General features: G+C 39.7%; 1 protein-coding gene, 3 long non-coding RNA genes and 2 pseudogenes across 8 annotated transcripts; 2 read left to right on the forward strand and 4 right to left on the reverse strand.

The window, feature by feature from the left end:
* Nucleotides 1-91,252: 91,252 nt before the first annotated feature.
* Nucleotides 91,253-302,431, reverse strand: FUT8 (fucosyltransferase 8). 4 transcript variants are annotated; one of them, XM_074327353.1, is made up of 13 exons: nucleotides 301,157-301,293; nucleotides 267,154-267,248; nucleotides 254,446-254,530; nucleotides 244,795-244,888; nucleotides 209,179-209,610; nucleotides 169,182-169,297; nucleotides 168,903-169,065; nucleotides 159,415-159,529; nucleotides 133,632-133,869; nucleotides 106,658-106,904; nucleotides 102,803-102,979; nucleotides 97,851-98,001; nucleotides 91,253-92,236 (listed from the first exon to the last, which is right to left on the reverse strand). In XM_074327353.1, exons 5-13 carry the CDS (start codon nucleotides 209,379-209,381, stop codon nucleotides 91,919-91,921), a joined length of 1,728 nt encoding a protein of 575 aa, XP_074183454.1. In that variant the 5' UTR covers nucleotides 209,382-209,610; nucleotides 244,795-244,888; nucleotides 254,446-254,530; nucleotides 267,154-267,248; nucleotides 301,157-301,293; the 3' UTR covers nucleotides 91,253-91,918. The 4 variants fall into 4 exon arrangements, with proteins under 4 accessions (XP_074183454.1, XP_019589112.1, XP_019589111.1 ...); XM_019733553.2 differs by lacking the exons at nucleotides 254,446-254,530; nucleotides 301,157-301,293 and adding an exon at nucleotides 302,387-302,431; XM_019733552.2 differs by lacking the exon at nucleotides 254,446-254,530.
* LOC141570825 (eukaryotic translation initiation factor 1A, X-chromosomal-like) lies at nucleotides 234,345-234,777 on the forward strand (annotated as a pseudogene).
* Nucleotides 255,146-256,381, reverse strand: LOC109448342 (oligosaccharyltransferase complex subunit OSTC; annotated as a pseudogene).
* A 2,932-nt stretch (nucleotides 302,432-305,363) lies between the features above and the next one.
* Nucleotides 305,364-400,820, reverse strand: LOC109448343 (uncharacterized). 2 transcript variants are annotated; one of them, XR_012494634.1, is made up of 9 exons: nucleotides 400,706-400,820; nucleotides 381,805-381,884; nucleotides 326,523-326,643; nucleotides 324,869-325,003; nucleotides 323,936-324,015; nucleotides 310,756-315,666; nucleotides 309,252-309,412; nucleotides 307,084-307,196; nucleotides 305,364-305,945 (listed from the first exon to the last, which is right to left on the reverse strand). It is a non-coding gene; the product is annotated as an uncharacterized LOC109448343 (long non-coding RNA). The 2 variants fall into 2 exon arrangements; XR_002137501.2 differs by lacking the exon at nucleotides 307,084-307,196.
* On the forward strand, nucleotides 374,784-383,986 carry LOC141570543 (uncharacterized). Its single transcript, XR_012494635.1, has 2 exons — nucleotides 374,784-375,383; nucleotides 380,433-383,986. It is a non-coding gene; the product is annotated as an uncharacterized LOC141570543 (long non-coding RNA).
* A 12,969-nt stretch (nucleotides 400,821-413,789) lies between the features above and the next one.
* Nucleotides 413,790-434,741, reverse strand: LOC109448232 (uncharacterized). Its single transcript, XR_002137482.2, has 4 exons — nucleotides 434,104-434,741; nucleotides 433,910-434,006; nucleotides 431,939-432,150; nucleotides 413,790-414,259 (listed from the first exon to the last, which is right to left on the reverse strand). It is a non-coding gene; the product is annotated as an uncharacterized LOC109448232 (long non-coding RNA).
* Nucleotides 434,742-488,181: the final 53,440 nt, after the last annotated feature.

Here is a 488,181-nt window from a genome sequence, read left to right on the forward strand (position 1 = left end):
TCTACCTTTGAGATGAGAAATAAAAAACCACAAAGAGCCCTCCAACCCTTCATTCCCGCATACTTCTTTCATTAGGTTTTATCTACAAAGGCCCAAGGTTGTCAAACATGTTCTATAATTTAAAAAAAAAAAAAGTCAAGCAGAAATTCAGGCACCTCCAATCTGCTGTGTAATGAGACAGGTGTAAATGACAAGTGCATGTGATTATCTTTTCCCTACTTAGTATTTATTCAAAATATAGATGGCTGCCAGCCAGCTTTTCAGATTAGCATTAGATAACCAGTGTTATCACGCCGAGCTAATAATATAATTCAAGCCAAGGGCAAAGAAACTTGACATTTTTGTTAGCACATACATTATTGTCTGTGTAAATGTACAATTTCCAAGAGACTTTCTTAAATATTGAAAATAGTTCAAATATCTCTGATGATTTCTAGGTCAGCAATCACTTTTCTAAAAGGTAATCCCCTGACACCCTCCTTCCTCCAATACTTGGCAGCCAGGGGTGCTTATTTTCTCCCCATCCCAGCCCCAGGCAGGAGTGTATCCTGAAAGTCTTCCAGGCCAAGAAGTAAAATGGATGGATTGGACCATTTCTAGTTTACCTACTCCTTGGACTGACTTGTTCAAGACCACATGGCTCACCTGGATGGAGCTGAGCCTGGCATCCACATTTCCCGCAGCCTAATCTACTTCTCTCTCTGTTTCTGCTTTGGAAGGCAGAGGTTTTCCTGTCTTGGTGTAAAATAAAATTAACCTCAGAAATTCTACCATGTTTTTCTTCAAGCAGCATTGTAATGACAGAAGATTTTGGGGGCCTAAGGAAGAATATTACACAATAAAAGTTGGAGAATAAGAATGTATTGGAACATCGCTAGTAAAGATCAAGAAAGAAGGTTCTTTGAATTCCAAAGACCAGTACCAAAAAGCCGAGAGAAGAGTTATGCCCTGGTGGGAACAGCCGTTGGGCAACATTCATGTCTGCCGGGTGGTCAGTCTCCTGAGCAGACCGTGGGCCAGGAGGACCTCACATACATATGGCTGGTATGAGTCCCTTGTATGCTAACGTTTGCATGCCAGTGTCCTGAATCCTCTTTGGAATCAGTAGGAATTCTTTCCCCCAGACCCAATCCGCCTGGATAACTGATAACAGAACTTCTCAGTCGGCAGTACCACGACCCAGATGTGGGACTACAAGGTCCCCTGAGGTACAAACCCAGCCCAAAGATGAAACCAAAGCTGATTCTCCACTGTGGTTTTTGGGTCCCCTTAGCTAATTGGGGGCTCCTCAGCACCAAGAACTCAGGAGGAAGGCAGTGGAGTGGAGTGGGTAAGCCCACGGACTTTGGTGTCAGAGCCGTGTGACTGCTGACACTGCTGTGTGACTGGGGCAAGTATTTCAGCCTCCCTTAGCCTGTGTTCTCTTCTACAAAGTGTTGGTGGTGATAATAATAATAAGACCTACTTCAGAGGGTCATTGTGAGGATTAAATGGTGCTTAGCACAGCAGCTGGCACATTGTAAGCACTCCATAAATGTTAGCTGTTGCTATTAATACCCAGCAGGCTTCCACCGTGTTGCTTGGCAAGGACACGGGCCTGTGCTTTGCAGGATTCAGATAGTTTTCCTTCTTAACATTCTGTACTTCAGCACCCTGGCCAGAGACTCCAGCATCCCCATGATGTCATTTTACTGGGCTTTATAGGACAGGATCAGAGGACACCCTGCCTGCGTCATGGTCTTATGCCCACACCACCTGCCGGTGGGCTTGCCTGTCTCTCTGGGGCACTGGGAGCTCAGAACTTCAATCACCTGTAAATAGCACCGGATCAGGAAGCAAAACAAATGCACCCTCTGTGACTGTGGTTCTTCCGAGAGGAGAAAACCCTTTGATGGCAAAGGGGGTGCCCTTGATTCTAACCTTTGTTCTGGTGAATCCCAGGTGGTAGAGCCTCGTCTGCTAATGCAGAGGAGACACAAGATCAAAGCAGAGAAGTGTGGTTGAGAACTGCCCTGGCCTCCCATGTCTCTTCCCTCACCTCTCCCAGAGGGAATTCAGGTTGAAAAACATTGATTTAGTATCACACCCTGGTTTAATGAAGGCTCTTGAAGACCACTGCGATAGCTGCGACTCCACAGCCCTCTCATAGAAAGGGGAGCCAACAAAATGACCCCTGGGCATTATTTCAAGTTGTTTTCTTGAAGCTTCCACAGCAGTCAAGCAATTATTTCTTTACAAAATTCAGGAAAAGCTGGAGAGATAGATTCCCTGGGAAAACAGGACTCATTCTGCAGAAAAGCAGGAATGAGATGAGCAAAGAGCATGAAGATGACAACTGGAAGGGAGCTATAGATGATTAGCATTTTACAAATGAGGAAACAGACTTAGAGAGATGGTGCGTTTCAACAGATCACCATGAGTCTGAGGCAGACATGAACCAATAATAGAAGTAATATGGCAGCTAGTGTTTATCTAGAGCTTATCATGTTTCAGGCATGGAATCCAGGGCTTTACGTGGACCTTGCACACGTTATTTAACATCTATGCCTCAGTTTCCACATCTGTGAGATGAGGATAATAATAATAGTGCCTTCTTCAACCTTATAGGGCTATTGTAAGGAATAAATGAGTTTTCCTTGCAAGGATCTTAGAACAATGCCTGGCACACAGTAACTGCTGTCTGTGTTAGTTCTTACTGCTACTATTATTATGAAAATGATTATCATTATTACCTTTTTAGGTTGATACCAGTGAGGAGCGAAAAAAGATGTCCCTCAGAAGGGCAAAGCCTGTGGCTAATTCAAAGACAAAAACAATGCCTTCACCATCCAAAATAAGTGTGGTTATCATCTCTGGCAAGGAAGTCACCGTGACCCTCCACAGGAGGGCAAGAATGTCACCTGCCAAGAAACAGGAGACTCCAGCCGAGCAGTGGCCACCCACAGCCACTCCAGGAAGAGCAGAAGACCTACCTGGCCAAAAGGGAGATGGCAGCCAAGGAGATAAGTGTAAGGAAGGCCAAGGCGGACCCTGTGAAGAGGACAGCGAGGAGGAGGAGGGAGGAGGATTGCAACTCAGAGGAGGGCAGGCAGGGAGGCGGGAGCTGCAGGTGTGGGGGGCCAGAGGGAAGAGATTTCCTGCTGGGAAAGCTTACTGCAGGATGGAGGACAGGAGTCTCCCTCAGCATCTGCTCTGGAAGCCCTTAGGTTTCGGGTTGGGGCCTGGTGGGTTTGCCCCCATTTCAGTCTTCAAGCCAGAGAGGATGCTGCAGGAAGGCATCAACAAGCCCCTGAGCCTAGACACTCTCTTTCAATTCCACAAAGCCACCTGGTCATAGGGCAGGGACTGGACGTCAGTCTCTTTCCTAGCTGGAATCAGAGGCTGTGGTCTTGAAGCCCAGCTGGGCTGACCCTGGGAGACCCTCCTGCCCTGCATCCAGACCACAGGGCTGACTACAGGGCATCTTAAGGCAAAAAGCACAAGGCTCCTGAATCCAAGAGGGGTTTCCTTAGCATCTCTTCACATATGTTTATGCGCCTACGCGTCTGCATAGCAACAAAAATTCAAGAGTCGGCAAGGGCCAGCCACTGATGTCTATCAAATTGTGTGTGAGCTTTAGGTCATTTCTAGAACCTGCCTGATTAGGATGGTGTGGGTAGGCTATATTTATCAAAGGCTTTTTAGTAGTATGTGAAAGTCGATATTTTCAAATAAGCTGGAAACAATTCGACTTAGGAGGTGAAAAGCAAGCACAATTTTTTCTACAATAACTTCACCACACAAGTTGCTATTGTCTTCTACTTTCTCCCTTTCCTTCCTCTCTCCCTGTGTTTCCTCTACATTATTTTCCTTCATGATCTCATCTACTCCTTTAACTTCAACCATCATCTGTACACACATGATTCCCACACGCCCATTTCTAGATCCTCTCTTTCCCTGACCTTGGTTCCATCCTTCCTAACTTCTCCTGAACATCTCCCCATGAAAGTGGTGCCAGTTTCTCCAGAACTAAATTCGCCATCCAGTCCACTGACTGCCTCTCCAGCTGAGCTCCCTTCCTCTACTGGAGCCATCATACTCTCAGCTATGAAACTGGAGTCTTCTGACTTCTCCCCCTCCTAGCCCCCAATATTCAGTGAGCCTCCAAGTTCTGCCAACTTTACCCTTAAAACGTCTCTTGCTTCTCTCTTCTCCTTTTTGTTCCCGTCATCATTTCCCTAAGTACATCTATTGTAACTTCTTACTGAACTGTGACAATAGCCTCCTAACTGGTCTCCCAACCTCAACTACTCCTTACCCTCATCCCAGTCCTTTCCAGGCTCTGTTGTCAGAGTATTCATCCAAAAGATCATGCTTGATTATAACACCTTTTTGGAGGGTGGGGTGGTGGGGGGTGAACTATTTCCTTCAGTCATTGTTTCCAGAAAAAAAATGCTAATGTCTTCAAAAGGGCAAAGAGAGGTATGGAATGAGTTTTTCCTATGAGCCAACTTTAATTGATTGGTGGTAACTGTGTGGAATGCACTGTGGAAAAGGACTCAAAGGCTGTATCCAGAGTTAATGGAAAAAGTTCCCAGGATCAGTTGGTCATGTCTTCCAGGAGCATTACTGGTAGAAAAGAGCAATGGGACACCATTGCCTTCTATGAGCTGCCCCACTTCTAGGCCTGCCATCATTTGACCAACCATCATCATCTTTTTAACATTAAAGCTCTCCAATCTCTAGCTTAAAAAAACAAAACACTACACTGTTCCCCAAACCTGTTGTATACCCACCTACTTCTGTGGTTTATTCATGCTGTCATTCCTCCTCCCCAACACCATTAAGCTACACATCTGTAAATCCAACCTATTTCCCAAGGCTGTACTCAAATTCCATCTCCTCCTTAAAAGGTCTTTATTTTCCCCTGAGCTGAACAATAGCTTTCCTAAACTTCTTAATTTATAGTTCCTCTCTGATACACACCTTCTTTTCCATAAGCAACTGGACAACGGAAGCCATATGGCTTGTCCACGATTTCGTATAGCGGAGAAATATCTGTCGAATGAATGAATGGACATCCAAATGTGATATGTATCCCCAATAACGAAGCCATCCATCACTTATTTTTCAATTAGGTTAGTAATGCAAGTATCACAACTGAATTATTGGCTAATTATTAGCAATCAAAGCTATGAAAGAAATGCAAGCTGAGTTCTGACTTAACCTGTCCTTCTCATTATTCTAAAACCCTGGGACCTTTATTGCTGCACACTCTATCCCTTCTCTTGCCGGGCTCCCTAAGAGCACATCTGTGGAGGATAATTGAACCTCTCCAGGGCCCGTGCTCTACTGAGGCAGACAGTGAAACTTTGGGGAGTTGTCTTGGCAGCATGATGCCATTTGGGGAATTTATTCTGATTTTGTTGCAGATGGCGTGTTTCAGTTTGTCTCCTACGAGTTCACATTCATTGTTCTCCCTCTGGTTTTCAAAGACTCAAAAGTTAGTTGATTCAGAGCGCCCCCAAATTAAACAGAAAAAAGTACATACCCTGAGTAAATACTGAAAGGACGTGTGTGCATTTTGATCTTTGAGCACCGACTTAAGAACGGGCCACCTGTTTGTGATGCAGAGGAGATAGAGCCCAGTAGTTGCCTAACTGATCGAGCATCAAAGTCCACTGCAGAGATTTTTTTTTTTTCCCTAAAACTACGTGGAGATTCCTGGGCCCCATCCTATGAGATCCTATTTTAGTTGGTCTATGATGGTGACTTGAGATAAATATTTTAGAAAAATCTTCCTAGGTAATTCTGGTGTGCAGCTATATTTGGAAGCCAATGGTATAGCAGAAGGAACGTGTGGAGAAGAGGGTCATTGTAAAGACAGAGAGTTCTGCACTTGCCCTCCTGGCCTCGGAGCCTGTCGATGAGGCTGCCTGCTGGTCCGGCAGGGCCTGGGCAGCTCTCTTCCGGGCAGTGGTTCTCCAATTTCACATGCCGGAAGCATCTCCAGGAAACACTGCTACTCAAGTAGATTCCTAAGCCTAGCCCCCCTCATTCTGAGGTAGTAGATCTTATGGACTCAAGGAATTGCATGTCTAACAAGCCCTGCATGGGAGCCTGAAGTAGGTGGCTGAGAACTGCATGGAGGGATCCCTGCTATATATTGGGGTCAAGACCAGCTCCTAGCTGGTCTTGTGAGAGTTCAGGGATGGCCCCAAGCACCCCCTCCCACTGTTTCAGTGCACAGAGGAACCTTCCTAACTAACCCACCATGATCAGCAAAAATAGCTACAAGTCTTGGTTTCTTGGCACTCACACTGACATGCGCGTCCTCTGTTCTGAAATGTATAAGAATTTCTTTCTCTAAAGAGAGAGGACTTGGACCAGTAGCAAGCCTCTCTCACACTCTCATCAACAACTACCTGAAGGTGGTGATAGGTTACAAGCGATGAATAATGGCTTTCCCCCCTCTCAACGCCCAGACCGGCGCACCACCTCTATGTGGCCTCCTCTCTGTACTGCCACAAAAAGTGGTTTCCCCTTATTCTCAACTACTTAAGAATGACCTGTCCTCTCCTTAGAGACTTTGCATTACCCTTAGTAAGGTGTGTATTCAGCCAGCCAGCCAGTCTGCGGCGCCACTTTAGGCAAAAGCAGACCTCTCTTGCCTGATATGCCAGCCCCTCTGCCAGGCCTCGCCCCGGCCCAGGCCTACTGTGGACTCACAGTCATTGCGTCCCCCCACCATGGGCAATAAATATTCCATTAAGACCTCATCTCAAGAGGCTCACAGGGGTCTCACGGGAGGCAAGAAAGTCACCAATGGGGTTGCAGCAGGACCCCTGTTAGAATGAGGTATGCATGGCGTGGGAGCAGAGGGAATACACGTGACTGGTGTCAGAACCACTCGGTGCTCCCCCGACATCCTAAACAATGGAGGGTTTCCTGGTCCTATCTCCTTTCACTACAAAGTGACACTGATAAACCACTTGATACAACTCTGAGCTCCCACTCCCTGTTTGGTGACGGCTCACAGTTTTACAGTGGCCCTTTGACAGCACCCCTGCCCCTTTATTATGTGAGGTGGTGTGGCACAGTGGGCGACATGGTCATGGCACTTTCCTGTGCCCCTTCACCAATCCTGAGCTGCAATAAGCTCCTGTGCAAAGGTTTGAACCAGACCACCTGTCCTTTTGGCAGGCCTCAGTGGTCCTGAGGTACTGGAGACCCAGATCCTCTCCACCAGGATGCGAGAACCGTTCCTCATAGGTGGCTACCAGGCCCCCTGTGCTGCATGGACAGATCTGCAGACCATAGAAGTGGGCAGTAGGGTCAGGGGAGAGGCTACCAATAGGACTAAAGGTATGTTGATGGATGCCTGGCCAGAAGACAGCATAAAAAGAGTGGGTTTCGTTGTCATAGCAACTCCCCACCCTTTCTGAAAGTCTGGCCACTATTGGAACTGGCCCTGATTTGGCTATCCAAAGTGGGTTGGTTTCTTAGGAATCATGGCACAACTTTCTTTACCTCTCATGGCCCCAGCTAGGAATCTTTGAAATTCCTAGTAACAACCAATTCTTCCAGACGTGTTGGACAGATTTTGCCTTGTCTACTCACTACTATGAATGCATTTGGCATGCTTACTGGGGAATTTGGGACTTGATTCTACTTGCCACCTACTTGAAGTGTTGATGCATATATAAACTATTCCCGGTGTGTGTGTGTGTGTGTGTGTGTGTGTGTGTGTGTGTGTGTTAGCTATTGCTCTGTAAACAAGCCATCTCAAAACCTAGTGGCTTAAAACAGTAAGCATTGATTATTGGTTACAAGCCTACCGGTCGGCTGGGAACTCTTGCCTTAGCTGGGCTCGCTCATGCGCTGGCGTCAGCTATAGGTGGAGTAGGCAGCTCTGGTCTTGGCTGGGCTCTCATATGCACCTGGAGGTCAGCAGGTTGTGAGATGACCTAGGATGTCCTCAAGCTGGGACAACTGGGCACTCTCCCACGGGACGTCAATACCCTCCTGGGCTTCTTCTCAAGGTGGCAGCGTTCCAAAAGAGAGAGTAGAAGTGTTTGAGGCTTCTTGAGGCCCATGCTCCAAGCTGCCACACCATCATTTCTGCCACATTCTGTAAGTCAAAGGAAGTCACAGGACCAGCCTGGATTTCCCTTCAAGGAGAAAGTTGCAAAGCCACATTAAAAGTTATGGATGGATATGGGGGTGTGGGGAGAATTGGAGTCAATTTTGCCAACAATTTATTCCAATGTGGAAAGACTCGGTACTGTGAAATACTTTTCATTAAAAGCTACATGAACTCACTTTGCAGTAAATTTCCATTATTAGCGCTAATTTCTAATTTTGTTAGTGCCTGATGAGTGAATAAAGGAGAAAATAAATTTGAGAGACTGTAATTCAGCACCATTCTGTCCCCAGGCTTGCATAGTTCAGGATTCTAGTCCCGAGGCCCAAGCTGCTCCATTTCTCCGTCACAGAATTCCATCACAATGAAGATCCTGTGAATCAGGGCTTTCCCAAGGCCAGCAGGGTGAAGTCAGGTCAGCAGGAACAGGCCCAGGCGTTGTAACCCAACACAGGAGAGATGCTGTAAACTGCCCAGAGCCGACAGCGTTAGGTCTCCTCCCTGGGGCCCCGTAGCCCCAGAAGTTGCTAAGCCTGGAGAATAAGTACACAGCAATGTCCTTCATAAAAACAAGTGACACAAATGAGGCCAACAAGAGAATGTAGGACATTAATATGAATTGTACCTGGGAATATGATCCTAAGCTGTCTGAGTTGTCAAGACAATGGCAGTAGCTCAGAGAATGGGAAGGCCTGTGTGGGGACTCTGGAGGCTTCCACACTCTCTGTCCCACCCCCTCAGCCGCAGAACCAGAGACCTTGCAGCTGTATGTTCTAATTCACACCCTTCCATGTCTTACTGTTGAACGGTTGCCTCCACATTACAGTTCAGCCCTTGATGTGCCACATTCCTGCTGTGGATGTAGGTTTTTAATCCTGGGGCCACAGGATGGCTCCATCTAAAAGGTATGACTCCTCAGGGCACTAAATGGCAGGCCTCAAGGAACCTGCAGCCGCCAAACCCTCCCATACTCCTGAAAACCCCCTCGTCTCCTCACCCGCAGGGCCTGGCATCTAAGGGGATTTGACAATGGTCCTAGCTCTCTCGGTGTGTGTTTTCTTGGTGCCCTAAGAGCATCCTTAGGATCTGTGCTGCTCGGAGCCCAGGCAGCTTCCCTTTATTCTTCCTACAAAGCCAGCAGGGGGAGCAGCAAAGCCCCCAGAGCCTCGTTCTTATTTTTAACATCTGTCTCCCGCATACATTATACATAAGCCCCTCATCCCCCACAGTACTGTGATCAAGTTGTTCTTTTTGGAAACAAGACTGTGGCTGAAAGAAAAAGAAAAAAATCCCAAATACTAAATAATTAACTCAAGGACATCTTCCAAGAAAAATACAAGAATTCAAAAGAGTAATCTTCCACTCGAATGATTTGGGCCTCTATTAATTATAACTTCCTATTCATTGTGATTAATGATTGCCAGGATGACATTTAGAACAGAAAGTTGGGAAAGAATAACAAGGAAAACATGTCTTTGTGATAAAATCTAACCACGGAATAGTCTTTCCCAGGGGAAGTGGCAGGACTTCATTTCGGGATCCTTTTAACACTCGTCCTAGCAAAGCCTGGGAGAAAACTCTAGAAGGAGCAATTGTCCTCCATGGAGTAATCAGAAAGACCCTAACCAGTTACTTACATCTTGGTTTTATGAAGTGATTGACAGCTGTGAATGATGGTGACAGCAGCAATAGCAAATACAGACATTACAAATTAGAAGAAAATTTTATTTTATTTTTTTAAATGAATTATTGCCACCAGCTTCACAATTTGTTAGAAGGGAGCCACCAGTGAGCCGTTAATACTCAGCAGTTTCATGGTGGGAAGTCTTTCCTTCATGTTTGTTATTTAGATCTATTTTCTTTTTCTCCATGGGCTCAATTAACACATAATTTGGATCACCTGCTAAACCCACTACCAAACGTACCACATACTTCAGATGACAGCCTATAATTTAGAAGGAAATCCTCTGGAGATGTAATCATCACGATCTGTTAGAACATGCTACAGTTCTTATTCCTGGTGCCTTATCCAGGGTGGTAAGGAAGTGTTGATAACTCAGTGCCACTGAGAATGTCATGTACCAGATCTATTTGGTATTTAGTGGCAACAATTGGAAATAAGAAATAGAATGAGCCTCCCATGACTGGCAGCTCTATCCTCTACCCAATTTCCTGGCAGGGTCCCCAGTCTTTTCTTGGTTTCTGGGGGTTCTCCTAGCCTGCTAGAGAGCCAAGTCCCCAGAGGGGTCCTGAGGCTGACACCTCAGCACTGCCTCCATCAGCCCATCCTGAGAGATTCAGTTACTCAGGCACTACCTCTGCCCAGCAAGAAACGGAGGGGTCTGTGGAGAGCAGAGCAGTGTTCAGAGCGCCTGCTCACTCAGACATGGCTCACCCTGCAGCCTAGCCCGTCCTCTCGATTTAGACTGTCATTGCATTCAGGCTACATGAGATACTACTTAAGGCTCAGGGCACAGCTCTTTCCACTCACGCACTTGTGGTCATTTTACCTCTAACACATTCTAGTCACTGAACAGGGCCATTCCAACCCATCAGATGTGGAGGGGGGTTTCCTTCACTAAATGCTAAGTAACACATATTTTGGACTATCTGCTAAACCTACCATATAGCCTGGCATCAATCCCAAGGCCCAGCCAGTAGAGCCTCTCCCCTTCCCTGGATGGATTTCCTCTCAGAGGCCCTGGTGGATTTCCTGGTTGAAGTCAGCCCAGACTGTCAGATCTGGCCTATTTTTGAGAGAGAGAGACAGAAAGAGAGAGAGAGAGAGATAGTGGTGACGATGATGATGATAAGGGGGTCAGGGCAACAAGGCCACTCTGAGGACCCTGATCTCTTCTCTCCCAAATGTCTCTGCCCTTATACAACTAGGTAGATGCAGATACATAGAGGCAATTCCAGCAAGACCCCCATGCAAACAGGTATATGCAGATTGAGACATTAATTTGCCCGGGTTTTGCTTCAGTGGGAGTCAAAGAAGGTGGGTATTTGTTCCTCTCCCGTCCCATGAAGCCTTTGTGTGGAACAGCTGGGCTGCCTAGTCTCCAGGGAGTTTTCCTGGCATTTGTAGCTCATGTCTATCTATAGCCAAAAGTTGCAAATGCCCAGGAGATAGCCATGTACATGCCTGCATGACACATTTTCTCCCCTCTCCCACCTAGGAAACAACCAACCCCTCCCCCATATATAGAAGCACTTGGTTTCAAAGACTAGGCCAATTAAGGAAGGCTGGTTCAGGGGCAAAATGGGGAATAGCCTGTTTCAGGAAGAGAAATGGGTGATTTCTTCAAGGTCAAAGGGTAGGAAAAAATGATAGTATCCACAAGTGGCATGGACGTGTGCCCCCCCCCCCACTCCCACACAACACCCAGAGTTGGCTGGGCCTGTCTGTAAAGAAGTGCCATTGTGTGAATGCCCAGGAGATGGACATTAGCTTCATAACGTGGAAGCTGCAGCCAAGATCCTACTTGGCCCAGAAAGAGTGGGCCACCCCATTCCTCTAGCCCTTTCCTCAGCAGTGACCCTAACAGTGGGTGACAAGAGGCCCTGCCCAAGAAGATCATGCTCTGCCCGGATCCTCTGGGATTTCCACAGGCTCCCAGGGAGCGGTGGGGCTAACCCATACACAGTCTTGATTTCTTACTGCTTGTTAAGCGAGGGCTCGGTAGCTCATTCAATATTCTTCAGAACAAATAAAGTAGTGTGACAGTCATTATCCTGGAAAGTGTGGAGAAATTAGGGAAGACATGATATTTAACTTCTCCCACCCATGGAGTCTGAATCCCAGATCAGAGAACAGCCAACATGTGCTATCACACAGTGACACAGGACCAGCTACTAGGTTCTTTTACAACCCCGTCCTACGCAACAAGTGAAAATCAGACTCTACCTTCTTGAACTCTGCTGCCTTCCTTCCTTTCTCCCTCCTTCTTGCCCAGTTAGAGGGGCTTCAGCTGGGCCTAGGGGAGGGTAGCTGTAGAGGCACTGGAATTAAAGAGGGAGGGGAAACATTCCGGCTTTAACTTCTTCCTCTGACCCTTCTGCCGAGTCCTGCTCAGAGTGGGTTCTCAGAGGGTCTTATGAGTGACGAAATAGCCAATTTTTCTCTTTCCATCTTTAAAACCTAAGTCGAGCTCCATGCTCCAGAGGCCAGCCTAGGTGAGACCCATTTTCTTCCTCACTTCTCCTCTCCCCACCCCCAGTCCTTTGATGGACTGTCCAGTCTGCATTAATTTATCGTTTCTCCTATGCCAATTAGTAGGAACACCTCTAGATATTCTTGATGTGGTTTGTTGTTGATTTGTTAGTTGACTATATGTTCCATAGGGTCAAGGACCACGCCTTCTACTTCCCAACACCCCCAGCTGATGCCAGTTTAAATGCAGGTCTCTACCTTTAAAGCCCTAACCCCCACCCCAAGAGGACAGTATCTGGAACCTGGAACTCAGCCCTCACTGCCCGCCCCCTCATTCTCTTTGCCTTTACTGCTTAAAGCCAAGGTTATACCACCTCCTCATGCAGGTCTGAGAGGAGTTTGGGAAATCAAAACTGCCTTAAATCAGTATTTTGCGGAAAGAACCAAATTCAAGAATGGAAGCAGCGAACCAGCATCAGTCTATTAAGGCCCGACTTGCTTGGTTTGGTGCTATAAGTAAACAGTTTTCTCAGCTAGATAGATTTATTGCCCTGCCAAAGACCTGTGAACTCCATGAAACTCACAATCCTTTTCTGCTTTGGGGGTCGCCCTAGGGGCCAAGCCCTTCATGAGAAAGAGATGAGATTATCTACTTTGCCCCCAAATCACAGTTCTAGGTTCTCTTGCCTAGTATCTTTGTTGTAGATATAATACCTTTGCTGCAAGCATTTCTCCACATTAACTAATTGACCATAAGGCAATTTTGCTGTAAAAAAACAAACAAACAAAAAACCCCATAAAATAACTGGTTGGCAATTTGGGTTTTTTTGTTGGTTGGTTTGGTTTCATTTCTCCATTGATGAATCAACTGCCATAAAAAAACATAAGATAACTGGTTGACAATTTGGTTTCAACTGGTTGACAATTTGGTTTCAACTGGTTGACAGTTTGGTTTCATTTCTCTGTTGATGAAGTACTCGCATTTTTGTATTATATAAATCTTAGCTCCACATTTCCCATAGAACTTTGGAACATTTGTCAATGGACGTGTGACAATATGCCAAGGACAGTGTAGAAGGCTTTCACAATGCAATACAAAGCTCAGTTACAACTCTGTATCCTACCATTGGGAAACTGATACCTCTCGTAATGAAGAAATTTTAGCAAAAAAAAAAAAAAAAAAAAAAAATTGCTGAATGAGGAAATTAATCAACAAGCAAAAATCAAGAAAACATAATACTGTGACCGAGAGACTTTGAAGACAAGTGCTTAGGTAGATCCCACAAAATAAAATCAGTTATTTGTGCAGTATTGGTATGAATCAGCACACATTTTAAATGTTTTCAAATATTTTGTATTTTGCAATAAAGTCATTATTTTCTCTTTTTCAGGCAAAATTGCCTATGGCCAATTAGTTGTGCAGCAAAAATGTTTGAGGCAAAAATACTTGCAGCCAAGATGTCTGTAGTGAAGATGCTTATGGCTAAAACACCGGACAGAATCATAGCACTCTTCTGAAGCCAGGCATCTCCTTTCTTACTGCTGCAATTCTCAGCCTGAACTTTCTTGCCAACCCATTGTTCAAAACACCATGTGCTGAGGGGAGCAGTGGGTGAGTCTAAAACCATCCCCAGGCTCCCCAAAGACTTTTTCAGGGCACACCCGCTGCATCCCAGGGAAGACACTGGCTGACCCGTGATTTCAGCGATTTGATATCCTACAATTGATAGTACATCCCATGCTGAGCAGCTCAGGACTTACCCACTGTATTCTCAGCTCATCAGCATTCATTAGCGGCCTTTTTCTGCACCTGACCCATTCACGCAGTAAATCCCATGTGACACTCTGTAGTCACCACACACCTGTGTCTTTTTCAAAGTTTCCCAGGCTCCCAGAAAAGGTGTCTGCTTTCTAAAACAAATTCAGCCCTCCCTCCCTTCTTATGCTGGTCAAGCCAAAGGGAGGGAGAAACTGTCAAACAAAGAAAAGAAAATGGCAAGAGAGAAAATTCCCCACAAGTGGAATTCTTGTCCATGGTGCCCAAACGGACGCCCAGCTGAGTCTAGTGTGTGTAGGATTGGCTGGTGCTGCCTCACCCTCCTCCTTGCCATTCCCACCCAACAGCCCCACTCTACCGGGTACCACTTTGCCAGGCTGCCGGCACTGATTCCCTCTCAGGAGACTGTGCCTCACCTGAAACATGCACTGTTTGGGCATCTTCGTGAGAGTAGTCGGGGTCCAGCCTTCCCAGGTGGAGCCACAGGACTCCTCCACTGCCAGGTTGGGTGCCTGGAATGTCATCTCCCTGCCACAACTGTTGCCACTTGGTAGTTTCTAATCTGCATTTTCTGTTCCTTGTATTCTGTGCTCAATCCATTATAGCCATATTCCCTCCACCTTCTGTAGTCAGAGCTTTTGGTCTACCAAAGCTTCACCTGTTCTATGGTAAGACTCCTGCATGTGCAGTTAGCAAGGGCTCAGCTCCCCTGCCCCTGGGCCTCCAGGTCAGACACAGGTCAATTCTGACCTGTTACAGTGCCCATTCTAATGGACACAATGATCGATTCCTGTTGGCTGTAATCTGGGCATTCAGAGATGGAGGGCTATTTTCCTCCTGCATTGTGAGAACAAAAGACCTTGCAAGCCTAGCGCTCCGAAGGTGGGGTGGGGTTGAGGTGGAGAATATTTACCACCATGCAGAGAGAGCCACACTGAAAATAAAACCAAGGCTGAGCAAGGTGGAGCAGAGGGCCGGAGGAAAAGTGGGGTCCTGCAGATGCCACCTGAGTGTCTAAAAGGAGTCTCTCCTGGATGTTCTGGTGCCATGAGCCAATGCATTTCTTCTATACTTAAGCTAACTAAAGATGGAATCTCATCACTTGCAATGACTCCCTCACTAATACATCTTCAGACCCAAACCCTGGAGTCATTTCCGTATTATTCCAGGGTCTTTCAGTTGCAAGTAGCAGAAACTCAATTCAAGTTAACTTATACCAAAAAGGGAAGAAATACTAAATTGCAAGAAAGGATATGGCTACAACCGGCCTTAGGGACAAGAGACTTGGGGAATCCTGGATGGCCACGTCTGCTTCTGTCTGCGTAGCCCCACAAGGCTGGTTCCGTAGCTGCCAGGCTCTGGACTTGGGCCCTTACAGCCTCATGAAGACATGATCCGCTCGGGGAAGGCCTCTGATTGTTCTGCCTCTGTCTATCCTTGGACCCATCTGTGTATCTGTGATTTGTCTCTACTGGGTCACACGCCCACCCCTACAGTCAAGGAGAGTCTGTCACAAGAAGGAGGTGGCAGGGGGGTACAAGTATTGAAACAACAGCCACCTAGACGCCCCCCCTCAGGAGTATGGAAACCCTCCCTAGAGCATCCCTGATGAAGCCCATTCAGACAGCACTCCACGGGGCTCTGGGCTGCTGGCTCACCCTGGCCATCTCACTAACCTGATAAAGCACCCCTGCAATTTATGTGATTGAATTTTTGGACCACACTTAGAGTGTTAAAGTCAAGTTACTTCATATTTTAAAGTTACTTTATATTTTAAAACCATAAAAACATGTCTTTGCCGCTTAATTTTCATCTTTCTGTTATTTGACAGTTTCGCTTCAAGAGAGGACAAGGCGCGCAGTGTGTCCTCAGGCCCCATCTGTGGCTGAGCGGCACCGTGAACCAGCCAGCTGGCGCTGCCAGCCTGTGCCCACCTTCTGCTCTAAGACCCGGCTCCATTGTCCACCTTGACAATGCCTCGCCTTCCTGCCTTCAGAATGCATGTGTGCACGTGTGTGCACAGGGATGCATGGTATGTGTGCGTGTTCTCGATGAGGAAGGGCGTGGAAGTAGAGTGAAGAGCGGGCAGATCAAGGCAGGTGACAGGAGAAAGGTGTACAGCCCCACTTCTGCTCACTTATGCCTATTGACCAATTTGTCACAGACCGAGAAGAGCTGGGAACATGGTGGCAGATTCTCATTTGTAAATGCCACGCAGACATTTGCGTGGATTTTTAAAAGTCAGGAAATAGGGTCCAGAGTTTACAGACCTTGTTAGCAACCGATTGGTCTTCCTCAGTGTAGAGCCTTTAGGCAAGACTACCAAGGACTCTCCTTCCATGAGCTGATCATTCTCGCGAATAGTTCCCACACTAACATAGGGCCTGGCTAGAATACTGAAATGTTGGACAAGCTTCCTTCAAGGGAAGAAATTATAATGGATGAGGGCTGAAATGTATGTGTGTGTGTCAGAGGGCAATACAAAACTAATGAAAAATTATTTACAAATACTGTATGATTTAGTGACTTAATCTATTAATAGTACCAAAATAAATAATCCCTCAAGTCATTTGCAATTATATTTACTAGGTGTCACTATTCCAAGTAAAGTAGTAATTATTTCTTTTAATGAATCATGTGTTGGTTAGTTTAATTGGCCTTCTACCTTGAAAATTTTATATCTCCTCATAATTAAAACACTTCAATTAGTTATAAGGACTTTTTATGTGATTCAAGTCTATTAATAACAATTTAATAGCCAAACTTTAAATATGTTCTCATTCTAATTACAAAACTATTTTCAAGACTTTCCTTAATAATATACAAGTCTTTATATTAGCCAGTTATTCCTGTTGATATGAAAACATTTTAATTTTCTCTTGATAACAGCTGCTGACATAAAAAAAATGGGCCAGATAATTTTACTAAATCATAAATATTTTGCCGCCTGTTGGCATGCATGCAATAACTAAGGGTGGACACTAGAGGGAGGTAGACAGAGAGGGTGAGAAGGAAGGAAAAGTGGGATACAATATAGATATTGTACTGGAATGAAAAATACATTGGTTTGACCCCTTTGATGCTCATTTACTGGAGACCATACTCAGGAATCTAATTAGAAATGTGATGTGTGATTCATGTTACATGAATTTACTTCATTTGGAAAGAGACCTGAACTCATCAGGCTTGTCTCTGAAGAAAGCTTATTATCAGGTTCCCTCTCCCACCCAGTATTGTATAATGGATTCCAATTTTCAAAATGATTTCATAGACATTATGTTATTTTGGAGGCAATTTGGTGTGGCAGAAAAAAACAAAATTAGACTTGAGTCAGGAAACCTGAATTGTAGTCTAGTCTCTTCCACTAGATGCCGATGACCTTGAATGAGGCACTTAACCTGTCTGGGTAGAAGCTTCCTCATATGTAACATGCAACTGTTAGAATAGATGATCTCTAAGGTCCTTTCAATTCCAAAACTCTATAATTTTATGATGTAGCCTGTGAGAGAGAACCTGTAGTGTGTGTGCGTGCCTGTGTGTGTGTGTGTATGTGCGTGCGTGTGTCCTACCTTAAACAGAATTCTTTCAAATAAAAACACTATTCTGCCTTCACTGAAAGCATTTTCTCCTTCTGCCTTGGAGAAATAATGCAAAAACCAGGGAACTTTCAAGTAGGGAAACAGCCCCTCCGGGACTCAGCAAGTACCAAGATTGGGTTACAAAACCTGATGTGTATATGAAATGTTTCCATCAACTTATAAAATAAAAGTCCAATAAAAGCAGTAGCTTTTTATTATTATTTAGATTTAGATCATCCCCTGCAGTGTTGAAAACCCAAAGGCAACCTCTTGAGTTTAGTAGGATCTCAGAATGAAATGAAAACTGAACATAGCAAGAAAAATAGATGCATTAGACCTCCTCATCCTACCAAAAGGCAATTCTTGTTCTTTGTTTTGGGGGTTTCCTTAAGCCCAGCAAACAACACAAATGCTGAAAGCTCATTAGAATATTAAAGAATTCTTAACCTGTTGATTCATTGTAACTTTTAGAATTTCTGAATTATGTTCTGTCTAAACTCTGGCCCCTCTGTGTCATTTTCATTAAATGGACACAAAGCAATTCTCAGCCCCCGACTGGAAGAAATCGTTTAACTCTCTTGTCTGGGAGAGTGTGGATGCACACCCTGCTTCTCATCCATGTCTCTGCCTCATAGTTCCCAAAATTCTGTCTCAAGGGAAAAACATGCAAAAAACAGGGACTCTGGAGAGCTAGGAATGTGCATGAAGGAAGCCTACCCAAGGAGAGGGGTTTCTGTTTCATGGATTCTCAGGCCAAGGCTTGGGCAGGAGACCAGGGAGCCCAGAGAACCCAGGGTGGGAGAGACCATTGCAGGGTTCCCCAAAGCAGCGATGTAACCTGGTTAGGGTGAGCTCCAAAGGGCAGTTCAGTGGGTCAGTGTGACCCAATCCGGAAAGCAGAGGAAGCAGGCAAGGTTGTGCAGAGGGCATTCAGATTCCCGGTGCTGTGGCTGTGTGAGGATTGTACTGAAAGAAGGACTAGCAAGTATGCATGTGAGAAGCATCAGAAAGCGTTTCAATCAGATCCCCAGAACCCCTTTCTCCAGAGGTATTCCAACTTAAGAGAAACATTTCATTCAACAGTATTGGTGAAGTTCCTACTGGCCCTGTTCTAGACAATAGGGATTCATCAGTGAACAAGCCAGACAAAATCTCTGCTTTTGTGGCTGTGAGGGGAAAGATACTAATATATGAAATAAGCATAATCTAATATGTCAGATTCTGGAGGCAGCTGCTTTGGAAAAAAAAAAGTAATATAAGGGGGATAACAATGATTGGGGATCATGGAAGTACAATTTGAAAGAGTGGTCATGGTGGGCCTCACTGAAAAGGTGACATTTCAACAGTTTTAAAAAGATGAGGGACAGAGCCATGCCAGTCTGTAAGGAAGAGCATTCTAGGTAGAGGAGCAGTCAGTGCAAAGGCCCTGAGGCAGCAACAGTATGTTTGAGGGGTGGAATGTGGCTGGAGCAGAGTGAATGAAGGAGATAGTATAAGAAAGTAAGATCAAAATGAGTAGAGAATTTGATGCCATTTGTGAGAATGTTGGTTTTTACTGTGAGTGAAATGGGAAGCCACTGGAGGGTTTTGAGCAGAAGAGTGGTGTGACCTGATTTATCTTTTAATAGGATCACGCTGGCAACTGTGTTGAGATTAGCCTGAAAGAAGCATGTAAGTCAATGTTAAATGGGACTTTCCATCTGAAATGCCCTCCAAACTGGGGCAAACTCCTAAAATCCCTTTGCCATATCTACAATGTCCCTATCTCTTAGAGGGGTCCTCTGTGCCACAGCAGGCCATAGATCTCTTAAGACGTGATCCTGCCGTAAGGTGAAGGAGCTCAGTTCCTTCTTGACTGCAAATGGTGTGGAAACACCTGTGGTCCCTTCCCAAAATACTTTCCACACACTCAGCCTTCTCCAGGTCAAGCCCTGAAGCGTCTAAGTCTCAGATAGCAGCAAGCCGAGGGAAGCAGAGGTTACTTCAACTTACAAAGGACAGCCTTCCCAAACTTAATGTGTTATGAAGGTCCCTTTCCCCAGACCTGTCTCTCTTCCCTTCTCCATCCCCCACTCCCTCCATGCAGCCCTCTTCGTCAGAGCCCCAGTCTAGCCTTCTCTTCCTCCTCTTTCCAGTGGAAACTCCAGCCATCCCCACAGGAGGAGCTGCTCTCCCCTCAGACCCTAGCACCTCAGCCTTCAGCAAGATCCCCTCACTCACTTGTTCTTAAGCAGGGTGGGAGGATTGCGGAATGGGAAGGGGGCGCTTGGCTCAGTCACCGGGCACGCTGTTGGCATCGAGTGCCTCAGGGCCAGGAATGCTAAATAGCCAGCAATAGTCAGGACAGTCTTATTCCATCCCAAAGACCAACAATCCCAATAAGGGTCACTCGAGTGTTTAAAAGTGAGAACAGAGATGAGAACCAGACCCCAGGTTATTCCCACCAGTAAGAGTCAGAGCTGATTTTCTCACTGGTTTGCCTAAGAAGCAATCGTGTTTCTCCCACAGGAACTTTAATGGAATATGAATTGTCCTTTTCAAAAACATAGACTACTCTCATATGAGGAAGGATTGTTCTTCCTGATAGCATGCCTTTGACCTCGACCTTGCCTTGATATCAGTAAATCCCAGCCTTTCTGCACTGGGCGACATTCTGTATAGCCCAGGACGGGCAGCACAGGTCCCAATGTTGAGCTGCCTGGTCTGAATCCTGACTCTACCCCTGATTAATAGTGTTGCCCCGAGCAGGTTACCTAACTCAGTTATGTTATCTGTGAAATGGGGAGAATACCAGTCCCTGTGGATGCTGTAAGAGAACACATGTCAGGACAGAGTCACATAGTGCTCAGGAAATTGGATTCCTTCTTTGGAAAGAGGGGTGCCTCTGTTCATCCTGCCCTCCAAAATCATAATATGTAACACAAAATACGCCAATGAATTGAGTATGTGTTATTTTTCACATTGCCTAGTTAGTGACTGGGACCCCAAACCGTAATTTAATGTGAACCTAAACAAGTTGCTATTTTGCCAAAACTCATGGGGCTTGACAAGAGCAGATGGCTGTCAGCTGTGACACATCCCAAGAGTTACTCCATAATCACATAGCACCATTCAAGGCATTTGCGAGAATATAACACTCAGTGCAATTTTAAGGTGATGTTGCTGTTATTGTTCTTATCTCTTCCAGCGAGTCCACCAGAGTAAAACAAGGAGCCAACTTAACTTACCTGTGAAAAGAGCAGACAAATCATCACCCCAAACCCTTGCTTTTTTCAGGCAATAGTTTTGACCTGCTGTTCCCCAAGACCTTCTGGCCAGAACTACAACCAAATAGCAAAGTTGACGGGGTTTTTTATTACTTTTTTTGAAAGTCTTCTTTGAATTACTTTGTTTTTCTTTCCATTTACTTCCTTGAACCTCTCAGGTAGAGTGGTAAAATTGCATACTTTTTTTTTCCCCAGTGAAATCAAAATAGCTTTTAAGATGTTCAAATTACAGCAGCTCTTCTCCTTTTTCACCAAGTCAGATGAGTAGATGGGAAACTGGCCTAGACATGTGTATGTGGTGTATGAATGGAGGGGAGGGGTACATGTGGGGGGGTATGTGGGGGGAGTGCCTGTGTGTGGTATGTATATGTATTGTGTTGTATGTATGTGTATGCTGTGTATATATATGTGTGGCATGTATGTGGAGGGTGTGTGTATGTGGGGAGAAGGGTATATGTCTGTGTATGTGTGTGGGATGTATAGGTATGTGAGTGTGGTATGTGTATGGTGTGTGTATGTATGTGTGGTGTATGTATATTTGGGTTGTGTGTGTGTAACTGAGTGTCTGAGTGTGTGTCTCTGTGTCTGTGTGTGTTAGGCAAGGCAGTGAGCCAGAAATGGAGAATGCAAGTCCAGCTCTGACCTGGCTTTGGTAAGAGCAGTGCCTGACCTGTCAGTGATTTACATACATTATCCCTAAACTGCACAACAACTCCACGAGAGTTGCTTACAGATGAGGAAACTGAGTCTCAAAGAGGTTAAGGGTAGGTAACATGCCCAAGGTCACACAGCCAGTAAGCAGAATGACTGGGATTCCGATCGGCCTGGATAACTCCTAAAGCAAACGCTCTTTTCATGATCTCATGTGGCTCACGACATAACAGTCTCGGTGATTTAGTCAGTATTTCTTTGCCTTTCAGGGTTTCTTTTCTTTAAATTTCTTTCTACCCATTAAATGTTCCAGTATCAACATTTAACTGTGTGAGTGGATTTAAAAGGAGGGAACCAGAGCTGGGTCTTACAATCCTGGCTATTCTGAGAACCAGTCAACAATCTTAATTCTCTACTCTGAACCTTAAGAGTGACCGAAAGATGATATAAGGGAAAGAGAGACAGGACAACTCATAGAACAAATTCAAGGAATTCTTGGAGGAAGAATTGGGCACAAAGCAATTATATTTGGTCATATTTATTTGCAAACCAGTAGCCATGAAATATGTGCCCCAAAGAGCATGGAATAGAGAACATGTGGGAAAGGATAATGAGGGAAAGAAGTCTGAGCTGAAATGAATGGGATTAGAAACAGAATGGCTGTCAACTACCACATGCTTGACAGACTCACAGAGGCCATTTGACCTCAAGTCTCTCTCAGGTGAAAAGCTGAGGCTATCCTGGCTCCATTAATTCATTCAAACACCAGATCTGAGGTTTGGTTCCTAGTGGATCTTTGGAAGAAATACAATCAGTAAAGGAAAGAGCATCAACTGCTGCAACTGTCCAGCTTTGCCACACAGGTGGTCCCTTGGTTTGAGAGACCCTGGAACCATCCTGACTGAGGGGACACAGGCCCAGAGCACAGGCATTGCAGCATATGTGAATAGACATTGAAAGGACTTAAAACATCCGTGAAGAAAGAAAAAGGAGGCAGTAGATACAGCTTCAAGTTCTAAGAGGCAGGAAGCATTATAATCTGTTACTATTGAGTGAAAAGAACACATGCAAGAGAGTATTGAAAAGTATTGTGAGCTTGGTAGAAATGCAAGGTAGGATTCTTTTCCCCAAAGAAATCCATGGTTTGGTTCAGTTCATTTATTCATTCAACAAATATTTATGACTGCCTACTCTGCTAAGTGTGATTTCAAGGCTGGACATACAATGGTGAATAAGGACTGGTCCCTGCTCTTTATGGAATTGATATGTCAGCTGGAAGAGAGAGAATATAAGTAAACATATAAATAAGATAATTCCAGCTTGTATAAGTGCTATAAAGGAAAAAGAAAGCAGGGTGACGTGCAGGAGAGCAAACAGAGGAGGGAGAAGACAAGCTCCTTCCGATGGGCTCTGCAGACAGTCAGTGGGTTTGAACCCCAGCTCCTCCACTTGCCTTTGATAAGTTACTCTTCCATGCCTTGGTTTCCTCATCTCTAAAACAAGCTACTGTGTTTCCCCGAAAATAAGACCTACCCAGAAAATAAGCCCCAGTTAAGATCATCAGCCAGCCGGACTCATTTAGTACGTTATGATAATGTTCCAGAAGAAGATGACATGACTGTATTTGAATAAATGTAGATTGTTGTACATGAAAAAATAAGACATCCCCTGAAAACACACCCTAAAGAGTCTTTTGGAGCAAAAATTAATATGAGACCCGGTCTTATTTTCGGAGAAACACGGTAATAATGCTTGCTTTGCAGATCGCTTGAGAGATGGAAAGAGATAAGTAGGGGAAACAACGGGCAAATACTAAGGTCTCAAAAAGGAGTGATGATGGGATTCTTAGTCTCAAACAGAATTCACTCCCACAGTGTAAGCAGCAAAGGAATTTCATAAAGGAGAGCTCAGGGAATATGTAGGAGGGCCAGATAATTAAGTTTGCATTCTGGAATAGTGCGCAGTTGCACCTCGAGACTGCTCCAGCAGAAATCCTCTCTTGGCAGCCATCTTGGCTGAGCTTGGCTGCAGTCTGCCACCCTTGGGAGCTCCATCACTGTGACTTCTGAAAGCAGGGTGTCTCTCTACCCATTTGCCAGACTACAGTCCTCATAGCACCTCCTTCCTCACATTCCAAATGTGTCTCATATGGGTATGTCTGATTGACAGATGGTAAGTCTTGTCTAAAAATCTGGTTCCTGGGAGGCTAATGAAGTGGGTTTATAGAGTCAACCTAAGGAGGCATAATATAGGAAATTCTTCAAGCATAGGAAGGGTGATCAGCAGTGCTGGGTGCTATGTACCTCAAGTGTCCATGGTATAGAGCAAAAAACCACGACTGGTTCAACATAACCCATGCCCAAAACTGCTCCTTCTCGCTCCCAAGAAAACAAATCAGCACACAGAGAGATCATCTCTTCTTCAGAAGTTATTAAGGAAAGGTGGAATGGGAAGGGGAAAACAACAATGAGATATCATTTTGCACCATCATATCAGCAAGACATAAAAGTCTAACAATAGCATGCATCGATGAGCATGTGGAGAAAAGAAAATTGTCATATGATACTAATAGGAGTGTGGATTGATGCAGCCATTTGGGCATGCAATTCAGAAATAACCAAGGAAATTAAAGATGTTCATGCCCTCTGACCCAGAAATCCACTCCTAGAGAAATTCTCAAATGTATACACGTAAAGAGGCACATACGCGGCTGCTCACTGCAGCACTGTTGATAATACTAAAAAATTGGAAATAACCAGGATGTACATCAACCAGAAAATGGATAAATAAACTGTGGTTTATCAAATAATGGAATACTATGCAGCAGTTATAATAAGTGAACTATAACTACTTACAGCAACATGGACAGGTGTTGCTGTCCATACCTCACACATGAAAAACTGAGTAAAATACAAGACACAGAAGGAAAAAAGAAAAGCCAGGTCTGACATCAATTAAATAAAACTTTAAAATGGAAACCACTGCAATCACACGTTGGTGCATACATTTACATGGAGTGAAAGTGTAAGTCACACATGGGGGAGACGTATACCACAGTCAGATGGTATGTCTCTCTGGGGAGAGAGGGAAGAAAATTGAAGGAGAGCATCAATTACGTATGAAATATGAGGTCTACGTAAACATGCTCCTGTGTGTGATTAAAATGTTTCACAACTTTTAAAAAACTGAAAAACAGGAGGATTTGAAATTGCTCAAGTTTGCGTAGAAGCTCTGACTCTTCTGCTTATTTGAAAAAAACTGTAAACCAATCTGAGCCTCATCTTCTTCATCTGGAAATCGGGGCTAATAATACCTATTAGGCTGAACCTTGTGCAATTGTCTCTTTTCCAGAACAAAGGCAGTAGCACATCAGGAGTTTCATAAGTTCCCTCTCATTTTACCCAGGAGAGCTGTGGTAAAGGAAAGGACATGGGTAAAGGGCCACTCCTTTGGCACTCAGTACACCATCATCCTTATGAAAAGCTGAGATGTGTTACTGGAAGGTTTGGGTAAAGGAGCAAAGGAGGACCTAGATGACCTCTTAAGATCTACTCATGTCAGGTAGCCAGGATCCTATGAGGTGGACCCAGAGTTACCCAAATCATTGTAATATGGGCTCTGAGCTGAGGGAAAGATACTTGCTGGTATCAATTCTTTCAGCACAGCATTTCCAGCATCATTTCAAAAAAGAGTGTGGGTCAAGGGAGGCCTTTTAAAGACAAATGAGGCTTTCTCTGGCTGGTGCCAGATGGAGAGGCCGGCAGAGACACATCTGTTTGGCTCAAGTGCAGGGCAGCAGCAGCCAGGGACCAGAGTGTGATTTCAAAGCCAATCAACTTGGCCAACCTGCAAAAAGTGCTCTGATAAGCCCTCCACCAACCTTAAGGAGAATAGACTGGCAACTTCTCCATAGAATCAGCCTTCAAAACATTGAATGTACATCTTCATTATACTCAAGACTGAGCAAATTGCCTAGTAAATGTTTGTAGTTGGTGCCAGAAATGGCAATGTGTGGGTTTTTTGTTTTTGAGGGTTTTGTTTTTTGTTTTTCGTTGTTTTTTTTTTTAGGTGGGGATGGCAGGAAAAAGCTGAAAACGATTAATGATCAAAGCCTAGAAAAACACAGTCCAGACAATTTGTGCTGATTTTCTTCTGCCTGAAAATGAGGAAAACCCATGGATTATTCAAACTAAATTGATGTTTTTGCAGCAAAGGAAATGAAAGGTGCTTAATTCTTATATACACTCTCAGAGGTCCATTACCAAGCTGTCACCCCCATCAGCCAAGCCAGTTGGTTTTCCTTGGGCTCTGCTGTCTATGCTCACACAAATATGCTCCCAGCCATATGTCAGACCCTGGGCAACTGGCTGGTCGGGTTGTTTAAGGGGAGCAAATAGAGTTGTGAAAGAGCTGAAAAAAATAATCTGGACAGAAAAATCAACACCTGTGTTCTTTGCAATTTAACAATTAAACAATTTAAGTTGTTCTCCTCAAGTTGCAATTTTTCTGGCCTAGCCTTGAAATAGTATTTAAGGGCTTATCCAGAGTCACAACAACTCTGGTGACAGAACTCAAAATTCTGGGGCAGGTACTTAACTCCCTGAGTCCCAGTTTCTTCATCCATCTACCAGGGAAACCTGTAAAACAGGGACAATACTTTACTCAGAGAGTCGTAATGAGGATTCTGAGTCACAGAAGATATGTGAGTGACACAGATTGGATGTTCCATAAATATTATTCTTTTCTTCCTGGCATTTATGCGAACAGGTAATCTTCATGTATATGACCCACAGTACATAATGAATTCAGGAAATGGATAAAGATACAAGAAAATGTATAGCATGCAGTAGCAACTGGGCTTTGTTAACTACTTAATTCTTTCTACTTTCACCAAACGACTGTAAGTATAATATCCTTTCATACTCAGAAACCAAAGACTGTACCCAATAAAATCAGTGCACAAATGAAATACAAATTTTACACAAATGAGGTAGCTCTTCAAATCACATGTGAACTGTCCAAGTGAAGAGCATGAACAAGTAAGCAGCAAAGCCCCCACAAGACCCTATTTTCTGGCAAGTCAATGCCTTTTAATTCCAGCTGTTGTTGCTGAAAGCTTGTTTGAAAGGGAAGGACAAAAAACAACTACAGGGGAAGGATGTTTGCACAATGAGAAAGGTTGTCCAGGCAGCACTCAGCTGTGAATACTTGTTTCCCCAGAAGCCCTTTCACCAGCCAAGGCTGCACAGGATGCATTTGCATTCAAGGAGAGCTGCCCCTCCAGCATCTCCCAAATTGCCCAGATGGGCACTCATAGGGAATGCAAACTTAAAATAAGAGCTCTAGAAAATCAATTGCATTCTACAATGGGCATGTATTTCTTTTGTAATCAGAAGACAATAGATCTCACAAAAAAGAAATAAAGAAAGCCAAATTGATTAAGGCTATACCACTGAGGCAGAAGTCTGTGTATATTGAAGCCTCATCTTTACAAACAGTTGTGGACAGAGAGGCTGAGAATACACAACAATCCTTCTACAAAGTTTAATGTAGGGGAGCAACCAATATAGTGCTGAAGAGCAGAGGCTGGCAAGGGACATGGGTCAGCATAGAACATCAACAAAAAACAGGACTAAAAAGAAGACAAATGGAGAAGAGATTTGGAACCAGAAGGATACCGCTTAGCACTACTACACCTCTAGAGAACAGAGGAAATTGGTGGTCATCAACAGAACTGCCCTATACAGACAACACTTATAAACCAAAATATCCCTAGGTCCTGTCCTAGGCAAGATCACTGCAATAGCTTGAAATATGCCCTCCAGATCAATTTCCACCAGCTACCCAGTTGCATGATCTTAGCCCTTTGCCTTCTTGCAGCTCCTTAAGATTATCTCCAAAGGGATGGAGGACCTATGGATTACATAGCATTTCCATTTATAATCAGTCTCTTCCCTGCTCCAGGCTCTGTCCACTCTCCTCCACTGTCTGCTGTCATTCTGCTGGCCCTAGTTAGTGACACATGCCTAGCGCACCTCATGCTACCAAGTTGCCAATCTGGATATTCTTCATGGCCATTGCCAATGCCAGTTGCCTCCAGAAGGCTACTCTGCTCTGCTCTGTGCTATTGAAGATCACCTGCCTTAGTTCTAGACCACTGATGTTCCTCACACTAGGCCCAGCCCACCCATCCCAGAGCCCTAGCCCTTGACTTCCAAACCCCCTCAGAGTCTGCTCCACCCGACACTGGTCCTGACCTTGACCTCCAAAAGCCCACTGCTTGCCTGGGTTGCCAGCAGTAAGGAATCACGGCCCCCTTTCCCTGCTCAGCACTTTCTGTGGGGTTCCCAAAGGAGATTTGCTCAGACTTCCAGTCATAGGGTTCTTTCCATGTCATCATACAATCTTCCTCCTGCAGGAATGTCTCCTACACAGATTGGGGTAAACAAAGATGAAAAAAATAAAAGCACCCCACCCTAAAGAGGTGTACAGTGTAGTGGAAGAAACAGATACTCAAGTAACCGAGTATGCTACCAAGTAAGTGTCCATTGCAGCATAAACAAAGTTGACATATCAGTACTTAGGCTAAATACATACATAGGAAGTATGACAATTAACTTCACAAACTTGTTGCAACAATGTTGTTACCCTTTTTTGATATCAGAGGGATTATTCATTATGAATTTGTACCAACTGGACAAACAGTTAACCAAGTTCACTATTTGGAAGTGCTGAAAAGGCTGCGTGAAAATGTTAGATGACCTGAACTTTTCGCCAACAATTCATGGCTCTTGCATCATGACAATGCACCAGCTCACACGTAACTGTCTGTGAGGGAGTTTTTAGCCAGTAAACAAATAACTGTATTGGAACACCCTCCCTACTCACTTGATCTGGCCCCCACGGACTTCTTTCTTTACCTAAAGATAAAGGAAATATTGAAAGGAAGACATTAGGATGACATTTGGGACAGCAAGTGTAATACGATGACAGCTCTGATAGCCATTCCAGAAAAAGTTTCAAAATTGCTGTGAAAGGTGGACTAGGTGCTGGCGTCAGTGCATAGCTTCCCAAGGAGAGTACTTCAAAGGTGACCATAGTGATGTTCAGCAACAAGGTATGGAGCACTTTTTCTAGGATGAGTTTGCGAACTGAACTGTCAGACCTTTTACATGTACACATACATGCATACATAAACTAAAGCAAACCTCAGTGCCGTCCTTCACTCTTTGCTTTGGATCCCATCTGTCAGCAAATCCTGTCTTGTCAGCCTCCATTCTTGTCCAGGCCGCCATCACCTCCTGCTTCTGCCCATGGCCCCGCTAATCCATCTGCAACCAGCACCCAGAGGGATCCTGTCTAGTTGAGTTGGATCATGTCACTGCTGTGCTCAGAGCCCTTGGATGCTCCCACCTCACACCCCCTCACTCTGACACCCCATGTGCCCTGGGTCTTTTTTCTTTAACTTTATCTTCTGTTGCTCAGCCCTCAGCTCCCGTCCCAGAGCCTCGGCACTGGCTGCTCCCTCTACTGGGCGCTCTGACCAGATGACTTCCCTCATTCTCCTTAGGTATCTGGTCAAGAATTGCCTCTATGATCATCTTGTCTAAAACCTCTCAGTCCCCCCCCCCCCCAAACATTTATTACTGTCTACATTACATATTTATCTTGTTTGTTGTCTGCCGCCCCTCACTAGAATGTAAGCCCTATAAGAGCAGGGGCTTTTGTCAGTTTTATTCACTACGTGTACCCAGTACTTGGTACATAATCATTGAATGAATGGGAAAAGAGGAGGGGTAGACATTTCAGTTGGTTCTTGAAGGACGTGGAGATAAAAGTGTCTGATACTCACACAGCTGCACACCATTATCTGTTTTTTCTTCAGGAGAAAGGGCCCAGAGGCTGCATTTGGTACTCTGGTCAGCTTTCCACAGTCCAGAATCTGACCCTCAATCTTGTAAACCAGAAACACAATTTGCACCTTCTCTAAGGAATCAGTCTCACAATGACCAAATTATGAAATCAGAAAAACCATTTACTTCCTTACAATGGAAAAAAACAACAACATCTGATTTAGATGGAAAAAGTCTATGAACGTGATCTGTACATTCACTTCCCCTGGGAAGACCCACTTGGAAATCAACAATAATCAGAAGGCAGCTAATGAAATGAAATTAAAGACCGTGAGCAGAAACAAATGTGTAGTTGTCATCAGGTTTAGATAGCCTGACATATAAGTGCCATTAGACTTCTTATGGTTGCATGTGACAGAAAACCCAACCCCACCGGCTTAAGCAAAAAGGGGATGTGCTGATTCATACCACTGAGAAGCCAGAAGTAGCTGACGTCAGACGTGGCTTAATGCAAGAGTTTAAAGGGATTCGGTTTCTTTCTTTACAGCTGTTGTCCCTGCTCCCTCATGGTTGACTCCATTCTCAGACAAATTCTCTCCACCTGATGGCAAGCTGGCTGCAGCAGCTCCAGTCTGACACTTACAACCCCCAAACTAGGTAAGGACGCAGCCTCTTCTCTAGTAGATCTGCAAAAGTCCTAAGAGTCACACACTGTCATCAGGGGAATGACGCATGCTGATTAGCTTAGGCTTCTCCCGTGTTCTGGCTCCTGAATTGGGAGTCAGACGACACCTAAAATGCGTGGCCTTAAATTGAAGGAGGGTGAATCTCAATCATTAATGAGGGCTATTAATGAAAATGGGATGAGCAGATACAAGGAAAAATTAAAAATTTCCCCTGCAGCCTACAGCTTGCTATGATACGTTCTTGTCAGTGATGTGGGACAGTCACAGTTGGGTGGTGTGCCTCCGGCATGCCCAGTCTCCACACTATGCCTTCCTGGGTGTCTACTGGCCAAAACTCCCTCTTCCCTCATCAGTGCATGGAAGTACCCTCGTTTTCCTGGGGCTCCACTGCTGACTAACCCCAGCTAACACATTCAGTCAATTACAACCAAGGCCTGCTGGTTGGGAATTCTTTATTCTCTCTCCTATAGATGACTTCACATGCTCTAATTCAAGGTCACTCAAGTACTTTATGGGAAGAATAAATCTGTCCCCTATTGAGAACTGGAGGTATAGTCTGAGGCAAACCCTGCAGACACATTTTCTTTAAAGTCTTACATTCCACCTTAATTTTTAATATAGATTTTGCATTCTATTCTGTAGTATTTTACTTACCTTCCAGTAAAAATGGAATCTCCAGGAATATATGCCACGTCCACATACTGCTCATCTGAGTCATCGTATAGACTTGGATGACATGCCATCCGTGAAACACTTAATCTGTCTCCTAAATGTAGACCAACATGTAGGAGAAGCAACGAGTTTGGTCTGGGATGCTCGGGATACGAGGTTTATATGGGACGTGCAAGTGAACCTGTCTAGTAGACAACTGGAGACATGGGCATGTAGCTCGGGAAGGAGGTGGGAATTGGAGACAGAAGTTCAGGCAACATCAGCATGATGTGATGGCACAAGCCAAGGCGGTTGGTGGGATTGCCCGGGGACCATGAGGAGAGAAGAGACAGGTCTGAGGGTGGAGCTCTGAGTGCAGACCACGCCGCATCTCAAAATCTGCCAAGTCCCAGGGTGAAGTATGTGAAGTCGGAGTTAGAAGAGGGCATTGATATGGGGGAGATGACTTCTCTGGGTTTAATGAAGTCCATGCCACCTCCTTTCCTCATCAGCCAGCGTGGACCTCTGCTTCTGAGAGACCCGACAAGGCTGCCATCGTGGCTGCTCCCTTTGTGTCCTTAAACCTCAAGCTTCATGAACTTGGCTCCTAACAACACCTCTTTTCCTACCCTCACAAACCATTCTGTCATTCATTCAACAATTAGCCATGGAACACTCTCTGGATCCTGTGTGATTTGCATTAGATTCTCATCTAACTTACCTTTATTGCTTGTATTACCTGCTTCATGCTCAGATGTCCTTCCCCAGCATGAGAACAAGGGGTTTTATCTTGCTTCTCTCTGTAACCCTGCGTGGGTCCACATTTAAAGGATTTTTAAAATCGATATAGCCAAAAGTCAGATTGATTTTTTTTACTATAATGCCCATTCCTTACCAAAAATATCTTTTTTGGTGTTAAATGAGTTTCAATAACTTGTGAGGGGGAGATGCTGGCAATTTCCCTTATGACTCTCCTTCCCACTGAAGTCTCCTCTGCAAGCAGGCTGTCATAATATTGTCCCACAGAGAAGCATCTGGTCCGCCATAAGTTCTGAGCTGCCTTGCTCCCTTTTGTTAAGCACTGCCCAGTAGAGAATAGCAGGTTGTTTAGTACATTAGTGAGATCTTTAGTTTACTACTTAGAATAATAACTATAATAATAATGTCAAGTATTTATAACTCTTCATTTTTCAAAGTAGCGATTGGATTTTAGAGCTGGAAAGGGCCTAGAGATTGAGCCAAATTCTTTCATTTACAGATGAAGAAACAGCTAAAGCTCCGAGCACCTGATCTCCTAGGTGACCCTCACAATACTCCTTGTGTGTGGGCCACTTCCCACTTCACAGATAAAGGAACAGATACAGAAAGCGACTTGTCTCAGGCGACTCAACCAATTCAGTGCAGTGCTGGGCTCAGATTTCCAGTTTCCCGATCCCACTAGACTGGTACTCTTTTTCCTCAGCTAGGTTTTCTTCCTTGCCAATGAACCATTGAAAGAGGTACTTAAGAAACTGAGTCATCTGTGACAGTGGATCTTGACTCTTGACCTGTCCCAGTATGAGCCCTGCTCCAGGGGTTGCGTTGCCTCTGCTCTCAATCACAGCTTCCTTTTCTTCACAGTCTGCCTTGAGTCCTGAAGTGTGAAAACCCTAATACCTTAATCATCCGGTAGAGAAAATTTTGAGCTGAGAACTGAGTAGTTTTCTATCACCTTAATGACAAGTACACATCTGAAGCTCCCTATGGCAGCAATTCCCATAAATTGGAAGATGTTTTAGCTCTAAGTGAGGGGAATCATTATGCAGCCCTGTATGGCCCTGTTTGACTGGAGCAGCTAATGAGGATCAGGGACTAATCAGGAAGTGCACCCAGCTAGGCCCCCAGGGACAGCCACCAAATCAGCAAGGTCGTGAGGGCACCCCCTGGTGGAAAAGTACAAGGGACTTGCTTTCTGTCATGGAAAGACTCTGGTCCCACTCCCCGCACCAGAACGCAGGATATGGTGATGCCAAAAAAGGACACCAACGGAGCCATAGATAGGGGAGTCATACCACTATACTCTCGCTGGCAGCTGGGTTGGAAACACAGGAAGCAGGAGCCACACGATGCACAATCTGCCGTCTGTTTCTCTGCCAACAAACCAACCAACCAACAAACCAACCAACCAACCAACCAACCAACCAACCAACCAACCAACCAACCAACCAACGTAGCCATGGCAGTTATATCAGTGGCTAATGGCTAACCGGTCACAGCTGATGGCCATCTACTACCCAAGCCAGCACCTTTCCACATGAGGCTGAGAGCCTGGAAACTGCTCTCTGGGACTCTGTCCCCCCACTTTCCTTGAGTACAAAGGGAAAGCCCATGAGGACAAAGGATGTTAGACTTCTAGAACAACTCGCCAGCCTCTTCTCAGGCAAGTCTGTGTTGACAGCTGCTTCCCAAGGGCCACAACTACAGTGGAAGAGCCAGGCTGCTTCCACAGCAAGTGTTTATTGTGGGCTCTCACTTTCCATAGATGAGTCAAGACAAATCTATGATCCAGGTTTCAGCTCAAGGAACTTACATCTTGTTGGAAATTCAAGAGGTAGAACTCTGCTATCATTTTGTCTTTCTGGCATCCAGTTCCCTTTCTTTTAGTAACGACACCTTGATTTTCCTCAAAGGTCCTCCACACTTCATTCAGTCCAGGTGATTCAGCTCCCACCCCTTAGGCTTTCCAACCTAGACACCTGAGAAGCATTCAATGAGTCTTTTAAGACCCAGATAAACTATCTTCTTCCTCTTCTAGAAAGCCTTTCTTGACTCTGAAAAGCAGTTTTCCACTTTCTCCTGTGATATCCCTCACCTCTATCTCTGCATTCATCACACTGTACCACAACTCTGTGTATATGTGTCAGTCTTCCTTTCCACACTCTGGTCTTTTAAGAGCTAGGAGTGTCTTTTAATTATTTTTATATCAGCAGCTTCTAGCACAGTACCTGACACATGGTAGGTGCTCAGTAAATGTTGGATGGAGTAATGAATGACAAGACTAACTCAAAAACTATAAATATTCATGTAAGTGCCATATGGGAAGATCAGATCCTCCAGGCTTGTGGACACTTTATCAGCCTTGAGTGCCACAGACTATGACCTGCTGAGGCTTTATTGCATTTATTTGTGAGGCAAGATAAACCCTATCTGACAGATCCTTCTCTCATATATCAGGCAGACCGTGCAAGATTAAACAATCAACCCTGGCATGCACCTGCAGTGACCCTGAGGCCTGGCTACATCTAGCACTAAGGGGCTGAGTGAGAGAGCTGCAGCCCTAAAATGGAATGATCCTCAAGGTCTCATCCTGGGTCCTGTCTGGGCTGCAAAAAGGAACATGAAGAGGAAGAGGGTTACACATCTGCCCTAAATTTTTTTGGTATCTGGTTTATAAAAATAAAATATTTGCCTGAGGCAACAGAGGACCACCACGCTATGTGAAGCTGCTGCTGAAAAACAAAATACTTTGCTATAAGAAACAGTTATACCATTAAAAAGATTCTGAACAATACAGGGCATTTCTCCCCTTGTAAAATGCATGAACTCAATCAATAAAAATTCTTCCTCCACATCTTAGCAGCCCCAGTATAACCTTGCTGCAATGGAAAAATTTCACCTTTGGTAGGAAGGAGGTGAACTCAGTCATGTTCTCAAGATATGCAAATTCCAACTGAGGTGTAGTGTTTCTACCGCTTTCCCACTCCCCTCCCCCAATTTAGAAGAACTAAAACAGGCCTTCACACTTACTCACCTCTCATGCAGACTCACCCAGAGCAACTACCAGTCCAGCAAACTCCTCTCATGACTCTTTGTTCAACCTTGCCTCAATATCCTCATCTATAAAACAAGCCTAATAGACTGGAGGGCTTCTAGTCAAGATGGAGGAGCAAGTAAACACTCTGCTTGCCTTCTTCCACGAACACATCAAAATTACAACTAAACTACAGAAAACTATCAACAAGAATTGCCTGAAGTCTAGCTGAACAGAAGTCCTATAACTAAGGATGTACAGAAGAAGTCACATCAAGCCTGGTAGAAGGGTTAGAGATAAGGAACAGGCTGGTCCCACACCCAAGTGTGACAGTTAAAATTTGGGAGGGATACCTCAGCTATTTGGGAGGGATAACTTTGTTCCCTCTGAGGAGCAAAGGATCCCAGCACCACACCAGACTCTCCAGCGCAGGGTTCCAATGCCAGAAAGATAATTTCTGTCAATGAAGACCAGTGGAGATTATGGCTAAGTGAGACAGAAGACAGCTAGAATTTCAGGTGTTTCTTTTAAAGGGCCCACACATGGACTTACTCACTAATGGACTCACTCACTCTGAGCTCCAGTGCTGGGGCAACATCAGGGAAAAGCATCCCTTGAAAAGCATCAGGGAAATACGGGGAAGAACTGAATTGTACTGGAGGAGTAGCTTTCTCCCAGATATAAGTGCTGGCAGAAGCCATTGTTCCTTTGTTGAGTCTTCTCCCAAACCAGCCTGTATGGGCAAGCTGGTGCCATGTCTGAGTCTCCATCAACCTGGCTAACATTGTTTGCTCCACCCTGGTGATTCCCTGAGACCCTGCCTCACCCAATTTTCAGACCCAGCCAAGCCACTTCCAGTGCCTTTTCCATACAAACAGCCGGTCTTAGCTCATGCTGCAGACTTTCCTAAAATCTCAAAGGTTCACAAACCCCAAACAAGCAGCATCTGGCTTCATTGTGCCACGTACCTCTTACTAAGCAGCCCCAAGCCTGGCTCTAGTGGCAGCCAACGTCAGTTTGCAGCTTAGCCTTTTCCAAGCACCTCCTAGCCCAGCACAAGGGACAAGCATCTGAAGATCACTTTGTAGCTCACACCAAATGGCCCTGCAAAGGGTACAGGCAGCAGCTGATCTTGGCCTCCACCAGAACTGCTCACAAGAGGCCCCAGAACCAACACACCCAGTGGCCAGCTTCAGATCACACCGGAGCACCACTCAACCACCTCCACAAATAACACACCCAAAAAGGCAGCCTGGGAAGGCACCAGGGCCCCACTAAAGTAAATCCTGCTCCATAGGGTCAGTCCCTGAGCAACAGCTCCTCCACTGTAGTCACAGCCAGTTCTCACAACCAATCAGCCTGAGGGTCAGTCTCTCCCACTGATATGCAAACAACAATCAAAGCTCAACTACAACAGGAGGGCACATACAACACATACAAAGTACACACCTGGAGCACCTAGCTCAGGTGACCAGGGAGACTGTACCACTGGGACCCACAGGACACCTACTACATAAGGCCACTCTACCAAGATTGGGAAACATCTCTGCCTAATACATAGGAACAAACACAGGGAGGCAGCCAAAATGAGGAGACAAAGAAACATGTCCCAAATGAAAGAATAGACCAAAGATCCAGAAAAAGAAGTAATAAAATGGAGATGAGCAATTTACCAGATGCAGAGTTCAAAACACTGGTTATAAGGATGCTCAATGATCTCAGTGAGAATTTCAACAAAGAGATAGGAAACATAAAAGTGGAAATTAAAAACATAAAAAACATCCAGTCAGAAATGAAGAATACATTAAGTGGGAATCAACAGTAGACTAGATGAAGCAGAGGATCGAATAGAGATTTGGAAGATAAGGTAGCAGAAAACACCCAATCAGAACAGCAAAAAGAAAAAATAATCCAAAAAATGAGGCTAGATTAAGGGGCCTTTGGGACAACATCAAGCATACCAACATTCACATCGTAGGAGTACCAGAAGTAGAAGAGAGAGAGAGCAAATAATTGAAAATCTATTTGAAGAAATAATGACAGAAAACTTTCCTAATCTGGCTAAGGAAATAAACATACAAATTCAGGAAGTGCAGAGTCCTAAACCAGATGAACCCAAAGAGACCCACACTAAGACATATCATAATTAAAATGCCAGATTAAAGACAAAGAGAGAATCTCAAAAGCAGCAAGAGTTACCTAAGCAGTTACTGTGTTTCCCCAAAAGTAAGACCTAGCCAGGCAATCAGCTCTAAAGCATCTTTTGGAGCAAAAATTAATACAAGATCTGGTATTATATTATATTATATTATATTATATTATATTATATTATATTATATTATATTATAGAAACCGGGTCTTATTTTACTATAAGATCCGGTCTTATATTAATTTTTGTTCCAAAAGACGCATTAGAGCTGATTGTCCAGTTAGGTCTTATTTTCGGGGAAACACCATAGTTACCTACAAGGGAGCTCCCATAAGACTGTCAGCTGATTTCTCAACAGAAACTTTCCAGGCCAGAAGGGATTGGCAAAAAACATTCAAAGTAATGAAAAGCAAGGACCTACAACCAAGATTACGCTACCAAACAAGGCTATTATTTAGAATTGAAAGTGAGGTAAAAATCTTCCCAGATAAGAAAAAGCTAACAGAGTTCATTACCACCAAACCAGTATTAAAAGAATGTTAAAGGGACTTAATTAAGAAGAAGAAAAAAAGATTAAAAATATGAATAATAAAATGACAGTAACTACATAACTATCAACAATTACTGTAAATGTAAATGGATAAAATGTTTCAATCAAAAGACATAGGGTGCCTGAATGGATAAGAAAATAAGATCTTACATATGCTGCCTACAAGAGACTCACTTCAGATCAAAAGACACACACAGACTGAAAGTAAAGAGATGGAAAAAGTTACTTCATGAAAATGGAAATTAAAAAAAAAAAAAAGCTGGGGTAGCAATAATTATACCAGACAAAATAGGCTTTAAAACAAAGTCTATAATAAGAGACAAAAAAGGACCCAGTAATTCTATTTCTGGGTATTTATCCAAAGAAAATCAAAACACTAATTCAAAAAGATACATGCATCCATATGTTCATTGCAGCATTATTTACAATAGCCAAGATATGGAAGCAACCTAAGTATCCATCGTAGATGAATGGATAAAGAAGAAGGGATATAATGGAATATTACTCAGCCATAAAAAAGAATGAAATCTTTTTATTTGCAACAATATAAATGGACCTAGAAAGTATTATGCTAAGTGAAATAAGTCAGAAAGAGTAAGACAAATACCATATGATCTCATTTATATGTGGAATCTAAAAAATAAAATAAACAAACAAACAAAACAGAAACAACCTCATAGATACAGAGAACATTTTGACAGTTGCCAGATGGGAGGGGTTTTGGGGGAGTAGGTGAAAAAAGCAAATAGATTAAGAAGTACAGATTGCTAGTTACAAAATAGTCATGGGCATGTAAAGTACAGCATAAGAAATATAGTCAATAATATTATAACTAGGGCCGGCCCTGTGGCTCAGGCAGTTGGAGCTCCATGCTCATAACTCGGAAGGCTGCCGGTTTGATTCCCACATGGGCCAGTGGGCTCTCAACCACAAGGTTGCCGGTTTGCTCCAGTTTGACTCCTCGAATCCCGCAAGGGATGGTGGGCTCTGCTCCCTGCACCTAAGATTGAACACAACACCTTAAGCTGAGCTGCAGCTGAGCTCCCAGATGACTCAGTTGGTTGGAGCACGGGCTCTCAACCACAAGGTTGCCAGTTTGATTCCTCGACTCCCACAAGGGATGGTGGGCTGCGCTCCCTGCAACTAGCAATGGCAACTGGACCTGGAGCTGAGCTGCACCCTCCACAACTAAGACTGAAAGGACAACAACTTGACTTGGAAAAAAGCCTTGGAAGTACACACTGTTCCCCAATAAAGTCCTGTTCCCATTCCCCAATAAAATCTTAAAATAATAATAATAATAATAATAATAATATAACTATGTATGGTGCCAGATGGGTACTAGATTTATCAGGGTGATCAATCCACAAGTTATGTAAATATCTAATCACTATATTGGACACCTGAAACTAATATAATATTGTCTGTCAATTGTAATTGAAAGATTAAAAATTATTTGTAAAAAAACTAGTGCTTTTGGTGCTTCCCCAAATTAGAATTCAGAGAAAGCTGAAGTAAGAGTTATTTCTTCATTGAGCTTCAATATTCCTCTAAATCTACTTTTTGTTGCCCCAAGCCAAAGCCAGTTATCTTTTGATGGAAAGAAATTGTTTCAGTGTTATATGATTTGTATCTGGTAAATCCATACACCCCGCTGATTATCATCATATTCCTGTCCTTTAGCTGTTTTCAAAATGACAGTCTATTGATCCAGCCATCTCCTAGGTTTTGAAGTTCATGGAAAAGGACATCTCCATTGTATTGTTCTTTCCTGCTGTTCCTTGCCCTGCAGGGTAGAAGTGTTGTCTCTCATATTTTATGTACTTCCCCTGCCCCTTCAAATGCGGATGAATCACCATGAATCTTCTGATGCCTACCAGGCAAAATTCCAGGCAGAGTTGGCCCTCGGGCTTTGCTGAGCTGAGTGGAACTGAGGGTAACTCTCTCTTCCAACCTCCACTGGGACTCTGCCCTTTAAATGAAGAAGTGACGGCATTGCCAAGTCCACTCTGCATAGACAGCAGGTGTAGCAGGACATCCTGCATTAACAAACCCTTCTTTGTTTTGTTTGAGCCTTATGACCACCCAGTGAGGCTGGGAGAGAGAGTGGCTACTGCGACAGTTTACAAGGGTGAGAACTGGATTGTTTTAAGGGACTCTCGGAGTGACAGACCTGGGATTGGCCCTGGGTGCGCTGGCTCCAGGCCCAGGGCTCTTTCCTCTCTACTTTATTCTGGGGTGCCCCTCAGGCACCATTCCACTGCAGTCAGTGCAGCCCCACCATTTCTTAAACAGCGCCTTGTCTCTGCCAGTCAGGAGCTTGAGCAAGTTTTATCTGTCTAAGCCTCAGTTTTTTCCTGTGATAACTGGAGGAATGCCCCAGTTAGCATTCCTCGGGGCTATTATATGGGTTAAATAAGATAATGCAGATGAAACTTCTAACACAGTGGTGATCCCAAAATTGGTGTCCAATAGCTGTTATTGCTATGATTACTGTTATTATTGTTATTTGGCTGAAACTGTTCTGTTTCTGCGCCAAGACAACTCACTCAACCAGTAGGTCTTTTCTCAGTCTTGGTCTTGACATAATTGTTCCTGCATCCACCTTCCTTTTTTATTCTATTAAGTAAAGAACCCAGTCCTTTCAGCCAGAAGGATTTGTGAAATGTAGCTTGAGCTTCTGAGATACTTGGAAAGCTTCCTCCAGGGAAAATCCTTAGAGAAAGAGAGGAGAGAAAGGCCATGAGGAGGTCAGGCCTCTGGCCAGCGGCGTTCCCTCATCTTCTCCTGTGGGGCAGACACTTCACTAGAGACCAATGGGCAATGCTCCATCCGCTCCCCACCCATTTGGGGATAATAACAGTCCTTACCTGATAGGGTTGTTTTAAAGATTCATGAGTTGTCCATGTAGAGTATTTCAAATTGTGCCAAGAAATGTTAGCTATCATAATCATCACTGCCATCATGTCATCTTAATTTATGTTTTTCTTGCACATGATTAGGGTTATTTGTGTGTGTGCATTTTCTCCCTGGAGTTCCTATTGAGAACAAGGACTACATTTTGTTTATCTCCATCCCCTCCGCGGCAATTGGCACAATATCGCATGCCTACAGGACACAACACATGTTGGATGGATGGATGGCAGACTCTGGCAATGTCTGCTTCCCCTTCAACCTCTGTTCCCTCTGCCTGTCATTACTACACTAATTCGCCCTCAAAGAACTTATCACTCTGAGAATGTGTGATTATATGTTTATTTTTTGCAATTATTTATCATCTGACATCTCTACCAGGCTCTAAGTTCCTTGAAGGCAGGATTTTTATTTTCTTAGCTCACTATTGTGCCCACAGGGCTTAGGACATAGTAAATAGCCCCCAAATATTTTAAATTAATTTATTAGCAAACCCTAATTAATCCAAAATTGGTTCATTGACCTACCAAAGGACACTTCTTTTAGTTCTCTTAATTATGCTAATATAATTGTTTTCTGAATGTTAGAGCAGTTGTGGTAAATGAGTCCTACTAGTCGCTAGAACTATTCGGTGATCAAGCTATTCAGACGGGTGAGTTTGGGACAGTCTCTTATTACTTGTGTGACTATCAACAAGTGACTGACTTAATTCTTCTCATCTCTAAAATGGAGATAAGAGTAGATTTACCCCATAGCACTAGGATGTATGTGAAATGTTTACTCAGGAAGTTAGTTATCATGACAATAATAATGTTGACTTCCCAATGACATTGCAGACTAGCCTAATTAAACTTCTATGGGTTAGATTCCGGACTTCAATTTTCTTATCTATAAACTGGTGCACTTTGAGTTCTTAGTTACAATAGAAATGATGAGCTGTTCATAGGGAACAATAATAATGGAAACGTAGGGCCCATCTAAGTACATCCTAACCCCCTGTTAGAAATACACCCACTTTCTAGAAAATAAAGCCATCACAGGTTTTACTTACTTAAGAAAAGTTCAAGCAGATTTGAAATTTCCCTCATGAAAAATCTAAAATAAGTAATTCCAGACACAAGACGAAAAATAAAGAGAAAGAAAGAAGAGGAGGAAGAGGAGGAGGAGGAGGAGGAGGAGGAGAGGAAGAAGAAGAAGAAAATGAATCAATTCAACCACGTTCATCTGCCTGCCCCTCTAGCTGTAGGCTGCTCACTTTCCAAGAATTTGGATGACAGACACTAAACATTATCATGACCTTAACAAAATCCAGGGCCCTACATGATCAGTCTTTGCACAGTCATATTCAAAATCACACAATCCATTATTAAAAGGGAATAGCCTGTCTTCACTTAAAGCTCACAAAGTACATTAAAGGTGATTCAATTCATAATTCACCATAACGTGTCTCAGAAGTCCCTCCTTTCTGCCCTAAGTGACGCTATTTGGGAGATACTCCAAACCCCAAATTCTTTCTCAAACTCCAGCACCTTGCAAGGCATGCAGACCTTTCTCTCTTCTCCCCACTCACTCACTCTATCACCACAGCCCCGCGTGCCCCCCCCCCCCCCCCCAACAACAACAGCCCTTTTCACTTATCCCATTCTTTCTACATCACAAAAGATGCTGGACTGGGACTGGCAGGAACTCTCCTTTACTAGAGGATTGCGTGGGGTTGGGGTAGGCCAGGTAGGGGATGGGCATTGTCTTCCCAACATCCAGCTCCCCCTCTTTTAGTAACTGCAAATTCTGTTCTCCTTTTCTGACTGCAGGTCACTTTAGCAGGACTGTCTTTCTACATCACAAAAGATAAAGCACACTCCCAATAGCTATATTAAGTGTCAATACTGTCATTCTTTTAAAATGTGAATTCCTAGTTAGGCTGTGTCTATCCCCATTCTTCTTTATGAATGTGTAGACAGCATCTAGCCCAGACCACAGCATGTGGGCACCAATGCAGCAGGAAGGATGATGAGGGGCCCACTCAGAGTGGGGTCCCCTGGGTTTATGAGAACTGAAATTGCCTCCGCTGTTTGCTTTTTGCCTAGTGTAGAGATCAAGCTGGAGGCAAAATTTTCCTCACTCTGCTCTCTTGAAAGTAAGGAATCATTGAACATGCACCTTGGCTAGCTAGAGATCTTGACCACAATCTGTAACTACAAATGATTCCTACTTAAATTTCTGTGTGTGTGTGTGTGTGTGTGTGTGTGTGTGTGTGTGTATGTGTGTGTGTGTGTGAAGGAGAAGAGCAGAGGAGGAGGAGAAAGGAGCTGGAGGAGAAAGGAGCTGACGTGGAAACCTGAAAGACATGAACAGCAAAGGAAGAGAGAAGACCTGAGTCAGGAAGCCGGCTACGGCTACGGAGATGTGGGGAATGGAGACAGAATTTCGACTGCTCTTTCTCCTTCCCAGGGACAAACTATTCAATGTGCCTACGCAGCACTAAGTGCTTTCTAAAGCCCTGGAGGTAAGTAGCTGGGGTAGATCCTATTGTTCAAATAATTATTGCCCTTTCTTGGCAGGAGGATTATACTCTCCACTCCCATTCAGTTGGACAGTGACCAGTGATTCTCTCTTTCTCTTTCTCTCTCTCTCCCTCCCTCTCTTTCTCTTTCTCTCTCTTTCTCCTTCTCTCTCTCTCCCTCTCTCTCTCTCCCCCCCCCTCTCCCTCACTTTGTCTCTTTCTATCTCTCTCTCCCCTCCCTCCACCCCCACCACTCCATCTTCTGCCACTGAAGTGGCCAGGCCCTAGACAGGGCCTTGTCTGTCAGCCTGAGCCAGAGTGAACATGACATGGACCAGCAGAACTGAAACCAATGCATAGTAAACATGGAACATGAAAAAGAAAGAAACGTTTGTGGTGGTGGTTTAACACAGCATAACTTAGTTTAAGCTGATGTTTAGTTTAAGACGGGAAATGGAGGGTCCAAGGAGGTAATTGCCCAAGATGACCCCACCAGCAGGTGGTGGCGGCCTTCTAACTGCAGAGCCCAGCGCACTTCATTCCTACATCCTCCCTTCAGTCTCTTGCCATCATGTTCATCTTACCTGGCTCTCTGCTGCAGCCACGAGGCCCTCTGGCCAAGGACAAAGTCAGCCTCTCTCTTCCCCCCAGCTGGCTTCTCTACACTGTGGGTACTGTGAGCCACTTTCTCATCCCTCAGGCGCTCCTCGGGGGACCTCCGTGACCTGCACCCCTGCCTGTCTCCTCCTGCAGCATCTCTCTGCAGCATTATCTCCCTGAGGCAGCCTGACTAGGTAGTTATAGCATAGGCTTTAGAATCCCACAGAATCCAAAAGGTCAAGTCCAGGCTCTTCCTTTTACCAGCTATGTGGCCGTCGGCAAGTTACTCATCCTGTGTGAGCCCCAGTTTCTTCAGTAGAAGACTGGAATAAAATCTCCTCCCTCACAGGCTGCTGTGAGCAGCATTAAATGAGCTGGCATGAGTGAAGGAAACATGCCAACCAGGAGACCACGTATACCTTTGTTTGAGAATTTTTCCTTACTCACTTGCCTGAAGGGTACTTTGTACCACTTGACCCTCCCCTTCTCCCTCTACGGCTAATTCATCCATATGCTGCTCTGGACCCATAAGGTTCACTCTCTCAACAAATTGAACTAAAAGATCCAGAAACAAATCAGTTCGATCTGTTGGCAATTACTCAACCTTCAGACCTATGCAAAGTCTGATCTCTCCTCGTCACCTCCTCAGCTCCCACCCTAGTTCAGATGACCATCATCTCTAACTGGAATACTGCAACAGCCTCCTAACTGCTCTCCTTGGTCCCACCCTCACTCCAACGCATATACGCATGCGCACACACACACATGCACACACACTCACACACATGCACACGCGTGCGTACACACACGCACACACACGCACACACACCACATACACACACACACTTCACCGAAATGACCTTGAGTGCGTTCCTGAGTCTTGCTGCTTACGGATGCCCCACAGTGGGATCATTCATCATATGAACACCCACCACAGAAGCAGGCAGCAGCATGCGTTCATTAGTGTGAGTTCCCATTCTCCCGTCTAAATTCCTAGCTATGAGCAGTTCCCAAGGTTCAGAGCTTGCCCCAGTGTTCACTTCCCTGGAGTTATTTCTCCTGTAGTCAGCCCCTCTCACAGCCCCCCACACCCCCACTAGGCCCCACCCGCCTGCTTCCCCTTTGCACAGCATTTCCAATCCCTCCATCTATCCTCTGAACTTACCTTGTTCTCTGCAGCTTCCCCTCCCAACTGGCCTGTCTGAGAAGAGAGCCTCTGACTTCCAGTTGTTCTGGTCAGAAACTTAGAAGTTATATGGAATATCTATTTCCTTCAACCCTATGTCTGTCCACACAGCTTGTTAATTCTTTGCAAACATTTCCTAGCGTAACTTTTCTTTTCCATTTCCACAGCTGGATCTTAGAGCACTTCATTCAGGAATCCTTCTCTAAGCCCAGAACAAATCAGGCCCCCATTTATGCTCTAATAGCCCCTGTACTTTTCTTTCATAGCATTGGCCATGGTTTGTAACTGCATATTTGTGATAGTATTACATTACTGTCTCTCTCCCCCACTAGACTATAAACTCCAGAAGGACAGCTCTCAATAAATGCTGTTGGATGGACAAATTGAGCTATTTTTTTCTTTGTTTCTCTGTCCTTGTCCCCAGCTATCGTGTAAGTTCCCCAAAGGCTGGAGCTGTGTTTATGACTGCTTGTCTCTCCCCCAGCCCCAGCGCTTAGCACAGAACCAAGAGCACACTGCGTGCTCCATAAATAAGGGCATCCTGATTGCTGTGTCCCTGTCACTTATTCAGATGTTGAGTTCCTTTGCGGAAAGGCCAGATCTCACTCCCAAGTGACCAGTCTGGTAACCAGATCCTGCTGGCCCCAGACCTGATAACCAGGGATGTCAGTGCTTCCACCGACGCCTACCAGGCGGGCAGGGTTTCTTTCCTTTGCCTCCTGATACGGCAGTGGTTAGAAACAGAAGTCATCCCCACATTGCGTTCCCCGGAGCATCCTGCTGGATGCGAGGAACGCATGTGGCTGCAAGACCACTTGCTGGGAAGAGAATAGAAGAATCATTTGCTGAACATGGCAGGGGTGATGGCTGAGGGGATGAGCCACTGTATAGCAAAGAGCCGCCCCATCTTTCCCAAAGCCCTAAATAATTTTTGCACTTTAAAAAAAAGGAGAAAAAAATGTACAATTAATTTTTCATGTAGCTCATCCCACTTAGTTGAGGGAAGGGCTGCGCATACTAAGAGCCAGGCCATGAGCTGGCTCAGACAAAACCATGGAGAGGGGAGAGAGGAAGCGCTGTGGCTTTACTTATGGCACCTCGTGGATGTGGAGTCACAGATCGGAGGGTGCCTGCTTGTTCTCGCTTATCTCTAACGTTCTGCTTTGGGCCCTGACGTGGTCACTTTTACTGCCACGTTTGCCACAATAACAGTGGGGGGCGGGCTTGTTCTCCTTTTCTACATGGGGAAACTGAGGCGTGGGGGAAGTCAGGCACTTAGGCCAAGGACAGTCAGCCAGTGGGAGGCCGAGCAGGATTCCAAGTCCAGCGGGAGTCCCCTCCAACACGCCCGCCCAAGGCACTGATTCCCTGCAGGTATTTAGGGAGATGCTGGGTGACCATCTGTCAAGATAGTGTGGCAGGCTGTCCTTGACTCCAGCCGACTTGCCCAATCCAGATTTTCCTGCACGTGTTAACTGTTTACACTCTCTGCCTTTGTCCCAGAGTGAGGAAGAGCGGACAGAAGCAGAGAAAGTAGCTCTGACTCTCCCTCTGCTCATGGCTGGTCATCTGATTGGGGGCCCCTTCCAGCTCGCCACCCCACATGCCATCCAACACTGCTATGGAGTGTGCGACTGCAGAGAAGAAGGTGAAAACATCAGCTCGGGGCACATGCCCCTGCCTTATGTTCCCTGTACCACCTCACTAGCTGTGTGATGGTGGGCAAATGGCTTAACCTCTCTGTATTCATTCCCAAGCGCTGCTGGAACAAAAGTACTGCAAACTGGGTGCCTTAAAACAACACCATTGCATCGTCTCCTGGTTCTGGAGGCTTGAATTCCAAAATCAAGGGGCCAGCAGGGCTGTGCTCCCTCTGAGGGATCTTAAGAACATGGCACACGCCTCTCTCCAAACTCCTGGTGGTCACCTGATGTCCTTGTTCCCTGACTTGTGGATGTATCACTCCGATCTCTGCCTCCATCTTCATGTGGCATTCTCCCTGTGTGTCCCTCTCTTTTTCTTGTAAGGACAGCAGCCATATTGGATTAAGGGGCACCCCTACTTTGGTATGACTTAATAATCTTAACTAACCATATCTACAACTACCCCTTTCCAAATAAGGTCATTCTGAGGTACGAGGACTTCAACATATCTTTTGCAGGGACACACTTCAACCCTCTGTGCCTGTTTCCCCTAAAAGGAAGAACGTAACAGGGTGCTTGTGGGGATTGGCTAAGTAAGTTAGTACTTGGAAAGAAATCAGAGGAGTGCCTGGTACATTGTAAGTGTGGCACAAATGGTATTTGTGATTCATGATGTTGTTATTACAATTGTCTGTGGAGGGGATAAAAGTGTCCCTTTTTGCTCAGAGCCGTGAGCAGAACAGACTGTATTTTCATATAGAAACTAGCTCTTTCACCACAACTAGAAGTTTAAATATTCCGCAGCTAGAACTCTTGGTTGCATATAAAGGAAACCTACTCAGGCCGTAAAAGGGAGGACCGGCATTTCCTGGGACAAAAGCAAGAATTCCACGAAGGCTGGAAAACCAAGGTCTAGATGGCTGTAAGGAATTCTAGCTTTTCTCTCTGCATACCTTCTTCATTCCTTCACCTATCAGATCCTTATTACCTGCATGGCTTAGGGCAACTTACTTCTCTGTGCTTCAGTGTCCTCATCTGAAGCAGGGATAAGAATAAGGTTGTTGTGAGGGTAAAGAGAGTTAACACATGTAAAGCGCCCAGCGTGGCACAGAGGAACGTGTGTTAGCTGTTCTTTTCTCTGCTTGGCTGTTCTTGCTATTCTGTCTACAAGGCGGAAAACACAGCTGCTGACCACTCCAGAGGTTTTCCCAATCCTCCCTTCAAGAGAACAACCCAGGCTGTGACTGAATCTTCGCTTGGCAACCCCTAGTTGCTAAAGAAGTGCCTCTGGCCAGCCTGGATAGGGAGCCTGCCCTCGTGGCCACGTGGCAGCCTCATCCAGGTCCAAGACCATCTCTTCCCTTTTCCAAACTCCTGCTGCTGCTGCAGAGACCCTCACAAGTACCAACTGGACATCTGCTGCCTAGACTTCCGTGGTAAGCCAGACCACATCCCGCTCCACCTTCACTGGTTTCTCACAACACCTAGAGTAGGGCGCATATTTGTTACCCTGGTTCATAAGGCCCTCCTAGATCTAGCCCCTTCCTGCCCTCAGACGTTTCCCAGGCTCCCTTGGCCTCGCCTCCGTTCTGTTTCTTAAGCACAGCAAGCTTGTGGCCTCAGCAGGACCTTCGCCTGTGCCATTCCTGCTGCCTAGAATATTTTTCCCGATTTCCACATGACCATCTCTTTCTCACTACTCAGATATCTGCTCAAATGCCACTCGACTCCCCAGAGACCTGCCCTGACCTCTCCATCTAACGCTGCCTCTACCATCACCCAGACACACTCTATCCCATCACTTGGTTGTCATTTCTTCATAGCAATTATCACTATCCGATTTTATCTTGTCTGTTCATAGGCTACTTGCTTATTTTCAATCTATTCCCCATAGAACATAAGCTTCATGAGAGTAAAGGCCTGGTTTGTCTTACCTTGAGCAAAGACATGCCCAGAGCAAAGCCTGATATATCCTACATACTAACAAATATTGGGGGAATGAAGAAATCTATGAACAAATGAATTCTGAACTTAATACCATGTGAGTGGTAGAATCAGGCATTTCTCTTCACTTTGCATAGTGCCATTAGCGATCCTTTCTAATCTTGCGCCACCCACCCCAGCGTGCCAAGAAGACATTGCCATGCTCTTCTGCACCGTTAGCTTCTCAGACCCCCATACTATTCAAGGCTTCTATTTTTGGGGAATTTTGTACCAGGTGTTTTTTTCCCTATTGCCCTCGTTTAACCTGTTTTACTCAATTGCTGGTAGTATAGTTCTTCATTTACACTTTTAAACATCACTAATAACATTTGTGAACATCAAAACCAAGCTAGGCTTTTCCCTCTTTAGTCCTGTGCAGTCATAGAAATTCTCCAAGTCTACAGTTTATTACGTAATTTTATCCTCACCCAACGATGCGAGATGATTTATTTGTTTACATAGGTTCAGATTATTCAAATATTCCTTTATCTGCTCTGTGATAGCCATTCTTTTTCTAGTGCCTTAATTGTATCTTATTAGATATCTTGGTTTTGTTTTATGCTATGTGGCCTTAGGATATACTGATGTGTTTAAACATCCTCTCACACACTTGAATATATTCCAAGTCATTGAAACTCATTGTAACTTGTCTATTACTCTCTTGGGAAGTAATGCTACACCAAGTGCATCTTCCTACATCCTAAAATGTATATATCCAGGCTTTGGAAGGCCCTCTTCCTGCTTATCTCCCCCTGCTAGGCCTAACCTAACACCCTCCAATAGGAAGTAGAAATCTCCTCAACTACTAAAGATTAGGGGCTGAGCAGCACAGTGACCGTAAGAGTCCAGGCACCCTCAGAAAGGGTTTTACAAAGTCTTCTACTTACAAATGTTGGTTGGTCTCTTGTCCTCACAGCACGCAGAAAAGAAAAGCAGTGTAAGGAGTTACATGGCCCCAGTCTCACTCTAGCTTGCTTTCCTTAGCTACTTTGTGGAGCTGGGTTTCTGTGTGTTTGATTGTTGAATGTTTCCTCTCTGTGACCCACAAGATGCTGAGTAATCCACCTGCAAAATTAGAGAATTGAGCTCAGGTTGGATTACTAGAGTCGCAGAGGTCTGGGTACCCTCTGTCAGGAGAAGCTGTTCTGTCCCCATTAATTCCTTTTCGGCCCTGCAGCTCTCTGTAGCTGAAGGCTATGGCTATGGCGGTCTTAGTCCAGAGAGCCCAGAGTGGCTGAGACCTCATCAGGATGGAGTCACTTCCCTGAAGCATATGCAGAAATGGGTGGGTGCCCCATTTCAGTAGAGAAGACCTGAGGCAGCTTAGTCTGACCTGAAATTAAGTCCCCTCTTTAATGAATTGCCCGGGGAACTTTTCTTTTCCAATTTTCCTTCTGGTTTTACGGTTTTCTTTAGATTCCTTTCCCTTCATTGTTCTCTCCATCCCCCCTGGGTCTGGAGCTGGAGAAATTGTTTCTTCTCCTGCTGAACCCTCCCTGTTTATGGTCACTGGTACTAAAGCTTCCTGTGGTTCCTGAGTTCCCCCAATCATCCCCTTCCTAATAGGAAGCAGCAGGCTTAGAGTCTTCTTTCCGAGTCATAAAATTTTCTTCCTTTCTTTAGGATGCTGACGGGTCTCCCAGTAGATAACTAGTTAAACCCCTGCACATGGCCTGCTATTAGATTCCGTGTTTATGGTGACCTGTGACCTAGCAGCCAAGCCATTTACCAGCTGGCTTGGAGAAATAGTCAGAACACTTAAGATATCCGGCTGTCACTACACATCAATAAGGTGGTGATTAATACGACTACCTTTAATGCAGTTGATAAAAGCCATCAGAGCTACGTAGATCTGTGTGGCTGGCCCAGGCCCCTCTGTGTAGCCCAAAGACAGTCACACCATTTTGCAGTACTATAAGCACTATGAGAGGAAACAGGTCGTTTTATCCTCTTTGTTCTTGAGCCATTTGGAGTTTGTCTCTCTGTCTTTGTCCTTTTGTGCTACTTCCTCCCACCCCCCCACCTCACATACCCCCTAGAATTCAGAGAATGGGAAGCATAACTTTTGGTTGTATCTAACAGTAAAGAAAAATATATAGATATGGATGCAGTGTTATTTGAAGAGTGCCTTTCCTCCATGAATGCAAAGCCTTTTACAAAACTGCCATTTCCTCACATAAAAGGGGAGAATGGTTTTTAAAAAATGGAAAAAAAGAAAACGTAGGCACAGATAGAAGATAAGATAGCCCAAGGTCATATTTGGGAGTCAGGGATAGAATAAGAAATGGTCACTGGACTTCCCAGAACGTGCTGTGAGTGGCGCTCGTTCTGGCGCTGGCGCTCTGAGCACAGCCAGCAGGACAGGAGGTGGTTGGGGGAGCAAAGAGAGCTGGCCTGGGACCCTTCTTTGCTTTGCATTTTCTCAGGGCGTTTAGGGCTGACAGGACCTTTGCTCAGTCCCGGTCTACACTGTCAATTTCCAAGAATCAGTCAGAAACTCCTGGGTGTCGAATGAACTGCCAAGTCACCACCCAACCTTGGCTTACAATGTTGAAATCATAATTACACCAACACAGGTTACCATAGGGAACCCAAACTAGGACGCTTGACATTTACAGATAGGAATAGCATGACTGCTTATGTAAATTATATCATAAAATGCAAAGGAATTTAATTATTTTCTGTTGCTTTGGCAGCAACACAAAATGATTTTGAACAAAATATTTAACAAGGGCTGTTTTGGGTTTTTTTTTCATGTTCAATCCTAACAGATTTATTTTCTGGAGTAGCTATCCATCCACAAACAGTTAAAAGACAATTTATAGAAATATGACCTAATATTCATAATTAAAGCCGAGTAAAATGCTGATTTTAAAAACTGCCTTTTTGGTGTGTGAGAGCAACGTATAGTGGTATATACAAAATAGAGGCTGTGCCCCAGCTTGTTGAAATTTGTCATCCCAGTAGTGTAATGAATGGTGCAGGCAGGCAGTGTGGGGGTGCGAAGCCAGGCTTTGGAGTCAGTCTCCCAGGATTATATCCCAATTCTGTCCCTTATTAGTAATGGGGCCCTGGGTAGTAAGTGTCAGCTTTGGCCCCGGAACCTCAGCTTTGTCTTATGTAAAGTGACAATAAGCAACCTCTACCCTACAGCACGGAGGCTTAAATGAGTTAATTTATGTGAATCTCTTAGTTCCACGCCTGCCACATAAGCACTGGAGAAACAGTAATGATTATTATGAAGAGGAATGCGATGAATTTCAAATATGCCCATGCAAATCCTGACAGGGGTGCAGGGCAGGGAAGGAGAATCTGTGGGCAGAGTGAAGAATCACTAGCAGGGCGAAGGCAGCTGGAGGAGGGGACACGTTATCTACGAATTGTGGACTGTGCAAAAGAAAGATTGCTATTGGCTTAGAAGAAAGAACATTCAGGAGAGTGAGAGAGACAGGCTGCCGAATTCTTCGAAGGCCACAACCATAAGACCCATGGAGAAGCCTCTAATTGTGTAAAAGTGAGAGAGAGAAAGAAAGTGTGAATAGTTGCACGGACCACTCCAGGGCTTCACTCGTGTCACACACAGTATTTGTGTAACATCTTAGCTAAAGCAGAAATATTTGGGGGCAGACTTCCCCACTTAGGGCTAGAGGCCCATCTGCCCTCTGGAGCGCCTCTTGGCAGCCTGCTGCCTACACCAGGTCACCCTACTTGTATGGCTGGAGCTGGATGCCTGCGAGTCGTCATGTTAGAGGATTTTCTGGGTGTGGAGGTGGGGACAGCATCTATTACCTCCTGGTCTGTACGTGAGGCAGGGTGATGCGCTTTGGAAAACTGAGGTGCTTGAACAAGGTTTAGGGCTCACTGGTTTGAGCAAGTCATGTCAAAATTGTTTTCTTCAAGAGAAACTGATAAGAATATTAATTTTTTTTTTGTCCTTGTGTTTAGGATTCTCAAAGTTAAATTTTAATCCTCTGTTACCACTATGTTAACCCTTGTAGTTAGAATATTTGCTTTTTTCTTTCTTTGGTCCTGATTTTCTATTTTATTAGTCCTGTCTTTTATGTCCTCGATTGTAAGCTGCCCGGAATTCCTGTTGGAAGAGGTGAGATATAAACCATCAAATAAAAATAAATAGAAGACACTCCATAAAAGTTTGCTGAATTTATTGACTTGTCGACTGTTTCCACATAAACTAGACTGCTTCTGAAAAAATAGTAAGCACAAGAGAGAGCAATAACTGAAAAAGGTTCTTATTTTCTTGTTTATGTATCAAAATTCCACCTAGGAAAGCAATCCCATTTCTCCTATTTCCTGAAGCCATAATGCAAATCCCCTTTTTCTTATGAGAGGATCTGAGAATCTGTGTGAGGGCAGATGCTTCAAGAGGCTGATAGTACAAGTTATACACCATCTGTTCATCCTCTGCCTTGAGGCATGTGCCATCTCTTATTGGAGTGAGCAACTTCAGCAGCTAATTTCAGCCCTATCTTTTATCATCCGTCCACCACTGCCCTGCCCTGTCTCATGGAGGGGGGGGGGAAAGAGAAAAAACAGAAAACAAAGAAAAGCACACCTGCATCCTCAAGGATCAAAGAGATCTCATTTGAAGCCATTCTTGAGGTTGCTATGGTGATGGACAATTCTGATCATCGGGGAGCAGGAGTTGCTGGTGCTGAGGAAAGCACTGAGTTGCAGAGTTATGGCCAGATGGGTGTAGAGAGAGCGCCAGAGTGGCTCCCCATTTGAGAAAATGACTGGCTTGTTCAGCCCACTCTCCACACTCCTGCAAAGCCTTTCTGATGGAAAGCCAGTCTCTCCACATTCAGATTAAACATTACCTGGCCCTTCTCAGCATGCTCTGGTACTCTGGTAGAGTCCTTCTTCCATTATGCTCTAATGGGCCCTACAATGACGTACTGAAGAAGTGAACTATTTGTCTTTGAGGGTTTTGAATTCAGTTGATTTGAAGAGGAGCCCAATTTCTCCTCTGATAGACTCTCAGGGACTGTCTTTCCTACTGTACCCACAGAGCTATAAGCTTCTGAGTCTGGTTCACACCAGGACTGTCTTTCACCTGTTTGGGGAAGTGACAACAGATATTTTAGGCTGAGGTGGTTCAATGTCTAACCGTACTCTGAGGTCATCTCCCGCCAAAGATTTTCTCCATGTGCTTGCCCAACCTTCTTTGCAGACCTCTGTTCCCTATACAACTGTATGCTTTTCTCATTTTGAAAAACATTTGTTAAATCCATTGGACAAAATTCTCAGGGACTAAACACTGAGCTGACTTGTGTTTGCTGACTAAAGCGAACTAGCGAGAACAATAAACCATAAACAGAGGGTAGACAGAGAACGTCTCAAACCCAAGACTGTGGGCCCCCATGGAAAACCGAAGGTTGGTGGAACCAACACACATTCCTGGCCCACTGTCTTGACTGGCTCTCCTACAAAGTTGGGAAGGGAAATGTCTCTTTTTCCTAGCCTCCCTTGAATGTAGGAATGGCCCATTCTGTCCAACAGGGTTTGGTAGGGCCTCCTGGAAAAATATTGTTTTTCCCAATAAAAAAGTACCACCATTTTGTTCCTTTTGCATCCTTCCTTTATTGAATGAAGAAATGATAACTTGAGCAGCCATGTGACAACCATGAAAGAAGTACCAAGCAATCTCTGGGTCCTTAGCTCCAGACGCATCATCAAACCTCTGAACTAACATCAGCCGCAGCTTATCTCCAGACTTCTTGTTTGAGAGAAACATGGTCCCTATTTACTTAAACCATTGTGGACAGATTTTTCTTTTACTGCTAGCTGGATGCTTTCCTCATTGGTATAGACTCTCATTTTCGTATTTTGACTCTTTCTTAAAGTGCAAATGTATAGGGAGAAACAGGCACCAAAGTCAATGAAGAGCCATTTCTTAGAAATTTTAAATTCAAAGTTATCTAATTTAGGTCATTTGGCAGTGCCCATTGGCATTCCATCCATCATTCCTACTGTTTCAAAAAGTTGGCTAGGTTAGGGTTTTCTTAGAGCCTCAAAAATTCTGCTGTATGCTATGACAAATGGAGCAGTATGCCAATTTCTTGTGAACAACCCATTTTGGAAGGGAGGAGGGGAAGAGAGATGGAAAAATAGCACAGTAGAATGACAAAGTAACTCAGCCCTATAATTTTCTGCAGGCATAAATGAAAGGCCTCTTCAATAAGCAAAATTCCTAAATGGTCCAATAACGAAGAAAGAAACGGGACCTTAATTTCCTTTTGCCTCTTTATATGACAAGCCTCAATCCCAACAATTCAATCTGCCGTCCCTTTGAGAAATTTTTCACAAAGAAGGAAATTAAAAGGAAACAAGTGTAAGCACAACCCCCAACCCTGATAATGGAATACTTACAAGCCTTATTTTTCCAAACCCCTTTTATTGCATTGTATTCACTCCCCAGTGATGTTAGCAAATGTTCTGATTTCTCCAGTCCACCTCCTGGACCCTAGACCCATAGTTCATTTAAAGTAGGGGTCATTTCCTCCAAAGTGGCAAAGGAAAGAGGGGATCCCAACACCTACTTCCCCCCAACTCCATCCCTCTAGCACATCCCTAAACCATAGTTGGAAAAGCGTGAATCAACCCCCTTCCCCAGGTTTCTTATCAGTTTTCTGTTTCTCCAAAGTGCTTCTTCATTTTTATTTAAGAACTTTTCTCTCTCTCTAGTTGAGTAGGTTCCTCAAGAAACTTTTTTTTTTTTCCTGATTTGTTGCCTCATATTTGATCCAAGGTTCTGAGAGAAATCAGGGAAGATACAAAGCACCTGTGCAAATCTTTTTCTTTGTCCCAATCTCAGACCTAGAGGAAAATATTTTCATACATCATATCAGACACCATCCCTGTGCTTTAGACAAAGAAGACTTGCTACCTTGGGACCTAAGAGCTGGGCAATTTGGATAATTTTTTCATAGGGGATCCGCTGGGAACTACTATCCGAAGGACTTCCCTTTTTGTATAGCGTCTATATAAAGGAAACATCTGACACAAAATACACTTGAGAAATAGTCCTATGACTTGTTCATAAAAAGATAACTCTACAAATGATTTAATGAGAGATGTTAATCTATTCCCTTATTTAACAAAATATATTGAATAACTACTATGTGCCAGGTACTAGGAATAATGAACAAGGCATGGACCCTGTTCTCACGTAGCTCACAGTATGATGGGAGATGGAGAAATAGAGACATAATAATACAGTATGATAAGTACTACAATAGAGATAAACGTGTAGGAAGAGCATGGAAGCTTTAAGGATGTTGAAGAGAAGTTTACAAACCAAAAGAGGAAATCCAGAGGAGAGGGGAGAGAGGGACAGAGTCCTGACGCCAGGGGCACTGAGCTAGACAGTGGTCCTGGAGTGGGAAAGGCTGCTCAGGGCATGCTGGGTGAGGGGCTGGGAGTCCTCTTTCACTGTCCAGGAGTTGCCTGGGGTCAGAGTCCACATCTGCCAACACATAGGGCTTTATATCACCTGTATCCCAGAAAATTTCTATTCATTTAGACCAAGCTGCCTAGCGTCGGAGCAATCCCCATCCATACCAGGTCCATGTGTCTTCATTCTGCCACTTTCTAGCTACCCTGGAGAGTGCCTCCCTGCTGTGCCAACCTAGGCGACCATAAGTTAAAAAAACAGGCATCTCAGCGTGGTGAATCATACTACTAGAGTCAGATTTCTATACAAACGTTTCTTTAATGGCTGAATGGCCAAACACCACCATATTGATGTGCCGTGCATTATTGGACCAGCAACCCTACTGTTGGACATTTGGGGTGTTTATTATTAATGATGCTGTGATGAACATCCACTAATGAGGTTTTAAACAGTAGTTTATGTGATGTATTCAAATTAACTGGCTGAAGGATCTTTATTTTTCATTAACCTTTAAAAATCTACTTTAACTTCATTATAACTTATACCAAACCGCACAGCAACACCCATCTCTTCCCTGTTGATCAGAAGTCTGATTTTTGTCTCAGTGTTCTACAGAAGCAAACAGTCTGAGTGTTCGTTACAAGAACTTCTCAAAAACCCATCAGCTGGTCAATGAAAACATCCATAGAGTATACCCTAAGTTTCTTTGAATGCTTCCCCTCAAAACCATCACCTTGCTGTTTCCAACAATGCTGGATTATTGTAGAGTGGTTCCCACCCAATCCAGGCAAGTGTCATCCCCCTGCTCACCTCCACTGAAAGACCTGTGTTAAACCAAACTTCCATCCTTAGTCAGTTCTGACTTCACCTTCCCCTGAGACATTGTTAAAGATTTTTGAAGCAGTGGTCTCCTTCATGATGGCAAGCAATAAACCCAGCTTTCTCTTAGCAACAGGTTGTATCAGCAATACCTGGGGAGCCAGCTTTTGATAGAGTCTACACACTTTGCATTGTGATAAACTCAATCTACCTTTTGGAAAGTTTGTACTAGTTGGTATTCCCACCAACACTGCACTCACTAATGAAGGTTGTTTTTCATATTTGTTAATTTGTTAATTTGAAAGGCAAAAAACAAAACAAAACAAATCCTCACTGTTATTTGCATTTCACTACTATTTGGTGAGCTGGCACATACATTGTTAACTCTGAAATCAGATGGTTTGGGCCTCTTACCACAGCCATGTGAATCTTGGCTTTGTGCCGTAGATTCCACTTCTGTGAAATGGGATGTGTTAGTCTGAGTTCTTCAGAGAAATACAACCAATAAGACATACATTTTATTTTTTCAGAGAAAGATGTATTTTCCAAAGAGAGATACTAATTGATTGATTGGTTGGTTGATTTACTATAAAGAATTTGGCTCACGTGATTATGGAGGCCGAGAAGTCCCAAGATCCACAGTCCTCAGACTGGAGACTCAGGAGAGCCTGTGGTGTAAGTTTCAGTCTGAGATCAAGTCCAAAAGCAAGAGAAGAATGAAAGAATGGTGTCCCAGCTCAAAGACCGTCAGGCAGAGAGAACTGTTTCTTACTCAGCCTTCATTCTGTGTAGACCATCAATAGATTGGCTGAGGCTCACACATTGGCAGGGCAATCTGCTCTACCGGGTCTACCAATTCAAATGTTAATTTCATCCAGAAACACCCTCGCAGACAAACCAGAAATAATGTGTAACCAATAATCTGGTCACCTCACGGCCCAGCCTGACACATAAAATTAACCATCACGTGGGAGTAATAACTGGTCCTACAAAAGAAAGGGTTGTTGTGAGAAATAACACAGGCAAAGTGCTTAGAATGGGGCCTGGCACATAGTAGGCACACAATAAAATATTTAAGAAATGAAACTCATCTGGAAAAAGTCATTTTGTATCGGAAGAGGAAGATTCTATTACAAATGTTGAGTTTAGCTTTAACCTCTTGAAAGATTTTTATTTCACCATTTTCAAATTGCTTTAATGGCATTACTCTTTCACGATGGCACGATTAATCAACCGATGCTAGACCTGTGCTCAGAGGGCAAATGTGCCTGAATCACAGAAAGGCAGTGTCTGAGCCAGAACATGCTGACGTCAGTGGGGAGCCCCCACTGGGAAGTGGGGAACGGGTAAAATGAGTTTCTGTTGATTGACCACCCAACTATGCTAGTTAAAAACCCAAATGAGGATTTTCTTCTAAATGCAAATCATAGGCCCATTCACTAAATGAATTCATTTGAATGACAATGCTGTGGAGAAGAAAATGAGGACTCTGGTATTTCTTCACAGATTATGCCTCTATTACTTACAGAAAAACCAAGGATGAAGGGGAGGAGAGTGTCAAGCCAGGCAGGATCCCTGATGATGATTCAACAGCTCTCAGCTCCCAGAAATTACAATAAAAGGACATAAAATTACAGCACCGATTTCTCAAAATGGCCCCATACCTCTTCAGGAATGGTCTGAGATATGCGGGTACTCATATATATGTATATAGTCCTTGAACTAGAAAAGATATTGGCGATCTCAGTCCTCTGTTAAAACCTGGCCAGTGACTGCCAGTCCCTCTGCACCTGAACTGAAATTCAAAGTTGTGAAAAAGGCTTCCACCACCCACCAGATCTAGCCCTGTTCCTATCTTTTCTGCTTCTAGATTGTGGGAAGAAACCTCCTATCTGTCACATCGCAATGCTAACTCTTTCTGTGTACCTTTCTGGGTCTACTCAGTGTCCCCTGAAGCCACAGCCCCAACCAAGAGTCTAACTCAGGAGGCTGAGGCCACTGCGGGATTCCTCAGAAAAGGGCCAAGAAGTCTGTTTAGCAAGAGCGATCTGTCTGGGGGACACCGATGAGAGTTGTGGGATGTGAAGTCCAAGGCCTGGGGACATTAGACTGGCCCCATCAGTGGTCCTGACTTCTGTGTCTATGCCAAGAGATACTGTTTCTGCTCTGGGACACCCTTCAGGGGATACCCATCTACATTTTCAGAGAAGGACACCATTTCAGATATTTTAAAGAAGAAGAGAATTCTAAATGGGCTGCCTACAGGTATTTTATTATCATTTTACTTATTAATGAATGGAGCCAAGGTTCTTTCCTATTACTAAGCTCTGGTCTCATTCTCCTGGTATAAGAGCTCAGGCTAGGCGGAATCAGAGGCGGACACCCTCAAGCATTTATTTTGAATAATGAGACCATTCAAAGGGAAAGGAGAAAATTAGAGACCATGAGAGGGAAAGGGGAAGTGCAGGATGGAGAAGTTTGGGCAGTTGTGAAGTTAAGAGGATTTATTTGCAGGTATCTGGGCACGGAAAGCTCTTACCGCACTCCTATCCTGCACTGCTCCTTCCCCACTGGGTCAGGGATCTCCAAGACAACCCCAGGTTCAATGTTTTGCCAGGAGGACTCACATGGTTCAGCATTTAGTCATACTCATGGCTAAGATTTATTACCACAAAAGAATACAAAGCAAAATCAGCAAAGGGAAACCAGGCACAGGCTTTCAAGAGCCCTACCTCAGTAGAGTCAAACAGGACACACTTAACTACCCCAGCCACAAATCGTGATGACATGTATGATGCAATGCTACCAGCGAGGCTTGATAGAAACTCAGTGACCAGGGTTTTTATTGGGGGCATGTCAGCACCCTCTGCCTAACGGTTCCCCAAATGCCAGACTTCTGAGAGGAAAGCAATTGTTGAGCATAAACCACACTGTTTGCACACACAGTTTAGGCACAGTGAGGCACTCTGATCAGTTAAGGTGGTGGGAACCCTCCTGAAAACCATGTTCCCAGAGGCCAACCTTGTCGCAGGGCTTTCAAAAGCCTGCTATGTTAACTCTGCATACCTTTGTGGGTCTGCTCAGCGTCCCCTGAAACAACCTCAACCAAGAGTCCTACTCAGGAGGCTGAGGCCACAGCTGGACCCCTCAAAAAAGGGCAAGCAAAACTGTTTAGTAAAGTCGTACAGTTACATACACATTCATTTCAAGCAACCTTCTCTACCTGGGATGTCAGAGCGTCTGATGAGATTTCTTTGCCTTGTTTCACCCAACCCAGATTCTCCCTATCTCACTCAACTTCTCCATTCTGGGGTTCAGGTGCTCTGGCTGGGTGGGTTTAATGTTCTGCCTGGCCTTGTGGAGTGAGTGTGGAAGACCCCCGCCCTTCCCACTCCAGAGGAGAAGGCATTCACTCATCAGGTATTCACTGGGCATCTCAGGACACATCAATGGGACACAGAAGTTACTGTGAGTGGGGTTGGACACTGCAAATAGTCCCAGCAGGAGGGACCCTGATTTGAGGGTATATTATTCTGGAAATCACACCAAAGAGCACAAGGCAGGAGTGAGGGAGCGGCTCTGGAGTCTGGGTTCAGGTACTGGGCTCTCTCTGCTCCTTGCTATAGTGGGGCTCCAAACTCTATATTTGAAAAATGGGGGTGATAAACTCTACCTCATGTTTGTTGTGAGGATTAAATGAGATATTTAACATAAAGTGCTAGTTCTCTTGCCTTTCATCTTTTTTCTCTCCTAAAGGGCTCCAAATCATTGCTGCTTCTCTCAATAGCTAAATTCCAGCGTTAAAGGAATTAGAAGTCAGCTCTAGAGTGTAAACAATAACCCTGCCTCACCCTCCCAGCAAGGATTATCGACCCAGACATGGTCTGTTTGCTCAGCAGGAAAAAGCTCTGAATATAAAAGCTCCCACAGAAATCCCAGAGCCCCAGAAAGCTAGACTAAAAGAGAAAAGTTTAAATAAGTTGAAGTTGAGAGTTGATCATAATCAACAAATATTTATCATAGTTCTAGTCCTGGGATGGGTACAGTGGGGACTATGACAAGTGAGGGACAAGACCTAGTGGTCTTGGCTCCTAAGGAGTGGGATTTCCATTACGAAGAGAAGCCTCAGACACTTAGGGTATTAAGACAACTGTACAGAATAGAACAAAATGAAAAGCTTGCTTATAGGAAAAACAGACTCTATAGTATGCTAAGGCAATAGCTAAGTAAGGGGCAAAATGTTGGCTGGGCCTTCGTGGGATGCAGCCTCTGTGATGGTCCCCAACATCCCCACCTCCGGGTACTCAAACTTGAATAATCCTGGTAATCCCCACGCATGTGGGCTGGACTTAACGACTTGGTTCTAACAAACAGAATACAGCAGAGATCATGGGATGTCACTTCTGACATTAGGTTATAAAAGTGCTGTACCTTCCACCTTAGGTAGTATTCACCCTCGCTTGCTCTCTCACTTGCCCACTTGCTCTGAGAAAAGCCAGTTGCTGTAACGTAAGATGCCCTATGGAGAGGCTCACATGGCAAGGAACTGAGGTAGGACTCGTGCCAACAGCCAGAAAGGAAATGAACACTGCCAGTGACCATGTGAGTGAGCCAGGAAGTGGTTCCTCCCTTAGCTCAGATGACACTGCAGCCCTGGTGACAGTTTTCAATTTTATGAGAGACCTCGAACCAGAGGCACCTACCGTGTTTCCCTGAAAATAAGACCTAGCTGGACCATCAGCTCTAATGCATCTTTTGGAGCAAAAATTAATATAAGACCCGGTCTTATATAATTACTGGGTATTATATTATATATTATATTAAAGACCCGTCTTATATTATATTAAAATAAGACTGGGTCTTATATTAATTTTTGCTCCAAAAGACGCATTAGAGCTGATGGTCTGGCTAGGTCTTATTTTCAGGGAAACACCGTACGCACCTTGATTTCTGACTCTTAGAAGCTGTGGGATAATAAATGTTTCTTGTTTTAAGCCACTAAGTTTTGGGGTGATTTGTTGTGCAACAATAAGTAAGTAATTCAGCTGAGAAGGATGAGTAGGATTGCAGGGGGTAGAGGTGTGGGAGGGAAGGAGGTAAAGGGGAAGAAGGAGGGAGAGAGAGAATGAACATGAATGAATTTAAAGTGAATACTTCGGTGAGAAAACGTATTGAAGTCCAGCTCCTGGTTAAAAATCGATGTGTGATCGTGTGCCTTTGCCTGGCAGGCCTGGGGGAAGCCACCCTCCCCACAGCAGCCTGGTGCACAGCCCAAGCAGTTTCCGAAGGGCGGTGCAGTGAAGCACTCAGGCCCCAGGGCTGATCGTGCTTTTCACATATTTACATTCCTAGCTCAGAGGCCCCTTCATTCCTAGATCTAGCCAAGGACTTGGGCACGTTTTCAGGTGCCCATCTCTGCTGAGGCCTCCTTATGGGCGGTGGGAAGAGGGTGTGGAAAGGGAAACTATGAAGACATTTTTCCCATCTGACTCAGTACCCAGTTCTTTTCTTCTCCTAGCCCTTCCCCCTCACCCTCCCTACAACCTCAGGGTCCATAAAACTGAAGTCTTTCATTCTTGAGCTCCCTCAATAGCTAGACAACAGCCCCCAAACACACTGCCCATCTAACCCTGGACTGGTGTGCATTGCTGTGGGGGGAAATGAAACAGGGGGAGTCAGCATCTTTTCGAGTTTTAGAGTCTTGCTTATACCAATCATAGTAGGTGATTAATTAATGGCTTAACGCTTTCATTTGTGGCCCCTTGGCTTTAATCAACTACTCTAACACTTCAGTGCTGTCTCTCTCAGCTCAGCTGAGCTCCTGACAAGTATCACAAAGATACGGAAGGAGAAAGGTTTGTGGCCTAGGCTGGACTCCAGCTGGAGAAAATGAGAACTACGAGCTCCAGAAAGCTCGGCCCATCACTGAAGGAGATGAATTCCAGAGGACACCAAAGCTGCCGGATGGGAATGATGGATACAAAGAATGTCCTTTGTCATCTAATTGTCATCTTTAATAAGTCTCCACTTGTGTTTTAGGGCTTCACCCACTTGTGGACAGGTGCGTCCTCTGCCCTCTAGGACCCTGCCATCTTGATGACATTGCTATGCAAAATATGCTCCTGGACCACAGCATCAGCATCAGCAGGAGCTTGTTAGAAATGCAGACTCTCAGGCTCCACTCAGACCTACTGCAAAATCAGCGCGTTAACAAGATTCCCGGGTGATTTGTATGCACACTGAAGTTTGAACAGCACTGGTCTAAAAGGGGCTGACATACTCCCTTAAAAACAAACAAAAACAAAAGCTAAAATGATTCTGTTACTAAGGGGTCATGCAGGGTGTCATGCGGGGTCTCTGGTCCCGCTCCCCACATAAGAACGCAGCACATGGTGAGGCCAAACAGGAACACCCACGGAGCCATAGATAGGGGAGTCATACCACTATAGTCTCGCTGGCCACGGGGTTGGAGACACAGGAAACAGGAGCCACATGATCCACAACCTGCTGTCCGCTTCTCTGCCAACCAACCTCACTTGCTAACTGCAATCCCCCCGTGCTAACTGCAATCCGTGTCCCTCTGCAATCTGCAGTCCACACTCCTCGCTTGCTAGCTTAGCCACGGCAGTTATATTAGTGGCTAATGGCTAACCGGTAATAGCTGATGGCCAGCTAGTCACAGCTGATGACCATCTGCTACCTGAGCCAGCACCTTTATGCGAGAGGCCGAGAGCCTGGAAACTGCTCTCTGGGACTCTGTCCCCACATAAGGAAAGTTGAGGAGTGGGATCAACTAATTAATTGAATCACTCATTCAATTATTTATTGATTAAAAACACACTTATTGAGCATCTGCACTTGATATACCAAGCTGAAAAAACACATGGCCTTGCCCCAAAAGAACTTAGAACTAGAAGGAGTGTCAGACAGGTAAACAAAGGAAAACAAAGGAAATAGGTACTATTATGGAGGTATTTACAGGTACAGTGGGGCACAAGGAAGGGGACATTCCACTCGACAAAAGGTGTGAGGGGTCAAGAAAAGCTTGAGTTGGATCTTATTATATGAGTAAATGTTAATAAAAGCAGGGAAGGACATTCCAGGGAAGGACACTCAGCTTGGCCCATTTGGCAAATAGTTTGGTGTTGCTGGGGAATGGGAATGCAAAGTAGGGTTGACAAAAATGATGCTGAAGCAAGATACAGGGCAAACTTGTGAAGGCCTAGGTACCCTTGCTAAGGAAGTTGAATTTTATCCTATAGGGCTCTGCAGACAAAGTCTTAGGTTGCTTTTGCCTGTAAGTGAAAAAAAAGAGGGCCCATCTAAAAGTGGTTTAAATTATAAGGACACTTAATTTTCTTATATAATAAAAAGTCCACCAGTAGAAAGCTCCAGGAACTCATCAGTGTAGCATTTGGGTCAGCTTCCCCCAACGATCACAAAACGGGAGTCGAGGTCCAAGCACCATGGCTTCAACAGACAAAATCCCAAAGCAAGAAAAAGGGAATTTTTCTCACCTGCATCTTTTCTATTTAGGAGGAATTATTTCCCAGAAACCTTCAGAAGTCTTCCCCTCAAGTCTGGTTGGTCAGAATTGGGTCACACCCTCATGCCCTAGCTGCAAGGGAATCTGGGACGAGGAACATTTAGCACTCTTGGCATCTTTCACAGGCAGCCAGCTCTGCCAGCAAGGAAGAACAGTGCGAGGAATGGCTTAGGAACATCAACTAACAGCATATGCCACAGGTGGGTGTCAGGCAGGAGAATCACCTGATAAGATTTACACTTGGAAGACAGCTTTGGTGGCAGCATGGATGAGGAGGTAAGAAGGTAACAGAAGGATAGCTGGAAGGTATGTCAGTGGGAGATGGTGAATCATTAGTGGCCCCCGGAGAAACAAACTTTTCCATGCACCCAAGTGAGACATCCCCTAGAAACCACAAAAACAGTAGAGGGGCATTTGCAGGGCCTGAGGGTCTAAATGAGCCAGTGAAGTCTGTGTTATTACACTCCCTGTAATCCTATCTCAAGCCGTCAGCAAAAGAGGCCTGGGGAAATTAGGACTACGTAAGACACATTGGAATTCATTTCCCTTAAAATTATAATTACAGTTAATATTGTATAGCTTTATATTGGAAAGCTCAAAAAGGCTTCCTTAGGGCCAATTGACATAAATGTTTAAAAGGGTTCACAGAACTGAATTTCCAGACAGACTTTTAACCCAACTTTTCAACAGCTGTCATATGCACAAAGTACCTGGGAAGATTTTTCAAAAGACTGAGACATAAACCTCTGGCCTATGAAAGCTTGTTCCTAGTTTGAGGAACAAGACTTATACTGTGGATGATACAAGATAATGTTCTGATTAGAGATCTTATGGCTGTAAGGAACAAAAGCCAATACAAATAAAAGACAAGGGATAGAAGACTGTGAAAATTCATGCCAGCCAAGGGTTGAAAATGAAGTAACATAGAGCCTCGTGACAGCGGAAATCACCAAGAGCGGAGGCCTTTCCAGTTCTCTGGGGAACATGGCAGCTTATGCCCATGTGTTCTGTATTGATTCCATCCTCTTCCTTCTTTTTAGAAACTAGCATTTTCTGCTTATTATTTCTGCACAAGGCCCAACACGGCACCGCTAGTACTCAGATCTGTGCTGCCTCCCAAGTCCAGCATCTACTGCCAACTAACCACAACTTCAACATTTGGAAGCAGGCGCTGGCAGATGACCAGCCTATGAATGGGGCTCCCTAGGTCACGTGTCCCCTTTGCTCCAATCAGCTGCATTTGGGGTCTGAATCAGGGTGGGGACAGAAGCAATACCAGACACGCCGCATATAGCCAGCCAGGATCCAGTACATGTTGAAACGGATACCCAGAAAGCCTAAGGAACTAGGGGTGGAGAATTTGAGGAGCTGGCTGGGGAATTGAGGAAGTTTCTTATCATAAAACTGTGATTTGGAAATATTCCTCTTTTTTTTTAATCATCTCTGTTTTATGTATGTTTTTCCAAGATGACAGAACCAGACCCCAAAAGTAGGAACATGAAGAGCATCTAACGCCTCCCACGCCACAGAGGAGGAAGAGCAGCGTCACTGGGAATCACACTTCTAAGGCCATGTTTCCTGAGTTTCCATATCTCTTCATCCCTCTGAACCTCATTTGCTCACTTAGAAAATGAGAGGCTACACTGAATGCCTTCTAAGGGTCCTTCCAGCTGGGTCATTCTGTGCCTACGAGTTTTTGTTTTTTTTTCCTTAAAGAAAGGTGTTAGGAAAATAAAGACGTGAGGAGCAAGTCTGCTCATCATAGGAAGAAGATATCATTTGCTATGGTACAACGTTTTGTCAGCATTAATGACCTTTCATTTTTAGAAAATAATGTGACATGGGAGGAACTAAGATCTTAACTCTGAAGTATAATTAAAAAAAATAAATGACCCAGAAGGAGACCTCTGTTCCCTACTGTAGCCTACTGGTGGCAAAGGAAGAAAAGATGCTGAAAAATTCCTTTGTATGTGACATCTGAAGTGATAACCCTTTACGTCGCTAGCCAATAAAAGCTGAGGGCAGATTCAAGATCTGGAGCCTGAGAGAACTGCAGTTAATGAGGCTGGGTGGCTCCCATGTGACTCGGGAGGTCAATGAAAGAACTGAGGACTGATCATGAGGAGGGTGTATGGAGGGGCAGTTATCACCATGGGCCTCTGAACTTTCACTTGGACCCAATCTGTCAGCCTGAAGCAGCCAAGCCCCCTGGCTGCTTACCTAGAAGAGGCAAGTTCCTACGTTGGAGCCATTGTAACCACTTGACATCCATTGGGCCCCCGCTGTCATTCGTGACAAGAACACTGGACTCTGTCACGTGAGAGTAAATTAGCTTGACCTTTAGAAGAAAAGAGAAATATGTCACTTTCCTAACACAGACAATAGGCAGATGGTCCCTGTTACGAAGAATAACCTCACTGGACAGCTTTCAAGAGGTTAGAGAGGGTCCCTAAAAAAGAGTGAGGAATAAAAAAAATTGAGGTCAGAGCAAAGGCACACAATGCAAAGTTTAATTCCCATCAGTTTTCCATGATGCTCTCACAGTACCATTTTCTTAGGGTCTGATTTGTCTCCCCTCCGCCCACCCTTTCTTGGACATCTAATTAGCTTAGAAAGAGAGCCAGGATCTTTTGTGTTATTATATTGGAGTTGGCAGGGAGGCCAGCAGTGTTTGAGCCATTTTAGGGGGTGGGATGTAAGTGTCCAGGACAGCTTCCTTGGTGATAAGAAGGGGGGATGTCAAGTCCAGTGAATGCATTCTACCCACAATCCTGCTCACGAATGAGCACATCATTCAGGGAGAACAGTAGGAGCCAACCCTGGCCAGGAGCCTCAGTCTTACTTCAAGACAGTCTCTGTAGTCCAGGGGACATTTGTTGCCATTGACCTGGGAAGTGATGAGGGATAAATAGAAAGCAATCCCTCTTACTAGAAAGGAGACTGTCCCAGGTGGCCTCAAGGTAGGTGACATTTTGGTCAGCTTATACCTCAGCTAGAGGCTTTGCTGGTTCCTTTGTTGTACCTGTACGAAGTCTTGGAATGAGAAGGGGCCGAGACTCCCTGGAGAGAAATTCTTCCGGCCTGATAAATGGGCCCAGCAAAGTTACCAGTTTTTTTCAGGATGGGGTTTAAAGTCCATGGGAACAAGAGAATTTCCTCCCTTCTGCCTACACAAACCCTCCCAGGTTCACTTCATCCATTAAACCTCTGCCCACGTCAACCCCCACTGATCTGCCCCTCCTTGGAACTCCTAATGCAATTATGGTCCAAACCATCATGGGATCTGAGCTGGGAGGCGGTTACTTAGGGATCATTCAGTGCATTCAGGATTGGGATGAGAGCATTTTACAGATGAGGGAATTGATGCTTAGCAATGTGTAGCGACTTGTCTAGCTAGTCTGCGGCAGAGGTGGAACTAGAACCCAGGTTTCCTGATTCTGTAGTCCCTCTATGTCATTAGCATATAGTGCCATGGATTTTTATGTGTGCCTCATCTCCTGCTCTATGTCTTATGTGAAGGCCTTTGAGGGGCCAAAGGAAGCCCCTACAGGCCTGAGGTGAGAGGCTTATGTAGTGAACGCTCCATTCTCAGTGTGAAGGTGAAGGGAATGCCGGAAGCTCCAAGCCTTTCTGTTGTCTCCAAGGAAGACCAAGGAGTGGCAACCTGACTCACTGATACCCTGAGAAGCCTCGGATAAAAAGCGCACTTTTCTCCTTACCCTGGCCCTCTATGGGGCCCTGTCTCCATGTGGCTGCGTGGGGTCAATCCTGGCTTTGTGCCTGGCTTATGTTTGGATCCATAGTCTTGGAAGGCATGGGTTTCTCCCCCATCTCCCAGTTGTGGGTGGGGAAACTCCCACCCTCAATGTCTGGGTTATGTTCTTTCCCAGATTTTAAGGGTAAGCTCTCCTCACTAAAGAAGAAAAATCTGCCCCAGAGTTCTTTTGTAGAAGAAAAAAGATTTACTAGTTTAATCCAAATGAATGCCATTATAATACCTAGTACTTATTGAGTCATACAATGTGCCAAATACTGTTATAAAGACTTTACATATATTAACTGACTTTATCCTCCAGCAACCCTACGAGGAGGATGTCATCATCTTATTTTACAGACAATGAAACTGAGGCTCAAGGATATGAACTCGCCCAAGGTCACACAGCTGGTAAGCGGCAGAGCTGAGATTTAAATCCAGGCTGTCTGCTTCCAGAGTCTAGTGGTTTCACCACGAATTGATACGGCCTTGCAATGCAATGCACAGTGCAATGAAAGAATAATAACAACAACAATACACCTTTGTATGGCAGGGCTCACAGCTACCGGTTTCTCCACTCCAAAAGGTTATTGGGATATTTCAGTTCTTTTCATGAATAAGGGTCCATAGAGCCAGCTGGGGCTCCTGAGTACTTTTGCATCTGGCATCATGGATCAGGTGAAAAGTCTGTTCTGAATTGGGTGAGATGACAACCACTGACATCTTCTGAGCACTTGCTGTATGTCAGGCACTATGCTTAGGACGTTACAGAAATTGTTTCATTTACTCCTTACCACAGTTTTGTGAGGGAAATCCTATGTAAGTACCCCCATGTTATGGATGGGGAAACTGATGCTTAGAGAGGTTAAATAACTTGCCCAAGCAGCCACGGGCAGTAAATGTCGGAGTCCACACTGTAAGGACTGCCATAACACCACTTCTTCCAGAGTAGCATGCCTGCGGAGCGGCAGCATTAGCTTGGTGGCTCTGAAGAGAATGTGCAACATCCCAGAGGTTCAGGACCACCTTTCATAAGAGCACTCTCTGTCACCAGTTCACCGATTTGCCCCACCCCTTTTCTTGGCTGGTTACCCAGCAGGAAGGAGCAAGGAGGTTCATCAGCAGAGCCCAGTCGGCTGATTCTAGCTATGGCTGTGACCTCGGACAACAGCACAAGCCAACAAGAGAGAAGTGATTCAGTGGAGATGGGTAAGGTCCATGAGTAATTCTCTTTCGTCTGTGATTCACTGCAGGTGGGCAGAGGGACAGCAGTGATGCAGGCAGGGAGTATAATATAATGGTGAAGGGTAAGGATTCGCGAGCCGGACTCCTTGGGTTGTAAATCCTAGATCTGCTACTTACTAGTTGTCTGTCTTTAGGAAAATTATTTAATCTCCTTGTGTCTCAGTATCCTCATTTGTAAAATGGGAATTATAATGGTATCTACTTAATAGGATTGTGATGATAATAAAATGATGTATAAAGGTCTTAAGATATTATATGGCAGATAGTAAGTGCTATAGAATGTTTGTTAAATAAGGGTAGACAGCAGGCCACATCTTAGCTTAGAACTTTATACCCTATCTTATCTTTGGTGTTGTTGGGGTGGAGGTGGGATGTTATTGACAGGGTACAGGGAGGGGCTGGGGAGGAGTAAACTAGCTCATGCTTATGCTGTGTGGCCACAAGGGGAAGATTTTAGAAAGGACAAGTTTTCCTTGACTGATTCATCCCCCAAGTCATAGTCCATGTACCTGAGACAAGAATTATGTTTCTTATGAGTTTCATCCCCCACACTGACTGACAGATGGAGAATAGATACATAATACCGTGACCTAGCTGGTATATATTACATTGTATTACATTACATTATATTATATTGGACCGGGTCTTATAGTAAAATAAGACTGGCTCTTACATTAAGTTTTGCTCCAAAAGACGCATTAGAGCTGATTGTCTGGGGCTAAGTCTTACTTTCGGGGAAACATGGTAATTACATGTTGAATGACTCTCGCCAACATTCTTTACACTCATAGCTTCTATCCTAGTTTAGTCCCACATTAAGGTTTACCTGGATGGCTGAGGGTCTTCTAATTGGCCTCCTTATCTCCTTTTCCTGCTGCTTCTGACAGGTGCTGAACACAGCTTCCCAGCTAACCTTCCAGGAATGCTTAGAAATCTTTGATGACCTGTCTTTGCCCTCATAAGCATCTTGACCTAGAATCCAGGCTCTGCACAATCTGCTCTCAGCTGACATTTCTAAAACTGTTTCTCTCCACATCCCTTTTGGTAGCTGTGCTCTAGTCGGACTACTGGCTACCATTTCCCCATGGGTCTTTCCCACATTCCCATGTTTGACACTTCCTTCATCTTCATATGTTCAAATCCTGCCTTACCTTCCAGATTTACTCAAATCCTCCCTGATCCCTCCAGCCAGACTACCTGGTTTCCCTTCTTCTGAATTCCATAGCATTTTGTATCTCACCTTCCATGCTTATTGCATCCTGGTCTTATTTATGGAGATAAATTCTCTTCTCTTCTGCAAGAATGTAAGCTCTTCAGGGCAGGATGCGTCTAATCCATCTTTGTATCTACTACAGGGACTAGAAGTGTTCCCCACATATGCTAGGCACTAAACAATTATTTTCTGGATGGATGGATGGATGGACGGATGGACAGATAAGCCCTCTTGATCCTGAAAAGTTTCCATGGGGAGTCCTTTCTCTTTACTTTTTCAGAGGACCCTTTAGCTACAGGGTCCACACTCAGTGATGAAGTAAGGATGGCACTGGGGCTCTAAAGTCTCAGTTTTGTTTGACTTGATACACATATTAGGTGGCTTGCAAATTTCAATATGGAGCATGGAGGGCAGAGAAGTGAAAGAGTTAATGCCCAAGCCTAAGACCTAAAGGAAACCCCTCTTTCCTGGTCGATATTAAAACCATTTACCATGATGCTCAGGATAATGTGAATTGTCCTCTGCCATTAGAGATTAGGAAATAGGTGCACCAAAAATTGAAATTATTTACCAGTTGCTGGAGGCACTGGGTTTAGAATTCACAGCTGGGAGAGGAAAAAGAAGGAACTTTTATTAAGTACCAACTGTCTTATAAAAATAAGTCACCTATCCACAGAAGAACCTTGTGACTAGAAAGCAATCCCTCTGACTAGAAAGGAGACTGTCCCAGGTGGCCTCAAGGTAGGTGACATTTCAGTCAGCATTACTTTTCCCTATTTTACAGATAAGAAAACTTAAAGTGGTGAAGTAACTTGCTCAAGATCACATAGCTAGAAGTGGTGAAGCCTGGATTTAAACTCAACTCTGACATCCCAATGCTGGTTCTTTTCACAGAGCAATAATGTTACACTCTGTTAACCCTTATCACAGCCTCACCCAAGTTGGAAGATTATATGCTTCCTTGTATTTAGGCCTTGGATACTCCATTGCTCTTGGTGACCTCTTCATTCAATACCTCCACTGAATTAGTTAAGGTAATTACCTTAATTATGGTAACAAACCATTCTCAAAATCTCAGTGCATAATACAATAAAGGCTTATTTCTCACTCATGTTATAGTTGAATAGAGTTGGGCAATACTCATTCAAGCAGTAACTCAGGGATCGAAACTGCTTCCAGCTTGAGATACTGTAACCTTGAATGTATAGCTTTCAACGTAACCTCAGAAGAGGAAAAGGGTGCAGACAATTGCACAGAACCCAGTCACATAGCCTCAACGTAAGTGCAAGGGAGAATGGAAAATATAGTCTTCCTGTGTGTCCAGGAAAAGGAAATAGGATTGGTAAACATTAGTCAGTCTCTGACATAACCCGTATCAGTTAGAATTCTCTCAGGAAACAGATGGCACATCTAGCTAGGATTTTGAATTTAATGAAGCTACTGTTTACAGCAGTGTGAATGGGGTTAAGGGAATCTACGAGGGACTGTGAGTCTTCCAGGGACTACCAAAAGCAGGAATCTTATACCACCCCTAGTCTAAGAGCAAGGAGAGGAAAACATGTTATTAGAGTCCAGTAAGAGATGGAACCATGGAAGAAGGGCTTCCTGACAGAAGCCACAGTTGTAGAGGAGGCAACCACTGTCAGAACTGGGATACCTAAGCAAGAAGGGAATGGAGAAAGAAACACCCTGACCCCTCTCTCCTTCTACCCTCAGACCCCCTACCAAGGCCTCCCTATGGCCAAAGCCAACTGGAAACCATAGGGCAAGAGAGCCTGGGTGATGCAGTGCACAGTGGTCAGCTCCCCAGGGCACAGAGAAGGGCTGACAGTGGATCCTGGGGGTTAGGGATTCAAAAGAACAGACAGCACACCAACCGTTCCATCTGAACATCTCCCTTTTCTAGGAAGTATCACTCTCTCTTAGATCCTCCCCTGTGTGCTCCTTCCCCCCAATTCTGCCTATCCAGATACATGTACCCCAGCTGGGCACCCTGTATCACATGCCCCACACCCGCCCCTGTCCCTGCCAAACCTTTACAACTGGGATGGGGGAGAATGCAGACTTACCAAGAATCCTTAGTTTTTCCCATATAACTTACAGAACCCAACACAGAGTTTTATAGCAACTCATGTTTCACTCTGTCAGTCTGGAAATCTCTGTGAAGAGAGAGGAGAGGACCAGGGCTGAGAGAACCTGTTCACAGAGATCCTGACACCCCAGGCCTGGAATGCCTTAGCCCTTCCCTCCTTCCCTCCTCACTCCCTCCCCTCCCTCGCCCGGTCCTTCTCCACCTTCAGTAAGGCCCCCACCCCCGGAACCTGCATGGGACCTAGGCCTGTGTTGATTGTGATTAGCTGTGCAGCTACCTTCACAGGAACTCAGTGCTCTGGCAGGGCTTGGAGAAGCGGCTATGGTAATTAGAGTGGATTTCTGGAATGGAAACTAATGGTGCAGGTTCAGATCTAAAACGCTTTTGATCCTCTTCATCATTAAAAGGCCATTAGAGGTACAGCACATATATTACTGGACATCAAGTCTACATTGACATAAAAAGAAATTAGGCTGATAATTGTACCCAAGGCCATTATTGCCCGTGAGTGGGGGCCCGTCTCACAGTTGAGACAACATTGATTAAGCTCGTTCTATGTTCCATCCTAATCAGATGTCTACTTCTGTGACTGCCCTGCTTTAAACTGTGACTTTCAAGGACTTGCACTCTGGTTGACAGGCTGAGCCCTGGGAGAAAAAGACTTGAAAGACCACAAAAGTTTGCAGCGACTGCAATGAAAGGCACTGCATCCTTAGTGACTGACCCCAGGAAGAGAGGCAAAACCATAATGTGTAAAACAATAAAACAGACTACAGAGCCATTTAATAGGGTACTTTGCATGTAACAGGTAGTCAATCAACATCAGTTTAATCATGAAATTAAACAACGACCCAAAGGATTCTGTCTTTACAGTCTTCATGTAAGGATAGGCATTAGGCTATTTGTATTGGCTGAGATCCTAGCTACCTCTCCCAAACTACCACCAAAAAGAGTCTCATGAAGACGTACGCTAGGCTCAGCCCTCCTCACTCAACCCTTGATAAAAGTGAACTGACGTCTTAAGATGATTAACCATAGAGCTGGGAGGACTATGGGTGGAGCTGGGCCCTCTTGTTAACTCTCTAGTCCTGACTTCCTGTTAAACTTTGTGGTAATTTCCGGCGGGGAGTGCGGGGAGGGATGCTAATAACTAGAGAAGCCATTTTGGAATAGGGGTTTTTTTTAGGTGGTCGGTTGTTGGAATACAAGGGGCAAGTGTGCATTCACACACTCCTTGGTGGCTGTGTTTCTTCTTCTTTTCCCAAATAAACCATTCTTTTGGTGGACTACCTGGAGAATTATTTGGCCAGTCGACACCCTGTGCATTCACATTCCTAATCATTTGGCAGGACCCAGCAGATCCAACTACCACCCCCTCCTGTCATGGTTGCGCCTCCTGGCCTGGCTCCTCATTGTCTGTCACTACACTCCGTTTGTCACCAAGGGTATGAGTTTAGGTGACGACACCAGAGTCTTATTTCCAGATACTTGAAGATGGTAAAGAGGATGAGGGAACTACTGAGGTGGGAGAAAAGCTCTGGGATTCATAGGCCTGTAACTTCTCCAGAGAAAAGACAGGGTGGGAGACAGCATAGAAGTAAACAGTGGTATAGAAAGAGAGCTTCACACAGGGAACAGATTATTAAATACATGACACATGGCTATTAGCTCTTAGATCCTAGATAAAAATATCTTCAGAACCATGCCAGACCCAGTCACTGAAAAAAAGGGGAAAAAGGAAAAGAAAAAAGTAAGTAAAGAGACTGTAACCAGGAGGACAAGTTTGAGCTGTAACCAGTACAGGGTCTCTTGGAGACCCTCAGCCTCAGAAGCTAAGGTCTGGATATGACTGGATTTTATGGAGAGGGTGATGATTGCAAGCCCAGAAAAGACCAGAGGCAGGGAGGTTACTCCTAAAGTGCAGGCCATCCTTGTATCTAGGGCCACCTCCAGAAGATACCACGCGTGTCCACCCATAGGGACTAGTTAAATATGTGATGGTGCAGCTACAAACTACTGTAATATCTATATATACTGATATGGAAAGATCACCAATAAAAAGAGTATAAAAGAAAAATGCAAAGAGGCATAAACATAGTATACTAAAATTTGTGCAGAAAATGAGTGAAAAAAATGCATAACCATTTGTTTACAAATGCATACATTTTTTATAAAGGATATGTAAGGAACCAATCACACTGGTTGCTTGTTAAGAAAAGGGAGTGGCTGGAGGTCTGAGGTAGAAGGGAGAATTTCCACTTTCATATTTTTAAAAGTTTGAATGTGACTATTATTTATTCAAAATATAAATAGTCTAAAGTTATTTTTAAGTAAATGGAGAAGGGAACTATCATTTATTGAAAGTGTATCACAGTGTCTAATTTACTTCTCTCAATCCTAATGAATCCTACTTTTTATTTTTATATAATTCTTTTTAAGTTACAAATATAATACCTACCAATGCAGAACATCTGAGAAACTCACATATAATATGACAACAAACAAGAAATCAAATGCAACTATAATCCCAACTACCCTCAGAGGTAACTACTATTAAAGTTTTGATATAAAACCTTTCAGTTATATAGTTGTCTTCATAAAAATGCTACCACAGTGTCCATACTGTTTTGTAACTTGTTCTTCTCACTTCCCACCATATCATGAAAATTTTCCCATGTCAACACTCGTTCTTCTACAAGATAATTTCAAGTGTATTGTTTAATGATATTTAATATTCAATATGGAGATATCATAATTTATTTAATGAATACTGCTATTTTGTATTTAAAAATACTGTTATGAGCATTCTTTTATGAGGGTTGTGGATTAGACATCTTTTTGTCTTTTTGACATCTAATCTGCCAGCAAATCCTGTTGGCTCTATCTTCACAACATTCCCCAAATATAACCATTTTTCCTCCACTGACTACTCTGACCTGACCCACCGCATCTCTCCCTCAGAAGGTAATGCTAATGCTGACAATAAGATCAAGTACAAAGTGGTATTTGCTGTTACAAGTATTTTAATTCATTTAGTCCTGAAATCAACTCTATGGTCTAAGTATCTCACATTTATTAGTTCATTTAATCTTCATCAATACCCTATGAGGTAGGGACAATTATTATCCCCATTCTACAGGTGAGGAAACGGAGACAAAGAAAGAAAATGTAGTTTGCCCACAGTCATGCAGCTGGTAGGTGGCATAGCTGGGATTTGAACCCAGGCAGTCTGGGTCCAGAGACTGCTCTGGACCTGAGCTCTAGTGCCCTCCCTATATGACTGTAGTATCTCCTAACTGGTCTCCTTGCTTCTACCTCTATCTCCCCAAGCTATTCTCAAGGCAGCCGCCAGAGTAATCACTTCTATTACATAAGTTACATGATATCATCCCACTGCTGAAAACTCCACAGTATCTTTCCATTTCATTTAGGCTAAGTCCTTATGCTGATCTGCAAGGTCCTACACCGTACAGTGGTCCATGACCTGTTTTACCTCTGCTCCTGCCACTGTCCTTTCCAGTCACACTAGCCTCTCTGCTATTCCTTGAGTAGGCCAGGCATGCTCCTGCCTCAGAAGCTTGCATTTGCTGTTCCCTCTGTATGGAATGCTTTTCCCTCCATTGGCCACATTCCTCACTCCCTATCTCCTTCAGCTCTTTGCTCAAATGTCACTTTCTAAGTGAGGACTTCTCTCGCCCCCCTATTTAAAATATTAATCCTCCACCTCCACCGGAGAACTCTTCATCCCCTCTCTGCTTCTCTGCTTTGTTTCTTTCATAATTCTTATCATTTGACATAAGTTTCATATTTATTTATTGTCTATCTCCCTCCTTGATTATAAGCTCCATGGTGGTAGGAATCTTCTTCTGTCTTCTGCTCTATCTCTAAGGCTTAGAACAGTTTCATTCAGCTGTTCCTATACTCTGCCAGCTCACCTGGGCAGATGCCCACACAGAGGCAGATTTGAGGGTCCTACTGTGGTGGATAATTGCCCCTCACCCCACTGTCTCTTTATGTCCTTTTCAGGGTCTTTATGTCTTTCAGGTCTTTATGTCCTTTTTATTTCTGCCACTTGCTAGCTGTGTGAATTTGAACAAGTCACTTACATTCTCTGAGCTACAGCTGCCTCATAGATATAATGGAGTATATTAATACTTAGCTCACGGGATTGTTGTGCAGATCAAATGAGAAGTGTGTAAAGCACACAGTAGGTACTCAAGTGGTGGCTGCTGCTGCTGCTGATGATGATAATGATACTAGGCATGGGAATAAGAAAGAAGGGGCTGTGTGGCAGAAATGACCTTAGAGGGTCTTCTGGAGACTCATAGCCCCAGGCCACAAGTAGGTCACTTTGAGTAAGTCTGAGTACACAAAGGGAGAAATGCCCAGTGGTGTCGTCAGCCTGGTTCCCTGCCTTGGTCCCTCCACTACCACATACATACTGTGCACTGCCCTGCACTGGCCCACCTCACATCCTTTCCTCTCCGCTCCAGCTCCCCGGGAAAGCAGCTGAAGGTGCAGATGTTATGGCCCCTTTGAGCTCAGTTTAATTGCCAAGCTTGTAAATGCTCAGCACCGTGCTGGCAAATGAGGCAGTGGGGATGCATAATGTTTAAGCTCTGGTTATATTAATAAGGATACATGGCCAGGTGATAAATAATCCAACTCAAGATGAAAAATAGTATTAGGGAGGATAATATGGTAGAATGAAGGAAAGACTGAGGCAGAGAGGAGGGGAGAGGAACAGCGCTGTGGGGTGGGGTACAGAGCTCAGTTTGCTTCAGTGGGAGCAAGGACAGTGGAAAGAACACAGGCTTAGGAGTCACCGGGCTTAAACTCGGCCTCATGCATCAGCTCTGAGTCCTTGGAAGAGTTGACTAAACTTAGTTTTCTTATGTAGAAAAATGAGACTAACACAAGAACATGCCTCCACTGAACTGCTGTGAGAATTAGAGCCCAGCACAGTTCCAGGAACATAGTAGGTGCTCAGCAAATGTTCTTTTCTTCTGCATGCTCTGATTTCCTTGGCCTCAGAGCCCAGCCCCTGCACCTAGCCCAGACTCTTCATCCTCACCTTGGGGCAAGGAAAGGAACTAAGTCTCTGAGAAGCGAGGCCGACAGGAAGGCCAGTGGCAGTGGTCAGTGTCCCTGCCTACTCCAGACATAGCCCATACTGCTCACCCATTCAACCAAACTGCAGTGAGCACTTACAGTACACCAGGCCCTTGGGATACAAAGGTGAATAAAATGTGGAGTCTGCCTTAAAGGAGCGAGAGGCTGAGAGGGAGAGACAGACACATAACCATAATCGCTATGGAAGGAGTAAGGGCTTCACTTATGATATCTATGAATCCTAATTTCAAAGGATCTGCTTTATTGTCCCCACCATCTAATGTGATTTGGAGTTTGAAAAAAAAAGGCCTCACAGTTTCATCAGAGGTCCAAGCGAAGTGCTACAGAAGTACAGAGATGAATAATAAATTCTGCTTAGGAGAGTCAGGAGGCAGCATCTGAACAGGGGAACAACATGAAAGCTAATGTTTACTAATGCTTACTGAGCACTCACATGTCAGACCCCAAGTGGTTTACACATATTAGCTCATTCAATCCTCCCAACAGCCTTATGAGGGAAATACTGTTCATATTTTACAAGGATCAGGTCACATAGTTTGAAAGTAGCAGAACCAGGATTTGGAGCCCGAGAATCATATTCCAGGTCCCACATTCTTTTTTTTTTTTTAAACAGGACTTTTATTGGGGAACAGTGTGTACTTCTAGGCCTTTTTTTCCAAGTCAAGTTGTTGTCCTTTCAATCTTAGTTGTGGAGGGTGCAGCTCAGCTCCAGGTCCAGTTGCCATTTTCTAGTTGCAGGGGGCACAGCCCACCATCCCTTGCAGGAGTTGAACCGGCAACCTTGTGGTTGAGAGGACGCATTCCAACCAACTGAGCCGTCCTGGAGCTCAGTGGCAGCTCAGCTCAAAGTGCTGTGTTCAATCTTAGTTGCAGGGGGTGCTGCCCACCATCCCTTGTGGGACTCGAGGAATTGAACTGGCAACCCTGTGGTTGAGAGCCCACTGGCCCATGTGGGAATCGAACTGGCAGCCTTCAGAGTTAGGAGCGTGGAGCTCTAACCGCCTGAGCCACCGGGCCGGCCCTAGGTCCCACATTCTTAATGTTTATGCATTGCCTCTCTGAATCTTGAAGAATAAATATTGTAGCCATTCTGAGAGCCAAGGCCAGTTTTCCCCCGACTGAAACTACGCTCAGACCAATAAGTCTGGCTCATCTGTCTATCTGTGCCGTGTTCATTAGCACCTACTCCATGGAAGGCTCAGTACTGTGGGACTCGTGGAGGGAGCAGCAACCCACAGTTCACGTCCCGACCCCTGAGCTCTCTTCTGCTGTCATTTCCCTTGGCTCCAGAGCCTAGAGAGTGGGATATTTGGAGTTGGAACAGTCAGTTGGCCTTCTTTTCCACCTCTGATCCTGGGAGGCAGGGATGGTAAGACCTGAGAGGTTTAAGAGATAAAGAAAGGCTCAAAGGTTTGGAGACTCAAGGGATCTTCCAAAGCAAGGGTTTTCTTCTCTACTTCAAAAGTAGAACAATTTTCTAAATGCAATCTTAAATGGATAAAGCAGAACTGCTCTAAGTTGGGTTGGGGGTTTTAGAGTCCCTCTCATTCAACATTCTCTGTACCCTTTCCCATCTTCTCAGGTGGCCTGAAACCTCTCTGGCCTGGAATGCAGTTTGCAAACTCTGTCCTAGGTAGAGCGAGCACTGGCAAAGAGCTTGATGCTGCCCCATCCTCAGCGCTGCTGGCTGTTGAGTAGAACAATTTTGCCAGGTAATGAGGTCAGGAAGGGAGTTATTCATTACTGCTGTCAGTTGGACTTTGAATGCACATTTACATGACTCTGCCCTAATATGTGCTCTGAGTTGCCTGGAAGAGAGGAGAGACATAGGTTCTGGGGAGGAGTCAAGGAGAGGGGAGCCGCAAAGAGTGGGCCAGGTTGGGGGTGTGGGGGAGTGGGAGATGTGAGTGGCAGATGACAGGTAATTTCTCCTTGTGTCAAATATAGGAGAGGCCACTGTTGAGTAGAGATGGAAGAGAATTAAATCAGAGAATCAGAGAACCACTCAGAGTGGAGGAAGTCCTCTCACTTGTTTTTACCCTGGTTGATCAAGGACACCATCATTAAATTCTACTCACTAGGACCCTTTACAAGGGCAGGGGAAGAGCTAACTTTGGTCTGTACTCCTCCCCAGAGTGGGGTTCCAGCTCTGCTTCTATAGGCTGCCCAGATACTACTTCATGTTTCTATTCATGCCCCATGGCCAAGTCCATAATACTGAGGCAGTGTTGCAGGCTGGTGAAGGGACAGAGCTTGGGAGTCAGACCTGATTTGAATTTTGGCTGTGCCACTAATGATCTGTTTGACTTAGGCAAATTACTTATCTTTTCAGTTTCCTCCTCTACAAAATGGGAACAATACCAGTTTCTCCCTCATAGGGGTATTGTGAGGAATAAATGGGTTAACACATATAAAGCACTTAAAATAGTACATAGCATATAGGTTATTCAATAAATGTTAGTTTTATTCTCACCAACATTATTATCTTCAGAGGTACTTAATTATAGCTCTGGATACACTAAAAGGTCAAATAACTACTAAGAGCCTCTTCCCACGTTAGGCTCAAACCTCGTTTGCCAGATTATGGGCAATTCAATAATGTACTTAACAAACAAACAAACAAACAAACAACACACACTGAAGGCTTATCTCTCAGCCACATCGGTCTATTTCCGCTGAGTACAGGAGGTGGTTCTGCTCCATGAAGTCACTCAGAGGCCCAGGCTCTTTCACCTACGCTCCTCCATGGCCTAGGGGTTTGGAGTCCTCACTAATTTTTTACATCCAGCCTAGAGGCAAGGGATGCGAGAGATCTTAGAGGATCATGCAGAATGAGGGTCTTACATCACTCCTGTCCACACTCTGTTGGTCAGAACTTAAGTTACCTGGCCCAACTATGAAGTGCAATCTAGCTATGTGCCTCGGGGAAAGATGAGACTGAGAGCAGCGGGCCAGTCTGCCACATCTTTCAACATTTTTAATATTTAATTCAGATATTAATTAACCACTTTTCATTTTGGAAAATATTGAACAAGACTGGAAAGAATAGTGTAACAACCCCCAGGACATGTCACTCAGTTGAAACCGTTTTCATCTCATGATCGATCTTGTTTCATCTATACTTCCACCCAATCCTCCCTCCCTCCCATACTACTTTAGAGCAAATCCAAGGGGTTGCATCATTAAGTCTCTAATTATTCCAGCACAGTACATTTTCAGACACTCGCTGTGTCAGTCACTGTGCCTACACGAGGAATACAATGATGAATGGGATGTAATTTTTGTCTTTAAGGAGCTACAGCTGAGTGAGGACATTATAGATTAAAACTTATTGAAATAAGCTAGACTGAATCACAATATAAATAGAAAACAGAACTCCCTTATTTGGGAGGATGTATCCTCCAGCATGGCCCTAAATAAATAAATAAATACATAAATAAATGTCACCCTTGAAACAGCCACAGTGACCCTACCGCATCAGTGGGTTTCCGTAAGCATCTTCACTCTTCCTTGAGAAGCTGCTCCTCTGAGAGCCATTTTAGCTTAGGAGCTCCGTGAATCACAGGGCATGAGCTCACCTGTCACTAGAGTCTGATAATGGAATGACTGCTGACAGAGGCCCTTTCTGGCCCAATCAGCTCCCGAGGCTTTCACGGAGCAATGACCTCAGGCTTTAACTCTGTCTTTTCTTAGGGGTGGGAAGGATAAGTGGCCTCCAGGGGTTAAGAGGAAGAAGGTTAATCAAAAAGAAACTGAGAGTTGACAGCTTTGTTTGCTCCAAGCTCTCTCTAATCAGAGTTCAGGACACCTTAATGGGTCACTAACCTTGCCCCAGACGTCCTGCCACATATCACCACCTGCAGACCAGTCACTCAGCATGCCAGACAAAGACAGAAATAAAATACCATCTGTGTCTTCTACCTCCTTCAGCTTTCCCTACCCTGCAGAAGCTGGGAGTATGAAGTTCAAATGCAAGTGGGCTCGGAAATTAGACAAACCATCATTAGGTAAAACACACGTGAAATATCAAGTGTCAGATGAAAACTATATATATATGTATATATATAACTGCAGTCACAGAATATTTACCTGCACGGGGATGGTGGGTGATCTTATGCACACCGGGGAAATTGTTGCTGCTCAGAGGTGTATCTTTTGAAGCACAGAAGGCAAATAGAATCACATCTAGAGTTCCTCCTGCATTTAGGGGTTAGGTGATAGTCATTTATTATAATCTAGCATCTCTATGTAAGCACAGCAGGCTGAGCTGGGAATGGACACTCTGCTAGGACTCAACTTCCAGCGGACGCAGGCAAGCACAGGTTCAGACAATGAGCCCAAGCAGGGGTCTCCAGAGCACAGGGGCAGTCTGCTGCCCATCAACTCCCAGAATCTTCACTTGTCTTGCCTGTCCATCTATTTCCTGTTGTGAATATGGGCAGAGAGTGAATAGCAAAAGGTATGGAATGCTAGTTCTAAAACTGTACAGGAATGGGACAGGGGAACAAGGTTAATTGAAGACCATGGTTAGTAACTTCATCCTTAGAGTGATCAAACTTCAAATAGTAAAACACTCTTAAGGAGAAATGAAGTATGAGTCACACAGTTTGGTTTTTCACTGCTGGAGGGCAAGACTGTACAGAGGCTAGAAGAACAGACTTAAGAGTCAGGCAGTTTCATGTGACTGGATTCAAGTCAACCACCTATTAGCCATTTGTCTTGCAAGTAATTTAACAGAGCTACCAAGCACGTATAGGTTGTAGGTACACCACAAAACACTACTGGTTGTACATTCTTTTGATAAAATATTTAAAGCAATTTTTGTAAGTATTCATTTTATAACAGTTGAAGTTAACATTTGAACACTATTTGTATGGCTTCCTGTGAGATTTCTTGAACAGTCTTTGTTATTTTGCTGCATACTTGACACTTAGTACCCACGGCCAGAGCGGTGTGAGTGACTACCTCATGTATACCTCGCCTAATCCTCCACTGAAACATCTCAGTGACTCAAATTATTAATACAGTAGTGAATTTTTCACCAAGCCCTATACAGGTGCCCAAATCCCCTCAAATTTATCCCAGGATGTCAAACAAATATTAGAATTTTCTATGTGTGCCATCATGCGAAAAAGATTGGAAAGCACTAATTTAATCTCTGAATAAATTTCCTCAGATGAAAATGGGAGTAATGGTACCTATCTCATAGGGTATTGTGAGGATGAAAATGAGTTAAAATAAAATGAGTTAAAATATATAAAGCACTTAGAATAGTATTTAGAACATAGTAAATGAGTAACAAATGACAATTATTTTTCCTTATTTGTAAAATGGAGCTAATAATACCTACCTTATACGGCTAATATAAAGGTCACACATGTGAGATAAAGCATGTTAGGAGCTTAGCACAACATCTGGCATATAGTAGGAGGTCAGTAATCGCAAATCAGTCTGACCACTGCTCTAATTAGTTCAAACATACACAATTTTTTTATGCTAGATTGTAACTTTTCAGTGTGGTTCATGTGCACAACTTTCCAGTTAGATTATAAGCTCTTTAAACAAATTTCATTCTCTTCAGGACCTATTACAGTTCTAGAACTATATAAGCTGTCCAAAACATACTTGCGGTTTGATTTCGCAGAGTTGTAAGCTTTTACAAAGCAATATTATGTCTACTAACTTATTTAATTTCTCACAACAACTTTAAGCTATTTACACTTTAAAGGTAAGAAAACAGAGGCCTAGTCAGATTATGTGGTTTGCCCAAGATATCAGCAGGTTAGTTTCAGGGCTGGAAGTAGAACCCAGGTCTGTGACTCCAAGTAGTATACTTTTTACCAGACCACATTACTATATGGGGCTGCTGCATACAGTTGTACAGGGGAGTGCAAATCATACTGCAAACATTATGAAGTACTTTTATGGCAGCTGGCAGTAAGAGTCTTGTTATAAAAATAAGTACTATATTACAGTAAATGTCTAAAGGAGCACCTTTACCCAATCTGCACAAAGGCACCATGTAGATTAGTGGAGACCCTAATGTACTACTATCCCAACCACAATTTTCTCTGATGATTCAAACAGTATTTTTGGATGTTGAGCCCCTTTGGATTATCAATTTGAACCTAAAAGATAGGACTACTTACAGTACGGGTTAACAAAGTTTTCCTGTAAAAGGCCAGACAGTAAATATTTTAGGCCTCGTGGGTCATACAGTCTTTGCCAGAACTACTCAAATTTGCTGTTGCAGCCTGAAAGCAGCCATAGACAATACGTAAATGAGTGGGCGTGGCTGTGTTTCAATAAAACTCTACTTAGAAAAAAAGGCCATGGATCATAGAATTACAGTAATTTGAACTATCAATAAAATTTCTTGAAAGAGCATTATCTCATTTAGATGGAACCTGTTGATACTGAATAGGTGAAAAGTCTTGAAAACTTGAAAATAGAACTGATTTCAAACCCCTTGTTCTTTAATCTTAACACACATCAGATGTTCTCATTCGTGGTTTGGCGACTCACCAGTATGCAGTGATCAATTGTGAGGTATGTTTACAAACAATCTCTAATGTTTGTGGATATTACTTAAAATTTAAAAAAAGACATAGATCAGAAGGGACTCACACTTGTTTTGATTTCTTGAATGGGAAGGAAAAGTCAGATCTAGTCCAGAGAGTGCTATCACCTCCTCTCTTGCCTCCAAGGAAACTGACTCCTCAGTTCTCTTGGCCTTTGTTTCTACAAACTTCTCTTCCCTTAGTTTAGATGAAAATAGAGCTCCAATTCTATGAACGAGGCTTTACCAGGAAACAAAGGTGGGAAAAAAACAAATGAAAGAGGAGTTTCCAGATTTAAACAGGGAGGCTAACAAAGCCTGTGTTACATTAGGTAAGATTAAGTTACTTGATTGAAATGGACATCTACAAAAAGACCTAGTCGCCTGGTCTAGCAAATATTTGGTTGGTGCAAATTGCAGTTTTTGCAATTATTTTTAACCTTTTAAACCGCAACTACTGTTGTACCAACCTAATAGATAGGCCCTTGTTTCTCTTGCTACCAGATCAAGCTGTCCAGGCTTCTAAGCCTGGCAGCTTCAGGTTGGCACCACTCATGAGACCATTGGAATTTCAGTCTCTGCAACATCACCATGAATCCATGACCTTTTTAGAAACTGAGGACTGGAAGGGAACTTGGCGGTTATCTAACCTGTTACATGCTTAAGGTTCCCTTTGGCATCCAATTTTGCTTGGACATCCCTGTAAAGACAGGAAGTTGTCACCTATATTAGCTTGTGTCATTATCCACAACACAATTTACTAGGAAGTTTTTTTGTATGTTGAGTGAAACTCACTCTCTTGTTGCTGCTTCTGCACACTGCAGTCACATGAAACAACCCTGCATGCTTTTTCACGTACCATGTTTCCCCGAAAATGAGACCTAGCCAGACAATCAGCTCTCATGCGTCATTTGGAGCAAAACTTAATATAAGACCCGGTCTTATTTTACTCCAAAAGACGCATGAGAGCTGATTGTCGGCTAGGTCTTGTTTTCGGGGAAACAGGGTAGCAGCCTCACCAATATGTGAAGATGTATGCTATTATGGAGTAGCAAGCATAGGACTCAAGGTGAGATATAACAGTCCAATACCTTCCCTGTCTGGACACTTCTGTTTTTGATGGATAAGGTAGAGTGGGAGGGGTAGTCATAGCTCACTACTGGCAATACTAAATTCATGGATACCTAAATTCTCTGTTTTCAGTTCCATCTCCCACAGGCTCAACTGAGGCACACCTGACCTTCTGGGTCTAAGAATAAAACACATTTTTAAGCTGTACGGTATGTTAAGTGCTCTAGTATTCATTATCTAATGCAGTGATTCTCAACCCTGAGTATATGTTAGATTTACACTTTTATTTCAATTTTTAAGCTATTTTAGGGATTCTGATGATCTCAAACAATATAATTTACTATTATTTCAGCTTTCAGTTACTAAAAAAATTCAACAGCAATGTAATAAGAATAGTGACAAGGGCTCACATTAGTTGAGCTTTGTGCCAGGCACTGGCCTAAGAGATTTTCATATAGTAACTAAGTTAACCCTCACAAAAACCTTACAAAGTAGTTACTATTATTATTTTCATTTAATTGATGGGTAAACAAAGGTACAGAAAGGTTGTTACTTGCTCAAGGTCACAGTGTCAACAGGCGGAGGACCCAGGATTTGAACCCACGCAGATCTGACTTGAGAACTCATACTTTCAACTACATCGTATTGTTCCCATCAATGTCCCTTTTCAAAGCATTAATAAACTATGCGAACAAGTCAGGATAGAGTTCTATGGCAAACCAGCAGAGACTTGAGTTAATCAAACTTTTTGAATAAATACAGCTCATTCTTAATACTATGCTCGTGCAGCTTCAGTTATTCTGTCTTGTCCACAATAACATAGTTAATACCATGCTGAAATCCTAGATGCAGAATGCAGACACAGTATTCCTTGAAGTGGTTAAAAGCAAGGCAATCTGCGCCCTGGCTCTATCATTCTCTAACTTTATCACCATGGACAAATAATATAAGACTTCTGGGCTTTAGTTTTCTAGTGACTAAAATGAAGGTAATGATAGTACCTACCTTATGATTATGGTGGTTATAAAGTAACGCAGGTAAAGTGCTTAGAAAAACCCCGGGTACATAGAAAGTGCTCAGTAAATGTTAGCTATTATTGTAATTCTCATATGAAAACAAGAAATAATCTGGTATGTCTGGTTCTTGCATAGTTATCACTGTTAATTTTTTTTAAAGAATGCAGTCTAAAACCTTCCTCATGATGTGTCAAATTTATCAATCTATATGCTATTAATCTATAATCTATCTTCTCATTTTTAAAAAGGTATCTGTTCATCTTCGATCATTCAGCACCTCCTAGCTCACCATGTTTCCTTAAAGACCAAGAGTCCTGATACAGTTCTCCACACTGAGAACCAGAGATGTGATGCATTCTTATCTTTGTATTTGGATGTAATGGTGAAAAACAGCAGCAACTCCCTAAGGGGGGGCACCTCAATTTGCGGCCTGTTGAGTAGTGACCAGTCTATGAGCCTGAGTGTAGGAAATCAAAATTGGTGGTCACGGCAGTTGAAACAGGGCTGCTCTGGATCCTCAAGGCCAAGTCTGAGCAGAGCCACGGCTATGAACTATCACAGCACAGCTGTCCTTTAGCATACTAAGTTACTTCTGAGTCCAGGATGAGAGCCAGCCAAGCAGACATTTCCAAAGAATCGGGACATGTGCAGCAAATGAACCTGAAAGCATTGTATAGCTATTACTCATCTTACCAATCCTTTCCGGAGACAGAATCTTGAAGTTAGAACTTTCTAGATCTAGTCCAGAGGTTGTAAACTAATGGGCCATGAACCAAAAGTAGCCACAAATGTCTTATTTACCCCCATTAGTGTTTTATGTATTTTTTTAACTAGCTAACATTTTGAAATCTGAAGATTTGGGCATAAAAAATACATTGCTCATCTTGAAAAACAAAGATTTGGCCACATTATGTGTGTCCTTAGGACAATGATCAGCTGAGTAGTAACCAGCCTCTTCAGACATCTGGAACCCAACGAGACAATAACGCTTGTAAACCCTCATTAGAGCCAACCAAATCATTCCACAGATGAAGAAAACAGAGCTCTGAAAAACAGTTTGACCTGTCTACATTTAATGGCAGAGTCAAAATTAGACGGCCAGGTGTTCGGTGATCTTCAGTTAGTACCACTGCTCTTTCCCCTAAAGAATCTGAGATACAGAGACATTACCCGTTTGTAGGCACTATCTCAAGGAGAAACAAAACTGAGAACTAGGCCTCCTGCTTTTGTACTCACCACCCTCCATTCCCTTTGCTGGGCCAGAAATTCTCAGGGAACACAATCTACTAGGGAAGTTAAAACTAGCCAGAAACTCGAAGTCCCAGCATTCCTCCAGCTGCTAAACACACCCACAGTCTAAACTATCTGCACATTCCCAGCCTCCACAGATGTTCTCATGCCCAGCTGGGTTATGAACAAACATGCTTTTTCCTTTGTCAATGGCCTTTTCTCTACCCACACAGGCAGTTAGGGAACAATAGCCTCCATGGGACATTGACTCAGGAGGAGAGGTTAGAAAGAACAGTTACAGATGACAGGAGGTCAGCAGGAGCTCTGAACTCTCTTCCTGGCTTTCTTCCCAAAACATCAAATGGCTGTGGCCATGGCCTTCAATACACTGCTTTAAAAGAAGTGAAGACTCTGTCTAGATTGACATCGTTTTACACAAAGGATGCTCTAGCTATACTCCCCTTGAGTGTAGTGATATTGATTTGTGAAAATCTTTGAAATCTTTAGCTTAAATGGCCATGAGTACATAGTATTATAGCTTTACTATACCTCGGGTCCAGGAACATCCTATCTAAAACTGTCCAAAGGGATATTTGGTTCCCTTTATACCTTGGAGATGCTAATGACAAAATGATAATCTGTGCAAGCAATCAGGATAGGAACTGCATGAGGAATGGAATAGTAACAGGGAATCATTCACATGAGATGTATTCTCTGTAAAGGTAGTAGGAATACAAAATCAAGATCGTCTTATTTAAGGATAAAGAGAGCTGAAAACAGGTGGCAACTGAACTGGACTGAAGATGGTAAAGCTGAATAGCTGAGCAGGTACTGAGTCAGAGATTCTGACTTGTACAAAGAACCAAAAATGAATAAATACACTGTCACAGGGCAAGTGCTCAAACATGCATAATGTCAATGACAGCTGAAGCCAAAGAACCTGCCAAGGTCTGCCTGCCCTGCCAAGGATCCTGGAACTCCTCCATGTTTCCATGAGACAGACTGCTGCCAGGAACCCGTAAGCATAGAGGCACACTCTCATTTGTGCTTCCCTCTGGGCGATGCATTTTAAAAATTCCCTAGAGCCTGCATCTGGCATCAATTAGGATATTATAGCCAAGTTCCGAAATTCATCAAGCCCCAAGCCGCACATCTATTCTGCACAGGTCTATCGATCCTGGCTGTTGCATGGGCCTCCCGGGAGCACAAATGAAATATCAAGCAGTTGGCTATGGTCATAGAGGACTTGTCTGTTATCCCCCCACCTAAGGAGAGTTATTCTCATTGAGGCAGAGGAGATTCTTCTAGATGCATTATTTAGACTCCAATAATGTTCCTGCTTACTGAATACACAGTGATTGTATTCTCTCAGAACTAAACGATGATGATGATAATCATTTTATGAGAGAGATTTTTAAATGTTTTTTTCTCTTTTAACCCTCAACTCCCTTAAAAGCTGAGTCTGCTCATGTTCTCAACTTTCTTAAGACGGAACCCAGAAAACAGCCTAGGCTCTACATAATAGAAAAAGACACTAAAGCTCAGAGAGGAAAGCAACTAGTCTCTCATTCATTTGGGACACAAAGAAACCCGGGATTAGGGCTAAGAGCCCTTCACAACAGGCATGAACTCTTTAAGTGCCAGCTCAGCACTACTTCAGATTTGAGTGGTAGGACCAGGAAAACCTTGGTAAGACTTTTTGTAACTGCTTCGTTACTAATACGTAAGATTGGTACCCACATTCAATGAATCTAGGCTAAAAATTTGGTTCTATGTAAGATGCTTCAGAAATGGGTCTTATAACAAGGAAAAGCCTCCAGTCTTCCTAATCTAGCCCTGGTCATTCAATTCAAAACTCTGCAGAATTCTTTTAAGTACCAGGTCCTCACAAGGGAAGTACAACAGTGGTGAGGAAACATCAGCACTCCCAACATGGCAGCATGTACAGGAGGAATCGCCATTATGTACACGATGATTTGCAAAAAAGGAGGCTCAGAAAAACTTTTCAGTAAGATGTGGTCAGTAGTATTCATTAGCCCTTCACACCTGCAGGTTTAACAATTTGGTTAGTTTTTTATCTTCCTTCCTGCTTGAAGCTACTAGCTCTTTAGCTATTAAAGCCACAGTCTAAACAGAGGCTATCATAGGACTAAGCGCCTCCTTCCCCCACTACGCTTTGTCCTTTTAAGTCTCTGCCTCCGAGTTTCACTTCCTGTATGGCGGAGTTTAAGTGCCTACTGAATGGATCTCCCAATGGATAACAAATACACATTTTTGACAAAATACAAAAACTACCTCAAGTCACTGGAGACTAAACAAAAAAGCAGGCAAATTCTGGAGAGACATTAAAACTTGGAAGAAGGGAATGGATGGCACAAGGTCAGTTTCCCATTTTTATGGCTTTTAGGCTCATAGAAAACTGCAGTCCTTCTGGTTGAAGAATCAGAGCAACCACAGCTGCTGGAAAGCAAGGGGAGAAATCTCAGAAGAAAGAGAGACAATAAAAGACAGTCCCAAATTCTGTGCAAAAACTCTACACACATCTCTGGCTGATCCCTGAATCATATATGTGTAGGACAGACTCCAGCTAAAGATAAAAGAACTGAATTGAGATTTGAACTGCTGCCTAAGACAGTTTACAGTTTAAATGCAATGAAATTAAATGCCTGCTAACAAACAAACAAACAAACAAACAAACAAACAAATCAGCACTCTTCAGAGAAATATATCAGAATATACAACATAATAAACATTTACGACATTTAGGATACAATCTAAACTTACTCAACTTTGAAGAACCAGAAAAAATATGACTTTCTCTAGAGAAAAAACAATGGAGCCCAACTCTGAGATGATTCAGATTTAGCAGAAAAGAATTTTTTTAAACAGTTATAACTATGTTATAAAAGTTATTATAACTATGTTCAATGAGGTAAAAAAACAAGCTTGTAATGAACAAAAACAAGAACTCTACAGAGAAATACAAAGCAGTTATTATCAGTAACCCATACTAACTGATGTCGTGACAAGTGAGATGCAAATTAGAAAATAACATTAAGTAATCAAAATAACATATTCAAAAGTACCTCTGCTCAGTTGGAGATTTTTGTTTCAAATTACTTATTTGTATCAAAACTAAATTGAAACTTGCTTACTGACACTACAGGCAGTTTTTGCTCTTTGGGAGACTTCACTAGAGAGGGAGAAAAAATTTAGGGAAGTTTGGTGGGGAGATTTTGTGTACAGGTATTTTCATTTAGTGAGGCTATAACGAACGAACAGAGCTTTTCTGCTTGGGATTCCTAATATTCAACACCAGGCCTGCTACTGGTTCCTACACGGATCAATTGTAGAACACATGCTGTGAAATACTCCTGCCAGGAATCTAAAGGAGGCAGGCTACAGAAAATAGAAAGTGTTTTTATATGGAGAAAAGTCATGTTCAGAGAGAAAGCATAGAGCATCGAAGTCTTGTCTTCTGAAGTGATTCTAACAGGGAATTACTTAAAGGAAGTATCCGGAAGAGATAATCCCAAATCCACCTTGGGTCTTGCAGTGGTGGTTCCTCTCTCCTTTGTTCACTGAATTTTACATATTGTGAGACACATATTTCAGAAACAGCTAGCCTTTCCAACCCCAAAGACTCCTGGTACTCTCAAAAGCAGGACATAATAGGAAAGGGCACAAATTGGTTCCTGGATAAAACAAGAGGACCCAACTCACAAAAAGTGATAATAGGCACAATAAGCAGGATTACCAACAAGCCTGAAATTGTTAGTTTTGGAAATGGAGGTGACTGTTCCTCTGAGGGCAAGGAGTATGACTATTTAATTCAATTAAAAGAAATAAACAATGTCCAAAATACAACAATAAAAGCTCCCAAAGAGTGCTCTTAGCAACTCTGTAATGTGCACCAACTAAATTCAGTTTTCAGTCTTAAAATGAAGCAATGACTCTTTGAGCTAAGACTTGGTCAGTTGATCAGAAACAGAAAAAAATAAAGTAAAGCAGAAAAACTATAAAACTCCTCTTTTTATCATAGTTTTGCCACTATAAAGCTGACCACCAAATCATTCAATATGTAAAATTCTAGAAACTTTACAAAATTCCTTGTTTTAAAATTTATTTTTTGTTATCAAAGAGAATGTCCAGGAACATTGAGTACTAAAGAATCTGTTCATGGCATTGTTTTACAAAAGTTCCTAACGGATACGTCATTTTGATGTATCCTTCACTTATTAATGATGAAGTGAATGAACTGATGCAATTACTTAAAAAAAAAATTCCAGACAAAAACATCCAGTCTTAATTCTGAATCTGCTGATTGGAGTGAATTCAGTGGTTACAATACCACCACTGGCTAAGAATCAACCTCCCCACAGTAGGGAGCTTTTCAGATCTCACTGAGTCACACAGGTCTCTCAGATATAGGCACCATGTTTGAAGTCTCACACAAAATGTCTGTGTCACTTAAATTACACAATGTGGCAGTGTTTGTTTCATGGGGACATAATCTTGAAAGAAGAGGCGAAGTAGAAAACAACCTGTTTGCATGTTATATGTGAGCACATCACTGAACTGTGCATGGGTTTGGGGGCATTGTAGCCCTTGTTCAAGAGGAATCCCACCAATGAAGCATCTGTCAGTCCTCAGTTGCTCTGCAGGCATCTACTCATGTAACCATGTGTTGTCAGGTCAGGGCCCTCTTCATCTACTGCTTGGCTCAAATGATTTCAACTGAGTTTGGTTGTCTTTCTCTTCCATCTTAAGCTTTATTTCTCGGCTTCAGGATATGTGGGATACTTGACTGTTTCTATCTTCTCTCGGACTTTGTAGGAGGGATACAGGCCCGTCCTTCCCAGTTTTCTGTTGACACCTTTAGAATAGCCATCCCAATGATTTCCAGCCACACCAATTATATCTCCAGGTTCCATGGGGATTTCATCTGCAGTTCGAGGTTGGTGAGGATAAATGGCAATCTGGTTGTGGGCATTTTGGCCCCCAAAATAGTAGATGTCATCCAAAGAATGGAAGTTTGCAGAGGCATCAGGATGCAGTGTTTGCATGATTTCATAAGCAACTCGACAGACCTTGGGAAAGATTGAAAAAAATGTGTTAGTCTAAGTAAGATCTCCTTCATAGCAATCTGAAAGACCTTGGCCAAAGAGAATAGAACCAGAGTAGGACTAGGACTGAGAGAATGAAAAGTAGTGGGTTCTAATCCTAAATTTTCAGTCCATTTGTTCTCAGATGTCAGTAAAAATCATTCTTCACCTCTGTGCTTGTTATCTTTTTTTTTTTTTTTAGCATAAAAGATTATTACAATTAAGGTCTCTGAGAGAAAAAAATGTATCCAGTGCAAAGTTCTTTAAGGATATGACTCAGTTAATTTTAATAACCATTTATTAAGAGCCACATAGTGCTCCATGTTTGGCACTGGCGGTACAAAAAAGAGTAAGACCTGGTTTGGGCGCTTGAAGAATTTAAGGTTTAGGATTATAAATACGTTATAAAAATGCTGCTGCTCCCTTTTCTTCATTCAGTGTTAATCAATCACATACTCTTTTCTGCTAAATTGGACTTGGGCTCAAAACTCTTCTCAACAGAAATCCATGTAATTACTCACCATTAATTAGACTGGCAATTGAGCCAAAACATATTGCCATTTCTAGCTACAGAATTTTAAGTGTGCTGTGTAGATCGTAGCATTCTAGGACTGAAATAAGAGGGACTAACCTTTGGGGAAGATGCATCTACCTGATGCATTGAAGGCTACTTAAAAGATTCCTCTGTTCAAACAATACCTACCATGCCCCTGGATGGCAGGTGAAATTCCACAATCTGAGCTTCATTCCTTGAGCTCAGTGCTTGGTGATAAAGTTAGTCTATACTATCTTCATGGAGTTATAACATTTTAAGCAATTAATAAATACATTCATTATAGCATAAATGGGTTTCAGAAACTTTTCTAATAGGTGAAGAAAGAAGAGAGAATGCTATAATTTTGCTTAGAAAATTCTTCCATTATACATTGTGAACAGAGAACTCAACTCAGGTCAAATTTTCCTAAATTTCCAGTTGTGGTTATTTCAGTTAACGAAGCTTTATTGCCCCTATAACAATAGGTTTGCATTTACATAAAATGACACTACTAATAGTAATTGTTAATCTGATCATTAGAACAATTTAGGATTACCCAGCAGTCCTTTAAAACTGACATTCATGAAATAAAAACTGAATGGAGATGCTCATTTTTCACTGTTATGAGCAAATGGAATCTGATTAATCATCACTTTAATGTCTTAAAGAATCTTAACCTCAGGAACTTGAGGGGTGCTTTCTAAATGCTATATGTAATTTGTAAAAGAAACAAAGTTTAGACAGAATTTTACATTTTGCAAATAGGGACTAAAATACAAAGAGATTAAATCATCTGTCCAAATTCTAATGCTAGAATTTCAACTAGACATAGAACTAAGATCTCTAGTCATTACCTTGGTTCTATGTCTAGTTGAAATTCAAGTTTGCTACTTTATCAACAAACTAATTTGATATTGGGAATGTCATGGTACAATTGAGATCACTGGTAGAACACTGAGACTATAACAAAATGAGGTTCAAAAAGATGTGGAACTTGAACTTTAAGTTCAGCCAAAGGCCCACACAGGGCAAGGAAAATCAAGTGGAGACTCTGGAAAAGAAGAAACTAATTAAAACAAAGCAGCTCCAATAATAGTGAAGTATAATAAAAATGATAAAGGCTAATATTTACTGAGTTTTTGCTGTCAGACATTGTTTTTAGGTATTATCTAATCTAATCCTCTCAGGAGCCCAATGAAATTCTATCATGCTCATTTTGCAGATGTCAAAGGTCAGTTAAAGAATTTGCCCAAGGTTCAGGTTTTGAACCCAGGCAATCTGTGTGAGCTAGTTAACTGCTACACATATTTTCTCTTGTAGAGCCTGTTCTCCATGTTCGAATTATAACACCAGAGAGATAAAACATAAGGCCAAGGCCAGCCTTGGGTAAACCTGAGTCTTCTTTTCAGAGCCCCTCCACCCACTCTTCAATTATCCCTAGCCAGAAATGCATGATCCTGTATTGCCCTTGGGATGACCACAATGCCCACTGTGGCAAAGAACCCTAATGTGTTTCTTTCTTTCCACTATTAAATATCTCACTCTCATAAAACCATCATTACCCTCAGTACTATACCTCTAGGGACTTTCTATTGGGAGGAATAATCCTAATTATCAGTTTACGCCTTGGTATCAATAGTTATTGATGTGTTAGCTTGCTGGATAATACATATATTTTCTTAAACCAAAGAAATAACGAATGGGAAAAATTTCAGACACTGAGGTGAACCCTTTATCCTTCTCACAATGGTGATAATGATAGCAGTTGAGCTTAGTGAGCCCTGATTATGGTCCAGGCACTGTTTTTTTTTTTTTTTTTTTTTTTTTTTTTTAACTTTTATATATTTTGAGTGTGTTTTTCCAGGAGCCATCAGCTTCAAGTCAAGCAGCTGTTTCAATCTAGTTGAGGAGGGCGCAGCTCACAGTGGCCCACGCGGGGATCGAACCATCAACCTTGTTGTTAAGATTAACAGCGCTCTAACCAACTGAGCTAACTGGCCGCCACCCAGGCACTATTCTAACAGTGCACTTGCATGTGCTCTCTCTTCCAACTCAAAAAACTCTCAAGAACCCTATGAGGTGGTTATTATTATTATTATTATTATTCACATTTTACAGTTGAAGAAACTAAGCCACAGAGAAAGTAAGCAAATTTCCAAAAATTAAAATAAAATGAAAAAGGAGCTAGTAAACGGCAGAACTACAGTTAATACTCTTTCTGGCTCTCAACCATACTCTAAACTGCCTTAGGATAATTACCTAGAACACTGCCTGCCACATAGTGGGCAGTATGTGTTGAATGAATACCACTCTAGGTGAATACCAGCCCAGCAGTGGAGATTCAAGTCCATAGGGAATGTTTAATCCTTAAGATCCATCTTTAACATTCTGAGTAATTAACATATTTTCTCTATATTAACCATGGGACAATATACTGCAAAAAGCTAGAAAGATTACTATAATGTTGATGTTTGCATTTAATCACCCTAGGTTTCCGCTCAGGGCTTTACAAATCTAAATTATGTGTCAGGTAAATGAAGGCTTTCAGCTGATATCAATACCTGTCAGTTTGATACCTGACAGGTAGCATGACTGAGAGGGGCAAATCCTTTGGTTTGAAAAGCAGTAGCTGGCCACACGTTATATGTTCTATTTCATTCTGTGTTGGCATGCACTATATCATTTTTAGAATACCACTAAGCACACAGTAACATTTAAGAACAAAAATCCTGACAAAGGATAAAACATAGATATTTGAAAAAAACAAAACAATTAAAAAGGGAGGAAGGTCCATTAGTCTGAATTTTATCCCTGAGGAGCAACCAGATGCGTTTGCATAAGCCTCCAAAGCTTTCTCAGAGCAGATGGGATTTTATAATTTTTTTGTCAAAATAGACAGGGACCGGAGGACCTCCTAGTATGCAAAGTTGGAAGCAGGTTCTTGTCTCATTGGGTGATGCTGGGATATCTGTGCATTTTTCCTGTAAACTACTTTGTTTTGCTATTCAATGAAAAAACAGTATCCACTGTTGTTTCATGAGCTATCATACCTCAATGGAAATTCCTGTCCAGAACTATCTGTCTGGAATAAAATGAATGTAATTGTCTGGTTTTTCCTTCTGCACTTTCCAAAATTGATTCAAAGAGTAGTGAGGCCAATTGTGTTGTGTGTGGATTTCAAGTTAAAACATTAGAGAGTGTCACATGGGGAAGAAAAAGTAATTTTGTCTTACGGTGATTTTAAAGTTAGAAGAAGGAAAGCAAAGCATAGATGCCACGTTCCTGTATGTCTCAGCACCTCCCGACATGTAAGGTTCATTAACTATTCAGACATGTAGTATATATTTATTTATATTTTAGACCTTTATGACTAGAGGACTGGTTCTTAACAAGGGCACTCTTGCCCCGCCCCCACCCCGGACACTTGGTATTGTCTGGAGACATTTTTGGTTGTTACAACTTGAGGTGTGGGTGCTACTGGCTAGGGATGCTGCTAAATATCCTACAATGCACAAGACAGTGCCTCACAACAATTCATCTGGCCCAAAATGCCAATAGTGCCTAGGCTGAAAAATCGCGACTAGAGTAATAGACTTTACGCAGGCCTAAAATCTAGGCCTGTAGAGGAGGTGTTACATCTGGGAACATGACTCTTGATTCATTCATTCTAACAATAAGCATTCAAAAATGTGTGGAGGTTGTTACCAGTTATATGCATCTGTTGATCAGATAGGCACATAGCCAGACTGTCAAAACAGTTGAGATAGAACAAGTAGTTATTACCCTCCCCTGCTGCCCCGCCTTGAGACTGGTAAAAGGAGCTTCTCAAAAATAGGATCATCGCCCTAATTAGGGAGAAACATCAGCAGTGGATGCCTTCACGGGAACTTGAAGGCCAAGAGAGTTTTTCCCTTCTGACTAGGATTGCTGCCTATGTGATTCCTGTTCTGTGTAGCTGTCTTTGTGGGTAGTGAGTTGTATTCTTATTCCATATCAAAGAAACTCATACAGGCTTTGCTGGGGTAGGTATCTTTCCAACAATCATATCACCATCCCATTGTGACAATGTGCATTGTCACATAGTGGGAAACTGCCCATTTCTTTGTACTCTCTGAAGTATACTCCCATGAAAACGATGTGGCTTTTCTTTCACATTTTCTCTTCTCAATTTAGTCTAAGCTTTTAGGCATATATTATTCTTACATGATTTATATTTTTTGGAAATTATTCTCTAGTTATATGTGAGTATTTTGCTTACTAGATTCTGGACTAGGGTAAGATCTGTATTTTTATCTCCTTTGAAATTCCCTCTGCACCTAGTATAATTCTGAGCAAATAGTTGTTTAACAGATTGTTGAATGAACTATCTAATAATATGCACATAAATGAAAGCGCAGAATAAAATCCACAACAGATATTGCTCTGCTGATATTTCATTGGGAATATAAGGCTGACTGCACCACTCATAAAAACACATCTACCAAACCCATAACATATAATTATCTGCAACAATTAAACTCAAAGAATCATTTTAATACGGTAGTGCTTAAATTTAATATACAGTTTCTTGCTTGGTAGAAATGTAATAGGACTTGAAGAGGAATTACGTTTACTCTTTCGCATTTTTTATAAAGCAATCAAGTAAGGCAAAATACTGGGCATTTAAGCCTCTCAGTATCAGTGTATCGATGTGTAGAAATAGATGGATCCTGGTAACATATTGGTTGTATGTAAAAATCAGAAAGCATTAAGTAAGCTTAATTACTTGCTGTTTGTTTCTGTTAAATGCTGTGAATAAGCCAAGTATTTCAAACAACTCCAGGAACTGGCTTCAGTGGAGATGTATTCAACCATCACTTGCAAACAACTAAATATTCAGTGCTCTTAAATAGCTATTTTGGGGGGAATCTTCTCATACTTTTACTAAAGGGATTATTCCCAAATATTAGGAAGATTGTACCTGAGTCACAACATTAAAAAACAAAAACAAAAAAAACAAGACCTTCCAGACCCCAATATAACCAAAAAGTATTGGCCACTTGAAAATACCCCGCTGTCACTTACCTGGGATGAAAAAGTACACACTAAGAAGTCTGCCTGGGACAGAAAGTGTATATCCAGAATCACACCCCGAAGTGAATTTTCTGTGTATCGATTGTGTAATCCAGCTGACCAAGAGATAGAATTATCACTAATAAATTCATAACTGGGGTACCTGAAAAAAGAAATAAATTTACACATAGTCACTGAAATCACAGTACTCTATTAGTACTCTATCTTATGAGTAGGAGGCAGACCTGCTCCTGTCACTAAGAGTCCCTCTCTTCTAACAGTAAAGAGAGCTTTAAAATTATGGCATTCAACAGAACAGTCAACGAAGCATCTTTGAATCCATCCGTGGGGCATAAACCATTCTGGAGTACCTTGTATGTTATGTAATTGGCATGCCATGTAAAATACACAGATGTATCAAAATGTCCCTTCTCAATTCATGAGAGAGTTGAAAACAGAAGTCTCCCTATTTTCTTTGTAATGAATAACATTTTTTTTATTAGTTTCAAGTGTACAAAGCAATGTAATGAGTAACTTCTAAGACGTCAACCTGTTTTCATTTGGTCACTGAGCTTTTCCTTTGGAACATAAATATCACATTAAATGTCATTTAAATAATTAATGCAGAATTTGCAATAATTCAGACTTGTCTTCCCTAACCACCATCCTTGAAGCACCGTCTTAACCAGTAATGGTAATGGAAAACCATTCTAATACTTTTCTGAGAGCAAATTCCTTTAAGATGTCCACCAAGTAACTTTTTGGTAGTCTCAAGATATGATGTTTAAAAATATTAAATCAGGATGTCTTTAAAAAGTCCACCCTACATTCAAATGACCGTATGAAATAGAGGTTTAATTATACTCTAGTATAGAGTGAATAAAGTTTTTCAGTGCATGAGGTAGATCTTCAGAGTTAAGTTAAAAACTTTGGAAAGTTACATGAAAATGGGATAATTGTACTTACTTTATATAATTTTGTAAGAATTAAATACATTAAGCAATGTAAAGTGCTCAGAAGACTATTACTTACATGTAGTAAATGCTCAATAAATATTGGTTGTTATTTTTAAACATTTTTTCCCCCAGACATCCATCTGGTTTTATTCCTTACTTCCTTTAGAACTTGGCTCAAATATAGCCTTATTAATGAGACCTTTGGCAATTCCTATCCCTTTTACCGCTTAATTTTTCTGCATGGCTCTTAGTATCTATCATTTGACATAATCTGTATTTACTGCTTATTTACTGCATGCATTCTCCACCTCCACCATCCCTAACTAAAGAGAGGCACTTCATATGCTTTGTTCACTCTGTTATTCTCAGCACCTTGAAGAGAATCTGGGATATAACAGAGGATCAATAAATATTTGTTGAAAGAATAGTAGTTCCTATTTATAAACCAGAAACATTAGGAGTCAGGTTATATGTCTGTCTCCTACACAGCATACCCCCCAAATTGGGGCTATACCTTATTTTCCTTTGCATCACAGCATCTAGCATTCCGCACACTGCTATGTGAATAAATACATGAACAAGTGAGTGGTACCTATGTCTGGGGCTTTTTCCTAATCCCCTAACAGCTGCTTCAGATTTCTCTTCATTTCACAGTCACCACGGAGCTTTCTCTCATTGCCTCTAATAATGACTGTGAAGGCAAAGTCTCTGAGCACTGTTTCAGACTGGTATTCAGTGTTCAGATCTATTTGGCCTCATTATTTTTGACATTTTGCCCTCCTCAGCTCTGAATGAGGGAGATGAAGGAAATATCACATTTGTTCTAAAAAGAAAGCAACCAGAAAGACTTTTAATGTGATTCCTGCAAAGCTGCATACACAGGCATGGGGTAGAGACAGCAATAAATAAATACGAAAAGACTTGAGGGTGAAGGAGAGGGGGAATTGCTAAAACATACCAGTACAGGTTTTATCCTTGAGTAAAGACTGATTTTGTCAGCATGGCTTGGGTGCTTCAGTGAAACAAAGAAAAGAGTGATCCTTCTACTGAGAAGTGACACTTAACGTCAATACCTTTCTGAACTTAAACTTCTGAACTTGACTTCCTGGAACCACACCAAAAGTGTTCCCTCCCAGGGAACCATACCTAAGTTCCTCAGGCCTTCTCTCTATAAGCAAAAAAACCACTTGATGAAGGATGCTAAGTGGGAAAAACAAGCAGAAACAAAGTGAATAAGGGGAGAGGGAGATTTTGCACCTCCAGTAATGAGCATGGAATTTTCTGTACAAACGTGCTTCTTTGTCTTTTGCCCACAAGTATGTCAGCAGAGGAATTCTTCCACTGTGAAGTTGCAGAGATTGGTAATGATAAAAAATATTTTTTTCTTCTTCCACCTTATAAAAACTTATTTTTTATATCACCCACAAAGGACTAACTTGAAGTTATAAACTAACATCAAAAAATTTTTTTCTGAAGTCCTTCTTCCGACTGAGGGAGTATCTCCTTTTCATGACTCAGAAAATTAAAATTAAAGGATTTTCAAAGAGGAAAAATACGCATAAAATGCTATACATTTATTATCGAATATGGGGGAAACTGCTGCCTGGACTACCATGGGGAGAGGAATTACTAACTGCTGACCACAAAAAGGAAATTCAAGTTTTAGTATTCCTATAATCCAAGTACTGCCAACTGTACTACGAGGGTTGCTTGGTGTAAAATTTTATTAATAATGCTGTGTTATGGATCAAAGCTGTTTGATCCATAACAGTATTATAATTTTACACCAAGCAACGCTTGTAGTACAGTGAACCTTATATACCTTTATCTAAATACTTCCAAGTTGAGAAATCTAGCTTAAGAAAATAATGTTGATAATTTTAGGCACACATCACTGCATTTTTTATAAGAGTAGAAATAACCTAACTATCCAATATTAAAAGAATGATCAAATAAGCAATGGCATATCCATATAGTGGATATGTAGTCATTAAAAAAGATGTTTAAAATGATTTTTTTAGTGACTTGGGAAAACAGATCTATTGCTCTATTAAGCAAAAAAGAGTTCAAATTATACAGAATATGATCAACTACTAAAATGTGTAACTATATAAACGACTGAAGGTAATGTGTCAAAATTTAAACAGGTGTTGCCACTGAGTAATGGGATTTGGGGTAATATTGTTTTCCTTGCTTTATACTTACCAACTTCCATATTTTCTAATGAGCATGAATTATTTTGCTAATCAAGAAAAAAGAAAAAAAGGAAAAAAGCTTGTAATGCATTCAAGAACAAATAAGAGTAGATAAAATTAATATTTTAATATTTTTTTTGACCAAGCTACAAATTCAGTTTGGTATTTTAAAATGAAGAAGCATGGTGAACAATTTTCACTTTGTTCCTCTCTAATAAGTGTGGATATTAAACTGGAAAAATACTTGTGAAAATTTTATATTGTGTTTTATGCCCAAATGTTCATTTAATCCCTAACTTTTATATAAGAATTATAATTACATAACTTGGCTTGTACTTTGCTGATGAATTTCTCAGTCCTTTGTTTATAAGTGTGTGTGTGTGTGTGTGTGTGTGTGTGTGTGTGTATGCACTCCATAGAAAGAGTTAAGAAAAAAAGCAATTTATATCAGGTTAATGTCAATTCTTAGGAGGTAGAAATACAATTTAAATTATTATCCAATGAGTTGGATAAATACCTGCATTATAGTTCTCATTCTACATTTGATTTTCTTCCCAACCCCTATTTGTGACATAAAAAAGGGACCAAGAAATAAATTAATTAAGTAGTCAAATAGCTTAAATGATTAACTGCTAATAAAATACTTTCATAAACTGATGGGATTTAAATAATTCAGTATTTACTAGCACTAGTTACTAGTGCTAGGTACTCTGTCTGACGTGTTTATAAACTAGCGAGGGAGACAAAAGTAAGCAAGTGCTAAACACTAATAGGGATGTACAGAGGAGGGACACAGTCAAGCATTCAGGGATGATTTCTGGAATAGATAACATCTGAGCAGAGCTAAGACTACAGTATTCTTCTACTTTCACATATATTTAACACATCCTTTATTTATTGACAGTAAATAAAGGCCAAATCTAGGTTCATGCAGATCCTATGAAAAATTCCCAATCGTTACGTGTTTTCCTAACACCCAATGTTAACTCTATAGTAGCACTACTCACACTACAAAATTACTGTCTGTTTCCCCAATAGATTGGAAATTCCTTGAGAGCAGAGTGTCTTGCTTATCATGGAATTCCCAGCACCTAGTACAGTGCTAGAAATATAGGAAGGCTCAATAAATGAGGGTTACTGTTCAACACATACTAGTAGTCCTATTCCTTCACTTACAGAACTCATTTTTGATTCTTTACTTTTCTTTAACATACCTCCAAATTCCAGACATTTTTATAAGATGAAAACTCGTACCTTCCATATGTTTTCAGTTGCCCATAACTGTTAGTGAAGTTAGTGAGAACAAAAGGACAAGCACCCGGTGAGTTTCATCGCTAACAGTCCTGTATAGCTGGTTAGTGTTATGGACTGAATGTTTGTGTCCCCCCAGAATTCATGTTTAAGCCCTAACCCCCAATGTGATGATATTTGGAGATGGCGCCTTTGGGAGGAAACTGGGGTTAAATAAAGGCATGAGAGTGGGGCCCTCATAATGGAATCAGTGCCTTTTACAAGAAGAGACACCAGAAAGCTTGCTCTGTTTTCTAAGCATACAAAGAGGTTATGTGAGTACATAGTGAGATGGCAGCTGCCTACAAACCAAGAGGCTCCAGAATGAAATTTACTTCTTGCGGGCACCTCACATATGCTTTGATCATATTAACAAGTTATACAAATAAACAGTTGTTTGAATGAAAAAAAAACCCAATAGTCAGTAATAATATTATAAAAAGAATCATAAGTACACATGGGAATTAAGAATTCCTTTCAACTGAAGAGTCCCACTCTAAAATTACTAGCTCATCTAACTTACTTTGTTTTTGCCTCCTTTAATAAAGAAGGGTCATCTGTGGCCAAATACACTCTCTTTTTATCCACTTGCATCCTGCGAGCGAGAAGCTGAAAATGTTCTTCAACATGTACCATGTACTCCTCGATGGGATGGAAGGCTGCTTCTGTCCCCACTTTGTCTGTACGTCTGACGTGGACTCTGGGTAGTGGTGAGGGAGCAAAGAGAAAGTCAGATTCTGCTGATAATGTTCCCATCTACTGCATGCTCTATTCATAGAAGTCTTATGGACATTTAAAAGCAATTTTTCTTTCATTTTCACCATTTAAAAAATGAAACAAATATATATATTTTTTAGAATTCAAACACATATATTCTAAATATATTTGCATATTAATACAATACAAGGGGGAATTAAAAAATAAGTAAAGCCTTGAAGAATGCTTTCTCATAAAATAATTGGCATATCAGGAATAAGTGGCAGATTTCAGTTAGGCTCCATACTGGGCAGCAAAATACTAACCAGCGTTCCAGAAAAAACGGTATATTTTTGACAACAAATGATACCAAGATTCACAGTTGTCATTATAGAACATTAAGCACATTGTAATGTTTTGATGCCAAGTTTTCTGTTTCTTCATTTTACCCTGTATAGCAACTGTAACTGCCAACTTGAGGAATTAAAAGTTGCCCCAGGAAAACACAGACCGACATGGATTCTTCAATCAAAGCAGGATTCAATCAAAACAGGCAAAGCTTTTAAGGGTTTTTACTATTTATAAGTTCATGGAGCCATTCCAGCCCTTTTGTATGCATAATGAATTTCATCTCTCTCGTTTTCACTCTATCAAACACAGGCAGATGCTGATCTCATCTGTCCTATTTAAGAAAAGCTCCAAAATTGTAAAACTGGGGACAGACGTTTACATTGTCCTGCACTGAATAAGACACTGACTTCCACAATATTCTCTTCCCATCTTAGTGCTTTCAAAGTAATTTTAACAAAAATAAGAATAATAGTAATCATAGTTTGTTTTCATACATTAAAACTCTACTTAAATTTGCCCTTTCTATATTCCCCCATCTCCCCAAATTACTAAACCACTATTCATATGTCAGAAAAGGAAAAAGGTAGATTTGTTTCCCTGTAGGTCAAAAAAAGGTCAGCTTTTTATTATGAATCTGGAGTGAGGGTTTGATTTCACTGGAGTTTCTCAGATATCTTCATGGCTAGTCTTTTCTTTGCATGCCAGACGATAGCCAAGATGTGAGTATTATCATGTGAACACTTCTATCATCTTTTCCTTCTCAGATCCTTTTTAATCACTGCTTCTCTTAGGAAGTTGGAATCGTTCACTGTGCTTCACAGAGATGAGGAAGGACAAAAATACAATTCTACTGAATTTCAATGAAAATTTTCATGAGAAGAAATACTATTTGATACTCTGATTTCACCATGGACTTTCTTTAGCCCTAACATTTGGAACTGGGGTCAATAACTTCTATACATATGAGGACTGAGACACAAGGGAAGAAGTGGGGTGGCAGCTATGAAAACAAAAATGAAAACAAAGGAGAGCTGTAATAATAGAACAATAAAAGGAAGAAGAGCATTTGAGACAGTGGTAAAGTACTGCTAAGCAATTTTCTCAATTCTACAAGTACTCCTGAAATTAGGCTTGGATCAATAATTTGACAGAGGGACCTTAATGAAATCTCTGTGGAAGAATCAGAATGTTAGACCTGTGAAGGATATTAGAAGTCATTTCATTTAATGTAACTCTTTCATCTGACACTTAAAGAAGCTGATGCTTCCGAAGACATGTCAGTGAACAAAAAGACAACATAAGACAAAGGGAGACTGGTTTCTCTTATACACGTTTCAACCCAGTCTTCACAAAAGTAAAAGTTATTTGTGTACCCCACTGATTTTCACTATTAGATATCGAGGTCTTTTGGGGCAGGGAATCTGATTTTATTTATCCCCCATTGTACCAAACACAATGAATGAATGAATGAATGAATGAATGAACGAATGAATGAATGATGGGTGGACACAAAAGTCTAATTGTTTAGCATTATGTTAGTAAACCTTAAATAGCATCTAATCTAGGTTTTTTATTTGTTTTTTTTTTGTTTGTTTTTTTAATTTTAGACAAATGAGGAAAGGGTGATGATTAATGAAGTCCCAGAATTATAAAATCACATAACTTGTTAGTGGTGAAAGCTAGATGGGACACTCAGATTCTTGAATCCCAGTGTACCCCTCTTTCATTATAGCACACTGCCTAATGTGCAAATAACTTAGTTGTCTGTGGTACTTCATTCTTCTATATTTAGTCAATTTTCAATATGGTGGATGGTTTATGGAAAATTAATAAGGCTTGCTTTCTAGTATGTAGAACTACAGGAAATCCAAACAAAATTAAGAAGGTTCTGGAACTTTGGGCAGAGATATTTTCCCTTTAACTTCCTCACCTGTAAAATAATTATCTCTGTCTATTTCACAGGACTGTGTTACAAGATTGATGAGATAATGTAGTTAAAGGTATTTTGGTAACTTAACTACTATACTGCTATCTTTCTCCATCTTTCAAGATCCTGTTCAAACACTGCAGCTATGAAGTCTTTTCTAATCCAGATGGAAATATATTTCCCCTTCCTTGACCTTTCATAGTACTTTTTATACTTCTCTGAGTATTTATCACATTCTACCCACACAATGTTAGTTGTGTAAGTCTCTTAACCCATACACCATAATAAGCCACAAGGAGACATTGAAAAAAATTAATCTCTGTCCCCTACACTAGCAGGTATTCAATAAATGTCCTGCAAATAAGTGAATGAATCAACCCACGTATCGATATTAATCAATAGCTGACTTTATCACAAACAACATGAGCTACAGAATGCCACAGTCTAGCTTACAAATCTATTTTCAGGAATTATTTAAGCATCAATCTCTCTGAAAGGTGATAATATTTTACAGTACATTTTTCCCACAGAACTGAAATCCTTTTTAAATCCTTATATTATCATATCATCACTTTTAGGGCACATATTACTTACCCTATTTTATAGATGGAAAAATCAAAGCCCAAAACTACTATAAAGTAAGCTGGCTCAGCATTAGGGAAAAGCCAGGAATATTACCCAGTCTCTTAAACTCTCAGTGCAATATTCTTTCCATTAGGCAAAGAACATTTCCCATGGTGTGAAATCTAGCATCAGGACCCAGGAAAACTCCTCCTCCACAGCCTTTTACATATGCGTACAGGCGCACATGCTTGTGAACAAATATACTCTTTTGGGTTTTTCTTGCTCCCAGGATTTCCTGATATATCTCCCTTAACATAAACACGAGACTGAATACATAAGTACACTGTAACTCCCAAGTGGGCCAAGAGATCTTTTTAAATAATAATTTTAACATTATCTTATAGTACAAATGATATCCTTATGCTCAAAATAACTTCCAGGACAGAAAAAAAATAGAACATCGAAAAGCAAAATCATGACCAGTGGCAATTAATGAAGCCTAAGAATAAAGTGCAATCGAAAAGCTATAAATGTGATAGCTTCATCTCACGGCCCTGTTAGGGTAAGACAGGAGTCACGTACAATATCCAGAATACTCCTTCCTCATTTCCTCGTTTCCCCAGGAAGATAGCTAATTTCAGAAATATGGGCTTAATATATTTGTTGAATGTATAAATAAGTGAAAAAAGGAAGAAAGGTCTCCCTGTGGCCTAAAGTGAACTCTGGAACCTGTTTTTGGGTGAAGCTATGAACATTAAACGGTAAAGTTCACAGTACTTTGTAAAGGCACATATCCCTGCTACTACATAGCATTTTATGAGGAACAAATCAGATTCTTACCCAATAACTGGATGTTTGAAGCCAAGCTTCTTGGTGGCCTCTTCTATCTCCTTTTCCAGCCAGGGTTGTGGGCGGATCAAGTATTTGACGAACTGAGACACCCACCACACTGCAGGATCACCATGCACTCGAACAAGACGGTCTGCAAGGTCTTCCGGTACAGCCAGCGGTAAATAAGGAGGACGAGGATGAAGGCTGTCTACTATGGGGAGCTCGACCACCTGAACATTTTTGTCTTTTATTTCACCTGAGAGAATATCCAAATATCATCATCACCACACTGTATTCCTCATACAACCACCATTTAACAAGAACTCACTCTGGGTGTATCACCTTCATAGAAACTTCTAATGAAGTATTATAATTTTCACTTTACACAGGCAGTTAAGTAACTTGCCCAAGGTGTTAGTGCAAAAGTGACAGAGCTGAATTTCACGTTCAGGTTGGTGTGCCTCTCAAGTCCATAGTCTTCTTTCCGTACCCCAGATAAAGATGGTATCCAGCACTCAAAGTATCTAATCAGAAAATAACCATGTTGCCAGTGGACAAAGCCAGCTAGGCAAAGTGCTGGTTTTTGTAATTGTTTTGTTAATTAGACAATAGAGTGTTCTCTAAACTTCCAGCTTGTCATTACAGCAAATGGTCCTTGCATTAGTTTCATGACAGAGCAAATGACTCTAGAGATATCTAAAGATTACAATTGTAAGAGAAGACTCTATATCTTTTGAAGAAAAAAAAAATTAGGTAATTCTAAAGTCTTTTTTTTCTTGGCCAAAGTAGACCTATTATGTTCTCAATTATGATAATAGAATCTGTGTTTACCTAGATAATACTTTAAAGTTAGAACAGAGATTAGATGCTAATTTTTGTAGATGATGATTAGTTTCAGAATCCAGTTACTATATATCATTAGAGTTAAGAATATATCATTAATGTTTGTGTTTTCCCGAAAATAAGACCCAGCCGGACCATCATCTTTAATGTGTCTTTTGGAGCAAAAATTAATATAAGACCCAGTATTATATTATATTATATAAGACTCGGTATATTATATTACATTATATTATATTTATTATACATATTATATTACATTATATTATGTTATACCCAGTATATTATATTATATTATATTATATTATATTATATTATATTATTATATTACATTATACATTATAGATATAATGTATAGTACATTATACATTATACATATAATGTATATTACATTATACATATAATATATATTACATTATACATATAATATGATACGTTATTATATATTATATTACATTACATTATATTTATTATATTATAGACCGGGTCTTATATTATCGTAAAATAAGACTGGTTCTTATATTAATTTTTGCTCCAAAAGATGTATTAGAGCTGCTGGTCTGGCTAGGTCTTATTTCCAGGGAAACACAGTATTAATTCTATAATGCAATAAGAACAAACCAAAATGTGATAGCCAACATCCCTAAAGTTTACTTTCCGTATTAAAGACCACGTAGCAATAACTAGAAGACACAAAGATACCCGGCAGAGATTTCACAAATATAAAATGTGCAGAATAAAACTTTCAATAACAGAAAATATTAACCTGAACATAAAAAATAACTCCAGTAAAGGTGTTGTCATTGTGCATAATAAATTAGAATCACAGTTAGTCAATGGACCATTAAAGAACGTACTTGTAGAGAATAAACCTACAATACATTTAAAATGTATTCACCAGAATGAAACACAATCTTCAAATTGTGTTTTTCTGCATATATGCAAAATGTTTTAAAATAAATTACATGATCTGGGAATATAATCACTCAAACCAAATGCATAGTGATTAGAAAGTCAGTTGGTATAACTAAGAATTAAAAACGTCTGGTTAATATTCTTTTTCTCTGATATGTAAAACTCATTTCAGGATTCTTAGAACAAAGCCCTTGAAACATGACATTTGCTGCATGAATAAATAGGAATTAAAAAACTTACCACCAGTACTGCAGTTCATCTAGGGTGCCAGTTAAGAAAGAGTTGGGCAACTTTATCAGATGAGAAACTGTAATTAAGAGTGTTTGGGAAAAAGGGAGCTGCATTTTAAATTAAACTCTAATAGTCTCCCTAAGGCCAGGAAAATTGGGTGCTTTCCCTGACGTGGATGATAAGAGCAGTAGTACATGAATTAGAGAGAAAACAAGGAAGGGAGAAAGGCAGTTCTTTTTTATAAAAAACAAAGAGAGAAATAAAGGAAGACCCTACCCTCTCATATATGACCATAAACAAAAGCAAAATTAGTAGGGCTACCTTCCTTTTGTGATTCCTTCCTAACAAGGTTATTCTAAATGTTCCATGTAACTAGCTCCAAACTGTACTTACATGAAAGTATTACCCTCTGATTGGCCCCAGGCATCTTCTTTAAAGCCAGCCCTATTGACAGCTTTCAGAAACAAAACTATGCCTATACCTTCAAGACAGAGAACTCAATTTATTTTTGTTGATTCTTTGTGATTTATTCACTTGTTCTGATATTAATTGAATACTACTATGTGCCAAATACTGTTATTAGGCACAGTATATAGTGATGACATGATTCTTGTCCTCCAAAATTTCCAGCTCAAAAACCTCACCCAGAACTAGACTGTTTCCAGTGAAAGAAAAATATCATCACCAACAAATATGCTACCAAAAAAAATCAATATTACAGTGCCCAGTAAAATATGAAGAAAAGAGTATCTATATTTGTAAATGGGAAAAAACTGGCATAGAATAAAAGGTTAACTTCCTTAATAATGACATATTTAAAAATGAAAGAAAATAACATAGTACATGCTATGTAAGGTCCCTTCTTTTACTTTGCCACGTAACATCTTTTATTCTATTGGAATACACATTCAAAACAATTTAAATCTGGAATAGATCCTAGAGATAATCTTATGCAGTGTTTCTAAAACTTTAGTCATTTACATACCACCTTTATAACTTTTACCACATCTATCTGCACTATTTAATGTTTTAAAATTTCACTTTTCAAAACTTAAATGAATTTATTTTTATAGATGGTAGCTATAAATATAATTTCACTGAAAACAAAACCATGTTATTAAATTCTAGTATATAGATACTGTTGCTTATTAAAGGGCTCTGAGCTCAAGCCAGCTTGCTATTAAAAAGGAGATTATTAGTGAGGTTTTAATGGCTGATAATTGCTTTTCCCCTTACATCTCCTATGAGTTTGAAACGAAATGAGAAACAGAAAGAGGAATAAAATGACAACCTAAATATCAGCTCGATTACCAATAAGGATGAATTGGAGAATAGGGATTTTTTGGGGCGTTTTTGCCTCATGGGTTTCCGAATAGTTCCCACCCAGTCCTAAGTGGAGTCTGTCAGCCAAGGCCTACTGCAAGGTGGAGGAGGACACACATGTACTCTGAGACTGGGCCACACCATGGAGAAGCCAGAAAGACCTGTGCCTCCCGTGATTGGTTCCTCCTCCCAGACTCACCAGTTGTAAAACACACTCCTTTCCTTGCAAGTGGAAGGGAAATGAGGTAGACAGAAAGAGCAAAAAACCACTTCTGTACTTTCCCTTTCTAAGGAATTTATTTCCTTTGTATGGAAACTCTTGAGGAAAGAAGGAGTCACAGTACCCACCCCTGCCCACCTCCACCCTCACCCCCAAACAATTACCCCATATTAAAGAACTATTCAAGATATCTTGATATCAAATAGAGACTTTATCTTTGGCATAATCAGAAAGACTGAAAAAGAAATAACTTTCTCAACTATGTGTGATTCAATGTTTGTTTTAATATTTTATCAGGAAACTGCCTGAAATTATCTCACATGTCAGCTAGAATCATCTCTAGTAATCTGTTGTAAGTTTCAGTTTGGGAAACACAGATTTAAACTCCCTCATTTTACAGAGGAAACAAACTAAGAGAGGTTAAGTGAACTTCTTAAAGATAATACAGCTAATAAAATGGCTAGGATCAGACTCTAGTGTTTACTCCATGACTTATATGACATTCTGCTTTCTGGAACATATATATATATATATAATATATATATATAATATTTAAATCATTTAAGTATGGCCCTTTTGATCCGTCAGAGTGTCCTGCCATTCTACTAAGATTTTAGTGTTGGGAGGCAAAAAAAAAAAAAAAAGCACTGCATCAACCTTCCATCAAGAGAATAAGTCATACATAAGTCAAAACTAGCCATTTGAAAAGAAAGTAGCCTGGGCATTACATAATTGACTGCCCAGTTCAACTGGAATTGATATGATCATTACTGATTATTTCAGGGACTCATTTTCAAGACTACCTCCTCTTGTTGATCATTCTGTTTTATAAGGTCATTCTCTTTGCTAAGGGTAGATAAGACTCAAAAGGCTTGTTAGTGCTCTCTTCCAGGAGCATACATAGCTCTTTGAAAGGGAGGATCTCCATAGTTGCATGCGAGCACCTCCAGAGAAGCCCTCCTCCTTACTAGTCAATTCATTACAGCCACATTTAAAAGCATTACTCTGTCATCATTCCCTGTGAGTAAGACAGAGAAGAGACACTAGCCCTGGAGCTAGTCAATTAGTTATTAGTCTTCAGTAGACTCAAGAGAAAGGACTTGGAAAGCTTAAGATCCGCCATGAATGAATAGGTTCTGCTATAATGAAAAATGTCTCAAGGGTGGAAAAGATTGTGGGTCGCAGTCCACAGATTTCTTCTGCATTTACTGTCTTGTTTCTTCGGTTGCTACTAAGCACTTTAGTTGCTATCACTCTGATTTGTGAAAGAAACAAAAACTCAAGAGGGGGAACTCCCCTGAAGACAGAACCCAGAGCTCAGAATGGTCAAGGGAAAGAGATATGGAATAGGATTGCCAGTTGAGAAAAATCTCCAGAAGGACATAATTACCTGGAACTTAAATTTCCCTTGGGGGATGAGGGGATTATGAGTAACTTTTTGGCACTGCCAAATCAGAAAAGCTGTCTGCTTTCTGAACTCAAGCCTCTTACAGAGGTTTCCCTCAATCCCCCCCATAGGTCCAGACATCCCCCAAACAGGTACAGAGGGATAGAATGAGGTTTTCAATTCCCTTCCTAAGAGTTGCCTTGAATGGTTGTGGTGCTAGGTGCCATCACTCCCAACAGCCATTCCAAGGACTGTGCCAACTGCTGAGACTCATAGCCCTATTTGAGGCTAGAGCAGGGAGAGACATAAACAAAATATATCAAGACAAATGCCTATGACTGTACTGCATAGTGATTATGAGTATGGGGTTTGGAATCACAAAAACGGGTGTTCAAATCCTCTCTCTATCACTATCAGTTGTGTTACCCTGGATAAGTTATATTTAACTTCACCCCAGTTTCTTCTGAAAAATGGCATCGATAATAGCACCGTACTCATCTGTAAAATGGGATTAATAATAGTATCTTGCTCAATGAGTTATTCTAAGGTCAAAATACTGCACAGAGAAAGGTCAGCACGATGTCTGATGCACAATAATTCTAAAAAAAATGTTAGTTCTTTATCCTGGGATCAGTTCTGCTGAACAGTTCTTAAGAAGCTGGCTCTAGTTTGGTCCAGGAAGAGATTATTTGCCAAAATATCGCCTTCTCTGAAAAATGTACCATTTCAGTGAGACAAAGATATGTTCCCAAATATTTTAGATATAAGGAGATATAAGATATACACCCAAAGTAAATCTTATTCATACTGTTCACCATAGGCAATAGAATAATGACCAGTTTTTATTTTTTTTTTTCAAAATATTCAACAAATGTCCAAACTGAAGAGCTGCAACTCCAAGCTATCTGAAAGTTCTCACAGAATTCTCACTAACATGATGAAAACCCTATTCTAACTGGAAGTACAGAACAGCAGTAAGGGGTCTAAACTAGTACGACTTCCTACTCCTATTGCAGCAAACAATTTTTATCCTTAAGTGATATCCCCAAAATCTCTCTGAACTTCTGGGATTTACATTTTCTTTAACTCTGTGTGGTCAAATATGATGCTGACTAAATTCTCACTAAACTCTCTGAGACTTGTTAGAGGAGACAAGAATAAAAACATACCAAGATCAAAAGTTAACTATTAATAGCTGTGAAACCTCTAGAGGCATGGGGGAGTTTTCTTGATTTTACAGCCATTAAAAAAAAAATCACGGGGGGTGGGGGGTGGGGGGTGGGAGATGAGGGTAAGGGGGATCGAATATATGGTGATGGAAGGAGAACTGACTCTGGGTGATGAACACACAACGGGATTTATAGATGATGTAATACAGAATTGTACACCTGAAATCTATGTAATTTTACTAACAATTGTCACCTCAATAAATTTAATAAAAAATAAAAAATAAAAAAAATCACATAAATGTGTGAGGTCTGTTCTTTGGAATTTTAAAAATGATGACATTGATATTATATCCTCATTTAATGAGGGAACTCTGTCTACATTTAAAATATGGAGGGAAGATACACTATTAAAAAGTGAACATCTGGAAGACTTTCCTTTTGTTTTTCAACTACTGCGGCTGATTGAGATATTTTTTTGAACTTGAATGAGCAACTGTCGCCTGCCATATGAATTCCATCACTGCTCTACTTAAGCAACAACTCAAAAGACTGTTATTACTGCCAGTTTGAAGCCTTCAACCAATTGAGTGAAAAGTTCTAAATTCAATCATACGAAACAGTGCAGTGTTAGCAACATTCTTAAGAATTAGCATATCACACTACGGGAATGATTGTGTGGCATTCTTATGAGAAGCTTGCTGCTTTTACTAGAAAGAGAAATGCCTTGCAAAAGCAACTAGACTCATGGTTCACTGACCTCAATGATATTCTGACAGACTTAACACTAGAAAGGGACTAAAAGAACGACAAATGGAAAATATGTAGTATCTTAGTGAGTTACACAGACCAGGGTAAGGCAGGCAGGACCGTGTCAAAAGAAAAAGACAGAAAAGATTTGCTGTACGACACAGAAGGCTCCCTGAAGTCATTCTTCATGTTTCTGAAATAAATTTAGTCATTTAACTTTTATATACATATATATGTTACTTTGCCAAAAAGTTCCATACGGTCCTCTGACAGCTTGCTCTTAAAGGGGATACTGCCAACAGTTTCTTTGATGATTCAGATTGCATAGGCCCTAGAACTCCATGGCTGGAGGTTTGAAGGAGTTTGTTGTTGTTCAATAATTTAGTGCTTTCTCTTAACTTCGAACTTCCTTCCAACCCAAAGGATCCCAAAGAATCCTAGAATAGCTTATCTTATTAGCAAGAAACAAGAGAATAGAGAAATGGAAATCAGTGGAAAGTCAAGACTTAATTTCATCAAATTTACTAAAGAGCCAACCCCCAACCTCTCTTCTCCCATTCTCATGAACAATTACAATCCCACTGTCACATTCCTCTTATTCCTTTCACATGTAGCGTCTCCTTGAAATAAACAGCCAGGAGGAAAGACCTCAAGGTAATAAATGGCCTTTTATTCCTTGAGAATCCCTGAAAGTGGTGACTGATGTGCAAGTGCCCTCAGGATCTCACAGGATGGAGCTGCCCGTTGGCATATGCTGAATTCCCTTCTGTTTTGGGGGAATTTTATAGCTGACTCTGTGATTAACACGTAGAGTCAGGAGTGCAAGGTTTCATGTTGGATTTACAGCTACTTGTAATTTCTCTAGTAAGTTATCCAATTATATTAAATCGGGAAGGCCTAATTTGGGTTTTCTGATGATAGGGTAATGGTCAATCCTAAAACACTAAGATACAAGAATTATAACAAGAAATTCTAGCTATGCTATGAGAGGAAAAAAAGAGCGTCATGTTGAAAGAAGGAAATAATAACAAAACAGTTAAGACTTTTGTGGGATGTGAGGAAAGAAGACAACTTAATCAAGTGTAGCACCTTTCTAAAGAAAGCACTATACAACATGCTGATAAAATAGACAAACAAGGGCTGGCACAGCAAATCTCCCTTGTACTGTATGCTGAATCCATCCATAAAGTACTAGCAGCTCCAAGAGTCATCCTCCATCATTCCCATCTTTAACTCTTGCTGCCATCTCTGACTGCAGAATATGTCTTCTTCACCAGCTTCCTCCTTTTCCACCTTGGAGTATGGCTTTATGTGCCAACCACAGCTCCCAATGTCACTGCTGCTGCCAATCTGGTACAAGTCACCTGACTCCCTCTTTCTCCTTTTCTGGCTTTTGTTACATCTCTAGAAAGAGAGCTAATACTTTACAATCTATAGCCTCAGGTGGCATAGCTAAAATACTGTAAAGACATTACTCAAAAAAATGGCTACATTTTACCCTTCTTGGTCTAATTGGGGAAAGGGTAGGGGATATCCATAAATGAAGAAAAAGAAATTTGAGGCAAAAGGCACAAAACCTTAACTAATAGAGCATGAAAAAGCAAGGAGCGGGAGGACACATGTAGCAAACAGAGCAAGGAGGAGATGTCTGAGATGGTGAGAAGCCGTCTTTTGCTTGTTAATGCTTTAAAAAGATAATACATTGTACAGAGTTGATGCTTAAAACAGGGACAGCACCACCCCACCCTTTTAGGACCTGGACTAAAATTTGCAAAGAAATACTTCTGTTACTCCCTTGCGAAGAAGTTTATCTACTGTTTCTCAACATATGCACCATGTTTTTTTAACCTGTAGTCAGGGATCTACCAGCAGGCCACAAAGTCTGACTCTGGGAGATCTCCAAATCAGAGGCCATCATTTTACCACAATCCAAATCATAAAGATTCTGGCAGGGATGAGAACCCAGAGTCTGTTCTTTCCATATGCTTTACTCCTTCTCAATGAGCCATGTTATAAGCCACTTTTAAAATCGTTTCTGCACCCACCCCCTCCTGTCCCAACTCCCTATCAGCAACGCTAAGTAAGAGCTAACATTTATTGAGCACCAACTATATGCCAAGTACTACATTAAATGTTTTCCATACATTATCCCAATTAATCCACAAAGTCTTTACGAGGCGAGTATTCTCTTATTTCCATTTTACAGATGAAGTTAGTAACTTGTTCAAGGTCATGCAGCTAGCGGTCAGAAACAGGAGTTGAACCCAGACATTCTGATTCCAGAGTCTGAAGTATGTACCTCCATCCCTGCTCTATTAACTTAAAGTTTCAGAAGAAGCCAAAGTCCAGATCTCTCTCTACAGTGCACATTAAATGGTTAAGAATTAATAATACCTTCACAATTTGATTGTAAAGACAATGTGAATTAGCCAACCTATGACAGTATTATTTCCTAATAGTTATATAATAAGCTTTCCATGAAGGAGAAATAGCCCACTTCAGGACAAAGAAAAAATCCGGAAGCAAATTATCATAGAGATTTATTTAAGTTGTAAATCACGCTCCCTATTATCTATTTATATACTTATTTTCAACTATCAAACATTAAAGCAAAAATACTTTGCAATCTGAAATACTTCTCTCCTTAAAAAATATTTCCTCCTTTAATTTCTTTAGTGGCATAGTTAGGAATAAATAAAAATAAATTCCAATTTATTCATGAAGACCATATAAATTAAAATATCTACTCCTGATTATATAATCCAAAATTCAGGATATAATAATTGATGGTATCCAAAATGAATCACACAATAATCGCAAGTATTTTGTATTTTAAGAAACAAATTTCAACCTTGATTATTACAATAATTAACTTTATTAGTGTTAGTGGAATTTCTAAAAGATTTTTAAAAATCACAGAAAGGACTTTTAGAGGTGATACAAAGTAATGTTTAAGTTAATTCAATAGATTACTAGACTGAATATACATGAATGGGGATGATCACAATTTTGCTTATATATGCATAATTTATTCATAAATTGTGCAATTTAACTACTATATCTCAAAAATAAAGAGAAATATTATTACTTAAGAGGATGGAGATCTTCCAAATGATAGGCTGATGTTCTTCTACCTAAAAAGATGAGAGCCGAGAGGAGATATGTTCGAAGCCTATAAAATCAAGAAAGATTTAGACAAGGTGTCCAAGAATGTGTTCACCAAATCTGAGAATTTAGGGACCTTTCATTGCTGCTTGAAAGAAGTACTTTAAGAATAAATAAAATAAAGCCTAATTTTACACAATAGGTAGAATTCTTATAGAACTCATTGCCCCCAAAGAAGGTAAAAGATAGAAATTATATGTTTGGGGAAAAATATGCATGTTTAGACCTTGACATCATGTATGGTAACTATTAAGTCCCACAAAATGTCACTGAGAACTACTGTTAAATCAGAGTACTGAACTGAATGAATCAGTGATATGACCCAAAATGCCCTTCTTAGGCTTCAATGCACAAGCAACATATACGACGAGATAATAAGACTGTATTATAGTATATTTTGGCTCTAAAGGATGCTTTTTCTTTGTGTACCAACAAACTATTATTCCTTTTCCTTGCAGTATGAAGATAAGAAGTAGATACAACATATAAACAAGAAAAGAATAAGAGGAGGAAAAACAGAATATTACTTATGCCTGCTGATATTGCTTGCTTGGTTAGAGTAGAATATAAAACTCATAAAATAAAGGATATTGGAGTTCTGAAGCTAGTGCTACATAGTTAACTAGTACTACATAGTTATGTTTTTTTGTTAGAATAAAACTTGTACATGACTATTACCTTTCAACAATATTAAACACCAAAAAATATTTATTGAGAACTGTTTTAGTCAAGGATCACTGGTTGCAAGAAATAGAAAACTAGTCAAATTAGTTCAAGTGAAAAATTACTGAAAGAATACAGGGAATTGCCAAGAAACGAAGAGCAGGAAGTACAACTGTATCTTATAGGACATGGGAAACCTTCAATGCTTACCGTCGTCTCTCTGGGGCCACATGGTCTGTGCAGGTCAGCTATACTCTCCTTTCTGCAAACTGACTTCTCTATGGGCTCAGGGCCCATCTTGGAAACAGCTTCAGTCTAGAGGATTTTACAACTCAGTCTCACCCTCATGAAAGCTAGAGTCTCTGTCTTATAATAATACTAACATTTACTGAGACCATTGGCTAAGTACTGCACTAAACGCTTATAAATATTATTTCTTTTAGTTACCAAAATGACTCTATAGGGCAAGTACTCTTATAGATGATCAGTGAAGGAATTAGAATCCAAATCCATCACTCCAGTTGGATTAGATTACCTCTCAACAGGGAATCTTATTGACACAGCTCAGCCTAAAGGATTAGTTTCCCAGGGTCAGGTAATCAATCACTTTGCCTATACAGCTGTGAATAAGCGCGCGTGCGTTTGTATGTGTCTTTGCAGGAGGGAAGGAGTGGTGACATGACATATACAAGACAGCAAGGGCTGTATTCCCCAAATAGATGCTTTTAGATGTTGTGGGGAGTTGATAACTGGTGTATAGAAACACTTTGGCTTTCAGAAATTTGAAATTTTAGAATTTTAACTCTCAGAACATAAGGCAATTTTAAGAACCATCCATGTATGTATCTCTGTCACTGTATTTACCAAGTTGTATTATAATTATGTTTTTGTGTATATTTGTTTTCCCCACAAGTCTGGAATGAGGATATAAACCTGAACCTAGTCATCCTGTTGCCTCAGCAACTACAACTATCCCAGCCACACAGAAATCACAAAATAAGTGTTTAATTGAATGAATGAATTTAATATATAAAATACTGTAATTAACATGGATGCCAGTCTTCTGCAGGAAACAATCACTTAGTAGGTGAGCCCACCTACTCATTCAGCATCACAATCACAATATTATGGGTAAATTTTGAGAATATCACCAGTTTTACTGCTTTAAAATGCAAAACAGCCAATACTACTTAGGTATCACCTTTATTTAAGAACTTCTTCCAGTCTCATAGATAACAAATACCTGGAAGATGGTATATAATTACTTGCTAAGCTACGTCTGTATAACACCTCGATTCTTCCTGTTGCTTCAAAAAGTACTTCGGAAATATAGTCATTCCACCTTGGATCCACCAACCAGTTTTCAACTCTATACTACCTCAAGAGGATATGACAGGAAAGAAGATAATATTCATGCTTTTATTACTTTGTTATGATTTCACTGTACACTTTTCCAGGGACCTGAATCTATTTTCCTGGGCTTAAAGAATTATCTTTGAGAGTGACAAACACTATAGAAGCTATTTTTGTTATTTCTAGTTAATTTTTACATGATGTACAGAGGCTGATGAAATTGAAAATCAATGCTAGGCACGGACGGTTTAGGCATGTTTGTTTTAGTGATAGAACAAAGTCTGTCCCTTCATTCAGAATTTTATAGGTTTCACACTGTATATTAATTTGAAGTAGATAATGAAATTAATTTTTAACAACCTCACTTAGACTATTTCTATATATAACATACACTATAAAATAAACATTATTTAAAACTAACATTTTCTTATCTTACTGCTTTTTATGATCATTGCCATTATTATAATAAAACATATACTGTTTTCATTTTCAGAGAATTTTCACGTATTAGTTCAGTGTATTTGCAACATAGCTCTCTATTCTTCTTCAGGCCTTCCTTCAAGGGAAACTATTTTACCAGAGCCTACAGTACTGAGGTTTTACCAATGCCTAACCAACCTGAGGGAGAGATATACCCATCTCAGATTCACTAAAAGACAGACCTAATTACAGCACAATAGAGTACTTCCCTTTCCCCATCCATACCACCATATGAATAAGGCTACTGAGTAATAGCAAAGGATTACAGCTAAAAGAACTGCCTATTTGGGGCAGCCGGATGGCTCGGTTGGAGTGCACGCTCTCAACCACAGGGTTTCCAGTTCGATTCCCACATGGGCCAGTGAGCTGCACCCTCCACAACTAGACTGAAGACAATGAGCTGCCGCTGGGCTTCCGGAGTGGGGGCCAGATGGCTCAGTTGGTTGGAATGTGGGCTCTCAAACAAGGTTGCCGGTTCAATTCCCAACCATGGGATGGTGAGCTGTGCCCCCTGCAACTAAAGATTGTAAACAGCGATTGGATTTGGAGCTGAGCTGCGCCCTCCATAGTTGGATTGAGGGACGACTTGGAGCTGGTGGGCCCTGGAGAAACACACTGTTCCCCAATATTCCCCAATTAAAAAAAAAAAAAAAAAAGAACTGCCTATTTAAAGAGTCTTCAAGAAAACCTGAAAACAAGGGAGACAAAAACAAAGATACTAGAGGTAAATTTAATATCTGATACCATGGCTACAGCTAACAGTTAACACAGCCTAACTCCTAGTCAGATAAACATAAAACCTGACACTAAAAGTCCACCTACTTCACTTTTGTTTTTGTTTTTTTTACCCAATATAGCAAATCCAGCTTTCAACAAAAAATTACAAGATATGCCAAAAGATGAAAAATACAGATTGTAAGCATACAGCAACCATAAGATCCAGACTCATCTATAGCAGAGATTTTGGAATTATCAGACTGGGAATTTAAAGTAACTATGATTAATATGTTAAGGACACTAATGAAAAAAGTGGACAACATGCAAGAAGAGATGAGTAATGTGTGCAAAGAGATGAAAACTCTAAGAAAGAATCAAAAGGAAATGCCAGAAATGAAAAACGCTATGCTAGAAATGAAAAATTCCTTTGACGGGCTCATCAATAGACTGAATATGACCAAGGAAAGAATTAGTATCAAAATCTGATAAAGGATTTATATCCAAAATATAAAAAGAGTTCTTAAAACTCAACAATAAGAAAATAACCCTATTATAACATGGGAAAAAGATATGGACACCTCACCAAAAAAGATATACAGATGGCAAATAAGCATACGATGATCAACACTATAGATCATCAGTGGGTTGCAAATGAAAACAAGATATCACTACATGCCTATTAGAATGGCTAAAATCTAAAATAGTGACACCACCAAATGCTGAAAGGATGTGGAGCAACAGGAACTCTCATTCATTGCTGATGAGAATGCAAAATGATACAGCTATTCTTATGGACTGAATGTTTGTGTCCTCCCAAAATTTATATGTTGGAGCCCTACCCATGTGATGATATTGAGAGGTGGGGCCTTTGGGAGATAATTAGGTTTAGGTGAGGAAATGAGGGCAGGGCCCCCATGATGGGAATAGAGGAAGAGACACCAGAGCTTCCTCATTCTATACAGCAAGAAGGTGGCTGTATGGAAGCCAGGGGAAGGTCCTCACCAAGAACCGAATTTGCTGACACTCTGATTTTGGACTTCTCAGACTCCAGAGCTGTGAAAAATAATGTCTGTTGTTTAACCCACCCAGTCTATGGTATTTTGTTACGCAGGCCAAGCAGACTACGACAGCCACTTTAGAAGGCAGTTTGGCAGTTTCTTACAAAGTTAAACATAGTCTTATCATATAACCCAGCAATCCCTCTCGTGGGTAATTACCCAAATGAATTGAAAACTTATACCTATGCAAAACCTGCACATAAATGTTTATACTAGCTTTATTCATAATTGCTAAAAACTGAAAGCAACCAAGATGTCACACAACAGGCGAATAGATAAACAAACTGTGGTCCATCCACACAACATTATTCAGCAATAAAAAGAAATGAGTTGTCAAGCCACAAAAAGACATGGAGAAACTATTTTTTAAACAGCAGTCAGTCAGAAAAGACTCCGTAATGTGATTCAAATTATATGACATTCTGGAAAATGCAAAATTATGAAGACAGATTAAGATTCGTGATTGCCAGAGGTTGGGGGTTAGGGTAAGGGTGAACAGGGGTGAACATTGGATTTTTCAGTGTGGTGAAACTACTCTGTATGATTATATAATGGTAGATACAAGACATTATGCATTTGGCAAAACCCATAGAATTATATAACACAAAGACTGAACCCTAATGTAAACTACCGGTATGAACTTCAGTTAATAATAATGTACCAATATCAGTTCCTTGATTGTAACAAATGTACCACACCAATGCAGGTGCTATAATTGGGGGGAAGAGGAAAGGAGGAGGGAGAAGAGATGGAGGGAGTACATGGGAACTCTGCTTTCTAACACATTTTCCTAAACCTAAAACTGCTCTAAGAAATAAAGTCTATTAATTAAAAAAGACTTAAAGAATACACATACACACGTATACTTTTAAGTAGTGTTTTTATTTTGTTATATTTTCTACACTTTCTGGTTTTTTAGCAATAGGTGTCCGTTGCTTTATATTTAAAAAATTATTTAAAAAAACTATGACAAATATAATGAATAAATTTGGCATTAACATAATATGATCCAGATGAAATTAAATCCAGAAAACTGTGATCTCTGAAAATGTTGTGCAGTTAATATTATCTCTAATCCTTCCTTGTCTAGTCATATATTAATTAAAAGTCATGCTACCCCTCCCCCAGTTGTTTTCTAGAGAGAATAAATCAGGGATGCTCTTTAAAAATTAAAAAAAAGCTACCTTAGAAACTGCTAAAAATTATTAATATGGCAAAAGATAAGGTGTTTTCTTTGACTGAAGAGGGAGGTAGGCCTGGAAAGGGTTTCAATGAAACCTCTAACCAACCAACAAAGGCTGAACTTATCACAAATTAGAAACACAGAGTTTTCTATTAAATCAAAGGCTTTTTCAGTCCAAGTGTAAGGCTATATGGAGAAACAGTTTAAATTCAATAAAATATGAGTCACCAGTTACCTGATACCTCTCTCCTGGGAAGAAACTTGTTCTATCTGAATGTATTTAATTTCTACTTCAGCGTAGATATTTTCAAGTTTACAACGGTAAGAATTTTCTGGTCAATATTGATATAAAGATTATAATTTGATATAAGTGGAAATGTAGCTTTTTCACAGTCCTCTTTCTTTTATGCCAAACATACGTAACATTTGCCCTCTTAAATGTTTCTTCCTCTTTGCTAATTGGTGAGATTTTAAGGCTTAAAAGAAATCAAAATGATATATAATCAAGCCCCTTTCCCTATTTATTGTCTCCAGACTGCTGTTAGCAAAACAAAAACAACTCTTAAAATTAACAACATCACTACAATATTGATTGAAATGGCGTTGGTGTAATAATATCTCACATCCATTAATAGGCCTCAACTTTTCACTTAAGCTCATCTAAGTAGCTTGATCAGGTTCCATTATAATAATGTGTGCTTTCTTTCATTCCAGTATGACACAGCACAGAGATTTATTTCATATTGAACTTTAAAAAAAAAAAAATGGATTCAAGAACAGGTGTCTCAGGCTAGATTTGGAACTGCGTAAGTGAGCTTTGTGTTAGGGGATGATAAGAAAACATTTAAAATTTTAATTGAAGAATGCCAGGCACCAGAGGAAATAGCATGCAATTTTTAAAAATGCTAAATAAAGCCAACTGTCAAAAAGGGCAAGCTTGTTGGTGGTTTGGTGGTTACAGCTGTTCACCATCATGCAACAAAACACAATAGCTCTCTATTGAGGTGTGTCTCATCCATACGGTGGATTGCAGCCTCCTCACATCATTTCCATATCCTGGGGTTCAGTTACCATAGCATGGGCATAAAACTATTCAAAGTGAAAGAAAAGTGTTTTTTTTTGGCTATCTGTTGTTTTAAATTATCTACAATTATATCTTTTAGTTAATTTAGGAGAGAGTTAACTGCATCATTCTTACTGTTCTATGCAATGGCTACTGAGAAAAAGTGAATTCATCTTATTAGTACTGTTACAGAAAAATGTGTCCAAATCTCTTTTTTGAATTGGGATGTTGAGCGGCAGGCTGCAAAAAGGTGTTGTCTCACATTCCAATGACAAAAGAGATTGTAAAATGATGACTAAAGAAATACAAAAAACAGTTGGAGCTTTTACTTTCTCCTTATTTCCGGTAGTCACTAACCTAACCATAGAGAGCAGGAAGAACAGGAGAAAGAGCAATGGCCTTAAAAATCCACAAACTAAACCGTCTTTTTCTGCAAGAATCTCTTACCTGTCATCCCTGATACAAAATAATATTTGATGAATCTAAACTAAACTAATTAAACATAAAACTGGATAACATTTTATGTTCTACTAAAAAGCAATAGCTTTAAAATGCTAGTTTGCCCTCGACAGTAAATAATTCCGTCAATCACTGTGGAACAATTTCTTTCCCAGTGATTTTTAAAGAATGACATGGCTAGATAGAGGGTTCAGGCTATTTTTTTATGCACAGTGCAAAGACTGCATTCCAATCTCCTCCAAATGATTCTTTTCCCTCTTTTCCCTTTAATCTGCTCAGCATATTCTAAAAACCTAGGCAATTCATTTCAATGAGACAGAACACCTAGATGGTCTCTAAAAAAAAGGTATGGCAAATGCATTAACTTACAGAAGTGTTTCCTTATGCATTTGTGGCCACTTAGTTTTTACTCAATTACATAGATAATTCCACTACTAAAATAGAGAGGAATATGTATAAATAAATAGTTAAGGGCATATTACAGTTTCTATAGTAAAACACATACGACTATTAGTCTTTGTCTTCAAGAAGTGAAAATGACATTAAATACACGTTTTTATATAAAAATCAATGCCAAACAATATATCTGCACTAACACAGAACACAGAAACTAAAACTACTATTCATCAGTAATGCATACTTCTTTTCAGGCTAAGAAAAATGTTCAAAAAAAGAGATTTCATTTAATCAAATGAGAAATATTTAATTTAAATTATATATCCACAGCAGACCGAGGAACAGTGATTTGTCCATATATACATTAATTAGTTCAATAATCACATAGTAATTAATGATATTCAGAAAAAGATATAGCTAAAAACTATAACCAGATTTTTTAAAATGTCATGAATATAGACACAACGTTTATTACTCATACAATGGATGCTGGTCTGCACAAACTACAAAATTAGGGAATCTTTATGCCTCCCCTGCCTTTATTTTTGGTGTTTGGAATATTGTTCAATTGACATGGAATAATTTATCCTTTTCTTTTTTTGAGAAAAATTCCTTCATATTCAACCATTTCATTATTTAACTGTCATATTCTAAATTATCTTAGTAGAAAATGCATCTCCCAATGTAGTTTAATACTTTCTTGTGTACTTAATTTAGAAAGTACAAATCTTTCAGGATGACAGTCATTGTTTATATTCTTGCCACTGTTTACAATGAAGGGTTGAGTAATAATAACAATGTTAATCCTATGTCATTTCCTCAATTCAATTAAAATTTCCTAACAAACAATTCTATATTAACTTGACTATCATTTGCTGATATACTTCAAAAGCATGGTTGCATTTATTTACCGTTTTCCCCCCACATCATTGTTAATGTACTATAAAATTAGATGTTGGATGTCTATGAATAAGAAACCTATCATAAAAATTGCAATTACTCTGAATGTAAACATTAGTTTACAGTTTCGCCTATTCAATGACAGTTAAGAATGAATATAAAATGCAAGGTTTATTTAACTAAAGCACTATCATTTCCATACTTTTACAGCTAAAAATATACTCGTACCTCAGCACCTTCTATCCAATTTGTTTTGGAGGCCCTTGAATAATATAGAATAATTAGATATCAGACCAGTTTTTTAGTCACATTTTACCAAAGGATAGCTGAGAAGCAGATAGTTTAATGCTGTCTTCCACATAATTCAGCAATTCAGAGGCAGAAGAAAAAATAATGCCCAGGAGTTCTGATACTTTGGCATTACTCTACCTAAGCTATGACAGGCACATTTTTATCATCCTCTGTCATGTACACCTAGTGTGCAGAATTCTACATCTAAGATTTCTGGTCATTTTACAGCTTTTTCAAGACCAGTTCAAATGCCGTTTCTTCTCATTTTTCTGGCGGGAATCCCAATCCCTTGGGGTTCTTGCTTAAATTTTTATAAACAGCACTAACAGCATTTTGCTTCATGGGATAGAAATTTTAAATGTTTGTGTTTATTTCCTATTTAGATTGGGAGCTTCTTGAGAACAGGGACTCTGTCTTAATCATCTATACTGAGATTGGCAAACTTTTTCTGTAAAGGATCAGATAGTAAATATTTTATGCTTTACAGGCAGGCCACATATATCTCTGTCACATATTCTTTTTTTAAACAACCCTTTAAAAATGTAGCAGGCATTACAAAATCAGGCTTTGGGGGTTAATGTTTGCTTTGATCCTTGAGCATAATGTTTAAATATCAGTTCTGAAGTCAGACTAGGGGTTTCTTATTACCTCTGGCAAGTTATTTACCTATATAAAATATGGATAATGATAGCACCTACCACATAGGTTTACTGTGAATATTAAATGAGATAATATATGCAAAGTTCTTAGTCACTGTTATATAGTAAGGTTCACAAAGACTTACATAGGTGTGTCTCACGAAAACAGAAAAGTCCAAACATTTAAAAAAGGGAAGGAGGGAGAAAGAGAGGGAAAGAGAGAGAGAAGGAAGGAAGGGAGGGAACTACTAGCTCATGTTAGAAAAAAGATTCTTTATGAAAGGATTTCCTTTGGGAATTCTTTACATAGCTCCACTAGGATGTTTAAAACATGACTTGATATATAATTCAATTTATAGCAAATCTTTGAGAAACACACTTGTAACATAAAAGGTACATCAGTATTTATAAAAACACTGATAATTTTGAGACAGGTAGCAAGGCCCAGACATCCCACAGGCTATAAGAGCACCTGGATTCTATTCCTAGCTCTAGCAACCTGGATAGGTTCTAACTAGACTTAAGAGCATTTTTCAAAAACTTTTCAAATTCAATTGTTTCTACTCCATGATGACTTTGATGCTAATTATGTACTCCTACTTCCTAAATCATACCTCTTTTTATCTCTAAACTCTTTCTGCCAGAACCTTGTCTAAAAAGGGCAGAATATGTTGCTAAAAAGATTCACTCTTAGCAAGAGATTTTTTTTTTTTTAATCTACAATTTAGTGAAAGTGTCTCACACAGTTTGCAGGGCATCGTTTGAGATTTGGACTGGAATACAGGAGAGGTGGATTTTATGTGCTTCTTCTATTGCATTTATTGGTCAAGTGTTTGGCACTATGTAAATAACCCAGAATATCTAGGCCCTGTTGCCATCTGGAAGCTCCCTCAAGGTAAAATAAACAGCTAAATTTAAATATAGAATGGTGCTTCTTCAAGTTTTCCACCAAAATGTTTCCAATAGCAGAAAAGGGTAAGGTAAACTCTATACTACTCAGGGTATGAAGGCTGGCCAAAACCAATGGGCTGAAGTTTGATGTTTCATCAAAATTTTTATTTTATACCATATATGTCCTGTTTGTTTTATTATTTGCAAATAATTTACACAGCCAGTTGTAAAATCACTAATTGCAGAGAGCTACTGTTATAGGTGGGAGTATACCTTCTATCTCTGGTGTCTTCATATAGAAAAAATATTGAAAACTGATGGAGGCTCGAGGCAGCTGCAGGGAGACTCTTTAGTCCAGAATTTTATTATGATTAAATGGTGGGTTTATTAAGCACAGAGATATTCTAGTGTCTAGAAGTTATTTCTCTTCTCTGGATCTTTTTAAATTGTTCCATTTAACTTTATAACTTTAAAAGGGAAAAACTATATATGAAGCTCTTATAAAGGTCTAATTTTTATCTTAGAGTAAAAGGATAATTTTCCTGTTGTTGCAGGTTATAAGCTAATAATATATTCCATTATCATGTTTGTGTTTTAAAATTTGGAACCAAACACAGAGACAATGAAAATAAACTGTACGCAAAATCATCTTAATACCTTTTATAGTTGTTAATCATTTCCCCCTGTTATTTTAGCTCTATAAAAGTGGGTAGGGAGGCAGTTACTGTGTATCATGAGCTCTTTCAGAGCTATACAGAGGTTTAGAAGCTATAATTGCTGAAGTTCAGGAAGCTACACACAAAAGAACTGAGATCACATATGGTAAAATTCAGTCCAGTATCCTTTCCTCTTCCATCACATTATCCAAACAGAGAAATAAAGATGCTTTTTTCCAGCATAATAGATCTAAAATATTTCATGCACTTATTTCAAGTTTCTATTAATTAATCACCAAAGGTTGAAAATATCACTGTAAAAATATGACACAGAAGCATATACATAGCCTATCTTACCATGTTTCCCCGAAAATAAGACCTAATCGGAAAATAAGCCCTAGCATGATTTTTCAGGATGACATCCCCTGAACATAAGCCCCAATGCATCTTTTGGAGCAAAAATTAATATAAGACCCAGTCTTATTTTCGGGGAAACACAGTAATAGGTATATTATGCCTATAGATTCTTAACCACATTGTTAGTTTATCAATCAGTACACCTGTGATCAGCCATTATTAAGGATATAAGCTGGTTAGAATATTTAGATTTCAATAAGACATCTTAGTACTTTTGTAAATGTTAAAAATATTAGTTTCACTGGAAAAATTTAAAGTCATAATTTAATCTGTGCTCTGATTGCTAAAGATTTTTCTTTTGACATAGGGAGATATTTGATTAAAGATATTAATGGTTAGAACTACCATATGATCCAGCAATTGTACCTCTGGGCATATATCCAAAGGAAACGAAATCACTATCTCGAAGAAATATCTGCATCCCCATGTTCATTGCAGTGTTATTTACAATAGCCAACACAGGGAAACAACCTAAGTGTCCATCAATGGAATGATGGTTAAAGAAAATATGATATATATGCATGTATACATGTAGGTACGTATATATATGCATGTATGTATGTATATATGTAGGTATGTATATACATATGCATGTATGTATGTAGGTATGTACCTATCTATCTACACACAATGCAATATTATTTAGCCATAAGAAAGGAAATCCTGCCATTTGTGAAAACATAGACTTTGAGGGCATTATACTAAGCGAAATAAGTCGGACAGAGAAAGACAAATACTGTACGATTTCACTTATATGTGGAATCTTAAAAAAAAAAAAGATCATAGAAACGGAACAGTTTGGTGGTTGCCAGAGGCATGGAGGGTTTGGGGGTAGGGTAAAGGGTAAAGGTGGTCTAACGGCATAAACTTCCAGTTAAAAGATAACTAAGTTCTGGGGATGCAATGTACAGCATGGTGACTATAACTAACAATACTGTAGTGTATATGTGAAAGTTGCTAAGAGCAAATCTTAAAAAATTCTTATCACAAGAAAAATATTTGTAAGTATGTGAAGCAATGGATTGAATTAAACTTATTGTAGTAATCTTTTCACAATATATACATACTCATATATCAAAATCATTAGGTTTTACATCTTAAATTACTATAATGTTATACGTTAATTATATCTCAATAATACTGGGAAAAATTTGATCAACCATGTTAGAACACTGCATTACCTTCCTATTCTCTCTACATGAAATGATAATGCAAAATTGTTGCGATATAGAGATTATCCAAATTTTAAAATGCAGGAAAAACAGCCTTATAGAAGTGTTTTAGGCAATTAATTAATAAAAATATCATGTTGCTTTTTTCTGGATTTTATGAATTTGCAGTATTTGTGAGCTTTCAAAAATGTACCAAGAGTGAACTCTAAAAAATATTAAAAATGAAACAAATTTTCATAATTAAAAAAGAGTTTAATGGTTCCTAGATAACATCAAGAGCCAACTGAAAACAATTTGATTTCTAACTTGACTCTCTAAAGCGAAAACAAAACAAAGAGCTTTGACTCTTGAATTAAAACCTGTTGGTTTTAGAGAGGAACAAAATCACACCGCCATGTAAACGCAAATCCTGTAAGTGATACGTGTCTTCAAAACAAAATATTAGTTAGTCTCTCAATCTTCAAACTTTATTATGAACTACTTCTAGTTTCCCCGCTGACTCCATGCTTTCTTGCCTCTCTTTTCACACGTGCCCACTGACAGAAAATTCTTGTACCACATCTACCTGGCTGACTCCTACTCATACTTTGGGTCTTAGCTTAAAACTCACTTCCTCCAGAAGAATCCCTGATATGTGTTAGATATGTGCTTCAGAGTACCATCCACTTACCCATAACAAAATATATTTTAATCCTTCATTCAGTTGTTTGCCTTTCCCCCTGGCCTGCTCCTTACACAGCAGGGACTGTGCCCATTTTCTTCATGTAGTGTGGCATGGATCCCGGCACGGGTCCCGGCACGTAGGAAGTGCTTTTATTAAGTTTTTATTTTAATGCTGCCTCCATGTATGGATGCCAAATAAAACTCTTTGACCAAAAGCTTTCTGAAATGGGGTATGGATAGAAGGTAACCATCCAGTTCCGATAACTAAATACAGCAAATGGCAATCTACCTAAACATGTACTTAAATCAGGCACCTCTAGGGCATTAAATTTTATCACATTTATAAAACTGTTTCTTACTAGTCATTATTTTCATTAAAAACAAAGTTTTCCAATTATATTTATTAAATTAAGTAATTCAGTTCAAAATATTACATATTTATTAAGACTGGTAAAAAGACAAGAAGGAAAACAGCTAAAGTGGTTCAACTGCGAATATAAATAAATGTTCAATGTTTAGAATGAAAAAAAAAAGGTGGAGAATTGAGTTTAAATGGTTGAGGTTCTCTATTGCTAAATCATCTATTCAAGAGCAGTGTTTATATCAACTACAAAAGCATTTTGGACGCTGGTCATCATACTTGTACACAACTACAACAGTAAATATTTTTGAAAAAACAAATCAATAATTGTTGAAGAATACTGCAAACTATTAAATACCAAGATTCCCATTCTGAATTATCATAAAGGATCTTTTCAGAAGAATCAGGCCTATTCTATGTATTATTTTAGGTTTAGGAAAACATCTTGTGATATAGAAAAATAAATTGACCATTTTATCAACAGCTTTACAACAGACATCAACTGATGATGGGAAAGATTATTATTATTTTCAACTGAAAGCTAATTTTTAATATTTTGCTTCACTTAACTAAATTACTTATTACAAAGGATATGGTTTCATATACAATATAAAATAATGAAGAACAACAATAGAAATCAACCTACAATAAGGTATGATTTAGCTACTGAAATGATCAGATGTGCATACTAACTCCTGTTCAAATGTGACAGATTTGAACAGGAATCACTAAATTCCACCTGCAGGCACATCATGTCAAGTGTGTATGAACAGCAATTTCATGACAGTGGCGCCAAGGGAAATATCCCAAGATTCTTTGTACAAGTCAGAACAATAACAGATGTAGTTGATTTATGGCTAATTGAAGGATTAATGTCAAAGAGCCTATTAAAATTCATTCTGCTTCTTCTAATCCTAGAAATAGGTTAATTTCTCCAAAAGGTACATACATAGATAATGTATATAAACAGAAACAGAAGTGGTTGGCAACCATACTTTTCCAAGCTTAAACATAAATCTCTTCCTTCTTTTGGCTACAAGATTAGCATCTAAATTATTTTAATTATGATGACTTCTGCACGCATATTGAAAATAATCACTAGTTTAATTAATTAAAGATGTCCAAAGGGTGCACACAGTTTAATTCATTAGCATGAAGAAAAATACGTGATTTTATACAATACCTGTAGTGATAAAGGAAAGATCTATTTAATTGAAGTCATACTTCTGTGCTACCATGACAAAATGACTTCTTTAATCAGGGACTACAAATGACTAAGAAGAAAATACCATTGATAACTTTTCAGTACTTTAAATTATATGGAAAGTTTGGAAAAAGTCACAGGATGGGGGAGGAAAGAGGGTGGAGATATTAAAATTAGTCGTTTTATTTAGTTTCTAGACTTTTAGGAGTTTCTCTGCCTCTAATCATTATTCTGCTAGGTAAGGTGTTTGGCATGTGTCTACTGGGAAGGACTTAGACTGGAGGTAGGTAGAAGTGAATGTACTAACCAGAGTTCTGTTATTTATAAGCTGTATGATTCTGGATAAATCACTTTGTATCCATTATGCCTTGGATTCCACATAAATAAAGGAAGGATGATTATGATTTCTCCAACCTGTTTAATTGTAACATTAAGAAATTCTGGGGGCTGGCCCGGTGGCCCGGTGGCCCAGGTGGTTGGAGCTCCGTGCTCCTAACTCTGAAGGCTGCCGGTTGGATTCCCACATGGGCCAGTGGGCTCTCAACCACAAGGATGCCGGTTCGACTCCCACAAGGGATGGTGGGCTGTGCCCCCTGCAACTACGATTGAAAGGACAACTTGACTTGGGAAAAACCATGGAAGTATACACTGTTCCCCAATAAAGTCCTGTTCCCCGTCCCCAATAAAATCTTAAAAAAAAAAAAAATTCTGAAAGTTTCAAATTCAAGCAACTTTTAATCTTCATAGCCTGTCCATACAAAATGCATCTATTCTCATAGATACAAAGTATACAAGAAGGATTAAAAATTAAACAAACCAAATAACTAGTTATAGCACATAGCACATAGATAGACAGGGCCAAACTGTATATACTAAATTTGATAAGTCCATTGAGGCCAACTTTTCACTTTTCTGTTAACTGACTACCACCCAAAAAGTTGCCTCTCTCTAGAAACAGTGAAATGTAAGAACCTTGCCCTGCTGTGGCTATACACTTCTACAATCAAAGCAGCTTGGAACTGAACTAAGTCCACAAATGAAAAAGCCGCAGTGAGCCTGACAGAGTTGCTTTGCCTGTATTTTCCTAATTTTAATACCTAATCTATTTGCACCACCTGTAAACTACAGAGCAGATCAATGGAAAATGCAACCTCAAAACTAAAGCTCTGTTAGGTTCTAGATTAAAAAGTTCACTTTAAAATTTGCAGTGAGTTACAAAGAAAAAATATGTTGATATATAGAGTAAGGCTCCTAAATCATCCTAAGGAGGACAAAATATTATCGTAAGATAATAGTTTAAAATCTCTATATAGGACCTTTTATACAGCAACTGAAAGCATTTTATAGAAATTACCCAATTAACTTTCCTGACACTTCTGTGAGGTGTCAGATATTATCTGATATTTTCCAAAGGCAACAAAAAGAAACAAAGGAACTAAAGTTACTTTGCTAATGACATAGCTCCCTAGTCTACATTTAGTGTTTTAACTTGTGAAAAATGGTACTTACCTCCATGAGAAATTGTATTAACTGAAATTCCTCAGCCTTTTTAAAAATGTTTGACTTCTCACTGGATGTGAGTGCAGAGACAGTGTATTATTTTGCTTAGCAGTTCACCTAATAACTTAGTTCAGTATCTTCCGCACTGTAGGCACTCAGTGTGTATTTGCTCAAAAGGCCATACATGACAGTGAGAAATTACTAGAGCTATGTAATTGTCAGGAACTATGCTAAGTGCATTACACATATTATTTCATTTAATCCTACCAACAACAACTCAAAGAGGTAAGTAAATTATTACTTCTCATTTTACTGATGAGAAAACTAAGGCTTAGGTTAATTAACTTGCCCAAGACTACCAAATGATAAAGTCGGCATTTTAACAAAGGAAGCCCAGCTTCAGACCTTGGTTAAAGATCATCGCTGTAGAAAGAACAGACTGGCAGTAAGAAACTCTGTCTATTGCTTCTACCACCAAATCCTAGGAGAGGAGGGAAATTTCTTGCTGTTCTTTATAGAATATCTTTTACAATGCCTAATGTGGTATCTGAGTCACATTACTCATCATCAAATGTCTCCTGAATAAAATTTAAAATTGTAGAACCAAATTAGGCTTCATTGTCCTTAACTGGAGATAAAGGTACTTGCATAGTCTGCCTCTGGTTCTCAAAGTGTAGGCCCTGGACCTGGAAACACTGTCAGAAATGCAAATTCTCAGACCTACTGAATCAGAAACTAATGTTTTAACAAGCCTTCCAGGTGATTCTCATGCATGCTGAAGTTTGAGAACGCCAGGTCTACCTTACTTACAGGATAATTGTAAGAATCAAATGAGTTCAATAATGTGGAAGGAACCTAAAAATAATTTGGTTAATATGGCAGTTCAACCCAGAGATCTGTCATGCGGCACAGGCTTCTTACCTGACCAGTGTCCAGTGGAGATGCCAGATCTGTCTGTGCAGGTCTCACTTACAGGTCTAAAGACAGTTTCCCATCCACCAGTAGCATAGCGCCAATTCTGAGATTCCAAGATAAGTGTTCGCTGGGTGCCATATGCGATCATGAAGCAGTACACCACATGATGGAGTTGACAGCCATAGCCACAGCCTTTGTTGATATTACACACTAGCTTCTTGGCTTTGCTGCAGTCCTTGGGATTCTGTCAGGGAGGAAGAGAAACAAAGGTGAAGATAAGCTGTACAGAAAGGCCAACTTCTCTTTATAGGTGACAAGTGCAAAAATCATATAAGCCAGGACTGATCCAGTATATTTTATAAAGCAAAGAATCTAGCTTTAAAGATTGAACGTCAAAGACTTCATTACAAATTTTATGTGCATACTTAGGGAGATGTCAGTTGGAAACATCACTAAACAAATGTGAAATTACACAGTTACGTTTAAAAGAATACTCTTTTCCCTATCAGAACATGCAAGTGTGAACTCAACGGTGCTTACATTGAGGTGTTCATGAAGGAAGAAAAATAGTTCATTTATTCCAGCTGCACTTCAGCATTCTGAGCTGACCGTCCCTGATGAAACTCCAATCATTTGAAAGGAAAAATTAGAATTGACCTATTAATTCCATCTACCTCCAGAGTTTTAGACATTCCCAACAAAGTCATTATGGAAATAAAGCCACTGGGTGAAAGGATATCTGAGTTTGAGAATAACAAAATATCAGTCATGTGACTTTTTAAAACAACCAATCTTGATGACAGCTACTAGTAGTAACTTTCACAATAAAATATAGAACATGTTCTCTATTAGCTGTCTTGAGAATCAGTTTTTAATCAGGAGATTCATTTTCCTATTTGTATACTTTGCTGTAAGATGACTAGAAAATGGTTAAAACACGTTACATTATCTAACAGTGGGTGCAATGGGGTTAGCTACTGTGAGAATTTCTTTTTTTCCATTCTAAAGTTTCAATACAGCTCGTATGCGCTGTTGCTAAATATCCCTAGGCATCTTAGGTCTTCAAATAAAAATTTGTTTTGACAAGGCCTCCTTAGGCTGAGAAGTTTTTCAAGCTGTCTGTCTTCAAGGGAAGACAAAGAATGGGCGCTGTCAGGAACAGAATCTTGTGTCCCATACAAATAAGCAAGGTAACCAGTTTTCAATTTACATGAGCCTTGAATAAAGCAGTTGCCAAGCAGACATTTTCTAGGGATATTATCTGTTCTGTCAAGTAGAGCCCTAGAAATAAAAGCTAGGACAGTGAGCCTATAAAGTGATTCTGAAGGAAAAGCTGAGAGGGAGAAACGCAGCACAGTTACGTTCAGAAGAGGCTATCCTTCATATTCAAATATGCCAGTGCAGGCTGGCTTTTTAGATCAAAGCAGAACCTATACCATCAACAGCCTTCTGAAGAGTTAGACCCCTAGGAATCCAAGACAGCCCAGATAAAATCCAGCAAGATCCGGTCAATACTGCTTCTCCAGTCAAGTACTAGCGGTGCTGATTCTTTTCACTTGAGACTGAACTCATGGCAGACTCCTATGGCAATAACCATTCCCATTCCAGCTGTTACAGCCACAGAAGATTTGAAGGGACAGAGGGGTGTGATGTTATGTGGTATGGGAGACCAACATCATTTGCTTTCTGTACAATATAATTCAAAGATCCTAGGAATAAATAACATTCTCAGACTGATCCAAAGCTTTATTATTAACTCAATAGTTTATCAAGAAAGCAAATAAAGAACATTGACATTTGCCAGATTTTTCATGCTTTGTAAGAAATATATAGCACTTTAATATTTCTAAAATTCATATAAGTGAAAAAGAAAATGTCCTTCATATATTTTTCAATAAACTTTTTCTTTTAGAACAGTTTTTAGATGTACAGAATTACTGCAAAGATAGCACAGCAATCCAAATACCTCACACCCAGTTTCCCCTATTATTATATCTTACATTAGTCTTCATATTTTTAAGGGAAATAAAAGGGGGAAACATAATAATGAAAGCATCTGACCTTTAGTTTTGAAACTATAGATTTTTTTATTTAAAAGAAGACTAACTTCTGCATTTAAGAAAACATATCTACTGTGTTTCTTAAGAGTTTAATTAGAACTTAATGCTCCAAGCACAAGAACTGAGTCATAAGAGAAAGAAGAGGGCAGTTTATGAAATGAAGCTTAATTCATGAGTCTTAATGGGCCTCAAATCAAGCTGAAGAAAGAATCTCAAATCTTTTTGTTATGTCATAGGTAACACTGAGAAATGGGGGAAAAAGTCCATTATGTTTTGTTCTCGAATGAGAAAGGTCTACATACACAAGGTAACCAATGGAAGACTCCAAGGAAGAGAGTGGTAAGAGAAAACGAATGACTGGAATGATAACAATAAATAAAACACTGACAAAGCTCAGAGTCACAGCCCTTTTTTTTCTTCACTAAAATAATTTTAAACGTACGGAAAATTCAAAGATCTTTTGAATAAAAGATTCAGAAAAAGGCAGGAAGACTGTGAGAAATACAAAAAGTATGTGTGTTCCTAACACAAAATTAGGGTCACCAGACTCGATATCTAGAAAAAATAAGCAGGTGTTTATAAAGTTAACAAAGCAACAATGCTTGAGATATTAGGCAGGGCCTAGTATAGGAAGGACCCTTATAGGAAACACCTTGTCAGAGCTAAGTCAAACATACCTCATTTATCCTCATAATCTCAAGAGACATTATTTCACGCTGGATAAGTGCAATACCTTTTGTATTTAGTGCTATACGGTGCCCCAATCTTGAGCCCTTATAAACTAAGTGCTATGTAAGTAACATTTTTAGTTATAATTCTGCAGCAAAGCTATCACCATAGTACATATAAATCAAGAAATGAAGATTTAAGATAAAATTGGGTTCTTCTGTATTCCGTTTCCTTTTCAGTTTTTTTTTTTAATACTATCTGAGGCATTTCTTCTGATACTGTTAGTTTCCAAGAATGACCCATCTCAATAGAACTAAAAGCTGTATTTGTTCTCACTGTCCTATAAATCAACATTAGGAAGCATATTTAAAAGTATGCCTCTAACTAAAATGGCATATTAAAGGAAGCAGTATCTCTTAAACCTAAGTGATTATTAATTCACTAAACGCTATCATAATGCTGAAATATTTTAGTCTTTTACTTTGGTTAAAATATGAAAAGTGGGGGGCGGGGTGTAAAAAAATATGAAAAGTTACCATTGGACATATTTCAAATTAAGAAGTCAGCTTAATTTCTTATTCTTTTCTATAATAGCAAAGTGGAAACTTTGCTAAAAAAGTGAACTGACTAGTAAACCACAGCCATTATTATATTACCTAGCCACTGACTGCTAGGATTTAGCGGTTTCCACTGCCTTCACTTAGTAAATTAGTAGTTAATTGTGACTTAATGATGTAATATTACAAAATAGTACTGATTCCATGGCTTTTAAATTAAATCTCATATAAAGCATTCTGCCATGACTATTTAGATTTTCCATATACACAAAGACTCTTCAGAGAAAAATCTTCTAGCCACGATGTAATTTCTCTCATTTCTCTGCCCAGAGTTACTTACAGACCGAAACATTGCAGGAAAAGACTAAACTAACAATAGCAACAAAACATTTAGTCAATATAAACTCTTGCAAAAAGGAAACGCTTACTAAACTATTAGTTCAACTGAATTGCATGTATGGAACAAATGTGATGTCAAGTCCATAGTCACAAAAATAAACTGCAAGCCAGAATTTAGAATTCAGGTCTGTCTCAATTCATTACCTGGCTCTCATCCATCCCCATGATGTCTTCAATACAAGATGCACAAGAAGTGCAGGCTCAGAGCACGTACCTGGTCATTTCCCCCCAGCTTTATGGATGTATCCCTGACGAATAAAAATTGTATATATCTTGTGTATGTTGTGCGCAACATGATGTTATATGTACATAATGAAATGATTACCGCAATCAAGCTAATTAACATATCTGTCATCTCACATAGTTATGATTTATTTTTTGATAAGAACACTTAAGATCAACTCTTAGCAAATTTCAACTATACAATACAGTATTATTAACTATAGTCACCAAGCTGTACATTACATCTCTAGAACTTATTCGTCCTACATAAGTAACCTTTGTACCCTTTGATCAACATCTCTCCAATTTCCCCCACCTCCCTGTCCCTAGTAAATACTGTTCTACTATCTGCTTTTATGCATTTGACTTTTTTAGATTGCACATATAAGGGAGAAAATGCAGTATTTGTCTATGTCTTATTTCACTTACTATAATGTCCTCCAGATTCATCCATGTTGCAAATAGAAAGATTTTCTTCTATTTTATGGCTGATTAACATTCCATTGTGTGTGTGAGTGTGTGTGTGTGTGTAATCTCATTTTCTTTATTCATTCAGTCATCCATCAATTGACAGACACCTAGGTTGTATCCATATCTTGGCTATTATGAATATTGCTGCAATGAATATGTGGGTGCAACAAAATAGTGATTTCTATCTCTTCAAGATAGTGATTTCATTTCCTTTAGATATATACCCAGAAATGGTAATTCTTTTTTTTAAGTTTTTGAGAACTCTCTATACTGTTTTCCATGACTATACCAACTTACATTCCCACCAACAGTGAACAAGGGTGCCCTGTTCTTCACATCCTCAATACTTACCTTTCGCCTTTTTGATAACAGCCATTCTAACAGATATAAGGTGATATCTCATTGTGGTTTTGATTTGCATTTCCCTGATGAGTAATGATCTGTTGACCATTTGCATGCCTTCTTTTGAAAAATGTCAAGTCAGGCCTTTAGCCCATGTTTTAATAAGGTTATTATTGTTTTTTGCTACCATGTTTTCCCAAAAATAAGACCTAGCCGGATCATCAGCTCTAATGCATCTTTTGGAGCAAAAATTAATATAAAATCTGGTCTTATTTTACTACAATATAAGACCCATTAATTGTTGCTCCAAAAGTCGCATTAGAGCTGATTATCGGGCTAAGGCTTACTTTCGGGGAAACACAGCATTTACTTGAGTTCCTTATATATTTGGGTACTAACCCCTAATCAAATACATGGTTTACAAATACTTTGTCCCATTCCATAGATTGTCTTTTCATTTTGTTCATTGTTTTGTTTGCTGTGCAGAAGCTTTTTAGTTTGATGTATTCCCACTTGTTGACTTTTGCTTTTGTTGCTTGTGCTTTTGATGTCATATCCAAAAACTCCTTGCCAAAACCAATGTCAAGGAGCCTTTTCCCTATGTGTACTTCTATTTGTTTTATGGTTTCACGTCTTACATTTAAGGATTAAAAAATCCAGATCCTGGGGCTCCTTCCAGCGCCTAATAACATTCCTTCCATAGGGGAAAGTTAATATATATAGCTCCTATTTCCAATACAGAGAGGTCAGTAAAAGCAAAGGAATAAGCCAGGCAAGTTAAATTTTACTGTGCTCTTTGTCTGCTCTAATCACAAGACTGAACAGTTTTTGTTTGTTTTAAAAGATTTACAACATCTATCTTTGTGTTGGTAATGAAGAAAATATTCATTAACAGTATGGTGAAAGCATTTCATTGTATCATAAATAATCTGATTTTATTTTTCTAAAATTATTTTCAAAACCAAAGCAGAAAAGGTAATGAAGCAAATAAAGTACTGCATAGTGGTAATTAAAATGAAGACTGGGCATAGTTAAATAACTTTGAAAGACAAAGTTAAAAAGCATTCTCATTTTTAAAAGCCAAGACCGGAAATTATTGTTTCTTACCATATTAAACAAGAATATTTTTATATCAAAGTTGAGATAGTATTGTGGTGTCCTTTCTACTCCTCTGGCAAAGAATAATCGGTTGCAGTAGTAAGGACAACACAACGGCTGAGGAACAAGTAGGCCACTAAGTGGTTCAGGAAATCAATTTCCCTGTGCGTGTTTTATAAAGTTTTAACTGTAAAAGTTTAATGGAGAAAAGATAGCAAAATACATAGTTTACAGACTGTTCTCCTGACAGACTGAAGCAAAGGCAGATAGTTATCCTACAGTTACAGAAGAGGAAAGCTAATCTTGGGAAGTAAAGCAATACCTGGCTTACTTCAAATGCATTTTTAAAACTTCTGCTCTTTGCCTAGAAGTCTCTATCGAATATTTTAAAGCCATTAATTTAAAAAAAAGGATGGAAATTCTATAAATTCAGTAGACTGTAACAAATAAATATGGTACATTTCTTCCAGTAAGGGTCTCTGCTATAGCATTCTGTCATCTCTGGGTATTCCAAGTGGTCTTTAAAAAACTTCTGCCTCCAGTTCAAGAGATGTGTACACCAGGTCAACCTTGGTAATATTTTCTGCTACTATAAGGGGCACAAAGGACAGGCAGATAAAGCATGAGATGCATCCAAATAAAATTCTCATTCAAGAATCTAAGGTAAACAAAACTCCAAGGCTACAAAAGAAAAGCTACCTGAGGAGCCGGATTCTGCCAATCCTACATAAACGTACACACCTCTTTGAGCATCTTTAATTTTTCTCTGTAAGTTTACAGCCTGATACCTAAGTTTCAGAACCAGCTTAAATGGTGGGGTTAGAAACAGCATGCTTACAAAATTAAGGTTGAATTTCAGAAAAGTCCTCCATTCTTATTTTATAATACTTAACAGGACCCCCCACTAGGCTCTGTTTCCTCAAAACCAAAATACAGGTCCTGTTAAAAATAAAAAGGAGGGAGAAGTGGAAAAGGGGTTAGGAGGAAGTAGTATGGAGAAAGGGGGAAGAGAGAAGGAGAAGAAGGGAAGAAAGGGAAAGAGGAAGAGGGGAAAGGGGAGAAAGAAGGAGAAGAGTAAAAGCAAGCTCTGGAATGGCTGCCAGCCCTGACTTACACAGGATCAAAAGATGAAGCAGGTAAGACACAAAAGAGAAACATTGGATGAAACTTTTTGTTCTTGTGCAAAGGCTGAGCAGGTATTTGTTTCAAATAAAAGTCAGAGTCATTTATACTGTTTTGCCAGCTCTTCCACTCAGCAAAGTGCCATTCTTTGGAGTAGTAATAGTACTTATAGCACTTGCCTACTCACTGGCTTTTAAATCAAACCATCAACAAAAATTAAACCAGAAGTCAATTCTTGCTTCCTCTTCTCCTCAACAGAGGCTTTGCTCCATGCAGCTAGCTAGCCATGCACTGAGAATCCACTGTTAGCTGAGCATAAATTTCTTTGGAGTCCCCTGATCTTTTATTACATTATTTTAAAAAACAAAACAAAACAAACAAACAAAAAAACCACTTTTAAACCACTCTTAAAACCACTTTTCTCACTGCCTCGATTTAACAGTGCTCTAACCAATTCACGTTATTTTCTTTACCTTTCAAAATCTTTAACACTGTTTTTACTATTTATTTGTAACTAATTTAAGACCCACAATAAACTGCATAAAACAGTACAAAGCTTTCCTTAAGGAGAACATCTTACTTAACCATAAAGTGTTATCCAACATTAGGAAATTAATATTACACAATATTACTAACTAAAATATAGACATTATTTGCATTTAGCCAGTTTTTACATGTACTGTTTTATAGTATAGTATGATCAAATTTTATAACATGCACAGACTCATGTAACCACTACCACAATCAGGATACAAACTGTTGCATCAAAACAAAGAAATCCTTTTCCACTACCCCCCCTCTTTAGAGTCACACCCTTCCTCAAACCTAATGCCTGCCAACCAAGGATCTGTTGTTCTCCATGACAATAATTTAGTCATTTTGAGAATGTTATAAATGGAATCAGACAGTATTTAGCCTTTTGAAATTGGCTTTTTTAGCACTTAGCATAATGCTCTTGAGATCCACCCAAGTTATTGTGTGTTTCAATAGTTCATTACTTTTTATTGCTGAGTAGTATTCTGTTCATGGATTGTACCAGAGTTTATTCACCCATTGAAGGACATTTGGAGTGTTTTCAGGTTTTGGTTATTACAAATTAAGTTGCTATGCATGTGAGTTTACAGATTTTTATGTGGACATGAGTTCATTTTTCTTGGATAAATATACAGAATAATTGCTGAATCATATGGTAAGGGTATGTTTAACTTTACAGCAAACTGCCAAACTGTTTCCCAGAATGGCTGTACCATTTTATACGAGTATGAGAGCTGGTTGCTCCACGTTCTTGGTATTTTTCATTTTAGCCATATATCCTCTTTGGTTAAATTGTCTTCAAAATTTTTGCCCATTTTCTAAATTGAATGCTTCTTACTGTTGAGATTGGAGACTTCTTAATACATTCTGGATATAAGACCTTTGTTGGATATGTGATTTGCAAAGATTTGTCTCTCCCAGTCTATGGCTTGTCTTTTCTCTCTTTAACATGGTCAGTCACAGATCAAAAGTTTTTAATTTTGATAAAACTCAATTTACTGATTTTATTCTTTTATGAACCATTCTTTTGGTGTCATATTTAACAACTTTTAGCCAAAGTCACAAAGATTTATTACAATTTTTTCCTCTAAAAGTTTTATACTTTTACATGTCACATTTATTTTATCTGTCAGATTTACTGTCCATTTTGAGTTAATTTTACATTAAGTGTGAGGTTTAGGTGAAGGTTCATTTCTTTTTTTTTTTTTTTTGGTCTATGAGATGTCGAATTATTTCAATACTATTTATTGAAAAAAACTATGCTTCCTCCATTGAATTGCTTTTGCACCTTTCTCAATTGCCCACTCATTGGTAATATACTCAAAAGAGCTGAAAACAGATACTCAGATACATGCAGAAGATTATGTCCATATAGCAGTGCTATTCTCAAATAGCAAAAGGTAGAAGAGCCCAAATGTCCATTAACGAATGGATGCAAAAGTTTTGGTATACACATACAATGAAATATTATTCAGCCATAAAAAGGAATGAAGTACTAATAGATGATACAACATGAATGAAACTCGAAAACATTACACTAAGTGAAAGAAGCCAGACAGAAAAGGTCACATATTGTATGATTCTGTTTATGTGAAATATTTAGAATAGGTAAATCCATAGAGAATGCAGATTGGTGGTTTCCAGGAACTGAGAGAAGGTAGAATTGTGGAATGGAGAATAATTGCTTAAGGGGTATGAGATTTTACTTTTGAGTTAATGAAATGTTTTGGAAGTAGATAGAAGTGGTGATTGCAGTCTCATGAATGCGCTAATACCACTGAACTGTTCACTTTTAGATGGTTAGTTTTATGTTATGTAAAATTTCATCTCAATGGGGAAAAAAACAAGTTAGCATATCTGTATGGGTCTATTTTGGACTCTATTCTCTTCCATTGATATATATGTCTACCCCTCCTCCAATACCGTACACTATCTTAATTACTATAGCTGTAATTGCAAGTCTTAAAATTAGAAAGCGTGATTCTTCCAACTTTATTCTTTTCAAAATTGCTTTAGCTATTTTAGTTCCTTTGCCTTTCTATATAAATTTTTTTGGGGGAAACTGTATCTATACACACACACACACACAGAGGAAGGACTTGCTGGGATTTTGATAGGAATTGTGTTAAGCCTATGAATCAATTTGGGAAGAACTGACATCTTTTCTATGTTGTCTTCCACCCCATGAACACAATATACCCATTCATTCATTTAGGTCTTCTTTGATTTACTTCATCAGCATTTTATTAATATAAGTACATTTGCCTAGGTATTGCATTTTCATTTTTTGGAGCGACTGTAAACAGCAGTGTGTCTTACAATTTGGGTTTCCGATTGTTTTTTGCTAGGATGTAGAGATATGATTAATTTTTGTGTGCTGATCATATATCCTACAAATTTGCTAAATTCACTTATTTGTGCTAGGAGTTTTATTGTCATGTGGTTGTTGTGGTTTGGTAGGTTACTTGGGATTTTCTTTATAGACAATCACGTCACCTGCAAATAGGGACAGTTTTCTTTCTTTCTAGTATGTATGCCATTTATTTATTTGTCTTGCCTTATTGCACTGCATAGAACTTCCACTACGATTATGCTGAATAGGAATGGTGAGTATACATCCTTGCCTCATTCCTAATTTTAGGAGAAAATCATTTAGTCTTTCACCACTAAGTCCAACGTTACCTGTAGGTTGTTTATAAAACCTGCAGGCTGTGAAGCCAAGTGCTCCTGGACTTTTTGTTTGTTGGGAGTTCTTTGATTACTACTTCAATTCCCTTAGTAGTAACAGGTCTGTTTAGATTTTCAAATTCTTCCTGGTTCAGTCTTGAAAGGTTATATACTTCCAGAAATTTATCCATTTCTTCTAGATTGTTGAATTTGCTGGTATATAACTGTTCGTAATATTCTTTAATGATTCTTTGCATTTCTGTGCTGTTGGTTGTAATCTCTCATTTATAATTTTATTTATTTGGGCTCTCTCTTTTTTCCTTAATGAGTTTGGCTAAAGGTTTGTCAATTCTGTTGTTCTTCTCAAAGAACCAGCTCTTAGTTGCACTGATCTTTTCTATTGTTTTTTAAATTTCTGTTTCATTTATTTCCTCTCTGATCTTTAATTATGTCCTTCCTTCTGTTTACTTTGAGTTTTGTTTGTTTTCCTAGTTCCTTTAGATGTAAAGTTAGGTTGTTTATCTGCGATTTTTCTTGTTTCTTAAGGTAGGCCTGTATAACTATGAACTTCCCTCTTTTCATTGTTTTGTGCTACACCCCACACATTTTGAAAAGTTGTGTTTCATTTTCATTTGTCTCAAGGTAATGTTTGATTTCCTTTTTTTTTTCTTTCTTTCTTTTTTTTAAAGGAGGGCACAGCTCACAGTGGCCCATGTGGGGATCGAATCGACAACCTTGGTGTTATTAGCACCACGCACTAACCAACTGAGCTAACTGGCCACCCCTTGATTTCCTTTTTGATCCAGTGGTTGTTTAGTAGCATGATATCTAGTCTCCATGTTTGTGTTTTTTCCAGTTTTCTTCCTGTAGTTGATTTCCAGTCATGCCATTGTGGTCAGAAAATATGCTTGATATGATTTCAATCTTCTTGAATTTATGGAGAATGTTCGAATGTCCATGTACACTTGAAATTACCTGTATTTTGCAGTTCTTGGATGAAATGTTCTATAAATGTCTATTAAATCAATGTGACATTTAAGGCCATTACTTCCTTATTTATTTTCCGTCTGAATGATCTATTAAATTAGGAAGTTTTCAGTTTTTTCTTCAAACCTTCACTCTTATTTCTTTCTCCTTTTGGGACTCCCAAGATACAAACACAAAAAAATTTTTGTTACTGCCACAAAGGTCCCTGAGGCTCTGTTTAGTTTTTTTATTCAATATTTATTCTCTGTGTTGTCAAATTAGACAATATCTATTGAACTAATTTCAAGGGCACTGATTCTTACCTCTTTCAAAGCTATTCTACTATAAGTCAAATTTTTTATTAGATCGTTGTATTATTCAGTTCTAAAATTTCCTTTTGGTTTTTCCTTACAACATCTATTTCTTTGCTGAGACTTTCTAATTTTTTTAATCGTTTCAAGTCTGTAATTGCTTATTGGAGCATTTTTATTATTATAGCTTCTTTAAAATCCTTGTCAGGTAATTCCAACATCTGTGTCATCTCAATGTGATATCTACTGATTATCTTTTGTCATTTGAATTAAGATTTTCCTGGTATGATAATGAGTATTATGTTATGAGACTGTACTTTCTATTTTAGTAGGCAATCAAACTGTTTAGATTCCTAGTTCACTTTTATGGGCTGTGGCTCAAACATCAATTTAATTGTTAAAGCCTTTTCAGTGTTATTTTGTTCTGTCCCACTTGTGGGTTATCCAGAGGCCAGTTGAAGCCTGGGTGGTATATTATACCACAGTTCAGTTCTCAAGCCTTTTTCGGTATTGATTCTGATCAGTTCATGCATGTGTGTTCAGAGGACTGCCTGGGATTTCAAACAGATTTTTAAAATCCCCTTCTCTAACTTCCTCCTCTTCCTAACCCTACTTCTAGTCTACCTGGGACAGGGATGGGAACTGCCTCATTATTGCAGTGAGGCAATGGACAGGGCCTTGTCCAAAGTCTCTGAAGTGCTAACACCACTTGGGAGAGGTAGGGGTGCACTCATTGTGGGGCAGGGGAGCAACTTTTTCCTCGATGTTCGCCTAGAATAGGGTAAATAAAAAAATTTTTTTTTTTTCTGGCTCCATTCACTGGTATTTCTAGGTTGGAGGAGTCTTCAATAACCCCAACTGGGATACATAGGAGGCAAAACAAACAAGCAAACAAACACAGGAAATTCACTTTGTACAGGACTTCTTTTTGTTGGAATTAGCAGGAAGAATAGCTATAATGTATTTACTACATCTTATCCAGAAACAGAAACCCATATTTTAAGCCCAACATATTTTCAAATATTTAACGCACATTTAACTCACATCTATAATGGTATTTACTTATTGGCAAACTAATGATTTTGGATTTCCAGTGGCATTTACTCATGTAAGTTCCTTTTCAAAATGATAAAACAATTTTTATTCAACAATTTGAATCTTGAGAACAATATGGTACTGTATCTTCTTATGTAAAAGGAACAGATAAGATTTGTTTGAAGAAAAGAATTCAGGTAATGAACACTTAAAGAGATTATTTAATGCCTCTATGCGATATAGGCTTTGAACAAAGGAAAGACTCCTTATAGTCAAAAGCTTTCTCTTGGGGATCAGCTTTATTTCCTTTTTCATCCATTATGTAAGTACGAGGGACAGAGCCCTGGGTCCTTTGTTGCAAAGCTAAATATAGTCATCTATTCTATCCCTAACCCTTTAAACAATCAACTTTCTCACAGGGCATACTATAACAACCCCTTTCTTTATTTCTGATGAAACTTGCAGCTTCAAGATATGGTCCCCTTTACTAGCTCTAACACTTCCAAACCCAGCAAGTCCAGCTACTCCAGGGAAGAGAATTCAGACCAAAACTCAAAATAAAACAAACCAAAAAATCCCTCCAAATAAGCAACCCCCCCCCACCAAAAACAAACAAACAAACAAAAAAACCCCACAAAATACCACCAGCCTCAGGTAGATCTGAGCAAGAGGAATATCCAAAGTCCCTGGGTTATGCCATTGACAGAACATTAACTAGAATTCCTCCAACAGTCTAATATGCTTTAACTTGATAAAAGAAATGATGGCATGTGTGCATATAAAATTCATAGGATTTTCATAGGTGATATAGCTTTTTAACAATGAACAATGGTTATGCCAATAAAAAGATAGAAGGGAGACTGCCAGATGGCTCAGTTCATTAGAGCATGAGCTCTGAACAACAGGGTTGCCAGTTCAATTCCCACATGGGATGGTGGGCTGTGCCCCCTGCAACTGAAGACTGAAAATGGCAATTGGACTTGGAGCTGAGCTGCACCCTCCACAACTAGATTGAAGGGCAACAACTTGGAGCTGATGGGCCCTGGAAAAACACACTGTTCTCCAATATTCCCCAATTAAAAAAAATACTTAAAAATAGATAAACAAATAAAAAGAATAAAAGATACAGTAATTATGGCAAAATAGCAAATAGTTGAGAGAAGACAGTAACAAGCAATGATAAAAATAATGACCTGTCTCTACCCATTCAAATGCAGTCAGTGACCTCTTACTTCTCTATACGGAAATCTTTATGTGCTTCTTTTTTCTATCTGCATCTTAACCTTCCTGGCTATTAGAGCCTCTTGACATGACAACAATAACCCAAATATACCAGTAGAATTTTTCTGTAGAGTAAAACAGAAGAAAATTATGAACTAAAAGAAAATTTTATTAACCCTTATATTCTCCCTACCTGCAAGAAATCAAAGATGAGGTAAAATGAAAAGTGCATATATTAGCACAGATGCTTCAAATCCCCTCTTGTAGGACTTAAAGTCGCAAATCAGACTTTGACAAGGATTTTAAAAAGAACTAACTAAATTTTTGGTTTACTGTACATATGCTAATAGTAAATTATACTATTTAATTAAGGTGAATAGCTATTAAAAGACTACTGCAAAATGGCATCCAGATTGAAAATGAAGAAATGTTTATTTGCATATAACATGATAATCTATATAGAAAATCTGATGACGTCTACAAAAAAGCTATTAGAACTAATATGTGAGTTTAGCAAAGTTGTCAGATACAAAATCAATATACAAAAAAAAAAAAAAACCCACACTTTTCTCATGTTGAGGTAGTTTCCTTGTAGTCCTACTTTGTTGAGTGTTTTTACCATGAAAAGGAGTTGAATTTTGTCAAATCCCTTTTCTGCATCAACTGAGGTGATCATGTGGTGTTTTCCTGTGTTTTGTTGATGTGGCATATCCCATTGATCAATTTTTGTATGTTGAACCATCCTTGCATTTCAGGAATATATACACAGATGGCTGTTACTGTGCGAAGAGTGGAAATTGACCAAAATTAACTGCAATCACCATACAAGCTTTCCCCTGGATATTGCAAGCCTTCAACAGACTCCAGTTCCAAAAGAGTTATATCAGTTTCTACCAGCGTATTGGTGTCGAGGTGGGAAGAGACAGTTCTGGTTCTTCCTATTCTGCCATCTTGTCAGAATCCCTCTACAGATAATGTTTTTAAAAGCACATTAAAATTTTTTTGACAATTACAGAATTTGATCAATGACTGGTTATTTAATGATATGAAAGAACTATTTATAGTATGCTTAGGTGTGATAATATTAAGTGGTTATGTTTTGGAAAAGTATCTTTATCTTTTAGAAATTCATTCTGAAATATTTACAAATGAAACAATAAAATATCTGAAATTTGCTTCAAAATGATCCTGGAGACAGTAAGGAGTGGTAGCAGTATAGAGGAAACAAAATTGACCATCAATTGATCATTGTTAAAGCTGGGTAGTGGGTACACAGGGGTTCACTAATGTCTCACTTTTATATATGTTGAAAGTTTTCATAATAAAAGCTTTTTAAAAAGGAGCGGTAAAGTAGCCTATAGGAAAAATTAGTGTACTAGAGATAGGGGAAGTAGTAAAAAGATCCAAATAATGAATCAGAAATACAAATATCAAAACAAAGAGCTGTAGGAATTAAACCAAACTGAGTGTGTGTGTGTGTGTGTGTGTGTGTGTGTGTGTGTGTAATTAATTCAGGGATACTCAGAATGTTACTAGACTTTAAGCTTCCTGAGGGCAGACAGCATCCTGTGTCTGTTTGGTTTACGACGATACCCCTAGCAATGTACACAATGCCCAGTACATCCAAATACTTGTTGAATAAATGAACGAATAAACAATTCAATCAGACCTATGCTCCTATATGCAAGGGTTCTATAAAACCTATAAGAATTCAAGATAATGCAGTTTTTATAATGCTTAGAAAACTACTTTTAATAAATTTTCTTTTTTTACTTCCTATGGCCACCTTCATCTTTCATCAACTTCTAGTGGAGCAATCTCCTCTTTCATTTCATGAAAGCTACCCTTGCCACCAAATGGCCAATATAGAAATAGACTAGGTAATTGGAAGCAGGAGGTGGAGAGCAGTATTCTCTCTGCCGAAACAAGACCAGGAGCAGGTTGTCATCATGACCGTAATCTGTTTCTATCAAACATTAGAGAAAAGCTGAAGAAGAGTGCTGAAAGAATAGTAGTGCCAAAATATAATGTAAGTAACATTCCTGACGGACTTAAAGTCCACATAAAAAGCAGATTTACACTGTTAAACGTAATTGATAAGAACCAGAAGAACTATGGACTAAAAGGAGAATATCATTAGGGAAGAAGGTGAAAAGACAACGCCAGATATAAAAAGGAAAGAAAAATTGAGATGAATGGCAGAAGAAACATTAAAATTTGTTAAAGACAGGCGAGAGACAAAGGTAAAAGAGGAGAAGAGCAGGGTTAGAATCTTGAATGCAGTTTTCAACCATTATCGCATAGGACAAAGAGAACTTAAAAGAGAACAACAAAAAAGGAGAAACAAGAGATCTCTACCAAAAGATTTTAAAAATGTAAGGGACATTCAAACCTAGATTAGGAATGCTGAAAGACCACCAAGGAAGCACATTATCTGATCAGAAGTAAAGAAAGACAAGGCAGAAACAGTATACCAAAAACCTATACAGAAAAGACAAAAGTATGACAGCTACCTTTGCAGAAGATCCCTATGAGGAAGAACCTGTAACTGTAGAGAGCAAAATGGAAGCTGCCCTGCGAGGATTGGAAAGAAACAAATCACCAAGGGTAGATGGGATACTGACAGAATTATTTCAAGTCAGAGAGGCTGAATCTGTCAAAATCATCACAAGAATATGTCAAAAAAATATGAAAAACAAAACAATGTCCTACAGATTGGAAACGTTCAAATATACATCCCAATCTTCGAGAAAGGAGATGCCAAGGAGTATAGCAACTATAGGACCACTGCTCTCATTTCCCACACAAGTAAATAGATGTTCAAGGCAATACAACAAAGACTTCTGTCATATATTGAGCAAGAAATGCCAGATATTCAAGCTGGGGTCAGAAAAGGAAGAGGCACTCGAGATCTAACTTGAGCATTTGTTGGTTACTGAAGTGCTCCAAAGAATTCCAGAATGAGTCTGTGTTTCACAGACTCCAGTAAAGCCTTTGACTGTGTCCATCATGAAAACCTATAGGTTGCTCTGAAAGAAACGGGTGCGGCTCAGCACTTGATAGTCCTGATGTGTCACCTGTATTGTGAACAGGAAGCCGCTGTCAGGACACAATATGAGGGCAAAGGTGGCAGACAAGGGTACATTTTATTTCCCCCATTTGTTTAATCTGTACACAGAACACATCAGATGAAAACCAGGGCTGGACTCAAAGGAGGAGTGAAAATTGGTGGACAAAATAGCAATAATTTAAGATATGCAGATGACAACATCTTACTGGCAAAAAGTAGCCATGATTTGACACAACTTCTGATTAAAGTGAAAGGAGAAAGTGTCAAGCAGAACTGCATTTGAATATCAAGACAAAAATCATGAGTACAAAAGAAATACACAACTCTAACAGAGACAATGAAGACACTGAAATGGTTAAAGATTTTGTTTACCTTGGTTCAGTCATCCATTCAAATGGAGACTGCAGCCAGGAAATCAAGAGAAGGCTGAGACTTGGAAGGGCAGCAATGGAAGAATTGGGAAAGACCACCAAGAGCAAAGATGTGTCAATAGAGACCAAGGCTAAGATCATCCACACACTCACATTCCCAATTACAATGCACAGACGTGAGAATTGGACAGTTAAGAAGCCTGATAGGAAAAAATTTGAGTCATCTGAGATAAGGTGCTGGAGGAGAGCTCTATGGATACCCTGGACCAACAGAGAGATGAACAAACGGGTCCTAAAGCAAATTAAGCCTGAAACCTTGCTGGAGGCCAAAACAACAAAACTGAAGCTGCCCTACTTCAGGCACATCATGGGAAGGCAGGGTTCTTTGGAAAGGATAGTAATGCTGGGAAAAGTAGAAGGCAGCAGGTAAAGAGGAAGACCAAATATGAGATGGACTGACTCCATCAAAGCAGCACAGGAATAAGTCTATAGGAGCTGAGCAGGGCTGTTGAGGACAAGACATTGTGGACATCCCCTACTCAGGGAGTCGCCAGAAGTCAGAGCCAACTGAAGGCACGTAACACACACACATCGTCGCCACCATATCCACTTACCACTTCGTGTTCTTTCCTCATTGAACTTGTTTATATTTTTGATCTTGGGAAAGATATTCTCTTTCTTAGTATACACTTTGGTCTTAGTTCTCAGAAACTTCGCTTTTCTGTGTTTGATCTTATCCCAAGCTAAATATTTCTTTCAAATAGAGAAAGGTCCTGAAAGATTCTCCCTATTCCAGCTATTTTTAACCATTTAATAAATATCGTAATACAGCTAAGCTAATGACTATTCCTAATGAGTTAGTTATTATCACCTCTGGTGTTATTTTGGTTCTCATCCCTGTTGGGCAAAAATAGAATAGCTATCTGAATCACTAGGTAGGTAGAACACACTTCACAACGTTGAGAACACTTGATGCTTGGTTTGATTTCATGGTCAGTGCACTAACAGACAAATGACGTTTCCAGTTATACAAGGCCTGACAATTAAGTTTGTGAACTTGTCACCGTGCACTTACATTGGCAGCACTGTACAAACAGCTCGGTAAGGTTTCATCATCTTGGTATATCAGTGTCTCACAGCTGTGTTCGTATCGGACATGTGGCAGCATCTTGCTGAGTGGCATTCATTATTGTTGCGTGTTTTTGTGTGCCATTGCGAGAATGTCTTAACTTGAATTAGAGCAATGAACAAACATTAAATTTCTTGTTAAACTTGGCAAGAGTGTAAGTGAAATCAGGGACATGTTAGTCCAAGTTTATGTGGATAATGCCATGAAGAAAACGGCAGTGTACACATGGGTTAAGTGTTTTTCTGAGGGGACAGAATGCCTCATTGATGAAGAGAGGTCAGGGTGGCCAGTAATGAGCAGAATTGACGAAAACATTCAAAAATTCGTTGAATTGTGCATCAAAGTCATTGGCTGACTGTGAGAAGCATAGCAGACCAAGTAAACATCAATAGAGAAATAGTTAGGAAAATCTTGGCATGAGAAAGGTGTGTGCAAAAATGGTCCCGAAGAAACTCACTGATGAACAAAAAAGCAAAGGAGAGTCGAAGTTTGCCAAGACCTTTTGGAGAGGCAAAATGATGTTTTGGGCCATGTTATCACTGGTGATGAAATATGGGTGTACCAATACGACCCTAAAACAAAGCGTCAAAGTGCACAATGGAAGTCAGCCAATTCTCCATAACCAAAAACGTTCTGTCAGTCCAAGTCAAGAGTCAAAATGATGTTGCTAACCTTTTTTGATATCAGAGGGATAATTCATTATGAATTTGTACCAACTGGACGAACAATTAACCAAGTTTACTATTTGAAAGTGCTGAAAAGGCTGCGTGAAAAAGTTAGACGACCTGAACTTTTCGCCAAAATTCATGGCTCTTGCATCACGACAGTGCACCAGGTCACATGACACTGTCTGTGAGGGAGTTTTTAGCCAGTAAACAAATAACTGTATTGGAACACCCTCCCTACTCACCTGATCTGGTCCCCAATGATTTCTTTCTTTACCTGAAGATAAAGGAAATACTGAAAGGAAGATATTTTGATGACATTCAGGACATCAAGGATAATATGATGACAGCTATGAGGCCATTCCAGAAACAGAGTTCCAAAATTGCTTTGAAGGGTGGACTAGGTGCTGGCATTGGTGCATAGCTTCCCAAGGGGAGTACTTCGTAGTGATATTCAGCAATGAGATACATAGCACTTTTTCTAGGATGAGTTCTCGATCTTAATTGTCAGACTTCATATTTGGGCCTTAAATTTATTTTAAAGAATTTTTCCTGTCCAAGAATAATGAGGTCAGACACATCTTGTATGGGGTAGAGGACTTCTCTCCACAATCTGAAATACATGTTTAATAGCTTCAACAAAGCATCCCTCGTATGACCTGGCCACTTTCCATTCCAAAGACCATCCACAGTCACTGAAATCCATATAGGAAAAGAGATATTTGCTATTTCTCCAATTAGTCTATTAATTGTAAGTGGAAAAAAAAATCATATAAAAAATAAAATAGTTGTTCTCCATTTTCACATCTTTTACTTTTTCTCTCTCTCAAAAAAAGGAAAACTATTAACCTACCAATTTCCAATAAAAGTCCTATTTAAAGCATAAATAAATAAAACAAAGCACCCAAAACAAACAACAATCTTTTACTATTGCTACTTTTTATATACTTTATTTAGACTCCACCTGAAATGGTCTAAATTTCGCTTAAAATGTCAACTTTGAGGCTAGGCAGGAAAAACATCATCCTGTATCAGAAGACCAATAATTTCAAGTTAAACTGGGAATAATCTATATGCCCTAACTAGGAGCTCTCTATCATAGTTGCCAATTTCTAACTTTACCAAACAAGAAACTAAAGTACTGTAATGTCTTTCATTGTAAACTTAATATGAGCTGATTAGAATTTAATTTGAGCTAATTAGAAACTACAAAGTAAATTCTAATAACCATAATGAAAAAAGAGTTTCTTCCATGTCATTCAAAAGTCTACAAAAATGACTTACATTATGCTAAAATGTGGACTCACAACAAATATACCATCGATGTGCAGTTTTTAAAATGAGCCTGAACTCAGTATCAGAAACTACAGAAATATAAATAATAGCACTTTCTCAATTTGTTAGATTTATAAAGCACAAAAATAAACATCAGCACAAAACGGAATTTAAAACAACCCAACGTTACATGTTCACTTTATGGATGAAGAACTTTTTAGATAGGGGACCGGCCCGGTGGCTCAGGCGGTTAGAGCTCCATGTTCCTAACTCCGAAGGCTGCTGGTTCGATTCCCACATGGGCCAGTGGGCTCTCAACCACAAGGTTGCCAGTTCAATTCCTCAAGTGCCGCAAGGGATAGTGGGCAGCGCCCCCTGCAACTAAGATTGAATACGGCACCTTGAGCTGAGCTGCCGCTGAGCTCCCGAGTTGGTTGGAGAACGTCCTCTCAACCACAAGGTTGCCAGTTCGATTCCTTGACTCCCGCAAGGGATGGTGGGCAGCGCCCCTGCAACTAAGATTGAACACGGCACCTTGAGCTGAGCTGCCGCTGAGCTCCCGGATGACTCAGTTGGTTGGAGTGCGTCCTCTCAACCACAAGGTTGTCGGTTCGACCCCAGTAAAGGATGGTGGGCTGTGCCCCCTGCAACTAGTAACGGCAACTGGCCTGGAGCTGACCTGCGTCCTCCACAACTAAGACTGAAAGGACAACAACTTGACTTGGAAAAAAAAGTCCTGGAAGTACACACTGTTCCCCAATAAAGTCCTGTTCCCCTTCCCCTATAAAAATCTCAAAAAAAAAAAAAAAAAAAAGAACTTTTTAGATAAATATATAAAAGACTGTAAGACCTTAAGAGAATTACTTGGTCTATTCTACTTGAGCCTAATAGCATAGCAGGGATTGTCCTCAATCAGACTATTATAATCTTTTAGTCAGTTTAGGCTTTTTATACTATGCCATAGGGCCTTCAACTCTAAAGAGAAAATAATTTTAATTAAGAGAACTATGGAACTTTGTCCCACTGAAGTCCAGTTGCCTGCCCTAAGTACCTTTTTATTTTCAGTTATGTTTTGTGAAATTGCTTCTCCCAAGTAATACTAAGGTATAGATAAATGAATAGAAATCTAAAGTTGGAACCAAACTTAACTAAACTATATGACTGTGAGTCAAGCAGGATTTTCATGAGACATAATGATATTTGCTCAATTCAAAAGACTGCAGAAAGAAAGGCTTAGATTTAAAGTGAAACCTATTGTTGATTACGACAGGGGCTTATTCTAGGTTGTTTTCTTTGTACTAGGCTTTGCATTACATTTTAAACAAATCAGAATTTTTAAAAATGCTTGTTGGTTATTATGAGAACTTATAAATTTCAGTATGAGTAAAAATCTAGTAAAACTGAAAATGTTTCAACTACCCAATCCAATCACTGAAAGTAAATTATAAAGTCTGAATTATTTGTCAGGAATACAATAAGGTATTTAAATGACTAAAGTCTCCCAAACAGATTTAAAATATTTAAAACATTTGCTTTCATTATATCTTTCCCTATTATTCCCTACTCAGATACAAATTATTATCCTCTTTTATATAAGTGATGCTGATGGGCTAAACAAGGACAGCATTCTAAAATCTCACTAATAAGTTACATGAAATGTTTATTTTTATTTTGAATACAAGTATCAAAGGTCAATGATTTCTTTTCTTTATCTCAGTTTTTAGCTTTATTCCTACTATACTAATTTTCTAAGCCCCTGGAAGTTTTTCAGAATTTAAGTTGCTTAAATAGCCTTTTTACAGTAATATTTCACTTAAAGTAACAGTATGGGAACACCAATAGTTATGAATACCAAGAAAAGTTGTAATGGAAAAACAATGTAATAATCACTTTTAAAAATCTGTACAAATAGCTCAACTCTTTTGATTCAATTCTCTACTCCATTTTGTTAAACCAGTGACAAATCATTCTTTTTAAAGTAGCTGTTGTGCTTAAAAATATACTGGGACTAAATATTCCAGTTAGAGAAAGCATTCCTTACAAACACATATGTTTAATTTTGTTGGGATGGGAGAAAGGACTCTTATTCACCTCTATCCAGAGAAAATGAAGAGTGAGAGTGTGTGGGGACAGAGTCCCAGAGAGCAGTTTCCAGGTTCTCGGCCTCGCGTGGAAAGGTGCTGGCTCGGGTAGTAGATGGCCATCAGCTGTTACTGGTTAGCCATTAGCCACTGATATAACTGCTGTGGCTGCGCTGGTTGGTTGGTCGGTTGGTTGGCAGAGAAGCGGCCAGCCGATTGAGGATCGTGTGGCTCCTGCTTCCTGTGTCTCCAACCCAGCAGCCAGCGAGAAATAGTGGTAAGAACTCCCTGGCTCCGTTGGTGTGTCTTTTTGGCATTCTTGTGCGGGGAATGGGACCAGAGACCCCGCATGACAGAGTGAGTGGCATCTTTAACCTCTAACAAATAAAATGTTAAAAATATAGTTCTTGACTTCAAAGAACTTTTAGACTAGATAGAAAAAATGATCATGAATACATTAAATAATTAAATAAAAATAGTTTTCTAAAATATGTTTTTTTGATGAGACTTTCCCCATCTTCTTGAATATTAAAAATCACTTTTTCTTTTTCAATGGAAAAGAAAAGAAAAGCATAGAAGTAATAATTTATTAAATAGTAATATTTGAAACTGAACTTAAGGTCCAAGTGAAATGCTGTTTTGCTATAGCCTAAAAGATTAAAAAGCCAATTAGTTTTAAATCATTCGCATGACTTTCAAGTGAAACCTCTTATACAGAACAAAAGAAATCAGCATATAGAGGATCAAATTTGCACTACAGGTGAAAGCACTTGGCCAGTTAAAAACCAAGAGGAAAATAAATACTGAAGCAAGTGGCAGATAGTTGTTATACTGTGGAGAGCTGAACTATGACTAAATCACAATTTAAATATAATTTTTGTTGGGTGAAAATTTAATGAATATGTAGAAATGGAAGGAACTCAGAAACCATACTTATTTCCATTTTAAATGAAGATGATAGTTCTGCACCACCAGCTGTTTATAGTTCATTGAATGAGGTTCTAGTTGATAGGAGATAATTACCTCTTCCCTACAGGAGGCAAGTGTTTCTCATTCTGCAGACACCTCTGATGAATGGCCACGGGAGTATGAGACCAAGACAGCATGCCAAGATCAGTTTGGTTTTTAATGATCTCTTTAAACACTTGATTTTCTATTTTTTTCTATTTAAGTATAAGAAAATATGTACCTTAAAATATACAGAACCAAGGCACTGGCTATTATTTTGCTTTTATAAGACACTTGAACCTTGAAAGAAGAGTGACTGTACACAGAAAGTATACCATCAACAGTATTAGAAAGAATAGGCATGGTCATTTCAACTTTTTGTGTGTTGAAGACTTCTACTTACTAATTCATTGTTTTTTCTCTGAAGACTATTCTAAGTTCCTTGTCAGTTAATGATGCCTCCGTTATCTCAGTCATTTCAGCTTTCACCTACTTGGAAAGGCCTAACAATTCTATCTTCTCTTCTTTCAAATGTGCCTCTTCATTTCCAATGCAAACTGCCACCTACCTCACTATTTCTCACCTGCTTTATGGTCCTCATATCCTAAATGGTCTCCTTGTTTCTAGTCTCTTCCAATACTAACATAGTTCAACCAAAACACTATTTTCAGATTAATATCACTAACACACCACTCTCATCATGCCACTCCTATGTGTAAAAACATTTCAAAAGTAGGTTGTGACTCCAAAATAGAAAAAAAGCTTATAGCAGACGAAGCAAAATACACACACACACACACACACACACACAACAAAATCAAAAGTAAATCAATTCTATCCATACAAACAGTTAAGACTGGGTACGTATATTAATAACTAGAAGAGAACACCAAAAAATGAAAAGAATAAATTTAAAAGGAACTTGGAGTTTACCCTTAATTTCTATTTCATATTTGTTTTTATAATGATTTTTATGCAATAAATATTTCAGTACCACTTACTGTTTATGCACCATAAAGCTTAACATGTACCCAAGGACCTCCGCAATCTGGTTCCCAAAACTACCTTTTTTCAGCTTATGTCCCATCCCTCCTTTTCACATAGCCCAAAACTCCAGACAAACTGAAACATCCCATCTCTCACTGGGTTCCTGTATTGCTCCTTCCCAGCTACAGACCATTACTTATGTCATGCGGGAGACCCTGCTCGCAGGCCTGCGGGGTCTCTGGTCCCGCTCCCCATACAAGAACGCAGCATATGGTGAGGCCAAAAAGGAACACCCACGGAGCCATAGGTAGGGGAGTCATACCACTATATTCTCTCTGGCGGCACTATACTCTCACTGGAGGCTGGATCCATACTGTCTGCAAACCGCCATCCACACTTGCCAGCCCAGCCGCCATCTTCTTGCTAGCCCCCATTCTTCTTCTCTCTTCTTCTGCTAGCGTAGCCACAGCAGTTATATTAGCGGCTAATTGGCTAACTGGCTACAGCTGACGGCCAATCAGCCACAGCTGACGGCCATCCACCACCCGAGCCAGCACTCCTCCACGTGAGGCCGAGAGCCTGTAAACTCCTTTCTGGGGCTCTGTCCCCACAACTTACATCATACATATGCTTCAGCCGGTGTGTTCTTCATGTTTGTGCATCTAAATCCTGTCTGATTATTATTTAATTAATTAATTTATTTATTTATAATTGCCTGTCAGAGGCTTTTTTTTTTTTTTTTTTTTTTAAAGGAGGGCACAGCTCACAGTGGCCCATGTGGGGATCAAACCAGCAACCTTGGTGTTATCAGCACCATGCTCTAGCAACTGAGCTAACTGGCCACCCCCGGTTATCCTTTATAGCTTAGTTCAAATAATACCCTTTCTACAAAGCTATCCCTGACATCTTCCTCCAATGAGCATTTCATCTATATCTCTTGTCTAAAACATAGCACATTCTATTTTGCATTGTAGGGGTGTGTGTGTGTGTGTATCAGAAGTAGCCCTCTTTAGGGCAGGGGACTTTTTTAGCCGTCTTTGTATTATACTCAAAGCACAACAGAGTCTTTCTGAATAAATATGTAAAATGAGTGAGTAAATACTCTCAAAAAGCAAGGGCTTAGCATTATAATCTCAAGATTCATCCATGTTAAGAGAAATAAGTCAGACAGAAAAAGTCTAGAAGCATATGATTTCACCAATATGTGGCATATAAAACTGAAAACAATAAAAGAACAAGACAAAGAAATGAAGAAACAAAAACTCATAGACACAGACAATAGTTCAGTGGTTACCAGAGGGTAAGTGGGGAGCGGGGTGGTAGATAAGGGTAAAGGGGATCAACTATAGGGTGATGGAAAGAGAACTGACTCTGGGTGGTGAACACACAATGTGATATATAGATTACAGAATTGTACACCTGAAATCTATGTAACTTTACTAAGAAATGTCACCCCAATACACTTTAATTAAAAAATAAAAAAGCAAGGGCTAAGAAGACTAAAAACCAACAGCAACTCTTACTTTTAGTTTTATTATGATTTTCCTTCTTTTTTCACTCAAGTTTATCTCTTAACCTAACCTTCTTACCTGAAGATACGTTATTCTTCGCTGGACCAGGTCTGTCAGATCTTTGGCCTCTTTTTCCCGCCAATCACCTGCTCCATCTGTTTGTTTGAGGTAGTGTAGATCTGTCATTATAGACCTACAAAAGCAAACAACATTGGAGGTCTTACTTATTTGTACTTCCTCAAAGGATTACACAATCATGAGAAAAGAATAAAATTCTTTACAAAGATTGATGCTCACACTGATGCTGATACTTTTATTTTCTACCAAGGCCATGAAATTCAACAATTAGTCTCTCTAACACCCAAGATTCAGTCCTATAGTAAACTTTTACTGTTGAGAAAAACCTACCTGTTTACCCCCCAGACCAGTCAGCTACACTTATTCCCAAACATAGAGTACTACAAAGACCAGAGAAGAGTGGATACCCATGGCAAAAAAATAGGTGGACTAAATTAACATAAGGGAGAGAAATAAGTTGATTCCAATGTTTGAATACTACATTTTTTTTTGTTCTCTACTGTCTACTGTCATTTCATGTCCCCTCTTAAATTTTCTCTTTATACTTTAACACTTTGAGTGGTTAGAAAAAGATGAGAGAAAAATTTTGACACAACTCTTATTAAACAATGGTCTAAACCAAGAGTCAGCAAACTTTTTTCTGTGAAGGGCAAGATAGTAAATAGTTTGGGTTTTGTGGGCCTCTGTTGCTTCTATAGCAGGAAAGCTGCCATAAACAATATGTAAATGAATGGGTGTGCCTGTGCTCAAATAAAATTTTATTCAGGAAATAAGTTATGAGCCAGATTTGGCCCTTGGGCCATAATTTGACAACGCTTGGTCCAAACTAATTAAAATGTATGTTAAGATACTTTCCTTTCCCTCTTTTGTGTAGCATCAGTACTTTCAATTATATCATGGTTGGTTTCCTGCAAAGTAAACTAAAATACCCAATAATCTAGGAAGAGGAACTTTAGGGCTGGTACAGATGGTTTTATTTACATTGTATTAAATAAAAGCCATGACTTGCATTTACCAATTTTTTTTAAAAAAAAGTAAAAAGCAAGACTCTGTCTCTAACACGCTCCACCAATCTGTCAGCAAACATTTTGCCAATTTCTGACCACACATCACCACTGGCACTGCTTGCTACCAGTGAGCATTGAGCCACCAACTGAGCCACGATCTTTTCTCACCTTAATTTTATTACAGTCACCTCTGAACAGGTCTACACCCTGCTTCCACCCTTGCCTACCTCTACAGCCCATTCTCAGTACAGTAGCCATATCCTGTTAAAAATTCAGTCATATGTTACTCCTTTGCTTGTAACGTTGAATGGGCTGTTCACCTCACTCAGTCAAACCCAGAGTTATTACTTTGACCTACAAGGACCCAGACAATATGGCCCTCCCTTACCTCTTTGATTTCATCTCCTACTACTGTCTTCCCTGCTTACTCTACTTCAGCCACAGTCTGTCACTAACCCCTGAACATGCCAGGCATGTTGCTACTATAGGGCCTTTGCATTTGCTCTTCCCTCCCCTCGAATGCTCATTTCCCAAATACCCATCCGTATGGCTCACCCAAATGTCCTTCAAATCTTTGCTTATATGTCAACTTCCCCATAAGACTTTCCCAGGCTATCTCACTTGAAAATTCAACAATCACCATCACCATTCATTCCTTGGTGTTCCCTCTCCTCCTTCTCTGCTTTATTTTTCTCTAAGTAATTATCATCTTCTAATATACATCATTACTTCCTTACTTTATTATCTTTATCCTCCTACTAGAATTCAAACTCCATGAGAACAGGGTTTTTATTTTTATTCTTTTAAATCATCATTTGGAATAGTGCTGGTCACACAGAAAATGTTTATAAAGTATCTTTGAATAGGTATGTAAAAGAAAAATAGCCAAAAAAAATTTCAAAAATTTTAGATGAGATAATGTTGATAATTTTTACCTTTCACAAATCCAATTTTGTGATAGAAAGGTTTGGGGAATAAGCTTTAACTAGTTACGACGCTAGCTTCATCCTTCTCTACACTTGTCTCTACAGTTTGTGTTAACTCTTCAGTTCAAGAGATGTTTATTAAATATGTGTTATTTGCTTGTGAAAATTAGAGTTAGAAATGTATTTCTATTTGTCAGAAAAGTATATATATAAATAAAATACATCATACATACACTTCCAGAAATCACCTACAATAATGGTATTAACTAAAAACATAAAGCATTAGAGGGAGGTTCAAAAAGTACTTAGAGAACACTAGCCTGTAATGTTAAATAATAAGAACAACAATTAATAGGTATTAAGGTCTTACAATGGGCCAGACACCTATCCTAGATGCTTTTCATTATTTCATTTAATCCTCATAACTACCATATAAATCAGATAAGGAATGTGAGGCAGTGAGAGATTTAAATAATTTGGTCAAAGTCACAAAGTTCAGAAATGCAGAGTAGGAGATCAAACCCAAGTACTGTGATTCTAAAGCTTGGGCTTTTAACTATTACACCAAAAAATGTCAAAGTAAGGGGCCTGGAGTACAAAAATGTTGACTCTGTTCAATGTAAATATGCAAAATCAGAAAGTCTGAATAAGAGGAGAAAAGAGCTTTTAGAGCCAGACAGACCTATTTCCCAGTTTTAGCTCTACCTCTTACTAGCTTTTGTCCTAGGAAAGTTATTTTGACATCTCTGAGACTAAATTATTTCATTTAGAAGTATTATAATACCTTCCATCTAGTTTTTTAAAAAATGATTAGTGATAATATATACAAAGTCGTAATATATGCGGTGGCTGCTTGCTGTAGACTGAATGAATATCTGTGTCTCCCCCCAAAATTCACATATTGAAACCTAATGCCCAATGTGATTGTATTAAAAGGTGAGGCCCGTAGGAGGGCCCACTGAAACCCCACTGAACTCCGCAACCCCTTCCACCATATGAGGACACGGTAAGAAGTTGCTGTCTATGAACTAGAAAGAGGACCCTCACCAGACACCAAAATCTGTTGGCGCCTTGATCTTGGACTTCCCAGTCTCCAGCACTGTGAGAAATAAATTTCTGTTGTTTAATAAGCTACCCAGTCTTTGCTACTTTTGTTGTAACAGCCTGAACAGACTAAGACACTGCTATTTATACTAGCATGCCTCAGAGAGTTGTTTCAGAGCTTTTCCTTTGTGTTTTACTTTGTGAAGAGTACCTACTAATAATCCTACATTTCAGAGGAAGGACCCATGGGGTGTAGATGACAGTAATATGTGGTACTGAAGTTCAGTCAGAAAAATGATCCAATACCCGGTGCCTTATAACACCCTGAAGAAGAGGACTGATCAGTGAGAACTCGTGAAGCAGATGATAAAACCAGCCCTCAAAAACTGCGACTTATGCAGGAGTATATGACATAGCCTCAGTTCGCTTTTATTTCTGGTTCTTAACTAGATATTAAACAATTTAGTAACAAAGCAATGGCTGCTCACAGGAAAAACTAAAATCTTATTTACCCTCATAGAAAACTGTTAGAACTATACACAATTAACAGAGAATACCTGATAATAGTCCCTTTGAATGAAGCAAAACTATTAATAATACACAAATAAAATTAAAATCATAGCCACAGTTTAGAATGTCCACCCAACTAATAGAGGAACAGCTTTACACAATGCTTTGGAACAACAGGACATCTGTGAAGTATTTTAGGCACTTGTTTAACTTGTCAGCATTATCCACACACAAGAGACGCTGCAGTTTGCCCAGTTCCATGTGTAGCCTTTATAAACAGGGCAAGGGCCTAATATGTGATGCTTTATCTTTTTTATATTTATTATCTTACCTAAGATCCAAAACATTTTCTTTTTATGAAAAAAGAGTAATTTTAGATGGAAAAATCAAACCTACAACTTACTGCCTCCTTAAGAAATTAACTTGCAATCTTACCCCCTGAACAGATGTTTAACTTTTAAGTTTTTCCAAAATTAGAAAACTGAGGCCCCTATGGACTATTACGTAGCCTACAGTATTCTATAGTTACTGGGGGGAAAGGCATCATGCATAGGAAATTATGTGAGCTGGTCATGGGAACACACAAGAAGGCTTTAACTATAATTGAGTTATAGGGCCAAGATGGAAGTTTATTTCAATTATTTGCCCAGTTTTATAAGACTCTTTCCCATCACTCTCATCATACTCATTATTTTTTATATGTCATAGGTTTCATCATATCCAAATGTGGTCTTTTGCTTTTTCCTACCCATCAAATGGGAGTGATCACAAAATCTGTTGCAAGCCTCAACTTTAAGTAGCAGTATTGTTTCTGGAGATATAGTACAGTGTTAATAACCAACTATTAGCAAATGCCTATTGAAGGAAAAAGGGAAATTCAACATGTTCTGTATGGCTTTATATTAAATCAAACATACACATACACAGAGACAAACAGCATTACATTTCACTGACAATAATTACATAGCATGAAGCAGGTAAAAACTAGATTAGGTCTAATTTAAAGAGGAAAATTCTTTGAAATATAAAAATTGGCATGGTTCATGCTTTCATGTCATAATAATCCATTCCTTTATCATTGGGAATGAAAGCTGATCTCTGTATTTTTAAATAAATTTAAAAGAGTAAAAACATAAAAGTGAATGTTTTTACCAAGGTACAGTAGTACTAAGTTTTGGCAATTAATTATTCACATTCATCGCAATCTCTCTCAAGAAAGTAGAATAACCAAGCTTACAACTAGAAAGTCAAACTCCAAAAAAAGAGGTACATGCTAATTTTTACAATAATACAGTCAAAGTCTCAATATAAGTCACTCTATTCCAATAGTCAACTAAAATTAAGCTTGCTTTTTAAACATTTTTTTCTTGGCCTCCACACTGGAGACCATGATATGACACAGTCTCAGTTCTCAGTAAGGAAATCTCCATAAGGAAGACAAGCACAGGAAAGACCTTAAATCCAACCTAGTTCTTTGATGATTCAATAATGTTTAGAAGTTATCATCCTACAAAATTTATCATCTTTTGACCAAAGACATGAAAATAACCAAAGTTTCTATTGCAGCCTATTATTGAGCAACATTGTAACTGAAAACTATTCTACAGAAATGCTTGGGTTTTTAGTGACTCCACTCTGAAGTCAAACCTAGAAATGTCCCCAAAGCTGGAGATCTGACTGCGTTGGTTTTGACTATGAGTGTATCAAAAACCATAAGTGGTGGGTGGTAAATCTAAAGGCCTGGTATGAGACCAGGTCAACACCTGAGAAACACAAACCTGGGCAAAATACCAGCAGAAGAGAGCTAGTCATTTCAGAGCAGGAGACAGATGCCTGAAGACTATTGGTAGAACAGAACAGAATCTCTGACTCTGACAGCAAGCCAGCTATGACAGACAACAAATCCTCTATTTCAAAAGCTGGGCTACGTTTTTGTCCTTTGTATTTTCTGTTAATTTTCCTATTTTTATATTTTAATATACCCAAAAGTTTTAAAATGTCCTAGCCTGCCTCAATTATGCCACTAAAGAACCTCAAGGAGAGCATTTTATTTATATTTGATTCAAAATTTTAAAGAGAAATTCCCCGAGGGCCTGCACAAAGCAGATGTAATTCAAGCAAGAAAATCCCAAGGTGAAGGAAGTAACATTTATTAAAGTCAACGTGATATGAAATGTAGACAAATGATTAGATATATTTAGTAAGCAAGAATATTTTTAACCATGCACATTCAATTAAAAGAAAGTCATTCTCCAGCTTAGTATCAGAATTACACTCCAAATCAGAAACACTGATATTTTCAGGGATTCATGTATAACTGTGTGTTAAGACTGTTTTTAAATATAGGGTCACTTAAATCCTCCAAAGTGAATCAAACATGAAGTCAAGGGTATTGAGTATAAAAATCCTTCAATGTCAGGTTTTCTTCTAATCCCATGCTTCCTATGAGCATGACCCTGATAACAACTTAGATCCCTGCTCCATTTCCTCTGCTATATACTCCTTGACTTCTAACAAATACTCTCACTTTTGCAGAACCCACCGTTAAAATTGACTGGAGCTTCCACCCAGTTTTACTTAGGGGTAAATGACTTTTCTCCTGTAACTTGCCTTTCACAACTTTGGGGATTCTCAATTGCAGGAGAATATTTTGACCACAATTACATAATTTTCTTTAGTTGCATAATTTTCAAAAATCCTTCAATGGAACAAGACTTTGTTCTTACAAAAAGGCACAAAGTAGAGTGTGAAATAATCAAAAAGTGCAGATAGTTGGCCCCTCCCTTCCCAATAAAAAAGACATTAACTTACTGAAGGCTGACTAAGCAGTGAATGCTTAGCAATATAGGGTAGAGACGTTTAAGTTACAGTTCCAGTCCTCAGGAGATTACAATTTGTCAGGGAGAAAAGCCAAATGAGTATATAAGAAACAATAATCTCCATTTATAAAAGCTATTGTCCTAGTAAAATACAAGTACTCCATTACTTTGACTCATCTATTCCCCTACATCAGATCTGTCAACACAAGTCTGCAGTTTCTATTTTTCACATTTTAATCCTTTCTCTCTATCCCTACTGCAGCTACCCAGATCCAGAAGCTTATTATCATTTATTTAAACTTTTGAAAAATACTTCTAATGCCCTGGCACCAGGTTTTCCTTCTCATGGCTCTCAAAACGATCTTCCTAAATTCACTAATAAGGAAATGCAAATGAAAACCACAATGACATACCACTAAATTCCTATTAGAATGCTATGTAGGGGGGGAATGTAAAAACCGACAATACCAAGTGTAGACAAGGATAAAGCGACTGGGACTCTTACACATCGCTGGTGAGAATGCAAAAACAGTGCCATCACTTTGGAAAAAAGTTGAGCAGTATCTTATAAAGTGAAACATACACTCTGCTGACGACCAATCAACCCCACTCCTACATATTAATCCAAAAGAAATGAAAACATGTTTCCACAACAATGTGTGTGCTAATGTTTTCAGTGGCTTTACTCATAATCACCAAAAAATGGAAAACAACCCAAACATTCTTCAACTGTTGAATGGCTAAACTGTGATACATCCATACAATTGAATAACACCTAGAAATAAAAAGCAATGCACTACTAATACACAAAACAACAGAGGTGAATCTCAAATGCATTATGTCAAGTGAAAGAAACCACACTCAAAAAACTACATAGTGTATAACTGCATTTACATACAATTCTGGAAAAAGCAAAATTATAGGGATAGGAAACAGATCTGGTGACTGCCAGGGGCTGGTGTGGGGAGGGGGAGGTGCTGATTACAAAGGGGCATGAGGAAATTTCTTGGGGTAGAAGCAACGTTCTGTATCTTGATGGTGATGGTGGTTATACAACTGTGAGCATTTGCCCAAACTCATAGAACTATAGACTAAAATATGTACGTTTCATCATATATAAATTATGCCATAATAAAGTTGACTTAGAAAGAAAAAAAAAGAAAATCAGTGTTTCTATCAGACAAGTTCTAAGAAAGAAAGAAACCCTTTCAGAAGAAACAAAAGCCCATAAGTTTTTCCCCTATAATTGATGTCTTTCTGAACCAAACAATGGGAAAAGTGATTCATAGGAAAATCTGAACAAGAAAACTGATAGACTCAACCTCTGATTTCTCAGAGAACACAGGCTTTCGGTCCAGAGACAACCCAACCCAGACACTCTGATTTGGACAGTGTAAAAATGAAACAAAGATTTTTGTGTAAACAGGCAAATATAAACATTTTAACTCTTACACTTAAGGATCTTGAAAATTACCAGTGAGACAGCATATTTCATATGAATCATATGAAATCATCTCTATTTGTATATTCATTAAAGGTTATTTCTCTAAAGTTTGATTGTGCTTTACAGATTAGAATGTACCACTACATTATAATATGGCTGCCTAGAGTTAAAATTACTACCCTGTGAAGTTGAATTCCAAGTTCATTATAATTTCTGCAGAAGACAAAAGAAATTAACTTATGCACTTTGTGTACTTTCCATTTTTATTTTCTGTGAAATATTATTATTTAACATATCCTAAGAGGTAGTATCAGGAATCATATTTAAAATAGAATTCAACTTACAGAAAATTTAACATTCATTTACATCAACTTTCCAGGGACTTTTTTCATGTGTATATTTGTACATCGTTTCTACATATAGTAACAAAATATATGCAGAAAATAATTCTTTAAATAATTAAATTTAGAAAAGACCTGAAAATTAAATTCTCAAGTAATTAAATCATTCAAACTTTAAAATTAAACATTCCATCAGAAATCAACATTCAAAATTCTACTTTAAGTACCACATAGTCTATACTCGGCTCAAATCCTCTTCAGAGTTGCATTTTCCTATAAAACTGCAACAAGCAAACCACACAAGCACACAGCTCCAATGAACAGAATCTCAGTACCTAGAATCAGCTTTAAGGTAAAGAAGCATTAAGGACAGAATTAGTCGGCATTTGCTCTAATGATCTAACTATGGCTTGATTGCAAACTAGGCTAAAAATTTCAAAGGGACTGCCAAATATGTGGCCTAATAATTCAATGCCTGTTGAAATTTATACTATCTTATTTCTGTAGATTCATTAATACTAAAATGATTCCAATAAACTGATAGATTTTATATGTAATTTCACTTAAAACAGCAGAGCAGTATCTCAAAATCTCTTGGTTGTGGTGTGATTCTTTTCTTCTATATAGTGGTAGGTTGTGTTAATACAACAATTTTTCTTTTATTGTTCACTAATGAGACAGTAATAGCCATTACAATCCTACTGGAAATATAGACGTATAAATATAATAGGCCTAAGGACAGGTTTCACTGTATGACTCTCAGATACATTTTGTTCTGCATGAACACATCAACAATAAAATATTTTCTTTTCTATGGAATATAAAATAAACTGCATATTTTCAGAAACATGCAAACAGAAGAAACAAATTGAACTAGGTAGATTTCAGGTTCTTTTTTCTAGTAACTAAATTGAAGATCAATGAATAGAATATTACTTTTTATCAAAAACCTGTTAAACTTTAATTAAAAACCCTAAAAAGAGGCTATTTTAACGTTTTTAATATTTGAAATAGAAACATAACTGTCAGCCTCAGTATGAGTTCTAATGTACTATAATATAAAACTACACACTCCACTTCAAATATTGATTGTATATGAAGAAAATGTACAGGAAGATATATCAATGTAATGTTGGCTGACACCACTACCTTCAAAGTTTACTTAGGGTATAAAGGTTTCTAGGAATATATTTTAAATAATATTTTCCAGTGACATATTTCAGTTGATGAACTACATTTGACAATTATTGTCCTTTGAGACCTCAGGTATTTTCCTGTTCCTAAACATGGTAGGTATCATTTATTATTCAGCAGGGAATTTACCAAAGTTTCAGTTTCCCATTCTTAGATTGTAATCGTTACTAAAGCCCAAATGAAGTGTAAAGTAAAAATACTACCTTTCATGATGTCCCAAATCTGACAGAAATTCATCTACATGTCTTTGGAGTTCATTTCCTTCTAAATTCTTTAATTTCTTCAATTCACTTTGTAGAAAAAACCAGAGCTCTTTAGCTCCATTTTCAATCCTCCTTCTTAGGATTTCATGATCCTTCCCCAGACCTGCAGTCAAAGAATAGAGAGTACCAGCATTTCCAACATTTTGGTGAAAGGAAATTTTTAATTATTTGTGCTAATATCAATATATTGAAGAGGAAAAACACTGCATAATCACCTACCATTTCTAGTTTGTTTCTTATAATTTTCAATCTGTTCTTTGGCCTTCAAAAGCTGCTCTTCTAAAGCACGAACCCTTCCAGAAGCTGGCCCCTGATCAATGGGGCCTTCTGGTATCCTGCAGTTCAGGGTAGAAAATGTAAATGTTTAGCTTATAAATTATGCAACAAAATATATGCTTACTAAAGTTACATGCTAAAAGATATTTATTGGTAACTCTAGAAGTCACTGAACCATAAATATATTAGAAGACCAAATAAAATTTTCCTTCCAAAGCTATAGGATAAAGCATAAACACTGTAAAGATACTGAACAAAAACAGAAAAAAAAATAATCTAGCTGAGAGATCTATGATCTTCCAGGAATTAAAGAACCTTTAGAACTGTCTCCTAAAAACTCTCATCATATGAGTATTACTTAGAAAAACAACTGTCAGTGGCAAAGTGGTCAATTCTTCATTAATGCTGAGAATAACAAAGGTGAAGAGGAAGGTGATGAAAGGGCTTAAAGGGAATAAGAAAGCACGTATCTCAACATGTGTCTATGTTAAAATATCAAATACAAATTATTTCTAAATTAATCATAATATTAGGCTATGTAAACCTGTGTTCCAATTCATGAACTCACGGTCTTAGATTACTAAGCTTTGGTTTTACAGAGAAGGGAAAGAGGAAGAGTAGAAGATGAAGTATATTAGGGAAAAAACCCTGAATATTAATGATGTTTGTTTCTATCAGAAACAAAAAGTATCAATCAACAGCACAAAATATTGGAACATAGCAGAGGAACTCCAGGATCTCTTGTTTATATTGTACTGGTTTCTAACACGTTTTGTTTTGATGTGACTTTTGGCAGTATTCTGTACTCAATTTTAGCCATAAAAGATAACTACATCCTAATCCTGTAAATGCTTCCTTATATGACAAAAGAAACTTTAAATGTGTGATTAAGTTAAGGATCTTGAGGTGAGGAGACAGTCTTGCATATCCAGGTCAGACAAAATTGTAATCATAGGTGTTCTTATAAAAGGGAGGCAGAGGGAGATTTTACTACAAAAGAGGAAGTGATGTGGCTATTAGCTTTGAAGATAGTGAAATGGGGTCATTAGTAACAAATACAAGGAATATGTCATTAGAAGCTGGAAAGGCAATGACACAGATTATCCCCCCAAGTTTCCCTAGGTAATATGGCCCTGCCAACACGTTGGTTTCGGCCCAGTGAAACTCATTTCAGACTTCTGCCATTTCCAAATGTAAGAGGATAAATTTCCACTGTTTTAAGCCACAAAGTTGGTTGTATCTATTACAGCAGCAATAGGAAACTAATAATACATACATATATAAAGATTAAATAATGGCTAATTTTTCTTCCAAAATTTATTTAAATGAGAAAGTATATAATAGTATGTAGCACAGTGTCTGTCAATAAACTTTATCAAGACTTCTGTATTTGGGCTCAGTCATTTTAGAGATGAGCTGTAATCTCAAATGTCTGGAATGTCTATTTTAACCATCACAATCATTTTAAGAGAACTTAATTTTGAAATTATACTTGGCAGAACTTCAATTCAGACGTCAATGTAGTCCTTTGATGCAGATTCTAATATAGATTTTTAAAATACTTTTTCTAACTTTTTACAACAGATAAAGCCAAACTATGAATTACCTATTACACTTCAGAATACATGTTTAGTAAGACCTTGTTATAGCTATACAAGAGTAAATAAGGTATTGTGATTTTGTATGAAATTGTATGCACTAACATTGAACAGAAGCATGAAAAATCACCATGCTCCAATCATAAGTGTCCCAGTCTACAGAATTTGAATTAAAAAGCCTTCATTTTTACACACACAAAGTGAATAATGATAAAATGAATAGAGTTGGTAGGTATACAATTACCCAATTTATGAACACAAATCTGTATACATTCATAAATGAGACATTTCCTGGTTATAGTTTTTAAAACTTGGCTCTTAATCTCTTTCTGAATTAGATGGCTGGTTTCTAAGAAATAATTTGAAAACAGAATAAAACTATCACCTCTTGGAACTTATTTTGGCAGCAATATGCCACAGGACAAGGATGTCCTTTTCCAGAACACACTTTAGTGACACAAAATTTCAGACAATAGGAAGAAGATATGTCTAAGTTCTCCTTTACCTCATTTCTTCATACATTGATGGAATAACATTAGGGGAAAACAGGCGTGAAAAAATATCATAAGATCTTTTCAGCAGATTTCCGTTAAGTACTCTTAGGTTGGTGCAAAAGTAATTGCAGCAATTATTTTTAACCTGTTAAACCGCAATTACTTTTGCACCAACCTAATAAATATAATCTAATTCTAATAAAACACAAATTATTAGTGATTTATATTACATTATTATATACAATAATCTAATTCAACTGTGGGTAAACTGTAGGTAAAGGAAAGTAATGGAGAAGCCAATGTAAGAAAAGCACACTCTAAGGACTATTCTTTCCAAACCCCATCCAGAAGAGCTAATTTATAAGAACAGCCTTTTCATCTGAATATTTGGGGAATTTGATATTTTTTAAGAATCATACTCACTATATAAAAGATACATAGGACATCTCTGGCTAAGATGCAATAACAGAAATCAGATTTACCATTATGCCTGAAACAACTGAAAATCTACACAAAATGCATGAAACCATGGTTTAATAAAACTGCAATCAGGAGACTTACATCAGAAAGATGGCAAAGTTCCCAAACTTTGGTCCCCTCGGGGAATGGGCAACTAGCAACTCTCTATAGACAAGATACCTTTATAAAGCTCCCAGGACACAAGGTAAGACTTAAGCTTGCCCTTGACCACAAAACCCCAGAAAAACCACATTAGAAGGGTAAGAAGAGCAGTTTCACTTTACCCACATTGTTCCTCCCCCAGGTCAGCACAGTGCTGCATGGAGGGGGTGTCCCAGGGCCTACAGTTTCTCCAGTGGGAAAAAGAGAGGGCAAGGTGGATATCAAGCTTCCCCAGCATTCTGGATGCTTCCTGGGAGGTCCACTTAAGTACTGCCTCATGGGGATTACTGGGAAAGTCAGCTAGAGATAGAGGAGGGGCGAGGGGCTCAGAGCAACAAGTGCACAGATCTTGGATGACTGTGTTCCTGCTAGTGGTGGGGCCTGAGCGGAGATCCGAAATGAGCGGCTCTGATCGTTTGCAGAGCTGAGCCAGTGGCCCCAACTGGCCAGGGAATTTGATTGGCAGTTCTGCCTGGTTTGGGTACCCAGCCAGAGGGCAGTCTTGGCAGAGGAGCTACTTCTAGAGCGCCTCCTAGACAGAGAAGCAAGGCAGCAGGGCTCAACTCAATTGCTGAGGATAGCCTCCAGTCCCACCAGAGGAGGACGCCTGGCCAAAGATGCCAGGCAGCCGCACAGCACATCCTACAGCCTGCCTGAGCAGGAAAGCAAGGCAATGGCCCTACCCAACTGCTAAGCATAGCCTCCAGCTCCACCTGGCAAGGAAGTGTAGCCAAGGACTCAAGGTAGCCACAGAGCCCATCTACCGCCCCTTTCAGGTAGAAAGCCAAGCTAGCAATACCACCCATCTACTGAGCATAACCTCTAGCCCCACCTCACCAGGTTGCACAACCAGAGACCACGGACAGCTCTAGAGCCCATCCTATAGCCCCACTCAGGCAGAGAGCAAGCCAGCAGCCTTGTCCAACTGTGAAACATGACCACTGGCTCTGCCTGGCCAGGGAGCCCAAACAGTGACCCTGGGCAGCCTCAAAGCCCAGCCTACAGCCCTGTCCAGCAGCACAGCATAGCTTACAGCCTCATCCAATTGCTGAGCATAATCCGTAGACTCACCCAGGCAGAACATCCAGCCAGCCACCCCACCTAATCTTAATGCATAGCCTGTGGTTCCACCTGACCAGTGAGCCCAGAAAGCAACCCAGCCCAACTGTGGAGCAGAACCTCCAGGCCCACCCAACTATGGGGTACAGCTGGCAACCATGTCTGACCAGAAAGTCCAGTAAGAGACACTGTCAAACAGCAGAGCATAGCCAGTAGCCTGCTCCATTGCACAGCATAGCCTGCAGCCCTACCCAAATTTGAGGCACCACCTGCAGTCCCATGTGATCAAAGGGCACAGCATGAGGCCCGATCTGATCATAGCATAACTTTGACTGGATGTAGAATCCAGCCAACGGCCCCATCAAGCCAGGAGACATAGCTTGGGGCTCCACCTGACCATAGGCAATTGCAGAGCCCAGCATATGGCCCTGCTCAATTGCAGAGTGTAACCAGCAGCGCTGCCCTGCCTTGCCAGGGAACACAGCTATAACCTGCACAACCAGAGGTGACTGCAGAGCCCAGCAAATAACCATGCCTGAATGCATATCCTAGCCAGTGTTTCCACTTGAATGTAGAGCCCAGCCACCAGGCCCACCAGACTGCAGAACAGTGATACCCTCCCCACCGCCTCAGAGCACAAGCAGTGGCCCCATCCAATTAGAGACCCTGAGAGCAAGCATGGTTGCCCAAGGCTGCTACCACCTGCCCATCTAGAATCCCAAGCTGAGCTGACTGGTGAAGGTCTTTTCCCACCAAAGCAAACCTGTAAAGGCTGGAAAAGAGACTGCTTCCTCAAATGAGCAGATACCAACACAAGGAAACAGAATCACAAAAAATTAGGTAAACATGACACTACCAAAGGAGACTAATAAAGCTCCAATAACTAACCCTAAAGAAATGGAGATCTATTAACTGTCTAACAAAGAATTCAGAATAATCCTCTTTAAAAATTCAGTGAACTTCAAGAAAACACAAATAGACAACTAGGTGAAATTAGAAAAACAATGCACGAACAAAATGAGAAGCTCAACAAAGAAATAGAAACCATTGGGGGAGGGGGCGGGGACCCAGGAATCCAAGAGCTAAAAAATACGATGAAGAATTTAACAAAGAGCCTCAACATCAGACTTGACCAAGCAGCAGAAAGAACTAACAAATTCAAAGACAGGTCATTTTAAATTATCCAGTCAGAGGAGCAAAAAGAAAAAAGGAGTTAAAAACAGAAGAAAGCCTATGTGAGTCATGGGATCCTAAAAGAGAAACAAATCAATCTATGATTATTGGAGTCCCAAAAGGAAAAGAGAAGGAGTACGGGAAAGAAAGCTTTTTTAAAGAAATAGCTTCCAAAATCTGGGGGAAAAGATCTTCTATTCCAAGACAGATTACAATACATCTCTCTAAATTCAGAGACAAAGAGAGAATTTTAAAAGTAACAAGAGAAAAAAATTCTTCACATACAAGGGAATCCCCAGTAAGGCTATCAGTGGCTTTCTCAGCAGAAACATTGCAGGTCAGAAGGGAAGGGGATAATATAGTCAAAGTGCTGAAAAGAAATATACTAACAACCAAGAATACTTTATCTTGTAAAGCTGTTCTTCAAAAATGAAGGAGAGATAAAGACTTTCTCAGAGAAACAAAAGCTGAGGGAATTCATCACCACTAGATCAACCTTATAAGAAATGCTGAAGGGGGTTCTTGAAGCTGAAATGAAAGACTAATTAGTAACATGAAAACAAGAAAATATAAAAACACAGTGGTAAAGGAAAGTATGTAGTCAAATTCAGAATACTCCAATACTGTAATATGGTGGTGTTTCAATCATTTCATTCTGGTATAAAGGTTAAAAGACAGAAATATTAAAAATAACTACAATTATTTGTTAATACCTACACAATATAAAAAAATGTAAACTGTGACATCAAGAACATAAAATGGGGGTAGGGGAGAAAAAGGATAAAGATTTTTTTAATATGATCAAAGTTAAGTTATGATCAGCTTAAAGTAGACTATTATATCTATAAGATGATTAATGTAACCTTCATGGTAACCACAAAACAAAAACCAACTGCAGATGCACAAAAGATAAAGAGAAGAGAATCAAAGAATACCAACAAGGAAAATCACGAATCACGAAGGAAGACAGCAAGAGAGGAAGAAAGAAAAAAAGAAAGTACAAAATAGTCAGAAAACAAGTAATACGAAGGCATTGGTAAGTTCTTACTTATGAATAATTACTTTAAATGTAAATGAATTAAATTTTCTAATTAAAAGATAGAGTGGCTGAATGGATAAAAACACAAGATCCTGTTTACAACAAGAAATTACTTCGGCTTTAAGGACATATATAGGCTCACAAAGAAGGGAGGGAAAAAATCATCCATGAAAATGGTAACCAAAACAGCAGAGGTAGCTATCCTTATATCAGACAAAATAGACTTTATGTAAAAAATTGTAACAAAAGACAAAGAAATTCATTACAGAATTATAAAAGGGTCAATCCTTCAAGAACATATAACAATTGTAAATAGCAGGGGTGCCAAAAAAATGTATACAAGTAGACACTTTGGCCAACGTTGCTCAAGCAGTAGTTCGCCATAATCAGAAGTGTCTGGACGCTGATGGTAACCACTTTGAGCACCTCTTGTAATTGCAGAAGTCAAACGTGACTTGTATTCATCTTTTGTTATTGGTATATATTGAGTATTACAATTTTAATACAGTTTTTTTCCTTTCTTAAAATGTGTATGCATTTTTTGGCACTCTCTGTTAAGCAAATACTTCCAGATCTGAAAGGAGAAATAGATACAATAATAGTAATGGACTTAACTACTACTGTGGGATCCCACTTTCAACAATGGATTGATCATCCAAACAGAAAATCACTAAAGAAACGTTGGACTTGAACTATACTTTAGGACTAAATGGATCTCATAGACATATACAGTCATGTACTACTTAACGAAGAGGACATGTTCTGAGAAATGTGTCGTATGGAGATTTCATCATCGTGGGAACATCATAGAAGTATACCTACACAAACCTGGATAGCATAGCCTACTACACACCTGGGCTATATGGTATAGCTTATTGCTTCTATCCTACAAACCTGTACGTCACGTTACTGTACAAAAATAACATGAGATTAAATCAAGCACAAGGGAAGATAATGCAATCAAGAGATATAGTAATAGGAAATGCATGAGACTACTGCTAGCATAACACGGCATTCTGTTTCACAGAAAATATTTTTTTTAGTAAGTGGAAAGATTACATGCTAAAATCACAATATAGTCTAGTAAATACATAAACCAGTAACAGTCATTATCATTATTAACAATTATATACTGTAGATAATTGCATATGCTATACTTTTATATGCCTGGCAGCCCCGTAAGTTTGTCTATATTAGCATCACCATAAACATGTGAGTAACGTGTTGTGCTATGATGTCAGGATGGCTATGACATCACTAGGTAATAGGAATTTTTCAGTTCTATTATAATTCTATGGGACCACCACCATATATGAGGTCTGTTGTTGACCAAAATATTGTTATGCAGTGCAGAACATTCCATCCAACAGCTTCAGAATACACATTCTTCTCAAGGACATATGAAACCTTCTCCAGAACAGATCATATGTTAGGTCACAAAAATGTCTAAACAAATTTAGAATACTGAAATTATACCAAGTATGTTTTCTGACAAAATGGTATGAAACTAGGAATCAGTAACAAGAGAAAAACTGGAAAATTCACAAATAAGTGAAAATTAAACAACATGCTCCAAAGGAAAATTGGATCAAAGAAAAAAATCAAAAGGGAAATAAAAAAATATGCATCTTGAAACAAACTGCTCCCCCCCTCCCCCCCCTCCGCCTAACAAAAAAGGAAAAAGAACACAACAAAACATACAGGATGCAGAAAAGCAGATCTAGGAGGGAAGCTGATAGTGATAAATAAGAAAAGAGAGATCTCAAATAAACAACCTAAATTTACACCTTAAGGAAACAGAAAAAGAATAAACTAACCCCAACTTAGCAGAAGAAAGGAAATAAAAAAGATAAGCGCAGAAATAATGAAGAGGAAAACAACAGAAAAGCTCAATGAAACTAAGAGCTGATATTTTGAAAAGATAAATACTAACAAATCTCCAGCTACTTACCAAGGAAACAAGAGGACTCAAAAAAAATAAACACTATAGATGAAAGGGACGATATTACAACTGATACCACAGAAATTAAAATGATCATAAGAGACTACTATTAGCAATTACATGCCAACAAATTGGACCACCTAGGAGAAATTGATAAATTCCTAGAAACATATAAGACTGAATCATGAATATGTAGACAATTTGAATAGACTAATAATGAGTAAGAGATTGAGCCAGTAATCAAAAACCTCCCAAAAAAGAAAAGTCCAGGATCGGATGGCTTCATAGGTGAATTCTATAAAACATTTAAAGAAATATTAATGCCATTCTTTCTCAAATTCTTCCAAAAAATAAAAAGGAGGGGAAACTCTCAAACTGATTTTAGGGGGACATTTTTTAAAAAAGAAAATTATGAGCCACTATCCCTGATAAATACTGATAAAAAAGAACTTCTCAATAAAATAATAGCAAACCAAATTAAACAGCTCATTAAAAGGATCATACACCGTGATCAAGTGTGATTTATCGCTGGGATGCAAGAATGGTTCAACCTACAAAAAACAGCTGCATTTCTAAACACTAACAATGAACTATCAGAAAGAGAAATTAATAAATTAAGAAAACAATGCCATTTCCAATTGCATCAAAAAAATAAAATAAAATACCTAGGAATAAATTTAACCAAGGAGGTGAAATATCTGTACACTGAAAATGGTAAGATTCTGATAAGAGAAACTGAAGAAGACACAAAGAAATGGAAAGATATCCGACATTCCACTTTCTTAGATCAGGATGATTAACTTTGTAAAATGTCCACACTAACCAAGCCATTTATTGACTCTATCATTTATTGACCATTTATTGGCCATTCATTGGCCATTTATTGACCCTATCAAAATTCCAACGGCATTTTTCACAAAAATAGAAAAAACAATCCTAAAATTTGTATGGAATAGACAAAACAATATTGAGAAAGCACAACTTTGGAGGCATCAAACTTCCTAATTTCTAGCTACATTACAAAGCTATAGTAACCAAAACCATATAGCATGAGCATAAAAACAGACATTAACTAACAGAACAGAATCAAGGGCCCAGATATAAACCCTCACAAATATGGTCAACTAATATTTCACAAGGGAGCCAAGAATACTCAATGGGGAAAGAATAGTCTCTTCAATAATGATGCTGGGAAAACTGGATAACCATGTGCAGAAGAATGAAATTTGATCCCAATCTTACATCACCCACAAAAATTAACTCAAAAATGGATTAAAACCTTACATGAAACATCTGAAACCATAAAAATACTGGAAGAAAGAAAAATAGGGAAAAAGTTCCTTGACATTGGCCTTGGCAATTGTTTTGTTTTGTTTTTGTATAGGACACCAAAAGCACAAGCAACAAAAGCAAAATTCAACAAGTGGAACTACATCAAACTGAAAAGTTTCTGCACAGCTAACAAAACAACCAATGGAATGAAAAGGCAATCTATAATATGGGAAAAACATTTCCAAATCATGTATCTGATAAAGAGCTAATGTGGAAAAATTATATATATAAAGAATTCGTGCAACCCAATAGCAAAAAAAAAAAGTCTGATTTAAAAATTAGCAACAGATCTGGATAGACACTTCCCCTCAAAATACATACAAATGGCCAAGAGGTGTATGCAAAGATGATCAATATCACTGCTGTTCAGGGAATTACAAATCAAAACCACAATGAGATAACACCTCAAACCTATTAGAATGGTTATCATCAAACAGACAAGAGATAATAAGTGCTGGTGAGGAAGAAAGGGAGGACCTTTGTGCACTGTGGGTGGGAATGTAAATTGATACAGCCACTATGAAAAAACAGTATGGAGATTTCTCAAAAAATTAAAAATAGAACTACCATCTGATCCAGCAATCCCACTTCTGTGCATATATCCAAAGGAAATGAAATCAGTCTCTTGAAGAGATATCTGCACCCCCATGTTCTCTGCAGTACCCAAGACATGGAAACAACCTAAGTGTCTGTCGATAAATGCATGATAAAGAACACACACACACACACACACACAATGAATTATTATTCAGCCATGAGAAAGATGGAAATCTTGACATTTGTGACAATACAGATAAACCCTGAGGGCACGAAGCTAAGTAAGTAAAATAAGACAGAGAAAGACAAATACTATATAATCTCACTTACATGTGAGATCTGCAAAAGCCAAACTCATAGAAACAGAGTAAACTGGTAGTTTCCAGGAGCTGAGGGGTGGGGGAAATGGGGAGATGTTGGTACAAACTTCCAGTTATAAGATGAATATGCTCTGGGGAATGTAATGTACAGCATATTGATTATAGTTAATAATACTGTATTGTATACAGTAACTCCTCACTTCATATTGTCAATAGGTTCTGCAACGTTAAGTGAAACAATGTATAATAAAACCAATTTTACCACAGGTTAATTGATGTAAATAAACAAGAGTTAAATTCCTATGGCATCTCATCAATATTCTAACAAAACGAGGTTGTTTGAATGAGCCCTACTTCTGCGTCAGTTTACTGCCTGGAGAGTTTCCAGAATACAAAGAAGGAGTATTCAGGTAGAGCCCAGTAAATTTCCTGAGTTGAAGAGATAGAGCTAAAAAGACCAAGACAGCTAGAGTTTGGATGATAAAGTACCATAGAAGAGAGCTGAACAGAGAGAACTCCAGAGAAATGCAGACGTTCCACTTTAGAATCAGCACATGTATGTAAGGAACTACTCAAAGCGGGGAAAATAACTCTAAAAGGATCAGTGGGAGCAGTGCCTGACAGGCATACAGGGTTGGGAACAGTTTCTGATCCTACCAGCTACACAGGAAAACCTCATCATTTATGGGCATTGAATACAATGCACAGAGGATTTGGCCTCAGTAGTTGGGAAATGAGCCGTAGACTAAATATTACTTGTGTCCTGCCTAACAATTTTTAAAAGAAAGACCTAAAACGATCAAACTACTATCAAGTAACTTAACTACATTGCAGAACAAAGCTTAAGAATATTTGCAAGAATACAAGTGTAACCATAACCAACAAGGTAAAGGTCATGATGTCTACACTCCAATAAAAAATTACCAGGCATGCAAAGAAACAGGAAAATATAATTCATAATAAAGGAAAAAGCCAGTCAGTCAAAACAAACTCAGAAAGACAGAGATGTTAGAATTAGCAGATAAGGAGCAGTTATTACGACTGTATTTCATATGTTCAAAGTTAAATAGAGACAAGGAAGATATAAAAAAGATATTAAAGGTATAATAAAGACCCAAGCTGAACTTTTGGAGGTGAAAACTGCAATATACAATAATCAATGGGATTTATTGCAGATTGTATATTGTAGCTTCTACCTTAAGAAACTAGGTAAAAAGAGAAAATGAAACCCAAATTAGGTAGAAGGGAAAAATTTAAGATCAGAGAGAAAATCAGTGAAATGGAAATAAGAAAAACAATACAGAAAATCAATGAAACCAGAAACTGGTTCTTTAGAAAAAATAAAATTGATAAATCTTTAGCGCGGTAGTTGAGAAACCTTCCCTCAAAGACCAAATAGTAAATGTTTTAGGTTTGTAGGCAAACAGGTAAAATCAAGACCATTATGTAGGCACATACATAATGTAACCAATTTAAAATGTAACCATTTAAAAACGTAAAATCATTCTTGGCTTGTGGGCCAGAAGAAAAAAGAAGGTGGCAGGTAAAATGTGACCCACAGGCCACAGTTTGCCAACCCCTACTCTAGTCAGACTGATCGGGAAACAGAGAGAAGATACAAATTATCAATATCAGGAAAGAGATGATGGCACTACACATTCTATAGATACTACGAGATAAAAAGTATGAAGAACTTTATGGCAATAAATTTGACATCTCAGAAAAAAATGGGCAAATAGCTTGAAAGACACAACCAACCAATGCTCACTCTAGAAGAAATAACTATATTGCTTTATAGCTATTGAAGAAATTAAATTTAATCTCTGATATAAAAACACTCTAGTCCCAGATGGTTTTACTTGTGAATTCTACCAAATATTTAAGACAGAAATAATACTAAATTTCACAAACTGTTCTAGAACACAGAAGAGAAGGTAATACTTCCCAATTCATTCTATGAAGCCAGTATTATCCTGATAGCAAAACCAGAGAAAGACATTATAAGAAAATTACAGACTAATATCCCCAATGAGTACACATATAAAAATTCTAAAACAAATTTTTTAGCAAATTAAACTCAACCATGTGTAAAAAGGATAATGAATCATAACCATATGGGGTTTATCCTAGAAATGCAAGCTTGGCTTAACATTCAAAAATAAATCAGTGTAATTTACTCTATTAACAAAACTTTACAAAATACATAGGATCATCTCAACAGACTGAGAATAAGGACATGGCAAAATCCTTTCCTGCAGGTGCTCCTCATTCTGTATTGAAAAAGCCTTTAAAAAATGCCTACATGTTAACGTTTTTCTAAGATTTGATGTGCATGTTAAAAATATAAAACTCCCCTGAATAAAAGATTTGATGAAAATCTTTATTCAAACAGGAAGTTGTCCTTCTAATGCCAAAACATAAACACCAGTCTTCAGGGAATTCAGTGGGTCTGTCCAAACAGGTGAAAACAAATAAATTCCTGCTTTGCAGTCAGAATATGAAAAAACAGTGAATTTATAGCATAAGTAGAATGATTATACAACTCTCTCAGAGAAATTAAACTTTTCTCATCAGGAATATATTTAATTATTCATTTAAACAGTTTGGCTTTCTTAAAAATTTTCAACAATTATGGCATAAATGTTGGAACAATAAAGATCTTCATTAAGAAAAAGAACCGAGGCACAAATAAACAATATGAAGAATGAAAAGGGAATCATAAACAGTTAAAAAACTTTAAAACATCACAAAATATTATAAACATTTTCAGGCATTTAACTTAAAAACATGAAAAAAATTCTAGAAGAAATTAAATTAACAAGATAGATTCAAGAAGAATCAGAAATTGAATCAGTAGTCAAAAATCTACTGAATTAAAAAAAACTCTAGATCCAGGTATTTTTATAGTCAGAGTAACAGCAGGGATACCTTCGGAGAAATGCATTGTTAGATGATTTTGTCAGGCAAACATCATCGAGTTCACTTATACAAACCTAGATGGTCTAACCTACCATTAGGTTGGTGCAAAAGTAATTGGGTTTTTGCAATTATTTTTAAGCTTTTAAACCGCAATTACTTTTGCACTAACCTAATACAAATCTAGGCTATACGATATACCACTGTCATATATGTGGTATGTCAGTTGACTGAAACATCATTAGGTGGCACATAACTGTATTTGAGTTTTACAAATCTTCATAAAACAATTACTGAATCAAAGCTTTCTAGGGAATAGAAAAAAGAGAGGAAGTTCTAAAACTCCATCCTGAGATTGGTATAAAACTGACATAAAAGTAGCTCAAAGATCAAGGAAAGGAAAATTAAAGGCCAATTCAATTAAAAACATATATTCAAAATCCTAAATGATAGATTAATAAATACAGCAATGTTTTTAAAAAATACATCATGACTACGGTATGTAGACTTCATCCCAAGAATACCAGGTTGGCTTATGATTACAAAAGCTATTAATGTAAATTGACTGCATTAAAAACAAAGGAAATAAAATTATAATCTCCATAGAAACAGGAAAAAAAAAACCTTTGACAAAATTTAATTTATTCATTATAAAATTCTTAACAAGGAATGGAATAATTGCCTTAACTTCATAAGGAGTATCTATCAAAAATTCATAGTAAATATCACATCCCATGGATCAAATAATCAGAAGTATTCCTTTTAAAGTTAAGGACATTGGAAGGAATGTCTGCCATCGCTGCTTCTGTTCACCCCTGTACTGTAAATAGTAGCCAATGTAGTAAGAAAGAAATAAGTCTTACAAATACAGGAAATGAAGAAACAATTGTTATTTGCAGATGAGATGATCTTTAATTTTGAAAATCCAAAATAATCTACAAACTAATTGCACTAAGAGTTCAGGAAAATTACTAGATTCAATATTAAGGTATAAAAATTAGTTTAATGTTCCTAAACAACAATAACGACAAATTACAGAATGTTTCCTTTAAAAATATCACATTTAAAATAGTAACAACAAAATGATAAAGTACTAAGGAATAAATCTAGCAAAAAAGCAAAACAATTCGCATAGGGAAAAACATGTTTTCTGAAGAAGTAATAATTCCCCTAATTGATGTATAAGTTAGATGTAATTCTAATAAAAATTACAAAAGGATTTTTTTAATTGAAATTGACAAGGTGATCCTAAAATTCATATGAAAGACCAAAATCTTCAAATAGACTAGATAATTTTGCAAAATAATAAACAGGAAGGAGGATTTGCCCTCTCAAATAACAAAACATAAATTTATAGTAATGGAAACCATGTGGTACCAGCGTAAGGTCAGATAAATAGATTAATGGAACAGAATAAAGCACCTAGAAACAGATCCCAGCATATATATAACAGAAGTATCATTCCAAATTACTAGATAAAGGATAAATGATTCAATAAATGTTTGCTGAGACAGCTGGCTTCCTACTTGGAAAATGTGAAAATTAAATAATCTGACAATCAAAACTTAAAAATTTTAGAAGAAATTTTGTAGTCTTCATGACCTTGAGAATAAAAATTTCTTAAATAAGATTTTAAAAGCCCAAACTATTAAAAGAAGGATTGATAAATCTGACTGACTCAAATAGGAAAATGAATTTCTACGCAATAAAGTTTATAGGCAAGTCACAGATGCAGACAAGATAATGGAAAATATCTAGATCATTATCTAGATTATACAAAGAACTGCTTCAAATCTATCAGAAAAAGATAATCTACTGAAAAAAATACAAAGTGTAGGAACTAGCAACTCATAGGTAAGGACTTGATTAATAATCCTGAGAAGTGGTCAACTTTAAAACTTTAGTAACTAGACTATTCAAATTAAAAGAGATACCATTTCTCACCTGTAGACTGACAATAAATGAAAAGTGTGATATCAAGTGTTGGTGAGGATATAGAGAAACTAGAACTCTCAAATACTGTATTATGTATTAGTTTGCTAGGCTACCGTAACAAAATATCATCAAGTGTATGACTTAAACAACAGAAATTTATTTTCCCACAGTTCTAAAGGCTAAAAGTCCAAAATCATTGGATTTCTTCTCAAGCCTCTCTTTTTGGCTAGCAGGTGGCCACCATCTCCTGAGTGCTCACATGGTCTTTCCTCTATGTGAATGACCTCCTGATGCTTCTTTTGTGTGTCCAAATTTCCTCTTACTCTAAGGACACCAGTCAGACTGGATTAGGGCCTGTCCTAAATGGCCTCATTTTAATTTAATCACCTCTTTAAAAGCCCTACACTTCAAGTACAATCACATATTGAGTAACTGGGGGAAATTGGGGAGAGGGAGCACACAATTCAGCCCATAATGTACACCAAAAGTAGGGATATAAAATTAGAACAACCCACTTACAAAATACTGTAAAATGCTTCAAAGAGGCACATATACTCTAGAGAAATTTTGGCACATGCACACAAGGACGTACTAGACATTCATCAACAGAGGAATGGATATATAATAATAACTACAGGTTATCACTCACACATAATCTTGCATGAGTATCACAATGTTGAGTGTAATACATTCCAATACATTTTTAAAAGCACATAAAACAATATACTTTCATGCATACATCCTTATATAATAAAGATTCAAAGATTCAAAGAAAGTATTATATAACACTCAGAATAGTGATTACCTTGAGGAAGGGAGGAAGGAAAATGAGATTGAGGAAGGGACTAATATCTGTCTTTTTTCCCAGCAATCTGAATCAAATATAGCAAAATGTCAACATTCTTTCAATAAGTGATGTCCTTTCAATAAGGACATGGGATTATATTATTTTGAGCTTCATATATGTATTAGAAAGGCTCTTTAATTGCAGAGACATCCCTTAATAAAACTAGAAGAAAATCAGGTAGAACTCATGATGAATGCTATTTAACTGCCAACTTCCGGCATCATATAATACTACGTATTAGAAAATTGCTACAAAAATGTCAAGTGGAATGTCTTTTTAATTAAAAGAGATGAACCAACATAGTTGTTCATCACTTACCTAACCTTTTAGTCATTGCTATATAGCACTAGTGATGCTATGACAAAGTCATTTAACCCATCCTGGCATCCTGTCAATAAACTACTGAGACTAACACAAATTTGGACCATTTATAAATATGAACTAAACTGGATAAAAATTGGGATTCTACTCGATTATTCACAGATGCTATTTTATTTCTTTTTTTTTTTCAGTTGGAATTTTAAGTTGCCACTCATGGGACTAAAATATTCCCAGCAAAAGCACAAAATATAATTACATTTATTTGGATGTCAAACTTTGCCAAGAGTCTGTCAATTAGATAGATGGAAGAGCCACGCTTCTATCTACTGAGAGAAAATATAATTTTATTCAAATGAACTGCTTCTTGTGGCTGTACTTATTCTTTTTTACTAAATGTGCAAAAATTCAAAATGGAACCCAAAAAGAGTTGAAGGGTCAGGCAACAATGTCGGTTTTAACAGAATAATCACATGGAGTAATCCATATCCAAATTCAGCTCTAAGATACTGTGATATCAACGTTAAATAGGTTTCAGGCTCAATTCTCCAAGGAAATCTGTGACCACGTTTATTTTGACAAGTGTAAACTAGACCATTCTTTCATCATTCAGCAGCCAAAAACAGAACAATCTAGACTGAGAGTTGTCCCTGCTCACTTCAAATATGACAACAGCACCCGTGTTAAAAGAAGGCATTTTAGACAAAACTTAACACCACACCAGGGTAACGAGTGATTGTTTTAATAATTCAAGATTTTTACCTCCAGATTTTTTTTTACTAAAGTGTAATTGTTTATTTATTTGCTTGTTCAGTGTACTGCTAGTTTCTTTAAGTCTTATTTACTCAGAGTTACAGTGAAGATATAATACATGAATAGAGGTTTTTTTCTTTCTGTTGACGGTGTCATGCATTTTTTCCGGAAATGTTTTACATATAGTTTTGTGTATGTATAGCTTATATTTTATATATGGCTAAGTTTTATATATATACATATACATATTTGCATATAAATGTATATATGTCTGTACATGTGTGTATATATACACAATGAATATACACAAAATATTCATTCCATGGAGACATTATAACCAATTTAACCTATCCTCTACTGATGGTGATTTAGTTTGGTTTACAACCACTTATTTAATATAAGTGCTTATTTGTTTCTTCTCTCTACTACTTCAAATCTGTCCGGGTAGTATTCTTTATCTAGCACCTGACACGTTCTCTGATATATATAGTATTTGTTTCATACTATTTTTTGAATAAATGAACAAACAAACAAATCACTGATTACAAGTATTTATTAGAGCCAAGGGGGAAAAGAAGAATGAGGTGGTAAAGGCAGGGGAAAATAACAAAGCTCTGTTATGTAGCCAGCTAAACATCAGTGAGAAGTGAAAATAAAGCATCTGTAAAACTGAAATATAAGTAAATGGAAAATTCAATTACTTATTCAAAAATCCAATTGACACACTTTTTACAAACTCATGCTCTGCATGAAGAAATGAATAGCTTTAAAGGAAGAAAATGCCTAAGATACAAGTTGTTGTGGGAAATTTAGACACATTACTCTCGGTTTTTTTTTTGGTTAAAGTAAGTATCCAAGAGTGGCCTGGATATCAAGTTATTCTACTTTCAACATCTATGGGTCTGTGGAGAAATTTCTACACTCCCAACAACATTTTTCAATAACAACAGCTAATTTTCTTCAGGTACCCACAAGGGCAAGAATCTTAGGTAAGAATATCTTCTAGGCACTGGTTTTAAAGCAGATTACTGATTTTTTTTTTTTTTTTATCAGAGCTTATGTAACAAGTACACCTGATAAAATAAACTATTGTTGGAAATCTCTTCTTACATTAAGAAAGCAGTGAATGGCTTTATTAAGAAATGGAAAAGACCTTGGTTGTCTGCCAGTTCACAATGCAAATCTTTTAGATGCAAGGATCGGAGGTAGAATAAAATATAACACTTTAATTACTATTTTACTAAGTGAAACAGACCCCTTAGGACAAAATGTTGAAAAGAGACATGGAAACATTGCAAACCAGAGCATCTCTGGATGTCTGGGCCAGAAACACATCCTTGAATTCTTCTAAGCATAGGCTTCCCACAACATGGTGGTAAGGCTGTTTATATGACATAGGCCCAAACTTGAGTCGCTTGTTTACAACCCTGTCCCAATCATGCCCTAGCATGAATAAGAATGTAGAGCATTTCAGAAACTACTCATAGCAAACTAAGACTATATTCAAATAAATAAAACAACTTTTTGGAAAATAAATTTCCTACCTTCGATTTTTAAGAAATGCTTTAAGATAAAGCAGAGTTGAAGCACTGTTGAAAGTGTGCAGGAAAGGAGGAGGAAAACAAAAGTAATTCTCAATGAGTTTAGGTTTTCTTTTTTCCTCTCCTCCTCTAATTTCTTTTCAGAAAAATGATTCTTATTTATATGCCTGATACTAGAGTGGACAAAATAATCTGAAAACATGTCTTTTTTTCTGTTTTAGTAGTGCTGATGACTGACTCTGTTTGTGCTTTTTTCTCATTTATAAGGTGCGAAACTGGGCTCGGGCAAAAATTAAGTTTTATCTTCAGAGGCTTATAAAAATTATTTTTAAAACCATTAAATATTTGTAAATTTTATATTAACTTGTGAATAAAATATATCTTCAAACAATATTTCAGTCTTTGGAATAAATAAGTGTATTTTTATGAAAACATAACATTATTTTCCTCAATAATTCTATGATGAAAATAAACTAAGTTTAATTAGAGAAATGAGGATGAGACCTCTACCAAACAAAAACATTCAAAATTACATTTTGAAGTCTGGATTTAAGTAGATGTAGACATATACTCTTTTCTCCAAAAAACCTAATATACAGAAACACACACACACACACACCACACACATACACATATCTAAAAGTAAAACACATACACTTACATTCATAATAGAATTCTCTTAAACAAACTGACAGATGGCTATTGATTATAATATTTTTAATGTAAGGGTAGGGCTCATTAATCCATCTGAATGCTTATCACCAAACTGCTGGTTTCCAAAGGGCTCAAATTTGTAAAGCAAGTTTGTTTGTTTTTCAATTTAGTCCCTACTCTTGTTTGTTCCATCATCAATAATGGAAATAATAATACAGTAATAACAGCTATTATCATATGTGGTACTCACATTAACTTCAAAGTACTATGTCTAGTATTTAAGATAATTATTTCATTTACAGCAACTTAAAATAATGATGAAAAAAAGGTATCTGTACAGATAAGGAAATGAAAGTTCATAGAAGTCAAGCAACTTTGTTCAAGATTCCAAAGCTAATAAGTGGTGTAGCCACAATTAGGATCCAGGCTTTTACTATTCCTCCTTTCTGTTAGTTTTAACAGAATAAATTAAAACACATAAGAACAAATTCACTGAGATGGCATGAGTTGTAAATATATGGACTCAGTGTTACCCTGATTTGGTTGTCCATAGTGATCTTTGGGGCCAATTATCCTTCCCTATTTTAAGACAAGTGTAAGGAGTTTCTAGGCGTCCAAAGAAAACTGTTGTTATACTATCTATCATGCCTTTTATCCCAAGTTAAGCAACTCTGGGATATACATATACATATACAGATACAGATACAGATACAGATACATATACACATTCTAATAAGTGTGAATAAATCAGATGAATTCATCACTGTCACTAAAGATCATTCAAATTGCTGCCTTTTTATCTGCTTGTTAGCTGTGTTATCTAGAACAGCAGTACAGAGGTGAAAACCACAGGTTTTTGAGGAAGGCAGACTTTGCTCAGGGTCCTACTAAATAAGTAATTTAACCTTTCTAAGCAAGGTTCCTTATCTGTACTATGAAAATAACAATAGTTATTTTCCACAAAGACTCATATTGAGAACTAGCTGCTCTAAAATTGTAGGGGATCACTTAACATTTCTATTGTGTTCTATTGTGGAACAGCATAGAATACTGTAATATCTTCATGGTAGATCCCTAAAATTTTATAAAGATTACAAAGAATATGATGACAGTTTCTTGTTATGAATTAAACTGCTGAGCTATATAGGATGTCTGGTCTAGAAAAAATTTAGTAAAATTCTACATATAAAAGTACATAGTAAATGCTTACACAGGACCAAGCTTAGAAAACTCAGTAATATACTAAATATATACTAAAATATACTAAATATACAGTTAAGTCCTAAAATAAAATTAGGTCCTATAAAATATACTAAATATACTAAAATATAGTTAGATCCTGTAAAAGAAAATAATCACAAATTTGAATCTATGATTTTTTTTTTTTTTAAATCTCTTAGGGTCATCAAAGAATTGTGTATTTTCTTATCTGGTTTCTTATTATGTTATCTTGGAGATGTTAGTTAAAAATTATCAAAAGAATAAGATTTAGTAACTTCCCTAACTACTCTGCACACCCACATCCATCATAGTCTCCTAGGAAAATCTGAAGGAGAATAAAAAGATGGCTTTTAAAAATTTCAGTAATATTAAAATAACTTATCATATAAGAAAGGAAGACAAGCTTTCTCCAGAAATATAGTCTTGATAACTGCTGTAAACAAATTAACAGCTTTGGAAAGAATATTATATAAATTATATAACAATACCAAGAATTCTAATTAAACATTGCTGCTGTCAAAACAATGATTAATAATCTTCAAACTATACATACTCACATCCAAGTAAAAAAAAATGCGGTTTTATTATAGGAGATCTATAGTTAAAGTAATAACACATTAAAATTATAACTTTCCATTTTGCATATGTATATACATGTGATCATCTCTGTGTACATTTATTTAACTCAGTTAAAGAAATAATCATTTCAAAGGGCAAAAAAAAAAAAAAAAAAAAAAATCAACAGAACCTAAAGGGGACAAAAATTAAGTTCAATCTTACTGACAAAGGCTTTAGATTCCAGATCACCAGTTTGTCAGGGCACTATACAAACTGCATTTCCACTGTTATTGGATGAGTTTAAATTTTCTAGCCTAGATGAGATTATTTATGCTGACAATTGTAGAATAACAATCAGAGTAATTATCAGCCACAGCAGTAATGTTTCAGACTTGAATTGACAGAAGAAAATGCTGCTGAAAATAAGTTATTCTTACCAAGTTCTGTGATAGAGTATGTATGTCAATTCTACTTAATTCAAAGGGGACTTTCTTCTCAAAATCAGCTAATTAGTTTTAAACTGGAAGTTTCAAACTAGACTGAGGTACATATATCAAGGAAATGAGGAAACCTGATACTTTCCTTTTAAGGAAGATGAAGTGAATCCTGGAGACAAACAAATTTTCTTTATCATTTCACCTCAAAGAAGAAATTGTGATATTTAGTTCATATTAAAATAGACACAACAGGGTTCAAGAAAAGCCACTGTCTAAATACTTTTGAAATCTGGTTAATGAATTCTAGTTATTAAATCTACTCAAGTTAACGATACTCAAGACTCTTATGGGAGATATAAAGGTTATTAATTAATAAAATACAGTGACTATAACATGCCAGATAAATGCCATTAGCAAAAATAAGTATTCTAATCTATATTTAAAAATTCACATTTGCAAGCAGTTTTTCACTTTTTCTAATTACTTTTAATAGAGATTTCTTAAAAGTCAAACTAGCACTGTGAAATTCATTAGAAAAGCACATCATCTCACAACTATTTCATGTCTGTATTAATATAATATTTTCTTACATGGTTATTAGGCAGACAAGTTTAGTCTATATCCTTACTCTGTGAAATATAGACTCTATATAAACTCAGAACATTTCAAGAACAAAAGACAATCTGGTCTGTTTGCTACAGGAACAATTTCAAAATAAATGTAGTAGACTCCCCAATTAACTTCAAGATTCATTTTGGTTAAGTTGGATTATTCTTTATTAAAAACAGTGGATATTTTACTTATTCTACCTTTCACTTAAAGAAAGTCATAAAAGTTATACAGCACTGACATAAAGATTCACAAAAGGAGTGGCATGTAAGTGACTGTGTTTTACAGTGATTCAAGTAAATGATTCAAGAAAAATATATGGTAAAGATCAACAGGCAATATAGGATTAGATTTGAAATCCTATGGAGTTATCTTTGAGATTATAAACATTATTGAAGGCTAGAAGGACTGACCAATTGCCTAAAGACTAGTTGAAAGACACAAAGCTATATCCATGACTTGTGAAGAAAATGGAAAAGAAAACTGCCAAAATACCATGCACAGAGCTTGCTCTTTAGAGCCTATGCGCTTACAACCCTGTGCAGTACTGTTTAATCAATGCTACCATTTATAAGAATGTATGTATGTTTCCCTAAAAGGGGTCGTTTATAACACATTTCTCAATGTCAGGATTCTGGTATCTCATATCAAACACCCCACTCATTTAAGCCAACCACTCTGTTTTGTTTTCAGATATAATCTATAGGGAATCTCCCCTGACTATTGCCTCAATATGGCCTCAGAATGGCTTCAGAGTAGTTTAATCTCTTTCTGTGTTTGGTTTTCAGTCCAATTCAAGTTTATAGCAATTCAATTTTTTTCAATAAATATTTGCTATGGGCTTTAACTGTACCTGACACAATTACAGGTGGATACCAAGTAGGTAAGAGATAGATTCTACCTTTACCCTACCCTTAAGGCGCTCACAATCTAGTAGGGAAGGGCAGGCAAGTACACAATTACAATCTAGTGTGAAAAGTGCAATAGTAAACTGAGGTCTAGGTAGCAGAGAGGCGAGAGCGATTAACACTGTGGAGAGATTGAGGAGAGGGACAGGTGGCTTTACAAGAACAATGCATGAGCTGTATGTTAAAGGATAAAATGAGTGGCAAGCATTCTAGGCAGAAAGAACAGCAGGTACAAAGGATTGGTGGTGTGAAATGGAACGGCAGAGTAGTTCAGTACTACTGATTTTAGACAGGAAGTGGTGGAAAAATGAGAGCAGAGAGATAGGTAAGAGCTAGATCATAAAGACCTCTCATGCCATATAAAGGTTAGGTGTTTCTTACTGGATGCAATGAGGAGCCATTGAATGTTTTTAAACAAGTTGTGACAATATAATATTGTCAAGAGTATTCACTTTAGCTATAGTATAGAGAATGGAAGACAGGAAGGGTAGATCACTTACTATGGCAATGAGAGAACAATGGGAGCAATAATTATGGCTAGAGAAGTTGAGGAGTTTGATGGTGTACTAAATAGGAAGAATCAGGAGAAAGAGTCTCTTTCTGCTCACCTATTTTCATAACAAGTCCAGAGTAAAATTATCAAAAATAATAAGAGTGGACAGAAATAATGTTTAAGAAATAAAAGAGCTGGGACTTCAGGAGCCTCTCCTCTCTCATCAATTTAGAGAATCAGATTCCTAAGTCAATCCAGGATAACACTTTTAAATAACAGTTGACAGAATCTTATAGAAAAACAATGAAAGAGGAGGACCATCATATTTTTTCCCTCACAAACAATATTAATCCTTTAAAATGGTCCAGAAATCTAATTTAAAAAAAAAACTCAGATAGTTCTTATAATCAGGCAGATTTTAAATGACAGATTCTGAATCTAACATGAAAGAATGCTAAGTAAAATAGGGACAGATTAATATGATACTTCTAAATTAATTATACCATGTACCAGGGGTTCATAACGGCTGACCTATTTGGAACTCAGCCGAGAGCCACAAAGTGAGCCAAACAATCTTCTGAGTAGTAGGGTAGAAGTCAAGTCTCAGCACTGGAACATATTCGGTTGGTAACTGCCAGCAAGACATGTAAAACTGGCAAAAGGGCAACCCTCCCACTAGGAGAGAGGAAAAAGTGCTCGTGGATTGGATTCAGCCAATAGTAGTGATAATGAATATTTACTCTTAACAGCAAAAAAGGTATCCTAAAACTACTCAAAGGAAATTTTATATGTTTTTTGAATTCTGATTATTCCTATCCAGTTAAATAAAAATATAATTTGTGGAACATGATAGACTTTCATTTGAAAGACAAAAACAGTATTTATGTTTATAAACAATAACCATGTTATCATTGCTAAGGAATTTCTGGAAGACCCAGTGAAGATATGCAGCAACAGCATGTGAAAGGCAATATAATTGCAAATTCTATCTGTTGCTTGGAAAAAAAAAAAAAAAGGAGGAGGATGGGGAGGGACAAGGCAGGGAGGGAGGGCAAAACACCCAACATATATCCACAAATAATAATTCTCCACTTGGAGAGCAGCTATCATGTTTTATTCAATTCCATGAACAAGATATGTCCAGCCCAGGTGCTGGCATCTAGTAAGTGCTCAAGAAATGCCTATTGAATGAATGATGCATTAAAGAATGACTAAAGATAGTTTCCCAACAAGTAAAAGAGAGGAGTATTTTCCATAAAAGACAGAAATATATGAAATTCATTGTTGACAATCCACTCTGGTTCAAACAAAGTTGCAACAAATCAACAGGATAGCAGATTCATACGGATTATTCTCGGGGAAAAGGTGATTGAGTATTCCCGAAAACTTCTGAAGTTGCATGCTGGAGAATAAACTGTCCTACAACAAACTGAAATGTTAGTATCATTATTATATAGAACTAAGCCTCTGCATGAAAGAATGGAATTCCTTAAATGCAAGCCCATTCTCTGACAAAGTATTCGTATGCTTTCCACCAAAGGTTGAAGTTCGAACAACCTTTATATCTTTGATAATTAAGGAGGACCTCACCAACTGAGTATTCATTCTCTAAGAGAACACAATTATGTCCCCTATAAGAAGCCACTGCTTGAAGGAAAAAATCGGTCATAGGTTGCTCCCCCTTCCCCACCAAACTTAGTCATTCTTTTAGCCATAAATCACAAATGTATACTTTATTTCAAATCACATGTAATCATTTTTTTGTGAACTACTTTCCAGCAGAGAAATAATTATGACACAAAACCAAAGCGAAATATCCTCATATATATCCAAAGGCAATTCAGTACCTGTTTCAAAAATGGAGCTGGCAAAAAAACAATTAATTACACATATAGCTGCAAATGCACAAAACTGCAGAAAAGTCTTCATAATTAATACCTCAGTAAATAAGCAACTGGAAACTTCCTGAAGAACTAGGAGGTGAGATCTAGAAGCAATGACCTTTTGCTTATTCTGTTAAAAAATATTTTTATTATCTTGCAATAGATTTTACACCTTTTCAGTTACAACCAAGTCATGCAAAGACTTGTTATAATCAATCTGTGACATGCCTGCACTGTTAACCATATCAGTAAAGACACTGCTACTAGATTCTCTCTCCTCTCTCCCTCTCTCCCACCCTCCCTCCTTCCTTCCCTCCCTTCCTCCCTCCCTCCCTCCCTCTCTCTCTCCCTCCACAAAAGCTTGCTTCAGAGAATGGGATCTACTTCATAAAGAATTCTACCTTCCAGCTACACTATCTGAGAGATTAAGACCAAGATAAAAGATTCTCCAGCATTCCCTTCCCCTAAGGTTACCAATGAAAAAAGGATCATTGGTTTGTAAAATCACAATCACAATAGCACCAACCTTTAATAACTTCACTGCCTTTCATCCAATGGTATCAGCTGCTTTGCTAATGCTAATTAAGTTATACAAAACCCTAGTAAGATAAGCATTATCAGCAACTACAGGGTTAATCCTTTCAAAGAAAGACTGGATATTTTGTATATCATCTTGCTGCCTTGCTGAGGTGTAACACCATTGTCAGAACAAGGAAGTTGAAGTTTGAAGATAAAATGTATTGTAAGCTTCAGAAGTAGAATCATATTATGCCCCTTTCATGTTCTTAAATATTTCAATCTAAACCTGAATTTTTTTTGTCTTTCACTGAAAACAATGACAAGTGATAGGCCAAGAGAAAGCCACAAAGACTATTAATAGCAAGTTCAAAAGTAAATCTGAGTTTCTTCATATTGAAATGGGAAAATTTTAAAGCTGATATTCATTTAAGTAACAAATGTATTCGACACAACTATTCTTATAAAGGACCAATTCATCATTTGCCCAAAGACTAGGCTTTGTTTCCAAAGTGTCAACAAAATATTTTCTTCCATTATTATATAACATTACATGTTATACGAGGTGTGATCAAAAACTATGGTGAATGTTTAAATTTAAAAAATTTTATTACAGTAAAAGATACATTGCATTAGTTCCTCATAAAATACTCCCCCTCGCTTCAAACACACTTATCCCATAGTTCTTGCCACTTTCTGAAGCAGTTCTGGAAGTTCTCTTTTGTGAGTATCTTTAGTTGCGCTGTCGTGGCTGCCTCGACGTCCTGAATTGATTCAAAACATTTACCTTTCATGGTCATTTTGCCTTTGGGGAAGAGCCAAAAGTTGCAGAGTGCTAGATCCAGTGAATAAGGTGGATGAGGACAAACCATCATGTTTTTATTTGACAGAAATTGCCATACCAAAAGCGATGTGTGACACAGAGACTTTCCGTTGTGATCACAAAATACTGTCAATGCTGCTGCCCAGTGCCATCCCTGCCAACGAAAAGGCAGGAATCTTCAATATGGGAAGCAGCACATTGAACCTTAGTAACAGTATGTGCCAAGTTTCGACTTGTTCAGTGCAGTCAGTCAGGTGTGAGCTACTATTGAGAGAAGGTGTGTTTTAAAATATGCCATAAATCATCCTCCATCATGACAATGCTCCGTATCACACATCACTTCTGGTGTATGATAATTTCTGTCAAATAAAAACATTATGGTATGTCCTCATCCACCTTATTCACCAGATCTGTCACTGTGCAACTTCTGGCTCTTCCCCAAAGTCAAAATGACCACAAAAGGTAAACGTTTTGAATTGATTCAGGACATCGAGGCAGCCACGATAGCGCAACTAAACATACTCACAAAAGAGGACTTCCAGAACTTCTTCAGAAAGTGGCAAGAACAATGGGATAAGTACGTTTGAAGTGGGTGCGGGGGGTATTTTGCGGGGAATTAATGGCAATATGTCTTTTACTGTAATAATTTTTTTTTAATTTAAACATTCACCGAATTGTTTGAGCACACCTCGTATATGTGTGTGTGTTTTAACAAAATATAGATAAAATGACCCAAATTATAGGATATAACAGTTTTCCAAGTCAATACAAAAATGCTTTTGATTTTCCCCTCCAATGAAATAACAAATATGTAAAATTCCCCAAATATAGCACTAATGCCACCCCTTCTCCCCATGAAAATTTTTATCAAAGCAAATGGAATGGTAGAAGGAAGTGAGAGAACATTACTATCCTTTGCCCTCAGGAATATAATTCCAGCCTGAAGTATAAAACTTATTTCCAACAAATAGCAGGGAACTAGGAAAACAATGTTTTAACTAAGACTTCCCTGAGATACCGATTCTTAAAGTAACATGGTAGTATCTTGAAATCTTCTGTCCAGAGGTAAGAATCATAGGTTTACACTGTGTTCCCTTCACAAAAGGACTGTAGTTCTCCCATATACCTGATGTATTCCAGACACTAACCCTCGTTTAGGAAAGGATAAATGACACATTGGGTTCTATCTCATGCTGTTGTCATCTAGGCAATGAAACCTTTTCCATTAGTATTCCCCCATTGTTTGCTAAAAAGGAGATAGAGCGCATCTCAAGGGATGTTCCCAATGGTCTCTGTTTTTTGGCCTAATGATGTAAAGATATAACAATTTTGCAAGTTAAGTCAAGATGTTCAGATTTCGGGAAAAGCATAAATAAACTTTACCCCTTTTCTGTCTTTTTTAAATCCCATGTAACAAATGAATTGGCTTTGTTGGAAATGACATTGCAAAGTCATTTCCAATTCCAAAGTCTTGGAATTAATGTTTTTCATGTTTTAAGTGGCTATTAAAATATTAATTTCTGCCCATGGTCAATAAGTGATTCTTATTTTTGTGCAGTTATAAAGAAAAAACTGTGAACTTAAAAGGACAAAATCAAGTAAGCAGAGCTCTCAAGCTCTCCTAGGAGCTACTAATTCTAACAGGTGAGGTTATTCATATGTCATATATTTGATTCTTTCTGCACAGATAGGGAGATTATCTCTGAAAGGAGGTATAAGAAAGTGACAGAAGTAACTGACTATGGGGAGGGGTTGAGGGTAGGTTAGTGGGGGAAATCACTTGCCACTGTAGGACCTTTTGTACTATTTGAATGTTTTACCATGTCTATGAATCACCTCTTAAAAATTGGAATCTCTTGTGTCAAAAATTGTTACAGTTTAGGTTACATATACCTTTATCACTGTGAGAGGACGGGAAAGAAATGAGAAAAGAGGTCTTCATACTGAATGAGTGAAAGTGAACAACTTTGAGTCAACACACTTACGGCAAGACCCTTGACAAGCAAAGAGAGAATATCAAAGCAAAGATCTGAGAGGCGCCATGGTGCAGAATCATTAAGTCTGTGACAAATTCTTATTTTCAAATTTGCATAGACCCATTATTCCTTATTTCTTTTACGTGCATACAGTTTAAAATGCCATTAGTAGACTTTGCTATTTAAGGAAGAAGTTTCTAGTGAAATCAGGATTCTTTTTTAAATGATATTTCAGCATAAATAAATCATCCAGATTATCTGTAAGAACAAAGAAGTAGTATCCATTGGTAGACCGTTTTCCTGGCAAACACTTACTACTGAACTTGCCTGTTTTCTATATATTACTGAAGAAAAGAACAAAACTGAGAAGGAGGAAGGGAAGAGGGGGGAGGTGAAAGAAGGTTGGAGGGAGACAAGAAGAAGGACGGAAAGAAAAGAGAGGAGAAAGAAAAAAGAAAATCTGATAACATGATCTCTGCAAGATTAAGAATCACAATTCACTCAAAAAAAAATTTGCCAAGTGCTTGTTACATGCTAGGTACTTAATGACACAAACACAAATCAGCAACAGCTACTATCCTCCAGGAGTTCATAACCTGGGAAAAACAGTCAGACACAAATCATGAAATATGAATTACACTACATGTAATAACAGTTATGGTTCGGTATGAGGGTTTGGACTAGAACAAGAGACATGTGATGTAGCTAAGGAGCTTAAGAAGGGCAGCCACATCTGAGCCATCCTAAAAATGTAACCGTTTGTAGTGAGATGAAGGAAGGGAAAGACATTTCAAACAAAGGAACAGCAGTATTAAAGAGCACACTGTATCCAGGAAATATGAATATAATTTTATATGTCTGGAGCATATGGTACACAGAAGAATAGAAAATAAAAATGAAAAGGGAAGTTAAGGTGGAAAGAGTAATGGGAAATTAAGCTAAAAGAGTGAATAGGGTCAGTTTTCTTAAACTGTAGAAGAATGTTTATTTTAAAAGTAAATTATATATTGATACATAATTATATAATATGTAAGTATATATTAAATATTTATCATATGTGAATAGTATATCACTAACTGTATAAATATTCACTAGGGTGACGGTGGTAGTATTTTAACATACAAAAACAAATTTATTCAGAACACAACTACACTAATTATTGGTGTATAAATTGATTGTTCTATTTACCAATTACCCTTATCTATTAATTATATCTGGTCCAGTGAGCTCTCTGCTTGGAAATAGTTTGTTATACTTACTAATATTTTGGTTTACATGAACTCAAAAGCAATACAGCTGTATTTATCATCAAATAATACCTATAATTCACAGTTGTCATTAATTCAGATTGATGACCTACCCCCCCCCAGACAAACAAATTAGGAATGTTTAATCACACAACTAATACATGGGCACATTTACTTTATAAATCAGACATGCATGCACAGGCAGTTTCTGACTCCATTAGGGGATCCAAAGGGCCAAGCAAAGCTACATTTAGATAAATTACATCGATTCCTACTCTATGTGGCCACACCACATCCAATAAGCTGATGTATGACTGAGAAAATAAATTGAGAACTTAATCTAAACTTATAGTATGTGGTTTCTTCCCACAGATCCATGACCTGCATGAAACACTGCAAGTATTGATCACAGCAAATTTCTGTGTCAAATGTGCCATCTGTAATTATTCATACAGATTATAAGGGATTACTGTAGTTAAATATTAAAAATAGTCCCTACATGCTTATACAGGTGTATCTATAAAACTTAGAGATGTAATGATTCAAGTCATTTCTATTAATAATATTGGTATATGGAAACCTCGGATCACACTTAACAATTAACAAATGTAATTGTAGTACGAAACAGGATGTTTTGTCGTTATCTATAGGTTAATAAAACATAGTCCTGAGTTAATACTTAAAGTAAGAGAAGCTTGAGAGGTATAAAAAAAAGAGAATTTTGGCAGTGTACTGAAAATTAGATACAACTTCATAATTCCTTGGAAGATTCTATTTCTCCTTCTGCCACTGACTTTCAGAAAAATGACTAAGTCACTTAGCTCCTATATGTATCTGGTGGTAAAAAAAGGTAATATTTTTGAAGTGCTATTGAATATAAATGAGAATTAACACTAAACTATACTTTTGAATGTCTGTCTTTATTTATTTGCACAAATAGCATTCTATATTTATTAAGTACACCTTTCTCTTCAAACCTTATTAGAATCTCTTTCGCATTTCTGATGTGAAACATCTTGCCAAACACTGGCTTTTGCATACATTTTAAAAGAACAAAAGGACTGGATTAAAATCAAACTTATTTTATTTGAACAAGCAATAACAATAACAAGAAAAGTATAGTGTGCTATTTTATACTATACTTCCTTCTAGCCATTGTAATTCACAGGCTAACTCTAATATGTTGAAATCTTTTTATATTTATTCTCCTTCAGATAGCTTTGTCGAGAATATTGATCTATCAAACTAGACAACCACTTTGTTTCATGATTTTACCTCAAGGAATTATAAATGTCAATGACAATTCAAAAACGCCCCCACCAAAAAACCCCACAACTTCATAGTGAAATAAAAGTATGCCTAAAGGAAATGTAATAGTCCAGAAAAGCTTTTTTCCTAAACAGTTACTACCAGATTATGTATCACCTATAAATCAAGTGACACTGAAATTGCTGAATCATTATGGTCATATTTCTTACAATTACAGTTGTCCCCCCTTATCCATGGGGGATACATTCCAAGATCTCCAGTGTACGCCTGAAACCACAAATAGTACCAAACTCTATATACACTATGTTTTTCCTAAAGATACATACCCATGATAAAGTTTAATTTATAAAGTAAGCACAGTAAGAGATTAACAAAAATAACTAATAAAATAGAAAATTATAACAATATACTGTAATAAAGTTATGTGAATGTGTTCTCTCTCTAACCAATCTGGTAACTGAAAGAGCTAATGGGCAGGTAGTATATACAGCATGCACACATGAGACAAAATTCACATCCCAGGCCAGACAGAGCAGGACAGACAACAAGAGGTCTCATCACACTACTCAGAACCATGCACAATTTAAAACTTATGAAACATTATTTCTGGAATTTTCCATTTAATATTTTCTGACCCCGATTGACTGACAGTAGTCAACCATGAAAAGCAAAACCACAGATAAGGGGGAACTACTATATTTATCTTCAATTATCATGAAGTGCTTGGAGCCATTATCAACTCAATATTAGGATAAAAGAATAAAGGATAAAATGTAAAGAATGTTTAATCAAGACCCTAAACTCAAATATTCACATATGATAAAATATTTAATGTAAATTCACTTTGCCTATATGGCATTTATATATGGAAGAAAAACAAAGTTCTTCCACACATAAACATTTAAATTTTTTCAACTTAGTTATTTAAGATTTTAATATTTTTACTCATGTGGCATTTTTCTCAAAGAATGGTGCATTCTTCCTTAGAGGCCCATCTAGGTATTGATAATGAATAATTAAAATTCCTATAGTTTAAATAAAGCTGAGGATGGGCAATTATAATACCAATACCTAAAAGCATCAATCAGCTAAATAAAAAAAAAAAATCACAAAATTCAGTCATGAGAGCCAAATTATAAGAAATAAAGCCTATTCTATGCTCCTAATTAACCTACTATATTATTTAACTATTTTGTCTCTGTAAAGACATACAAATTCATCAAATGTGAGCATCTCTCTACAGTTTTATATTCTACTCCCAAAGAGGTTGTGATTTTTCTCAGGGTAAAGTCACCAAAGAATCTGCAGGCTTTCTGAAATCTAATCCACTGCACTAAATATTTGACATAAGATAATTTTTTCTATTAGAAAAAACGAAAACAAGTATTCTGAGTTCTGTGAAAGTGTGTAATGTCATGTGCTTTTATATTATCAACTACCATTAGCTAAAAATCTATGTATTGACGAACCACTAACACAAAGGAGTTCTTCTAAATACGTTTTTAAATATCATTTACAACTTAACATTGCAAAATGGAGGTTATTATTGCCATTTTACAAGTAAAAAAAAAAAAAAACACTGAGGGTCAGAATGATTAAGTGACTTCTTAAAAATCATTAAGTTAGTAAGTGGTAGAATAGGAATCCAAACCCAAATCTGAAAACCCTGCTCATTTCATTTCATCAGACTGTTTCTTTTCTAAACATACCTGATCTCTTCCCCCTAAATCCTACTTTAGCCCTAAATACAAGCTGCCTTAAGGAGGCAGACATAAGAAACATGGACTAGTTCAGCACACAATAAAAGCATAAAAGAAGAAGAAATCAGAGATACAAAATAAGTGTCTAAGACTTATAGTAAAGTCAGCAAGAACTTAAGATAAATATCAATAATTGGACTTGAACTTCCTTTCAGAGCAATCCATACTTACATGCAATATGGGTAACAATTCAGAGATTACGAGAGATAAGGACTAAATATCCTGGTTCACACAAACTTGGTCACCAAACTTGGTATAAAGGACCAGTCAGTAAATAGTTTAGATTTTTATGGCTATATATGGCTTCTGCTGCATATTCCCCTTCAATTTGTTTTTTCTTCAGCCATTTAAAAATGTAAAAACACTCCCAGTTTGGAGGCCATTAAAAACAACAACAGGGCTGGCCCGGTGGCTCAGGCAGTTAGAGCTCCTAACTCCGAAAGCTGCCGGTTCAATTCCCACATGGGCCAGTAGGCTCTCAACCACAAGGTTGCCAGTTCAATTCCTCGAGTCCCGCAACAGATGGTGGGCAGCGCCCCCTGCAACTAAGATTGAACACGGCACCTTGAGCTGAGCTGCCGCTGAGCTCCCAGATGGCTCAGTTGGTTGGAATGTGTCCTCTCAACCACAAGGTTGCCAGTTCGACTCCCGCAAGGGATGGTGGGCTGTGCCCCCTGCAACTAGTAAAGGCAACTGGACCTGGAGCTGAGCTGCGCCCTCCACAACTAAGACTGAAAGGACAACAACTTGACTTGGAAAAAAAGGCCTGGAAGTACACACTGTTCCCCAATAAAGTCCTGTTCCCCTTTCCCAATAAAATCTTTAAAAAACATAAAAAACAAGGGAGGGATGGATTTGCCCTACAGGCCATAGTTTGCCAACCACTGCTAAAGCCAAGCAAGTAAAAAAAACAGGGATCCAACCCTCTTTAGCAAGTGAGTTATTGTAAGGATCCCTGGTAAAAGGGTAACCAAAGTGAATTCATATTTTCTAATTCATATGAAAGTGATCCTTACTTGTATCCAACTATTGACTAATTCTGGTTGTATTTTTATCTATACTTTGAAAACTGAATTGAAAAGTACTCATCAGAAATACCTGCTTCCAAGAGAACAGTGATCATCAACTTGTCATTACATGAACAAAAGGACAGACCACCTACAACTGGGACTTTTTGCACTCATAGCTATGAAATGTAATGCCCATGTATGAAAGATTACATATGTATACATATAATTACAGGAAAAATCCAACACTACAAAAATAAATGACATTACAGACAAGTTCAAAATAATCTCCCAGTACAGTAATTTAAAGTAATGTAAGTCTCATCACCTTATTCTTGCCATATTCGATCATTCCCAAGTTAGGTAAAAGGACGGGAGGGAGGAAATCTGACAGTACAACCAAAGTAAATGATTTTTAAATAATGGTCAAATATTTTTCTACCTAAAAATTTTCAGCCTTGAACATAGCAATACAGAGGTACTCCTGAGACATTAGAAACAGAAATGATTGAATGAATGAATGAATAAGGAATGGAGAGGAAAAAGAATTAGTTTTATATGAATTAGGAAACACTTCATATAGCTGCCTTCGGAATCCAGCAACCAAAGGCATCATCCATACAAAAGAGTATAAAATATTAATCTTACAATATTTATTAAATAAATAAGGAAGTTATCTATTCAGCAACTCTTCCCTCAAGCCATGTTTATTATGCCTTGTAAACGGGTAATAGATTTCAGAGTATCTAGTCATTCTCTGCCCCTCAATCTTTGTACAGGCAACCAAGAAAATGAAGAGATTGAGCCACAATAAATGAGGTTCACTGAGATTAGAATGTTTAGTTTGAAATAGTGGTAACAATCAGTAACCAGGTTAACATTCTTATTGATGTAAAAATGCCACCAACCTCAACTTGGGAACATTTAAAAACATTTAACAAGCACTATTTAAAGCTTTTGATTCTTAATTTAAAAAAAAATTACCGTATTACTCTCCACTTCCTAGAATCAGACTCTCTGGGTTCTTAAACTGGTTTTAGCATCTACCAACCATGTATGTGGTCTAGGGCAAATCACTTAACTTTTTAAGTAAAAGAATATATGTAAAGTATTCATACACAATGAGAACTTAAATGTTATTATTATTGAGCACAATAAAGCAGGCACAGAGACGTGATGCCTGGTGTGGCCCCTACTGATCTCTGTCTCCAGGTAGTCAAGGTCTTGAGAAATCTCCTCCCTGAGTGTGGGTGGGACCTGTGATTTGCTCTAACAGAACACAGGAAAGATGATGGGATATAACTTCTGTAATTCTGTTACAAAAAACTGCAACTTCATCTTGATAGCAGATTCTCTCTCTTGTTGCCTCTGATGAGGTAAATTACTATGTTGTGATTTGCCCTATGGAGAGATCCACTTGGAAAGGAACTAAGGGCAGCCTCCAACAGACTGAGCAAGAAACTGAGGCTCTCAGTCCAACAACCTGTAAGGAAGTGAATTCTGTCAACAACCATATGATCTTAGAACTGTATCTTTCCCCAGCTAAGCCTTGAGATGAAGCCCCAGACAGCCAACACCTTCTAGACATGTAAGAGCCCCCAAAACAGAGGTACCAGTTAAGCTGTGCGTGGACTCCTGATCCACAGAAACTGTGAGAAAATAAATGTGTGTTATTTTGTACCACTAAGTTGTGGTAATTTGTTGCACAGCAATAGATAACTAATACACCTGTTTAACAGGTTACATATATAGATAATTGGATGCATTTTGTTTTTTAATTAGTTCTAAGAAAACTAAAATAAATAATTAAACGAACGAATCACCAAACTTGCCTCCTTCTTAACACCACAATTTATCTAGTGCCTTTCATTATGCTTTGCAATTTTCTATCAATGGTCTATAATATTAACACTTGTAATATTAATGGTCTACATTTTTTTATTTAGGAACTATAAAAATTCTACTTGACTCTATTTGATCTTCAAAATCCTATAACTAGCTCCACAAATTTTATACATGTACTATTTTCCAAATACGGGAAGTTAATTTACTTTATCTGCTTGGTGGTGATTCTGACATTATATATGCATATATTAATGTGAATGAAGAAAGTGATTATGACTCCTAATAAGAAAGCATAATCTTACCCTATATTCCACATAGCTGACTTTTATTGAACCATTCTTTGTTGGAAGTAGGGAGTGGGCAAAGCTTGGACTGAAGAAAAAAAGGAATTTTTCTCTACAGGTTGGACCTCCAGCTGACCCTATAAATAAGAAATTTCTACAATCCAATCCTTCCCTTTTACCCCAAGTCTAAATACACAGATTTCTCTGTTTGTTATGGCAAGATAACTTAGAGGAACTTTTAAAGGAAACACCCCCCATCCAAATTACAGAGAGTACATCAGAATAGGAGGGATGGCAAATGTGTATTCTGCTGTTGTTGGATACAGTATTCTATAAATGTCAATTAGGTCAAGTTGATTGATAAAATGCTGTCCAGGTCAACAATATCCTTACTGGTGTTCTGCCTGCTTGATCTATTACTGAAAGAGGGGTGTTGAAGTCTCTAGCTAAAATAGTTGATTTATGTATTTCTCCTTGCCTTGCATATTTTGCCTTATGTATTTGATGCTCTGTTGGTAGGCACATACATGTTAAGAACTGATATGTCTTCTTGGAGAACTTACTCTTTATCAGTATGCAATGTGTTTTCTTTATCTTTGATAATTGTCTTTATTCTGAAGTCTGTTCAATGGCAAATGGGGAGAAAAGGAATCTGACAGAAAGAAGGTGTCCATTATGGGCCATGGCATAGTCTTCTGGACCCACACATACAATAAGCAAAGGGTGTTAGGAAAACAAGGATTGTTGCACTTTTTTGTGTGACATAGCAGTTACTTTTTTACAGGCACCATAGCAACATGATTTAAGAGTTTGGATTATGGAGCAAGAGTGTCTGGGTTTGAATTCCAGATCTACTATTTATAGTTATATAAATTTCAGCAAACTATTTAACTATGCTTCATTGTCTACATCTATAAAATGGGGATAATATGGGTACTTACATCATAGGCCTGTTGTAGAGGCTGAGTTAATAATATATAAAGTGCTTAGAACATGGCTCAATACATAGTAATACATATTTACAGCTACAATTGTTTTGTTTTCTTGCTACTCCGGGTGATGATGTTGTTGTTGTCAGAATCATCAAGATGCCAGGTGTAAAAGCAGAAGCTAATATCTTGGCTTAAATAATTTCCCACTGCAATTCAATACCCAGTCAATGAACTATCACATAAAACATTAAGAAACCAAAAAATTATGACTTGTAGCTCTCTAGTGAATAGTAGTATAGGCCATTCATTGTGTCTGTACACTGGTGGACCTGGCTTTACAAAATATTCGCAAGACTGTATATGAGTAATGGCAAAGTAGATTGTCATATTTTAAGTTCACATTCATTAAGTTTGTTATTTTAAAAAAACGATTAGATTTTTATATATTGAGTGTTTAAGTGGCGTTACACTTTTTAGTGCACATGAAAAGGGAGGTTACAACATTATATCCGTGAGTGTGTGTGTGTGTGTGTGTGTGTGTGTGTGTGTGTGTGTCTATCTCTGGGAATGCATAGAAAAATTAAGATAACAATAAATGATAATGAAAACAGAGATATATTCTCAATATGCTGTTTTCCTACTAATGTGTCGCCCCCATAAAAGCTACTAATGACAATAATATGGGAAAATATGTGTGATCCTATGCTTCTGTACCGCATAACCAATTGCTACAGCCATAAAAGAAGTGCAGTTTATTTTATCAGGTGCAAATTCATCGAAAACGTGAATTTTCTTTCCATGTGAGAATGTTGCTGGCCCTGCAAGTAAGAGTGTGTAAATGCTATTCCCACACTTCTTCTCCATGACAACTGTGGGTCATCTAAAATGAGAGGAGGAATTTTTACTTTGTGCAGCACATTTTCTGGCAATCATGTCTAGGTGGATGATTCCCAAAGGTATCTTTCTCATCCTGGCTTTTTCCCTGAGCGCTAGACTCACTTTCCAATTTTCTACCAGATGGGTTCAGCTAGCACATCAATCTCAATATATCTAAGTATTATCCTGATCTCTTTTTCCTAATAGATTTACTGTATCAGTTAATGAAGCACAGATTATGTGATAGTTAAAAACTTCCAATTCTGCCTTCTTAGACTAAACAAAAAACAAAACAAACCATATTAAAGGCAAGCTTTCCTTCGTGCAATAAAAACAAGTTACTTGGCAGTCAGATATAAGCCAAGTATCAGTACTGACATTGGAATTAGGAGAAAAGTGAGCAATTACTATGAGCCTAAATTGTTAAGAGGCAAAATCTTTTTCGAGGAGCAACATTCCTATGATGTAGAACAAGATTTTACTGTAATCAAAGCATACTCCAAAGTCACCAAGAGTAGCAGCTACTCTTGGTGATCTTGTACATGAAACTTTCAATTGAGATTTTTGAATTACTGACTTCTCTCTAGATTCTACTCAGAGAGGCAATACAGTTCATCAGAGCTCAGGCTTTCGAGTCACACTGCCAGGATTCAAAGTAGGTGCCAACACTCATGAAAGGTGTGACCTTGTGAAAAATTAAAAATTAAATTACTTAATAACCCTTTCGTTCCTCATCTGTAACATGGTTATAAAAACAGTACCAGCATCTCATAAGGAAGTTGTGAAGTCAATGAGATAATCTATGCCAAGTCCTTGGCACAGTACCTGGCATATGATAAACTCTCAATAAATGATAGCTATTATTACTAACTTATAAACTGTCAATCTTTGGTTCCCATACAAATAATTGAGTAAGACTCTGCTGAAAGACTGCCTTATCCATGATCTTCCTTGACTCCCCAATAAGGAAATAAAATGATTTACAAATTCATTTTCTGTCAACTTTCTAATCCCTGACTACTTTGTGTCTTGCTGAATGGTACTACTATTACAAATGGGAGAGATGAAATTTCATTGATTGTTGTGAAACTGTTAACAGCTAGCACTGTCTTCTATAGAACATAAAAAGACCAAAAACAATATTATAGTGAAGGAAAAAGTTATGGAACTAAATAAAAGGAAAAAAACCTGAGTTCCAAAGAAAGAGTGAAGGGCAGTGGGGACAGGGGAGTGGGAGTACCATAGATGTCCTCCCTAAGGCCTTAAGGGTATGTAATAGTGCCAACTACATTCTTCCTTCACAGAATGTTCCTCAGCTTCCACAACACAGCTCTCTCCCTTTCTCCTCCCCGCCTACTCTGAAGGTTCTATGTACAACAATACACCTCCACTTTCCACGTCTTAAATTTGCTTCTCAAAAAGAAATTAACTTTGTGCTCTTTTTTCTCTACGTTTCTTCCCTTAAGGTCAATTACCACTTCTAGAATAATAACTCAACTCTTCATCTTCTCAGATCTTCAACCTCTATCTTGAGATACAGCAAGCACTAAATACATGATTACCTTCACATGTATTGGAGGAAGTAGAAGACACAAGATAACTTTTAAACTAAAAAACTTCGAACACAAATAAAGAGATTATCTGTAACACTATGTTCACTTGCTCCCTAAAAACACAAGACTTTGTTTTTCCAAACACTTGATGCCTTCTGACACATACCAATCACATTTTTTAATAAACTAGAAGTAGTAATGATAATAATTCTCTGGATTCCAGATCCAGTTATCTTACTTAAGGATGAATTTTTGTTCCTTCATTTTAATGTTACAGTTTAGACTAACACAGTCTCTCAATTATTATAATGCTTTTGTTATAGTCCATATGATAAAAAAATTTAATATATACTAATTTAAATCACATAGTTTGTATTTAATGAATCAAGATTATCAAAACACTGCAGATAATTATAAATGAAATATAAGTACATAAATGTCATAGTTTTTATTAAAATTCATATGCAAAATAAGATTTCCCACTATGGAGAAATTCTCTATGTTAAATATGGAGATATCATTGGTATAAAAAGTATCTTACTAAGATATTTAAATTTTTGCAAAAAAAAAATCATTAAGTGTTTTTTAAAAGCTGGACAAAACTCTGCAACTAAAAACAAAGTACAATATTTCATCACTCTTCCTTCAGCTTTTTAGAACCTACCGGAGAGATTCAGCCATTCGCCTCAAGTCTTCATTTTGCTGTTTTAAGCGTTCAAGCTTTGCCAGGATCTTGGACAGTTCTCGGCTAGAGTGATCAGGGTGATCATTATCTCGTACCAAATGACCACCTATATAAAACAGCAAGGTTCCCCAGGCAAAAAGAATGAGCATAATCCAACGCCAGGAACCAGTCCATGGCCGCATTTTCAGATTTTCAACTCACTCCCCTGGCGTCCCGGAGCTCAAAGAATTGAAAACATCTTAACTCTATTTCCTGTTAGTGCAAAGGTAGTAGTAGCCTTCTGTTGTTTCAACGCATGATGCTTCGGACAGATTACTGTCTCTGGTAGTCCTGTAGTGAATCTTTCAAAGAGATCCTCCTGGTGGTATAAGTAGGAAGCTCTATTGTCCTGTGCTTCATGGACTCTACATGCTGTGGAAAGAGTAAGAAATGTATTTAAATTATGTAGGATATGTAAAATAGCACGTGCTCAGATTCTCGGAGTTAAAGGAACACATTGGTGTTGACTGACCAACAGGCTGGCAAATGACCTAACTGCCTAATAACAAGTCAAATCTAAAAGCTTCAAGTCCGCATATTAAATTAACCATGTATACCAGGGCCCTACCTGATAAATGAATTAGCTCTAAGCCTGAAAGAAGCACCATCATCACCTTTCTTTCTTACTTACATCATTGTGTGTGTAACAGCTCATATATGGAGATTAAAAGATTGTATCTTTGAATAATCAATCAAAACCAAACAAAATATATTCAGCTACATATTTTGACCTAATGTTTCCATCATCTCAAACAGAAACGTTTTTATAAGTGAATTCATTCCTACAAGATCTCAATTCCTTTCCCCTCCATTTCACTGCTTGGCTGCCATTATGCCACTTAACTTTTCAGGTGATAGGCAAATTAGCACTTTGGGATAAATTCTAAAAATGACATGCCTATAGCCAAGCAAAGGTTATCACAGCCATTAAGCAGTTGATAAGCACTCCAAACTTCAAACAAGCAAAGGTTCATATGGATTAGGATTATTCCTTCCTCATACTTATTAAAAAAATACCAACAATTGCAACAGAAGTCTAATACCAGTTAAATCTTAGTTACTGTGCGTCTTAAACTACAAATCTACATGCTTTCTCAGGCTTGGTTATGAGTTTCATTTGTCACTTCTCTATCATTAGGCTTAGAATTCCCTTTAAAAACATAACAATTTTCTCCCCAAAGAGAAAATTCACAAGAAAAGATACACTATTAATACCATTTAACAATTCCAGGGCTATATAAGAAAAGTCTTATCTCCAAGCACAGAGTTCATTGTAAAAGAGAAGAGAGAAAAGAAATAGTTTCTATAGACAAGACTGAATGTGATGGGGACTTGACCACTAATCAGTCATTAAAGACCAGGTAGAAAAGTTGGAAAAGAGGCTTGAAATACTAGCCTCGTTTTCTACTTTTGAACCTCAAATCTCAATTGTTTATAAAAGACTAAGTATTAAAAGAGAAGGATATCTCTTCAAATAAAGTCCTAGAAACACTCTATTTCCTTCCCATTTATTCCTACAATATTTTCCTCACTGTTACTGACTCACACTAGCTAAAACACAGAATGAAAAAAATTGTACTCACTGAGAATTGTTTGAAAACTAAGTAAAAAAGCAATAATCTAAATTAAAACTTGGTGTTTTGTGTGTTGTTTCAATAACTATTCTTCTGTCTATCGAGAACACTCTTTTTATTGACCACTGTTCATTCTGTCTCTCAAAATCCTTTCTAAAACCTTGCTCCTCTAATCTCAGGTACCCCCATTTATTCACTAAAATATAAGAACAATTAGTCTATTCAATGTCTCAGGTAAAAGATCCAGTTAATGTGAGGTCTACTTTTCATGTTATAGGAAAAATGCAGACACTCAGGGCTTCATGGTTAAAACAAATTTAAGAAATGAATCCACTCTAATGGTCTAAAGAATGGATTTAATTAAATAAGTCAACGAAAGAAGTATTAACATTGGAATTAATAATACTGTTTGTGATAACATATCCAACACTGTAAAGTGATATCATACCATATGCTGAAAATATACCCTAGTTAATTCCAAGCTATATCAATAAGATAGTTAAAAAAATTTTCTGTTCCTTCGTAGCAAAATAACTTAGAAAGACAACTGTGACGAAAGAAAGGTAAAGAGTTTTCTAAACAAGAAGAATTTAAATAATAATAGAAAGATGTGCTGTAACATTTTACTTAGAACTACAACAAAAATTATAAATATTCAAAGCCAGAAAAAGTACAATATAAATTGAATAGAAATATAAATTCTGCTATACAAAGTACTTTTAGGTTTTTATAAATCACCATCAAAATCACCAAGATATTAAGTTACTACATTACAGCACTACTGATAGTACATGATTCATAAAAAAGCAAGAAGTTATTGTAGGAGCAACATGGTCATGTTTTTAATTAATAGTATCATTTTAACTCTGTTTTTGGAGAATATTTCCCCCAAATTTTATTGTTCTAAGTAGTATTTAAAAATGGGATTGGCAAAAAACAAGCCAAGCTAAAAACCAAGGAGTTTTCTATATAATTTTCCTTTACATGATTTAAAAGAGCAGTTATATTTTTTCCCTATCCATAATAAATGCCTATTTACTTACATATTTATTGTTTGAACTATGCCTATAAAAATTTAAATTCCATGATTTTTGTCCATTTAGTTTATAGATGTATCCCAAGTATTTAGAGCAGTGCTTAGCACTTGGCACTAATAAATATTTTTAAGTAAATGAAGAGGTGCATTAGTAAGTAAAGGATATCATACATGATATATGCTAGTATGACATCTAACACAGAATCTGAGCACACCAGCTTCAACTGCATTTTATGCCCCACTTAAGAAAGCAAATCTGAATGTAGAAAGTGACACAGTGCTATTTTATAGGGAAAACAGTTCAAAAATAAAATCATTCATAAGCTTTGGGATTTATTATTGTCAATATATATCTTTCAAGACACCCCTTAAAAGATGAAAATAAACTGGCCTAAAAGGCCACGAAATTAGCAGTCTTATGGTCACCTTTTAACCATGAGAAAATACTTTCTCTTTACTTTGTCTTTTTTTCCTCATCTAGAAGATTGACTTTGCAAAGACAATGGGAAAACTGAAGAAAGTGTGCATAAAGTCTTTGATATGAAAGCCACTCAATTTGTTTGTGAAAGAATTTATTAGTGAAAATATTTCAACATTTAATGTAGTTAATTAACCACATGAGCTTAATTTCTGACTACAATTTAAATAGCAATGTTTGTTGAGATTTCCTCTCAGAGTGGGTTGTTTTCAAGTATTTATGAATTCATTCCTGTTTAAGATTCAGATACTATCCTTTATCTACAGAATATGAAATGGATTGAAATGTGCCAGGCATCCTTTTACAAACTTATTTAATTGGTGATACCACTTTTTTTTAAGGTAGTACATACTTAAATTATTCATTTCTTTTGGTATTTACAAAGACACTCTTAATGTCTCTATTTCTGCTTAATGTCTCTATAAAAAAATATGTAATTTTTCAAAGTAATTCCTTAAATCTGGAAGCTAGAGTACATCATCACTAAGATCAGGAACTTTAATGAAGTTACTGTGAGGCTTAAATGAGGTTAATATATACAAAGCATTTACTATAATATTTTACATATAACAGGTTCTCAATAAAAGTAATTCTATCTTAATGCTGACAAGATATAGATTTAAAAACATAGGTGCTAGAATCGGCAAAATCTACACCAGAGTCTTGGTTCTGCTATATAATAGCTCGATAACCTCACTGAACTTCAGTTTCTTTATCTGTAAAATGGATATAGTACACACTACCTCTCTCCCACAGAATATTAGGAGAGGCTTTCCAAAGAAAGCCAAGGAAAGCACTTTGCACACAAACAGCAAATTGTTATTATGCCATATATGTTAACACTGTTACATTATTTTATAGACCCAATTATAACATATATAATTTATATAACATGTAGTGTTGTAGGAAGTTTCCAAAATGACTGCCAATGATCCCTGTGTCCTCCATTATTCATGCCCTTATGTAATCTCTTCCTCCTGAGTGTGGGCTGGATCTAGTTACCTGCTTCTTAAGGAATACAGTGATAGGATTTCACTTCTGAGATAAGGTTACAAAATAATTAGACTGAAACTTCAGTTTTGCTCACATTCTCTCAACTTATTCACTCTGACAATATAAGCTACCATACTGAGAATTCTAAACCCAGTGAAAAATCTTTCAAAAATAGACCTTTCCAGGAAAAAAAAAGCTGAAAAATACTGTGCCAGCATTTAAAAAAAATGTACAGCATGGTTTTTACCAACATTTATAATGCAAAGCATCTAGAACAAATCGACCATGTATTTTACCTAATTCTACACAATACCATGCTTCATTCACTCATTCATTCAGAAATAGTTCTAAATCCTTATTTCATAAATGACACTGTCGTAGACACTGGGAGTTATAGCAGTGAACAAGATAGACAAAAATTTCTGCCCTCAAGGGGTAGTATTCTAGTGGATTGCAAAGAGAAGTAATGCCACCAAAAAAACCCCTAAAAAGCCTCTTCTTGCAGCATCTAACATACTGAGTAATACAGTAGAAATTAAATTAAAGATAGGAATAGTTTAATCATCCCATTAGAAACAATAAAAAAATGCAGTACCATTTATAACACTATTAAATTGATTGTTCTTATATTTAACAAATAACAAAATGACTAATAGCTACTTCCTTTAGCATCTGTCTATATGAAAATGATATTTTCAAGAGTCACATTCAAGTAGCTTCACTTTAATGCTAAGCTCAAAAGATCAGTATGTGACAAGGTGCTGTAAGACAAGATTACTAAGAGTCTAGTCTGTTCTGCTAGTATGAATCACGTTCTAAGAGGGTGTTGTATTCTAAACTCAAAAATAATTCAGCAGTAATATAACTAATATAGATAAGTATTCCCTATGTAAAGGAATATGGCATTATATATCAAATATTTATTATATATAAACACGCCCTTTGATGAGAAACTCCACTAGCAGGAATTTATACTAAGATACATTTTAACACATGAACAAAATGAATTTACATAACAACACTGTTTGCAATAGCTCCAAATGGAAAAAGCATAATTTCCATCAATAGAAATATGGTAGAATAAGTTATAAATTACTTTTCAAAACAAATTATTTTTTTTACTCTGACGCCAAAGGGGAGGAAAATGTGACCCATAACCAAGAAGAAAATCATTCGATTTAAAACAGACCCAGACGACAAAGATGATGATGATGATAGCAGCCAAGGACACTAAAACAACTACTAAAAATACATGCAAAGATTTAAATTTAAAAATATGTTGAAAAAATAAATAAAACCTGTAACAAAATATGCAACTGCTATAACAAAAATAATCTGAAAAATGTTTCAGTTCTCTGGAAAGGACTAAGGGCAGATACTGCAGAGGAAAACTTAGGTGAACTTGAAGACAGAGGGATAGAAAATATCCTCATCACAAGAAAACAAATTTGTAACTATGTATAGTGAAAGATGTTAAGTAGACTTATTGTGGTGGTTATTTCACACTATATACACATATCAAGTCATGTGCACCTGAAACTAATATAATGTAATACTCTCATATCCATACCGAGACTTGTACAAAAATGTTCACAGCCATTTTGTTTATAAGAGTCAAAAATGTGAAAAAATCCAAGTATCTACCAACAGGTGATTCGATAAACAAACTGTGACTCATTCATAGAATGGAATATTATTTAGCAGTATAAAGGAAGAAACTACTGATATACACAACAACATGCATGAATCTTAAAAATGTGCCTGGCAAAACATGCCAAGAAAAATACAACAACATGTATATGAAGTTCTAGAACATAGAAACTAATATATAGTGATTAAAATCAGACCAGTGCTTGCTAGGGAGCAAGCAGATGACTAATTAAAAAGAGGAATGACGGTTACATGAAGATATAGATTTGAGAAAAATCATCTAACTGTACACTTAATATGGGTACATTTCATTGGTATAAATTATACTTCAATAAAGTTGAAAAATTTTTAAGAAAAAATGTAAACTATCTCCGTTGTGTGAATGCAACTGGAAAGGTCAACAATTGAAGGCTGCTAATTCATTCAATGGTTAAATTATGTGCCTACATTTTGAGTTTCAATGAGATAGACTTTTTTTCAACAAAATCATTATTGTACATTCTTACTTTTAATGAAAATGAATTTCAAAATTATTCTATAAATATAATCAACTTCAATCCAAATGTTAATGTGAAAGTTACATTTTCCACACATTTCACAGAAGAATCAACTCAAATAACTAGTAAAATAGTTAACAAACCACAGAGAAACCTGCTTAATTCTCTTAGCAGCCTAACCTTTTCTCAGAGCAAAAGAAATGATCATAATATTCAATGATTCCCTGATTTATAATATATAGTATAGTTTAGAGAGTTATTTTTAGAAGAACTTATTTTCTTAACTACTGCAAAGAGTAAAAAGGAAATTATTATTACAGTGTGCTTCTTGTAATCACTGCAATGCAATGGAATGAACTGAAAAATTCAACAGAAAAATAAAATCATTTATTCAACAAATTTAATAAATGACTACTATAATACAGCAGAGGTTAAGCAGACTGTTATATTCCAAAGCCATCAGCTTGATAAATGGAAATATAATATAACTTTTAGAGAAAAGCTACATATCAATTATATAAACTACAAATAAACATCCCTGTATACATATATAATTCAGTTCAATTCTAGAGTAATATACATCTAAGACTATATCTTTAAATAGCTTCTCATATGAAATCATTCATTTTCAAATTAAGTATCATTACAGAATTTATTTAAAATCTTTCTTACTGTCCAGCCTCCATATATGAGAAAATGGTAGTTTAAAACCTGTATGTTTATTAATTTAAGAAAGTAGGAAAAAGCAAGTAAAAATAGTATCACAAATTAAACTGGCCTTTTGATGCTAGATGAAATCAACTTTTACTTATTTATGTAAAAGCCCTTGATGAAACCATCTAAACTAAAATGTAGAATGAAGAAAGGGAAGAAGGGAAAGTGGGAAGGAGAGAGGGAGGGAGGGAGAAAGAAAGGAGAGAGGGGAGGAGAGAAGGGCATGGAAGGGGAAAGGAAGGAAGGGCAGAAGAAGAAAGAAAAAATTTTTCATATAGCCCCTACCAAGATTATAAAATTCAATTTCCATTCATTACTTATAGAGCCATCTATCATACTTTCACATTGCTTATCAGAAAGGTCACAGTATATACACATATGAATTTAAAATGCCAGGCATCCTGAATACATGAGCACAAAACACACTTTTTTCATTGAAACCAGCCATATCTTAGAAATTGATTTCCCTAGTTATAAAGTGCAAACATACAGTCACGTTTATGAGGTTTCTATCAGGAGTATTTCATTCACATTAACTCAAGATAACACATCAGGTTGTGTTTACTGATGTAATTAATACATACTATTCAAGTGGATCCAGAAATCTGGCTTTGGCATCTTTACGTTCAGCCATGAATAAATTAATGGTAATATTAATAAGTTCAAATAGTAATGCTCATACTAATGGCAATATTAATAAATTCAAATGACATGCATACCTTACCATTTTACCTGCTTATATATACTTGATTGGCAGCATAATATAGTAGAAAGAGCAACCATTTCAAATCAATCACTACCTATAACACATGGGCAGTTTACCCAACTATAAAATGGGAATAACAGTATATCCTCACATAACGTGAAGATCACACGAAATAATAAATGTAAAAGTGATTTGCAAATTGTACCACAATTTTATGTTAGTTACTATTATCTTTCCCTCGTTCATTAGAAAACAAGTATACCAGCCTTCTGCCAGTTTCTAGAATATGGGAAGTACTTACCTATAATGAGGCCTTCATTCTTGCTCTTTCTTCTACCTGAACTGCAATTTCTTTGGCTTGTTCGTATAATTTAGATCACTACTTAAATATCATCTCTTTTAAGAGACAGTTCCTGATAACTTATATCCATTACGACATTAGGGTAGAAGAGAAAAAGACTAACTTGACATGTCTTTAAAAATAAGAAAAATTTAACTTCTCAATTGATAAAAATATAGTTAATTCAATTGCTCCATGAAACAGTTAAAAACCGCTTTTCATTTTCTATTCTACCCCCTTGGCAGGTCAGCTTTTGTCCTCAGGCTATCCCTTTACAGTAGCAAGTTGGCTGACTCAATTCCAGCCACATGTAATTATGTGTAAAAAAACAATTGGTAATCTCTTCTGGTCTGACTCATTTTAAGGAGAGGAGACTACTAACAGAAGTCTTCCCCAGAAGATTCTGCACATCTTATAAGCCACGATTGAGTCACCTGTCCCTTGAAAAATCAATCATTGACAAGTCAATCATTGCCATATGGCTTAGACCAGGGGTGTCCACAAACTGCGGCCCACGGGCCAACTGCACCCACAATCCATTGTTAATTGGCCTGCAACAAATTCCAAAAATATATTTAGTTTACTTAAATAAACCAGGTGAGGCAATACGTACTTCACCTCGAGTGAGTGGCCCGGCTGTTTGTGTATTTTACCGCATATGGCCCTTGGTAAAAAACGTTGAAAAAAGTTTGGACACCCCTGGTTTAGACTAACCAGGATTTATCCCTAAGGGTAGGTTCCAGAACAAAACCGAGACCCTGAAAGCAAGAAAAAATGAAAGAATGACTACAAGACTCTACAAGAATGCTATGACACCTTGGTCTTTTTTTAAAAAGTACTCACCACCCCCATTATTCTCTATCACAACACGTACTGACTTATTTATTCCCTATACTAAAATGTATGTAACCTAGAGCAAGGACTTAGAATACAGTGCCTAACACAGAGCAATCCTTTTATTAATATTGGTCAAACAAATGCATGAATATTGCCCAAGTGTACATATACTTATTTAACACTTACTTAATACCTAGGTAAAATCCTAGGCAAAATAAAATCAAACCTTAGAAGAATTAGAACTAAGATTCAAAGTCATTTTTATATGTTTATTCATTTATTTATTTATTTATTTTAATTAGGTAATATTGGGGAACAGTGTGTTTCTCCAGGGACCATCAGTTCCAAGTCGTTGTCCAGTCACCATTTTCAATCTTACTTGCAGGGGGCACAGCCCACCATCCCATGCAGAAATTGAACCAGCAACTTTGTTGTTAAGAGCTCACGCTCTAACCAACTGAGCCATCCGGCCGACCCTCTGGAAGCTCAGCAGCAGCTCGTTGTCTTCAATCTAGTTGTGGAGGATGCTGCTCACTGGCCCACATGGGGATCGAACCAGCAACCCTGTTGTTCAGAGCTCGCGCTCTAACCAACTGAGCCATCAGGCCACCCCTCATTTATTTTTACATGCAGAAAATGTCAAAAGTAGGTGCTCAGAAATAAATTCTCCAAATATAATTTCAAACCAAAGACTTGCATTCAAACCAACTCAATAAACTGCAGAGTCCTCAAACATTATATTTAATAGTTAATAAACACAGATAGATGTATTGTAAAAATTTTAAGTCATATATAATACAACTAATGAATAAAGATTCACAATCTTTCTAGAGAACTTTCTAAAGAACAATTCACAAATTCAGATTCAAACAGATTTAAAATTTTCTACAGAACAAGAGATTCAAAAGTAATAAACATTGTATGCTACTGAAAATTTTAGTGGGATTTATTTTTTTTTTAATAAACACTTCAATCTTCATATAAGAAGCATGAAATCCCCTTAAAGGCTAATCTTTACTACGTCGTGTATGAAAAATATTAAAATGATATTATTGGCCAGTATTTGATTCACTAACACATGAGCCAATGGGTGGCATAGAGATAATTTATATATCCTAAAATAAGAAAAATTTAAATAAATTTTGGTACAACCATTTGTGAGATATTATTGCTCAATTTAAAATGTTAAGTATGAAGACAAATATACATAATATAATGTAGGTGAAAACGCAAGATGTAGAGAGATGTGATGATGTTCACAGGTAGCATGGTATCTTGGAAAGTGTAAACTCTAAGATCAGAAAGAAATGGGTATAAATTCTGGCAATACCCATATAGATTTGGACCACTAAAGAACCACGCAGGGCATTTTACCTTCTGGGAGCCTGAACTTTTTATCCTTAAAATGACTGCAACAATTGCTATCACATGAGCATATCATTCTAAGTATAATGATAATAATAGCTACATTTATATAGTGCTTCCTGAATGCTAGTTACTTTTCTCATTGCTTCACAATTATAATACCATTTAATCTTCTCAACAACTTCATTATGTAAGTACTATTACCCCCATTTAACAGTAGAAGAAATTAAGGCACACTGAGATTAACTTTCCCAAAGTCACAAAGCCAGTAAGTGGCAGAACCAAAATCAATGATAGCTTTTTTTTTTTTCATTATTGCGAATTATTATGAAAAATTTGCTGACTTTAAGAAATGCAAGGGAAGAAAATCTCCTACACATACTTTTTAACCCAAGGACAGGCAACTATATAACTAAGATATGTCAAGTATAAGTCAATCCAGAGATTTAAAAGCCTCAAACTTTTCCTCCCAAATAGCACACTGTTAGGAAAACTAGATAATACAAACTCCATTTGATTTCATTTCTTTTTTTTTTATATAGTTAAAGCACAGTGAAGCAACTCTCAGTTCCACACCAAGACAGAGAAGATACACTTCTCCCTATCCTTCCCACTAGGAACAACTGAAAACCCTGGACATTCTATATAAAACAAATATAAGAATACTGGGTAAGGTGGAAAGAAAAGGCAGACTTGCTAGCAATCCAGGGACTAAAGGAACAACATGGCAGTGAGTTCTCCGAGTTCTCTTATTGCCTCACATATCCCAGAAGTAAGAAACAACAGAAAAAGCGAAAATATGGGTAAATATAATAGACTTTCCCTTCTCTTCTTGAGTTTTCTACATTATGTTTGACAGTTGACACAAAAAGTATAACACTGTTATTATTTTAAACATATGTAGAGGAAATATTTAAGATATTTTATAAACAGGAGAGGATAATGGGACTTACAGAGGTAAAGTTTCTACACTTCACTCAAACTGGTAAAACAGCAACACCGGTAGACTGTGATAAGTTATGTTTTTTGTTTTTTTTGGTTTGTTTGTTTTTTTATTTGACACCAAAAGCAAAGGCAACAAAATCAAAAATAAACAAGTGGGACTACATCAAAAAAGCGCTTCTATACAGCAAAGGAAACCACCAACAAAATGAAAATGTGACCTACAGAATGGGAGGAAATATTTGCAAGTCTTATATCTGATAAGGATTTAACATTCAAAATATGTAAATAATTCATACAACTCAACAGGAAAAAAAAATCAATTTTAAAAATGGGCAGAGGATCTGAACAGACATTTTTCCAAAGACAACATACAAATGACCAAAGGTGCTCAACATCACTAATCATCAACTAAATGCACATCAAAACCACAATGAGCTATCACCTCATACTCATTAGCATGGCTATTATCAAAAAGACAAGAAATAACAAGTGTTGGTGAGGATGTGGAGAAAGGTAATCCTTGTACACTTGATGGGAATGTAAATTGGTGCAAACTATGGAAAACAGTATGGAGGTTCCTCAAAAATTGAAAAACAGAACAACCATATGACCCAGCAACTCCACTTCTGGGTATTTGTCCCAAAGAAACAAAATCACTATCTTGAGAACATATCTGCACCCCTATGTTTATTGCTACATTATTTATAATAGCCAAGACACGGAAACAACCTAAGCGTCCATTAATAAAATATAAATTTTCAGAAATATATGGAAAGGAATTAATAAATCCACAAAGAAAAAAACAGAGGTAAAAACTTTATAGGAACCACATGTGATAAATTACAATGAAATGCATGACCTCCTGTGGTCCTTCTATGCCTGGAGTTCTACACTATCCAAATAAAACCAAATCATAAATTAGATGTGAATAAAGGGATTGTAAAATTCTCAACTCAGGCATCTAAACTTTCGTCTATCCAAAACTACTTAATTAAGTGTCAAATGAATTATTTTGGTGTCACGTAAACCAGTAAAAATGGAGAGCCCAGATATCAATACATGAACAATTTTTTTAGAATCTTTATGTAAATGAGTGAAAGAATATCAACCATTTGCTGTGTAGGCTCCAAAATAATCTTTTCTCAACCTCTTCTACAGAAAATGGCTAATCAAATGTTTTCTAACTATTTTTTCATATTCGCCAATCAAAAATTTTGAGATGACACTTGCACAAGTGCTATTACTAAGAAGGAACTTACCAGAAAAAATCTAGTTATTAATACCTCATTTAACAATGGCATAACAAGTTAACAATAGTAACCTATAAAAAACTATTAATATTCCAAAGACCACCCCCAATATAAAAAATGTGATTTGATAACTAGCTGTACAAATATTACTGAATTATTGAATATTTTCTTTTTCCCATAAAAGTTTCATATTTCCCATTAATCTAATAAAATATCACCAGTATGATCAAAGTAGATCCACAATCTTCTCAACCTGTTAGTCATTTAAGCTATTGTCCTTCAATTATCTTTATACCTTCATCCCCCCAGCACATACCCCTCTGTACACAAACCATTAAATGTCAATGGTGCTTTATTATTTATGCTTCTTCCTCTCAGTATAAGGGTAAGGTTCTGCATATTACAGAATACTCCAACACAGCAGTACCTTAGCTTAAACAAGATTGAGGTTTATTTTTTCCTTTTGTAAAAGTCTAGAGATAGGCGATGTACAGATGGTGGTGGCACAGTACCCTCAAGGACCCATGCTTCTAACTTTCTCTTCCACCATTCCAGGTGCTTGGCTTCCATTGTCAAGATCCCCTCATGGTCCAAAATGTTTGCTAAAGTTCCAGTTATAATGCTTCGAATAAAGAATAAAAGAAGCTGGATGGCAAAAAGAGGTCTCTTCCAACTAAGTCAGTGCCCTTTACAAGCACACACACAATACTCCTGCTTTCATCTCCTTTGCCAGAATTTAGTCACGTATCTAGGTAATATAGTCTCTTCTTAAAGGCATCAATGTGCTAAGTTAAAAAAAAAATCAGTATTCCATTACTATAGAAGGAGAAAACAAATTTTAAGGTTAAGTAGAATACTAGTAGCCTGCATAATCACTCCCTATCCATTTTTCACAGTTTCTGAATAATTCTTGACTTGGAGAGAAGTTTTACATCATATCTTTAATAAAGCTGATGTGAAAACTTTTCTCAATAAATTCTTTTACCTCCTTTGCCATCTGTTGAGGGTGGCCAATCCTAAACTGCACGGTTATCACTGTAAGTATAGTATGATTGCAATTCTGACGTCTTATTGGATAGGATTTTTCATCTGCCTATCTCCTGCACCAGCTGGGATAGAACATAGAAAAATTGATTTGTTTTGTGCAAGTGATCTAAGAGAATGCTAGAACTCACTCTGTGTCTCCTGACCAATTAGCAAAGCAGTAGAGCTCCAGTGTGTTCTCTTCTGTTACAAATCATGGATCTATGCTTATTCCACAGACATATCTGCTCCATCATCATAATTATTATACTATCAATTCTATTGTGGTACTATCATTTACTGAACATGTACTAGATCCCTATGCAAAGTGTTTTATTTATTTTATTTATTCAGGCCTCATAACCACCCTATTATGTTATTTTATCTTAATTTTACCAAAGATAATAGGAAACATTTATTAAGTGCTTATATGTGTCAGGTTTACTCAAAGTATTTTATAAATAAATACCACTACTATCCTTAATGTACAGATGAGAAAGAGAAGGCAGAAAAGTTAGTAACTTGCCCAGAGTCACACAAGCTTATAAAAATAGCAGTCACGATTCAAATCCTCACAAACTGGCTCCAGAGTCTACTCAACTAACCCTAAACCACACTAATCTCAAATAAACCAGCAGAGTGTAAGTAACTTGCCTAAACTCACAAAACCAGGAGGAGCCAAGATTCACAGCCAGATCTATCTAACTATGGAGTCCTATTCCCGACTCCAAATGAATCAAAGCATTCAATCCCTTGGCTGACCAAGGGATTATCACTCTTTAGGGGCAGAGTTACAAGGGAACACACTACTAAACTAACAGGCATAAACCATGAATTTCAATGATAAACAATTTAGGAGAATGAAATGTAAGGCATCCATGTTGCCTAAGCAACACTATAGGTAGACCAACCTCTTTGATCAAGAACAGACCAAAAATAAAAGTAGCTTTGGTAAATGAATCTAGTGACTGTCATATATCAGTTTAAATTTTCTCACAAGTGAATAGTCATTAGTATCTAAAAGATCTTAAATAATTAGATGTCTGCATTTCATATCTATCTATTATCAAAATAGTAAATAGGAAACACTCTTTTGGTAAACCAAACTCAATGGATATATATGGAAACAGTAATTTTTTAAAGGTATCAGAAACATTTTTTAAGAAATAATAAAAGATCACAATAAAATCAGACATTTTGTTGTCATCTGTCAGAATTAATACAGTTATACTTCTTTCACCTATTTCTTAAGACTTAAGAAATCTTAAGTATTTAAGAAATCTTAAGAAATCTCTGGTACAATTCTGATACCAGAGTTAAAAATGACTTTGTTAAGCCTCAGCACACAACATACAAATCACAATGCTACTATAGGTTTATTTTCAAATGTTACCCTACCAATTTCAGGTCTCTTCCAAGAAAAGCACAGACACACAATGACTCTCAGGTAGGGTACCTTGCACCTGGTACAGTAACTAAAACGCAGTAAGCACTAGTGATAATGAAGCTCATATGACCAACTGAGTGAACTATATGCATGAGAGTCATTAATTATTTTATGAGGACTTTACATCCTTCAAAAAACATTGGGCCAGCATATTGTTCTTCACCAAACACATCTTTTTCATAATCAAAACTTAAAAGAGGCATTCTCAATTAACCTCACACCAATTTATATGTTTATATTCTACTTCCAATCACCAATGTTTTTCAACTAATTGGAGGAATTTTAAAGAAATAATGAACAGTACTAAACTTATACTATTTCACTGTGTCTCAATGGATGGAATATAAAACACTTTTTACTAATAAAAGTTCCTATACTAAGTAAAAGTTGCTAAGTTGTTTTTATAGTTATATTGAATCCTGTGTGTCATTTTTTGTTTTTTTTTAAGTACCATAAAACAGCCAGGGATCTTCTGTAAGGCATAAAAGTACCAAAAAGAATCAGCTATTATAAATCATTAGTTATACCAACATTAATTTAATGCATCAGTTGACTGCTAACTAATATTAGATGAAAAGCAGCCAAAGCAGGTTTTATTTACAGCTATGTTTGGAAAACAGAAATGCTGTTACTGAGATAAATTTAATTTACACATTTAAAAATGAATTTTTACAAATAGTATTTGAACACAATTTGAAATGAGTAGGATGTATTACTTATTAAGAATATCATTTCATTCTGTTCCTTTTAAAAGTGTTAAGAGATCTCTACTGTTGTGTCTGCTCACTTGCAGTGGAACAAGTTGGTTAACATGTTGTTGGGTGGAGAGGGGAGATCCCTGGTGAAATAAGGGGTGGGGGCAGCCATATCCTGAAAGTCCAGGTTCTGGAATGTCTCCTCACTCCAGGACAAAGATATGAGAATGCGCCTTGAGGTTAATAAATTATCTCATAAATCCCTTTTGGCCGGACAAAGGAGCAGATCTGATAGATAGGAATGGGCGCGTTAATCCTTTTACGGTGGGCAAACAGTACAAATCTGATAGAGGAATTCCATTAGAAGGAGCCAACCCCTTCCCCAAGCAGGCAAGGGAAGGTATAACAGTAAGAACTTGTGCCTCGATCACTGGGCATCCCCATTCGGGACCCTCTCCTGCACGGGAGTTCCGATCCTTTGCTTTCAATAAACTAACCTCTTTTTAAAACTCTGCCTCTCCTTGGTCTGTGCTTCCATTCTTCGGTCTCACGAGACATGATCCCAGCACAAAGAAAATATTCTACATCATTTGGGGGCTCATCTGGGATTGAAGGAGAGATAAATACTATCTGTGCCTTTCTACTTGCCCACTTATGGGCCTACATCATTTTTTTTCTCTTTCTCCTGTCACACAAATATCGAGCCTCTGTGAGCCATTTAAAAGTAACTATCATAGCTGCCGACCTTAAGCCACGGAGGTAAATGCTTTGCAGAAGGGCTCTAGTCAATCCCCTCCAGCACTGAGCCAGGGGAATGTGGGCTACAGTTCGACCACTTTCTCTTGTAAGGAGGGGAGCCCGAGAATGGCGCAAGGTTGGTGTGAACAACCCTCGGTGGCAACCGAGGAATTTTGTCTGTGGCTACCCTACGGCAAGTTTCCAAAGGCTCCCTGGGTCTTTCCCCTGCCCAGCTGCCCAGAATGGTGCCATTTGGAGGCTCTCCCTCCCCCTCTCTGCTACTTTCTCCTATTCCTCTGCTGCCTTTTTCCTTTCTGCGAGGAGGCTGAATGCTGGTGCGTGGCCAGGACTGTGGGCCTTTGCAGACAACTGAGGGACTCTGTCTGTGGCTACTCTGCAGTGGGCCCCAAAGGTCTCTTTGGTCCCTTCCCAGCCCTACCACCTGACCGTAAGGGTGCCAGTAGGATGACTCCTCCATCTATGCTGCTCTTTTTATCCTGTCCCTATATCTCCTCGGCTCTTAAGACATTGGTCCAGGGTCCCTTCCCTGTGAGACCTCCTCAACACTCTCCAGTAACTTATTTTGACAAGCTAGCCAGGAGGTAAGCCCCTTTTAGGGGACCCCAAAACCTCTTGCTCACTTTCCTATACCTCTTGTTTGCTGTCCTTTGCGGGCACGGTTCTGACAGTTAAATGGGCATTAGGGCATCCACCGCTTGAAAACTCCCGTGACAGGATAACCAGGGGTTAGAACAGATCATTTAGGACTTGCCGGGCCCAAGACAAATCCAAGCACCAGTGAGGTCTGTGTTTGTACAGCGTAATGTCTCTCTAGAGACTTGATTTTTCATTCCCTCTGTTCTTCCGCCATCTCACGGTACTCCTCTGCGGACCTCGCGCAGCTTCTCTGCCACCTGGCTGCACCCCCAGCTCAGCACAACTGCAACAACAGGGGAAGGGCCGCAAGAGCAGAGCTCCTCCAAAGCACCACCAGCCGGGCCACCGCAGCCACTGCCAGGCAAAGTTTTTAGGGAGGAACAACATATTCCGGACTCACTTTTCCTTAAGGAAGCAGCCTTGTCCAAAACCTTTTGGGGCTTCTGTTACCTCTTTTTGTCCTCCCTCACTTATTGGGCTTCAGGGCCTCCTTCCACTCCCTCTTGCCTAGGCCGTATGCCTTCCCTACAAGCTTTAAGTATGTACTCTCTCCTTTACTACCTTTATTCGAAAGGCCACTATTATTTGGATCGTGCTGTCAATTTTCAAGAGGGCCAGAATCAGGCCATATATCGCTCCACTTTAAAGCACCTCATTATTGGCCACAGCCTTTATTGGCCTGTGGGCCGGCGCCAGACATTCAGGCAGGGACACATACAGATTTAGGTAGGCGCCCACTAGAGACATGGTGTGGGGAGAGAGCCCCAGAAAGCAGTTTCCAGGCTCTCGGCCTCACATAGAAAGGTGCTGGCTCAGGTAGTAAATGGCCATCAACTGTGATTGCATGGCCGTCAGCTGTGGCTAGTTGGCCGTCAGCTGTAACCAGTGAGCTATTGGCCACTAATATAACTGCTGTGGCTACGCCAGCAGAAAATGGGGGCTAGCAAGAAGATGGGGGCTGAGCTAGCAAGAGTGGATTGCAGAGAGGCAGATGCCGCCAGTGAGAATATAGTGATGTGACTCCCCTACTTACGGCTCCATGGGTGTTCCTTTTTGGCCTCACCATATCCTGCGTTCTTATGTGGGGAGCAGGAGCAGAGACCCTGGTGGACGCCCTGCATGACACATGGCGTAGTCGGCAGGACTAACCCTGGCACGCCATATCTCCCCACTTGCCCAAAATCGGTCGTGCGATGTCCGTGGCCCGTTTCTAGGGTACGCCTTAGACCAAGTTGTGGGAGATGAATTGCAAAGGGACGCCTTTCTGTTCTTCCTCCCTTCCACATGGGCAATCAGCCCTCACGCACCTTCACCCATCTGAATTATACCTTGAAACACTAGGACAAATTTGACGCTCAGACTCTGAAAAAATGGCACCTGGTCTTTTGTTCTGAGGTTTGGCCTCAATACAAGTTAGAAGATAGGGAAACCTGGCCTCCTCAGGGCAGCAACAGCCATAATACTATCTTACAGTTAGATTTATTTTATAAAAGGGATGGCCAGATGTGCCAGGTTTCTAGAAACCCTCACTAGGGACTAAAAAAAAAAAAAAAAAGGAACTAAATTGATAGTTCAGGAAAAAAAAAAAGGAGCTCCACCCATCTCCTAATCCACTTATAAATAGGAATGCCTGAGGCTGAGGTAACTGAACGAAAAAAGTGGCCAATTCTCAAGCCAGACCCCTCCCCCTTACTCCTCTGCTCTAATTCTAAATCCTGCAGGGACCACCTGCAGTGGATTCACTGAAAGGGAAATCGCCTTTAGATTGGAGTCCCAGAGGACTAACATTCTAAATAAACCTACTTTTAAAATCCTCTTAACAGGTAAAACTTTTCAGTAATAATATACTGTGTTTCCCCGAAAATAAGACCTAGCCGGACCACCAGCTCTAATGTGTCTTTTGGAGTAAAACTTAATATAAGACCCTGACCGGTATAAGATAAGATAAGATAAGATAAGATAAGATAAGATAAGATAAGATAAGATAAGATAAGATAAGATAGGGTATTGTATAATATAAGACCGGGTCTTGTATTAATTTTTGCTCCAAAAGATGCATTAGGGCTGATGGTCCAGCTAGGTCTTATTTTAGGGGAAATAGGGTAGTGTGGATATTTGGACAAGGTTTCTCACCATCTGTTGGTAACTTAAAATTTCAGTTTTACTTAGTTGTGTTAAATGATAAAAATTATTAAATATCTAGGTATTTCAAAATAACAAAATGCTGAGGTGTTAATTATTAGGTTGGTCTAAGTTCATCTATTTCTGGCTTATCACAGGAATGTTAAGGGATAAGATCTGTTAACAACTATATCATATTTTGTTGCAAAAGCCCACGCTTTTGAAGGTTGCCAAATATATTCCTGGATTTGTAAGTGGAAGTGCTAATTGCTTTCTTTTGGTTATCAGTAAAAATTAAGGTTCTGAAGGTTATGTATTCTAATATGGAAGAAAATGGTATGTGTTTCCATGGAAGGTATACAGTATGGAAATACATTTATGTAGGTACTGAAAGAAAACAGTTTGTGCTATAAAGATGGTTATTTCTGAATGAGTGAAAAGAGACAAACTATGAGGGACTGGGAAAATTGTAGAAGGTTTGTGAAGAAGTTATGAGAGTTTTATATATAGTTAAACTAAATAAAATTAACTAAGTAAATTTAAATCTCAAAGGTAAGCTAGTACAAAATAAGAGTTAAGTTTTCTCTCTCTACTAAGATAAAGTTTGTTAGACTATTGGTCTGCTACTGATATTATGAAAAAGTTTTCTGCCTAAAAAAAGCAAAGATTATATATGTCACCAAAATAATCTATGTTTTATATTTTCTCAATCAATACTTTGGTTACTCAAAAATTAAATCTAAAAACTAAGTTTTGCTAATAGTTAAATAAACTTCTATATCTTAGAACTGCTAGAGCTCATGTGCCTTCCTCAGTATCAGCTATAGGCCAATATAAGGAAGCTTATAACTTCCCCTAACTGGCAGGAATTCTAATGGTTCTAGCCCACTATTACATCCCTGATTAAGAGGCTCAGACCCTAGAGAAGGCCAAGAATTTGTTTAAATGTCTTTAACAACCCAGACAGGAAAACAAGAAATAAGGAAACAGTGAGACCAGAGCATGAGACCAGAGACAGGCCACTTTTGGCCACAGTTATAAATAACCCAGGGCTGAAGCCACCTCGAGGCACCCCAAAAGCCCCAGAGAGAAAACGCCAGATAAAGGAGCTTGCTTTGGATGTGGAAGCCCAGAGCACTGAAATAAGGAGTGTCCTAATCTTCCAAAACAGCCGTGTCTCCTGTACAGACTGAAGGGCACTAGAGGAAGGAGTACTCCTTCCTTGTTCTGAAGGGAGCAGGGACCAACTCCCTCCCCAAAAATGGCTGTAATCACTATTGGGCCTAAAGTTCCCAGCGGCTCCCAAGCTATTCTCATCACAGGGGTAAAACTGTGGGTGACCCTGATGTGGCAGGTAAGCCTGTTAATTTCCTGATTAATATAGAAGCCATTTATTCTGTCTCAACTGCTCACTCTGGACCTTTTTCCTCTGAAAACTGCTTGGTTGTAAAGATAAAGACAGCCCCCAGATTTGGGCTCATTTTACACAGCCTGTTCCTTATCATTGGTCTATACCTTAAAGAAAATGTAAAATAAACAAATTAAACTTACAAAGTACTCTGGAAAAGTTTTATTAAAAGACCTTGAAGCCCTGGCTCTAACTGCTGCCCACTGCTTTAGATTCTAACCTCAATTCTGTTATTTCTTATGTTAACTTAAGAAGTTCAACAGTCACTTCAACAATAGAAGGAACCCTCTCCCATTGACATGTTACTGTCCGCAGAGTCACAGACAAGCCAATTACTGAATATGGGGCGACCTAATGTTCTCCCACTCATTCTTAATTATGTCAGAAAGCCCTACTCCACTATTAGGAAGAGATATTATGATGGTGATGGGAACTATTGTTCTCCTAGCCCCTGGAAGTATTCCTAGCTGCCTCCCAGTAGTAGAAACCACATCAACCCTGATGTTTGGGCATCACAAGGGACAACTGGCTGTGCCTTAACGGCCGCTCCAGTCCTCATTCATCTTAAGGACCCCACTTTATTTCCTTGCCGGAAACAATACCCTCTAAAACCCGAGGCACGGAAAAGACTAATCCTTATCATTAACAGTCTCAAATGACAAGGACTCTTTAGAGAATACAATAGTCCTTGCAACACCCCCATCGTATGTGTTCCCAAACCAAAAGGAGAATGGAGACTGGTTCAAGAACTCCGGGCCATCACCGAGGCAGTTATTCCTCTACACCCTATAGTTCCAATTCCTTACACACTCCTAACCCAAATACCTGAAAGAGCCAAATGGTTCACGGTGTTAGACTTAGACGATGCCTTTTTCTGCATACCTGTACACCCTGACTCACAGTATCTTTTTGCCTTTGAGGACCCTGAAAGCCAGACGTCACAGCTCTCCTGGATGGTCCTTCCTCAGGGGTTTAGAGATAGCCCGCAGCTCTTTGGACAGGCCCTCTCTACGGTCATGTTAGAATTTTCTTAGGACAGTTGTACACTCTTACAATATGTCGACGACCTCCTATTATGTACTCCGTCTGAAGACCTCATCAGCCAAGGCACCACTGCTCTTCTAAATTTTTCAGCCCCTAAAGGCTGTAAGATTTCCAAGGCTAAGGCCCAAATGTGTCAGACTTCTGTCAAATACCTTGGCCTAATTATCTCTGAAGGGACTAAGGCCCTGGGGGGGGACAGAATTCATCCCATCTCCACCTATCTCCTACCTAAGTAAGGGGCTTCCTAGGCATTACCGCCTACTGCTGCCTATGGATCCCAGGATACGGGAGAAATGGCCCATCCCCTCTACCAATTAATTAAAGATATTCAAACTGCAAATCCTCATCTGTTTACTTTGGAGCTCAGAGGTTGAACAAGCTTTTAGCCTTTTAAAACAAGCACTGTTAAGTGCCCCAGCCTTAAGCCTTCCTCCAGGAAAATCCTTTCATTTATATATAACAGAAAGAGAATGGCTTTGGGAGTCCTAACGCAAGCAGGGGACCCTCACAACTAGTAGGCTATTTAAGTAAGGAATTAGACCTCGTAGCATGTGGCTGGCCAGCTTGCCTCCGGCCATAGCTGCAGCTGCCCTCCTGGTTCCTGAAGCCACAAGCTCATGATGGGACATGACTTAACCATCTTTGCTCCCCATCACATTCAAGGGCTTTTAAATGCTAATAGTAATCACTGACTCACTGATAACCACCTCCTGTGGTATCAGACCCTCTTATTAGAAAGTCCTGTAATCCAAATACAGACCTGCTCCACCCTTCATCCTGCCGCATTCCTCCCAGAGGGAGGGAGAATTAACTGCCAGAGTAGTAATGCAAACCTATACTGCTGGAGCAGATTTACAAGAAACACCCCTAAGACAACCCAGATTGGATGCTCTTCACTGATGAGAGCTCTTTTATATAAAATAACATACAAAAGGCTGGATATACTGTAGTTCCTCTACATAATATCTTAGAAAATACAAGCCTTCCCTCTGGGGTCAACACACAACTGGCTGAACTAATAGCTCTCACCCAAACACTAGAACTGAGTAAAGGAAAAAGAGCCATAACTCTGACTAATCAATGTGTCAATTTCACTAGCTGCTCCAACCAGGGCTTTAATCTTTCAGGCGGTAACAGTTTAAACTGTAGCGCTACCACCTCTATGAGTTCTAATACACGTCAAATTGCCAGCTAGATGGTTTCTCACTTGTGCGAAGATAACCTCCCAGCTTACAGAACCAGAGGACACTACTCTCTTGGGAGATTAACTGTCTTACCCAAAAAGCCTCATCAGGTTAAACATCACAATGAACTTACTCTGGACTCCAGCTGTAACAGCGATATACATTTATTCAGCCCCGCTGAGTATACATCCTTATCTCTTTTTGTAGTACCTGCTATAACCACTGCTTTAAATGTAAAGATTAGTAAAGATAAAGTTCAACAAATTCATAATATAGTTTCCAATATTAAACTAAAAACAAGATTCTTCGGCCTAGATTTTTCCTTCCTTCCTGGCTTCCAAGTTTAGCGGGTCTTAAATAAACTTTTCTAATTTTTCTTTTATCCATTATTATAGGTATTACCTCATGCTGTTGCCTACAATACGTCTCAGCTTACAGACTACCCACTGGTTGGTTACAATGGCCTACAAGACAACAACATCCTCACCTGGACTTGTTCATCTACCAGGAATCCTTAGATAGACCTCTGGACAAGCCCTAGCTGCCAGTCTCTCTATGCCCCTCCTCAGCCTGAAGTAGCCAGAGCTGTCGTGGTCCCTATTCCCTAACGGCTGTTAGGGTTACATCTTCCGAGGGGGGAGTGAAACAGGTTAGTTAACATGTTGGGCGGGGGGGGGGGGCTCAACCATATCCTGCAACTCCAGGTTCTGGAATGTCTCCTTCACTCCAGGATAAAGATATGAGAATGTGCCCTTGGGATAATAAATTATCTCATAAATCCCTTTTGGCTGGGACAAAGGAGCAGATCTGATAGATAGGGATGGGTTCATTAATCCCTTTACAGTGGGCAAACAGGACAAACCCGATAGATGAATTCCATTAGAAGGAGCCAGCTCCCTTCCCCAAGCAGGCAATGGAAGGTATAAAAGTAAGAACTTTTGCCTCAATCACTGGGCATCCCCATTCAGGACCCTTTCCCACTCTGACCCTTTGCTTTCAATAAACTATCCTCTTTTTAAAACTCTTTGTCTCTCCTTGGTCCATGCTTCCATTTTTCGGTCTCACGAGACATGATCCCAGCACAAAGAAAATATTCTACATCAGCAGGCAGTGAAAGAATTCACGAGTAAGGTAGGAATATAGAAGGAAGATTTATTAAAGTAAGAGAAGGGTCAGCTGGGCAGAGTCTGCTTGAAACTACTGCATCGAGTCTTTGTTTGGACTCAAGTTTTATATTTTCTAACCAGGATGTAAATTGCTTTTCCTATAGTTGGGGCCTATAGAAGGCCACAGTTAGACTAGTTATCACAACCTTTGCATATGTTACGTAGATTTAAATTGGAGCCAGGAGTGTATCCCATACAGATGTAAAACCTCTCCCAAGTCATAGGACCAGCACTGGGCCTAAGTAAACAGAACCATTGAAACTGCATAGTAATTATATAGGAAGCAGTATCATTAAGAGGCAAAAAAAAAGAAAGCTTTCAAAAAGTCCCAAGCTAAATTATACTTGTTAAATCAAATTATATCAGAGATCCAAATCTCAAAAGAGGAGATTTAGTGCCACCATTACAATCCTGTCTTAACATCTATTTTCACCCATGAGGAAGTAATAGGATCCAGAATTAAATTCCAGTAACAATTAGAAAACTGGATAAACTATGTATCTGACCTTGAACAACACGCAGCTCAAAACTGATTCCTAAGAGAAGGGTAAAACAGATGAGCCCCATAATTAATTACCTGGGATGTCTTTCTGAAAGCATTTTTGCAACTACCATACATACTAGGAGGGGAAACCCAAATAGAATCCAGTGCACTGCTAAGTTGAAAAGAAAGGCCAAAGGCCATTATACAGAAAGGCCAAAGCAAGAATTATTTTGGGGCAAAAGTCTCTGAAGTGAGAGAGCTACACCAAGACCTATGGAGGGAAAAACAGGGGTATTCAGAGGGTTGAATACCAATCTGCATGTGCACTGGGTGAAAAACCCATGAGATTGGGCAAAAACAACTTCTTGGAAAGAAAAACCAACCAGTAGCTAAAGCTGAATAATTCCCAGAACTCACGCAGGGCCAAAAATCATTCAAGTTATCACAAACAAGATAGAGAGTCCTCAATCCATGGAACATTTAGTAAAAACTCAAGAAGAGAGGTTCACCTTGTAACGAGGCTATAAGAAAGCACAAGAGTAAAGGTTACTCCACATCTGCCCTAGAAAATCTTAAAAACATTAATACACATGGAAAGGAAAAAGGGAAGGAAAGAAATTTGCTGCTGCTGAGCACGTCTCAGAAAAACTCGTTCTCGAAACTCTCCCAACCATGCAGTTCCGCTTCACACCACATGTACTTTGTCTTGTATGCCATCATAGAAAAGGAGTCTGAGATGCCTCAAGGCACTGCCATGCCCAAGAATAAAGGCAGAGGAATAAAAACAGGTGTAGGGTAAGAATGAGAATAAATCTGAAAAAAAAAAAAGAGTTGGTGTGTAAAGAGGAACAGTACAAGTATGCTCAAGTAACCAAAATGTTGGGGAAAAGATTACAAGAAGCAATGTGTTTTCATGATACAAAAAACGTCATATCAAAGGAAAATGGAGAAAAATCGTTTGAATAAATACCTCAGACATTATATTGGTTGGTCTGCCAGACCATCAGGATAACGAAGTTTATTTAATTTTAAAATACAATGCAGATGAAGCTGTAATTCCGCAGGCATATGGCAAGGTTCCAAAACATGCTAAAATCAATGAGACAAATACATTTGGTGCTAGAATGATGGGTGAAATCCAGTTTGATAATACTGGATATGATGATAAAAACCACGATGATATCTAAATTGAACTCAATGTTTTACATTCCAAGTTTTCTGAGGATTGACCCCAAAGGTTACATGGCTTCCTCGTCCTTGATAAAGTTAACCAGACTTCTATGTAGTTTAGCAACTTTATCTCAGCATCCCTTTCCTAAATGAATACATGAACTCCTGATGCTCAAATACTCTTAGAAGCAGTTTGTCTCCCTGATTGTTCCCCTCATTAGTTAGATAAAACTTTAACAAACTTTAACATTAACAAGTAACTTCAAGAAGGAAGCTTTTATTGAGCCCAAGGATGTCTGATTTCAAAGTCCTTGTTAATAACTCCCGTTTTTTAAAAAAAGGAAATAGTCGACATGAGTAGTATACTAGAAGATTAATGAGAAAATCCCACCATGCAAGAGAAAATGTTTATTGTGTACAAATGCTGGAATGGAATAACCATATCTATCTTACAGATAAGAAAACCAGGGCATTTAAAAGCAATTGGTCGTGGAGGAGTTGGGGGTCACATAGCTAGCAAGTGTCAAACAGGAATTTCAACCCAGCTATCTAATTCTACTGCAAAGAGGTCCTCCACAGCAAGTATCTTCTCATGTCTAAATCAGACATCTGAAAACAAAGGATTCCCTATAGATAAGTTAGAATAAGAGATAAAAATTTTGCCATCCCAGGAAAGCTATTACTAACTAACAGTGATTTTTGGAAGAATCATTCTAGCTAAAAAGCTCTCTTGTTTTCTTATGACCTATAAAGATGTTTGCAGATCAAAAGATTTTCGTACAGCCAGCCCAGTGACTCAGGTGGTTGGAGCACCATGCTCCTAACACTGAGGTCACCGGTTCGATTCCCACATGGGCCAGTGAGCTGCGCCGTCTACAGCTAAGATTGAACAACAGCTCTCCCTGGAGCTGGGTGGCCGTGAGCAGCTGGAGGTCCGCGTGAGCCGCCGTGGACTGCTGTGAGCTGCCACAGGCTGCGTGTGCTGCCGGGAGTGGCCAGCATGAGTGGCCGGTGTCCAGTGTGTGCTGCCGTGAGTGGCCAGCAGCGTGTAGCTCTTACCGGCAGCCATCGTGAGCAGCTGGCAGCAGGCAAGAGCTACTGTGAGCGACTGACTGCTGGGGAAGGGTGGGCGGGGCGCAAGGCTCATAATACCAGCATGGGCCAGGGAACTGTGTCCCACACAACTAGACTGAACCGCAGTGCCAGGGTGGGCGGGGAGAGGCGGAAAAAGGGGGTAAAAAAGAAATCATTAAAAAAATAAAAGATTTTAGTAGTATAAACTTTAAAAAATAAAACTCTTCCAAAATCCCCCCTCATCATTCATGAATCATCCATATTGAGCCACTGCTCTACTGCTTACCATGTGTTTGGCACTACTCTTAGTATTAAGGATACAGTGATGAGCAAGACATTGATAATCCCCACTGGGACAGCAAATACGAAACAAATAATTACACAATTAATTTATGTTTCTAAATATAATGAGCCTTGCACTCACCACAGGGCTTTTGTCTGAAACACACTTACCCAAATATCCACCACAGCTCTGCTGCTCATCAAATTCAGGTTATCACTTGATTATCACCTTCTTAGCAAAAACTTCCCTGACCATTCTACACAAAAATACTACACTCTCCACTCCAATATTCTCTAATACTTTCCTTGATGTACTTACTTTTCACTAGAACACTTATCACCATTGACATACTTATTTGTTTAGTATCTGGATCCTATTAGAATATAAGCTCCATGAGATCAATAATTTCTATTTTCTTGACTGATACCGCTCAGAATCTAGAACAGTGCCTGTAATATAGAAGGCACTTAAAAAATATTGTTGAATATGGAATGAGTGCAATGAAAGAAAGTACAAGTATCGTGAGTGTATAAAAGGAGAAACCATTCATTTCAATTTAGGCTAATGTACACAATGGTCTTTGTGTAACAATTAAGATACCAATTATAAGTTCTATCTAGCATTCGTGTATATGGTATTAATTTGGGCATTTTGTTTCAGTTTTTCCATAATTCCTTTCTTAACAATTATTTTTAAACATTTAAAGTATTTATAATAGAATGACTTACTGCTAAAAAGATTCATATTTTTATATTAGAAAGGAGTCAACATCTAACAAAACAATGTATTCTCCATTCTATAAATTATTTCACCCTAAAAACAAACACAAGATGAAATCTACTATTCTACCTGGATTTGATTTTCCATATTCACTGAACTGGAACAGGCATGTTATTTTTCAGAAATAAAAAAGTAAAAAAAAAAAAAAAAAAAAGAGAGACAGAGAAAAATAAAGATCTAAAATCACCTTCCAAGGTTTATATTATAGCTTGATGTCTTTGCTCAGTTTGTGAAGATTTTATACAATTATGGCATTTACAGCTCAAGATCTAAAAAAAAAGTAACTGTTCCAAATTTGGTGTATCACAATCCAAAGGACTATGTGGCCTGACTAAACTCGTTTTAAAGAGGAATAATACTTTTATTTATACCTAAGCAATGTTAACCTTTATCATTTAAACAATTATTTAACAATATCATTTAAAAAGGCAAACAGACCCCGAGACAGTTTTCAAATTCAATCCCATATCATATGAAATTCCAAAAACTAGAGTCAACATGATCTTCCAGATAAAAAAAAAAGTAAAGTTGCTATAGTATGTCTAATGAGTTTATGAACAATCTATGTGTAAAACGAAACATTTTTCATGAGTCTATTAATTTCTCCTGATAAAAACACAAGTTATTGCAAGAAGTTAAGAAGAACAAAGTCATGAAGTGATAATGTAATGATCTGCCCTATTACACACTACGAAAACCTGAAATATTGACCAGATATAACCAGGACTCCCAAAACACATGTATTCACTCCCCTAATTTAAAAAATCAATAGTCATACTAAGCAAAGGAGAGAACAAAAACAAATCTTCAGATAAAAAATTCAGTTCAATCTAATATTAATAACTACAAGCAAACTAAGTTTTCAAATACACAAAATAACTGAAGAACTTGCTCAGTTCTCCATCATCTAATTATGTAGACATTCCTCTAAACACCTACAAAACAAAATTAAAATTACTATTAAATATTTTCCTACCATTGTACACATTAAAAAAATGTACATTAAAACTACAGTCTGAGTGTTAAATGTAAATGTTAAATGTTAAAGGTAAATATTTCCCTGTGGTTAACTATATTCTTCCAGAAAGAAAATGCAGAATTCCTTAATGAAGTAAACATTCTACATTCACAGGACAATGGACCATCAACCAGTAAATATGTTTGATACAGATATTAAGTTTAAAAATCAATTTATCCAAAAATATTTCAAATTAGCTTATTTTTAAATGGTAGCGCACGGTGTTAAACAAATAAAAAATTTAATTTCCATGACTGAAAGTTTTTTTAAAAAGAAAGAGTTTATTAGGCTACTGCTAGCAAAAGAAAAAGGCCTGTCTTGGGTCATAGAATATAAACCACCAGCAGCATGCTTAGGTAGGAAAGACAACACATCTGTCTTCCTGGAGAAAAAAAAAATGTTTTGCAAGCATTTTTACATCAAGTAGAGGGGAGAAAACTGTAAGCCTTTCTGAAAGGAGTTACATTAACTATAGACAAAGGATAAGGGAGAAGGTGGAGTAGGGCTAGTTCTGGGATAGGCACAACCGAGTCCACAAGGACGACAGAAGTGTCCATGCCTGTGGATTAGCTGTAGGCACCAGATTGGAAAATTAATGTGTAAATAAGAAGTGGAGGCTCCTGGGGTTCTATGGCACCTTGCTATTCTCTCTTTGGATAATCGAGGAAATAACCAAATGGAAATTAACCCTAAATTTCAGCAGATACACAGGAATATGTGAGCAATCTTTTGTCAGAACTAGTCCGCAGGCTGTTCTCTCTCTTTCTCTCACTTTCCTGCTACTGTAATTTTAATTTAGAACATCTCAGAATTTTTTTCTTGTCATTGTCACTGTAAGACAAAAGAAACAATCACAGAAATGCATAAGAGATAAAGGAAAGATCACAGGAAACTTACCTCCTAGAAAGAGTAATTCATTGTTACCAGTTCTCTGCCATCTCGGGAGACATACTACATAAATGAAAGGAATCGTTCCATATATCCTGCTCTATAACCTAGTTTGTTTAATTCAACATTAGGTAAAGAACTTCTTTTATGTCAGCCAATACATTTCTATATATGTCATTACCTTTAAGGGTTCCAAAGTATTACGTTCTGTGTATTACTATAAGTTACTTAACTACCTTCCCTATTAATAGATATTGATTTGTTCTCATTTTTTAAAATATCTCTAATACAATGAACCGGACACTCCACACTTCTTCACTAAAATGCCCTTTATCCCAAGTCCTTCTCTACAATACAGATATTCATTTGTTCTAATATCTTCAAGTGCCTATTATAGTCCACACACATTCTAGGCAATCTAAGTTCCATGACTGTAGGTACTGATTTGATTTTATTTCCAGTGTTTAGTGGAGTGTCTGATAGCAGACTTTCATGTATATGTTGAATGAAGGATGATCATCCTTGTTCATCTTTCTTCACTTCTTCAATTATCTCCCTTTTTTTGTAAGTTTTAATTTTAAAATTACCATGTTTCCCCGACAGTAAGACCCAGCCAGACAATCAGCTCTAATGAGTCTTTTGGAGCAAAAATTAATATAAGACCTGGTATTATATTATATTAATTATATTATATTATATTATATTATATTATATTATATTATATTATATTATATAAGACTCGGTCTTATTTTACTATAAAATAAGACCAAGTCTTATATCAATTTTTGCTCCAAAAGGCACATTAGAGCTGACTGTCCAGCTAGGTTTTATTTTCAGGGAAATACAGTAATTCTGTTTTCATTTGTTTCATCCTACAGAATAATGAGCAATAAAATGTCTTCACCACTCACAATTCAGGCTCACTGCTGAATGAATAGATGAATATGAAAAAAAATAGTATTATAGTGTTCCTTTTTGAAACCTCTGCGCATCTGTGTTTGAAATTCTCAAATTTTAAAAATTGGGCTTCAAAACATCATCCAAAGGAAACGTGAAGCTAACAGCGGTTGTACATTTTCCTTTGTTCTCTTTAACATTTCAGGTGAAAAAGAAGAGTACGAACAACTCTTTAAAAGGTTCAGCTGGCACACACAGAAAAACCCTAAAAATCCAATTAAACTGCATAATTATGACTGAATTAATAGAAGATTTATTTTGCTTCTCCAGGAAAAATAATCTAGGGGGGAAAAAAAAACACTGAAATACCAAAAATATCAAAATGTTTTTCTTCTGATCAAATTTAGGGCTTTAAAATTACTATGAAATAGATCTGTTGAGAAACCTCTAAACATGTTTACTGTTTTCTTTCATTCAGAAAATCCAGGTACTCTAGGGATTAAATTAGAATCACAAACCTGGAAAGAACCTTGAGACTTATATGGAATTCATCCTTCTTACTTTTAGCTCATTTATACTTAAGCAGTTTACATACATAAGAACTGTATCCATAACTAAGCATTATCGGGATAGATGAGATGAGACAAGACTTTGGAAAAAAGAATGTAAGTCACTCTAAGGATGTCACTGGAGAAGATTGTTTAGAAGAGTGTCATGGTCTTAGTTCCATTTTAGTATGATTACCCCAAAATGTATGCTTCAAATTAAATGCACATGTTAAATACATATGCTTGATGGAACATGCATGTTGATTATGGCCATGTATTTTGCCTCCTAACAGCTTAGGATGACATGCAAAAATCTTAGTGAGAGAGGATGCTGGTTTAGATCAGATTGTGAATATCTTTTCAGCCTCAAAAAGTGTATGCTACCACGTAGCGTTTTTATAAAAACTGCCTATTATTCTTATTAGAGTGTATGTTCTCCAGAAATAGTGTCATGATTTTATAACTCTTTATATCCTTAATACATAGAATACACAATACGTATTCAATATTCACAGATATCACTGAAAATGCAGATGTTTATCTAGCATACTTAAATAGAATTTCATTACCTCAAATATTTCTAAATGTTAAATTATATTACCACATTTGAACAAATACTTGCACACCAATGTTCACAGCAGCATTATTCACAACAGCAAACAGGTCAAAACAACCCAAATGTCCATTGATGGGTGAATAGATAAACAAAATGTAGTGTATCTAAAAAACAGAGTATTATTCAATCTTAAAAGGAGATTTAAAGTATTTATTGATATACTTGGATTAATAGCTACCATGTTTGTTACTGTTTTTTATTCATTGCCCTTGTTCTTTGTTCCTATTTTTGTATTCCACTCTTTTTCTGTCTTTTGTGGTTTTAATTGAGCATTTTATGATTCCATTTTCTCGCCTCTCTTAACATGTCAATTACACTTCTTTTTTTTTCACTTTTTTAAATCATTGCCCTGGAGTTTTCATTTACAACTAATCCAATTCCACTTTCAAATAACACTATACCAATTTACAGGTAGTGCAAGTAACGTACACTAGAATATTCCTAATTCCTCCCTCCCAATCCTTGTATCATTGCTATCATTCATTTCACTTATTCGCATATATAAGCTATAGTCATTGAATATATTGTTATTATTTTGAACAAATTATGTTATTGGTTAGATTAATTAAGAATAAGAAACATAAAAGTTTTTATTTTACCTTCACTTATTTTTTCTCCTTTCCTTTTATAATGTAGATCTAATTTTCTGGTCTATATAATTTTCGTTCTCTGAAAAACTTCCTTTAACATATGCAAGGCATGTCCACTAGCAACAAATTCTCTGAATTTTTGTTTATCTAAATCTTTATTCTCTTTTACTTTTGAAGGGAGGATACACAATTCTAGATTGTTGACTTTTGGGTCTCAACACTTTATTTCACTGTTCTTGCTTGTGTGGTTTCTGAAGAAAAGTTAGATGTAATTCTTACTTTTTCTCCTCTACAGATAAGGCATTTGTTTTTTCCTCTTTGGCTTCTTTCAAGATTATTATCTGTATGTTTGATTTTCTAGTTTATATATGACATGCCTAGTTGAAATTTTGGGGGCTCGATTCCTGCTTAGGGTTCTCTAAATTCCTGGATCTGTGGTTTGAAATCTGACATTAATTTGGGGGCATTATCAGTCATTATTGCTTCAAACATCTCTTCTGTTCCTTTTCTTCTCCTTCTGGTATTCCCATTATGCGTATATTATACTTCTGTCATTGTCCCACAGTCCTTGGGTATGTTTTTCCTGTTTTTTCTCAGTCTTTTTTCTCTCTTCATTTTTAGAAGTTTCTCTTGATACTCGTACATCTTCAAGCTCAGAAAGATTCCTTCCTCAGCTGTGTCCAGGCTACTAAAAAGCCTATAAAAGGCATTCTCGTTTCTGTTACAGTGTTTTTGATCGCTAGCATTTTCTTAACTTTTTTTCTTAGAATTTCTCTCTCTCTAACTTACATTATTCATCTGCTCTTGAATGTTGTCTACTTCTTCCATTGGAGTCCTTGGCATAGTTGTTGTAAATTCCTAGTCTGATCATTCTAATATCCCTACCATGTCTGAGTCTGATTCTGATGCTTACGCTCTCTAAACTGTGTTTTTTTGCTTTTTAGGATGCCTTGTAATTTTTTATTGGAAGCCAGATATAATGCACTGGGTAAAAGGAACTATAGCAAATAGGTATTTAGTAATGTGGTAAGGTGTGAGGGGAGGAGAAGCTTCTATAGGCCTATGATTAGGTATCAATCTTTCAGTGAGCCTGTGCTCCCAGGCTGTGACCTTAACTAGTTCTTCTGGGTCTCCCACCCCCCACCATTAGGAGAAACAAGATGGCTAGAAGGGGCTGGACTTGGATATTTCTTTTCTTCAGATGGATAGGAGAGCAGGCTAGAATAAGGTACTTCCCTTCCTCCAGGTCAGTCTCTGATAACACCCTAATAGGTTAAGGTTCTGGTAAAATACTTTCTCCTCATGGTAGACCTTGTTAAGAAAAACAGAATGCTTGGCATATTTCAAAGTGGTTATCCCCCGCCCCGCCCCCCTTGCAGGAAGCACTAGGAGATTTTTCTTTGATACTGTGAAGACATGGCAGAGCTCCTGGAGGTAAAACCACAAAAATGTAGAGGTCCCCTATAGTTCGGTCCCCTGCAGACTTGTCCACATAGAGCCTCCAGCAATTCACTAATTACACTTCAGGTTTTCCTACCCAGTATTGGTTCCCTTGGAGGTTTCTGCTAGGATAAGTTGTCATTTTCTGTATTTGCCTGTCTCTCCAATTCAAAAGGCAACAGTTTGGCCTGTGACCTCACTTCTCTGACAGATCTAAGAATAGTTGAGATTTTTCAGTTTGTTCAGTTTTTTACTTATTGTTAGAACGGAGAAATAACTTCTAAAAGCTGCTTAAGTGCTGAACTGAAAACAAAACAAAATTTTCATTTCCAATCTTTACCTCCACATTTACTAATTGATAAAGTGATATATAACACTCTTCTGATATTAAGGAGAGAAAAAAATGAAGATCTGAATTTGTCTCAATGGCACATAAATTACCTAAAATATGGTTAACCATAGTGTTTACCCTACATATAAAATATCAAATGCAAATCATTAAACAATACACTCATCCTTTCTTTCTGAAGCAATGAAAACGTGTGAACAACCAAGTATTATAGGATTCATTTAGATCCCACATCATTATTACAAGCTAAAATATTTCCTAAATAAACACCTAAATATTAAACTTCCATTAAGGGCTATGAAAGAAAACTATCAGTAAGTACTACAATTCACTACTAGTTACCCTTACTGCTCAGTTAATTTGCAGAAAAATAAAGTCTGTTCCATAATTCCTAAAATAGCATTATAATCCATCCTAAACAAATTTAAGTTTTAAAATTCTTGTTCTGGAAGAAAAACAAATCAGTAGAAAGCAAAAATTTGATTTGACATTTGGATGCCAATTCCCAACATTTGCTATAATCGTGGAATTGACCTTTATCAAACTTAATTCCCTTAGGAAATCTTTATCTACTGTAGAGAGTGCTGTATGTTCTTCCTATAGCAAGAAATACAGTTAATTTTCCATATCACACTGTAAAACAGCTCATTACTTTTTATATTACTGACTTAAATTTTATTCAACTGAGTTTTAACATACTTAACCAAAAGCATGCTGGTTAAATAAGATGAATGTATCTAATTCACCTTAAGGAATTCGAGAGCATTTTGCAAAACAAGCCTCCAAACATAGCAAGAACATGAGAATGGCCAAACCCAAGGCCACATATTAGCATTAATTCATTTTACACATATGTAAATTTTATTTTATTATTATTTCCACATCTGTGATGCATTAGGTACAACAGACATTTCTGAGCCCTTTATACAGTAAACAGATGGCGAACCATTACAAAATTAGAGCCTAGGGTAACATCCTAAGGAATTATTAATAATCTTGCTCTTCAGTCAGAGGACAACTACAGACTTGGATAAATAACTTGCACTCTTAATTTGCAAAATATAAAATATATTTGAGACCCCACATTCCTGAAACCCCAAAACAAAGTCAATATCTAAGCAAAACTGAGACTTAGTACTTGACATAGTTTCTAGCTAAAATAATAACCAACAAAATGGATCCAATTATGTCACTTGACAATAGATTAAAAAAATGAAAACATTAAAAGCAAAAAACAAAATTAAAACTTAAGTCATCGCAGGTAGTTACATATGTAAAAATATTCAGATGAGAATACTTATGTAAAAGAGACAAGACAGCCTAGCAGACAGATCACAGAATATAGTCCTGCTTCAAAAAGTGTCATATGATTTTTAGAAAGTCAGATGAAATAATGTAGTCTCAGTGGACTCTTTTGAGGAACAGTGATAAAGCATCAATAAGTAATACAGTGTTTTCTGTACCTAAAGAAGGGTTCCCTAACTTTTAAAAAGAGAAAAATTTGATTTATTAACAAAGTTATTTCAATATTAATTGTGAAAAATGGCTTACCTTCCTTCCTCTAGAACATGAGAAGCTGACGAAACCACATGGTATTTCCAAAGAAAGATATGATTGCTTGAATCTGGGTCACTGAAATTATCAACTGTGCAAAATAAGACAAAAGAAAGAGATAACATTAATTATCTACAATTATACATTTTCTTTGTTGCTAACATGAAACATAACTCACACAAAAGCTCATAGGCCATTCAAATGAGAGATGTCTCTAGGTCTGAACTCTTCAGGGACAGCTCTGTTAAAACAAAGACTGGACAAATAGTTAACTCTATTTATTCTATTTAAATAATTCTTGATCACTAAATGTCAATAGTTTTTTCTTAATTAAAAAATATTTTATATATTTACCATTATCACCTTACTTTTAATTTTTTTCCTTAAAAAACAAAATGAAACTTCAGCCAATACAAAAAGCCCCCATGGTAAAAAAAAAAAAAAAAAGAGTTGGGGAGAGGAGGGGGGAACAGACAGGAATATCCAAACAGATTCAAGGACAAAAATCATGTTCCACACCGGATCATATTTACAGTTTCTCATCTAGAATTCAACTAACATCCAACTGCAGCAATCAGCCAAGCTTAGCAAATTAAAATAACAGTAATTTTGACAGATTACCTTCTATAAATATTCAAATATGGACGTTTGTGTGCATGCAAGGGTCTGTATATGCCAATCAAAATGCTTTGCTTAGGATTCTAAAATTGAGCTTTTTCTCCCCACCCTTCTTTTCTGTAGGAATCCCCTGAATTGTTAACTTTCACTTTAACTCTTGCACCTCAGCTGACAAAGAGACCAACATCATGGTAGAAAACACATTTTATTCTCTGTTCACAGCTTAAATTATTATCCATGGCGTAAATTAAAAATGTAAGGATAACATTCATATAAAGCACCAACAGACAAAAATGAAGTACCAGCTGAAAATCTAGGTCTGTAAAGACAACAGTAAGTGTCTGGTAGGAGTGGAATGGAGAGGGCAGAAAGAGGATCTTGAAGGATGGCAACTGAATAAAAGATTAACTTTTTATTCATGTAATCAGGGATGCCTTGGTAAAGTAAAATCCAAATGCAAAGAATAATCAACTTCATAAATTTGAGCTGTATTCAAAGTTCCATTAAGACGGACTACCATATATTTGGCACAAGGCAAGACCCTGTACTTTGACAAGTTTAAGTATATGAAAGAGTCAAAAGTGGGGAAATACAATTAGTTGATCTTTGAACATGGGTTTAAATTGCGTGAGTTTACTTATTTATATACAGTTTATTCAATAAATACTGTAAACGTATTTTCTCTTCTTCATGATTTACTTAACATTTCCTTTACTCTAGCTTACTTTATTGTAAGAATACAATACATAATTCATATATAACATACAAAATATGTGTTAATCACCTGTTTATGTTTCTACTCAACAGTAGGTTATTAGTAGTTAAGTTTTGGGGAATAAAAAGTTAAGCACAGATTTTCAACTGCATCAAAATTATGGAGGAAAAGTCAACCTACTGAGAGGTATATGCCCTTCTGTTTCCACCTGGAAATAAACAGCTATTAATACCTCTACTAAGATTGCTCAAACTATTTCTAGAAAGTTGGCAGGCTTGCAAGTAAGTTATTTTATGATCACTCACCATTCAACCCCCGGGACCCAAGTCCAACAGAGGAGCCAAGCCAGACCAGTGGTTCTCAAAGCAGGGAGGGAGAGTAAAAGTCTCATCTAGGGACAAGCATCTGCAGCCTCCCTGAGAACTTGTTAAAAATGCAGGATCTCAGGCCCTGTCCAGGGACCTATTGAATCAGAATCTGCATTTTAACAAGACCCCCAAATAATTCATACACACATTAAAATTTGAGAGAAAAGGTGTAATATGTTCAAAGACTGGTTCCCACTGCAGTCTACTGCTGGGCCAATAAGTAACCAATTTTCAACCTCTGGTTTACAACATTATTATTCCCACCACAATTTTTTTCTTTATTTTTAAAATAAAGAATCTTGAAAAACAGAAACCCCTTGCAACTCAAAGGAATGAGTATCTCATAATTAAACCTCAGGTTCCAAAAAGGGCTGTGACAAAGTTATCTTAGAGCAAGTGGTACTGTCTCGTGCCCTCAAATCATATTAACTAAACAAGTTAATTTTAAAATAATAAATCCTTTCATTCCAAATCCTAGACACTAAGAGTATGTGGGGTCCCAGTGGCTACAAAAGAGACCCAGAGACCAAAAGCCTATGCCATCGTGTAACCAGAAGAGGAGAAGGCCATATGTGCTGGTTATTCAGCTATCATCTCTCAGCTCCAAATCCACCCTTTAATACTCAGCTTGGTAATGCGGAAAATAGAACTCTGGGAACCATTTTTCTCTTTTGCCAGCTACCTTCCTCCTACTACGAATAAGGGCACTAGAAGGAGAAATTGTTTTTCCCAGTCAGCATTGACCCAGCAGAGGCCCTCCACCCCAGCAAGAGCAAATGGTGACACCCACCAGTTTTTTCTGGCAGTCTCAGAAGTACCCCTCAGAAGTACCAGCAGTACTTCCTCTCCAAAGGTGGAGTAGAGCCCAAACTCTACTTCAAGCTCTTTCTTCCCCCAGCCCTATAGATGGTTGCTGCTTTCTGCAATTATTGTCTCTGTGTTACTCCAGTGTCCCCCTTTTGCTCGTTCAGCCCTCCAACACCAATATAACCCATTCTCTATATTAAATTTTCTTGGCAGAAATATCTAGTGTGGACTGTTTCCCTGTCCAGATTCTAACTGACACATCATGACGAGGTGGAATAAACTTCAGCATGATCTTGATCACTTGGGAAAACTATTTTCCTAAAACATGAAAGTCCATTGGAAAATATTTACTGTCTCTGCCCCCAATAGGTGCAAGATGAGAAATGGATGCAAGAAGTACAGCTGAGAAAGAAGGAACTGGAAACGCAACCTAAGGGAGTAATACATTGAAACAACTATCATGGTAGAAAACACATTTTAGCCCCCCAAAATAAAGAAAAGGCCAATAAAAAGTCTGAAACAAATACAAGTCCCCCGCCCCCTTAAATAACAAAAAAATCACAGAGTATAAGAAGTGGAAGGAACTTTGTTTTTCTGCCTCTGCCATGGTTCACTTTTGTTAAAGTAGTTTTACACTGAGTTTGAGTTAGTATACTTTCAGGAAACTGTTGAAAAATTAGGTAGAACCCAAAGATTACAAAAATGATGACAGTACTAGGAAATAGAATCCATGAAGAAAGGTTCAAGGAGTCAAACTTTTTAGCTCAGTCTAGTGAAAAGATAATGTCAAGCCACTATATTAGCTGGCTCCCATTTTGAGAGTTCTGACCCAAAATGCTTCATCGTCCCTATAGATGTTTAAAATGATAGAAGATAAAGTAAATGAAGACATAAAATGGAGCTTCTTAACTTACTGACTAAAGTAGTAGTTCTTAATACTGTTCACACATGAGAATGATCTAGGCTGTTTTTTATAAAAATGATGATGTCGCCCAGGACATTAATGCCAGAGATCTGATTTAACTGGTCTGACGTAGAGCCTAGGCATATTATTAAAAAAACAAAATCAAAAAATACCCCAACGTTTATAGTGTACTGACAGAGGGATTGAAAATCGCTTAATGGAACATTCCATCACTTTACTACTAGGTATGGTCGAAGGACTAGCCACATCCAGGTTACCTGGGGAGCTTGCTAGAAGGCAGCATCTCAGGCCTATTCCAAAACCTCTGAGTAAGAATCTACATGGCAACAAGATCCCCAAGTAATCTGTATGCACATTAAAGTTGGAAAAATATCATTCTATTACAGTTTAATAAAGGTTGTGAGTGAGAGAGAGTCTAAACTCTAGCCTAAAAATTACTTTCTAAATTTAATTTTTCTGAAGTTTCAATTATTATTTCTACTTTTAGAGTCTATTAAACTGAGAATACTATTTTAGTGAGTGAAAAATAACTAATATTTAATAATAACTATTATTTATTTAGGATATAGTATTTGTAGGCATTGTTCTCTACAAAATGATTTAATCCTCAACACATGTCTGTAACGTAGATAATTTTATACTCCCTATTTTACAGAGAAGGAAACTGAGGCAAGGATTATATTAAAAAAATAACTTGCTCTAGGTCACACAACTATTAAGTGGCAAAGCTGAGAATTAAACCCACATAATCTTGTTTAAGAGTTTATACTCTTAACCACAAAATTATACTATGTTTACCAATACCATCCCAAAACATTCTGAAATCATTCAGGAGGAAAGTATAATTATTGGTAATAAAAATGCTATACAAGTAAAGGAAAATATCAGTGTGTTTTTCTCAGGTTACAAAAAAACATCAACAGAGTTATAAAAGTGATATAATTACATCGATACTGTTATGGATCTGTGGCCCACACTTAGAAAAGAACCTGATAGAGAAGATAGTAACTCAGGAGGTTACTTATAATGCCTACATTTTCATCTTGGGTAAAGTGATAAACATACCAATAGTGCACCTGAGACTATCCTATGGACGAAAAAATTTTAGTAATAACCACTGTTATCTGCACATGGGAAATAACTGAAACCCCATGATACAGTCTGCTTAATGACTCCCTAATTCACGCCCCCAACTGCTCCAACTACCACCACCACCCCTCAGAAAGGTAAAGCACACATGGTTATGAATATATTTCACGATGAAACAGTCATGACATAAATTTAGTCTGATTTTTCTCCTCTTCCGTACCCCACTGCTTCTAACTTCCAAAAGGTCCAATCTGCTTCTGTCATTATAGAGCAAAAATTCTAGGCCCAGTAAGACCCAATGTCACTTTTGAAAATGTTGAAGACAAGTTTTAAAGGAGCGGTTAGACAGAGGCTGTCACTAAAAGGCTTACTAGAATGTTTTAATAATTCATGTGAATTCTAAATAGCACAATAGAATAACCAAAGTTCTGAGAGATAAATATTATTGTACTGGCGAATGAGTTTAAAATATGCAAAATTATATCCTATGAGTATTTAAAGCAGAGAAACAATTTCTACGATGTTTTAGCTTCATTCAGTCCAAGCTTGCTCCTAAATAAAGTGTACAATACCCTTTTCATTAACCATGACAAAGCCCCAATGACCTAGTTTCTGAGAATGAACAAAACTACAGGTATTAAAAATAGAGTTCCTAAACCCATAAGTTATTAAACTGGATGCTGGAGACTGAAAGATTTGGGGGCTGAAAATACCAAAGCAAAGATTCACTGAAATGTAGTCTTCTGAACACCTAAGTTTAACATTATGACTTGAAGCAATTCATCGGTCCCCTTGGATGAGGTTTTACCTGAAGAATCTAAGAAAGCTGAGGTCCACATGGAGCACTGGGGGGGATGCAACTTGATTTTCCAAAGAGTGGAGGAAGACTTTCCAGGAAGCCAACACAGATAAGACCCAAAAGAAGAGTGTTCTTAGGAGGCAAGGCAACTGCCAAAAACACAGAAGCTGAGCATTCCTGATATGACTCTTTCATTAACTAATATGACTAACAAAATGACCCATAACAAAACTCCTTGTAAATTTCCATCAGATTTTAATTATTCATATTAGTTATGTAAATTATTTGTGTTTTTTCTTCTACTTAGCACCAGAAAACCACTCTCTGCGCCTGTCCGCCTAGCTTCGTAATAGTTTCTTCTCAATCTGCCTTCCTTTCTTACCCTATTCAAAAAGACTATATTAATACTAAAATAAAATATGATGTATTTCTGAAAAAATAAAAGTATACCTCAAATAAATGATATTTACTAAATAGCAGCTGAATAAATACCACTACCCCTACTACCTTCAATACATAGAAAATTCATATTACATATATCCTGTGCAAAAATTTAAATGGAAAAAAATTACCACCCCTTATACCAATTAAACAGAAAGCTTATGATATAGAGAAAAATAACTTTGAAAATCACTAGAATTATTTCTTAATCATCAGGAAGAATTAAAAAGATGATTCTCAAACTTCTAGCAAAATTACAGAATCTGGGGTCCATGACCAGAGATTCTGATTCATAAAGTCTCAGTTCCTGAGGATGAACCCAAAACTCTACATTTTAACAAGCTTCCTAAGTGATTACCATGAAGACTATCCTTTACACTTTATATATATATACTTTTTATAATATATACTTCCCTTCAAAGCACTGTCACCTTTCCAATAAATCCTTTCAGTCTGATCCGAATGAGAAGTCCTATCTCTCATCTTAACAGCCTCAACTTCTGATTAAACTACACATCCTTGAAACTAACACAGAAAAAAAATAATAGCAACCGGTTACTGAACATATATTTCAATGGGCTGTGGACTTTACATAATCTATAATATACATAAGAATTAAATGATATACTACATGTAAAGTACATAACACAGTGTCGGACTAAAATAAATAAATACTCAATGGAAGAAGTATCTGTTAGTTGAAAACTAATGTCCACACAAAAACCTGCACCTGGGTGTTTATTCGTAATTGCCAGAACTTGGAAGTAACCAAAATGTCCTTCAGTAGGTGAATGAGTAAGTAAATTGTGATACATCCAGACAGTGGAATAGTATTCAGTGCTAAAAAGGAATGAGCTATCAGGCCATGAAAAGACATGGAAGAACCTTAAAGTCAAAGCAGCCAATCTGAGAAGGCTACATACTTACAATGATTCCAACTACAAGACATTCCAGAAAAGGCAAAACTCTGGAAAAAACCAAAAGATCAGGAGTTGTCCAGGGCTGGGAGGTGGGGCGTAGAGGGGAGGATGAATAGGCACAGAGGAGGATTTTTAGAACAGTGAAAATACTCGCTATTATAATGATGGATACACGTCATTATACATTTGTCCAAACCCACAGAATGTACAAGACACAGAGTGAACCTTAAAGTAAACAGTGGACTTTGGGTGATTACATTGTGTCAACAATCATAACAAATGTACCACTCTGATGGGGAATGATGATAATGAAGGAGGCAGGGGTTACATGGGAATTCTCTGTACCTTCCTCTCAATTTTGCTGTGAGCATAAAACTGCTCTAAAAAAACTATAAATCTTTATTAAAGAAAACAAGCAATAAGATGCAATTATTCCTAATAACAGAGATATTATTATCTGTGGGTCCTATTGACCCTAAGAAGAGGTTGCTATTATTTCCAAGTTGCGGGTGAGAAAACTAAGGTTTAGTAACTTGCCCAGGGAGAGTTAAGCAGCAGAGAGAAACAGGATTCAAGATCACCATGTAACTCCAAAACCTGAACTCTTGACTCTAAACTAGGCTAACTTCCTGAAGCAGAGGGCAACGACAGCAGATAGAAACCATTCCACAGTCATAACCACCCTTTTTACAAGAACTTTCCTGAGTCATCTGCAGGTCAATCACATCTTAGGCACACTCTCACAAATGTTCTATATGAGTAAGAATTAAAGAAATACAGGCATAGGACACTATGAGGTCTGACAATTAAGTTCGCGAACTTGTTACAACGATGTTGCTAACCTTTTTTGACATCAGAGGGATTATTCATTATGTTATTTGTACTAACTGGACAAACAAGTTCACCAAGTTTACTATTTGGAAGTGCTGAAAAGGCTGCATGAAAAAGTTAGATGACCTGAACTTTTCACCAACAATTCATGGCTCTTGCATCATGACAATGCACAAGCTCACAGGGAGTTTTTACCCAGTAAACAAATAACTGTATTGGAACACCCTCCCTACTCACCTGATCTGGCCCCCAATGACTTCTTTCTTTTCCTACAGATAAAGGAAATATTGAAAGGAAGACATTTTGATGACATTCAGGACATCAAGCGTAATACAACGACAGCTCTGATGGCCATTCCAGAAAAAGAGTTCCAAAATTGCTTTGAAGGGTGGACTAGGCGCTGGCGTCGGTGCATAGCTTCCCAAGGGGAGTACTTCGAAGGTGACCATAGTGATACTCAGCACTGAGTTATGTAGCACTTTTTCTGGGATGAGTTTGCGAACTTAATTATCAGACCTCGTATGATGGGTAGTTAAGGACCAGTAATTATAATAACCAAAATTAAGTATGGGTTAATGAAAGAACTCCTTTGTATTAAGGAATGTTCTAATAAATATAATACTTAATATTTAAAGAGTATTTATTTTCACAGTACTCTAGCATTAAAAATTAATAATAACTCCATGACATGGGTGAACACGACTATTAACCTTCCAGCACAAAATATGAACAAACAGGTTAATGGAATCTAGTGTAAAGTCATTCAGTGTTAGCTGTTTAACTCAAAGACATTACAAACTCAGTTTTGCGACTCTCCACATCTAAGGACTGTGATCCTTAGTTAAGAGTCTAAGAAGCCACAGGGGTGTCAAACCAAAACAACTAAGAGACTTCCATATTTATCCACATAAAATATGAACATAATAAATATGAAATCCAAAGTTCTCTAACATGACGTTTTGTATCCAAATTCTGTAAAATCTGACTACGTTTTGAATGACTAAGTTTTACGTATAAGTCATTTATTTTTAAAAACACTTTGTAACTTTTCTCGAAACATCTTTTTAACCTCACCTGAAGTTCCTCCCAAGTGGCTATTGTTTTCTTCCAAGTATATTTCTAGCTTGCCTATTCTCACCACCCATCTCCAAAATGGTAAGCACTGGTCTCCACAAACCTCCTTTACCCCCATTTAAAACAAAACTACATTCACAACAAATAAAACACAATTGATCCTGGCAAAAAGATCATATTCATATACTGATAACATCAGCATATCACTAAAACTACAAACTCAGAAAATGAAAATTACTGATGATAAATGTGTACTTTATGCCGTTAAAGTGTACACAGCAGAACTTTTAGTTTAACCTGGTACCTCTCAACAAGTTAATACAAGTCCTACAGCTGTTATTTATTAATAGTTTTATAAATCTTACAATTTTACAGATAACTCTATAAAAAGATTTTTAACCAAATGCATTAAAATTAGACTCTTTGTAATATAATACAAACAACAGAAAAATATAACACAGCCAGGAAGAACACATTTGTTCACCCTCTCCATAAAGGAAATAAAATCTTCACTACCTGCCCCACACAAACCAGAGAGGCTGATGCACTGGAGTGCTGCTGCCCCAGAAACCCAGCACTACAGGAGGAAACCAAAGTGAGAACATGAAAACACTTCCTTCCGCTGGAGATCTGTTTGTTAAACACGTAAAAGAAGGTCTCTCCATTACCTAAATTGTTACAAAGAATACATATTATACTTTTATAGTTAAGAAAGATTTATTATTTTTTATGTGGTAAGTTTATTAGCTGGGTTTTGTTTTGTTTTGGGTTTTGTTTTGTTTTTTTGAGGTAAAAGCAGATTTTCGAAATTCTTACCCAAGGAATGTAACCTTAAATATATTAAATCCCACAAAAAGTAAATCAGTGACATGAAATGTTCCAGACAGAGACACAGAATCCCTGAACCAACAAACACCATGTTTCAAAAGTAACTGTGTGCTTCTCCAGAGCTCTGTCTACAGAAAAAGCACCATCCCTCCAGCTAAATAACATCCAAACAGCAGCACCACAAACAGCAGGAAGCCTAAACATTGGGTAAATCTCTCCCCACCGCTTCTCACCAAGTATAAAATATGTTCTCCTCCTGAAGATTCTCTGCACACAACTGAATGATGATGCCCTTCAGCCCCAGACTGCCCTTCACTGCTGTACTGAGGGAGAGAGAACAAGCCATCCATTGTAATTCAATCAGAAATTGTTAATGAACATAGCAACAGCATCGATCTTCTATTTTTTAAATTATAAAATTCTGTATTCCTGATCTTTTCATTCACCTTCTTGTTCAGGAAACTGTCTTACATACATATTTGAACTAATGTACTGTCACACATTCTGTTTAAAGGCAAAGTACCATGGGTAAAACTGATCGGCTGTCCAGACTTCTCAGCTTATGGGATCTGGCTTCCTGTCACATTAATTTCTGAAAGTCAGAAATGTCATCTCCAAAAAATGTTAAGGGGGTTGTAAAAAATAATCACTCTATTCAAAATTATAGTTGTAGAAATGGAATAAGAAAATGCTATTTAACATTGTTGGTACGTCAGTATAAGTCAGCAGGAAAAAAATACTGTGATAAGCTTGTCTCTTTGATACAAAGAAGACACTCTATGTTATGTTTCCCATCATTTCTACTAGATGCTTTTCTGCTGCTTTTCATCCTTTTCCATATTTCACATTTCATATCAGAGGATTGGTACAGTTTTTAAAACTTCATGAACAGGGGCAAATCCAGTATCCACGGATTTCTTCTCAAAAGGTAGGCTAACCCATCAGATAGCTTGGCAGTTTCATTCTCATGAATACTCTAGCCATGAAAAACCTCAATAGCACACAGACAAATCCAGTGAATGGAAGAAGAAATCTACTGAGTTTTGGAATGTGCGGTGCATTGGATCGTTCTAGGATTATGAAACCTAAACCTCCCATTGTAAATAGGAAGCTGGATGCAAGTCCTTCCATAATATATTGACCATGTACTCTGTAGGCCAAGAAAGCTACTGGTCTCTATTTGTTGCCCACATTCATCAGTGATAGAGCCAACAACACTTGGAGGTTCAACAATGACATCATAAATTATTCCTCCAGTGATGAGGAAGGAAGACACCACCACCAGAGCATACACCGTCATGACCAAGGGCATGTTCACCCAGGGCAGCTTCTTCAGCTTCAGGTTGGGGCATTCAAGCACCAAGAATGGAACTTGGTACAAAGTCTCCATGTTGGTGGTGGCAAGGGCAGTTCTCGGACTGGAGCCCCACAAGCCATCGGAAAACACTCAATCTTTTATTTTCTAATGGTATAGACGTGTACTATCCAGCAGGGTAGTCAGTAGCCAAAAGTGGTCATTGAGCATGTGAAATACAGCTAGTTTGAACTGAGAAATGGTGTAACTATAAAATACACACCGCTTTCAAAGACTTATTAGAAATAAAAGAATGTAGAGTATTTCATTGATATTTTTATATTATTTAGTTGTTGAAATAATATTTTTATATATATTAGGTTAAATAAAATATATTATTAAAACTAATTTCAAAAAAAAAACTAATTTCACCTGTTCTTTGTACCTTATTTAATGTGGCAGAAAATATATAACTACATATACTCGTATTATATTTCCATTGGACAGTGCCAGGCTATATACTAGTGAGCATAAGCTCTTACTATGCATATATCAAACGTTCATGCTTATAGCATCATAAAATCCAGTCATTACAATAGTCTAATCAAATCTCCCTTTCCCCCAATTTGCAAAGTAAATTATATTCAGTTTCTCTCCTTTCTGATACCTTCATTCAATCCTAAACTGTCAAATATATTCTATAATACTTCACATCTCCCACCTCCGCCACCCCACACAAGTTACTGGCCTTACATATTCATCTTATATCTCTAATGGCTATCACACTCAGAGAAAGGAAAGCAGAGAATTTTTCCCAAAGGGGCCTCCAGGCTATCACGAAGAAGCAATATGTGGTAGTGGTAAAGATTTGGTCTCTAGAATTAAATAACCTTAGCAGGAAACCTGCCTCCCAAAGTGCAAAGCACTATAGCTCAGTTCCCCAAGTCTGTAACAAAGGTAAATACTATTAAGTTGTCATTTAATATTAATGTTTTATTTAAATAATATTTATATTAAAATATCAATACTATAGGTTGTTGTGAGCTAACAGAAGAAAAGCATTTAGAACAGCATCTGGGACTTCGGTGCTAATAAGCATTAGCTGTTATTATTGTCATTATTTCCTTTCAGATCCTGCTTCCTGAGCCTATCATTCTCCTCTTTGTATTCCTGGATGCTCTATCAACAAGTTCTTTCCTCAGTCAAGCCTGTAGCATATTCAATAAAACATAAAGAAAATAGAAAACAGATGGAGGGGAGGGTCATTTGGGGCTGACAAAAACAAAAAACTCCAAACACAAGGGCCCATAAGAAAGTTTACTGTATCACACAATAGAAAGATTCCTGACTATGAGAAATAGTCAAGCTAATTCTAGGATCCTGTAAAAGGTATCTTCAAGGGGATTGGAGTAAATATTCTTAAAGTCACCCTTTAATTCTCTATGCCATTGTCAAGGCAGCTAACTCAGATCTTAAAATCTGGGACCTATCCCATTGACAATATTCATCAAGTCTAAAAATTGTACATTCTTTGTGGCATTTGACTCAGCTACTGACTCGTTACTATACACCTAAAAAGTCAACAAGCTCCTATGTACAGCTATTGGAAAGCCCAAGACTTTCACTACACGGCAACCCAAGTTAAAAGTCTGTCTCTATTCACACCTGAAACTAATATAGTATTTTATGCCCACTACACTTTAATAAAAATAATAATAATAAGCCCTTTTGGGAGAAAAAAAATCTGTCCATTCTTACCTAAAAACTCAAAAAGCAGAAAACACATATGAAAAGGTCAAAATGCTCACTTTGTGACTTCTGGCATCTCATGGACTTAGATTCAGGTGGGTAGGTTTAATTTAAGCCAAAATCTAGGTCAGCTGAACCTCTCATTATCCCTTTCATATTGTCATATTATTATAGATATTTGCACTACATATTTTGTTTCCTTCTTCTCCAAACTGGACAGAAAGTATCCTAAAGTCAAGGACTATATATTCCTGAATACAAAAGTCTACAACCCTCATTCTGACATACTGGATACTCAAATATTTGTCATACTGGATTGAATCCATAGTTATAAAAAATAAATTATTTACCTTTGTGAAGTTTTCAGTTTTTAAAACACTTTCATGTGATTTCATTTGATTGTCCCAAAAATCCTATAGTCATATGAGAGGCATTTTTTTGTGAGGTAATTGAAGCTCAGAAGTCTTAGTAACTAATTCAAAATTATTCACTTTTGTGTGTCTTAATGGGCACACTTTGAGTCCTAGAAACCACGCTGGCCATAGCTGCCAATGCCAGAACACTGTACTGCTCCATATCACACTAGAGGCTTTCTCAGAATCAGTGAGGAAGGGAGAAGATGCACGACAGTGACAAGTTCTGATGATGAGATAAATGTATGGCTGTCCTTAAATAAAATTAAATTGCTTGTCACATTTCATTTTTTCCTATCTTATTAAAATCTCAAAGTTTTATTTTCTTTCCAAAAGGTTTCTTTCTGTTAAGTTTCTTCCTTTATTTTCACATAATTAGTTACACCTTCATCATCAAAATTATACTCCATCAGAAATTTTACCTATCTTCCCTCAGACCTACGGGCCAATCTATGTTTTAAAAGTTATGAAATTTTGTTAACATAGTTTCCTTATTCTGTCTTAATGAACGTGTTTTACCACTCATTTGAATTAACCAGTATTCTCTGAAAAGGCTTTTGTTTGATTTTACCCTCTCTAAAAATAACCTACTATATAAGTCCACTTTCTGCTGATAGTCCCACTAAACTCATGAGAAAAGAACCAGCACTTTCTCTATAAGTGCATATAATGATCAATCAATCAACATTACCTGACATCCAAGATTATAAAGCAAAGTTAACTTGCTACCTATTGTCTGTCACTCCTAAGTTCATATTTAGAATGTCCTATAAATCTCCTATTTAATCAATGACTTAAAATAATTCACTCAGGGCTGGCCCGGTGGCTCAGGTGGTTAGAGCTCCATGCTCCTAACTCTGAAGGCTGCCGGTTCGATTCCCACATGGGCCAGTGGGCTCTCAACCACAAGGTTGCCAATTCAATTCCTCGAGTCCCGCAAGGGATGGTGGGCTCTGCCCCCTGCAACTAAGATTGAACAGGGCACCTTGAGCTGAGCTGAGCTGCCGCTGAGCTCCCGGATCACTCACTTGGTTGGAGCACGGGCTCTCAACCACAAGGTTGCCAGTTCGACTCCGACAAGGGATGGTGGGCTGCGCCCCCTGCAACTAACAATGGCAACTGGACCTGGAGCTGAGCTGCACCTTCCACAACTAAGACTGTTAAAGGACAACAACTTAAAGCTAAATGGAACCCTCCACAACTCAGATTGAAGGGATAACAACTTGACTTGGAAAAAAGGCCTGGAAGTACACACTGTTCCCCAATAAAGTCCTGTTCCCCTTCCCCAATAAAATCTTTAAAAAATAATAATAATAATTCACTCAACTTCTCTGAAATGAGTTTCCTTGTATGTAATAATAAGAAAGTTGGTCTAGATCTTCTGAATTTCTTTAAGATCTAAAGAATTCTTGAGTCTGGGGATTTAAATCCAAATTTATTTACCCTCTGAAAGTTGATTTATTACTTTAATGTACATATTTGCACCTTTTCTACCCACTGTAACTTGAAGGTAAGAACCATACATCCTTGTACCCGTATCACTTTGAACACGGTGCTGTGCCCACACAGGCTGGTTTCGTTTGCTTTCCTACCTGACAGTGTTAAATTGTTAAATTGCAGAGACTCTCGATTTCTTTTTGTGTGACTGAACAGCAAATCACTACAATTCTGAACCAAATTCTGAGAAGATAACACCATAAAATTCTGGTTAGAATCCAAGTTATGTTATGATAGCCCCTGACTGATATCCAGCATAACTAGCATCTGCAAAAGAGATGGTCATTAATTGGGAAGGGAGATTGGCCCCAAACCTGGCTCTTAGCGACAATCATCCATAACCTTTATATCCAATCCCTGACTGATGAACTGAAAACCAAACCTTAGGAGGACATCCATATCCCTGGATCATAAAGCTACAGGAAAGGAGAGTGAAGGAAGCACTAACATGGAATGTATATTTAATTTCTGATTTATTATAATAGAACTTGCTCCAAATATTAAGATTTACCAAATTTGTTTTTAGACAAAGTTAAAGGCAATTTCTTATTAGAGTAAAATTTAACGAAATGTTTTCTTTTTAAAACAGATGTAAAGTTTTGCAGATATTTCCAGTCAACTTGTAATAATGCTAATATGAGCTCAAATTTAGATTGAAAATCTATTATTCCTCTAATTAGTTTTAGCAGATGCCTGGGCCTTGATAAAAATCACTAAACATACATCTATAAAATTCAATGCAGAAACAAGCTGACAAAAATCATTTAACTGTACACATAATAGGAGAACTAAAAGTGATTGGGAACTTTAATAAAGAGTCACATATAATCATCACATCTGCATACAGTTAAAACATATGGCACTCCAGTTTTGGGAATCCTGAGCTTACCAAAACTTTTACAACTAAATTTGGGTTACTTGGGGTGAGGAAAAGAGATGCAAAAGAGGAGTGAGAAGTCTTTTAAAAACCACTATTTTGACTAAATCTGCAGCTGTAATTACAGCTGTTCTGAACCTATTTTTGGAATACAAAAATGGATTTTAAAAAAATAATAACCAAAAGTGGTTTTAATAAACTGAAGAATTTGATAGGAGGGCTTCTTCATAGTTAAAAGCTATTTTTTACTATATAGTTAATTAATATTCTATTGTTTTTGCTCTGCAACTAATAGGTAAGAATTCTTATATAAATGCGAGAAGCATTCTCAACTTTCTTGGGTTTTGGGAGTTCTTAATTTTTTTTAACATTAAAAAAGTACATTAGAAAGAACACTGCATTTTTTTCCTCTGGTATTTTTGCAGAAGCTCGCATTTTACGTTTCTTCACCCTTACCTTGCCATCTATTTTATGTAACTATGAGACAAGTCTGTGACCCCAATTATATATATGTCTGATACCAATAAACAAGACATAGAATCCTTTTGATATCATTCCAAATATAGTCCCAAATAATGTATTTACTATAAAAAAATGTACATCATGCACCAACACAAATGAAGGTATACACATTTTTAAGACTCACTTTTGTGTTATTTTATATCACATTTTGTGTCATGATAGGCATCTCAGTTAATTCCCTGAATAATTATTCATTAAAAGGGACAATAACTTAAAAATCACAGATCTGATTCTGGTCCAAAATAGCAGCTTACAAGCTCCTGAACTCACTTCCTCTCACAGACACACTGAATTACAGCTAAACATGAAACAAGTCCCTCTGAAAGAAATCCAGAAACTGGCTGAGCGACAACTACACCTGGGGTGAACAAGAAAAACACCTACATCAAACAGGAAGGAAAAGCTAAAACACACTCTCGCCATAAACCCCACGCCCAGCACAGCAACACAGATCTGAGAGGGAATTCACAACTACTAGCTTCTCCCTAAACAGAAGGGTTTGGACCCAACATCTAGTGCCCCAACTTTTAAAACTTCCATCCAAGAAATGTGCCCTCTAAAACACCTAGCTCTAAAAGCCTATGGGACTTGCATCTAAGAGACCCACAAGACTATAGCAAACAAAGAAGAACTGCTATGCCTATACCCCCAGGGCTCAGCTCAGAGGTAACAGACAGAAATGTCTATCCCCCAGTGTTTCTCTGAAAGAGGCTACTGCCAGCCAGGGGATGCACCCCTTGATTGCCGCCTGGTTCTGGTAGCAAGTGAGGCTTGCTTTTGCAGATCCCACAAGACCACAGCAATCAAAGAAACAGTTCTTAAGTGGCTAACCCCCAGGGCTCAGTGCAGAAGGACCATACAGAAACACCCAGATCCCAGCCTTTCCCTGAAAAACATCTACAGCAGAATACATTCTCCTCAAGCACATGTGGAACAGTATCCAGAATAGATCATATAACAAACAGGTCACAAAACAAATCTTATAAAATTTAAGAAAGCTGAAATCATATCAAGCATCCTTTCTCACCACAATGGTATGAAATTAGAAGTTAATTAAGAGAATACAGGAAAATTCACAAATATGTGGAGAGTCAAGAACATGCTTCTGAACAATCAATAAGTCAAGGAAGAAATCAAAATAAAAATTAAAAAATGTATTTACACAAATGAAAAACAAAAGAAAATGTACCAAAACTTAGGATGTGTGAAAGTAGTTCTAAAAGGGAAGTTTGTAGCAATCAATGCCCACATTAAGAAAAAGGAGCTCAAATAAATAATCTAACTTTATACCTCAATGAAAAAAAAAAAAAAAAAAAAACACAGCCCAAAGTTAGTAGAACAAAACAACAACAACAAAAAGCCCAAAGATCAGAGCGGAAATAAACAAAATACAAAATAAAAAGACAATAGAAAAACTAAATGAAGCTAAAAGTTGATTTTTTGAAAAGATAAGCAAATCACGCAATCTCTTTTATCTAGACCCCCCTAAAAAAAGAGGACTCAAATAAAATTACAAATGAAAGAGAAGATACTACACAACTGATACCACACAAATACAAAGTAATCTAAGAGACTACTATGAACAATTATACACGAAAAATTGAACAACCTAGAAGAAATGGACATGGACAAATTCCTAAAAAAAACAATGCAACCTAACAAGACTAAATCACGAAGAAATAAAAAATTCAAAAGATTGATTACTCCTAATAAAGCGATTAAATAAGCAATCAAAACCTCCCAACAAAGAAAAGTCTAGGACCAGACGGCTTCACCAGTGGATTCTACCAAACATTTAAAGAACTGATACCAATCCTTCTCAAACTCTTCCAAAAAATGGAAGAGGCTGGAACATTTCCAAATTCATTTTATGAGTCCAGCATTACCCTGTTACCAAAACCAAATAAGGACACTAAAAGAAAACTAAAGACCAATATCCCCGACAAACATAGATGCAAAAATCCTCAACAAAATATTAGCAAACATTATTCAACAATACATTAAAAAGGTCACACACCATGATCAAATGGGATTTATTCTAGGGATGCAGGGATGGTTCAACATATGTAAATCAATGTGATACACCACATACAAAATAAAGGATAAAAATCATATGATCATCTCAACAGATGCAGAAACCATTTGACGAAATTCAACATACATTCATGATAAAAGAAAAACTCTCAACAGAGTGGGTTTAAAGGGAATGTACCTCAACATAATAAAAGCCATATATGACAAGCCACAGCTAACACCATACTAAACAGGCAAAAGCTGAAAGCTTTTCCTCTAACATCAGGAATAAGAAGACAAGGATGCCCATTCTCGCCATTTTTATTCAACACAGCACTGGAAGTCCTAGCCAGGGCAATTAGGCAAGAAAAAAGAAATGAAAGGCATCAAAATAAGAAGGAAAAAAAAGTAAAACTATTACTATTTGCAGACGACATAGTATATGTAGAAAATCCTAAAGACTCCACAAAAATAAACTGTTAGAACTAATCAACAAAATCACTAAAGTCACATAGTACAAAATCATTACACAAAAATCAGTTGTGTTTATATACACTAAAAACAAAATATGGAAAAAGAGAAATCTACACTTTCATGTTCATTGCAGCATTGTTCACAATAGCCAAGATATGGAAACAATCTAAGTGTCCATCAACAGATGAATGGACAAAGAAGATGTGATGAGAGAGAGAATGAAACATTATATAGACATAAGAAAAGATGAAAATCCTGCCATTTGCAACAACATGGATGGACCTTGAGGGCATTATACTAAGTGAAATAAGCCAGACAGAAAGACAAATACTACATGGTATTACTCACATGTAGAATCTAAAAAAAAAAATTAAAAAATTAAAAAGTCAAACCCATAGAAACAGAAAGTAGAAAAGTGGTGGTCAGGGACTGGGTGGTGGGGGACACAGGAAAAGGTTGGTTAAAGGGAGCAAACTTTCTCAGCTTCACATGAATAAAATCTGAGTATCAAATGAGAAACACGTACTATAGTTGATAACACTATATTACGTATTTAAGATTTGCTTAGAGCAGGGGTGTCCAAACTGCGGCCCACGGGCCAACTGCGGCCCGCAATCCATTTTATATTGGCCTGCAGCAAATTCCAAAAATATATTTAGTTTACTTAAATAAACCAGGTGACGCAATACGTACTTCACCTCGAGCGAGTGGCCTGGCTGTTTGTGTATTTTATCGCATATGGCCCTTGGTGGAAAACGTTGAAAAAAGTTTGGACACCCCTGGCTTAGAGAGAACTTAAATGCTCTCACACACACAAAAAAAGATAAATAGGTAAGGTGATGAATATGTTAATTATCTAGATGGTAGGAGTCCTTTCACAATGTATACATATATCAAGTCACCATGATGTACACTTTAAGTATCTCACAATTTTACTTGTAAATTAACCTCAATAAAGCTGGAAAAAAGGTGAAAAAAATCAATTATCAAAGGAACTTTTAAAATAACTGATTTGTTCATTTTTTAAAATGTCCTAAAACAGCAGAGATTTTACATTGCATGTTTTTATTTCTATCTGTGGGTAGCAGGGATTGCTACAAAAACGTCAAGAATACATAAAGATACTACTTTCTTGAAAAAGACATGAAAAAGAATAAATAAGCCTTTCATAGTTCCCAAGATTTAAAGATATTGAGACTAAAAAGATACTGCCCAGAAAATTAAAGAAAGCTAGGGTAGTAACATTTGCTTCATATTACCAAATGCTACAAGTGGAGGTGAACGAGGTTTAAGGAGCAAAGTAATACACTCATATTACAAAGAATAGGTTCTCGCCAGTGACTTAGTCTTTAGTTGTAGGTAAATCTGTTCTCTGACTTCTGAATATCAGAAAGAGAAAGCCGTATTACTGAAATTGTTGTGATATTTTGCGGAACAAAAAAACATAACTTTCTCATAGTTTAGAGAAAATTACTTAATAATACATGACAATACTAAAATATTGATTACATCTGACCCATTTACCCTGAGAGCCTCACAGTAAATCAAATATATTTTCCGTAGCTATAAGTATATACAGTAGAAATAGCAGATATACTATTTTTCATGTATCTTTTTTCCATTCAAGCTTATTTGAAAAGTACAAGGCCTATGGTGAGCTTGATTAGAAAAGAAAAAAAACCCACCTCTTTTTCTATATTCTGAAAAGTTGGGAAGAAATGGCCCAATAATCCTAAACATGGTGGTCAAATATTCATATTTTCCTAATGTCTGCATAGACCAATGTTTTCCATGTACACTAACTAATTGTATTTAAATTAAAAGCTAAGCAAGCATTACAAGAGGAACACAGGGAGCCACAAAGAAAGAGGGAAACTAGCAGATAATAAGAGGAGTTACATATTCAGAGAGGACAAGGATCATTTAATTTCAAAGCATGGCTTCTATTTACAAAAGACTGGATCCACTAGTAGACAAAAAGTACCTCATAAAGGAAAAGAAATCACATGAACCACAGACAGCAATTCACCAAACTCAAGAATAAAGAGTGTTAAGCATCATCTGCTATAAACCAGTAATGCATTAAAAAGATAAAAGGGAACAGCTAAGCTCGGTCACAAATTGAGCTCTCTGAAAAGCACAGGTAGGCTTTGAAAGGTTGGCTGCACATACAAAAGTTTGCAAACCAGCTATCAAAAATGATCTCATTTGACTTCTATGATCACCACAGAAGGATAAGGCAAAATTTAAAAAGTCAATTGCAATTTAAGTTGAAGATGTGTCATCAACTAAAATAGCTGCTGCAAAATCCTACTCAAATCTCCCTTCCAGCCATATGTCTACTTTGAAGCTTTTCATTATCATACATTATTGTTTCCTCTACTGCAGAGCACCTACATAACAGGATCCAAAACACAGTACAAAAAAGGCAGGGAGCAAAAACTGGGAGAATTTTCCAGTACTACGAAATATGTAATTCCTTGTTCTTTGAAGTTTCATAAAGATATTGCCTCCTGAGATCAACAGCTAGAAGCATTCTAAAATCATGACCAAGATAAAAGGCCTTTCTACTTTGGAGGAAGGTTGGGGAGGTGGTTGGGAGAAGACTGCAAGAGCCAATAACAGAAAAAGCTACTGTGAAGACACTAAAAACCTGAGAATTTTATATTGGCCTTCTCATGTCCTTGCTCCCCACAGCTGCTTCTTCCCAATCCTCTTGATAAAATCCAAATTGCCCAATGGCTGCTAATCTACAAGGTCAATTCTCTGACAGCCATCCTTGACCAACTATTCCCCAAACTAGCTAAACTATGTCTGACCCGTCCTGCTGAGGCCCTGTAAAAAATTCTACCACCCTTCCCCAAGTTAAAACTCTCCTTCAGAGTTTTTCATGCACATCATTTTCTAATATAGTCTTATGCTGACAATGGCCTGATTAATTCTCTTTCAAACTGTGAAAAGTTCCAGGAGGTCAACACAGCAGGAATTTGCTTCATTTTTATTTTCTTGATGGGATCCAAGGTAACTCTTGATACTACTTCTGTGTCCACATAGACTCACTAGGGAACTAGACAACAGAAAAGTATTTTCCATTGGTCATTTCAAAAAAATAATAAAAACAAAGACAAACGTTTATGAAATGCCTAACTCTACTGCTACATACTTTTATGTAATTTATTATATTTAATCCTCATTACAAGCCTCAGGATAAATATCCCTATGTTCATTCGACAGATGAGAAATCAAAACCTTTTATGGTAAATTTTATGTTATGTGTATTTTATCACAATAAAAACAGAAAAATAAGCATGATTGCAAAAATCACCAAAAACTAGAAACTCCCCAATGTCCATCAGCTGATGAATGGATAAACCAACTGTAGTGTATCCTACAGAACACTACTGAGCAATGGAAAAAAAAAAAAAAAAAAAACTACTGGTATGTACAACATGGATGAATCAAAATGCATTACGCTAAGTCAAAGAAGCCAGATTTTCAAAGCTACATACTAAATGATTCCATTTAAATGACATTGTAAAAGGTAAACTATAGGGACAAAAAACACATCAGTGACTGCTAGGCTTTGAGGTAGAGGGAGAGGTTGACTACAAAGAGGCAACATGAGTGAATTTAGAAGATTATGGTGATGAATATACATTTACCAAAACTCATAGACTGAACACTAAAAACAAATAAATAAAAATGTTAATGTATGACTGAAATCTGGTCAGGAATGAAACCTTAAAAAGTCAGCTACTGTCTTTAAAATTTTAAGATATTTTCAGCACCAGATATGCCAGATCACAATGCCAAAAGTACAATGTACCATATTCAGCCATAATTTGTTTGATCCAGCCTGTGATTTTAAAGTACAAAACTATTAAACAGGAAGTAAAACACTTTTCATCTTATGCATTGCATATTGTACCTAGTAGGTCATCAGAAAATGTTAATTAATACACAATTTAATAGAGTTTAGACTGACTTGGCCTTTCTACTTCACTAGTACATACGTATGTAGCTTCAAACACAAAATTATTCATTTCTCAAAATATTAACATATAATTGGAACTGGTAAGTGCTGTCCACAAAATGTACTAACCTGAGTTGTGTTCAGTTAATGAAAAAGGCAGTAGAGCACTTTATCTTGAATGAAAACATCAGACTCATGGGTGCTCTCTTAGCAAAAGCAGCAACCTGCAATAAAAGAAAAATCCATGAAACTCAGCCCTACTCAATTTCAGTTAGTATTATTATACATTTTTAAAATCCCTTTTTTCTTCCCTTATGGAGCCAGTCGTGACATGTAAAATGTTTGTAAATTCACTTATACTACAAGCAGTGCTTTTCAAATCCCAATAAGGAATGGGTTTTCATTTTGCAAATTACACTCAAATACAGTAACTGTCTTAATTTGCTTCAGAGTTCATCTTAAAATAAGTCAGCACCTATAAAACTTGCTTTGTGAACACAAAATTCTTCAATTTTGTCTACTTTTTAACCTATAGGGCAATCTGAAATGTCTGTCTTTTCACATTCACACTCAAAATCTTCCCTATCTCCCTCACCCCAATTAGCTGTACAACCTAACTTCTGACTATCTTCTACACAAACTTCCATTCAAGTCAATTTAATTTGCTTGCTTTCCACAGAACAATTCTGTCATTCTCAGCTGTCACTCTGCAATACACTATTCCTTCTTTTTAGAACAGGGACTTTTTTCTCCCTTATCCTCTTTGTCAATCAATGCATATCTGTCAACTTTCTCAAAATCCAATCCCTCCATTCCTCCATAAAAGCTGATATAATCATTCTGTACTCCATTAATCCTTGCTAGACTCCTTTGCTGCCTTATATGTGTGCTATCTCATTTAGTCTTCTGATTAGGGACCCTATCTCCTACTTCTTTTGTTGCTGCCTCTCCATCATCTGGGACCATTTTTGACACATAGAAAGTAATCATTATGATTGACTGACAAGTAAAATGCTCTTAATAAAGATTCACACATCAGTGTTCACTGAGTAAGTATGTGCAAGTCACATATCAAATGTTCACTGAGTATGTATTAATATATGCAAGTCACTGAGTACAAATACCCAGGAATGATATAGAGACACAATACATTCTATGGAAATGTCTTTCTGCCAGTTACGTTACTATTGTTAAAATATGAGGTTATTATCAGACTGAGATTATTAATTGTGAGAAGTCATCTTTCTCCAATGACATCAAAGCCTAGTAACCAATTTTTGCTGATAGAAATAATATAGAAGCATCATCACCAACACCAACGCCTCCACCACAATCCAACTATTTTCATTTTAAATTCCAAAAGTCAAAAAAATCTATGAGACAGAACAGTCTATAAGAACATTCAATAAATTACTCCAAACCAAATAATAAGCAAATTTGTACAGTAGTTTACTATGTACATTATCTCATCTAATAGATCTAGTTAAAAGGACAAACCACTACCAAGTCAACTACTCCCATGGCCAATTAACATTCAATTCCTGAATGGCCATTAAATGCAAAATCAGCCAAGGCTCATTGTGATTCCTTCCTGTAACTTCACCTGGAAGTCTTTACCAACTTCCCTCCTTTCCACAATAATCCAGTAGTATGGGATTTATACTTCTAGTCATTATGGAGTATCTGGTACCACATTTACCTTCAGACAGTAAACAACCACAAACCTAGACAAAACACATAACAACAGTTTCTAGATATTGAACAATTAGTGTAGATCTGCGTTCCCTGAGAAAAGAAAACAAGATGGATAAGCCCTATGTGCTCCTTTACTTTCTGCCAAGAGACATGTTCTAGACACCACTGCAGGCAGGGAGATTCAAAGCAGATTCACTAACTCGAAAAGACAAAGATCGGAGTTCAGAAAGGTAGCTAACAATTGTCATCCCAATAAACTTCAGTTCAAAAAAAAAAAAAAGGCATAGGTGACAGGAATTACTGGACAACGTACCAAAGAAGAAGAAATTATGGAGAAAAAAGCTCCAGACATCTACATAGGGGTCCACCTGAGTCTTTGACTTAATATTAATTTGTATACACTCAGGGTGAAATTCCATAAAGCCAGGCAAAACAACAACTCGTTGATCAAAAGTCAAGAATCCCTGTTCTTCTGCATGCCCTTTAAAAAAAATAAGAGCTAAACTAAATACTGCAAAAAAGAACATTTGTTTAATTTCAGTGGTGAATAACATCTGCTATACGATTTACTGTACTTTTTAATATGTTTGAAATGTTTCATAGGTTTAATTGAAATTCTCTGTAGAGACAATTGGAGGAAAGGAAAATGGGGAAACGGGGAGGAAATGACAGGGAAAGAAAAGAGCAGGATGAGAAGGGAATGAGGAGAAGGGTAAACAAGGAGAGAGAAGTCGCGGAAGAGTGAATAACCTAACTCTACCATCCACAAAGCTACACATTTTAAGTATATAATACTGTATAGAGCATATAAAATATACTATGAACAAGGTTGTTGGATTGAGGTTTGCAAAACAAGTTGTTTACTAGTAGGGATGAAAGCCAGGAATATGGTCGCACATGTGTGAGACTGATAAGAGTGAAGTGAAAATAAACATGTTTATGTGTGAAACTGAGCAAACAAAACTGAGTGGTAAACACGTTCACCAAAACAACTTGTGGTTATCACCTAAGAAGTAAAAAGTCCAAGGAAAAGAGGCTAACAGCAGAGTCAGAGAGCAGTGCCATGAGTAGTCGGGCTGGGCGCTCCGGCTAAGACCCTGCGAGCGGTGCAAGCCGCGATGTGGGACTCCCGAAGCTCTTCCTTGCAAGACCAGCTCGCCTCAGACCGGTCGGGGGCCCAGTCGTCTCTCCCAGACCAGGGACCTACTCCATCTCAACTGACTCTGGGACTTGGTTCCGTATTAAATTCTATTTTCTCTTGTGTAACCTATGGTGTTTACCAGGGCACTGGCCTCTGGAGGGACATTGGCTCCCAAATAAAGCTGTGTCACTCACTCTATCTGAACCTGTATGCCGGGACTTTGTTCCCCACTCGCCTCACGAGTACCACGCAGGAACGTATGGCCCTGCCAAGGAGTTAATGTCCCCTTGATTTTCAGGAAGAGACTGAAATGTGGCCCTTCCAGGCGCTCACGACAAATACCCATCAACAAATTTTCTCTAGGCACCTCATATTTACTATTGCCTAGACAAACAGTATTGCAATGAAACATTCGTTAACTGAGACAAACTTTCTCACAAACCATTTTCAATGTTCAAAGCCAGGAACATTATTTATTTTGTTGTTTAATTGTGCTTAGCTTACTAACCTAAGCTAAGTTTATAAACATATTACATTAGTTACATTTTTATATTTACATCATCAGGTTCATAAAAAAACAATCAAATTCATTTATATTCTAAGGTTTCTAACTCACCTTCATTGCAATGGCCTTGTAGGTCAGTATTGGCCATTGATATATTACATTTGAATTTTAGAAGTATATATGCATTTCAAAAGCTTATTATTTCTTTTTTTTAAGTTTACTGTTTCATAACAGAAAATAAAACTTCAGCCAATAACCCCATAAAAGACTTTCTGCCAAAGCAAACAATGCTATATAAAATAATTTGAGAATAAACAGCACATTATTTTATTCACTGTTTTTACTGAGCTTTCATTAACATATAAGTACTTAAATGTTTTTTACGAGCATCATAAAAATGTGAAAAATTAAGCCATCCTTAATTAACATAACCAAAGAAATATAAAAATATGTTATCACACCTATTTACTACTATGCCTTTTAAAACATAATTCTATGCTGTAGTTCAGTAAAATGCTTTTTTATGTATGTCAAGTTGCTAAAGAACTAACTGCAAGGAATTAAGGATCTAATGGTATGCTACAGAGTGTTTAATGTGTACCAAGTACCTTGACTAAGCACTTTGAATGGGCTGCTGTTAAATCATGTAAAATCGCATAACTACTCTGAAATTATCATCTCCATTTTATATAAGTTGAGGAAACAAATTGAGTTAATAATGGTGGGGCTAGAATCTGACCTCAAATCTGACTCCAAACCATAGTTTTTTCCTACTCTAGCAAGTTACACAGATTAAAAATGTTACTGTTTTTAATCATTCATTAACAAAATACCAGTAATACTATCATTAAGTCTCAATTACACTAAAAAGAACCTGCAGTACATGGCTTAACATGAAGCTTTGGAAATATAATCTCAGATGATTACAAGCTAGTAAATGTACCAAACATTTCATGCTTGGCACCTGACAAGCAATGAAGTCCTCATACATAAAAATAAGCAGGTCACCATGAATGAACAGGCTATTCCAAAACCTATTCAGAACTTGGAATGCACTTTCATTTTATGTGAAACCAGTGCTAAAAATGGTAATTCTACTCCCAGGTCAGCCCACACTTAAATAGTAATTCATCAATTATATCTAGCTACCATTTATAAATACAGGGAAATGCGCGCGCGCGTGTGTGTGTGTTTGTGTGTGATGGTGGTGGTGGTGATGTTGCATTAATATTCTGAGTTCCAAATTGTGATCTCAGGAATTCATGTGCCTCTCTGTTTGTCAGTGAGAGCAAAGATGTCCCTGACACCCATGGCAACATTGCAGAGAGGTATTCAGCAGCAGAATCTGAGGTCAAAGATAAGATTAATTAATAGTGCTTGCTGAAAAATCTGATCACACAAGAGAAAGCATTCCTCTACACAGGGATCACTCATTTCCCAGGCAATTTCTATTCTAAAGAGCATTTCAATTTAGAGGGTTTGTAAATCAAAGACTAACTGTATTACAAGTTAATTTGGTGTACTGTAGAAAACATATCTTTACTTTTTGTCTATTTCTACTTGAGCAGAAAACTATAAATACAATGCTTAATAGCCAATTTGGCAAACATTATGGTTCAAATTATTAATACATGCAACTACATATTCTCTATATTAATTTGCAAAAGGAAAGCTATAATGCCAAATTAGTTCATTTTTGTTACCCAAACTGCTATTGGGCTGCTTATACCCACCAATTAGTAGGTATACTCCATGTATTTGGTTTTACACTGAAATTAAATAAAATATAATTAGATAATTAATTGAATAAAATATATAAACCCAATAACAACAGTAATAACGTAGCTATGTTCTATTAAGCATCTACAATGTACCAGCCACTATGTTAATTATTAAATTATTGACTGATGTTAAATTATTTCACTTAAACCTCATAATACCAACCCTAGTTATTAATCCATTTTACAGCTAAAGAAATAAAACTATAGTCAAGTAACTTCTCTCTTCAAGGTCACACAACTAACATATGGTAGAATACGGTCTGCTATCAAAGACCATGATCTTACTCACATCACCACATTTACTAAGCGCCTAGCAGCCAGGCACAGGGAGGGAAAAAAAGAGGTACAAAATCTAAAACCTTAACCTAGATATTCACATCCTAACATTAATTCAACAAATATTTCTTGAGTTCCTATTACATCCCAAGTACTGTTTTAAGCCAAACTGAAATTGTTTTTACTGGTGGCTCTTAGTTGATGCTCTCCTCAACTAATATTAACTCTATTATATAATAATCTCCATTGCCAGGGGGTTTTGGAGAAATGGCTGATTCCACAGAATCAGCAGAAAATTTTAAATAAGCCTGTAACAGCTTATCATACCATTAGCAAGAAGGCTATCAAAGACTTAGTAGGGTCATATAAAAAGATTCAGCAACCTCTTAAAGAGGCTCCCACTGATCAAAGGGGACAATTTGAGCCTCCTTAACCATATTGATTGCAATGGATTAAAATCTAAATATGTCTAAATTCATGAGATCATAATGATCTTAAAAAAAAAAACCACTAAAACACCTTCGAAGGTTTTTAGGGAACAAAATCACTATCTTGAAAATTGGTAAATAAAGAATTAAGCATTTTATCCTGCTTTTCCTTATAAAATGTACTATTTGATAACAAAATAGCAGATGAGGAGATTATTCCATGCAAATATCCTAAGTCATAAATAAAAGCGAAATGATTTAGAGTATTACCAATTTGCAACCCCCAATGAATTACTGGATCTAGATATTATATGTCAATGGCTCCTAACATCACACACAAAAAAGACTCATCCAGATACCAAGAGCCTCCTGATGAACACAACACCTCCAACAGTCTTGCAAAGAAATCACGCCTAATTCTGACCAAGCCTCAGGATCCCGTGGAAAAATCTACAGGACACATAGAGAACAGAGAGACATGCTGAATCACACCATTAGTATGCAAGAAGAATCCAAACTGTGGGAAACTCTATAAATCCAATAGTCCAGGGTTCAATAACTAAACTGTAAGAAAGAGATCAGAGGTGGGGATCTACAGATTAAAAGGATCAAAAGATATATCAACTTCAAAAAGAAAACAGATAAGATTATAGTTTCTAGAGATACACACTGGGGTGATGAAATTATGGACTAATATAAAAATCAATACAATGGTTACTTCTGTAGAGGGAGGCAGCTGATGGGGATAGAGCACATGGAGAGCTTCTGGGGCAGCTGGCAAAGTTCTACTTCATGCCCTGTGTGGTAGTTACAATTGTGTTCACTTTATAATACATTAAATACATTTGTTTTGTGTGGTTTTCTGGATCTGTGCTTTATTTTACAATAAAATGATTTTTTTTTAAAGGGGGGGAGGGTGGGAGAGAATTTTGAGTCTGACATAGTTGAAATTCCAGCTCTATCTCATTCTTGTGTGATCGTAGACAAGTCATCTAGTAATTCTATGCTTGAGTTTCCTAACATGTAAAATAGGGAAAATAATACTTAACCATAATTATGAGCAAAGTATAGTTAAAATGTTCAGCAAAGTGCCCACTGGATGGTATTATTTCAATAAATGACAGTTATTACCTATTCAAAAATGTGAAGTTGTACTACGTGACCACCCAAATTCTTTGTACAGAATGCGTATAGTACTAATTCTTTTAATATGAAAGATTTTCTGTATATCACTCACTTTGCATACATATCCTTGAACATTAAAAAAATCTAATGAGAAAACTTCAGACAGTACTTACTTAAGTGTATTTAGCCAGTAATTAGACCAAATGCCTTCTAAAGCAGACATGTGTGCGTGAGTGTGTGTGTGTGTGTGTGCGCGCGCGTGCGCGTGCGCCTTTGGTTTCACTTTTTAAATTAACATACAGTGAAACTGACTCTTGGAGAGGAGTGGGGTTACACAGTTCTATGAATTTGAACACATGCATAAATTGTGTAACCACCATCATACTCAGGATACAGAACAGCTCCATCACACCGAAAAACTCCCTTATGCTATCTCTGTAGCCACACCCTCTCCCCACCCATAATCCCTGGTAACCTGTGATCTGTTCTCCATCACCACAGTTTTGTGTTTTCAAGAATGTAATATAAATGGAATCATGAAACTGGCTTCTTTCACTAAGCATAATGCCTTTAAGATTAATCCAACTTGCTGCATGTATCAACAGTTCATCCTTTTTATTACTGAGTAATATTCCATTGTATGGTGTATTCATTCATACACTGACATTTGGGTTGTTTCTAGTTTTTGACAATTATGAATAGAGCTGCTATAAACACTTATATACTAGTTTTTGAACGAACAGTCTCCTGGGCAAATACCCAGGGGTGGGATTTCTGGGTTTTATGCTAAGTGTATGTTTATAAGAAATCGCCAAATTGTTATCCAAAGAAACTGTACAATTCTGCATTCCCATCAGCAAGATGTGAAAGTTTCAGTTGCTCCACATCCTTGCCAGCTTGGTATTGTCCAAGTTTGTTGTTTGATTGTTTTTGTTTTGCTATTCTAATAGGTATGTAGCAGTATCTCTGTGGTTTTAATTGGCAGTTCCCTAATAGCTAATGATGTTGATATACTCATTTTTTTTACTATTAGATTTAATTCTATCTGTTAAAGGGATTATGCTTAACAGTTTAGCACTCACTCAGCCTGTTAATGGAATGAAATAGTTTTATAAACTAAGCTTGATGTTTTTTCAGAGTCATTTCCAACACTAAGGATTTCAAATTGGCTTCACCAGCAATAATAAAAAGTTTATGCAAACATTTTCAATTCATTGGGTATAAAATGTGCTCAAGTAAATTCAACTTGTATTAAATTGAGTTTTTGTAGCTTTTTAATAAAAATTGAGAAAATTAAATAGCTTCTTTTTCAACTTCCTTCTACTCATCTTTCCAGACGCTCCTTCCACAAAATAACTTAAGCGTAACATTAACACTCAACAAACATTTATTGAGTGTGTATTTTGTGCTAGGCTATATGCTAGACCTTAAGTATACAAATATTAATGTCAAATGACCCTGTCCTCAAGCAGTTTATATTGTTCATGATTATTTAAAATAAATTTTCTCGTTTTTTAAAATAGCCTTTCTCTTTCAGAAGTTTTAGATTTAAAGAAAAATTCAGAAGCTAGCACAGAGTTTCAATATACTGCCCTCCCATTCAGCTTCCCCTATTATTAACACCTTACATTAGGTATGGTACATTTGTTATAATTAATAAGCCAGTACTAATATATTATTATGAACTAAAGCCCATAGTGTATTCAAATTTCCTGTTTTTACTTATGCCCTATTTCTGTTCGAGGATCCTATCCAGGAAACCACATTATATTTAGTTGTCATGTCTCTTTAGGTTCCTCCTGGCTGTGACAGCTTTTCCGACTTTCCTTGTTTCTGACAACTTGACAGGTTTGAGGAGCACCACGTCGGTATTTTGTAGGATGCTCCTCTATGCCGTACTCACTTTTAAAATTAAATATTTTTACTCATTTAACAAATTTCATTGTAAACCATAGCTTGGATCAAATTTTTAAATTATTAATTAACATACAAGTATTTTTTCCTACAGATATATGAAAATAGGAAATGGTCACTATTCTAAGGTACAGTACTATAAACTACAATTAAACTGACATCTATATTTCAACAATCTTGACCTCCTCTAACTCCACAACCATAGTGTACAATAGGTCTACACATACCAAGTAAGGAAGAAAATATTAATAAATTCCAAAGGTTATAAAGAAAATTACTTACCTGTCAATTTATTGTCTCTGTAAAAAATATCTTGCCATTTATCCTATATATCATCTGAATAAGAAATTAACTACTAAAATTTTGTGTAAAATACATTTCTTTTGTATAACTTGCTCACATTTATTCATTTTTCCCTCTTTTACTTAAGTGGCAGGTGTGATTTTAACTTTATTATAGAAGAATATAGTTCAAGTGTTGTTACCGTGGGTCTAAAATGATTACTGCAAGATTCTGCTGTTACAAATTGCTAACCAGGTGGGTTTCTCCTCAATCTTACCTAGGTCAAGAGTACTTCTCATCTACAACAAATGAAATAACTGGACTATGATATGTAATAAACTCTAATGCTTGTGACTTACATACCAGCCACAGATGTCATAAAATCTAAGAGTTTTTTAAAAAAAAAAGACCTTTAATCACCAGAGAAGGTAAGTCTTTCCCAACACGAAGGACTCTGGATGGATGCACTTTAAGGTAGTTGTTTGGACAATTCACTTAAGAAAGTTATAGAAGTCACTTTCTGCAGCTCACTGACAAGCTTAGAAAAGTAGGTTTTATCAAGGGGAAACAATACGAATCAGAGGTGTTGCAACAAGTGCTAATAATTCCAAATCTAACTAAATTCTATCAGAACAAAACCAATAAAGTAAAACTTTATTTCTTCAACAAGTCAAAAGCATGAGGGAAAAAAAGGGGGGAGGGGACTATTCTAAATTAAATGAAACTTAAAACAGATGTTACACAACCAATTATAGTGATCACACCTTTTGAGATCTTGATTCAAACAAACCAAATGCAAAATAAGTGGGGAGTTTACTGTGAACTGAGTATTAGTTAATTTTAAGGAATTACAGTTAATTTTTTTAGGTATGACAATGGCATTATGGTTATGCTACAAAAAATTTAAGTTTCATCCTCAAGTATTTATGGATAAAGTAGCATGGTTTCTGGAGTTTTCTTAAAAAAACATCAATGAAAAAAGTACTGAGGGAGGTTAAAGTCAAGTGATATACATACGGGGATTCAATATAATCTCTATTTTTGCATTTGAAGTTTAAAATTACAAATAGAATAAAAATAAGAAAAATTTAGCACCTAGTGATTAAAATGTCTTCCCTTCAAACAATTTAGTTACTGTTCACCATCTGACCAGAACCTAATATAGTGCCTGTTATATAGTATTTGGTCAAGAAACAAACATTTGCTTAACAAATTACTGAATCGCCTATCAAAGATAATAGTCAGACCTCTAAAATTCAAAGGTGACAAAAATTTCTAAGAAAATGCGTCTCTCTGTCAAGTCTGGGTAGCAGTACTGGTTAGGTTTAGGAAACTGCCCAGTACAGGAACAGGAATTTCAAGGACAAAAGAAAAGCTATCTAAAAATACTCTCACTAAAGGAGCAGGCAAAGTTCAGAAGTACCAGGAAAGGTTGGCCGGAGCAGCAGGAAGAAAAGTTGGTGTCGTGAGGGGGAATTGGAATATTTTAGAAGCTAGTTCATTCATAGGAGTCACACGTCCTTAGGGTGATACCAGCAGGGTAACTTCCGACTGCCTGGTCTTCTTCTTTCCTGCCCTGCAATCTAGATACTTCTTCATCCATTGTATTGAAATCACTGTGACATTACTAAAAGTATTCTGATAACTCTTTTCATTTGCCTATTTAAGAGACAGGAAAGTGTTATAAGTCCTAATCAAAGTCTAGTATGTACCATCACACATTTCAAACCACCGGGATAGCCACTGAGTTACAACTTTTCTATATGGTATTCCTAAAATAAAAATAAGATCATTTTCTACTTGTAAAGAGGCCCAAGAGCCGAACCAGAGTGCTCAACATTTATATGACTACGTCAGCACTAGGAGGTTTTTGTGAATATTTTATTGTTGTTTAGAAGGGCATTTTTTTTTTCCTTTAAAAATACTCTGCATCCATAAAGAAAAACCTGCTTCTTTTTTCTCCATGAAACACTCTACCAAATGAGTAATTTGCTTCAATAACTAAGACAATACAATTTTTGTGCCAGGCAAGAACTTTCTTCAAAGTGACAAAGAACATAGTTTCCATCACACTGTGAATTTTTTTAAATATATTTATTTATTTATATTTAGGAATATGGTTTCAAAGAAACTTCTGTACCTTCATTTGACTGTCCAGTTCAAGTGCCTAACACAGTCTCACTCGAAATTATGTCTAAATTTCAAATTATCAGAGATTACCAGAAGAGAGTCTAATTACCCCAGATGAGGTACAGTGTCCATTTTCTGAAGAAAAGACAGGATTGTTTCCCTCCATCTCTATTTCTGCTTCTCTCTGAATATGATTCTAAAACAGCTCTTCTACATCATTACAGCTACAAGACTAGAGAGCACCTCTTTCCCTGGTAGGTGGTTTCCAAAAAGCAGAACAAGACTAGTATTTGCTCGTCTCACATAACCATCCTTGAACCAATAACTGCGATGGTGATAAACAAGCTTCCATTTGGACCACGTGACTCTAGAACAGGTAAGATGAATTCTCCAAAAGAGGGATGTAAAAAGCGGGGTATTAGTGATCTAGACATAACCACTGGAGGAGTTGCAGGTAGCCAATTAACCAAGCCAATCTGTATCTCACACCACCATTGGGGGGAACTTAATGGCTACACATTGTTTTTTAGAAATTGCATCTTTTTCATTAGGAAATAAAATATCTGTTACTGCACTTACACATTCTTTTATATTTCTGTCTAAAAGGTTTCTTTAAAATAAATACAATTTCAAAAACTACATAATTAGTATTTATAGCAGCTTCTAATTACAATGTTATACCTGTGAAAAAATATTATGAAAAATGTTGGAAGGAGAAACTTCAGGGATTTAGAAGTGGAAAGTGAAATAATATCTAGAGTTCAACTGCAGACCAGGAAGCAGGAGAAGGGGAGCTGCCTTAGAATGGAGTTGTGGGGGATAGTAGATCCAGCTACACATAACAGAAAAACCCAAAACTATGGCTTAAACGAAATAGAAGTTTATTTCTCTGAAATAAAATAATCTGAAAATAGGCAGTGCAGGGCACTGTTCTACTACCGTGTTTCCCCAAAAATAAGACCTAGCCGGACAATCAGCTCTAATGTGTCTTTTGGAGCAAAAATTAATATGAGACCCGGTAATTATCATATCATATCATATCATATCATATCACATCATATCATATCATATCATATTATATGAGATCAGGTCTTATGTTATAGTAAAATAAGACCGGGTCTTACTTTAATTTTTCTTCCAAAAGATGCATTACAGCTGATTGTCCAGCTAGGTCTTATTTTCGGGGAAACACAGTATGTCATCCACATACAGTGTCCTTCTACTCTCCATCCCACCATCCCTAAAGGATAGCCTGTCCTCATGGTGTCTGCTGGCAGCTGGAGAAAAAGATAAGAAGGGTACGTACACCTCTCTCTTTAAATACAATTTTGGTAAGCATCACACATATGATGTGATATGATATGATCAGAGCTTCTTCACAAGGTTATACCTAACTGAAAGAGAACCTCAGAAAATTAGTCTTTCAGCAAGTAGAGATAGTGCCCATTAAATATCTAGGTTTTGTTAACTTGCGAAAAACAGAGAATGTGCTATAGTGGGTCAAATGCAAGAAAAGGCACATGAAGATAGGAGGTGTTGATGCAAACTTTCCTTCTTTAACCTCAAGCTAAAAAATGGTTAGGATAAAATATTTTTGATGTATTACTTAATACCTGAGAGAGAAGAAATAGAGAAAGGAACTTTAATTCTACCTCTTAGACTATTTCTTACTCTTCCCCATATTACCACCAAATATATATCTATATGTGCATATCCATTTGAGAAATAACAAAAAGTGGGAGCCAAAATAATCTGGCTCAGTTGTGAAACCTCTTTACTATACAGAAGTATGAAACCAACATGTCTAACAGAAAACACCAAGGTAGAGAGCCAATTTAAAACCAAACAAAGAAACAAAATCGCACCATCAATCTCTTACAGTTAAGTCTTACAGTTAAGACTTTCAAGTTACTTCCCAGGTCCAGAAACTCAGCCTAAACTCCTCTCCGCACCCATTCCATCATTTGCTGAAACCTCTCTCCTTAGTGCCCATCCAGACAGCAGATCTAATCTCCCTGGTTCTCTCCTCCTTTACTGAAATTACCATGGAACTGTTGACGTAGGAGACATCCAAACCTATAGAGAATTTTTGTAAGAGTTTATTTGAGCCAAACTAATGACATATGCTGGGGAGCAAGATCTCAAAGGCTCTGCAGAATAACAGTTTTTCCAGCTTCTTTTACGCATTTGAAATTAAGGAGGGAATATAAGATTACATGGAGGTGGGAAGAAGCAATGCAGGGATTGGATTACAGAATAGTTAAGATTATGTGCTCTCTTGAGGGTGGTTACAGTTTATTTCAAAGGTGTGTTAACTTAGATGCACAAAAACAATAAACAATTATATGCCTATGGTGTGACTACCTACCATGAACTGTCCAGTTAGGAATTTATGGTCAGATCATCCTGTGAGGTTACTTTCCACGGAACCCCTTTTTTGCATCCAGAGAATCACAAGAGTCATCATGAAGAAATTATAAAGTTTTTAAAAATCTTATAAAATTCCCTCGGACCTCAAATATTCTCACTTTACTGAATAGAACTAATGATGTCAACTAGTATTCATTCATATATCTTCTTGTCTCAAACAAGTAAGTTGCATGTCTAAGACTCTAAACATTAGGTGATATATTTCAAAGGGTTTTTCTTTAACACGGGCATGATACAGAGGTGAGCATGGTTCTGGTGGTGGTGGTGGTACCAGATGAAGACCTTCAGAGGCCCCAAGTACAGAAAATATAATAGTAGAATCCTCTACACCTCCTCCCTATTAAATACTAATAAACAAGTTAGTCCAATAAAAATCTTATTTCTTTTCTGATCACTAATTCAAAAAAATCCTTTTAAGTGCTTTCAAATTTTTTAAAATCATTTTTCCTCTGCTTTGCTGGTACCCTAAGCCTTTGTTGGATATGTTTTTTGGGGTAATTAGCACTAAGTAGTGGTAAGAAATAGAAGTAAAAGCAGTTGCAACTTGAGGAAGTCTACTCTGTGTCAGGTATTTTACATGCATTACTGATAATTCCACAAAAGGGAGATACTATCAACCCTGTTCTGCTGATAAAGAAATGGCTTCAAATAAGCCAGATAAGATGTCCATGTTCAGGTATGCAATAAACAGCAGAGCTGAGTATCTCTGTCTCCCAAGTCTGATCCATTAGACATACTGCCTGTAGGACACTTCTTCGGAACCTGCTCTTGGACAAAATTTCATTTCAGGAAACACAGAAAAATGATTTTTAAATGCATCATTTGAATGGCACTTAAATTTTCCATGGAACCTAATCACGAATAATTCTAGATAATGGCTGTAAATATATAGCCAGGACTGTTGCGCTACAACACTCCAGAGTTATTTGGGGTTTTGTTTGTTTGTTTATTTTGGTTTTTTATGTGAATGGTGTCCTCCGGATTGTGTGATGTAGCAGTTACAACCCTCTGACAAATGCTTGTCAAAGGCCTTGTCAACGCCATTTACTGTTCTGTTTTGGAAAAAAAAAAAATGACTGCAGTCATTGTTTAAAAAACAGAATAACATTCTCAGAATGTTAAAGAAAGGCATTTTAAAAGCACATGAAAATATAGTCAGCATCATTAGTCATTAGGAAAATGAAAATTAAAACCAAATGATATACATCTGCTAAAAGAGCTAAAAACATTTTTTTTTAAATGACGATACCAAGTGTTACCAAAGACACAGAGCAACTGGAACTCTCATATAATGCTGGTAGGAATGCAAAATGGTACAGCAACATTTGGAAGAGTTTGACGCAGTTTCTTACAAAATTAAACATACACTTACCATATGATTCAGCAATCCCACTCCTAGGTATTTACTCAAGTGAAATAAAAACTTAAGTTCATACAAAAATTATTCTGTTGGCAGCAGCTGTCTGTATTCATAATTGCTAAAAACTGAAAACAACCCAAACATCAACCAACAGATGAATGGATAAACAAACTATGGTACATCCATCCATACTATAGATTATTATTTAGCAACAGGAACAAACTATCGATACAAACTATTGAAAAGGAACAAACTATTGATCCATGCAACAACATGAATTTCAAATACATATTCTAGGTGAAAAACAGACTAACCCAAAAGTCTACAGAACTATAATTCCATGCATAGGACAAAATTTCATTTCAGGAAACACAGAAAAATGATTTTTAAATGCATCATTTGAATACAACTTAAATGGAAACCTATAACCTATAAATGGAAAAAGTAAAACAATAGCCATGGAGAACAGATCAGTATTTACCAGTGTGTCAGAGATAAAAGGGAGAAGCTAACTATAAAGGAGCAACAGGAGATTTGTGTCTTGGTAATGGTGATGGATACACATTCTATGCATTTGTCAACAGAATTGTATATCACAAAGTGTGAATTTTACTGCATGCAAATTAAAAATTAAAAAATATTTAATGCATAGAAAAATACAGAAAATATGCCAAAAAAAAAAAAAAGAAACAGAAAAGGGTTTTTAAGACTACTAGTTCTGGAAACAGTTACCCTATGGAGATAATATAGTTGCCTCCACTGAGCGGTAGATATAAAACATAAAATGCTTACCACAAGGTTTACTACACACTAAATTCTCAACGGATACTAGTTTCCTTCCCTTTAGCCACTTCTCTCTCCTATGCATGCATTTCTCTTTCCCTGTGTCTACCACTACCTTCTTTTCTTTCCTCCTCCTTTGTAATGATGATAGATTGTTTCTGCCTACTTCACATTCCTTCCCTATTTCTCTGGTTAATAATACAGTAGTCTCCTCCACACTTATCCTGCGGGGATACATTCCAGGTCCCCCAGTGGATGCCTAAAACCACGGATAATACAAAACCCTACTTATACTACTTTTTTTCCAATACACACATATTGTGTTTCCCCGAAAATGAGACCTAGCTGGACAATCAGCTCTAATGCATCTTTTGGAGCAAAAATTAATATGACCCGGTATTATATTACATATTAATTATATTATATTATGTTATATTATATATTACATTATAGCCGGTCTTATAGAAAAATAAGACCAGGCCTTATATTCATTTTTGTTCCAAAAGACGCATTAGAGCTGATTGTCCGGATAGGTCTTATTTTTGAGGAAACATGGTACCTATGAAGTTTAATTTATAATTAGGCACCGTAAGAGATTAACTAATAACTAATAATAAAATAGAACAATTATAACAATATACTATAATAAAGTTATGGGTATGTGATCCCATATCTTTCTCAAAATACAGTCATGCGTGATGACGTACTGACAGGGATATGTTCTGAGAAATGCGTCATTAGGTGATTTTGCCATCGTGTGAAATCATCATAGAATGCGCTTACACAAACTAGACTGTACAGCCTACTACACACCTAGGCTATGGTGGTGTAGCCGACCGCGCCTTGGTGACAAGTCTGTAAAGCATGTTACCGTACTGAATAATTTAGGCAACTGTAACATAATGATAAGTATTTGGATATCTAAATATATCTAAACATGAAAAACGTACAGTAAAAATACAGTGTAAAAATGTTTTTTAATGGTACATCTATAGAGAGGACTTACATGAATGGCGCTTGCAGAACTGGAAGTTGCTCTGGGTAAGTGAGTGATTGGTGAGTGAAAATGAAGGTCTAGGACATTACCGAGCACTACTGTAGACTTTATAAACATTGTACATTTAGGCTACACTCAATTCAGTTAAATAAATTTTCTTTCTTCAATAATAAATTAACCTTTGGTCACTGTAGTTTTTTCCTTTATAAACTTTTTAATATTTTTAACTTTCAATTCTTTTGTAATAACACTTAGCTTAAAACACACACATATATAGATATTAAAAAATATTTTTTTCTTTATATCTTTATTCAGTAATCTTTTTTCTACCTTTAATTTTTATTTTTCCTTTTTTACTTTTTAAACTTTTTTGTTAAAAACTAAGACACACACACAACACACATTAGCTTAGGCTGACACAGTCAAAAACGGTCTTCAATATCACTGCCTTCCACCTCCACAGCTTGTCCCACGGGAAGGTCTTCAGGGGTAACAACACACATGGAGCTGTCATCTCCTGTGATAACAACGCCTTCTTCTGGAATCCCTCCTGAAGGCACTGCCTGAGGTTCATTTTGAGGAAGTGTCACTCTTTTCAGAAATATGTCCATGGTTGTATGCTTATTTTTTATTTTATTTTTTAATTGGGGAAGGGCAACAGGACTTTATTGGGGAGCAGTGTGTACTTCCAGGACTTTTTTCCAAGTCAAGTTGCTGTCCTTTCAGTCTTAGTTGTGGAGGGCGCAGCTCAGCTACAGGTCCAGTTGCCGTTGCTAGTTGCAGGGGGCGCAGCCCACCATCCCTTGTGGGACTCGAGGAGTTGAACCCGACAACCTTGTGGTTGAGAGCCCACTGGCCCATGTGGGAATCAAACCCGCAGCCTTCGGAGTTAGGAGCACGGAGCTTCAACCGCCTGAGCCACCGGGCCAGCCCATATTTTTTATCATCATAGATTTGCTTCTAAGCCGACAATGCACCATGAACATTCCTCTCTATCAATGAAAACTTTCAGTGTTGGGGCCAATGTTTTCAAACTGTTTACGCTTTTTGAGGTCTGCAAAAGCTTCTGCTAAACGCTTCACTGAATTTCCTTCAAGGTTCTTTTTCTTCTCCTGCACTTTCCTTTTCTCTTGCCTCTTCTTCAGCTATGCCTTCCTGTTCTGGTTCCAACAAGTCCTCATTAGTCAGTTCCTCAGGAACCACCCCCAGAAGCCCCTCAGTGTCATCCTCATCCACACCCAGGTTAAAGTTGTTTGTCGTCTCAACCACAGCCTTGTGGATTTTTACAACCCCCTCATCCTAGACAAATCCTTTGAAGTCATGGACGACCCTCCTGGGTGTCTTCTTCCAGATGCCACACATACACTCTTTGGTGACATCACTTCAAGCCCAAGCAAGGTTCTTGATACAGTCATAGATGTTGTAATCCTTCCCCAATTGTCTGTGTCTTCCTCAGTTGAGTTACAGCAATTGCCTGGGCAAAGATCCTGCTCAGGTAGTGGGCCATTAAAGCTGCTATAATTCCTCGATCTATTGTTTGGATCAAAGAGGTGGTATTTGGAGGGAGAACCAGCACACTGACATTGGGATGAAGATCACCTACAAAAGGACCATTATCAACAATAAACAAAATCTTGAAAGGTATGTTGTTCTCCAAACAGCACTACGTTTCATTAGTACAGCAATTCAGCAGGGCATCTTGGAAGAGGAGGTGAGACATCCAAGACTATTTATTGCTCCTGTAGTACACAGGCAACGTGTGCTTATTGATATTCTTGAAGGCACTGGGTTCTCACTGTGCCAGATCACAAAGGGTTTCCATTTGTAGCCTGTAACACTGGCCCCTAAGCAAGACTGTTATTCTGTCTTGAAACCTGGCATTGACTTGGCCTCATCGAAGGAAGTCCTTTCAGCATCTGTTTCCAGAATAGGGAGGTTTAAGTCATATTGAATATTTGCTCTGGCAAGTAATTTTCCTCCACAGTCAGCTTATCTAGAGTTTCCAAACATTCTTTAGTTACCTTCACAAGAGCACTCGCAGGTTCATCACTCGCTTTCCATTCTGCAATGAATAACAACTCTTTAATTGTTTAAACCACCCAGAGCTAGCAGTAAATTTAACATCATAGTTGGGTCCAGCCTTTCTTTCAACAATACAAACAAACTTTTTGCTTTAGGTGTGATTGTCATGTTGCCAAGAAGGATACGCTTCTGTTTCTTGTCCTAGATGTCCTTACAAATTTCTCCATGACTGATACAAGTCCTTCTAGAATTTTTGTTAGTCTCATTGCCTTCAATGAAGCAGGTCCTTTAACAGCTTCCGTCACTTTGTTCTCACTTTTCAAGATCATGGCTATGGTGGAATGGTGCCTGACTGGTGAGCAGTAATCATCACTGATTTTCCCCCTTTGACTTTTAATTTCTCTCCAGTTCAATTACTTGACATGGCCTCTTACTGGTAGCACTCACAGATTTTCTACACTTAGGGACTGTGATGGACAAAACAACACAAGGTTAAATCAAGCACAAGGGAAAATGATGCAATCGAGACACAGTAAACACGAGATATACGAAGTATGATCAAACAATATGGTAAATGGCTAAATTTAAAAAATGTATTACAGTAAAAGACACATTGCCATTATTCCTCCTCAAAATACTCCCCCTCTCTTTGAACACACTTATCCCATCATTCTTGCCACTTTCTGAAGCAGTTCTGGAAGTCCTCTTTCGTGAGTGTGTTTAGTTGTGCTGTTGTGGCTGCCTCAATGTCCTGAATCATTTTGACTTTGGGGAAGAGCCAGAAAAGATCTGGCACGGTACCAGATCCGGTGAATAAGGTGGATGAGGATACACTGTAATGTTTTCATTTGACAGAAAGTGCCATATGCCAGAAGTGATGTGTGACACAGAGCATTGTCATGATGATGATTTACAGCACACTTTCAAACACACCTTCTCTCAACAGTAGCTTATACCTGACTGCACTGAACAAGTTTAAACTTGTCACACACGTCACTATGATTCGATGCACCACTTCCCGTATTGAAGACCCCTGCCTTTCCACTGAATGGCACTCGGCAGCATTCACTGTATTTTGTGATCACAACAGAAAAGGCTCTGTCTCACATATCGCTTCTGGTATGGCAATTTCTGTCAAATAAAAACATTGCAGTGTGTCCTCATCCACTTTATTCAATGGATCTGGCACCACAGGACTTCTGGCTCTCCCCCAAAGTCAAAATGACCATAAAAGGTAAATGTTTTGAATTGATTCTGGACATCGAGGCAGCCACAACAGCGCAACTAAAGATACTCATGAAAGAGGACTTCCAGAACTGCTTCAGAAAGTGGCAAGAACAATGGGATAAGTGTGTTCAAAGCAAGGGGGAGTATTTTGGGTGGTTAATGGGAATGTGTCTTTTACTATAATATTTCTTTATTTAAATATTCACTGTATTTTTTTATCATACCTTGTATGAGGCTACTACTGGAGTAACACAGCATACTATTTTACAGCAAACTTTTTCTTAAGTAGAAAAAGCACACTAAAATAACAACAAAAAGTACAATAAATTCATAAACTGATTACGCAGTCATTTATTATCAAGAATTAGTATTGTGCATAATTGTATATGCTATAATTTTATACAATTGATGGCTCAGTAGGTTTACACCAGCCTCACTATAAACATGAGTAATACACTATGACTTTACAGCAACTACATCACTAGGGGATAGGAAATTTTCGGCTCCAATATAATCTATGGGACTACCGTCATATACCCAGTCCATTGTTGACTGAAACAACATTATGCAGTGCATGACTGTATCTTACTGTACTGTACTCACCCTTTTTCTCCTGGTAATGATAGAAGGCAATACAATGCCTACATGATGAGAACAACAACAAAGGCACTGTGACAGCATTAGACTACTATAAGCGTTACTTGAACACAAGCACTGTGATCCCATGACGGCCGACCTGATAACCAAGACGGCTACTAAGTGACTAATGGGCAGGTGGTGCATAGAACATAAACACATTGAACAAAGGGGTGACACATTTGGGGCACGACAAAGCAGAACAGAGAGCGACTTCATCACATTACTCAGAAAAGCACACCATTTAAAACTTATGAATTGTTTATTTCTGGAATTTTCCATTAATATTTTCAGGTTGCAGTTGATAGCAGGTAACTGTAACTGCAGAAAGTGAAACTGTGGAACCTCCTGGAATAATATCCTGGCCATGCTTTTTCAAGGCTGCCAATGTTCAATGGGAGGCATTTGAAATATGCTTTAAGCAGAAAAAAAGAAAAGAAAAAGAAAGAAACTGTGGATAAGGGGAGACTACTCTATTCACATCCTTTTGGGAACTGACCCTCCCACGTTTTATGTTGTTCTGATGACGTCAATGACGATTCCCCATAGTAATCAGTCCAAGGATGGGCCTTATTTAGAGGCCTTCTTTCAGAAACTGTTAAGATCTCAGTGGCCTGGCCTGAAGCATGCATCTCTGCCATTAAAGGAGCATTCTAACATAAGCAGAAAATAAGACCAACACAGAGAAAAGTAAAGTCAGGAAAGAGAAAATATCCTGAAGACATCATTTAAGTTCCCGGATCTGGCTGTTCCTATACTGCTCTACCTCTGTTCTTCCTACTTACAAAGCCAATAAGTCACCCTTTTGTTTAAGCCATTTTAGAATTGTTATTGTTTTTAATGCTTCCTATTTTAAAAGCACAAAACACTTTGTTTCTCTAAGGGAGCAAAAGTAGTAAATTATCTCCTTACTTGCTGTGGATTTCATTAATTTATTTTCCGTTTTAGTGGCTATTAATATAAAGATATTACACAGCCCTACTAGCTGCCCATTGAAGATTTACATTCCAAGTCTCAGGAACCTTAAAGATAACTGTTAATGTAAATTTTGGTTGGATTTTAAGTCTTCAATGCCAGTAGTGCTCACCTTTCATTTTACATTTTACCACTCAACTCACTCAAAGCTAGGTCATAAAGATACATTGCTTTGTGTCACTCAGGTTTTATATTGTTCCTTCATTGTTCTGCATCAGTATCTGAAGAAAGGCAATAGCATACAGCAATAAGAAAAATACACACGTGCAGTAAAGATTAAAGCAAAAGTCTTATGAGTTGACAACATACAATAAACTTCTAATAAGTCTTCAGTGTGCCTGCCTGTAATGCTACTACTTATTCTTTAATGCTAAACTTAAATGTCAATACAGCTTCCCCCATCATACCTTAAAACTGCCTCTGTCTCCTTACCCTCTATTATAGCAATTACCAAATTATAATTTTTTATGTGTTAATGGTAGTGAGAACCTAAACGTCTAGTAACACAAACTGAAACAGAAAAGTGGGGAAGCACTGAGGAAACAATTTACAGTCTGACAACTGAATGGATTTGATGGGGAATTCAAAGACGACTCAGAATTCAAGTTTGGAAAATGGGAGGAAATAAGCCAATAATAGAGAAAGGAAAGTTAGTGATTAGAACACATTTTAGGAGAAAGAAAATTCAGATTTGAGCATACTGAGCTTGATGGTGTAACAAACATGTGGAGCTCTCCAGCCAGAAACTGAAGTTCAGACACAGAGTATGGGAGTCACCTGAAAGAGGTATTCACTGAAGCCATAGGACCAGGTAACATTACAAGGAAAGAAGTCTAGATTAAGAAAAATGTATAAGGCATAACTTAAGAAACAAGTTGACCTTGGAAGTGAAGAGTGCCTAAAATATACCTATAGGAGAGCCAGGAGGACTACCAAGTTATAAGGAGAAGGGAAGAGGAAGAGGGATTCACAGTGTCAAATCTAAAGAATTAAAAATAAAGAATTAAGACTGAAAAAAAAACCCAGGGAGGCCAGATGGCTCAGTTGGTTAGAGTGCAAGCTCTGAACAACAGGGTTGCTGGTTCAATTCCCACGTGGGCCAGTGAGCTGTGCCCTCCACAACTAGATTGAAGACAACGAGCTGCTGTTGAGCTTCCATAGGGGCGCCAGGATAGCTCAGTTGGTTAGAGCGTGAGCTCTCAACAACAAGGTTGCTGTTTCAATCTCTGCATGGGATGGTGGGCTGTGCCCCCTGCAACTAAGATCAAAAACAGCAACTGGACTTGGAGCTGAGCTGCGTCCTCCACAACTAGACTGAAGGACAACAACTTGGAGCTGATGGGCCCTGGAGAAACACACTGTCCCCCAATGTTCCCCAGTAAAATTTATTTTTTTTAAAAAATCCATCTGGCAATTCAAAGATAACTGGTAACAACAGAGAGAACAATTTTAGTTAAAAAAGAAGGTAGCAAAATTGAAAGGTAGCATATTGCTTTTTCCTTGGGGGTGTTGTACTATACACAAAAAGAAAAGAAAAAAACAGGAGAACGAGAAGAATAAGGAAAGGTGTTTGAGGTTTGGTTTTTTTTTTGGTGTTTTGTTTTGTTTTTTGTTTTAAAGATGTTGTTAGGAGAAACTGAAATAAAAATGATGAAGCAGAGATAGATAGTCATGAAAGCCTAAAGGACACATCCCTAAAACCAAATGGTAGAGACGAGGAGAAATTACACAATTTAGAGAGAAAGAAAAGCTGAAGAAGCTTTTGTTTGATGGTCTTAATCTTTTCAAAAAACAAAAAATGTAAGTGAAATAACCTACAAAGTCTAAAAGCAGTGAAGATCGTTAAGTTGAGAATATCTTAAACTGAAAAGGCATTTAAAACACCTAACCTACCACAAATCAGAGCTTAGCCTCGCCTACTTTAAACGTGCCCAGAACACCTATGAGCCTACAGTTGGACACTTATCTCAAGTTTCATCTCAAGAGCAACTGCCTTCCTCTTCTCCCCAGAAGCAGGAGACACAGATGGCATTTTGTAGACATGATGGGATGCAAAAACACAAAACACAATATCCAAAAAATGCTAGCAACACAGCACACTGTCGGGTATCAATTGTTTACCCTCATGATTGCCATGACTGCGTGGCTGACCGGGAGCTGCAGCTCGCCGCCACTGTCCAGCATCACAAGAGCGTATGGAACCACATAATGCTGGCACAGGAAAAGCTTGAAATTCAAAATTTGAAGTGTGGTTTCTACTGAATGCTTATTGCTTTCAGACCATCATAAAGTCCAAAAATTCTAAGTTGCACCATTGTAAGTCAGGACTGGCTATATACTGGAATCAGGAGCTAGAAGAAGTCTGAAATAGCCCCTGTAGGAAGTCAATTAGAAAAGAACTGCCAATCAACATAAGCAAGTATTTTGGAACACACTTTCTAATTAATTGTTCATCTCATTTTCACTTAACTAGCAGAAGAGTACAAATTCTTTAGTGTATTTGACTTGGTTGTTATTCTTTTTTAAAGACAGCCTTCTATATTATGATCCCAGGTAATGATATTCTGTATCATTCCCATTGTGTATTACTCCACTTTTTCTTTGCTATGTTACAAAGCTTTTAAACTAATTATTTTAATGCTTTAACATGATTTTAGTCTTGCTCTGATGCTTTGCTTAAATATCAAAGCAGTATTTGATTACTCAAGAAATCATTAACATCTATTTTCTAAAAGACAAGTATTTGAGTATTTGGGAGAACTATATAAAGAATAGGAATTCGAAACCTAGAAATTGCTATATTGTCTGACAGCTGCTCATTTATTATTATGATTAAAAATAAAAATGCCCTGGGAAAATATGAATGATGATCGTCTTTAATATTTTGAAGCTTCAGAAGTTATAGAAAGAAATGTCTCTTTTCCTTTATGTACACTGAAATTTTTCCAATTACATAACTCATACTTAGGTACTTGATATTTATTACAAATTCAGTGCAACATGTAAAAATATGGCATAGCATACATTCAAGAGAATATTGTTATTATAAAAATAGTCACCTTAGAAAGCTCTATACTTATTCCTAGAATGCTGCCATTGAATAAAAAGCTTTGGGATTCAACTTTTGGAACTCCTTTAAAGTCTTACCACAATCTTTATAATATTGTCAAAAGTGACAAATTTTCATTCATTAAATATAACTTGAATTTGGGGATATTTCTAGTTATCATAATGTGATTTATCTAAATTAGAAATACCATTTTTGAACAAAAAGTGTGACTATAATGCATAAAATAAATATTTTTTCCCCCTTCTTTCCACTCCGGTTCAAGCCACTGTTTCTCAGTCTAGTTGTGTAGGACACAGCTCCCCGGCCCAGGCTGGTATTATGAGTCTTGCGCTCCCCCGGCTGAGGCTGTCGGTCTCCAGTGGGCGGTCGGCCCAGGGCAGCACGTAGCAGCCCGTTGCAGCCCCGACCTCTGGCTGCTCACAGCAGCCCAGCTCCAGGGAGAGCTGTCGTTCACAATCTTAGCTGTAAAGGGTGCAGCTCACTGGCCCATGTGGGAATCAAACCGGTGACCTCGGTGTTAGTAGCACAGCGCTCCAACTACCTGAGCCACAGGGCTGGCCCCGAAACAAAGTTTCTTATGCTGCTATAATGACACCATTATTAAAATATATTTATAAGTACATTCCCTTCTTCTACAGTGCCTGCTCTGTGGGTTACCACTCACACATCCTAGTACATTGGGTAAAAATAAAAGTTTAATCATTTTACAGCAATACTTTTACTATCATAGGTAATACAAGAAGCTCTGATGGTTTCTAAGAGTCAAATTACTGAATATTTGAAAGTAGTTAAAGCACTCTCATTTTTAAATTTAGCTAGTTGTCATTCAATGCCCTTTTTTCATACTATACTAAAAATGCACATTACCCGTGTCATATACCTGATACCAGCCTGTACAGTCAGTTGTCTACTCCTGTTACAAACATATATATGTACATAATATATACATAATACACTCCTGTTACAAACATAATATATATATACACATATATGTATATACATAGAGGGTGCCAAAAAAATGTACACACATTTCAAGAAAGCAAAAAACTGTATTAAAATCACTCTGATGGTAACCACTTTGAGCACTTCTTATAATTGCAGAAGTCAAACATGACTTGTATTCATCTTTTGTTATCAGTATATATTGAGTATTACAATTTTAATAGTTTTTTCCTTTCTTAAAATGTGCATGTATTTTTTGGCACCGTCTGTATATACTCATATATACACCTCTATTTTTAATTCCCTATATACCTATTTTTTCCCGTAGTTTGTCACTTGAATGTAATCTGTTGTCTTTGCCTCCAGATGAGCGTTAAGAACAGTCTTCCCAATGGTAGCCATACATTCCTTGGATTCTTTGAAAAACAGTCTAATCCCACTATGCTGCCTTATTAAGCCCAACTTGGTTCAAACTTAACTAAAATTGTTCCATCCTATTTTCTACTCCCATAACAAAAATAAACGAAACTAAGAAGCATAGTCTTTTCTTATGTTCATCAGAAGCTTCAATCACTTTTGAACCTATACCTCTGAGAATTATTCAACTTTGTCTTTATTCTCTTCAAAAATCTTTATTATTAACTCAGCATTTAAGATTATTGCTATTCTCAAAGTTGTGCACATGAACTAAGAAATGCCCAAGAAAAAGCTTCATCAGCCATCTTGATTCTTCATGGCAGTCCCAAATTTGTCCACTGCTGAATCATCTATTAGACCGTAATCCTCATTTTTGATTCAGGAAAAAAAACAAAGACATAGTGACTACATTTAAGGGGAAGAGTTAAGGTACATTCTAAGAAAAGGTCAGTAAATGTCAACCCAGGGTGAAAATTGGAATAGAAGAAAATCAAAATAATTCATTTTATGGAGAAAGAAACAGGCCCAGAGAGGTAAGTGGCTTACTCAAATTTATACATTTGGTGGCAAAGCCAACACTAGTATCCAAGTCTCCTGGGTCCAAGTTCAAAGCTTTTCTACTTTATCCATTCAAATTACTAAACAGGATTACACTAAATCAAAGGAGCCACATACAAAAGACTACAATATTATATGATTCCATTAATGGCAAATTTCTAGAAATGGCAAAACTATAAGTGAAAAGCAGACCACTGGTTGTCTGGAGATGAGGGGAGAAGGAGGGATTAGGCAAATGGGCAAGAGGGAGCTTTCTGGGGGATGCAAGTGTTCTAAAATTGGATTGTGATAATTGTGCACAACTGTATAAATTTACTAAAACTTCAACTGTGAATTTTATGGTACATAAATTATACTTTAATAAAGCTATTCAAAAAGTTACTAAGAAGGAACTCAGATTTTAGCTTTAAGTCTGTAGAGGTCTCAGGAAATTATATGTCAAAATATTACTAAAACATGAAGAAATCAGCTTTTTTCTAAATTTCAGAACCTTTTCCCTTCAGAATTTCTGAAAGTTAGGTACTTTACCTTCCAACCTTACATTTGCCATAGAAACAGAAAGTGACAGGTACTGCACAAATATACACACAGGAAATGTGCAAAATTCCAATGAAAACACTTTAGCTATTGATCATTATTTTATTTCAGGTAGGATCTACACCACTCTAGTGAAGTCTATGCAGACATTATAGGAGGTGTGTTCTTTTTATCTGTTATCTTGTCTGACAAATTACTCCAAAACAGAATCCCTTGGTGATTTTATTTCTATGACATCTTTATGACATTATAAGTTAAACACTAATAGATTCTTTTGAAACCATCCCTAATTGCATATTAGCAAGTTTCTTTAGTTATTATTTGTACATCCTTAGTAGGTATACATCTCTTCAGCTTACTCAGCATTGACAGCATATTGTTTCTTTACAAATTAAAAATAACATCTCTCTCATCCTATGAAAGCTTTACACCTATGAGAACTAATAAGCTGACACTTCTATTTAGACCTTAAAAATAAAGTTTCAATTAATGGAGGCCCAGATACCTGTAACTATGTCAGAGGAGTCAGGATTACTCAGTAAACCTACATTTCTCATGCTGCCGAGGCTCAGTTTACCAAGGCTAAGGAAAGACCTTTTGGCCTCAAGAATTTCAATTACCACCTTCCTAGCCTTAGAGTTTCACTAAACTTTCTATGAGAAAGAAAAACCTGAAACTTATAAAAAAGAAAGTAAAATGTTTACCCTGGCTTAAACTCTAATTTTAAATAGGTTTTCTCTAAATTACAATATTTTGACATTTGCTAACTATATAAGTAGTTATTCAAAGAAATTAAGACATGAAAAATATAATCTCTACTGAATATATCTCTCTTTCAGGTATAAGTACAATTCCATCTGTTAGAGAAATTGAATCAGTCAGATCCAAAATCATTAGGGGACTAATTATCAAACACACAGTTTCTCCTTGTGAACGCTTCACAATAACTGGCTTAAATCTCCTAATCGTATTCCTATGAATGGAGAGCATTGCTGTTCATTTGAGTTTAAGAGTTAGTTCTCTTCAGTGATCAATGGACACAGCATTTTTTAAAAATTGTATTATTGCAATAAGGCACACGAAGAAGGTGAAAAGATGTTCTAAAAACCAATTCCTTGTAGTCAGAAACTCCATAGAAGAAGATAGATATAACACAGGAGGCATGAGAATGCATTCGAGGGGATTACAATATATTAAATATTAAGCAGAACAATAACGCAACTGATACAGGACCCTTAATCAAGAACCAGCATCTCCCATATCCCTTTTTATAGGGAGGTACAACTGAAATTCTTCTAATCTCTTGCTTACGACTACCTCAAAAGGAAATAAAGTCATCATAATAAACCTATTGTAACATAAAAGTTTTACCAGGACATGTTCTGTGAACTCTAAGAAAAATAAATCATATAAAGATGGTTAACTCCCACATTTCCTACCACTGTTGGGAGAGGAAAGATGACAAACAGGGAGAAGTGGAATGAGAGAGAAAAACTGAAGAAATCTCCCTCACCTCCAAATAAGGCCGACTCATCAACCAGTACAATCCTCGGCTGCTCTCAATCTCCCTCCCTTCACTGACTGCCCCAAGCATAGCTAAGGTCTGAGACACCAGACATAATATAGAACCTAAAAATTGTATTTTTCCAACTTTACCACTAGTCAAGATATTACAATCAGTTACACTTTAAAAATTATAAAAATTATTTTAAAAACTAGCTTATGAAATGTAGACTTAAGTCATTTAATAACTTCACTATGCTGTTACAGGTGGATGGTTTGTAAATATTGTTTTTACTATAGGCAAATTTATGCCAGCTCTAGGTATTAAAGAGATTTGATATCTCTTTTAAGGGATATGATATAAATAGATATGATATAAATAACCAGCCATAAAATTACTAAAAATTTAAAATTCATTCATGGTTCATTAACAGTCTTGACTGAATAAGATTTATATAGACACAAAATAGGTTCATTTTAGTTGTATGTTTGAGGTCAAACAGAAGAATCTCCCATTTTTATTTTACTTTTGTACATTTATAATCAGAAAGTTATAGTATTTAAAGTTCATATCACACAATGTTTCTCATAATTCAGGTTCTAAAATAAACAGTAGCTTGATTTCTAAGATTAACATCAACATTTTATTATTTGTAAGGTGAACTTTATTTACACTAACTAGTCACTAAGACTATGACAAGTAAAACTGTTAAGTCTACCTTCTTAACATAAATCTGTTAAGTCATATTTATTCAGTTTATCCCATTGGAAAAATACATTTCAAAAACCCAAGTTCTAAGATACAACAAATACAGGGAGCATTTCAAGTAGTGATCTTTCAAGTTTTATTCCAGTGCTTCAGTGAAGACGTTATGTTATAGAAACAATACAAAGAAAAGAGAATAATATATCAAAGGCAAGTTTGAACTACCTCAATACTAGCCTTATATTGGTATATGAATTAAGAAAAAAACTTAAAATTCAAAACATATTTTCCCTTCACATGTCATTTTCTGACCAAAAAAATTATCACAAAAAGGTATTTTTTTTAAAAGTAGATGAGTGGGGCAGCTGGTTAGCTCAGTTGGTTAGAGCACAATGCTCACAACACCAAGGTTGCCGGTTCAATCCCCACATGGGACACTGTGAGCTGCGCCCTCCACAACTAGATTGAAACAACTACTTGACTTGGAGTTGATGGGTCCTGGAAAAACACTTAAAATTAATAAAAGTTAAAAAAAAAAAAAAAGTAGATGAGTGAAGCACTAGGTTTTTGCAAATGAAGTCTTTTTAAAAGAAAACAAATAAAATTAACCCTATAGCTCTGCTTTCTATAGAGCAGGAGTGTCCAAACTTTTTTCAACATTTTTTACCAAGGGCCATATGCGGTAAAATACACAAACAGCCGGCCACTCACTCAAGGTGAAGTATGTATCGCCTCACCTGGTTTATTTAAGTAAACTAAATATATTTTTGGAATTTGCTGCGGGCCAATTAAAAATGGATCGCAGGCCGCAGTTGGTCTGTGGGCCGCAGTTTGGACACCTCTGCTATAGAGTACGAGTAACTCAAATACATGGCATAATCCCATAGGCTCTCTTTGTTCTTCTTCCATTAAAAAGAAAACGTACAGTATCATATAAAGTTTATACAGGTTATATGTTTAGAATACTACTTTAGAGATTGATGTAAAGTCATTTCATCAAGGAAGAAAAACCTATGTCAGGTGAGTGATATGGTTCATCGCATTACTTATTCCAAAGAAAAAACAGTGGAATGGTGAAGAGTGGTTGAAGAAGAGGAGATGTAGGCAAGAGAGTAGAATGTAGAGAGAAAGTAAGGTTGAGACTTGAGAATAATCTGTTAAATATATCTTAAATGCATACACATCCCCATATCATCTTCTTCAGCTGGGAATTTTTTAAAGGTTTTTTAAAAATCAATTGTAAATATCTTTTACTTTTAAACATGTTTAACTGTCTCATTATAACAAACTACAATGTAATAACAATTCAACCTGCAAAAAAGAAACTATATACTTTATGGTACAGAAATATAAGCCACAGAATCTTTAAAAGGAAAATCAAAGGAAATATTGTATTGGTCCTCTCTAAACGCTACACCTACTATACTGTACTACTGTTGATTATAGAAGACTGGAAGTGGATATCTATCTCATCTGCAAAGTACCAAAGGACCAGTATTGATTGATGCAGGATATAAAAGTACTTATAATAGTAATACTTTCAGTTTCAGAGTTGTTTAGAATCTTAGTTTTGCTTTATTTTTAAGTAAAGAATTTTATTTACATATTTATATTTACTCTTATAATTATAAAATGGAGACTCTTTTATAAATGTGCTATAATAGGAAATGGGAGATTTACTAAATGCAGGTTATAATAAACCAAAAATAACCATTAAAAATGGTAAAAGATAAATAAAAATATCTGACATGTCTTATAAAACTTTGTTTAATTTATAACATTAACCACTTAATATGGTAAACAACTTACTATTCTTATTTCACAGATATTGTCATTCCTTCCAAAGAACCTACTTTATCTTATCAGCATTGAGATTCCATTTACATAATGAAGAGCAATAGAGAACACACAGCACAATCACTATCCTCAGAAAAACCAAATATTCTAATGATTTTAATATATGCATTATCAATTTCTAGCCTTGAATTTAAAGAATATGTGAACTGCAAGAAGTAAATTTACATACCTAACTGATTACAGTTTAGAAATCTAAATAAAGTGCCACAGACGAAAAAATAACTGCTTCATATATTGAAAGGCACAAGTTCAATTCAGCAGATCGGCTGGACTCACGGCACTATATTGCAGGAGACAGAGGTTAAGAAGTGACCTTGGGATCCTGCTCTCCAGATGTCTCAAGGGTCAATTTCTTTATTGAAAGTATCTCTATTTTTGATAAATACCTAGATTACTACACAACGGATATCTTTGTTCATATAGGATTCTAGTTGAAGCTTTTTTGAAATTTTAGGACTGTATATACCATAATGAAAAATTTAAAATGCAACATGCACAAAAGGTCAATATACATTCCTTTCTTTCTTACTGCATTACACAAGAAGGTTAAGAAACTACTATCACACACTCTAAGTTTTGGAACATATTTTTAGAGATTTCAAATGAGAAATTCTATAAACCTTAAGCATGTACTTTCCATTATTTCAGATCATGAAAATTCTAACTAATTTATAACACACAATATATATACTCCACAAAGAACTATATACAGATATATGCTCGTCTCAATTCCCTTACTCTTTTAATTAAAATTTTGTTTTTTTCTGGTCATAAAAATCTGCGTGTTTTGCGTGTTTGAAAAATTCAAACATATATTAAGCTATGCTTTGCTTTGGCACTAGCTCCCCCTCCAGACCAATCTACTAATACAACTGCACTTTAAAAAAAATAAACAAGAAACACAAGTTTTTCCAAGCCACTAGCAAATTTCAAATTTCACCACTTTTAGAGGCATTCCAATTCCTTAAACTAGTTAAAATCTGTAACCAAGCACTGCAGAATCTTATCAGAATTATTGTTTTTTTCAATTTCATACATCTCAAACAAAACTGCCTTATAGGAAAATAACTTCAAGTGACTCTTAAATTTTAAGAACATCTTAAAATACGATCAATATGCTATATTTTATAGAAATTATTTTGAATCACTATCCTAATAAACCACAATACACTCTTCATGTTAGCTCACCACTTGATCAAAGACACATTTTTGCATCTGTTTCTGCAGTCTATGAAAGTTTCATTCCAGCTGTTCAGCTCTTCAATTCAAGTAGAATTCTCAATTTATAAAGCAACAAAAGTAAAACCCATGCGCCTCCAAACCACCCTTCTGTTCCTTACAGCCAATTCATTTCTAACTCCCTACATTTTTATATATTAAGCTGTAAAAATCACAATCTCAAACGCTTGAATTCCCACCTTATCCTTACTATTTATTGTATTTATAAATCAAGTAATCTAGACTTTCTAAACATATTTGATAGTATATTTCACAAGGATAGCAACATACAGGGCCTTATTACTTGACACAGCATTTTAGGTCATTTTTAACATTTTAAAGAAGGCAGAATACAACTTACTCCTCTCTCCTAAAATATTTTCTATATGATGCACCCTTTAAAAGAATTCTGCATAACATGAAATTTAAATTTAACCAAGAAAAAAATATGCACTTAACCCCAGGAATAACAGGAAAAAAAAAAAACTAGTACAATGAAATCTTGCCTACAGTTTCTAAAGAGAGCCAAGTCAAAGTTCAGTCAGTTAACTTGTGATGAGCTTAATTCTAAACTGATTATAAAAAATAAATAAATAAACCTTTTGTTGAAATTTGTTCTGCGTTACCTTGAGGTTTGGGGTTATCTAATGGAGATTCTGGCTTTCTAAGTCCACCTTCTTGAGTAGGCTCAAGTCAACTGTAAATTAATTCAAACATGGGGAAGTAGCAACACTTCTCCCAGTCTTTATCCACGACCTCGATCAAAAGACTAATATATGGCAAAACGCTAAAAGCTCACCAAGGATAAACCCTAATCATGACATTGTCGTTTAACTTAGGAAATACACTGCGTCTCTGGCGTTGTGTGGCTGAAGATTGCAATCCCCACAGTGAGAGAACAGGTGCTGCGTCCGACAACCCACTCACTCTTGCAGGACAAACCTCCTTTAACTAATAAAGACGAACTCATTTAACCTTTTCAAGTAAGTTTAGATACTCAAAACCCGCCAGCTCATCATTTCCACATCAAATGGGGAATGCACGGGCACTCATGCCGTTAAGTGCCCTGGCACTGGCCCCGTGCCGAGAGCGGGTCTTTGTACGGTCCACTCCCTGATTTCTAGCCCGAGAACCCCTCTCTAAAGCCCCTAACGCACAGGTATCCTTCTCCCCATAGCCAGTGACCATAGGGACCGAGTTGCTGGCGAAAGGGCAGGTAGACATGGAGAAGAGAAGAGGGACACCTCCCACCCCGCCCCCATCCCTTCTCTCCTCGGCTTCGGCCCCTGCCCTGAGCAAGGATGCGAGACGCCGAGGGCAGCAGCAGCGACGCCGCCGCTCCGCGTCCAGGTCCGGACGGCGGGCGCCCCTCACCCCCCAGCCCGCGCCCTCCGGTCCGCTCAAAGGCACCCGCCAGAGCGTCCCAGGGGCTCCCTCCCCACTTTTCCCGGAGCCGCTGGATAAGCAGCAGCAGTTGCAGCAACAGGCCTGGGGATCGCCTGGGGAAAAAGAGCAGCGATAGCCTCCAGTCACATCCCCAGAGCCTCATCAGATCCCGCGCTTCCCCAGCCACAGACTCCGAGGCTCGCGGGGCCCGGCCCCCAAACGCCCCCTTACCCGAGGCGGGAGCAGAGGCGGTCTCCGCCGTTCCCCAGTCGCCGCCGCCACAGCCCTCAGCCGCAGCTGCTCAACGTTGGGGCAGTGGGAGGGGTTGCTGGGTGGAGGATGCTACTCCCGACTGAAGGGAGAGGAAGAAACGGAAACAGGAACCACCGCCGCCGCCGCTTAACGGAGCCTTCGGCGCCAGTGACTGAGGGAGAGCGCGAGGCGGCGCGAGCCCGGCAGTCGCTGACAGCGCGAGACCGAGCGCGAGCCGGGTCCCGGGCGCGCGACCCCGAGCAGCGCCGGCCCCATTCCGCGAGAAGAGGAAGGGGACCGGTTGGCTGGGGGCTGGAAGGGGGTGGCGGGGGGCGGGGGCCTGCAGCGGAGGGAACCCCGCCACTCGGGTCGACCGAAGATAACGCGCGCACGCGCCGGAGCGGCTGACAACCAGCGCAGGCGGGGAAGCCCCGGCTAGCGCAAGCGTGCGCGCGCGAATGGGGGCGCGCGCCCCTCTGCGTTCCAGGCTTCTGGGAGAGGGCGCGCATGCGCTGGCCGCTGCCACCTACGGCGACCCTGGCATGTGCTAGGGCTTCTCCCCGCCCCCTTCTCGCTGCGCCCTTGGTTAGCGTAACCGCAGCATCCACCGCCAGGCAGATCCGCGGGCCACAGCGGGACCAGGAGACTTCCAGCAGGGCAGCAGTTGCGCGCACGGGCGCCGGCTCCAACACGAGCGTACGCCGCCCTCTACCGCCAGAAGGCCGGAGGCTGAGGGGGGCGCGAGTGTAGCCGGACTCCCCACTCCGGGAGCGCCACCTCCAGGGAATGCCGTATTCTCCACCGCCAGGAATGGACCGGCCTATGCCAGTTTAGCCCGCAGCCCTAGGGAGCACTGGTACTGGAGGAGATTGAAAGGCGGTTCTTTACTGCTTATTAGGGGTGATAGCTGCTGCTCAGTCGCTGCAGGCAGGTCTGGCCGCTCGTCTGCAGTTTGCAACACGAACTGATGCCATAGAATGACATCGCACCCACAATGCGACTAACGAAGCCCCACTTTATCTTATGAGAGCTGTTTTCACATTCACCCGGACAGAAAGGCCTCCCACGAGGGCCTGAGTTTGATGCCTGGCCTCTCCCCCAACTCGAGACTGGCGGCTGCGACAGCCTCTCTGAAGCGGAAGTTTATTCAGTACGGGAAAGAGAACACGGGATGGGGGTACGGGAGCTTTTCCTTAGGATGCTTCCTACCCGCTTGGACTCGGGAAATTCCTGGCGCCCGCGATGCAGAGCAGTGAGCCGCAGAACTAACCCACACCAGCCCAGATCGCGATCTGAGACGGAGGACCTGAGCGCGCTGCCCCGGCACACAAAGTAGTCGCCGGCTAAGGGGTGCCATGATGGCCAATCAGGGACGCGAGTTGCGTGAGTGGAGTGCGAGCAGACCAATCAGAGGGCGAGAGGATGAGCTTCCCGTACCGAACTCTTCCCTGTGCGTCCGGACCCAGATCCCAAGCCTAGGGTGCAGTGCCGTAGAAAAGCGAAATGGTGACCTAAAGACAAAAGTTATCCCTCTAGTCTTGGGTATTTTTAAGTAAATGCCTTGGGTACTTATCCTAGAGCAAATAGTGCGGACTTTCAGATGCTGAATGTGAAAAGAATCACAGAAAAGATATTTAAGAGACAGTGGCCTGCCAAGACTGCAATCTGCCTAATAACATTCATAAATTTACAGTATGTATTGAAACCATCTTATAGGCCAGGAACTGTATTACAAATATAATACTGTTGAATCAAAGAAGAAATTTCCCTGTCCTTCAAGGAGCTCAGCTTCTAAGGGAGATTCGCTGAACCTTGTGGCTCGTATTTATTGGCAGCCCTTTAAACAAAAAGCTCTTCACGAAGTAGTTTACAATCATTTTTATGATTATCGCCCTGTAAAAAGGGGAAATTAAGAGAAAAGTACAATGACTTATCTAAGGTTACACAAAAATATACTGGCAGAGCCAGAATTATGTTCCAAGTCAGAGAGATTTGTCATCAATCAACCATCATTTATTGAATACATGGTTGCTGTCCTCCACTAAAGAGTTTTGTGCACTAAGCTTATAAACAGAAGAAAATTCTCTTATAAGGGCCACAGGCTTTGGTTGTTGGAAACAAATTTTAGGCTTATGCCATAGAAAGATGGGTTAAAGGCCAAAGTCTTATTAGTCATTTTGTAGATAATTTTTAGAAGTCATATGTGAGGTGGATATTTACTTTTTAGTTTAAACAGCATTTTAAAAAATTTTAGCAAACATGTTTAACTTCAAAGCTTACCTTGTATACTTCAAGATCCCAAATTCAAAGCTTTACTTTACTCTTGCCTCAAAACATCCTGTTTTTTTATCTGGTCTTCATTTTTTCATTCCAAAAACCTAAAGATTAAAATATTTATCTTCTCTGCCTCCTGCTCAAAAAGGAAAAAAAAAAAATCTGTCCAAGGAATGTTTGTCTAAGATTTGTCCAATGCATTTTCATAGCACAGTATAAAATATATTAAAATACCAAATAACTGGTGTCTCTAGCATATACTCAGAAACTAGGTCTTCCGCAATTCCAACTGCACTCTGTTGAACCAGTGCGTTTCTCAGCCTGTGACAACACTGTTATCATGGTCCTTTCCAGGACATGCCTAGGATTTAGCTGCCACCTCAGAACCGGAAGTATCAGTTAAACAACTAACTTTTGAGAACAAATCTTTATACATTAAGTTCCAGGCCAATTATGAATTTACAGAAAATTCACAATAGTCTCAGCTTTTAAAAAACACATTTCTTTTATTCTCTCCAGAGATGAATATTACTGAAACTGCCTTTCTCTTGCCAGGTTAAATTTCTGAGTGAGAAAGTATCCCCACAAGGTTCTACACATCACTGGTCACCAGAAAACATCTCTGTCAAAGGATGTTTTCTCCACAAGCTCCAGCCTCCCTCTCTGCTGCTGGGCCTTCTCACTCTCTCTTCTCACCCCAGCTGTCTAACTCTGCCTCTCATCACTCCTAGTTTCAGGTATTTGCTTAAGAAAGTAGAAGTGTTCCACCACTTCCTCCACCCCTCCCTCATTAACTAGGCTTTAGTCCTATCTGTGTTCATGCAAAAACTTGAAGTTAAGTTCTGCTCAACAAAACACTACAAAATATTTTTCATGACATTTTATACTGTGAACTAATAGAAACTTGTCAATACGTCATATTGTTTTACACAGCCTGGGTCAAATTCTTAGTCTTCAACCAGAGCTGTGGGGTCTTGCGGGTGGGGGCAAGGAGAAGTCAACCATTAGACAATGGAAAAATATCAAAATGAAAGTGAAGTGAGTACCTGAGTAGCCATTTTATTGAGATTAGCTGATCAAAGTTAATGAACTTGAATACTATCACATTTCAAAAGTCGTGAACATTCTTGTAGGAACTAGTTTGAAATTTACTACAATTTTATTAAAGACTATAATAAAAATAATAGCCAGTGTGTAATATTGCTGAATGCCAGGCCCCATGATAAACTCTTGACCTCCATCATTCATTCTCAAATCAACCCTTCAAGGTAGACCCTGTAATTACCATGGGGAGATCTGTGGGGTCCAAGAGAAGGGTTGAGGAGGCTCTCAGGTGTTTCAGCAGCAGCTACTTACCAAATAGTTTAGAAATTTTTCCGTCTCCCCCAGTGTGGACCAACTAGATGTCATCCCTGGAAACATTCCTAATAATTTTTTATTGTTCTTGTTTACTAATTGTTGCTCCAGCTACTTTTTTTTTTATTAAAGTTTATTGGGGTGACAATTGTTAGTAAAGTTACATAGATTTCAGGTATACAATTCTGTATTACATCATCTGTATATCGCATTGTGTGTTCACCACCCAGAGTCAGTTCTCTTTCCATCACCAAATATTTGGTCCCCTTTACCTTCATGTACCACCCTCCTACCCCCTTACCCTCTGGTAACACTAAACTATTGTCTGTGTCAATGAGTTTTTGTTTCTCATTTGTTTCTCTTGTTCTTTTGTTATTTTCGGTTTATATACCATATGTCAGTGAAATCATATGGTTCTGTACTTTAAGATCCATCCATGTTGTCACAAATGGTCCATTTCATCTTTTCTTACCGCCAAATAGTATTCCATTGTGTATATATACCAAACTTCTTTATCCATTCATCTATCGAAGGACATTTTGGTTGTTTCCATGTCTTGGCCACCGTAAATAAAGCTGCAATGAACATTGGAGCACACGTGTCTTTATGGATAAATGTTTTCAGATTTTTTGGGTAGATACCCAGGAGAGGGATTCCTGGGTCATATGGTAATTCTATTCTTAATTTTTTAAGGAACCTCCACACTCCCTTCCATGGCGGCTGCACCAGTCTGCATTCCCACCAACAGTGTATGAGGGTTCCTTTTTCTCCACAGCCTCTCCAACACTTGTTACTATTTGTCGTGTTGATGATAGCCATTCTAACTGGACTGAGGTGATATCTCATTGTGGTTTTCATTTGCATTTCTCTGATGATTAGTGATGTTGAGCATTTTTTCATATGTCTATTTGCCATTTGTATGTCCTCTTTGGAGAAATGTCTCTTCAGGTCCTCTGCCCATTTTTCAGTTGGGTTGTTTGTTATTTTGTTGTTGAGTTGTATGAGTTCCTTCCAGCTACATTCTTAAAAGATTCCATTTTGCAGTAAAACATCTAAAGGATAGCATCGTTGTTGCTATATGCAAGAAGGTGTGATCTTGCAGTAATCATTTTACCCATTTGGTCCTTAATTTTCTCACCTATAAAATAAAGGATTGTACTACATAAATTTTAGTTGTTTGCCAGTTCTAAACTATAACTCTAGCCAGCTTGACAGTAACTACAACAATGAAATATGGAGAAACAGTCACGTCTTCAAATTCAATAAATGTTTTAAGTCACCTTTGAGCCAACTCCTTAAATAGAAACTATCTACACCCACTCATTAAAGAGCCAGAGCCAATCTTTCCAATCAGAAGAATCAATGAAGTGACTGACTTAAAGACTGATAAAACTTACCAAACTATCCCTCCCTGTGACTTGCCTCCATGGCTATAATTTCTTTCTTCTCCTTTGGGATAAAGTACCATATAGTTCACACTGTTAATTTATTTTTCAACATCCACTTCTACGTCTTCTTTATTAATAGAGTTGCTTGTTTTGTTTTTGTTTTTTAGGTAACCATCCAACCTCCATCTATAAAAGGGCGACTCAGCCTGAGTCAATCGGTAAATGAATTCCCTGGTATGGTAGAAATTTGTAATGCTTACCCTGTCTTTCCAGGCATGTACAAAGATTACATTTTCAAGCATACATCCCTGCCACTCTCCACTACCCTTGAAGTTGGCTGGACCATGTAACTAATTGTAACCACTAGTCTATAGTGGGTTGTGGGTAGAAGCGGTATGTGTCACTTCCAGGTAAAACATTTAATTGCAATTATAAGTTCTTAGAGTTTTCATTCTTCTCCAGCCTCAAGGCCAATATTATTGACGATGATGAAACCTTTGTCAACCTAGGTCCCCAAGAAAGGACAATATAGAACAGCCCACCTCCAACCCTCATCAAGTCAGGATGGATATATAGTTTGAGTAAAAAAATACACCTTTGTTGTTTAAGCCACTAAGATTTGGAGTTTTTTGTTCTTTTGGGTTTTTGTTTGTTTGTTTGTTTTTTACTGCAGTGTGACCTAGAATTTAAGTTATGCTAGGTCCTAGACTATCTAATTAATACACCTGAAAACCATTGTAGTCCTGGGTAAACGCCCAATCAGACTAAAAGGAAGGATTTTTAGTCCATGCTTAGAGAAGAGGATTCTCTTTCCTACCAGGTATGAACAAGTCAGCTATAACCCAGATTGCCACTGGTAGGAAGCTAATGACCACAAGAGGAACTAACCTCAGAATGAAGTCAACACACTGAGGACAGCAAACAGCTAAGAACCCTTGAGGACCTTATTGAGCTGATGGTTTTATCACTCCTGAAGGCTACTCCTCTCTGGACTTCAAATTCTGCAAAATAATAATTCTGTTTGCTTGTTTCTCCATAACACAGTAAGCAGAAACTATACCTTATATATCTTTAATTTCATCATAGTTCCTAACATAGATCTAGCTCAAGGAGCACTAAAAAATATTAGGTGAGTTAGAATTTTAAAAATATAATGGCTTACCATCTTGCCTTCAGAAATAAAATATTACCTGCATTAACAAGGGAAAAAAGTAATTTGATTCAACCCAATCTTTTTTACCGATGAAGAGATTAAGACCCAGGCACAGTACAAAATTTATCAAGTTCATATAGCTTTGCTATGGCAGAACTGAGAGGGGAAAAAAAAACCCTAATAATTGCCTCATCAAAAATGACCATAGTTTCCAACTCAACATAGGAAAGTAATGAGACAGTATATCACCCTGGTAGTTAAAAACTTTCAACTTAAGACAAATATAGCTTACTTACTAGCTATATGATCTTGGAAAAGTTACTTAACTTCTCTGAGCTCTGGTTTTTCCATCTATAAAAGAGGACAATAATCTCTAGCTCATAGAATTGCGAGGAATAGATGACTCAACATATAACAAGCACTTAGCATAATGCCTGACACATAGTAAACATTCTATGTATTGCAGCCCTATCAAATGATTTTTCATAGCTAAATCAATTTTTTGCATTTGGGATAGATTCTGTTCTCTTTCATTCATATAATTCAGATCACTCACCTGTGTTTTTCCATCACATATAATGACAGTAGCCTACACAACTGTATAGCCAGCACCCACCTTTCCTATAGGAACTGCTCCTTCCATTTCCATACTTTTATCATATTATGGCAAGAAAAGAAGCTATGTTACTACTGTCTGCCCCTTGGACACAGCTAATTGGTCAAGGGCTGGACACCTGACCCAAAATGGGCCAGTGAAGCCATTCCTCCAAGATTTTAAGACTTTGGAAGAGGGGTCATCTCAAGCCTCACCAAGATATAAAACCTGGGAGATGTCATTGGATGTTTTTTTGCCAAGTGAAAAGCACATTTTGCATTGAGAGAATAAAGTCAATGGGCAGAGGAAAGCAGAGAGGGTGGAGAAAGTGTATGTATTATACTGGAATTCTCAGTTCCAGAAAGTGTATGTATTATACTGGGATTCTCAGTTCCAGGTTTTCTTGACCATTGACAGAATCTCTGCCTTTCCTTCTACTTAGGCTTGCCTCTTCCGAGGGTTTCCCCGTATCTTTCCAATATATCCCCTGCATAAGCTAATTCCAGATAGGTTTATTTGAGATGAAATTAGTGTGATGATATGCTATATTATGTTATCATAAAATAAAAAAAGAAGAGGGAAAATCCTTACATTCATTATCATTATTAATAGCTTGAGTGATACCTCTAAGAATATTATCATCAAGTTTATAAAAATGAATCAAGAAATTTTTATCAGGGGCGGATGGCTGACTCAGTTGGTTAGAGCGCAAGCTCTGGGCAACAGGGCTGCCGGTTCGATTCCCACATGGGCCAGCGAGCTGTGCCCTCCGCAACTGGAATGAAGTCAATGAGCTGCCACTCAGCTCCCAGGTTGCCAGATGGCTCAGTTGGTTGGAGCGTATCCTCTCAACCACAAGGTTGCCGGTTTAACTCCTCCAAGGGATGGTGCGCTGCGCCCCCTGCAACTAACAATGGCAACTGGACCTGGAGCTGAGCTGCTCCCTCCACAACTAAGACTGAAAGGACAACAAGTTGACTTGGAAAAGTCCCAGAAGTACACACTATTCCCCAATAAAGTTCTGCTCCCCTTCCCCAATAAAATCTTTAAAAAAAAAAAAATTTTTATCAAATTCCAACTGTAAAGTACCTGTGACAGAGACTTCAAATTGCTTCCCTATGTCTATTCTCTCATTCTTCTATAATAACCAACCCCAAATTTTTAGATGGTCCTATTGCCACTCAATTTAAATTCTGGCTGTTGAGATCTACACAGAAATGTTGTATGGGACTTCTGTTAAAAAAAAAAGAAAAAGCCATAGAAAGGAACGGTATGTACCCTTCTTGACACTTCTTTCCATCCTGTTACCTGGGACATGATGTGATGATTGGAGCCTTTCAGCCTTCTTGGACCATGAGGAGGATAGCCATACCCTGGGGATGGCATAAGAATGAGGAAGGAGCTGGCTCCCTGACAACTTCGTGGAACCTCCATATTAATCTTGGACGGCTCATCTCCAAAATTCTTTTCTGTGAAAAAGAAATAAGCTTCTATCTTACTTAAGCCACTATCTAGATTTTTCTGTTACATTCTGCTGAACCTAATCCTGATATAATGCCATACTAATTTGATATATTGAGTTAAGTTGGATTGTTAATGCTCTACAAAAAGAAAAACAAATCCAGAAAGATTTGAAAGAAATGTAACAAAGTACATGCTACTATATTTAAAAATTTTTAAACCAAAAATAAAGATATAGACTGGGGAAGGATGAGGTGGGTGCAAGAGAAAAAAATTCAGAGAGAAAAATTCCAGCCCAAAAAGTAATTTATCACTATCAATGTTATAAATACTTGCTCCAGTAAGAATGAGCCTTGCTGAAGTCACCAAAGTTCCAATGTTGCACTTTGCAAGAGCAAAAACTCTATCGTATAAATTCACCACAGGGAAAAATAGATTCTGAGGGGAAAGACTAACCAAACTGTCAAAAGTCTGAAACACCAGAAGGCCCCTTGAGGGCAGAGACCCTGCCTATCTGTCCTGATCACCACTGTGTATCGTATTTGTTGAATGAGTTAATTGATTTTCATTGCAATATAATTGCCAGGGGGATCAAGAAACTTGTAACCTACAGTTTCCAAGGAAACAGCAGGAAAAAGCCAGGATTCGGAACATGGATCCTAACTGTATTTGAATCCAGGCTCTGCAACTTAATAGTGAGGAAACCTTGGGAAATTTTGTAAACCTCTGTCTCATTTTTTTCATTTACGTAAAATGGGAATGATATTATCTACTTCATTGGGTTGTCATGACGGTAAAATGAGTTATTATGTGTACTCTTAAGAAGAATGCCTGGCACAGAGTAAGCACATAATAAATGTTAGCCATTTATAGCTCTGCAAAAACTCTAAACTAAAGCAAGCCTTTGTGGACACTATTGTTATTATCTGATCTAAATCCAAAGTCAAAATAACATGAAAACAGAATCTCAGGTAGAAAAGGAAATAGGTGATTGACAAGGTTTCCCAGGTGAAAGGCTGAATGTCATTTCATTTCTGCAGTACATGCCATAACACAAATGTTGGTATTTAAAACAAAACATAAATGTCCTAAAAACAACCCCCTATAAATTGTGTCAGCACAATTTACTCGTAGACTTGTAAACTCACATAGATAGGGTCTAACATATTTAAGTGGAGCTAACATATTTATTTCAAGGCTGATCATTTAGTTTAAAATATACTCCCAGTCTTCTGGGCTCTTACACTGACATGTCAAATGGCTGAGAAGTCCATCCAACGTACTTGAGTTCTTTAAGGTGCAAAGAACCAAGTAACTCAGGTGACTTCAAAACACATGAATTGAAACTTACCTGTGGCTGAACTGCCATCAGATACTGAGGCAACTGGAGACTGCTCCTCCAGTTTTCCATCTCTCTCACGTTCCCCCATGTCATTTTTTGCCCTTGTGCTCTTCTCTCAGTAACAATGAACTTCCATTTTTTATTCCGCCTTTTTGCTTGCTCATAATTTTTGTTGCCTTATAACTTCATCTTTTTCATGGCATGACACAATCTTCACTTTCAAATTCTCAGTTTCTTGGTTCACATTCTCCAGAGAGAGAAATCTTGTTAGGTCTTAATATCTTTCTCTACTAAATCACATCATAGGTCTTGTAACCTTCAGTCAGGTATTAATTCTGGTCCAAACTACTGTGTCAAGGTGGTGGTGGCTGCCCCTTCAGCAGGGACTATGGGCACGAGCATGGCAGACTCTTTAGTAGAAATAGGAAGTAGGCAGACACAAGAACGGACATCTCTGATACGCTGCGTTACTCCTTTCCCTTGCTTTTCCCTTTGATTTTCTAATCCCTCCAATACTCACATACAGATCTTACCACTCTCTACTTCTATATCAGTACTTAGCAGTTCAACTCAATCTCAGCCTTCATATTGGTCTTTGCAAATTCACCAATGGATGTTTCCACTAAATGTTGGTCTTGGTTTTGATTATGAAGTCAGGAGAGCTGACTTGGAGTTCCTTTCCACATAGACCATCTAGCTTCTCAACAACTAAATTACTCAGACCTCCTTGCATGGCTTTGGTCACAAGGTGAACTCAGAAGAAATCATGAGTTATGTAAAAGCAACACTCATGGCTCCTTTTAAAATCAGCAAAAAGGTGAATGCCCTATGATAATGGGACAAAACTGTCTTCACACAGGGAAGACAAACATTTTAAAAGCTCATCTTTCAGTTTTATTAAAAGCTAATACTACCATATGTGGAAACAAAGAGTGTATGAATATCTAATATAAATATAGTGGCAATAGAAGCCATATAGCTCTAAATTAACAACAAAGGAGACTGGGAAATAGAGAGGAGCACACGGGTGCTCAGTGGGCACTAATGTCTCTGTCACACGTAGTAGATGACCTACACAATCATATGTGGTATGGCTCTGGACACAATAAATAAGAAATAACTGGGAGATAAAATGGGTAACAGGAGGCAAATGTCAGAAATTGTGAAGGATGTGCTAACTGATTAGGTGGAAAAGTGACTAAAGATGAATGAGATTTGGGGTTTGGGTGACTAGTTATTTGATACCATAAATATAATTCATAGTTCAGTATAATCACATTTAGACTTCAGATCCTATGATCCTAAACCCAATATTCTGTTCATTCTACAGGCTCAATATTTTATTTATGCAAAAGCAAATTCCTAATGAAGAATCATTGAGTCAGATGGATTCACCATCGTATCCCTTGTTTAGAATAGTGCCTGGCCTATGGAAGATGCTCAATGAATAGTTATTGAATGAATGGATGAGTGAATGAATGAATGAGGAAAGTGGACTTTATTCCAACAGAAAGGATTTGACTAAATAAAAGAAGTTTTGTCTTTACATGTTGTTGTGTACTGCAAATGAATTCCAAGGAAGTTCTAATACCTTTTAATAGCCTTTTTTAAAGTGTCATAGGATATCTTATATATATTAGTGTCCACATTCCTAAATAACAGAATAAATCCAATTAATTTTGTCTTTCCTCTTATAGGAATATTCTTCATTTTTTTTAAAATAAGGGCCTAATAAAATAATCTATGCAGCTCTTTCACTTTCAATATTCTGAGTACCTCTAAGACAAAATGTGCTTGATTAGTTCTCCTCCACAACTTACAATGAATGCATTTATCAGTTCCTCCCAGATAGATGTAGCTGTGGTGACCATATTTTTCTCACCAAATGCAGTAAAACTAAATCTAACAATTAAATCTAGTGCTTAAAATCTGAATTTTCTTATACAAACAGATGGATACTGTAGTGATGCGTCTGATATATTTATTTAAACTCTGCATTATAGTTATGATTCCTCATGACCTTCTCCTTAAAGTGTCCTTGGCTGATGTTCAGCAATATGGCCAAATTCTGATTGGCCTATTTTGATTGTCTGAGACCATGCAATAGTATTTTGAATATTCAAAGAATATCTCTGTCCTCTATGAGCTTAACTTGAAAACGGAGGCTAACTGAAGCTCTGGGAAACAGAGTTGCACACAAATAATTTTTATTTTGTGGTAGGAGAGTTTCTATCCTCCCTTCACAGTCTCCCAATTACCACTTACCACTTTGCTCAAGAATGGACCTCAGATAAATTTTACATTCATCACATCGAATCTATAACTCCAGTATCACATGCAGATGAAGTAAGACAAATTTTTACCAGTAGAAACTAACTTGGATGTGTATTGTTTTTTAATTTATTGGGGTGACAATTGTTAGTAAAATTACATAGATTTCAGGTGTACAATTCTGTATTACATCATCTATAAATCCCATTGTGGGATGTGTATTTTTTTTAAATGGTTTTAGGCTTAAGTCAGTTATGCTCTGACAGAGTAGCATAGACATATAATGTCTGGAGTTCCCTCCTGTATTTATGACTTATAATTTTCCACTAATGCAGTTCTAGAAAAACTAAACTGCTAGATATGGATGCCCATTAAATTGCATTGCCCAAGAAAAAGGATATTATACTTTTTATTATAGTCAAAATAAAAATGGAATAAGGTATTATCAGATTTCCTCTAATATCCCTACAATCTTGTCCAACGGCTAGAATCATCTTCTAAAGCTTTCTAGGCTCAAGGCAGCACAAGTTACTGTCCTCTTTTCTATTTCCCAGCCTCCTTGGTAGTCAGGTTGGAGCCAATGTTCTAGCCAATGGAAGGTGGACAGAAGTGATGTAAGTCATTCCTAAGTCTGGTCAAACGTGCCCCAGTCAGAACCTCCAGCTCTTTCTTCCCCTGCCTTGGTGATCTTGGGGGCTTCATATCCAGGTGTTGTCACTATAAGATAGAGGTAGGTAGCCTGGATCCCTGAATGTCCAGTAGGAGGAGAGCCACCCGACAGGCATAGGACAGTGACATGAGAAAAGAATTAACCTTGATTGCATTAAGCCACTAGTGTTAATTAACCAACTACTATACTGGCCAAGAGGATAATGGGGGGTGGGGCGCTTAAATCAAGCCTCTGACTTAGTCACCAAACCATGTGCCTTGGCATAATCTTTTGCCCAATGAGTGCTTCAGTGGGTATCCCCCACCGCCCACCCAGGGAAGGTGCCTTTTCTAATTCACATACAGATGCCATATGGACCAACACTAGCCCTGACTATCCCCTAGCAATTTGTTGCCTTATCTCCACTCTTCCTACCCTTTGTGATACCTCTACAAAGAGCTGCCAGATTAATATTCCTAAGGCACAACTCTGATCATGCCATTACCTGCCCAGAAACCCCCAGAGGGGCCCCATTGCTTCATGGATTATGCCCTAAATCCTTAACATGGTCTCCAAGACCCTCCACAATTCATTGAACAAATGCATTTATGCATCCCAATCACTGCCTTTGTCTTCTCACCCCCGTGTTCTCCATCTCTGGAAGCTAGCTAGCGTGGCATGACTCCACATAGCAGGGGCACCCCATCTCATTTCCACATTCATTGACCTAGCTTATGGAATCTCCACCTTTACTCACTCCAAGAATTTCCACAGTATGGGATTTCTTCAAGTCCGTCAGCCTTCTGGTTTATTTGTGGGGGTGGGGGGAGCTCGTCTCACAGTTCTTGAGTTAATTCACTCTATAGCCTGCTCCTCCATTCTGGCTCTGCAGCATAGCAAGAACTCAGCTGTGTTCTCACCCCTGAATGGATCCTACTTATGTGGAGGGTATTGATAGCAACTCATCTTACCATGAGGGAACCAAGAGGTGAGGGAAAGACAACATATAATGCATTTACTCCTACTCTGTATAGCGACTAGGATTGTCAGATAAAACACAGAATGTTCAATTAAATTTGACTTTCAGATAAAGAGCAAATCATTTTCTAGTATAAGTATGTCCCAAATATTGCACAAGACATACTTATTCTAAAAAATGACTTGTCATTTATCTGAAACTCAAATTTAACTGGGTGTCCTGCATTTTTATTTCCTGTATCTGGCACTTGTAGTAGTGGTGGCCTCCCTTTTGTTAAATTCTTGATCTTTGGCTCAGATTTTTGGGGTATGGGGTGGGAAAAGCAGAACTCTTCCTGCCAACGCATAATCTACCAAAATCATTGCCCTTTTAAATAATATTGCCCCCTTCAACAATGTTTTCCTTCCTATTATTCATGTGCTATAGTAATTTTTACACAATAATATCTCCCATATGACAAAAATAAGCTTCTTGAAGTCAGGAATCTTATTCTTTATATTTTTTCATTGGCTGGCTGGATTTTGGAGGCATCTTTCTGGCATCTACTTGCTACATTGGCATTTCAAGAATTCAAAACCAGCAACAGAGTCAGAAATCTTAGAGCAGATAACAGAATTAGAAGAAAGTGCCTTGGGCACGTATAATTGCAAATCCTAGCACTTTTTTTTTGACTTGCATAATGAGCCATGGATTTTTAATCTTGGACTTGCACATATGTTTCCAAATATCTCCTCATGTCTTCCAGGAAATACTTGGCTAGATTTTACTTGCATTGCATAGACACTCATAGGAACACAGGTTATGGCTAGAAGTCATTCTTTTAAGATAGCTTGTCAGAATTGTAACTCTCTCTCTAAAACATAAAAGTGGATAGTGTCCCCACTTGGTGGGTGTTATTTCACTCTCTTCCAAACACATTTACACATTACCCATAGCACTGGAAAGTAGCATACTGGCCATAAATTAATATCCTGTGAATCACACAGCTTCACTGTCCAGCTCCATGCTTTCTTGGTAGCTCCTATGGAAACCAGAAAGATGGATGAGTTAGATTATAAAGGTTAATTTAAATACCACAAAATGTATATAGAATCATTAGAAACAAATGGCCTTGGTCTTTCCCACATATTCAAGCAAGCATTATGCTCCAAATGCCAGTCACTTAGATATTTAGCATGTTGATTCCTTTCATACGGAATTAGGAATTAATTATAGCCATGTAGGTACCCTGTACTTTCTTGGAGTAATAATACAAAGTGTGTGTGGTCTGGCACCTTTAAACACATATTCTAGAAATGAGGAAAATTTCCCAGACTGCTCTATGGAAATCTACCCCTTTAAGAAAACTGCAATCAGGGGCCGGCCCGGTGGCTCAGGTGGTTAGAGCTCCGTGCTCCTAACTCCGAAGGCTGCCAGTTCGATTCCCACATGGGCCAGTGGGCTCTCAACCATAAGGTTGCCAGTTCAATTCCTCGAGTCCCGCAAGGGATGGTGGGCTCTGCCCACTGCAACTAGCAATGGCAACTGGACCTGGAGCTGAGCTGCGCCCTCCACAACTAAGACTGAAAAAGCAACAACTTGAAGCTGAGCAGAACCCTCCACAACTAAGATTGAAAGGACAACAACTTGACTTGGAGAAAAAGTCCTGGAAATGCACACTGTTCCCCAATAAAGTCCTGTTCCCCTTCCCCAATAAAATCTAAAAAAAAAGAAAACTGCAATCATTTCACTAAAAAAATTGTATGTATTATATACATTATAATTTATGTATACAATCTACTGTAGAAGAATATTTAAGAACTAAATAACATATACACATGATAACAAATTCAAAGTTAATATAAAAGGGTGTAAAGGGAAAAATGAGTCTCTCTATCACACTATCCCTTAGTGCTCTTGCCCTGAGGCACCAGTTTGTGTATCTTTCTGGATGTATTCTCTGAAAATGCAAGCATGTATGTACATATTGCCTTAAACAGATTTTATTTATATATGTAAAATATATGTGATATAGATAGTAAAATGCTATTATTGTACACATTGCTTTTTCAATTCCTTTTTAAACCTTTTTATTATGAAATAAATAAGAGTATAAAATATATGTCATGACCTTGTTTTGTTCATTTACCAATATATCTTTGAAAGCATCCCTTATCAGTGCATACCACTCTGCTTCAGTTTTGTTGACCACTATATAATATCCCATTGCATGGATATACTACTGACCAAACCCAATATTGATGGATTTTCAGTTTGTCTCCAACTTTTGCTATAGTGAAAGCTTTTTCAGTTACTTTTCTTTGTTAGGAAAATAGCTTCACGTATCACTGAGATAGTCAACGTCTATTTAATGAACACCTACCATGTCCAAAGCACAGTGCCTAGGCCCTGTGAATAATAATGAAACTAAGAATATCCCTATTCATTTCCCCCTCAATGAATTGTTTGGTCATCTTACGTTTGTGTGCTATGGGATTTGTGTTGTCCCTCTCAACTTTGTAACTAAAGACTCCTTCATCTATTAAACCACAAATTTTCTCTTCTAAATTTACCTTACTATGGCAAAATGGAAGTTCCATAGTTCCGAATCTTTAAACTATCACTTTGGAGATTATATGTATCAATTCTCTCTGCAAAGATACACCTGTGCTTAATTCTAGAATTACAAAATTTAAGGGCCAGGAAAGAACCTAATGATCATATGGACCAAACTCTGTATTTTACAGATAAACAAACTAAAGCTAAGAAGTAAATGACTGGGCCATGGTCATACACCAGCTTATTTTTTTGATACAAAATGGGTTCAATATACCTCTCCATCCCCCATTTAAAAATCAAAACTGACTTTCACTTGTGGCCATGATGGAATGACAGAGACCTGATTTACCCTTCACCTTAAACAAATGAAAAACAGACAAAATATATAAACACCACTTTTCAGATATTGGCTAACATGCTGCACAGGACAGTGATCTCTAAAAGAAGAAAAACAAATGACATGAACCTATCATCTCCCCAGCTCACTGCCTGGAGAGAGTCCACGGTATAGCATGGCCAAGGGAACCCCAGCAAAGCCGGACAATTTCCTAAGTTGAAGAGAAGGAATTGAGAATTCAGATTTGGCTAAGGCCACTATAATTTTTAGGGTAGATTGCCAGACAGGAAAAAGCTGGAGCGAGAGAGAAAGGGAAAAAAGGAGAGAGGGGAATGGGGGAGAGGGGGAGAAAGAGAAAGTGAGTGAGAGGGAGAGACGGAGAGAGGGTGAGAGTGTTCTAGAGATCTGCAGGGGCTTCCCCTTGAGTCTTTAGCTGAGTACTGATCAGCACACAACTTTGACGAAATTACCTGCAACCAGGGAGAGAAACACCTGCAAGGAGCAATTACTGGCATTCACACAGGGCTGGCAATGGTTTACATTCCCAACAGCCCAAACGGAAAAACTTTCTAGCACACTGGGCATCTGGTTGAGAACCCGGAAAGGTATTGCCTTGTGATTAAGCCAAATTAGCCCTAAAGTAAAGGTTGCTCTGCTCCTGCTTATTCCAGTTTAAATAGAAGCTTCAAAAGGGTCAAACTGTTTCCAATTAACTTAACTGTATCCCAGAGCATAACTCGAAAATATTTAACAAAACAATCTCCCCACCTCTCCTCCCCACCAAATATAGCATCCAACAATGTGAAATTCACAATGCCTAGAAGCCAATTTTTACTGATACTCTTAAATCAGGCATGCAAATTGAAGCAAGAAAATACAACACATAATGAGGAAAACTAAATCAATCAGTACAAACAGATCCAGATATGACACAGGTGATAAAATTAGACAAAGACATTAAAACAGCTAGTATAACTATGCTCTATATGCTCAAGAGAGCAGAGGAAGGAGTGAGCATATTAAGGAGAGAAAAGAAGAATATGAAAAAAGAGACAAAGTTGAATTTCTTAAGATGAAAAATATAGTATTTGAGATGAAAACTCAGAACTGCTATAGGAAATAGAATTCTTACCATTATTTCTATGACCAATATTACAGATGTAAAATAATATTTTCATTGGGTCTAAAGATACTCCTTTTCATATAAAAACCTCAAAGCCATCTACCAATGTGCATCAAAACCATCAATGTAGAATAGTGTTTGCATAGTAAAAATATGTTCACTGTACTTATTATTGGTATTTATAAAGCAGAGGAGCAGCACACAACCTCTGCTACCTGCAAAATATGTTAAGCCAAGCATAATTTCTATTCATAAGAGTTTGAAGTCCAATGAAGATGAAAACTTAGGTTTTGTGACTTCATTTTTAAGTTTGGTGCATGCATAAATTAAAGAAAACAAATTTATATGCACTATTTAGGACATGGAATCAAGCTGAAGATTTTTAGACCCTTGCCAAGATCAGTGATGACAGTATTCCCAACAATTTGTTGGTGAGCTGCAGTTTGAAGTATCTAACCTAAGAAATGTAGATCAGAAGAAGGAGAAAATCAAGCGAGAAACAGAAGTAGGACCAAAAAAGGAACTCTTATGAAAAGGGGGACTGTAAAACATGTGATGACTGTGCATACAAGTATATATGAATCTCCCTGGCAGAGGCTGAGAAGGCGATAACAGGAAAATGCAATTAAATTCTACCAACAGTTATTGAGTGCCTGTTACCTGCAAGACACTGTACCAAATGAAGTACTATCCCTTTCCACCAGCAGCACAAAATATGATGCGGGAGATGGATGTAGATACACAAATAATTGTATCATAAGTCAGACTGAGAGCTGCAATAATGCAAGCATAACAACAACTAAGGGAGCATAGAGGAGTGAAATAATAACCGGATCTTGGGGTAGGAAGATGAGGGAAGACTTCATAGAAAAGGTGACATTTGAACTGTGCCCTAAAAGATACAAGGGATTTTACTATATATAAATACGCCTTGTGTAGTTGTTCTCCATTTAATTTCCCCCCGCCTCATACCACCATTCATTCTCTGCCTCTCTCCGCCCTCCTTTGTAATTTGCCTCATTTGACCATCCTTGGTGGTTGGCTGGCTTCTGGTTGAGTTTGGCCAATGTCTCAAAACTGCTGGAGATTAGAGGGCAGGAGGAGAGAGAGTTTGGGGTGTTTATTCACTGTCCCCTCTCTGCTTCAGCACTGTGGCTTACCAGCAGCTGAAGCCACCCCTGCCTACAGCTCCTACTGATGGCCCTCTTTCCCATGGCTCCAGCTCTCACTAAGCTGTGGTAACACTGTTTCATGCCCTTGGCCCCTCAGGCCTGCAAAAGGTAAGAGCTTCCCACTCTGCTAGTCTCTGGGTGTCTCAACTACTCTTGTAGCTTCCCTTTACCTTGACTCTGTAAATCATCCCTTCATTTGAACCATCTCAGTTGAATCCAGCCCCACACAGAGAGACTAGTATAAGACAAGAGAGAATACATGTCATGATTCAGGAACCACAAATGAATTAAGGGAACATCATGGGGTGGGAATCTAAGATAGACGAGAGTGATATTAGAGAACTGGGGCCAAACTGTGAAGGCCTCACTAAAAAAGTTGGACCTTATTATTGGCTAAGAGTAATTTAGTGGTAGTTATTGAGTGGATACAATCAGATCTGTGTTCCAGAAAGATCTTTCTACTCGTATGTGGAAATGAAATGAAGAGGGGAAAGACTGAAGGCAGGAAGGCCAGGTAAAAAGTTGTTGCAATAAGGTGCTAAAATGGGACATTGGATGGCAGTAGGGAGAATGGATTTGAAATTGGTCAGCAATAAAACCTACAGGGCACAGTAAATAAGAGAATTGAGGAGCAAAGCAGAAGATATTTTTAAGAACGACTACTAGGTCTCCAATTTGGGAGAATGGGAGAATAGTAGCCCTACAAGCACAGAGGAAGAGGTTTTTAGTATTGGGAACAGGAGTTTGATTCTGACCACCTAGAAAGTGAAGTGTTGTGGAGCATTCAAGCTGAGAGGCTCAGCAAAGAGCTGGAAATTTGGGTCTTTGTATCAGGAAAAACATAAGAACTGAAGGTAAAAGTAGGTACTCTAGACCTATGGTTCTCAGTCCTCGCTGTACTTGAGAATCACCTGAGGAGCATTTAGATGATAAAGGCCAGTGCACAACCTCAGATCAATTAAATCCAACTTCTGGGTGGGGTCATAAATCAGATTTAATTGGTATGTATTTAATCAGATATAATCTGCGTTTGCAATTTTAAAGAGTTCCCCAGGTAATTTTTATATGCATCCAGATTGAGAAGCACTGATCCAAACATGCGAGCTGATAAAGAGTGACAAAGTCAGAAAAATTTATCAGGGGAGTGGATAAGCACATCACATGCCACAGAGGTGGAAGAGGAATGAGAAGAGGCCACTAAATTTGGTAAATGGGAGTCATTCCTGATCTTTGGGAAAGCAATTTTCGTAGCCGCAGTAGCAGGTTGCAATAAGCAAGGGACAGATTTTAGATGACTGGAGGGATGCAGTGCAAACTACTCTTTCAAAAAGCTTGGCACAATAGGTAGGAGAAAATAGCCAGTAACTTAAGAAGAAAAAGGGTTGAGAGAAAGTTTTGTTGGATTTTAAGAAAGAGTGCATTAGTTGACTAAGGTAAGGAAACATTAGAGCAGGAGAGAATGAAGATACATAGTTAAGAAGGGGTTACTGGCAGAGGGGGGCTGCAGAGGAGCCTAGAGGCGGAGGCATCAAGATTATCAGTGGAGTCAGACCAGGAAAGGAACACCAAAGAGATAAGCTTTAAGTTAGAAAAGTTGAAGAAGTTCAAACTATTCTTTTCATAATGAGATGGAAGAAGGTATGGGTGACTGCTGAGAGCAAAGAAGGTAGAAGAGAGAGGGAAACAGCAGAAAACACTTATTGAGAGCTTTCCATGTGCCAGGCACCGTACTAAATTTCTACCAAGTTACCTCACTCAGTAATTAAATGTGCTTTTGAGGGACAAATGTTTTCAGATGGGACAAGTAGCAAAACTTAGACCTGTTCTGCCCAATTTCAGCCATCTAGTCACCTTGCTTCTCTGGTATCATTATTAATTAATGGCCCTTTAAATCTTGGCCTACAATTTGCTTTAACTTAAATGCTCATTTCTAGCTGAACAGGGAAAGATTTCAGTTATGATAATATTTCCTTAGTTTAGTTTAAAAGGAAAAGCTGTGTAAGAAGGTTTAAGAGAAAAAACCTATTATTGAGAATGCTCCATTAGTGAGGGCAGAGAGAAGGGGTTTCAAAAAGATAGTGTTTAATGGTCCAAGTTAATGGCAATCAATAAATATTTAGGAAGTGCAATTGACCTGCATATTTTAAGTTCCTCTTTTAAATGTAAAACATGTAACTTTAGATCGAAAATCCATCAAGGGCTAGGATTGTGTCACCTCTTTCTACAATGCATGGGCAATTGTGTGGGCTCAGTGGATATCAGCTAAGGATCGAGCCATCCTACATTGCCAGGCCCTCCCATTATTATCCATGTCATGTGATATAGGCCAGCAAGCTAGATGGCTTCCAATTTTCCAGATGCAAATGGAAACTCTAGATGGGAAACATGTGACATTGGCTGTCCTTTTCTCTTGGAAACACTTATCAAAATTGGGATCAGTAAATTCAGAAGTAGCTGCCTAGGGGTTTCCTTCGTTGACATACCAGTGAACAAAGCTTGGGAGTGGGCTGGCTGCAAAAAAAAAGGCAGGCCCTTTGACCAATCTGCCTGAATGATCCTTGGGGGACCCCAAAGGACGATCCTTTAGCTGCCAGAAATCCAGTGGGAGTGGAGGAGGGGATTAGGTTGCAGAAGGCTGGGAATGGCTGGGATGAACACAGGGTAGCACTCCTACTTGGCTCCACAGCTGGAATACTCAACCACCACAAATTGTCCCCAAAGCCACTCCTGAACCCCTTATCTTAGGCTGCTGAGCCCTGCTTTAAAAGACTACCTTACTCCATCCTTATCCCATTTATTAATGTCTAGCCTACTTGCCAAACAGATTTCAGGTGATCAGGCCTTTCTCTCTTGAACCCAGAACAGCATGCAGCTTCTAAATCCTGTGGAGACTGGATCGGTTTACATCACTCACCACTGTGATCTCGGCTCCAAGCACATTGCCTGCCCCCATAAGATAGTTGGAGCTCACTAGATATTAGGTTGGTGCAAAAGTAATTGCGGTTTAAAAGGTGAAAAACAATTGCAAAAACTGCAGTTTCTTTTGCACCAACCTCATAGCTTGTTTTAATTAATAGACTGTTTGAATTTTGCTCATGGGATTGTGCTTTCCTGTGTTTCTACATATTATTTTTACTTGTTTAAAAACTTCCTTGTAAAGTGTTTTTAACAATACTACTATATTTTTTTAGTAATTCTTTATGTGGAATAGTCAAAGAAAAATTGTGATGCGATAAGGAAGAGTCACTATGAAGACACGCAGATATTTGCTGACCCCTCCTGTGGACTCCCTTTGCCTAAGTGTTCTAACATAGGTGCACTGAGGGGGCATTCATCTGAAACTCTAGGCCTTTCTGTCTTCTCTTTCCTAAGTGAATAGCTTTCAAGTGAAATTGTTGTGGCTACAGGACCTTCCAGGGTTATATCACCTGATAATTACTTAATGCGTTTCTTAAAGGGTGTCTCCATTTCTCTCCTAGAGTCTGTTAGTCTCTATTACATCCTGGGCAGGTAGATACAAGACAAACATTTTCATTTCATCTCCATTCTAAAAGGTCAAAATCATGACAAAAATCAGAAACAGAACCCACACTTCTGGCTTAATCACAGATTTCATCCTTCTTAACCTTTATCTACCAGGCCCCTGTTCCTGGTGGCTGGGATTATAGACACTGGCTTGAAGTAAACATTCGCTCTCTCTCAGCTCTTCCTTAGCAGCCCACCTTCTTAATTCACGATCACACCAGTTCAATAGGATGGCTCCTAAACTATAATAACAAGACGAGTAAACTTAATTTTATATGGAATCTTTCATACAGCTCCATTATAAAATGCTTTGCCAACTTAAGAGTTATAGAATTACAGAGCAGAACTGCTGAATTAAATAATAAGTAACAGCTGATACTAATAATTAGCTTAATTTATGGTGTAGTAGAACTGTCACAACTGAGGCAGCTCTCCCTCCGCCCCTCATCTCCCTGTCTTTTCTTTCTCCTCCCTCCTTCTTTGGCAACAGCAACCAAGTTAAGTGCTGGGATTGGCGTATTAGTCATCATAAAATCAAGTCACTTCTTCCTTTACCCTGTAGCTTTACAACCATATTATGTAAAGAATTTCCAACCTTCTTGGAGTTGCGTCACCCCAATTGTTTAATGTCACGACCGCTTCTCCTGATGTCACGCGCTTGGTGGGAGGACTCCACTAGGATAGACAGAAATATCTTGAGACTCTGCAACAACCTCAGAAAGGCTCTCGCTTTTGCAAAATCAAGGTTGACAATTACTGCTCTTTATGGTACCCTTGCAAAGAGGGTTCTCTTCTCCACTTAAACCAAGGGACTAAAAATCAAACACATCAGCAAGGTCATACTAAGATCACATGGCAGAAATCGGGAATGACCCTGTTTTTCCAGTGTCTGTGCAGGGTAGCTTTCCATGGATACACTGACCTCACTAGTAACTGGAAAGAATTCGAAAGCATTTTTATATAAACTTGACCTAAAAGCCCATGCAGCTCAGATTTAACACAATGCCCATTTAATCACATTCATAAATCACTTATCTAACCCTATGTACTAACCCCTGGGCTCTAAGATCTGAAGCAGGAATATGGGCTTTCCCTACAATCAAAATAATGTAACCTGGTGACCAATTCTCCAGGGCCAGCAAAGATGCTCCTTCTATAAGATATATTCTTGGGGCCAGAAGGAATTAGGACTTGAAGGCCTTTTATATTTCTGCTGTAGCATGAGGGATATTTGCCAGTGTTCTCTACGCTCTGATAAAGTTGCCGACTTACTTGAGTGAAATGTACAATATCTCAATAGCACTCTAGACTGGGGAGGGGGCACTGAGCAGGAAGGAGCACTAACATTTTATGCACCTTTTATTTTTGCATAAAAGTGATTAACTGACAATTTATTACTAAATTAAGATATCAAAACAATTAAAATGAACATAAAAATCTAATATTGCCAGACTCTTCTGCACTACCTGAGAGTAACTAACATATCCATCTTTCTTCCCCTCACATGAAACTCTTTATAGGAGCTCACCTCTCTCTCTAATACCTCTCTCTACCCAGAACAGACCAAGGTCTGAGTCCCATCAAGCTTGGAGTTGTTTTTTTGTTTTTAATCATGGGAGATGGTCTCCTGGTTTTCCTGAAGATGTCCTTGTCCACTGTTAACCTAAAAATAAAAAGCCAAAGTGAGAGGCAACAGCATTTATTTAAGATCCCAAAGAATAGCTATTCTGCAAGCACTGATTCAGGCAGAAACCTAAATAATGTTCTGGGGTATTTATAAGACAGGCAAGGGAAACAATTATGTGAATAGAAAGAAGGAATTTCTAGAGGTGCAGATAAGCTAACATAGTGATGCCAATTCTAAAAAATGTCTTTAATTTTCAGTCCGTGGTCATAACAAACAGTTCTTTGGAATACAATGCTGCTTTAGGCTCAGTCCAAAGGTTACTTTGCCCTGGTTTAACATCCAAAGGTTTGAGAGGTAAGAGGAACAATGTAGTGGTTCCGCTGGGATAGCAGCTCTGACTCCATTTTAAAGTGGCTCTGCTTATATTATTTTTCACATTACTATACAAGAAAATTAGTGCTCTTTAACTGTGAACTGAACCAAGAGAGATTTCCAGTTCTTGCTTCTTGCCACCATATATTCTTCTTGATTTTGTTTGGCTGATACCACTACTAAAACAGAAGCCTTCCTGATAACTGTCCTCCCAATCCAACTGCCCGGCAATATCTGCTAGAGAAATAATTCGTTGTGGAAAACAATGTTTGGAAAATAAAAGAGCAAATTTTCTTCTGCAGAAAGTTCTTTGGTTTTATTCTTTGCTTTCCCAGAAAGAATATAGGCCTTTTCGATTCTTAAATTCAAAGAGGGTCTAAATCCTTCTCTAAGAGTCAGTGTCTGACAAACGTGAATTTATGTTTTTTATCTTTATTAAATTTATTGGGGTATCATTAGTTAGTAAAAAGATATGGGTTTCTAGTGTACGTTTCTCTAAAACATCATCTATATATTGTATTGTGTGTTCACCACCCAGAGTCAGTTCTCCTTCCATCACCATATATTTGACCCCCTTTACACTCTTCTATCGCAACCCTCTCACCGTCTGGTAACCACTAAACTGTTGTTTCTGTCTATGAATTTTTGTTTGTTTGTCTTATTCATTGACAAATGTGAATTTAAATACCAGTAGCACCACTTAGTTGCAAGAAGGTTCTCTGAGCCTATTTCATCATCCCTAAAAGGGGGCCAAGTCCAGTGAAGGCAGTTGGTATTCCTGCCTTATTCTTGCTCTTTTCTTCCATTCCATGACTATGGTGATTATCAGCCTGAATTTTACTGCCTACGATATTTGCCACATGTACCAACTTGTTTAATTATGACAATATGAGTTGGTAAAAAATAATTCTTTGGAAGTGACCAAACTACTTTTGAAATTTCCTGGGCTCATTTCAGTCTAAGGAAACAGGCAAAGTCCAGGGTTCTCAGTTCTCATTGAGCCTTAGAAATCCCTCATCTTCCAACTTAACAAATGACTCTGGGTGGTTATTTATTAGTGACTAAAGAGCTTTTGTAAACCAATAATCAAACAGCACTTATTGTAAAGCAATAAACCCGGCTCTTATCTAAATTCATTGCTCTAAGCCACAGATCTGCAGGTAACGGTTAGGTTATAACTCACAGTTGGTTAAGATTGAAGATTTATAGGCTTGCTCATCCAGCTCTCCTTGGTGAGCCAACAGTGCCATAGTACCAAGTCTGGAAGGCCCAATACCTCATTTCAGTATCACTTTTGGTCTTTCCTTGGGGACAGGGAAGAAAAGGGAGAAGAAGGAAAAATCCTGGGTTTATTCAAACACCTTTTCCCCAGGACACTTGAGTATGCAACACATTAAAGACAATTTCTCTTCTCCAGGTACGTTGGCCAAGAAAATAAATGGGAAAATCATTGTTGTCCAGTTAAACATGGCAGATTGAACAGTCACATTTATCTCTATTCTCACACACACAAAAAAAAAATACAGCAAAGGAATTTTTTAACAATGTGGGTAAAAAAAAAGGGTGCTATAACAAATCTAACCGAAAGTAACCTCATAAGGTGATCTGATCATAAGTCCCTAACTGGGCAGGTCATGGTTAGTCACATCTCAGGCCTATAACTTCTTCAATAAAAGGTTTATCTTTGTCTTAAGCAAGCCAGGTCCATTTTTTGTGCATCTACGTTAACACACCTTTGAAATGCCTCTTTTTCAGACCCCTCAGAAGCATAACCACCCTCAAGAGAGCACATAATTCTGTTAACTGTCCTGTAATCCAATCCCCGCATTGCTTTCTCCCACCTCCATGTAATCTTCCTTACTTACTTCCTTAATTCCAAATGTATAAAAGAAACTACAAGACTGTCATTCACTGGAGCATTTGAGCTCTTGCTTCCCAGCATTGTCATCACAAATAAATTCTTATTAAAATTATCTACAGGTTTGGACGTTTTTATGTCAAAAATGACATAAACCAACAAAGACTAAAAGAACACTAGACAAACACACAGCAAATGAGAGAAATAAACAATATTCAGAGAAAGCTGAAACCTACACCTACAGGAGAAACAAATCAATTAGAGTCTCAGAATCCCAGAAAAACTCCAGACACCAGGCAGGGGGTGGGGTTGGGGTGGGTGGGGAATGGGCATCTCCAAATGTTGGAGTGTTGGGCAGGCCTGAAAACAGTAGGATTGGTTGAAAGTTCATATAACAACACATTTAAATCACTACTAGTTCTCCTTCCAAACCCTCTCTGCCAGACAACTGCCCCTCCCCAACTCTTCCAGGGTTAAGTTCAGGAGAGACATACAAGACACAGTTTGAAGAGGGGTAGATGGTGGCACTGAATAGTCTGCACACTGTTCCCTTCCCACAACTGGCTTGTGGCACATTAGCAGCTGGGCTTATAACTCCAAAGGGCAAACTGAAGGATTTTTCTCTGAGAAAGCTGATAGGCCCAAGGAAAAATAGGGTCCCACTATTTGAATCAGATCCCCTCTAAGTTGGCCAGATTTAGCAAATAAAAATATAAGATGCTCAGTAGATTTGAATTTCAGATAAACAACAGATAATTTCTTAGCATAAACATGTCCCATGAAATATTTGCTTCATACTTATATTAAAAATTTATTTATTGTTTACCTGAAATTTAAATTGAACTCATGTCCTATATTTTATGTGGAATCTCCACCACCACCACCACCCAAAACTCTGTTGGCTTCTTAGTGCCTCATTCTTACACAGGAACAACACCTATTTCTTTTTACTTTTTAAAATGTGGCTACTAGAAAATTTTAAATTATATATGTGGTTCACATTTTATTTCCACTGAACAGAGTTGCTCTAAGGATAGTCCTGTCTTTTCAAACCAGTTTGCAAGTGTTTGGAGATCAGTTTTTGCAGAGTTTGGAGATAAGAGAAATGGGATTGGAGAGGTGGGTGGAAAGAGGGGGTGAATGAAGAGGGGGGATAAATGCATGGTCTGGGTATTCAAGACAATTTGGGGCATTTGGTGAGTAAAAGTCTCTGTCAGGTGCAAATTAAGGAGAGAAAAGGGAATTTGAGATTCATCCTCTGGGTTATAAATCAGATTCCCTTTAGTGTCCTGTTAGAGATTTGCATCTCTGAAGATTGGAATGCTGGTTTAATTTCTTCTTGGCTCCTGGATGATCTTCTTTGATATGATACTTGGAAACTGAGCCTACTGAGGGCCTCAGGATTTATTCAGATTACGTTATTCTTCTAAATATGCATTGAATTAGTCCACAAAACTCTTTATGACTTTTCTTTCCATCCCCTTTCCCCATTCTTTCATCCTTTCAACTGGGGCCCAGGGTAACAAAATGAGGGTAGGTTGTTGGATGCTGGAAGGACCCTTTTAAATTCTCACCCCCATCTCATCCACCCCATCTTCTGCTCAGTTAGACCTCACACAGATTTCAGGGTGGATTGACATTCAGGGTGGATTGATAGGTGACAGTGGTCACATACTAATGGAGGTCTCATCCCATTGAGGCTTTCTTACCCATTAGGCTCTTTCTTAAATATGAAGAATCATTTGCTTAATGAGATGTCTCTGACCAACTCCAAGTATGCACGACTTTTTCAAGCTCCTGAGAAGTCTGGAGAAGTTGCAATCTCTTAGGGAGTAAATTGCTCAAGCATACACAGCCTTCCCTCGCTTCCATTTCCCCTTTCTTCAGTTCTTCCCTTTCCCCTAACTTTCCTTTTCTAGTTCTCTCCAGCACAGGTCTCTTCCTCCTGCCTCCCGTCCCCTTGTGGAAAGAGTCTGTATCCTTTTTAGAATCATAGTGTGTATGCAGGGCTAATTGACAACCTCTCCTGAGGGTATTGCATGTTAGGCCTTTTAACTGGTTAAAAAGAATTTCAGTTTCCAGGGAGTAGTTGAAAAGTCCAGGATATGCTGAGGGGTGGGAGTCCTTTCTCTGGGTTCTGGAAGTATAACCCTTTGGTAAACTGCTTAATTTAATTGGATAAAACAGGCCTTTTGAGGTAGGCTGCCCTTACCTAAAAGATAAGGACAGTGTCTTTTACTGGACTTGAATTTTGACTTCAACTGGTTTTAACTGAAAATGATACTCCCATTACTTTATTCCTAACTACATGTGTCCAAAAAGGGTAAAATGCCCTGGAAAGGTTCTTTCCAAAGCAATTAGAATAGAGTGAGTAGGAAAAGATTAATGTGAAGTTGATCACTTTAAACTTCAAAAGATACACACTGTACCTGGGAACACAGCCAGAGCTCAAGGGGTGGATGTAAACTGCAAGCCCTCGGGTATGAGCCCTGGTTCAAAGGGAAGACGTGTGGCCCAGGAATGTTGTGACAATGTAAAAAATACAATTAATGGAATCATTAATGATGCAGATGTACTTAGATTTCAAAGAGGACGTGGGCCTATTGGGAGGGTCATCCCAGATCCGTTTTTGGCAAGATTTCAGCAGAAATGTGTGTGGACCTGTAGTATGCTATTGAGAAGGGCATAAACCCAGGTGAGCCTGTCTGGACCAAGTAGACAAAGGCAGGTCTGCGGGGCCTCCTCCCCTTCAAGTAAACACCTGAAAGTGCCTAGTGGGGTGGGGGCAGGATGGGCTGCCTGCTGGGGTCCACTCCATGGAGGCAAGAGAATGCTGAGAAGGATGACAGGACCTCACGCTGGCATGAGTTCTTTACTCTTCAAAATGGTTTCTGGTCTATTGTCTCATTTTACTCCCATTGCAAACCTGTGAGGTTGGGAGAGCAGTTGCTGTTTTCATAGCCATTTATAAACCATGGAGACTGAGTATGACAAGTTTGTGGCTTGTCTAGAGTCCATAAAACAATAGCAGAACCAGTGTTCTCTCCATCAGGTTTCTAAAAACGTGGAACCTCTGCGTCAGAATCACCTGGGGAGCATGTCTAAAATGACCCACCCTAGAAGTCCTTAATCAGAGGACCTCTGGAGTCAAGGTCCAGAAATCTGTACTTTTATTATGAATTCCAGGGGATTTTTATGCATACTACTTATTTAACCTAGCATACCACGCTTAACTCTAGAACAATGTATAATCCAGTGAGCCATTAGCTCAATTCTGGGCTCATCTCTTCCTATATTCTTTTTTTCAAATAATCCCCCTTGGAACTGGAAACATAGGGAGTTCCTTAGAATAAAGGGTTGTGTGGTTGTAAAGAGAAGAGTGAACAAAGGTTGACGGAGACTACTTGACGTTCTAATGAGGAACACTGTTAAAAAATCATAATTAAACTGCAGACTATAAAACACGGCAAAGCCTGGTAATCTACTCTTCAGTGGTGAAAGCAACATGGAACTCAATTAGCTGATCAAGTGTTCCAGGACTCAAAAGAACTGACAAAGAGCTTTAGAGTCATCGCAACTGGCAAAACCAAAGCTCCGTTGGCAGGCTGGAGGGTTGTTGAAACAAGATATGCTGCAACAAGTTCTGGAGCAAAATAAAGAAAGCATTTTCAAACAGCTGTTGAAAGTACACAAAGTAGGGATGGGGAAGGATCTACCACAACATCCAAATCAGTTTTTTTTAAAAAAATACCCAGGGCCAATAGAGAATGGATTCTTGGAGAGAGGGGAGCGGGATTTATCATCCATTTTTAGTGTAAAATATTGTGGGTTTGTACAAGTCATGAAGAATATTTCTGTATTCCCTTACATTTGTAGAGCTCTCTGTGCTTAAAATCCTCCACATAATCCCACTTATGTGATCCTAACACACCTTAAAATTACAAAGCCCCTTCACCATAGTTCATTACTTATATTCTTTATCACTGCGCTCCAATACTTATCATCCTCAATTTGCAAGTGACAAAATTTAGGCTCAATAAAATTAAGGGATCTTCTGAAGATTACCCAACTGATTTGTAGAGAAGCTGGAACTTCAGGGCTTTCCCATTTCCATACCTGTCTCCCTATTATTGATTTTTGCAAATAAATAAAATGTAGCTCAGCCAATCATAGCATCTGAGGGCTGTAAGTCAACCTCCCATTTGGCAGTTGAGAAAACTGGGGCACTTACAGTAAAGTTGAAAGTTTGTCCCAGATCACATGGTTATCAACAGAGCTCTGAACCTGGATTCCATTTTCTGATTGTCCAATTCAGACTTTGTTCTACTTTGCTTTGCTTCCTCTTGTAGTTTGTGGGTAGCTCGATATAAACCACACATGTTAATTTGGAATCTTGGAATAAGTGCCTTAAAAAGCCAGCCTCCTAAGTATAGAATCCTAACAGATAAAAAATTCATTAAGTTGATTTTAAATGGTATCTCTGGCCTTTTGCATGTAGTGACTTTAAAAAACTTGGAGCTTTTGGCTTCTCACACCTTGATATTATAATCAATATACTTGCTACAGTAAGCTTTGAGTAGTGCCCAGATTTCTCTCATTAGTGTAGATGGCTGTAAGCTCCAGATAACGGCAAGACCGAAGGAGCAGTTTTATGCTAGACTTTGGCAAAAGGGAGAAAATGATGGAAAGGAAAATGGTTCCTAAAATTACGTTACTAGGGGCTGCATGAGGGCTAGCCTCAGGACAAAAGGTCAAAGTGCGTGTGCCCATGTTCATAGCAGCATTATTCACAGTAGCCAAAAGATGGAAGCAACCCAAGGGTCCATCAACAGATGAATGGACAAGCAAAATGTGGAATACACATAAAACGCAGCCTTTAAAAGGAGGGAAATTTTGACACGTGTTACAACATGGATGAATCCGGAAGACATTATGCTAAATGAAACAAGCCAGTAACAAAAGGACAAATATTGTACAATTCCTCTTATATGAGGTTCTTAGAGTAATAAAATTTATACTGACAGAAACTAGAATGCTGGTGTCAGGGGCTATGGGGAGTGGAGAATGGGAAGTTAGTGTTCAACAGGTTTAGCGTTTCAAGAATATAAGTGTGCCTTATTTGTTGGTTTCTCCCTTCATTTCCTATGGGCAACAGGGTTACATATACTTGGGACAGCCCAGGGACTCCAGTTCAAGTTCCAGATTTTTTCATCCTTTTTCAAAATTTTCACTAAAAACAGCACTGCAAAGAAACAATAAGACAAATCTATAATGTGGGACATTCTGTAAGACAAATGGCCTGGCTTCTTCAAAAATCACTGCCCCTGTAAAAGAAGAGGAGGGTACTCTAGATTTAGAGACATAATCAAACACAATGCATGCATAAACTATGATTCGTTCCTAGTTGGAAAAAAATTTTTAAAGGCATTTTGGGAACAACAGAAAAAGTGTGACTATCCACTCAGTATTGGATAATACTTTAAAATCACTGTCAATTGTTTTAGATGCAGTAATGGTATTGTGGCTATGTAGGAAAAAAATCTCCTGATTTGGAAGAGCTACAGGTGTAGGTATTTAGGGGTGAAATGTCATCACAATGCTTGCACCTTACTTTCAAATGATTGAGGGGTAAGTATATACACACACAACAACAAAATAACTGCATAAAAAACACAAATAAGAGCAAAAATGGCAAAGTCATAGATAAAACAATTATCGAATCTCAATAATATGCATAAAAATGTTCACTGTATTACTTTTTCAACATTTTTGTATACTTAGTAGTGTTTATTAATTATAAAATGTTTAAAAATCGAGTATTCATAGATTAATAAATATTGAGTTGCCAATTGATGGCTTCTTTGGTCAAAACCACCATCATCCCTGAGTAACTGAGTATTGAGGGTGTACCAGGCACTTTGCTAGACCTTTACACACACTATTTTATTTAATTCTCACTCTATAAAGAGGGTACTTTCATTGGCCTCACTTTTACAGATGAGCAAAGTGAGGTGCAGAGATTAAGTAACTTCTCCAATATTCTCAGCTACTGAGGACAGAGTCAGGATCCACACACAGTGTGGCTGCAGACTGGGTACCCTCTTTAGAAGTCCTGGAAGCACTGGAGACAATGTTAGGCATCCAGGCAAGCCCATGATGAAGATATGTTAGAACCAGAAAGCCTTTCAAAGGCCTTTAAACCATAGCCATAAGGGGGTTTTTCAACCAGAGCCCCAAAGTAATAGCCTCTGTCACCTACCATGTTTCCCTGAAAATAAGACCTAGCTGGACCATCAGCTCTAATGCATCTTTTGGAGCAAAAATTAATATAAGACCTGGTCTTATTTTAATATAAGGCTGGGTATTAATATAAATAATATAAATAATATAAATAATATAATATAAGACCGGGTCTTATATTAATTTTTGCTCCAAAAAACGCATTAGAGCTGATGGTCCAGCTAGGTCTTATTTTTGGGGAAACACAGTAGATTCTAGTAGTGAATCTGGGTATTTTGTCCCTCCCAGGGAAACTCCAAGTGTTTACAGCTATTATCTCATATGTAGCCCTAGGCAGGCTGGGAGCAAGTAGAAATAATTGTTTCTAGTTGCAGCTTCAGAGGCTTGCCTGAAACTCCTGGATGTGTGATCCACCTGGCTTTAGACAGTAACAATAATAACTACAGCAATTAACATTTATATAACACTTACTATGTGCCAGGTACTCTTCTAAGAGCTTTAAATATACTAACAGATCCCCACAACACTCTTATGGAGTAGGTATGTTGTCATTCCCATTTTAGGGATGGGAAAACCAAGGCACAGAACATAAGTAGGTGCCCAAGGTCACAAAAATAGTAAGTGAAGAAACCTGATTCCAGCCAGAGTCTACTCATAGCTTCTGTTAATCCCGATGGGACCTGAGAGCTGCGTAGTGGCTGTTGGCAGCCCTGGGGAGAACTATCCTTCAGTGCTTGCTTCTGACAATGTGAGTTTAATGAAGTCACTTCCAACCCCACCCCGGTGGCACTGAAGGGAGGCCTCTGTCCTCGGTGCCTCTGCCAGACATGTGAACTTGTGTTCTAATTCCCTCCTCGTTCTAAATTTGGCCTTGTGGGTCTTTGTTTCTTACAAAACAGCAATAACTCCCAGGTGGTTTGATATCCGAGTTAATCACCCCACCATGCTACCTATCTAGGATGTGGTGGCCCAGGCTTAACAAACCACAGGAAACTTGCAAGTTTATCTTCAACAGAAAGAGGAGAAGGCTTACTGGTAAGCGTCACCAGAGAGAGCCAACCACAAAGCCAGCCTCTGGACCCAAATGTAAAGTGGGGCAGAGCTGGGCCTCCCCCATATTCCCCACTGTGGCAGTGTCAGATGAACCCCTTACAGTAAGGTGCTTTGTTACCATTCCCAAGGGTGACATCTTAGGGTCCCTCTGAGTCACCAATATCTCACCCAAAGGAATGACTCTCTGTGATAGGATTTCAGGCATGATAATTGAGTGAGGCTTATTTCCTTCCTGCTATAAGGAAGAAAAGAACAATTTCTGTTCCTCTTCACTGGACCACTAGCTGCACAGGTCAGCCAAGGTTTTGTGTTCAGTGGTCTCAGCTCCTGGTTTTGTCTTAGAGGGTGGCAGCAGTTAAGTAGTGACTTCTGTACAAATCAGGGGTCAAGCCCAAGAAGGAATTGAACTGGAGGTATCCCAGGGGGTGGGGTGGGGATGGGTAGGGAGAAGCTGGAGCTTTCTGCATGAGGGAGAGAGTTGAACTCTGCAAGTCTGGGAGGACGTTCGAGAGGAGGCATCCTTGAATGGTGGAAACCTGTGCGTCTTCTGTGCGGGGCTCTGGAGGTTTTAGGCTCCGGGGAAGCAGTTGTGCTTGGCAGTTAGGCCTCTAAATATCTCAGTAGGAGGGTCTTAGTGGCAAGCAATCCGGGGAGAGGAAGAGGACACTCTAAAGCTGTTTATGTGGCAATAAACATGGAAATGAGCAAATATTAATTATCTATAGCAAAGAATGGGAGACACCCAGATTATGGGGGCAAAGTCTAAAGAGTCCTCAAAATCCTTCTATCCCCCCACCCAACCCCTACCCCAAACTTGGTATGTAGCTAATGTCTCAGGGACAATCTCTAATTATGTGACCTTGAAAACGTGGACAAGAGCCCCCTCAGGCAGAGCCTGCAGGCAAAGTAGATACTATGATTAGAAACATTTTTTATTTGCAGTTTTTAAAAGGAAGATTTATTTGACAAGTTTCACTTAGCACAGTGCACCTAAAAGGAAATCACAATGCAATGAAAGAGTTGAATCAAGGCCTCAGAATTTCATACAAACCCCAAGACCAAAATCCTAAAGTATTAGTATTGCATCTCTAATTTTCCCCATTAACTTAAAAAAAAGCTTAAACTTACGTGCCTAATAAGTTATTAAACGAAGCTAGAATCAACAAACATGCCAAATGTTTTACTTTTAATCGTAGACATGGCTCCTATATTGAAATTACAAAAAAAAGCATGTCTTTCAAACAGTGTTCCATGTAATGTGGCGTAAGAGCAACATTTAACATAATTCAACTGATTAGAAACAGTTTAGTCCAATAACTGCATCTCGCTACAAAAGAAGCAATATTAATAAATGGTGGCTATTTTATTGACCATCTCAGACCCCTGTCCCATTCTTCTGTTACCAAGTAGGCCCCTGGATTCTAGTTATGCCCAGTGGAGGGAAAGATGGAATTTCAATAATAATATAGAGGATCCCACCACCCAGGCCAAGGTGGGGCTCAGAGTTCCGTTGATTTGGAAAAATAAAGAGATGTATTTCCTTGCTTATTGATGAAGTGGAACAAATTCATACCTGTTACTTAGGCATCAGTCGGAGGGCAGCGGTGGGGGAAGGGAGTAGTTACAGTGATCCTCAAATCACCAGGCAGCTGGAGAGGCTGCCAGGCTCTGCCTCCTCCATTTGCCTTTAGTTGGCAAAAGAAAAATTAGCCCAGCGCCTCCAGAGCCAGAGTTTGCAATGCAGAGTCGGCAAGAATGTTTGCTTGGGGAGCCGCAGGGTTCTTTATCTCAGCAGGTGTAATTCCACCACATGATTGTCTTGGATCTGCTTTCCCCTGCTCCAGCCCAAGCCTGCCAATTCAGACAAGCATCACTGAGAAATAAATAGTCCTTCTCTGCGTCAGCTCAGAAGGCGCTGGCGGTCTCTTTACATCGACTATGATGAGCATTTCCTGACTTCTGGGGTTAGGAGAGCTTCTCTCCCTGCTCTACAAGATGAACTTCCTCTTTGCATGCAATTCACTGGCCTCTGAGGGGAAGTCAGGAAGACCCTGAGCCCGCCCTCCCCTGTCCAGAGCCAGCAGACCAAAGAAAGAGGACTTCAAGGAGAGGCTAAAGGCCCAGCCCAGGGGCTTGGTAGGGACAGCCACCAGAGCCCTGCTGCCTCTGTACAGCCTTGCTGTCTCTAGTCCAAAGGGTTATTTCTGTTGCAGCTTAAGGTTACCTTGGGCAGGTAACTTTCACCGTCTGGAAACTGCTGACAAGGAAACTAATAGAAGGGGCCTCCGCAGCCCAAGTACCAGAGGTTCAGCCACTCAGCCCAGGAGCAGGAGGAAGGTGGAGTCTTATCAATGGTGGCTGGCTGCCCGCTCATACCTAAAAGACTTGTGGGGTCCTGTGAAGCCAGGTCACACGTGTTCCTCTGGATGTTTGCACAGAACTAAGCTGGGAGACTCTGGGGTTCAGAGCAGCCCTGACAGGGGATGGAAAGAACTTAGATACTGTAATTGAGTTGCAGGGACTCCTCAGGAATGGGGTCAGACCCTTGTGACCTAGCGTTTCACCTACTCCGAGTTCTCTTAGAAGTGTTTTTAATTTAAAAAGCTCTTAGAGGAACATTATCATAGAAAAATATGTTTTAAAATTCTGAACACCCTCACTAACCAATTGTTCTCACTTGTCTGCTCTCCTGTCCTGTCCTTATCCACATGCATAGATACTTTGTGCAGAATTGTTTTCTCAACACAGATAACTGTTACCACTTTTCTAAGAAGATAACTACTACCGTGTTTCCCGAACATAAGACCTAGCCAGACAATCAGCAATACTGCATCTTTTGGAGCAAAAATTAATATATGATCCGGTCTTATCTTACTATAAGACAGTGTCTTATATAATATAAGACCGGGTGTTATTTTACTATAAGACCAGGTATAATATAATATAATATAATACCAGGTCTTATATTAATTTTTGCTCCAAAAGATGCATTAGAGCTGATTGTCCAGCTAGGTCTTATTTTGGGAGAAACATGGAACTGCTCAGGGTTTCATTTTGTAGCTCAGTGGTTCTGAATACTGGGCCTGCGCCATTTGGAGTGCTTGTTTAAAGTTCAGATTTCTGGGCCTCTTCCAGAGTCAGACTTAATTCTATAGGTCTGGGAGCGGGGCAAAGGATTCTGCTCCCCTCCCCTGAAATAAGACCATAATACTTCATGATAATATATTTCTTATAAACATACTGTAGGGTAATATCAACATGATAGAAAAGGAAATCGCTTTACTGTTTTCTCCAGTGCTTGTTAAGATATACACAAGCCACTCCAGTCTCTTAGCTGTCCCTGACGGATATTGGAGTTTTTTCCATTTTCCCCTCATGATCCACTCTCCACCCTTCTCCACCTGTTCTTTTCCCCAAGAGGCTGAGCCACCTGGACAGTATGAGTGGGCTCCCTTTGCCATCCAGTCTCTGTGAGGTTTGCCCAATGAGTTTGGCATATAGTAGTCCTCCCACCCCCCTTATCTGTGGTTTCAGTTATTCACAGTCAACCATGGTCTGAAAATATTAAGTGGATACTCTAGAAATAAACAACTCCTAAGTTTTCAATTGTATGCCGTTCTGAGTAACATGGTGAAACCTCACACCATCAGGGCTTGTCCCATCCAGGACATGGATCATCCCTTTGTCCAGTGTATCCACTCCGTGCTGTATCTCCTGCCTGCCAGTTAGTGACTTTGTTAGTCACTTAGTAGCCATCTTGGTTGTCAGAAAGACTGTCATGATATCACAGTACTTTTGTTCAAGTAACCCTTATTTTACTTACTAATGGCCCCAAAGCCATTCCCATAACTTTTATTAAAGTATATTATTAAAATTGTTCTATTTTATTGTTAATTGTTTTAATTTCTTGGTGTGCCTAATTTATAAATTAAACTTTATTGTAGGTATGTATATATAGGAAAAAACATAGGATATATATATCCATGATTTCAGGCATCCGCTGGGGGTCTTGGAACATATTCCCCCCATGGGTAAGGGAGGGCTGCTCTATGTATTTCTCTGATTCCTTTTTGCAGGCGCCCTTCTCCAACAGTTTTCTTTCTTGGGTCCTTTAACTGGTTCCACCCACCTTGCCCTTTCAGGCTTACTGGCGGTAATGGCTCCTGCACTTACCAGCTCAGGAGTAGAACACATCCCTTTTTCTTTGTCTAAGCCCAACCTATGCTTTGTAAATAGTGTCCTTATTACACTCTTCTCAAATGACTCAGTATAAAGCTATTTTTTTTTCCAGGACCCTGACTGATGTAACCTTTAGACCATTCTGCTTTTATTACTAGTTGCTATTATGGGGAAATTTTTGACTCAATTTTGCCCTTTTCTAAGCTTCTGCAAGTGGGATATTATTTGCTCCTAACAAAGTTAGTTAAAAAAAAAAATGTTTTTAATTAAAATTAAAAGAAAGTTCCCTTAGTAAATTAACTTTTCAAAAATTTAATATGTATGAATTTTTGGTTTGTTGTTAAAAGTAAGATCCTAGCTATAGTTGCTTTGAAGAGATAATTTTAGATTAAAAAGAAAAAAAATGTGTAAATTCTGCATTTTGAACAAGCACTGGCCGGTGGTTCCGATGCAGGCTGGTTTAAGAAGCACTGGGTAAGTGGACTCCTCACAAGACAACAGCATCCCATCCAAAGTGCCAGGATGTCCCTCCATTAGGGCTCATATCAATGAGTTGGAGATAAAACAATTTTATGTAGAAGAACAGCGGAGAGGTTGTCCTTAATGCCTGCTTTTGAAGTCCTAGAAAGCTGTGCATGCAATTTTTTTTTCCTTCAGTTTTACACTCAAGGCTTTCCCTAGAATATACATTCCTCCATGTTCCCTATTTTTAAAATTACCTATTTGTCTCTCAAGCTTCACTACAGCTCCTCTGTGAAGCTCTTGATCCTTGCACATCTGGAAGGAGAATGTTACAAGTTGCAGTGCTTTGGCAGACAGAAGCCTTAACCTGGATTCAGTCTGGCATCGTCTTTCCTAGCACAAGCACCTGACTCCACCTCAAAAGTGGAGAGAGGGTTATGGAATGCCATCTTGCTCCACTTCCCCTGACTTTAGTCCTACTCACTTACCCTTTACCCTGGTCTAGACGGATCATTTCCCAAATTTGATCCCTTTAAAGATATTCAGTAGGAAATTGATTACATAGCATGCTCATTATTGTTCTGAGTTGCTTATTAGAAGCTGTTGCTTCATACTGCTAAGTACTGTGTTTGTTACCGTTGTCCACGCCCACCCCTTAGAAGGGTCTCGCATGGATTAGGCTAGGACAAGTTCCAGCACATGGGAACTATGGGAAACTCTGGAACAGAGGCAAAAAGTGACCTCAGGAATCAAGTCTCCTTTACCTTGGTGCACGCCCAGCTCGCCTCATTAACTTCAGACTGGCCACTTCTTGACAGCTTACTTTAGACTTGCCTTTGATTTTCTGACCCTTGTCTGCATGAACTTACACCATCTCGGCTGGAGGCTCCAATTGCTCATTGTCAGGCTGCCCTGGCTTCTGTCCTCTTAGCTTCCCCAGCGAGCTCCAAGCAGCAAGCTGCTCCCTTGTTGACTCAAGCCTGACCTGATCCCTTTTCTGATGAAAGGCAGGTCCCACCTAACTGTCAGCTTCACCTAACACAGAATAATGAACAACCAGGAAGCAGTAGTAGTCATCAAAAGCTTTGAGGCAAGTGGTGATACAATCAGAGCTTTGTTTAGGGAATACATATTTAAAAAAACAAAACAAAACTGGCCATAGTGAAATACAGACTTGCTCTCAAGGTCTGAGGGGACCAGGGCACGAGTACAAATGGAGGCCCACATGCCACACGTCTAAAAGTTATAAATCAAACTAATAAACTCTTCAATAAAATATGTTCCATCCCCTGTACTGAAAAATAAGCCTGCATAACAATGTGGAAGGCCAATTCAAATACAGAATTCCTCAATTTCTCAGTCCCAAGCTAGGACATGGTAGAATGAGGGAAAGCTGGCCCCTGGCCCCTGGCCCACCTTCACTGCTCTTCTCAGCCCTGGCTCTGTCTCGTATGACAGGGGGCCTTGAGCATGTTCATATGGACACATCCAAGTTCCATTCACTTTCCCACTCCCGCCTCACCATAACCACCCCTTGGGTACCTTTCAGGCCTAGAAATAAGTACAATAGTGGTATGGTTTGTCCTCAGGAGAATGTACCTGGAGAAAAGCTTATGCCAGGCCCAGGAAATAGGCTCTAGAAAGGTAACAGGGGCTTTGGGTAGGAACAGTCCGTTGAGGTACACCTTGGAGAGGTACAGCCAAAGTGGGCCAGAGTCGGGGGGTGGAGGGGCGGGGTCTCTAAAGCATGGAACCCAACGCAGAGGGTATACTGTTGAACTAAGATAGCTTGGATGGAGGATATAATCAATAGCAGGGACATCACTAAAGGCCTCAGGTAAGATGGTGGTCCAGGAAAGGAGAGGAGGAGAGAGATAAAGAGGTATCAGGAAACAGAATGTGAGCAGACATGCAGAGAGGCAGAGACCAGAGCTGCAGCAAACTCTGCCTCACTTCCTGGGAGCCTCCCAGGTCCTGGGTTCATCCCTGGCCGAGACTGGGCTGTACGGACGCCTTATAATGTAAACCCTCCCTTTGCCTAAGCTAGTTACTATTACTTGAAAAAAAATCAACTCTCAACTAGACTACTACTTAGTTGGTCAAAGGAAACCAAAGTTTGCCCAGAGAGAGGGAAAATAGAGAAAGAAAAGAGCTAAACAGAGAGTCATAGCCACTGCCCCTCCTCCCCGCACTGGGCATGCTGGTGACTCCTGGCATTCTTGGAGCTACGGCTGCTTTGAAAGGTGTCAGAGAACAGGGATGGAGGTGCCAAGATCCTGGATGATACTCCTTAAGGACAGAATCACTGGGAAAAACAACAAAACAAACAAGCAAAAAACCACTGGGTTCTCGGGGATCCCCAGTCTTCACCTAAAACTCGGAATTCCCCCTTCCTCGTATTCTGCATTGTCTTGGGATAGTTAAGGACAAATCCCAGCCCAGGTGCCAGCCTCCACTTCTCCAGGTGCCGGCCAAGGCAAACCAACTTCTCACCTTCCTTATCTTGTCTCAAGGTGTGTGTGTGTGGGGGGGGGGTGTATGTGTGTGTGTGTGGGGGGTGTATGTGTATGGGTGTGTGTGTGGGTGTGTATATGTGTGTGTACGTGTGTGTGTGTGTGTGTGTGTGTATTGGGGGTGGGGGAGAAGAGGATCCCCTACAGAATCTTTCTCCCAAGTCGCAACAATTCAAGGGTAATACCAAACAAGTAAAACTAATTCTTTTCTTTAAGAAACCACATCTATGGCTTCCTGTTCACACAGCTGACAACAGGTGAGCCCAGGCTGTGAAGCCTGTGGTTTTCCAGGGAGGCACATTGCTTATAGCTCAAGAAAATGAGCAGGCAGGACAACCTGTGCCCAACCTGTCCCCTGTGACTATTGCTCAGAGATAGTCACAGAAGAGAGAATTTCAGGTGTGCGAGGAATGACTCCTCAAGCACTCGGATTGGCATCCTGTCCTTAGGGCCCCTTCCCCATTCCACCGCCTCTTACTGCTTGACCACAATTTTCAACCTGAGTGATCTCCAGGCCGGATGATCCCCACCACACCTCCTGCAAGGGGTGAAGGAAGGACAGAGTCCAATGCCCAGTCCTTCCACCAGAGTTTATGAGAAAAGAACCTTGTCAGCAACTCTCCCCTCCTAACTCGGCAGTGTGCGCTGTCAGCACCTCCAGACACCCCCTGTCAGTGCACACCCCCGAGAAATAAAATATAACTGCTCATTGGAAAAACGGGAGAGCCCTGGCCTTTTCCCATTGATTTACCCCCTTTTTTGATTCAAATATCTGCAGTCCCTGGGTGTTCAGTGTCCCCTCTTACCTTTCTCTGTAGGGCCATTCCCTGAGGTCTTTCCTCCCTTCTCAGGAAACAGGATCTTTTTATCCCATGGGCTAAGTTTGGCTTTTCTCCTCAGTTACTGGAGGGAGTTTACTAAACACCACAATATTCCCACATGTTTCACTCAATCCCCTTAATTGCCTTGTGGAACAGGTATTGTTATCTCCATCTCACCAGAGTGAAACAGATGTCCTGAAAGGTTCAGTGACTTGCCCAAGATTGCTGAGAACGTAAGTCCGGGAGCCTAGAGTTAGACTTCTACCTCTGATTCTAAAGACTGTGTGCCAGGCTCACCAAATCTAAAGCTGGGGGGTTGGGGGAGGGGGCAAGAGTGGCTGTGGGAGGCAGAATCTCAAAGCCCTGTCTTTCCCTCTTTTTAGGGAGCCCAGGTGTTAGGAGTGGAAAAACACACACTTCAAAGAGAAAGAAAGAGGGAAGAAAATATACTGGCCCTTAGAGTAATGGCTGTAAACTTTTTTGACTGTCACCCACAGTAAAAGAACACATTTTATATCTTGACCCAGGACATCACATAAAAAAAAATATATATATATATATATATATATATATATATATATATGTATATGTATATGTATATGTATATGTATATGTATATGTATATGTATATAAAGTTTTACCAAGAGTGATGCAACTCTGATATATTTTGTTCTACTCTGTGGTATTCTTTTTTTTCCTTTTGATGATAGTTTTGACCCACAAAACTGATTTCATTACCTAAAACTTATCTGACTTGCAGTTTGAAAAATACTGCCTGAAAGCATCAACTCTGCATTCAGAGATGAGCTCTCATACCACTCTGTGTAAAGAGCCAATTGCATTAGTGCCCAACGCACAATATATGTTCAGGAAACACTTGTTGAATCTCCGGACTTTTAGGAACCAATAATCCACAAGTTAAACAATTTGTTCTGGAAACTCTCCAGTTTGTTTTATGTGCAAGAGATAGTCCTAATTCCAAATCTCAACAAACAAATCATTCACAAACATAAAACTAAAAGTTGATCTCTGGTGTGACTCTAGACTTGAGACTCTAAAATAAAATACGAGCAGATAGATTTCATTCAAAAAGCATGAATTAAGTGTCTCTTCTGGACTGTGCACTGTCCTAAGGGCTAGAGATACAGAAACAAATCAGACCCAGTCCCTGCCCTCACAGAGTTGAATTGTGGTGGGAGCTTGAGTACTAGTGAAGCCAGAATTACAACGCAGTGTGATGAGTGTGGCACAGGCTGCCATGGGAACAGAGGGGAGAAATGCACTTTAAAAATACAATGAGATGCCTTTTTTCACCTTTATATTGACAAAAATCAAGAGGAAACCAGCATACCCATTTATTGATGATAAGTGGTATAAATCTATGGAAAGTAATTCAGCAATAACTTTCAAAACTAAAAATGCACTTGACCCAACAACTCTGCTTCTAGGTATTTATCTTACAAATACACTTCCACATGCACAAAATAGCATGCAGAAGGATGCTAGTTACAGCATTGTTTATAAATGAAAATTGACTAAAAAAACCCAACTGTCCATCAGTAGGAAACCAACTAATAAGTCACATTATATTCATTTTGAATCATATGCAGTCATTTACAGAACAAAACAATTCTATATGTATTGATAGGAAATACATAAAATATTGTTAAGTGAGAAGAGCCATATGCAGGGCTATTTGTGAGTGTGTAGGGGTGGAGGGTGCACAGAGGGATATTAAAAAATGTGTAAACTATGTCTGGAATGAATACACAAGAAACTGATAACATCAGCTGCCATAAGGAGGGGAATTAAGTGGAAGGCAGTCTGAGCCTATTCTATGGAACCCAATCTAAGGTACTATGTATGTATGCAAACATATGTTTCTTTACAAAGGAAACTACAAAACCTTCCAGGGTGTTTGAAAAGATGTGAATGAATGAAAAAATAGAGGTTCCTGGATAGAAAGCCTAAATATTACATAAATATCTGTTTCCTACCATTTAAGTTATAGATTTAACAGAATCTTGGTTTAAAAAAATAACAACAAACCCAGAAGGTTGTTTTTAAACATATGACAAAAGAAAAGAGAGAAAGGAAAATTCTGAACAAGTAAGAAAGAAAAATGTATTGGGGGACAGGAGTGAAGGAGGAATAGTAAAGATGGTAAACAAGATCTATTAGAAGTAAAAACCTATAAAATAACAAAAATAAGATAGTAAAGTCTTGTTTTAAGACTAGGCAGATTTCTGGAATATAACAGAAAGATTAGATACATTCTAATTTTCATAAAAGTTTTAGTACGTGATGAAGATATCACAATACAATGAGATAAAGAGTTTTTCAATACATGATGGAGGGATAACTGATCAGCAGTTTGGGAGGAAGAGAAAAATTTAGGCCCCTATTTTACACTACACATCAAAACGAATTCCATTTCATTTAAAGACCTAAATACACTTAAAACTATGACATCCAGAAGAAAATAGAATTGAAACACTCATGGGAAGGTGACTCTATACTATTGCTATAAGAAGCAATAGTATTATCATAGAGAAAAGACTGAATGAAGTACTTGAAAACACAAACATTTTTAGAAAGAAATTTTAAATGTAAAAAGTCATCAAAATACAGGACAAACAACGTACTAGAAAATATATTTACAAAAAACCATAAAAGATTAATATTATTAATATCTCAAGAACGCACTCAGTTTATAAGAATCTCATTAAGACTTCCGCTGGTAACCAAAGACTGGTAGCAAAACAATGCACAAAAGAATAAATATTAGTGAATTCGTGAAAAAATATTCAATTTTACTAGTTAGTAAAGAGAAGCAGATTAAAAGAAGCATGGTATTTATCCCCCTAAATTAATTAACTAAATTAACTCTTTTACTAAAGTAACCTCCCCCCAAATTAAAACGCCAATTCCCAAATCTGGATCTTGTGTAATATTGGCACTTGTATTTATTGTAGTTATCATAAAAGGATGTAATCTATTAGGAAAATAATTAAAGTCCTAAAAATGTTTACACTTTTGACCTAGTACCTCTTAGAGAATGTATCCAAAGCAGAGCAGCAGAAGCCTGAAGCCATTACCACAGCCAGGCTTTCACTCCGACATGGCCTCCCCATATCAGACCATGTTGCTATGCCTCTCCTGTCCAATACAGTAGCCACTAGCTACCTGAGGCTAGCCAAAGTGAGGTGTGCTATAAGTGTGAAATACACACCGAATGGGGAAGAAAAGAAAACAAAGCTATCATGAATAGTTTTTATAATCATTCCATACCAAAATGATAATATTTTGGCTATACTGGCTTAAATAAAATATACAATTAAAATTAATGTCATCTTTTTACTTTATCTTTTTAATGTGGCTACTAGAAATTTTTAAACTACGTATGTGGCTCACACTCTATTTCTTTTGGACAGCACTGTCTTAGAATTTCCTGAACCTAATGTGACCAATATCTTGGGGAATAACCTTTACTTCTAATGGACACCATTCTTTGTATTTAGTGTTGTGGCAAAGCTGACTTTCTCTAAAACAAACAAACAAACAAAAACAAAAGGAGGGGAAAGGGTAAGTAGATGGCTCAGAAGAAGAAAGGGCCTCTGCCATAATTATCGTCCCAATGTCCTTGCTCCCATGTCTGAAATTCTCAAGTGAGCCACATTGTTGGGTTGGGCAGTTGAAACGATTATTTCAACCAGAAGTAGCTGCTCCCTCCTATGAACATAAAACCTTGAGTTCAGGCCAAAAACTTTCGAGTCATTCCAAATTTTTGTCTCTATTCATAACCCTGTGTCTTAGCGATCATGTCTACCTTCAAAATACATTCAGGATCCAACCACATCTCACCACATCCTCAGTCCTATCACTCTGGTCCACGCCACCAACATTTCGCCCCTGGATTATTGCAGTAGCCTCCTCACTGGCCTCAGGCTTCTCCTCTTACACCCCTAGGGTCTGTCCTCAGACAGAGGGATCCTTCTAATACGTAAGTCAGATCACGTTGCTGTTCCGCTCAACATCCTCCAATGGCTTCAGAAGACAATCCAGTGTCTTCACCACGGCCTGCAGCGTGCTCTGTGATCTACCCTTATCACCTCTCTAAGCTTGTGTTATATACCCACAACCTCTTGCTCACTGCCCTCCAGCCACACTGGCCTACTTGTCCTTCTCAGAACATACCCCCTCCTCAGGGTCTTTGCACTTTCTACCCAGTTTGCTTGGAAAATTCTTCCAGATATTTGGATGACTTGCTTTCTCTCTTTCTTCCGATTTTGACTCAAATGCTCCCTTATCCAAGAAGTCTTCTCGGACCTCTCTTCTAAAAAATCACCTTACTCTGCTTTGTTTTTCTTCAAAGCACATTCTCTCTTGCCTTAATAGAACCTAAGATCCATGAAGCCAGGGGTTTCATCTGTTTTGTTCACTGGTTTAGCCTCAGTATTTTCAATAAACTTAGCATAGAACAGGTGCTCAATATATATTTTCTTTATTAAGTGTACTCCTTTAACCTTTGTTATCTGTTTGGTTCATTTGGCACGTCTCAAGCTATCATGTTTGCATGCGCACATATCCTGCCTCTTCAACAGGAACATAAACTTCTTAATGGCCAGCCAGAACTGAATCTTAAAGCACAGTGCCTGGCATAAAGAGGGCACTCAGAAGATTATGCTGTTGACAATTAAATTTGGAGGGAAGATACATTAGGGCAATAACAGCTGTTACCATTATATCTAACCTGTAGGTGGCAGGACCCTGAGAAGATGAAGTATGGGACAGGGCAGCACATTCAAAAGAGGAAGTGGCATTTCTGATTCTGCCCTAGAAGAGGGTCCAAATTAAGTCTTTGAGGGAGAGGAGACAGCATCTCTTTGATATCGAAAGGAGACTATTGGGGCACCTTTCCCACTCCACAACTTCACCAGGAATTGGTCTTTCCAAGTTTGTTTACAACCTAGTAGTTCTTTGCAACTGAAGCGGGCCTCTCATTAATTGGTTGCAAAGATCTTTACTTAGCAGATGCTAAACAGAAGCAGAGCAAAGCCGGCAGTGATTTATGGTCACATGGAGTCATTGCTCAAATTTAGGTCTCACCAAGGCCCATCTCCCAAGCCCCAGCGTACTCCCAAGTACACTGTTGTGGTCCCAAGAGGGGCGTCTGAGCCCCAGGAGAGCAGGTCCTGTTAGCCCATGCTCTCGCTTCTGCACACAGTTCTCTCACGCTAATTCTAGCAGCAAGGCCATTTACCAGACTCAAGGGAATCAGGCCACTTTCAAATGTCGATAGCAGTACACTTGCCAGAGGAGAAAAGGACAAATGAGGAGACTGAAGACCGTGCTTTAAACAGAGAAGAAAAAGATATCATTGGATGTGTGCTAAGCCAAAAAAACAAATGCCAGGAATAACTGTGAGCATTGTTTGAAGCCAAGATCTGTGCAGAAAGGACCCAGGTGGAGAAGGAGGCTTGAGCTGAGGTGGTCTGAGGACACAGAGCAAATGCCCCAGGGGGCGGAGCAGGAGGAAAGGGACATATTTTAAGCAACCTTAAAAGACTTGTTTTAGCACAGCGCAGGAAATGAGAAGCAGATGGGTTGGTTTGGAACTTGTTTACGCATTATTGGCCTCCGTGAAGCTTCCAGGGCAGTTAGACTGGAGAGAAGGGGTATTTTAGGCAAATATTGACAGGATCTACATTCTGAGAGAGTGGAGCCTCTTAATCGATCATCTGCTCCTTGAGAAGCCGGCATTTAGGCTGAAGGACCCTCATTCTGTCAGTCTAGGACAGGACTGGCCAGAATAAATACTGATTTGATCTGCTTGTACTTACGGGAACTAAAGGTTAATACACCTTCTCTCGTGTCTTCACGTCACACCCTACGCAGCAGACAAGAAAAAGAGAGGCCTGGACATGGGGAGGATATAGCATGCTTCATACCAACGGTCCTGAGGTTTGTGCAAGGCTTGTTCAATAGATTTCTGGGACATATCCCCGGAGTTTCTACTCAGTAGAGCTGGGGTGTGGCCCAATGGGCACACATTGGAATCACCTAGAGATTAAAATATAATGATGCTGAGCCGGATTCCCAAAAATTCTGACATCAAGAGCAAACGGTGTGACTTGGGCATATTTTAAAGCTCTCCAGGTAGTTCTAAGATTCAATCAAGGTTGAGAACCATTGATGTACTCCTCCTTTACCTGCCATCAACACTATATCCTCAGTTTAATTTCAGTTTACCTTCAGAACAAGGCCTCTGGGTGGTTAGGACCACAGGAGACCATGGAATCCAAATTAGGCCTAAACCTAGATTTGGGGGAAAAGGCTAACAAAACATTGCTCTCTGAGACATAGACCATTAAAAATCTGCATAAATGCAGGCAATTACCCTTTTATGTAATCTGCCCAGGAAATAGCACTCCTAAAAAATGTTTTGCAAATAAGTTGCTGCTAAGAGACAGCAAAAGTAATCATCTTTAATGTTTATCGAGTACTTATTATGTGCCATGTACTCTTCCTACTGCTTTCATTTTCAACTCATTTAATTCCCACAATAACTCAATGTTGTGGGCACTGTCATCATTCCCCATTTAACAATTGAGGAAACCAAGGCACTGGGAGGTGGAGTAACTTATCCCAAATCACATAGTTAGCCAGTGACAGAGCTGGCTCTCAAACTCTGGAGTGCATCTGAGTTACCTACAGAGGCTGTTTAAAATACAGATGACCAGGCCCCATCACAGACCATTGGATCAAGATCTCTTGAGATGGGTCTTTATCAAAATTATTTTTAATAAACTCCCTGGAGACTCAGTTTTTCACCAAGGTAATGAGAACACTGTTGGGATTTAAAATTGAAGGCTTTGCAATTAGATTATCCTAGATTCAGTTCTTTCTCTACCACTTATAACTGGAATCTTGGAATTAGTTACCTAGCCTCTCTCTCTGAGCGCCCATTTCTTCATCTGGAAGTGAGAATGACAGTACTGAGTTCAGGGGATTGTTCTGAGGATGACGTGGGTCTAAGGCACTCAGCACAGTGACAGGTCCAGCAGAAGGACGCATTGAGACATTAACGAGGTCTTCCCTGATACCATCAACACCGTACACTTCACTGCACTCTCACTCTGTAGTCCACGGCATGCCCTGCCCAAGGGAAAAGTAAGGTTACTACAACTTGAATGCCAAGCAAAGGAACGTCAGTTGCTTAGCTTTTGAGATTCAAATGAGATTACTGAACACAAGACCTACACTTAGGAGAAAAGAATTTCTGAGCATTCAGAAAATATTTGAGCCTAACCAGTAGACAAATAAGACTCATCCAAAATAACTCCTTCCTCTTTCTCCATCCAAGATAACCGGCCCTCAGGCAATTACTGGGACTGTAGGGATGGTGCTTTCCAAGAGAAGCCCCAGTCCTCTGTTATCTTCCAGGGTGAATCCATTCAGAAGAGAGGGAACTGTGGTTGGAGGTAGAACACCAGATAAGCTGTGAATGGAGAGGCCTATGTATACTTCCTATCTAGGAGGGCAGCTAACCCCACAGTGATACGGCTCAACAGAAAACAGATGGCTGTACAGATGGTCAATGACAGGCTTGTTTCCTGTGGCCCCAAAGAGGTGTGAGAGAGTAGCCGGACCCTCCTCACACGCTGAGAAGAGCTCAGAAGTGAGCTGAAAGTGACAACCAACAGCCCCAAGGAGTCACACCATGCAGGAACAACCATGGATGGCAACAGGAGCTGAGCAAGCCCAATGGGCATGCAGCTACCTTAGAGGATAACTCTGAACACCAGTGAGGAGGGATCCCATGATCAAAGACAAGATGGCACAGTTATTTGTCTTGGGAGCTACTAACTCAGGCACATGGTGTTACATAGGTCCCCCCCTCTCACTTCCCTACTACTGATACTCCATCTAAAGGAGAGCAAGGGAGAGTGTGTGCATGTGAATTAATCTTGGTGACTACCAGGTTAATATTTCTGCATTACACAGAATGGGAGTCTGAGATAAAAATTATGTCCTGTTTTAGAAAATCAAAGATACAGATGCACACATCTGAAACTATCTTGTAAAATTAATATCTACTAATTAAGACTATCAAGTTTCCTACTACTCAGCAAAGCATCTAGTATGAATCCCTAAAAAGTAGCACAACAATCAATATAAAATGGATTTAATCAGCAAATATATTGGAAAAGGTAGAGAGATGGGGAATAAGTTTTGGGTGACTTAGAAAAAATTTGAAAAATAAATATTGTAGAAGGACAGTTGAAGCCCAGCATTATTGCAATACTAGTACTGTGTGGGGGAGAGAGACACTGTGTCTGTTTGACTGGATTGTTATTCCAGGTTCTGGGTGGGGTCCCTGAAGTCAAACACCGACAGTTTCCATGTTTACTGCAGCCTGGATGCATAGCCTGTGAACCTACTTGACTTGCTTTACTACAATTTGGCATTCCCCAAGCAGTGACAAACTTGGTTTTCCAAACACCTAAAAGACCATGGTACAGATAGCAGGCACAAGGGCTCTGATACGTAGAAAGGTGAGTCCTGCCCTGTATATTCACACATTGGCATTCTGATTTATAAATAAGTCACTGGTGAGTTAATTAATGGAAACTTCCTAGTTAGGGCTGCCAGATTTAGCAAATGAAAATACAAGTATTGCATGGAACATACTTATACTAAAAAATTATTTATTGTTCATCTGAAATTCAAATTTAACTGGATGCGCTGTATTTTTTTCTGTCAACTCCTACTAGAACCTTCCCACTGCCAGATAGACTGATAAAACGGAGGTCCTGCCCGTTCAAGACTTAGGGCCAATCCTGACTCCAAGACCATCTTAACCAACAGTATACTACCCATGGAGGACTCACCTACATCATCAGCCCAGGGTTATCAGCCAGGCTTAGGGTTAGAGTCTCTCTCTCTTTCATAATCTTTATTCACTTGAATCCTTCTCTTCATTTATACACAAAATAAATAATCTTCCTTATTAAGCTTCCTAGGTCCTTGTTACCTATTAAATCCAAGACCAAATTTACAACTTGGACAATAAACACATAAAATTTAAAGCCACTTCTTGGTAACATCCAAGGAGGTAATTAACATTATCAACAACACTATTATGTTGTAAGATTAGTGGCTTCCCTGCAGTAGCTAGTTAAATATGAATTTGTATTAACTTTCAACCAAGGTTTCTTTTCCTTAACCTGAGTTTTATCTTTTCCTTGATATTTGCATCAGTCAAAATCCTAGTCCTTACCATCCATTGCCTGTTGGGATTCCCCAGCTTTCAGATCACCTTATAGAAAAGTCAGTTGATGGATCTCTGTAGGGCCCCTTCCCTTGTGCCTAGGGAAAATTAAAGCAGGAGGAGGGCCACAGAAGAAGCACACGAGCAGATCTGGTTTCTGATTCAGTGAGCAAGAAAAGATCTTGCTCTTTTTCCAAGCTGGCTCTCCTTCATAGCACTAATATATCACAGGATATCAATATCTAACACTTGACTATGGCTTTCCTTCGTCTTCTTCTAAAGAGGTTTCTACCCATAGACAGACAATATTGATTCTTTAACCTCAGACCAGCTAGAGCTAATTCACACTACTGGACTCAAGCCATCATCAAGCTCCTCTATTCTAGACATAAAGTGAAATTTTGGTAAGGAACCACGGAGTCACTCTGGTGAAGTGTGATTTAGGTCATTCCTCTAGAATTCTGGTTTTTATTCATTGCTGGCATTTCTGAAGTAGTTTAGGGTGAACATCTGAGATAAATGAGTCATCTCGGTCCTTCTATCTCTTCTATTTCCCATTATTTTCTGACTTACACATTTTAGCACTAAGAATTAATATATCCTCCCAATACTGGCAACAGGCAAGGCATTCTGTAAAATATATTGGGAAATTAATGGACTTCCATTTGGGGAGAAGTAAACAAAAGTAGATAATATATAATGCCTGTTTATCTATAGACACACAGTATCGGAAGCTGAAAATGGTTGAATTGTTCCAAGACAGGCTTGTCATTAAGTTAAAAAAAAAAAAAAACCCAACCAGCCAACCACCAATTTGGGTTTTCTCAAGCTGTCATTGGAAGCCACAAGAAGTAAAATGTTGAGTGGTTTATGAAGCTAAGAAGATTCTACATTGGCCCCCATGTTCTCGACCAAGTCAACCCTCCTATGTGGCATTGAGGGACTCTCAGATTCTGGACTCCAGGGGAAATTGGGAGGAATCTTGCTCCCATTGTAGTTGGGTGAAACACACGTGGTTAGGAAACCTTTTCAGATCAATCTCCTGGGTGGTTTGGGGGACAGAGGTAGGCAGAGGCAGCCAGAGATGAGGCATAGTGAGGCTTTAAAGGGCTTCTTCCTCGGGGAGCACTTGACGCTGGAGGACCAACTACGTTATCAACCTCAGTGCTTGCTCTTCTGCAAACACTTGCCCCTACCTATTGCACAAGAACATTATAAGAAGCCTCCGACCCACTCCTGTATAATAGTTCTCATGCTACATACGATATTTGGATAACTAACATTAGTACAGCATCCTATAGTTTGTGAACCACTCCCAGATGCATGATCTTATTTGATCTAGTTGCACACAAGCCTTATCATATGTGTCACTGTTGTGAGCCATAAGGAAATAGTAGCAGTACTGAAGTTCTCCAGAACTTGTCTCAGTCAGGGAAATCCATCAGTATACTTTTACAAAGACAGTATAATTTATTTGATAATTGAAAAAAAGCAAATTGCAAGATAGTTTGTGCTAAAGAAATATGGATATATATGTACAGAGGTGGATAGCTTCATTTGCGTATCCACACACACAAGTATATAGTTATACGTATATGTACATACATTCAAGTGTTTATATACATATATGCAATTGTATAATGAACATTAATATTTTTTGTTTTGTATATACTTATAATATCTATTTTATATATTATAATTAAAACATTATAATAAGATACATGTAAGAAAAAAGCTTATTGTGATCATTTCACAATGTACACAAATATTGAATCACTATGTTGTACACCTGAAATTAATATAATGTTGTATGTCAATTACACCTCAATAAAAATAGATAGATAGATAGATAGACAGACAGACAGACAGACAGACAGAGATATAGATAATCTGGGTCTGGGAGAAAAAAGCTAATTGATGCTAACATTTCTTTTTTTCACCCTTACTTAAAGGAAGAAATGTGATTATTGTGTTGTTAAAAAGTCTGAATTGTGCTGTATTTGGAAGAAAAGGCTTAGAAGGAAGAAGGGCTCAACAAGAAGGCAAGGACCCCACTCCAGCAGTTTTGTCCCCATGGTCTGTACAAACCCTATGCTGTTAGCGTGACAGCTGTATTGTAGAAGGATATCTTCTGTCCCTGAGAACAACTCAAACTCATCCATGGGTGGTCCAGTCCACATCTGAGCCAGAAGATGAAAAGTATAAGATTGCACCCACCTTCTCTCTGATCAACTAATCAAACAGCCATGGGCTCACACATGGTGGGGCTAAAATAGAAAATGATGTCAAGCCCTGTGCCAGCTTCTGGGGATGTGATCAGGTGCAGTGGAAAGACTAGGGACTGAATCAGACAGGCACGTCAGGGTTTGAACCTCAGCGCTGCTACGTTCCTACTTGTGTCCCTGGGCATGATCTTAAGTTCTCTGGGCTTCAGTGTCCCTCTCTGTCAAATGTGACCAATAATACCTATATCCCAGGATTATTTCATACACACATCTAGAGTGACACTCTATAGAAACAAGCCTGTGCTATTCCCTTTGAAAGGAATGTTCCTCCCCATGAACACCTTGCACCTGCCAGCCAACTCTTCCTTCAGGGTTAGCTCAAATAGCACCTTCTCGAAAAGGCAATTAGATGCCTCTCCTCTGTGCCCCATCAGGACCATGTGAAATAGCTCTGTCATAATATTTATCACACAGCATTAGAGTTGTTGTTGTTTTTAAAAGAGGCTGCCTTTCTGCTCAGTACCAGTAACATCACTGGTGCAGGTAAAACTCAAGAAAGGGGCAGGTATGCAGGTGTCTGTTCTCCCTGGATCCTGCGGCGGGGTGGGGTGGGGTGGGGGGTCAGGTTGGGAGGCAGCTGGAGGCATCACAGGACAGCACTCCTGAGGAGGAATCCCTTATTGATCTCCGTACAGCAGCCTGAGAGGGGCTTTGCTGGGGTGGGAGGATAAATATCATGGAGTTCAGACACTAAGCAGTATGAGGTTAGGGGCCCACTGCTTAGGGAAGTGCTTGAAACATCCAGCTAGAGGCCTTGAGGTCTCCTAGTCCCATAGGAAGCTGAGGTTGGGTACAGCCAGCCCCTCCTATTGGAGAAAGAGGGAGCTAGCCCACTGTCAGGCAACCCCAGAGAAAGCTCCTGGGACCATTCATTGTCACACCACACTCTCTACAAATATCCCTCCAAACCTAGCTAAGCACCTAGTACACAAAAGGTACTCAATAACAACTAGAACGACCACTTACTGGGTGCCTACTACATGCAAGTAACTTGACATGTTTACATATTTTATTACTAGTTCTCACAATAACTGTGCAAAATAGGTATTTTTAGCTCTGTTTTATAGGTGAGGACATTGAAGCTAGAGAAGGTTAAGTGACTTGTCTGAGATCAGATAGCTAATAAATGGGGGTTTGGAATCTGAACTCAAATCTCTAAGATGATTCCAAAACCGATACTCTTTCCCCCAAGCTATGCAACCTCTCAGTATGAAGCGCTCCTCCCCCACCCCACAGCACGTCTCTCTCTCCCTCTCTAACTCTCTCTCTCTTCCCCCCCCCCCCCATAGGTACTCATCCCTTCTTTTCCTGAAGTCCACGCCTTGAGTGCCCTCCTACTGAAATGTGCTCCTCCAATGGGGCCTCCTGCTTCTTCTGCATTGTCACAAGCTAGCCTGGAGTGTTTTTTCTTACCTACAGCCAGTCTAATCTGCTATCTTCCTAACCTAGTGTGTACTTGAAAAGCAGTGATCCTCTGCTGTGCGTAAAAGCCCCAAGAAAGTTAAGTGAAAGGTAAGTTAGGAGCAGAAACAACAAGGAGACTAAGAGACTGGACCCAGACCAGGTTCTGTGGCACAGCCCTGGGGACAGAGTGGCCCAAGATCTGTCAAGTCTGGGCCCTGAAGCAGGCAAGGCCTCTGGCCTTTTCACTCAGCTAGATGTCTAGGGAAAAACCCACAACATGATGACTCTGGCAGAGGAAGCTGCTATATTCCCCAGGGACTGATGAGCCCTAGCAGCCATCTTCTTCCCCTTTCTCCTCCTCATCAAAAGCATTTATTAAGTAGCTTAATTATTAAACAAAGCAGGTGGAAAAGATGGGTGGGAAATTGGAGGGTTGAACTGAACTTGTTGGAAAGCCAGAAAAATGACTGAGTGTATGTAACACCTCATTTGGAGAACAAAGCAGATTTTGCGGATCCAGGCAGGCATGTTGTTAAACCTGTAGGGGAGAGATAGGGAAACGGGCCATTTTTTGTCTCTCTCAGTCACAAATAACTATGAGCTTACAGCTGAAATGGCAAACTTCTAAAATAAATCCATAGGATTTATTCTCCCAACAAGGGCCATAGAACTGACAGAATCACAGGGAAGAGAAATATTTAACATCTGTTCAAGTCAAGGTTTAGAATACTCTAAGTAGGAAGACATCTTATTAGCAAATTGACTAGACCAGAAGTTCCTTGAGGTAAGAAATTGTGCTCTATTTCTTTTTGAATTCTAGGATGGAGGCCAGTGCCTGGCACATAGTGGATGCTCAATAGACATTTGCCAGAACAAAATTGAAGGCGGGAGCTGAGACCTGCCCAACGTTGTATTCCCCTCAGCGCCCAGCACTAACAGAATGAATGATGGAGGCATTAATGAATGAGAAATGCAGAGTTTTAGATTTGCCTTTGAAGAAAAGCGTATGCCTTTGCAAGCAGTGGTATCATGTCCCCGATTATTGAAGAAGTCTGTGTTCACTGCCTAATATCATCTGGCTTTTACCCCCTTAGAAGACAGAGCTTTTGCTAAACTAAATCTGGCTGGTAAAAAAGAGAGAGCTCTGCTGGCTTTTCTTCATCCTCATGAAGAGTTAAATAGTCCTGAACTTCTAAAGCCACTAAGGCATTTCTTCTGTTCCCATCCGTCCAGGCACAGGGCAGGCTCTGGATTCTCATGGGAACTGGGCTAGTTTGCCTCCAGCCTTTCTGGTTTCCTCCCTTCTCCTCTCTCCTGTCCTCCTTGTTCTTTGTCTCACTCCAGCTGAGTTTTGAATCCCTTTGTTTTGTTTAGCAGCTTCAAATTCTGTCAATCCAGTAAATCTCATCTCTCTCAATTTAGCACATTTACATAGAAAGTACATTGGGATCCTATGGCCAGCCAAGAAAGACATGTGGGGTGGAGGGGGAAACTGAGGCGGGAACAGGGAGAGGCAAAAGCTTTTCCTCATGAGTGTCCTGAGCAGAGGGATGGTAGATGGTATGTTGGACTTTCTTTCCCACTCGCAGAGAGAGAAAGGTGCCAGTGACTGAAGGGGCTTCATTTGGGAGGCAAGGTGCCCTCCAATACTATATTAGCTCCCCTGACAAACACATAAAAAACCTCCCCATTGTACAGCAGAGGGATGGAAATTCGGAGAGGTTAGGAGATCACCCCCTCCAGGTAGAGCTAGGTACCCCTCCTCTAGGTTCCCTTCATGGGACCCCTATATTAGCATTTATCACACTGTGATATAGTTATTTACTTACATGTCTTTTTCTAGTCAATATTTTGTGCGCTCCCTGAAGGTAGAAACTGTGACTTTCATCTCTGTAATTTTCAAGGATAAAGCCCTCAGTAAGTGTTTGCTGAATGAATGGCTTGCCCATGCTCACCCAGCTAATATGTGGCCCAGCTGGGACCAGAACCAAGTCCCCTGTCCCACCAAATCCTATATCTTGCTGTCCTACAGGGACATTTTCCGGAAGAAAGTGGGCTGTAGACCTATATAAAGAAGCTAATCAAGCATTTGGTAAGGTTGTGAACTATTTTGAGAGTTGTCTTTTTTTTTAACTTTCATTTTCCTTTTTTCTTGATATTGTTGGGAACTTTAGTGAGTTACTCACAGCGGAGCTGGGGTTACATCTATATTCCTTGTTCCTGAAATAGCTGAATTTATCACCTCTTCAGAGGGGGAGCTTTTGCCAATGAAAGCAAAGGCTGCAAATCTCCCCACATGGCTTTCCAACCCCCTCTCCTACCATGCTGCCATAGGTGTGAACAAATACTGTGAAGTAATGTGGGGGTGACTGAGAGGAAATGTCAAAGGCTTTGATCTATGGTTCTTAAGACATTGGAGAGTTTTCTGATCTTGCTGATTCTGAACAACTAGGCTGGAAATCTCACGAGAAAAGGTTTGTTTCTTTTTTCATCTGGTCACACACGTTGATCATGGAGGTCCTGTTCTGGTCACCAACAACAAGATGCCAGTAACTGACTTTGAAAAACTGAAGGTGGCCCCTGAGAAGAAAGAAATACCCAGGTCTGCACTGCTGCTGAGGGCGGAAGGGATTTCCCAGCTCCACAGGAAAACCTGGAATAGAAAGGCAGCAGACACAAAGGGTCCTGAGGACTGAATTTGCAGTGGTCAAGAGTCCAGGCTCTGGGACTAGATAAGTCTAGGTTCCAGCCCTCATTGTACTATCTATTAATTATGTTTTCCTGGGCGAGTTACGTAACATCTCTGTGCTTCAGTCCTCATGTACCAAAAGTCACGAAAATCAATGAACTATTCCATGAGGGTTTGTTCTTCTCCCTTTGCCCTTCCAGGTCTATTCTCCATCCCTACTCTGTGCCCTAGAGACTGGCTTCTAAGACTGTATCACCCAGGGTCCTTTGACCTCTGGCTTCTGGTTGGGTTCAGCAAAAGGGGGGAAAAGGTTGGACACTCAGAGGAATATGAACCCAGGGCATTTATTCTCCTGGTTTTCACAGTGCTGTGCCATCATTTCAGCAGAGGCTGCATGCCTCTACCTCCATCCCCAGCTCCAGTCAGGCAGCCCTCTCCAGTAGCTAAGCTCTCTAAGGGTTCACTAACTCTGCTTTCTCCCCTTACGCCTTCACACCTAGAAATGCTAATGGCCTCAGCATCCCTTGCTGGGCTCTCCAACCCTTTGCAGCACACTTCTGCATGTATAGTCCCTTGTAAGATTCTCTCCATGTTACCACTTGAGTGTCCCATTTATCTCCTTTCTGGACAATAACTAATATGCCTGACATATATTAACTGTTCAATGAATGTTTCATGTTTCACCTCCTCCCCCGCTCCTCCTATATCTTTGTTATCTCTGTTATCCTCTTCATGCTATTATCATCTCATTATAAGGCAGAAAATCTAGAGGGAGATGCTATTAGTTTTCTACTGTTGTGTAACAAGTTACTACAAAGCCAGCAGCTTAAAACAACACATAGTTTCAGTGGGTCATGAAGCCAGGCCTGGCTTAGCTGGGTCCCTGCTTCAGGGTCAAACCAGGCTGACAACTGGGTGTTGGCTGGGGCTGCTGTCTTATCAGAAGCTTAACTGGGGATAGTTCCACTTCCAAGCTCCCTCTGACTGTTGGTAGAATTTATTTCTTTGTAGGACTGAGGTCCCTGTTTTCTTGCTGGCTACTGTCAGCTCCTAGAGGCTGCCTGCAGTCCCTTGCCATCGGGCCCTTTCTGTTAGCCCTCTCAGCACATGACAGCTTACTTCTTCAAAGCCAGCAATGGAGACTTTCTCTGACTCCAGAGAGGGACCAGCCCCTCTTTAAAGTGCTTTCTGATTGAATCAGGCCCACCCAGAATAATCTCCCTTTTTATTAACTCAAAATCAACTGACTTGGGACCTTAACTACAATGCAAATCCCTCCACTTTGCCACATAATGTAACCTAATCAAGGAAGAACCATCCTTTGTGAGTAAAAAATTCTACCTGTGGGTCAGGTCCACAAAGGTGTGGACATGAGAAAACTGAAAATGATTACAGGTCACCTTCGGGTCCTCTTTTTAACTGGACCAACTCTAGAAACACCTCAAAAACATAAATATTTAGCTTCAGAAGATTTGGCAATGGCATAGATATTTCAAGAAAAAAAGTAACTAATTTTCCAACAATGCCAAGAACTCAATGGGGGGTGACTCTTAGATCAGTGAGGTTAGTACATCAGTTGGCAAAGTATTTACTGACTACTTTAACCAGTGTCTAATATGGAGCCTGCTACACAGACAGCATTTGACAAAAATTTGTTGAGCGACTGAATTAATGAATGTACTGTTTGGTCCTATCTATACACTCATACTCTTTTTCAGTTTCTTCACTTTTTTCTTGTTTCCTCATGAATGAGTTTCCTCATTTTTTCTCTTGATTCTTTAAATTTTAAGAGTACTCTATAGGCCTGTTGTAGAACAAATATTAATATATGACACAAAACATTAAAATCCATCCTTTCCTCTACTCTGCTCTCTTCAGAGGTACCACTGTGGACATGTAATGTGTACTTTTATTTTTTTTTAAATGGAGCATACAGTATATATTTATTTACTTCTTGGTTGGCCTCATATTTTTAATGGCTTCTTTGTATGTGTTAGCATGTGTAGCAAATATGGTCAATGCTTTATGCATATCCCCTCAGAAGCCCTATCATTTCCACACATAACAGCCTGACTTCCAATGGCCAGAGTCTCCATCTTGGCTAGATAGACCCCTCCAGCCACTGAACACGATTTGCCCAAAGATGGTTGGTTGGAAGTACTTGGGGATCAATGTCCCCCTGGGACACAGGCTTTAACAGTGACTAAAAGTTATAGTAGGAATATCAATATCCCAGCTCCCTGGCCCCTTGGCTAGGATAATTCTGAGGCTTGTGCTTGCACTGTCTTCAGAGTTTCCCTGAATGATGAAACTCTAGTCACTTAATTCTAGTCACTTAAGTGACTAGTCACTTACGGGTGGCTTAATAACACACACTTTATTGGCTGTCTGCCCTTCCCTGTATCACACCCCCATTTCTTTTTACACTTTCCAAACATCTTGCCCTTAAATCTTTGTCACAGATCTGCTTCCAGAAGAACATAAACTAAGAGCGCATGGATATACTCTGGTTTATTGAATCATTTTCTTATGAATGGGCATTTAAGTTGTTTCTGATTTTCAATAAAAATGACACACAACAAAATCTCAATCCATGTGAGATTTAGCTACCTAAGAGAAGCACATATTCCTGAATTATAATGGTTAGGTCAAAGGGAATCACACATTTGTATTTAAGAGATACTGCCAAACTGGCCCTCCAAATGGCTTTATTAATAATATCCTTACCAACAGTTTGTTGGAGGGTATTTTACCCCACCTCTTGCCAACACTGGATAGCATATGTATTTTAATGTATTTTCTGATCAGTTAGCCAACAATAGATGTGTCACATTTTAATTTTCATTTCTTAGATTAATTAGGATAAACATTGCAGCATTTTGGGTAGCTATCAGTCCATGGGAAGAGAACACACATAAAACACACATCCCTGATACAGAAAAAAATTAATGTCTGGATTTAATTAACCAACAATAGAAACCATTATCACCAGTGGAGCAAAGGTGGATGTTTCAGTGCAGCTTTCTCTGGTCCCCAGGTCTCGAGGTGGGGCACATTATGACTACAAAGGGGAGTCAAGCCAGATGGAAAAAAAATTAAGTCTTATTATGCCTTCCCCTAGTATACTCAGGGTTTTTGTTACCTTCAAACACACAAGCCATATTTCTAAGGGAACGGTTTTCAAACATGGGCTCTCCTGATTCTTGAAACAAACTTAACAAGACTGGGTCTCCCTAAACAATAGCTCTACATACACTTTTCCAGCTTTCTGGAAAGCCCATTTCCCTGAAGATCATCCGTTAATATTCTTGTCTGAATGTTTCAGAAACTGAGTGTGGTCTGAAAACTACAATTAAAATCTATTTCCCTAAAACCATCTGTTCATATGCTCAGTGAGGATTTGTATTTCTTATGTGATTAGCCCGTTTATATCCTTTGTCCATCTTTCTACTGAATTATTTGTATTATTTGTATACATTTGTTGAATTTTTTATATATCGTATTAACCCATTGCTTGTTATCTATGTTGCAAACATTTTCTCTTGATCTGTTGCTTTTCATTTACCTTTGTTGACAGTGGTTTTTAACTTTTTCATTTATGATTTTGGGTTCTGTGTCTTGCTTTAGAAAATTCCTTCATTCCTACCTAACATCATAAAAATATTGCCCTATCTTTTCTTCTAGCACTTTTATCATTTGGGATTTCTTTTACATTTAGATATTTAATCCATCCAGAATTTATTTTTGTGTATGATGTGAAGAAGAAACGTACCTAGAGAATGTTATCATTTTTGCTGCTACTATGAGAAAATTTTCCCACTGTGTTTTCTGAGTCGTTATTGCTAAATTACAAGCCTACTTTGAAGATTCAATTTCGTTATCTCCCACTGTCTCATCTCGGTAAAACTAGTTCTTTGTGTTGAAGGAAGATCCTCTCAGACTGGTCAGCATGACTGTTATCTTTCTTGGCCTTTGTTTCCTCATCTGTTAAATGGGGAACTTGGACCAAAAGCTCTTTGCAGTCCCTTCCTGCATTAATAATGCTAAGGTTTTAAATAACTTCGTTTTGGCCAAAGAGTAGTTTAATTTCAAAGGGGAGAAAACTGAATCCTGTAACTCTGTTGCTAAAGGGCATTGAGACTCTTTATATTTGAAAATGAAACCAAAGGTGGTGAAGATTAGCATCCCCTGTTCTTGGATTCAATACCTTGGCTAATTTTAGCTAGTTCTAGCACCCTTGGGAATAGGACACCTGCAATACAGAGCTAAGAGCAGGGTAAGGCAGCCATTCAGCATTTATCTGTTGACTGTCTGTGAAATACCACACTTCTTTCTAAAGAAAAAACAAGGGGATGCAGCAGTGGTCTCCTGTTTTTAGGAAACCCTTTTTCAAATGACCTGGCATTGTAGAGTTTACCAAGCCTGCCCTAGAAGCAATCCATTCACGACCAAGGGGTTCGGTAAGCATGTGGGCCCTTGTACCTGACGCTTTCTTCTCAAGTGGTTTCAACTATAAAATCATGGAGAAGTTTGATGTTTAGCTACCCAAGAGAAGCACAAGTATTTACTGGGTGCCAGATAAAACCTTACAATGCCTACCAAACTCCTGGGTCAGCCTTGATTTGTGTTCTATTGCGATCATGTACTTTAAAATATCAGCCCAGTTAATTTGGTATGTGGGTTGTCTACACCATAGGAGCAGTTAATGAAGATTTGGAATCCCCTAAAAGAGATGCATTCTTCAGTGATGAATAGCTTCTGAAAGACTGAGCAGAACCCTGAGCAAAAAAGACTCTAATGAGAGAGGGGTACCACAACAACTTCAACTCTCTTAATCTGTATTAACACCAGAGGGCCTGTTAGTTTGCATCGTAAATATTGGATGTCTGTGTTCACTAGTAAAATGAGTTGTGTTCAAGGTAGGTGCACTGACTGGACATATTGTGTAGGCACTTGCACCTTTGCCCAAACAGTTCAGTAGCTGATACCCTTCAAAATGGCTCAAGCCAAGGATTCAGTCTGGTCCAGTGTAAGTAACCTACAAATGAGTCTAATACCTGATCCCAATTAGAAGTTTGGTTTAATCCAGCCATGTTCTAACGGCAAGTCTGACAGTTACTGTAATTTTGAAGTAGTGATGAGCATAAAAAATATTTCAAGATAACAGCAACAACAGTAAAGTGTTGTCAAGAATACTATGACTTCTATTGGTGAGCATGTCCTGAATAACTTAGTCAGGAGGAGAGAAAGTATACAATCAATCTAAACGCTTGTGCCTTTCCCACTGGCATGTCCGTTCAAGGTGTGAATAGCTGCTGGGTGAAGTTTGTACAGAGGCGGTGGGGGGCAGAGGACAGGGGGAGTAATTGGGTAGGGTCTCTGCCTTTCCAGGCCCCTGGAGATACCCACTCACCCCGTTAGTGGGGAGGAGTCAGGAGGGTCAGGGAAATAGGCCTGATCTCCATGGGCACCCCTGCACTGAGCCAGTACCCCTGGATTCTACACAGGCTGCCTGCTACTCTGGGCATTCCTACTTTGGCTGGGTGTAGGGCATCTTATCATTTGGGTTTGTTACCTAAATGTGTAATGGAGTGAGGATAAGGAAGGGGAGCTCTTTGCAGGAAAATATCCTTTCTCTTTCAGATCCACAGGTTCCTTACCCTTCACAAGGTCTGGCTTGATCCTTTGATTTCTCCAGATTCACAATGACCTTTCTTATAAGTGGTCCCCTCTTGGGTCCCAACAGCGGTCATTCCCCAGGAGCTCCTAATTATGACTTTGAGGGAAGCATGAAGGGGTTAGCTCCCCCATCCCAGGGTACAAGCAAATGGCAGCCAAAATTAACCTCTATTCAAACAAAGGATACCATCTATAGAAGCTCATTTGTTTCCCTCTCTGCAGCTGGCTGGGCTAGGAGAGGCCTAGGTCACTGTTTTCTTAAACCTTTCTTTTGCGTGCAGGAAATGATGGGTTCCTTACAGTTAAGTGTATGTTAGAGGCTGTCCCAGCAACCAGCTAACTCCTTGCATTTCCTGCTCTTTGTTCCATTAAAATGCCAGAAGAGTTGTTTCACTTAGACACTCCCTTTTTGGGGCTTGAAGAACCCAGAAGTTATTTCCAGCCCTGGGCCTCCCTATGAGCACAGTAAACCCTTCCCCAAGGCTGCCTCAAACTTATCACCCTCCACAGTATCAGGAAGCTCAGGGCAAACACCTGGGGCTCTATTGGGAGCTCGATTTCCTACCACTACCCTACGACCTCCAGTGCCCTGTCCCCAACCCCAAAATACTGTGCCCACTGTGGAGCTTGGAGTCAGAAGAGCCCTGGCTGTCTACCTTAAATAACTTTAATATACTTTATATATATGCTTAATATATATACAGTATATGCTTAATATACTTTAAATGCCTATTCAAATGTTACCTGGCATCATTTCTCAGAATGCGAGGCTAGAGAGGAGTTTTTCAGAATTTCCCTTGGGAGCCCAGAATGTAAGCATCAGTGGCACTGATAACACCCGGGAGAAGGAGCCCTGATAAGATAAAGGTGGGGCTTTTGTCACATGTCTTCCAAGAACAACCCTCAAGGAAACTCAGTGCTGGGCACACAGTAGGTTCTCAGGAAACACCTGTTTTTCTATGGTTCTGGCTAAATGCATGAGGCTTAAGAAAGCGTGTGAAACACCTACACCTACCTCACAAATGATCTAAATTGACTGCTTCGCCACAGCCCCCAAAGTTGTGGTTGCCCAGGGTTGCCCAGGTACAGAAAACCATCCCAGTTTCAGTCTAACTGAATCCCATGCCTGGGCCGTCCCTCCCCAAGGCTTTTTGTCCTCACTTAGCCATGTCCCGCTGAAGTGGTAACAGGCCTGCCCACAAAGGGTTAAACTTCAGGCTGTCATCCAGGTGACTGCTTAACTGGAGCCCAGACTCATATTTACTGGCACATAACTCTTTGCTTTGACAATTGTATCTGAGTGTTTTAACGCCTGGCTGGCCCTGCTGGAGTTTGTTTGACCATGTTTTGAAAAGTGACTTTGGTGCTTGTGGTGATAATTGGCACAGCACCATGGGCTGGCCACGTGGCAGTGTGACAGACTGGAACAATTTGAACTCAACAGCTTATTTATTTTCTGTGGTTTCCTGTGGCCATGTGTCCGTAGGCACCAAGTATTCAGAGAAGACGCTGGGCCTAGGGCCTTCTGTCTGATAGTTGTGCACGGGGTATTGAGGTAGGTTATTCTTAGATGTCCTTCTAGCAATAGCCAGCTAGTTTCCAATGACTCATGGCAGAAAAAGCTCTGATGCAGTTTGTCCCTGTGACACAACTTTGGGGTCAGTGTCTACCAGATTAACCCGAGAGAACCCCTGCAGGGAGTGTGGACATAAGAAAAGACCACCAAATGAGAACAAGCACAGGTTATTTATGCAAAGCTTGCTCTGGCAATGGAGCCAGCCACCATCACTTGCTTTTGGCAGAAACTCAGGCAGAGAAGAGGGAAAGCTTCATAGTAAAAAACAGGGAAGGCTTCAGGTGTGCTCTGATTAGAGGGTGTAGGCAAGGGGAAGCTGGAGGCGGGCTAACTAGAATGGGGCACCCTATGTGATTGGCTAGGAGAGCTTACTGGGCTTTCTCTGGTTGGTCCTGAGTTGGAAGCAGGCGCAAAATTTAGGGAAGCTGGCAATTACGAGCTGATTGCTACAGAAGTTGTGGCTTGGCTTCCCAGGCTGATTGCTGCAGATGCTGTGAGTGAGGGTTCAATTTTCATATACAGTCTGGCCATTGTTCATTTGTATTGTCAGCCTCACAAGAGAGACCTAATTTGAGACTCCTAGTTAATCTGGATTACCTAATTTCATTTGGGGATGGTTATCCTGCTGCTCAGTAAAAATTTAAGCACAAACAAAAAACAAGGCTGGCAACAGCCAGAATGCCCAATATTATAGAGTTAAGAAAATTAAGGTGCACACATATTGTGCAAAAATTTTAAAAAGGTGTTCTGAAGAGATTTTAATGACAATTGGAAATGCTTGAAAATGTGATGCAAAAATGACAGACTCGATTCAAACATCCTACATCCAGTGTGACTGCAGGTGTAAGCAGAGGTCAGTCAGAGGGTCTTTCTGGCCCTTAATTTTTCAGTGAGATGTGCTCAGACACTCATCATACAGGTATAGACAGTACCATGTTCTCCCTGGGAAAACTTTCTGGGGATGTATCTGATCTATCTGTGAGATCCTGCTTCTCTGGGCTTATTTGAATTCTGCAATATCGTCTCATTATCCCCACACGCTGCCTTGGGTCTGTGCCATATCAATCTCGTCGTGGAGCTCAGCCCTTTTGTTAATTTTGACAAAAACTCACTCACCCAAGGATTTTGCGTAGAGCATGGAGGGATTTACATCCAGCCAAACACACTAAAAACTTGAGTATCACTTCTGTCAGTCTCCAGGCATCGTTAGTAGTTCTGCTTTGGTCTCCCACCGTGCTCCCAGACCTTTTCTATCTCTTCTGCCCTCTTTCTTCAGTGCCTTCTCTGTTTTCCCTCAAGACTCTGTTTTTTCCTCAAGGGGAAAAACAGAGTCTTCCTGTTTTACTTATGCAACCAAGTCATCTCTCTTCAGTCTCTACTACAAATGCTGCTCTCCCTCAACATGTCCAAGGACTGTTAAAGCTTCAAAATTGCCAATTGGATCTTGTAAGGGCCACCAGATTACATTACATTCGCTCTGAGACACAGCTGTTTTCCTCCCTGGCTCTGCCTGGTGAGGCGGGAAGGGAGTGGTTGTGGGCGGGTGTGTTTTCCAGTAACACAGGGTTGTTTGAAGATTAGAGATAGTGTTTGAAAAGCTCCTAGCACCACAAGCCCTAGCCTTGTGATTGCCCTTGTTTTATCAAACAGCCCCAGAGTGGGCCTCCTCCAGGTCCTCTGAGCTCTCCAGCCACTACATCAGCATTTGCAGATCACGGAGGCCAGCTCTGCAGATAACTCCTTTGTACAACGTCAGGCATCTGTTCTTAAAGGCTAAGATTTTCTACTTCTGCTTTTTACTAAATTATCTCAGTCAATGCCCCTTTTGTTTTTTCAATGTTTATCCAAAAAGTACTTATTTTGTAAACTCAGTATTAATTTTCTGTTGATCAGCTCTGAAGTTCCCAAGAAAGTTATGATTTAACCTTAACTGTCTATTTTTTCCCTTTAAAAAGCGAGGATCCGGCTGGAGACAGCCGACTTTATGTTGGGGCTCACACATGTCTGGGCTTGTCTAGAGGGACAGTTGGGAAGCCTGTCAGAAATGTGTTTGTATGAAGGCTGATGAGCATTGAGGAAGGACCCTGAACCTGGCAAACACAAGCTGCCTCTGAGGATAATGCCCTTGACTTCTGGGGAAAGGAGTGGTTTTGAGTAACAGCTGGTCTATGTCTCTCAGATTGTTCCCCATCCAGTTACCTGTGGATATGACTGAATCCTAAGGATAGGGAACTGGGAGGGGGTAGAGAGCTGAAGTAGGCACAGTCACACAAAATTTCCATAATATACTGGGGACAAGTGGAAGCAAATGTGGGTCAGGAATACTCCTTAATTTGTGGAGCCATTTGGGACCCAGGCAGTAGGAACAGCCTAAGAAAGCGTCCTGCTTCAACAGGTGGATTCTCATCCTAGGAAGGAACAGCCCAGCGAGGTGGCCCAGCAGAGAAGTGCAGGGCAACTCTAACGGGTGATGGTGAGGCTTTGGGTGAATACCTGGAGCTTCAGGAAATGGCTACAGTGGCGGCCTCAGCACTCCTAACTCAGTGTTGACATCATTGGCTTCAAGCAGGAGGCAGCACCTTTACCTCAAACATCAGTACCTTACATGGTAGGCACTGCAAAGTGGCAGTGGAGAACTCAGCATCAGGCCAGACCCAAAGAAACCAGTGCAGTAGAGGAGGAAGTTGGTGGAAATCTAAGAGCAGTGTGAGATTTTGGTAGCTAAGACTTACTAGTGAATGCACCTAAGATACCTCTGAAGTCTCAGAAATGTTTGAGGGGAACTTTGGTTGAAGAATATCTGGGTTTCCAGGCATTTTTCTGGTAGAGACAAAAGCCATAGCTAGTTACGATATACTGAGTGTTTGACATGAATTAACACATTTAATTCTCATAACCAACCCAGAGGTAGGTAATATTAACCTCAGCCTTTAACAATGAGAAAGGAAGAGGTCAGGGAGGGTAAATAACTTACAAGGGGGGTCACACAATTTGTGAGATTTGAATTTTATTCTAAAGTCAGTGCTCTCACACTATACCATAGCATCTCCAAAGAGGACCAGAATTTAGTCAACAAATTCACTCAACAAGCATTTTTGCATATCGACTACATGCCAAATACTATTCTAGATGTTCACTATACAGCACTGAACAAAATAAACAATCCCTGCTCACATTAGGTTTAAAATCTAGATGTTATCGAAATGACAGCCCTAATGTTGTTTCCAGGCTGATCTGACCTTGAACACATGGGTCACATAAGAAAATTTGAATAAGTGTGAGGCTTGAGATAAATTGGATTCTTAGTGCATCCATTACTCAGCTATGCTTGGGACCAGCTGCCAATGTCTCCCCCACCACTTGTCTATACATAATTTGCTCCATTACTTTGATTTAGAAGAAAAATATAATTCACGTAACTTCTGTTCTCCAAAGAATAAGAAGAACTGTGCCGGAGAGCAATTAAGGACAGGGGAACCAGCATGTCTCACTCAAGGACAGAAATAGAGGACACAATGTTTTTGATGATTGCTGATGCCTGTGTGAGAATGTGTTGCATTTAGAAACAGCGTCTACCCGTACAGCTCACACACAATCAAGTTCCATCCACATCCCTTGGAACAGATGGGATACCAAGATAGGCAGGTCAAAAGCATTGTGCATTTATTTATACAAGTGACACTATGGGAATTTTGGCAAGGGGGACCTGGTGAAAAGTCAAGCTTAATAACATTGCTAGAAGCATCTATACCCCAGCATAAGGGGTGCTGGTTAAATGGGATCGTGACTTGATTTCCATTTCAAATAAATCCATGACAAAGGTAGCATAGCATAGTGATTAAGAGTTGGACTCTGGAGGAAAACTACTTAAGCTTGAATCCCTATGGTGCCACCTACTAGCTGTGAGACCTTGAATACGTGATTTAACTTCTTTTTGCTTCACTTTCCTTATCTTCAAAATGGAGAAAATAATGAAATCTACCTCACAGGATTACTATAAGGCATAGCAAAATATAAGTGTTAGCTATTACTAATAGCATAAGATTCTTTGGATCATAGGTCATAATGAATACAATGCTATATGTTTACCAAATCGTATTCCATTTTTTCTTTCAGGGCACAAAGGAAGATGATATATCCCATTGTTCCTTTAATGTATGTTTGTGTTTAGCCAATCAGGTGTTGGTAGAAGTGATATAAGCCACCCACAGACTTGGGTCTTATAAACATCTTGCATGGTGTTCCAGTTTTCTTCCCCCTGCTGCAGCAACCCTGGAAGCCACATGATAAAATGGTAACATTCCAGCATGATGAGCCTCTATCAGACTGGGTCCCTAAAAGATTATATGGAGCAGAGCTCCTCCCCCACCCTTATCCGTGTTGGACGTGTAGCATGAGGAAGAAATACATGTTTATTGTATCAAGACACTGCGGTCTAGAGGTTCATTGTTACCACAGCATAACCTCGCCTATCCTGATGAATACTTATAAAGGCATGACAATCAGTTGCGGGTGCCTCTTCCAAGCACAGTGGGCCTTCCTATTCCAGAAAGATGGGGTTTAAAATGCCTAAGTGCCAGGTTATCTGCTCAAGTCCTAGCATTGGAGTTTTCTCTATTTAAGTCCTTTAACTTCTTAAGAGCTATGGATTCTTTTTATACCACTAAAAGCAATCCACATTTTTAAATGAATCATGAAACATCTCCCCTTCCTTCTCAAGCTGTATATTGGCAGAAAGTCTTACCAGTCATTTCCCAAATGCCATACTCATTCATTCTATTACACCCTGACTCATCAGGTTTCTTTCTGTCTTGACAGTCTGTCCAGTTCATGGCCCAGCCACCATCAAATATAAAGTCTGCTTAAAATGTTAACGTTTCGCTTTTCTATAATTTTGTTGTAGTTACAACAGTGACACTTAATAATATGGGACCTCATTTTGGAGACCTTAGTTTTTTCACACCAGTGAGAACAGGGCAGGGACTTTCTTTTAGGTCCCCACAGGGCCTAATGCAGCATCCGGCCTCAAGCAGATGGCCTATAAATATTCACTGAATTAAATTTCTACACAGTGTATTTAAACTCAGGCTTGCCACATTACTGGCCCGTTCTTCCCTGAACAGGTCTGTGGGTATCGAAAAGGTGGCTGGAAACACTGCTGTGCTCTGGCCTGGATGAATCAGGGCACCTTTCTCCATGTTCTTCAGGATGATGAATATGTGTCTTGTAGGTCAGGGAGCTGGGAGGGAGGGAGAGAGTCAGGGAGCTGACAACATTTATTTCTACGTCCTTATATATTGCTTAATAAATATAGTTAAGTTTGTGTCATAAGCTTGGTATACATCCTGCCTCTAAAGTAAACCATAAAAGTTCTTTGAGGACAGGACTATGTTTTTTATAGATCACATATTGATAGTTCCTTGATTTTAAACAAGTCCCAGTGATAAGACCTCGTATTTATGCAATTATCTAAAGTAATTACACAATGCTGTGTCATTAAATTATACAACTTAAGGTACTTTCTAATATATTATCTCACTTGCTCTTCACAATCACTAAGGCTCCAAAAACCTGGTTCAGGACTCACTTCACTACCAAGTTCAGAAAGAAGTGTGAAGTGTCTCTTAGGGTTCTTTTGTATTTCTATGTACCTGGCACCATTTTCCTCTCCTAGAAGTTAGTCCTGAGCATAACTCAGTGCCCCTGCTAAGAGCTGGCACCTTATAAGTGCTACTAATCTTGGCTGGTGTTGTTTACAAGAGGAGAGGCAGCTTCCTGTTTGCTTAGCCACAGTGACTAGGCAAATGCAGAGCTCTTTACCCTCTTAAACTACACCTTGGGACATGCAGAAAATGATCACCGACTGAGAACGCCTTACCCAGGTCACCGCTTAAACCCCCAGACACCCGAATTTAAGGGTTCATAGCTGCTCCAGTTGGTCTGACCTGGCGCTCCAGCCATGGAACCAACCGTAATTACTTAGCTTGCCAGGAAGCCATAAAGTGCTCCTGGGAAGTAGGGTGGAGGTATCTCAGAGGTAATTCAGCCTTCCTGGGCTCAGAAAGGCGGAACCAAACCAGTCTTAGGGGAGGGTAAAAGGAGGAAAACCCCTCCTTACCAGAGCCCTCCTCTTCCTTGGGTTCTGTGAGGAAGCTCCAGGCTGCTTGTCATCTTTCTTTTCCAACCAGTCCTGCCTCTCCTTCTACTTCAGTGGAAGGGCCTTCTTAGGGTGAGCAACCACCTCAGTTTGCTGAGACTGAGGAGGTTCCCAAGCTAGACTTTTAGTTTTTAAACCAAGAAAGTCCTGTGCAAACCAGGACCTTCCCGGAGTTTCTTTTTCTCTCCCGCCCTCCCTCCTTCCCTCCCTGTTGGCTCCCCAGGGATCTAGGAAGTCCAGGGCTTCCACCAGCCTTTGATGCATAATTCTCCACAAGATCCCCACCTCTGGCTTCTCCTGAGCACCAGACCAGCACTTCAACCACCAGCCTGACAGTGCCGTTTGCAGATCTAATCTTAAATTCCATGGGCTCTAAATTGACTCACCACCTCATTCCTCCAGTTCACTAACCCTGGCCACACTCATCTTCCAGGGTTTCTGTTTTCATCAATGCCACATCACTGTCCCTGCCGTTCCAGATTTATCTATTTATATTTATTGAATACCTGCTCTGTACCTCAGTGTGTCCTAGAGTCTGGGGACTCAGCGGTGAACAGAACTCACTGCCTTCATGGAGCATGCATTCTAGTCAAGGGAGACAGGAAAAAAATATATACATAGTTGATGAGGGATTCAGTACTATGCAGAAAAATTAAGCAGGTATAAGGAGTGTTGGGATGGGGGTCTCAATAACAGTTAGAGGGGGAGTTCAGGGAAGCCTTTCTGATGTGATACCATCTAAGCAGAGACCTGAAAGAAGTGAGGGAATGAACTAGGGGGCTCTCTGGAGGAAGCAACCCAAGCATAAGCACCATGAGTGTGAAGGCCAGTGTAGCTAGGGAGGCTGGACAAGAGAATGAGCAGGGGGCGTTAAGTATGGGCCAGAGCAGGGTGCAGGGGTGAGGGGGTCAGGACCCATGGAGCTTTTTAGATGAAGACACAAAGCTCCTTTATTTTGGCTCCTTTACCCTCTAATCTGTTGCCAAACCATGATAATCCCACCTCCTCAGGGTCTCTCCTTTCCATTTTTGTGGCTACCGCCTTATAAAGATCCTTATTACTTCTCATTTGAATTATTATAGCGGCCTCCCGAGTATTCTTTTTTCCTCGTCTCTCCCTACTCTGATCTACTCAGGACTGCTACAATCTTGGAGCACAGTTCTGATTGGCATCATCCTAAAATTATTAGCAGATGTTTATGTAGCTCTGAATAAAAGTGTATGTGGGGACAGAGCCCCAGAGAGCAGTTTCCAGGCTCTCGGCTTCATGTGGAAAGGTGCTGGCTCGGGTAGTAGGCGGCCGTCAGCTGTAACCATTGAGCCATTGGCCACTAATATAACTGCTGCGGCTATGTTGGGGAGTCGAGGAGAGTCGGTCAGTTGGCAGCAAAGTGGACAGCAGGTCACATGTCGTGTGAACCCAGCCTCCAGTGAGACCATAGTGGTATGACTCCCCTACCTATGGCTCCGTGGGTGTTCCTTTTTGGCCGCACCACATCCTGCGTTCTTATGTGGGGAGCGGGAGCAGAGACCCTGCAGGCCGCCCCGCACGACAGTGTACTTAGAAAAGAAGGGGACTGACAGAGGGGAGGTGTGCCCACAACTTCCCAGCAGCATGTCCTTGCCAGAAACAGATAGAACTGTTAAAAATATGTTGTCAAACATGTCAGACTTCTGTTTTTATGCCACAATGTAAAAATTGCAAATTTTTCATCAAAATAAAAAATAAATAGAAAGATGAATTAGTCAAAACCCCTTTGGTTGCCATTAACAAAAACCCAATTCAAGCCATCTTTGAAAAGGTAACAAGTTAGCTCATGTAGTTTAAAACTGCACCTTTAGGAATAGCTCGTTCCAGATGATCAGCAAGGGCAACAAAAAATTTATGTAGCTCCACCTCTCAGATCCGCTTTTTCTCTCTGTTGTCATTATTCTCAGGCAGGCTCTGCCCATGCAGTGGCAAACAAAGATGGCCACCACTGGCTTCAGATTACATCTTCTCAGTTTAGCAACTCTAGTGGAAAAGAGCACCTGTTTCAGCAAAGGTCCCAACACTGACTCTCATTGGACTCTCGCTGGACAAAGGACTTATTCCTCAACCAATCACTAGAACTGTGGTTAGCCAGGCCTGGATCACATCCCCACCCTGGAGCTGGGGGTAGGAAAGTGTGAGGTCATCCCCCCCTGAACTAAATGAAAAGAGAGTGGAAGATAGATGGTACCCAAAGGACCATTGGTACTGAGGATGGGGGAGGGGTGGTGGGTAAGCAAAACAACAGGTGTCCACAACCAAAGGCTGGGAGCATCATGTTCACTGAGTCCTAATCTCAAACACCTCTGAGTAACCAACAGGTCTCCATTTTAAAAACATTTCGTCCTATTGTGCCTATATTTGATTATTTCAATGATGCTTTTGCTCCAACTTAAATGGCTTTCCACTGTTCCCCCTTACCAGTCAGCAATCTCCCTTTTCTGGGTCTACTTCACTTGCTTGACAGCAGGACTTGAGGATTAACAGCGTCTTTGAACTGACTCTGGGTGGTGAGCACACAATGTGATATGCAGATGATGCTTTATAGAATTGTACACTTGAAACCTATGTAATTTTACTAACCATTGTCACCCCAATAAATTTTTTTTTTAAAGGGTCTTTGTCTCTATGAGCAGGCTTTCAATAAACTGTAGGTGTTATAGACATTTGTGGCCAGGGGCACAGGCAGTATTATTGACCCTAAAATATCACAAGTAGGTATCGACTGAGGTCGTGGGGGAAAGAAGAGCCTCGGTGTAGACTGAGGACAATCCCCCACCTCTCAGATGTGAAAGGAGCTTCATTAACAACAGGAGTTGGAAAACAATTGAGAGGTCATACTACGCTTTTTGTCGTGCTTCTGCATGATGTGTGTGTTTAAAATTTATTATGTGTGTGCATATATATGTAACTCATTTAATACTCACACAACAACCTTATGAAGTAGGCAGGCTTATCCTCATTTCACATGTGGGTAAGGTGAGGCACAGAGATGTTGACTACCTCGTCCACTGTTTCACCCAACTAATAATACATGGAGGATCCGAGATTTGAACCCATGGCTCTCCAACTCCTAAGTGCTATTGTAAACCCACCCATTATTCAGTTTCTATGAGGAGGAGGGAAATGGCTGCTCATGCTGAGTCCTACCGTAGCTCTCAAAGCACTGGAAACTCACCAGCGACCATGACCGCCTCCTTGGCAAGTAGGCGGCCAGATTTCAACTCATTCTACTGCTTTAAGGGGCAGAACAATGAGGCCGACCCAGGATTGGTGGCCTGAGGAGGTACACTCAGAAAGGTAGAGGAAGTGGTGTTGCTCAAGCGCCTGCCACCCCCTCACCTCAAAGATCCTTCTACCACATACATACCACCCACCTCTGGAAACTGTCATTGTGGTTGCAACAGCGTCCGTCTAAAAATAGCCAGACCCGTCTTACCCCACATTGCTCTGCTGTGCTGTCCAAAGACTGTCTGCAATCCTGGTTGACTCTGTCCCCAAGCCGCTTGCACCTGCCTCCGGCACTGATGGGGGCATCTCAGCTGCCCTCGGACTCCCTCGGCACCTCAGGACCAGAGCCGACTGCCCCTCAGACCTCGTGCTGGGAGCTGAGCCTGCAGCCCCCACTGAGGCCCCTCAGCAGAGAACTTTCAACCCTCAGCTGCCTCCAGCTCAGAAGCCCCTCCTCCGACCTATACTCCGACTGACCCCTGGTGGACTTGGGTGATACCTCATAGCCCATGTCATGAGGGACACCTGACTAAACTGCTGAAGGCTCAGGGCCTTGGGAGGACCAGGTGGGCCTGAAAGTCAGAGATGCCCAGGTGAGCACCATGGAGGTTTAGAGTATCCTGAGCAGGTGGCCAAGTGCAGCAGCTGGTAGAGAATGTGGATGCAAGTGTGGTGTGTGTTTAAAGGGAGTGGGATGGCCTGGTGCTCTGCCAGGACACAAGGCTTCTGCAAACAGTCAGCAGGAAGCTAATGGACTCTGAGGGATGAGCAAGGCAAGGACCCAGTGAAGCTGGCTGGAGCTTGGCGACTGGGGGAGGAGAAAGAGCTGGGAGGCGTGCCTCAGGAGTTAGGTCACCAGGCAACTGAAAAAGGCCCAAGAGGAGCCTCTGGCTAAGGATGTGAGGCTGGAGCTGAGTTAGTGATGTGGGAGTTAGTGATGTGGGAGAGAGGGTCTGCCCAGCCCACAGTCAGATCTGGAACCTAGAGCCTAGAGCTTAATGGTTACAGAGGATGCATGAGACAAGATCTTGGACCATGGAAAGTAAATACTTACTATATTTTATTTAGTATATACAGATTTTATAGTGAGAAAATATTTTAGAATGAGTCCACCATATTGAAAAAAAGAGAAGTCCAAACAGACTTTACAAAAAAAATGTTTTTGTTTTGAATTTGGGTATATCTTTCTGGGTAAAATTTTATTGGAGAACAGTCTGTTTTTCCAGGGCCCATCAGCTCCAAGTCAGGTTGTTGTCCTTCAATCTAAACGCACTTGAACCGGCAACCTTGTTGGTCAGAGCTCGCGCTCTAACCTACTGAGCCATCCGGCCTCCCTCAAAATTTTTTTGATGTACCGTATTTTAAACTTTTCATTACGGAACACTTTACCCACTCCCCTCACCTGGATTAATTTGAAGCTAAACCCAAACATGAAATCATTTCACCTATAAATATTCCAGTAAATTGCCCCAAAATTTCTCTAAATTTTAGAGCAGTACTTCTCAACCCAGGATAATTTTGCCCCCAAGGAGACATCTGGCTATCTCTGGAGACATTATTGATTGTCACAATTTGTGTGTCTGTGTGTGTATGGGAGGGAGGGGGTGCCTCTGGCGTCCCAGTGGGTATAATACAGGGATGCTGCTAAACATTCTACAATGCACAAAAGAGCACCCCACAACAATTATTTGGCCCAAAATAACAATAGTGCTGAGGTTGAAAAACATGTTTTCGAGTCTAAAAGACAAGCGTTCTTTAAAATGTATAACTACAATATTATTAGCATACATAAAAATTAACAATAATTCCATAGTATCAAATATCCAGTTAACATTAAAATTTCCCTGATTACCTCATAAATTTAAAAAAAATTTTTTTGCTTAAATCAAGATTCATCCATTGCAATTTGTTGATATATTTCTTACGTCTTTTTTAATGTATAAGTTCTTATCTCTCCTTTTTCTCTTGTAATTTATTATAAAATAAATTTATTTTTGTTACAAAAACTACATGAATAAATTCTTGATGTCAAACTTGAAACATTACAGATAAAGCTGAAATTCCCTTATCACTGGTATTCCAATCCTAGTCCTCTCCCCAAAGAATAACTAATTTATCAAAATTGTGTATCAATCAAGAATATGTTCAACTACATGTTTCAAAAAAAATGAACAAAACAGGAACAACAAAATCTTCAAGTTTACTTAATTTTCAGGAAAACAATCCCAAGTAGGCAGTCCAGGGCTAGTGTGGCAGCTCTTAAAGGGTCCCAGCCTCCTTCCAGGTCTCTGCTCTACCATCTGTGAATATGGCCCTCATCCTCACCGACCAAAATGGCTAACAGAGGATCAGCCTTCTTATCTGCATTCCAGGCAGCAGGATGAAAAAGTGAAGAGGGCATATCTCTCTGTATGAGTTGGCTAGGTCTGCTATAACAAAGTACCACAAACTGAGTGGCTTACACAACAGAAATTCATTTATTGTTTCACAGTTCTGGAAGCTAAAAGTCTGAAATCAAAGTATCAGCCACCTTAGTTTCTTCTGAGGGCTGTAAGGAAAAAAAATCTCTGTTCCATGTCTCTCTCCTTTCTCCTGGCAATTTGCTGGAAATTTTTGATGTTCCTTAGCTTGCACAAGCACTAGCGCATTCTCTGCCTTGATCTTCACGTGGGGTTCTCCGTGTGTGTGTGTGTGTGTGTGTGTGTGTGTGTGTGGTATGTGTTCAAATTTTCCCTTTTGATGAGGACACCATTCATATTGTATTATGGCCCACCCCAATGACCTTATCTTAACTAATTACATCCATAAGTACCCTATTTCCAAAAAAGGGCATATTCTGATGGGGATTACTTCAACATATGAATTTTGGGAAGACTAAATTCAACTCATAGGAAGATTTTAGAGAAGTCTCTTATACCTCCTTGCTTATACTTCTTTGGCCAGAACTTAGTCTTAGGACCACACCTCACCGCAAGAAATGCTTGGGGTGCTGGGCTTGAGCTGTACATAGCCATGCCTCCAAAAAGTCAATTTTTTGTTGCGGAAAAGAAAGGGGAAAATGGATGTCAAGGCAACAACTAGCAACCTGCCATGGAATGTATCCTACCAGACATTATTCTATGCATTGCAAACATATCTATGTACCTTTCAGTAAATACTTCAGTGTTAGAGTCTTCATCCAGACAGCTTTACCTCTTACAGAGCACCCACCAGAAGGCAGGCACTGCCTAGGGCTTCATGTTTTTATCTATAAACCTCAGAACACCCTGTGAACAGAAGTAGGCTTAGTTTCAGCCTCAGGGCCCCTCATTTGCACAGGGCCCTTTCAAGGCCCCACTCCTAATTTTGGATTTCAAACTTGACATCCTTTTACTTTAAAAGGGTCCCAAAAATATGCAAGATAGGCATTATCCTCATTTTATAGATGAGCAACTTGAAGCATGGAGAGGGCAAGTGGTTTCTCTGAAGTCCCAGAGCCTGTAGTGGAGTTGAGTTTGAAACCGAGTGTGTCTAGTTCCAAAATGCAGGCCATTTCCCCTGTGCCTTGCCCACTGATGGTTACTGAAAGCACCCCAGGGTGCTTTCTCCAGGGCAGATCTCTGGCCACAGCCCCATCTGGATGTTTGGATTCCCTGAGATTTGAATGCTGACCGGGCTGGCGGAGGCTACTGCTCAGGCAGATTCTCCTTTAGGAGAAAACCTCTCCTGTGGAAGATGAACCTAAGCTGGGATCCATCCTCTGGAAGCACACCTGTAGTAGATTCCTAGGGCTGCCGTAACAAATTACCACAAACGGGATATCTTAAACAACAGAAATGTATTCCCTCATAGTTCTGGAGGCCAGAGTCTAAAATCAAAGTGTCATCAGGTGTTGCCACACAGCAGCCTACCCGTCTGTCTCCTTGTACCTGCCCCTAAAGAAAGGAGAGTCTGTGAGACAGATCCTTTCAGGGACTTTGCTTCACCTTTGTGCTTGCACCTTATGTCTCCCTGTTAGGCCCCAAAAGATGGCTGGTTAGCCAATGACGGGTAAGAGCCCCCACGGGTGGGGGGGCAACCCAAGCCAGGCGGAGCCATGTGGGGACCATCTGTGGAACTCGTGGGGTTGATAGAGGTGGGCACAGCCCCCCACCTTCCCCTGGCTAAGGAGAGCCTCTGCCTCTGTGGCTGCATTCCTTCCCACAACCTGCAGGGGAAGAGACTCGATGTGCTCTCCATCAATTCATATGCATAAAGGTTTTGTCCCTTGGGGAAGTACATACATCCTGAGACTTATGGTTCCACTGCCTGCAGGCAAGGGTGATTAATTTGAATCAGTTTCCTATTATAATGTACGGGATTCACAGATCTTGAGATTGACAAGCCTCACTTCCTTTACTTCCTCACCTGACTAATAAAAGCTATGCGTTGACCCAATTTGGGGCGCTCCGCCCTTGAGGCTGGAGTCCCTTGGCCCTGCTTGCACACAATTCTTGGCTACTGTATTTCTTAACCCTGCGCTGCCCTCCTCACTCCCCACAACTTTTGTAATGCAGGACGTGACAATCAGGGTCACACTCCCTCCACAAGCTTCAGTGGATAATACTTCCTTGCCTCTTTCAGCTTCTGGTGGCCCAAGAGTCCCTGGGCTTGTGGCTGTGTCACTTTGCTTTCATCTTCACATGGACTTCTCCTCTGTGTCTGTATTCTCTCCTCTCATCTCTTATAAGGACACTTTGTATTGGATTTAGGGCCCAACAGGATAACCTAGGATAATGTTATCTCAACATCCTTCATGTAATTACATCTACACAGACCCCTTTTCCAAGTAAAGCCACATTCACAGGTTCTGGGATATGAACGTACTTCTTGGGGGGCCACCACTCAACCCACTACACACTTCATCCCAGAGCAGCAGATATCATTTCCAGGACCAGGGTAAAGGGTAGACAAATATGGCTATCCACATTGTCCATCTGCTCCACTTTAATTAGCAATGGCAAAGGCGCCAGGATGGAAGCATGGGGACAGGGCTCCTTACTTTAGGAAAGCATAAGTGGTCCCAGTTGCCCAAGGCCTGTTAAAGTTGGAGAAACTCTGAAGGTTCTGCCAAGTGTGGGCATGCGGGCGCCAAACTTTTTTGGTAGAATGGAAGTTACATTAGCATGTTTTTCTGTGTTACTATCCACTTTAGAGACATTCCCTGAGAAATGAATTTTAAATTCCAAAGCCAGGTCAGGAGGGGCACAGCAAGACAGAAGAGATGAGAGAAACATTTCCAATGTATCGAGCTATGCATTCCGCGGCCTCACTTCTTGCTTAAAGCACAGGTATAAGCTACAGGTAGTGGTAGAAAGTTCCTGATGCCAGATTTTGGAGGTGAGAGCAAGAAACAGTTTCAGACCTATGCCTGACTCCATGTCCTTTCACTTAATATGAATTCAGTTTCAGCAAGTACCGACTGAGAACATACAGGTCACCTGGCAGGCCTTGTTTTCCTCAAACCTCACAACCAACTAGGTTATTATTACTTCCCCCACTTTCCAGGTGAGATGCTGAGATTCAGAGAAATTAGGGGACTTGACCAAGATCATATAGCTGTAAGTGGTTGAAGCTGGAGGTTAGAAAGCATCTTTTGATTCCTAACTCAGTGCTCTTTCCAGCAGAGCTCAAGAGATGAACATTCCTTCCTACTTGCTGGCGTCTGCCCTGGTGAGGGGATAGAGATGGGAGCAGGCCCACCTCCTGCCCACTGGAGCTTATCTCCCTCCCATTTGAAAGAAGAGAGTACTGCAGCGAGAGGCCTGAGATCAGCATTTCTGTCTGTCTCCCAGTGCGAGTAAGTGCAAGAAACTGCCTAATTAAAGTCTGCAATATGCCCAGAAGCCTCCACGGCCGCCAGAGTTGTTTCCTGTGCGTTCTCAGTGCCTGATGATACTTATTCTTCATGTTTATGTTGTGCGATGCACTCTGCTCCAGGAGCATGAAGCCAATTTCACCATCCACGCAGCTCCAGAACAACCGGAAGGCATCCCTGTTCTAATTTATGAAGAACCAGCATGTGCAATCAATAGGTGCCCCATAGGTTATTAAAGAAGAAAAAGATGGCCCAGGCCACCCTGTTTACTAACAGGGAAATGGTCTCCTGGCACCTTCTGACATGTGGCCTGTGAGAGATTTACATTTCCTTTTCAGTACAGAAACACGGCCTTCTCTTTTCATCTCAGCCCTAAGCCTGGGAACTGGGGGCTTGTGGAGGCACAGTTGGAAAGTACCCTTCTCTGCACTCGAACCCCAGAGGGGGCTCAGAAAGCAAGGAGTCTGGGGGGTGGGGACCAGCCCAAAACTTTCATAAGGCCGCTTATGTTTTGAGGCCCCAGAGAACGATAGCAGTCTAGGAGGCAGTGGGGTGAGACTTAGTAGGTGGGAGTGAGTGGATTGGGTGTGAGGTGAGGCCAACAGAGCAAAAAGAAATAGGTAACTCCTGCCAGGGTGCCAGGAGGAGATGGGATCCTTGTTCGGCCTTGCATGGTTCTGGAGAAGCTGTTATTACTTGCTCTTTTGCCTTCTATCTTTGTTTTGGGAACTATGATTTCAGGAATCTGCAGTTCTACAGTTTTCTTGACATCTTAACAATTTTGGAGGAAGAGGATGGGTTAGCTTTAAAAATGAAATGGTAGCAGTATTAGCTTCTTTGGGTTATTTGGGTGAAGGGAAGAGCAGTACCTCACTCCAGTCTACTTTCTGGAAGGTAGAATGGTGTAATGCAGTGGTTCTCGAATTTTTGAGTCTGAGGACCACTTTATACTCTTAAAATTTATATAAATTATGTCTATCAGTATAAAATCTAAAATGTTTATTAATTAATTAAAAAATAATAAACCCATTACACGTTAACATAAATAACATACTTTCATTGAAAAAAAAAAATCTTCCAAAACAAACCAAAAAATGAGTGAGAAGAGTGACATTGTTTCATATTTTTGCAAATTTTTAAAATGTCTGGGTTAATGGAAGATGACTGGATTCTCATACCTGCTTCTGCAGTCAATATGTTGCAATATGTTGTTTTGGTTGAAGTCTATGAAGACAATCCAGCTTTATAAGACATGTAGCTGGAAAAACAAAGAGTATTTAATAGTCTTTTAAAATAATTGTAGATATTCTTTTTGATACTGCACTAAAATGTAACATACTTCTAAAGGTTAGTTGCAATGTGGAATCTGAAAGCATATCAATGAATTTTTGTGTTCTGTTACATTCAAGTCCTTTGGTTTACTGTATGCTTTGAATGGATCTTTTACCTATGTATGATTTTGTAATACCATGCATTGGTCATTGGAAAATACTGGTTTATTGAGTTACGCAGATATTCCAAAATTTTGACACATTTCATTATACAATATAAAAAAAATTACATTCATTTAGATCACCATCAATCTCATTAGAAAAGTTTTTGAGTATTGGGAAGCTGTCAAGCTCCATAGTAGAAGATACAAATTTTCAAAACTTCTAATTTTCACTTAGAAGCTCAAATTTTATCATTGACAACAAATATTATCAATTGTTTTCCTTGAAGTGACAGGCTCCCTTTGTTCATTTTGAGAAAAAGGCTGCCAAATACCCAGTCTGAAAAAGCAAAAAGAAAAAAAAAGATATTCCATGAAAAAAAACAGCTAGTTCAACTCTCACAGCTCCGTTGCCTAAATACTTTTCCTAGAGATACCTATTATACTTTGGAATGCAGTAAAAGTTCTTTATGCATATTCCCCATTTTGTTACACAGAATATTTTGAAAAGTGTCAATATTTGATAAAATTAATCATTTTCACTGCTTCATCAAGGACATTCTTAAATGAAACTGGCATTTGTTTTTTACTGCAGGTGTGTGGCTATGACTAGTACAGCTTGGTGGCCGCCTTGATTCCTGCTCAGATGCTAAAAAACGTTTACCCACCATTTATTTTCCACCTTCAGTGAAAATGTCAAAAAGCAAAAAATGAAAATGAAAAAAGCAAAAAAAACATGATAGTATTATTATGAAAATAGTTTTAACTTCATGAACACCTCAGAAGTGTCACAGGGATCCTCAGGGCTCTATGGACCACACTTTGAGAACAGCAGGTATAGTAAATGCAACAAATGACTAAATGTCACACCCAGCTTTGCCTGTGGCTAGCTCTGTCTTCTGCAAGTCATCTCACCCAAATGTCTCAGTTTCTGTATTTGTAACATGAGCAGGTTGAATTAAATGATCTCTGTCATCTCACTGTCACCTTAGGAGCACTCGGAAACACTGACCCATATTCATTGTTGACTTCTTATCATTGTTATTGTGTATTTGTTTTTAATATGCGTTCTCTTTTTGGTGTGCTGTTGTGAGGATATACAGGCACATATTCTCTTCTATCCCTTTACAAATGGGAGGGCAGCAGGCTCTCCCATGTAGCACGTACTTTGCTGTAGAGGATGAACTGAAAACTCCACCTCTATTATGGGGAAAAACTGGGACATCAGAGATCTACTATTTGAACACAATATCATCTGTCTTGAATGGCTCTGGAAGGGACATTTTCAGTTAACTGGCGGAGAGGGGAGGCTCTTTGTTGTGAAATCCAGGCCAGGAAATCAGGCCGAGTCATAAGAATATGAGAAATATGCATTTTTCATGAAAAATAAAGAAGACCAACTGTGTTGTTTTCTGAAGAAATCTACATTTCTGTTGTGGTGATTTATATTTGCCTTCAGATGGAAAGAGGTCAGTCTTCTGATGCTCCTCCTTTATCCCCATCCACATACCAGAGTTTATCTCTTCCCCGCTGCAGAGCCCATGGAAGCCTGAGAGAAGGGAAAATGCACTGATACCCAGCTGGTGCCAGAGGGACAGGATTTTGTCAGGCACAAGAAAGGATGGGGCTGGGGCTGCATCATCCTGAAGGAAGAAGTGGTCTGTCTGCTCGAGGAACGTGTTAGGGCCTCTGACTGGGAGACATATACGGAGTATTGTGGAGAAAAGGAGAAACATCCACATAAGATGTAATGCAAACGTCACCACAGAGGCATATTTTCCTCTTTATGAATTTTATAAAAAGCAAAACATAGCAAACAAAGGTACAACTCCTTATTTCCCCACTTTTGTAAAGCTTTGGAATAAGTACTCAAATAATGGAATAAGTACTTCAATAAAAGAGTGGAATAAGCCACTCTCAAAGTCCAATATGTATTTGTTCTGTAGCAGATAGGTGAGTCACTGTGACAGAAGCTCTTACAACGGATCTCCACCTAACCAAGTCACCTGGTCCATGATGCTTTTCCTCTAGAAAACCCACTAGTGCCCATGGCAGGCCAGAGACTCAATTAGGAGCGGTACTCTTGGGTACTTCTGTTCCCACAGATGGAGTTGAGTGCTCACAAGAAGTCAATGCTATTTGTTCCCAAACCCATTTCTGCCTGTTGTACTTGCAATTCTGATTATGTAATTTAATTATTGTGAAAGTAAATGAAATACTGTGTTTCCCCCAAAACAAGACTGGGTATTATATTAATTTTTGCTCCAAAAGACGCATTAGGGCTTATGTTCAGGGGATGTCATCCTGAAAAATCACACTAAGGCTTATTTTCCAGTTAGGTCTTATTTTCGGGGAAACATGGGACGAGTGCAAAAAAGAGTTCTTATTCCTATGAAAACAGATGTTGTATGCTTTGGAATGGCTTGATAAGCACAAGTCACACAGACACAAAAATGCTATTGAATTGGTGTGGGAAAGACATATGAAAAAGACTGGAGGGGAAAAAAATCATAAATATCTTAGGATAATTCTGTGCTCAGATTGCTTTTTGTCAAAGTTCTCATTCTACTTTGAAGAAACCCAAGCTGGAGCTTACAGAATGTAGGCTCCATGGGTATGGAGACCCAGCATTCAGAATATGCCTGGCATGTAGTAGGAACACAATCAATATCTGTACAATAAGTGAATTGTGGGTGTGGTTAATACAAGATTGATAAAGCAGAACTCCAATTAATAGAAGCCTGCTCCCCCCAAAAAAGCCTTGATCCTACCTTTAAAAAATGGTGCCCAAACATACTTGTATAGGCTTTAAGATAAAATAAGATGTTTAAGGTACATTTCACATGGTGACCCATTTACACTGTATTTTTAATAAATGAACTATCTCCTGTCAAGATCACACTGGAAAGGAGGGCTTTGCCTGTATTCAGAAGCAGGGAAGTGCCTTGGTTATTTAATAGGCACTACCCTCTCCATGGTGGAGTGTTAGACAAGATCATGAGAGGACTACCCCATCAGGAGACCTCATCTCCCCTCTCCAGAAGCTAGCTAGAAAAGTCTGCTCTGATTTAGAAAGGGAGAGACTTGCTAGGAGGCAGACTGCAACTCTGGATAAAGATTGGTTCAATAGATAGGGGCTGGAATGAGAAGCGGTCCCCTGGACCATCTCTGACCCAGTAAGCTATAGTAAGGACTTGTGATGTTAACAAATACTTCCCCCATCTCAGACTATATTTGAGCTTCTTTGGATTTGAGCTCAGAGGATCTTCTATATATTAACCTTGTGGCCTTGAACTAGTTAGTGGACTTCTCTAAGCTAGAACTTAGGCAAGGAATGGGTTACAGGTGTATTAAGATATTGATCTTTCTCAATGCTTGGAATGACCAGGCAAGGGCAGCCAGAATCTCTGTGCTCATCAGCTCTGGTGCCAGTGCCTTATCCCTTTTCCATACTATTATATAAATATAGAGATAGAGGTAGAGATAGAGATATGTATGTATGTATGTATGTATGTATACATATCATATTTTTCAATTTCCTATGTGTATCATGATCTAGAAATCGTTGGAAACACTAATAGTCACAGCCTTAGCTTCTCAGCTAATAAAGCCTGTCCTGCCTTTGTCAACAGGTTGTTGTGATCACATGAGATATAGGTGTGAAATGCTTTTAAAACTGTTGATAATTATACCAACAGGAGGCATATGACAGACCACATACCTGATATCAGCCAGTAGCACAAGGAGAGTTTGATTCCATTTCTCAAGCCCTAGTTTCCTAGTTTCCTGAGTCAACAGAGAAACAAGAAAAAGCTGGCATCTAGAGGTCAAAACATTACCCTTACTTCTGATAAAATCTGATATTAACAAGTGTAACTATAGGCAAGTGAGCTCCCTAATACTTAACTCCAATATTAGGCTGATTTACCCAGGCAATCACAGGCAACTCTGGAAACCTATGCTCCTCCCCTGCAAGAGAAAGCTTGTCCCTGGGATTGTGAAACAGAAAACAATCCCTGTGGGCAACTTACTTCCAAAAGAAAGAGAAGAGTGGAGGACTGGTGCATGCATGTCAAGTTTCTTCTTCCAAACTTACCAATCAGATGTCACTCCGTCTCCTTGGGAAGGAGTGTGTGACAGGATAGAGGGAGGACAGGAGTTTTGCACTAACAACTCCTCACACATGAAAGAGAGAACATCAGATGCACCCTCTTAAGATTTGAAAGGAGGCTATGGTTTGTTTCATGTGCTGTTTCTTGGCAAACATGGTCATGGAGGCACTGGATGTTTACAGCACTGTTATAAGTCCCAGGGCCCCGTCAGTGGCTACTTGCGTACAGAGAAGCAGGAAGTCCCCAAGCCGATCAAACAGGCACAGTCTGTCCCTGGAGGTGGTTTCTTAAACCCTGGATGTAGGTAAAGTGGTTTAGTTCTGGAGCTGCTCTTGGCATGCTTCCCCCAGCTTCTTGACTGTGACACAGGCCACCCTCACTGACATTCCTTCAGTGTTGTGTGGTTTCTGCTGGAGACACAGCCTAGGACGTGCTCCTTTAGCCCATCCATGAATTTTTAAGCACCTAATTTCCTAAATTAAATTATTTTCTGCCTAGAGTATTCGAATGGTGTCCAATATCTGAAATATAACAATAATTGAGGAACATTTTATCACTATTCACTTTTCCCAGAAAACTTCCTCCCTCCCTCTCCCCTTCCCACCTTCTTGCATTGGTTCATTTCATTTTGACCAGCACTGGGTCACATGCCTACACCTAAAACTATCACTGGTCAAGGGTACCTAAGTCCATGTTTTGGTTATACTAATCATCAAATCACTAGTATGGAATGATGCGTATTCCATTTTTCTAGACATATTTTCCCATCTAGCAGCCCAGGTTCTCCTTACTCTTTGTTTTGGGGTCCTGTGCCTAGATCCTAGAGAAAAATCTTCAACATGCAAAGGCCAACCTTCTAAACCACCTGTCCAGATTCCTGGGTTCTTCTCTGCTTACAATCTAGCTGTTTGTAAGCACTCTCATTTTGAACTACACAATAAACATCTGTTGCATTGATATTTAATTTCTGAGTCTGGCAGTCTCAGAGGCAGCCCTGGGTTACCCACCAATAAGCTACTGTTTATCGAGAGCAGACTACAGAACAAGTACACCAAAGTTATACGCTATTCACATCCACACTTTGGAATGGCAGTAGGAAATTCAGGTGGAACTCATTGCCAGCCTCTTGTCTCCAACTCATTACTTGAAGACCAGAGACCTCTCACGGCCTTGAACTAAGGAGAGTGCCAACTTTCCCATTATTTGCGCTTTCTTTTTCTGGGGTAATCAGGTCTCTCCTCCTTCTGCAGTCTGAGCAAGTGATGAAATTTTTCAGTATTGTAGTGATTTTGGTTAAACTATCTTTCCTCTTGGAGATTCAGGGCAAATCAGTGAATATATACTGAGTATCCACTTCATGCATAGAACACTTGGGGCTATAGAGCACACATCTTGGCTCTTATCCTCAAACGTTTTGTAATCTGATGGGGCAGGGGGCAAGAAATGCATCGATAATGCTTTTCCTTTTTTATTTTTCACTACCCAGATCATGAAAGGGACACCTGAAATTCATATTTCTGATTCATTTGAATGTGTGTATGGGGAGACAAGAAGAACTTTTACTTCAGCTCATAAAAGGTTTTACACAGCAACATTTTAATCTTTTTCTGGAGACTGAATGAAAGAGAATTGCTGGTCAGGATCCCTTTAGGATCCATGCTGCTTGTAGGTAGGGTTTCCAGGAGGGAATTCCCACCCATGCTCAGGAATTTTTTTTCACTTTCCCGTTCCCAAATCCTGAGAAAAGTTGGTCGGGAAATCGGAAAAATCAGCTCCTTGAACCCAGTAATACCCACAATGGCAAATAAACGTACTACTCACAATGTATCTCTTAGACATTTTTCCTATTTATCACTAGGGTTTCTGAGCAGGAATTCCCTCCAGTTCTCAGGAATTATTTTTTTATTTTCCGTTCCCAAATCCTGAGAAAAGTTGGTCAGGAAATTGGGAAAATTGGTTCCTTGAACCCAGGTGGTTGGTGGTATTGGCCATCACTTTGTGGAAACGATTCATTGTGGAGAACGGAAAATAGTTTATATCTTGGGATTTGGGAATAGGAAAGCGCAAAAAAAAATTCCTGAGACTGGGTGGGAATTCCCGCCTGGAAACCCTACTTGTAGGCAAGCACTGTGCTTATTTGAATCATTTTATTTTAGAGTTAACACAGTTAAACTGTAAACTAGTAAAGGCAGGGACTTGATAACATTACTCACCTATGTATCTGCAGTTGCCCAGCCCATCCTTTTAGATACTGAAAAATGCTAATGGATCCAGGAACAAATGAAGAAATGGGTGACACAACACAAGAGCAAGTACTCAAAACAAGTTTTAGATGGGGACCGTTTGCCATTCACCTGCTGCCTACCCTGACCAATGATCTCTTTTTGCTACTAGTTTCAACCACTGTACCTGTTTCCATATCATCAATAGCTTCTGCTAATAGTGAAAATCCTTTGAGGACATCCCACCTATGAAAATAAACTCCTATGAAAACAAAACAAAAAGGCAATTTGAAGGAGAGATGGAACTTTCAAAATTCTTGAAGCCAACACGAGTTTTTTGTTGTTGTTGTTTTTAAAGGCATTTCATCCAATGAGCTCTCAGCCCAAATCATGGCAGATGATGAAACCTCTCAGTATCAATGAGGGGGCACCATTAACATCCAAGTATGTAATCAGGGTCCCATTCATGTATATTGGATAACTGGTTCCTAAACATTTATGTGCTGAGTTGTAGCCCCTCAAATTCATACATTGAAGTCCTAACCTCAATGTATGAATTACCTCAGACATCTCAGTTACCTCATAATGTAACGGTATTTGGAGATAAGGTTTTTAAAGAGTCAATTCAGATAAAATGAGGCCATTCGGGTAGGCCCTAATCCAATCTGACTGGTTTCCTTCTAAGAAGAGAAGATTTGGACACACCGAGATACCAGATGGGTGCACTCACAAAAGAAAGAACATGTAAGGACACAGTGAGAAGCTGCCCTCCTGAAGACAAGGAGAGAGGCCTCAAGAGAAATCAAACATACCCATACCTTGGTTTTAGATTTCTAGCCTCCAGAACTGTGAGAAAATATCTGTGGTTTAAGCCACCCCATCTGTAGTGTTTTGTGATAGCAGCCCTAGCAAACTAACACAACATTTACCACAGAACTCTTCATTGTGGTGTTACCACAAAGATGTGCTTGTACAACACATTCATGTACTCACTGGGCACTGTATACTTGGGATTACGTAATAGAACCTAACTGACTGACCACACAGGAGATTAGGTTTTGCTAGAGGGAAGCAACTGGCAAGACTAAAAGTCTTAGGAAATTTTATACTCCTTGACAACTGCAGCTACATTTTCTTACCCCTAAAAATGATTCTTTTAAATGTTTCTTTGTATCTTTTTCCTCCTATATCTTCTTCTTTCCCCACTTTGCCACCCTTCCACACTTCCCTGTCACCCATGTCCCTTACCACCACCACATCCACCTGCCCGCCAGCAGACCCTGACATCCATTTCTGGCTTTGCTTAATAAAAAAACAAAATAGCTTTTTTGTTTTGTGTTTTAAGGCTTTAAACAGATTTCCCCAACCAAAAATTAGGAGTTTAAAACCCTGTTTGTGAGGGTAAGATTTTTAATTTGGCTTCACATCAGTCAGGGAAGATGGGCTCAGAGAAGCCCGTCATTTCCAGGCACCAGGAAGGGTTTCTATTATGGGAGAAAAACACCTGTAAAACTTGGTTAGAGTCCATTCCATCCCCAAGGCAAAGTGGCACAGTGGATGCAGTCAGGGGAAGATGGCCTATCTGAAAGGAGCAATGAGAGAGCCCCTGAAGCTTGGGGTCCATGGAAGCCCTAGGCTAGTGTCTGCTTGAGTCTATTTCCCACTGTGGGGTGCCATAATCTCAGCTCCCTCATATAAGGCCGTGGACGAGGCTCTTGGAGACCTAGAATAAGTCACTTCACTCCTCTGGATCTGAACTATAAAAAGTTTCACTTCCTAAACTATAAAATAAGAAGATTAGATGGGATTTGTCACTTTCAATTGTTTTTAACTGTGGAAAGAACTTTACTCAAGCAAAATCTTACAGCTATAAGTTCATATTAAAAACAAACAATCTCTGGCCTAGCTCAGGGCTTGGGGCAACCAAGGACTCTCAGTGGATCTCAGTGCAGGGAAACGTTTAACAATGGGCCTGAGGGAGAAGGGTGCTAATTTGTAATGTCTGATTTCTGTGGGGTAAATACTACCATCACAACTACATTCAAGCTACCGATGTCACATCACTGAATACAGAGTTGGGCATGCAGCAGCAGACCAAACAGTGAAGTAATTATGAAGTAATGAGTTTTCAGTATTTATTACCTTTGTTCTTAATATAATTTACTTAATATAATTTTTTTAATTTTTAGATAATGGTTGCATTTAACAATTGCCTTGCAAAATTCCAGAAAATTTAACAAATCTGTTCTTATTAGTCTGTATGAGCGAGCCTCCAGATACCACTATCTAGGATCTTTTTAGAGCCTACATTCTAAATGTTTACACTAAAGGATAAGCCACTTAAAGTTGGGAAGAGCCAAGTGGAATAATCCTAGGGATTTGGGAAGTGTACTCAGGAGGGGAGGGAAAAAAAATCAAACAAACATGTTTTCAGTGTAATATCCAGCACAGAGCACTGAACTAAAAAAATAGGTGGCCAAGTGGTCATAAAAGAGAATGAAATCTTACCATTTGTGACAACATGGATGGACCTAGAGGGTATTATACTAAGTGAAATAAGTCAGACTAAGAAAGACAAATACCATATGATCTCACTTATATGTGGAATCTTAAGAACAAAGTAGACAAACAAAACAGACTCATAGATACAGAGCAAACAGATGATTGCCAGATGGGAGGGAGGTTGGGGGAGCTGGGTGAAAAAGGTGAGGGGATTAAGAAATACAAATTGATATTTACAAAATAGTCACAGGGATGTAAAGTACAGCATAGAGAATATAGTCAATAAGATTGTAACAACTACATATAGTGCTAGGTAGGTACTAGACTGATTGGGGGATCACTGCATAGATTATATAAATGTCCAACCACTATGCTGTACACCTGAAACTAATATAAAATAATATTTAATGTCAACTGTAACTGAGAAAAAATTGATTTTTTAAAAATTAAATAAATACATAGGTGGCCAGCTGGTAAATGATGCAATAGCCCAATGAGACAGTTACCCAACCCACACTCAGTAGGCTCTGTACTTTATTTTTTCAGTCAGTAATGGTGTGGGTTTATAGCCTTCCAACCACATCTGCCATCCAGTTATCCACGGGGCAGGGGGTACCAACTGTAGCCAAGAGGTATCAGCAATGCACTAAGTTAGCGGGGTCCACTTACAGAGCTTACAACCGGCACTTCATCTGATAACCCAAGCTGATCACAGGTGACAACTAGGCATGCCAAGATGCCTACATGGGCTCTACCAATACCCCAAGGCAGCCACGATCACATTGACTTGGGTAGGTATGATCTTATTGTAAGTGTCTCATCTCCTGGTTACCATTTCCCTGCAGGTAGGGTCAGTATTTCATTTGTATTTTTGTCCTTCTGTTTTTCTCTCAGTCTTGAAAATAGCACAGGTGTTAAAAAGCCAAGTAGTCAAGAGCATGGATTCTGAACCAGATTCCGTGGGACCAAAAATTACAGTTTTGTCACTTACTAGCTCTGCAACCTTGGGTAAGCTGCTTAACTTCTCTATAGCTCAGTTTCATCCTCTGTAAAATGTGGATAATAGGACCCACTTCACAGCATTATTGGGAGGATTAAATGAGTTTCATACATACATAGTACTTAGAAAACTGTTTGGCACATGGAGTATGCTATTTAAATGTTAGCTATGAATATATTATTATTACATATGACATATATGTATTACATAATATTATTATGTGTTAAATGAATGAATGCAGGTGAACAAATACATGGAAAAGAAGGGCTTGAATGAGTGTGCAATATAATTCTTTTGGAAAATAAATGCTAATTATAATAGTAATGAGAATATAATAATAACAGTAACCTTTGCTAGCATTTATTGGATGTTTAAAAACATTTTACAGGAATTATTTCATTAACTCTTCATAAAAATCTTAATAGGAAGGAATTATCATTAGCCGGATTACATAAATAAGAAAACCAGGCCTGTGGAGTGTAGCTTTTCCAAGATCACACAGCTAATGACTCAGGTACAGGTCCTTTTGACTCTAGAGGTTGAGCTCTTAACCACTAGTTTTTATTGCTATATCCACAGCTCCATCAGCCAGCTCCTAACCTTCAGTCCATATACTTTCTCTTCTCTGTACTGCACCCCCACCTCTCCATCTCTTCACCCATCCTTTTGGTCCATCCAAGACTTATTTTATTTCTGAAGACGTCCCAGACTGTTCCCGTTAGTATGACACTCCCAGCACTTCTGTATACTGCATGCCCCTCACTCTCTCCTGCCTGTGGCTATGATACCTTTGTCTAGAGATTTTTGCAAGATCCAGATTAAATTCAAGCCCAGGCTAAGACACTGCCCCATGCCCCATTCCATAGCCAATCCCTGCTGAAAGCGTCCCTGTATGTCCATCAGGGTTCCCCAGAAGCTGTGCTATGCTGCTAGTCCTAGTGTTGGGAATTGTAAAATGGATATAACAGGAGGTTCAGCTGGATAGAATTAAGCCCTGCTCGAACCAAGCACTCTTGACTTCTCTCAGTCACCTGGGCTCGATGGTACAGACAGAGGGTGGAGAGCTGCAGTCAGCTAAGAAACATTCAAACTATTTCTATAGAAGCAATAACACAGTCTCTGCCCTCAAGGTGCCTACTGCCTGCTCAGGGACGCTGAACTGCTTTAAGAGCATCTACAGAGCATCTCACAAGTGAACAAAGCAAATGTAGTACAGAGCACAAAGAATGCTGAGGGCGTGGGAAGTTCAAAGAAGGGCTCAAAATGCAGTACAACCCTTCAGGGAAAGTTTCCTAGAGGTAGTAAGTACATTTTATAAAAGTTAAAAATAATGTTTTTTGGTACAAATGCAATACATGCCCATGACAAACAAATCAGAAAATACAGACAAGCAAAGAAAGGAAATTTTTAAAAAACCACCTACCATCTCACCCACCGAAAGACAACTTCTGTTAATACTCTCAACACCTTGACGACCAGATTTTGCAGGAGGAGGCAATGTGCAGAGCTGAAGCACAGGTTGTGTGTGTGTGTGTGTGTGTGTGTGTGTGTGTGTGGCTAAAGGGGAGGGGAAGGGGAGGCAGTCCTGGAATTTTAATCTAGGCTGGGGAGTAAGTGATCAGAAATCCAGTTGATGGGATTGGGAAGCGCAAGAGGACTAACAAGATCTCTCAGACCACACAGAGATTTGAAGCAGGCAATACTGGTACCAAGAAGCCCAGCTGACACGATTAAAATAACTATAATAGCAATAACAGTTAACATATATTGAGTGGTTACATGTGTAAGACATTGTGCTAAACTCTTAACCTTCCATCATCTTATTTAATCCTTACAACCACCCTAGCATGGAGGTATTCTTATCCCCATTTTATAGAGGGCAAGGGCTTTGCCCAAGCTCACTAACCCTGTGCACTGATGTTTCTCACAGTGTACTCCATAGGTTACCTGCATCGGAATGCCCTGAGGTGATTGTTAAACCCGGTTTGACAATAGGACTAAAGCACACACACACACACACACACACACACACACACACACACACACAACCTGTTTGCCCCAGGGTTTGAAGTTCATCTCCAGGCTGAAGGACTTCAAGTCAGAATGTCACAAATGTGCATGCCCAGAAGATACCTGTAAACTGGGGAATGCCCAGGGCTGTCTTCTGAGTAACCCATTTTCTTCCCCAAAGGCTCCGAGGATGACGAAGATTGAGCAAGAACCCAGCCCAAGACCTGTGGACTCTACACATCTTCATTGGCCTGGGGTTAAACATCCCACAGCCTAACATCCTGGAGGGAGCCCTGAGCAGGAGGTGTGCTGGCCTCTAAGGCAGCAAGAAAATAGTGCAGGTTAATCATTCAAAAGCACCAAAGAGGACAATCAGGGTCAAGGGGCAGGACCAGGATTGAGAGATCAGGATAATAAGAAAGGGCTAGGAGCTAAGAGCCTCTGAACTCAAGAGTCTCCTTAGAATTTATGTGATTTTAACCAAGTCTCCCAGCCTCTTTGGTTGGGCCTCAGACCCTTATCTGTGAAATTAAGGAGTTGGCCTATGATCTCAAAGATCCTTTCAGCTATTGTGGTGTGGATGAAAAGGGGACCACATGTTAAACCCGACAAGCTCAGGGGAGGCCTGCATGGGGGGGGGCCTTACAAACTCAGAGACCGATAGTAACCACATAGGATGATCTGAACATAAAAATTCCTAAAAGCAGATCATGGCGGGTAGTCACATCCTAGACCTGTAGCTTCCTTGACAAAGGTCAACCTTTACCTTAAGTAAATCTGTCTATTGTCTTTTTGCATCTAAGATAACATACCCTTGGAATGCCAGAGTAATCCTTTTTTCCGGACCCCTCAGGGTACAACCTCCCACCAGAGCACAAGACCACCGAATCCCTCATTGTTATCTTGCTCTGTGAATACCATCTCTGTCTTGTAAATGTTAATTATTAACTATCCTGTATCCACCAATGTGAAAGAAGTATGTGTCTCTCTATTTTACTTTTTATCCAATCCCAGAGAGTTCCTTGCTCTGCTTTCTCCCATCCCCTTAATCTAGCACTAGTGGAATTCATGTAACCATCCTGATGTCTCCTCCTTTGATTCTAACGTATAAAATAAGCTAAACTGCCATTTTCTGGACATTTTCTCAATCCGTTGAGATTTTTCTTCCCAGCAATTGTCGTCAGTTTGGCTCAAATAAACTCATAAAAATTCTCTACAGGTTTGGACATTTCTTACGTCAACAGTGGGAAGATACTATCTAAATCCCAGCTGCACATAACTTCTATTCTAAGGCTATCTCTACCTCTGAGGCAAGTCCAGAAGCCCAGGCATCCCAGTACCACCTGGAGGGCTGTGGCAGATACAGGCTGACAGGGACCACCAGTGTCGTAGGAATAGTGGCCTCCACAGAGGAGGCTGGGGATGACGAGGAGCTGCTCCAGCCCTGTGTGGGATGCCAGGTCCTCCCGACACGTTGCCAACCCAAAAACTTTTCACCTACATTATCTCATTTGATCCTCCCCACTCTCGAGTGATTTTAGAATTTGTAGTAGCCCCATGTGTGACCGCAAGGCAGAGACAGAGAGAAAGCTTAAGGGAATGGAAATGTATTTTTAAGAACACCCAGGAACACCCAGGAAAGGAAAGAGGAAGCCAGGGCCCCAGGCTCTCAATTCCAGGCTGTGAGGCAGGTTTCGCAAGTTACCAGGAAAGTTTCCCTCACAGTGCTCAACACCCACCTTCTTTCTCTTTTTCCAACTCTCATTGGGTGACTGGCTGCCATTCAGCATGGAGCCAGCCCTATTGGGCTGAGTTCTCTCAGGTCACCTCTGAGGTATCTGTGACAAGATTATTGATATTAATTCATTTGCTGTATTTTTCCATTGCCTTCTCTTTCCAAGCAGGCACTGTTAGTCAGGCTTTTTGTTGTTTTTTTCTTGCCTTAGGAATTCTTTCAGGACAGAAAGCAGAAGCTGCTTGAAGCTAATGGATCTCCCTGTCTTTGGTAAAAACCCTGGCTCATTAATGAGATGATGCAGATACCCAAAGGGAGAATGGGGCGTGTGGGCTTTGAAGAACGAGGAAAGAGAAAGGAGAGTGCTCAGAAACCAGAAATATAGTAAAAGAGAAAACTCTGATGATGAGACTATAAATGCATTCCAGGGTCCTGGATAAGGACCAGACCTCAGAAGATGTGAGGCCTTGGGCATTGGGTTTTTACCCTCACCAAAGATTCCTGGGCCCCAAGAATGACTCAGAAATAGCAAAATCACCAAACTGGAAGAGACCTGAGGCATCAAAGGAAAACTCAGTATGAAGTATTGGCTGCTGAATGGATGCAAGGCCTTTACCCTTTTGCCCAATTAGGCACAATTTTTCAGGGGGTTGTGCCCCAAGAATGACAGATTAATTATATGCCCACTGAACAGGATTGGGGTCTCAGAGTCAGATTTACTTTGACTAAAGGAAAAAAGCAGAAGAGTACAATATTCCTAGCTCACATGGGTTGTAAAGTAGGAGTCACACCTGACAGGTATAGAAGCATGAATGATCCCACTGTCCTGGTGTCACCAGCCTATGAAGACACCAGGTACATCTCCTTAATACCCAAATCTTATTAGCTCCAAGCTCCCACCAGCTAATGTAGGAAATCCAGTTCCATGTTCTATTGGTTAAGATGGTTTAGCCTCAACTAACAGAAAACCAATATAAGGAAGAATCAAACATATAAGGAAACATATTATCTCACTAATGAGAATTCCGGAAGTAGTGCCTTCCAAGTGTAGTACAATGAGCAGCTCAAGGTGTCCAGGACCCAGGTTGTCTGCAAGTCTCTGCTTTGCTATCCTCAAGGTGTTGACTTTGTCCACCAGTTGGCTCCCTTTGTAGTTATAAGATGTCTTCACCAGACAAAATTACATCCAGAGGAAAAAAAGGATGCTCTTCCTGTGTCTGCTTCTTAGAAGCACAGAAACTTTTTCCAAAAGTCCCTAAAGAATTCCTTTTAAAGTCTCATTGGCCAGAACTCCGTGCATGCCTACTCTTAAACCAATCTCTGGCAAGAGGAATGGGACCACCGTAGCTGGCGTGAAGGGTCAACCACAAAGAAAGAGTCAAGAAGCTAAAGAATCAACCACAAAGAAAACTGACAAAGTGCTTTCCACCTCCCAAATACAGCCTTGCTCACTATAAGATTACATAGACACCTGCCTTCCTCATGTTTGAGGTTGGGTCCTTCTTCATTTATGTTAAATGCTTTCTCAGGGACTCCTTCTATAGCATGGAAAGCTCTCAGACTTACTTATCAATTTCTGAATGCCAGATGGGAATGCTGCTCAAGGTTTCCTTCCCAGGAGACTCTTCGACAGAAATAGCTCCTTAGAGGAACATACGCCTGGGGAGAGGGGTGACCCATATTCCTATGCCACACAAATCTAACATTAGCCCTGGCCCAGCCAAAACCTCCGTTGTGTGGTTGCTTCCAGCTTGTCCCCAGACCTAATCCTGTATTCTGCCTCTAGGAGAGTAAAGTTGGGCCACTAGCAAAGCACGCTACATAAGCTATGGCAGCCACATTGGGAAAAGGCTAGTTGTAGGGAAAAGAGTAGGGAAAAGGCTACTCTTCTCTGAAGGAGGCTGTATACACGGCATCAAGATTTCCATTTCAGATTATTCAGTACATTGTATTGACCCCATTTTATATAAGAGGCAACTGAGGCACCGAGGGTAAAGTCACATACTTAAGAACATTCAGCTAGTTAAGTGGCAGAGCCGGGAACATTTTTACAAGTCTTTTTGTGGACATGTTTTTATTTCTCTTGGGTAAATGCCTAAAATTTTAATTGCTGGTTCCCAGAGTATGTGCATGTCTAACTACAAGAAACTGCCAAAGTGTTTTTCAAAATAGTGTATGAGGTCCAGTTGCTCCACACATCCTTATCAACATTTGGTGTTGTCAGTATTTTAATTTTAAGTATTATCCCACTGGAACCCTCTGAGAAATTGTTTGAAACCCACCTCACAATAGTCTCTGAGGATTACATAGAGCTAATCACAAACTCCAGTGCTAAAGAACATATTATCCTCCAGACATTTCCAAAAGAGGGTACCATTATTATTTTTTTAATCAAAAGCCCTTTTTCATGGATAGGTATAAAGTAGCGCAGAAAAAAAAAGGTAGAAGAAGATACACTAAAAGGTTAATAGTGATTGTCTCTGAGGACGGAAATTTTGAGTGTTTTTTTCCTTTTTGGTTTTCTAGAGTTCCTAAATTTTAAATAATGAACACGCGCTACCTTTATTATATTAATAAGAAGAATGATGCCCTATATTTGTGTACCCCTGCCATTTGATGACATTTAATTGTGCCTTAGTACAAATATAGAGGCCATGACTGTAACTGATGGTTGATGATAAGCTCACATGGGTGATGGCCAAGTTCTGCCCCTAGTCAACAGAAAAACAAACCTATTGAATTCTGACACCCTCCATTCCCTTCTTTCCCCAAACAAAAGATTATTTGAAAGGATTCACTGTTCTCTAAGCTAATGATATCAGCCCAGAAAAACATTTCTTTCAAAAGCTTTTCCAGAATGTTCTGATAAAGCCAAATCTCGAATGTGAGTCGAGGAGGCAGGAAAAGGGGAGACACGGATGGGTTACATATGGGCATCAGGGTGGATGGTGCCCTGAATCCCTGGGCATTGTCTCTCCTTCAACACGGACTAAGGGCAGAGGACAGGACAACCTTTCTGCCAATGACTCACAGCTAGCTGCTGCCCAACTCCTACTTCCCCTTTAAAAAATCAAAAACAAAACAAAACAAAGCTCTGCTCCTCAGAATCCAGACTAGCAACTCTGGAGACATTAGCGTATTCTGGCAAGCAGCCTGAAAGCTAATAGATAACAGGTTATCCAGGAAATCATTAGAAGCCTGCGCCCACATGGATCAGTTGCAAACACTGACCTCTGTCATTCAGGATATGGCCCTGAAAGTAAAGAACCCTTCCTTCTTTCACTTTCAGGGATTGGGAAAATGTCAGGTCTCTCTCCCTTCTTTTACACCTTGACAAGTTAACAGGTGCTAAGTCTCCAATTGTGTCTTAACCACCCGGTCAGGGAGACCCAGCGGGTCCTCTCCCATGAGCCCCTGGGGCTGGGGCGGTGGGAATCCATCCATCTGGTGCCTGCTTTTTTTTTCACCGTTTCCTGCCTGTGTCTCCAATCTTCTTCCCCTCTTTGCCCACACTTCTGCCCCTGCCCTGCTCCTTTCAAAGGCCACACCTATCCTTGGAGGGAGATCTTTCTAGTTCTGACGTTTCTTTCCCGGTTCAACACATTGCAGTCCCCCAGCTCCCCTCCCCCACCTGTTTTTTTGGTTTTGTTTTTTGTTTTTTTGTTTTGTGGGGAAGGAATGAAATTCAGAAATAAAAGCTTTTGTCTATGTTTAAGGAATCCATATGCGTAGAGTACATATTTTGCATTACATCATTGCTGCTTTCAATAACGGATTCTAAAACTATTTTCTCTTCAAATCTTCTTTATCCTTTTCTCCAGCAAGGTGTATAGATTTGAATGTAAACAGGGATGTAATGACAGATTGAGGCTTTCTCACTCTCTCTTAAGTAGATGGAAACAACCCATAATTCTCTTATAGATCATGTAAATCAGTAAAATCAACTTTTAACCCCCGTCTTTGGAAGGGGCTGGAAGGTGTGCAGAACAGGCCTCCCCAACATGTGCCACTTTGGCACATGAGTTATTTTGAGCTGAAGGCAATTGATATCCTGGAGGGCTCAGGAGAAACTTTTATCTCTCCCTTAAAGAATTTAAATTAGGGGCCTTGCCCACAATAAGAATTATCACTAGAAATAACTTCTTATGACCTATCAATAAGGCAGGGCAATCTTCTAACTATTAAACATCTGCTCTTTTTATTGTCCTGAGAATGACATCATCTTCCTCCTCTCTGAAGCCCCAAGGTGCCTTACCTCATCCTTAGCTAAGAATGCCAAAAATACCATTTTTATCTTTCTGTCTCTGAACCTCTCATGTATGTGGGAGTCTCTGACTCTCTCACGTATGTAGGATTCCCATACATACGTAGGTAATTAAATTTAGTTATTTTCTCTTGTTAATCTGTTTCACATCTTTTTGATTATTAGACCAGGGGTTAGACGGGTAGAGGAAAGTTTCCTACTCCCCAAAAGGCTCATGTTTTTCTCTCTTAAAATCAATAGGTAAGGGGGATCAAATATATGGTAATGGAAGGAGAGCCAACTCTGGGTGGTGAACACACAATGGGACTTATAGATGATGTAATACAGAATTGTACTGTTAGTAAAAATCTATGTAATTGTTAGTAAAATCTATGTAATTTTACTAACAATTGTCACCCCAATAAATTTTAAAAAATCAATAGGAATAACAGTAGCTACCATGTTCTGAGCACAAACATGTGCTGGACTATGCTAAGCACTTTACATGCATTGACTTATTTAACCCTTTCCACAGTACTGTTTCATTATGCCCATTTTACAGATGAGAAAACAGAGGCCTGGAGAAATTAAATAAGGTGTGTGTGTTTTTATGGTGAAAACAGCAAAATTTCTGAAATTCAAATCCCTGTCTGTCAGATTCCAAAGTTCTATCCTCTGTCACCGATGTGAAAAGTGCTTGGATCACTCTAAACATGAAGGAAGCTATCAATTAATGCAAGTTATTATTATTACTTAACAATTTCTACTAGCACCCAATAGCTAGATTTACCCAGAAGCTACTATTTCAGTTAGCATAACTTACATTTTCCTGCCAAAGACAAGTCCTCCAGACTTTTCTGCCTTAGCTTAAGACCTCCCCAAAAGCAGACACTGTTTTTCTTCAAGTTGCAAATAGTTGATTGGGACGGTCATCCCAGAAAGCTCTGTGGGAGAATGGGGAAAATGAGTCAGGTAAGGCAGGCAAGGTAACAAAGGGTGTTAGTCACCAGGTTACCACAGAGGAGGAAGGGAGGTACTACGTCCCACTGCGACTCTGAGAAATAGTTTGGAACACACCTCAGAATGATCCCTGAGGACACTTATACCCATCCCCCATGAGTAAGTGTTACTCCCGGCATTTCCTCTCTGCCTGCTTCAAGGGCAAGCACTCTCCAGGAGCCAGAGCATACCCAAAGGCAGCAAGAAGGAGGAAACTATTCGTATATTGGGGAACAACTGGCAGGTGACCTGGGGTGGGCCAAGGACTATGGGTGGGGCTCTGACTGCCAGCTACTCAGTAATCTCCCAGTGTTGCTAATGTATACTCTAGGTAAGTTTTTTTTTTCTTCTCAGAAACACCTGCCAAACAGCCCCATCGTTTGTTCTTTGAACTGTTTCATCTTTGAACTGTACGTGCCTGCTTAGAACTTTTTTTAGAAATTCTAGATAATCGAGCTCCCTGAAGAGATCCATAATTATGATAGACACATGCATTGAGCCTTCTAGTTTACAAAATTACAAAATTACTTTTGGGAGCTGGCCTGGTGGCTTAGGTGGTTGGAGCACTGTGCTCCTAACACCCAGCTCACTGTTTGGATTCCCACATGGGCCAGTGAGCTGCACCCTCTACAGCTAAGATTGTGAACAATGGCTCTCCCTGGAGCTGGGCTGCTGTGAGCAGTCAGAGGTCGGCGTGAGCTGCCATGTGCTGCTGTGAGCTGGGCTCATAATACCAGCATGGGCGAGGGAACTGTGCCCTACACAACTAGACTGAGAAGCAATGGCTTGAACCGGAGTGGTGGCGGGGGAGGGGGAAGTGGAAAAAAGGAAAAAGAAAAATTACTTTTGCATATATAATCTCATCTAATCCTCATGGTAAACCGATGAGGTGGATGATAGTCCTCGGTAGAAGGATTTTTCCATCTTTCTACAAGGGATTAGAAACAGTTGAGTGATTTCAGCTAAGATGATTCCAAAGTAAGTTTTGTAGCATCTCTCCTTTACTTAGAGTCCCTAATGGACCTAAAAAGACCGATTCTGGCCAATTTATTCAGGTTTAGAAGCTTTAAGAATATTGGTGCTTTTAGATTAATAAAGAAATTCAGTCACTTTATTTGTTTTTCTCAAAGTACGCATGCAACAAGAGGCTGAAATAAAAGTTTCTGCTAAGGCCTGAAGACAATAGAGATCACACTCCAAAAAGAGGTATCACACCCCACTGCAGGCTTTGGGAGAAAGGTAGGCAAAGAAAACCAGTTGCATGACTCTTGTACCCCTCATTCATGGACATGGCCAGTAATTTGGAGATGAAGAAGGAGGATTTCTGGACAAAGATTTTGGTGTGCCATGAGTCCACTTTCACCTATGGGGGAGAAAAGAGAGTTACAGGGGCCTCATTGCTTAGGGAAAGGGGATTCAACTTGTTCACTGAGAGAGCTTACTATGGTCCTTTATAGCTGAGGAGACGCAGTGCACAGGTATCCAACCTAGAACATCTAAAGGACAAGTGATGGGCTGACTATGGTTCTGATTGTGGAATACAGGGGAGGTAGCTAGGACAGCTTTTGTTCCCAAAATTTGTCACAACAGAGCATATGTGACTGTGTGGCCATATGTGTCCTCACCCAAGACAGGGTTGGCAGTGAAGAGATTGAGATGCAAAACCAATACCCACAGTTTGAGGTAATAGGAGTAATATGTTTTTTATAGTGTGTCATTGCTATTCTTTTGAGAAGAAGAGGACATCAGTTGACCTGATATACACTCACTGAAAAGGGTGGTATATTAGTGAAACTTATATTCAGCAAGCCGTGCGGGGGATTAAGTTGGCTACGAGATGTTTGCCTTTTTTAACTAAACAGCTGGAATAAGAGAACTAAAGGATATTTCCGTTTTAGAATAATAATAGCTAATGTTTGTGGGGCGCCTTTTATGTGCAGGTGCTGCTATTTCTTGTGTGTTAACTCATTTAAGCCCATGGAAACCCTATGAGAAGGTGCTATGACAACCTCAACCTTAGAGATGGGCTCAACCAGGCCCAGAGACTAAACTGTGTGCTCAAGGACCCGCAGGTAGGAGGCGAACTTCAGCCTGGCTGGTGTGGCTCCGGAACCCACCTCTTAACTGCACCATACAGCCTCTCTTAAAGCATAATGGAGGGAAGTAAGCCAAGCAAAACTGAGAATTTCTAGTCATTGTCTGTGGGCAGGAGGAAATGTTAAGCTGGGCTATAAGCAGTGGTATGCTGGTAAATTGGCTTCCCCCACTTCCCCCAAAAAATCCCTGGTTTATGACGTTTGCCAATTTCCTGGGTGTAAGGGTAAGAAGCTTCAACTTCAAAGTAAGAAGTGATGAGACTGAATATTTCAGCTGTTAGATTTATACTGTGTGATCTGAAGTGGCCAGAGGATTATTGGTACTACTAAGTGTGACCAGAAAGTCATGAGACTTGCCCTAAATTTTATCTGGGGTAGGGGAAGAGCTTGCTCCCCTGAACAAAAGAGAAAGGACAGTAGGAGACGAAATCAAGTTTTCTTTGATTGTGTACACTCCATGAGTCGTGTTTATTTGGCTTGATGATCATTTCTATTTCCAATACTAGATTTCCTAGTGCACAGGGAAAGAGTCAGATGTGGTTTATGAGCTAGACTCTCATTCAGAATCCCAGAAGACTTCTCTGGAGAAGTGACACCAACTATATGAATAGGCCAGTGTCCACAGCCACTGTGGGGCCGTGGTCAAGAGGTCTCCATTGCTTCCTACCCAACTTAGAAGCCAAGATTGAAAATGGTGAGACCCACCACTGCTCTCATTGCTGCAAGACCTTGGAGGCAGATGGTTGCTACTGCCTATTCATTGGGAATCCCAAACTTAGTCTAAAAATCCACTATATGTGCCCCCTAGAGACGGCCCAATGATGAATCTATTAAGAATTTTAATCCCTTTGGATGAATGAATTGGATAATGGCTGTGAATATTACAATAAACAAAATGTTTGGGGAGATCATCTGAACTTATTGCCTCTCAGCTCCAAACCTACCCGCTGTACTCAGCCTTGTGATGCTGGAGCGGGGACTCTGCAAACCATATTCAGCTTTGCCAGCTGGCTCCACGTTAGCTCTCCCAATGGGAAACATCAGAGGGAGACAGCATGGCTGCTGGAGACAGTAAGGACTCGCTCCTTCCTGTCTGCTTCCTGTGGGCTTCCTGTTCCCATCCAGGTCACCCTAGCCTCACCTCTTCACCCGAACAGTGGCAGTCCTTTCCTATAGCAGCATTTGCATGCAGTTCACAGTTTTTCCAACACTTACAGCACCAGCCTCATCACACTCCCCCCTCCCAGAAGATACCAGGTCCCCACAGGGCCCTCAGAAATCCCAGTTCAGCTGAGCAGCGCCTCCTCCTCAAAGTCTGGCTTCCAAGTTTCTCCATTGTAATAATTCCTACCTCTTCCCACATGTGACCTAGGCGTGGTGGCTGCTCCTGCAGTTGCTGCCTCTGTGATACCTCAGTGCACTCTTTTTGCCGTTTCAGGCACCTAGTTGACAACTTCATATTTAGGTAACAATTATTATAGTACCTTCTCTGTTCAAATAACTGATGATGTTTCTGAATGATATATACCTTAATGAAAAATAAAGAAGTAGAGTATTTCAGGGGACTCAGTGGGGTAAAAAAGTCAATGAGGCCTCTGGGGAGAAAGGCTAGGAAATTTTTTATACTAGTTTCTTAACTTTCTTTTTGAATCATGGAGCCCTCTGAGGAACAGATGAAAACAATGAGCTGTCTTTCTAGAAACTGTAAGTATCAGCACATCCCCCACCTCCAACCCTCACAGGCAATTTTACACCCAGTTGTAGTGGCTGGTAGACCCCAAAATCCAGGTTAATAATTCCTGTGGAAGAATGTTGGCCAGATTGAGCCTCCATTTTGGAGAAAATCTGGTTGGCTCTCAGAGGCTGTTGCCTGAACCTAAGAAAAGTCTAACAAAAGGACTGTCAGTACTGGGTTGCCAAGGAGCTGTCCTAGATTTTCAAACTCCCTGAATTTGAGATAAATATCCTGACTGTGGACCTGCCAACCATGCTGGATTTGTAGTTGATCTTAGATCTGAGGCCTTAAAAGTGTACCTTTTTCAGCAACAACTATTTTACTCAGGGGGCCCCGCCAACAAGAATGAGGTATTCTGAGGCAGAGCCCTGTTTTCAGACTCTCCTCCTTAGGGGCCCCTGGCTGACCCAGCCAGCTGCCCTGGCCAGGTCCCAGCTGCTCTCTGTCCTTCAGTAGCCACCTATGGTGTAGCCTTCCCAGAGAGAAAGGCTAGTCGCCATCTCCTGGCTGGTACTATTATTGCATGCCAATTGTCCAGAAAACAATTTGTGGTATCTAGTTTCTAAGTAAGGATAAGAACTTTTGTTTTATGTGAGTTAATTATTTGGATGTGTTTTGTGGTGGGTTATGCCCCAGACCATTAAAGGGAAGATCACAGAGTTTGGGGATAGTTATTACCTCTGGCCTTAGTTTTTCCATTTCTAAGACAAGGCCTGCTGTTACCTAAATGTTGAGTCTGTCACTGGTTTTCTCTTCTCCATTGAATTGTCCTGTTGAGCTGCCCACATAAGAAAGCAGTGCCAGAAAATGGAAGCTAATTGGTCCCCACACCACTTATACAGTTAGATAGTCACCATATATCTCTACATAGGTGTCTTGTGTATATTTTCTTTCTTAGTTGAATACTGATCTTTTAAGTTATGTAGATATTGCCCAAGATTTAGACTGATTTTTCCCTCTGTTAATTAAAAAGGCTTTATTATTTTATTCATTTATTCTGAAAAGTTATTCGTTCATTCAACAAATTTTTATTGAGTGCCTACTATGTGCTAGGCATTTTTGAGGCACTAAGGATATAGCAATAAATAAAAACACAAATATTTCACTCATCTAATCTAATGGGGGAGACAGATAATAAATAAAATATGTATTGTGTCAACTGAAAAAGAACGTAAACAAAGAACACGGTTTTTCATCTGTTTTGTTTTGCTTCTTAAAACAGGAGAAATTATAGCATGCTTGTCTGCTGATGGAACAAACAATCCACTAATGAGGGGGATTATTATGACACAGGAGAGAGGAGGCAGGGATGGTGGAGTAATGCCCTTGAGTGAGAGGGGATGAATCTAGCACAAAACTGGAGAAGAGGAGTCAAATGTTTATTGAGACCCTGTCAGGTGTCGGGCGAGGTACGAGGGATGTAGCAGCAAAGAAAACAGACAACATCCCTTCCTTCCTGGAGATTTCATTCTAATTTGCACAATGAACAATAAAAAAACAAATAGTCGGGTCCATGGTACTCATTGGGATAAGTGCTGTGACAGAAACATGGTGGTCATGAAAGTCCTCTTTGAGAAGTGACATTTAAGCTGAGTCCTAAAGCATGATAAAGAGATGTTCAGGTGAAGAGCCTAAAGGAAGAGGATTCCAAGCAGAAAGAACATTGTGTGCAAAACCCTGAGGGGGAAGAGCTTGGCCCATTTGTGCACTTGTAGGAGGTAAGGCTGCCAGAGGGTAGTTATCAAAGAGAGTGAAGCATGAGATGGGGTTACAGAGGATGGTTATTAATGGCTATTTTTAAACACCCGATAAATTTTATGAACAAGTTTGTAGACAATTTAAGGCTAGGAAGGACCACTAACACTGTTAAATGACAAAATCAGAATTAAAAAACCATTTTAATAGATGGCATGTGACAAATCTCCATGTCAAATCTTGCATTTAGGTTAAAAAAAGAATCACTTGCAAGGAAATAGTCAAAGGAAAACCAAGTACACTACCAGTTCTTATGAAAAGGTTTTGGGGTTTTGCGGAGAGCAGAGCCTAAGACAGAGGCCTAAGGGAAAGCTCTTTCCTGGAGAATGTGATTAAAGGAGCAGAAGTGAGGAAGTGGTAGAGTGAGGAGGAAAGAAAAAAGAACCAATACAGAGCTATCTTATGGAGTTGGCATTGTCTACAGGCTACTGCTTGTACAATCCCAGGAAGCCATGGAGTTGCTGCCTGAAAGGTATCTTAGCACCAACCAAAGGGAGTAGAAAGTGGACAGCAGCTCTCCATTGCCCCCAAGACACTGAGCAAACGTTCTCCCCATGGATTTCTATATTGCCCATGCATGAATCCCAAGCACATTACCATGGTGGCCCCACCTACAATGTCACTCACACGCCTGAAGAGAGAAAGCAAGGGGCACAAAGAGGGGGCCTGAGGTGGGTCGCAGTGGGCGTACCTGCAGTAATTGGCTGGCATCACCACAAAACTGCACACAGCTGGAATAAGGGATGGGTGAGGCCCAAGCCTTTGAAGTGATTCATAGGAGGTGTCTCATACACATACATTGGTGAGGAAAGATGATTTCCTTCCCTATAGCATTTTATCTCACTCTTTTTAGGCTTTTCATGGAGTCACATGTATGTAACTGAATCTCATTGGCAATGCTTTCATGAAATTTGGGCCCCAGACATAAAAAAAAACAAAGCAAAAAACCCAAATTGCTATCCCAGAAGTCATAATAATCCCTTCTTTAAAATTTCTCTAACAAAGGAACCTTTATTAAGTATTATCTAAGTTTTCTGAATCTTCATAAGATATTGCACTTATATAAACTATTTACTTCTGCTAAATGCAGGGCTATCAGGCTGGTGGGGGTGAGGAGTGTATTGGGGAAACTGTTTATTCCATTTACACCAGACTAATGAAAGGCTTCAAATTTAAGATTTGACTCATCTCTAAATGAGGTTATACATGCAGTCTCAGGGGCACACCACAACAACACTGAAAGACGATGTTCTTCATATAGCTAAAATATGTGTTCCCATTACCCGATCAGATTGCCTGTCATACATTACAAATTAATATTTTTCAGAAATCCTATAATTATCTTGTGAATAACTCCAAGCCTTTGGTGCTAAATTATACCAATTTATTAAATACTATGTTTTAAAAAGTATCACAATTGTTGTGATTCTGCTTTGAGATTTCTCCATGTTAAAAAATATACGAAAAACCTTATAAAAAATGAAAGTGGCCCATGTATTTCTTGACCTCCGAAAGGTACTGGCTACTCTGTACCAACTTGCTGAAAGCACTGCTTCCGTAAGTTCCATTTGCCCCCATTCAGAGGAGCTTATTAGCCCTGCCACTTTTGTCTGTACAGGGGAAAAGCAAGGGAAACTAGCTAGTGGGTGAGTAAGGAACCCTTGCTCCTTTTCCCAGCTCTGAAGGTGTTTGTAAATATCATCCAAGGCTCTCTGGTATTGGGTTTATTTTCATCTCATAAAGGAGTCATTGTATGTAATTGTTGCTGTGGGGAGCCAGAGCTTCTAGATATGCCTCTGTTGGTTCCCCAAAGGACTATCTTCTCTCAATTTCTTCTAACCTATTTATTCTCTAGGTCGCTTCAAGTTTAAAACTCAAAGCTTCATTCTCTCCCCATTATGCCCCGGCTAGCTCTCCGATGGTACCTGTGGGGGAGGCCCTATAAAAGTTGAGGTTCATTTATCTCTACCCTGCAAGCACTAAACTCGCTGGCTGCTGGCTGTGGTCGGCCATTGTTCACCTCCTCAGTGGGGTCCTGGGCCTCCTCTTCCTGCGTTTCAGGTTCTAGGTAAGGGCCACACATATCACTCAAAGAGGCTAGCATGTGCTTGCAGAAATATCAACAGGACTGGGGGCCCACTTATAGAGCAATCTGCATGACATTTGGGTCAAAATGCCTCTCCTTGAAGAAACAGAGACTTAGGCCAGACCTCAGTTTTATCATTCCTAATATGACTGGTTGTCTTTGGCCTGTATGTACCTGTCCTTGCATGATGTTTAAGATGATTTATTCCTGATATAGGTGTCCCCCATTCAGTTGTCCTCTCTTTCAGTGGTCCAGAAGTCTCTCTCATCATCCAGCAACGTATCTCCATGTTAGTGTCCTCCCAAAGCCAAACCTTGTGGATTAAAGAACAAAACAGGGGTGGAAGGAACAGAAATGGTTCCAATACTCTGCTTCCCAGATAGGTGATTGTTGAAAACCAAGATACAGAAAGTGATTTAGGGGGAATTCCCAGCCCTGAAGGACAGCCACAAGGAAAGCAAAAAGGTTATGTCATTTTCCATCCTCCCAGCAACCCCCCAATCTGTCTTAGCTGTCAGGTCGAACTGAGACTCAGATCTCTCGGAAACTTATTAAGACCCATTTTGCACTAGAATGCTACCTCTCTTTCAGTCCAAACAGGCCAGAAATTAAATCAAAGTCTGGGCCTGGAGTGGTGGCATCTACTTCCCTTCTGGTCATTCACAGAAGCCCAGCCTGGCTAGTGGCCCTGTTCTCACCTAGTGGGACTCCTCACCAGTGGGGCTCAGGCATCCTGGGAAGTTCACAGACATCCAGAGCAGAACCTCACAGTGCACCTGGGTTCCAGGAACTGAGCCATAGACATGGAATTGGTGAAAGAAGAATGAGGGTGGGAAGGAACAGAGAGCTCAGACCCTTCAGTCTTCACAGAGAACAAAGTTTGCAGCCTGAACAAGATTCGATTCTTCTAAGGTCTATGGAGCACATGCTCTGCTCAGTTCCCACGCACCTTGTTGGGGAAATGCAGCATAGTTATGAAAGAGACTCAAGGGGACAAGTGTCAGTTCTCTGACTTTATGCCCACAGAGAGGCAAGGGCAACAGGCTCAAGAAAAGAGAGTCTGGTGGCCGGAGCTGTAAGGGAAACAAGCCTTCGTGAGGATCGGAGCTTGAATGGGCTCTGGAAGAGAGGGGCAATTGTCCAGGGAGGACATTCGGGCCTCACAAGTGAAGAAATAACTTCGTGGAACTCTATGGAAGTTCTTTCCATTGGGAGAGAGCAAATTCAAACTTTCAATATGGTTCCCTAAGTGATCTCCCTCAGGATAGAGAGAGAATTCCTTCTTGCCATTTATCTACTCCTCCAAGTTGTCTGTAAGGAGTCAGAGCAGTCCGGAACCTGGTGGCAATCTTAATACTATTATTACCAATAATAATGATGATAATAATAATAATAACAACAACAGTGATTATCATTTACTGAATGCTTTCTCTGCTCCAGGCACTATTAAGTGCTTTAAAAATATTAGTCTCATTTAACCTTTATAAATACTATACTCTGTAGATATTACTATTATCCCCATTTTATAGATGAAGAGACTAAGACTTGTAGATGTTGTTACTTGCCCACATGTATAGTAATTGGTTTTTTTTTGTTTGTTTGTTTGTTTAAAAGATTTTATTGGGGAAGGGGAACAGGACTTTATTGGGGAATAGTGTGTACCTCCAGGACTTTTTTCGAAGTCAAGTTGTTGTCCTTTCAGTCTTAGTTGTGGAGGGCGCGGCTCAGCTCCAGGTCCAGTTGCCTTTACTAGTTGCAGGGGGCACAGCCCACCATCCCTTGTGGAAGTAGAACCTGCAACCTTATGGTTGAAAGGACGCGTTCCAACCAACTGAGCCATCCAGGAGCTCAGCGGCAGTTCAGCTCAAGGTGCCGTGTTCAATCTTAGTTGCAGGGGGCGCTGCCCACCATCCCTTGCGGGACTCGAGGAATTGAACTGACAACCTTGTGGTTGAGAGCCCACTGGCCCGTGTGGAAATCAAACCGACAGCCTTCGGAGTTAGGAGCATGGAGCTCTAACCGCCTGAGCCACTGGGCCGCCCCGATAGTAATTGTTAGAGCTCAGGCTGGAATCCAAACATTGACTCCAGAGCTCCCACTTTTAACCACTGTTTATAGTATCCTACAATCCTTAAGTATAAGAGAACTAAAGGATATTTCCGTTTTAGAATAATAATAGCTAATGTTTGTGGGGCGCCTTTTATGTGTAGGTGCTGGTATTTCTTGTGTGTTAACTCATTTAAGCCCATGGAAACCCTATGAGAAGGTGCTATGACAACCTCAACCTTAGAGATGGGCTCAACCAGGCCCAGAGACTAAGCTGTGCTCAAGGACCCGCAGGTAGGAGGCGAACTTCAGCCTGGCTGGTATGGCTCCGGAACCCACCTCTTAACTGCACCATACAGCCTGTCTTAAAGCATAATGGAGGGAAGTAAGCCAAGCAAAACTGAGAATTTCTAGTCATTGTCTGTGGGCAGGAGGAAATATTAAGCTGGGCTATAAGCGGTGGTATGCTGGTAAATTGGCTTCCCCCACTTCCCCAAAAAATCCCTGGTTTATGACATTTGCCAATTTCCTTGGTGTAAATACTCCCACCTTGGCTGATTTTAAGATACCAACTAGCTGAAAATTCCTGAGTGTTTAACAATTGCCTCTCAGGAGCTGCCCAATTAGACAATGTCTGCTACGTTTTTAGATAGATTTACTCATCCAATTCCCCTCTGTTCTTCTTGAACTAGTTCAAGTCTCACCTTTTCTCTGAGACACTCCCCAAGTCCTCCAGCCCTCCCAGAGCACCCCTTCTCCTGAATTCTTGTAGCACCTAGAATGCGTGTCACTGACTTGGCATCTCATTGTCTAAGGGAGGGGTGTCCAAACTGCGGCCCGTGGGCCAACTGCAGCCCACAATCCATTGTTAATTGGCCCGCAGCAAATTCCAAAAACATATTTAGTTTACTTAAATAAACCAGGTGAGGCAATACGTACTTCACCTCGAGTGAGTGGCCCGGCTGTTTGTGTATTTTACCCCATATGGCCCTTGGTGAAAAACGTTGAAAAAAGTTTGGACGCACCTGGTCTAAGGTCTCAGGTCATTAGCTCATTCAAGTGGGGACATCCTGACTCTCAACAAGACTGCAAGTTAACTCGGGTAAGGAAGACATGTCTTACTTCCTTCTCAAGGCAAGAGGAACACTTGCTGAATTGGATTGAATACCTCCTCGTCTCCGTCCTTCCAGCTGGCACAGAGAGGCCCACAAGGTGCCCTCTAGAGGTCCCTACTCCAGACTTCAAGGCAGGGTTGCTGGCAGCTCAGTTATTGTGGCTGTCTGCCTTTCTCCATACACCTCCCGCCCCTCCCTTGCCCTGATCAATGTCCTCATTCTCTTGCCTTTTCTTACCTGGCAAACATTTATCTGGCCGCTTCCACCACCTTCCTGATGGGGCTGTGTAGCTCTTTGCAAGCCGATTCCCAGAGAACTCCCCACCCTCGCTCAGGACACTCATCTGGGTTGACGTGGCTTCCCTGGTATTCTACCCTAGAACGTCATTGTGCAGCACCTATTGTCCTGATCCCCTCGGTGCTTTCCCACTAACTGCCATCTCTGAGGAGGAATCAATCCACCTGGTAATCATTCTCTTAGGGGGCCTGGAGACTGACTGACGGGTCTAGTTGTTTTATTATTAGCCAGTGTAAGTTAAGTAAGTCCAATCAATACATTTTATAGGTCTCCCCAGATTGCTTCGAGGCGAGACCCAGTAGCTTTCACCTCAATATATTTAGACCTCTACCTAAGTAAAAAGCAATACTCACCTGGAGAAGCAGTTTGATTTCCTTTTGAGAGAATCTCTCTTAGTGCTCTTGAGCCTGTCATGACTTAAATCAATAACCGTAACAGCTTCCAAGAAATCCATTGCCTTTGGAATGTCTCCATGCCACCACCTGCTCTCCCTGGCACACACCACTTTGAGACCCCTGGACTGAACCAGGCAAAAGTGGTGTGGACGAAGATATCTGCCTGTCCTGTCCCTGGGCACCCCGCCCAGTCCCAGCAGTCCACACCTTTCCTCTTCTCCCGTTCTCTGTCTCCTGTCCCACTGTCCCTGATCTCTCGTCATCCCAGACTCCCAGTAAACCCACCCCTGCTCAGCATCCTTTACCTCCTGCGTAACCAGGGTAGCCACAGAGCAGCTGGTCTACCTTGTCATTTTGAGGGCGAATGCAGTCATCCCTCCAGGTAGCACTTTTGTGCGGTCACAAGAATATCTAGGAAGCAGAGGGAAAATCGTGATAGTAGTAATAATGGTAGTAGTAATATTAGAGGTAGTACTACGTCAGTGGAATGACTGCAGTAGTGAGAATTTCAGGCCTGGTGTGGGGGTAAGGTTGGGGTGGGGGGTAGGGTAGTCCTATCTTGAGCCAAAAAACTTTTCTAATTATTCCTCAGAGAAAGCCACCACTTCTGTCCATCTAGGGCTGGCTGCAGTAGGGCTTAGCCTGGTCCTATCTGCCAGGGCTGGTTTAGGGGTCATCCTCATTGCCTAACTCTGGCCCCTCCCCACCCAATCAGGCTGGTAAGTCTCCACCTTCTCATTCTGCAAAGGCAAGCACAATGGAGCCAACACTGAAACAGTCTGGCTAGGGGCCAGGAGCCAGCAGGAGAGCAAAGTCACTTCCATCCCTCTCCCCAATGTCAAAGCATCATGCTTGTGAAAGTCTCCATGTCACCTATCTAGAATGGCAGCTACAAAGGTCCCCACAATATTTTCATCCTCAAGTGGGAACAAGACCCTCCACTCCTTAGCCTTGGGATCAAACTTGTGAATACCAGGATCTCCAAAGCCCATTCTGTGCGGCCAAGATGGACTCTCCAATCAGGCACTAAATGATCAGGATCAGGTTCTCAAAATTGCTCCTATGTAGAAAAAAGATTTAAATAAAATGTTGGCGGGAAACCCTCTCCCCATGTGGCCCCTGCCTAGAGAGACCCGGGAGTTTCTGGAGCTCAGAGGTTTAGCAGACTTGAGAGCAGCAGGGGCAGATCCCTTTTCACAGCCCCCTCCTTTATGTGACAATTTTCAGCAACAATCATGAAATGAAACAAATAATAATAGTGGCCAGAAAAACAGAAACAGACAGAAAAAGTTTTCTTTTATTAAACTTCATATATATAATGCCAATAAAACAAATAAATCAATGTCAAAAGAGGAAAAAGAGAAAAAGTAATGGATTGGTATGTTTTAATTACATCAATATTTTTTAACTGAAACAAGCAAACCTGATATCCGTCTGTTGCAGTAATGAATAATATTATAGTTTCTGTTTTCCAGGCTCAACCTCTACAAATTTGTAAATGACTTTGTCAAAATTGATCTTCACATATTCATGTTCCATGGGCAGTTTGTTGATCTATCTTCACACACAGTTAACTTTCATTTAGAAAAATTTCTTTTCCATGAATCAACAGATAAACAAATACTGTAGATAGGAAACCTTAAACATGAGGATAGGTTTGTCAGAGATGCATAAAAATCCCTTGTCACAGTTAATTTTAGAAGTTGCAATACTATCTGTGTATTTGTTTCTTTGGGATCAATTTTAGCGGCTTCCAAATGTTTCCACAGCCAAAAAATTTCTGCTAAAATATCTTCACCAGAAAATTCACCATGAATTTCTATTATAGTTGGTAAACTTCTCAAGTTTTTCTTCTGTAAAAATCAGAGAAAGTGGCTGAACGACAGAGAAATTAGAATTATTTGACATGCTGCTTTAAAACAAGCACTCAGCTCTTGATGAAAACAATCAAGGCATTTAAACAATGTCCTTTTCAGTTCTGCTGGCATGGTCACAAGGAACAACAAAGCGGAACTAACTCATATTCTGTTTTTTCATGGGTACAATCATGTGCTGTTATTCTTTATTTTGAATCTAGTTTTTAAACACAGGAATACATGGTTCCACAGAGTTTGGAACTGAAAGGTTTCAAATCATCTAGTACTTATTCTAGAAAGAAATGCTGGTGGGTGAATCCACTTGAGTCAGGGGCTAATTCTCAAATTAACTTCCATGTAGAATATAATGTTCATTAATAGATAATTTATGAAAATGTGTTCATTTGAAGCTTACATATATGAGTATATTAGTAAAACTTAATGACAACCATAGCAATTGTTTAGAACTTAGACCAATAAAAGATTTTTTCAAGGAGAGTATTTTTATCACTGACATCGTTCAGGATTGCCAACACATATTGATAATAAAAAGCAGACTGAATTTTAGTTTGTTCTATTATTGTTTTAAAATTTGCTCCAGACAATGTGCCCCCATATTGTCTGTCTGTACCTGGGATGGGTGGATCTCACTGCCTGCCCCATCCCTGGTGCCCGATGGCTCAGATGCAAAGCAGGGGTAATTGGAGCTTCTGGCCACTATTAGGCCAACCTATAAGTCTGGCCTTCAAAATCTTTGCGAGGAGAGGTTTGGTGACAGAACTCACAAAGTAGAGGCCTGCATCCAAGTCAGGGATCTATTTTGTTTGGCTATTATATAATGTTAAAAAAACAAAACAAAAATACAAAAACACAACAAAACAAAAAACCACTTCAATGTCTCTTGGCAAGGCACTTGCTTACAACTGGCCACAGTCCCCACCACTGTCTATTTTATTATACATTGTCTAATTTGCCCATTAAGTTATCTGCCTGGGCCCTGTAGCCATCTGAGTTTGTGATTCCTACTTTGTGACTTGGTTTTTAGAGCTGTCCTGATAATGACCTAAATGTTCTCCAGTTATTCGGCTTTCTAGGTCTTTCTGTCTTCTCCTCAGCCCTCACTGACAGCAGCTCACCAGCCTCCTTCTAACCTCTCAGCTTCACCACCTCATAGGCCCTCTTCCCTCTTGTTTAACCTCGTGTTTTTCTTCCCTTCCATGTCATTTCACCTCTGCCACTCTGCGTCCAGAAGGAGGCCCTTGGACCACCACTAAGTGCTCTTTCTTGAGCATGAGTCAGATAGCTGCCTCCCTTTGAGTGGGAACTTTGGCCTTCAGCTTCATCTGTGATACTCAAGGAGGCCAGCAAGGCATGGAAAACATGCACTCACCTTCCCCCGAGTCCAGCAAGGGGCTGGCTCCCCAGGTTGGCAGGTTCAGAACGGAGAGGGAGAAACCATTTCCAAGCCCTCAACACACAGGCCAAGCCCTGTTCACAGATGGCTGACTTGAACCTTATGTAAAACAGCTTCCTGGCTAAACTTCCCCAGATCAACTTGAACAATTTCGTTCATCCGGTGGTGTGCGGGAGCCAGTTCATAACAGCTCCTGAGGCAAGTGCTAAACACTCAGGAATTTTACTATCGTGAAATCAGCCAAGGTGGAGGTATTTACACCAAGGAAATTGGCAAATGTCACAAATCAGAGCTTTGGGGGCAGAGGGAGTTTACCAGCATATCACTGCTCTTAGCTCAATCTACCACTTACCATTTCTTCCTTCTGCCCACAGACAATGACTAGGAACTCTCCGTTTTGTTTGGCTTATTCTCTCCCTTGTGCGTTAAGAGAGGCTGCATGGTGCTGTTAAGAGGTAGGCTCTGGAGCCACACCAGCCAGGTTGAAATTTGCATCCTACCTATGGGATCTTGAGCACACTGCTTAATCTCTGTTCCTCATTAATCCTTGATATCTGAGAATCTGGGAAATGCAGTAATAACAGTCAATGAAGAGTTGTTTATAGGACCCAGGACATCAGCCTCCATATCCAGGGTAATGTCCCCAATATCACACTGCTCCGGGGGTGGTGTTCTGTTGTGTGTGGCCATGGAGCCCACCCATCTCTTTCCCTAGGCAGTGTTGGTGCAGGTTTGGTCCAGGCCTGGACATTTTTTAAATGTACAAAGATTTGTCCTCATTTTTTCAATTAAAAGCACAGTGCACCATCCCCAGGGCTAAGATCTGACCACCAGAGAGGAATGCACTAAGACACCGTGAAAGCAAAAGTGGAAGGAACTAGGCTTCAGACTAAGGGCAGGCCCAGCTGTGCCAGGCAGAAAACACACACACACCACACGCCTCACACCTCATGCTGACATCCTGTTCTGAGTCATCCCCCTTCCTGGTTCTACTTGCTTGGTCTACGTGACACACTTTCTCTATAATCTTGGTTTCCACCACCTGGTTTTTTGCCTGAGCAGCTTGTGGAATTTAAGAAGGAGAAATCAATAAAAGACAGAAGGGTCTGTGAGAGCAGTTCTGTCTGTGGAGGCTCCCAGGGTGGCTCCTCCCAGCCGCCTCCTGACCTCGTGCTCCCCTCAGCAGGTCAGTCACTCTGGTCCCAGTGTGGGGAGCCCGGAGCCACAGACCTTCAAGCACACCCGTGGAAGAACTCTCCTCTATGAGGCCAAGGCAACGCTGTGGGGATGCCAAGAGAGCAGCAGCCAGAGCAGAGGCCACAGGAGAGACCCCTCAGGGAAGATAACCTGTCATCCAGACCCCAGACTCTTTTGTGCCTGTTTTGTTCCTCCTCTGTGTCCTGTGCCTCAGAGCCTCTACAGCACAGCAGCAGGAGGGGCACGTGGCCCACACTGACAGGGCCGTGTCGGCAGTCCTGTGCTAACCCTTTTCCTCTTTGCAAGGAGACAGGAAACTGAGGTGAAAGAAGAGCAAGAGACAGTCATCTCAGGCAAAGAAGCCTTGCAGAGCATCACAGCCTAAAGGCTAGTGGGCCAGATGCACGCCACCCCCACCCGCACTGCCCCTTCATGTGCCACTCAGCATCCCTGCTGCTGGGAGCAGGTTTGGCTGGAGGCCCCAGCTGCTGGGATCCACCCCCACATTCACACTGCTGCATGCTCCCCAGGCCATGCTGAGCATGGGGGTGGGAGGTACTACTGCAGGTTTTTTCTCGAGACTCAGGACGCCTCCAACACGTAGCTTTGGCTGGAGGACTCGCCACCCACCTGCCCGAACCTTTCTCAGAGCCACCCTACTGCTATCTAAGACTCTTCCTACCTGTGTAGTAAAGAATTTAACCTTGCCCGACAGAGGTCTGGGCTATGCCCTTGGCTCCTAGGAGTTAATCTCTGTCTGCCTGAGGGATTTGGGTTGGGCAGGTAGTAACAAGGTGAGTTAGGGTATGGGCTGGCCACGCCAGAAAGACCTACAATGTGATTTAGGGTGGGGCTTTAAGTCACTCAGTGTCAGTCAACCAGGAGACTGCAATCACCCATGTAGGCAATTAATCAGTCATGCCTACAAGCTGGAGCCCCAGTAAAAGCTCTGATACCAGGGCATAGGTACGTTTCTCTGGTTTGTAATACTCCATGCAGCTTGTCACACATTGATGCCAGGAATGTTAACACATATTTACTCCACGGGGAGAAGACAATGGAAGCTCTGGGTCTGATCCTTCTCTGGACTCCATCCTATATGCCTCTTCTCTTGGCTGATTTTAATCTGTCTCCTACCCCTGTAATAAACCATAACTACAAGTATAATTGTTTTCAGTGAGTTCTGTGAGTCCTTCTAGCAAATTATTGAAAGTTGAGGGTAGTCTTGAGGACTTCGGAATTTGCAATTGGTATCTGCAATGAGGGCAGTCCTGTGGCAGCTGTTCCTTTAAACTTCACAGTTGCCCTAAGTCTTCTCACTGCCCATCCCTCTCCTTCACGGGGGCCAGATCCTCATTAGGGTTTGCGCTCACCCGCTGCCTGGGCTCCAACCCTTTTGTTCTTCATAGGCATTTCCCCAATAAATCTCTTTTATGTACAATCCCATCTTGGTGTCTGCTTTTCAGTGGACCGGATTGAACATAGGTTGTCTGTGAGCCTTCAGCTCTGCAAATGCAGAATCCTGAGCCCCACCTCAGACCTGAGTCCAGCCCTCAGGGGTGGGGCCTGGGGATCCATACTGTAGGTGAACTACCCACACAACGAGGATGCACACCAATTTTTAAGTGCCACTGGCCTGGAAGATTGACAGTTCCTCTGAGCAGCTGCTGCAGTGAAGGCTCAGAGAAAATGCTACCACCTGTGGGAGGTGAGCTTCTGAAGCACCATCAGGCTGCTGCCCTGGGTGTGTCACTAAGTTCTCAGCTGCAGGGTGGGATGAGTCTGGGGGTGGTCTGATGGGTGGGGTGAGTGCAATCACTGTAGGACCTGGCTCCACACATTAGTCCACTTGCTTCCTACACCCTGTACCTTCACTGCCTTGTCTGAGACATCGGTCCATCACCTTCACACTTAGCCTATTTGGGGGCCCATGCTTTAGAACATCTCCCTGCAGCATCTGCTGCCATCTTCTTTTTCTACCAGGGTATTGGGGCCCCTATTCCTTCTGAGGGTTTCTTGTAGCCCATCACCACAAAACCTCAATCATTCCAAAATCTGACAAACCCAGACCACTTTGTGTTTCCTTGTACATATTTCCTTTTTTTCCCAACACTTCCATTATTCATTCATTTATTCAACAAATATTATAGAATGCTTAGCACATACCAAAAACATACTGGAATAATCCATCCATAACCCCCAAATGGAATCAGCCCAGACAAAAGGGACCAAAGACCCACAGATCTTGAGACCACAAAGGTGTTTGATCTCATAACAGTAACAAGGTGATTAGATTAGTCACCTACAGATTATCCTAGAAATAAGCTACCAGGAAATCCAACGCATGAATGCACTGCTAAGATACCTCCAAAGTTCCCCTGGGGGTTTTCTTGGTGTGAACCAGTGCTCCTGACCTTGATGCCCACATCTCTAATCCCCTCCTCCAAGACCTGAACCCAGATAGCTAAGGGCTATAACCTAGACAAACAGCTCTTAACATCTTTTGGGTTAGGGACCTCTTTGAGAATTTGATGAAAGCTATGGATCCCTGTCTCCACAAGCAGCATCCATCATACATGCAAACTTGTATAAACATTCCAAAGAGTTTCATCCCCAGCTCACGGATTTAGTGACATGGATGTTCATTACAGCATTACTAATATTAGCAATTAAAAGAGAAAGTTATTTCTTTACTCACAATACTTCTGACACCAAATGCATTTGGGATTTTCCCAAACCAACCAATTCTCCAACTCTCTCTGGACACCAATTGGGAATCCTACAATTTAATTCAATTCTGACACTAACTACCAGAGTTAGCCCAGACCACACCACAGGCTAAGAGCTCAGTCCCAGAAGACTGCCCCCGCTTCGCACACCAATTGTAAGTCCCCAAGATTGCCACCTGTACTACTGACTAGTTGTCTATAAATCAGGGTTCCTACAATGCCCGCCTCAGGTTTGATAATTTGTTATAAAGGCTCACAAACCTCAGAGAAGCATCTATTTACATTTACCAGTTTATTATACATAATGTCACAAAGGATACAGATGAATAGCCAGAAGAATAGGTATATAGGATGAGGTCCAGAAGGGTCCTGAGCACAGAAGCTTCTGTCCCTGTGGAGCTGGGGGGTGCCACCCTCTCAGCATGTGGTGTGTGTGACCTGGAAGTTCTCCAAACTCCATAGTTTAGAAACTGAGGCTTCCTCACATAGGCATATTGGATTATTTACTCAATCTCCAGGCTCCCTCCCCTCCCTGGAGGTTGAGGGGTGGAACTGAAAGTTCCCAGCTTATTCATGGCTTGGTCTTTCTGGTGCCCAGTTACCAATCTTAATGCTCTCCAGGAGTCCACCAAGAGTCTCCTCATTTGAACAAAAGATGTTTTAATCACCCAAGAAATCCCAAGGGATTTAGCAGCTCTGTCAGGAATTGGGGGTAGAAACCAAATACATATTTATTATTATGTTACAGTAATAAAAAAAATTACAAATGCTCTAAAGGTATAATAATGGAATTAAAGTACAGAATGTTCATCTAATAAAGCATTCTGAAGTTATTAATATATTTTTTAAATATCCTTGCTAACATGATAAGAGCTAACACATACTGCTTATCCTGTGACAGAAATGATTCTAAGTTATTTAAATATATGTACTCATGTGATTCTCACCAATACCCTATTAGTTATGTTTTAATTTCACCGTTATTTCACAGATAAGGAAACTAAGATAGAGAGGTTAAGTAACTTGCCCAAGATTATAGAGTTACTAAGTGGAAGAGCTGGATTATAATCCAGGATATCTGAGTTTATAAACACAAAAAGGTAAGATATAAAGCCATACATACAATAAGATCCTATTTTGGTAAAAAAAATAATAATAATAAATAATAATAATAATAATAATAATAAACCTGACTGGAGATCTCCTAGGGTGGTTTCACTATATGTCCACAAGTTATTTGATTCTCTTCCTCTCAAGAGTTACAGGTTAAATCTTCTCCCCCTGAGTGTGGACTTGACTTAGTGATTTTCTTCTAACGAACAAAATGTGGCAGAAGTGTCAGTGTGTGACTTCCAAAACCAGGTTATAAAAGGCATTGCAGTTTCCTCCTTGCTCTTTCTCTTGGATCAGTTGTTCTGGGAGAAGCCAGCTACATACTGTAAAGATACTCAAGCAGACCTGTGGAGTGTCCATGTGGTAAGGAATTAAGGCCTCCAGTCAACAGCCTTGTGAGTAAGGCCTCTTGGAATCAATCCTGCAGCCCCACGAAAACCTTCATTCATATGAGTCCAACTTTATCAGAGACCCTGAGCCAGAACCACCCAACTAAGCTGCTCCTGAATTCTTATAGAAACTGCAAGATAATAAATGTCTTTCGTTTTAAGCCACTACATTTTGGGGTAATCTATTATGCAGCAATAGACAATGGATATATCCCCAAAATGTTAGTCACAGTGAGATTGTGGGTGATTTTCATTTTGTATTTTTTGTCTTATCTGTATTTTCAAAATTTTCTTCAGTAAACCTATATTACTTGTTATTATCTATATTGTTCTATATTATCTAGACAAGCACATGTAAAATATCGTATTAGAAAGACTAGAAAGAAGAAACAAAAAAATAGCCACCCACCATCCTGGGTTATGGACACCCTGTCAATTACAACCACTTTGTGAGATGTTCGTCTTGAAACATCTGAATCAGTTTTTGCAATGTATGTTCTATTTACGTCATGGGGATGAATCTGTGAAAGGAGAGACTATTGCTCTGAAGGAGCAATGGCTGAACTGAGCAAGTCAACCTGGACTCCTTGATTACAGATGCAGTGGGATAGGGTGCAGTGGAAAAGGCCCTAAATTTGTGACCAAGAGAATTAAGATCTTATCTGGTATGTGGCCCCAGGCAAGTCACAAGTTCAGTGGGCCTCAGTTTTCTCATCTGTCAAATAAACATTGCTTCTGCAGAATTCATTGGATAAGATATTGCCAAATATTTATTGTCTTAGTCTGCTTGGGCTGCTATAAGGAAATAAGCACAGACTGGGCGGCTTAAACAACAGACATGTATTTCTCACATTTCTGGAGCACAGAAATCCAAGATCAAAGTGCCAGCATGGTCACACTCTGGGAAGGGCCCGCTTCCTGGCTTATAGCTGGTGCCTTCTTTCTATGTCTTCACCTGGTGGAAGATGCCAGGGATCTCTCTGGAGCCTCTTCTATAAGGCACTAATCCTATTCTTAAAGGCTCTACCGTCATGACCCAAGCACCTCCTAAAGGCCCCACTTCCTAAAACCATAATTTTGTGGGGTGAGGATTTCAACTTATGAATGGGAGGGGGGAAGGAACAGAAACATTCAAAACATAGCATATTCGTAGAACAAATAACATATTTATATAAAATATAAGACAGATTATATACAATATAAAATAGAAACATTACTTCCCTACAAGAATTATTCCTACAACCTATGGTCTTATGAATATAATACCATGAAATAACAATTCTTATTTTTGAACTTTTTTTAATGCTTGAGTATTTTAAAGCAAATTATGGACATCACGATATTTGTCCTATAAATACTCTCCAAAAAGTAAGAACATTTTCCTGCATAATTGTCTGACATTTTGGCCAATTGGACTGCAAGAAAATTTAGCCAATCAGAATTCAGAAATGACAGCATTCTCTTCACACATACCTTATTTGTAAGCCTCCACTATCTGGTCCTGTAATTAAATGGCAGTAGCAGTTGCTTGATTGGCCCTTTGTAAATGAATTGAAATGGACTGATTGAAATAGAGAAATACCCACACCTAGCTTGGCCCTTTGTAAATGAATTGAAATAGACTGATTGAGATAGAGAAATATCCACACCTAGCAATTTACAATAAAATAGGTTTTACCCACCTACAAGTGTGGGAGAATGCAGCATGGACATGTGACACAAGAAACAGAAGTGAGCCAGAAAGAGACTTCCAGTATCTGCCAAGTTGGCGGACCAGCAGAGCCGCTGGCTCCCCTTCCCAAATCCAGACTGGAGAAACTACAGAGGGAAACAGGGATTCCAGGAAACAACAACAACAATAACAATAGGAACAAGGTATGAGAAACCCCTGGAGAGATGGCTCAGACAATGGCCTGGCCTTGGGCACTTTCTTGTACATAATACCAGACAGAGCAGCCAGTGCTCCCGGAGAATATGTGCTCCAAACTGGGCCACTGTTACTCCAGAAGAAAAACATGAAATCACACAAGCCACTTGTGTTATCTGAAACAGAAGGATTAGAACAATAACAAACAGACCAAGAATCTGAAACAAGCCTCAAGTAGAATTAAAGAGATAAGACAGAAGTAATATGAAACAAGAAATTTAAAGAACAAGTAGAAATATTGGGTATGAAAACTCTAATAGTGAATAACAGGCACTGGTCCTGGCGGGAACGGAAACCAAGGACAAAGCAAAAGAGAAAACAAAGCAGTTGGGACAGGCAGATAGTGGAGCTGCACACACCACCAGGCCCTAAGTCTGGGGTTTGCCTCGAGAGCTTTCTCATTAAAGGGTGGGGGGATGGGGAAGCTGGTGTAGGGGCTCAAAATGAGTCACTCCAGGATATGCCTTTGTGGTATGTGGATTGTTTGGAGCTAAAGGTGCTCAAAACCCTGCAGGTTCACCAGAAATTTTTAACTCTCCCTTAAAGGATTTAAATTAGGGACCTTGTCCACAGTAAGAGTTACCACCAGAAATAACTTCTTTTAACCTATTTATATGCAGGGGCAGGGCGAACTACTCATTACTGACCATCTGCTTTTCTTATCATCCTGCAAAGACCTACTGCAGCTCGGGTGCCTTACTTCATCCTTAGCACAGAATGTCATATATACCTCATGTTCCTCTCCTGTCCCGCACCTCTCATGTATGTGCAGTCTCTGACTCTCTCATGAATGTGGGGTTCCCATGCATATTTATGTAATTAAATTTGGTTGTTTTCTCTTGTTAAACTGTATCATGCCAGTTTAATTATTAGACCAGCCAAAAATACCGTGAAGGGTACAGCCTAGTTTCTTCCTCCCCCACACTGGCATCCCCTGCCTCCAGGGCACTGCTCTGCTTTGCTTACAGTCACTGGACCTGCAACTTGGAGGTCCCTCTTCCTTCCTGCCTGGCCCGTTGGCCCAATGATTTCAGTAGAAGTTCTCCCTTCTGATGCTCTACAGGCAAGACCAGCTACACAGTCTGTAGGTCCCAGTGCAAAATAAAAATGCAAGGCCATATATATATATGCTTTCAAGATGGTGACAGCAGACCATTAAACCAAGTGTGGAGCCTTCCTGGGTGTGGGGCCCTGTGCAACTGCTCAGATTGCAAGTCCATGAAGCCTACTCAGCCCACAAGATCCAGGGGACTCTCCAGCACCTCCCCAGCTCCATCCTCACAGCTGGGGGCCCATGGAATTCCAATTTTGGTCTGTTAATGAGTTCCTTTCATCCCTTTGGCTATGCGCTGGGAGCTGTCAAAGTCCATTCCCAGACCATTTCTCCTTGCAGGATTCAGGCCAAACCCTTACCAGAAATGTCTTTCCTTTTCTCACCAGCCTCTTCCCATCAGATGAATAACCTCTGAGCAGCAGTTTCTTTGAGAACCTCTTGAGGCCCTGAATTATCCCTAGGCAGGTACTCAGACCAAATTATCTCCCCACCCGTAGCAACCGGGCTGCCAGCGGCCATTGGGGTGGAGGAGGCAGTCACACTACATACACACATACGTACATGCATATGTACATACATGTGTACATACATACATACATACATACATACATACATAATTTGGACTCATCCCTTCCTAAGGGCTCTCAATTCACAATAGGCTTTTTGAGAGAACCCCTGTGTCAGGCGAGGGAATTTTGTTTCTCTGCTTATTTTTTTAAAAAGTGGAAAATGATGCAGTAGCTCAGAGAGTCATTAAACCCCATGGTTAAAACCTAAGGTCTGGTAATCTGCATCCTGTTAGTGGAAGTTCTGACTTGGGCAGTGGAAAGTCTTTTGTGGGGGCGAGGGGGACGACAAAATGTACATACTTAAAATTTTAACCATTTTAACCAATTCAGTGGCATTAAGTACATTCACACTGTTAGGCAACATCACCACTATGCATTTCCAGAACTTTTTCGTCGTCCCAAGCTGAAATTCTGTACCCGTTAAACAGTAATTCCCCATCTCTCTGCGTCTCCCCTTCTCCAACTGCCAGGTAGAAATAATGACACCTTTCCAATAGGGTTGTTGGGAGGATGAAATGAAAGGGCAAATGCGAATACCCAGCACACAGTCTATGCTCAATATGTGCTCTTCCTTTGCTGGGCAAAGCTGGTCTTCGGCCCCTTTCGCAGCTTCCTTTTGCTTTCCTGATTCTGCTGCCCCCGACTACGTAAAGCCCCCTACCTTGGTGCTCCACCCCTGGTCTGGTCAGTCCTCCTTATTTTAGTCTCCTCCTTGCCAGCTAAGTAGGCCCATACACATCCTCACAGACCCTGTTTCAAATCAGCACACCCAATTGTCCCATTCCTTTGGAAGTCTTTCTGCCTGAAAGAGTAGGTAAAAATATGTTACCCAAGAAGCTCATCTCATCTCTTTACTCATACAAACATGACAGTCCCAGGTAAGAAATTTGCTTCACTCAATGAAAATTTCCAGCTCCTTGAAGTACAAAGCTGAGAAGTACTACTCAGGACACTTGGCTAGGAATTTTTCGATGGGCCGGCCTGTTACAGCTTCTGAAATCCTGCCCGACAGGTATTGGAGTCCTGGGAGGCAGCACAGCAAAGAGCCCAGGCAGAGAGAGTGACCTCTGGAGTCAGTCTGCCTGGGTTTAAATGCTAGCACCCCCACCCACTAGCTGTGTGATTTAGGCAAAGAACTAAACCACTCTGATCCTTAGTTTCCTTACCTACAAAATCAGGGTATTCATGCCAACTTCATAGGACTGGAGTGATGATTACCTAAAATAATCCATGCAAACTGCTCAATACAATGCTGGGTATATGAGTCACACTCAATAAAAGTTAGCTGTTATTTCATTTCTACTCCACACTAGTATACTTATTAGGAGGCTCCTTGGGAGCACAATGGGGGCAGGGTCTCCATGCAGATGTTTTAATGGATTATTTTTAAAATAAGGTTCTTGTTTGTTAGAAAAGTAATGAATATTCATTGTGTAAACTTTGGAAACTATAAAAATATATAAAGAAGAAAATAAAAGTCACCTGTAATCTTACATACAAATACAATCATTGATTCTTTTGGGTGACTTTCCTTCCAGATCAATATACATTTAATTTTCTTTCATTTGTATTTATGTTTACAGTTGGATAGATTTTATAGACCAAGAATTTTTAAACTGATTTATCACTGCCATGAGTTTTCCCCCATGTCACTGGTCTCCTAAAACATAATTTTTAACTTAAACTATACATTAGTTTAGTGGCATATACATCTTTAAAACCACTTGCTGTATAAAATTACATACTACAGTAGAAATACGACTTTTTTCCACTTTCACATTTCATGACATAATTTATTCAAACTCTTCCCATGTCTCTTTCACATCAGTGTCTCTGCCTTCCCCAGAGCCACTTTTTGAGTCATCTTACAGTTTTCTAGAGTACATTACCTTCTCTTCCGTCTAAATTGTTTGAGTTACAGCACTTTTTGAATCCATTTGCTGTCTTTGGAAATTTTATCCTAAACCACAAGTGGAACAGTTAGTTCTACCTAAAACAGTCCTGTTTTTCTTTTTAAATACAGTGTTAAATAACAGGAGGTAGATTTTTTTTTTTTTTTTCCATTTGCCATGTGATCTCTACACTAAAGATTCCTTCTTCTGACTTTTCATGGTCATTCTTTATAAACGTCACTAAGCAGACGTCTTATTCATTGAATCCTTTACTAACAGTAATTTCAATCAAAGGTAAGAGTTTACATAGTATATCTATTTTTTTTTCACTTTTAAAATATTGACAAACATCAAGGCAGGAAATGTTATTTACGAAGATTGTTGCAAACTAAAAATCACAAGATGGAGATTTGTGATTCTTTATCGAACTTGATTGTAAAAGTTTTTATCGAACCCTGTCAGACTCGTAAACTGGGGAGAGACTTCAGGTTTATAACTTAGTCCTAAATGGGCAACAGCAGATATAAAATCTTGGAATTTAATATCAGCTTTGAAAATGTTAAATGCAGAATTGGAGCCATTTTCACTTTATGAACTGGCACATTGTAGAATTTGAGGGCTATATTGATTTCTGACAGAAGAGGCTGTCTCTAAAATGGATTTGAGCCTTTTCATATTCCATTTCATTCTAAAGGCACAGTTTAAGCAACGTCCTCTTTTTTTCCATTTAGTTTGTGAAACTTAATTGAAGAAGAAAGAAAACAGCTTTACAGAAAAGGACCTCTTCCTGAGAGCCTGTCGGGGTCACTGCAGGGGTGGAAATAGAACTAAGGAAATCTGCTAAGTGACATGAAATTCATGTCATGGATTTTTTCCCCCCAAGTAGTCCAGTTCAAAGCAGCTTCAAATCCTTTTCTTTGGTGCTATTTTTTGCACTGGAGTGCCAAGAGGAAAGGTGTCCTCTGTGTTATTCCTTCATTGTTTTCACCAATGCTCCCTGCCTGAAGAGGCCTCCTCCCCACCTCTGCCTGCCTCTCTTGCTGGCCTTTCTGTGAACCAGTGCTCACTACTCAGGAAGTCTTGGATGTGGGAGGGCCCCAACCACACCTGGCCTGGTGAGCAGTGAAGCATGAGGTCTGGGAACACACTTATCAGGGCAGAAACCCACTTTAGCATCAGTTGCACATGTCATGGGACAGATTACCTTGATAGTTTTTATGGCCACGATTCCAGTCCACTGGTGTCTGGGTAGAGACCTAAAATTGGTTGACAAAAAGCTATCCTAAGAATTCTTAGTGTAGTCTGTGATTGAAGAATGTTGAAGTTGAGTCTCTACCCCCAAAATATCTTCTGTGTTAGTTCTCTGTGACTTCTGTTACAAATTATTGCAAATTTAGTGGCTTAAAAGAACACAAATGTATTCTTTTACAGCTCTGGAGGTCAGAAGTCCAAAATGGGTCTTATGGGGCTAAAAAGCAAAGGTTGTGCTCCTTCTGGAGGCTCTAGGTGAGAATCCTTAACTTTTCTAGCTTCTAGAGGCCTCCTGTACATTTTTGCTCGTGGCCCCTTCTCCTCCATCTTCAAAAGTCATCAATCCAACCTCTACTTCTGTCGTCACATCTCCTGTTTCAGCTTCTGACCCTCCTGCCTCCTTCTTATAAGGACCCTGGTGATTACATTGATTCTATCCAGATAATCCAGGATAATCCCCACATCTCAAGTTCCCTAATTTAAGTATATCTGCAAACTCCCATTTTTCATACAAGGCAACATATTCATAGATTCTGGGTTTTGGGACATGCACATCTTTGGGGGGGTATTATTCAGCCCACCACACCTCCCCACTGCTAAACTGAAATTTTGCCATTTGAGAGACATTCCTTTGGATCTTGTATATTGTATGTAAAAGAGCCCATTTTAAAATGCAAATACTCCTGTAAAGACATGCCAAGAGTATGTCTGAGAGCCCTGGCCTGCTCTTGAGTTTCCTTGACCTTTAACTCTTCTACTCAATGAGGCTGACTTAGGTTGGCTTATGGAAGCCCCTGTGAGGTGCCCTCATCCTGGCTCTAAAAACCATGAGAAAACAGTGGGAAATAAAATTATAAGATTATATTAATGAATTCATCACTTAACTGATCGGAACGAAGATGTCCAGAGTCACCTAAAAGAGAGAAAATGGCAGGAAGAGCCCTGTGTAACCAGATTGCAGGAATTATTCTAGAGTGTTTCAAGCAGAAGCAAGGTGGCCTGGCAAAGAAGCATGGGAAAAAGGATGCTAGTAGGCCTCTGTGCCAGGGATCTCTTTTTGCCCATGCACATTGTTTTCCTACCTTCTCTACCTTGCTCTGTGATCTGAGAGACTGATCTTTGCCAACGGTATCAAGTCCTCTGGCTTCCAGAGTGTTCAGCCAACAGGAGGCGCAAGCAGGTTCAGATGTGAGTTGGAGAAAGAGGCCAGAGTATTTCTTCCCAGGGCCTCCTCTCAGCTAGACAAATTTGACAGTGGCTCTAACCTCTATCAAAGGCCACAGATCCTGTGGAAATGCCCTCCCGCAGAGCCACAGCTGCGGCTCTCTCCAGGTTCTGGCAACTGCTTCCTCCTTTTGTCCTGGAGGTGGTAATTACTCCCAAGGTTGCTAGATTGGGGCTAGCTGGGGCGGTGGTGGTGGTGGGGAGTGATCCATTATCCCATATTGGTTTTGAAATACCTTTGAAAAGAATCCCTTCTTTAAACACTCTGCAATCACTACTCCCTTTTGAGTGTACTGTTCATTTCCTTCCTGGACCTAGTCTGATACCTGCCCTATTGTAGCACTGCCCAGAAGACAGTAAGCCTAGTTTGATGGGGACATTCACCTAGCCATTGTGGAGGTGACAGCCCCAGACCTTAGCACTCGGATGCTATTAAACTCTGGTCTTCTCTATCTAACTCCCCCTGCTCTGCTTTCAGGGGTTCTGAACAACCAGTCGATACCTGATTCTCCATGTAGCTTCTCATCCCATGAGAGAGAAGGCACTGGTCAGGCCAGAGTCAGCTTGGCAGGTGTATGTCTTATTGTACATTAATAAATTGGCTTTTTTTCGTTTGTGCTTCTCTCTTTGAGCTTTGTTACTATGAGTCATCATTGCTGCATCCAGTCAAACTTGGGACATGAGAAGACAAAGTGCCTAGACTAGCAAAGCTAGGAACAGACCAGATGTTGAACCAGAGTAAATACTGCAAGGTAAATACTACCTTGCAAGGCTGCCTGGTGGCCAGGTCCTCTGGCACCTCCTGCAATATCTGTCTCGGCACATACCTGCTTTCAGACTTCTCCAGCCTTTAATATCCTCCACTGGGCTAACATTTCATGATCCTCCCACAGACTCTTATCAGCTAACACCTTGCAGGGATTATGACAGCTGGCTCAGAGTGGGAATTTGTAGAAATGGGACATGGCTCAATGCTTGGAGAGGGAGGGATATGGGAGGGGGAGAGGTGGGGTGAATTTGAGGCAGGAGGAGGCCAACAATGGAAGGGGTGGTCAACTTGACTTGTTTACCTCTTTATAGCTGTTCCCCGGAGCGTTCGATCCCTGTGTGCCTTCTGTGGGTCCAGGTTCTAGTCTTGGCTCTACCAGTAACTATCCGCGTGACCCGTGTCTTCTCCAAAGAACTGTTTGTTCAACTGAAAAGGGAATGCTAAAACTCCCTGAGTCTATTCTACATATATTTAACATGTTATATTCAAACACTTTTTTTTAAACTATATATGAGCAGCGTTTCGTTGGGAAATAGAGATTCAGTTTGATGTGGGTTATTAAAGCTTCAGGTTTAGAGCACAGAAAGTCAAATGAATTTAGGCTTGGGAACCAGCTCTGCTCCTTACTGTATGACCCTGAGCAAGTTATTTAAGCCCCTCTGAGCCTTAACTTTCTCATCTGTAAAACAAGTGTAATGCTGTCCACCTTGCATAATTGTAAGGATTATATAAGCTAATATCTATGTACCCCAGACATAAGCCAGATTCTCGTATCACCCAGTCTCTACAGGGAGTGACAGGTGAAGAAGACAGTTCTAAAACCAAATGTAATTTATGAAGTTTTCTAATCGTACTAGCATCCCTCGAAGAACATAAAAGGAGATCTGATTTATAAACCACAACAACATTTCTTAAAATATCTTGTCCTCTTCTGCCCAATTCCCCTACCCCACAACCCACTGCTCCAGAATCTCAACTCTAGAAATCCTACAAAACTCTCCCCAACACTAGACTCGCCAGATTTAGCAAAACAAAACAAAACAAACACAGGAAGAATGCCCAGTTACATTTGAATTTCAGATACACAAATCTTTTTTATTTTTTTTATAAATATTTCCCATGCACTATTTGGAACATATTTGTTGTTTATCTGAAATTCAAATGTAACTGGTATCCTGTATTTTATCTGGCAACGCTGCCTAACTCCCAACCCACAAATTTTTTTTTCTGCTTTTTATTTCTCTCCATCCCATATTTGTTACGTAGGTTGACTTAGCTCACTACGTATGCTTCTCTCACTTCGTCTTTTAATTTTCATCTACACTTTGCCCAGTACTAGCAATCTCTACCACAAAGGAGAGCTTCAGAGCTGGCCCAGCAAGAAGAATCTTTCTTTCCCTTTCCCCACTGCCTCTCCGCTCCCTCCTCTCTATAACCATTCCCCTGGCTCTGTATCTTTAAAAGCTCAGTAGCCAGGAAAACCCTGACAGGCAGGAGAGAGGAAGAAGCTAAATTTTTGTTAGTGTGAGGGAGTGAAAGCATCGCTCTAATGCATTAATAAATAAGGTACTTAGCCCATGGAACATAGTAAACAGAATGCCTGATTACTCCTGCTCCTCCTCCTCATTATTATTAGATAGACAAGACATCCTTTCCCACCTTCCCAGCCCAAATCCAAGGCCTCATTCTTTATAGAACACTGCAGGGAGCTTAAAAGCTTAAAAGAGGCCTGCCCACCCCACTGTTCCCACAAAGATACTGTGGTGGTTCACATTGTCACCACCCCACAGTCCCCTCCACTCCAGGGACGTCCCCAGCTCCATTACTTGGAAGCCCCAGATAATCACAGGATCACATAATCTGCTCTCCTGGCCACCCAGGAAGTTCAAGATATGCAAAGGCCCCCAGTGAGCCAGGGGCCTCTTTCCGGACAGTGGCCTCGGTTCTCTTTAAAGACGCTGCAGCCCCACTGGGGCTGAAGGCTGTAATATTCCTCCATTCAGGGGCCACCTGAGGGAGTTAAATTCCCATTACAAAAACAAAGCCCACTGAACTGGAAGAGAGTTGGTCCTGAGCGCCAGCAAGAACCTTGCCTCATTCCCAAAAGGGTGCCGGGTCCATTAAAGCTTTTCACAGCTGATTGCTCACCTGTTCTTCATTTTCCACTTCATTCGGTGCACTACACAGTGTCCTGGAGAAAAGGACCCAGCAGAACAAACCAATAAAACTGAACATTTCTCTCTTCAGTCCGCTTTGAGGCAGACCCTCCAGACTGACTGGAAGATGCAGACTCATTTCTTTCTTTCTTTTTTTTTCCTTCTAAGAATGGGAGTCCAATCTGGGACAAATAAGACCCAGGGCTTTAAAAAAAAAAAAAAAAAAAATGGCACCACATGCATTTCCCCTTATAACTCTCAAGGGGATTCTCTTTGGTTCTTTCTTCCTATAGCATTGCTACTTTCTAAAAAGCATCACATAAGAAACAGAAAATAATTAAAAATTTTAAAAAAGGCTGACTGGGATGAGACACTTTTCTAATTTCAATTCATTTCAACAAACATTTGCTCTGAGGTTCCCACCCACCTTGGGGGATACAAAGTAGGATAAAGACAGCACCCACCCTCCAAAAACCCACAGTTTTGTGAGAGACTCAGACATATGCAGCACAAAGCAGGCTGACCCTGTCATCGCACAGCAGAGTTGTGTGCACGAGGGAACAATGCAGGCATGAGAGCTGGATTTAAGGCCTCAAAAAGAGGGGCAGTGTTGTTGGTGTGTTGGGGTGTGTGTGTGTGTGTGTGTGTGTGTGTGTGTGTGCGTGTTTATTGTGTGTTTTGTTTTTTACTTTTTTCTTTTTTATTTTTACTTTCTCTTATTTTCTATTCCTCCATTCTTTTATCATCAAGCCCATCCCCAGGCTAATGGGATGGCTGAACTTGATTTTCATAATCCAAACCCCTGAACATTTCCTTCCACCTCTGACTCTAGAAAACAGCCCATCTTGTCTAGCTTTTCTTATAAGTCTTTCTGTTCATAAAAAGTGCAATGTGCAATATGTGTGTGTGTGTGTGTGTGTGTGTGTGTGTGTGTGTGTGTATTTATTTATTTATTTTCAAATGAGTATTTACTATGGTAAGCACTGGGAAAATGGCCCTGGAAAACAGCCATGAGCAAAACACCTAGACTCCACCTTCATGGAGTTTACACGCAGTGGTTGAGCATGGAGTTGAGGTTTTAAATGCACATATTTTGGAGTTGAAAACAGCTGGGTTGTCTTACCATCCATGAGACTGTAGGCCAATTAAATTCTCTGTGACTCAGTTTGCTGATGTGTAAAACAAGAACAATAGTACCCAACTCATAAGCTTGTTATGAGTTTTAAATGAGATGTGCGTAAGCACTTGGCATGTCAGCATCTACTACTACTGTTAGTGCGTATTAGTACCGCACATTTTGGCACCTAATGATAATACTGACAATATTACTGTGCTTTGCTGTTTTCAAATTGTTTCACATGTGTCTGTTTCATTTCACCAACCATATCATCAGCCTCTTGAGGGCCGGACAAAACTAAGCATTCAACCCATAGCTGTTGAGTTTAGGTCACAGAGAATGTAAAAGTTTTTCTGCAAAGACACTGAGATTTCCATTTTAGGAAAGAGCAAAGGGGGTCAGAGAATTTCCATGGCTGAAATGCCACATGCACATGTTTGCTTAGTGAATAGGGCAGAGGGAAAGATAAAGTGAATTCCAATTGGGCTGTGACAGCCTCCTGTGACAGGTAGCCTGCGCAACAGAGGAGAACACAGCTGAATAAACCTGGGCATAGTGAGAAATGAAAGCAGCCACGGCGACACTCAGCAGGATGAAAGACAGTAGGCCATTGTGAGACTAGAAGGGAAACCTCATCAGTGTCTAGAGAGATGGGGGCTGCTCTTCAGGTACAGTGGTGCTCAGGGAATTCCAGAACATCGTTGCATGGGGATCAAATGGAACAGCTAGCTACTGAATGGAAACCAACTTGGAGGGTGGGGAAGGTAGGTGATCAATAAATCCGTAATTGAACCGAAGGATATTTCTTCTCCCTGCCCCACCCCCATCCCCCCACCCCTCTCCTACCTTGAAGATGCAGCTGGGCTGTGGCCACTGGAGAGAAACCTGCGTGATCCTGAGAAACTGGAAGATGTTTCTTTTCCTGAGAGATCCCTCCAGGTGCCTGGCAGATAGAACGTAGTCAATAAATACTTGTCGATGATTGTTTGAGTTCTGAAAATCAGTAACCTGTAACGTAGCATTAAAAGAGGATATCATACCAGTCCATTCATTTTACTGTATGGAAACTAAAGTCCAGAGAAGTAAAGTGACGTGTCCAAGGACACGCAGGTACTGAAGAAGCTGGGGATCATAGCTCACATCTTCCAAGTCTGGGTTCATTGCTCATTCTTTAGGCAAACCTATCTGCAATTAGCAACGTTTCTGCAATTAGCAGCGTTGCCCCAGCTGCACCTCGACCTCCATTCGAGCTAAGATAACTTCAATGTTGTGCTTTCCTTTTCCCAAGTTCTTTTACCACCTGGGTAACATCATTGCTTTTGCCTTGTTTCCTTCCCTCTGGGTCTAACCACACATCTCTCCAAGCTAAGGAAACCTTAACAATGAGCCAACATTCCTCCGTTCACAGAGCAGAAGCCTCAGTCAAGCTCAGCTCTTGTTATTAATATTGTCATTATCAATATTATTATTTGGTCACCAGTTCCGGGCTAGGCCCGCGCAGTGACATGCCAACAGCTAAGCTGGTCCCCCATGCCAGGCACTTAGAACAGGCCTCTGTCCCTTGGCAGACGCTGCAGGCATCCGGAAGCCTGCCACAGCCAGGCACAGGAAGAAAATAAACGAGTTGATGCTGGCCTGAGCTGAGTCATAAAGACTCAGACGGGAAAGCCTGAAGGAAGGTAACTGGAGCACCCCAGCTTTGTGAGCAAACAGCTCAGGCAGAGGCTGTAGGAGAATCACTCCCTGCCCCTCCCACTGACAAAGCCCCCACAGGGGAGCTGCAGCAACCAGGGCTCCTCAAACTGGCGTTTTATCGCTGATTTTTAAAAACTGCTGGTCATCACCAATCCTGTTTTATATCTTTTAATTGTTTTAAATTGTGTGCTCTGTGCCCTGAGGCAATTTGAACACCAAGAGTAACACTTTATAAAATAAATAGATAATAAGCTGTATTCATTTCCCTGTGGGGTGGTGATGGAGCAAGCTGGGGCCGAGTGGGAGGAGACACAGAGCAATGTCTTCGGAGGGTTTGCGGGCAGGGCCTGGCTCCTGCCAGGACTGTCTTTCCTTTGTCCCCCCAACAGTGCCACAGTGGGCTTCTAAGCACCAGCAGGAGCCAGGAAGTTGGAAGCTAGGGAGTTCCATGCGTCACACAGAAACAGCTGTGGGCTTTGCTGCTGCCCAGGCCAGCCAGGCAGAGACAGCTCGAGAAGTGGATGGAGAACCCGATAGGACTGTGTCCTTCGTGGAGTTTTACAGAACACAGCCCCATCGTCAGCAGGGGAGAAGTACATTTAAAAAGAAAAATCTAGAACCACATCTTCCAACTTCCAACTGAAAGGCCAACAGGCCAACCAGCAGTTGCTGATAGCGTCAGTGCATTGCTTGCTAGGGACCAGGTCCGCCTAGTGATTAACAAGGAGCTGGGAGTTCTTTGGGGTCAGGTCTGGATTCCGGTCCCTGCTCTGCCACTTACTTGTGTCATTTTGGGCAAGTGGCATCACTTTTTTGAGTGTTACTTCATTTTAGTGAGTTAAATGGTGGTGATAGTAATAATACCTTCTTCCTATGAGAGTTGGGAAAAGCAAAAGGAGATGGATAATTCAAGTCAAGTGCTTACTTTGCCCAATGCTGGACACATGGCGAACAGTAAAATTAGTTATTCTTGTTATTATGTACAGATGGTCCCTGACTTACAATGGTTTATGATGGTGCGAAAGTGATACACATTTAGTAGAAACCGTTCTTCGAATTTTGATTTTTCCCTGGGCTAGTGAGTGATATGTGATAAGAGACTCTTGTGATGCTGGACAGCGGCAGCCCCCTCAACTCTCAGTCAGCCACACAATCATGAGGGTAAACAACTGATAACCCTACAGTGTATTCATTGTGTTAGATGATTTTGCCCAACTGTGAGCTAATGCAAGTCTTCTGAGCACGGTTAAGGGAAGCTGGGCTAAGCTATGATGCATTTTCAACTTACAATAGTTTCAACTTAGGATGCATTTATCTGGGCGTAACCCCATCTATCGTAAGTTGAGGAGCATCCGTACTTAGTGTTATATTAAGTAACCATGAGAGAGGCAAAAAGGGCAGAAATAGTCACTGTCACTGAGGAATTGTTCTCCAACACCCCACCCTGCCTCCTCTCTGCCCACCCAAATCTGATTTATCTCCAGAAGCTTCTTCATGTCGTGGAAATGCCTGGATTCGTGCTCTGGCTCTGTTGCTCCCCAATCTGTGCCTCTGCGCACATCACCTCACTTCTCTGAACATCAGTTTCCTCTTCTATAAAATGAAAATAATAATAAAGACTGAGCCTACTTCATAAGGTCATGGTGAGTTTCGAATGTGATTCTGTGTGAATGTACTTCAAAAACTGCAAAGTACTACACAAAAATAAAAAGATTATTATATTCTACCCATCATGTAGTTTCACTCAAGTTCCACCTTCTTCCACCTTTTCTGTGAGAGAAATCCAACTCAAACAGTCTTAAGTGGGAGTAGAGAAAGGATTTTATTAGTCCTTGCCACTGAAAAATCCAGGAGCAAATTCTGGAGCAGCTAGATCCAGGTTTCCAAAAGATGACTGAAAAAATCTGATTCTTTCCTCTCAGCTCTGTTTTCCTTTGTGTTGGCTTTACTGTCAGGCAGCTTACCCTGTGAGCTGGCAGAGATGGCCTTAAGCAGCTCTAGGCTTGCAATCTATCAGCTCAGCAACCCAAATAGAAACAGTTCACCCCTTTCTCAATAGTTCCAGCAAAAGTCCCAGAATTGAGTCTCAGTGGCTTGACCTGGGTCTTGTGCCTGCCTGTTTGTGGCCCTTTGACCTATGGCAAGGAGAATGGAATATGCCAGTTGGTCAAACCTGGGTCATGTGCCCACCTCCTAGAGCCAGGAGATGAGGTCATTCCATCCCCGACCACATAAAACGAATGGGGGGAGGTGGTTCCATAGAAGAAAGGCAGGGTGATGTTTCCAGTGGAAGGCAGAAGGATATGCTGGACAACAGACGTCCACTGTACACAAATTTTGCTCTTGTATTTTCTGGTGAGATATAGGAAAAAGAGATGAGAGCCAGAAGGAAGGTCCCAGACAGCAACCAGATATTGGCTTGGTGGTCTGTGGTTGAATGAAACTTTCCTTCCCTGGACATTCTGCCTAGCAATAGGCTTCAGGGAAATGAAGGCCCTGGTCCATTTTAGGAAGGGAGCCCTACTCTTGCTGGGAAATGATACAGGGAAAGAGAAGCCTAGTTCCTGACTCATTAAAGCAAGAGAGCGTTTAATAAACACTAGTTGATGATAAAGTTCTGACAGGGTCATTCACTTAATAACCATGATTCCTATCCAACTTAAGAATCTGCATGAGCCCAGATTTCAGCTGCTATTAGCAGAGGTCATGTTGTCGGCAGGCTGCCTAAAGACGGTTCTGTGCACAGGGGGGCAAGTACCATGCGGGAGCTCCAAAAAACCCAAGGTATTTCAATCTAAGTCACAACATCATTTCAGCCCAATTCTACCTCCTTTAGGAGCCTGGCAAACTTCCTGCTATCCCATCACTACTTCTACCTCCTAAATAACACTTCTCTTGCTCTTTTATCATATTATAAAACTATATACATTAAGTAAACCCTCACTTAACATAGGTTCTGTGTCTTGAAGCCAAAGGACATATAACCAAACCAATTTCACCATAGGCTAATTGATATAAATAAGAATTAAATTCCTACAGCATCTTAACAACATTATAATGAAGTGATATTGAATGAAATAATGTTATGCGAAGCCTGCTGTATTTATTTCAGGAAACGCGAATAAAACTACAGAGTTCCCATATCCTAATCAACCTTGTTGCAAATCCTCCTTTTCTAGTATATATTATTACTGTATATAAAATTTTTACGTGGGATCATGTTGTTTTATAATGTATACTGGGAATACCTCTCTGTGGTATCATAGGATACCCTTCTATAGCATCAATTTTAACAAATTCAAGTTTATTATACAGATGTACTATAAATTATTTACCCATCCCCTATTGTTAGACAGCTAGATTGTTTACAAATATTACTATTATGTTATTCTCTAGAGATATTTAAAGTAAATGAACACATCCCTGAGTAATTGGGGTACGGTGGGGAGGCATAATGGCCAAATATGAGGTTGGACAGTTAAGTTCATGAACTTGTTGCAACGATGTTGCTAATCTTTTTGACATCAGAGGGATTATTCATTATGAATTTGTACCAACTGCCCAAACAGCCAAGTTTACTATTTGGAAGTGCTGAAAATGCTGCGTGAAAAAGTTAGATGACCTGAACTTTTCAGCAACAATTCATGGCTCTTGCATCACGACAATGCACCAGCTCATACAGCACTGTCTGTGAGGGAGTTTTTAGCCAGTAAACAAATAACTGGATTGGAAAACCTTCCCTACTCACCTCATCTGGCCCCAATGACTTCTTTCTTTACCCAAAAATAAAGGAAACACTGAAAGAAAGACATTGTGATGGCATTCAGGACATCAAGGGTAATATGACAACAGCTCTGATGGCCATTCCAGAAAAAGAGTTCCAAAATTGCTTTGAAGGGTGGGCTAGGTGCTGGCGTTGGTGCATAGCTTCCCAAGGGGAGAACTTCGAAGGTGACCATAGTGATATTCAACAATGAGGAATGTAGCACTTTTTCTAGGATGAGTTCGTGAACTTAATTGTCCAACCTCTTAGTTAGGGTCAGAAATATGGGCTATCGTACAGAAAAGGGACTGAGAGAGAAAAACTGCCCTGAGAAAAACATTATTTCTGTCTGACATCATGTAGACCACAGCTGGAATCCTGGAGTTTTTCTGGGCTCTGCTCCCAACTCAGTAGAGTTTTTGCTATTTGAATGACATAAAGAAGCTTTATCCATCTGGGTTCTGTTGTTTCTGTGTGGTAGTGGTATGTGGGTCACTAATTTCATCAGTTTTGATTTATATGTTTCAGTTAACTAAATAATAAATTACCCCAGAACTTACTAGCTTAAATCAGCCATCTTATTTGCTTATAATTCTGCGGGTCAGCAATCTGCAGGATTCTGTTGGGTGGTTATTCTCTTCTATAGGCCATTGACTGGAGTCATTCACTTGACTTCATTTATTTGGTGGCTGGGCAGGTAGGTCTAAGATTACTCACATGTCTGGCACCTTGGTGCTTCTTCACATGACCTCTCTCTCTCTCCATATGGTTAGCTTGGGCTTCCTCACAGCATGGAGGTCTCAGGGTAGCCAGACTTCTGACATGGCAACTTCTTCCAAGTAGGACAAAATTGAAAGCTGCTGATGTCTTAAGGCCCAGCCCTTAGAAATTACACTGGGCTACTTCCAGTGCATTCTGTTTGTCAAAGCCAGTCTCACGGTCAGTCTAGATCCAATAGATGAGGAAAGAGACTTCACCTCTTTATGGAGGAGAGGCAAAGAATTTGCAGCCATCTTTAACCTATTACAGTAAATATCATGAAGACAAAATGTTGTAGGGTTCTTCTGTAATCAAGAAACATGGAACATTATGGTGTTGCAAACCACAAAGTTCCAAGTGTAGGCTCAACGAGCTAGAAAGTTTGCCCTATGGTAGTTCAGAGCAATAAACAAAAGAGGCAATTACCACGGTAGCATGTGGGGAGTGGAATCCCTGGCAGAACTCACACCTGGGAGACAAGTGACACTCGTCCTAGTCCACAGCCCCCTCCCACAGTGCTGGAGAAGGGCACTGGGACTTGGATATTTCAGCTCAACTCCTCCCTCTGCTGTGGAGCTTCACTCGCCCCTGGGCTCTGGCAAGGCACCTGCTTCTCCTTTTGCAGATTGCTCACGCCTTAAGTATAGTCACTCTTTCCTAAGTCTGTGTTGCATGAATTTTAAGGTCTTCGTGAGAACCTTTTTGTCAAAATTACAGATATTGGCCCTGAAAGTGTCGATATGCTTCCTCAGACTGGCAAAAGAAAAGAAGGTATAGAGTGCCCCATGAAAATAATGAATTTCCCATGTAAGAGTTAGTAATATGTTTTCATAAGGGGATCTTGAAAAAAACTAAAATCCCTCTCATGTCATTGGGCCCTAGAAGTTTGAGTGAGTCAGCCAGGTGGAAAAATCCTGGTTTTCCCCATCACATTATCGTGATGGCACAGGGAGTCGCTTGGTCACATTCACTCCCATCTGACAGCTAGTTGTATTGTTTCTTACAAGTTTGTCCCGGCGCTGACATGGCCTAAATTTAATATCGAGTTATTCATTGCGTGGTTCCCACTTGACTGATAAAAGATGCTGCTATTTGGCATATAGTATCTGTGAAACAAAGCCATTTGGGGGATAGTATGTGGGCAAATGGGCCACACAGTGGGCAGGAAATTGGATCCTCTATAATTTTTATACAACCTTGGACCCAGCCATGGAGGTCCAATTCTCTGCAGAAACATACAGACTGTGGCCTCTATAAAAAAAAAAAAAAAAGGCTAAGACTTAGTGTCTTTATTTTCACACTAAACTCATCAGATCAGGGCTGACCAGCTCTTAAATATTTAAAGTGTCTTTTTCACAGGCCAGCCTGAAGCCTTATGCCTATTTGATTTGTACAACTCATATCTGGCTGATGTTGGTAGATTGAGACAAATGGCATCTTTTCAGAACTGAAAATGACTCCATTTTTTTTCCTTCCCTGTGCCTCCCTACAACCCTGAGGCAATATTCTAAAAGCTGGGAGGGGATGGATGCCCACTTCTATCCAGGAGGGGAACTCTACCCCCATCCCTTAGGCTTCTCTTCTTATTGTCCCCAGACCACTGAGAAGAAATGAAGACATTATTTCATTCAATCAGAATCATTTATAAATAGCAGAACTGCTTTCTGCTTCACTGCAGCTCACGATACTGAGATGAGTGAATTAACCGAAAGGGCTATTAGAGAAAGTAGGGGAGTAAATTTTAACGTAGTATATTGCAGACCTTCCTTTGGAATCTTTTCATGTCATGCTTGTTGTGTAGGCATTGGAGCAAGTGCTTTGGAACTTGTATAACCAGGTCTTTGGACCTGGATACAAGGCTCTAGACAGTCTGGACTAAATACAGGAAGGTGGGGCACTGGGCCTCAAAGTTAGTGGGTTTTCCACATACTGAGCTTCATTTTGTATCCCCAGAGGAAGGAAGAGCCCTCTTCTGTGGAGTGCTTTCTGTCCCTGATAGAAAGGGCCCCTTCACCATGTTACTATAGTGTTTAGAAAGAGTCTAGGAAAGAGGAGGAAAGAAACGAGAGATGTGTGACGTGTGTGTGGGGGGGGGCGGGCGGGGGGAGAGAGAGAGAGAGAGAGACAGAGAGAGAGAGAGAGAGAGAGAGAGAGAGAGAGAGAGAGAGAGAGAGAGAGAGAGAGAGAGAGAGAGAGAGAGAGAGCATGAGCTGGATCCTGGGCTTTCTCGCATCATTGGCTGCCTCTGGCTCTTGGGTCAGTATATTCTGCCCAGGCCACGCCCTCCCTTCCCTCAGAAACTTGAGAAGAGTCATGAAGCGGCTTTTGACTCCATTCACTGATCTGATCTGGGCATTGTAACAAATGACTTTATCCCAGCTTCCTGTGTGGCCTTTTGTGGCACGCTGAGGGAATAGTTGCATCTTCATCACACACACACACACACACACACACACACACACTCATACACTAATATACACACACCCTCCTCATACTCCCCAATTAAGGTATGATTCTCCTGCTTTGTGCACGGAACTGTGAGGACCAAAATTCTAAGGTTTAGCTTCAATGTGCGGGAAAGAAAAGAGTGGGAAGATAGTTCACTCAAAAGGACTTTGAGTCTGTAGATAGGGCTATTTTTTAATCTTTATTTTGACATCACTTCAGACTTACGGAAAAGTACTTTTTACAGAAAATACAAAAACTACGAAGAATTCCTGTATGCTCTTCACCTCATTTGCTTATCATTTTCTCTCTCTATATATACTTTTTTTCCCCCGAACTGGTTGAAAGTAAGTTACAGATATACTACCCCTTTATTCCACAAACTTACGCATGTATTTTCTAAAGAACCATGAACATTCTTTCATAACACCCATTATCAAAATCAGGAAATTAATATTGATACAATACTATTATCTAAACTACATATCATTTGCAAATTTCATCTGTTTTCCTAACAATATTCTCCATAGCAAAGAGAAAAAAAATTTTTTTGATCCAGAATCCAATCCAAGATCACACATGTCATGTCCCTTTAGGTTCCTTCAGTTAGAATAGTTCCTCAGTCTTTCCTTGTCATTCATGACATTGACATTTTTGCAGAATAGAAGCCATTTATTGGATAGACTGTCCCTCATTTTGGGATTGTCTGCTGTTTCCTCAGTTAGATTCAGGTTGTGCATTTTGGGCTGGAATATCACAGAGGTGATATTGTGTCCTTCTTAGCTCATCACATCAAAAGATATATGATATCGCTGTGTCCCATTTGTCCCTTGCGGTGTTAACTTTGATCACTTGGTTCAGATGGGTTCTATCAAGCCTCTCCACTGTAAAGTTACTATTTTTCTCTTTGAAATGAATAAGTATTTTGTCAGAAAATATTTTAAGATTGTATAAGTACTTACAATGTTTCTCACAAAACTTTTACCCACTGGTTGACACATCGATTGATAATTGTTGCCTGGATCAATTATTACTATGAAGGTTGCCAAATGGGGATTTTTCTAATTCCATCATTTCTTCTTTATCTATTAGTTGGGTTTTACTATAAGAAAGGCTATTTCTTTTCCTCCATTTATTTATTTCTTTATATCAGTATAAACTTATATTTCTGATTTTATTCAATGGATTATAAAACACTACTATTATATTTTTTTTGAAGTTCAGATTGTCGCAGATTTGGTCAGTGGCTCCTTCCAGCTGTCCTTTTTGTCATGTTGACATGTCCAGACAGGACTATTTTTGAGGGAGGATGCTCCGGAAATCTGGTCCAGAATATTTCTCCAAATAATCATAGTTTAAATAGCATTCAAGAATACCATTTTTAATATTATGACAAAATACACATTATATGGCAATGAATTTTAGAGTTCTAATGGAATAACAAAATGTTTATTTGCATCCATTTTATTGTCTTTCTATATACCAGACTCATTTGGTATCAAGGCTTGACCCCCAATCTTATGTCCCAGTCCTAATGTAAGGCCAGTCCATTGCAAAGAGGGCCTACTAAGGAAATAGCAGGGGGGAGAGAAGAGTCAGAAAAGTGAGGGAAGGAGAAAGGGAAGTAGAGAGGAAAAGGAAAGAAAAAGAAAGAAGGAAAAAGGAACATTTCTCCTCTCCTCATTCGTCCCGATCGGTCTGGCACCTTCAGCCTCCTCACATCCCTCATTGACACTGACCCCTCCAGAAAGTGAGTTCTTTGCTGCTGCAGGCATTTGTGTAGGAAGAACGTGGGATATTTTGTCAGAAGTTAGAAACAGTCACCTTCATCTCAGAAAAGTAGCTTTCTGGGTTGTATTGAAGGAACTCAAATTTCTTCACTACAGAAACACCCGCGGAAGGGATCGAGGAGAGAAACCCTGGGTTTCTGATGACCCCATTCATTGCTCTCCTCACCAGGAATGGCACCACAGGCCAGAGGCGCTTCTGGCAGAATTGAGTGCTGGGGAAAGCCTGCAATAAATCAGCCCTGTCTTTACTAGCTGGGGGTTGCTATGGGGATAGGCATACACTGTAGGTTTTAAGAGATGTAATTTTCTGTGATTCATTGTATATTTTTAGCCATTTTTCTTCCTATATTATCTCCCTGTGGCAATTGCCTATTAATGTTGGTCTAGACCAAGGTTGGACTAAACAGTCCGTTCTCACAAGTGATGAAAACCCTGGAGATCAGTAAACACAAGAGGATTACGGCCCTTGTGGACTTAAGGGTAGCCCAGGAGAACAACGGGGTTGGTTCAGGACGAGGTTCACTAATGTGGACCATGCCACATCTAAGAAAGAGTAAAGGGAGATGAAAGGTCCCAAAATGTGGTGCTGCGTTGCTTGGAACAAGAAACTGAGTCACACTATTCATGGCAGTCGGGGTGCTCACAGGATGTCATGGGCAGGTCCCACAAGTCAGAGGGAAACTAGGACCCGGCTTCTGAACAGAACTATAAAAACATATTATCCTTCTGCTAAGTTAGCTCAAGTCTTACTACTGTTTGTTATTCTTTCCTTGTCTTTCTTCCTTTCTGTTTTCCTTCCTTCCTTTAATTTTACTCATCTTTTTCGCCATAAAATTTGGAGGCAGGACAGAGAGGAGGTGAAAACTTGATCAGCCTATTTGGTTATTTGTTAATTGTTACATCAGGAGTCGTCCCTTTTCAAGCAACAGAAAACCCATCCTTAGCTATTAAAGCACAGAGGACTTATTGTCTCTTATAACTGAAAAGTCCAGGGGTATGGACTAAGCTCAGGCCCAGCTGTGTTCAGGAGGCCAGATGACATCATCAACATCTGGGCTGGCTGTCTCACCAATGTTTTGGTGTTTGGGCTGTAATAACATAAGACTCAGCGAATAGAGGCTTTGATAAAGTGCGATTTGTTTTTTTTTCACATAAGAAGGCCAGAGATAGGTTTATTTTTCTCAGATAACAGTTAGGCCCAGAACAGGCATCGATGGCATTACTATGCAGCAGCTCAGTAATGTTATCAAGAACGCAACTTCTTTCTTCATTTCTACTCCAACATCTTCAGGGTCACAGGAGGTCTGCTCCCGCCCCAGGCATTCAAGACGTAAAGAACAGGTAGCTATATCTGATTCTTTTATCGAGAAAAGCAAATTCTTCCCCCAAACGCCCAGCTGATCTCTGCTTCTAATAGATTGGACATATCAGGGTCACATGCATATGTCTACATAGCCACCAAGGAGGCTAGGAAAGCATGTTTTTAGGTTTTTCTGGCCCCTACAGTAGAGGCAGGTTTTGGCTTTTGTTTTGTTTTCTTCACATAACAGTCAAAGAGAAGCCATACCCAGAATTGTGGGATGATTCTGTCTCTGCATCACAGGGTTTGATTGGTTGCTCCATTGTTGTCATTTCCCAGCCCAGAGGGGAGAAAGTAGAAGACAGGAACAAGAAGCTTCCTTTTAAACATGTGATGCATAAATTGCACTCATCACTTCTCTTCTGATCACATCCCATTGGCCAGAATCGAGTTACATGATCACAACTAGCTGCAAGGGAATGTGAGAAATGCATAATTTGGGTACCCACATGCCTAGCTGAAACTTGGAGAGTTCTGTTACTAACATGAAGGGGAGAGTGGTATTGCAGGATACTTAGCAACCTCTTCCAGAGCAGTGATGGGAGAACGGGTTTGAACGGGTGTGGGTTAGCCAGCCGAAAATTTCTGCCTCTGCCTCCATCTTAGAGAGGTTTACCTTTATGGTGGTAAGATACTTTCAGCTTCATAGCCTCCCTGATCCAAGCCCATAAGTAAAAGAGCCCAATATCTTTGCAGCTACTCTGGACAGACTTACTATATCTCCTTAGTTCTGACTGAGTCCCCTGCTTATCCCTGAACCAAGGGGATGCATTGCAGTGTTCTCATTGGTCATACCTAAGTCACTATCTCCATCAAATCACCAAGATCACCCTGGGCCTCAGTTTGCTTATCTGTAAGATAGACATAATAATAGAATCTACCTCACAGGGTTGGTGGGAGAATGCTACTGGTGGCCATTGTCCATAAATGTATCCTCACTCAACCAGACTCACCTTAACAATGTCATTTTTGAATAGAAGACTTCTAAAAATCAACGTAAAGAAAAGGTTGTTGGATAGCTAGCCTACATTTCACCTCACAGCACATTCTGAAGTAAAAATATTTATTCAGCACTTACGAGGTATCTAGTACTGTGCTTAGCACTTTACATACATTCTATTATAATTCTCATACTAACTCCATAGGAGAGTTACTTTCACTTATTTTTATTGAACAGATAAGGAAATTTAGCTCCTTACCTAAGGTGGCAGCCAGCACAGTGGTGGAGCCACAAACCTAGGACTAACTTTGAATCTCCACCCTGTGCTCCTTCTTTTTGTGCAAAAATAAATAACACCACACATTTGTGGAATCACGGAAATCTTGCTGATTGTGGCAGTTACGAGAGAGCACCCCTCAGAGCTCCCTTTAAGAAACTGCTGCAAGGGGTTTAGCGGGCTGACAGCCTCCAGCTACAGCGCCTTTGCGATCCCTGTATTGTTGACATTGAGGCCTTGCTGTCCCCAAGCACAGCAGGGGTACTTGAGCCAGGCCAGGCTGGCCCAATGGTGACTCCCTGGTTCTTGGGCTTCCCAGCAGCCCGGCCAAGATGTTCTTGTTGCCATGCTATAGTCTGACATTCTTCCTACACAACGCTCTTTCCTGTCCTCTGTCCTTTGACCAGGGCCAGGCCTGCACTGTTGCCTGAAGCCTGTCCTCCCCTTTCCCTCCTCCCTCACCCTTTATCCCTCACAGGCATTGTCCCCAATACACTTATTGTATACCTAAGTCTATCTTGGCATCTGTTCTCAGAGGTCCCAAAATGACACGCTTCGTGTACTTGCCTTGCCTCACTTGCATGGACTACACCACGGGTATGTATGATTCCAACAATTCTTGACTATTAAAGAACAAACAAGTAACAAAAATAATAATTCAAAATTTGGGGGTGGGGAGGATCTCATGTAGACCAACGAGGAGGTTGCTGGCCTGGCACTTAGAAACTGGAGCCGCCTGCTCTAAGCAAGTTTCTGAGCAGAACGGAGAGCAATATCCATTGCTGAGCTTAAAAGGGTGGAAACCCAGCTGCGTTGAGTGTGTTGGTGGGAGAGGGTGGGAAGGGTCCGGAATTTGCCAGGAATCACACCTGAGGGTCGCAGATAGATACCAGTCATTTCAATTCTCCATCCAGAAGCTTCTAGCACTACTTAGATGAGGAACTGATTCTTTATAGAAAGAGCAAAAGACAGCTATTTAACTCAGCCAAAGGGAGAAAATGATCAATTGAGCAAAATAAACTGGCTTTAGACAAGGCTCTCCAGACTGAAGTAGAATTACTCTTGTCACCTCTGGGAACCCTGACCGTGTGTCAAGACTAACCCACCCCCACCCCACCCCACCCTACCCCACCCCCACTTTAAGGCTGATCCAGTGATTGCTAACTGGTAGCCAGAGTGGATGGAGCCTACAAACATGTGAGATTTGGTTCCCACAGAGATTTTTACAAAACTGAAAATTAGTTGACAAGATCTATTAACTGGAATATTTCACATAAAAATATGGAGTCCTTGATTCTCTTGAAAAATGAGAAAATCTGACCATACTTGGCCACATCCCCACTTCCTGCTTCAGACAGGGCTGGAATCCTCCCTATTTCTCTTATTACACCTGCTGGCACAGAAGTCATTTGAGTTCATGACTCCAGGCTTAGACTGCCCAGGAAGGTAAACCTGTTGGATTTTGAGGCTCAGATTCTGAGACCTGGAGAGCACTGGGCTCAAGCTCACTGCGAGCCCTTTAAGGAAAATGAATTACTAAGCAAATGAATGGCGTAACGAGCATTTCAGGAGGGAATTTTTTTAAGTTATTTTCAAGCTCTCCAGCAGGAATGACGAACATTATTGTCAGCACAGCTGGGAGACTTGTTAGCAGGGACAGCTGGGGGACGAGCGGTGGTCAGAGGCAGAAAACCTGCGGGAGAAGAAGTGGGACTTTTGTCCTGCCTTTGCCCTTCCTAGTGATAGGACTTTCAGTGTTTCCTTCACAGTGAGATCAGGTGCCTGATGTTGTAACAAGAATAGTGAGAGCTAACATCTGCTGAGTGCTTATTACCTGCGAAGTAGCCTGGTAAGTGCTTTGCGTGCATCCTCTCATTTCACACCAAGCCCAAGGTCAAATACCAGTACTATCCCAAAGCACAGGAAGGCTTTGTGACCTGTCCGAGAGTCAGTAATTGACAGAGCCAGGATTGGAAGCCCAGACGCTTACCCCAGAGCCCGCACATGTATCTCCTCTACTGTGATTCTTTTACATGCTTTGCAGGGATGTTGTAAGAATTACATAAGCCGAGGTAGGCCAAGGGCTTTTTGTAAACTGTAAAGTACTATAGAAATGTTCACTATGAGCGCTTGAGCACTACTACTTTTGTTTTTCAAAACTGGTCATTTTTTCTTTTAAAGACAGTATCAAAGTGAGCTATAACTCAAACCATTAGTCCTGTAGTGCCCTCTGCTGACGACAGCCAGGAAAATTATGAAATTCTAGTAGCAGATGATGCTGCTTTCCTCAGCCTCCTTGAACAATTGTTTCTAAAGCACCTCCTTTGTCCTGGGCATTGTACTGGCTGACACATGGTCCAGAGAGAGTAGAAATGGAGGACATGGCAGGTCCCTTTCCAGCCAAACCCACCCTCTGTGATTTAGGTATAGGAAAAGCAAAACAGAGAAAGCCACAGGCAAGAATAAACCCACACACCACTTCTTTTATCTCTAGAAAAAATATACCTCCTAACCAATCAACTGGACTCCAAAATTCTTCTAGCTGGGCACATTGATGAGTGGGGATAGATCAGCCTCACCCCAGCAAGGCTGACTCCAAACAAGAATGGAGAATGCCACCTGGAGGATAGCCCCTCAGCATCCTCAGGTGGCTCTAGCTAACGGTCTGCTTAGCTTTCCCCTCCCTCGCGCCCTCTTTCCAGTTCTTTTCATTTCTAACCAAATGCAGAAAGAGGGACAGCCCAGAACATCATGACCCAACTCTGAAAGATGGAAGAAACATCCTAACCTGTAGAGAATTTTTATAATAGTTTATTTGAGCCAAACTGATGACATATGCCAGGGAACAAGATCTCAAATACTCCACAGAATATAAGTTTTGCAACTTCTTTTATGCATTTGAAATTAAGGCGAGACCATAAGGAAGGTTACATGGAGGTAGGAAAAAGCAAGGTAGGGATTGGATTGCCCGATAGTTAACAAGACTTTGTATTCTCTTAAGGGTGGTTACGGCTTATTTCAAAGGTACGTGAACCTAGATGCACAGAAACCATGAACAGGGCTTGCTTAAGGCAAAGATAAACTTTTTCCTAAAAAGTTATATGCCTGGGGCATGACTACCCACCAAGACCTGCCCAGTTAGGAATTTATGATCAGATCACCCTGTGAGGTTACTTTCTATAGAACCCCTTTTTTCTCATCTACAAAGAGAACTTTCTTCACAATCCACCTCCTTGCCTTCATCTCCAAATTCCCTCCCCATGGATTGGGTTCACAGGCCTGCCTCAGCCCAGACACCCCCACCCCAGCAGGGGCACCTCCTGGCTCCGGGAGGAGTCCCAGGACCTCTATGTGAGGTGACTGGCCAACCCTGCACCCTATGCCTCTCATTTTGTCCCACATATAAGGAAGAAGGCCCTGCCTTCGGCCCAGGAAAAAAGGAGGAACCAGTAGGGCCATGTATGACTTGTCTCCAACTAGAGAGGTGTGCCAGGAAGAGCCAAACCCAGCTACTAGGACCCCCAGAGGACCAATCTCCCGAGGGCATGCTTTGTACTCAGCCTGGAAATTGTTCCAGGGCCCACCAAACAAAACAATAGCATGATGTCAGTTATCCAAACAGCAGCTACCAAGCCCTCACCTCCCATGAGGTTAGCAGTTCCTCTCTCTTCCTCCCACAACTTATCCTCAAATTTCCTTCTGCAACCTCAATCCAAGATACTAGTGTCCTAAGGGATGAGGAAACCTACAGTGAGAAGACCAAGTTCCACTCTGGCTCCGCTACTTGGAGTTGTGTGTTCTTAAGAAAGTTTCTAAACCTCCTGAGGCCTGTGTTCTGAAGCCTAAATAGAAATAATCAGCAGAGATGGCTGTTGAGAGGATTAAATTAGAATGGATGTGAAAATAACTTTATAAATTAGAGTGTTAGATAAATGTTTGTGATTTTTTTTCTACCCGAGAGATGTATTTACAACGTTTTCTTCCTCCTTACAAATGGAACACGCATTCTTTGTGGAAATTTTGGAAAACACATTTGAGTATTTTTTAAAAATTAACATCACCCAGAGTTAATCAGCATGCACAGTTGGTGTTTTCCCAGGTCTCCTTTCCCTATGTGTATATACATATAATTTTGTTAAAAGAAAGGATGAGGGTACCTACCACTCGAGAGTAGTGGCCTCTCCCTTCACCAACCCGCAGACCTGACAATGGCAGTTCTTTCCGTTCCTGAAATAGGAAAGAGGGTGGAGTTAGTGTCCCATTAGAAAACTGGTCAAACAAAGCTGAGTGGCCTGCTGGGTCCCCAAATTAGGAGAACTTGGAACAGAACCTGTTCTTCCTGACAGAGGCCTTCAAACTTTTTATTCTGCAAGCCTTTTTGAAAAGACCATACACCTTAATGGATCGCCTTGTCTGCCTATCCTAATTTGTCAGATACATTTTTAAATATTAAAATTGGGAAGCTTTTCACTTAGTAAAGCATACATTGCTGCAGCCGTGTAATTAAAATGCTCATTCTTAGGCCCTTTTCAGTGCGGAACTAAATTTGCTGTAGGAAATACTTTCAAAAACCTCATACATTTTTCTGTGGCTGGGCCATGAATTACCAGAGTAACCCATGTAGAACATAAGTGCAAATTTATTCTGCTGGGTTCTCTCCGTATCTGACAAAATGTCATCTTTCCACCCATATTATCAAGATTATCTCTCGCTTCTAAAACAGGTGTTTCTTGCCTGTCAGAAGCGGTGTGGGTCTTTTTTCCTCTATAATGATAACAGCTGGCCCTCCTACCCGAGTCCACTTCCCCCTGACTATTCCAATATTCCAGTCCAACTCGGCGTACGGGGTAACTTCAGGTCTCAAAACCCTTGGAAGGGGCAGCAGATGCTCCCATGACTTAAAGTGCCTTGTTGGGAGAAGGTGTCCTACAACTCAAGTCTAAAATGTCACTTCTGGTGGCTGCAGGTACTAGAAGAGCTTGTGGCTAACTATTTCTAATCCAGATGTTTCAGGCTAGTGTGAAAACCAAGGCAAGCACTCTTCCCACAAATGCTTAGGATAAGTACAGCAGCTTCTAGCCACCGCTTCTGTCCAGATACACAGAAGTTCAAGGAGCAAAGGAGGAGCAAAGAATGTCCTCTGTTGATTTAAAAAAAAAAAAGTCTCAGTGACTTCTGTCTCCTATGAGAATGTTTAGCTTTACCCAGAGGTCAGAGTCCCTTGCTGTGTGTGCAGGGTCGCTAGTGTCCATGGTAAAAACTAAGGCTTCGACCCCAAGTTGAACCGTACTGGAATCCTGGCTCCACTGCTCCCAGGAAGTTTGGCTTCAGGCAAATGCCCCTACCATCTGAGTTTGAAGAAGATGGCTATGAGTATGTCCAGAAGTATTTTGTAAAAAAAGAAAAAACTGCTTGTAATTCCAGAATACTGCCTGGGGTATACCAAGTACTCAGGGAATGGTCATGAGAAAGAAGGAGCTCCTGAAACAGGCCACTCAGCATTTTGCTCTCAAACAAAGCTGCAGCAGTGGGACAATCTGGCTGGGCTGAGCCAGAGGGCTCTCCCTGCTCTCTCTTACCTGTTGGCAATTTTCTCTTTTCACTGAACTTTCACAGTCCCACCACCTTCTTCCAAAGTCAGCAGCAACCAGCCAGAACTTTTCTCTCTGATTGAGCTGAGCTTCTGAGGCCAAATCTGAGATCTTTTCCCACCTCTTAACCAGGATGCCCCTCATCAAGTCTTCCATCTAGATAAAGGTGTTTGGCCATTTCCAGTTCAGCTCTTGGTAAAGCACATTACCTTACGATCTCCTCTTTGCAGGCTCACCTCCCAGAACCCAAGGATAACAATTCTCTGATATCAGTCCAGGACTCCAGAACCGACTTCAAAACAGGACAGGAACCCTTAAGCTCCTTCCCCCTCCCCTGCCAGCATGCACATAGCCTCCCCTTCGAGGGGCATAAGTCAGTATAGAGGCAGGAGCCCCCTGCCCTGAGACCATCAGGATAATTTAATTACATCCTTCATCAGCCACCTAGGATATCCACTCAACAGTTGTCCCTGATTCTCTTCTCCATAAGGCTCAGATGTCACTGTCCGTGAGTCTGCCCCAGCAAAGCCCACCCTCCCCACTATCCCTGTGCCCCATTCTCCCTATTGAATGCAAAGTTTAATTTTCCATAAAGAAAGTTTTAGAAAAGCACTTCTCCCAAATTCTCTTGAGATGTGACTCAGACGATGTCACCCTGCCAACTTCTTAGAGTCCTTCCTAACCCTCAGGAAACCAGACTTCCGGCCCCTCCCCAGCCCTGGGAGCAGCCAGAGCTCTGTGGGGTCAGTAGAGCTGCTGTGGGAAGCAGCCATCACAGCCTTCGTGGGTTCACATCTTTGGGGGCCACCACAGCAGTATAAAAAAGCCCATTTCAAAGACCCTGACCTGACAAATGGGGATCCCCTTGGTAATGAGGGATAAACCCCTGCTAGTTCCCCAGCCTACAGCCTCCTCCCAGTTACTGAGCCCCATCCTCACCCCCACCCAGGCAGGCCTGCTGATGGGAAAGGAGCAGAGCTGAGAGCAGCAGCTTCTAACTGGGAAACTGAAAGAAACCAAAAGCCAAAAGGCTCAGATTACTTGTAGGGGCTGGTCAGCGTGGACAAAGCCAATGCTTTCAGCTCAAAGGAGACAATGGAGAGAGTGTGGAGACAAGGAAAGTGAAACAGCCCCTCTGTTCCTCTGGCCTCAAAAGCCATGGCCGCTGCTGGTTTGCTCACCCACCCCAGGAGGAAGTCACCTGCTGAATCTGCCTTGAATACTTCCAAGACCCAGTAATCACTAAGTGTGGCCACAGCTTCTGCCAGACCTGCCTCACCCACTGCTGGGAAGAGGCTTCGCCCACCTCTCTGCCCCCTTGTCCCCAGGGCCACCAGAGCCTCCAGGCTTAGAGCTTCAAACCCAACAGGCAGCTGGGAAATGTTGTGGATGTCACCAGGCTGCTGCTGGAGCCAGAGGGTCCTTATACCTCCAAATCTGCACCTGGATGACATAGGTGAGGAGGACCAGGAGGCCGCCCCATCACCACCCTCTGTGGGTTTTGCCTGCGCCCACTGAACAGAGTGAGAAATCCCATTCACGTGAGCTAGGGGTTTGGAGGAGAGGGATGGAGAAGAGGGTTTAAGCTGCAGACAGGAGATGGGGAGGGAAGGGAGGAAAAAGGAAAGGAAGGGAAGGGAATCTAATACGCAATGCCTACTTTTAGGGGAGTGGAATATTTTCCCAGCATACAATTGCCCATAGTGTGTACACAGTTATCATTAAAAGGCTGACAAGGGAAGTCATTTTTTCAAGTGGCCTAATGGTTAAGAATCAGGCATTTGGGGAGTTAATAGGTTAATATCCATGCTCCTCCTCTTCCCCCAGGAGTCATCTCTAAACTTCCATCTCTTCATCTATGAAATAAATGATGAGAGTTCCTACCTCTCAGGGTTGTCGTAAGCATTAAGAGAGGTAATGTTTGTAAAGCACTTAACACAGTGCCTGGCACATAGAAATTGCTTCTCATTATTTATTACTACTGTCATTAGTGGTGGATGAGCATTTCCCCAGGCTAGCCCTTATGGAAGATGCATCTCCAGACCGAGGACAACAAAGACCCAGAAAACCAAATTTTAAAATTGCCAAGGGTAGGATGCTAATGTTCCACTTATGGTGCTCAGTGGATCTAGGAAAGCAGTCGTCAGACCCACTGGGAACCCTCACTCTGTTCAGTCGGCCACGGAGCATGAGCCTTCTGGTCCTCCTAGCAACACAATGTGCTCCACTGTAATCAAAGCAGACAATTTGATCTCCCTATTTCTTGTTTCTTTTTTTTTATGGTAAACTTTCTCTGCCTCCCTCCTAGATGGGATCTGCAAGGGCCAGTAGAAACAGGGGAGAACATTGACACAACACGGCCCAGTTTCCCAGACCTCCTCACAGCGATAACTTGGGCTACAAGCCTTCTGCTCCTCTCAGAATGCTCAGGGGAGGTGTGAGGATGTCACGATCCATCTCACAGTCTTAGGCCTTAACTGTGGTGTCAGGAGACTGACCCAGCATTACGGCTCGAGGCCTCCTTTTTAGCTCCATATTCACGAGGTGACCTTTTGATCTTCAAATTGGGAGAAGATAGCAGGCGCTTAAGCTCTACAGATGTGGTACATCAGTGAGGAGCCCCTAGCCCCACAGCTTGAGTGTAGAGATACTGCAAAAACTGCCCCCAAATATTCCTTCTATACCCCTGCCCCATTACCGGAAATTTAGACCAAGAAGGTCACTCTTTGTGTCACAGGGATGGCAGTAGTTTCCATTGCCAATTATAACTCCAAATTATTGAGAACGGATTTTTTTCCAGAAAGGTTCTGAGGCCTTTTCTGGGCTCAGCAGGAGGATATTTGAATCAGTTAGCAAGTGTCTGCCATGGGCCCTGGGAAAGACGTGCCAATGGTTTGTTTGTCATAGAATTGTTCTCCTTAAATATATACAGATTTACATTTATAGTGCAACTGTATGGCCAGGAGAGAACATGAACCTGTTATGACTAGCAGCCATATTGGCAGAATCCTGAGGATACAGGAGTCAGTCAGGACAGACTTTCTGATGAGGGGGTTTGAGAATGGCATGCTGCCTGAGACCTGGTGTTGGCAGTTGAGGAGAAGCCCAGATGGAAGTACAGATGGGAAGCTGAGATGGCCTTGGAGCAGCCCCAGGCCTTGGGTTACTTGGAAAGGGACCAAAATGGAGTCAGCAGCCTCCAAATAGGTCGTCAAAGCAAATTCTAGTGCAACCCCATATGTTCTGCCTTTGAACGCACCCTTTTGCCAGTCTAGGGCCCTCTCTTGCCCTCTCTCCCAAGGGGAGCATCTGGGATTCTGACTCCCATGTAAGTAGCAGGCATCACGTGCCTGCTATCCTCCAGCTCCAGGCATGGTGCCTTTACCCAGACTATTCACATTTAACCCAATCCTATGTGGTAGGATTTTCCAAATTCACCGATAGTATATGTTATTGATATATTTATTTTTAAAATACCATGTGCTCATGGTTTTTTGTTTTTTGTTTTGTTTTTGTTTGTGTGTGTGTGTGTGTGTGTGTGTGTGTGTGTGTGTGTGTGTTAACTTAAATAGTACAGAAGAATCTAAAGTGAAGAGCAAACGTATTCTCTGAGCCCTGGTCCCACTCCCAGAGATGACTACTCTTAAAAGTCTCTTATAAAACACCCATGTTTGTAGCAGCACTGTTCACAATGGGCAAAAGTTGGAGGCCACTGAAGTATCCATCCAGAGGTGAATGGATAAACAAAATATGGTATATATGTACAGAATATTATTTGTCCATAAAAAGGAATGAAACCTTGACACATGCTACAACTTAGATGAACCCTGAGTACATTATACTAAGTGAAACAAGCCAGGCACAAAAGAACAAATACTGTATGACACCACTTACCATGTTTTCCCGAATATAAGACCTAGCTGGACAATCGGCTCTAATGTGTCTTTTGGATCAAAAATTAATGTAAGACCCGGTATTATATTATATTATATTACATATTATATCCGGAATTATCATATCATATCATATCATATCATATCATATCATATCATATCATAGTATATAAGACCTGGTCTTATATTATAGTCAAATAAGACCGGGTCTTATATTAATTTTTGTTTCAAAAGATGCTTTCGAGCTGATTGTCTGGCTAGGTCTTATTTTCAGGAAAACACGGTATATGAATAGGCAAATCCATAGAGACAGAAAGCATGAAAGTCGTTACCAGAATCTGTGTATGAAGGGACCTGGGGGGACAATGGGAAGTTGGTGTTTAATGGGCACAGAGTTTCAGTTTGGTCTAAGGAAAAAGTTCTGGAGATGAATAGTAGTGATGGTTACACAATATTGTAGATATTATATCTTAATATCATTAGTAAATTGTGCGCTTAAAAATGGTTGAAATGGTAAATTTTATGTTTTGTATATTTTGCCACCTTTTAAAACAACAACAAAAGAGTCTCTTACCATAGTCTTCCAGGAGGAGGTAGAGGCAATCCTTGCTTTGCATGGCAATGTAGGACCATAAAAATGACTGTGCAAGCTGAAACTATTCAAAGTGATCTAAATAGTAAATTGGAAAAATTATTATTGTTCCATGACGATTAAATTTTTCATCAAAACATTAAAAACCCTTTGTCAGTTATAAATATAGATGAAAAATTTAAAAATAGGAACTCTAATATTTACATAGTTATTTTGTTTACATTGTTATTTAAAACATTAGGAATGTTGAGAGTTAATGTGTTCTATTTCTTTGTAAAAAAACTTACCAAACAGTTTGAATAGTGCTTCTTTTCCTCATTATATAATTTACCATATATAGCAAGCATCATTTATATGCCTTGGTGAATTTTCATGCTCCCTTGGATCTTTCCAACACTTTATCCATTGCATTTTCAATGTTGTGAAGTATCTCTGAGAGTTTAAGTTTTTTTTTCCTGATGTCACTTTCTCTGGGACATCTCCCTCTTTTTTGTCACAAGCACTTTCGTCATTTATACTGACAAGCCCCCCTTCACTAAGATCCTCTGACTGCATCTCTAGAGTCTCTCTGATGGTGGCAGTGTCAACATGACTATGGCCAGCTGTTTTTTCTCTAATTTCATTTATATTAGATTGAAATCGGCAAAGATATTTGTACAGTGGAGTAAAAGTTACTGCCACACTCCATGTAATTCAAAGCAGACGTAAATGCTCTATTTCAACCATAAGCAACTTTCTGTTCCCAGTGCAATTTAAAATAAAATGTGTTGAAGTAACTTTAGTTTGCTTTTCTATTCATCGGACTTTTTCAATACGATTTGCATCATAGCTTCATGCAGGTTTTGATCTCATCCTATTTTTGCTGTGCTGTCGTCATTTTCAGATATTCTATTTATATCCAATTTCACCTCTGGTATTATCACTTTTCATTTCTTTGCTGCACTCTCATCTTCGTTGGCCAATCCTCTCTTTTGATTAACCATTTCTGTAAACTGGGTTTCACTGAGTTTCTCACTGAGAAGCAAGGAGGCAAAACAACCAGGTGCTTTGTTGTCTGTGCATAAATTGAATAACAGATGCCCAGTAACCAATAACCAACAGACTTAAAACAAGTGACATAAGTAGTCACTGATCATGATATCAACCATTATTTACATAATGATTTGCGGACTGAAGAGCTAGCAGCAAAGTCTGTACATTATGCAATTGCTCACATTTAATACACCGTGATAACTGAACTTTGAGTTTGTCAGGCACTAAGCCAGGTCTTAGGGATACAAGATCACTGCCTGCAGGGACTCACAGAGTGGCACAGGAGTATGACATAGAAACAAAAGACTAGTTATATGCAAGCCAAGCCCTGTGCCTCATGAATGAATGAATACATGAACTGAATAAAAGTATTATATCAAAATAGCAACATGAATAAAACAAATGTGGACCTTGACCAACATGAGGGCTTCATACACTGTGCACTGCATAAATCCAGCAGGTGTCATTTGCATGGACTCCAGTGTAAATGGTGCCCCCTGGAGTTGTGCAGTGGCCCTGGTGGGAACCCAGAGGAGGAATATGAATTCATCCGGAGGGAATATAAGAAGGTATCAGAGAAGGAAAGATACTTCAGCTAAGTCTTGAAAGCTGAGTAAGAACTTTGTCAGACAAATAAAGCAGGATCGGGTGGGTATTCCAGGAGAAGAAACAGCACAAAAGAACATCATGTGTACATACAGAAAAAAGCAAGCAGTTCTGTTTTAGCCCAGGGTGTGGAGGTGTATGCTATAGAAAATGAGGATAAGAAGGGAGCATAGGGGCCAAACAATGAAGGGCCTTGAGAGCCATGCTAAATAATTTGCATGTTATCCCAGACCTGCACTGTCCAAAACAGTAGCCATTAGCCATTTATGGGTATTTAAATTAATTAAAATTAAGTAAAATTCAAAACCTTTCCACAGTCACACTAGCCACATTACAAGTGCCCAGCAGCTACATAGCTAGCAGCTGCCATGTTGGACAGTGCCATTCTCACAGAAGTTGCTTTGGGCTTGCTGCTCTAGCCTCTCAGGAGCCTCAGGGGATTTTAAGCAGAGGAGAGGCAGCACTACCTTTTCATTTTAGAAATATCACACCCAAGTGGGCAGGGCACATTAGAGCATGGGGACTAATGCAATGATCCAAATGAGAAATGTGGACTATGTGAAAATGGTGTCATGGGAAAGGGAAGAAAGGGACAGATTCAGGAGATACTAAGGTGACAGAACCTGGTGACAGGTGTACATGGAGCTTGAAGGAGAGGACAAATCCCAAATTTCTAGAGTGAACCTGTATGGCTTCTACAACTTCAGTGAAGTAGCAGGAAAGTCAGCCGCTGAGACTTGGGTAGAACACTTGGAGCAGCCATTTGTCCCCTCCAGAGCCGTTACCTTGTTATATAATAGAGTGAGGTGAATATATTTTTTTAATGTTTACTCTTTCATTTTAAACTGCTTTTATTTAAATGCCATTTATGGGGCCAGCCTGGTGGCTCAGGCGGCTGGAGCTCCGTGCTCCTAACTCCAAAAGCTGCCGGTTCGATTCCCACATGGGCCAGTGGGCTCTCAACCACAAGGTTGCCCGTTCGACTCCCCCAAGCGATGGTGGGCTGTGCCCCTTGCAACTAGCAATGGCAACTGGACCTGGAGCTGAGCTGCTCCCTCCACAACTAAGACTGAAAGGACAACAACTTGAAGCTGAACGGCACCCTCCACAACTAAGATTGAAAGGACAACAACTTGACTTGGAAAAAACTCCTGGAAGTACTTACTGTTCCCCAATAAAGCCCTGTTCCCCTTCCCCAATAAAATATTTAAAAAAATAAAAAATTAAAAAATAAATGCCATTTATGTTAAGTTACAGGGTAACTCAATAATGAATTAAAGCCAAATTTTTCCTTATAAGTTATTATGTCCTAAAACAGTTCTGTATCATGTTATTTATCAAAAGTTTCAAGATTATGAACAACAATCTTAAGATTCTTCTCTAAGCATTACGTTCTTTAGCATTTATTGATTGACTGCTATCTTTAAGACATTCAGGATATAATGAGGAATGAGAGACATGATTTCAATCCTCAATCTTTGATGTAAAACATTTCAAATCATAGGACTAACATTAGATGCCAATGCTACCGATCCCCTCCATTGACTCTACTTTATGTTGGTGTTTGAAAAAATGATTTGTCTTAGCTTACTACTATCAACAGAATGTCTAAGCCGCTTCAGGACCTTCTGGATATGAACTTTAAGGGTAAGAAGAGTTTCATTTCTTGGCAAAAACCAGTATAAGCTCATTTTCTTAGATATGAAGAGGTTGGACTTTGCAAACAGACAGACCTGGGTTTGAATCGGGGCTCTGGCACTTACTGGCTGTACGACTCTGTACAAGTGTAACCTCTTTGAGCCTCAGTTTTCTCATTTGTAAAATAGGATATAATTCACCTCATAGGATCAATGTGGCAATAAAGTGAGATAATGCATAAGAATGACTTGGTAAGATGCCTGACACTTGGAAAATATTTAATAAATAGTGGTTTATATCAGTCATTTATTTCTTATGTATTCAATGCTTTCAGCCTGGGCAGGTGAGCTAAACATGGTCACTGCCCCTCATTCCTCATGTTCTCCATTGATCTATTCTGATCAAAACCAGGTTGGCTGGGCATAAGTGATTCTATTCCTCCTGATCTTAGAATTTTTTCTGTAAAAAATGTATTATGTATTTTTATTTGGTGAGAGGGCCTCTTGGCACGTGGTCAGCGTTTCCCCCAAGTCACATGGAAGCTGAGACATGAAGTAAGAACCAGAACTTAAGCTAAGATCTGTCACCATCCATCTCTGCTCATTCCTGTCACCAGCAATTAACAGTAACAAATCAAGGGAACACAAGACCACAGTTAAATTTAATTCTAGTATAGAGAAATGCACACAGTAAAAATAGACCACTAAATATCCTCAGATGATTTTTACTTTTTTTTTTTTAACATGTTCCCCATAAAGCATAAGTCGTACTACGGGAAACGCAAGTGTTGCCCATCTGGCTGTCTCCACGTCCTCCAGCTGGCTCTGGTCACTTGCTCGGTTGGAAACCCAAAATGTCCACATGCTCCCAGTGGGACTGCGTTCTCACGGCCACCTCTTGTCCCATTTCTTGTTTATGCTGAAATCTGAGTCTCCTTCTAGCCTTGCCTCCTTACTACTGTTTTGTTCCCTCGGCTGGCACAGACCCAAAGAAGGAGATCAGTCCCTTTTGCTTTTCATTTGCCAAAACAGCCGCTGGCCCAACACATGAAGCAGCTTTTCATCAAGGGTGTAGAAATAAAGGCATGCGGATAATTTCTTTTTAAAAAGTAAAAGTGATTAGGCATCACCAGAGCTGGCTTCATGGGTGTGCAACTAATGCAGTCCCATAAGGCCCTGTGCTCACAGGGGTCCCATATTTGCAGTTTCACGCTCTGTGGTCACCATCTTGAAATGCTTAATAATTTTATCTTTGAATTTGTGTTTGTAAGGGGAGTCGAATGGATCAATGGTGCATGTGCCAGGGGCTCAGAACCTCACACTTAGCCTGTCTCCCACCAACTCTCTGACTTCGTGGGCAAGGTTCTCAGCTAGCCCCCCCAACCCCACTCCCACCCAATTACCTCACATCCCTGCCTGGTGTCCCAGTGCCCACCCCATGCTCACCCAATGACCCATCCTCCACCCCGTGCCTCTCCCCAGTCCACCATGATTTGAGGTGGCAGGCACAGGGAAGGGGAGAGGCCTGGGCTGACTTCCCCACCCCCGGCCTGGGCACGGTCTCTGGGTCCAGAGGCTGGAGAGAGGGGCAACCTGCAGCCAGCGGGTGGCGTGCACAGGCACTGAGTCACGGCGCAGGAATCCCGGTGCCTGGAAGGATCTGCACTCCCGGATTCCGTGTGCCTGAGGAAGCACGACATTAAACAGCAAATTAAAAACAGCATGACAGATCAACAGAGAGACTGCAGTTGAAAGGAAAAGCTTCATATTTCAGTACCTCTAACAGGACTTTTTACTGCATTTTGTACGTTATCATTTTCGTTTTGCTACGGGCTCCACAAATTATCTAGCCGATCTTGGCCATTATTGTTCCGATGTTCTGTAATCCTCTCTGCTGTAGGGAGTTTCTCAGTGGCTAAGGTTACCCACCAGGATGTACCTTTCTCATCTCCTTCTTTTCCTGTCCTGTTCACCTCTCAATCTGTCCTCCTAGATGAGCCCCAAACTCCAAATCGCCCTCACTGTACCATGCAGAATTATTTAACATTCTCTTTGTTTCCATTTTCCATCTTCCAGATCGAGTTCCTGGAACCTAACTTTTCATGACCAAATGACCTACTAAAGTGTTTCATGAAACAAACAAAAAAAACAGGTTTCCCTCTAAGAGAAATTCTACTACCAGTTTTTAAAGTAGCCGTGTTTTGTTTTGTTTTTCTCCCCATTGTGTATATATAAATCACCAATTACTTTTCAGCAGTATTTACCAACAGGTCATGTTAGTCCCACAAAAGGGCCCATTACGAAAAAGAGAAAGAAAGAAAAAGATTCCACAGCCAAAAAGTTTGGGAAATACCAGATACTTTGATTCCCTCTTCCCCCCACTCTTTTTTGTAGATTTCCATGTTGCATTAGCTTATTAAAGAAACAGGTTTGATTTTATTGAAAATGGCATTTCCCAATTTATATGGCAATGGAACCTGTTCTTCCGAGAACACTACTCACGGCCCACTTTGCAAGAATTGTTTTAGAGCAGGCAAATTTTTCTGTAAGGGGCCACTAGTAAGTTTTTTAGGCTTCTAGGACCTACAGGCTCTGTGGAACTACTCATCTCTGCTCTTGCAGCTTGGGAGCAACCATAGACAATACATAAATGAATGAGCATGGCTGTGTGCCAATAAAACCTTACTTATGAACACTGAAATTTGAACTTCCTGTCATTTTCACATGGTACATATTCTTTTGATTTTTTAAAAACTATTGTAAAATGTTGAAACCATACTTAGCTCAAGGGCAAACAGAAGCAGGCAGTTGGGGCGGTTCTTGTCCAGCAGGCAGTAGTTTGCCAATCCTTGACTTAGAATAAAACTAAGGGAAAAAAAGTACTTGTCGACACAAATTGGATACAGTTTCTCTACCTTAACTGTTATCGATTCTGAATTTTTTCTAATTGATCATTTTATATTTGGACTATTAAAAAAGGTATTTTTTTATTATTAAATTTATTGGGGTGACAATTGTTAAAAAATAAAAAAGGTATTATTACCACTTGCGGCTCAGGTGGTTTCAGCTCCTGATGTACTTCAGCTCTCGGTGGTAAATAATTTTCATGTCTGCTACTGTCTCTTTCAGCACACACCCTCGTGATCCAAGCAGGTTAGCTCTTCAGAGTGCCTGCTTCCTGCCTTCTATATACACCGTCTTCATTCTCCATACTGGAGTCATTCTGTTACTTGCCAGGAATAGAGTCTGGACACAGCAAAACTAGTCATGTTCCTTGAACTCTTCTTATTTGTATATTTTAAGATAGAAATACTTGCCTAGAGCCCAACACCAGAGCCAAGGAACCGAACCACAAAGCAGACACCCACATGCTTTACAGAGTAACTCACTCATTACTAATCTTTTCATAATTACACCCACAGACACATGTTCTTGACTTCATGATACATCCCAGTCTCCTCTTAGAAATGCATGGGTGCATCTATTTTTTGACTTAAAAGTAATTTTCTAGAACGTTCATAATTAAGATTATTCCCTAAGATAGCTGGAGATATCTTCAGAGTTGCAAAAAGCCAATTTGAAATCACATTACACGACATACACTTTAAAGTTCTTAAGTACATTTATGTTTTGTCTCTCTTTTTTAATTCCCTGAGAATGAGTATGTGATGGGAAGAGAATCAAACAAAGAGGAAATTATAAGGCAGCATCTGTGGGCAATGATGAAAAGGGAAGATGCATGTGGTCATTTCAGTGTTCATGTGACTACTTTATCTATTTTAGAAACAAACAGAAATCAAATGATAGAAAGTCACCCATGAGTTTGAGAAACTCCATCAATACCTGGAGGACAAGGAGCAAAGACTTCTATTCCAAATGAGGAACATTGACAAAGCCATTTTAAGAAATCAACATGAAAATAGGAATATAGTCTTAAATGAGGGTCTCTCCTCAACCATCCCCACTTGGTCAATGAAGTCTTACAGATGGATGTTTTAGGGGACTGGGAATCAGGATGGTGTGTGTGGGGGGCGGATTGGGGTGGCAATACTCATCTTTCGGCAGCTCCAAACATGTGGTTTGACTAATCTGTGGGAAGATATGCGAGAGAAGCCATTAAGCAATACTCCAGGAGGGAAGCCATTAATATTGTTCATGTCTAAAAGCTCCCTGAAGACCTCAGATCTCACTCTAAGGAAGGGGAAGTTGATTACCTGACTCCTTGATTCCTTTTGACATAACACACTTAGAATAATTACACCTGCAGCACAGCCAGAGCTAGTGGCTGGGGCATTAGATGGTGAGTCAGAAGACATAGACTATTGCCTTGGCAGTACCACTGACTTGCTGGTTTTTTTTCCCTCTCCAAGTTCTGCTTCTGCCATCATCATTACTAGATGCTTATTAGCATATCCAGGCCTTGTGGTTTAGGGGTGGATAACATGGTCCCTGAAGCCAGGCTGCATTCAAATTCTGTCTTTCACTTGCAAACTGGGAGACCTTCTTCGTGTTACTTAGCATCTATCTCTGGGTTTGGTTTCCTTTTCTGTAAGCACTTGGCAAATGTTAGTTATTATCGTGAAGATTAAGAAATGCCTAAATCCCCTCCTAGCCCTACCTCAAAGGGTGGAGAGGGAGCCAGGTCTAGCCAGGTAAAAGATATGGGGATTGCGGGGATGACAGCAGAGGACCCTCATTCTGATGTAATGAGACACTGACAACAAGGAGAAGACAAAGTGCTTACTGAGACTTGATGATGTTCCTTTGCATGTGGTGTCATGTGCACATAACAACTCTATGAAGTCTGTTATTCTGATTCTTATTAGCTCCATTTTGCAGATGAGTAAACCAAGACTTACAGAGATCAGGCAAAATGTCCCAGAGCTAGGAAGGGGCAGAGCCAGTATTCCAACTCAGCATCCTTGGCTCTAAGGTGTACCCACTTAAACACTGCATATGCTAAGATCAACATGTCTAGAGATGGGAAGTTATTTCTTAGTGGGTACAGACTTTCTGATGGGGTGATGACAAAGTTGGAAATAATGGTGATGGGCACACAAAATTGTGAAGGTACTTAAGGCCACTGAATTGTACACTTAACAGTGCTTAAAATGGTAAATTATGTATATTTTACACACACATACACACAAAATGCCAGGAGAGAGGTTGAAAGGGCCCTTCAACTTCTTGAGGTCAAAGACAGATATGGAAGTAAGGGACCAACGTAGGAATTAGCCATAGAGAAAACAAACAAACAAACAAAAAACTAGAATGTACTTTTGTCCATTGCAAAGAAGATATTTTGAATACAACCCATTTTTATATTTCACAAATATCTCAACTTGGAGATCCAAAATGGTGGAGTAGATAGACACTGTGCTCACCTCATCCCATGAACATATCAAAATTACAACTAAATTATAGAACAATCAACCTGAAGAACCAGCTGGACTAGCTGAACAAAACTTCTATAACTAAGGAGATAAAGAAGAGTCTACATGGAGACTATTAGGAGGAGCGGAGATGCAAAACGGGCTGGTCCCACACCCACTATGGCAGTTGAAAGTCGGGAGAGATATCTTGGCCACAGAGGTTCTCCACAAAGGAGCAAGGAACCCCAGCCCCCCACACCAGGTGCCCAGCCCGGAGTACTGGTGCTGGGAAGAAGAGCCCCCACAACTTGTGGTTATGAAAAACAGTAGGGATTCTAACCTTCCAGGTGGGATGCAAGGCTGTGAGAAATCCATACATCCTTGTAAAGGGGCCTGCACAGGCACTCACCCTGGGCTCCGATGGAGGGAGAGTGACTCTGAGGGTATCAGAGACATATGGTAAGAGACTGAGTTGTGTAACTTCAGGGCAAGGACTAGAGGGACAGTCCCCATTTTCCATGTGTGGGGCCCTCCTCCTATGCAGCCAGCAGGCAGGTGCCATCATTCCTGTGTTGGGCCTGCCCCCACAGGCCAAATCTGAATCTGATTGGCCTGGCAAGCTCTACTGCTCCACCCTGCTGACTCACTGAAACCCTGCCTCACCCAACTTGCAAACTGCAGGAGTCTTTATCAGCAGCTGAAACTTATGGAAGCCGACAGGTGGCAGCAGGCCTTAGAGTATCCTGGCTTTTTGCGGAGCTACCCCAGACCTGGTACTGGTGGTAGCCATCCTTGGTTCACAGCTTAGCCTCTCCCATGTGCCTCCAGGTACAGCACAGGCAGTGACTAACTGTGGAGCACTTTGTAGTTCTTACCAGGTACTCCCCGGCCAATCACAGGCAGTGGCTGACCTGGGCCTCCACCGGAGCCCCTCCCAAGAGGCCCCAGAACCAACATACATGGAAGTTGGCTACGGACCACAACAAAGCACCACCCAATTAGCCCCACAAGCAGCACAAATGAAGTGTGGTCTCAACAGGCACCAGAGCTCACTGGAGCAAATCTTGCTCCATGGGCTAAGCCCCCTGCACAGCAGCCCATAAGCTGTGGACATGACCAAACCCCATAGCCAATCAGCCTGCAGGTCAATACCACTCACTGACATGCCAATAGCAATCAAGGCTCAACTATAACAGGAGGGCAACACACAACACACACGAGGTACACTCCTGGAGCACCCAGCTCAGGTGACCAGGGAGACTGTGCCACTGGGCCCCACAGGACCCCTGCTACATAAGGCCACCAGGCAAGACTGGGAGACATAGCAGCCCTACATAATACATAGAAACAAACACAGAGAGGAAGCCAAAATGAGAAAACAAAGAAATACATCCAAATGAAAGAACAGGAGAAAACTCCAGAAAAATAACTAAACAAAATGGAGGCAAGCAACCTACCAGAGACAGAGTTCAAAACAATGGTATACGGATGCACAAGGAACTTAGTGAGAACTTCAACAAAGAGAAAGCAAGCATAAATTATATGCTATCAGATAGCCACAGTTATCAGATAAGAAAAAGAAATAAAAGGCATCCAAATGGGAAAGGAAGAAATAAAATTGTCATTATTTGCAGATGACATGATACTACCCTGTTTCCCCAAAAATAAGACCTAGCCGGACCATCAGCTCTAATGCATCTTTTGGAACAAAAATTAATATAAGACCTAGTAGTATATTATATTGTATTATATTATATTATACCTGGTATTATATTATATTATATTATACCCGGTCTTATATTATATTAAAATAAGAACGGGTCTTATGCTAATTTTTGCTCTAAAGATGTGTTAGAGCTGATAGTCTGGCTAGGTCTTATTTTCGGGAAACACAGTATATATATATATATATATATATATATAGAGAGAGAGAGAGAGAGAGAGAGAGAGAGAGAGAGAACCCCACATATTCCACCAAGAAAAGTTAGAATTGATAAATTAATTTAGTAAAATAGCAGGATACAAAATTAATATTCAAAAATTGGTTGCATGTTTATACACCAATAATGAAATATCAGAAAGAGAAATTAATAAAACAATCCCATTTACAATTGCATCCAAAAAAATTCTTAGGTGTAAATTTAACGAAGGAAGTAAAAGACCTGTACTCAGAAAATTATAAGACATTGAAGAGAGAAACTAAAAAAGATACAAATAAATGGAAAGATATACCATGCTCATGGATAGAAAGAATAAATATCGTTAAAATCTCCATACTATCAAAAGCAATATGTAGATTCAATGCAATCTCTATCAAAATATAAATGGCATTTTTCACAAACCTAGAACAAATAATACTAAAACTTATATAAAACCATATAAGACCCCACAGCCGAGGCAATCCTGAGAAATAAGAACAAAGCTGGAGGTATCATCCTACCTGATATCAAATTATACTACAAGTATAATAGTAATCAAAACAACGTGGTATTGGCATAAAAACAGATACATAGATCAATGGAACAGAACAGAAAGCCCAGAAATAAATCCATGTCTATATGGTTATTTAATCTATCACAAAAGAAGCAATAATTTACATTGGGGTAAAGACAGTCTAGTCAATAAATGGTGCTGGGAAAACTAGACAGATATATGCAAAAAAAATGAAACTGGACCACCTTCTTAGACCATATACGAGTATAAACTCAAAATGGATTAAAGAGTTAAATTTAAGACTGAAACAATAGAACTCCTAGAAGAAAATATAAGAAGTAAACTCTTGGACATTATCTTTAGTAATATTTTTACTGATATATGTCCTTGGGCAAGGAATCAGAAGAAAAAATAAACAAATGGGATTACATCAAACTAAAAAGTTTTTGCACAGCAAAGGAAACCATCAATAAAACAAAAAGACATCCTACCAAATTGGAGACGATATTTGCCAATATTTTCTTCAAAGAGGACATAAGATGGCCAATAGACATATAAAAAGATGTTCAACATCACTAATTATCAGAGAAATTCAAATAAAAACCACAATGAGCTATCACTTCACTCCTGTCAAAATGGTTATCATCAATAAATCAACAAACAACAAGTGCTATTGAGGATGTGGAGAAAAGGGAACCCTCATGCACTGTTGGTGGAATTGCAAATTAGTGCAGCCACTATGGAAAACAGTATGGAGGTTCCTCAAAAAATTGAAAATAGAACTACCTTATGACCCAGCTATTCCACTCCTCAGTATTTATCCAAAGAAATCCAAAACACTAATTTGAAAATATATATGCACCCCTATGTTTACTGAAGTGCTATTCACAATAGGCAAGATATGGAAACAATCAAAATGCCCATCAATAGACAATTGGATTAAAAAAATTGTGGTACATTTATACAATGGAGTACTACTTTGTGATAAAAACAAATGAAATTTTACGATTCGCAACAACATGGATGGACCTAGAGGATATTATGCTAAGCGAAATAAGTCAGACTGAGAAAGACAAATACCATAGGATCTCACTTATATGTGGAATCTAAAGAACAAAATAAACTAGCAAACAAAACAGAAACAGACTCATAGATACAGAGAAAAAAACTGATGGTTGCTAGATGACAGGAGGGTTGGGTGATGGATGAGGTGAAAGGATTAGAAAGTACAAATTGGTAGTCACAAAACAGTCACGGGGATGTGAAATACAGTATGAAAAATATAATCAATAATGTTGTAAAGACTATGTATGGTGTCAGATGGGTACTGGACTTATGGGGGGATCACTTCATAGATTATATAAATGCCTAACCACTGCGCTGTACATCTGAAACTAATATAAAATAACACTGAATGTCAACTATAATTATATATATGTGTGTATATAATATATTAGGTTGGTGCAAAATTAATTGTAGTTTTTTGCAATTATTTTTAACTTTTTAAACTGCGATTACTTTGCACCAACCTAATACTATACATACACATATATATATACATATATATGTAGTCACAGGATGTGAAGTTCAGCATAGGGAATATAGTCAATGGTATTGTAATAGCTATGTACGGTGTCAGATGGGTAGTAGACTTGGGGGGAGGCTTATCACTTTGTGAGGTGTATAAATGTCTAATTATGACGTGTTGTACACCTGAAACTAATAATTAAATTTAATTACAAAAAAATCTTAACTCAAATAAATTAGTTTCTTGAAAAGTAAAAAGCAAAAAGGAGATAGTTTGTAAAACTCAGGAACAAGAATAATCTTGAGTTTATTCCTTGAAGAAAGCATTTTGCACTTATGGAAACCCACAAGCTCAAACAAATCATTCTTATGAGCCATTTTTAGGGCTTCATAGAGAAAAAAGCTGGAGATCTACCAAGGAGGAGAAGCCCTACCTGTTAAATTAAGAAAACTTTAATCAATACAGTAAGGGCTGAGTCTGTGGGACAATATTTCTTTCTTATATAATTAAGACTTAGAATTCAAAATGTTCTTACTGAGTAATGAATAAAGTTAAATGAATGTGTGAAAGAGCCAGAAAAATAGAGCAGACGACACCTCTGTAAAACCCACAAGGGAGATTTACAATAAGCAAGTTATTTCCAGTCATAAAACAGCCTATAAAACAAAAGTGCTGGATGAATGCTGGTCTGCTTTATTAAGGAGGCTAAGGATTATCCAAGAAAAGTCAGGAAGTCTCATGGAGGACGGGACTAGGATTGGCATTCAGAGAGTACCTGAGCCCTCTTTGTTTTCTTTACAGACTAGCAAGAGCATCTTAAACAGGTTAAGTAAGGGGAGCTGTGCCGAAGGGGAAGGACAGTGGTGTTATCATAATGTCTTGTTTTTGCTTCCCTATCAAGAAAGTGAAATGGTCTGAAGATGAGCAATTAGCCTGGCAGGCTCAGACATGATTGACAACATTCCCTCTGCCTCCGTTCCATACAAAGCTTTTGGCTGGATTCCATGGAAGCTGGGAATGGCCATGTTTCCACTGGGGAAGTGTCTCCAATCCAATGCACTGGCTATTAGCAATTATCAGCCTGGGAGCTGATAAGACAGTGGATCACTGAATTCCTTACAGACTTGTGTCCATGTGGCATTGAACTCTGGCCCAGTGCCTCCCTACTGGCCTCTTCTCAGGTGGACAGTGCACATGTGAGGGAAAGGACTTAGAGAAGACTGTGCCTTCACAGAAGAGGAAGGTCCTGAAAGGGGAGCTGTTTATTCCTGGCAGTACTGCCTTCACACCTGGGCAAGAAGCACTCCTGCCCTAGGCCCCATGCATTAAAAGGCCCCTGTCTGGCCCTGCCATCCCTCAGGGCCAAAGTGACATACTCATCAGACACCCAAGCCCCAGGCCCCTCTTCTAGATAACACTCCCAGAATTTCCTGCCCAGACAGCCCTGAGCTCACTTCCAGGGCCTGCATTGTCCCCTTCTCTGGGTCTGTCCTCCTAAAGACAGACCTCCGCAAAAGCAAATATTCCCAAAACTAAAGGAGTGGCCAAAGGGTGACATATGGATGGAGTTTGGACATGTGGGCGGAGGTGTCTACACCGCTGTGCACAGGCCCCTCACAATGCAGAGCAGAGCCAGGGTAGGAAGAGAAAGGGATGGGTGGGAGCTGGGTGGGCACTCCCTGGGCTGCCCTGTTCTTGTGCAGAACCCGGAGAAGTCCAAGAATTCTCAATTTGAACATGAGTCTCATGCAGGGTCTCTGGTCCTGCTGCCTGCACAAGAACGCAGCCATAGATAGGGGAGTCATACCGCTATATTCTCGCTGGCAGCTGGGTTGGAGACACAGGAAGCACGATCCACAGTCTGCTGTTCACTTCTCTGCCAACCAACCAAACCCCTAGTGTAGCCACAGCAGTTATATTAGTGGCTAATGGCTAACCGGCAACAGCTGATGACCACCCATCTAATAACCGAGCCAACACCTTTCCACATGAAGCCAAGAGCCAGGAAACTTCTCTCTGGGACTCTGTCCCCACAATGACCTTCTAGGTTGTTATGAAAGTATACGTGTCAAGGTAGGAGGATACAACTTATTTTGTTAAGCAATTTGTAGGTTTGATGTATAACTTTTAAAGATGTAGACACATGGTGTGTGGCCCTCCATTTGTTCTCTTGCCTCAGGCCCTGCAAATGTGAGGGCTGGGCTAGTTCCTAGGTTGCATCCCTTTCCTCCACTTCTGGGGAGCAGAGTGTTCGGTTTCTTCTTCTCTCTCTAATACCTGAGAAGTAAATCAACTCATCCTTGATTTACAGAAACCTGTGTTTTTTCCTAAGGGTGGAAGCATTAAAGCTAAATCATTGGTCCTCAAGTTAACTGGTCAAGAAAACCCACCCTTTCTCCAGGCAAGGTAAACAACTCAGTTCTATCTTGCACAAGTTAAACAGCAATGAAAAGGCCTACTCTCTCTTGGGGTGGTCACTGTTGATCTAGAAACAGTGGAGGGAGGACAGGCTTCTCCCTGCAGCTGGGAAGCAGCCCTGACGCTTTTTAAAGGACGATACATGTGGAAAGCACCCGTTGGCTGGGAGCTCAAAGCATTTTCCTTTTGCTGTCCCCAGAGAATCTGCTGACCACCCTGGAGGAAATGGGAGGTAAATTGCTCAGAATAACAAGCCCTATGAGGAAATCTAAACGGGCACCAGCCTGTGTTCTGGAATGGAAAGGGGATAAAAAGTCTGACAAGCCGAAGAGATGTGGAGACAGGTTTGACAGCCATCTGCTGCCCTGAGTACACAGAGAGGGTGCCAAGCAGGGCTCCTTCTCACATTCCTTGTGGTCCTAAAGTGTCTCCAAACTCTTAAGGAAAACACCTAACTGATGTTGTTGATATTCATGGTACAGACAGAGGAAGGAGGACAGGACGGAAGGGCATCTGACAGAAGGGAGGAGGGAGGAGAAGGGAGGAGGGAGCAGTGGGTCTGGACGAACTGTCTGGCAGAGCTTGGCCAGTGGCCTCAGGATGGCAGTAAAGCTTAAGCCTGAGAAACGCTGGCTCCAGACTATTCAGCCCAATGCTGGGGAGAGGGGCCAGAACTCCAGGAAAAGGCGCCTGCCTGACCCTAAGAGTAAGCACCTCCCTAAACTCTATGCTCTAGGCACCTCGCTAGCCAGCCGGCATCCTGGACTTACCAGCCTAGCAGGTGGTTCTGGGAGTCCTATGCTGACTGTACACTCACTGGCAACCGAGCCACACCTGGGTCTCACAGGATTTCCCTGTATTAAGAGAGAAAAAGCAAGTCCTGTTAGAAGGATTCTTCTCACAGCCAATGGCTCAGCCCAAGGCTGGAGCAGGCCTGGCTCCCCTGCTGTGGGAGAGTTGGGGAAGGTCACTCAGCAGCCACAGCTTTGCCCGACTCAAGGCTACTTTCCCAAAATGACCTCATCCCTGCCCTCAGCTGCCCCCCAACACTCCCTCTTCCCCTCTCTCCCCAGACAATGAGATTCTAGACCCAGAAACTGCCAGTGCTTACCTCCAAGTAGTAGGTAACCTGAGCAAAATAAACACAAGGCAAAACTGTCCGTACCTCCCAACCCAAAGAGACTCTCCTACCCCGCCTGTGTGCTGAGCCCTGGAATCTCCTCGGGCGGTCACTACCGGGATTGGAGGACACTACTGAGGGCTCGGCATGGTCAAAGAATCCGTGCATAGGAAAGAGTGGTTTCAACTAAAGCCTGAAGACGACGTGCGCTATAAGGCTCTACCAAAGTCACTTTCAGACTCTCACTTACCTCTGCACTGAAATCTTAAAAGACAGACCCAGGGAGATTTGAATGTCTGCATGTTAACTACAAAGGGGGCCAAGTGTCATTCCGCAATATGGAGAATTTTACCCCCGTCTTCACCTTTTCTGCCATAGTTACTGAGAAAATCTTTTCTTTTTTTCTGGTTGCCCTCAAAATGGGTCCTAAAAACTCTCTGCCCCTAATAGGAAGCCCCTTCTGAGTATATCTCATCCCAAAAACTCAGGGTGTGAGAGTCACGAGTGTCCAGGAGCTGCTTCTTGACCCATCTTTGCTGATGGCAGGAGAACACTGGCTTCTATTGCTTATGGGACAATTGGTGTGGCTGACTGCATAGCAGAAATAAAATGCACAGGATGTCCCAAAGCATGCACCTGGTATTGAGTAGTCATCAAGCAAAACTTTTCAGAGCTCATTCTTCTACTTTCATCTTCGTCAAATGCCATTCCAAACTTTGAGTCTCTCAAATAAAACCCAACTCATCTGCTCTCAAAACTCTCTTCCAAACAGTGGCAAGGACAATAGGTGAAGATAATTGTGTATCCACAAAGGCATTATTAATAATCATATTTAATATATACACGTTATTTCTAGAGCAAGATCTGATGGGAAGGCAAAAACTATTGACTCTTTATGTTTAAGACAGTGTCTTAGGTATATTCCAGACAGACCCTGCTACATGAGTATACCACCAAATAATAAACTTTTTTTTTTTCTAGATTTCAAAACATGCATAGCTTAGGGAGGCTTTTTCAAGGACTGGCAAAATTAGGGGCACTCTTCCCTCTGGTCTAGATGATGCTTCTGCTCCTGTTCATAGTAACAAGGTAGGCATTATAGAGCCTTAAGACAAAGTCTGACAAAAGAATTTTACTTTGCCTTTATTTCCTATTAAATGCAGCACCAAGAAATGTCCACACTGTTCCTGTCCTCTTCCTGAGTGTTGCTACTTCAGTCTGAATGGTCTCTAACCCCCAAACCAGGCAGCTCACCGGGATTGGGATTGAGGACAAAAGGGACAGCCCATATCCCTGATAGGGCCTCTGGCAACAAGGGGAGGTGGGTTGCCTCCATTGATCAGTTTTCTCAGAGCAGAAATTCTCCTTACATGGTGACATCCCATCACAATTCTCATACCACATGGGACCTGAGAGGATGTGCATTCCTATTGTAAAATCAAAAGCATGCATGATTTCTAAACAGAGCTATTTTTACAGGAAATTTGTAGGCATTGTTTCTCTTTTATTGCAATTGTCAGCCTATCATCTGGGAAGGGAATTCAGATCTTGGAGTTCCATGCACACAAAAATAAGCATCATAGTGTGATGTTTGAAGAACATAGACTCTGATGCCTGATTGGACTGACTAGGTTCAAACCCTAGCTCTGCTACTTACTAACTATGAGTGCTTAGGTCCGTCCCTCACTGTCTCTGGGCCACAACTCTATGAGACTAATGATTGTCTCACCTCAGAGGGCTGTTCGAAGACTTACATGAGTTACTACTCATACAATATCAAGCACATAGTAAACACTATAAAAGAGTTTGTAAAATAAATATATAATTACAAATCTATTCATCTTATATGCCTCCCACAAGAAGATAAAATCATTTCTTGGTAATGTTAGGAGGTCTCAGGCCCCATGGGGGATATCCTAAGGGTCTCCTTTACCAGAAGCTCAAAGAGTTATAATGTCAGCATCACAGAGCTGAACAAAGTCACAGAGCTGAGACCACACCTGATGCAGACCCTTATCTTAGAGAAATCTACACAAAAATCACCCTCAAGGACAGTCCAAACTAAATTAACCCAGTAACTATTATAAACTAATTATTTTAACAAAGAAGTTTAAATTAGTTATACTTTGAGTTGGGTTTTACAAATATCCTTATATTGAGTTGAATATGGGCACAATTTTTTTTAAATAACTTATTAGGGTGATATTTACACAATTAAAGAAAAAACTTTAAACCATTAGCTGAAAGAAGAGCTTGAAAGAATATCTCAAGCTTTCATCTGCTTACAGATAATACTCCCAAGCCTACTCAACATGTGCCCTACAGGCAAGATTTCACCACCTCACTTGGTGAATGAGAATGGTCTTCCTCAATAGTATAACCGTACTAATTCAACTGTATGACTGGAATGTTTACTATGTAGTTATTAGTTTTTACAAGACCCTTCCTTGTGTGGGGGGATTCATTTGAGTGAATCATCCCAGAATGCTTCTAAAGTGGGTGGGGCCAAAGACATACATAGGAAGGGCGTAAAGATGTCCATCAGTATTACCTGGCAGCTCAGCTATGAACTCTGTGTAACTTGTACTAGAAGAAATTGACAGGCTTCCAGAGGTTCCAGAAGGTTGAGTTTTAATGGAGTTGGAGTTTGTCTTTACATAGAGCAAGATATAGTTGTTGAATCACCTTCCCTGGACTAGGAAATGAGACAGCACCCAGAGACGACATGGCTAAGAGGCAGGCAGAGGAACTGGGAGGCTAAGAAGGCAGACCTGATGCCTGCAAAGTTATGCTAAGCCTTTAAGAGCAGGGAAACTTAGAGCTGTGCACAGATCTCAAATATTTTCATAGAGTTGTTTTAAAATAAGGAATCTAGATATGCATTACTTAATGTTTTTATGTTAATTATCAGGCATTGTTTTTGTTATATATTCCCTTGCTTTTTCATAAAATAACTTTTGTTCTTTCAGCTCTATTAAGGGAGTTCTGACCGGGCTTTCCCTGGAGTGAATTAAGGGTACATTTTACCCCTAGGGCCCTGGACAGTGGGGAAGGAGGAATCAAAAAATGAGAGAAGTTAAAGGAAAGACAAAAAGGAGGGAAAACTACCTATTACGTCAGCTAAGTATATCCCTAGCTCAAATCTCTGAACCAGAGGCCCACTTCCCCACTCTCAGAAAATAGCCCTCTCTTTGCTTCCAGTGACCCTCCCCTCTGCAAAATCCATCTCATAGCCAAGACCTTTACAGTCGTGCCCCATTTGTTCAGTCTCTCCATTTCCGCTGGTATCAGTCTTCCTTCCTTTTCATGTCCTCAAACATTATCTATTTTAGAGCTGTAGTTTACCTATAAATTTGTGTTTATTCTATGTTGTTTTGATAAGAATTCTGTAACATACAAATAATGTTTACATTGTTCTATTAGATTGGAAGTTCTTTGAGGGTGAATACCTTTTATCTCCTTTGTAAGTCTCTGCCTCACCATTTATATTAAAAAGTTCATCAACAGTAAAATATCTTTATTTTTTTTCAAATGCATCACTCTTAAAAATCCAAACAGTACAGAAAAAAGAAAATTTATAATTCCATCCCAAAGAGATAACATCCATTAATAGTTTGGAATACGTCCTTCATCACCCCTTGGTTTGTGCATGTACAAAAATTAACAAAAAAGGGATCTTACTTAATATTTCACAACTTTCTCCATTATTTTTATGTTGCTTCCAAACCTCCTTTATTTCTCTGAATAGCACCATGATATTCCAAGGCACAGCTATTTCATAATATTATTGATCTTTTAATAGATATTTAGGTCATTCCACCCACAAAAGAAAGCTGTCAGCAATGACTCCCCTGTTTCAAGTTTGAGTTTCTGGATAGATGGTGGTGACACCAATTAAGAGAGAAACCCAGAGCAGCAGCAGGTCTTGGATGGATAAACTGTTGATTTTCCCTTATGATTTTCTCTTTACAATGACATAACTGTTAAAATCATGAACCAATATTGATACATTACTGCTATCTAGTCCTCATATTCCATTCCAGTTTCACTAATTGTCCCAATATCATTCTTTATAACAAAAGGATTCAATCCAGGATCATGCACGTAGTATTTAGTTGTCATGTCTCTTCAACTTGCTTCAATCTGAAATAGCTCCCCAGTCATTCTTAGTCTTTAATGGCCTTGAAACTTTTGAAGATTACAGGCCAGTTTTTTCCTTAGAAAGTTCGTTATTTGGGGTTTATCTGATGTTTCCTCAAGATCAGATTTAGGTTATGCATTTTTGTCGGGAATATCACAGAAGAGATGCTGTGTGCTTCTCAGTGCATTCTGTCCAGAGGTGCTCAGTGTCGATTTGTCCCATCACTTGTAATGTTAACCTTGATCACTCGATTAGGTGGTGTCCGCCAGGCTTCTCCACTGTAAAGTTACCTTTTTTTTCCTTTGTAATCAAATATTTTGGGGGAGGTACTTTGAAGCTATGCAAATATCCATCCCTTATTCAACATTCACCCACTATGTCTAGCATCCCTTGATGGTTCTGAACTGAATTATTATTATTATTCTGGTTGCCAAAGTGATTTTATAATTCCATCATTATTTTACATTTGTTAGTTGACATTTCATGGTAAGGAAAATCTTTCTCCTCTCCCCGCCCCATTTATTATTCATTTATTTATTTCAGCATAGACTCATTGATTCCCATTTTATTACATGGGTTATAATCTGTGACTATTATTATTTATCTTGATGCTGAAATTGTTCCAGATTTGGCAAGTGGGAGCCCCTTCAAACTGGCTTCTATGTTCTTTTGACATGTCTCCGTTATGCTTTTAACACTTCCTTAATTCTGACACAAAAAGATATTCCAGGTTCATCTTGTACTTTCCCTGCCCTAGCCCTGAAATCAGCCATTTCTCTAAAGAACCTAGGTTTCCTTTAGTGGAGAACGGTATTTGGAAGCCAAGATCTGGGTACTAGGAGGTATAGTCATTGCTACTGAGGTGTTGTTCCTCCCAGAACCTCTCAGAGGATAGAGCTAGGAAGAGCTATAATTCTATATCTATTTACATATAGGAAAACCATAAATTTACAGTTACCTTCAATTCTAATCCAACACCATGGGATTTATTACTATATTAGTCATCTTCCTCTCCATATCATAACTTCTCTCTCTGATAAGGAGACACTTATTTTCATTATTCTCAATATATTTATTTGATCAAGGGCCCTGTGTGTAAACAATCTCCTCTTGTTGCCATCACACCCCTGCACAAATGCCCTCACCACCTCACCTACTCTGGGCCTACCCTACACTGTCCTAGAGGCCCTCTTCACACAATTCAGACCCTGACAGCCCAGTTGGGCCATCACCACCCCCCATTCATAGGTGCAGACTCAGCCCATTTATATTCCTATATCTGTGACAGCCACCGAGACTACCACTCTTCATTCCCCACTGATGCATACTTTGGCCCACACGAATTGTTTTACACTAACTTTTTCAGAAGGAAGGAAAGGAGAGAGAGAGAGGAAAGTTTCCCTAATTATTTTTTAATTTAAAAATTAATGCAAATATCATTAAAGATAAAGAAAGATTAAGGAAATTTTTTTTTTTAATAAAGGCGTCTAAGGAGACATGACAACTAAGTACAGAATGTAACCCTGGACCAAAAAAAAAAGCCATTATTGGGAAAGTAGTGAAATTTGAATATGATCTATGGGTTAATTAATAACATCATATCAATATTAATTTCCTGTTTTTGATAATTGTATTATGATTATGTAAAATGTGACCGCTATGGGAATCTGGGTGATAGGTATATGGGAACTATGTTATGTTATGATACTATGCTATATATTATTTTGTAACCGGCTTCATCATGTCACTTTTCATTATGGATATTTTTCCATTGCTCATCAGCACATAAAAATCTCTCTCATCTCCCATGTGTGGACATCTTTTTTGTAAAGAATAGAGTGGGTTTTCTATAAATGTTGTTGAGCGTCTCTGCTTGCCATGAGTCAACTGGCCAGAGAGGGTCGGCCTGACTGAAAAGAAGAACAGACTTATTCCAGCAGATGTCAGCACCCACAGGACACTGTGTTCTTTGGGCCTGTTACCAAACCAACCAGGTCAGTTTCTCCTCCTATTTCAAAGCAAATTTCCTCTCATTCTCCTTGAATTACCACAGCATTTGGCCTGTAATTATGTTACAGAGATGGGGGGAAACAGGGTGTGGCCTTCTATAAATACAGAATAATTGTTTGCACATTATCTTTCCTATTTACTTATTTGTTTATTTATTTTAATCAACATGCTTAGAGCTTAAACACTTCCACTGATCCTTGAGACACTTGTTCCATGTCACACAAGCCATTGGCCGCGACAGGAAGGAAGAGGGTGAGGTGGCTGCATTGTCCTCAGCCTACAGACAGGCTGTGCCAGGCACTGCCATTCCTACCAAGCCCAGAGGGGAATGCCAGAAGCTCAGGGTTCTGCATTGCCAATTGGAAGAAACAGTTGGATTTTGGAAAGTTATATGACAGCAACATTTTCATATAACTTTCTGTCATATGACAGCTTCAGCAACATTTTCCCCACTGACTCTTAGAAAAAGCACCTGAGTTCTCTAGACACCTAACTGTCTACTTCTCAGCTTCAAGGAACCATCACCTCAGACAGCTATCTTTCATTACCCTGACACGCCTTCAAGTTGCATCTCAGTCAACCACATGGCGATTTCAGACATAAAAGTCTCAATCCACATAAGGAATTCACAAGCCAGGGTTCTCCAATTCACTGTTCTACCAACTAAAGGAGGCAGGGAGCTTATATGACTTGATAAAGACAGAGGAAAATAGGCTGAAATCGATTAAAAGGAGTAGTTTGGGGTCATGTGACTAGGTCATTTCCAAGGTTCCTTTTCATTTTTTATTATGTTCCTGATCAAGGCAGCAGTGCCATGGTGAAAGGTACTCATTTCAGTATCAGAGACTTGAGCTCAGGTTCCAGTTCTGCCACCTACCAGCTAAGTGATGTTGGGCAAGATACCTGACCATGGTCAGCTTCAGTTTCTCCATCTTTGCAGGGCTGTCGGGAGGTTTCTGAGACATGATTCTGGGCTTAGCACAGCACCTGGCACAGCAAAAACACTCAGTACGGTGGCTATCATTATTACTATTGCAAGAAATGTATCTTTCTGGGAAAATAGACAGAAGGTTTTTCTAGACACAAGGATCCTTTCTTCTAAAACTGTTACTGAATAGAATAAAGGAGAAGGTGACAATCTGAAGGAGAGGACTGGTCAGACAGTTCTTTCTATTTTTCTTTAAAATGTCGGAGTGAGTGGTAACCCTAAGGAACAGTTCTCAGAGGTAATTATTGAAGAAAAGTGAGAGGGGAAGTTAAATGACTGCTCTAGATCACAAAGCTAATTAATTTGTCGATTTGTTCTTAGCCTCAAATTTCTCCTGTGTCCCAGCCAAGCATCCCATTCGAGGCACCACACTGCCTAACTCTTAACTCTGCTCTGAAGAACATTGGTGTTAGAAGTGTCACTAAAGGACTCGGGGTTGTATTAATGGAAAACTATCGTTTTTTTTGAGCACTTGATTTGCCTGGCACTGTGCTCTAATCATTGTTCATTCAGTCCTTACAACACACTGTGTATATAAGTATCACATCCCTATTTTATGGGCAGAGAAACTTAGGCACAGAGAGGTTAATCACCTTGCCCAAGGTCACACTGCCAGTAACTGGCAGTCAGAATTTTGGCAGTGATTTAATTCAGTGGGTCCTAGGGGTCAGAATATGTGATCTCCAGGGTCCCTGTAAGCACTAAGTCACAGCTTATGGATCTTAGCATTCCAAAGCACTCTGAGGCACCCAACATTTGGAGCAAGAGATGATTCCCCTAAAACCCTGACTCTTTGTGCTTCCGTGTGGCGGTGGAAATGGACTCACATCAAAGCAAGAGCTGGAGAGGGAGAAGTAGATCCACCTCTTAGCAGCAGACTCTCCACTTGACCTTCTTAAACTGGAAGAGAGTGGTCGTTCTATCAGACTTTCCCACGTTCAGTTAGATCAGCAAAAGGCTTTATTCCCAGAAAATTCTCCAAAGACAAGCTATGTGAGTTACAGCATAATTTGGAGGAAGCCAGTAAGGCTGAGAGCCGAGCATTGAGTCTGGCAGGAAAGCCCTGTGGGTTTGGACTAAAAGAGCAGTGGCAGAAGGGCTCAGGACTATGTGGTAAAAAGCTTGATTTCTGCCCACTGTTCTTGGCCCAGTTTTTGTGTGCAAGGAAAAGCAGAAGGTGCAATCTGAAGAGTGTTAATAACTAGTAGTTATTAGTAGCTAAAAGGCCATCATAGGGGAGCAGTTATAGGGGTACAGTAGTTGGAATCCAACACACCTGGGTTTCATTTCCTGATAGGTCTCTTATGATCTTGGTTGCCTTTGGCATATGATTTACCCTCTGGGCCTCATGTCCTCATCTGTAAGGTGGGGTAAAAGAAGGGTCATTGTGAAGATCCATGTAAAGCGTGAAGCTCAATGCCATGGGCATGGTAAGTGCTCAATAAATGTCTGCCAGTATTAACTGTGATTCTAAATACTGTTCTTTGCAGTACTGCTCCTAAGACTTAGTAAACATTCTCAGCTGATTTCTGTGGCCTCTGTTCGCTAGTTTGGCAAACAATTTAGAGTTGTCTCTAAATTGCTATTCCCAGTCCTGGGAAAATTGCTTTTTACCTGCCTTTATAAGTGATGTGCACAAATTTTTAGTTTTCAAAATATTGTCACAGATTGCCGGTGGAGATACAACAATAGTACAGCTACTTTGGAAAACAGTTTGGCAGTTTCTTATAAAGTTAACACATACCTGCCACATGACCCAGCCATTCCACTCCGAGGTACTTATTCCAAGAGAAATGAAAATGTTATGTTCACATAAAAACCTGTATGGAAATGTTTATAGTAGTTCTATTCCTAATCACCCAAAACTGGAAACAACCCAAGTGTCCTTCCACTGATGAGTGGAGAAACAGCTAGTATGTCCATCAGTGGAATACAACCTAGCAATAAAAAGAATGGACTGGTGACATATGCAACAACTTGGAGGCATCCCAAGTGCAAAGGGAAAGAAGCCAGACCCCAAAGGCTACCTGTTGTATGCTGCTGTGACATTCTGGAACAGGCGAAATTATAGATACAGAAAATAGGTCAGTGATCATTTTCGGGCACTGAGAATGGCAGACGGGTTGACTAGAAAGGGGTATAGGAGAATACGAGGGGATGATGGAACTGCTCTATAACTTGATTGTGGTGCTAGGGTGCGTGACTATATGTGTCTGTCAAAGCCGGCAGAAATGTACACTAAAAAGGGCGAATTTTACTTTAGGTAAATTACATCTCAATTAAAAGAAAACCAAGACAAAAAATTGGCGTATACATAATCTCATTTTATCCCCTTATTGCCATCACCGAGGGCAAATTCTCTCATTTTTGCTATGGGAAGGTGAGGCTTGTAGAGGGAAGTGCACTACAGTGGAATCCAAACCACACCCCACACCCCCACATCCCACCTGCCACCCCTCACTTAGAGCTACCCCCACCCTGATTTGATGAGGTGCTCCAAGATTGTAGCCCCTGCAGTCAGTTTTCTCTCCCACCTTCCCGTTCCCAGGAATGCCTAACATTTTAAGTCGTCAGTTTAAATAAACCAACAGTTAATCAATTAAGTTGTTAATTGAAAGTTTGGTGATGGGTATCTGAATTCCACAAAGCTTCAGAGAGCCATATTCCTTCCAAGGTCCCTAGTTTTGTCACAGGGAGGAGACAAAGGACACCTCTTTGAAGGAACCACGTACCCTGGCACATGTTCCCCTACTATAAAAGGAACTTGGGGTTTGTAGGCAAAATATTCTTGCTGTGGTAAGCAAGAAGCCGATCAAAGCTACGGAATCTGTCACACTTCCCAGCGGTGACTTCAAAACTGCCTCGGAATAAATTTTGCCTTTTGGAGAGCGTCACAATGAAGACTGAATTATTATTGTTTTAAGTAGAAGTGATTGTTTAATTTAACCTCAAACATCTGCATTAAAGAGCTGTGATTTTTCTTCCTTTGTAAATTGGGCTTTGACTATATGATGGAACATATAATATGTGCAATTTTGTTTTATTATATTGAAATTTTTCCTACATAATATGAAATCTATTGTATATCACTAACAGTAGTCAAAGTGAGCAATGGAACAATTTCCATCAACAAACTTCCAAAGTCTATAAGGAAACTAATCCTGGCGCTCAGGAACAAAACATACTCTGTGGCTCTTTCTTACAAAAGCTTTGAACACATGCCTTTGGTTTTCTGACAAAGGAATCAAATTAGCTCAAGGACTACAAGTAAGGTATAGGCTAAACACAGATTGGCTCTTGACATAATCTTCTCCTCTCCACCCTGACCCAAGTCCTCAGAATTGTTAAAACACATTTTGAGAAGAATTCAGAGCTGGGCATCGTCAGCAGGGACAGCACTGCCAAACACACTGTGTGGAGCAGGACCAGACAAATAGTCTCTTTATTTGCCATCAACCCTGGGGGATGTTTATGTCAGGTAGGGAAGCTCTACTCAGCTCCCCGGCAGAGGTAAAACCATCTTCATGATTTTTTGCCCAGTATTTCTAGGAGCGAATTAACATTTATCAATGCAGCCTAAAGCATGATGGGATTGAGATAAACAATTGCAAGGTTCAGTACCACAATATTCATTGTGTACCCACCACAGGCCAGCTACCACACTGGGTGCCAGGGACATAAGTAGGAGCAAAATGGGCACAGTCCCTAACCTCATACAGCTTATGCTCTAGTGGGGTGAGAGTCCATAAATAAATCGACAAACACCAAATAAAAACAGATGCTGATTATCTTAGTCTGTTCATGCTGCTATAACAAAATGCCACAGACTGGGTGGTTTCTAACATCAGAAAACTATTGCTCACAGCCTGAAGGCTAGAAGTTTAAGGATCTTGACAGTCCACTCTGCAGGGAGGGAAAAACATGAGAGGAATATTCTGACATCTTGGCCCCCTCCTTCATGCCCTTTGAAGGAAGTGACTCATCAGCTAGGCCAATTTGAGAGGATAAACTGGTTTTCTGTGACTTAGCACATTCTCCCTAATCCAGTCTTGGAGAATCAAGAAGGACTTCCTGGAGGAGATTGTGGCTATGCCAAAAAAGGTGGATAAGTGGGAAAAGTTTGGGGCACATACCTCTCAAGGCAGAGGGAACAGCATGTGTCATGCGGGAGACCCTGCTCGCTGCGCCATTTGTTGTGAGGGAGACCCTGTGGGGTCTCTGCTCCCGCTCCCCACACAAGAACGCAGGACATGGTGAGGCCAAAAAGGAACACCCATGGAGCCATAGGTAGGGGAGTCATACCACTATATTCTCTCTGGCGGCACTATACTCTCACTGGAGGCTGGATCCACACTGTCCGCAAACCGCCATCCACGCTTGCCAGCCCAGCTGCCATCTTCTTGCTAGCCCCCATTCTTCTTCTCTTCTCTCTCCCTCTCTCTGCTAGCATAGCCACAGCAGTTATATTGTGGCCAATGGCTCACTGGTTACAGCTGACGGCCAACTAGCCACAGCTGATGGCCATGCAATCACAGTTGGCCATTTACTACCTGAGCCAGCACCTGTCTATGTGAGGCTGAGAGCCTGGAAACTACTTTCTGGGGCTCTGCCCCCACAGCATGTGGAAATTCCTGGAGGTAAAAGGAAACATGGTCCTCTGGACAAAAGGCGAGAAATTCTGCATGGCTAGAGTGTAGAGAGTGAGAGAGCAGGAGCTAAAATATGAAACTGGCCAAGGAACCAAATCATGAAGGGCTTTATATGCCAAATTATGGAGTCCAGACTTTATCCTGAGGATATTGAGATGGATGGAAAGGTTTAATCAAGAGAGTAAAGATATGAAATATATCTGATACATCATTCTGATTACAGGGTGGAGAACACACGGGAGGGTTGGAAATTCCCAGCCCTCTCTGAAAATGTGAGAAGAGGAGGAACGCATCCTTTGCTGTGCCTCAGAGATCTTCCTTTTGGCCCTCCAGGTCCAATTGCCCTAGGCTCCGGGTCTGAGCGCCTGTCAGAAGGCCCTTTCCATATAGCCCTCTCCCTAACTCTATAACCACTCATTCCCTGCCACCGACAGGCCTAGGGGTGGGCACAGAGCCCCAGTGGTACTGTACAATCCTTTATAGTTTCTTTACACTCTGCCCACATATTTGTAAACAATCTCGTTATTAAAAAACTCCTCAAGTGATCCTAATTTGTATGTGCCAGCTGGTTCCTTCTGGGACCCTTGAAGTTATACCTCCTCCCCAAAAAAGGAAAAAGCAAGTATAAATGACAGAGGGAAAGCATGGGACTATTGTCCTGAGGATTGTGGCTTGAGAAGTTTGCTGCTTAGGAAAGACAACGGACTTACTGAGATAGTGGTTGTCTATTAATAGCTCTACTATTTTGGTGAAAATGATACTGCTCACTTAAAAAGAAAAGAAAAATCATTGGAAATTCCACCTCCCAGAGACAAATGTTAACATTTTTGTGGTATATCCTCTCTCATCAGAGCATCTTAAACTCTAATGTGCATATGAATCATTTGGGTATATTGCCATGTTTCCCCGAAAATAAGACCTAGCCAGACCATCAGCTCTAATGCATCTTTTGGAGCAAAAATTAATATAAGACCCAATATTATATTATATATTATATTATATTATATTATATTATATTATATTATATTATATTATATTATACCGGGTCTTATATTAATTTTTGCTCCAAAAGATGCATCAGAGCTGATGGTCCGGCTAGGTCTTATTTTCGGGGAAACACGGTCTTACAATGCAGGTCCGATTTAGTAGATCTGGGGTGGGGCCTGTATTTTTAACAAGGTCCCTGGTGATATGGATACCACTGGACCAAACTTGAAGTAGAAAGGAGCTAGACTGGGCTGCCCAGTGACAAGTCCGTCTTGAGAAGCTCACATAGGGCTTTGGTGAGCTCACATAGAAGCTCACCAAAGACACTCACGCATGCAGAGATGCAAATGAATTCTAAGAGTCTTAGATTATTATTCACATCATAAAAATACTAAAAAGGAAAACTAGAGGAAATTTATGTTCTCGTATGTCTAATTCTTTGCTGTATATATGCTTTGCCCGTGAAAGTACCTCCATTTGGGTCACTTAAAAGTGTTTAAGTTCCAAACTTGTGAAGATTTTCTAGTTTTGTTTTTGTTTTTAAAGATTTTATTGGGGAAGGGGAACAGGATTTTATTGGGGAACAGTGTATGCTTCCAGGACTTTTTCCAAGTCAAGTTGTTGTCCTTTCAATCTTAGTTGTGGAGGGTGCAGCTCAGCTCTAGGTCCAGTTGCGTTGCTAGTTGCAGGGGGCACAGCCCACCATCCCTTGCAGGAGTCAAACCAGCAACCTTGTGGTTGAGAGGACGCGCTCCAACCAACTGAGAGCTCCAGGAGCTCCGTGGCAGCTCAGCTCAAGGCCCCTCTAGTTATCTTTTAGTTATTATTTCTACTTTGTGTTAGGTCCAAGAACTTGTCTTCTAAGATCACAGTCCTTTGAAATTTGTTGATATTTGCTTTAGGGCTCAGAACATGATCAATTTTTATAGATGTTCCATGAGAGCTTGAAAACAATATATTCTACAATTTTTGGGTGCAGTGTTTTATGTGTCTTAGGTCAAATGTATTACCTGGGTTGGGGCCGGCCTGGTGGCTCAGGTGGTTGGAGTTCCATGCTCCTAATGCCAAAGGCTGCTGGTTCGATTCCCACATGGGCCAGTGGGCTCTCAACCACAAGGTTGCCGGTTCGACTCCTCGACTCCTGCAAGGGATGGTGGGCTCCACTTCGCACAACTAAGATTGAACACAGCACCTTCAACTGAGCTACGGCTGAGCTACCGCTGAGCTCCTGGCTGGCTCAGTGGTTGGAGCGCGTCCTCTCAACCACAAGGTTGCCACTTTGACTCCCGCAAGGGATGGTGGGCTGCGCCCCCTGCAACTAACGACTACTGGACCTGGAGCTGAGCTTCGCCCTCCACAGCTAAGATTGAAAGGACAACTTGACTTGGAAAAGGTCCTGGAAGTACACACTGTTCCCCAATACAGTCCTGTTCCCCTTCCCCAATAAAATCTTAAAAAAAAAAAAAAAAAGTATTACCTGGGTTGATAGGTCTTCATATTCTATCATTTACTAAAAACATATCTGTTAAAATCACCAATCTCTCTACCTGGAAAGACTTTCCTCATCACTTCTACCTACTTCTCCAGGCCTCCATCCCACAACTGGGGATTCATGTTCACCAAAATATGATCCAGTCTCTGCAGACCCCATCCTTAGCCTGATGGAGCTGACAGCCTAACAAGACTTACCTGATCACCAATACCTCCCCACCCCACCTCAGACCTGGAAATAGTTCTCCCTCCTCTGAGCTCTTACAGCGTTCACTGCCTGCGTAGCTAATTTAACACTTAGTTTGTGTTCACTCCAATTATTTGTATTCATAATTTACTCCCCTATCAGGTTTTAGATTCCGGGTGGGCAAAGATTATCCTATGTTTTATGTCACTGCTTTATTGAAATATAATTATTGACAAACCATAAAATTTGCTCTTGTAAAGTATACGATTCAGTGGAACACTATCTTATTTACCTTGGCATCCTCTGTAGCAGTGGTTCTCCATCGTGGTTGCACATTGGAATCACCTGCAGAGCTTTAAAAAAAATACTGCTGCCTGGTTCTCACCCCCAGAGGTCCTGACTTAATTGGTTTGGGGTGCAGCCAAGGCATTGGAATTTTTAATAGCCCTGGAGTGATTTTAACTTGTAGCCAGTGTTGCCCTATAGTGCTTTGCACATAACTGGCACCCAATAACTGTTTGTTGTAACCATGAATTAGCTCTAACTTCTAATATCTAGCTAACTAACTCATGCAAGAGCTTCCTTCCCTGTCTCCCTTATAGCCCATCAGCTTTTATATCATAATGGTCTGCTTACGTCTGTCTCCCCCACGTAGTGTGAAAGAAGACTAGGAGACAAAAGCATTTAGAAAAGATGTTTACTTGCAAAGCTGTGCAAACTTCAGGAGGACTGGATCACTGAATAAGAAATACAAGTTATTTAAAGGGGAAAAATGTAAAGATTACCACATTTACATGTCTCTTCAGCACGAATGATATGGGGACATATGTCACAAAGGTTGTGACAAATATCCTCAAACATCTGTATTCAAAAGTCAGGGATAAAATGGTTTTCATGAGGGAATCAGTAATTTAAGAGAAATGCTCAAGATTTCATTCATTTTGGAGACCAGATGTCAAAGAGTAGTTCGGGTACTGTTTCTGTCAGGGGTGAAAGTGTCTTGTTTTTCCTTCCTGTGGGACTTGATGTACACTCTTAAAATGGCAGCAGGGCAATCTCGTTTTTGTTTCCACAGCTGTGAGCAGCATGAAGTCTGGGACTGTTCCGGTCTGATACATGATGGTATCCCCATGCTGGCACATGTTAGGTGTTCAATAAATATTGGTGGAATGGATACAATAACACCTCATGCCACCGCATCTAAACATGATTCTAAACGGACAGGGAGGTGCAGTTTCACGTTTTGATACTTTTTGCAGTTCTAAATTATGGTATTCTGAACTGGGGCACTCCCTAAACTGCCTCGACTGCAACAAACTCAGAAGAGGCTTTTACTTCCACAGAAACGGTTGTTAGAGGTGGGGGTGGGGTGTCTGGGAATGTATGAGCCTCACGTGAGTAGCAAAGATGGTCA

This window comes from Rhinolophus sinicus, linkage group LG03 (genome assembly GCF_036562045.2).
Source record: "Rhinolophus sinicus isolate RSC01 linkage group LG03, ASM3656204v1, whole genome shotgun sequence".
NCBI classification, from domain to species: Eukaryota; Metazoa; Chordata; class Mammalia; order Chiroptera; family Rhinolophidae; genus Rhinolophus; species Rhinolophus sinicus.

Excerpts from the sequence above, each read along its gene's own strand:
- FUT8 (XM_019733553.2), bottom strand. The coding sequence starts at position 209,381 with ATGCGGCCATGGACTGGTTCCTGGCGTTGGATTATGCTCATTCTTTTT. Across the intron at positions 102,980-106,657 it reads TTCAAACATCCAGTTATTGG|AGTCCACGTCAGACGTACAG; the intron begins GTAAGAATCTGA and ends ACCACTACCCAG. Across the intron at positions 92,237-97,850 it reads TGTGTACTTTTTCATCCCAG|GTCTGTCGAGTTGCTTATGA; the intron begins GTAAGTGACAGC and ends ATCTTTCCCAAG.